We start from the raw sequence: 576,716 nt of genomic DNA, 5'->3' as shown, positions 1-576,716 counted from the left end.
TTTTGGCTATTCGGGAACTCGTGTTTTCATACAGATTTTAGAATTCTTTGTTCTAGTTCTGTGAAAAATGTTATTGGCATTTTGATAAGGTCCCATATGCTTTAAATTTAAGAATTATGCACCTAGATAACTTTGGAGTCAAAGAAGAAAGTGGAAGTCAGAAAACATTTTGACTGATGATGAAAATAATTGAATTGTAATGAAAAAATTATAATTTTTCATTACACATCGTTGTAATTTTCATTACAAATTACACATCAAAACTTGTGAGACGAGCTAAACAATGATATGAGGAAACATTATCTGTGAACACATATTAGAAAAGGACCAAAAATCAAAAGATTAGTAGTTAGTGGGAAAAAAACACACAGAAAGATAATTAACCCCTCCAAAAGTTGGTTCTTAGATAACTCATAAAATTGACACAACTCTGGCAAGAGTAATTATTTTAAAAAAGTAAAGCAGTCAAATAACTAGGGAATAGAAAAGGGAACATCACTAGAGGTCCTGCAAAAATTAGAAAGGTAATAAGAATATTATGAACAACTTTATACTGATAAATTTGAACATGTGTATAAAATGGCAATTTTTCTTAAAGAAATGCATTATGCCAAAACTGCATAAAGAAGAAAAATAAAGCATGAATAATCATAAAATTATTATATTGACTCTGCCATTAATCCTCTATTAATTCCCTACATCTCAATAAAAGTACTTCATGGATGTTAAATCTAATTCAGTTACCCACTGTCTTGTTAGTTCGCAGCTATGTGATTACAACACTGAAAGCTGGGGAGAAAGATTTAAAAGCTATTGATAGTTCCTAATCTTCAGGAGTTCATAATCTAGTCATTGAAACGTTACGAGAGGCATATGGAAGAGTTAAGAGTTAGATAATAACGTTTGGGAGGAGAAAAAGAAAGTGTCTACATAAACGCACAGTGCTTTACCATGGACTGTGTCCTAGACTGTTGACTTCTGTCCCATTCTTCCCCTTAATTATAGTTTCCTTTGGGTTGTTTCTAAATGTGGTCAGTAGAATGGCTTGTTTTCATGGAGGAGAAGACTGTTTAAGAAACAATCTGCTGTGTGAAATATGTGTTCTGGTTAACTTGTGACCAAAGAAACTGAAAGTCTCCAAACCTCCCCAGATGATTTGTACTTGGATAGTGATACTACTGGCTACATGTGTGGGAATTTATTAGTCGATGTATTTATCTCAATGGATTGCCTCATTAAGTTTGCAGATGTTCTGTCAATGAAAGACCTTTTTTTTTTAATTGGACTGTTTTTATTAGAATTTTCCAAGGCACCATCCAGAATAAGAGAGTTAACACATTTCAGCAGAGAACAAAGTAGCATGTATTTAAAACTCATGGGAGGAAAAGCCTTTAACTTGTATTCAGACAGTTATGATTGAACATGTTGGATTTTAGAAAAATAGAGAAAGTATGCAAATTCCAATCTAAAATTCAACACATTACTTTCCACTTAGTCAACATGGGATTTGGTGTGCATCAGCTAATCATGTTGAACTAAATGCACATGTATTCAGAGTTGGCTGCCCCCTCAGGAAAGAATCCAGTCTTCTAATACTGCTACAACTCTTTTAAGAAAAAGAGTTGATGGTGGTTTTCCATCCAGCAAAGTATACTCAAATAATGTGTTTCAAGGGAAAGATAAAACAATTCCAGATCCATCTGAATATAACAAACAGACATCTCTGGTGCTCTGGTGACTTCAGACTATTTCCAATTTTAGTAGACAATATAACTATGCAGGTAAACCTCTGTGAATAAAGTAAGGGCATAAGGGACAGATTTTTAAATCATAAAGAAAATATGTTAGTGCTGTATTTCCACTGTAATTCAAAAGGACAGAAACTAAAAATAAAATTGAAGGCAAAGGAGGATTCACTTTTAATATATAGGATGTTGACCATCTTTCTAGTATATAAACAATGCCTTTAAAGGCTCCACATTTACATTCACGTTACCAGCTTATACTATGTAAGAGAAATCATCCCTTCACAGCAGGTTATACTTTACTGAAGAATGATATTTAGTAGTTTTGAGGGTCAGCGTTTACAATATAAGAACTGAAAGCTTTTGCAAGGTAAATTATTTTCTTGATTCACTTTTCTCTTATTAATAGCAAATACTGTTGTTCCTCTTGAAAACAAATTTGAATTTTTTAAAATATGCTCCATATTTTAGATCTCTAGCACAGTTTTAATCTCCACTTTTGTTAATGAGATTATTGGTAATGTGTTTTCATTCTAATAAATTGGTTGCAGATGCTTAGAGAAGAAAGGACTTCATTAAAATTGCTGCTGTTAATAGCATACCTCCTACCTTTAAGATTAATGAAACAATAGTAAATTCAACCAAAATCTCCTTACTGTTCTATTATTATGAAAATTAAAACTTTATATCTCTTGGACTTTTGTTTAGTTAATAAATAAAGCAATGTTACAGAGCTTCTGAGGGTCATAGTAGCCTAGTGGAGTTACATCAAATACACATTTAATTTATGTCCTGATTTTTAGATTCTAAACTGTCTACAAGATGCAAATGCATAAGAAGGATAGGATAACTGTTTGTCAGGGCCAAAATAGAAATGCCATCTTGGAAAAATAGGAAACAGAAGACCAAATCTCTCTAACTTTTCCAAAAAACAGAGTATATGTGTTTCTGATCAAGTAAGACATATAAAGTCCAACAAAACTTTATTGAACGTATGTGAACTGGGTGTTTTCACACTTAACCTCAATTTTCAGAACAAGAAATTCAATAGCATGCATCAGGGATATAGATTGTTAGTATCAATGGACATTTAGGTTGCTTCCATGTCTTGGCTGTTGTAAACAGTGCTGCAATGAGCATAGGGGTGCATAGATCCTTTCAGGCCATGTCTTTCTCAGGATATATGCCCAGGAGTGGTATTGTAGCATCATATGGTAGCTCTATTTTTAGTTTTTTAAGGAACTTCCATACTGTTCTCCATAGTGGCTGCACCAATTTACATTCCCACCAGCAGTGTAGGAGGGTTCCTTTCTCTCCACTCCATCTCCAGCATTTATTGTTTGTGGATTTTTTGATGATAGCCATTTTGACTGGTGTGAGATGATAGCTTGTAGTTTTGATTTGCATTTCTCTAATAATTAGTGGTATTGAACATCTTTTCATGTGCCTCTTGGCCATCTGTATGTCCTCTTTGGAGAAATGTCTATTTAGGTCTTCTGCCCATTTTTTGATTGGGTTGTTTTGATGATATTAAGCCTCACGAGCTGTTTGTAAATTTTGGAAGCTAATCCATTGTCGGTCACATCATTTGCAAATATTTTCTCCCAGTCTGTGGGTTGTCTTTTCGTTTTGTTTATGGTTTCCTTTGCTCTGCAAAAGCTTTTGAGTTTAATTAGGTCCCATTTGTTTATTTTTGTTTTTATTTCCATTATTCTGGGAGACAGATCGAAAAAGATATTGCTGTGATTTATATCAGAGAGTATTCTGCGTATGTTTTCCTCTAGGAGTTTTATAGTGTCCAGTCTCACATTCAGGTCTTTAATCCATTTTGAGCTTATTTTGTGTATGGTGCTAAAGAATGATCTAATTTCTTTTTTTTTTTTTTTTTTTACATGCAGTTGTCCACTTTTTCTAGGGATTTAATTATTATCTTGAAAGCATAATGATTTCTGTGCCCAATATCTGCTTACGGATTTCCTTTTTGTTCTTTCTTTTTGTCTAGCTCTGTGGTCTCCAGACTTTGGTGGGCCAGAGAATTAAGGTGTATAGTACTGTATTCAAAACTAAACAAAAATACATATAAATGTATTTTCCATAGAAATGTGTTCTTATAAGATACATATTTAAGAGATCTTTCAGCTCAGTGTTCACAGGTTTAAGAAAAAAAGATTCAGTGGTAAAAATCCCATTGACATTCCAAATAATGTATTTTGTTTTTACTAGTTTGGATAATAGATTTATACTTAGCTTTTATTGTCTCGTAAGTATATGCTAAGTTAAAATCAGAACTTTGCAATTTAAAGTTAAAAGTTGCAGCCCTAGGCTACTTTTGAAAGAATTGAACACCAATGATAGTGGTTAGTTTTAATTTACTTAGGAAAGTCAGTGAAAACCAAGAAGCTTCCTACCCATGATATTAATTTTAATTTTAAAATAAATCTTAAGATAATTACTAAAAATAAACCTAAAGATAATTGCCAGTTATTAAATACCAACTACTTTTACATATAACATATCATATAAATAAGGGCCACCCCAAAAGGACCAGAGAGAGGGGGTTTTATAAAGAGGTCTGTAAATGAAATTTGAAAATTCCAAAGAAAATTTCAAAAACAGCTAACAAGACAGATGACCACACAGCTTAATGTTAGGACAATAACATTCCAAAAAGCTGGTGGGCATATAGCAATGCTTAAAACTTCAACATATGAGTCACAGAGTGTATCTCTTAGTTACCAGTACCGATCTTTCTGGACACCAGAGTGATGTTAAAATTGTAAGAAATTATCCCAGTGTATAATAACACTTCTTTTTACATTGAAGTCCACACCAATGGCATGCCTTCTTGTCCAAAGATTAGCTTCCAGTCATAGAAATAATATGAAAAGCAAAGATTAAGCAGGAAATTCCCTGCCTCACTTTTTTTTCCTCAAGTAAGCTGAGTTTAGAGTCTTATTACTCGAAAATGTACTCTGCGGACCAACAGCATCAGCATCACCTGAAAACTTGTTAAAAATGCAGAATCTCAGTCCCTACCCCAAACCTTCTCAGTCAGAATAGGTATTTTAAGAGCTCCCCAAGTGCTTAATATTTGAGAAGATAACCTCTTTGAGGCTCCTCTGAGATAGTTTTATGCCCAGGAACACAGAAGACCCTGCCAGGCCCCATAGTGTCTGCTACATTCCAAGGTTAGGTAGCATGCGAATCCCCACAGTACTCGCTCACAGCCCTGCCCTGAATGGAGCACATCTTGCCTCATGCAAGAGGTCTGTACCTAAGAAGATTAGATCTCCCTCTCTTCAGTCACTGCCAAAGAATAAATACAAAGGAGACCAGAGCTTCATAAATCCCTTCTGCCTTCAGCTGACATTTTTGAACAGGCATTATTCCAACAGGACTTGTTAATAAATTTGGGGATTGAATTGTGGGATTTTTTGCAGCCATTTCTCACAACTGACTATGGCTGTGTCTTTTCAATATAATGTAAAAGATTTAATTTGAAAGTAAAATTTAAGAATGTGAAAATGTTCTGTATTATCCATACATCTACCATAAAACTCTAACTTACATGTATAAATTAGGAACAACTCTTCAAAAGGCCTTCATATCTTTTGGTAGACTCTCCACATTTTATACTGTGCTTTTCCTGTTTATCTCTGGTTATGGTATCTTTCACCCGTGTGATCTTTTCATATTAATAAAGATAGCAAACCAGTTGGCATTGGTATTTGCACAGAATTTATTTTAAAAATCAAGATACAGTGAATCTATTGAGGCAAACAAATCAGTTTCCTGGGCTAAACCTCAAATTGCCTTAACATACAAGCTGTCATTTTTACAAATCCATGAAAAATGAATGAGGAATTTGGCTCTCAAATAATGTGGTTGTGCCATTTAAAGCTCTTTACTTTCTCTTTTTTTGTTTAAAAAAATAATGAAGAAAATATAGTTAAATTACTCATATTCCCACCACCAACTAGTTATTTTCAGTTGGTCCAAAGGCATTTATTGTTTATATTTGCCTTAACAGTCAACCTACCATTTATATTCTGCCTTTTACGTAATATTGTATAAAAACATTTCCCCATGATTCTATGCTGCCTTCATCGCGATCATTTTCAATGACTTGAGTCCATCCTAATGACATATACTCTGTGTACCCATTATTTTATTGTTAGATCTTCCAGCCTCTTGCTGTTGTGCCTAAGACTGCTGTGAAGGCCTTTGAGCATATGGCATGATTCTCTTCTTCAGTCATTTACTCTCTAGGAATATATTCCCAGAAGGAGAATTGCTAGTTAAAGGTTGATAATACTATTAAGTATATTGTATACATTAACTATTTAGGAACTCTGGTTTTTTTCAAGCCAGGGCCAAATTTCCCATTTTTAAACAAATATATGGGACATTTGGATTTCGTTCTTTTCATAAAAGCTGCCAGCTGGGGAAATCATTGGTGGTTAAACATAGAATCCACAGACAGCTTCATAACAATGAACTGGAAACCCTGAATAGGCTCCTGCCTCGATATTTGTACATTAAATACAAGGAAACATAGGCAAGCAAACTGCTCATGACTAGACAGAAATCAATTCAGATAACTGAAGTCTACATAAATGTGCCAAAAAATTCAATTCAAATGTACCCTCCAAAAATGCACAAATGACCAGTCACCAAATATAAGAAAAAATACAAAGAGCTTTTCTGTGTGCCCCATTTGATTATTAAAAAATAATAACCTACAATTTAATCTTTCTTGCAAACTCTGTTTTTCTCTGCCCCAAAGAATCCACCTCCAGTCTAGTAAATGCTAAAAGCATATCATTTAACTGAAATTAGGAACAGACACAGAAGGCCAATTTAAACAAATGTCATAATCAAAAAAAATTTTACCCCACTTACATATATTAGTTAATAGATGTCAGAATGGCCAGCTTGACAGGAAGAGAAGAAGGAACCACTTCAGTGATAGATTTCATGAAATCCCCCCCAATAGTTCCTCTTATATGCAGTCCAAAGGTGTTGCATAAGCCCCTTCCTGGCAAGCAGGGATACATCATCAATTTCTTTGACAGTTTTGAGAGTCTACTATTCAAATTGCTCTTTCACCATTGCAGTCTCCATGGAAGCTTCCAATATGTTAACATAATTCCAGATTCACTATTCTCAGGTGTGCTGGCATCTGAGAGCTCTCTCTGAAGGAGTCTTCTTGAATGGCCAGATCTGTTTTAAAAATTTTAGAGGTGACTCCAACTTTATATTTCTCTTATACACCTACATACCATTATACAGAGTGTCCTTGGCAACTCCTCAAATTTTAAAAGGTTTTTTAAACTCCAAATGACATGATGGATTATAATAATAATGCCAACTAAATATTTATTGAGTGCCGACTCTATGCTAGGTGCTGTTCTAAGCACTTTATATTTATTAACTTATTTAATCCTTGTAACAATCCTAAGAGGAAGGGATTGTATTATTTCTGCTGCTTTACTGAAGGAAAAATTGAAATACAGAAAGATCAAATAACTTGTTCCAAGTAGGAGGAGGCATGGAAATGGTAAGGTCGAGATTCAGATCCAGGCATCTGGCTTGAGTCTAACTGCTTAGCAACTACAGATACTGTCTTACCACTTGATTATTTGAGGGTCTTCTGTGTTGGTCTTAATTTTTTCTTTTTTTTTTTTTTTTTGGTTTCCTCTTGAGAAATCAAGATATTGGTGGATGCATAACCCTACAAACCTCAAGTAATGAATGATTTCTGGTTGTCCTGCCCCTAAAGGGTAGGTCTCATGATCTACCAATCAGATGGAACTGTTTTTGCAAATGGCTAGAAAAATATGTTTTTTTCTTAGACACCTAAAAAAGAGTTTTATTATTAAGATGAAGGAAAATATGTGCATAACTAAAATCATAAGTAAAGTGATCTTGAATTTTCTGCCCAAAATAATAATAGATATTTGCTTTATTTTTTATATTGGAAAATTAAAGCTGAGAGTTCAAGTCACTTTTCCCAAAATTATCTAACTAAAACTGGGAGGTGCTAAAACTCAAAATAAATGACAATTGTAGATAATATGCAGGGAAGGCCACTCAATGATATGTCTGGAACAAGACAGACAAGAACATTCTCAACATCTCTCTTCTAACATGCAATTGCTACTTTGTAGCAGAGACTACTCTCAGCCCACTTTAATCCTCCTGCCTTCTATATGAGAAAAAAAGTAAGACCAGTCATTGAATTTCCCTAGCTTTTTGACAACCTCCAGTTCAAAACTGGACCTCGTGTTTTTAAATCCTCCCTACAACCATGCATTGCATGGCGAAATCCTATAAGAAGCTCTTAAAGACAACCCACGATTCTGGAGTGCATGCCCCCTGGCTGTGGTAAGCAGAATAAATCTAAATCAGACTGCAGTTTTGTTCCTACTACTCTTTGGTTGATGGGCTATAAAAGTTTCTAGATTTTTTTGTCTAGGTGGAAGGTGGTGCTAAAGTACACTGAAGAGCAATATTGGGGAGAAAACTAAAAACTTCACTTTAGATATATTGAGTGCAGGATGCTTTGAAGAAATTCAAACAATCTTAAAGAAGAGCTGGTAAAAGGGTCTGTAGAACAAAGGGAAAGCCTGGATACAAATGTAGAAGTTATCAACATATAGATGGATATTGAAGATAGAGCATGGATGAGATCACTCAGTGCAAAAAGCATAAAGAGAAAAGAATGAAGAAACTAAAATTCCAATATGAAGTTTCTAGAGAGAAGGATGAACAACAAACGTGGCTGAGAAAGCACATCCAGAGATAAAGCAGAAACACCAGGAGCAGATCATCCTGTGAATCAAGGAAAAGGATATTTCAAGGCCTGTGGCGTAACCAATGGTTGAAAGCATTTGAAAGATCCAGTAAGAAGAGAATGGAAAAATTTCTGTTGAAGTCCATCATTGATATTTTTTGTGAGAGATTTTTCAGAATTTTGATGGAAGCAGAAGCCAGAATAAATGGCCGAGGAGTAAGTATGAGGTAAGCTAAGTGAAGAAAGAAAGAAGGGTCTTCCAGGAGAAGGGACAGTGTGATAGTGCTATGAATAGTGGTTCAAAGAATGGGTTCTGGAGAGAGAGTGATAGAGTTCAAATCCCAGTTGTGTCCTTCACTAGCTGTGTGACCTTAGGTTACTTATCTGTGCTTCAGTTTTTCTATCTGTCAACTGGGGGAAAAACAGTAACTGACCATATGAAGTTGTGAGCAGAAAGAGATCAAGTAGTATAGATCCTTGTATACAGTAACATCTCAATAAGAACAAGCAACAATTATTGCAAAAGCATGAGAGGGCGCAACTCCGTTAGGGGCTTGAAAGTTGATTAATATGAATGGTGAGTGTGGAGAAAAGACCAGACAGGTTAACAGGATCCCACGCATGGAAGCCTTGAATGCCATGCCAAAGAGAGATATTTCTTCTTAAGGCATAAAGGTTCATTGAGGGAGTTTAAGAGAGTGATGTGATTATAGTTCTGTTTTAGAAAAATCACTCTGACTATATAGCCTACAAGATGGTTTGGAGTAGAATCAAGCTGAAGGCCGGGACAGCAGTTAGCAGCCCGTTTCAAAAACCTAAATGAAAAGAGATAATGTCTTGATTAAGGCAGAGGAAGTAGTAATGGAAAAGAAAAACTAGTCAAAGAGGTAAAAATTATCATGACTTGGTTACTGATTGTATGTTGTAGGCGAGAGAATGAAGTCTGCGATACTCACCCTTCACCTCCACACAAGTTTTTAACATGGGTGACTAGCTGAGTAGTACAGCCATTTACTGAGAGAGAAAGTCTAATAAGGAACAAAGATCTAAGGGGTTGCTTAGGAATTACAAGGCTCATTGTTCAATTTTGGATATGCCGTGTCTGTGGAATACCCACATGTTGAAGATGTCCAATATGCAACCTAGAACCCACAGGAAAGTTTGAATTCAAGATCTGTTAATGGTTGTTTAAGTCATGAGTGTTCAGGTGGTTACTGAGGAAGAATATCTAGAGAGCAGAGTATTGAAAAAAATGTTATTCAGAGAGTTTATCTAGGAAAATAAGTTGACAACAGACAAATGTTCAGTCTTCTTGAGAATTTGATAGAAGACAAATGATGACAACTGCTATAGCTGGCTAACATCCTCAAATGGCCTTCTTTTACTCAACAGTGGAGAATTAATGATGAGAATAAGAGTGGGGACCAGGGAGAAGGCTAACCCCTCTCTCCTCCACTCAACCTCCCAGCCTGTCCTCATGGTCCATGTGATGTGAGAAAATAAGCATCCTGCACTGGAGAGATTGGTAAGTGGTTCCCTGAGAGTTAGCCAGGATTCAAGGAGGCAGGTGTTTGGTGAATAAAGTGATGGTATAGGGTCGTTGGTTTTCTCTAAAGAAGGATTTCCAGAAGCCCTTGGTGGAAAGGATAGCAGCAATGGGAGGGTGAGTGAGAAGAGGGAAGAGCGCAGTAGGTTAGATGTAAGAGCATGAGTGGGCGAGATGATGCTTTGATGAGTCGTGCACGTGATTTGTCCATTTGGAAAGGATGACGAGGTGAAGGCATGTAGTTCCAAGTTTTTGATAATTAAACAGAGACCAAGAGAGGCTTCTGATGGTCACTTTCTGTCTCTAGGCATAATTACCTCATCCCAGGCAGTAGATACTGGACACTTAGCCCATGTCAAACCCTTTGCCTTACCTTTTTGCCTGGTGAGCTTTGCTCACATTTCACAGCCCACCTTAAATATCACCTTCTTGGGAAAAACCAGGATTCTGGTGGAGTATATAATGGATATTGGAAGGATATTAAGAAATTAGTGGGAAAATGATTACACTAAAATAATATTAACAACAACATTGAGCCTTGAGTTGGGAAGCCTGTGTTCTATTTCTGGCTTTGCCAGCAAGTATGCGACCCTGGGCAAGTAACTTCACCTCTTCAGGTCTCAGTTCCCTTATTTATGTAATGAGAGAGTTTATATAATGAGAATAATGAGAGCCGGTGAGTTCTGCGATATTTTATAAGTAGCCCATGACACCATGGCCATCACCAGGTTGAGGGGCAGAGCGCAGACTGGGTGGTCTGCCCCAGAATACTAGCAGGGCTGGTGGAAACCCCTGCCAATAGATCAGCATCATGGATTGTTCCCAAAAAACTATACCATAAAGCAAGTCCACTAGCAGCCTGGCTTTCCTTGGTGAGCTGCGCTCAACAGCAGAGCCTACTCAGTCTTCAAGGACCCTACATCGGATTTTCTATGGGATCCATTTAGGATATCACAGAATCTGCAAGATCATTCACTTATCAGTTAACTCTTAGGGTGGAGGGAAGAATACAGGAGTGAAGGGGAAGACTTTGCAGAGTGGACTTCAGTACCCTTTGCCAACCTCTTACCTTTCCTACAATGTACCCACATCTCTTCTCCTTCCCTCCCTCCCACAGTCTCATTTAAAGGAATCCCTTCTCCTTTTTCTACGGGGAGTTCTATTATCTGTGCTCATAGGTCCAAACCCACTGCCCTACTACATACAGAACAAGGGCAAATACCTAAAATAATAAAATATATATATGAGAAGGGGAAAAAGGACAACCACCACTAGACTTTGTGTCTTGTATCAACATCAACCCCCCTTCCTTTCCTTTATATTATAAAGTTTGATGTAAAGATCCTGATTAAGGGGAAGCCACAGTTCTGTCTCCAGTTCCTTCCCTCATTCACTGCCAAATCACAGCATCCCAGCAACTGGCATCCATATCACCAGGTCCACAGGATACTTTCTTGACTGGTACTACGGTGTCTGCCATTGTTGAAGAATCTCTTCCATGACCTTTCTTAAGCCTAACTAACCACATTTTTTGTCCTTGCCCATATCTCCTGTCAGAGGGGGTGGATGCAGGCAGCCATGTTGTATACCCAAGACTCTCAGGACCACAGGTGATGGGAGCATGAGTACACACCTGGACAAGGCAACCTAGATCCTTGATGTGACCTGAAGAAGAGTTAGATCTGTCAGATTCTCCCTTTCTCAGGAAAATTTGAAATAGACAACAGTGTGGGGTGGGAGTTGAAAAGTCATGGTGTATGAAGAGATTCTAGGGGCAGTGTTTGACCATGCGAAGCCAAAGTTATGAGGGTCAGAGATTATGAATGAGGTCATTAGAGAGACGAGATAAAACCAATTTTACACAGAGAGAAACAGGCAGGCCATAAGACTAAAGGAGGTGGAGGGAACATCTGACCCCCAAGACTTGCTTCCCAGAAGCCAAAAGAGCCACTGCTCCTAGACTGTTCTCCTTACACTGTGTTCTCTCTCTCTGCCTTCTTTGCAGACTCTTCTCTATTTGTCCTTTAACTATTAGTCATTTCCACTGAAGGCTCTGTCCTTGGGCCTTTTTCAGTCTAACACACTTTCCGTGGGACATGGTCCTGGCTTCCAAAAGCCTATATCTGATGATTCTCAGATCTGAATTTCTAGGCTAGCTTTCTTTCCTGAATCTCTTCTGAGCTCTAGAGACCTGTTTATTCATCTGCCTGATGGGCACTGCTACTAGCAAATCAACATGTCTAAAATTAAACTTCCTGTCAAACCTACTTTTCCTCTAATACTCCTTTTCAGTGAAGGGAACTTTCAGCTGAAAACTAAAATCACCTAGACTTCTCTCTCCTTCAGATCCACTGGAACATTAAGTCATATTCACCCAAGCATCTACATTTCTCCTCAGTGCCTGTCCTCTCCAGTCCCACTGCTGCTGTCTAAGTTCAGAGCTGCATAACTGCCCTTTCGGTTTCCTTGTCATCCGTCTCCTGCCCCTGCTTATAACTCTTCTGTGGTTTTCCCGTTTTCTTAGAGGAAAATCCAGACTCCTCAGCATGGCGTCCAAATCTTCCCTGAGCCTTCCCCTGCCTACTTCATCCACATAATCTTTCTCTGCACTCCCTCTAACCCCAGTTTCAGATGTTCCAGACTTTCTGTGACTCCCCCAGCATCTCAAGTGTTGCCTCCATCTGGACTTTGCTCTCACCGATCCCTCTTCTTTGCGAACATCCCTTTCTCTTCCTGTCAACACTTTCCTGTGTTGTCCTTCAGTATTTATGAGCCTGCCCCCACGTATAAATCACTATGCTTTTATTATGCCCCAATTATACTCTGCACAGATGACTGTGACAGCATGAATATCACTTTATTGCACTTAACTTTAAAATGTTTGTATCCCTCTATTTGACCTAGAAGGGCAGGAAATCTATCATTTTTACGGTTTGTCCTGTGCCTAGCAGTGAAAGCATGCAGTACATGTTGGAGAGGAAAGGAAAGAAATGAATACACTGATCCCCTGGAGGTGGGGGGGCGGGAACTAGCTTATCCTCTGAGAGCAGAGAATAATGCCCAGTACGTGAAGTCTCAAAATGTTATGGTGATAATTTAAAGTGTCCTCCAGAAAGCAAAAACCACTCCTACAGAGGGCAAGAAAGGGCCCTGTCCTCTTTCTCAGGATAACATCGCTTCAGCAACTGGAAGCAGGAACCCCTCAAAGATGGGCAGCCTGTTTCCTATAAGGATAAACAAGCAACATGAAGCAATTTCCTGAACCAAAGAGAAACCCTCAAAAATATAAAGATTTTTCATCAACATCCCTATGTTAATGAGACGTGTGGGTGGAATCTGCTCCATTTAGACCCTGGCAAACAAAGTGAACATAGAGCCCATCACAAAGGAATGGTCCCAGTGCCCCAGCAGACACAGGCAGGAAAGGCTCTATCCCAGCTGCAAACAGTGCTGGAGAGTCAGTTCGTCCCTAATTAGCTGAGCACCCCCTGCTGCTGGCCAGCTTGAGGAAATGCTTGAGGGCTGTGTAAATAGGAATGTCTCTCTGTAATCTCTGTTTAGGATATAATAAATGACTTGTTTAATCCAGGTGGGAGAAGGCCTCCGCCCCTCCAGACTGGGTCCCCTGGGCTGAAGTGCTGAAGGAGAAATTGGGACTGTGAGTCTGTCCCCAGGTGTCCCTCCTGTTTGTACTGTGGTGTCTAAGCACACTGTCAGGTGCCACTCACTAGTCCAGGAGAGAAGGAACTAGCTGAAGCCAAAGAGGCACACTGAGAGAGCTCTTGGAAGGCACAGGAAATGGGGAGGGGCCCTTCCGGAAGGGCGTCAGCCAAGGCTTTTGCACCTGATAGCTTCTGGGGGGAGCCTGAGAAAAAGAACTTTCGCCTGCCAGAATAAAATAGTAAATGCAAGATGAATATTTTCATCAAGAGTGGGAAGCCACTTGATTTCTGCATCGTGAGAGAGATTGCCTTCGTGGACACATCCGGGGGAGTTGGAAGGCAGGCAATGCATATTTCCTCCCTTGGCCATTCCTCTGCCCCAAGGCTCCAGGCAGAAGTAAGTTTCATACTTGCACAGGTTTCCCCTGTGTGAGTCTCTTCCCATTCTGGTTAATGCTTTCTTATTCTCCAGGTTTTCTCATATGTGTGAATTCCTGTGGCAGGCATTGGCTGACATTCCACCCACACTTCCACCACCACCCAAGCGAGGGGTAAGAACATCATCTAGGTCACTTGCCATGTGGTTCATGAGAGCACATGAACAGTACATTGCCAGACCTACTTCCTTATCTTCCTGCAATTTGGGGCTGAAGTGACTCAAAGGCAGGAACCTGAGAAACACCATTGAATCTCCAGATTCTGACATGGAGCCATTGTTCAGTCTCACATGTTTAATTAAGGTTTATTGAACCCTTACTAATGATGTAATATATAATATGTTAAATATCATAATTATATATGGTATAAGATGAAATAACCCAGAGCTGGTAATATTGCAGTGTTCTAAACGGAAGCATAAAAGACACTCTGAATGGACCTCCCAGGCTGCAGGACAGTCTAAGCAGTAGGTCTGTGAAGTGGGAATACAGAGGACAGAGCTAAAGCATTCCTGTGCCAGGGACCCCTTGGGCCCCTTCTCAAGCAGTTTTTTTTTGTTTGTTTGTTTTGTTTTTTTTTTGAAATGGACCAGAGTTATTTGATTAGGTTCTTTGTAAGAAGTTTAGAACACTACTTTGTGAGGATAAATTCCATTGGTAAGAGCAAACACAGAGCGGAGGTAGCCCTGGAGCTGAGGAACAGCTTTGATTCTTCTCAGAATCTGTGAGTCCACAGCTTTCTGATCAACCTTGCGCTGCTCTGTAATTTCGTATTTCTCTCTTTCTGTGTCGAAGATCTCACCTTCCTGGTGCCTGGGCTTACGCAGCTTCTTCTTCTTTAGTAAGCATCAGTGAGATATTCTGGGATTTTCACACCATTGATATCAATTTTGGTGGAGGTGGCAATGACAAATTTCTGGTGTGTTCTACGCAGAGGAACTCGATTGAGGGACAGAGGCCCAGTCACAAGTAGCAAGCCACTGCCCAGCTGCTTCAGGAAGATGACCCTCTTGCCTCTGTGGCACCCAGTGAGGATGGTGAGAATGGTCCCAGGAGTGATGCTGGCGCGCAGTTTTCTCACATGCTTACTGAAGGGCTTTTTGCCATGACTCAACAGCTTTCGAGGCACATCTTCAGTAGGATAATACCTAGGCATTTTGCGAAGTTTAACCACCCGGGTACCACCATTCTTGTCACCACCAACTGGTTTTGTGACAGTAGCAAGAACTTCACCTTCTTTTTCTTTTCAACCTTGGATTTAGCTGCTGAGTATTTCCTCTTGTACAAGCCGGAATACATAGCCGATCGGGAATATCTACCAATTCCTCTGACCAGGACAGGGTTTCGGCTGCAGTGGGGCTTCCCCCTCTTAATCTGCTTCCCCTTTTTAACCTTGCCACCAGCATCAGCCCTCTTGGCTTCAGGTTTTTTCTCCTTAGTATCTGGCTTCTCAGCCTTTTCACCCGCCATCTTGCAAGATAGGAAAAAGCTCAAGCAGTTTTTTTTAACGTATAGTAAGATATACAATTTGACAAAGGAAGCCAATCATATATAGTTAACAACAGAGTTTTAAAAAGTTATAATTTAGTACTGTGTTTATTACTCATTAAATAACAAGATCAAGCAGCGGTACTAAAAACTACTATGATTTTGAAGTAACGATAAATGTGAGCAATATGTGAAGATATCAGCCACAACTGTAATGTGACATGAAAATATCTGCACCTTCTATTGGCAAGCATTTCAGGTACTGCCAGTCCTACTGAGGTTTGTTGTCCACATTTCTAATTGAAGGAAACACTGAATTTCAATCAGAGGTTAATGAAAATAAAGAATTAAGTTTTCTCCAAGATCCAAGATCATGGATACCCTGAATTCTATCTGTGGATCCCCTGGCTTCAGTAAGCCCTCTATCTGTGGAACGCAGGAAAACAGACCACCTAAAATAACAGCTATGAATAGCAATTCTTCCGTATTTGGAGGAATGATATCTTCCCAAATCATTCTCTACCTACAAGCCTCTACCTACACTATATGATAAACAACTATTTCAGGAGTACTTAGGCTTATGAAGGATATCAATATTCCTTTATTTATTTAAAATGTAAAATTTTATAAGGCTTACTATAAAATTATAGTAATCAAGAGTGTGGTATTTGTTTAAAGACAGTTATATAGGTGAATGAAACAAACTAATGAGTCAAGAAATAGGCCCACACATATACAGTCAGTTGATTTTTGACAAAGGTGTCAAAGCTATTCAAGGGGAAAAAATACTCTTTTCGACAAGTGGTGCTAACAAATAATTATCAAAATGAAAAAAGTCTCAAACCTTACCACATATCACATACAAAAGGTTACTTGAAATGGATTTTAGATCTAAATGTAAGAGCAAACTAAAAACATTCTAGAACAGAATATAGGAGAAAATATTTGTGACCTTTGGTTAAGGACAGTTTCCCTAGGAAACAAAAAAACAAAAATTATAAGCGAAAAATTTGACAAATTGGTCCTCATCAAATGTCTGCTCTTGAAAAGACCCGTTAAGAAAATGAAAAGCAGGAAACAGATTGGTCAGAAATATTTGCAAAGCATGTTCCTGATAAAGAGCTTATAGGCAGAGAACATTAATAGTAAAACAAAAACTCAGCAAAAAGAGAGGCAAAAGATTTGCACAAATATTTCACCAAAGAAGATATACAAACAGCAATGAACACATATAAAACTATTCAATGTCATTAATCATCAGGAAAAGATGAATTAAAAGGAGATAGCCACTACACATCCATTAGAATGGCTAAAATCAAAAGCATTGATAATGCTAACTGTTGGAGACAGTGCAGAACAACCTGACCTCTAAAGATTGTTGATGGAGATGCAAATGATACAGTTATTTTGGAGAACAATTTGGCAGATTTTTATAAAGTTAAACATACTTACCATATATGACCCAACGATTCCATAGATGTTTACCTAGGAGAAATGAAAACAGGTCCATACAGCAAATGTTAATTGTTGCTTTACCCATAGTAGCCAAAAGTCCATCAACAGCAGAATAGGTAAGAATATTGTGGTGGGACTTCCCTGTTGGTGCAGGGGTTGGGAGTCCGCCTGCCAATGCAGTGATTGCCACTGGGCTGTGGGTAAAGGGAGGCATTGCCTACAAAGGGGCATAAGGGAACTTTCTGGGGTGATGAAAATGTCCTGTATGTTAATTTGGGTGGTGAACACACAACTTGCATGTGTGTCAAAATTTATTAAACTGCATTTAAAAAGGGTGAATATTATTGCATGTGACTTGTATCTCAGTAAAACCTGACTTTTAAAAAATTCTAAAGTTTTATCAGAGAAATTATAAATGATATTTTATTACTAAAGCTAAATCGTCATGTTAGAGAATTCAAAATCAGGATTTTCCACCCAAAATAAAAGGCATTTGCCCATACTCTAAATACAGAAAGGAACAGATGTATTGGCTCAGTATCTTATTGGGTTTGTATGCTATTTGGAAATTGGATTGTTTTGACAAATTACTTGCTAGCCAGGAAAAGCATTAAGGGATTATTTGTCCACTGTGATTTCAGATTTTTCCCTAATGATAAAATCATTTGAAATAAGAAGGCAGCCAAAGTAGTTTTACTCAGGGAGATGTTATTTCATACATAGACATGTCAGAAACAGCATAAGCAAGAAAAGGAGATTACTCCAATTTTTAATTTTTTTTAACTTCGTGTTATAAATAACAGCAGCAAACAATCTTAATACTAAATAGCACTTAATTCAGATTTCCTTTTAACAGCTTCTCTACTTAAAGACTTTAAATCATTTATTAATGTGGGTGTTGTAAACTTCACATTGCAATTGAATCTTTACTTCTCAATCCACTTTAACACCTACTTTAATGCTAACTATTTGAGGATATCATCAGATTATATCGTTGTTTTTACTTGTTTATGGGCTCTAATACCTTCCTACTGTGCTATAGAATGTTTTGCTTTAATAGAATTCTATGTATTTCAAGAATTTCTTTGCAAATAACTGGTGTGTCCTTCAGTAAAGCAAAGCTTTAAAATCTTCATAAAAGCAATATTCTTCATTTATTTTTTCACAGAACATTAACATTATCTCCATTATCTAAAAGAGTTCTTTTCTCACTCACAGTTCATAGGATGAAGAACCAACACTTATTTTAAATGCGTTTTATGTAACTATCAAATTAAATGAATTAATTTTTACCTTTGTGCCTTTTTAAAGTATTGTCATAACATTGGTTGTTTTAATGAACTGGCAGTAGATAATTTAGTTTGTTTTTACATTCTATTTTTTTTGCCAGAAAGACCAACTAAACTTCTAAATTTGTGCATATTTTTGTTTTTCCATGAATATACTTGGTATCCGAGTAATTGTTTGCTGTGTTTACATGAGATTTATTCTTTTGCAACTCTAGGTCTGCTGCCATCTAACACACTAGCTGCTAGCCACGTGGGATTATTTAAATTAGTTAAAATGAAATGAAATAAAATAAAAAGTTCAGTTCCTCGCTCACACCAGACAGATTTCGTGTGCTTAGCAGCCACACGTGGTCTGTGGCCATCCTGTGGGACGGCACAGACACAGAACACTCCTATCATCACAGCAATTCTATTGAACCGTGCTGGTCTAGATCAGGGTCAGAAAACTTTCTTCTTGGAGGGCTGGGCAGTAAATATTGTAGAGTTTATGGGCCAACAGGAAAAATTGAGGTTACTATTTAGGCACTTATATAACCATTTGAAAAGTAGATCTGTTTAAAAATGGGGGAGAAAAACATTCTTAACTTGTTGGTGGTGAAAAGCAGGCAGCAGGCTGGAGTTGAGCCATAATTTGCCCGCTGCTGGTGCCAGTCATTCAGTCCTTTATTCGTTAAGAACATGTTCTTTGAACAGATCTATGTTTTAAGCACTGGACTAAATATTAAGTATAGCATAGTGAACAAGAAACATAGTCTCAGCTCTCATGGAGGAACAGGAAAGGCACTCTAACAAAAATGGCGCGGTTATTATAATCTAACAAATAATGTGAAGGAGCTAAGCAGGATTTTATGAAAGGCGGTAACAGGGGAACCTAAACTGGTGTAAAAGATTGAATTGATTCTAAAAATTATTTGCAACTAATATTATATTTTTAATGTATAGTAACTAATTAAACTTTCCAGCTGACCCATGTGAAAAGGCACTGTAAAAATTAATAAATCCAGATAGTATTTCTAAGTGGACTGATGTTCAAATATATTACATTCTTACATGCCATCTGTTTTATATATGTGAAATAGTAGTCCATCCAGTGATAGAAATTATATTTGCTAATATTACATTTACTGATGTTTGGTATTTTATTTTCCTCTACTAGCATCTTTTATAAGAATAAAAGTATATAAATTAAATGCTTCCTTGTAACCAGAAAAACTTGCCACAGATTAACTCCCAAGATGGCCCCAATTTTCTATTAATTCTTTATATCAAAATTCAAATTGAGGCCGCTATTAAACCAATGTGATGCACATAAACCTAGGCTACTTTGACAGATATTTTTTAGAGCATATGGCTTCTTTTCATTTATGAGAACTCAGTATACATAATCAGCACAACAAAACAATATAAAAATATACACTATACTGTCTTCCCATGTATTGGCAGTGTTTCTCAAGATTATATTTGATTTCCTGAGGTCTTTATTACGCTTTGCAGTTCTTTTAAATGTAGCCTCTTTCATGGTGGTGTCAAGAACTTGCTGTAAATCTAAATATTTAATCACTGAGCATGTGAGAGAGTTGAGTGAGCAGAAGCCATTCTAAATTGAGCACACACCTTGAATGACAAACAGGCCAAACTGAAATTATTTAGAGATTAACTCATGTGCCATATATCTGCTTTGTTTCAATAAATAAATCCCAAACTGTTAAATACAGCTGATTATAGATCAAAATAAGGATGAAATAAAGGGGATAAAATATTTCCTAAGGTCATGACATAGAGTTTTAATTCTTCAATTTCACTAAAATTAATAGGCCCAGGAACAAATCCTGCTGACTCAGGTTTAAGCTGCTCCTTTATGGCAACAAATGATGTGCAGCAAGAAACTAGAATTTGACGTCCCCTTCGCAGCTTCTTAGAACAATGCACGTTAGAATAATACCAAGAATAGTGGGGTTTAAAAACAAATTTAAAAATTGTGACAGAATCCGTCAAGAAAAGATTCCATGTGTGACTCACTAGCTGCAGCGCTGCTTTTCTCTCACATTTGCACAATTTCAGCACAGAGCCGCTCTGTTATTCTGTAATGCACTTTATGTAAAACTTAAGGATTCTGGCTCCTCAAGGCAAATATTCTTAACTCATCTTTACTGGGAGAGAAAAAAGTCATACATGTTTAACTCAGAGGATTGAAGGCCTAGTACAGTAATCAGGTCTTAATGTCATATTGACATTGGTGTGTTGACACGGAGTCATACTGACAACTGGCATACATTTTCCGTGCGGACCATAGAACTTCTAAGCACCCAATGGTAAATCTGTAGATGAGCTCACCCTGTGCTTCCATCTGAGGTTCCTTCAGTCCCCAGGAAGGAGCATCACTCTGCTTCACTCACACAACACCATCACCACTGAACCCCATGCCCTGCTACTGGTTTCCATTTGCTAGAACCTTGGACATAGAAATTGGTGCTGCTGGATTCATAGGAGATGATGAGGTCTGCTCCTCCCAGCATTTCTGTATAGAATCTGTGTCAGTTGGATCCCTATGTCCTAATCCTGATTCTTGAAACCTTAACCACATCAAAATGTCTTTTGGCACAATCCAGCTTCTCTACTTGCATTTCAGATGTTCCGCTGTTATCATCTGTCTTTGTGACCTTTCATGTTTCCTTTTGATTCCTCTAGTCCCAGAAGAAAACTAAAAGATCGGCTGGGATCTTTTTCCCTCAGTAGAGGCTCTCTGGCTCAGCCAAGATCAATCCTTAGAACTTAAAAAAAAAATGATGGCCGATAACTGCCAGCTTATTTCAGAAAGTGATTTTCTGGAATTTTTGTTTATGCTATTTCCTCACTTTCTGATATCATTAAAAATATGTGCCTTTTTTTGTACTTTATTTGCCCTTTTTTGGTGGTTGCAATAAAAGTGTTGTCTTGCCATGACCCACTACATCCTGCCGCAAAGCAGACCTATTTAAGTTATTTTTAACATATGTCTACTCCACCTCATTAATGCCTCTGTTTTGTACAGCAAAAGGAAAACCTGTGACAATGTAGCCTCTTTGGTGAAGGGATAGAAATGAGTATAAAAGTGTGCTTTATAAAGTCTGGAAAGAAACTATAATCCTTTTCATTCGTATATATTTAAAGATACAACCAAGAGAAATAAAACTGTTTTAAAAAATTAAAAACACACAAAAGAGCCAACATTGAAAGTTGTCCAATTACAACGACCTACCTTTTTTAACACAGGAATTCTTAATGTCTATATAAATATAATTAATATATTGTATTAATGTATATTTTTATTAATAGAATGTTTAGGAACTCACTTCCCACTCTCATTTCTGTCCTTTCACACTTTGAGTAGCAGACTGTCAATTGAGGAAAAGATGAAAGTATGTTCACACATTCCCACCTGTCCCCTGACATACACATACATCGCCCACATGTGCATACACAGATGGCACTAATGGAATGTAAGTTTTATCAGCCTACCCTATTCTGTTGTTTGCTTTAAGAGCACATATCAATACTCTTACCAGTTGTTTTGTGTTCTTTTTTCTCAAATAAGCTTTTTATTTGGGGATAACTTTAGGTTTACAGAAAAGTTGCAAAATTGAATTTCCCATATGCCTCTCACCCAGTTTCCTCTAATGTTAATAGCTTACATTCACACCACGCATTTGTCAAAACTAAGAAATCAACATTTGTACATTAGTATTAACTCCAGACATTATTCAGATTTCAGTAGTTTTCCACTAATGTCTTTTTGTTTCGTGATCTAGTCCAGGATACCACATTGTGTTGTGTTTTGTAATTTGTTTTAATTAATGTTTTGTAGAGTTTCACATTTCTTAATTGTATCCTGTTTGTGCTTCTATATAATCCTTTAGTTTTCATTTGAGAATTGTTTTTGAGTGCCAAAGTGTCATGTTTTTCATACCCCAAACTCCTAGTCAGGCCTCTGAAGACGACTTGTCCTTTATTTATGACACTATATATTAAAGTAACTGAAAATATTCAAAATAATGCTTACTTTGTGCAGAGTCCATGAACTCCAACCAGAACACATAAACGTCAAATTTGAGCAATAAATTCTGATTGATTTTGAAATTCCATTAAGGTACTATTTTTCTGTATAGAATCTCATGGGAAATATTTTAAAATATTGTTTTATAAAAAATTGTTTCCTATGAGACCTGAAAGTTCTTTAGGTAGATTTTTAGTAAAATGTCTGAACAATTTAAATACTACTTCAGATTGTCAGAATGACGAATGTTTTTAAATTATTTTATTACAGTGCTTTATCACTTGAGTTTATAGTACTCCGAACATTATTTTTTTCACTTCAATTGAACAACTGGCATTTTTCTGTTTTGTTCTTTTCCTTGTTGTGTACTCTACTCTGGAGCACTTTCAAATTTCAAAAAAGAGCTTTTATTTGGGGGCCATTAGTGAACGGGCATGAGCCATTATATTCAATGAAATAAGCATTGTGTGATTAAAGATTAACTAAGGGGATGGATCATGGTTCCATTAAAAGCACCAAGATATTCCTGGAAAAGCTATGAAAATATGCTTTTCCATTAAGGAAAGGCACTTATCAATGCTGCCAGTCCCAGTAAAGATTGTCTACTTTAATATAAAGCAGACATTTCTTATAACATGCATGAGGAGGGCATTAGGCTTGATCACAGCATAAGTATCTGCCAGGTAGGACTCGGACTTCTGAAGGTAACTTTGTAGCTCTCATCAACTACAGATGACTGCAACCTCTTGGCACCAGTTCAGAGGGGCAGCCATGCTCTGATTAAAGGTCTGAGCCTACAGCTCCATTTGGAAAGGTTTGGCATTAAGATAGGTTAGCCTAAAGAGAAAACTACTAAAGCATGGGTCCCACACTAGTGACTTGAAATCTTACTTTGGCCCAGACAGTGTGTTTTCTTTGTTTGTTTGTTTTTAATACTTGAAATAATTGCTGTACTCTTAAATGTTGTGAGATCACAATACCAAAATCTGAATGGCCCTCATTTCTACATGTCAGTAAGATGTGACTAGCAGGCCCTTTTTCAGTGGGCACATCCTCTCCTGCCATATATAGTCCCAACACACATAATTGTTTCCTTGCCCTGCAACTACCAGTTACCATCACTCCCTATACAGCAGTTTTCCTTTGATGCAAAGGCTCTGTTTCCACGGTGCTCTTCAAAGTAGGAAAAGGAACTGTTTGAGAAGCCAGTGTTCTTCATTCAGTGATGCTCCCAACTGGCCCTGAGGATATTCGACCTTGTGACCCTGGGTAAAAAGGTGACATCATGTTCACCAGAGGGCAGCATTCCACTACCCTGATTTTCACATGGGAATTGAGATACAAGTCTAACATAGTGATTTTTACCTTTAAGTGATTTTGACCATATCGCTTGCAGTCATGGCTTAGTGGTTTTATGCCCAGACACTGCAGCTAGACTGCCTCGGTTCAAATTCCCACTCTGCTTCTTATAATAACATGTACGTAGGCCAGTTACTTCAACTTTGCATTCCTCAGTTTCCTCAACTATAGAAGGAGGATAAAGCTAGCACCTACATCACAGAGTTGTTGCAGAGATTCCGTGAGTCAGTGTGTGGGAACACTGGAACCAGAGCCCAGTACGTGCAATGTGCCATGGAAAGATTAGCTGGTGCCGTTGTTATTCACTTTCTGATTGTGCTAATGTGTAATTTATTATATGTGGCTCACACTGCCTCCGATTTATGACTCATCCTGGTGTCTGGTCTTCATCCATACTCTGTACCTCCAGGGATCTGCACCAGCTCTGGGGTTTGGTGGAGTACTTGCGTATTGAAAGCGATAAATAAGACAGTGAATACAATACATTTAGAAATGAGAGGGACCTTAGAGATCATCTAGTCCAAGAGTTGGCAGACTTTTTCTGTAGAGGGCCAGACTGTAAATATTTTGACTTTGTGGCCATATGGTTTCTGTGGCAACTATTCAACTCTGCTCTTGTAGCACAAAAGCCGCCATAGATACGGAATGAATGGGTGTGGTTGTGTTCCAGTAACACTTTATTTATGGACAGTGAAATTTGAGTTGCATTTAATTTTCACATATCATGAAATATTTTTCTTCTTTTGATTGATTTTCAACCATTTAAAAAAGAAAAAACGCTTCTTGGCTCACAAGCCATAAAAAACAGGTGGAAGGCCGAATTTGGCTGACCCCTAATCTGCTCCCAAGCTTCCAAACACCAGTGCTTTCACCCAGGAATTCCACCTGGGAAATTTTGGTTGAAATGTGAAGCTACCAGGGCCCCACTCCAAACCCACTAAATAAACATCTCCGGGTGGTAGGCAGTGGAGTCTTTCCTGTGAATATATATGTGATCCCCACCAGTGTGCCTCTAGGAATCATGCTTGAGAAACTGTCTGAGGCCTTCCAATGAGTATGGAGACTTCATAGCCCTCTTCAAAGATCTAAAAATGATTTACAAACATTGACTATAACACTCACCACATTACAAAACTGAATGTGATCTAAATTATTTAAGTGTATTCCTTACATTCTTTTATTTTTTTTTTCAAAGTGCCCCGTTCACAAAGGTTATTATTTCCTTTTATTGTGTTGGAGGGATGTGGTATCATCTTGAAATTACCCTAAAATCACTGTACATTAGAGAAATCTCATCTCATGGTTTTTGTCAACATAAGTACATGGGCATATTTATTGACATCATTTGTGGTGACAGAAAAAAAAATCTGAAAAAAATTTAAATGGTCTAGCGAGTAAAATCTGGTGATGCTTACTTGAAATTTTATGCCACTATGTAGAGAATGTGTTTGAGCTACATGTACTGCCCTGGAGGAGGGACGTTAATCACATACCAAAAAAAAAAAGAATAGCAAGAGAGTAACGTGTACAATATGATCTGATGTTCATTAAAAAAGGAAATACACTGAAGACACTGGTTACCTCAGGCAGATAAGAATAGAGGGGGAGGGGGAGGATGAAGGACAATTTAACTTTTTCTTTAAACATACCTTTATTGTTTGACTTTCTGTAGGAATAATTTTACATAGAAAAATCTTTAAGTGAAAATTGGAAACAAAACCTTGAATAACCTTCATAGCCTATTTGTTTGGGACGGGAATCTATATCCCTGATGAGAAAGAGAAGTCTGCTTCTGAGACTCACCCACTTGGACAAAGTGGAAAATTTTCATTTATAATGTGAATCTGGCTGCAAAATCACACAATTATCATCTTCTTTTCCCAACTGAAGTCAGCGGTTCAGGAGAACCTTTGATGTGGAATTCCGTGCCATAAATCTCATCTAAAGTCAGGTAGAATCCTGACTTTGAACAAATCCCTGCTTTGACTAAACAGGAAAGAGGTAATCCATTCGGCTTTTCTGATCTTTATTTTTAATACTTAGAGTATAATTTTAATAGGCAGTCTGTGGTTTGTTTCATTACAGAAAGTTTCTTGTAAAAGTAATATATGTAAATAATTGCTAATTACATAGCTGCTGTTAGACTTCCACTTTGCCCTGGTATTTTTTTCAGCAACAGATTTCTTAAGAATTGTGGAAAGCACTGTTACCAAATGCTCATCTAAATTATTCCGTCTTATTTGGGCACAACTGTCATTTCCATATAATTATATTTGAACATTAGATAACTGATGCTTTCTGAAGTCAAGAGAGAAAATAGATGAATTTGTTCTAATGAAGGAGTTCCAAATTAAATACACTCAAGTTCAAAGTGAAAATTTCAAGACAAAAAGGGGAACTTCTTTTTCTAATTGCAACATCCATTTGTTCACATGCCGTTTATTGAGTGTTTACTATGTCAAGACCAGTACTAGTGAATTTATATGTGCTCTCACCCACAGGGAGCAGCTTAGTGAAGTTAGGTAACATGCAGTCACACAGTAACAAATGCACAAGCAGAGGTTTAACTCAGGTCTATGTATGTATAGACCTGATATTTAACAAACATCCTTGTAGCACAGTGCTACGCAACTGTTCTAGGTAGCTTATGAATATCAATGCACCAAATTCTCATAATAATTTCAGAGGTAGGGACTTTTGTCCATACCATGTATAGGTGAGTTCACTCACCCAGAGAGAGGTTAAGCGAATGACAGAGCGGCAATTCAAATCCAGCTCAGACTCCAGAGGCCATGCTTTAAACCAACCCCCTAGATGGCCTCTTCTGTCCTAAAGGCTTTGTTGCCCACTGCTCAGGTCTGCTTAGGAAGGCAGACAGACTCACAAGGACAGAAATGGAATGAGTTGAGTGCTGAAGTCAACAGCAGTGGCTATATAGCATTTGGAGCTCTGTCATATTAAGTGACTGAAAATCCAACCCAATGCCTTCAGAAAAAAAGGAGGACAGGGAATTTATTGTGTCATGCTTTGGACTGAATTTTATCCCCTCACATCTCATATGTGGAAGCCCTAACACCCAATGTGACTGTATTTGGAGATAGGGCCTATAAAGAGGTAATTAAGGTTAAATGACATCATAAAGGTAGGGCTATGGTATGATAGGATCAGTGTCCTTAGAAGAAGAAACACCAGAGACCTTTCTCTTTCTCTCCCTCCCTCTTCTCCCGCTTCCCCTCCCCTACTTCTCCTTCTCCTTCTCCTTCTTCTTCTCCTTCTCCTCTTCCTCCTTCTCTCCCTCTCTCTCTCTCTCTCTTTCACACACACACACACACACACACACACACAACAGCACAGAGGCTGCCTGTAAACCAAAAGAAGAGGCCTTCAAATGAAACCAACTCTGCTGGCACCTTAATCTTGGATTTCCCAGCCTCCATAACCATAAGAAATAAATTTCTATTGTTTAAATCACCTATTGTATTGTATTTTGTTATGGCAGCCTGAGCAGACTAAGACACATTATGGCTCTGAAAAGTCCTAGGGCTGATCTAGTTCAGACACAGATGGATTCCGGGACTCAAATACTAATATGACACTTTCGATCTTGCTCTCTCACTCTCTCACCGTTCCTCTGTCCCTTTCGCCCACTCTTGTTCTGCTTTTCTCTGAATTGATTTCATCCTCAGCTCAGCATCCTCTATGTGCCCCACCCCTCAAGCTGACCTAGCAATTCTAGGTCACTGGCTGATCCTCGCGATTCTTGTGCATGAGCCTAATGAAATCCCAGGGGGAAGAATGCGTCTCTTCACCCACAGCTCTAACGAAAGGGTTGCAATCAAGATTTACAGGGCTTGCTTCGGTCAGATACCTATCCCCACAGCAATCACTGTGGATTGGCTAAGCCTGAGTTACATATCTCCCCCCAGTAGCCTGGGGTCAGCCCCTTTTGAACTATTGGCTACGCTTGGAGAAGCGTGACTGCCCACAAGGAAATCAGGATGACTGCACCAAGAAAGAGAAGGGATACCAGGCCAGCAATGGCAGTAAGTCCACCACAGTGTGTGTTATTAAACGTCTACTAGGTCACTAATTCTTAGCAGAGGCTGTGCACTGAAATGACATGGGGTTTGTAAAAACTAGATGCCAGAGGCTTACCCTTAGCTATTCGGATTAGATGCTTTGTTCAGAAGCCTTTTGAGGTTGCAGGGACCAGGGCTCTCGTCTGAGATACTCTTCTTTTTTATTTGGTAACTAAATGCTGAGATTCAGCCTTTTCAGAAACAAGTTATTGGAAACTAATGAGAATGTGATATTGTGGTTAAATATCTATTTGGTCTTTGCCCCTGTTTCTGGCACAGAGCTTCTAAAACTCTTGAATCTCCTAAGTGATAAGAGTAATAAAGGTGTCTTAATATATCTAACAACCCGCTTTCAGCCACACCTGAGTTTATGTCAATAAGGTAACATGTGTAAGCACTTAAGGATGGTGCTGGTTGTCACTGGAATCAACCCAGTGATTAGAGGGTTGGAGATTTCAATCCTTCCCCACCTCCGTGGAGGGGAGAGGGACTGGAGGTTGAATCCATCACCAAAGGTCAATGATGTAATCAATCATGCATATGTAATAAAGCCTTCCGAAAAACCGTAAAGGACAGGATGGCATTTGGAGACCTTCCGGGTTGGTGAACACGGGGAGGTTTGGCGGCAGTGGAGCACTTGGAGGGCGTGGAAGCCTCACACTGTTTTCCCATACCTTGCCCTACACTCTTTCTACCTGGCTGATTCTGAGTTATATCTTTTTATTATAAATCAGTAATCTAATGAGTAAATTATTTTCCTGAGTTCTGTGATATGCTCGTCGGAACCTCCAATCTGTAGCTGGTTGGTCAGAGGCACAGGTAACAACCTGGGCTTGTCACTCACCTCTGATGTGGGAGAAGGGGGTTTTGTGGGACTGAGCCCTTCATCTGTAGGAGCTCATGCTGTTCTCTAGGGAGGGTGAGAATTGAGTTGTACGCCGTGCAGCTGGTGTCGGAGACTTGCTTGTGGGTGATGTGGAAACAGCCCCACCCCCACCCCACCCCCACACACATTGGAACTGGTGACCAGAATTTTGAGAGAGATTCCCAATTCAATCACTTTTTAATGTTTGTGTAAAATACTCCTATTAAAATGCAGCTGTGTACCCAAAATGAGATTCCTTTTCCTAAAAACTATCTAGTAAGGGAAATAAAATTGTCCTTTGAGAAACAAATTATAAAATATACAATCAATGGATTAGAGTGTACATCTGCAAAGCAAACTAAAGGAGCCAGAATGGAACTTAAGTCCAGCAGGACAACAACCATGCAATGCATTCTTATTATTTTGCTTCTGTGACTTATTTATACGCGGTACTGAAGATATTTACTTCTAACAGGAAAAGAACTACAGTGTATTTTTCATCCACATGCAACTTTCTCCCCCAAATATTGATCACTGCAAAATTTGCTCATTTTAAATAGCCATTGATATCATATTTCTTTATTTCTGGGTTTTGTTTTGTTGCCTGTGTGAGAAATAAACATGGGAACAAAATCTAAATGAAACAAAGAGCAGAGTAAGAAAGAAGAGAAGAGAGAATACAGAGTGTGACAAGGAAAAGCCCGTTCTGCTGGATTTCCTAGCTGAAGAAGCAGCCTGGACATTCAAAAATAAAACACGGAGTGCATCTCATTTGGGATAGCAGTTGTGCAGTTCGTGGGAGTGTCCAAAAATGTATGAATATGCGTATTAACAGAGGTGTGAAATTTTACTCTGAAACTGTTGGGGAAAGAAATGGAAATGAGCTTTTAAGTAGCAATAGGAAAAGAGTTGTGATATTCTCTTAGCTGTAAGCAACAGAAAGTAATTTGGGCCTTATATTTAAACAGAAATGGAGTTTCTGTAAATGAATCAAGTTTAGCTCATAGAAGCACAATAATGCCAGATAACCAGGCTTAGAATGTGGGCAGAAACAAGATCAGACCAGAGCCAAAATCATGCTACAAGCCAGTGCGATGAGATCACTACTGCAGCCTTCATGGGAATCTGGACCGTGCAGCTGGCTCGCCCAGCCTTGCACACTGGGTGTCATTGCCACATGCATTCCATGGCCTGTTTTACACACAGTCAGTGTGAACAGTGACTTCACGAACAGCAGCTCCCTCATGTAAAGAAAGTTAATTGTAACCAAATTGTATTTAATATCTTAAAAATGTGCAATTTATCAACATCTAATAAAAATGAAAATGCTTATATTTTAGCACCCAATAATTCCACTGTGGAGTATATGTCCTAGTGAAATGCACTGAGCCTGCACAAGGATCTACACATCCCAGGATGTTTGTTGGAAAATAATAGTCCTCTTCAACTTTTTTTTTAAATCAGTACCTTAAGTGTGGATTAAAAGAATGCTTACAAATGGCCAAAGCTGGGATAGAGAAAAAATAATTTCTAAAAAGTCAGTCTGAATCAGAAGAGAGATTCCAAATATTTGCAGGAGACTGGAAGCCTAGGGTAAAACTGACAAAATGGAGTATAACAAAGGTCCATTTTTTTGCTTCACTTTTTAATAACCAACTGTATGATTACAGAATAAAGAGGATGTGACTTGTGGGGATATATCCTAAGAAAATAACGTGAGAAGTTTGCATTGACTGCAGATTTCTAATATGCACATTATATGGTGGTTAAAGTAGCTCTGCCTTTAGGGTACATCCAACCTCATGTTCAGTTCAGGAGAAGGGAAATTGACAAACTGGGAAAACTGCAGAGAAGGGAGATCAAGATGAGAAGTGTGCTACATTATATAAAAAAGAACTGAAGGAAACAGAAATATTTAGGCTGAAAATAAGGAATAAGGGAAGATGTAATTGTATGCTAATACTATATGGAAGAGATAAAAAAAAACCTTAAAACCACAGAATTTCAGCTAAACAATGATCTGTATTCCTCTAGAGGAGAAAACATAAACTAATGGGTAGAAATTACATGAATGTGGATTTTGTTTTGATATAAGAACAAACTTTCTAGCATCTGTAGGTTTCTAATAGTTTAAGGAGGTAGTGAGCTCCTTACTACTGGAAGTAATGATGGCTCTCTTTTCATTCTGTTGGGTGAGAGATTTTAAATATTTAAACTTTTGTTGTTAATATTCTTTTGCATTCAATTTTTTTTTTTTTTTTTTTTTTTTTGCTTTTCAGATAAAATAGGCTTTCAGAGTAAAGAGAAAAGAATACTAATAGCTTGGTGAACATACTATGTTCAAGATTCTTTATCTAACTGATCTTAATCAGAAACCACTGGATTTAATTACAAAATAACCTGGTTTTGTCAGTCTTTCTCTCTTTTTAGTCCTGCTCAATGGGGCTATTCCTTTCCCTATTTGGATGGCATCTTGGGCCAGCCAGTGACTTTACAAGTTATATTTAGTTAACAGTCCTACATTCATTTCAAGTCACAAGCACAACCTAATTTACAATTTAAAACATCCCTTATTGTGTTATAGTCAAAGTTTAAACTTGACTTAAAGTGAAAACTCTCCTGCCTCCATGTCCCCATTGGTCTGTCTGCATTTGGTTGGCTACTTGCAGCACAAGAATGCTTGTGAAAGGAAGAATAGGGGACAGGAAAAGTTTTCCCCAACAGACACTTTTGCAAGAAGGCTGCCTGTCCTCGTTGGGAGGTTGGGGGGCAGGCGGGGCGGGGTGGGATGCTGATGCTGACAGACTCTCACGGGAACCTTTCCGTCTTTGGTTACTCGCTCCTAGATCCCTACACTGAAGCTCGCCTATCATGGGCTGGGCCCCAGCTTTAACTGAGCCTTTCTATCCTCACCTTAGTCCTTGCCCTGGCCAGGATAGTCAGGTGTGCCTACCATCTCCTTTCCCTGGCGGACAGTGTACTTGAGTGGAATCCCTTTAAAAACAACCGCAGGCTGACATCACAGCCATAGGTTCCACAGCTAGTTGCCAGGATCTGCACACATTTAACTTGCTATAGGGCAGGTGCAGTTACTGCCCAGAGGCAGCTCTCAGCTCTCTTGTCATCAGCTGCTCTCACTTCTGTGGCATGAGGTGGGCCCCAGTCCCTGGGGCCCAGGAACACCTATCATACTCTGAGTGGTTCCCTCTTACAGGTCTGGCTTGAGGATGCTGCACCACCATAACCCTTCCCAACCCAGCATGGGGGGGCCTGAAGGGGTGGGGATGTGAGAATGCAGCTCTCACCTAAGAAAGTCTTCTGACTGATCCTCTCCAAATCCCAGCCCTTTTGTTTTTTTCATATCACTGCTCTGAGTGAAGGACCCAGATAAAGGACTCATAACTTCAATGTACTCGAGTATTTACAATTTTGCATTTTGAAGATTTATTACATCTGGTAGCTACCATATCTTGGTGTCCTGGTCAAATTTTTTCAATTAAACATCCCTACTATACTCATTTATTCCCCTTAACAAACTCATTTGATAAGCCTCAGTATCCACATTTTATGGATAGGAAAAACTGAGGCACCGAGAGATTAAATAATTTGTCCAGACCATGATCATACAGCTTGTAAATTGTAAGCCTGGATACTATAAATCCAGAATCTGTTATCCACATGTGCACCATACTGTGTTGGGTTAGCTGGTTGTGTCATGTAGAAGAATCAACCTACATGTATCATTTTCCTTGTGGGAGCAGGGGGAGGAGGATTGTTGCTGCTGCACAGTTGGAACCAAACATCAATTTCCAATCATCGTATTTCAGTCAATGGCTGCTCAAAAGCTCTCCTTTGAGGACCAATACATCCTGCTGCATGCAGCCAGAGAGCCGCTGCCTGTGTGTGTCATTTGGCCAATTTAGCTGTTGTATTTATATGACAAAGGATCACAATAAACAATTATTGAGCACTTACTAAGTGCACTTACCCGGATTCTTTCATTCTTTCCTCATAACACAAAGGTAGTACATTTCCCACTTTACAGATGAAGAAAGAGAGACCTGAGCAAAAGCTCTGGGGGAAAACACTGAAGACAGAAACCAGCCTTCTTGTTCCTGTTCCCATCTCTCACCAGTGCTCAGAGTTTGCTGGTCCAATTCCACAGCTCCTTAGGGCCATATTTCTCCTCATCTATCAAATGGGAAGAGTAACATCCATCCTGTTTGCTCTGTGGGACCCTTATGGGGTCAAATGAGACAATGAATGGGGAGGAACTTTTAAAACTCACAAAGCATAGTCCACGTTCAGGGAATCATGACTGTGTTATTCCCATCCCATGAAGACAGCTGCTGTAGGTAAAACTGCCATCCATCCTCTGCCAAGTGCCCCGTGACAAGGACCACCGCAGTGTTGTCTGACATGCGTGGCAGAAGAGAGGTTGTGTCCTGAAAATCATTTAAGCAGAAGGAAAGGTAACATAATTAAAACAAAGCAACACCTTCAAAAATAGCGTAGGGCTGAGACAGGGCCAAGCTGAGAAACCTATGGGATATTTGCGTTGCTCTTGAGAACTATTATAAGGCTTGAAAATGAGAGCCAGGTGGAGGAAAAGGGAGTAAGGCCACAGAAGATGAGCGGAGAGAGAAAAGAAACACAAGCTCACAAATTTGGGGAAAGTGAGCATAACAATACAGAAAAGCGTTTTTAAATCCACTCAAAAACTGACCAGAGATTCTAAGATATGACGGGATGTTTGCAAAACACAACAGCTGCTGCATTCCACAGTCTAGCAGGGAAATAATGGAAACTTTCTTTTCTCCTTTCCAACAAGACATAACAAAAGCAGAGCTGAGGTAATTAATGAAAAAAAGATGGCTGTTTGAAACAGTAAAGGCACTGAGCAACAGAATGGAATGGAAATGAGGCCCACATTTAGGGACAATTCATTATTTATCTGCTGTTCTTTTTATGCACACCGCGTTCTGCTAATATTCGTCTCTCCAGGGAGACTACCAGACCAGGTTGGTTAGCGATACAACCATGAGTAGTTAGACGCTATGATGTAAGCAGCGGGTGCATGGAGTTATTCCTTGAATATCAATTAGCAGAGTCCATCCAACTTGAAGACGCTTACAAATGAATACTTCAACTTAATGGATCTGTTTTCAAATTCCCTTTAATGGCCCTTCTGTGACCATAATATCTACTTTTCCAGACATCCTAAGTAGAAACCATTATGGACAATGTATGTAAAATCCCCTAAGGAGAGCATATGGAGGGGTTCTGTGGATTGCCAAATTTAGCAGCTCTGGAGAGAGTGTTTTTGAATTAAACTTGAGTCTATAGGGATTACAGTTCATTTATGACTGGCAAAACATATCTTCCCAATTCTGAAAGATAAATCCCACTGATATACATGTGGATTTCACAAGTGTTTCTCAAAAACCAGAAGGCAAAAAAAAAAAAAAAAAAAATACACAAAACGCAGAAATTCTATGATAGTTTGGAATTATGATAAGTCACATGTTATTTTGGTCATATTCTTTCTGTCAAATAGGGGATTTTGTAAGTGCCGTACGAACTCTGACCTGAGGAAACTTGGTTAGTTTCATGCCTGAGATGTTAGGGTAAAATGACCATTTTGAAAAACTTAAAGGACTGACAAGGCAGTGACTACAGTCTTTGGTGTTTTAAAGATAAGTAAAAAAAACTTCAAAAGTTTGGGGAGGGGATAACCATAATATTGTCAACTTTTTCTTTTGCCAGATAAGATCAGTTTTAATTTTATTTTTACTTATTTTATTCCATTATTATCTTTTTCATAAGAAAAGATAGTTGATAGCACAAACACAAAGTTTAAAGTGCAGTTCTTTAATGTACTTACCTTCGTGAAAAATCATCTTGGTTTATCTTAATGCTCTGATTTCACTGTGGACCAGAGAAAATATTGTGGCAAACCAGAGCTGGTCTGAGGACTCACAGTTGAAAACTGCTAGCCTGATTAACTTCATTAGCATGAGCTAGTTCTCTACCCTAGGCAACCATTAAAATCTAATTCAAAAACTTCCAACATCTAGCAAACTCCTGTAATTTAGAACAAAGTGATTAAATCTCCTAGTGAATGTTTGCATTTATTGGAGAATGGTGTTTTGTTCTGTACCCTTCAGTAAATTTCTTGGAATACAATTTATTTTTTTAATTTCCATTTTCAAGGACCTGATATAGCTGGGATTTTACCCATCTTCGAATAGTTAAAACTATTATCTTACCTTGAAATGCTAGTAAACTTCTAACTTACATGCACAGAATACGTTTAATTCTAACCTTCCTTTTTTCATGCTGAATAAGAAAGCTTTTTTGATATTCTTTTTTACAGGTTAAATCAAACCATGAACTCCAAGAAGCTACTAAGTTTGCTTGTTTTTTGGCATTGTCTTGTGTTTGTGCTGGATGTCTAATATTAAATGGTCCTATAAGTGGAGAATTAAGAAGACTTATTATTCAGAGATTTTTTATATTGCAACATTTCTAAATGGAATTTGGCCTATTATATTAAAGAATAACTTAATTTTATTAATTCTGGTGGTACAGAATTACCCTGTACTTAAATTTTGAAGACCTTGATTTGGGATACTTGAATTCAAGCCCACTGAGTTCTTTGTCCCACCTGTTTGAAAATTAATGTTAGCACCCTGATACTTTTAGGAGAAATAACTGGCTAAATCTTCCCTCTGGCAAGATCCGTGAGCAATCTTCTTGAGTATTAAATTCATAAAGGCCAAGGAAGGAGAGTGTAGTTTTTTCCTCCTTGCCCTGTTACTCTGAAAGCCAATGTATGCTTAAATTTCATCGACGCAAACTAAGCCTAAATCCCAAGCCAGGTAATCCATACACGAAAAATATTTTTTTCCCATGGTAAACTAACCTGAATCCTGGAAAGTAGGACTAGGGAGGGGAAATGCTGAGGAAGAGACTTTCACTTTTTTACTGGTATCAGTTCATGAGTGTTTGGATTTTTTTCAACAAGCTTGTCTCCCTTTTGTAATAAGTAAAACTCTATCAATAATTATTTGTGAAATCTTAAATATATGTTTTAGTTACTCTATAGCAACTATGCGTTTATTCTCAGAAGTAAGTAAAACACACGTGGAAGGTGAGGGTAAAAACCTAACACATTTCTTGAACTCAAGAAATTATTGAATATAGAATTTGAAACTACATTAAAGCCAGCAGAGATGTTGTTTTTCTTAAACATTTAGTTTTCAATTCATGCTAGTAATTTTCCCTAGGCATCACAAAGAGCAGCTGCTGTTTGCTGAAATTGTCAAAGTGACTTTGGCTACATTATCTGAGAACCAGCAGAGGTCGCCACGTACCATGTTCAAGCATTTTAGGGGGAGGAAAAAAACTTCTGAAAGTTTGATTGGTTAGTTAAAAATGCACAAAGGGGTCAGAAGTTTTCAGTATGAAACTTTCCTCTTGGAAGCTTTGCATAATTGAATCAATATTCAAGTCAGGGGGGGAAAAGTGTAAATAAAAAAATGGATACAAGATGTTGGTGTTACAAAACTTCAAAAAAACAGAATTTCTTAGAAATTACATTAAAAATTCTTCTAGTTGACTTAGTTAATATAGATCCTTCTTTATGTCAAAATATTAGGACAAAAACCTCAAAAAGTTATCAAATCCCAACATGGTAAAAGCCATAGTATTTGTAAAATGGCTTTGTGGTCTCTTTCTACCACTGTGTTTGGAACTCTTAAAAATCTCAAATGTTTGTTTTTGACCCAAAATATCCTGTGACTTTCACTCTGTATATTAGATTTTTTTTTTTGTGTGTGGCTGCATTGGGTCTTTGTTGCTGCTTGTGGGCTTTCTCTAGTTGTGACGAGCAGGGGCTACTCTTCATTGCAGTGCATGGGCTTCTCATTGTTGCAGAGCACAGGCTCTAGGCACATGGGCTTCAGTAGTTGCAGCACATGGGCTCAGTAGTAGTGGCTCACGGGCTTAGTTGTTCCTCGGCATATGGGATCTTCCCGGACCAGGGATCAAACCCGTGTCTCCTGCATTGGCAGGCAGATTCTTAACCAATGTGCCACCAGGGAAGTCCCAATTCATTGTTTTTTTTTTTAATTAATGTATTAGTTTTCTCACCTAACAATAAAATGTACCCTGTCATAGAGTTAGTATAACTGGTATCACAGTTTACAAAGAATATTGAAACTTGATATGTGATTACTGCTGATGGGTTTCCCAAAGATAGTTTAAAGTTTATTTTCTTTAAGTCATGATCGATCTGTGAAGAAAAGACATTATAGTTTGGAGGTAGAATGTATAGATATCTTGAAATAATAAAAAATCAGCCCTTGGGTACTCCCTGGCAGTCCAGTTGTTAGGACACGCCGCTTTCACCACCAAGGGCCCCAGTTTGATCCCTGGTCAGAGAACTAAGATCCCACAAGCTGCGCGGCTTGGCAAAAAACAAAGCAAAACAAAAAACAAACAAACAAACAAAAAAACCCAGCCCTTTAGAAGAGAGAATAAGGTTAAGCTTGGTAATTTTAGAATGGACACATGGGTAGATATATAGGCATATGCAACTCAAACTAGGGAAATTTTTCCTATAAATGATTTTCTCACAGAGAAATGATTGCTTCAGAAGTTAGTAAGATTACCATCACTGGAAATATTCAAATGGATTAGATATTCACTTGGTGAGAATGTGTTAGAGATTTCATTTCTTAGGTTTGGATGAGAAGCTGTACTAAAGTTCTAAGGAAGAACAATTTTAAATCTTTTAAATGTTTTTAATTGGTGATAGTGTTATATTAAAATTATGTGATATTAGGATAATGCTAGCTGATATGGCAAATAAGTCTAAAAATGTTAGTGGCTTAACACAACCATCTCCTTCAAACTCATATACTGGTCCAATGCTGTTTGTTGATGGTTGGCAGTTGACTTTCCTCTATATGGACAGTCAGGGACTCAGCTTCTGTCCATCTTGTAGCTCATCATCTCCTTGGGCCTTGAAGTACTTTGCCTCCAGCCAGGAAAAGGGCAAAGAAAGAACAGGGAATGTACACCTACTTCTTAACTATCTTATCTTGAAAATGACACGGTTACTTCTGCTCATGTTCCATTGGTGAGAGTGAGTCATACAATTCCATATAGATTTAGGGAGAAAGGGAAGCAAAAACTTTGATACACGGTTAGCTGTCTTTTCCACCATCCATCCCTTTCACCACTAAACATTTGTGAATACCTTTCTTCTTACACATGAAACAAAATCATTACCCCTTCAATGAAGTCAACTCAGAGTTACATTCAGTAACTTCATCCAACTCAAATTTCAGAAAATTTCAGTGATGTATAATCCTCTCCATCAGGTGTGGACATAATTCTTCACCAGCCAGTGTCTATGTTTGTTTCTTAAAGTAGATTGCATCATTGGCCCAAATCTTGACCGCTCCTTGCATCTGCATCCTTTGCCGTGTAACTTTATAGTGTCCACTCACTGCGAATGAAAGGTTGCACCCACCCTTTGACTCTGAGCTCAGCCACATGACTTGCTTTGACCAGTGGGATGGTAGCAGACAAGTTATAAGCAGAAGCTTGCCCTCTACTACTAACATGAGGATATGCTCAAGGCTAATCTACGCAAGGATGAGAGACGCATGAAGTAGAGCCAGTTGCCCCAGTCAAAGCATCCTACATTAGTTGACAGCTAGCCAAGCTTCAGATATATGAGTGAGCTAAGCTAAGACAGAGCCACCTGGCTAAACCTGAGCTGATCCTAGACACATAAGCAATAAAGGTTTACTGCTGTAGGACACAGGGTTTTGTAATGGTTTATTGTGCAGCCTTATTATGGTAATAGAGAACTGATAACTTTCCCACACTAGACTTTCAGCACTTAGTGAACAGAAGCTTACTTGTATTGTTTTCCTGTTTGTAATGTGGATAATATCTATTACTGTGCTTTTCCATATTGGAATTCAAATTTTTGTTTAGCTCAATTGCATATATCACAAGATTTACGTAGAGAACATGCTTGAAATAATGTCAGATGTAAGCATAAACCACTTTTTATATAGTTCTAGCACTTTCAACTTTTCAAATCACTTTCAGATCTCCTTTCATTTGATTTTCATAGCAACACTGATGTAAAGTAAAACAGATATTAATTCTATATTACTGTCAAATCCCCATGACTGAGTGACTTACTCTAATGACAGCTGGATAAAGACAGAACAAGACCAACCACACTGGACTCCGTATCTCCTGGCTCCTAAAATCTGCTCGCACTCCTGAATAGGCCTCATTAGAGAATTCAGGACACAAATAATTTGTCCATTGCTGTTCTATTATAAACATGGTTGTGACATTCTTACCTCATCAGTGGATATTTTCAAGGGTAAGCTTTCTTCCTTCAGAAATCTCTGATCCCAGCTTATGCCTATTCTCTATAATAGGATGCTAACACCAATATTTTCTACATCATTTAGAGGAGCTGAAGAACTAACTGATCAGTAAATAATAATTGGATGCAAAGAAATTTTGTCCTATAGCAGAGTTTTTCAACTTCAGCATGAACATTGTGGGTTAGACAATTCCTTGTTGGGGGAGGGAGGGTGGCTGCCATGTTCATTGTAGGGTATTTAGCAGAATTCCTGCCCTGTACCTGGTATATGCTGGTAGCATTCCCTAAGTTATGACAATCAAACATGTCTCCAGATATTACCAAATATCCCCCTCCGCATTGAGAAACACAGGTCTACAGATTAAATGCAATCAGGATTTTACAAGTGTCAGATTCCTTGAACATGAGAGCTGGCATCTAAGGGATGAGTTTGTGCAAACTTTCTTTTCAACTACACCCAAGGGTTATTATGCAAGACCACAACCCTGGTTAATGCCATGTCTTTGCACACAATTAAATCATTTCATATACTTTTTAAGGCTTCCCCACTCCTCTGCAAGTGCCTCCTGGAATTTCGAATAGCCCATTCCACTTCTAACTCCTGTTCTGGGTCCAACTAATAATTTATTAGACTTCCTTTGGGTTTCTATAGGAGCTTGATCCTATCCAGATAAGGCCACAGGCATATTCTCAACTGACTTCTCTGCCTCTATAATTCACTCACACATTTGACCATATTTGCTGTTCTTCCCCAGGCCAGACCCAGGTGACAGTCTTTTTTTTTTTTGGCTCCTCTTTTCAATCTTTATTTTTAGGTCCAGCTCTCCAACTGTTCCCAAGATGCTGATTTCTTTGGCTGTCCCTAGATATTATCTTCTTTTTATCCTTTTCCACTTTTAGGCCTTCTTTAAAAACATCCTTTACCACTCCACTAGTCTAGACCCTTGGGTACCAAATGTCTAAAGGCAAGTCCTCCTCCAGCCAAGAGCACCTTTCCAACACAAAATCTGCATGTCTCCTTTTCATTCCCATCACCCTTCCAAATTCCCAATCAGGTATTCATATTTTCACTTTAAAAGACAAATTATCAATTTGTCCTTGGACTTCCCTGTTGTTCTTTCTTTGAAACACCTGTATGTACTATTTCAGCACACTAACATTTTCCCCTCACTCTCCACCTGGAGTAGCCCCTCTTTTCCTCACTGCTTTGGGGCACAGGTGTATTCTGTATCTCATTCCCTTCTTTGAAACATGTAAGGGTGCAAAACAAAATAGCTCTCTATCAAGTGAGGATTAACAAAGTCAGTCCTTTGGGAATTCTGCTCTGTGAAATGGGTGGAAAACAATTATTTGATAAGGGTGCTAAACTGCAATGAAAAGTCCATAATTAAAAAGCTTGCTATCATAGTATTCAAAGAGAAAAAATGTCATCTATCTGTATTCAAGAAATTGACTCCTTTCATTCTAGCTTATCCAGAATATAATCTGGTTTCAAATGATTATGTATCAACAAGTTATAAAAAGTTGTTACACTCCCTCTTGCAAGAGCACCAGAATTACAACCAAATGCTGAACAATCATCGACAGAAAGACACTGGAACTCACCAAAAAAGACACCCCACCTCCAGAAACAAAGGAGAAGCTGCGGTGAGATGGTAGGAGGGACGCAACCGCATTAAAATCAAATCCCATAAATGCTGGGTGGGTGACTCACAAACTGGAGAACAGTTATACTGCAGAAGTCCACCCACTAAAGTGAGGGTTCTTAGCCCCATGTTAGGCTTCCCAACCTGGGAGTCCAGCAACGGGAGGAGGAATCCCCAGAGAATCAGACTTGAAAGTCAGCGGGATTTGATTGCAGGACCTCCACAGGACTGGGGGAAACAGAGACTCCACTCTTGGAGGGCACACAAAAAAGTGTGCTCACCAGGACCCAGGGGAAGGAGCAGTGACCCCATAGGAGACTGAACCAGACCTACCTGCTGGTGTTGGAGCATTGCCTGCAGAGGTGGGGGGCAGCTGTAGCTCACCGAGGAGACGGAGGCACTGGCAGCAGGGTTTCTGGGAAGTGCTTATTGGCATAAACCCTCCCAGGGTCCACCATTAGCCCCACCAAAGAGCCTGTAAGCTCCAGTACTAAGTAGCCTCAGGCCAAACAACCAACAAGGTGTGAACACTGCCCCACCCATTAGCAGACAAGCAGATTAAAGTTTTACTAAGCTCTGCTCACCAAATCAAATTAAAGTTTTACTGAGCTTCACCCACCCAGCCCTACCCACCATCAGTCCCTCCCATCAGGAAACATGCACGAGCCTCCTAGATAGCTTCCTTCACAAGAGGGCAGACAGCAGTATCAGCAGTATTTTGTCTTGTGGAACTGAAAACCACAGCCACAGAAAGATAGAGGAAATGAAAAAGCAGAGGACTTTGTACTAGATGAAGGAGCAGGATAAAACTCCAGAAAAACAACTAAATGAAGAGGAGATAGGCACCCTTACAGAAAAAGAGTTCAGAATAATGATAGTAAAGATGATCCAGGACTTTGAAAAAAGACTGGATGCAAAGATTGAAAAGTTTACCAAAGACCTAGAAGAATTAAAGAACAAACAAACAGAGATATGCAAGACAATAACTGAAATGAAAAATACACTAGAAGGAACCAACAGCAGATTAACTGAGGCAGAAGGACAAATAAGTGACCTGGAAGACAGAATGGTGATAATCACTGATGCAGAAAAGAATAAGGAAAAAAGAATGAAAAGAACTGAAGACAGCCTAAGAGACCTCTGGGACAATGTTAAACGCACCAACATTCGCATTATAGGGGTCCCAGAAGGAGAAGAGAGAGAGAAAGGACCCAAGAAAATATTGGAAGAGATTCTAGTTGAAAACTTCCCTACCGTGGGAAAGGAAATAGCTACCCAAGTGCAGGAAGTGCAGAGAGTCCCAGGCAGGATAAACCCAAGGAGAAACACGCCAAGACATATAGTAGTCAAATTGACAAAAATTAAAGACAGAGAAATGTTATTGAAAGCAACAAGGGAAAAATGACAAATAACATACAAGGGAACTCCTATCAGGTTAACAGCTGATTTCTCAGCAGAAACTCTGCAAGCCAGAAGGGCATGGCATGATATATTTAAAGTGATGAAAGGGAAGAACCTACAACCAAGAATACTCTACCCAGCAAGGATCTCATTCAGATTTGATGGAGAAATCAAAAGCTTTACAGACAAGCAACAGCTAAGAGAATTCAGCACCACCAAACCAGCCCTACAACAAATGCCAAAGGAACTTCTCTAAGCGGGAAACATAAGAGAAGAAAAGGACCTACAGAAACAAAACCAAAACAATTAAGAAAATGGTAATAGGAACATACATATCATTAATTACCTTGAAGGTAAATGGACTAAATTCAACAACCAAAAGACACAGACTGGCAGAATGGATACAAAAACAAGACCCATATATATGCTGTCTCCAAGAGACCGACTTCAGACCTAGGGACACATACAGACTGAAAGTGAGGGGATGGAAAGAGATATTCCATGCAGATGAAAATCAAAAGAAAGCTGGAGTAGCAATAGTCATATCAGATAAAATAAACTTTTAAAAAAAACGTTATAAGAGGCAAGAAAAGACATTACATAAAGATTAAGGGATCCATCCAAGAAGAGGAGATAACACTTATAAATATATATGCCCCCAGTATAGGAGCACCTCAGTACATAAGGCAAATGCTAACAACTATGAAAGAGGAAATGCAAGGCAGAAATAGAGACACAGATGTAGAGAACAAACACATGGACACCAAATGGGGAAAGCAGGGAGATTTGGGAGGGAATGAATTGGGAGATTGGGATACCAAATTGTACACTCTAAATATGTGCTGTTTATTGTCTGTTAACTATATCTCAATAAAAGTTCTAAAAAGAAAAAAAGTTGTTACAATGTGGAATAGAGAAATAGCATCCCAGAGAGCACTCAGGTAAAAGGCAGTTGGAAACTGTAAACTCGTATCACTTCCTTTAGGAGTGGTTATTCATTTTCTTTTAAAATTATCTTGACTTATTTAAGAGAAAGATGAAGGTAGGGAGAGATTTGGGAAAGAAAGAAGCTCAAAAATCTCTGTTGAGGTTTTAGCTGGGGGCAAATAAAAACAGAAAAGATTTATAAGTAAGGATACAATTTGATTCTGCCATAGATACAGGTGCTGAGCAACTTATGCTCCAGAAGGAACCTAAAAAAAGAAGCTGAGTCCAAGATTTATAAAAATAAGGCTGAAGTGTGTGGGTATATGTAGGTCTGAATGTCACATTAGCATGCAATATATATTAATAAGTATCACCTGGAAATTTTGAAGTGTTAATTCTCAGCTCTGATTTCAAGTTATATACTTCATATGGTTTTTTTGATTTTAGGAAAAGTAATTTCCAAGCTTGAGGAGATTCTTTTGGCTTGTTATCTGCATTGAAAAGGGACAGTTTTTGTACTTATCATATAAGCAAATAATTTTTCATAACATTTTTTAAAAACGTACTCACAGCTATACGTTTTTAAGATGCCTACTGATGAGTGTTTTATTTTAAGTAGACATTGTGCCTGAGTCTCGGAGGCCACAAAGTGTGGAGGAAAGTTGATGGCGATCAAGTATATTTAGGCTGTGGTTATGAGTTTGTACACAAAAGTTGCTTTTGTGAAATTCAGCTGTTCTGGTTTGTATTCCTCTTAATGCTTCATGAAAACATGGTGGTCAAATAGTATAATTTAATTCTCATTTTCTATTTGTGAGCATTGGCAAGAGGAAAAAGGAATGAACCAGAGCAGGCCTCTGATTCCTTCCTCTCAGTGGCTGTTAGCAGGAGGCGAGTCAGTTACCCACGGCCACAATGCTGCTGTATAAATAACAAACACAACACTTCAGAGAAACATACAACAGTAAACATTGATTTTTTTCTTATGAGTACAGGGCTTGGCTGGTGTACTGCAGATCTCAGCTGGGCTCAGCCAATCTGAATTGGTCTTGCTTCTGCTTCTGCAGCCAACCGGAAGGACAGCTAGGGGCTGCCTGCTCTAGGATGGCCTCAGCAGGAGCCACTCTGCTCACCTCCAAGGTTTTCTCACTTCCCTTTAGCAGGCTAATGGGACTTGTCCTCACTGGTGGCAGGAATCCAAGAGAGCAAGCAGAAGTGTACAAGGCCCCTTGAGACCTAGGCTCAGAAATGGAATTTCTTGGCTTTTGCCAACATTCTTATGACCAGAGCAAGCCACAAGGCTATAGCCAAGAGCCAAAGCTGGGAGACAGACTCCAGGTCTTCATGGAAGGAATTGGAAAGTTATATCTCCAACAGGATTGGCAGAAAGAGGAGTAGAAATTGAGACATTTTTGCAGTGAATCCCCTACATAGGACAACAATCCTGATAGAAATGGAAACTGGGGAGGAAGGGTTTATCTTAAGGCTATATTTTCTTAGCAAGCACCCTACTTTTTTTTTTTTTTTTAATTAATTTATTTATTGGCTGCGTTGGGTCTTCGTTGCTGTGCACAGGCTTTCTCTAGTTGCAGTGAGTGGGGCCTACTCTTCTTTGTGGTGCACGGGCTTCTCATTGTAGTGGCTCTCTTGTGGCGGAGCACAGGCTCTAGGCACGCAGGCTTCAGTAGTTATGGTGCATGGGCTTAGTTGCTCTGAGGCATGTGGGATCTTCCCGGACCAGAGCTCGAACCCATGTCCCCTGCATTGGCAGGTGGATTCTTAACCACTGCACCACCAGGGAAGCCCCACCCTGCTTTCATGTAGGTTATGTATTTATTAAGGGAGGTGTGATGCTCTCTCCTTTGTGGCACCCTCACTACTGACACTATTTTATATTTTAAAGTACTGTGAAAAAGTTAGACAAACCAGTTCAAGTTTTGGGTATATTTTAGTAATTCAGAACTTCACTTATCTAAGCACATTTCACCACTACCAGTAACCTAATATTGTGAGTCTTTGATTTGTTCTGAATACATGAAAGTTATGGCTTTCTTTTCTTTAAACTTCCCGTGGAGAGTGTGATTAATATCTTTCATACTTATTTGTGTATATGTACTTCCGCTATTACTAATTCCCCTTAGAGTTAAAATCTTTCTTTTTTTTTTTTCTTCCCTTAAGCATACATTCCTCCTCCTGACAATAGCAGCACTTTGATTGTTCTATGGGGAATTACCCTCTTCCTTTTCTTGACGACTACTCATGGCTGTCAAGATACAGGTGTATAACTGAAACTAGACCAGTGGCCCCTCTGCTCAGGGAATTTTAATACTTGGTTCCTTGGCATCTTCTTTAATTCTATGAATTACTTCACAGCTTTCCAAGAAATTTCCTTTGCAAGTTATCCAGAAGTGTATTCTGTTCCTTACAATCAGAAAACACTGAAAAATACATTCCTTAAATTTTACTATGTATGCAGTTTTCCTTACCTGCAAAAATTTACAGTATATTGCTGTCACTCCAGGTTCTTATCTAAGGAGTATAACTTAGGTATTTTTACCTTTAAAAAAAAAAAGAAAAAGGCAGAAAAGTATTGAATATTTGGATGGATGAGCAGCCATGGCAGGTATTGGAATGGGGATCAGGCTGGAACATACAGTGTCTATTTATATTTGTTGACAGTAAAATGAAGCTAGAGATAGTAGAGAGGGTGTGATCTTTGAAACTAGACAAATCAGAGTTCTAATTATAGGTTAGCTACACACTAGATTTCATTCTTAGGTAAGGCAAAACATTTAGTTTCCTAACCATCAAAATGTGACTTATAAGACTATCATAGTAAACCTAATGAGAATTAGAAATAATATATAAAGTGTTTGCCACATTGTAGATGCTCAATACTTTATAAATATTAGTATTAAGCATATACATAGTGAAGAATTTATGCAAAGAGCAGTCCGGCCTTTGTCCTTGCTCCTGTCCTTGCTCCAAACCCATGGAATTTTCCATGTAATAGGAGCATCTTTGTTACTCATGGTGGGTCCCTTAGACCACACCTGATATTTTATGGTAATGAGGTGACTGTATGGGGCCCCTGGATATTTTATGTTAGCAAGATGACTAGAGATGGGAGCTGGGCACACTCAAACACCAACCTTGTGATGAGAGGATTAAGGCTTTGAGCCATGGGTTATCAGCCTGAACTCCGGGGAGTGGAAAGGAATAGACACTGAGTACAACCACATGGGCAGTACTTCAAATCATAGCTAAGTAACAAAGTGTCAGTAAAAACTCTGGAAACTGAGGCTCAGATGAGCTTCCTGGATTGGCAATACTTCATGCACAGATTACCACATCTCAGTGCTGGGAAGGGTAAGCTGTCCCTGAGGACACAGAAGCTTCACATTTGGAGCCCGCCCGGTTGCAGATTCAGCTCTGTGCATCTCTTCTTTTGGCTGGTTTTGCTTTGTATCCTTTGGCTATAATAAAACTATAATCACAGGTATAGCCTTTTCCTGAATTCTGTGTGTCATTCTAGTGAATTATTGAAACTGGTGATGGTTTGGGGAAATCCCCAAACTTGCAGTTGGTGTCAAGTCTTGAATTGACTTGGCAGTTTGGAAGATTGTGTCCTTAACCTTGAGTTTGGCTAATTCTGAATAGCATATTGTATTCAACCAAATAAAATGGATATTACCTCCTGGCAACTGAGAAAGAAAATCTGGTTTTTCTTCTAGGCAGCTGGGAATGGTAATTGGAAATTAACTATTTAAAATATGCAAATACAAGTATTACTCTTGTAATTTAGTGCATGTGTTATATGTTATCATTGTTTTATTTTGGCAAATGTAAAAAAAATTTTTTTAAGCACCTTCGTATGTTCACATGTAATATCCTAAGACCTTATCCTCCTTTCCTTAATGTCTAATATTCTTAAAGCCATTAATTCTACCAAGGGGATTTTCAGAAATATAACTGTTATATTTGGAAAAAAAACATATTTGCTGGTCTTAGGCTGCTGAGCAGAATAGACTCTCTGAAACTTACCTATAAAAATAATGGCCACTGTTGAAGGAGTCCCTGTCATACACCAGACACCATGCTCAGCATTTTGTATGTACATATTCCAATCTTTGTAACCAAGCTAGAAGGTATTTATTATCATTCTCTTTTTTTAAGTTGTTGATTACCCAAGAGAGACCTTTATAAGAACGTGTTGATTAAGCAAAGCTAAGTTTAGTAGACTTACTTCAGCAAAGGAGAATACCACTTTGACATAGTCTTAAAAGAGTAGGGAAGAGTATTTACCAGGGTTTGGAGTCCATGATTAAGCAGTTTAGTGTGGTCTTTTCAGGAAATTGATTGCAATTGGGAAAAGTTGTTTGCATAATAATTCAAAATTAGAGGACACAGCAAGATGAAGATTTTAAAGGATTCTTGATAGTAAAGTTTTCTGATAAGTGAGTTGTTTGCTCAGATGAGAAATCTCTTGTTCTGACAGAAGAACTGTTGGCCATAATGAGCAAACTCTGCCCAGAAAACTAATTTGCAAGAATTTCCTAAAGCAAAAAGTGAAATTATACATTAGTTTACATTCTTATCTTCCTGGACAAGAATTACCTGAAATAAATAGTTATGTCCTGTTGACAGAGTTAGTCTCAATTTTCAAAATGGAGAAAATTCAGTAATTTTCCAAGGACTACACCCAGAACTCAGTAGGTCCAAAGTCTCAGTTTATTCCACAGTGCTAGGCTTTCCCTCCAAATATCTTTATATATCCCTGAAAATCAGACTACACATAACTTTACCACCAAGACTAAGAACTATTAAAAATGATTAAAGAAAACAATTTAGGTGATACAAACAAACTCTGTTTAATACCTCATGAAGTGGACAGTCTCTATTTGGAGAATGGTCAGGCAGGGGAGAAATTAGCAAGCTTTTAAAGAGGAAAGAATAAGGGACAAGGAAAAGAAAAATTAAAAATGAATAAGGAACAAAGAAATAATTAAAAAGCCCAGAGTTGGCTTGGCATTTGAGGACTGGCTTGTTACTGAACCAAAGTTGGGTCGCCTTGCCTGCGCACAGCACAGCCCATCTACTGACACCAGGGTGTGGCGAAGGAAAGTACAGTGTTTATTGCAGGGCACCAAGCAAGGAGAATAGGTAGCTCATGCTCAAAAGACCTGAACTCCCAGATGGCTTTCAGATAAGGGTTTTTAAAAAGTGTTAAGGGAGAAGGTCATAGGATGTATGATCTGCTTGTAGACCTTCTCCTGACTGACGGGTAGTAAGGTAACTGGGTGATGTTTCGGGAATCTCAATCATCAACCTTATGATTCCAACTAGTCTGAGGTCTATGTGCTTGTGGTCGGCATATGATCACCATTCTCCACCAGGAGAGGGGTCTTAGTTTCTGCAGAACAAACTCAAAGATATGCATCAGATTATTTATATTCCTTCAGGAGGAACTAGGAGTCCTGTGACTCTATTCTAATCATTAACTGCCTGAGTCTGCTCTTTGGAACTCAGAGAAGGTCTGGGAGACTGAATCCTTTTTTTCTACAGACAAGAAACAGGGAACACAAAGGGGATTTTGTGCCTGGGAAGATCGCACAGGGTCCTGCTTGGTTTCAGTCCCCCCTTTTCTTTGCTATTCCTCAGTCCTGAGGGGAACAGTGGAGGGACAAAAAAGGGAATAAAGTTTTGAATAGAGAGATTAATCATAAACTCAGAGGGGGAATTCAGTTTTAGAGGGACTTAGTTTCAGGCTGACTGACTATAGTGTGTTTCTGGTCAAGCAGAGCCTTTATAAGAACACAAAAATTCTCCAAATTTTAGTTTGCTGATGTGGTACTCTTGGCAGGACAGCTCCATTTTGGGCCGAGATGGTTACTGCAACAGAACTAAAGTTGCCTATATCAATATGACTTTACCATCATTTTCCAGGAAGATAAGGCTATAAACCGGTAAATTACTTCATTGCTTTGTGGAGGAGGAAAATTAATTTTCCTTATACCCTTCTGAGTACTTGGCCAAGAACCACCCCATAATAAAAGATTAATGGGAAAAAAATAAAATTTTTTAAATTACATATGCACATAGGGGAGTGCCACAAGATATGAGACTCAAAATGCAGCCAGAGGACTGAAGCTTATATGTCATCCTGAGCGAAGGAAAGGGTTAGGGGACTGAGTCTTCAAAGATGAGAAGGCCATTCCTGGAAAGGTGAGAGGAGCAAATACTTGGTAAACAAAGGTTATCCTGCCAAACAGATAAATCTCTCAGGTAAAAAGATTATCTCTGGTAATAGGTCTCTTCCTGGTACAGACCCCTCTTCTAATGTAAATTTTCTTTATAAATGCAGATTTTCCTTACAAAAGGGTAACTTCTACTGTGTTCTAAGAATTTCACCAGTGTCTGCAGTTTCTTAAAAATAATCAGCTCAAAATAATCCTTATGCCAAAGAGGCATATTTGGGGGCGGGGCGGGGGGAGGAGCACAGTCTACATTCTACTACTCTAAAGTTTCCTTCAGGAACTTCAAGAAAATTCATTCAGAGAAAATAAGCTATTCAACCAGTCACCTTCTTAGGACAATAGATTGCTCCTCTGGCAAGATGCTTGCTATTGAAATAATCGTTTATTCATCAAGAATAATTTCAAGATCTCCACCTGTCTGTGACGACCAATCTTAAACTATTTATATCATGAAAATTTCCTAATCCCAAAGAAATCCCTGCTTTGAAAGGCTAGGATTAAATCACAGGAGCCTAGACCTTAAACCCCCATAAATATCTATCTCTGACCTCTTCCTTCAGAGACCCTATTAAGACTGTATCAAGGTGATATTCTCTCTAACACTAGGGACATAATAATATAAGAACAACAGTAGATAATGGCCCAGCTTTGCCTGATCATCAGGTCATTCTGGTGGTTATCTAGGTCTTTTGAGAGTTGGCAGTTGACATCCTTCAGGATCTGACATACTGCCTTATGGGCAGGGGCTGTTTAAAGGAATGGTAAATTATATCAATAAATAGATATACCACTTGACATAGTGCATGATGGGTTGCAAAGCACTTCAACATACATCACTTGATTTAATCATCAAAACAACTACTTGAGGTAGATATTGTTTTTTTTTTTTATGTATATTATTTCACTTACTTTTTTTTTAAGATTATTATTTTTTTTATTATTTTTTGGGGGGGTACACTAGGTTCAATCATCTGTTTTTATACACATATCCCCATATTCCCTCCCTTCCTTGACTCCCCCCGCTCCAGTTCCCCCCTCCCTCCCCACCCCAGTCCTCTAAGGCATCTTCCATCCTCGAGTTGGACTCCTTTGGTTATACAACAACTTCCCACTGACTATTTTACAGTTGGTAGTATATATACGTCTGTGCTACTCTCTCACTTCGTCTCAGTTTCCCCTTCACCCCCCATCCCCTCCCATACCTCGAGTTCTCCAGTCCATTCTCTGTATCTGCATCCTTATTCTTGTCACTGAGTTCATCAGTACCATTTTTAGATTCCGTATATGTGAGTTAGCATACAATATTTGTCCTTCTCTTTCAGACTTACTTCACTCTGTATGACAGATTGTAGTTCTATCCACCTCATTACATATAGCTCCATCTCATCCCTTTTTATAGCTGAGTAATATTCCATTGTATATATATGCCACATCTTCTGTATCCATTCATTTGTTGATGGGCATTTAGGCAGCTTCCCTGTCCTGGCTATTGTAAATAGTGCTGCAATAAACATTATGGTACAAGTTTCTTTTGGGATTATGGTTTTCTTTGGGTATATGCCCAGGAGTGGGATTACTGGATCATATGGTAGTTCTATTTGTAGTTTTTTAAGGAATCTCCAAATTGTTTTCCATAGTGGCTATACCAACTTACATTCCCACCAACAGTGCAGGAGAGTTCCCTTTTCTCTACACCCTCTCCAACATTTGTGGTTTCCAGACTTTGTGATGATGGGCATTCTGATCGGTGTGAGGTAATACCTCATTGTGGCTTTGACTTGCATTTCTCTGATGATGAGTGATGTTGAGCATCTTTTCATGTGTGTGTTGGCCATCTGTATGTCTTCTTTGGAGAAATGTCTATTTAGGTCTTCTGCCCATTTGTGGATTCGGTTATTTGCTTTTTTGGTATGAAGCTGCATGAGCTGCTTGTAAATTTTGGAGGTTAATCCTTTGTCTGTTGTTTCATAGGCAATTATTTTTTCCCATTCTGAGGGTTGCCTTCTTGTCTTGTTTATGGTTTCTTTTGCTGTGCAAAAGCTTTTAAGTTTCATGAGGTCCCATTTGTTTATTCTTGATTTTATTTCCATGATTCTAGGAGGTGGGTCAAAAAAGATCTTGCTTTGATGGATGTCATAGAGTGTTCTGCCTATGTTTTCCTCTAGGAGTTTTATAGTGTCTGGCCTTACATGTAGGTCTTTAATCCATTTGGGGTTTATTTTTGTGTATGGTGTTAGGAAGTGTTCTAATTTCATTCTTTGACATGTTGCTGTCCAATTGTCCCAGCACCACTTATTGAAGAGGCTGTCTTTTTTCCATTGTATACTCGTGCCTCCTTTGTCAAAGATAAGGTGCCCATATGTGTTTGGGCTTACTTCTGAGTTCTCTATTCTATTCCATTGATCTATATTTCTGTTTCTGTGCCAGTACCATACTGTCTTGATCACTATGGCCTTGTAGTAGAGTTTGAAGTCAGGAAGCCTGATTCCACCAACTCCATTTTTCCTCCTCAAGATTGCTTTGGCTATTCAGGGTCTTTTGCGTTTCCATACAAATCGTAAGATTTCTTGTTCTAGTTCTGTGAAAAATGCCATTGGTAATTTGATCGGGATTGCATTGAATCTGTAAATTGCTTTGGGTAGTACAGTCATTTTCACGATGTTGATTCTTCCAATCCAGGAACACGGTATGTCTCTCCATCTGTTTGTGTCGTCTTTGATTTCTTTCATCAATGTCTTAACGTTTTCTGCATACAGATCTTTGCCTCCTTAGGCAGGTTTATTCCTAGGTATTTTATTCTTTTGGTTGCAATGGTGAATGGGAGAGTTTCCTTAATTTCTCTTTCTGCTCTTCCGTTGTTAGTGTATATGAATGCAAGAGATTTCTGTGCATTAATTTTGTATCCTGCTACTTTACTGAACTCATCAATTAGTGCTAGCAGTTTTCTGGTAGAGTCTTTAGGGTTTTCTATATATACTATCATGTCATCTGCAAAGAGTGACAATTTTACTTCTTCTTTTCCAATTTGGATTCCTTTAATTTCTTTTTCTTCTCTGATTGCTGTGGCTAAAACTTCCAAAACTATGTTGAATAATAGTGGTGAGAGTGGACACCCTTGTCTTGTTCCTGTTCTTAGAGGGAATTCTTCCAGTTTTTCCCCATTGAGAACAATGTTGGCTTTTGGTTTTTCATATATGGCTTTTAGTATGTTGAGGTAATTTCCTTCTATGCCCATTTTCTGGAGAGCTTTTATCATAAATGGATGTTGAACTTTGTCAAAAGCTTTTTCTGCATCTATTGAAATGATCATATGGTTTTTTTCCTTCAAGTTGTTGATATGATGTATCACGTTGATTGATTTGCATATATTGAAGAATCCTTGCATCCCAGGGATAAACCCCACTTGATCATGGTGTATGATTTTTTTAATGTGCTGTTGGAGTCTGGTAGCTAGTATTTTGTTGAGGATTTTTGCATCTATATTCATCAGTGATATTGGTCTGTAGTTTTCTTTTTTTGTGACATCTTTGCCTGGTTTTGGTATCAGGGTGATGATAGCCTCGTAGAATGAGTTTGGGAGTGTTCTGCCTTCTGCAATATTTTGGAAGAGTTTGAGAAGGATAGGTGTTAACTCTTCTCGAAATGTTTGATAGAATTCACCCGTGAACCCATCTGGTCCTGGGCTTTTGTGTGTTGGGAGATTTTTAATCACTGCCTCAATTTCCGTACTTGTGATTGGTCTCTTCATGGTTTCTATTTCTTCCTGGTTCAGTCTTGGAAGATTGTATTTTTCTAAGAATGTATCCATTTCTTCCAGGTTATCCAATTGATTGGCATATGGTTGCTTGTAGTAGTCTCTCATGATCTTTTGTATTTCTGAGGTGTCCGTTGTGACTTCTCCTTTTTCATTTCTAATTCTGTTGATTTGCATCTTCTCCCTTTTTTTCTTGATGAGTCTGGCTAATGGTTTATCAATTTTGTTAATCTTCTCAAAGAACCAGCTTTTAGTTTTATTTATTTTTCTTATGGTTTCTTTCCTTTCTTTTTCATTTATTTCTGCTCTGATCTTTACGATTTCTTTCCTTCTGCTCCCTTTGGGGTTTCTTTGTTTTTCTTTCTCTAGTTGTTTTAGGTGTAAGGTTAGGTTGTTTCTTCGATCATTTTCTTGTTTCTTAAGGTAGGACTGTATTGCTATAAACTTCCCTCTTAGAACTGCTTTTGCTGCATCCCATAGGTTTTGGGTTGTTGTGTTTTTGTTGTCGTTTGTTTCTAGATATTTTTTGATTTCCTCTTTGATTTCTTTAGTGATTCCTTGGTTGTTTAAGAGTGAATTGTTTAGCCTCCATGTGTTTGTATTTTTTGCAGTTTTTTTTCCTGTAATTGACATTTAGTCTCATGGCGTTGTGGTCTGAGAAGATGCTTGATATGATTTCAATTTTCTTGAATTTGCTGAGGTTTGATTTGTGACCGAAGATGTGATCTATCCTGGAAAATGTTCCGTGTGCACTTGAGAAGAAAGTGTAGTCTGTCGTTTTTGGATGGAATGTCCTATAAATATCAATGAAGTCGAGATGGTCTAATGTGTCATTTAAAGCTTGTGTGTCTTTATTTATTTTCTGTTTAGATGATCTGTCCATTGATATCAGTGGGGTGTTCAAGTCTCCCACTATTATTGTGTTACTATCGATGTCCCCTTTTATAGCTGTTAGCATTTGCCTTATGTATTGAGGTGCTCCTATATTGGGGGCATAGATATTTACCATTGTGATATGTTCTTCTTAGATGCATCCCTTGATCATCATGTAGTGTCATTCTTTGTCTCTTGTAATAGTCTTTACTTTCAAGTCTAATTTGTCTGATATGAGTATTGCTACTCCAGCTTTCTTTTGACTTCCATTTGCATGGAATATCTTTTTCCATCCCTTCACTTTCAGTCTATATGTATCCCTTGGTCTGAAGTGGGTTTCTTGTAGGCAGCATATAGAAGGGTCTTGTTTTTGTATCCATTCAGCCAGTCTGTGTCTTTTGGTTGGAGCATTTAATCCATTGACATTTAAGGTGATTATTGACATGTGTGTTCCAATGACCATTTTCTGAATTGTTTTGGGTTTGTATTTGTAGGTGTTTTCCTTTTCTTGTGTGTCCTACTTAGAGAAGTTCCTTTAGCACTTGTTGTAAGGCTGGTTTGGTGGTGCTGAATTCTCTTAACTTTTGCTTGTCTGGAAAGCTTTGGATTTCTCCCTCAAATCTGAATGAGATTCTTGCTGGGTAGAGGATTCTTGGCTGTAGGTTTCTCTCTTTCAGGACTTTCAGTATATCCTGCCATTCCCTTCTGGCCTGCAGAGTTTCTGTAGAAAGGTCAGCTGTTATCCTTATGGGTTTTTCCTTATATGTTGTTTGTTGCTTTTCTCTTGCTGCTTTTAATATTTTTTCTTTGTGTTTAATTGTCATTAGTTTGATTAATATGTGTCTTGGTGTTTTTCTCCTTGGGTTTATTCTGTATGGGACTCTCTGTGCTTCTTGGACTTGGTGAATTATTTCCTTTCCCATGTTGGGGAAGTTTTCCACTAGAACCTCTTCAAATATTTTCTCAGACCCTTTCTTGTTTTCTTCTCCTTCTGGGATGCCTATAATTCGAATGTTGGTATGCTTAATGTTATCACTGAGGTCTCTGAGACTGTCTTCTATTCTTTGTATTCTTTTTTCTTTTTCCTTCTCTGTGGCATTTATTTCCCCCATTCTATCTTCCAACTCACTTATTCATTCTTCTGCCTCAGTCATTCTGCTGGTTATAGCATCTAGAGTATTTTTAATTTCAGTTATTTTGTTATCCATTGCTGTTTGTTTTTCTGAGTTCTTATGAACTGTTTCTTGTACTTTCTCTATTTTGTTATCGAGATTTTGTATCATTTTTACTATCATTACTCTGAATTCTTTTTCAGGCATTTTTCCTATTTCCTCCTCATTTATTTGGTCTTGTGGGTTTTTTTCCTGCTCCTTTGCCTGCATGGTGTTTCTTTGTTTCCTCATGGTTGTCCAAACTTTTGGGGTTGCCTGTCCTGGCGATAGAGGTGTTTATAGAAGACTATCCAAGCCTCAGACTAATGTCCAAGTATTGGATTAAATGAATATTCAGTCTAGGAAACACATACATGTATAAGACACACAATTATTGAATCCGTTAGGACATAAGGCTCTAGAAAGACCTGACAGAACCCCAGTGTGCTATCAGATATTCAAAGAGAAACCCAACAGAAATTGACAACTGAAACAGAACAAATCAGAGACAAAAGCAAAAGCAAACAAACAAACAAATAACACCCTACACATACAAACATTAATCCAGGGAGATTTTGTAAGCTAGGATCCAATATAGAAAAGAGCCAGAGTACCACCAGAGAGAATGGAGATTCTCAGAAGGTAATTAGACAACTGTACTAAGAACTAAGATAAAGACAAAAGCCTAATATTAAATACCAAGGCAGTGCATCATCTGGAGAATAGAGCAAGGAGTCTGAGCAGACCGATAGTGTTGCTTATAAGTATGTTAAGATAAAATAAACTGAAAAAGGCTGGAAGAAAGGGGAACAGAAGAGTGTAATGTGGTTGGAAATATGCAAATAAAAAGAAAGGAATAGAAATGTATAAAAGATAGGGATGAAAGGAATGTATGAGAGATATATTGTCCGTACTACCAAAAACTTAGTGGCTATGTCGGGCTCCCCTCAGTCCTTTCTGGTGTCCGAGGCCATCTGCTGGTGTTCAGCTGGTTCTCTGTGGGAATTACTGCGTCCTTCCGTGCATTCCCAATGCATCTGTGGAGAGGGATGCACTCCACGTCTCTCTACTTCGCCGCCATCTTTTCTCTGAGGTAGATATTGTTATTATGCTTCTTTTAATCCTTAACATTCTTTTATAGGTCAATAAACAAAAGCTAAGAGAGAAAGGCCAAATGCTTGGGTAAAGATCAAATAGCAAGTAATCAAGTGGGACTTGATATATAGACGGCATTAGCATAAAATTTTTTTTCAAGTTCTTTGTGTTCAGTGCTCCTATATCATGTAAACTCTCTTTTGTCCCAGTATCCTTGCCCAGTTTTCCACTTCCAGATATCTTCAATGCACTTGTTCAAAATTTCTTCACACTGATCTGCTGTTTCTGCTTCTTTGGCTCCTAATCACCTCTCCTCTAGGGGGCATCCCAAGTAGGTCATGGTGTGACCTCCCATGGTTTGTAGTTAACAAGTTAACAATTTCATTGCCTTTTTGTATTAATGTGGTTTATTTCTCCTAATCAATTTGAGGTTCTTATCTTCTAAAAGGCAGTCTCCCTAACTAAAGGACTGCTATAACTTCCTTGATAAAAGTAAATTCAGGCTTCCCGAGTCTCTCAAATGAAAACAAGCTCTATGTGAACAGGGGTTACTGAGCCATCCACTGACCCTCAGATATAGCTTCCTCTTGAATGTCAAGACGCATCATTGTGCTACTACCTTGATGACCTCAGGGGCTACTGCTTCAGCTTTGTTGGATTTTTCTCAGCCAGAGACACAGGAAATGGTTCTATAGGTTGTCTTCTGAACAAGGGCTCCCAGCAAACTGAGTTAGTATTGGTGGAAATACAGCTCACATTCCCTGGCCAGCCTTGCCTGCCTAGAGGGAGTCCTTTTTCTAACTTGCACAAAGGTAGCATGTAAATTAGTGAGGCTCACCTGGCCGGAAGTATTTGCCTAAGACTTAACTAAATGAAGATACTAGAGAAAGTAACTTGTTACTGAACAATCTAGTGCATACATGTATCTCCAACTTGCATTCTTCTCCTGAAAAATCTTCCTCTTGATCTCTGGGCCAGGATTCCCAACAAAAACCACATGCTCCTAAAACAGAACAGCATTTCAAACCCTTTGGAGTCCTTGGGCAAGGAAAATGGAAATAATAAGGATATATTGTAAAGACTGTGTGAGAAATATGGAGAGAGTTTTTAATACCATGCCTGGCACATGGCAAGTACTCAGTTGATAGCTATTACTATGATTTAGTGGCCTTGAACTTCACTTTTCCTCTTTGTCATGCCCAACTCCATATTCAAACTCATCAGCGAAAGGATTAGACTCTGAACACTAAGCAGAATTTATATGCCTTTAACCTGAATCTTGACCTTGAATCTTAACACAAAGAAATAAACACATCTTTCTTCTAAGAAAATGAAACATGAATAATAGTTATAAAATATTTATAGAATATTTATAAAAGTGCATTTTCACATATAATGTTAGAGTGTATATACTAAAAGTACCTACTAGATACACGTTATTCAAATGCCTGTATCATACTGAAACAAAATTTTAAGTGTGATAGATTTTTATTTTAAAAATAAAAGCTCTTATCTATATAATGCTGCTTTTTATAACTGCCAGTTGTAATCCACCAAGAGTCAGGGTGCCTGGCCATTTACCAGGACAGAATTCAGATTCTGTTAGAAAATATGCCTGTCCACTTTGACTTAGAAAGGGCAGGCAATCCTCCCAGATATGTCACCAGCCTAGGACTGATTTCATTCTCCTGCTTGGAAGGACAGATAGCATCTTGTGATTACATTTACTTGTTAGTGCAGCCTTTTATAAAAAACTGAAGTGTGCCACTGAGTGTCATTTAGACTCAGTCATGCTGGATTGATATAAAGTAGAATGTGTTAGAGATAAGAATGGAGAGATATTTTTAGATCTTTTTAAATTTAAAAAGCTTTACGCTATCATTAGTGCATTCATTAAAGTAGCATTCAATTATGAGATGGGTTTTTATGCATATATAATGTATCAAATTAAGCAGAAGAAAATAACTTTAAGACTTCTTATTTTAACTAGCTTTGCATTTTATAGGTTTTGGAAAAGTAATTCTTAATTTTTCAATTAATCTTTTTATTAAGGACTCCCTGCAGGACTGGCAATTCACTGAATACTTTGAGAAAAACAAATAGAGATTAGTCTAAAATAGGATATCCTGTAGGAGTCATTATTTTCTTATTCTACTTGGTAACAAGCCTGGACCCTCTCTCTTCTTCTTCATCCTACTATCTACCATGCTGTAGATCAGGATACCAAACCCAAAAGCCCAGGGAAACCAGACAGGTAAATAAACAAAGGGACCTGTGTCCAATATCATAGTTGTTACTTAGTTCCAACCGATTGAAACTGAAGGCCAACCCAGTGTTGACAAATCTGTGTATTTATGGAAATTCTTTTCCATTTTTAAATGTTGGCAACTAATATATATAATCTGTAGGTCTGTTCTGTGTGGGCCAGCGAGAAAGTAGCTATGAGCCAGAATCAGGGCATAACCTACAGGTGCAACTCTGACTTAGAGTAAAATGAAATTAGAAGACAGAACTGTTAGAAACATTAAAAGATAACAGGCAGAAAGAAAAAAAGTATCCAGAATTCTTTGGTTACAAATGACATAAAATTCAACAACAATTGGCTTTTTAAAGGGGGACATAATTATTATCTCACCTAAGTGAAAAATCCTGATGTAGGACTGGATTCAGGCAGGGCTGGATCTAGCAATTCAAATGATGTCAGCCTTGTTTCTCTCCAGTTCTTCCCTCATCCTTCCAAGGTGTCTGCTTCATCCTTCAGGGTTTACATGATGACCTCAGTATATTCAGGCTTGTGCATTAGAGTTGAAAAGTAGCTACCGTGTTCCAAACTTCACATCTTCACACTATACCTACTAAGAGATGATAGGTTCTTTAGCTCCTGCAGAAGAAAGAGTAAATCTCTCCTTCCACAAAGGGCAAAGTGTGTCTCTCTTTGTATGGAACTACCTCCAATGAGGTTGTGGGCCCTACTTTGGACCATAATGGCCAGGAGATGGAATCACCATTTAATTTAAGCCACTGAGAGTTTCAGGGGCTTCTTTGGAGCAACCCAACCCAATCATACATAGCTGAGCATAGCAAGGGTAGTTTCACAGTATTTTCTTTAGGGATTACTGCTGTACGGAAAGGGAAATAGACTCAGAGTCACAAACAGTAATTATACACAAGATTAGGGGGAAGCTATTAAAGAAACTGAAAGTAAAATACAAATTAGTAGGAACAAAAGTAAGAAAAGATAGTACCAATAAATGTGAACTATTCAGTGTGAAAGGTTGGGGATCACAGGCAATTGCTGCAGGGAAAAAACATATAAGAACAAAATTCAGAAGCCATAAAGGAGATGCAAAATAAATTTAACTACATAAAACTATGTGTCTACAATAACATAATTTTATTAAAAATAAGGCAAGTAACAAGCTGATAACATATTTGCAACTCATATAACACACAAAGAAATAATATCCTTAATGTTTAACGAATACTTACAAATCAAAAGAAAATATAAACCTAATAGGAAACTGAGTAAAGGAAAAAAATGGCTTAAAATATGAAAAGATGCTTAATTTTAGTTATAATTCAAGAAATGTAAATCAAAAGAAGCAGATGTTATTTCTTATATATTAAATTTGTAAAGATCAAAAAAGTTGGTGTTATACAATGTGGCAAATCAGTGAGGAAACAGACCTTTTCACCCATCCTTGATGGGTGCAATATTTTTAAAGGACAATTACCAGCATTGCTCAAAATTAAATTGTACTACCTTACTGCTATGCAATTTAACTTCAAGGATCATATCTATCAATGCCTTTCAGTCAAGAAGCACCAGGAATGCACATATAGTTGAACTGGTTGGATTTATGATTCATTATAGCAAAATGGAATTCATACCACAGGGAGCCATGAGGTACCTCAGGGAGAGGGTTCATTTCTAACTCCCTATTATGGGATTTCAGCTTTGATTGGATGCTTTAGGGAGAGTCCAAGGAAGTGGGACATTGAATTAGATTGGGTGCTGTCAGAAAGTTGGGACAAGTCTGTGACTATCTCAATTAATCTTATTTAGGGGGAGGGCAGACCAGAATGAGGCTGAAGCTGTAATCAGTAAAGAAACAACATCCAGTCTTATAAAGTGGAAGAGAGGCTGCTTGGTATTTTGTGGTGTTTGTACAATGACTTGTTTTTGTCTGTGACTAGAGAAAATTGTAAAGTGGTCTTATTCAGACTAATTTTATCACGGTTTCAGAATGACCTTGTTTGAGGTTGGTGTTCCGTGAAATTATGTCCAACAGGAGAACAATATGGTCCAGCTACGAGTGTCATGCCAGCTTCAAACAACACAAGCCTATCTGTAAGTGATGTCAGGGCTGCCTTTTTCTTCCTCATATCTTAAAGCTCTTATACAAAGAGCTTTATGTACAAATATGTTCAATATAGCATTGCTTATAGCAAAACATTCTAAATATTTATCAGCAGCAAAAAGGCTAAATCACTGATTATCATAGCTATATAATGGGTCACTATGCGGCTTTGAAAAATGGTGTAAAGATGTGCTGATAGGAAGAATTCTAAAACATTGTTAAGTGATAAAAGTAAAGTATAAAATAACATTTGTTTCCATTTGTGTTGAAGGTCATTGGTGTAGTGTGGTAAATACTGTTTCATCCCCTTCCAGAATAAGAATATATTTCCTGATCCTGTTGTGTTTAGATAGGGCTATTTATTTGTTCCTGTAAATGAGTTATCAATAAGACAAGAGTCACTTCTGAATTGTAACATTTAATTGTTCATCTAAGGTCATCGGTAACTTTCTTCCTTTGTCATGGCTGTTGACAGTGATCCAGATGAAGGTCTGGATCCCAGAATAGGAAAACCATGAAGCAGAGCCTCCAGCTGACCTGCAAAAGAGACACAACATGAGAAAAAAAAAAAAAAAAGCCTTACTGTTTAAGTCACTGAGATTTGGGGATTGTTAGTAACCACAGCATAATCTAGTCTATCCTGGCTAATACAGTGTTAGACCAGAAATGGCGTGCTACAGTGAGAAAGGGGGTGGGATGAATTGGAAGATTGGGATTGATATATATACAGTACATGTGTGAAACAGATAGCTAGTGGGAACGTGCTGTATAGCACAGGGAGGTCAGCTTGGTGCTCTGTGGTGACATAGTTGGGTGGGATGGGGGGCGGGTGTGAGAGGGAGGTCCAAGAAGAAGGGAATATATGTATACATGTATCTGATTCACTTCACTGTACAGCAGAAACTAACACAACATTCTAAAGCAACTATACCCCAATTAAAAAAAAAAAAAGAATAGGTGGTGTTGGGTTAAGGGCTGGGTGATTATCAGTGAGAAAACTTTGATCTGCGGCTGTAGGATGCAGATCCATATTATGCAATAACAAAATACATGGTCAAATTGTCAGCTAAAAAAATTATAAAGCAGTTAATATACCTATTAGAATTAAAGACTTAGGGGAAGAAGTTGAAAGAATGTTAGTAGCAAGTGTTAGTTTCCATTGACTGCATTTGGCAAAGTATTACAAGAAACACACAAGCTCAGAATAGAATTAGCTGTTTCATAAGCAGGAATACAGTTGCCCTTTCCACAGGTGTTTTCGAGACATCTTTTGTTCCAGAAAAGTTCTCTTGATTTGTATTTTTTAATATTTGTTCTCTTCCATTGCTTTAGTTTTTGTCCTCAGGATCCCCTTTTACGTGTGTTTAGTCTTCTTCACTTGTTGTCTATAACTATCACCATCTCTCAAATACTTTTTAACACCTTACTTCTTTTTCATTTTTCACCTTTTACTTTCTATTTCTCAAGTCTTTCGTTGACTCCTTCTTGTCGTTTTCCTGGTTTATTCTTCAATTCTGAAATGACTTTTTCATTTATTAATAATTTTCTACATTTGTGACCTCAAATTTCAAATTTTTCTATTTCTTATTCTATTCTCCAGTTATCTAATTTCTAAAATTTTAGAATTAAGATTTATTTTGTTTCATGGCTATTAACGTTTTCTTAAGTCATTTTATCTCACTTTGAAGAATTTGGTTACAGTTTTCATCTATTTTTGTGTTCAAATTATCCTGGCATGCCTTCAATGTCTGTAAGGATATTATTTTTTTCCTTAATTTCTTTCTTATTATAAAAATTTCTCCTTATAAAAATCGTTTTCTGTTGTGCTTTTCATATGTTATGAATTTTTCTGTATCAAAAAGGGAGGAATCAAGATAGCCTTCCTAGAATCATAGCTCTAGATTTTCTTCTGTAATATTCAAAATGTGTTCGAAAACAAAAGTTGACATTTTCTTGAGATCTGCTAACTTGGTTTCCTTCTCCTTAATATTTTCCTGAACCTTTTAATTTTTTTCCTATTGGAGTTCTACATTCAGTACTTGTACTTGATGCAAGACTGGAAGGGAATTTTAGCTGATTACTCTCAAAGGTTTATAAAGCCCAGATTTCTCCAGCACCATCATGCAAACCATGGTCCCTTAGCTCACACTGTGAATTAAGGTCTTCCAGTCTCCCTCCCAGTTCTAGCTGCTAGTCTTGAATTTTCTTGATGAGTTTACCAGTTAGTATCGGTAATTTGTATACTTTTTAGCTCTGGAGCCATCAGAACTTGTGTCTTTCCTCTGCTTTCTCTCATATCATTGTTGAAACCATGTGATTTTTTTCCTTGCTGGCTGTGGTTGGCCTTCACCTGCCCATATTTGGGGGTTCGTAGTTAACCTAGTGGTAGATGTTGTTCATGTGTTTTAGGTTTTGCTGTTCTGGTCCCTATACCTGTTTATATAAGATCTGGGGAAATTTAAAAATTCTGCCACCATCTTCCCAGAGTCCTCCACCTTGAATGTTTAAACACATACTTTCTTTGGTTTTGTGCTTTTAAATGTTTTTATTCTTTCTTAAATGTATATTTTATCATTTTTATATATATTCATAAATATGCGTATATGTGTATCAGTGCAGTCATGTGACATGTTGAATGGAAAAAATAGTGTAAATTCATGACATGCACTTCAGCTATGTAACTACTGTAAGTGACTCAAATCTCATTTTAATTCTCTAGCATCCATATTTTGATGTCTAATCTATGAATGTGTGTGCACACACACATACACACACACACATACACACACAGTGAGGACTCCTTGAAAAGTAGATGATGCCAAATTTTATGGCAGAAAAAGTATCAGTATGGACCTGGGCTATCTATTTGTTTGTACTAATTTTATAAATAAGCAAACTAACCTCCAAAGGATGTTACTAGACACAAGCATGCTTTAAAAATGTCAGCAGAAGTGCTGAAATAAAGGTAGGCAAATTACAGAGCCCTTACTAGTCAAATTTATACAGTTTGAGCATTAAAATAAGTTTAATGATAAATAATAGGGGGTTAACTAAACAGATTGAATCTAAGAAAGTCTAGAAGTTCCTAATAATACTCAAATAAGAAAAATTTATATAAGATCACCAAAAGGTATTACAATATACAACGAGTGTATCTAATAGAATATGTTCATATTTTATTGATCCAAATATATAAGGAATTGTTAATATACAAAGTATTAACTAAATACATACCTATAAAGTTTAGGTATGTACTTTCTATGATCAAAAGAGTCCATAGGAAAGCCAAGTTATCCCAGCAAATGCAGATTCTGTAGTAAGAAAAGGAAAGCCTGATCAGAACATATAATTAATCAGATTCAAAGGGTGTCCACAGCTAATCAGCTTCACTGGTCACACACAATAATCAAGTAAAAGGAGGGTTCAACAGAGTGTACTAAAATGATAAATTAACCAAATGTACAAAGAGTAAAGCTGACTATGCAGACACAATCCCTCATCTCCTAGGAGCTGACAATTCTTGATGGTCCAACTAATTAAAATAAAATACTAATAAGAAATATATAAGATTTTAATAGTACTGACAAACCACACTAATACATCAACGTGACAGGGCAGTGGATAAGATAAAACTTAGAAGAATTCCTTACCTCTTTGAAAGCTACCAACTCTCAAAAAATTAAAACTTTTAGGGCTTCCTAGGTGGCGCAGTGGTTGAGAATCTGCCTGCCAATGCAGGGGACACGGATTCGATCCCTGCTCCAGGAAGATCCCACATGCCGTGGAGCAGCTAAGCCCGTGCGCCACAACTATTGAGCCTGTGCTTTAGAGCCTGTGAGCCACAACTATTGAGCCCATGTGCTGCAACTATTGAAGCCCGTGCGCCTACAGCCCATGCTCCACAACAAGAGAAGCCATGGCAATGAGGAGCCCGCGCACCACAACGAAAAGTAGCCCCCACTCGCCACAACTAAAGAAAGCCCATGGTGTGCAGCAACAAAGACCCAATGCAGCCAATAAAATAAATAAATAAATAAATAAATAAATAAATTTATAAAAAAAATAAAACTTTTATAAACAAAACCAAAAAATTAAAAGCCTCACAATGCAATGATCAGAAATTTACTAGAAAAAAATCGCTAGAATTTACTACTGATTAGCAGCCCAGAAATCACCTTAGACTGCTCAGCCAATGCTGTGTCTCAACCAAGAATCAAACTTTTCATAACTTGTAACAAAACCTGATTAGGCTGAAATGATACCATTTTCTTAAAGATCTGGTAAGATTATGAAAACCCCATGTGGGGATCTTAATGGAAACCTAGGAAGATAAGACAAAAAATAATAAAAAGAAAGACAAAATAATATATACATATAATATATATAACTTTATTTCTGGTTTTAGAGTACATGTGTTTGTTAATGTTGTAATCATTGTAGTAGTGTGTTGTCCATTTTTAAAGGTATTTAAGACATTCAAAGTAACTTGAAACATAAAGTGTTTGGAAGTGTTTGGTAAAAAATATTTAAAAGTTTAGGGAAATTTGCTAAATTCTTGAACTTTTTAAATTTCTGTAAGTAGTTTTTAGAGGAATTTAAAAACTGATTATTTACTATCATCATAAGATTAATAAATTAGATACTAATAAAGCTAAATATTAGTGTTGCTCTCTCACATAAAGGTCCATTATATAACAAAAACTATTGATAATATTCTGGTCAGGAGAAAGCAGAAATTTAAATGAATGAGCAAGAAAATTTCAAGTAGTTTGAAAAAAGCAAAGTAGAGAGATGCAACAGAGCATTGGAGATGCATTACTCTGGGCTGGGGTCATGGAAGATCTCACTGAAGCTGTGATGTTTGGGGCGAGGCCTAAATGATAAGAAAACACTAGTCCTGTAAAGATCTGGGGGCAGACAGTTCTGGGCAAAAATCATCAAGAACAAATGTCCTAAAGCAAATGTCCTTTGCTATATTCAAGATTTAGAATGAAGGCCAGCGTGGCTGGAAAATAAGTGAGTGTCAGAATGGTAGGAGAAAAGACCAGATCATGTAGAACCTTGTGAGCCACAGTAAGAGGTAAGGATTTTTTTTTCTAAGCTCTTTATTGGCATATAATTGCTTTACACTGTTGTGCCAGTTTCTGCTGTACAACAAAGCGATATCAGCTGTATATATACATATATCCCCTAGCTCCCGAGACTCCTTCCCACCCTCCCTATCCAACCCAAGTCATCACCAATCATTGAGTTGATCTCCCTGTGTTATGCAGCAGCTTCCCACTAGCTAGCTATTTTACAGTTGGTAGTGTATATATGTCAATGCTACTCTCTTACTTCATCCCAGCTTCCCCTTCGCCCCCCCCACCCCGTGTCCTTAACTTTGTTCTCTACATCTGCATCTTTATTCTTGCCCTATCACTGGGCTCATCAGTACCATTTTTTTAGATTCCATGTATATGAGTTAGCATATGGTATTTGTTTTTCTCTTTCTGGCTTACTTTGCTCTGTATGACAGAATCTAGGTCCATTCACCTCATTACAAATAACTCAATTTCATTCCTTTTTATGGCTGAGTAATATTCCATTGTATATATGTGCCACATCTTCTTTATCCATTCATCTGTTGGTGGGCATTTAGGTTGCTTCCATGTCCTGGCTATTGTGAATAGTGCTGCAATGAACATCATGGTACATGTTTCTTTTTAGATTATGATTTTCTCTGGGTATATGCCCAGTAGTGGGATTACTGGGTCATATGGTAGTTCTATTTGTAGTTTTTTTAAGCAGCCTCCAAGCTGTTTTCCATAGTGGCTGTACCAACTTACATTCCCACCAACAGTGCAAGAGGGTTCCCTTTTCTCTGCACCCTCTCCCACACTTATTGTTTTTAGATTTTTTGATGATGGCCATTCTGACTGGTATGAGATGATACCTAATTGTGGCTCTAACATGCATTTCTCTAATGATTACTGATGCTGAGCATCTTTTCATGTGTTTGTTAGCCATCTGCATGTCTTCTTTGGAGAAATGTCTATTTAGGTCTTCCACCCATTTGTGGATTGCGTTATTTGCTTTTTTGATGTTGAGCTGCATGAGCTGCTTGTCTATTTTGGAGATTAATCCATTGTCACTTGCTTCATTGGCAAATACTTTCTCCCATTCTGAGGGTTGTCTTCTTGTCTTGTTTATGGTTTCTTTCACTGTGCAAAAGCTTTTAAATTTCATGAGGTCCCATTTGTTTATTCTTGATTTTATTTCCATGATTCTAGGAGGTGGGTCGAAAAGGATCTTGCTTTGGTTTATGTCGTAGAGTGTTCTGCCTATGTCTTCCTCTAGGAGTTTTATAGTGTCTGGCCTTACATGTAGGTCTTTAATCCATTTGGAGTTTATTTTTGTGTATGGTGTTAGGAAGTGTTCTAATTTCATTCTTTTACATGTAGCTGTCCAATTTTCCCAGCACCACTTATTGAAGAGGCTGTCTTTTTTCCATTGTATACTCGTGCCTCCTTTGTCAAAGATAAGGTGCCCATATGTGCGTGGGTTTATCTCTGGGCTTTCTATTCTGTTCCATTGATCTATATTTCTGTTTCTGTGCCAGTACCATACTGTCTTGATCACTGTAGCCTTGTAGTATAGTTTGAAGTCAGGGAGCCTGTTTCCTCCATCTTCTCAAGATTGCTTTGGCTATTTGGGGTCTGACATAAAGATTTTATCCCCAGCACAGTGAGAAGTCATTGGAGGGTTGGGTACAAGGGAGTCAGGAACCAATTAACTATTCCTATTTGGGGACTAGATTGTTGGGTAGCAAGAGGGGAGGATGGGAGGCCAGTTCTCTCTTTACCTGGATCCTAGTTCAAGTACTCCCTTGTCCCATGAAGCCTTCCCTGCTCACCTGAGTGGAGATAACTTCTCTCTTCTTTACAGTTGGTAACACTGCATCACTACTGTCTTTTGACATTCATTATATTCGGCTTTGTATTTTAGGAAGCTGTTATGTTTCATCTCTCCTTGAAAATCTTAGGATATAAGTTCCTACAAGGTAGTGACTGTACCTTGTGTATCTTTGCATTTGTAACAGAGCTTAACTTGGTGGCTAATACAAAATGAATATTATATGAGGATGAAGAAGTAAAAATTTATTTTGCTTATGGCAATACATAGAATCAATTCAGCTACAGTCTACATAACTATTGAAAGAATTAAAAAATAAATTACTTTTGGTATCCACATTAACAAAGTATGAAGAAGACAGGGAAAAAAGATGTCTCAACTTTTTATTCAGGGCCAATTCAGTGTCTGTTCTGGATAAAACAGAGAAAATAGAACTGGCTTTTTTTTTTTTAATTAATTAATTTATTTGTTGGCTGCATTGGGTCTTCGTTGCTGCACGTGGGCTTTCTCTAGTTTTGGCAAGTGGAGGCATGTGGGATCTCTTTCCGTACCAGGGATTGAACCCATGTCCCCTGCATTGGCAGGTAGATTCTTAACCACTGCACCACCAGGGAAGTCCTGAGAAAATAGAACTGTTTTAAAAACCTAAGTGCTTTTAAAACAAAACTCAAGGGTTTAGTTAATCTGGGCGGGAAAAATAGGGTTGAAAAGCACGATTGTCAGTTTGACTGACAAATTTCCTTTGGGAAAAAATGAAGAAAGAAGCAAATAATTTCTGTATTCTATTGAATATGTTGTTAGTGGAAAAAGAAATTAAGAAAGCACTTCATAGATAGTATTAAAGGGATGGAATATCATACATTGGAAGAGAATGAGCTGTACCAGGGAAGGCCAGGACTAAGGAAAGGTACTGAGGTCAGGACAGAATGGTGAGCGCAGGTCAAAAGGAAGAAGACTTCAAAGATGTGTGACATGAAGGCCACTAACCCATTAACTGTGCTCTGAATAGAAGCAGAGGAAACGCAGCAGGTCTATTAAACCACTAAGGTATAAACTTCTTTACACACCTGGGGAGAACTCCGTGAAGTTGGAAAAGCAGTTTCAGGGGGAAAAAAAAAAGAAAGTTATCATCTAGCCAAGCTTTGTATTTTGTAGATGAGGAAAGTGAATTGTAGAAATATGAAGCAGCACGCTGAGGTCACACAGCTAAGTGACAGAAACACTGGCGTGTGAACCTAGGTTTCCTAATTCCAGCTCTTTGCTCTTGCCAATATACTCTGCAAATTGAGTGGTTACAATCCATTTCCCCTTATTTTTGTCATAGTGCTTTAAATATTTTTGGTGGGAGGTGGGGGATTCTTTCTTGCCATTGTCTGCCATCTTAGGAGACTGTTGGTCAAGTTGTCCCCCAGCTAGGGCGTGAGTATATGACCAAATGCTGACAAATCAGACTCACTCTCTGGGATTCTGAATCCTGAACACACTGATTCTAGGACAGGAAAGGTGATGAAGCGGAATCATCGCAGCAGTGGCAAGCTGACAAGCCTGTCAGTTCAGTTCAGCTACTTGGATCCCTGGGGCCACCACATTTTTGCTCCTAGTGAGCCTGGTTCTTTCACTTTTCCTTCTATTTTTGAATTATCCCGTGTTATTCACATTTATTTTTATTATATATATATATTTTAAAGTTTTTGCTTAGCATAGCAGAGCCTGTTTCTTTTGCTTACAACTCCAAACCTTTAATTACCACTCTGCTTCTAGGAATATAAACATGTCAGGACATGAGATGAGAAATTAAAGAAACAGTGAGAAAGGAAAGGAAACGACCAAACTGAAGTTTACAAATAAGACTGAAAGAGAATTTCAGATTAAGGTGTACATATACCCATTCATGTAGATTTAATACAATTTTACTAAATATCTAATCTGTGTCTGGCAGCGGTGAGATAACAACTTGTGGGCATCCAAATGAATGCAAGAAAAAAGATCCTGCAACACGTGTCAGGCACTCAGTAGGGGAGCTGGACAGCCAGATGCAAAGAAAGTGGGACCCACGAGTAAGGACTAATAGTTTGGGGTAGAGAGCAGTCAGAAGAGGATCTACAAGAGGACTCAGCTACTTGGATCCCCAGAGGCACCTCATTCTTACTCTTGAGGCTGGTTCTTTCACTCTGCTTTTGATTCTGGAAATTCTGAAATTGATTTCTGCATCTGAGTTCATAGGCAGCTGAGTTCATAGGTAGCACTAAACAGAAGGCACAGAGATTCCTTTGCTGTCTTTCTATCTCTTACCTGAGCCTTGAAGCTCTATTAAAATGTCACTGGAAAAAATGGTCCAAGAGATGTGACTAGAATTCTTGCCTGATGTTGCATTTAGTACCCGTGAGCCGGACAGTTAATCTCGCTAGGCCTCAATTTCCTCTCCTATACAATGAAGAAGCAACACCTGCTCCGATTACCTCCTGGGTTGTGAGAAACACATAAGAAAATGGATGCAATAGCTTCGTAAATTGAGAAAAAAGATCAAGGGAAAAATGTGACTTTCCCTTCGGCATCGTTTCCAGCCTTTATTATGAACAACCATTTCTCAGCCATGGCAGAGAGAGAAGCTTTAAAAAAACAGTTAACTAAAGAAAAGGAGATTGAGACTCTGTTGCCAGTTTCAAAGACCAGCCTTCGGGTTTTGTAGCTCCTAGAAATAAGGACAGAACAGAGGTTCTGAGAAGAGTTTTGACAAAAATTGAAGTGCAAGAGAGGTATACCATGACTGGGAAATTGTGAGTATTCATTTAGAAAATACGTGTATTTCCATGAGAAATCATCAGTTTGACATGAGAATATATCTTTTATTTCTGAATCTCGTGCATCTAGCATAGGTTTATCACAAGCAAATATTCACTGAGCAAATGAATGAATGAAAATTACTCTGGCCTTGGCCCAAATGCATATTCTTGCCCCATGTGATGCTCCTGTCTCCTGAAATAGTGACATTAACATGCTGTTCAGAATGGCAAACTAGTTACAAAAGTTTGCCTACTATCCCTCTGGAGTTTTGTAATTTTACCTCACTGAAGTAAAATTATAGAAATACAGAAAAAGAGAACAAGAACGGGAATAAACTCATAGCAGTAAAGGTGAGGGACCTATACTTTATTAGGAAGTTCGCTTCCATGAAACAAGAATCAGGGAAAGAGAGAAGTAAAGTAGGGAAGGAGAGGTGGAAAATTAAAGTGGTACATCTCTGAGCTGGCCAAACATTTTTAACTTAGGCAACTGATTTCTTGGCTTCAGATAGATCTTCAGAATGGCCATGTGAACTACTATGTCCTAGAACAGTTCATAGTCAGGAAAGAAGAGAGAATTATGCTGTTAGCTCCTCGCTGTCTCAGGTCTCCCTATTCAAGTACACTCCACATCACAGCACCTCGAAACTGTGTTACCCACCTCTCTGGGAAGGTTCTGGAACCCTTATAGGTCCAGTAAAGCTAGCTGGTCAGGATCTTCTTGCCAGCACTGCCACTGTGGTTGGACCTCGTTATACTGTAGTTGTAGCAGCAACTGCAGCAAGACCTGGCTCTGTGACTGTGGGAATGGGTGAGCCATTGGTAGGGTTGCTAGGGGCAAGAGGCCAAGTAGATAACTAAGGTGCACAGGGAGAGCAGAGTGGCTGCATGGAGAAGGAATACTTATACAGAGTCTAGTATAACTCCCAAACACCTTTTTTAGGAATTGCTTTAGCCCAGCAAAACAAGGGAATACACGTGAGAGACAGGAAATAGAGAAGCAAAACTGAGGATCAATGAAAGAAAGAATGACAGGTACGGACCAAGGCTGGAGAGCAAACAATGCATATTGGAGCAGATAAATGGAAGTCTTTCTATGAAAGATGTTTGTAAAAAATGGTATGTTTAAGACATGATAAAATCCATTTATTCAAGAAAAAAGAAAGGCAATTAGAAATTCCAGAAAGCAAAACCAAATCAAACAGCAAATTCCAATAATTGATTATAGAGCCAATTATATATTCTAATAACCTTGAAAGTCTAAAGGTGAAAAGTATGTTAGAAGTTAAGCTAAGATAAAGATTTGAAGATGTGAAAGAAGGCTACAGACACTCATTCTCACCTTACAAAGTAGGTATTTGAAATGTTGGTAATCAAAAAAATGTGAGATGAATGAACATCGAGAAGAATTATTTCAAGTGACTTTAAAACATAGTAATTTGACTGTACACTCCTAACAGGATTTAGTCCAAGAACAACAACAAAAAACATCATCAAAAAAAATTGAACAGCACTGTGTAATGATATTTTAAACTACTAACTATATGCTAAAGAATAGAGAAAATAAACAAGCGTGCTAACGTCTTTAGGACCCAAGGTTTGTAAAATAAGAAAGAGAAATACAAAATCAATGAAATTAACTAAAAGCAATATGCTGTTTTTATTGGAATGTCAGCACAGCTTATTTATTTTTATCTTGCTAGAAATAACAACATATAACAGCTTATTTCATACCTTTCAATATTGAAAAGGCCTAGAAACAGTGACAACCTGGTATAAATGAGTAACTCTAGTGCCCACGTACTGGTCTCTAAATATCATTTCTCACTAAAAAGGTAGGGATCCTTTTTAAACTGGTTCCAGGTCTATGACAGGAAATATACAAGATGAACCTGAGATATCTTGTTGAACTAAAAGCAAGGAAAACTATCTGAGACTACAGGAGTTGTCTCCAAAGGTCTCAGGAGCCAACTTGAAGAAGTTCTCACTGGCATAAAATGGAAAATTTAGCATTGAAAAGAGTATTGACCACAGCATAAAACAGATCACATGTAAAAAAACCATAAATTCCTCATGATACTAAAAACAAAAAAGGCAGCCTCATTGGTTTGCTAGAGCACCACCTTATTATTCTGAAAGTTGGTAAATAAAGGAAATAAATCAAGCACTTTTCCTGCCTTTCCTATACAAACTATGTTTCAAGGTAACAAATAGTTAACGTGGAAAAATTCTTTACAGTAGAACAGAAAATTCAGAAGACTTAGGGAAATTAAAAAGGTCAACATTTTATAATCCTTAGTGAAATAAAAGATCTGGTCAAAGATCATCTGTGGCTGCTAAAATCATTAGGTATATGTTGACAGTGAACTTTATGATAGACGGATTAGACTGACATTCCCTGAACCCACTAATTAATCTTCTCATCACTCAAAGAGGAGTAACCAGATCTGACACCTCTTTTCTAATATGACACTGTAGGAAGAACACAGCACCATCCATGAAATATTATTGCAAATAATTTTTTAAGTATGAATTTAATTAAGCCTCTACATCTAACCACCAGTTTTGTAGAAAGCATTTTAAAAACTACATATTAACAACACATGACACACCCAATTCAGCTATTCTACATTTCTGTTTTCTCTTTCATGTGTGGAAAAACTGCTAGTTTGAACTACCATGGAAACTATATAATTATTCTTCTCAAGGATTACAAATATACTGTTCTTGAAGTCCAAAGTGATCTCAAGAAAGGTATCTGACTTTTATTCATTTACTTATTCAACCAAGATTTATTGGCCATCTTCTGTAGGCCCAGTGCTGCACTAAGTGCTATTGATTCAGAAATGCACATTAGAGACCCTGTCCTGGGTTTGCTCACAATTCCCTCAAAATCTAGGACTCTGTTCTTAGAGATAAATTAACTGGGCAGAGATGTTTGGAAGGGAGTAATGGAGAGAGCCCTGACCTAGTTATCTAAATACCATAGTTGGTAAAGTAGATATTAGACAGGACCCAGGGCCTTATTAATGAGAATGTTAAGAGTTTTAATTATGGAAATTAAAATATACACTTTTATATTGCATCATAACATGGCTTATTCTCAATTTGTTCATGGCTTCTTTGAAAGTCAAGTTTATATAGAATTGTTGGAATTAAAAGAAAAATCAAAAAGTCTTTAGCATTTAAATATGCACTGTTTTAAACTGGTTGGCAGGTATTTCACTTACAGATTTTTTGTTTTAAAGAAACTATTGGAGATAAATGGTTTGGGGATGAAAGTTAACCAGAAGAGCAATAAATATTTTGTGTCATTAGTCAAACACCAATTTGTAGGCGAGTCAGCTGATTCTTAAATTTTTAACAAGAAGAATAATCAAATCTCTGGTATTTTATTCTCATATGATAGAATTCAGCAAGGAATTTCCTGTAGTGGTTGCTTTCTTCATATCAAGCAGAGAGATTATCATCAGGTTTGTCATGTAATTGGAATAATATGTCATCTTTGTAGAGGGACTTGAGTTGCATCATTCTGTCCAGTAAGCATTTTTCTATCATCTTGGCTTGGGAGAAAGCTCAGGAGAGTCCCTAGTCCTTGAAATAATTTTGAAAAAGAACCTTTCATATTTTATAGAATACATTTTTCAACAAATTAACTAGAGTTATGAGAGTTTGGAAAAATAAGTCCTCTGAACTTCCTGGGGTTAGTGAGAGTTTAACTTGCTTTCAAAAAGAATCTTTCTGTTTTATTGGCCCTCTATGGGCAGCTTGAAAGACTACTTCTGCACTTAAACTTGTGTCAAAGTCTCACTTTTAGAAGAAGAGACCAATGTAACCATTTGAAACTGGCAAAAAGAACTCTTTAACTTGCATTGAGGACGTGGCAAGAAGCTTGAATGGAGAGAAAACAAAAACAATTAGGACACCAAGAGATGGACTTCCTGGTGATACCCTGAGCAACTGTATGCGAGATTCTTTCAAGGAAAAGCTCTGAACAGAGGATGTGACTCTGGTAATATAGGAAATAATCTTGAGATTATCTCCCAGCATCTCTGTCCTGGGAATTTCTTCTTATCTCAGTTCATCCCCTTGGCACTATCTTTGAGTGCCTTAATTATAAATTGTGAATCTTAAAACTTCTTGGCATCTATGGTTCTTGGTATCTATGTTTCTATATACATAAAAACTCAGAGATAACTGGCCAATAGGGACAAAGGAGGACTACTGAAGCAGAGGCATAAAAGATGAGAGAAAAGACATAGGAAGTAGAGAGAGAGAGAGTCCTGAATATTGGTATGCTGGACAAGGTCCAACAATCAGTTCCCTACTTAAAAAAAAGAAAAGAAAAGAAAAAGGACTAATTGCAGCACTGACCAATTTCTGTGGTATGAATTTTTCTACCACGACTGATTTAAAACTACTACTAATGGGATGTTACCAAATGTGAGTTGGAAAGAGATTCCTAGTAGCACACCATTACATAATATTTCCAACATACAGATACAATAAATCTAAATAATTTCAGGAGCCTATATAACAGTAAAATACCAAATAGATAATATTAAAATCAATAATAGTAAAAAAATTAGGAATTGGTGAGACCTGATTATTTAGTACCTAAATAATGTAATTTACTTAACTGTAAGTTTGTTTAATTTTTGATAATGACTGTGTTTTACAACCAGCTAACAAAACTCCTGAATTTAATAATTGACTCTGGTGAGCTGGTAGGGCTGGTTCTGGTACACCAGTGGTCTTGATAGTATTACCTGCCTGGTTTCAGCTGTCTTGTAAGTCCAGCAAACCCATTTTTGTCCCCTGATTACCTGAGATAGGTCAGTGCCTTTATAATTGGATTTTGGCCATTTATACCACAGGTAGCTGTTTTACTAGAAATTGCATCTCACTGCAATTTTAAAGATAGTAGGAAAAGGAAAATATATAAAATAAGCCTTTAATAGTGCTTCCTTTTTGCCGATGCCTTGTGTAAAATATTGTGGTTAACTTTTTGATATAAATCAACTTCGGTTTCTTTTCCTCATGGTTTCTCATACGGATTCTCCTCCCACCATCCAGGCAGCCACAATAGCTTTGCTTATGAATGCCCTCAGGGCCATCAAGAATATAACTGAGAAGAAGGCATGGCTCATCTTCAAGGTTCAAATTAGGCTTTTTAAAAAGTCCATGGTATAAGCAATAATCTTGAAAGCAAGCCTTTCTCTTATAGAAGCTAAGCTTTTTTGAGTGATAAAATGTTTTGATGCTTTCCAAAGCCTGAGATCCTTGGAGTTCTCAGGGCACAATGTTTATGCAGGAATCAGAGAATGAGCAGGGAATCTATGACAATGTAAAAGCCATTTTCTACCTCAAAGAGATAGGGAAGTTAGGGTAATGGGTAATAAGGGAGAATTACTATGGACATGACTAGACCTTAGCTTGTGGATTCCTGAAGGGTGCTCATGGGTTCCACATTTCTGGAATGGGGGTGGGCGGGTAGCAGCATAATGAAAACAGTGATAGAAACCCAGAATATATTTGAGAGGCTCCCAGAATATAAAAGACTACAGGTTTCTGCAAGTTTCCAACACGGTCCCTGAGCAGTGAAGCTGAATGCCTGAGAAGGTGTGCCAATGCCTGGCTCTAAAGGCAACATCATAGGTTCCCCAAGTCCCAAGGAGAAGAGAGGAAATGTTGAGACCAGTGGATCGGGAGAAGCTAATAGTAGGGGGAAAGGATGCAGGATCAACGTTCAAATTAACCAGAGGCTTTTGCAGCACTGGGGTCTCTGGCAGTGAATGTTACAGAAATGCCCCCAGCAGGAGGCCAGGGAGAACAGAAGATGATGGTTGGATCAGAGGTAGCAACTTGCCAGTACTGACATTACCCCTGGGAACTCACAGTGCTTCTACAGAGTACAGGAGAAAGAGAAAGCAATGAGAAATACAGTCTGAATTGACTGAGTAACCTCGAGGTGACTGTATTTCACAGTGAAAGTGCGGGAGTTCTCCTGAATTGGTTAAATTTTATTATCTACCTTTAGCAGACACAGGCCTTGTGAACAAAGTTACATTGTGTTGTATATAGAGAAACTTTAACAGTTACTTTTTTCACACCTGAGAGTCTTCAAAAATAGTTTTTTATAAGTACTTCCCATTAAAAATTTCTGGTTCAGTTTAGGGTTAGGAATAAGGATCAGAGGATTTGAGGGGTTTTTTTCTTTTCTTTTCTTTTTTTAATGGAAGTATAGTTGATTTACAATGTTGTGTTAGTTTCAGTTGTGTTATGATTCAGTTCTATATTCTTTTTTCAGATTCTTTTCCCTTATAGGTAATTATAAAATAGTGAGTATATTTCCTTGTGCTATATAGTAGGTCCTTGTTGGTTATCTATTTTATATGTAGTAGCATGTATATATAAAGATTTAGAGCCTAAGTATTCCTTGCCCCATTTTCTACCCTGAATTTTACTTAAGGAAAAAAGTGGAGTTCAAGAACAACCAAAGCACACCCTCAGTTTGTCTATGGGATTTACCAGTTACTGCGGGGCTATATTCTACTCATGTAAATTTGTAGGACCCATAAATACTTGTTGGGGCAATAGTTTCCCCATCCAATTTTGATATTTCTATCAACATTTGAAGACTGAAATAAGTCCAAAGTGAAATTTAGGATTTGTCCATTCTAAATATTTTAATCTGAATTCAGGATAAGTGCTGTTTGGTTATACATCAAATATTAGACATGTTTAAGGGAAAGAAATACAGGAAAAAAGAATCACATTTGGAGCTGCAGAAATGCATATTTCTGAAGCTTACTCTCAACTATTCTGATTCAGATTCTGGTCTAGGATGAATCTCAGGGAAGTTCATATCAACAAGCAGCTGTCTCCAGGAGTAATCTTGCAAAGAAAGGAACCAACTGCCAATCTAAGAACAAAAATGGTCTTAGACAGATTTGGGTTAGTTCACAGAATTTAGCAACAAGCTTTGTACATGCAAAGTACAGGCATTAGGAAGCTCAAGTTACCTAAGTAACAGTAATTAGTAAAAGGTTTCTGGAGTTCTTCCCTCCAAAAAGCTGAATTATATTTCTATTCTGTCTCTGCCTCAGTTTTCTGAAGATTCAGACTCCAGAAAGAGATGGGCTAAATTTGAGTCTTTTGTTCTCCACTTGGCTAGAGGAAGCCAAGGTATTTTGACAGGCAGTCCCATCAAAGGGGCAAAAGTAGGACCCCTAAATAAAAGTAGGGGCTATTGCTAGAAGAATGAAGACTTCATGATAGAAAGGCGAAACCATAGCTGTCCATCATAGTATCCAGGTAGCTTAGATGCAGTCGTGAAAATGACATACCTGGAAAGGTTGCCATTGACGATCTAGTGATGACATCTGTAGGTATTGGCTTCCTGGGGCTGCCATAAGAAATCACCACAAACTGGATTGCTTTAAACAATAGAAAGTTACTCTTTCACAGATCAGGAGGCCAGTAGTCTGAAATGAAATGGTAGGCCAGGCCGTAGGGTAGAATCCTTCCTTGCTTCCAGCTTTTAGTGGCTGCAGGCATTCCTTGGCTACAGAACTCCAATCTTCACATGGCCTTCCCCCCTGTGTCTCCGTGCATCTCTCTGTCAATTCTCCCTTTACTTTTTCCTTTGGAGCTACAGAACTATGAGCTATAAATTTTAAACCTAAGTTTGTGGTAATTTGTTATAGCAGCAACAGAAAACAAATATAGCCAATTTCAAGAACATTCTATTAAATCATGGAGCTGAGGTCAGGGTCTCTCAACACTGTTTTGTGGAGTCTCTCTTTAAAGGCAGACTGTGCAATGAGGTCTACCTGCTACAGTAAGGCCAGGCCCTCTCTCCCTTCTCACACTTTGGAACTCTTGCTTCAGTTCCCTCTGACTCTTTCCCACGTTCCCAACCAAAGATGAGTGGATGGTAGCTTATTCTACCCTAAGAAGTCCTGAGATGAACTGCCCAGACCTTGGAGGTGCTAGGCACTGAGACATATCTTCTTGCCCTTTCTGCTTCCTGAAGGCTGGAATGTGCAAAGATGTGAGCACTCTCTTTTTCTACTCAGTTTATGAAACCCTTAAGAAATGAGATGAAGAATTGGCAGAGAAAATAAATATCCCCTTTTTGTTGGGTGTCATATTCAAAATATTTAATAATCTCTATAGTAATATAAATCAAAATATAAATCAGTATTTAAAAAAGAATTCCTTAAATTTTCTAAATACACAATATATTATAAAATGCTAAATAATACCTGTAATAATCACTGATAAAATCTAATAATATCTAAAGTATTTGTTAATTTTTATAAATTATTGATATAATCTTGTTTGACAGAGTTCTAAAGAACTTATCTAAGCCATGACCTTGGAGTTTCATCAACCTTTTTGGCTTCCCAATTAAAGTTACATTCATTAGGTGGCATCTAATTTAATAAGGATTACCCATTAATTTATTTATGGTGCTATTCTCTCAGATTATGCTTTCATTTAAATAATACCAGCTAAACTTTAAAAAAAATTTAGCCTTTTAACTGTAAAAATTTTTAAACAATCTGTATAGTAATATAAATTAACATATAAATCTATTAAGTTAATTCCTTTTGTTATCTAAATTCTGTATGAAATTTTCATATAGTCAATATCTCTATTATTGACTGAGTCACAAAATAATTTATTGAAATACTTATTTAATAGGCTTAATTTCATTGATTTTTTTTTTCCCACTGCAGTGAGCAAAGTTTGCAAAGTCTATTTGGACAATTTTCAGGATTCAATAAATTGGAAGCTTCTTCTTCAGCAATTGCATTTTCATATAATTAATGGACACTCTACTAATTTCAAAACAGCAATTGCATTTTCATATAATTAATGGACACTCTACTAATCTCTACCGAAATGGTATTTTATTCTGCTTTATTTAAAACATGACTTTTTTACATTACTATAATCTCATTTGCTTCACTTTCATATTTTCCTTTAATTTTATATATTCAATCATTTTTATCATTTGTTTATTAACATCAGCATTTGTAACAAAGATATATTCTTTGTTATAATGCTAAAGACTGTACTGAATCTCTGTTAAACTCAGTTGTTGAAGGCAAATTTCTAAAACATTTCATTTTACAAATACTTAAATATCCCATTTAACAATTTCTATTAAATGCATAAATGAGGTTTTTGCAGTCTTGGCACCAAACACTGTCCATTGAAGTAAAAATATTCTTCCAATTTTCATTATTTTACTCCAAGGTCTTATGATATTTGATTCTCTACAAAGTGTGAGTAAATAAAAGTTTATCAAGAAAATATTTAAAGTGATTTACATCATCCAGCGACAACTGAATACAGTGACTGAGACTGTGCTAAATTGAAACATCTGGAATTTTTTCTAAAATTTTGCCTGGAACTCTCAACTTTCTCCCTAGCTTTCCTCTAACATTGTCTGTACAAAATTCAATAAGATTTTTGTGTCATTTGTCTCATCAAAACTGTTTTCCTCAGGTAATAAAATTAGGTTTTTTAGCTCTTGTTCTTCTAGCTTTACAAGATCAACAAAAGTACTAAACTATGTTTTAAATCATAAACTTCAGATTTTCAATAAATTTTTAAAACATTTTATGTGAAACAGTTGAAGCTTCATTAATAATTTAAAATTTTGAAATTCCATTGTCTCAATATGTTTTCTGTGCATATATTGTTAATTTACATACTTACATTATTCACATAAGTATGGATTCAATATAAAGCTCTCCTATTATGAATTTCCTGGGGAAAAATTAAGTTTCAAAGATTAAATCCCACTGAAAGTTATAGTCTAAAGACATAAATTTAGAAATCAAATTGTTTTATCATTGAGGTAAATTTGCAAAGAAAGTATAAAACCGGTAAGTTAAAGTCTAAGGGAATTAAAATTTTAAATCAAATGTACTTGTTCCTATGAATTAAAATTCAAATAAATAAAACCCAGGGCCTCAGAGTCAAAAGGTTAATAGGATACAGAATGTTCTAACAGTTCTAGACCCCCAAAATTTAGAAAATAAGCCAATCCCCAGTCTTGATGCCATCCTGCAAACCCAGGTTTTAGTGTGATCAAAGACCGTCACAGAAACTCAAGCGCTCATGAGGGAAAAAAGGAGAGACAGAGAACCTCTTGTATGTTTCAAGCTCACCGGGTGGGAATCAATCCAAGGTCAGCCACCCAAGGTCTATGCCTAGGGTCCTTAAACTTAGTTGCAAGAAATTTCCCATCTAGAGATTAATTTTGGCAGTATACACCTGGCAGGAAGTTCACCTATGCATAGGATTTTCTCTCTGAGAGAGTGACATTTTTGACATCACTGCCTTTTGCAAGTTTAGAAATTTCTTGTGGTGGTAGCCCCAGTTATCAGGTCTTAAACCGAGGTATCTTTTCTGCAGTTAATACTTAATTTCCACTTGCTCATTGATCCTGGTGTTTCTGGTCCCCCAATGCCAAACTGAATATAATATAAACTGTATCTACCACAAAGACTCTACTATATATCCAGTATTTTCAGTCCTACTACAGAAGCTTTTGACAATGCCTCTTGCTGTGGAATTGCTTAAATTGAAGAAACCTGCCTCCCGGGAAGATTTCTCCTTCATCTCCACGTTTGTTTCAGCAGAAAAGTCATCCTCAGCCTATTCAAATACTGAAGCTTCTCTTGAATCTTTAATATGTACCTTTGGGGTCCAGGGTAGACTAATATCCCTGCTGTGTGCTCCTAAGGCATGGAAATTTCTCACATTTTTAATGTGCTGAACATGCATAGCATGTCTCTTGTTATATCATTTTCTGCCTCAGTCATCTCTCAATTCTTTTCAGAAACTTGAATCTGCTTCTTAAATGGAGCTTTTGCTTCTCTAACCAATATAAAATTAGTACCGTTTACAAAATCTTAAGATCTTCGTTTTTTTCAGTTACTTTGCTTTCTGGACAGACATTTATTTTTCTAACAATTTTTCATAAATTTGGTTCAGTGAGGATCTTTCATAATAAGAAATAGGAAATGAGTGAGCTCTGGTTCTGCCAAAGCAACTATTTTTCAAATAAATCTTGGCCACCTTTACATCTATGAATTGGATATTCTCACCCAGGAGGAATTCTCCCAACAGACCAACATCTGTCCAAAGCCTGACCTTGATCTATTATTCTCTGGCTCGCTTCCCTTGAATAACTTTGTTGCACCTTCTCCTGGAATCTCAATTACATTAATTTCTTAATCAGTTTCCCCCAGGACACAGGCAATAGCTGTTGCTTCCTCACACACAGCAAGAGTTTTATTTCACTTTGATCCTCTGTAATCCTTTGAATATTTTATGATTGTCCTCTGGTCTTCCTTTTGCAGACCAGTCCAATTTATTTTAACCATTTCAAACAGCTGTCACAATCTTTAAGGAGTAATTTCCAGATAACTCTTACTGTAGATGCTAGTTGTGATTTTACAGGGTTTCCTTCTGTACTGTATTTTCCTAGGTTTCTATCCCTTCTGGGGAAGTTTATTCCAGGGAGCTTTGTGAGATCTTGTCTCTCTTTCTTTGCTAGATTCTGTCAGAAGCCAGTACAGTTTTCAGTTAAACAGTAAGTCAAATATGAGCCCCATTTCTAAATCACATTTTCAGAAAGGTTAGAACCAAACATATCTCCTTCGTGCTTTTATCTCTTTTTGTCTTAGCCTTCATGATCTCATTTTTCCATCCGTGTCTCTCTGATCTGCCTCTAAAATTTCAACTTCCTCCTAAAGAAGGAGGAGTTCTCCCTCTAGCTTAATTCTTGGTTCTTATTCTGCTGCTCCTTTTCTGATTATAAGACTGAAAGATGTTTTTCAAACTACTCTGGTTTCTTCCTGATCTCCTGAACAAAACTAATTCCTAGAACCAGAACATTCCAGGCACAAGACTCTTAGTTACTTTAGTCATTTTAGAAACCTGCAACTTAGTATGGATACCAAGTACCCCTCCACATGTGAGTTAACACGTTGTCTCCAAAATCTAAAGGCAAAGTCAGAAAACATGTCTTCAAGTTCAAAGCCAACCTGGTACCACATAATTGAAGAAATATTTAAGGGTCTGTAAGCAAATGGTGTGAAGGCAAAGAGTTAGCACATCAAACTGGGGCAAAAATCAGGTTTTATACATTTGAAGATTTATATAATTTTTGGACCCCCTTTAAAAAAAAAGAAAACAAAATTTTGAATACAAAATTAGATAAGAAAAATACATAGTTATTGAGAATGAAAAAAAAAAACACAACACAGTAAATTATAAACTTTTAAAACAGGACAAATGTCACCAAATCTAGAAAAACAGTATATTTTATTAACTGTTTAAAACATCTTGGTAATAATTTCCTCCTACATTTTAAGTTGCGTGCTTTTTGATCACCACTTCTTACAGTAATACTTGCACAGAATTTTCTGTAGAGTGTATAGAAAGATAATTCAGCCTATACTTAGGTTGATTGAATGGTTTATTACTGATAGGACCCATCAAATATTTGACTTCACACACGTATATTTAGTATTCGTCATACTGCCACAGAGTTGTGGTCTACGAGGAGAAGTTCTGTTATTTTCTACCTGAATGCCATCAATAAAAGAAAAACAATGATTATTAGGTACACTTATGAAATGTGTTTCTGATGTTTGGGAACTTCCATTTTGACCAGAGATTAATGAGAAAGGAATAACTGTACCTAATTTTCCATGTTTATAGGTGGAAGAATAGTTCACATGTTAAGCCTTGTTATTTTCCCTCTGCCCACATGTTGCTGTTCTATCATGATATGAACTTTGGGCCTGCACCTTTGTATATGATTACTCAGTGAGTCAGGACAGTGAGCACTGAGGAACTCCCAGAAGTTATTCCTACGCAGGGATGACAAGCAATAACTTCTTTGAAAGTGACTGTGAACCACATAAATATATCTCACTAAATCCAGTTCCAATGTATCTCCAAATCTATTACCCTAAGCAAGACTCCAAGCAGCCTGCAGCCATTTGTCAAAAGAAGCAGTCTCTAAGCAATTGCAGTCAAAATGTCTTTTTTAAAAAATGCGTCGGGTCTTTGTTGCTATGCACAGGCTTTTTCTAGTTGTGTTGAGAGGGGGCTACTCTTTCTTGTGGTGCACAGTCTGTTCATTGTGGTGACTTCTCTTGTGGAGCACAGGCTCTAAGTGCGCAGGCTTCAGTAGTTGTGGCATGCTGGCTCAGTAGTTGTGGTGCATGAGCTTAGTTGCTCTGAGACATGTGGGATCTTCCCTGACCGGGGATCAAATCTGTGTCCCCTGCATTGGCAGGCAGATTCTCAATCACTGCGCCACCAGGGAAGTCCCAGTGAAAATGTCTTAATTCTCAGATTCCATGAAAACATCATGTGAGCATAGTGGAAGGGTCCCATGCAATGAAGGGACCCTGAAACAAAAAATTAGCTTCAGGATGAATCTGTCCCTCTCCTCTGCAGTTTCCTCCCTGGGTCCTAACGGCAGTTGAAAGCCCAGGAAAATGGCACAGAATCCAGGGCAGCATAGCTTTTCTCCCTACCCAGGGCTGGCACAAATGACTTGAAGCTAAGAAGTTTGCACAATAGAACTCTTGTAACTCACAGAAAACTTAGTTGCTGTTTAAAGCCCTGGCTTAGGCAATTTATCTAATAACGTAAATAGAAGATATTTCTTTGGCCTCAGTTACCTGAAAGTTATTCATCAAAACTCTGTCCAGGCCACACCATCTTAGGGAGATCAGTACCTGCACATTTCAAGGTTAAATCAAAGCAGCCTGGGACTTGAGTGCGCTTTCCTGAGGCTGTTTTGGCTGTTATGCAAACTGCCTTTGCGGGTGGATAAAGCAACCAAGGTTCAGTGACAAGCCAAGGTGGAAGGAAAATCCTCACCCAAATTCTCGTGCTCAGTGTTATCTTGATCCTCAAATTCCACTAAATTCTGTTTCTCAAGCTTCATGGTTATCAGAGATGTTGGGGGGAAGGAAAGGCATAAAGAGGTCTCCACTTTCTAGCTTCTCTTAGCCTAGGTTGCTCCCTGATACAAGAGCCTGACACATAGGTTTGCAGACAGATAGTTCCTTCCTAGGCAGTGACTCTAGAGAATGGAAGTGAAGGATGGAGACTGAGCCCATGACATGAAAGAAAGTCCATACAACAGTGCATTTTTTTTTACTATATGATACCATTTATATGTGGAATCTAAAATAGAATACAAATGACTATATATACAAAACAGAAACAGACTAATCTCAAATTGTTGAATATTTAGGTTGTTTCTAATTTTTCACATTTACGAAAATTCTTGTAGAACAATCTTTGTGCATCCCCCTTAGAATAAAGTCCTAGAGGCAGAATTGTTGAAGAGTGCATGCAGTTTTAAGTTCTTTAATACATACTGCTGTAACAGTGCATTCTTGAGAAGTTCATAACTGGGAGCAAATGGGTCTTGATCTCATTGGGAACTTATGCAGATCCATGTACCTTACACCTTAGAACTGTGCCCTGTAGAGAAGGAAGTGTTTATCCACTGGCTCCTGTTCCCCCATCGGTCAAGGAATGTTCGCTTCCTTGCACATCTGGGTTGTGCATGCATGAGGGCAGGGCCTACGTAATTGCCACGCAAGCTTGAATGCTAGGAAAGTTTTCCTAGGCATCCAAAGCTGTAGAGTTAGAGAAGCCGTGGGGCAGAGAGTGAGAGAGAAGTACCACTGAGATGAACTGTTGTCAGGGCATACTTACACAGAGCTGGTTACTGCAGCGTGGCTGCTATAAAAGGAGGACCAAAAGGATACAAGGCTGACCACAAGATATATCTGACTCACTACTAAAGCTCTGAACCAAAAAGGAGATTAGACAAACTGGCCGATGGGGGAAAATACCACCTTTTTAATATTAAAGGTGATATTGAAAAATATGGCTTAGATGCATGGTGACAATGTACTTCCTTATATTGAACCTCAAACTTCAATACTCGCAGGTGACACCTGGAAACCACTGAACTGGGGCCTGCCCCTACAAAACACAGCATGAAGGAACAGATGAAAGTACATGCTTCCTGCAGGCAGCTGACTCTCAAAAGGAAGAGAAGTAGGAGTTGAGTGAGCTGCGGGGGTAAACTCAGAATTATCCTTTAGAAAGAAAGGAGGAAAATCACAACTATTTCTTGACCTAATAGGCATCAAGAATAATATTGTTTCACAAATTTTCACCTTTAATCCTTACAATAAAATTGTGTATTATCAACTTAATTTTACAAATGGGAAAACTTATACCAGAAGATATTGGAAAAAACTTAGAGATAAAACATTGAACTGAAATTTATATTGTTTGACTCCAAAACCTATATTTCCTAAACTTTATTATATCTTACACAGGAACATTAAACAGTATTAGTTTCCCTATTAAAAAAAATTCCCAAATGGATTCATTATAAAGGAAAGTATCTTCCTTTCTCTCTCTTCAAATTGCAATATCAAATAAGCTTTTAACAAAGCTGGAACTCCCATTGTATGGGGTTGTTTCCATATACAAGAGTCTGGGCTTAACATGCTATGTAATTATTTTCAGGTTCTAAAAATAAAAATCTCATGCCAGTAAAGCACATAGGGGGAAGTTTTCAGTCTTTAGCATGAGCAAAGAGCCTGAACACATAAATGACATCTCCAAAATTCTTAATATTTCCAGACAACCAAAATGCTAGCTTATACAGCTCATTTCTAGCTGTCAAGATTTCACATTGCCATTAACGAGAGGCAATGAATGCAAGATTCTTTTCTGAAAATGCCTTCATGTGGTAAGAATCAGTCAAGAATTTATGTCATAGTACACCCTTGTACTTTTCCCACCATAGGAAGAAAATAAATTGAATTGTAACGGTATCTATAGCTATCTCTAGCTACATTATAAGCTTGTCTGCCCTTCTACAAGAAATTTTCATTTTGTAAGAAGTTTTGCAATTTATTTTACTGAACTGTTTAAGCAAAAATGAGCATATTTGAGCTCTTTATAAAAGCTTAAGCAAATTAATTTTTTTTAAAAGAAGGAAAAAATATTGCTATGAACCTATATTCTCAGAAAGAACCCAAGAAGACAAAATAACACAGCAAAGGCCAAGGAAAACAAAACTAAAAGCCTGGGAAAAAGTTAAAAAAAAAAAAAAGAAAAAAGAAAAAAAAGCCAGGCACAGATCCAAAAGCATGATGGAAAGGCAAATTTATCCCATTGAAAAAATGAGAAAAGCAATAGTTCATCCTCAATCTCCTTTTTCTGACCTGCAGATAAGGTATCACATAAGTATCAAAAAGGCAAACAATAGAAGACAATTCATCCCCCAACTTCCCCTTCCCTTTCAGTCCCTCCCTGACCTCCCTAAGCAGAACTCACACCCCAGCTTCCTCCTGCCCAAGACATACATACCCCCACAATTGCCGAGAACAAGGCCCTGGGCACTCTTACATTTCGTGGTCCCACCCCACGTTATAGCAAATCTTCAAACACTTCCACATGAGGCAAAGTTGACATGATTTAATAATACTTACCTTTTTGGAGCACTTAACTTATTGACAGGCACAATCAGAACACTTTACGCCTGTTCCATTGTCACAACTATTCTATATGTAAGTGTGATGATTACCCATGTTCCACCAGCAAGGAAAAAATGACTGAATAACTTGCCCCAGGTCAAGTAACTAGTAAGTAACAGAACCAGGATTTAAGCCCAGGGCAATATTCTTCAAAACATCATAAACTATCACTGAACTATCGTGACATAATTGTATGTTCTACAGGTGTTTAAATGTTTATGTATTTTATTTTTGCAGTTGTCTTTTGATATTTTGAAGCCAGTGTATTTTTTTCAAGCATCATAATGTTTCACAGTCCCTTTAAAAAAGCATATGGTAAGAAACAAAACAAAACAAAACATATGGTCCCTTTGTTTTGAACTCAGTGACAAGAACAAGGACGCAGATACAGAGAAGGGACTGGAGAACTCGAGGTTTGGGAGGGGGCGGGGGGTGAAGGGGAAGCTGAGATGAAGCGAGAGAGTAGCACAGACATATATATATATATACTACCAACTGTAAAATAGTCAGTGGGAAGTTGTTGTATAACAAAGGGAGTCCAACTCGAGGATGGAAGATGCCTTAGAGGACTGGGGCGGGGAGGGTGGGGGGGACTCCAGGCGGAGGGAGTCAAGGAAGGGAGGGAATACAGGGATATGTGTATAAAAACAGATGATTGAACTTGGTGTACCCCCCAAAAAATAAAAAAATAAAAAAAAAAGAAACAAAACAAAACAAAACATATGGTCCCTTTGTTCTGTTCCTGTAGTGACTATTAAGTAAAACAACACTACTCCCCTTATCACATCGTGTTTTTCTCCCTTACCTGTCTCCCTTTCTAGAATATCAGAAGTTAAATAGCAAAATGTCTTACACAGAGAGGCACTCAGTATATGTTTAACAGTCAAACTGAAGAGTGGCAATAGAAGGGAGAAGAACTTAAAACTGAGTCATTTGCTAAGGACAACTTGCTAAAGATTCACTCAGGGCTGGTATTTGGAGGAGGGAAGTGCACTAGGGAAATGGCCGATTAGCTAATCATGCAGTAATAGGGAAGAGGGGGATATTGCGGCAATGGCTTGGATATCATGCTCTCAAATCAAGCTAATGAATTCAAAAGGAGGTTATATTGAATATTTTCCTAGAGAACTTCAAAAAAGGGGACAGATAATCCCCCAAAAGTTGGCCAACAAGCAGGTAATTATAATTAACATCTCTCAAGTGGTCTTATATCCCTAATATTTTGTTGTCACATGCTTGGAAATTTATATTATTTGTAAAATACCAGTGTTTAACCCCATTATTGTATTATATCAGTTATAAATGTTTCACTGAGCCCAAAAAAAGTTATATATTATTTATAGCAGTTCATTGTCTTTTCATTTATTTGAAACCATATCCTATATCTTTCAAATGCAAAGGATTTTGTTAGAAATAGTTCAGTTATTTTGTTACGGTAACCATAGAGATTCAATAGTTAAAACCATTTAAGTCATACTTATTCAGCTTCAACTATATGCTTATCATTGGCTCAGAATTGGGGAAAGACACCTCCCACTATTTCGATGAATGAAAATATACATGCATACCACTCAGTAAAATAACAGTGTTAAAACATACCATCACTGTTTATATGAATGCTATAGAAACTAAGGATAGTAGAGGAAAGAGTATCAGATTAGTAGGACTGAAATTACTAAGGGTGATCTCCCTGGGCAGAGCAACACCGGAGAGTTTTTAAGCGTGTGAATTTTAAAGCCCAAAAAACCTGGGTTCACATCAATTCCCACCTTCTATTTCCTTTGTAGATTTGGACAAAGTTATTTAATACCTCATGTCTCAATTTCCTCACCCATTACACAGAAATAACAGTCACTGAGTTGTGATAAAGATTCCAATGGGACAATTATTGCAAAGTGCTCGGAATAGGGTTAGGCTCATCCATGGCACTTATTAATGATATTGAGGTAATTAATGATTAATGATGTTGAAGTAGCAGTTGCTGTCATAGTCCCAGTCTTAGCAGTAGTAGTAGTAATAATAGCAGTAGCACTGGTAGTAGCAGGTGCAATAGTAGTAGTAGTAATTGTAGTCATAACAATAATTAGATGAGCTGACTCGTGAGTATCAGCAAAGAGTGGAGGAGAACACTCTAATAGTGGCAACAGGATGGACAGAGATTAGGAAATAATTATGAGTGTTTATTTTTATTTTTAATTTTTATTGAAATGTTGATTTACAATGTTATGTTAGTTTCAGGTGTATAGCAAAGTGATTCAGTTATACATATGTGTGTGTGTGTGTATTCCTTTTTAGATTCTTTTCCATTATAGGTCATTACAAGATATTGAGTACAGTTCCCTGTGCTATAGATATAGCAGGTCCTTGTTGGTTATCTATTTTATATATAGTAGTGTGTATATTTTAATCCCAAACTCCTAATTTACCACCCCTCTTTCCCATTTGGTAACCATAAATTTGTTTATGTCTGGAGTGTTTATTTTTAGATCAGTGAGATTACCTAGTTAAAGTACAAAAAAGATTACAAAGTAATGGGAAATAAAACAATAAGTAAATTACCACTAAATTGCAAATTATTGAGACCAGTAATATTCTTTTGTTTGGAGGTGAGAGTGGGTGGGTAATCACCAAACAATTCCTTGAATAATCTTCAGTTGTCATTGTGGTGCATCTACCTGGTTGAATGGGATGGAGGGTAAGCTATTATCTTGAATGGAAGGAAAAGAATATTTAGTGCAGTTTTGTTCTCTGTCATTTAGTGGTCAAAGGAATAAGAAACAAGCTTGAGTAAATTAGGCTGAGGATGCAGGGACGTTCTCTACCATTTGGAAGCGTGTTGGCAGATGTTTCCTATTATTCATGTGATATCTTCAAATCACTTTTGGATCATAAAGATTCCTAAGGGGGAAAATAATCTGTAAGAAAGCAAGACTTGCAGGGAGCTGGAAGTTTCTAGCCCAGTTAACAAATAACTTTATGCAAAATAACTTTCACACTAACAAGCAGCTTCAAAAGCAGCCAGCAGTGGTTGCCATGCTACCAAAAGTGAGCTCTATGCCTGTCTTCAGTTATTTCTGCTTTGGAGGGTATTTTGTGCCATTTGTGCCTCAAGGAAGAACCAGGCAGTCAAGGCTGGACTGGGCTGTTTGGTTCTCTGGGAAAAGAAGAAAAGCATAGATCACTGCCCAGGGGAACCAGGCTCATTAGGAGACAAAGGTGACAGGTGTTTGCTCTCTGAAAAGACTAGTAGCTATAGAAAAACTCAGCTGTGGTGGATTTCCAGAACATAAAAGCTGTTAGTGGAGGGCAGAAAGAATAGTCTAAGAAGGGAGGGTGCAGATAGTGTGACCTTACATCCTCGTTTGCTTGGGACTAAAGGGTTTCCCAGGATGTCAGACTTTTGATTTTGACACTAGGACAGTCCTGGAATGGTTGGTCACCTAAGTTACAAGCCGAAAACTTATTTTCCGGGCAGGCTAAAGTCTTATTTGATGGACAGCAAAATCATGCTGAACACAAATGCACTAGCAGAACCCAGAGATGATGCATCAACCTAGCCCTTAAACCAAGAGCCATCAATGAGTTAAATCATAAATAGTCCACTCAGTGTCACCAGTTGCTTCCTGCATAGGAATAAGGAGATGTGTAACATTTAAGAAATACAAATATTGATCAGTAATAGTGAATCTGAGATAGTATTCAAGAGCATAATAAATTGTTATTTCTTGATCTTGACAAAATTGTCCTCAATCACAAACTGCCCAGTTAATGATAGTGACTCCGTTTTCCTTTTTTGCTGGGGAGGCTTAACAGCACATTGACTGTGCTCGTGAGACAATATAAGACAGATCTGGCTTCAAATGATGGCTTTATTGCTTTTACACTGTGTGATCCAAGGTACATTTCTTTAGCTCTCTGTGAATTCATTTCCTTTTCTGTAAAATTGTAATACCTACCCCAAAGCATGATTCTAGAAACTGAAATTAAATTAGACCAGTAAATGGGAAATGAATAGTCAACAAATATTAAAGGTTCTCTTGTTTAGTCTGCTTTTCTCTTGGTTCTTCTTTAAGTCAGGTTTCAATCACAGGTAATAGAATCCCTCAACCTACTGTAAACAGAAGGGTGTTTATTTCAGGGAATTGGGTGCTTACAATATCTTTAGCTGGACTGAAGGAACAGACTCCATGTGGAGCACACAGAGGAGATCCCCAGTCTGCAGAACTGTTCTCCTTTTGCTAGAATCAGGAAAGCTACCTTCACATTGGCAGGATGGCTAAAGTAGCACCTTATCTGCTAAACTGGGCAGTTGTCCCTACAGCTATTGGGTCAGAACCAGCCATGCCTGCCATGATCTATGCCTGCAAAATGACTATCTCACAGCCTGATTCTCTTCCCAGAGAATTCAATGCTGACTCACTGTTCAATGAGAACATCTCGTTGGTAAATTGAAGTCACGTGAAGAGTCCTAGCTAGAAGGTTGTCTAAGAAATGTGTTTCTTTATGCTCTTAGGGGTTGGAAATTATTTCAGTTGAGCTCATCCATAGCTTCCACCACTGCCCTTATAAAGTGGTTAGCTTTATGTGTCACCTTGACTAGGCTAAGTGATGCCCGTGTAGCCGGTAAAGCTTTATTTCTGGGTGTATATATGAGTGTGTCTCTGGAAGAGATTAGCACTTGAATTAGTAGACTGAAGTGAAGAAGAGCCTTCCTCACCCGTATACATGGGCATCATTCAGGCTGTGAGGGCCTGAGCAGAACAAAAAGGCAGAGGAAGGGCAAATTTGCTCTTTTTGCCTGAGGTAGGACATCCATCTTCCCCTGCCTTTGGACATTGGTGCTCCTGGTTCTGAAGGCCTTCATACTCAAACAGGGACATACATCACTGGTTTCCCCAGTTCTTAGGCCGTAGGACTTGGACTGAATTACATCACTGATTTTTATGGTTCTTCAGCTTGCAAACGGCAGATTGTAGGACTTTTCAGCCTCCATAGTCACTTGGGCCAATTCCAATAATAAATCTCTTCTTATATCTCTATCTATCTGTCTGTCTGTCTGTCTGTCTATCTATCTACCTACGTACCTACCTACCTGTCTACGTACCTACCTACCTACCTATCTGTCTCCTACTGGTTCTGTTTCTTTGGTGAATCCTAATACAACTTACTTCAGTTTTCCATAGTTAGTGACACAAATGGGCAAAAACCACTTATAACCATGCATTGCAATTTGAGTAGAACCTTTCCTAGATAAAGCAATTCTTGGGTCATTTGGTTTAAATAGGAGAGATTCTCACTCTAAAAACATGCTAAAATAAATTTTTTGCACTGTGCTAGTGTGTGCTCATGTCTTTCTCTGATATGGGTTTACTGACTTCACTGGTGGTCTTTCTCCCTTGGTATTTGGCTAAGATTTGAATATGTCAAATCCAAAGTTAGGATAAGGGTAGAACTCGACAGTCTTCTGGGAACCAATCATATGTTCCCGGTAACCATGGTCTTTGTCAATGATAAACAAGAACTCAGGAAAAGAGAATGTAAAGCATGTCACTGGAAACCATTTTTTTGGCTTTTGTTGACATGAACATCTTGGACACTTTTACTGACTAAAGTGGCCTTATCTACAACATACATTCATGCTCCTCCCCTCAGCAGAAATTATCATCCAGAAGGATTTCAAAATAAAGAGAAATTTATGTTTGAGGGATGTAGCATCAGAACTTTATGGGGTTATTTCTAGAGGCAGTCCTTAGAGACTTGTTGCCAACAGCAGAATCCTCATGCAGAAGTCAGAGAGCTCAACGCTTAGCACTGTTTTTTATCTCTAGATTAGGGGAGTGCGATGTGATGTGAAGAAAGCTTTATGGGGGCAGATCCAAATCTGCAAAGCAGTGGCTGATAATTGGAAAGCAATAAATGTCTTCGGGAGTCCAACCAACAATGACAACATTTCTAATTGAACCATGAGTCTAGAAGGTACTGTTGGTGAGTGTTAGCCATTTTCCTGCCTCCCAGTCTTCATTGTCTTCCTTTCCTTCCAGCATCCTTCTTCATCAGCTTCCTCTTGCTCCAGAAATTTGAATAATCAGGTGCAAAACTATATGGTAGATCAGTGTCTATTTCTTGATAATTATCTGTAGCTGAGTTGAAAGATTCCACATAGTCCAAAGAACTTTGCAACTCCTCAACCAGGTAATTGCTTTGCTAAAGGAGATGTGAAAAATAGAACTGAGAAATTTACTTTCCTTTTGCTGAGTAAACGAAGGTCATCCTGGAGAAATGTGAGAAAGGAAAACAAATATATTTGAGTGACAGTTTCATTCTGAGCAGACGCATACATTTGACATCCTAAATCACAGTTAGATATGACAATGACTAGAATTAATTAAGCATCACCAGTCAAGAAAACAATAGAAACTCAAAAAACATTTTAAGGTTACACATATCTTCCAGTTAATAAACTTCTTTGTAGTGTGTTATCTATTTAAATATATACCTAAGTCTTTTCTCTGAATTCAAAAGAGTCAGCGTTTAGAAATAATGATTCTACAATGCAATGGCTCTTGAGTGCACGTAAATGATGTGTGGTTGCGCCAAAGAACCCTCATACCAGGTGCAAATGACAGACACAATAGGCATGATGACAGAGAGTTTTTGTAAAGAGCAACAGGAGGGTTACTTTATTAAGGGTTTCAGCATCCACAGCTGTTTCCCTTCAGCTGATGTGACTGAGCTACTTTGTTAATAGACCTTATAATACTCTGATTATGTTTCTTTCTCTGCTGTATTTTTGAGTATCAGGTTGATACGGCTCTGAAAAGGGACTTTAAAAGATTCTGATGGAACCTAGAAAGATTTCAGATTCAATGGTGTTTGCTAGGTGCTATGCTTTTCACTGTTGTTTGCTTTAATTTAAATGACTCTGCCCTATGAACATGAAAGTCCTTCAAGTGTTATTTTTTACGGTAGAGTGAATGAAATTTTATTTGAGACCCACAAAGCATAAGCTTCAATTGAATTTGGCAGTGACACAGGTCTTTGTTCAAGGATTTGAGTCAAATCATTTTCATCAGACCGACTGTATTTATGACTGAGATTATTTGACTTTGCACACGTTTCAATATTTGATACCACGCATGCTGACGTGTTCTCTAGGAGGGCTATTGTTAGCCGTAGAAACCTGGGTCAACACTAACAATAGCAGATCTCTCTAGGCATGTGGTTGGGTGTGCTGATTCACCATCTGAGCTGGTAGGGTCTCTTCACATACCTAGGACAGCATTCATGAATTCAAAATGGTACAAAGTGAAGAGTCAACATCAACATTTAAAAGCAGCATTTATCATCAGCCAGTTAACAGAATAAAATGCCTAATATATCAGCATTGACTAAAGCAAATTGCAATATGACTTGTTGGATACTGATGATTCAGTGATATTTTCCCCTGACCTGGGGATGGATTATTTCTTCACTAGTTTTATTAAGGTTAACAAAATAAGGAGGATGCATCCCACTGAGATTAAGGCTTTGTGAAGGTGAGCAAAAAGACACCGGCTTCTGAAATATTGTGAGCATATATATAATTCTTTCCTCAGTACATGTGTTTCAATTAATGAATATACCCCCAAAATATTCTTCTTGAATTAGGATTCAATTCAGTAATCTGATCTTTAACAAAAATTAAAATTTGAACTCAGGAATTCTGAAATATTAAGAAAATATCTGTTCAGTGGTGCACAAGAGATGACTTATGTGTTGAAGATATGTGGGAATATCTATTTTCAATTATGCACTCATATACACACACACACACACACACACACACACACACACACGGTGGGGAGCTAAAGTAGAGAATAATGCTGGAATAATGCTAATCAAAATTAAGTTTAAGTGGTTACTAAGCATCATGTCAAGATACAGTTAATATTTTTAAGGGTTATAAGGAAATTTTGGAATTCAATCTTACTCTAAACTCAAAAGGGGTAACCTCTGATAACAATTTAAGCTTTAAGAAACCATCGGCATGCTATAGACATTTTCTGATACTTACTTTCTTTAGGCTGTCTATAAATTTCTTTGTGACCAGCAAGGTCCAAATCCACAGTAAGATGTTCTACCTGCTTCACAGACTCAATCTTTCAAAAACAAGACTCATTGTCTTCTTCTCTAAAAGCATCCATCCCCTGAGTTCCCTAGCCTGGTAAAAGCTATCTAAGTCAGAAACCTAGACAGTATCACTGATTCCACCGTTAATTTCTCCCCACCTACAATCCACCACCAACTCCTGTCAATTCTAACAGGTATCTTTTCAGTCTACGCACTTCTTTTAATGCCAATGTCTACTCTAGCTCCCCACCGTGTGCCCTTGGCTTAGGGCCACAACCACTTAATAGATCTCCTTGCTCTCAATAATTATTTTATCCCTTTGATTTTCTACACAGTAACCAAAGGGACTTTTATAAAACTCAGCTCTGCCGTGCTTCTGTTTAAATTCCTCACTGGTTTCCCATGTTTCTTAGGATAGGGTCTAAACTCAATATAAAATAAGACATCCAGCACTCCCTGCTACCTTGCCTATAAATATGAATTTTGGCCTCCATATTCTTGTCCATGCAATGACATCTGCACAGAAATAATCTCCTCCCTTAGCATAACTTCCACTAGTCCTTCAGTGGAAGGTGTCAGCTGTATTAATTTTTTCTAGGAATCCATTTGTAACTCTTCCTCCAGCCCCACATCAATTTCATGTGTCCTTCCATTGTGTATCCACAGGGCTCTGTGCTTATTGCTCCCAAGACACTCTGTATAGGAATTACCTGTTTGTCTGTCTTTGTCCATTTGCTATAACCTCTCCAAAGAGAGAAACCTTATCTCCTTCTCTATATAGCTCCAGGGCATAGACATATCTCATATCTTGAACATAATGGGTGCTTAATCAACAACTGTGGAATGAACTAACGGTGTGAAAATTGAGTTGAAAAAATGTGTGGTATCATCTAAATAATCTTTTAAAGCCACTGTAAATACATGACAGAATAGAGTAATATAGATTCTTTGAACAAGGGGCTTAGGAATAAATGGTGACCACCTCTATAGGTTTACATTCTAAAGTGAAACTTGATTGCTAGACATTCCAAAATCTTGTAGTTGATAACAAAGACTTCTATGAAAATGGAGTTAAACATACCTAACCAACAGTTCCATGAAACTTAGAAAGGGTCCAAGAAAAGCAATAAACACATTAATTAGAGCACAATATTATCAGAACCTGAGTTCATGTGTGGGGCTCTGTTACTTACCAGACATGTGATATTTAGTAAATTAGTTAATCTCTTTTTTAACAAGGATGTTGTGGTCCCTACCTCGTTCTAAATTGGGAACTGGTGATATTTATGTCATAGCACTCTACTTTCTACCTTTAGCATCTAGTACATGATAGGTACCCATTAAATCTTTGAAAAATATTGAGGACAAAGCATTGACTTGCACAGAATCCTAAAATTAGTATAAAATGACAAGATAGGGAGGGAATCACTTAATGTCAGATATCCACAGAAAAGTTTCCAAAGTTATGAACACTCTTGCCATGAATGTCAATGAAAATATTTGAAATTCTTATTTTAAAATGTTTTTCATTAATTTTTCAGCAACTTTTTTGATTCAAGAAGTTTGAAAATCATAGGAACTTTCCAATCCATGGACTGCCCTAATAATTCCAGAGTTGAAGGACAAGCATACACCTGAAAAGCTAGCCATAGAATACAGAAACCTTTATAAAAGAAACACTCCTTTCTTAAAATGCATTCATGGAAACACTTTTTGTCCTTCCATTTGGTCCCAGGCACTGCATTGGCATGAAGAACACTAAAGTGAATATTCAACATTCTTGTTTGCAGGAACTACCAGTTATATGGCAGAGATGGGCTGAGAAACACTGCAATCATAGGTTCAGTGATAGAGTTATATACAGATGGAGCTGTGTGGCTGTAGAGAAGTTGGGAAAGACTTCCCTGAGGAAATTTCTCTATAGCGGAGTCCCAGTGTTGTCCAGTGTTGTGGAGGAGCATGAGGGAAAGATATTCTGGGCACAAGGGGAGGTGAAAATAGTGTGGCGTGTGTGTGTTTGTGTACTACAAGCTGTACAATGTTGATGAAGTGGCAGGAGATGACACTGGAGAGAAGACAGGGGCCAAATCCTGGAACCCCTCAAACGTCATGCTGGAAACCTTGGACTTTATCCTGAAGGCAATAGCGAATGGTGACATGTTTTATGCAAAGGAGGGATGCCAATAACATCTGTGCATTTTAGATAGAGCATGTATTATCTAAAGCAAATGTAGAAGAGATTAGAAGCTTCCTGCTCTCTGCTCCAATAGGAATTTATACATAACTCTTATTCACCTTATCAAAATGTTTTGCAAGTCTATTTGCTTGTATTATTTCCCTAGACCAGTGGTTCTCAAACCTGAGTAGAGATCAGAGTCACCTGGAGATGTTGGGAGCCTGATTTTGCATTTCTAATGAGTTCTGGGCTAATATTAATGATTCTTACCTTTGGCCATATAATGAATACCCCAGCTTTAGACTATGATTTTGGCTCACTTATTATTAATCTTTGTTTCCCAAACATCTAGTCCAATGTCTATTATTGAACAGGTCCTCATTAACTATTTTCAACTAAAAGAATGAAGGAATGAAAAAATTCCAAATATAGGGGAAATAGATACATTAAGTAGAATGATTTTGTTCCTCCTTTTCATCAGAAATTACCCTAAATGATAAAGGTGCATATGTTAGTATAAATTGTGGGAGAAAAAAGAAAGAGTGACAATAATAATGGTAAAGATGAGAGCTAAATTAGGAATCTGAAGATTTCCATTTGCTTTCTGGTGTCTACACGACTAGAGTAGCCTTGAGCAAACCATTTTACTTTCCACAGTACTATATCCATGTTTTACTTAGATGATTAAGTGGCCATTAGCAATACTTCATTGAATAGGCCCTTTGAAAAAAAATCTCAGAAAGAATTTATTCATATAAAACCTATTGAATTTAACTTTCATATAATGAATACTACAAATCAAGTAAAAGTTCCAAATGTACTGCAGCAAGCATTCTCTTACATCATGTCCATAAATTCTTTTCTACTTGATAAATTATCTTACAAAGAAACTATATATTCATTGCAGCACTATGCTGTGCTTCATAGGTGAATGCTTCAGTTACAGACTATACTTCACATGGGTGGATTCTGTTTTGATTCAGAGGTTGAAGGACCCACGCTTGGAGTTTCTTTTTCCAGGATGGGTCATGTTTATGTCAAGCAATCTTTACTTTTTCATTTCACACACAGTGACTAAATTTTTGAGATGGCAGGAATGCTTCACTGATGCTATATATAGCTGGATTTTTTTACTTGGTTAAGAATGAAATCTGTGTATCCCATAGTCTATTCCAACTAACTAGAATCAATAAGAAGAGATGCAGTGAGATCTCTCAGTTAAAATATTTTTGACAAAAATTCAAATATCTTATTGGTCATTGGATTGAATTTGCCCACACTAGAGTCCAGAAAATATCACATTTTCCTGAAATGTAATCTGCTTCAGGCTCCACCCACCTAGGTAGTAGAAAGTCCAACTTAGTCTGTTTCCAAAAGGTACTTCCTCTTCTCTTAAAATTATTAAAGAACAGGAGGATTTATAAAATCTAGAAGAAAAGGTAGGACTTTGGGTATTCAGCCCATAATGGTCATCGTTTGAGATTCTTTTCCTATCCACTGAAGAGCAGTTCAGTACCACCTCCTCCTGTAATAGCATCCATCCCTAAGGTGCCAAGATCAACCACTGACCCTGACATCTACAGAGTTGTCAACCTCCCCCAATCTTGTTGTGGTCCTTGCACTTCAGATATTTCCACAATGGAACTGACCTACCATCTCTGCCACATCCTTCAAGTCTCAGGAAATACATTCTACCCTCTAGCCTTATATTCTTCCCTCTTTCCCAACTTGAATCACCAACCTCCATCCCGCCCTCTCTCTGATCACTCCACGTTAATTCTTTGATAGGCCTAACTCTATAACAAAGGCTACCTTGTCACCTAGCTCACAGTTCTCCTTTCTTAAAATATAAAGCTTCAGTCTCAAGACATTCAATTTCTCATCTACAGTGAACCGACTTCAATCTGGATTAGTGCAATGGTCTCCTAATAGCTCTCCTTGCTGCCTCTCCTTTTAATCCACTGCTCCTTTTGTATTTGCTCTAGGTCATCTGGAGACAGAACTGATCATTTTAGCACAGGGGTCAGCAAAATGATGATCAAGTGCACAGGTCAAACCTGGCCTACCTCTTTTTAGCTTTTTGGTTTTTTTGTAAACCATCCTAAGCTAACACTATGTTTACATGGTTCAGTGATTGGAAACACATTTAGTTAAAGAGTAATGTTTTCTGGGATGTAAAAATTATATGGAACTCGAATTGCAGTGTCCATAAATCCAGTCTTCCTGGCACACAGCCAAGTTCATTCACTTGTGTGTTGTCTGCGGCTGCTTCCACATGACACCGGCAGAGGTGAGGAGTAGACACCAGATGGCATGCAAAACCTGATATTATTTACTAACTGGCCTTCTGCACAAAAAGTTAACCAACTCTCGTCTTCGAGCACTGCTTGAAAACCTTCAGTGAACTGCATCACTCAGTAAATAAAATCCAAAGCCATGATCTTCCCCATGAAGTGACCATAAACCTGCTTATTCCTCAGCCCTCCTTCCTCCTTCCATCTGCCTCTCACAATCTCAGCACTCAGTTTTCCAGTCACACAGTCCTTGCCATTCCAAAAGACTACCTTGATTTTTCATTTTAACCCACTGCTGCAACTTTTCCATTTTCCCCCATTTGTCTGGCCTATTTCCATTTATCTTCAAGACTTAGCATAAATACTGTATTTAGTCAAGTTAGAAACTTCCAACTTTCTGATTTTATTCCCCCCACCATAATTCTATTAGATGACTCATATCATTGGAATAAATACAGGTGGCAAACATTTGTTTCATCATCTAAGGTCCATCCCCTCTTCTTGTGACATTAAGATTCTGATTTTGGTTTTTCTTGTCTCTACCTCCTTGCCTCCTATGCAGACTCCATCACCTGGCTTAGCCAATGGGTGCATTCCATCCTCTTAGCCATAGTGACTGCTTCAAAGTACACCCAAGCCAGGCAAATCAGAGCTAGTAAAGTTCAATTCCAAGACTTTTGTTCTCCTATGATGTTATTTGATTTCTGTCAACCTCTCACCTGTAGGGCAAAGTAAAGGCAAAGATAAGCCTGAAATCACCAGGGGTAGTGAAACATCTGGTGTCACTGAGCCCCAGATGAAACCATGCCTGAAACCAGATGGCCCCTTGAACATCTCAATGATCTCAATTAAGATCTCAGTACAATCTCTTTGCTAGACCTAATTTGGGTCAGGTGTTCCATCACTTGCAACCAGAGGAGTCCTAACTAACACACTGTCTGCTTTTCCTCTATTTTCTGTATCCCTGGCACATGCTTCTCTCCTGGCACATAGGATACACTCAATACATTAATTTTACTTTCTTATGTTCCTGACCTGCTTGAAAATGGAAATATCCCGTCCTGAAGTTATGTGCGTGTCCTCACCGCCTTCACTTTACCACTTATTCTACTTCTGTGGTTTTGTCTGGGCTTGGAGAGCTGACCAGCTCTGAAGTGCTCCTTTAGCTTGAACTCGAACTGTGATTAGTTCAACCTTACTGACATAGGCACAGGCTCTAAATGCTTTCTCTTTCAGACATCACTCTTTCATTTCTAGTCTCGATGCTATATTCATATCAAAGCTGTAAGATGCCTAAAGTAAGAACATGGCCTTTAAAGTTAGGCAGTCCTAGGCTGGAATACTAGACTGTTACATAATACTCATGAGACCTTAGATATTTCTGAGTCCTCCTTGTAAAGTGAGGCGAACCGTATCTCTCCTAGGCTGTAACAGTGAAGTGAAGATTGGCACAGGCACAATCACGGGTACATAGCTAGAATTCAATACATAGTTTTATTATTTTAATAAAAGAAACCAAAACCTTGCTTTTTATGTTTTAGAGGCAAAGCTTATGGCATGCTTTTAAATTTTTGTAAAGAACTAGATTTTTTTTTTGCTTTGAAAAGTGGGTGTTTTTAATTATTAAGAATGATTTTGAAAAGGAAAGTCTGAGCCATTTCAGCTTCATTGTATTCACTCTGGGTCATTTTGACATTGACGCTGATTAATATGCTTACGCATGTGAATTAATATTTCAGGCTCTTGTGTGAAGTTGTAGGCTTTCAGAGTCAAAATAAATTTTCAAAAATCTAAGTAATATCATAAATCTAACCCCAAATTATATAGATCTATGCATTGATGCCTTATGAAAGTATCTAGAAAAGTTCATTGTATGATATACTTTTAATCATATGTATTCCTCTCTCTCCTTTCATCTCCTAATTTCTTCTTACTTTCTAAAAAGGACCCGAGGAAGAAGAAAATATTGTCAAATTCTTTAGAAATGTAAAAAATTTCAAGTAGTATTATTTAAACTTAAGTAACTCTCCGTAGGCCAGATTCCAGCAAAAACTGACTCTCAAAAATACTTCCCTGGTAGTAAAGTGACCACTACCACTGATCTGGAGCACCTATCCACTGCTAAATTTGCAGAAGACCAAATCAGCAGCTCCACCCCAAATTTGCCTACCTGCCACCACGGCAGAGACAGAATTGTGGATTTCCTTCTTAACACACACATCCAGCTGGATGTAAATGATTAGCACGTAAATAATTTTAAAGCAAATATATGATTTCCATAGAAATTTTATTTGAGAAGAGACCTCTTAAACATTTGCCTTCCAGGGTAATAAATCTTTGAACTTACCAAGTCTCTTAGCCAGCATGCATTAAAGGCATTTTTGTTTTGTTGTCACATATATTACTCTCACAATGTCTAGGACTGGAAATGAACTATGGATTCCCTCCAAGGATTATAGGGAAGGGGATTGTATGGGGGCATGTACAGGTAACAAGACAAGGAAGTGTTTCAGGTGAGGATGGCAGGGACTGAATAGGGGGCAGGAATACATTGTTTACCAGAAAGGGATATCTACCCTCTTTACAAGGCTTTCTTCTGAACCAGAAACTGGCAAAAAAAGAGAAATAGAAAAAAAGAATATATATAATTTAGGATTTGAGTGATCAATAGTCACCCTCAAATTCAGAAATGCCAAAGCTGTCCAAAGTCAAAGTTAAATAATACGTTCCATGAAAGTAGCTGTGAAGATGATTTAGAAAATTGGGCAAATTATAGAGTTTGTACCCCTCATTTATTCACACTACTATTTGTATTCCATTCCAAGGCCAAATTATATTCCTTCTTACATCAGTTCATTGATGTCTAGACTTTAAAATAAGTGCTGGCTTCAAAGCTCCAAAGTTTAGCTTTTGATTCTCAAAGAGCTAAACTATCACAGACTGCCTTGAGTATCATGCATTCTTAAAATTCTCTCTGATTTGTTTGATTTTCCTTAGCTCTGTGACTGTAAATGAAGTAGATGTGCTGTCTCTTTTGCAGGAGTAACTATAAATGCGATTCTCTTACATTCAATTGCTTTGATCCGTAGAAATTGCATTAAATATGTCCATGTTATAGAGAATTAGTAAAGAATAAAGGATATAGGAAGCTTCAATAGGAAAAACAGATTCAAAGGCTTAGAATATTTCTGGTTCATCTATTTTTACTTTGGATTAGATTATAGAAATAAAATCTAGAATCACACAAATATTAGAATCTAGGTAAAGCTCATGAGATCTGACCTTAAATCCTTTCACCTCTTGCAAAAATAAGCTCAACTTCATAGAAGGTCAGACGGAGCTTGTCAAAAAATCCCTGGGAAGCCAAAGGTGAACTAGCTTTGGGAAAGTAAAGGCTCTTTAAGACCCCACCATGCTTCCCTCAAGGTTTCTTCATGTCATATAAACTTGTTTCTTTCTCCTTCCATGCCCTTTCCCCTACACCCTTTCTTCCAAGCCAGACTTTTGTGCTAGATCGCCAGAGAGGAGGTTTGTGCTAGTGGACAAAAAAGCAAATGTTACTTACAGATAATCTGCTTTCCGGGCTTTAGAAACATATTAGAGGAAGGGAGAAGGGGAGAGTGTATTTTGCATAGAGCGAGGAGGAGGAAGAGAGAAAAGATGGGTAAAAGAGCAAGACACAGAGTGGCAGTGATGCCTGCAGCAAGCAAGGCCTCAGTGGGGGAGGGTTGAGAAGCCGACTTAGAGGAGCTGACCCTCGGGCTCGGGCCACCCAGCATCAGCACCCACCAGCATTGGAGCCACAAAGCTGCCTGCCTGCAAAGGGCCAAGTGTGCCTGGCTAGTGATGTCTAGCTCACTGATGTGTCCTTAGTGCCTAGAACAATGCCTGTCCATTCGTAAGTTCTCAATATTTGTTGAATGAATGAAATCAGTGGAGAACATTATGAACTGAAGCGGACACTTTCATTTCTGAGGCATTATATAAGTTTCTTGAATTTTTGTTGGATTCTGAGGGATAATAACCCCACCCCCATCCCCCAAGAAAAAAAATAGTGACTTATATTGATGTCCTACCATTCTGGCGAGATGAAAATTCAGAGTCAGACTGAATTTGATTTCTTTCACAACTACAGCTTTGGACTGGAATGTGTACCCATACAAAAGTGTATTCATGGTTGTTTCCATGTCCTGGCTGTTGTAAATAGTGCTGCAATGAACATTGGGGTGCATGTGTCTTTTCAAATTATAGTTTTCTCCAGATATATGTCCAGGAGTGGGATTGCAGGATCATATAGTAGCTCTTTTTTTTTTTTAGCTTTTTAAGGAACTACCATCCTGTTGTCCATGATGGCTGCACCAATTTACATTCCCACCAGCAGTGCAGGAGGCTTCCCTTTTCTCCACACTCACTCCAGCATTTATTATTTGTAGACTTTTTGATGATGGTCATTCTGAAGTAGTGCCATTTGCAGCAACAGGGATAGACCTAGAGATTATCATACTAAGTGAAGTAAGCCAGACAGAGAAAGACAAATATCATATGATATCACTTATATATGAAATCTTAAAAAAAAAAAGATAAAATGAACTTATATACAAAACACAAATAGATCCACAGACATAGAAAACAAATTCATGGTTACCAAAGGAGAAAGGGGGGAGGGGATAAGTTAGGAGTTGGGGACTAACATGTACACACTACTACATATAAAATAGATTACCAACAAGCATCTACTGTATAGCACAACTGCACTCAATATTTTGTGATGGCCTATAAGGGAAAAGAATCTGAAAAAAATGTATATATATATATGTAAATAAAATTTTATCACTTTGCTGTACACCTAAAACTAGCACAAGGTTATAAATCAACTACATTTCAATTTAAAAAAAAAGAATCATAAAAAACAAATGTATCCATGGGACACTAAATTCTACCTGGTGTCCAGGAAGGTAATAGAAGCAAGAGCAGGAAGAGTCTTCAGAGCCTCTTGATCGCCCTGGGAGGGCAGCTCCAGAAGTTCCACTTACATGATATTGGGTTGGCCAAAAAGTTCATTCGGGTTTTTCTGTAAGATGTTGTTACAGAAAACATGAATGAACTTTTTGGCCAACCCAATATTTCTGAGTCTTAAGGTTGGCCATCTAGTTAGAGAAAGAGGTGAGATGATTCATGAAGCTGCATTTGCATAGCGTTTCTCACATGATTAAGGAACCATCACTCATGCATATAAAAAACATAGAAAAGGGTTTGTTGGAAACGGGGACGGGAGGCTAAAGTTCTCTCAAGCCACCCTGGGTGCCACCAATGCTTTCTCCTAAGTCATGGAAAGGTGCACACACATCTCAAACACACAATCACGCTTGAACACATACACACACATGCACATACAATGGAGTTTCAACACCTTTATCCTGAATATTTTCATTCTGCTATATTAATAAAACCCTGCTGAACTGAATTAAGATGAAAACAGTATCAATTAGTTTAAGCCTACTTTAAAGATGTTTTCCAGGCCCCAGCCATGGTGGGGTGGAGTTAAAAAGAGTCCCCAAAATATATACAAATGAAATTAAAATAGAGAAAAAAAAAAAGACAAAAAATATATACAAATGACCATTTCTCAAGCATTTGAAATGTTTTGTTCTATTAAATTTGTATTTTAAAACTCTGCCACTTTCAAAATATTTTTATTGATAGGTAACTCAAGTCATCATCTTAATAACCACAAATTCTCCACTTGGAATAAGTAAATCAGTTTCTATTGATTTAATATGTTAAAATTAGTGCCCAGAATAATAAATAAAGGACTGAGAGTCAATGGGTCTTGAGCCAGATATGGTTATCTTCAAATTCTACTATATGTCAAATTTCTCAAATATTTATTGGAAAGCATGCTTCTGAATATTTCATTCATGTTATGAAATCCACACATTAACACACATGGACACTGGTTAATTCAACATCCTCAAAACCCCTGAAAAAAAAATTTGTGTTATGCTCTTAGGTAATCTTTTTTTAAATTATAATTTCCAAATAAAATAGGGTAACACCAGGTAGGGAAAGCAAAGATCACTGTAACACAATCTTATAACTTCTGCTGAACTGTGGCTCTCTCTTCAATTATGTAATAATTATGGGATGACAATTCATTGACATGCAAGTACACAAGCAATAAATAGATAGATGCATTATGTATGCTTGGGTTCAAAGGCTATAGGAAACCCAAGCTAGAATATGAAACTGGTATTTATAAATACCAGTAACAAAAATTCAAAAGGAACAAGCAATGGTATACACTTAAAATATGTAGCCAAATTTAGACATTCTCTATTAAATCATATATATTTTTATACAATGTTTTGTTTTCATAAAAAGAAACCTGGAAACACATAAAAATAGAAAGAAAAAGAAAAGAAGGATGTTTACAGCCTTACCCACCTAAACACATCCAAAGTTAATATTTTGATTAATTTCCTTTGCCTTTATATTGTTTTTAATGCATATTTGTACTCTGTTACATCTTTTTAAATTTTCTATAATATTATAAGCATTTTTCACATTATTTGTGCTTTTCATCACATTTTAATAGTTGAATAATACTCTATTTAGTTGATATATCACAGATTGCACAATTGTTAAGTCTTCAGCACTTCATAAGCCTTACAGAGCTCTTTGTTATATATATGTTTCATGTTAAGATGATATTCTTCCTCGTTCTCTCTCTCTCTTTTTTTTCCCTTTCTTCCTCCCTCTCCCTATCTCATTATTGGAATTAACAACAGAATTTTGTGCTGTTTTTGTTGTCTGCTTTTTGGTTTTCTCACCTGTAAAATGCAGAGGGAATGTTGTGTCCCCTTAGAAGAGAGCTTAACAAACCTCAGCACATAGTAGACATTCACTAAAGATTGTAGGATGAATAACTGAATGAATTCACAATTTATAACAGGAAATTCCTATTAGGTTTTAATTATTTGAATTAGGAGATTAGAGAAGGAAGAGCACATCATATAATTCTCTTATTTCCATCCTGGCTCCATCCCGTCCGTAACTCTGTCGCATGGCTGGTCACCATCCATCTCTACACTCACCTGTTGTACACTCTGTACTACTGCCTTCTTCTATATTCGCTTTAGATATTAGATACATCAAAGAGGACTCCTTTAGAGCAGCATGCAGGTACTCAGAAATGATGAAGTAAAATGAATATTGTCCATTCCCTTCAAAAAGTAGCTGGATCCTGTCTCTTCTCTTTCCTCTGACCTGAAATCTAAATTCCATTACTTTCTCACTGCAGGGAACATGCACAGCTTTCCACTGGTTGTTCTGTGCTCCCCAGACTAAGATATCGAAGGTTCCCCGATCCCGGCTACATTTCTTTCAGCTAAAGACATTAGACAGGTGATTTGGGTTACTATTCTAAGTTCATAACAAATGTTTCATCACAGTTGCAGGTTTCCCTCCTTCTTAGATTGTTAAATTATAGCTAAAAGTCCTCAGCTTCATATTATGAGTCACATTTATCATAATAAGCTCCTGTATGTAAAATATGCCATTATATCTACTATTACTTTATCACTTCTAAGAAGTTCATGTGTAAGAATTTGGACAGTCCTTCAAGATGAATTTCCTTATTAGACTGTGGTTATAAAATGCAATCAATTAGCAGAGGCTGCTGTCATCCAGCCATTAAAATGTGATGCCTGAGGCTTTTCACTTTCCTCATTATTCTCTTTTGATTCCTTTGTAAATACAGTTTGCCATTTGAACTGCTTTGCTAATTACTGGGAACCATGTTCCATTTCTGCAAGCTGGTGAAATATATAGTACTTCACTGAAATGGAAGAAGGGTAAATTTGACTCTTTAGCACCAGGATAAAATTGGCGGCAAAGATGACTTGATGGGCTAGTTGCAGCACAGAGACTCTACAGACTGACAGATTCTATGCCTGTTCCTCCACATAGACCGATACTTCTAAAGCCTCATCAAGGGATCAGCTCTCACAGACACAAAAGACATTTAGGCTCTCTGACACTGGCCCACTGAATCAGAATCTCTCTCATGAGCATGAAGTTTGAAGAATTATTGGTAAAGGATTATAAGCTTACAGGCTCTAAATTGAAAACAGAAAACAAAAAACAAACCCCCCCCCCAAAAAAAAACAAAGCCAAAAATAAAACAAACCAAAAAAACTATGTTAAAGCTCTTTGGTTTTTCTACCCAACTTTCTGATGAAAGATGTTTGAAGATCACAGACTTATTTTTAGACTCAATTTATCATTGACTCATTGATGATTTTACCAACCTAGAAGGCAAGTGATTATGCCATTCAACTGGAATAAATATTAATGGAATTTATGCACAAATGTGCAGGTATTAAAAATATCTTCAAATACCAAAAGAAGGAAAATGCAATATATTTCCTTCTGCTACACATTTTTATGCTATGTGACCTCAGCTGGGATCTCACAGCAGCTCAGAAATACTTGCAGTCATCTGAAGGATTACCTACCACTTCTCCACAGCTGTTTCTGCAGACTGTTCCTCCATCTCTCTGAGCATCTGTTTCTCTCTGCTGTGTGTCTGAGAAAATGGAGGCTCTACCAGACAAGAGCTCCCGACTTCCCTCCTCTCCAACTTCAACACTTCTCTATATCATTGTATTGACTTTGTACCTTGCGTGCATGGAAAAGAAGTACCTTCTTTCTTTCCCAAGATTAATCCTACCAGAATCCTAAAACTTTAAGTCTTTTTGAGATAAAAACATACAGGTTTCAGGAGGAAGAATGATTCCTGCTGCCTATGGGCAGATGGAGGCAAGAGAGAGATGATGGAGAGTATTGTGAATAACTGTGGGGTGAGAGGGTTGAGATGTCAAAGGAGAGCAGCTGGAGGGACAGGTGTGGATGACAGGGTCCTAGAAACCAGGATGAATCACAAGATGGAGTATGCTAGGATGTGAGAGACCAAGAGAGGCACCAAACCTGAAGCCATGGAATGAGAACAGAGGTGCAATAGCTGAATTTATAGCCAAATGGAAAGATATTAAAAATCAAGGGTGGAAATAGATTTAGTCAGAGCAACCACAGATCACACAATGTAAGTGTAAATTGTGCTGAAAGCTATTTTTGTCATTGGTGACCCAGAGGTTTTTTCTCCACCCTTTTAGGTTTTTAGAGTTCCTGTCCTCATGTGGCTGAAGAGTTACTTAGTCCTACAAAATCTTTCTATCTAAACCCTTGACCTCATCCTCTTCTGTCATTCCCAGGATGCTATACCATGTCTGTTTGTGGCTTCTCTTGTTCTGGAGCACGGGCTCTAGGCGCGTGGGCTTCAGTAGTTGCGGCACATGGGCTCAGTAGTTGTGGCTCATGGGCTCTAAAGCGCAGGCTCAATGGTTGTGGCGCACGGGCTTATTTGCTCCGCGGCATGTGGGATCTTCCTGGAGCAGAAATCGAAGCTGTGTCCCCAGCATTGGCAGGTGGATTCTTAACCACTGCGCCACCTAGGAAGTCCTAGTTTTAATTAGGTTTGTTTAACTTGAAATAGAAAGTGATCTGGCTCACCAAAATTAAAATGTGGTATAATCCTAGTAAACAATCATGTGTTTTCAGGAGATGAATAGAGTCTCAGGCTCTCCAGATAATGTTGTGTTGCTATGATTATTCAGGATTATATAATGTTCAACCCTCTGTCTTTCAGCCTGATATCTTTTGGATTCGAAGGTTTCTTCCTTCCTCTGGTTGATATGTAAAATTTCCATATTGTCTATTTTAATGCTGTGCTATTCAGGAGAGACAGCCCCAAACTACATGCTGTTCGATGAATATTTTATTAATACCCAATGTCTCTTTGCGTAATTATTCTTCCTTCATTCTTAGCCCAGTTGTTTTAGGTGGTGCTGACTGCACCCCAAGCTCCAGGTTCATGGGGCACATGACTCAGACCAATCCAATTAGAGATTCCCTGAGACTTTTGCTGAAGAAAGGATTACCCCATCCTCTGATATTGCTAGTTATAAGTATATGTAAATCTAAAGCTGCCAGTGGGTATCTTGGGTGCACTCAGTGCATATGTGAGACTGAGGCCATCCCAGAGAAAAGCAGAAATTAGAGATGGAGAAAAGGGAGTAGTTTAATGTAGACATCTTTGAACTTGGATTTACCAATGCCCAAAGTTATCCTTGCTTAGACCTTCTAGTCACATGAGGGAACAAATTCCCTTTCTTTGCCCTGACCTGGTTTAGGCTGGATTTTTGACACATGGAACCAAAATCTTGACTGACTATACATTGGCATCAAAATGTCCATGCTTATGGGTTAGTGTCAGCTATCACAAGATTCCAAAAACTCATGAGAAGAAGTGAAGCTTCTTAAATCCCATGTCTCAGGATTTGCTGAGAAAATATTAGTGACTTGCTGACTTTTCTGAAGAGACCTTTGGTTGGCACGGTGATGGAAGGATGAAGATACTTAGAGAGGATTCTGAAATATTTTTACATAAAATCTGAGCTGGGGAGGAGGCATCTCTAACGTAGCCCTGGGAGTCCCCTGAACATCATGGCATTGCTAGAACCTCCTGAGATGCAGAAACTACACCAATTTTGGCTTCTCTATGTTGCGCAAGGAACGAAAATGGTCAGCATGATTGTAAAGGGATGACAGACAAATCTGATCTTGCGTCTTTGCTAATACTCAGGGCTGGGTGTCAGGTTTCGGTACCCCCTCAGTCCTCTAGACTGCCACATATATTCTCCAGGGGTTTTCCCTCTGCTTTATAACCCTGGAAAGACATAATGCGTAAGTAATAAGGCTAGGCTTTTAGGTTTTTTCTTTTCCAAGAATTTAAGTATCACGTAAGTAGCTACAGAACTCTTATTGAAAGACCAAAAGATAGATTCATATTTATTCTCAATTTTCTAAAATTTCCAAACAATGATACCTTGAACTAAAGTTGAAATATCATTTGTGAAAATTCTGTCTATTCTGTTTAGATGTTGCTAAATTTCTTAAAGCAAACTTACAGCTCCTCTTTTTCATATAACGTCACTTGTGAGATGGTTTAGTACTTTGGTAATCGCCTATTCAAATGGTAGTTTTTTAAATTAATTTATTTAATTTTTACCTTTTTGGCTGCATTGGGTCTTTTGTTGCTGTGTGCAGGCTTTCTCTAGCTGTGGCGAGCAGGGGCTACTCTTTGTTGCAGTGAGTGGGCTTCTCATTGCAGTGGTTTCTCTTGTTGTGGAGCACTGGCTCTAGTCACGTGGGCTTCAGTAGTTGTGGCATGTGGGCTCTAGAGCACAGGCTCAGTAGTTGTGGTGTTCAGGCTTAGTTGCTCCACAGCACGTGGGATCTTCCCAGACCAGGGATCGAACCCATGTCCCCTGCATCAGGTGGATTCTTTTTTTTAATTAAGTAAGTAAGTAATTAAATTGGCTGCCTTGGGTCTTCATTGCTGCACATGGGCTTTCTCTAGTTGTGGCAAGTGGGAGCTACTTGTGGTGCATGGGCTCCTCATTGTGGTGGCTTCTCTTGTTATAGAGCAGGGGCTCTAGGCGCATGGGCTTTAGTAGTTGCAGCACACGGGCTCAATAGTTGTGGCTCACAGGCTCTGGAGCACAGGCTCAGTAGTTGTGGCACATGGGCTTAGTTGCTCCAAAGGCATGTGGGATCTTCCTGGGGCACGGATCGAACCCATGTCCCCTGCATTGGCAGGCAGATTCTTAACCACTGTGCAACCTAGGAAGTCCTGGCAGGTGGATTCTTAACCATTGTGCCACCAGGAAAGTCCCCAGATGGTAGTTTTTATAATAGAAAACTATCATTATAAACTCTGAAATATCATACACTTGGTGGGAAATTTTTTTAATAAATAAATAAATTAATTAATTAATTTATTTAATTTATTTATTGGCTGCATTGGGTCTTCATTGCTGCACACAGGCTTTCTCTAGTTGCTGCAAGCGGATGCTACTCTTCATTGTAGTGTGCAGGCTCCTCATTGTAGTGGCTTCTCTTGTTGTGGAGCACGGGCCCTAGGCACATGGGCTTCAATAGTTGTGGCGCACGGGCTTAGTTTCTCCGTAGCATGTGGAATCTTCCCAGGGCAGGGCTCGAACCCGTGTTCCCTGCATTGGCAGGTGAATTCTTTACTACTGCACCACCTAGGGAGTCCTTGGTGGGAAATTTTATGGAATTAAGATTTGGAGGTACATTTTCATCATTTACCTTTTTTTTTTTTTTTTGGCTGCATTCTGCGTTGGGTCTTAGTTGGGCATGCAGGATCTTCATTGAGGCATGCGAGATCTTTTGTTGAGACGCGTAGGCTTCTCTCTAGTTGTGGCGTGCAGGTTCCAGAGTGCATGGGCTCTGTTGTTTGCAGCATGCAGCCTCTCTGGTTGAGGCATGCAAGCTCAGTAGTTGGGGCACATGGGCTTAGTTGCCCCGTGGCATGTAGGATCTTAGTTCCCTGGCCAGGGATCAAACCTGCACCCCCTGCATTCGAAGGCAGATTCTATATCTCTGGACCACAAGGGAAGTCTCCCATTTGCCCTTTTTAATGGGGTTTTTAAAACCCACTTTATCTTTTATAAAATAGCAATTATGTTAAGAATTAAGAAATAAGTTCTTGTCCTGGTTCTACTACCAAGTAAACCTGGATGGGAGACTTTACCTCTATGAGCCAGTGTTTTCAGATGTAAAATGCAAGAATTGGGCAAGATGAGCTCAGGTCTTTTCCAACTTTGAATCTATGCTTTTATGTAATATAAGCACTGCTCACAAATAGGAATTAGCAGATGATTAATAAAAAAAATTTTCACATGCCACAGAAACAGAGATTCATTTCTAAAACTACAAGTTATTAAAGCAATTGTTTAATGAGAGGGAAGATGTGAAAGCAAACATAAATGTGCTTTGTTGCATGTTACATAAGCTACTTCTAGGAAATGTTTTAATTCTTGGACTTGATGACAGCACTAGAGGAGCTGGTTCCTTGGCCATGTTTCTGCAAAGAAAGATGGATATAGACTCCTGCTGTGTGCGGCATGGAGATGTTCTGCCTAGACCCCCCCCAAGGAAAGACTCTCTGCCCAGCTGACAGGAAGGAAGTCAGCAGACAGCCTGAGGCTTCTAGCTCCTTCAAGGACAGCCGCAACTGCATGGAGACACCGTGCCTGTCACTGCCTTCTGGGGCCAGAGTGCATTCCCTGACTGGGCTTCCGAGGGCTCAAGGCAGGACCCTCCGCAGCGTTCCCCGCTGGATTGGCCAAGGCTTTTCCTGGGCCTCCATCACAGCTTGCCTTCTCCTTCTGCCCAGCGCTGCTTCCTCCCCTTTCCCTTCATGTGTGCTGATCCCTTAGAAATATGTTGCTCCCAAAATTCCACCTTAGCATCTGCTTCTATGGAACCCAGTTTTGAACACCTGTGATTAATTTAGAAATAATAAATTGATATATTGATCTTTCATTGTCACACACTAGAGATAATGGGATTAATGCCCACTTCAATATTAATAATGGTTGTATCTAGGTAGTGGGATTTTTAGAAACTTTTTTGTCCCTATCCATATTGCTTCAATTTTTCAAAAATGATGAACATGCATAATTTATACCAAAAAATGAATTCATTATAAAACAAGAATAATAGACAAATATAGTGTTGTTAATACAATGGAACATGAGAGGTAAAGGATGAATACATAAAGAGAGAATCAGCAGTAGATTTTAAATCAGAATTACATCATATCTATTTCTGACTATTACTATAACTAAAAACTTTTTTTTTTTTTTGGCCATACCACACGACACGTGGGATCTTAGTTGCCCTACCAGGGACTGAACCCATGCCCCCAGCAGTGGAAGCGTGGATTCTTAACCATGGAACTGCCAGGGAAGTCCCTACAACTAGAAACTTTTTAGGAAGGCTGTAAACTATTCTCAATATTTGTATCTCATGTTAGTTTCCTTATAGAAATTAATACTGAAGGTCTTTGAGAAAATTATATACACTGAAACAATTTACCAAGAGATCAGATTATCATACACAAGGTGTTGCTATGGATTTAAGAATTTTAAAGTCTGACAGAGTACACCTTCTTTCTTCTATTTATAAATGAAATTTTGCCCATGTTTTGACAGGGCTCCTGTCGATAACTAGACGTATTCTACCCAGTGTGCTTGGGCGTGTCTAATATTTTGAACAGGCAGTAATTTTTGAGATTCTGCTTATCTCCATGTATTATGGAAAGAAGTTGAACAGAAATAGCTATAGGGATTATAGAACATAAAAGTCTTCCTCAGGCAAACCTCAGATGTTTAAAGTTTTCATTAGGATCATGTGTTGTAACTGATGGCCAGTTGGTCCTCTTGGCCATGGTTCCTATAACATTCTGGATTTCCAGAATCTTAGCCAATTACTGTAGTCTCGATCTCACCAGGTCCCATTCTCAGCATGACATCCTTCACTGCTAAACCAAATATTCATATCAGATAAAATAGACTTTAAAATAAAAAGTTGCAAGAGACAAGAAAGGACATTACATAAAGATCAAGGGACCCATCCAAGAAGAGGAGATAACAATTATAAATATATGTGTACCCAATGTAGGAGCACCTCAATACATGAGGCAAATGCTAACAACTATGAAAGAGGAAATGCAAGGCAGAAATAGAGACACAGATGCAGAGAACAAACATATGGACACCAAGTGGGGAAAGCAGGGAGGGTTGGGGGAGAATGAATTGGGAGATTGGGATATCAAGTTGTACACTCTAAATATATGCTGTTTATTGTCTGTTAACTGTATCTCAATAAAAGTTCTTTAAAAAAAAAAGAAGTAAAAATATCTCCTCAGCTCTATCCCTAGAGTGTTACTATTTCCTATCTATGGTATCCTCTAATTAATAGCAAAAAACAAAACAAAATAAAACCAAAACTTTGTTTTCCGAGGGCTACAGTGTAGAATTCTGGCAATAGCTTGGTGAGAAACCATCATACAAACTTTTCTTTCTCTCTTTCATCACAGACACAATTACCCATGTAACCTTTCTCTCTGTTCCCAACACCCGCCTCCCAGAATGTCAAGGGCACTCTAAAGATCAAATTCCCTTATGATGAAAACTTCTTATAAAGACACACACACACACACACACTTGTTTGGAATAACATTTGATGAATGGACAGTCCCACTACACAGAATGCAAACTTTCTTCATATTCATTTATATGAGGTTTTCAGCTGTTTGTTAAAAATAGACTAAGTGAGAAACGAAATCTCACTAATTGAAATGGATGTTCTTGGAGCAAGTGTCCAAGCTCAGAAACAATCTTTCCAAAGGCAGGAGTTGTTAATGTCTCACCGTAGCCACATTTACCAGGCTGCAGCATATATGGAACAGCTTCCCATCTTTACAAAATCAGAGTAAAGATGTGCCCAGTGGGGAAGAATAGCAATGGCTCCAAGAAGTGGCATTTCAGAGCTCTAAAGTGTATCTGAGATTTCAAGTAAAAGTCCCTACCTGCAGGTGGATTTCTTCCAAGCACTGCCCTTTGGGCCCTTGCTCTTTCACGAGCCAGGAAAATGACCAACCATCTACAGGGCTTTGTTTTCTGGGTGTGTTGTAAGGCACTGGAATAATGAATAGCAAACTCAGCTGGTGCCAGAGCTCTGTCACACAAACCTGGCATCTGGGAGTCTGGTGTTTTTACTCAGAGCAGCTGTGTAAGTTTGGAAAGACATTCCAGTTTGAAGATCCATTAACCCCTGCTTAGGGCCACACTTTAGTATGAACATTTTTTAAGGGATAAATAAGTGTTGAATCCTGTTGAACCCAAGCCCAGACTGTGCTAAAAAAAGAGTTGCACTAAATAATCTTCATGATCTCACAGACTCATGTGCTTCGAAGCTCATATTTTGAGATGTGTTGGCAGTTATCTCGATAATGTTGTTAGAGTGGTTTGTAATTCTGTGCTTTGTTCTTGTGACATGTTTGGGGGAAGATATTTAAATAATGCCCTTCACTTAGGATGTGCCTGGTCCTTATATGAATGAGGAAATAGTTTTATAGTTCCTGTGAACTATGATACGAAGCCTGTGCCTCTTAAATTCATTCAACAAATATTTGCTGAGCACGTACTATGCCAAGCACATTATTAGGCATCTTGGATTGGGCAGTAAGCAAAACAAAGTCCCTAATTATTCCTATCATTGCACATACACTAGAAGTCTCACTTCTACACTAGTTACAAGTCATGGGTATATGAAAAATAGCCACTGGGACTCCTAAAATATTACTTAAGTCCTTCAATTCTTTGGACCCATTATAAAGAGTAAATTTCTCATCTTTTTTTTTTCACTCTTGAATTTTTGCACCTGTTCCTCCTTACTTCTGGAATCTTGTCATCCCCATCTTTAATTTTCAAGATCTAATCCTCCATCAAAGTCCTATTCAAAACTCCCAGCTCTGTGCCCACCATCCAGATTCCTGAAGGTAAAATGTGTTCTTCTTCCTCTGAGCCCTTAGAGCAACTTGTCTGGACATATTCTAGGCATGTTGTATTTATCATATATAACCTTTCATCCTTCTCTCCTTTCTATCCTCCCAAACATCCAACAAACTCCACATATACATAATCACTGAGACTCAGGTGGGGTAGTCCCATTCTTTTTGGTAGATATATCATAACTTTTACACATCAACATAGATCCTAGACTACCTAATTATTCTACATAATTTTAAATTATGTAGAATATTTTGTGCCATGGTTAGAGCAAGATTTGGGGCCATCTATGTCCTATTCTTTACTATTATCAGTGAGGATGAGTCAGGAAAGCACAGCCCACATCAGATAGCTTGAGAGTGGGTGTTGGAAGAGTTGAAGGTCCGCAGGCGATGGGGAGGCAATCCTGAAAACAGCAGTAGCAAGAAGCCCAGGAAAGGAAGTAGGGTTAACCAAGCCTAAGAGTCAATGTCTCCTCATGAGAACCGGACCTTGACAGAAGCTGTCCAACGGGAGCCCATACCACAGAGGGAGTAGCTGTCTGGTGGGAACTGGAAATATGGAAAAGAGGCAGTGATTGCGAGAGAAGCTACCTGAAGTAGAGAGGAAAGGGAAAAAATACACTGGCTTCTTTGTCCGATACTCCAGTCTCCAGCCAATGCCTCCCATTGGTAGAAAGCAGCCAGAAGCAGTTGGCAAGGGAGCCTGAGAAATAAAGTTGGCAGGGTTCAGTTACCTGCAATACAGAGCAAAACAAAGGAAGGGTGGATAACAGATTTGGAAACAGTCAAATAATTAGCAGAGCCTGCTGAATCAAATATTTGCTGCATATGCTATCTTCAAATGATAGCTAATTGTTTAGTTTGTGAATATTATATCTTCAATTAGAAGCCCAACTTGATTATAAGATCTTTGAACACAGACCACTTTTGAGCTATTTGTGAGCTAGACTAGTCTCAGAAAATCATGCAGTCTAGTGTGGGTTATTTCCACTCTTCCTCCATCTTCTTTTTCAAGGTTTTCTGCAATTTGGTTTGCTCCCTCTTCTAGGTATCCTCTTGTCTTGAGTTACTTGCTATGGTCATACATACAAGTCTCTCTTTGGGCAGATTTGAGTTTTCTTTCTCCTTTCCCTGTCAGATGAGAGCATTTGATAGTCTACTGTGTAGAAAAATATAAATAGCTAAGTGTTGAAGCAAGCCTCCTAGATCGCTCTCAATGATTCTCATCTACTAGAATTCACACTCTTGTGTAGTACCATCTGCTTTGAATCAGAGTTCAAAGTGGATGTGATCGTGTGTCATTTCCAAGGTTAGGTCACAAATGGTATGCAACTTCACCACGGTCTCTTGGAGTTCTTGCTATGTGGATGCCAACTGTCATACTGCCAGGACACCGGAACCCAGTGGCCCATAGGAAGAGGGGCTGAGGCCAACAGTCAGTGCCAAGTTGCCAGCCCTGGAATGAATCACCTTGAGTAAATTTCCCAACCCCAGTCATGCCCTCGGATGACTGAATAAGCTCCAACAGATATCTGATTGCAGCCATGAGAAATCTTAAGTGAGAAGTGCCTGGTTGGGCTGAGCCCTTCCCAAATTCCTAATCCTGAGGTTTTATAAGTATAAGAAAGCTTTGGGATAATTTGTTATGCAGCATTAGATAACTGGTGACTTTTGTTACTATTTTCATCATAGTCCTTCAAGGTTTGTAAAGGTGAAGCCTTAATAATGCTGATATTCCTCCATCTCACAGTACTTTGCAAGTTGCCCACTAAATTTCTTCCAAATAAATTACATTTGTTCTTATATTAAACTTGGGAGTTAGGTGTGGTCATTTTTTAAATTAACGTTGTCTTACATTTGAGGAAAATGATACTCAGAGCTTTAAAACCTCGCCCAAGTTTTCTCAGCTGGTTAGCAGCAGATCCTGAAACCAAACCTGTCTTCCAATCCTTTTGCTGTACATTGCTGGGGATTTTCAGCACTCCAGCAAGGCAAATATGGAGACGTGGGGCTGGGACATTCTGATGATCTTCAAAATTTAGAATGTGTGTACCTGGCTGGTCCACCTCTGCAAGGAAAGAATCAAAAGTGACAATACAATGTGCAGCTGTGGAGCTGATGGCCAGCTAGGCAGGAGTGAGCTCTAGCTGTTACTACACACAACTGCTCTTGTTCATTTCCCTGTCTACTAATACTTTCCAGGCCCCCAAATCTGGGCATCTTGAAAACCTAGTTGCAGCTTTTCTTTTCCAAGGATTTGGTTAAGATTATAGACATATGTGCTTGGAACGTCCAGACTCTGTGTGCGTTACAATGTGTTTCTCATTTGTGATTTTACTGAAGATTTCAAATATCTAGAACAGTCCCATAAGGCTCCAAGACACTTAACACCAAGGCCTGTTTGATAATGAAGACATTCTTTTTGTCTGACAGCCCACAGTAAATGTACACACCAAGATTTTCTGCTGGTTATTCCTTTATTTCATAAATATGAAAATTTGCAAGCCCTGCAATATGTTTACTTTCATGTCCTTTGTCACGTCCCAACCTTAAATAACTAATTTCCTGACTTGTTCCAAGTTGGGCACTTTGTTCAAACGTGGATTTGCCGCTAGCTTGTGAAGTCCAGTGTGGATGACACAATTATACTCTACTGCCTCCTCTCCCAATGTCCTGAAATGCCTTTACTTACAGGGAATCAGATTCAAATAAATATCAAGGGTAGCATTCAAGGGGAAAAAGTCACAAAATGATAGCTTGAAAGAATTTTTTAAAGAGCAAGGCTTGGCTCAACCCCTTTACTTGGGAATGTCAGTCTTACTTCTTTGCCTACAACAGTTATTGACCACCTTGCCTGCATCTTAAAATCACCTGGGAAAGACAGTGCCAATCAGTGATCTGGGTCCTATCTCAAAGCAATTAAATTGATTCAGAATCTTTGGGTTGGAGCTCAGGCATCAGTATTTTTAACCAGTTCTCTGGTTAAAATGGTTAAAAATATACAACCAATTCCAATATACAACCGGGGTAGGGAGCACTAACCCTAAGTATGGTTTGGGGGTTGACTGAAGACAACAGAGCCTTCCCATCCCCCCCCCCAACACACACCAGCTTGCTTTCTGGAGATGATCTACCTCTGGCAGGAAGAGGCACCAGAGTCGGAAATGATCAGGTTGGTCTCCTAGGTATGCTTTATGGTAGGGCCAGCACTGAGCAACATGCCAGAGGTTTATGTTTTCTACCTTGCCCTCACAAAGCTTGATCTTGTTGACCTGAAACAAATAGACTGCCAGATATTTCTCCAGCAAAGATGGGTTTACTCAGGAATAGCAAAGAATTGCAATTTGGGGTCTGCAACTATGGTGAGCCACATGCAAGCCCCCCTGCAACACTACCCCCCCCCACCCCATGCTCAATGGCAAGAAAAGGAGAAAGCTTTTATAAAGGGGAAATGGGAAGGCGATAGCAAACAAAGAGTCTGTGGCTTTTCATTGGCTGAGAAAGAAGAGTCTTTCTTCCTCCTGTTGGGCTCTGCTTTCCTCACAGGGTGTAAGAGCTCCCCCTCTAGTCTCCTGATTGTATGTAATTGAAGTTTCTGTTTATTAATTTTTCACACTCTTAAATTTCAGGACACTGTGCACATTTTACTGTCTCCCTTTGCCTTCATTTCCCCCGAGGCGTGTGGATAAAGTTACTGAGAGGACACGGTATATTTTAGTTAACAGGCTGAGGGCAGTGATGATAATAGCTGTAGCCCATGTTCGTTGTAGCCACATTTTAGAAATAATTGTGTCTAATGCTGCCCATGTTTTAATAATAGGCAGCATATCATTATAAGGGAAGTTCATTGTTGCTCGAAAATGACTCCCATGTGCACGCTCTTGCCCCTACCTCCTTACTTAATCCTGGCAGACACTTACATGACTGTATGGATTACTTGTAGAAACCTACATTCTCATAAAGTTTCCTCTCCTGTGAGAAAGACTTTAGGGACCTTTTCCTAAACATCGCATATGTTATCAGCGGGTTCACAGATAGGTCATCATCCCCTTTGACTTTAAGCTCTAAATGTAGTGATCTGTTTTTCATAACCCTTTGTATTCAAGTGACTATACAGTAATCCGCCCATAATGGATGTTTAACAGGTGCATAAAATAAATGCATGCAAATGTCCTCTGCCTAATTTCCCCTTGTAGATGGGCAGTTTTTCTCTGTTAGAAAAAGGAAAGTCTGGTTATAGAATGGCAAGACTGTGTAACAGATCCTTTCCTGCATTGTGTCGTTTTCCAGAATTTAGGAGAAATGAACAGTATAAATTCTTGAACATGAAAATTATGTAAGCTTCAGCTTCTAAATAAGCCAGAGCATGAGAATGACAGAACCTTAAACGTAGCTGCCTTGGGAGTGCTATATTTAAACAGTGGACAGAGATAGTTAACCTCAGCTTATATGCCAGATTCCTTGGGCTAATTTAATATCTTCTAGTGCCTATACTCATTTTGTTTTCCAACTCATGTACACTGCAGACATATTAAAATTAGAAATCTAAATTGTAAATATGTTTAAATATGTCTGTTTCCTCTAAAAATTTGCTTTAAAATGTTTAACATTCAAATCCATGCACATGTTTTGGAATGTTCAGGATAATAAACAGAGGTGCTAATAGAGATCAGGGGGTGATTTATTATCTTCTTCATACTTTCACTTGAATATATTAAATTGAATGTCTCAGCAAATAATTGTCAATTGCTTTCTTTGCCATGCCCACTGCAATCTTACTCTACCTGTTTAACAAACATAATAGAAAATTGATTTTTCTCTTTTTTATGAAAAAAAGATCAATAAAGATTAAGTATAGGCTAAATAGATTGAATAACGGGATTTGACTCAGAACAAACACTAGCTACGGAGAAAAGGAATGTTATATAGAGAGTTGTATAATTTAATAATGTATCCCCAAATCCCCCCAGAGCAGGGTATTATGATATTATTCTTGCTTAAATTCCCAACTAGAAGAAACAAACAGATGAAAAACAACTATATGGTTATGCATTATGGTTAATGGGTTTTATTTCTGTGTGCCTGTTTATGGAAAGCTCTCTATTTTTCTGATCATAATTCTTTTAAACAAAATTCCTACAGAGAATATATATATCTCTCTGCGTATCAAAAACTGGTAGAAAGAGGGCATGGTTTTAGAACTCTTACGGTTCTAAGAAAAAGCTTTATAATATAATCAATGGCTTTTCTTGTGCCTGGTTAAAAATAACATGCGATAGTTTTTGTTTTAAAGAGATATCACATACACCCCATTTTAAAATTCTGTTTCACCGAGTTACACAAATTTACTGAGCACCGGCGGGACAGGGGTTGGAGGCAATGAAAACTCAAATATGGTCCTTCTTCCCATAAATATATGTTCTATAGAAACAGACAAGAGTAAGTAATCAAATTTGTAAATGAGATAATATCACATGATGGTAGGAGTTATGATAAATAAAAGCATAGTGTGATGGGCAGGAGATACTATTTTAGATGAGGTAGAGAGGAAAGTCCTTTTCAAGACGGAGACATTTGGGCTGAAAGTAGAATGTTGAGAAGGAGCTGGCCAGGCAAAACAACAAAGAAGCTTGCTTTCAAGCAGGGGAACAGCAAGCATAAGGGCCAGCAGAGAGCTGGCAGGTTCACTTCGCAAATCATTGTTTATGATGTCTGTTTGAATTCCATTCCGAATGAAAAGAGAAATGCTGCTGTAATCATCAAAGCACGACTTACCTATGAGGTCAGTCAGTACCTGTCCTGAGAACGGTGATGATTTGCGTTTAATGGGCCACTTTAATTTTCCCTTTAATTCAGCAGACACTTTGCAATTTTGTGTCCACCAAAATCTCCCTGACAAATGTAGCGTACAGATGAGAGGAAGCTTCTGATTTATCATTCAAGTCATTCAGGGCCCAAATCACAATTTTTTTTTTTCTCCCCAATAAAATAATATAACCAATTCACTGCACCGGTTGAGGGCCTTTCAGGACTCGGTCCATTTTACAATAGCCCATTTCAACAAGATTTGGCTGTCCCCCATCTGCAACATGCATTTTGTCAGGAAAAGAGTGCCAATTCCACAACATCGAACAACACAACCGTGACAGTCATGGAAGGGAACCATACCCCAACAACTGCTAATAGGTCCTTTGTGCTGCTGTTAGAATTTTTCTTAAGCAAGATCGCTTTCTAATATTAAAGCCAGAGACCGTATAACTCATTAACAAGAATGAGAGATTCATTTGTTTTTAGTTAAAAATGAGATGAGAATGTGTTTCAAAGGAATGAACGTCTAAAATAAAAGGAGGGAAGTGCAAATAACAGTGGAAACCTATCTTCAGAAATTGTAGGCAGGCTGTCTCAGCAGGAAAAGGGAAAACAAAAGAGAATAAAGCATTAAAAGTTTTAATGCAATTTCTGCTATTGTCAGTAGTTTGTACTCATTCAATGGTATTATGAATGCAGAGAATTAGAGCATATTTTCTCCATCATAGGTGTGTTATGACACATAAATAATGCAAAGTAAAATGTTATTTAGCCAATTCCTAAAACATGGGAGCATCTGCATTTACACCTCAGTAATTCTGAATGCTTCAACGAACGAAAAGTGATTAAGGGATACCTATAAGGACATAGATTTATTATTACACTTTTGAGGGTACATTCTCACTTAATTGCAATGAATAACAAAGTGCTTCCATGCAGAGGATATACAAAGGTCCAAAATTTAGGAGTGTTTGTAATTAAGAGCATCGATTATGTGAAAAGTATCAGAGAGTGTTTATAAAAATTGAATCTTCTGAAATGCCTATATATTTCCTTTATCATCTTAAACAAATTTGGTTTTGCATTTGGATACATGTAGCACCATACAAAAATTAACTCCAGTGACCATTTCTCATAATTTTGAATCTCACCAATGTGAGAATGTCAATCACCACCAATGTATTGAATGGCCATATTTCCAGAACTAAAATTAGGACAAATAAAAGTCATAAGTATTGGAATTTTGAGGACCTTAAAAATAATTTTTAAGAATAGGCCTAGCTATTAATCAAGACTGTTTGTCAACCCAAGGGACACATAATAGACACAAAGCAGTTTGGGGTGCTGACCCTCCAGGCAGTCGAAAATTCGAGTGTAATTTACAGTCAACCCTTTGTATCTGAGCGAGGTTCCTCCGCATCTAAGGATGAAACCAACCGTGAACTGTGTAGCACTGAGGTATTTAATATTGAAAAATATCTACTTATGATGCACCTGCTCAGTTTAAACCCCTTGTTGTTCAAGGGTCAGCTGTATTTTAGTTTTTAGGGCTTTGACCTACACTTTGAAATTTTCAGCCAGCTTGACATACACTTTCATAATTTCATATTTTTCTATACCTTGGTCCCACTCACTAATCTTCACTTTCAACTCCTTCACCTAGTGAATTCCTCCTCATTCTTTAAGTCCTGGCTTAAATAGAAACAAATTATATATGTTAAAATTAGCCCAACTCTACTTCAATAAAAATTTTTTAAAAAGTTAAAACAAATAGATAAAATTAGCTCATGTCTGTTGAACGGCTTCTAAGTGTGAGGGATCAGGCTTAGCACTTTCTAAACATTATCTCACTTACTATTTGCAATAAATGTGTGGTATTTTCCCAGTAAGAAAATTCAATAAATTGTTTAATGCAAGTGCTCTCAAACTATCTGTGGTAAAGAACCGTTTTATTTTTATTTTCAGTCCGTTATTGACCCAAAAGTTTTAAAATATAAAAGTAAATAAAAACATGAAATGGAAAAAAAGCTTTAAAAATACAAACCCCAATTTATTATTATACTAAAGAGACATAAAATTTCTCTATCAATCTGCTCTAAAGTTCTCAGCTTCTACATTCCCATACTTTCTCAACGCTGACTGAGAACACACACTTAGGCCAGATTTGAGGCACAGACATCCGAGCAGCCCAGTCCAGCAACATGTTCTCAAGTAGCAGGTCAAGATTCTCTTGACTCCGAGGATTTGTTCTGAATTCTTCAGCAATAAGACTTCCTTCCACACTTCAGAAATCTGGATGAAACTGCCAATAGGCCCCAGAGAGAAATGCTTTTCTCAGACACCATTTCATACTACGGCTTGCCTCATTTCCTGTCCCCATGCTAACCTTTCCCTATGTGAAGAACAGTGAGAACATTAATTAAGGAATTATTAAGGAAGCCCACCCACAAGGGTGTGGTCCTATGACTCAAAAGAATAAAACAGAGCCCTGTCTTCTAGCCAAGTTATTCAGTCTTAGATAAACCACAAACGAAGCATCAAGTTCTTCTGTCAGAGTGTCCTCTGGAGTGAGCTGTCTGCCCGCTGGTGTTTCCAGCACTCCTTGTGACCTCAGTTACAGATTTCCTGTAAACAGTTGCCTGAAGGAGAACACCCACACCTCTCTAAGACGAAGCAATAATCTCTAGCACTGGGAAGATTTTAAACATGAACATTTCTCCCAGAGACAGCCAAATCCACAGAGACCAGGTACTCAGTTTACATTTCCAAGTAGAACAAATGACTTAGACCTGAAACATCTGCATTCAAGTCATTTCCCTGTCTTCAGGATACTGTGAGGGATCCAGTTTCATACTTTCATCACGAAAAAGCCCATTGTGGTGTGTGGGTTTCCCTCCCCCCACCAAAAACAAATAACTGGGTGATATGCCTCAAAGGTAAATACAAGTGTTCAAAATTTAGGAGACAGAAATGTGTAACATCATTTACTATTTGGTTTTTTTCTAACCTCACTAACAGTTTAAAAAAATCTTAAAGTCCTGTTTCAGCCAGAGTCATTTTAATTCAGAATTTAATACACACAAACTATTAACTTCAGAATCTAATAACTTGCTATAAATATCAATTGCTTCCTTCCCCTAAAACAGCCAAAACCTAAAATAAACACTGGAATGTATTTCTGACACGTTGAAAAGCATACAACTGAATATTATCACAGGAGAAAAGGTAGGTGAACAGATGCACCTAATTGATGTGTCACCTGACCAAACGATTAATCAGGCCCTGAGCACGTGTCCTGATTACTGCACCCACCTGTACAATTCTGTCTCCAGGCACGCAGATCTATACTTCAAATAAAAGACCGGCATAGGACGGCAACCTCCCCAGTCATAACATATTTGTAAACAGCGATGGAAGAAGCAGCTTTATTCTGAGGTCAGCTTCCAAAAGACTTATTCTGACGACAAATGATCATGTTGGTAACATTTAAAAATGAAGTGCCATTTTCACTTATAGAGACCGCCAACATAATTTTAGCATGTTCTAGTATGTTCTTCATTGTTGTGATTTTAATTATGTACATGTTCCACTACCTGAGATGGGGTTCTGGATATGGTACCCCAAAACATGGCACCTTGGCATATCGAAGATTTTAAAATGAAGGAGTTGGAGAAAATAGCAGAAGCAGGAAGGTCAATGTGACCTTCCTCACTACCTCTCCCCTGAAACGGATCATAAAAACCTGAGATGAAAGGTGCTCTTCCTAACCCCGGAGGAAAGGAGCACGCTTATCTCCAAAAACAACAGAACTCTGAGAAGCAACTGAACAAACAGACCCTGCTAAATGTCTCCAGTATTCTAGACTCCTTACACTCTTTAACCTATCATACTCCTCCATGACTGTTGTTGAAGAAAATCAATAAACAATCAATAATAAGATTAGAAACAAGTTTTATTTGAGGCAAACTGAGGACTAGCCCAGAAGCCCACTTCCCAGATTACTCTGAGAAACTGCTCCAGAGAACCAGGGTTTTCAACACAGTTTTATATCTTTTCAGAGCAAAGAACATTAAACAAGTCAGGGTTACATTACTTCGAGGTCAGGAAGGAAGGGAAGGAGGGAGGGAGGGAGGGAAGAAGGAAATGAGGGAGGGAGGGAGGAAGGGTCCAGCATGTACACAGTGAGTCAGTATGGTCTTGACACCTGGGATGGGAGTCTTATCATCACGGGATCACCAGCATGGGTGTCCCAGGAAGAGCAGCATTTAATCTCTATTTTTAATATGGACATTATTTTTGGCCATGTGTCCTTTTCTCTAATAATTAAAGTAGATGTACAGTGTATGTTTGATAGGCCACAAACAGGCTATTTTAGTTAGCATAAAATTCAAGTTAACTCATGTATAAGCCAGATGACTTCCCCATCCTTCAGTATGTGACAATTTCTTTTATCACTGTCCACTCCTCATCAAATCTAGCATAAATGCTCATGCCTATTTCTGTGGGTCTTCATTTCCTATGAAGTCTCCTGTGTCATATAAAACAGATAATTTTTTATGCTTTTCTCCTCTTAATCTGTCTTTGTCAGTTTAATTTCAGACTCAGCCAGAGACCCTAAGAAGGTCAAGGAAATTTTTTTTCCTTCCCTATACCTGATTATGGCCAAGATGTTAGTCTCAACTTTCGCTTTTCCTTTTTTCTCTCCAGGGTACTACCTCATGAGACTTAATAATTCCCTCTATCCATTAGCAAGTCATCTCTCAGTGACCTGGGATGAATTTTCCAAATTTAGGATTATCCATTCATTTCCTTTTTCTCTTCTGCTTCGTGTCCTTTCCCATTCCAGTAATTAATCAATAATTTCAAAGATCGAGTGCAAAATGGGGGGGGAGATGAAGTCAATTCTGCTGCTTACTAGGAATTCTCATAAAGTACAATGGAAACCAATAGCTAAAACGAGATTTTTCTCTGCACCGCCTCCACGTCATTAGTATGAAGAATCAAGAGCTATCTGAACACTGATAAGCGAGCCAGTAACTTAGAATTGTCTTGAGGCAATTTTCAGTTTTCTGATTCCTTGCTTTATAAGTCATTCTCTTCTCTATAGATGTACTTAGTATTTATCTCACATTTACCCCTCTTTCAGGAGAGTAGATATTCATTCCTGTGTAGCAAAGATTTTTAGTATTTCTTGTAAGCTTGTTATCAAGGCCTCAAAAAACTTGAATCTACAATACGTATTGTATTAGTTTGGATTTTTCAGTTGTAAGTAACAAAACAACTTGAGCTAGTTAAGGTGTGAAGTTTGATTTATTGGAAAGATACTGCAGTATCTCCCAAAATGAAAATAACTAAAACAAACAGGATGGTTCCAGAGTCTAAAGGAACTAAAAATGAAGATTCTCCTGTAGCATCTCTCTCTCTCTCTTTTTTTTTTTTTTTTTTTGGTTTTTTTCCTGCATGTTGGCCTTGTTCTTTTAGGCTTTCTCCTTGGAGAAAGGACATGGTTGCAGTGACTTTGGGGTCTCACTCTTAATGTTCCATGATGAGAGAGGAAAGGAAACTTCCCCCATAAGATATATTTAGAAAATCTCGGGAAGGACAACTTTCTGACTCAGGCTGGGTTAGCTTCTCATTCCCAGCCTTGTTACTAATCACATGTTATTGGGGCAGTTTCTTTTTATCCTTATTAGTTGTTTTTTAAAATATTACTTTTTTTTTTTTTTACCACAAAGCACTTTTATGTGTTTTCCTTCCAGTTTTATTGAGATATAATTGACATACAGCACTACATCAGTTTAAAGGGTACAGCATAAGGATTTGACTTACGTACATCATAGAAAAATTACTACAATAAGTTTAGTGAATATTCATCATCTCATATAGATACAGAATAAAAGAAAAAGAAAAAAATCTTTTTCCTTGTGAGGAGAACTCTTAGGCTTGATGCTCTTAACAGCTTTCATATATAGCATCCATATCGCCACCAATGACAAGAAGAGAGTACTGCCCTATGTTTTCTTCTAGAAGTTTTATGGTTTCCGGTCTTATGTTTAAGTCTTTGATCCATTTTGAATTTATTTTTGTGCATGGTGTGAGAGAGTAGTCCAGTTTGATTCTTTTGCATGTAGCTGTCCAGTTTTCCCAACACCATTTATTGAAGAAGCTATCTTTTCCCCACTGTTTATTTTTGACTCCTTTATCATAGATTAATTGCCCATGTAGGTATGGGTTCATTTCTGGTCTCTCTATTCTGTTCCATTGATGTATGTGTCTGCTTTTGTGCCAATACTCTACTGTTTTGATTACTGTAGCTTTGTAGTATAGCATGAAATCAGGGAGCGTGATATCTTCAGGTTTGTTCTTCTTATTTCAAGATTGTTTTGGATATTTGGGGTCTTTTGTATTTGCATACACAGTTTAGAATTATTTGGTCTAGTTCTGTGAAAAATGCCATTGGTATTTTGGTAGGGATTGCATTGAATCTGTAGACTGCCTTGGGAATATGGCCATTTAAACAATATTAATTCTTCCAATCCATGGACATGGTATATATTTCCATCTGTTTGTGTCACCTTCAATTTCTTCCATCAGTGTCTTATAGTTTTCCAAGTACAGTTCCTTTACCTGCTTATTTAGATTTCTTCCTAGGTATTTTATTGTTTTTGATGCAATTATAAATGGGATTGTTTTCTTAATTTCTCTGATATTTCATTGTTAGTGTGTAGAAATACAACATATATCTGTATATTAACTTTATGTTCTGCAAATTTACTGAATTCATTGATGAGCTCTAGTAGTTTTTTGGTGGCATCTTGAGGATTCTATGTGTTATATGATGTCATCTGCAAACAGAGACCATTTTACTTCTTTCTTTCCAGTTTGGATTCCTTTTATTTGTTTTTCTTGTCTGATTGCTGTGGCTAGGACTTCCAACACTATGTTGAATAAAAGTGGTGAGGGTGGGCATCCTTGCCTTGTTCCTGACCTTAGAGGAAATGTTTCCAAATTTTTGCTGAGTATGATGTTAGCAGTGGGCTTGTCATATATGGCCTTCGTAGTACTGAGTTATGTTCCCTCTATACTGACTTTTTTGAGCATTTTTTATCATAAATGAATGTTGAATGTTGTCAGAAGCTTTTTCTGCATCTATTGGGATGATCATATGATTTTCAGTCTTCAGTTTGTTAATATGGTATATTACATTGATTGATTAATGGGTATTAAACCACCCTTGCATCCTGGGGATAAATCCCATGTGATCATGGTATGTGGTCCTGTTAATGTATTGTTGATTTTGGTTTGTTAACATTTTGTTGAGGATTTTTGTATCTATGTTCATCAGTGATATTGACCTGTAATTTTCTTCTTTGTGTGATATCTTTGTCTGGTTTTGTTGTAGGAATGATGTTGGCCTTGTAGAATAAAGTCAAAAGTATTCCTTCTTCTGCAATATTTTGGTATACTTTGAGAAGGATAGGTGTTAACTCTTCCCTAAATGTTTGGTAGAATTTACATGTGAAACCATCTGGCCCTGGGCTTGTGGTTTTTGGGAATTGTTTAATTAATGATTCAATTTTATTACTGGTAATCAGTCTATTCATATGTTCTATTTCTTCCTAGCTTAGTCTTAGGAGATTGTACATTTCTAGGAATTTGCCTATTTTTTTCTAGGTTGTCCATTTTATTGGTGTATAATTGTTCATAGTAATCTCTTATAATCCTTTATATTTCTGTGGTGTCAGTTGTAACTTCTCCTTTTTCATTTCTGATTTATTGATTTGGGCCCTCTCTCTTTTTTTCTTGATGAGTCTGGCTAAGGGTTTATCAATTTTGTTTATCTTTTAAAAGAACCAGCTCCTAGTTTAATTAATCCTTTCTAGTTTTTTTTCCAATCTCTATTTTATTTCTGCTCTGGCATTTAACATTTCTTTCCTTCTACTGAAGTTGGGTTTTGTTTGTTCTTTTTCTAGTTCCTTTAGGTGTATGTTTAGATTGTTTATTTAAGATTTCTCTTATTTCTTGAGGGAGGCTTGGATTGCTATAAACTTCCCTCTTAGAACTGCTTTTGTTGCATCCCATACATTTTGGACTGTGTTTTCATTTTCATTTGTCTCTAGGTATTTTTTGACTTTTTCAGTGATCCATTGGTTGTTTAGTAGCATATTATTTAGCTTCCATGTGTTTGCTTTTTTTTTTTTTTTTGCAGTTTTTTTTCTTGTAGTTGATTTCTAGTGTTATAGCATTGTGGTAGGAAAAGATGCTTGATAGAAATTCAAGTTTTTAAAAATTCCCTGAGACTTGTTATGGATATATATATATATATATATATATCCTTTCTTTTTTTTTGGTCTAATGTCTCATTTAAGTTCAGTGTTTCCTTATTGATTTCCTATCATTCTGCCTGGATGATCAGTCAGTTGATGTAAGTAGGCTGTTAAACTCCCCTACTATTATTGTGTTTTTGCTTTTGATCTCAATTTATCAATTTTATTCCCTTTTCTATCACAACTTAAATAATGACAATTTTAACTGTGGCAATAATTTTGGTAATATTAATATATATATAACTTATTGGAATGCTCATTGTGCACTGAGCTTTATGATAAGAGATATGCATATAACTACTTTTAATCCTCAAAGACTATGAGATGGGCCTTAGAGAGAAACTGGAAAGCAACCAGTTTCCACTGATAATTGATGGTCAAACAATTGCTTTACTACTGAAACCTAAACTAATTATTGTTGAAGTCTTAGGGCTGAACCAATGATCACATGATTTTTTTTTATAGACAGTGCCAGGTTTTTAGCTTTTGTTTCATTATTCATGAGGTAAAGACCTCTGGCTATTCATAAAGTTCAGCTTCTCTCCTTTGTGGACTCACATGCAGCTAGACTACATTTCTAAGTGCTCTTGTTGTAAAGTGTATCTAAGTGATTGAGTTTTAATAGGTGGTAAGGGATATGTGCATCTTGTAGACCCCACCCACAAACCTCCTCCGTGTGCATGCTGCTCTGAGCTCTTTCCTCTTCCACTGGCTCGATGGACACAGTGACAAGGCATAGAGGAGGGTGGACTAGATAAGGACAGAGCCCAGAGGAGAGTTACTCTGGCTATTTGAGCAGCTGCCCTGGAATGTAACATGAGATTTCAAAATCTATTTGGTACTACAGGCTATTCTACCCTAACTAATTGAACACTTTAGAGATTTTACTTTCTATTTTATAATTAATTTTATAAACATATGCAGTTTTTTCTTGTCACTAGCAATACGTAAGTAATAATACATAATTAATTAGTTAAAAGAAAAAGGGTCATGTCTGGCTGACTGATTGATTTAGAGCAGTTGTGCTCCACAAGCAGGGAAAAAAAATCTTTTTAACAGACTTCTCTGTAATTCAGCCAGCTAGGCTTTTAGAGAAATTTTCTGCTCTAGAAATGAAGACATGTCTTTATGAAGCAGCCTATTATTTCATAAGCCTCACTCTTTACCATTAAAATATTTGTTTTGGGGGGGGAGCTCAGTCATATGTTAAGTTTCTTCTCAAGAGCAGTATTATTAGCCCCCATTTCACAAATGAGGACACTGTGTTCATTTTCTGTCTGTGCTGCAAAAAAAAAAAAAAAAATCGCCACACACTTAGTGGCTTAAAACAGCAGAAGTTTATGATTTTACAGTTCTATAGGTCATATGTCTGACTTGGGTTTCTTCGGGCTTTATCAAGGTGTCTACAGGCTGGCCTGCCTTTCTAAGGGCTCCAGGAGAGAACCCATTTCCTTTCCTTTTCCACCTTCTAGAGGCTGCTCACGTTACTTGTCTCATCAACCTCTTCCTCCATTTTTAAAGCCAGTAATAGCAGCTTTGAAGTCCTTCTTACACGGCATCATGCTGACTGCCTTTTCTGCCTTCCCCTTCCACTTTTAAGAAAACTTGCAATTACATTGGGCCCACATTGATAATCCAGGATAATCTCCCCATTTTAAGGTCAACTAATTAGCAAATTTAATTCCATCTGCACACTTAATTTCCCTCTGCCATGTAACCTAACATATTCACAGGTTCCAAGGATTCCGACTTGGACATCTTTGGGGGGCCATTACTCTGCCTACCACAGAAAAGAGGCTTATGAATGCCAAGTTGGCACTACCACTGTTTAGATTCAATCCAGAGCTATATTTGTATCTGTGCTACCTATCCTTTAGCTGTTCATTGCTGAATAAATTCATTCTTCTATCTCTTTTCACTAGGATAAATCTTCTGGTTTTGGTGAAGAATTCTTTGTTTTAAAAAAATTTGAATTTTTATTAAAGTCTTCCTATGTGGCTAACCACCTTTGTGACCCAGATTTGATTAGCACACAGATACTGTCAATCACATTACTCTAGGCTTTCAGAACTTTTGACAACTTATTTATTTACTTAATTTTTTGGCTGTGGGGCAAACAGTATCCTAATTCCCCGACCAGAGATTGAACCCGTGCCCCCTGCAGTGGAAGCCCGCAGCCCTAATCACTGGACTGCCAGGGAATTCCCATAACTTCTGACATTTTAAACACCTCTTTCTTGTAGTAAAATAAAAGTCTCCATTCCTAATGGGGACAGTTTTCCCCCATGACAAAAATAGACAATGTGTGCCTATGTCCACTCCTGGCCCCAGATCCAATCTCTGCTCTTGTTTGCTATGCACTGATGCACAAGAATCTGGCCCCTGTGGACTACAAATCCCAGGCTTGCTTACAAGCCTGGGTTCAATGAATGGGAGATAAGGGTGGAAAGAGAGAGAGCATTGAGTAGTTTCCCTCTGCACCTTCCCTGCTTTAGCACTGTATTGACCTAGGGCTGATTCCACACTCCTCTTCAACCATAGCTTCCACTGGGAGGCCCCTGGTCCATATTTCCTCCTCTTTTCCCTTTGGTACTAAGGGTAGTAAGGGTCTCCAGTTGATGTTGGTTTCTAGAGCATCACCATCCCTTATTTGTTTCATTCATTTGCCCATAGGCACTTCTATAAGTTTTTCAACACATCTCTTCATTTGAAATGAATCCTGTTTTCTGCTGGAACTCTGACACAATATACCCAAGCAAATTTTTTTAAAGGGCATTTTCATCTTTTGTAAATGGTAAAACAAATAGATCTTCTGCTCAATGGAGCTGAAAGTTCTGCTTTGATGATATTTAAAAACAGCCATAAAGAAGGGAAAGGAGGTAGCCTGTAGGGTTCTCTGCACTCTTCCTCTTTATGAGTTTTGGCTCTCACACTCATAGTTTATAGTTTTCTCATAGAGATCAGAACTACATATTTATTCATTATTCAATATTTATTTGGAATAAAACAGTGGTTTTATTACACTTGTGTGGGAAACACACGATGTTGGATCTTATATCTTATAGAGTAGAGGGAGGTGGAGGGAGACAGTCCTCAAATAATGAAACAAATGTAAAATTACAAATAGTCTTACCTGTTTTAAAAGAAAAATAGAAGACACTGTGAGCATGGAAGTAGGGGTGCTACTGACCTTGGACAAGTGCCAGTGGAAGCTTCCTTGTAAAGTGATGAACGTGCCAAGATTTGAAGGAAGGGAGTGGTAACTCAGAGCAGAAGTAGGAAAAGGTAAAGCATGCAGTGTGGTTGTATGAAAGTCTCAAGTACAGCACAAAATGTACAGACACCTTGAGGAGACATAGAACTTAATAGTTTTGAGAAATCCAGAAACCGGTGAAACTGGATTGTAGCGAGCAAGGAGAATGGTAAAAGATCATATGAAGAACAAGCCAGGGGCCACACTGGCCAGGATTTTGTATCCATGGTAAACGTTTTGATCATCACCTCAAGAGCTATTGGAAGCTATTGAATGGTTTTAAACAGATAAGTGACAACAGGATTTATGTTTCTGAATAAGTCTAGCTGCCACAGAAAGAATGGTTTGTAAGAAAGCCAGGGGCATGAAGCTAGCAGGATAGACTATTTCTCATCCAGGAAAGTGATGATGGCAGCCTGAACCAGGATGGAGAGAGTACAGATAGAGAAAGAGGGACAGATTTGAGAGATGTTTAAAACTGGCAGGAATGTGTGAAAAATAGAATATGAGGATAAGGGAGAGGGAGGTGTCCAGATTGGGTCCTCAATTTCCAGATTGTGCAACTGGGTAAGACTTTTAATGAGACAGGAACCACAGGAGGAAGTCCAGGTTTGGAGGGGGGAACAGCATATGTTTCCTTAAGGGTGTGCTCCTTCAATATGACTTTTATTGTGTTATATTTTTTTCTGTGTGGTCTGAATATTTCAAATGAGGCCTACCCTTTTAATACATGTTTAAGTGTACCGTATTGTTAACTATATACACTGTGTTGTGCAGAAAAAGAAAAAAAAATCCTGAAATTCATATGGAACCACAAAAGACTATAAATAGCTAAAGTAATCCTGAGAAAGAAGAACAAAGTTGGGAGTATCAAATCCTGATTTCAAGATATGTTACAAAGCTGCAGACATCAAAAATGTGAGGGTGAGTCAAAAATTATCTGCAATTCCATTCAAAGCTACTGTCTCCCCAGTCACTGCTGTGCATGTGTGAACATGTTACATCAGTTCATTTGTAACTGCGGTGTGAGTAAAAATGGATGCCCCACTTGTGATTTGCACGATAGAAGGGCAGCATGCAGTAACTTGTTTTTTGTGGTCTGAGGGTGTACCTGGTGCCGTTATTTATTGAAGACTTTGTGCCCAGTATGGAGAAAGTGTTTTGTCGCGAAGACGTGTACATGAATGGATATAGAGGTTCAATGAAGGTCGTACAATTGTTAGCCATCAAGAAGGAGCCGGATGCCCGTCCAGTGTACACGTGAAATGATTCTGTCGAAAAGACGAATGACAGTGGATTATGCGGCAAATCATTTGCAAACCAGCCATGGCTCTCCCTATGAAATAATCCACAACAGACTTAGTTTTGGAAGAGTTTGTGCTGAAGCCTAAATTTTGGATTAAACGCAGAGGACTGCTATCCAAGGGCATTTTGATCTTGCATGACAATGCACGTCCGCACACTTCTGCCCACACTGTCAACACTCTGCAAAAACTTCATTTTGACGTGTTAAAGCATCCTCCCTATAGTCCTGATCTTGCTCCATCAGACTTTCACCTGTTTGGTCCTCTGAAAGGAGCCCTATGAGGATGAAGATTCACTTCTGATGACCAAGTGAAGACAGTGGTGCATTCATGGCTTGCAGCTCAACCTAAAACATTTTTTAATGAGGGAATATGAAAGCTTGTTGACAGATGGACAAAGTGTATTGAAAAGCAAGGAGATTATGCTGAAAAATGATGTATTTTTCTGTTTTAAAAGTTAAAGTAAATTCTACAGCCAGAGTGTGGATAATTTTTGACTTACCCTAGTAGCATGGTACTGACAAAAACACATATAACAGGCCCATGGAACAGAATAGAGAGCCCAGAAATAAACCTATGTATATACAGTCAGCTGATCTTCAGCAAGGGAGCCAAGAATACATAATGGGGAAATGGTGTGCAATAGTGCACATTCAACAAATGGTGTTGGGAAAACTGGGTATTCATTTGCAAAAAAAAAGATATGACTTTTAGAATAGACAGCTAAAATAGTTGAATCATAAAGTAGACATGTACAAAGTTTTGCGTCTTTGAAGAGCGATCTAAGCATGAGATATATAGGGATCTTTAGAGAACAGATAGTGGTGGACATTCTGAGTAAGAGGGAGAGAATAGAATGAGAATTGAAGGTGATTTTTAAGTTTAGAGTTTAGCAAAAGTGGATATTGTGTTTAATCCAGGAGGTATTGGATGAAAGATGTCATATGCTTTAGGGAAATTTATTGAAGGTTTTAGGATTCCTTGACTCTGTCTCTCAATCTTTTACCTAAGTTGTAGCTATACTAACTTTCTCTAAAAAGAAAATATTCTACTTTTCTTTTTCTGTTCCTTACCTGGTTGAAAGAAAATCAGTCAAAAAATCTTAATTATTTTCTCACATTCCAAAGAAAATAAGTATTTCAGTTTTCTAGCATTTAATTACTACTTTAATAATAATTCCAAATTTTTATTTTAAAGTTTTTGAATGGAGTTTCCTTCTCGGTGGATCTTAATTTTGAGATGTCGTGGACCTTTGAGAATCTGATGAAATAGTAGACCCTTGTCTCAGAAGAATGTGAATATGCCCACCTTTAAAATTTTGTAATCAAATTCATGAGACTCAGGGATCCCCTGAAGTCCATCATCCAACATAGATTTCCTAGAGATAGAAGATTAAATCCTCCTGCTCTAAGAAACATAGAATGAGTGTTTTGCTCTGTTTTTTGTTTCGTTTTGTTTTGCTCTTTTTGCCTTAATTTTAATGATACAACAGACTGCTTTGATTTTGGATACATCAGGTATTTTTTTAAGGACTTGAATTCCTGATATTTTACATATGTTTTGTTTCAGAATCCGTGGCTTTCAATGATTATATATTTTGGTACTTTTCATGACATTGAGCTTCTCCACAAATTAAAAAAAATGGAAGATCAAAGAAGTTTTGAGGGAGAAAAACAGCACACCTTGATTTCACAGAAACTATCTCTAAAGAATAACTTTCAACCTGATAAGTTTTCCCTTTGGCAACCAAATTATTTGTTCCTTGTGCACAAACATGTTTATTTGATTTTTCCATATTCTTTTTCCCTGGAGGAATACACTGAAACTAAGCCGCACACAAAGTATGAGAAATCTTTTCTAGACCTTTATCTAAAACATTACGGATTGTAAACACAGCAATATAAGACATGCAAAATTAATGTCTCTGCTTTTCCTATAATTTTTTAATAGCAACAATTCTTCCTTCTGACAGTCCCTTACTGAGACTGCAAAGCCACTGGTTTTTATTGTAGTTTTTACTTTTTGGCATCCCATTTTATAGCAATATGTTGAATGTATGTTGGCTCTCTAGCTGCTATGTTACTATAGGTGTAGAAGATTCTTGAAGATATGCATGAAGTCAGAAATGCTTTATTCAGGGCCAGACCTATTCTGGCCACTGATCCCAGGCCCCTGAATAAAGGAGAATTCTATTCCCCTGCCTAACACACAGCAAGCCCTCAAGAAGTAATTGCTGTCACTAACCAAGCCAAGTGTGACTTTGTCATGGTAGGAAGTCTTAACTCAGAATCACAGTGACAGTGCTGCTCTCTCACAGTTGGAAGGGGGGTGGTTCTGAGAAGCATCAGGTTGGTGAGACTGGCATACTTTATTAAAATATTTCCTTAGAGAGACAACCTTGTACTTGAAATGAAAATGAAGACCATAAGATTTCCCAGGCTCAATCTGTGCAAAAGGGAGCGGAGGGGCTTTCAGAGTTGGCAAGCAGAGACCGCGAGAACAGCAATGGAGATAGAAATTCATGGGGGCCAAGGAGAAAGCAGAACAAGCTGAATGTTGTGCTCTTGACCACGTGCAAAGAATGTCCCAAAGTTTAATTTTCCCACCTAAATATGATAACCCAAACAGAAGGACAAGTAGAAGACTGCCAAATCTGTCCATATTTTCAATTTTGCTTAAATATGTGTTTTGGGAATCGTATAAGGGGAGCATAAACAAAGTTTTTCATTTTTTGAAAGCGTTTAGATTCTTCAAGACAAGTGCAACATTAATGCAAATACCTGTGGTAAGAATCAAATATAGATCCAGCAACATTTTTGGGGTTGGTTTTTTTTTTGTGGTTAGCTCTGAGGGCTATGGCAAGGTGGTCCCAAGCATTTGAATACTGGGGAATTTTGAGACCAACACATAGTAGATCCAAGTAGAGTCACTTAAAGCAGTCCATTGCTTCAAGATACATGTGGAAGGCTTCTCTGGTGTCGCAGTGGTGGAGAATTTGCCTGCCAATGCAGGGGACATGGGTTCAAGCCCTGGTCTGGAAAGATTCCACATGCCGTGGAGCAACTAAGCCTGTGCACCACAACTAATGAGCCTATGCTCTAGAGCCTGTGAGCCACAACTGTTGAGCCTATGTGCCGCAGCTACAGAAGCCTGAGTGGCTAAAGCCTGTGCTGTGCAACAAGAGAAGCCAGCTCACTGAGAAGCCTGTGCACTGCAATGAAGAGCAGCCCCCAACCTCTGCAACTATAGAAAGCTGGCGTGCAGCAACGAAGACAACACAGCCGATAAATAAAAAATAATAAATTAAAAAAAAAGAAAAAAAAATCCTTAAAAAAAAAAAGATACATGTTGAGTGGTGGGGAGGAGGGAGAAGAAGATACCTACAGGAAATACTGACTTTTCTTTATTTAAAATATTTTGTTGAGGCTTAAAACAGAAATTTATTTTCTTACCACTCCGAAGGTTACAAGTTCAAACTCAAGGTGTTAGGAGGCTTGGTTCCTTGTGAGGGGCTGAGAGGGAGAATCTTTTCCTCACCTCTCTCTCAGCTTGGGGCGATTGTTGGCAATCCTTGGCATTCCTGCATAATTCCAGTCTCCTTCTGTCATCACTGGCCCTTCCTTCTCCCCACTGCTAACTACTAGTTTGTTCTCTATGTCTGTGAGTCTGCTTCTTTTTTGTTTTATTCACTAGTTTGTTATAGTTTTTAGATTCCACATATAAGTGATATCATACAGTATTTGCCTTTCTCTGTCTTATTTCACTTATCATAATGCCCTCCACATCCATCTGTGTGGCTGTAAATGGCAAATTTTCATTCTTTTTTATGGCTGAATAGTATTCCGTTGTCTATATGTACCACATCTTTATCCATTCGTCCATCGATGGACACTTACGTTGCTTCCATATCTCGACAATTTTAAATAATGCTGCTATGAACATTGGGATACATGTATCTTTTGAAATAGTGTTTCTGTTTTTTTTATTTTTCAGATATATACCCAGGACTGAAATTGCTGGGTCATACGGTAGTTCTATTTTCACTCATCATTTTTTTTATTTACTAATTTGATAAACAGTATTGAATACCTTTTATGGGCAAAACTGTGCAAAGCGTTGGGACACAAAATCATGAGTAAAAACAGACACAATTCTTTCCGTCATGGAGCTTACAGATATAAAATGACAATGGTGACAAATGCTGTGAAGTAGGTAAATGGGGCTAGGAGAGCCGAGACGAGGGCAATTTTTTCAAGTCAGTGAGGCCAGTGTAGCTTTCCTTGAGGATGCTCTATTTGAACCAAGATCCATGAAGAAGGGATGGATGCAAGAGGGTGCCGTGTTGCTGGGGCTTGGGATCTACAGCAAGTACAAGACCCTGAAATACCAGGTGGTTGGAGCTGTGGGGGTGGGGGGCATGTGGAGGAAGATGAAGAAAGGCACTGAGACCAGGCAGAACCTCAAATGTCATTTAGGAGATTTGTGTTGTTTATCCCAATAGCAGTGGGAAATCATTGCTGGAGGGGGCATGGGGTAGTGATAAATGTTTTAAATAAACCATTATAATTATAATATGAAGGATAAATTGGAGAATGAAAGCATGAAGATTAGAGAGGCTATTGTATTTGCCCAGGTGAGAGGTGAGGGTAATTGAAACACAATTTTGTTGATGGTAATAGATTGAAGTGTAGACGTCAGTGAGATTTTTTTAGAAGCTAGAATCAAGAGGACTTAGAAAAGAATAAATTATGAGGTGGTAATGGAGAGAATCTTATCAAGGATGACTCCTGTGATTCTATCTTGTGCAGCTAGATAAAGGCAGTGCCATTCACTGAGACGGAATACAAGAAAAGATGGTTTTGAGGGGGAACTTCATGAGTTGGTTTGCGGGATGTGCTTATTTTGAGGTACCTTGAAAACATTCAAGTGGAAATGTCAAGCAGGCAGTCAGATAGATGGGTTGCAACTTGGAGAAGAGGTTGAGGTCGGGAGATACAAATTTGTGAGTCATCTGCCTCTATTCCGTGATATAAGTTATGTGTGTGGATGATAGCCTGGGGAACAGATACAGAATGAGAAGAGGGCCAAGGAGGAAAGCTGGAGAATGTTCAACATTTATTCCAAACCCCATCCCTGGTTCCTGCCTTCCAAGCAAACCAGATTCAAGGTGAGCTGACTCCAGGGAAAGAAAGCCCTCATCCTGGGGAGATCAAGTGGCCCCGTTCCTGTGGCAGCCCTTCCACAACATAAATTGAAATGTTTTTCCTGCGAATGATATAGATTCTCATGTACAAGGGGAGAATGTGCAGATCATGTGAATGAGACAGTTATATTTTATATTTTAAATGAGTAAATTGGCACTCTGCTGCTATCTCACTTTTGTGCATTTCAGATACGGTGAATGTCATTCTCTCAGAATGCACAGGAGAGAGCCTCAGAGCCTTGGTCACTTTCAGAGGGACACATCCAACCAAATTCTCCCTCCTATAGACCCCACTTTCAGCTTCCATAATAATTATTTTCACATCCCATCTTTTCAATCTCCCTGAAGCCAAAAGCAAGATCCTGCTCTCTAGAGATTCTGGAGAGCCCCAGATCTTGAGGAAGATGGAAATGCTTGGAAGCAAGCATTATATGACGTTCAAGGGAATCAACATGAAGTATGAATTAGTGATTGCCTGGCAGTAAAGACACAGTTTAAGGTAGAGATTCTGAATTTGTAGAAAACCTGGATTGTACTTTTACATGACTTTCTTCCCCAAAACAAAGGAGGCAAGCCTTAATTTCTTATTGTGTTCTCTAGATCTTCTTTCTGAGAGAAAAGCAGTTCATTGTTAAATATTTAACAGGGACTAATGTTTATAGTAGAGAAGTATAATGGGCATATCTATTGTATCTTGGTTTATTCTTTTCTTGTCAAAGGCATTTTGTTTAAAAAAGCTCTTCCCTAATTTTGTTCTTTAGGACATGAATGTGTGTTCACATCTCCATAATTATGTTCACATTTGACATATTTTGCTTTCAGACCTTTTGTTTTGCTGTCATGCAATCAAATTATGTCTTACAAATAAAAGTATAAATAGAAGCAAATGTAGACAAGTTACTTAACCTCTTTGTACCTCAATTTTCTCATCTCAAAGAAGGACAAAAATACCTATAGAATGGGGAAAACAGTTTTCTCCCAATTTTCTCACTCTCCTCACATTTCTGCCTCAAAATAGAAACTTATCCCTCTTAGAGTTATTGGCTTAAAGCTTTCTGCTCTTCCATTCACCTTTCTAATTAGTTTGTCCCCACAGAATAAAAAGCAATCTATATAATTGGTGGAAGGAAGAGCATCTGACATCCATTAATCCATATTGCTATATTGGGCAGAGATAAAGCTTGGTGTGTTAAAGCTTGATGTACACATATGGCCTTTCTCTCTCTGCTCCTCTGTTTTGGTTAGGGTAAGGCTAGCTACAATAACAAACAGACCCCTAATGTGTGTTGTGACTCAATTACAATAAAGGTTTATTTCTCTTTCTATAACAGTCCAAGGCAGGTGTGCCTGGTCGTGGGCGGTAGTGGGGCATGCATTTCCAACACATCGTGATTCAGAGGCTGAGAATCCTTTCATCTGTGGTTCTGCTGTCTCCTAACCTTGTAGTTATCTGCATTCCACTGGAAGAAAGGGAAAGATGGAGAGAAGGGACAAAACCTCTTCTTAGAAGCTTTGGTTTAGAATGGCACACCTCAGAGATTTAGGTAAAAATCCAGTGCTTTCTCAGGTTCTAGGCCTTTTGGCCTCTCTGAGCTTAGTGGGGTTTGAGGCAAGTATTAAATCCCCAGGATGCTCTGGAAGCCCAAGTTCACAAAGTGTGGGTCCAGAGATCTATATCTGGGCTGTTACATGAGGAGGCTTCTTCTGGCTTCGGGGATAAATTCTCCAATCCAACTTCACAACATACTGGTTAAGTGCCCTCTCCTGAAGCCAGAGTTTGGGGGTTCAAATACTGGTCTGTTACTTACTATATGTTCCTGTTTCATTCCTTTGTAATGTCAGTCTCTCTCTCTCAATCTGTCTGTGTGTCTCTCTCTCTGAATTTCCACTTCTGTGAAATGGGGATAAAAATAGAATATACTTCAAAGCATTATTAGGAGATTAGTTTAATTAATCCATATAAATCACTAAGTAAACGCTTAATAGAAATGAACAATTGTTACTACTAGTAAAAAGGTCTTGTTTCTCTCTGACTTCTGTCTATAATTTCTCATTTGGACTGAATGTAAAAGGAATAGAGTCACATCACTGATCATCTAACGCTTACCTTCAAGTATACCTGGCACTGTGCCTGGTACACGCTAGACATGATAAAAATAGAAAATATGACAGATTTTCTGGTTTTATCCTCAACTTGGGGCCTTAATTTTCTGTTTGTGTTTCATTTTGTCTTTAGTCATAACACATACTGTCATTCTACCCTCATTTGTAGCCTATAACTTCCTCTGTCAGAATGCTTAGATTTTTAAATTTGAATTTAATGTGCATAGATTCTTCACAGATGGCCCTTCACTTGGTTTCTGTTTATTTCTTAATTGATGTTCAGCTATGCTTGTAGACTATCTCTTGTATCTTTAATAGCTGAGGATCACTGAACATGGTATTTTTTTCTTTTGCTTTATTGAAGTATAGTTGATTTACAATGTTGTTTTAGTTTCTGGTGTATAGCAAAGTAATTCAGTTATATATATATATAAAATATATATTTATATATATTCTTTTTCATACTCTTTTCCATTATGGTTTATTACAGGATATTGAATGCAGTGCTATACAATAGGACCTTGTTGTCTATCCATTTTATATATAATAGTTTGCATCTGTGAGCATGATTTTTAATGCTCTTCTTACTCTGCTAAGAGTTAACATAATTCTTCCAGGGAAGCCTATTACTTTCTTCTGTGTTAATCCTTCTGATGCTCTGGGCAGAGTTCCTAATCTCCTCCCCACTTAGAATCAGAATCCCATTATTATGTACACAGATTCTCTTTTGCTGATTTCCTGGGAATAGCCTGATCAGCTCATTGGCTAACTAATCACCACCAAACATTGATCACCTTGAATGCGAAACTTGTGGAGCCATAATGTTATAGAATGACCTCAGTGTCTTACATTTGTATAGTGCCTCCAACTTCACAAAGTAGTTTACCACCTATGATCTCATTTAATAACCAAATAAAACTCTGTGAACAAGTACCTCAATTGCTGGATAAGCACACTAGGGATATAGAAGATTAAACAACTTTGTCAAGATCACCCACTTTTGCAGGAGCGTGGGTGTGATGCAGGAGTCCTAGTCTCATATTAGACATTTCTTTCTATTTAAATACACTTTCTTTGAAATTAGTAAACAGACACAATGTCAGATTTCAGCTCTGCTATTTTATTTGTCTTTTCTGCTCTCCAGTTTCTTCAGCCCTCAGATGAGATTAATAATTTTGATCTCTGAAGATTTCCTTGAGGTTAGCCTCTAGCAAGCATTCAATCATTGCATTAAAAGAAAGAAAAATGAAGCAGACAGGTTAAGTCCTCAGAGAGAGAGAGAAAAACATAACGATTATGAGAGATTGTGTTTTGTTCTTTATAATTTTCTATCTCTTCCCTAGATCTAAGAAGTTATCCAGGGCCTTTGAGCTCCCTTGTCTTAAGAGAAGTTTTGGGGGGCTAAAACAAAAGCATCTGAAGACAACTCCCACTTCCTGTCTAAGCTGGTAAATTAAAATATGTTTGCTAAGATTAATGTCTAAAGGGATTAGTGGGGATTCTCAGCCCACTCCCTTGCAGTACCTGAAGGAAGTGACAAAATCTTTAAAAAAGCATTGTGGATTCTGGAAGTTTGAACATTTGGCTCTGAGATTTGGGCACCCATGAGATTTTTAGGCCCCAAGCATGGCAGAAAGACTGCCGACCTTCAAGGGCTCCCATGCGCTTAGGCGATGGGAATTACTTGCAGCAACCATGACGGGTTGAACATGAAGAGTTCCCCTTCCATTCCATTCAAACACGTGAGCCATGAGATTCCTCAGAGAGCCCAGGGAAAGAAAGAAGTTGTCCACCAAATGATTGTGTTTTAATCTCCGAACAACCCAGTGCGGTAGGACTCCAGTTAGGTTTCTTTTTTATTTGAATTAATTAAACAAGGTAATATTCCTTACATACCTTGTTTGGGGAGCTAAGATTCTCATCCACCACAATAGCATTACAGAGAGAGAAGGGCGGGAAAAGAGATTTATGCAAATGCCAAATTTATGCCAAATAGACCATTGGAAGAGGAGCAAAGTCTGCACTGGAGAGAAGGAGAGGATGCCAAAATATACCTGAAGAGCAAGAGGAAGAAGTCATGAATTCCCATTAATCCTTTTAACCCTCCTGAGGGGAGTTACCATAACTTCTGCATAATAGTCACCTATTGGACAATTATTGAGCAAGTGCCTATGTTCTTAGAAGCTTGGCATCCATGGCAAACTACCAGAGGGGCAATGACATCCACCTCATTTTTGCATTCCTTGATAAGAACGATGCTACCTCATATTCATCTTTATACCCCTAGCATCACATGAAGGAATGTACTCAAAACTTCCTCAAGCACATGGTGGTCTGAATTATCTAATGAATTCCACTTTACATAAGAACTTTGGGACATCTACAGATACTTCGTCATACATTAAACAAAGGTCCAAGATTTGTATAGCAGAACTACATGGGCCCAAACTCCCACTATCATTTTATATCTGTGATAATCTGAAGTTGTGTCTTGCTCATTCTAAGTGATCACTGTTTACAAATCCAAACTCAGAGAATACAGATTAACGTTTATTTGCTTTAAAACAGTCAGCAGGACATAGACCACATAATCACTCTCCGTCTGTTTCTTGATGATCACATACAAAATAACAAGCGTCCTCCTTTTGAGCCACAACTCTTTTATGTGCATCTGGTGGTAGAGAAAGGGAATGTGTTGCCCTCTGGTTTATGGTTCCATTTACTAAGTGAAAAAAATAAAAATACAAATACAAATAGGAAGACTGTGTATAAATAACTAACTGTACCACATTTCTCTTCGCTGTTGTTACTCATCGCTTTCTAATAGAGGTAATGATTTAACATATGCTGTTAAGTTGGACTTTCTCATAGAAGCCAAATTTTTTTAGAAAAAAAAAATCAATGCTTAAATTGATACTTGATTTTAAACTGCCTTTTGTGGAGATACATGCAGGGAAAGGGTGCAATAATTCAGTCCAGTGAGCACTTACTATGTAACCACTGGGTGCCAGCACTATTTTGGGAATTTGCCTTTAACCATAATAAAAGAAGAAAATCTGTGGGTTGTTTTTTTTTCTCAATCTACTTGGATATTTGCAGGCTGTTTGAATTTTAAAAAATCTTTATGCTCAATGTAGAGGTGGAGGAAAAGGTCAGACAATATGCATACTTAACTGTGGTCAGAACATGGTTCTTATTTCTTCTCTGTCTGGAAGTGGAAAGATAGACTAATCACCTTATTATTTAAAGAAAAAAAAAGTAAAGATTATTTTGTAATCAAAATACCTATTTGGAAACAAAATTTTGGGTATTCCTAAAGGCAGGAACCATGTATTAAGTGAAACAGCATTACGCTAACAAAAAGTGTTTAATGTACAGCTTTTGTGGTGCTGTTTTTATATACACAACACAACCGACAAAAGCAATCAGTTGATAGTGTAATCACCAAGAGGAGTCAGTCTGACAATTCTGATTAAAATGTCTAGGAAATCTGGAAAGCTCAAAATACGTATAACCAGGATGTCTTTTGAAAATTAATAAACAAGTTGTGGTGGCATGAAGGAATAATTTAAATAAATGGAGAGCAGTTGGGAATACTTCAAAAGAATCGTTTTATATATATTTATTTATTTGGCAAATCTCTAACTTCTGCACTGGCATTGTATAGGAGAATCTCTTTGCTCTGCTGATCACAACCTCTCACACATCAGATGCAATGGCTGTTTTAACTGGCATATCAACACAACCATTCCTGACAGGAAGTGTGTTAGGACAGTGAAAGTAATTGAAGCTGCAGAATTTAGAGAGACAGCATACCACTGACCAGCTGGGAATGTGGCCAGAATATCGCAGGTAACATGTCTCTTTAGAAAAAGGGATATGTCACTGTACAAAGCTACCATCAACCCAGCCTGAGTCCTTCTCTCCCAGGCAGTCCTCTGTCTCTCCTCATAATGTCTTGCCTTGGCTTAGGATTGTTCAAAAGAGCCCTGCACGATCTATGAACACCATCTTCTGAAAATGTGTATTTTGCATACAGACATTTTCATAGTTTGTAAAACCAGATGTGTACAGAATACACAGGGAAAGATAAATAACAGAACAGATAAAATAGTTGGATGATAGGATGCTGAAAGGATTAAATAAAATATTTTTATTTTACAAATTAAAATTTTAAAACAGATCACTTGATAACTGGACGACTTACAACGCTATTTGAGTGATGAGCCTTTATGGAGCAGGTGTTCTGCAAAGGACTGGAGCAGGAAAGGAATGAAGCTGTCTTTCAACATTTTTCCCTCAAGGGAAATCTCACTGCATGAACAGCAGAGGTGGATACCGAGCCAACAGATGACAAGAGGACTTGCTCCATTCTCTGGAAAATGTGATAAGAAACAGATTTCAGCTGTTCCTTGAGTTTTCCCTCTACTGGACCACAAAGCTGCCAAGAAATGAGGATACACAGATTATGACACACACATAACCCCTCCACCTGCATCGCATCCTGACAAGTCACAGCATGTCTTTGATTCTAGTACAGAAGACCTACCCATGAAGCGAAACCATCTCCTGTGAAATGCTGTATTCTGTAGAAGAATCAAGCAAAACAAATGGGTATTTCTGTCACATTCTTTAGAAAGCAGCTCAGAATACCTCTTCACGTTGGTCATCAGAGGTTCACATAAACATTACTCTAGAAAGTAGAATCCCACTTTCACCTCCACCAACAAAAACAGAAAAATAGCAACAACAACCAAAGCTAAGAGAAGTTAGGGGCAAAAGTTTTGTTACTCTATTTTAAGTACATATTGTTTTTCAATTCTTCTGATATAAAATGGAATTTAGGCCTGCCTCTAACATTTGCGGAGCCCAAGGCAAGAGTATAAATGCAGTATAAACACATACCATCTACCTTTTAAATCAAGCAAACAGTTTTTCTATTGTAACAAATATACTTTCATAAAAACAAAATCGAAAAATGTGTGTAAAATTATGTTTTTCCACATGACTGAAATTTGGCAAAATACCAAAGCTGAATGAATTTAATTACTATTGTTCACATTGGGTGTTCGTAGTGGTGTTTTGGTAAGTCATAAAATAAACAATCGTAATATACACATTATTATTTTCTATAAGATTATTTCCTTGTATTCATGGCTCATCCCAGCAAACTCAGCAATGTTTTTGAAATCAAGATTTTTACATAATTTGTTTCCTAATAACAGTAATGATCTAAGGAACTAAATATGCAATTATATTTAAAGTGTACAAAATTTGAATGTATTTTCATCAAAACTATAAATTTGTGTAAAAAAACACAAATTATTTTGTTTTCAAAATAAATGATATTTCTTCTAAAATTACTCATAAGGAAAAATACAAATTATAATTAGTAAATATAAATACTTTAAGTTGAAACAATTTAAATAAATCTCATTAAATAATTTTATACAAATCTATCAGTTTATAACCCCACCATTCAAGGTTCCTATAGTTGTCAGTGTAAAGAATCAGTATGACATTTTATTACTAGATTTCAAATATAAATGTAAAAGAAATGAATTAATATTCCACAACATTCTTTAGCTGCCACGCGCAAGAGTTGAGACTGTCACACTAAATTTATGAGAATGGACAGAATGGCAAATGGAAATATATAAAGAAGCGAGGTGCACTGGGACCTAGTCAACACAGCAAGATTGAAGTTGGTGAAAAAGCTGTTACCGTGAAACAAAAAAATTCCTCCAGCTGTTGGGTGACTTCGTGAGGGGACTCTCTTGTTCAATATACAGAGTCCGAAGATGTTTGATGAACTTGGGCTTGATTCCAGCGGGTATGGCTATCTGAGGAGATTCCGTCTGCCGAGTGGGAATACAGCCAAAGGAGTCCATAGGCATCAGGCTCTACTAGAAGTCGAGAGATGGATGGAACTGTGGTTTCAAATGATATATAGCAGAGCCTCCTTGAGTAGCAGGAGGGTCCAGGTAACAGAGCTCAGCCTCCATGGACAAGCCTGTCAAAGCTAGACAGGATGTCAGGGCTCCAGCCAAGTGGGCTTGGGTACAGGGAAAAGCTCTACATCCAGATGGGTTTTGAAATGATGAGAAAAAACCAAAGCAGATGTCTGGATATATCTATAGATTCAGCCAAAATAACCAGGGTGAGGGGGAAAGCACTGATTCAGTAGGCAAAGAGAAGGGGTGAAATAGGAAGCAAGTGGACCCCAGGTCCCCTCCACTTGTTGATGGTGCAGATGTATTTTCTGTCACGGTGAGAATTGTTTCTGGTTTGGGTTGAGGGTGAATCTGAATGGAAAGGGCATTTGTGATTATCACTGAGTGAACTCAAGAAGACATTGGCTGAATAATTTTAAAGTAGTGCCGTGGCATGGCATGCTTTTCTTTTTTTAAATTTATTTATTTTTGGCTGCGTTGGGTCTTCACTCTTGTGCGCAGGCTTTCCCTAGTTGTGGCGAGTGTGGACTACTCTTTGTTGCGGTGCGCAGGCTTCTCATTTCTGTGGCTTCTCTTGTTGTGGAGCATGAGTTCTAGGTGCATGGACTTCAGTAGTTGTGGCACTCAGGCTCAGTAGTTGTGGTGCACAGGCTTAGTTGCTCCATGGGATGTGGAATCTTCCCGGACCAGGGCTCGAACATGTGTCCTCAGCATTGGCAGGCAGATTCTTAACCACTGAGCAACCAGGGAAGTCCATGGCATACTTTTTTAAAGTGCATATATGGAATTGTTGGGGAAATTATTTATTATGGTTTTAATCTATCGATCCAATACATTGGTGAAGTTTAATTTAACTGTGATGACATTTTGACCTGATATTTATGAGTAAATTTCTTATTAAAATATTATGCAAGTTTTCATTAATTTATTTTAAGTGGAAGTATATTATAAAATCAGTTTTGTAATATTTTTATTATACATCTTAAGACTTGAAACTGTTATTCCCACGAGTCAATTTGGGGCCTCATGAGCCTGCAATTACCTTAACATGGATAGATTTTGTGACAACATTGGATGGCTGAAATCGTATACTGCATTTTAGTATCAAGTATAAACACTTATCTCTATGATGAAACCAAACTGATCCATGCATCAGCTCTGTCCGTGAACATGCAAATTTCTGAACACAAGGTCTTAAAAGAAAAAAAGACAAGGTAAATTCTTTCAAGTCCTGAAAAGCAATTCTAGATTACATCCTACAGATGGCTTTCAATGGTGTCAGTAATACTGATGTTGTATGAGATTTCGAAAAGGGCTTTGGATTTGGAATTTGGATTTCAAGGGACTGGCAAGGAGAGTGGAATATTTGCCTGTTCTTACTGACTATTACATTCCAAAGGCTTTTTTGTTTTTATATGACACGGGAGAAGTGTAATCAAGGAGCCAAGTAGCCACTTAGATTTGGGGGCTCTGCACTCTAATAATAAGTGGCAGTTAGTGAATCATAGGAGGTGGAAACTAGTTTTATTGATTTTTTCCGAAAAAAGTCCTATCTTAAATAATATTTTAGCTCCACTGACTGACCTGAGATAGGAAATGACCTCGCCTAAAAAACCACTTTGGTGGTAGTTTGCTGATATTCAGGCAAATATTTTGATTTTAATGCTAGTTTCATATTATTTCCTGCTAAATGCATTAGAAAAATAGCCAACAAATTAATCTTCCTTTAAATACATGGTCTATTTTGCTGAAATAATTCTGCCAAACTGTGAGCTTATTGAATTATATGTGTTGCTATTACAGAGATATGCTGTGATGTGTCTTTTAAAAATATATTTAGTAGGGTAACTTTAAAAAACATACACAAATGAATACTAATTCTTAATTCCAATAATATCTGACAACTTGAAATGGTATTAAAAGAGGTACTCTGAAAGTATTCATTAATTATCACTTTAAGTTGATTTTCAGCATCTCTTTCTTTTTTCAACTTAATATTCTTTAAGTGTACAGTACACTTAAAGTATATAGTGTTGTTGACTATATGCACACTGTAAGACAGTGGATCATCAGAACATTTTTACCTTGCATAACTGAAATTCTGTACCCGTTGAACAGTAACTCCCCATTGCCCCTTCCTCCCAGCCCCTGGCAACCACTCCCAGCATCACTTTTCATGAATGACCCTTTATTTAATATTATACAGTTCTAGCATTTTCCAAAAGTATCTGTACATATTATTAAGGAATTTTGTTTGTTTGTTTTGAGTCGCTTTTACTGAACAATTGTTTCCAGAACCTTTGAACGCTTTTCAAGGACGGATAGCCAATTTTTACTTCTTATCTGGTGTTTCTGTTATAAAAAATAATTTTAAGAGGTAATTTCAATATGATGAAGAGATAGGACATGTAACTAGTACATCTTTGTGTATGCATTGTATTCTGTAATCTCTGTAACTGGCCTCAAGGTAAAAGGCTAATTTTTCTCTATCTATAAAGGGTTTAAATAGGTACTTCTTGATGTTTATCTGTGCAGAGAGGCATCCCCTTGCTTGGCTCTAAATACTAGATTGAGAAATAAAACTTCCAATAGTGGGAGTAAGTCTGTTCTCTGCCTGAATCTTGGCTTCTTCTTTAAACCTATTTTGGGAATTTCCTGGCGGTCCAGTGGTTAGGACTCGGTGCTTTCTCTATTGTGGCCCTAGATTCAATCCCTGGTCAGGGAACTAAGATCTTGCAAGCTACACGGTGTGGCCAAAAAAAAAAAACCAAACAAATTTTTTTCTTCCAGTTTTTTTTTTTTTTTTTGAGATATAAGTGACATACTGCACTGTATAAGTTTAAGGTGTACAGCATAATGATTTGTCTTACATACATCATGAAATGATCACAAGTTTAGTGAACATCCATCATCTCATATAGATATAAAATTAAAGAAATAGAAGAAAAAATTTCCTTGTGATGAGAACTCTTAGGATTGACTCTCTTAACAACTTTCATATATAATAGCAGTTACCTATATTTGTCACATTGTACGTTACATCCTCAGTACTAAGTTTTCTTATAACTGGACATTTATATCTTTTGACTGCCTTCATCCAATCCTCCCTCCCCAACCATTTGCCTCTGGTAACCACAAATCAGATCCCTTTTTCTATGAGTTGGTTTGTTTTTGAAGCATAATTGATCTACAACACTGTTAGTTCCTGTTATGTAACTTAGTGATTAGATATTTCTATAAAATGATCACCACAATAAGTCTAGTTATCATCTGTCACTATACAAAGATATTATATAGTTATTGACTACATTCCCCACACTGTTCATTTTATACCCATGACTCATTTATTTTGCAACTGGAAGTTTGTACCTCTTAATCTCCCTCACCTATTTTCTCCTCTCCCCAATCCCTTCCCCTCTGGCAACTACCTGTTTGTTCTCTGAATCTCTGACTCTGTTTCTGTATTGTTATGTTTGTTCATTTGTTTTGTTGTTTAGATTCCACATATAAGTGAAATTATATTTTATATATATGAAATTATATATATGTATATCTCACATCTTCTTTATTTATCTGTTGATGAGCACTGAAATTGCTTCTATAGCTTAGCTATTGTAAATAATGATGTAGTGAACAATATAGTGGTACACTTATCTTTTCTAATTAGTGTTTTTGGATAAATACCCAGGAGTGGAATTGTTGGATAGTATGGCAGTTATATTTTCAATTTTTGAAGAATCTCCTTACTCTTATCCATAGTGGCTGTACCAGTTTACATTCCCACCAACAGTGCAGATGGTTCCCTTTTCTCCACATCCTCGCCAACACTTATTATTTGTTGTTTTTTTGATAATGCCTTTTGGACAGGTATGAGGTGATACCTCATTGTGGTTTTGATCTGATAATCATTTCCCTTGATTAGTGATGTTTAGCATCTTCTCGTGTGCTTGTTGGCCATTCATACGTCTTCTTTGGAAAAATGTCTATTCAGATCTTCTGCCCATTTTTAATTGGGTTGTTTGGATTTTTTGATGTTGAGTTGTATGAATTCTTTGTATTTTTTGGATATTTGCCCCTTATTGGATATATCGTTTGCAAGAATGAATCTTAGCTTCTTGGTATTCTCTGAAGGAATTTATTTCCACTAGTATTTCTTTTATATTCCAAATTCTTCATATCCTGCCCAAAATTCAGTAGCTGTCTGGACTTTCATTTTTTGTTTATCCAAAACCTAAACATAGTTGTCTTTGCATGGCTCATGAGTCTATCTCCTTTGATTCCATTATTTCAAAAATTCTCAACAAAGACACTTTGAAGTCCTCCCCAAAGCTGTTCTTCATCTTCTTACTAAGGGCTTAATGAAAGAGAGAATCTGAAAAAGTCACTTCATTCTGAAGATGGTTCTCAATATTGTTAATAAGATAGACATTGTATTTCTTAAATATACATTTAAAATAAAATTTTAAAATAAAATAAAATAAAGGGTTTTGGAGCAAGATAGACATGATATCGAATCCTGAGTTGTCATTTACTCTTTGTGCGATCTAGCACAAGTTATTTGATATCTTTGACCCTCAGTTTTGTCATTTGTGAAAAGCCAATAACAATACCCATCTGGTGAGACAGAGAATTAAGTTACATAGCCTATTTAAAATAGCCGGCATAGCGTCAGTAGATGTAGATGCTCAACAAATATAAACACCTTTTTTTCCCTCTGTCTCTGCATCAGAAACCCAATTTAATTTGGCAGTAGGTAAGAGAGACAGTAAGGGAGACCGGAAGGAGAGATAGGGAAAAACAATGTATTCAAACAAGGTAGAGGCATACATGTGGGCAGCCACAGTGCTTGGCTTCTTGTAGTGTTGTTTGGGCAACGGAATTGGCACCTGTACCTAGAGCCAGGTTAAAAGATGGGGCAGCCAGTCAGTTGCCCAGTGTTCTGACCCATTAGGGATACAAAATCACAACTTAAATAAATTGGAAATATAGTGCATATTTGACTCTTTCATAACTGGCAAGGCAAGCTGTAAAGATGATTGAGCCCTTGAATTGCAACTCAAAAATCTCTTTGGATCAGAATCGGCCTATCTCCACTGGGTATTTTTGCAGCCTGCTTCTGTAAGTAGGGGGCCTGGTGCAATAACCCTGAGATTGAGATCTGTAGTTCCTGTCAGCCGAAAGGGTAAAACTGATTACAGAACATGATATATGCTGTTCGCTGAGAACCAGGGATTTACAACTAAAGTTTAGACACAGGAAGATGTTTCCAAAGATGTTGTCCTGTTCTGAAACCTCACAAAAGTAAAACTGATTATAGAACAGGAACCACAGAGAAAATGGGAAATGTTTTGCTGGCATGAATGCATGAGAGGGGGCAGGGAATTAACTACTAGAAAAAAACCTTGTAACTATATCCATCAAATCATCTATCCCTTGTGAGTGCTGGTGATTAGTGCCATCCAACGACAGTACAGATATGAGTGATAATCCCAGCTAGGTTGAGGTGTTGTATCACTTTCAAAGCATGTAATATTTTTTTTAACTTTGAACATAAAGAAAAATATATGTTGAACAAATATTTTAAGGATATTAGTTAGAAGGAGTGATACCTGCATATCTCAATCATGTGCTGCCCATTTTACTAACTGGTATTGTAGACCATAAATATTCACTCTACTTCTCATACAAAGAAACTCACTCAGGAGACAGATACAATTATATTTACATACCTAAATGCCCACATATACATAATCACATACTTACATATAAGTAGACTTAATAAATAAATCAAGAAGTGGAAGAAAACAAGAGCCAAATTATAAGGGCTTATAATAGCAAAGGGAAGTACAATTAAAAGTGTTGTAATTAAGTAGAGGTAGGGAACAACTTTGAAGAAGAACAGTTGTAAGAATTACACTACCCAATTTCAAGACATAAAGTTTCAGTAATCAAGACCATTCGATATTGGCATAAAAATAGACAGAAGAATCAATGGACAGAATATATGTCCAGAAAAAGTCCTACATATACGTCAGTTAACAAAGGTACAAAGGCAATTCAGTGAGAAAAAACAGACTTTTTAACAAACTGTACTGGAACAATTGGATATCCAAGGACGAAAAAGCAAACAAACAAACCAACTCCAAAACCAAAAAACAAAACAAGAAAAACCCACCACCAACAAACCAACAAACTTTGAGCCATACCTCATTCCATATATAAAAATGAAGTCAAAATGAATCATTGATCTAATTCTAAAACTGCAAACTACAATACTTCTAGAGAAAAACAAGAGAAAATCATTGTGACCTTGAAATAGGCAAACATTTCTTGGATCCAACACCAAAAACAACACCTCAAGAAAAGAAAAAAAAAAAGAAAAGAGAAAAGAAAAAGATAACAACTTAATCAAAATTAAGAATTTTTGCTCTTTGAAAGACATTGTTAAGAGAATAAAAAGACAAGCCACAGGCTGAGAGAAAAATGTTTGCAAGTTACTTAACTTACAAAGGATTTATATTTTAAGTAAAGAACTCTCAAAATCCTATAAGAAGAAAACAATGTAATTGTTTTAATGGGGAAAAAAAAAGGCAGAGAGATTTGAAGCATATAAAAGACCCCAAGCACCATTGCTCTTTTGCAAATGAGGGGGTCTTCCTGAGAAGGAAGGGGACAGCCTCTAAAAGCTAAGAGGCAGGGACTTCCCTGGTGGTCCAGTGGTTAGGAGTCCCTGCTTCCACTGCAGGGGCACGGGTTTGATCCCTGGTCAGGGAACTAAGATTCTACATGCCACGCGGTGAGGCCAAAAAATAAATAAATAAAATAAAAGCTGAGAGGCAAAGGAATGGGGATTTCAGTCCTACAACTGCAAAGAACTGAACTCTGCCAACAACCGAATGAGTTTAGAAGTGGATTCTTCTTCAGAGCCTCCAGCCTAGCTGTTTAAGCTCCTTAATTTCCATCAAATGAGGCATTGAACTGAGAATGCAGTTGAGCCATGATGGACTTCTGACTACAAAACTGAGAGCTGATAAATTTGTGTTGCTCAAGCAGCTAACAACAATGAAGAGGAAGAGGAGGAGGAGACGGAGGAGGGGAGGAAGGGAAGACGGGGAAATGACTTGAACATCCCTATTATCAAAGATGTATGGGTTCAAAATAAGCATATGAAAAGATGCTCAACATCATTGGTATTAGGGAAATGCGAATTCAAACTTTGAGATACTACTACACACATAATTGGATGTCTAAAATTAAAAAGACTGATCCCATCGAGCGTTTGCAAGGATGTGGAATAAATGGAACTCTCATAAGCTGCTCGTGGGAATGTAAAATGATATAACTGTTGCCAAAATAACCTGGCCTCTTTTCACCGATGCTGAATGGAAATACGGAGACAGAGCTCTGGAGGAGTAGAAAGGAAGAGCTTTATTACCTTGCCAGGCAAAGGGGGAACACAGTGGCTAGCGCCTCAAGAACTGTGCTCCCCCTCTCTGGAGAATAGGGAGAGGGCTTATAGTTGGGGCGCGTGGTCAGGGGTAGGCGATAAGGATCAAGGCAGTAATAGTCGCATTCTTCTGATGGGTTGGTGGTGAGCTAATAGGAGTCAGCATCATCAACCTTCAGGTCCGACTGGTCTGGGGTCTACATGCTTGTGGACAACATACCATCTTTAATCGTTAACTTCTCACACCTGGAGGGGGTTTCAACTTGTGCAAAATAGCTCAAAGATGTTGTGTGTATTGTTGCTGGGGAAACAGGACCTTGCCCCAAGGCTGCTCTTGCCTGTTTCACCCTGGTCTTGTGCGTCCCCTCCCTTCATTAATTAACAACTGCTTGAATCTGCCCACTGGAACTCAGGGAAGGTCATGGAGGCTGAATGAAGGCTGTTTTCCCATAATCAAAGAAATAGGGGACACAGAAAGGCTTTGTGCCCAGGAGCCCCACAGGGCCCTGCCTGGTATCAGAACTACCTTGGAAAAAATCTGGCAGTTTCTTAAAATATGAAACACTACCAATCAAATGACTCAGCCATCCTACGCCTAGGTATTTGAGTAGGAGAGAGATATGGGAGTTATGAGAGAAAGATATCTCTTGATATCTTTCAAGAGATATGAAAGCTTGTGTGCAAACAAAGGCTTCTCATAAATGTTCTTTGCAGCTTTGTTTGCAGTAGCCAAAAACTGGAAACAGTTCAAATGTTCATCAACAGATCTATGGATAAACAAATTATGGTATAGCCATACAAATAGAACATTACTCAGAGAACGAGATGAAGAGAAATGAACTATTAATATGCACAAACCATGGAAGAATTTGAAAATAATTACACTTAGTGAAAGAAGGCAACCCTCACCCCTGAAAAAGTACATAGTGTTATTTCCATTTATGTAAAATTCTAGAATATGAAAATCCACCTCTCCTGACAGAAAGCAGATCAGTAGTCCCGTGTCACATGTTTGCAGTATAAATCAGGGGAGACACTTGGCCAAAATTATCAAAGGTAGTGGGTCATAACCTTGCAGCCTAGCACTGGCATGTGATTCACTTCAGGGAGGAGGTGCAGAGGACTGAGAAGCTCCTGATCCAGGTTCCCACTGGTGCTCAGCTTGGAACTGATGAATTCAATGTTGTCATTATTTGTCCATTTCAATCCAAGCACTGACTCTCTGGAACTGACTGCCAAGAAAATAAATATCTTAGCTTCGAATCTACCACTGCAGACAACCTGTTTTCTTATTGGTTTGTATATCTCAGGGCAAAATCTTCACATGTGGGAGGGTGACTTTGTCATTTTGTGCACTGAGATTTAAATCCTTTTGTTAGAGCAAAATATGCAAAAATGAAAGAATAGAATGAGAAGGACAAAAAGAAAGATGAAAGATAATCGGAAAGAAAAATACAGGATAGCTCTATGTAAAGCCATAAATATATCATTCACTTGTAATTATTAAAGTATTACAAATTTTAAGATTTTATTCATTCAAATGGGCAAACTAATTACATCTGTTGTGAAAGTTTTAAATGCATTGATTTTCAGTCATTTGTTATTAGATGAATATGCCAAACTGCAATAGACTTTCTAATCATTTAATAGGAATAAGTGGATTAAATATGCTTTAGGATGCACAAATTTGTAGTGGTGTTTTTAATATAATAATATTAAGCCATTTTTATAAACGCTTTACTTGGTTTTCCAAATTTTAATCTACATTAATACTTTCACTATGTGTTGGAGTTTGAGTTATGCTTATCCCGATTATTTTTCTCATAGATGGTGTGGATTATGTTAGAAAAAAGTCTATGCATGCTTTGAATACATTTATTCTTAAAAATGTATGGTGTGTGTGTATATTTTATGGGGGAGGGTTTCTCTCACAGGTTAGAGTGTAGTCTTTGCGGGTGTCTATCAGATTTGGGGAAAAATCAGGCAAAAGTGGTAGGCAAAGAAAGACTTCCACAGTATTTTAGCCTGAATCTTCTGAGGGACAGAGGAGGAAGAATAAGCATTTAACCAAAGCACCTTTGCTATATAGCCAGGAATTCCCGTTCCTGAAATAGATCCTAATGGGGAGGTAGCCTTTTGAATGGCAGTAGTTAAAGCATAGATTTTGGAGTTACATTCAAAATCAGGTCCATTACTTAGAGGCTGTAAGACTACAGACAATTTATCAACCTCCATTTCCTTATCTGTAAAATATGGTGATAATGGTAGCTATCTGCCAGGGCTATTGAGAGGATTAAATGTGATCACGAACATAGATTTTGCTCTGTAAAATGCCTAATACCTAAAAAGTGTTCAGTAACTGGTAGCTATTTCATAAAAGCAGGTCACACGTGGGTGTGGTGATCAGAGCAAGAGGTTCCGGACTAAAGCTTTGACCACTGGGAGGAGTAGGTAAGTGGCTTTTAAGTGAACTCATTGCCCAATGTAGCAGCCACTAGCCAATGTCACTATTTACATCTACATTAATTAAAATTAACCAGAATTTAAAATTCAATTCCACAGTCACAGTAGCTGTCCTGTACACGCTCAATAGCCACATGGAGCTGGTGGCTACCACACTGGGGAACACAGGTATAAAACCACCTTTGCAGAAAGTTCTACTGGACGATGCTGGCTCTAAAGAGTCCGGGTTGGGCTAAGCATCAAGGCAATATTCATGAATGACTGGTTAATTTACCTAAGGTTCACATCAGAAGTAATCTTCTTTCTACTCTTTGATTTAGCTTTTATTTTATAGAATCTGAGGCTTATCAAAACTCTGTTATCCAAAATTCTGTGCCATCTTCAAGCTGTTAGAATATTTTTGATCACTGTTTATAGCAGTGCATGTGAATGCATTCAGAGAGATTCTGTGAAGGAGGCTGTCCTTGCTTTTCTTGATTGAGTTTTTGAATTCTATCATGAGCCTCAACATCTCTGCAATTACCCATATCTGGTTATTAACATGTTATTTCTACACTCCTCCTCCTCCTCCTCCCCTCCTCCACCCCCACATCCTCTGAACTGGAAGCTGGGAGGCTGGGAGATTCTTAAAGTGATCACTATTTTAGTAGCAGCTGGCTCTTAACAGCCCTGGGTTTGTGACAGAGGCCACAGGATCTCTTTCCATGGTTGCATCGTCCTAATTATATTCCTAATGGATCACAAGTTTGGGGAAAAAGCCACGTTACATTTGTAGCGTCAACAAGGTAGCATTTTAAGGTATGCTGGGAAGCATTGAAAGGTAACGTGTAGCCAATGCATTTACTGTTATTAGTTAACCAAGCAGCCCAGGTGCCTCTTTCAGCTCCCTGACCCACATTTCATCCACTCTCTGCTGTTTTTCTCCTGCAGGGTTATTTCCTGAGTAAAGCCGGGAGCTTATGAGTCCCCCAGCAGAGAGCTCTGTTCTGACCTCCCTAAAGAGGCAGTTTCACCTGCTGGGCTAGCGCTTTTCTGCTTCCTAGTCAATCTGTTAAGATTTTAGCAGGAGATTCTTGGATACCTTTTCACAAAACATATGGGAGATTGTAATTACTTTGGCCTGGGACAATTTTAGAATTGAGAGAGTAAGGAAGAGGTGCAAATCTTCTGTTCATAAATAACCAAATCTGTGGGCACTTTAAAAGGCATTCTTAGGCAGCAGGAGAATTTATGTGCCACATTTCAGCTTTGGCACACTTTCCAAACGAATTGTTCAAAGAGAAGTTATATTAGGACAAATAGAAATGACGACCAAGACCAGATGTGGATTTTTAGTTAATATTTATGCAACACCCAAAGGGAAGATGGTATTGCACAGTAAACTAAAATTGTCTTAGGCAAATAAGGAAATCTTTACCCCAAGGAACTGGCACTGCAAAGGTATGAATTATACAACAAAGGGCTGGGAATGCAGAACAAATGCAGGGTAGGTCAGGGCAACTATAAAAAATAATTCATTGAGGAAGTGGTGAGGTAGCAGATGTGTGGAACCTACTTGGGGGAAATAAGGGCTTAGCACTTTTTTGGCCAGTCTTGTGTCTAAGGTAGAAAACTCAAGGCAGCCAGACTAATTTCCTTCATCTGTGGAGAGCAACGGTAGCTTTAAATAGAATACACACACACACGTATATATATGTACATATATATGTATACATATATATATATAATTTTCAGAACCCAGGCAGCAACCTCACAATGGATAAGTATACCTTAGTAAATTGAAAAGCAATGTCCTCAGGTTTGAAATGATCTCCAAGGAGAGATCTTTACATTTTTAATCTTATTTCATCCCCAAAGTTGTTCAAGGAAGGTCGAAAATGCAGGCGTTGGCTGCTTCTCAGCCCTTGGAGAGCAGTCTGAAAGAGATAAGGCTCAGTGCACTGGAAGAATATTGAGACCCATGTTAGATTATAGTAGGAAAATTTGTTAAAAGCAACTGGATTCTCAAACACAGCTGGATTTTTCAGCCTTCCATTCATCAGGGATGGCAAGACGTGCCACTTTGTGGCATTTCTCACAGTCTCCTGTGCTTCTAATTCAGAGGAGTTAGGGGTGAGGAGAGGAGAAAAGGAGGAGGTGAGGGAGGAAGGTAGAAAATATTTCTTTAAAACTGTTGGAGCCTCGAAAATGGAGACAGCCCTGGAAAATGCTTACAAGCTTTTAGCAGGTTGAACCCAGACCTCTCATATTTACTTTCATGCCTCCCAGTCCTCTTAATTATTGAACAGAGCTGTGTGTGACTTCCCACCACCCCCACTTTCCTGCAGAGTTGATGCATTCTTAAGAAGTTTTAACCTACTTCCTCCCGCCCTCTTTTGTTAATTTTTCACTATCTTTAACATCGACAACAACAGAGTTTACCCTATTCTCTCAGGATGAAAATTTGTGGGGTTTTTGTTGTTGTTGTTTCATAATAGTTTTTTAAAAATATAAATGTATTTATTTATTTATTCATTTATTTATTTACTTGTTTATTTATTGGCTGCCTTGTGTCTTTGTTGCTGCACATGGGCTTTCTCTAGCTGGGGGGACTGGAGGCTACTCTTCATTTCAGTGCACGGGCTCCTCATTGCAGTGTCTTCTCTTGTTGTGGAGCACGGGCTCTAGGCACGTGGGCTTCAGTAGCTGTGGCACACGGGCTCAATAGTTGTGGCTCATGGACTCTAGAGCTCAGGCTCAATAGTTGTGGCACCTGGGCTTAGTTGCTCTGTGGCATATGGGATCTTCCTGGAGCAGAGATGGAACCCGTGTCCCCTGTATTGGCAGGTGGATTCTTAACCACTGCGCCACCAGGGAAGTCCCTGAAATTTGTGTATTTTCAGTTGTTATATAGTTTCTGCTGAGCACATTTACTTGTTTATTTATTGCCAACTTTTTTTTCTTCTACCTGTCCAGATGTTTATAGGTGCTGGGCATTACATGAAAAACAAAATTGATAAGGTCCCTGGCCTCTTGGAGCTGCCATTCTGGTGGTAATTTCAGATACTGATGCGTACTATGAAGAAAATAATGCAGCCTGATGGGATAGAGGTTGCTGGGGGAGAGGCTACTTCCTCAAGTGTGGGCTTCCTAAAGGCTGTGAAGCCTTTCTAGGCGATGACATTTGAACTGAGACTTGAATGCTGAGAAGGAGCTGGAGAAGGTCTGGCTAGAAGGCATTCCATGTGGGAGAAAGAAAAGTGTAAACTCCGGCGGAAAAGGATGTCTGTGTGGCTGGAGCACCAGGAACACAGTGAGACGGGAGGGAGTCACTGGGCCAGATGAGGGGCTTGGCTGACCGTGGTAAGGATTCAAGTTTTATTCTGTGTATAACAGGAAGTCATTGAACATTTGTTTTAGCAGGGGGATCATAGGGTTTCAAAAGAATCCTCTGTCTAATATCTGAAGTTATGACTGGAGAGGGGTGGGAACTACAGGAGCAGAAGTAAGGAGACCACTTAGAAAGCTTCTGCATTAGTCCATGTAGGGAACATGGGTAGCTTGGATTAGGAGTGGAGCAGTATGGATGTGATGGGAGTAGGTTTTGGAGGTAAACATCTAGGTGTTAGTTGACAACCTAAAGGATAAGAGGAAGTTGGAAAGAATAATAATAGTAGTAGTAATAATAAATAACAGCTACCACTTCTATTGCATTTAGGACCCTTCTAGGTGCTTTACGCATGTTAACTACTTTCATCTTCATAATGATAGTACCCATAGATAGGTACTATTATCATCACTGTTTTATAGGTGAGAAAACTGAGGCACAAAGAGGTTAAGTGACTGGCCAAAGGTTACCCAGATGGTAAGCAGCAGACTGGGGACTCAAACCCAGCCATCTGCTTCCAGAGGAGCGTGCCCTTCTGCCAGTGTCCTAGGATCCATTATCAACACGTGAGTGCAGTAGAGGGACACAGAGGACCTTGATGGGCCAATAGATACGATTTTAAATACTTTTTGACAGTGAGTAGAGGTTATGGGGTTAAAAACAATGAAAAGGTAAAAGATCAGCCCCTGCCTTTAAAGATACAATTCCCTCCTATGTGTGTTTACTTATGTTTTTCCCAGGGCCCCAAAAATGGGCCCATCATGCATGGCATAATAGGTGTAATAAATATTCATCATGTCATCTGTGAATACATAATTTCCTTGTGAAATCAGGGAAAGATGGAGCGTCGTTTTGCAGACATCCAAACCACTGTATCTGCTCTTCAGGCCACTGCCAAACAATCCGGGGGGTTCAATTTCTTGCCGCCGTTTTGGAGAACTTGCTGCTTAGGTGCTGCCACTGGAGCTATGGCAGAGGTATTGGGGGGGCGGGGTAAGTCAGCCCTCTACAGGTCTGTTTTGCATTGTGGCTTCCGTGCAGCAGGGGGCGCTGCAGTAGTGTTCATCGTGGTCCAAGGGAGCCACTCTTCCAGCCAGAAAGGGGCCAAGCCGGGAGGAGGTGTGGCAGGCAGCCCACGGTCCGCTTTGGTCTTGCAACTTTAGTACCCAGAGCTCGTTCTGCAGAGACCATTCTTCGACACCATATTTCATCCCGTTGGACGCCTTCCATCCAGTCCTGCATCCGGGCGGAAAGGAAAGGGCCTTAGCTTCCCGCCTGCCGAGGTTTAAGCACAGCGCTGTACTACGTCGTACAGGCAGGCGTCTTCTCTTTGTGTTCTAGGGGTCAGCCTGACAGTTCCCTTGAAACCACGAAAAGCCCCTGCAGCTGCGGGGTGTGCATGTTGTGTGCGCGCTTGTCCTTCTTTCCTCTTTTGCGGTCCTGTCTTTTTAACCTGACTGCGGGAATGTCTCCTTCCCCACACGTCTCTCCACTGACATTCGGGACAATGGTCGGCTCGCAGCTGAAATCTCTGGCTCCTAAGATGCCCTTCAAAGCTCTCCAACGCCCCCCTACCCCCACCCCCATTTCGGCTCACGCACAGTGAGGGTGCGTGACAGGTCTCGTGTGTGTTGGTGGCAATCAGGTCTGAAGCACTCGCCCAACCTGTCCTTCCTCTCCCGGTCCCCAGAAGTGTCTCCAGCGGACCGGACTTACGCCTGGCAGCGCTTGGCACACACTGCGCTGGGATTGAGACCCAGCCGGTGCCAGGCGCCGCCAGGCAGCAGCGGGCCGAGCGACCGCGTCCTGCTCGGTCTCCTTTCTCCTCCAGCTCCCCCGCCCAGGGCGCACTCCACTACCTCCCTGGGCTGTCTTCCAGCCGTCGCCCCTGGGTTCCCGGGGCTTCCCAGAGTGAAGTCGAAGGTGAACGCAACACGGGGAGGGCGGGAGGTAGGGAGGAGGAGCCTCCGGCCCCGGGAGAGGGTGGGAGGAGCCTTCAGCCCGGGGGGTGGGGGTGGGGTGTGGGCGGAACCTTAGGGGCGGATCTGGGTGGAGAAAGGGGCTGGGCGAACCGGGTTGGAGGGCTGGCCACGCAGGCGCGGGGGGCAGCGCCGAGCACCCCACGCGGGAGCTTGTGGAATCTCCAGCCACAGCTTCTCACTTCACTGGAGAAGGGGCTGGGGCCGGGAGGGGAGCTAATAAAGAGTGAATGAGCTGCAGCCGCTGTGGCGGCCGGAGTCTGCCCGAGCGGCACCGAAGCGGGCGCCCGGGAGGCGGCGAGGGGAGGTGGTTCGCCTCGTCCCTCCCACCCTCCCTTCTCTCTCTCTCTCTTCCTCCAGCTGGTCTCAGAGCCCGGCTCGGTCCGGTCCCTCTGCCCCCATCCCGCACTCTTCCACCTCCTCCGAGTCCCACTCCTCACCTAGGGCGCCCCGCACTGCCATGGGTTAGGGTCGGGGCGCGAGCCGCGCGAAGGACCAGCCCTGTGCGTCCGCCGAGGGGCGCGGAGCCCGAACGCCGCTCGCCGCTCGCCGGCGCAGGGCATGGGGAGCGCGGTGTGAGCCCGCACCCGGGGAGGACGCAGGAGCTGCGGAGACGGGCGCGAGGAGGAGGAGGAGGAGAAGGAGCAGAGCGGTAGATTGGAAGGACCCGAGGGAGGAAGGGAGGGTGGGGAAGCGAGGGAAAAGTGAAGCTGGGAGGAGAAAGCGGCGGAAGGTGGGGATTGATGCTTCTGTTTTTTGTTGCCGCTGCTGCCTTTGCGCTGGGAGCCGAGCCGGAGGGAAGGCGGTGGAGAGATGATTGCAGAGTTGGTGAGCAGCGCTCTGGGGCTCGCCTTGTATCTCAACACCCTGAGTGCGGATTTCTGCTACGATGACAGGTAAGGGGGTAAGTGGAAGGGGTGACGGGCTGCTTGGGGACTTCGCGTGAGCTCTGAAGCTTCCCGCTTTAAGGCTCGAAGTGCGTCTCGGAGGGACTAGTCCAGCACCTGAAGGTTTAGGGGACGCGTAAACATCAACGCTGAAAGCAAACACCGGGGACGAGGGCGCACTGGGCGGGCTGAGGGAGTTTGGGTTCCTAGTTTGTAGCAGGTTCCTCTCCCTTGCTTCTAGGCTGTTGGCAGGCGCTTAAGTTTCTTAGCGGAAATCACAGCAATTTGGGAAACTGTTTAATGAACGTATTAAAAAAAATCTTGGGTGTTCCTTGGTGCAACAAAAGCACAGTAAGCGATTTTACGTCTGGACTGGAAGGAAGCTGCTCCCAGCCCCCTAATAGCTCTTCTCTGTAACGTTTCCTTTTATTGATGGGACACTTTTATTTCCCGAGGTTAAAACACACGTTTGACAGTTGCCAAAATAGTGGAGAGATCGCACTGTGTTTCAACTTTCCCTTTTGACGGGTACTTTACTTTGAGCCAGGATAAAGCTGCTCATCTCTCCCGCTCCCCCGCCTCCCTCACCAATCGATGGAGTAGCACTTTATAAAAGCCTGGGCTGTCCTTTCTGTTTGGGAGTTTTACATGAGACGTTAGCGATTCTTTTGTGCTAATTGGGGAAGAAGACGCCCCTAGAGACTGAAGTTGTCTTCTGCATTGGGTTAGTTTGGGTGGCTAATGAGACCTGAACTGTGTTGTCAAAGAAACTGCATCGATTTCTGGGAAATGTCACAACTGTGCTCGTGTCCCTACCTATTTTTTAAACGTTGTTAGTGTTTAGAAACTGATGAAAAGCTCCAATAGCCATTAGGGAAAATTCCAATTTGTGTCTTTCCAGTGACTTAATCTGATTACAATTAAAACAGATGCATAATTAAAATATATTAGGGAGAACAGCACGCCTGGCTAAACTTATTAACCGTCCTGGGGTGTTTCATGCTCCATTGAAATTAAACCATCCAAAAAGTGAGCACAGATTTACTTTGACAGCTTTTCAGCAGCCTCTCTGGGCTGTAGAGAGTGAATGGATCCCCAGGGTCAGGGCGAGGCAGTGAGTGAACTTAAGCAAAGTGGTTGATAGTGAGGGGTGATGAAGGCAGAATCTTCTCCCGGTGGTGATTAGCCATATTCTGTATCCTCTGCTGTACCCACTCTCCGACTAAAAGCATGTTCATGGATGTATGCCTTACGTCAGCGAATCTTGGTTCACACTCACACGTCTGTTATGAAATCCCCTGATAATAGGTGCAAGAACATCCAGCACACCTTTCTTAATGCATTTTATATAGTGTCTATCAGAGACTAGTTGATAGAAAGCCACTGTTAGACATAAACTTTTCCTCAACTTTTCAGCAGTGTACAGGTTTTAGCAATTATGCTGCATGCTCTGAGAAATAAATGGCCTGTGTGTAAGAGTGAGGTGAGCTGCTTCTGATCTTGTGTTACTGGAACAGAATTTCCAGTAACAAAAGTTCCAATTTTGTGTTACTGTGCACCTGCCATTTCTAGAGTATTGGCAGAAAAAGCTTGTTTCCAAAGTTGGGTGACGCTAAAGTGGGCTCAGGGAAGAATCTGGGCAGTCACTGGCACTGTTGGGGATAGTTTGAAGATGAGCATTTAAACCAATAATTAAGAACTTATATAAAAAAATAATTTACTGTAATACTGTAACTGTTGTAGAACACTGTGATAAATCAAGCATTCCCAGTGTGGCTATTCTTTATTGCTGTCCATTTCTTTAAAAAGTATGTCAGAAGAAACTATCTTATAAAGATTAAGGCTGGAACTAAACCACTTTTGCATGTACATTTCTCTTATTGCACAAAATGCTTATTTTGTATTCTTTAATCATCAATCAGAAATGTTAGTGTTGTAACTTGGGCAGAATGGTGTGAGTGTGATGGTAAATTAGTAGTGCTTTGGTAGTTGACAATTGTTTTAAGTTCTTTACCTGCTATAGATTGAATGGAGTGTCAAAAGTCCTGACTTATACCTAGCTGCATAGATAAATTTAATGTGATGATTTGCCCATATCATCTAATTGATAGCATGCCCGATGTGTGATATGTAGACAGTATATACCAATATGATGTTGAAGGCCTGTAAATATAAATTATACTTAGCTACAATTTGAAAAGTGTATTTTACTCTAAATTTCTTAGCAGCAGAACTGCATATGCAGTCACAGGCTCTTGAGAGTATGAAATCTTACAAATATCACGCTTGGTTTTTATGAATCCTAGAAATTATGAAATATGTATTAATAGGGACATGACACTTATTTGGTGTCTGTATAGCATGTTCCGGTGATTCAGTGCCCAGGTTTCTGTCTCACTGCTCTAACTCACTGGTGTGAGAAGGGGGGATAAAAGCTGGGGAGTCAAGTGGAAACTGTAGAATGATGATAATGTGTTTCTTTCCACCATTCCATTTCAGACTACAAAGACTCAAGTGTAAAACTGTGTTTAAACTGCATCTGTTGCTCCTGCTGCCCTCCCTTCCACCCCTCTCTGCTGCCCCAGGAACTTTTATGAAATATGGTTCCACAAGAAGAGGGCAGTGCTGGGAGTGAAAGAGCATGGGAGATGGCTCTTATGTTCCCCTTGCTTGACTAAATCAAGACTCTGCATTTTAGCTGAAGAATCTGGCATTTACTATAGGGGGGCTTTCTGTTGCTTCAGCTTAAACATTATTGCTGTGGTACTTCTCCAAGTTATCATTTCTTTTAAATATAGTGATCAAGTTTACTTTATAAACTATGTATGTAATTACGTCCAGTGTTTGATGTAGCTTGGTTGAGATTAAGTGGTAATCTGAACCCTTTTTTTTAGCAAAATCAATTTCCCTATGGTAAAATTTAATATTTTAAAAGTGTTTCTGTGCTAAACGTAAGAATATGGCTCTGATGTGATGAAACAAACAGTAGAAGGGTAGAATCACCATATCTGATGAAAAAGCATATACAGTTTCAGCTTCTTCCCCTTTCCCCTTGCCTTCAATCTAGTAATGACTGTATTGAATCTTAAATTGTGGTTAGAGTAAAACTGGAATTATAAATATGCAGTCTTTGCCAAATTTTAAGTCATGTTGCATGTGACTTCTTGAAGGACCATCTCATTTTCTGGAGAAATTTGATGTTAGGTCAATGGGAAAAACTTGCTGATCCCAAATTCTCTGCTCTCTTACATATTTGTTGAAGATAACATTGCATCACTTTCCCTTCATCCTCTTTAAAAGTCCTGCTGTGTTTTGCATAAAGATAACACCCAAAGAGGAGTCAGTTTACTTCAAAGCAACAAAAGTAAACTATCACTTGCTGTTTCATAGTGTGATTTCATTTTGCACATATCATCTAATTGACAGCATGTCCTTCATGATAGATAACAAGTAAATAGTGATAATGCAACGAATACATCTTTTTATTCTCATGAGTAAAATAATGCATTAGTTTAAAAACAAAAATGACCATTTGAGTTTTTGAAAGTGGGAAATGGGTTCGTGGCTGCTTTGAAAAATTTTTTCCTTATTGCCCATTCTGCAGTTGTTAAACTCAACCATGATCATTAACATTATCTTTAAGTTTCTCAGTTATTGATGTGCAGTAATTATGTGAAACTTGGAGAAGCATCTCCATAGTTGGAATTTCTACTCTTGAAATCAAACCTACCCCAAACTCTCAGCAGTACATCCCTAGTTTATTCATTTAGGTGTAAATGTAAATCTCAGTTTTATAGAAGCACTCCTTAAAGTTTTTTTCCTTAATGTTATAAAGAGTTTAATTAACAATATTTAAAATGAAGGAATAGAGGATTTAAGGTATATTGACAGTTTTTTTTTTTTTTTTAAACCTTTTGTTTTTTTCCTAAAGATATTCAACTATATTTTCTTCTTGGTCTTTTAATATTATTATCAGTTTGGGTTTTTGACCTGGTATAAGAATCACTTTTGAAATGACTAGTCTCTCTAACGTCTCTCTAGAAAGTTCTCTCTAATAAACCTGCCTTGGGCCAGTCCGGGTTTGTTATCTTAAAAGTGTAGTATGTTCAACCACTGAGGGCATGTCTGGTATTTAGTAACAGCATGTTTAGAAAGAATTACTATAAAATCAAAGTAAATAAGGGAGAAGTTTGCTTTGTATCAAAAATTGTCTCTTCAGGTCTTTATTGGAAGAAGCCAGTGTGTACAAGAGTGTTATTTTACTCTCATTTCCTTCCCAGTTGATAATGTACTAAAAAAAAAAAAAGGCCGGTGGATACAATTCATAGTTTATGAAATATTTTATGTGACAATTTATTTTCTAGCTAAGTTTTGATTGTTTAATCAAATCTACGTGGAAAAGGTTCATTTTGCTGTTGGAACAAGTACATCTCTTAACAGTAAATTAAAATTAAAATCAAGTGAAGCCTGTATGGACTGTTTTGCCCAACCCTTATTGAGCTTGTCACATGGGGTTTATCCTAGCAAATGACCCCTATACAAGCACTGAATGGACATGTACAAGTGCCATAGGGGAAATTGCTTGCCAGCCATCTGTCTCTTAGTTTTTCTCATATAGAATGAATATACTGTACTTGGGGGAGGGACTGTATTATTGCATATTATTGGTTAACCTCGTTTCGTCATGTGCACTTAGTTTTTCAGAGCTAATGTGCCCCTACAGTAACACTGAAATCCCTGCTGCTATAATTCTGAAATAGCTACAACCTTTTGGATTCCAACATGAGTTAAGAGCAGTTTGTCTTCCTAATCTCTTTGTTGCTGTTCAGCACGCTAAAAGCACTTGTTTAAAATGCCCTTGATGGTGCAGCTGTTTATCGTAGGCAAAGGGTATGTTTTCTCTAAAACAGGCATCTTCATAATATTAGGAAAGGACAAAGTTTACCCTTAAGGTGCTCCGATAAATCCGTGTCTGACAAACCTACTTTCTTATAACTTCATTGTTCTCATCCTACATGCATTTAACACAGTAACATGCATCTCTTAAAATTTTTGATTCTGTCTTGGAAGCTAAGTTTTATATGAGCTTTGGGTTCTTCCTTTAATGGCTTCACAAAAGTGACAAGTGTGGCAGCCTTGATGGAAAGGACAAGTGGGTTGCTGAATGTAACGACTTTCCCTCTGTGAATAGCTGTCCTCATTAAGAGCCTAGCTGAAGAAAAGTGGAGAGGCCTATCACCAGTAGCTACATCCTTCTATTTTTCATGGGATGAAAAAGGCATAATATTTTGAATCATTACAGGTGTAATTATGCACAGCGCTAGATGGTTCCTTTGAAGATTTGACTTGTATGTGTTTTTGAGGAATAAAGCACTACATTCATTAATTCACTAATTATGAGCACCACTAGACATGGGTTTCCCATATATATGGTGCATAATACAAACAGCAGGTGTTCCCCCTTGTCAGTAAGCATCCCTACCTGTCTGTCCTTTCCTACCTGTGCTTTACCAGGTACCGTATAGTGTTTGAATCTGGGAGTCTGATGATAGACATAAAAAATGCTGATAGCTTGTCTTTTAGCAGAATCTCACTTGCATTGACTCATGTTTATTTTGATTGATACTCAGATTTTTAAACTTTTATTGGGATTCTGTTGGCTTCTTTCTCAGAGCATCTCTGTTGAGGATCCATGGTTGATGGTTTGAACTGGACTTATTCTTGATCTGGTGCTCATTGGCACTTTATTCATACCTGTGGAAGCTTTAGAATACCTTTTCCAAATGGCTCCTTTCTGATTTCAGGTCAGTTGTTTTTCTTGGAGATCTGCAGTGGCTGAACTCTTTGCGCTAACTAGATTTGCCTTGACTGGTCATAGGGATTGAAGACTTTTGCCTCAGAGGTTATTTTGGTTGTATTTTCTAGGCAGTTAATTCCAACAAGATGCAGCAGTATCAAATTTCTATTGATCTCTTTTCCTCCTCTCTGACAGTTTAGTTTTTCAGTTGCATTTGTCAGTTTGTCTGGTACTCAAGGTTTCTTAGAATAAAAGGTATAGATGCTCATTTCAGTCTTTTAGAAACTTTTGGGGATTACAATTTTGGGTTAAACTGTGACCTTTTTTTCTTTACAGGTAAATTGAGTTAGCCTGTCTATTCAGGAGAAATTTGAAGAAGGTGGGAACACTGAAATGATTTGTTTTCAAGATTCTATGTTAAAAAATTTCAATTGTGTTTTTAAAGTAATTTATTTTATTTAAGGACACTTTATAAGATGCAGTTAATTTGAGTAACTAGAAATGATTGTTTTAAAGATAAGATGGAGAGAAATTTTGACTTGCTCATGTCTAAAAAAATAATTTGGAAAAGAGATTAGTGTTGAAAACTCTAACTCCCCCTTTAGATTCCATTTTATTATGGAAATAAGTGAAATTATATGTACATTTACTTATTTCAAGGCTATACACATGCCACATTGCTTGAGGGCAGTGCTACTGTATCTGCTTTAAAAGTACCTTAGTACACAGCAGAGAAGATGCTATTTGCTTATGATAGTTTGGTGTAAGCTTTTGTTTCTTGATTTCTTTGCTGGGGGGGTTTCATGATATCAGGGTGAGGCAGGGTCTGAAGCGTGGCACAGCATGTAGTTATAGTCAGAGAGATGGACCAAATTACATGATTTGTCAAATGAAACACACATCAGTGGCCTTGGAATAGCAGCTGTGTGGTAGGTGTTGTGGCCAAATAAAATGTGTCTTTCCCTTTGTCTTTGATGAATACCCTTTATTTCTGTGGAATTTATTATAATAAATGTGTGATTATTCTTAAGAAGCAGCAAGTTTAAAAAAAAAACAAGTTCACTGTAGTCTTATGATTATGGTTTAACTAGGAAACAGTGTATAAAGATATTACCATGGGGTAAAGGAATTTACTGACATTTGAAACTGAAAAAGTCACAACTTTTGATAGTGAAAGTACTTTTTTCCTAATTGTCATTCCAAGGATTGTTGATTTCCTTAAGAGTAGAAAAATGTGACTATACTAGCGTAGAAATTCTCACTTGGCATCATTTAGGAGTATTTTGACTTCTGAGGATGTGTTATTTGCTGAAAAGTGGCCACTGGGGCACAATATGGCTCTTGACATTTTGAATGGTGTTAAATGATGGCACCGAAATATTTCAAACAGCCATGTTTCAACATTGTTTAAAAATCCAGTGGGAAGAATGGCAGTCCATAGAACCTTGCATTCTTTGAATTCTTTGGGTATTAATTTTAAATGCAGTTCACAAGTTTGCTTTTTACAAAATAAGTTTTTTTTTTTGTTTTTTGTTTTCTCCTTTAAAGAAAGATGAATAAGGCTAGTGAAATTTTTACAACTGGGTCTTAACGAAATTTTGTGCTCTTTTTTCAATTGCGTATAAGTATTCTATGAAGAGACTGAAAGGATGCAGACCATAGCCTTGTTTTTTGTTTTTGCTTTAATCTATCAGTTGGGTTATATGTCTGTATTCAGGATATTGTTATAAAGCATATTGTTATTGAGCATCTATTATGAATCCAAGATTATAAAACTAGTCTTTGAGAGAGGCAGATAAGTGAAAACACTGTGGGAAAAGTAAACATCTTGTTTTTGTTCATTTCCAGCTTGTTCCATGTCTACTCTGCTTTCTTGTCTGTTTGGGGTATCTCTTGGATTAAAAATGAGAGTCAGTAATCTGACTCCTTACAGTTTCAGTGCATGTCGAAGTGACATTCCTGCAAATTGCGTCCCCCACAGGGGGTGCCTTAGGTGGTGGCTATAGAGATTGCATTCATAGGCTTGACTGCTTTTCGAAGTTTGGAGAGGACACTTGTCATTACAGGGCCATTTGTGAAAAGGGGGTAGGGCTGGCAGCTGTGTTTTTCCCCTAGGGACCATTCTCATTGTTTTATAAACTATCTTCTGTCTACTTCTGCCCTCCTATCTTCAGGTTTTTAAAGGTATTATAATTACTGAGCCTACTGCCCTGAGTTGTAAAAGCTGTCTTAAGGTAAAATACTTGGGTCCAAATATTTTGTCAAGTGTACTTCTTTTAGAATAGGATGTTTCTCTCCTCCTCCACATAATTAACTACAGGACTGCTCTCCCAAAGCAATTGAAAAGAGCTCATTTTGACAAAGCAAGCTTCTAATGACAAATTTTCCAACTACGAATTTGCAGAAGAAAAGTTCTCCGATGATGAAGAAGTTTAATCAGGCAAAAAGACATTTTTATTTGCAGAAATAGGCCCTTTAGAGGGAGGCAATTACTTATAGCCGATGTGAAAAACTGGTATACCTGAATTCATTTGGTAAAACTCATTTAAAGTAGGAAGGTTATTCTTGTTGTTTTATTGAAAGAAAAAAAAATGGTGCTGAGTTGTATCACTGAATTTATATTAAAGAAATAGGTTTTACACTTTAACCCACTCTTACAGGGATATGTACTCACTTAACCAAAGAAAATGAATTTGAGATTCGAACAAAAATCTGTAATGAAGACACTAGTGTCCAGCCTGAAATTACCAACTGTAGTTTGCCACAGATATCTAGTCTTCTATTTAAAATATCCTATTGAAATGACCTCTTTTTGGTTTGCTTCCTCCACCTCTGTATTTTTAAGAGTCTTTGTATTTTTTCTTTTAAAAAACAGTGGTATTTTTTGCTTTTGTTCCGTGTTGAACAGAAAATGAAACTTCACTGTTTTAAAATCTCTTGAATGTCACTAACATAAAGTAGACCATTTCTGTGAGAGAGTATTTAGTAGCTGCTTTTAAATTCAGGCCTGATATGATATTGAGGTTGCCTGTGGCAGGCCAGAGGGCTTTAGACCTGGTCCTCTCTCATAATCACCCACCTCCACGCTTCACCTTCATCTTTTGATATGCATGATTACCTTGTAGAAAATCTTCTAAAATGCAGTTCAAATTCTCAGTTTCTTTGAACCAGATGGATATCTTTGTACCTCGCCTGAAAGGACAGTTTTGAGCTGGGCCTCTTGTTGGATCTCTTTCCATCAATGTACATGTATATATATTTCTAGATCAGTGCTTCCCAAACTTCAGTTTATCTGCACATCACCTGGGCTGGTTAAAATGCAGATTCTGCCTGGAATGGGTCTCAGAGTCTACATTTCCGTCATTCCCAGATGTGATACACGTTGCTGGTTCATGTAGTGTACACGTCAGCTCAGTGAGTTTTACAGGAATTTGGAAAACACTGCCTAAATGCCTGGATTAAAAAAGTTTTAGGATAATCTTTTATATGTCAAAAGCATATAGATTTAGCCATTTTATTTAATCTCTTGTTTGTTTTTATATTTGTTCAGTCATGACAACTTTAAATTGATCTTAAGTATTTAAGATGTTTTGAAAAGGTAGAGAGCCTGCTAAAATCTAGGAGATGATCTCTATTGAAATATCTGTCACCATCTTGTGTTACAGTATCATCTTCTTTGTAACATTACTGTGGAGACAGATGCTGAATTCTGATTTTGACAAATAAACTGATAGGTGATTGCCTTAGGCTTACGACTTGAATAGATACTAATGCCTAAACTGAGTCTGTAGTCAGTGCCTTCATGAGTTTGTACTTTTGTTGAACAATACCTTGTAGGGAAACTTGGCTTACATTGCAGGGTAAAAGGACCAGTTACAGTACATCAGATGTGAATAATCTTTGGTACTCTGGTTCTGCTTAGCAGGGTGTATTGTCACTGGGTACTTGTGGTCTCTCTCTTCAATGAAACCCCTTTTCTCTTGGGAGTATGTTCAGATTCAGAGCAGTTCTGGCAGCCCAGTGATTAGGAAAGATAGATGTCAGATAAGCTGAAGTTTTTCTGCATTGAAGTGTTTGTGTTAATCAGTGCGGTACTGAGAATCTGCAGTAAGTATGCTTAGCACATGTACTGGATGGTGACATCTATTATTTAAACGTGGTGATACATTTTTGTAACTACTTAGAAATTTTTTTTCTTTTAGACCTTTCCAAGCAGCAAAGTGGCAAAAAGTAAAGCAATCACAAGAATTTTGGAATCAAATAAACTAGGGATCTAATCCCAGAACTGTTACTTGCTAACTGTGTAATTTTGATTGTGTTACTAAAACTCTTCTAGCTTCTGTTCCTATTCTATAGAATGGGGATAGTAATACTCTATAGAGTTGTTGGAAGAATTTAGTAAGTTTTATAAAATGCCTGGTAAAGTGGTGTCTAGAATACTTATTAAGTATTTCTCTTGATCAAAAATTATTCATTAACTCTATAGCTGATATTTTAAAATCAGTATATAATAACATCTAAAAATATTGTAGAGAATTTAGGGATTTTTCTTTAAAGCCAATATTCAAAATTTAAACTTATTTCCAATAATATTTAACTTGGTATTTCAGATAGACTTAGTGTCACTGAAAGGGTTCAGTGAACTATATTAAATAATTACTAATTTTAAATTTTAATTTTCATCTTGGGTGATAGGTTTGGAGAAATGATGTTGAAATGTAAACATTATACACACACACACGCATGCGTACACACACACATTTTGCCAATAAAATGCCAAAAAATGTGGTATATATTCGAGTAAATGTATAACAATCACTTTGTTGTACACCTGAAACTAACACAACATTGTAGATCAACTATATTCCAATAAAATTAAAATATTAAAAAAATATTAATTGGACAACCAATTAAAAAAAGTACATATGAAACCCAGAACTCAGATGTTTCCCATCCTGATCACCGCAAGTGACTTTCTTCTTTAGATTAGATGATACTGTGTGTAGGAGTGTGTGCAAAATTATGATTTTTTAGCATTTTATAAGAATTGTTCCACTCTCTGATGTATATCTTAGATTTTTAAGGGAAATCATTGTTTAGGGATATATCTTAATATTAAGATATTTTTGTTGGAAAAAAATGTTACTTAAAATACAGAGTTGTTTTCGGTTATATTGCAAAAGATGATTTAATTGAGAGTTAGCCCAAATCCCAGGCAGACTTTTTTTGGATCTTTTGTTTTACAGTGAGTAAACTGGGTATAAAAGCTCTGTTCTTTGAAGCCTTTTCTGGGAAGCTTTTTACTCTCTCACTAACTTGCTCTCATGAGGACCGACAGCTTGCATTAACTTATCTACAGGTAGTTCTTCAGTTAAGAGTATTGATCTCTTTCTTGATTAAAACAGATCTTCCACATGTTTACTCACCATTTGACACTAACATTTGTGGCTCTCTTACCCTCTCCCGCCTCCCTCCCCCACAAAAATTGAGAAATACTTTCTCCCTCAAAGTACAAGTAAGCTTAGCATGTTGAAGGTTTACTGTATTAATAAACGGGTTCCTCTTTAAAGCCAGGATGTGACTCTCATGATTCTCCAGGGTCCTTCCAGCTTAAAACAGGTCACAATTCTAGGGTTTAGGGTTTGGGCTCCTTTGCCTAAGAAATATATTTGAAATTGGCCATTTGGGGGCAACTGATAATGTTTTCGGTAAAACATTGGGCATTTTGCTGCACATACTGTGGAAAATGAGTCATTGATACCACCAACCGTATCCACCAAAGATGTTTTTACCTCAGCCATAATCACCGTCTTATTTCCTATGTGTTACCTTCTTCTCAGTTGGAATGTTTTACTCTGTTCCTATTGATAACTAAATTCTGACAGCAAGTGGCAAGCTCCTAGAAAGGAGAGCACTTTTGGTTCTTGTTGGATAGCAGCCTAGTTTTCTCTAGTGCACATCTGTTCCTTGGAACATTTTTAGAATATTCAGGTGAAAATTCACCCAGTATTTTAATAAACCAGATTCTGTTACTGATGGGTTAAAAAAAAAATCCATCATACTGTTTTAATTTATTAAAGGGAAACGACAAATGGTTTCTGCACGATGGCTCTCAACTCTCTGGGATTAATTTAAATGAGTACAAGAAACCAGTAATTCAGGACCTCATTAAATATGCCTCAGCAGTTGATTTTTAAGACTAAAGAAAAGACGAACAGCTGGATTTCTCCAGCGTGAGGAGTTGGCTGGGAAGGAGGAGTTATCTGCTATGAAGGAGAAGGTTAAGTTTGACATCCCTATAAATGAACTGTGGTGAAATTGAGAGGAGTTGACTTGAAGAGGATTTTGCCCCTTTCTTGTTTATGATACAGTGCTTTCCTGTTACGGTATAGAGGGGGGATCATTATGGAGAAATTGCGATGACCTTTCTTTGTGGGGGAAGACAGGCACTGCAGTGGCAGGTGGGTCACTTTGATTGGTACCTCTGTGGATTGGAACCAGGGCAGCAAGTGATTGTCAGCTTCTTGAGGTTAAATCAAGACAGGATGTTAGAATGGAAATGCTCTGAATTCAACTGCATTTGTGGAAAGTGGGTCTTTGGTGTTTTAAAAAATTCTGTGATATTTTGATTGCATGCTGAATTTGGGGTGTGTGTTATAAAATAGCAGCTTGTTTGTGTTTTATTAAAAGGCAGTTATCAAAATAAATATCCAGATGTTCATCTTAGTGTACTTAGAATTTGAATTCTGAGAACTTATTATTTTGGGGAGGGGGTTGGGTTTATTTTTCAAACTAAAGCCTAAAGGAATTAGCAAATTTAATGTTAAATTGGACACTTTGTTCATATACTCAAACCTTGTAGATTTATGGTAGACCATAAATGATATTTAGAAGTTAAATTGTTTTCAATACCAAGAATAATCTTAAGTTTAAATTTTCACTTTTATTTCTTTTTGTGTCGTTATTTATCAAAATTGGTTGAAAACGAAGTTCAAAGATTTCCTGTAAAACCTGAGATTTGACAAGAACGTTATTTACTTTAAAAGTTTTCTCTGAACCCAAATAAAAACTTAAATACAAACCAGAACTTAGCCCAAATGTTTTTACTTTGAGCATCACTGGGAATCTATATAAAAATAGAGTAAATGCTTTGCATGCAGCTTACCTACTGCATTTGAAGAAAATCTTTTGTGTATGTCTGCAAGCTATTTGTGTGTTCAGAAAGAGTTTACAGAGTCGACTGAAATTGGTAGAAAGAGGCCAAAGTAACACTGTAGCTATAACTTGATTGAAAACTGGAATGGTATTCTCTGTCATAATCTTGAGTAAATGGAAGCTAATAAGTGATTTCTTTTGTGAAATTGTATCAGTTTTCCTTCACTTAAAGGAGATTATTTGTATTTTAAGGATTTTTTTCCTAAGAAAATCACATCAGTTGCTGCTAACTTCTATCAGCATTGGTTTTAGAAAAAACGAGATGAATGGAAATTAAGAAAGCAACAAAACTGATAAGGAGATAATTTCCTTATACACCTATCAACTAGAAGATTTAAGGATATTTAGTAATAACATTGTTAATTGTTTTGTGTATTCTGGTCACTTACCTCAGAGGCCAGAAACCGCTGTTGTTACTAGAAGTGATGGAAAGAAAGAAAAAGTAAGGGTATGTTTACCATTTAAGTAGCTGATTTGTGCAAATTACAGTATTAAAATATGATAATTCTATTCAAAGTTTGGGAGAAAGATTTGAATGCGGCTTATTTTAAATTCAGGAAATCCACTCAACTAGACATTGGCCTTTGATTTAAAAGTGTTGTCATTCTTCTCTAGAAGTGTGTTATCTCCCAAGAAAGCCTCAGTGTGGGATGCTTTTAGCTTGTGTCATTCCTGTGTTGCTTTAGCAAGCATTTGTAAATGCTTAGCTGTGTCAGGAACCATGTGTAATATGAGGGGCACTGACCCTGAAGAAGATGCGGTCCATAATCTCAAGGATCTTAGAGTCTGGTGGGGAGACCAAGTAAACAGTTTCCCTAACAGGGAGACATGCTTATGGTTGTAAATGGGTACATAAGAGGCACACTTGACCCAGGCTGGGAGGGAGGATGCGGGAGGCATTTGTCAGAATGGATTCCTGAAGAACAAATAAGAAATAGCTTAATAAAGATGAGAGAGGGGGAGGATTATTTGGAGAAAAAATGTGCAGGAAGAGAAAGTCATGGTGTCCAAAGAGCGGGGCATAAAGCTAGAGTAGAGGGTAGGGAGAGGGAGGGAAAAAAGATGAATTGGTAAGGTAGGCGAGAGCTAGATCACTGAGAGTCTGTGTTCCCTGGTAAAAATTGGAGAACTGTCTGAAGTAGGGTGAAATCCAAAGCAGAGAGACAAGAAAGGTGTCCATTATAGGATTATATTGGAGGATTTGTATTCCTGGTGGTGATGAGGTCTAAACTAAGGTAGGAACAGAGGTGAAAAAAATTAGCGTGTATTAGAAAAGAAAAGGTGAAGAAAAGTTGATGTCACTTGGTAACAAGCTGAATGTGGAGGGTTGTAGGACAGGGACTATTCTCAGGTTTCTGTCTTGAGCAAGTGGGTAAAAAAGCAGTAAGGATTTACTGTATAGCACAGGGAACTACATTCAATATCTTACAGTAACCTATAATGGAAAATAATCTGAAATATATATATATATGTATATATATAACTGAATCACTTTGCTGTACACCTGAAATTAACACAATATTATAGATAAAATATACTTCAATTAAGAAAATACATTTACCAAATAATGTGGAAAACACTAACATCTATAAAGAAAAGGAAATTAAATGTAACATTTTCTAGGCATTACCATATTAACATTTTTAGCATCCTACCTGGTGTACAAGGGCCTAATTAGTGATAACAAAAAACAAAACAAAACAAAAACAATGTTAAGTGCTGTTATAGCTCCATTTTACAAATGAAGATGTTAAGAGTCAAAAAATTAGAATAAGTAATTTGTCAAATCACATAGCTGATAGTTTTCAGATATAGGATTCAAATGATTAAACAATAGACATGTCATCTTTTTAGCTACCTGGATGTACAGTCAGAGGACCTTAGTGCAGGCAAACATCAACATAAATGAGGAAAGGGCTCGTGATGAAAATAGGAAGGTGTCCTAGAAGAAGTGACATCAGCAAAAAAATTCACATTAAAGGAGCTCTCAGAGATATTTCATGACATTGAAACTCAAGGATAAAGTGTTGGAAGGTGACTCACACTTAGAAAGGGGTATGACAGTTTTCCAAGGCATAGAAAAGATGCTGGCTCGGTATCATAAGTTCTATGGTACACAGAAGGCAAGCAGAGTTTAAACTACTCTTGATATGATTTTTTTTTTTAACAAAGAAATAAAACACCTTGTCTTACTCAAAAAAAAAAAAAAAAAAGAGGAAGCAAATGTGTATCACTAGATCCATTTTGGGTGAAAGATGGTGAAGGGATGCGCCTACTTTTCTCAGCGAGTAAGAGGAGCAGTGAGATGTCACAGCATGGAGATGCTGTGAGTGCTTTAGAGTTTGGCATGCCTCTGTTGCTTTGAATTGCTGCTAAAACGTTGCCATTGGCCCTTTATTTTTGCTAGCATGTTATTTATTTTGGTAATAAGGTTTTAAGTGCCCAAAGCCCAGTTCAGAAAAGGTAGAATTTTTGCTTGTCTGAACCTAACAACCCTGATGAGGCCATGAAGACTTCATTTCTTTCTCCATCTCTTGGTCTGACCATCTTGGTGGTCTCTCCCCGCCACCTCCATCTCCGGCAACCTAAGATCTCTTCCACAGCTCTCCCAGAAATGCTCCCGGGATAACCTTAGTTATCCTGACTTAGATTACAAGTTCATCCATGAAACGCACCTCTGCTCTGGCATCAGAGTGGAGAGGAAGTAGGTTTGCGTAGCCCATACCATATACAGTATAGGAAAGAGGGTGTCCATTAGAAGGAAGGACAAGCGATTCTAGGAAGGGGGTGGGGGGGAGAGACCACAGATATCCATGGAACTCATATTGTCCGTTAATACCCTTGACCATTTGAGTAGTACTCTTTGGTGCCAGCCCTATTATAAATACAACCTCAGAGGTGTGGCCTTAGTTATGAAGTGGTCACACATATGAGGTAGAACATTCATTCATACAGGGGGACGTGTGTGTATTTTGAACTGTCATCTAAATTCGGAGTAGGCACTACAGCCTGTGGGCCAGTCTACTGTGTAGCCTGTGTTTTAAATAGCCACACCCATTTGTGGACCTGCTGTCTCTGGCTGCTTTCTCTATATTGGTAGAGTTGAATAGTTCCAACAGGGACCCTGGGGCTCGCAAATCCTGAAATGCTTACTGTCTGGCCCTTAGTCGAAGAGTTTTCCACCCCCTGATCTAAATGGAAAAACACTTTTAAAATTCTTCCAGCAATGATCTTACTGGTCCCTGAGAGTGCATTTGGGCTCTCTCAGGGGTTTCCTGACATTTGATGGGAAACACAGGTCTAAGATATACTTTTTTGGGAGTTAAAACTCAAGGTCAGACGTACAGATATAAAATATTACTGATTTCCCTTTTTCTTGGACAACACTACAGTGAGTCCTCACTGGTGACTTTTTGGTAGACCTTGGCAAACCATGGCCTATTTGTCTAGAATAGCAGTCAGTGACTTGGTGGCATGAATGCCACATTTCTGTGATCGTTTATGGGTTCTGTCCTAACTCGTCCCTGGATCCTGAGTGTGTTCGTGAGCAGTGGGTTTTCAGGCAATAGTACGTCTTTGTGAGCCAGAGCCCAAGCCCCTGCCATGCGGCCTGGTGGTCCCGTTGGGCCTGCAGGAAGCGCCTGCTGCTTCCTCATAGTGGCCACCTCAGGGATGCTGCGGGACCTGTTTGTGAACCTGCCCCCCCCCCCCCCCCCAGCCCTAAGCCCCTGTTTCCTAGCAGTTGTTACCCAGCTGTCTGCTGCTTTGTTACGTTGTTTCAGGCTTTACTTCAACCTGCTCTCCAAGTGTTTTGCTTGACCTCCCCCTGGGTCTGGGCCTGGCTTTAGCTCAGCCCTAAGCAGCTGTTTGGTATTCTTCTGGTATCTATTTTCTCCTGGGGTTGGCCCACTGGTCCTGATTTTCTGTGATTGAAGTTTTGACACCTGCGAAGTGACTCTGCGTCACCGCTTGGTTGTTGACAGCTTCGTCTTGGTGCTTTTTTGTTCTCTGGGCTCCCCAGGAGGCACCCTTGATAAAATGTGTTCAGTAATGCACTGGGTTTTTTTTTATTGGCAAGGAAAAAGGCTTTATGTTTCTGCTTTGAACTGAATTGCTGTCTTCCACGCTCTTTTAGAGTCTCTACTTGTCAGCTGGTTGCTGTTTGGACGCGGTTGTCCTCAGGTAGAAAAATTGGTGTCAGGATCAGGATTGCCTACTGTAGGATTGCATCTGATTCTTACGCTTTTCAGGAGTCGTGTTAACTTGAAAGGCTGGAAGTATAAGTTTTACAAAGCAGTCATACCTGGCTTTTCAAAATTTGTACCCCAACAGTTGGTTTGTAGATTTAAAATAATAGATAGATTAATCCTTTCTGAATGGAAAATGCTGCCTTTGGTATTATTTTCAGTAATTATTTTGAAGAATAACTAATTATGTTTGCATGTGAAATGAACTTGGGAGGCATGATAAATAAGTGGAATACTTTTTAGCCAACAGCTACCTGTTCTGCTTAAAAACAACACCAAAAAAACTGTTCATTTGATTTTTCAATAAAGGCCTATTAAAAATTCTTAATTCATAAACTAGGTAGTAAGCAGTTTCTGGGAAAGTAGACTCTTTAGAAAGGTTTTGACCTTGAGCTTGTGAAATCAATTAAAAAAAATTAAGCTAAAAGAGGCACATTAAATCAAACATATATTGTAATGCTTGTTTAAAGAGCATCATAATAGTCTGAGTTTGGGGAAAGTTCAATCCTAATGTTAAGTTTAATGAGTAGATGTGTAATATATATGCATTTATATGCAATTCTCTACTTGCCATAAGTCAAAGAAGAAACAATCAATTTACAAATAACACAGAGGCAGTAAATTTGTTGGCAACAGTTCTAGGCCTGCTGTAATTCTGTAGTTTTCTTCAATGTGCAAGTGGTAAATTGCTGACATTGCTCTGAGCCAAAGGTATGGCGATATGTGAACGTGTCCAAGCAGCACTTACATTATGTAAGGCTTGGAGGTATTTTGATATCAGCGAAATACTTTATGGAAGTAATAGGAAAATGTGTACTGTTGAAACCATATCCATAAATCAGTGTTTTTATTGAAGTTACTCTCCCAACTCACATTTCAAATTTAAGGGTTTGGCTTGATGCTGTGTGATCAGTTGAGAGACAGTTCCCCTCTGGCAGGGGTTCGTGTCTGAATCTGGACATCTTATTGGCTTTGCTGTAATCACATTGATCATTTTGAGCTACGTCAAGGGGAGCATGGCTTCCAACATGGGTGCCCTGTTTTCTCCCACAAAGTTCAAAGTATCTTGCAGTTTCACTTTCAGTTGCTCCTCTTTTGCTCTGACTGTCGTAGCTTGGGTTCTTTTTTCTTTTGCTTGGGTTCTTGCTTTTACGAGGATGCTTCTTCCTTTCCTAGGCAGCCCAGTATTTCCATCACGGGTCATTTCCAGCTCACCTATTGTGTACTTAACTCAAGGTTTGAATGAATCATGATCATTATGAACACGGTATGTGAGTAATGCAAAGAGAAATATTTGGAAGTTGTATATTTTAATTCTCCAGGGGAATAAGAAATTGAGAAGATGGGCTAAATATTTCTTGTTAATAAAGAGAAGAAAAATCAAGTATGATGGGTCATTGCCTAATGGGGGTCCTTGGGTTTATTCTTCCATTTTTAACTTTCTGGCAGTATTGCAATGGGCAAGTCAGTGACTTGCCTGAGCCTGGGTTTGCTCGTCTGTGAAGAGGACAGTAATTCCTGATCTCATAGGGTTGTCATGAGCATGAAATCCACTTCAGCTTCATACACTTTAATTTTCCGTCTAACCCGTCAGGCGCTTTGTTAGTGGAGTGGCATGCAAATGGTGAATCATATGGATTCGTGGAGGAAATGTCAGGTTGTTAGAATGATGGACACTTCACAACCGTGACTGTAGAGTTTTGCGTGGGTCTTCAGTGTGGACAAGGGTAGGTGAAAACCAACAGGCTGCCCAGGATGCTGCTGCTTGGCCTAGCAGAGAGTGGGGGCAGGAGGAGGCAGTGGATTAACAATTGTGGGGTTCAGAGGTGGACTTAGGAGTCTGAAGATGGAATCAAGCATCAGGGACGTGGTGCTCTAGCTCCTAGCTTCGGATCTTCTGTGGCCACGAGTTGTTTTTGAGAAAAAAGTAGGCTCTGATGTTGAGTGGTATGTGGAGAGTGGCATCATACTGGCAGTGATGAATTTTTAGAGAGTGGTATCGCTATATGGAATATAAACAGTATTTTGAAGATTCCATAAAGATATTTAGGCATGAAGTAGATTATTATATCTTTTTAATAATTAAATTATGTGCAAAATATAGTACGCTCTTTACATATTTCATTGCAGTTAATCCTCTTAGTCCAATAAGGCAGTTATTGTGAACGTGGAAACAGGCTCTGTGAGGTTAACTTGCCTGAGGTCATTGGCCATTAAATGATGAATCAGATTTGAAACCACACATGTCTGTCTCTGGAGCGCAGGCTCTTGACCCCCTCTATGAAAGCATCGGAATATATGAGAATTTGGGGGATCTGAAATTGAATCTTGGTTTTTTTCTGTTAACTGTGTTGGATTGCACAATTTACTCAAAGACATACTTACTTTGTGTTACCCCATCCTGTTATTGCAGGGTACAAAGAGATGCATTAGAGTGAATTTTGCTTTCAAAGCAGCTTTTGTTGTGTCATGGATCCCTTTGTCCATCTGGTGAAACCTGTGAACTTCTTCCCGAAAAATTGTATTAATTGTGTAAAACCAAACATATGGAAACCCCCAAATTGAAATATATTTATCGAAATACTAAAACACCAAGTTATTGTGTAGTTAAATACATCCTTCTGTATTGACCTGTTTGAAGAACAAAACCAGGTGGTAGGTCCATTAACTGCCATAATATCAAAGTGGTGATGAGGGTAAATGATTTTTTGAGAAATTTGCAACAACTGTACTGTGATAGAGAAGCATCTGTGATTCCTACTGCTGATGAAATCACTGCCGTGGTTTGCTGCCTTTATTCATAATTAAAGGAAATGCTGTTTCCTTAGATCTAGTGAAAGCTAGGATGTACTTTTTTTTTTCCCATCCAAATTCAAGGACTCCTTACGTTCTCTTTGTGCATGCCAAGATGAGAACCCCTAGTAGGACAGGAAGATGTTTACTAAGGTCCTGTGAAGAAACACTGCAGAAAATAAGGCTCATTAGCAGTCTAGAGGGCTCTAAGATTTCTTGGGCTTTCACCTCTCTAAACTTGGAAGAGTTTGGCTGGAGTCAGTGGCTTGAAGCCTGGGAAGGGACATGGAAATTCATCCTCAGAATGCACCATCGACTTCCATGAAAAGCCCAAAGCTTATAGTTATCCAATACAGGATCATATAGGCTAACAAAATGTTGACATTTTGTTTTGTCTTGGGTTTTGATCAATAGTTATATAAATTCAGGGGTCTTAGCACTGAGTAGCTTATATTGGTCAGAAAATCTGTGTTTTAGCCTTGACCTTTGATTAATAAAGTTGGAAAATACATTGTGAAAAGACAAAGTTAGGCATAAAACCTATTTGAAAGCCAGACCTTGGGTTGAATGCAGGTGGATATACTTAAAGAGGTCTGTGGAAAAAGTACTGGAAACTGCTGATTTGGATAATCTCTAATACCTCTTTTAACTCTGATTCTTTCACCCAGATATCCTTGATATTTATGGCGTATTGCAATAAGTCTAGTTTTCCGTGGATTCTGATGAAAGAACCAAAAAAAAAAAAAAAATGAAAACAGATGGAGAACCTGAAAAGTAACTCTCGGCTGATTGACAGTAAATGTGGAGAATGCTTTAGAAAGGAAATGAAATGTTGTCTCTAGCAGATGGAAGTGTGTAAAATTTCCCTCCACTTTAGAGCTAGAATCACTGTGAGTGGTAGTGTTTCAGAATCAGAAAAAATAGAAAGAAAAATAGCATGGTTATCATCACAGGTGGGAGGGAAAAAAAGGGTTCACATTGTCATTAAAGGTTCATACCCAAAAGAAAAGCCTGCCCTCAGAGATGTGAGTCCTATCACTTCTTCCTCTTTCTCCTCCATCATTCTTTGTCCTCAGGGAGCACAATTTACCTTTATCATCTTCCTCAGGGAGCACACTTTATTGGTTTCCCTTTTTCCTCCTCCCTTCCTGTCCTTTCATATTCTCTCTCTTTCCTTTACACATTTCCTCTCTCTGCTTCTCCTCCCCCGCCCCACCTCCCTCACTCTTCCATACTTTTCCCACTCCCCACCCTTCAGCAAGGTCAAGTGATGCTGAATTTGGCCTCAAGAAGAGCCACTTCATTGAGCTGAAGCACTGTGAGAGCTTCTTTTGAGGATTACCTCATTCAACTCTGGACAGAGAAGATCCCTCCAGATCATGGTTGGTGATTCATGACCAGGAATCTAATAAAGTGCTGCTTGAGCTGAGATTTGGGAAAGGCACATGGCCATCTTGGGGGTGCTGTGAACTGACTAGCTTACCTGAAACCCTAAGACTGGCTTACACACTGAGAAAACTGTGGGTTGTTCAGAACGACCAGTACCAAGGGCATGTTTGGGAGACGGGCCAGGGGTGGAAATATAGAAGTAGGTAGAAATCAGTTTGTGATGGGCCTTGGGTATCGAGCTATGGAGAGAAACTGAAAGCTAGGGGGGCCCTTGAAGGAGAGAGAGTTGATCAGACTTGCATTTTAAGAGAGAATCCTCTGACAGAAGTAGGATGGATTGGAGGAAAACCCCACTGAAGGCAGAGAGGACAGGTAGGAAGCATTTGCACTAAATCAGGAAAAAAAAATTGAGAGCTGTAACTAAAGCTGAGGGAATGAAGAAAAAGAGGCAAATTCAAGTGAGTAAAGAGGACTCTAGAACTTGCTGACTGGATGTGAGAATGGGTAAGAAAGAGTAAAAATTTGTGGAAGTTTCTGATAACTGTCTGGAAACTCAGAGTGTTCTCTGTGTGAAGGGACTTAGGAGGAAACCACTTTTGGAGGGAGAGTTCATTTTTGGACATGTTGAAATTGAGGCTCTGCTGACATACAATTTGTAGTAGAGTTACAAGCAAACCATAATAGGGTATTAACTACTTTACAGTTAGTGTGTTGTGCCTTTGACACGTGCCTGCCAGGAGTCTAAGCACTTTACATAGATTATCTCATTTATTTCTTACAATAGCTCTGTGAGATGTAGGTACGATTATTGTGAGGAAAATGAGGCATAGCAAAGTTAAGTGATTTTACATATTTAGAAAGTGATACAATATTGTATGATTCCATTTATGTGAAATGCCCAGTAAAAGGCAAATGTCTAAAGAAAAGAAAAAGATTAATGGTTTCCTGGGAGTGGGAATGGGATGCATGCAAATAAACATCAGGAATCTTAATAAGGTTGTGAAAATATTCCAAAACTGATTTATCGTGATGGCTGCCCCACTCAGTAAATTTACTAAAAACCATTGAATTGTACACTTGAAATACGTGAATTTTATGATGTAAAGTAAAACTCAATAAAGTTGTGTAAAAACATGTTTGGAGTTGAGATTATAAATATTTTATTTTAGCTGTTGTTTTCACTGGACTGTAATACAAAAGCGCTTTTGGAGGTATTAAGGCATGTCAGAGTGCTTCAGAAACGGCACCCTGAAGATTGTCCTGTACTTTAAGAAAAAAAAAAAAAGGTGTTTTTGTCTTTTTTCTTTTATGCCAGTCTTTCAGCTGTTGCTTGATTATGATCTGTGAGGCATTTTCCTGTTGCCTCTTGTAATTTGCTGTTTCTGGTCTCCTTAGGGATAAGGTGCGAGATGGCTAAGCTGGCTTCTGCCTCTCTCAGATTCTCCTTTACTCACTCCCTTCCTTCTATATTCAGGAATTATGTTAGGGGCTAGGAATTTTTTTTTAAAAAAGAAGATAATTAAAACATTCTCATAACTGTCATTCTAAAATTAAATTTTAAAAATGACTTTTGAGTCTTCCCTCAGAGAGACCAGGAAGAATCTTTGCAGGATTGCTTCTCTGTTTATTGGTTTTGATTTGTTTCTTGGTTCATGGGACTTGAACATAAGCAGGACACAACCTTGTTTAGAAAATTCACATTTTGTAACAATCAATGAAAAGGGTTCCTTGTGACTGTGTTAGTGAAGATACCTCTAGAAGCCAGATAATAAGAACAAAAGCAGTTACTTCTTCCTCTCCTCCTCCCAAATCCTGTCATATTATCATCATTTAGTTTTATTTTTGTCATTATGAAATAGTTAAAATTAAATTATCCAATATTATGTAAAATTGAATACAAGAGGGGTAATAGGTGTTTCGTTTCTTTTGCTTTATTACCTTTGGAAAACTTGGTGTGTAAATCATTTCTTCCTTTTTTTTTTTTTTTTTCCCTGGTAAATCTTTGGCAAATCTGGTATATCTTTGGGCAAAATGTCAACTTTTCATTACATTTTATTACGCAAAATGTAAATTTTGTGTTCTAAGGAACAAGCTTTTACTTCTAACCATCTATTCTTATTTGTGCCATCAGAAAATGGCTAAGTTGCTGGTGGTAGAATTAAAAATGATAATGGTGCTATTATCAGAATTAGTGGATGCTTGCTAAGTGTTAGTGGTACATTCATATTTGGATGCTTTGGAATATTTGGTAAATTGTTTTCTGCCAGTGCCAATTAAAGGTGGGGGCAGACATATGTCAGGTGCCTGGATTTGTCACCAAATCAAGTAGAGTGGTCTTTAAGGCTGTGCACAATAGTATCCAATGTTGCATCATTCATTACGAGGAGGTTGATATGTAAGACCAAGATTTAGTTATTGAAATGCCCATGAGCCTTTTCTGCTTCTCATGTACAAACATTGTTCTTTACACAGTTTGTTGAGAAATAAACGTCACCAATTTAAGGTGGAAGATGAGAAAGTGATTTAGAATGCTGGAGTGTTTGAATCCATGAGGAATTTATCACTTCTACCCTGGTATGCCTGGAAGTTGATGACCTTCAAGCAATTCAGTGATAAAATTCTTCACCGCATTGTGAACCTGTTCCCAAGGCAAATTTATTATCTGGTGATTTTACTTGTAAGAGTATTAGGTGAAGGGTAATTTTTATGTTGTGTACTTTAAGAGACTTATTTTAGGCACCTAAATTGAGCAAATAAAAAACTGGCTCTTTAAAAAATTGGAAACAATTGGAAAATGCAAATCAGGAAATAAACAACACAAAACGCTTTGAAATCTTGCAGGGACCTTTATTAATTATCCAGAGGGCATTCATTCAGTAAATTGATCAGCACTGACAATATATCAGGCATTTCATACATTTTTGAAATTGTAAATTGGCAGCCTAGTTCTTGGTTGTTCTGAATTGTGTTACAAAAAAAAAAAAAAGGAAAAGCAAAGGAAAACAAAACAAAACAAAAAAACAGTAGGTAGCCAACATCTAAAAATTAGGACACTTTACTCCCTGGTTCATATTTACACCTTTCTTAATTTAAAAAGAATTAAAAAGAATTTGACAACCTTGGGCTCATATTCCTGCATGGAACCAATTAGCAGGAGCAAAAGAGTGGCTGCTCCCTCATTACCAGTTTTATAAATGAGACAATTTAAGGAACACTGTTAGGCAGCATCCCCAAGGACACAAAACTGGTTGTTGTGGAGTTAGATTTCAAACTTCATCTAATCCAATTAAAAACCAAAACAGCTCCTCTGCTCTTTCATGTTACAGAGTATTGTGGAGGTTGCAAAGCAAAGCAAGGTAGAAACTAATATTCCCTACATGGCAGCGCTTTAAATCTGTGAAATCTGAGCTTTCCGAGTGTATCCCAACAATAAACCTGTAAATCCAGGTAGGAGTTTTAATCCCCAGGTTTCAGAATGGGAAACTCTGGAGGCTCAGGCATAATTTACTCATGGTCACAAGTCTAAGTGACCATGTTGGATTAGAACCCAGGTCCCCTAGACTCTGGTGCTGGACCTCTTGGACAACCATGAAAGTCAAGAGTTGGCCAACAGTCTGCATATTAAGCTTGAACTCAGAACGTGTAATTCTGAAGTGTAGGATGAGCCATGTGGCAGTGTCCTCTTGTCTTTCAAGAATGATGAAAAATCAACAATTTCATGTGGTTTGCTGAGTGCTTTTAAAGAGATCCACCTATTTACCATGATTTTTGATGTTTTCCTTTATGTTTATAGAGATTTAACTTTCACAGGAAAATGGAAATAGAAAGTTTGGGACAAGTTTATTAAGATCCAGGTAGAAGGTGTGGATCCAAAGAAGCATATAGACCTAGGATTTAGACCTGCAAATACCACATTTGTGCCCCTTCTGGGTTCTGGAGAGTTTATCCTGTTAATTACAAATAGGAAGCAGCACTTTTCTGTTTTAGCATATATATTCAGAATATTGAGTGCTTACTAAATTTGGAGTAAGATGGAGCTTACTACATTTCTGTGGCTTTTTTGATGACTATATTTCAAGTAAGCCTGAGTCATAAGATACATTAACAAGATAAAGACTGAAAATGAATCAACTATTCATTTGAAAAGGTTTAACAACCATCTCTCTATTTTGCAAATAGTAGACTCTCAGAAAATATATTTAAAGAATGAGTGAAAATATTGTGTAATTCAGGCACAGTGACACTGGGTGAATGCTTTTTCCTTCTTTATACCTAAATTACTTATGTAGTAAATTTTCTTTGGGCCTGATAGAGAAAACATGATTCTCTCTCCTGTAATCATGATGTCATAATGTAGGAGAAAGAGCTCAGCTTTGGTGTCAGGTAACCTTGGGTATGTGTCCTGGTGCCACTGGCTTTCTAACTGTGTGACCACAGCAACTTACACTTTCTCTTAGGTTCTCATTTAACTGCATAATGGAAATAACAACATCTGAATGTTAAAGTTTGAGATGAAATGTGTAAGCTTCCCGGCAAATGGTATATGCTAGATAAATGGTAGTTTTATTATTATTTTTGTTGTTTGTTGAAAAGATTTTTATAGTGATATTTTTACAATTAAAGTGATTTGAATTTTGAAGTACAATGATTAGTTTATCTGATCTCTAAAATTGCATACTTTCTGCTCTTGTCTTTTTTTCTTTTTTTGGCAGTAGCTTTATTGAAATATAGTTTGCATATACAATTCACTCATTTAAATTGTACAAGTCAGTGTTTTTTTATTTATATATTTTCAATAAAGATTGTGTGCATTTTAGGTGTATAATATGATGCCTTGATATATATGTACATAGTGAAATGATTACTATAGTCAAGCCCACTAACGTGTCTCCTCACATAGTTACCATTTTGGTGTGTGATGAGTGCACTTAAAATCTACTCTCAGCATTTTTCCAGTGTTCAGTACAGTATCATATCGTCATGCCGGTACATTTGATGTCTACACTTATTTGTCCTAGGTAACTGCAACTTTGTACACTTTGACCAATATCTCCCCATTTTCCCCACTACTACAGCCCCTGCTAACCACCATTCTACTTTCTATTTCTATGGTTTGAGTTTTTTCTTATTTTTAGATTCCACATAAAAGCAAGATCATACAGTATTTGTCTTTCTTTGCCTAGCTTATTTCACTTAGCATAATATTCTCAAGGTCCATCCATGCTATAACAAAAGTCAGAGTTTCCTCCTTTCTCCTGGCTGAATAATATTTCATTTCACATATATGGGTTTTTCTTCATCCATTCACCTGTTGAAGGGGTTTTGGGTTGTTTCCATGTCTTTGCTACTGTGAATAATGCTACAGTGAACATGGGAGTGCAGATATCTCTTTGAGATCCTGATTTCATTTTCCCTGGGTATACACGCAGGAGAGGGTTTTTAATATATTCACAGTGCGGCTGTCACCACAATGACTAGAACATTTTAATCACTTCAAAAAGAAACTCCATATTCTTTAGCTATTGCTCTCTGTGCCCTCATCCACTCTTTCCTAGGCAACCATTAGTCTTTTTTATATAGATTTGCCAGTTCTGCACTAGTCGTATCAATGGAATTATATAACATGTAATCTTTAATGGCTGATTTCTTTCACTTAGCAAAATGTGTAACATGTTGTAGCATACACCAGTACTTTATTCCTTTTTATGGCCAACTAATATTTCATGGTGGATTCCATTGTATGGATACACCAAATTTGTTTAGCCATGCATCAATTGATGGATGTTTGGATTGTTTCCACCTTTTGGTTATCATGAATAGTGCTGCTGTGAAGAGTTCTTTACAAATTTGGGTTTTTTTTTTTAAGATTTATTATATTGTTTATTTATTTATTTTTGGCTGTGTTGCTGCACACGGGCTTTCTCTAGTTGTGGCAAGCAGGGCTACTCTTCATTGCAGTGCGCGGGCTTCTCAGTGTGGTGGCTTCTCTTGTTGTGGAGCACGGGCTCTACGTATGCAGGCTTCAGCAGTTGTGGTGCATGGGCTCAGTAGTTGTGGCTCATGGGCTCTAGAGCGCAGGCTCAGTAATTGTGGCGCATGGGCTTAGTTGCTCCACGGCATGTGGGATTTTCCTGGGCCAGGACTTGAACCTGTGTCCCCTGCCTCTGCAGGCAGATTCTTAATCACTGTGCCACCAGGGGAGTTCCAGTCCTTTACAAGTTTTCGTTTGAATATCTATTTTCAGTTCTTTTGGGTATATTCCTAGGAGTAGAGTTGCTGGTAATGTGATAACTCTATGTTTAACCAGTTGAGGTACTGCCAGAGTATTTTCCTAAGTGGCTGCTCTATTTTATGCGTATGTTCCCACTAGCAGTCTGTGAGTGTTCCGTTTTCTCCACATCCTCATCACAGCTTGTTATTATCTGTCTTTTTCATTCTTGTCATTGTAGTGAGTGTGAAATGGTTATCTTGTTGTGGGTTTGACTTATATTTTCTTGATAAGTAGTGCTGTTGAGCTTCTTTTTATATGTCTCCTTGTCATTTGATTATGACGTGTGAATAGAGCAGAAACCCAGTTTTTGTCTTATTTGTCTTGTCTGACTCCTGATGGCTGAGATAAGGGTTGGAGGGGGAGAAAGATTTATTTGGATCTAGAAAGCTTGGCAAAAGATAATTTAATAAATGTTTCTCACCTCTGCTGTATTTTAACTGTGAGTAGATCAGGAATGGAAAGCAAGAATAGAACTAATTGCTCATCAAGAGAGGAGTTACAAATATGTGGTTCAGATACGCATTTAAATTAGGTTACATTTAATGAGAGGTTTTCTAAATGGAGTTAATTTGAAAGGACACACAAGTCATTGGGTTTAATCTGTGTACCTTCCAGCAAAATAGCTAAAATCCCTCCTCCCCCCTCCAGTTTCTGATAAATAAAAGTTGCTCTTCAGAAGAGCATTTTATGTCCTTGTTTCCCATGCTTTCTGTGAGTGGCAGCTGCTGGGTGGGTTCACCAGTGTATGCCACCCAGTGAGAGAAGAAACTCCCACTCGTTCAGTTTTCATCTGGACCAGGAAGCATGGGCATTTTGACAAAGGAGCAGAGAAAGTTAAAAAAAAAAGAAAGAAGTTCAGCTTGTTTTTGTCCTCATAATACCTTCGATTATGTTTTTTATTTTCTGTTTTTCCTTTTCTGAATTCCACAAATTCTGTTTTGGTACTTTGAGTATTAACATTTAAAGAACCGAGAAATGACTTCTATATTATAATTTCCTGCTGAATAGGAACTATATCTACAATTATCAATGAACCTATTGTCTACACAAGACTCTTTGCATCCAACAGTTGACTATGAGGTAATTTCTAGAAATAGTGATGAGGACAACTGATTGATTTTAGCAAACTCCTTGCAAAACAATGCCAAGTTAATTTTGGTGAGAGAAGACAAAAATAGAGATTAAAATATGCAAGCTATTTAAAAATCTCTGGAAAAGTCAATGCTTTGCTCTGACTAAATTTCTGAGATGTCTGTGATAATATGTGTGACCATTTACGTAGGATGTAATATTTTTGCCAAGTGCTTTCCCATCCACTGTAGTGTTTGACTCCTCATGAGAACTGTGTGGTGTAAATAGGCTAAGCAGTTTTATCCTCACTTTGGATATGAAGAAATTGAGGTCTCAAGATGGTAATGACCTACCCAAATCTGTCTCTGGTTATCCCTAGAGCGAGGATTAGAATCTGGGTCCTCTGACATCATCAGTGCTTTTTCTCACATGTTCTCACAGGTTTGCTGGATTGCTACTGGAAGAAATATAAGGTTTTTCCTTTGTGTATTTTGTAAATTGTTCACCAGCTCTCCCACTCCTGCCATTATAAAGACTTTCCTAATGAATTATGCATCAGCATTTGACTTAAAAAAGAAAAATCAAAGGACTTGGATTTAAGTAGTATTCTCACATGGAAACATACTACTTCTTATATGCTTTTCTTTTCCCTTAAAATTGTTTGTGAAAGAGTGATTTAAATACTAATGTGAAACCTCTTATAATGTTGCCACCTCAAGAAGATGTGATTTACTAAGCTGTGGAATAGAGAGAGTTTCAAGAAAGATTAACTTCAGTGGCATTAAAAAATTCTATTCTACCTTTCGCCCTGATTTCATCAGTTGTCAGTGAAATCCACCCTAAGAAACAAAGCAGATTTTGACAAGCATCCCTTACTTTCTGCCTCTTGTTTTAATCCTTTGAATTTAACATGCTGCATCTAGCTCATCTGTAAGACTGTAGGTTTTTCATGGCAAGTGTTTGTTCATTGCATCTTCATAGTACCTACCACAGAACCTGACACGTAGGCACTCATTAAATACAGGCTGAATGAGTGAATTAGGATTCAGTTGTTCATCATCTGATGTGAAGGAGGAACACAGCCATAGAATTGACGAGAAATTTATAAATATGGTAATTATGACACCTCACGTCTTATAATTTGGTGCAAGAAGGGGTTTGAAGCTGAGAGTAACTGGTACAATGAACCTACTCAGAAGCGGGATCCTGCTTGTGAGGGGAAAGCTTGTGGTGTGGAGGTTTCCTTTTGTTTCAACTTAGGAACTCCCATTACAGTTTTCTGCTCCCCATTAGCTGTGGTTGTGCAAGGCCTTCTGGGAGATGGGATCTAACATGGCCTTTTGTGCATTCCTAAACCGAAGCACAGGCTGGAGTACATTACAAAGCATCCTAGGACTTCTCAGAACACACCTAGCCTGCTCAGTGCACTTAAAGACAGAGTATAGGCTTTTTTGCCAAGTAACCACTTGAGTGCCAGCCTTTGTCACTTACAGCCCAGGATATATCACTTAATTTCTCTGAGGTCTGATTTCCTTATTAGTAAAATGAGGATACAAAGAACTGGATTGTTTTAAGAATCAATTATTCTTATAATATGTTAGAAGAATTAGTGATAATAAAGGTTAATTGCCCTGGGGAAGGAAAATCTTGTCCAGTTTCCTTCTGGTGTAGTTCAACTTTAAACATTGAGATGTGCAAGCTAGACTGGAAATTCGGAAAAAAGCATTTATTAATTTTGGAGTCAAATGAAAGTGCCATGGTGTGTATTAAGGAGCTATCATTTCCTTAATGAGGAATGAAGGGAGATTGGCTATTTAGTCAGAGCCTCTCATCTGTCAGTCTTAAATAAGAGGGACATAAAAATTATGCTACTTGTTAGACTTGAAGGAAATAAAATTGTTGGATGGAGACTTGGAAGGAGATTGATAATCAATTGTCACGCTTATATTCCATCATATATCTTTTAGAGGTAGAACTGGTATGACTTTCTGAGAACATATGGCTATTATTGAGTGACGTTATTGTCTCATATTTTGTTTCTTGTAGATAGCAGTTTCCATTTATACTTCCCTAGGAAAAATATTGAGTGGCTTCATGACCTTTGATAGTATTATGCTTGTGCAGTAGACATCTCTCTGCTCTTGGTATAGAAGAGATGATACACGCAAACCATAGAGTGTCAGGAAACGCAAAGTTAATTATAAGCTAATCGCCTTGAATTTTTGAGAGCTCTTCCTATTAATTATCCAAAATTTCAGAATGTTCTTTTCTAGTGGTAGGAGAGCAGGAAGGGAAATTATAAACTAGATTTAGAGCAAGAGACCTTTTTCTGTTTTAAAAAAAAAAGTTAGTAAAATGTCTTTTTAAAAAAACCATCAGTAGAAAGTATTTTTGGAATTCATCCAGATTTAGAAGTGGAGTTGGGGGAATTATTTTTTCAAAAGATCTTGCTAATCTGTGTATTCAAAGTAAGTTTTCTTTATACGAGTCACTTTTCTAGACTTACTCTTTTATTTTCTGTCAGCTTCCTAATACCTGGAGGTGTTTTCATTAAGTGTGTATTTGTTCTGAATATTAATTTTCTTTTGAACAGGTTGCTTAAGAAAACCAAAGTTATGATTTATGGATTACATTTTTGTGATGAGTAGTTCGCAAGATTTGTCAAGAAAAATAGTTCTGAGTCTCTTTGCCCTTGACTGAAAGTGGTCCCCAATTGTTAATAGTGTGCACAGATTGAGATTAAAGACACAGGGAAAGCCATAAATGACTGTATGTGTGAAGCCCTCCTACCAGATGATGATAATGAGATGTGATTCTCTTTCCTAGTGAAAAAACATTGTTTGAGTTTTTCATATGTGCCAGGTATTGGCTTAGGCACTTTGTGTAGACTTCCTAGTGACCCCGGCGGGAAGGTTCTGTTGTTAACTGTATTTTGTAGATAAGGAAACTGAGGCCCCCAGATGTAATGTAATTTGCCCAAGGTCACATAGCTAGAAAGTTGCAAATGCAGGATTTGGGCTCAAATAGTATACTTTAACCAATTATACCATACCACCTTTGAATTGCTTTGTATCCTTAGGAACGTCCCTTTTCTTGATTGATACACAGTTGAGTGATCTGTTAAATAAGGAAGGTCTGATGTTTTCTTTGTTTCCCCTCTAATTCTGATCTTTTATGTTGGCTTTCTTAAAACAATCAAAAAGAAAGAAAGAAAGAAAGAGAGAGAGAGAGAGAAAGAAAGAAAGACTTGTAACATTTATTTTTACCCAATCATAGTGCTTATTATAAAAAACAAATAAAAAAAAAGAGGAATTAAACTGTACTTCTACCACCTCAAGCCTATCATCATTCTTAACCTTCTGTTATATCTTATTCTACTCCTTTTCCATGTATGTATTGATTTATCTCTTCTACTGAGATTAAACTACTTATTCAGAGCTATTTGCATTCTGTTAGTTGGGCCTTTGAATTTTCCAATTTGATGCTCTTTTATTGGTGTGAATGAATCTTCTCCAGGAATGCCTGTCTCATTCTCAACACAGGGGATACACAACTTAAAAAGAAAAGGAATCTAATTTTAATTCAAGCCTTTACCCAGAAATCTGAGGGCTGGGGGAAAAGATCACTCCATAACACAGCTTCACTTGAAAGCACATCAGTGACAGGACATTCCAACAAGTCAAAAAAAGAAAAGAAAAGGAAAAAGAAAGAGAGAAAGAGAGGGAGGGAGAGAAAAAACAGAGTGGAAGAACAGAATATTAAATTGCCACACAAGTTACAGCCATTGAGCACTTTCATGTTTGTTACTTTGGCATCTCCTTTTAACACTTGAGGTAGAGTTTTGAGAGCCTAATGCAGGAATGAGAAATACCTCACATAGTGGCAGAACCACAGCTAAGGATCTGGTCTTCGTTTTCTTTTGATTCCTGGTGGTACCAGAAAGTCTCCAGCCTTTGGAACACACACATCAGAATAGCTGGAAATACGAGGCCCCTTGTCCCCTCATGGCCCCCAGTATCGCCTACCTAACTGGAGAGCCTGCTTCCGTGCCGGCCCGCTGGTTGTGAGAATTTTGGTAACAGAGATGAAGGTCCTATTCGATTCCATATTTTGTGTACCCCTGGAGCCTGTTAAACAGTAGGAACATTATTACTTAAAACTGGTTTTGAGATTATTTAACTTTCTTAATTTTTACAAGAAGTTTGTTTTTATTGAAGTAATCCTTCTAATTTGAAAAGTCAAAGATACTGTAAGACTTTTAATGAAAACCAGACCCTGCCTCATTCACTCCCCGTCTTAGAGTTGTGTTTCCCCCAAGCAGCTACTTTCATCTCTTTGAGCTTTTCTCCTGGGTTAGAATCTGTGTTGGAAAAATTAGAGGGTTGGCCCCAGGGCCACTTCTCAGTTCTGTGCCCTAGGAAAGAAGTGGTGGTGGGTACCCAGCACACAACTCTGTCCACTTTCAACAGCATTGTTTTAGCAGCAGCAGATTTCGCGTCTCCAGTAAATGCTCTTGCCTATCGCCCTTTTCAACTCATGTCCGCTGCAGAGATGAGCAGTCTTAGCATATTGCTTTGTGTGCTTTTCTGTGTATCACATAAATATTCTTCAGTGGAGCCATTAGTTTAAGAGTGAGCTGGTTAAGTAATCTCAGAATCAGAGACAAGGGGATGAGAGAAATTGAATGGAACCATTCCGAAAAGGAAGCTGTAGCCATACCACAGTGCCCCTTACATTACTGTAGCCACCCTCTCCTCTAGAATTCTAATGGGCACTCTTGCAAAGTGAGATCTGCTTGGAAATAGTGGGATAAAATTTTCTAGGGAGGTTAAAAAATGAAGACGTGTGGTATACAGAAATCTATGTTGCCTTTCCAAGTATATAAGTTGTTCTGATTAATGTGTTTGCACATGGAAAACTATTGCATTCTGAGTAGCTCTGCAGCTATTTCTAGTAGCTTGTGGAGAAGCAGACATCTTCAATAAGGTAATTATTTTAAGTGCATCCGTAGCTATGTAATGTGCACATGTGTTTGTGATTACAGTTGGTGAGTTTAGAATCAAGTGCCAGAGTTATCGTGTTTATATATTCAACAAATGAAAAAAAAACCTATTAAATATTGGCTGCTACCTTTACAAATGTGCATTGTTTCAGAGTATGCAAAGCACAGTACTGGATAGTTGTCACCACTTAAATTTGCTGTGTAATGTGTAGCACAGAAGATTGTGTGGGGCAACCTAACAGGCTTATCGCTGAACTGAGCGAATGTGACTTTGTAGGTTGCCAACGTGGGGCTCCAGAGTGTCTGGCCCTGTGGTGGTAAGACTTGGCATGTAGGAGTTCAGGGTTTTTCCTCATCTTTTAAAGAAAGAAAATTATATGTTAGTGAGTACAGTAATATTTTCAGTAAGGAGAAATAACATGCTGTCAGGATATAATTTGTGAGAAGTATTTAATAGGTCATATACAAATTTTAGAACAGTGGGGATTTGGGGCTAAAAATTTATAGCTGTGTGCTCTTAAAACTGTAGGCATCAGAAGCCTCTGTTTAAATACTTGATATGTGTATTAATTTGTTTACTTATCAATTTGTTGGAAGTTTCAGGCTTGAACTGTAAATAATTGGCTTTATTTTGGGCCAAGTCAAGAAAAAGAACAAATGTGGGATTTAGCGAAAGTAATATCTTAGCTCTACAGTATAGTTATGTGTGTATACTGCAATTAGACTGCTGTGTATTCAGGAACTAGTAAACCAAGTTAAGTGTTTAGCTGGCAAGGTTCTATTTTATGAGGAATGGTGTATGTAATAAATGACTGAGTGGCTCGGCTTTAGTTCTTGGATCATGCTAATATATGCAAAAACAACATAGAGCCAATTCCTGATTAATAGAAAGTTTACCTAATTTGTAAGTCACGGGGGCTTTCTCTTTTTTCTCCCTGTTCGTTGCCTGGCCTCCTTCCCCTCTTATTTTCATGTCAACTAGGAGGTAATGCTTAGAAAAGGTGGGGGTGGGAGAGCCATGGAAATGTATTTGGTAGCTATTGTGACTGGTATTTTTGGAAGCTAAAAATTATTAAAATGTTTTGCGGGTGTTAAATTTTAGGATTCGTTTTTTAATGTATTTGAAAAATTATTCCGCCTTCTTTACCAAAAGCAATTTCAAGTTGACTCTGGCTGTGTAATACTGGTTCTGAAAATTTAAAATTCTCTATCATGCTTTACTATCGATTTTTATCCAAATTTTTGTCAGAGTAAATGTCTCAATGAGGCTTTAAATACATTTTTTCAGGCTACTGTTTTATTGAAGGACAGCCATATAACCTCTTTGCATTTTGATTCTTGTGATCTGAAAGTCTCAGTGAACAACTGAACATGGTAGTTATTCACAGACAGATGAGGACTAATTTTGGTTTCCAGCTTTGTGGAAGCATGGTTTATCTGTATTTTTGTAGGTCACACAATTAAGTAATTTTATAGTTCTAATTCAGAATATTCCAGCACCTACCTAAAACACTGTTAGCTGGAGCTTAGGATATGATAAAACATAGATTCCTCTTGGGTGCCATCCAAAGAAGGTTAATTGCCCTAAGCGGACCTTGTAAGGGAATTTCAGAGCATGGATACTAATGCAGCATCATGATAGTGGGCTGTATTTATATAATTATAGCAATTAAAGGGTTTGACTAATATATTTCAAAAAAATCTTTAAAAATTTTTTGATTTTAATTTTTCTTAGCATCTTTTTGTTGCTTCACAATGCTTTCCACTGAGGAACACTTTCCCTATTCATTATGTATACAGAAATGCAGGTAAGAAAGCAAGGTGAATAGTAGAAATGCAGTTAAGAAAGGGTGAATATTGGAAAATATCATTTATTTTAAGCCTGCTGAATTATAAATAGTGAATTCATTGTTGTAAGGTAAGGGTAGCATATGTGCTTAAGGATACCAAAAATCATCACAGATTTGAATGCTGTTTGAGTTCAATAAACATGTATTGACAGCAATTTCACTCCTGGGTATATATCTGAAAACAAAAATAAAAACAAAACTAATTTGAAAAGATACTTGGACCCTAATGTTCACAGCAGCATTATTTACAATTGCCAAGATGTGGAAGCAACCTGAATGTCTATCAACAGATGGATGGATAAAGAAGATGTGGCATATCTATCTATCTATAGATATATATACAATGGAATATTACTCAGCCATAAAAAAGAATGGAATTTTGCCATTTGCAGCAACATGGGTGGACTTGGAGGGCATTATGCTAAGTGAAGTAAGTCAGGCAGAGAAAGACAAATACTGTATGATCTCACTTATGTGTGGAATGTAAACAACATAACAGGAAAGAATCAGACTCACAGATATAGAGGCAAGCTAGTGGTGACCAGTGGGGAGGGGCAGTATTGGGGTAGGGGAGTGGGACGTACAAATGGTTGAGTGTAAGATAGACGATGAGGATGTATTGTACAACATGGGGATTATAGCCAATACTTTGTAATAACTGTAAATATGGTGTACACCTTTACAAACTATATAAAAACAAATGAGATTACACATTTTGAGTAAAAACACATATTGAGTACCTACTATGTTACCAGGTATCATGATAAGTATTTGGGATTAAAAGATGAATACATACACAGTGTGCCTGCCAGCTCCCTCGTTTGTGTAGAATTTAGGGTTACGGATGGAAGTCAACATTAAGCAGTGATTTGAGTTTTTCTTTGTGTGTCAGGCGGGGGGTTTACCTTTCTAAGAACTGCTTATGGACAGTCTACGTGATTAATTTTACTTATTTTTTTCTTCTTGTAAATGACATGCCTTTGAACATACTTCTCTTAGAAAATAGAAGTTTTTTTTCTTAATTGAAGTGAAATTTAACATACAATATTGTATTAATTTCACATGTACAGCATAGTTATTCAACATTTAAATACATTACAATATGATCGCCACAATAAGTCCAGTAACCATCTGTCCCCATACAAAGTTATTACAATATTATTGACCATATTCCTTATGTTGTATCTTAAATCCCCATGACTTATGTATCTTATAACTGGATGTTTGTACCTCTTAATCCCCTTTACCTATTTTGCCTCCTACACACTCTTCTCCCCTCTGGCAACCACCAGTTTGCTTTCTGTATCTATGAGTCTCTTGTTTTGTCTGTTTGTTTTTTTAGGTTCCACATGTAAGTGAGATTATATTGTATTTGTCTTTCTCTGTCTGACATTTCACTTAGCATAATACCCTCTAAGTCCATCCATGTTGTCAAATATGGCAAGAGTTCATTCTTTTTTATGGCTGAGTAATATTCCAGTGTGTGTGTGTGTGTGTGTGTGTGTGTGTGTGTGTGTGTGTGTATAAAAACATCTTTATTCACTCATCTGTTGATGGACACTTAGGTTGTTTTCATATCTTGGCTATCGGAAATAATGCTGCAGTGAACATAGGGATGCATATATCTTTTTGAATTAGTCTCTTTGTGTTTTTCAGGTGAATACCCAGAAGTGGAATTGCTGGGTCATAAGGTAGTTCTATTTTTGTAGTGGCTGCACCAATTTTCACTCTCATCAACAGTGCACGAGGGGAAGGTGGAAGCAGTTTTGAGGGAAGTTTCTTCAGAGATTATGATTTTGGGTGTCACCCTGGTGGCAGTGATGAAGCTGGAAGGCAGGGCAATTGGAGTGAAGAAAAATAAGGAATGTGGTGACACTGGGCATATTTTGTCTATCTTCTTTGTGGGGGACACAATACAAAAGCCATTCTATATCTAAACTTGTGTAGTTCCTTGTAGATTATAAAATGAAGCCGAGATTATATCCAAGTAAATATCCGAAGTTTGCACAGTTGTGGAACTGGTCTTTGAAATATGTGTTCCTACAATAACATAACAGAATATAGAATGGCAGAGTTAACCCACAAATACTGATTGATGGTCCTTGTTAGACGTAAGTTGCTTCCTTCTCAGCATTACTGTCAGTACCATAAATCTTTATTGAAGAACTAGTGTGTGAATTCATTCATCTCTTCAGCATCAACTGTGTGCCTCTAACATGTCTCATCCTAAGGTGAGTCACACTAGGATGTGTGGGTAAATCCCTAGGCCTTGATAATAAGGAGCTCAGATGAACAGATAATTGCCATGCTTTGTTATGTTATGATGAAGTTATGCAGGGGTTGATATGTAAGTTTTCTGTTGCTGCGTAAACAATTAGTACAAGTCTGAGCAGTCGCAGCTGTGTTCTGTGCGCACAGTCTAACAAGGGTAAAGCACAAGAATCAACTGGATTTTTATCTGGAGGCTCTGGGAAAGATCTGCTTCCAGGCTCATGCAGGTTGTTGACTGAGTCCAGTTTCTTGTGATTGTGGGTCTGAGGTTCCCATTTCCTTGCTGGCTGTCAGCTGGGGGCAATGCTCTTCAAAGCCATCAATGGCGTGTTAAGTCCTTGTGTTTCAGATCTCTCTGACATCCCCTTCTGTCACTGGCCAAAGACGACTCATTGCTTTTGAAGGATGGATTCATGTGATTATATTAGTGCCACCCATATAATCATGGTTTTGCTGTGATCATAGCAATGACACCAGGGGGCGAAGAGCGTGAGGACTATCTTAATATTCTGCCTACCACCTTTGTTACTGGAAACAGAAGAGGAACACCAGAGTCCAATGGGAGAGGTTTAAGAATGAGTGCGTGGGGTTGACAATTGCTGGGCCAGAGGAACATGTACTTGGGATTAAAGTCTAGGTCTCTGCTTATTGGCTTTGTCTTTATTATCCAACCAGTATTTACTGAGGGCCTGTATTAGGAGCAAGTCACTGTCAGAGACTCATTTTCCTCAGTCATAAAGTGGGAAGAGTTATATTTACCCTGAAGGGTTCTTGGGAGAATTAGATGTAATATAAATAAAGTACCTGACAAAGAGGGGTGCTTATCAATGGAGCTATCAAGAGAGTATATTGGAAGGAGTCTTAGATTTTTTGCAGGTGGCGAAGAAATATTGACATAAGTTAATTCACACATTCTGTCCTTCATTCAACAGGTATTTATTGACTCCTAAGCAGCAGGCTGAAACTAGGAGGAAGTGAGGGAGATAACTTGCCTGGAGCACAAAATTTTAGGGGGAAGGGGTAGTACCAAAAAGATAATTATAAGGTAAATTAAATGCTAATCTAATATATAAGAAATCAAATTAATGCCAAATCAAAATAATAAACCAGATATCCAAATAAAGGCAGAATCAGTAACCACTTGTGCTGAGCCGTATTTCAGTCTGAGGCAAAAGGAAATGTCAGTAGTGTAATACTGTTACTGAACCAAACTTAGGTCTGCTCAGCCATGCGCAATAAAGCCAATCTACTGACACCAGGTTGTGGTGAAGGAAAGTGCAGCGTTTATTTGAAGGCGCCAAACAGGGGGTCTGGTCAGCTCATGCTCCAAAGACCTGAACTCCTGATTGTGTTTCAGGGAAGCATTTTGAGAGGCAAGGTGAGGGAGGGGCGTTACAGGATGTGTGATCATCTAGTGCACAATTCTCTGACTGGCTGATGGTCGGGTAACAGGGCGGTGTCACAGGGGTTAACATTTATCAGTTCTTAGGCTCTAGCCAGTCTGTGGGCTCTGTGCTCATGGTCATCATATAGTTAATTTCTTCCATTTTGTAAGGGTTTCAGTATCTGTAAGACAACTCAGGAATACTGTTATCTGTGTACTTCAGGGAGGAATGAAAGATTCTGTGATTGCCGTGCGGCTGATTTACTATTAAATCGTTATCAGTTCTCCTGGCCCAACTGCTACTTTTGTTACTATCTGTTCATATCCTTTCAATCATTAATTCTTGCACCAGGCTTTTGTGACTTAGGGAGGGCCTGGGAGACTACCTTTTCTGCAAACAAGAGACAGGCAGAGGACGTTGGGGGGGGGGGGGGTGCTCTGTCCTGGGAAGGCCCCATAGAGTCCTGCTCAGTTACAATATTGATCCTGTGTTTATTTAAACTTTTTTTCTTTTTGCATTAACTTGATTTTTAAAAATATTGTATTACTTTATCTTGATTACTGAGTTTTAAGTTTTGCCCCTGAAATGAAAGCCTTTCTCACCTCACCCTAGCTCAGGCCCTGCTCACTCAGTGGTACGTCTTTTCTTTTCCATTGATGTACCTTGGAAGTGGGTGATAGAACATAAATGGTGAATGAATGGTACTGAAAATTTAACCAGAGTTAAACTTCACTTTGATTATTATTTTGACTACATTGAAATATTATCTTAGGTTAGCATTCTGTCATTCTTCTCAATAGTTTTCCATTTACTCATTTATGAAAATAATTACCAACAATTGTCAGGGTGATTAACTTATTTTTTGACAAACATGTCCTAGTCATAAAAACAGAATTTCTCTTTGTCTTGGAGTTGCTTTAAACATCTTCCAGTATCAATGAGCTACCATTAGAGTGTTCATATAATAAAAACTCTGTCAGTTCTAACTTTGTTGTTTAATTCCTTTTTGATTTCAGTGGCTTTATAATCATCGTTGTTTTTAGCTATTGCATTCTATTATGCTTGCTTTCCAGTAATGTAAATGGTGAGGGCAACTGCCACATAATATCAGAATACCTTTTTAATTTCAAACCTTTACTCCATTGTGTTTTCCTTCCATAGCCTTGTCTGAACAGGCTAACGTTCTCTATGGTGCGGGCATTATTCCCATGATAGATATTTTCGTCCCTTGATTGCTGTATTATTGCTAGCATTTTAACATTTCTGAGAAGTACAAACCAAGGTTGCCACTTGCTGTTTTAAATGTATTCCAAACAATAGACTTTACCTAAGAATAGACAGTTGGAAAAGGAAAATATTGGTTGCTTTCAGCAAATTCAAGATGAAATGAAGTCTTTAATGAACATTCCAGCTACACAGCTTTTAAGATATAGTAGAGGATTTATTAATCTCCCTTGTACCTTACAGATGAACAAATGCTCTACTTTTATGTGCTAATGTATCCACGATTTGAGACATTCTAAACTTATATGAAATGTAAGCAACTAAAGATTAGTTAGAATTTACTACCATTAAAATAAAATGTCCAAGGGGATGTAATATGGATTGATCCATTTAGAAATTGGGCTGAATGGTTATAAGCTTTGAATGACAAATGCCGCGAGTCTTTTCCCTAAAAAAATTTCGACTGGAGTTGTAAACTTATGGTATTGTTTAATCTCCATCCTTTTGAGAGGCTTAGTTCACACTGATGTAACGATAAAGTTGTGTAACAGTAAACATAACACTAATTTAGTCAAATAATTTGTTGTGTTATGTCCAACTGAATAGTCTAACGTGTTTTTTTTTAAATGTCAGGTCTGAAATGACACTACAGGGAGAGTCACATTAATAATTAAAATTGTTATGTGCAGCTCTGTTTAGAAATGAATTTGAACCTACACGCAAAGCATCCACACTGGGAGACTAGACAGTTCTATTTACTGCTTTAGAGCAACCTCTCTGTGGGAGACTTTTAAAAATAGCCACATGATTAATATATTTATTTAAAATGGCAGGCAGCTCTGCCTAACCCAGGAAGGGAGCAGGAAGTAGATGCCACTATGAGCAACATAATAGGCTCGCCTCTAGGTTTTGTTTATGTACATATTGCAAATAGTTCAGGAAATAAAAATGGATAACTAGTCAGAAGTTAAAGATTAAAAAAACACAGAACTATCCAACTGCAGATTTGATTGTTTGTAAAGAAATCTGAGGTTGATTTAAATCTGTGATGCTCAAGCTTCCTGAGAGTAAGCCATAAGCACCCTTTTGAGCTTTTCTGTATGCATTTTAAAGAAGGAATATATTACTCTAAATACCAGTGCCCAAAGGGAGACAATTCCCTGATGTCCTTCAAAGGATCACATTCAAAAGAAAGCATTTTAGGCAATGATGTGGAATAATAAATATATGTTGGGAGAAGGGAAGAAAGCCCATTGGTGTGGAAAGCAAGCTTTCAATTCTCAGCTTCCCTAATAGTAATTTACGGGAGACGTTGAATTGCTCTGGTATTTTTCTTTTTGCCTCTCTTAGAAATTTCTAATAGTTCCAAGTTAAATAAAATAGTGTAAGTCATTTGATCTAGTATAATTAAGTACTTTTTTCCCTTTTCTATCCATTTGCAAGTTTGCAAAGGACAGATGGAGAAAATGATTGTTCCCTTCAATTAGTATGCCAAGGACAGTGGATAAATGGGAGTGTTTTCTTTACTCATAAAACCACATCTTTTCCAGTGGTGAGTTGTTGGAGTGGATGTCATGGAGGAACTGATTTTTATCCTATGGTTTTAGCTGCTTTATTAGACTTTTTGCCTTTCAGTTAGTTTTATGAGAGTGTTTCTTGTGATTTTGATTAAGAAGAGTAATCTGTTGCCTTTTAAATTTTGTGATCACTTGCTGAATGACAGAGACAAATCAACGGCAGTAAGAATTGTTAATAGTTACTTACTCTTAAATAGATATAAGTGATGGGTTGGCTCTTGTATTCCTTTTAGTTTCATAGTGTTTTTGAAGTTTTAATGCTGTGTGATGAGTTTTATTTAAGGCTTGGGAACATTTTCCTCTGACTCACTTGGAATAAATTGTTGACCTAGTAGGAAAATATAAGCGTTGAATATGTTCTCAGTCATATGGAGTGAGAATTCCAGATCATTTACCACCAAATATTTAAACATTTTGAGGCTATTGTGGCAAAGAAGAACCAACTATTATTGTTAGTTATTTTAATGTCAGTGGTAGCTGTTTTAATCAGTGATGAAAAAATTAGTAAAATGATCCTTAGTAAGTCTTCTCTTTAGTTAATTAAAAATGATACATATAAAGTATTTATTGTTTAATACATGCTTGTTGTGTGAATGACTATGGCAGTGATTGTAACAATTATAGCAGCCAGTGTCTTAAACAGTGTCAGTTATGTGTTGAACATTTGCATAAGACACATCACTGCTCTGTAAGATCGTCCAGCCTCTTTGTGGGTAGATGTGGCCATATGATTTCATTCTGGCCAGTGGGATGTAAGTAGAAGAGATGTGTGTAACTTGATAGATATCATTTCCTTTCCTGGTTCCTGCTGGCTGGAATGTAGATGTGATGGTAGGACCAAGATGGGCCAAAAAGCAGATATTATGTGTTGAATATAGCAGAACAACAAGATAGGATTCTGTACAGGTCCTGAATTATCAGGAACCTGCTGTTTCTAGCACTTGGTTAGGTATTTATGTAGATGGAATGAAATCCCATCTTGTGTGTGTCACAATTATTTTGGAATTTCTATTTATTTTCGCTGGATTTAATCCTGTGTTAAATCTAATGAGAGGAATTTCTTAATCATTGGTGAGGAAGCCACATAGGCTAAGTGAATTGAAATATGGATGAAAGGGCCATCTGTTAGGAATAGCTGGGGTGTAACTAAGGCAAGAGTCCAGGGTTATCTAGCTTTATGTGGATTGGACATTCTAGATAGGAATCCAGGAGGACTGACTGAGAAAAACTTAATAGGAAAACAGGGGTGTACTGAAAAGAGTACTAGAGGTGGCTTTACAAAACGTGTATCATAGAACCAATATTGCTGCTTATACTGTTCATTGAGCCCTAGCTCCTTAAACTATGAAAGTGTGATGGATTGATATAAAGATGGAATGGAGCGTGTGTGGCAAGTTGCTTTGTAAACCATTTCCTGGGTAATTAGTGCATTGAACATGTACAATCCATGAGATGAAATCATAAGGCAAATTTAAATTGTGCTTTCTACTATCTATTTAAAATGTATTCATGGGACTTCACTGGCGGTCTAGTGGTTAAGACTTCACCTTCCAATGCAGGGGGTGCGGGTTTGATCCCTGGTCAGGGAGCTAAGATCCCACATGCCTCACAGCCAAAAAACCAAAACATAAAACAGAAACAATATTGTAACAAATTCAATAAAGACTAAAAATGGCCCACATTCCAAAAAAAATCTTTAAAATGTATTCAGAGGGCAAAGTTTATCCATTGTTATTCATCCAGATTCTAGCAAGTCCTCTGACTTTTCTGGTCTTAGAAAGCCTTATAACCCCTTTAACTTGCAATGATAGTCTCATTTTGGAAATAAATCCTCTGCTTCTGGTGGACTTTGCTATAGAAGGGAATCTGTATTCTGGACGAGGGGGTGTGATGGGCATTCATTCATTGCATCTACTAGTTCTAGGCTGAGAATACAGTAAGTAACAAAACAGGAAGCTCTGCTTCTTGGAGCATACTTCTGTCTTCCTTTCTGTTTCTTCTGTCTTCTGTCAAAGATTCTTCTGAAACACAAGCGTCATGTAAAGTGTCCACGGGAAGGTTCTTTTCTTGTGTGTTGTGGATTCACATTGGCTTTGCATATTTGAGACCTAACAGACACTCAGAGCTGACTCATTTTCTTACTGGTATGTCTCTGAATCCATCAGAGCCTTCCCTGCTGGGATCCGCTGACCACAGCTCCCCTGGAGTGTTTTGTGTTTCCCTCTGGCTGACACTTTCACCTCAACCCTTGTTTTTGATGGTCTGTGTCACAGTCTCTGTGGTGGCCCTACCATGTGGACTTTTTAAAAAAATTAATTAATTAATTTATTAAATTGGTTATCTTGGGTCTTTTTTGCTGTGCGTGGGCTTTTCTTTAGTTGCAATGAGTGGGGGCTACTCTTCGTTGTGGTGCGCAGGCTCCTCATTGCCGTGACTTCTCTTGTTGCGGAGCATGAGCTCTAGGTGTGTGGGCTTCAGTAGTTGCAGAACATGGGTTCAGTAGTTGTGGCTCACAGGCTCTAAAGCGCAGGCTCAATAGTTGTGGCGCACAGGAAGCAAGGAAGGCCAGATCAGTTAGCGAAGTAATAAAAAAGCTCTCATTTTCTCTGCACATCTGGACTGAGATTGAGTCATTTAACCATGCATTGAAATTAAAAAAAAAAAAAAAAAAGAATCAATACTACCCCTAGGCAAGCCCTCTTGAGAGGGAATACAAATAAACAACTTTTGAAAAGTATGTGTAACTGGATATTAAAATAAGTTTTGGTCGAGGACTCAGTTGATAAATATCAGATACGCCAGGAGGTGCAAACTAAAATGCAAATTTCCAAGCAGGCATCACAGAAGTATCTGACTCTTTGCTGAGGTAGCGGGCACAAAAGTATTGGGTAACAGAGAGAAGAAGGGGGAAAGTGCTTCCTCCTTCACCTCAAGAAAGAGGAACGTCAGGGGCACATTCAAAGCTTGTTTTGTTGTCCCAGGGTGGGAAATCACCATTTACTGGTGTCCCTAACCTGAGAAATATCAGGTGGCCTGGGGCAGTATGACAATGCTGTACTTGGGAAGCACCGATGGTTTCCCTTTCCAAGGGAGATCAAAGATGGGCAAGTGTTCCCTGTGGACCAGCAGCAGGTCTGGCAGAAGAAAGAGCCAGATTGGAGCCGTTTTGAATTCTTCTTAAGAAGTCCTATGGTGGGGCTTCCCTGGTGGCTCAGTGGATAGTAGGGAAGGGAACCACTACATCATTAGGTAGAAGAAACTTAGTCCAACCCAATTAAGTCGTATCTTTAGGTAAAATGGGAAACTCTAGGGTTTGCCTTCCCTTCAAGAACTCATGTGGGTATATGGGAGAGAAAGTTGGGTAGAAAGTGAGACATTGGTTAGAGGGTGAGATGGGGTCCTTAGATCTATATGGAGCCCTTGGAATTCTCATCTGTTTCTGTGATCAGGACAAGTGATTGTTAAGATGTAAGTAGTTCTGTCTTTCTATTGAGAGAATCTGGACAAATCCCTTTGTTTGCATCCCAGTACTGTTCTTCCTGTCTACATATATTTCTTAGCATTTGCATTTCCTTTGCTGGGTCACATAAGATTCTGGGTCCACTGTATACCACGTGGAGGTCATCGTGAACCTAGTATGGCCAAAGGGGATTGTCATTCCCCTAGATGTTTTGGGGCTCCCCTTAAAGCACATCCCTTTCCCATTGAGGACAGGACCACTGTACTTGACTTTCATGAACTCTTCTGTGCTGTGCATCCTTATGACCAAAATCCTTTAAGATAGACGCATGTTTTCATTTATTTCCTTCTGGATATTTCCCTTATGTCATGTTGTCTTCTTTTATGTCTTCAGCCTCATGACTAAGCCTAATGACACAAGGCTAAGCCTAAATGAGACAAAGTTGTCTTTCAAAAATGCTGTGAGATCTGTAATATTTACATTACATGCCATCACTATATGGTAGACTGGAACATGAAGCAACTGGATAGTCTAAATGAGAAGAAATGAGTTTAAAAATAGCTGACTTCTAAAGAGGATAACTTTCCACTATATCCTGTACATTATTCATTCCTTAGATGCAGTCTGTTTTTGTTGCCACCCACTTATTATGCATACCTAGACCATGTGACCACCTCACCTCTAGTATTTACCCATTCTAGTGCATTGTGCTTGCTTCATGTGTAGACAGTTACTCTTCTATGACGATTTTGACTGTGTCTATACCTTTGCACCATCTTTATTATAAAATTTGTCTTGCAGCTACAATGGTTGCTGTGTGGCATTTGGCTGGTTAATTCTTTTCTGAGCCTTGGTTTACCCATTGGTGAATAAGGATAATAATATCTGCTTCATGCAAATTATTGTGAGGGTGAATTAAAAGAGTAGATACATAGCCTTTAGCACCATGCCAGGTAAGGACTACCAGGCGCTCAATGAATGGTAGTTTTTGTTATTCCTTTTCTTTGTTTCCCAACATAAGCCTTCCGTTTTAGCCAGAGTAGTAGTGTTCGTCTCTTAAACATCCCGTGTCCCATTTTGACCTTCAGAATTCATTGCAAGTCTTATTTGTTTTACTGGTGCCTTTCTGATAGTTTTATTTCCTGCTAATCTGTCCTCTTAGCTACCTTAACACTATAGAAAACATAACTCTCATAGCACCATAGGACTCCTTAGTCACAATGCATTGTGACTTACGTATTTCAAGTATATATTTTGTGTTTTTTCTCATTGTTTCCCATTATTTTCCTGTTTTCCATTGTTTTCCTTAGCTGTTTCAACTACAGATAGTATGCTCCTGGAAAGAAAAGTTTTGTTGTCTTTTTTCCCTTTTTTGTAACTAAGCAAGCATATAAGTGCTTGGTAACCAATGGTTCCATAATTTTTTTGGAAATTTTGACTTTGACTACTGGTGACCAGCAATAACTATTAAATGACATACGTTAGACTTCCATAACCTTCTTTATGGGATATCTATCAATCTATCAAAAGTAGTTAGTATTTGTGTGTTTGAGAGAAATATTAGCAAATGTTATGACAATCTTCTGAAATGTGAACTTTTAGTACTCTCATCAAAGGGAATAAGAGTCAAGTACCATTTCACTTTGAAATGCCTTTGTTTGCAAATGATAGGAAACCTGTCTCTGGAGACTTTAAACACATAAGGGTTTATTTTTCTCAAATAGCAAGAGGTTTGGAGGCCAGCATCTGGGGCTGCTCCACACCACACATCAGGGCCAGCCTCTCTCCTCCAGCATCCTTGGCATGTTGCCTTGGATCCCCACCACATCACATCCTTCTTGTATGGTGGTTGTTACACTTCTAAGGGTCACACCCATATTCTGGGCAGAGAGAAGTGGAGGGAGCAAAGTGTAGGAAAGGGCACATCTGCCCAATATGTAAAATTTTTAAAAAAGTTTTATAGAGGCGACATAAGCTTTCGTGGAACTTCCATCTGCAAATCTTTACTTACATCTCCGTGCATGGAATCGTGCTGCAGGCTGCCCTTCTCGGGAGAGTGACTGGGATCAGGGGGCTGATGGGGCTAGGGGGAGGCACCAACAGTATCCTACCCACATATTAAGCAACAGCTTAAATAACCATCTTCCCAGCTAAAGCCCCATTTTGAAAGTTCCCTCTACTAGATATCTCTCAGAAAAAATAACTTTTTTGGCTAGTGAAACTACTAATTTAACTTTCTGAAGGGATATTTATAATTTGGGGGGGGCAGATTCTGACGCTCGTTGGCTTTCTTTCTGTTGTCAAAGACTGTCTACAAAAGATATTACAATCTCAGGTTTGGATTGGAGAAATACTCAGAATATAAATCCAGTTTTATTGCTGGAAGGAAAAAAAAAAAACAGAATAAGGCATCAGTGAGCATCTTGAAAGACACAACAGGGATTTATTTTCCCTCCTGCTCATGTGTGTGCCCTTTAATTTTTTCATTCCTCAAGCAGAACTCAGGCAACCCCAAATTAAAGCAGTTCATGCCGTGCCTCACATGCTGATTAAATCTGATCTGGCTGTTCTGGAGATGGACAGATAACACTTGTTGCAGAAAAACCTTTTGTAGAATCTGAAAAGACGACTGTCACAAAGAATGCTCTAACCCCCCTGTGTTACAAGATAAAGTTAGGTCAGCTGAGGTCCTTTGCAGGTAGCAATCCCTTTAATAGTATTTGATTATGTGTTGACTGAACAGAAATAGAGTGTCCTGAGTGAAGTTTCATTATCCATGGGAGCCTGTTGTAAATACCACAGTGTTGTGATGTATGTTTAGCTAATTTCATGTCCTTTTGAAGCTGCTCTTCAATAGCTCGCGATGCTTATTACCAGTAAACATTGTGCATTAGCACACAAGAGCCTAGGGAAAACACCACTTACCCTTTGATAATGGACAAATAGATAATAGCAGAAGATGGGAATTAATTATCTTTATGCAGATATCACATCAGCCTGCAAAAGAACAGGATTATTTATGCTTTGGAAAAAATACCATTTTGTTTTCATGAGGATGCAAAGCAGCCAAATAGCTGCTCACGAATAAATTATTTGAGTTGATATGAATTCCATGGCTTATTCAGAGCGTCTAGGAACATAGTGCATATTTTTTAACCCCCCCCCCCTTTTAAATTTAAGTAATACTGCAAAGCGCTTCAGCCTTTTGAATTAGGAACTGTGGCCGAATGATTTGTTTCTTTTGTCCTGCTCTCTACTCAGGCCGTCTGTTTGCTTGTGGGCGCTATTCAAGGTGCTGATCCTAAATTGTAATACTGCTGGCCCTGGCTGGAGAGGGCATTGCTTGCCTGTCTTAACTGTGCTACTGAAAGCATTATGGAATACGTTTAAGAATTTTTATAGAGAGGTCTTTCTTTTACATTAGAAGTTTATTGTAGTGATGCAAAGAGCTTTTATTATAGAGTTAGAAAAAGGTATAGGACACTAGAGTTTTTGAAATAACCAGGAAGTGTATGTGCATTTTAAAAATTCTGTATCCTCACTTGCTTGATTATTTAGCTTTTGATTTGTATCTGACATTTTCATATTGAAACAACTAATACATCGTCAACATTTTATCTGTCTGTCTAATAAAGTACCTGCTTTGAGGTAGGTACATCACATTTCTGTTTCATCCCGAGTGCCAGGGCTCAATCAGTGGCAGCATTTAGCACCATGTGTGTTTTTGTTTGCTGGGTAATATTTTGTTAAATTGAACAGATATTTATGGGATGCATCATATTTCAGCACTTATGTGTATAATGGAGATATGCAAATGACTGTGGCTTTCAGCTTTGCGAAGGGACACACACACGTACACATGAACACACACACATTGTAGGTGGAATTCTAAAGATGGCCGTCCTAGGTTCTGGGACTTCCCTGGTGGCGCAGTGGTTAAGAATTCACCTGCCAATGCAGGAGACATGGGTTCGACCCCTGGTCCAGGAAGATCCCACATGCTGAGGAGTAAATAAGCCCGTGTGCCGCAACTACTGAGCCTGCACTCTAGAGCCTGTGAGTCACAGCTGCTGAGTCTGAGTGCCACAATTACCGAAGCCCACGCACCTGGAACCTGTGCTCCACAAGAGAAGCCATTGCAATGAGAAGCTGGCACACCACAACCAAGAGTAGCCTGCGCTTGCGGCAACTGGAGAAAGCCTGCGCACAGCAACAAAGACCCAACTTAGCCAATAAAAATAAATTAATTAATAAAATAAACAAATAAATAAAGATGGCCGTCCTAGGTTCCCATCTCCTGGCCATTCAGTAAAACGTGAATCCAGGCACTATTGTGAAAGGATTTTGCAGATGTAATTAAAGTCCCAAATTAGTTGACCTTAAGATATGGAGCCCTTTAAAAGCAGAGCATTTTCTCTGGTGGTGGCAAAGGAGGAAGTCAGAGAGATTCAAAGCCGGAGAGGGACTCTACTCACCTGGCCATTGCTGGTTCGATGGTGGAAGGGCCGTGTGAGAAGAGGTGTGGGTGGTCTCTAGAGGTTGAGAGCAGCTCCCAGTGACAGCCAACAAGGAACTGGTCAGTCTTAAAATAGCCAGGAAACAGAATTTTTCTAACAACCTGAATGAGCACAGAAGTGAATTCTTGTCTAGAACCTCCAGATAAAAGGCCAGCGTAACCTTTGGCTTTGTGTGAGACTAAGCAGAGAACCCAGCTGAGTCATGCAGAACTGCTGACTTACAGAACTGTGAGCTAGGGACTTCCCTGGTGGCTCAGTGGTTAAGAATCCGCCTGCCAATGCAGGGGACATGGACCTGATCTGGAAAGATCCCACAAGGCAAGGAGCAACTAAGCCCGTTCACCACAACCACTGAAGCCTGAGTGCCCTAGAGCACACACCACAACTACTGAGCCCACGTGCCACAACTACTGGGCCCGTGTGCTGCAACTACTGAAGTCTGCGTGCCTAGAGCCCATGCTTCACGACAAGATAAGCCACTGCACTGAGAAGCCCGCACACCGCAATGAAGAGTAGCCCCCACTCTCTGCAACTAGAGAAAGGCCCCGTGCACAGCAATGAAGACCCAGTGCAGCCAAAAGAATGTTTAAAATTAAAAAAAAAAAAAAAAAATTGGCTTCATTGTGAGCCTCTACATTTGTGGTAATTTATGCAACAGTAGAAAACATGCATATGGACAGACAGGGTGAGCCTCTTCTCTGTGCCAGGAGGTGTTAGAGATAACAAGTTAATTTCAATTTTCAGGACAGCAAACAAACAAAGAGTTGGATAACATCATCAGAGCTTTAGATTTACCATCAATGTTCTAATTGTAAACATGAGAAAATAGAAGTCCAGAGAAGTTACGATTTTGTCTAAGGTTTTAGAGCTAGCTAGTGGCAGAGCTGGGACAGGAGCTGGTACCCTGATTCAAGGTTCAGTGTTGTTTCCATTATATCTCACTGTGATGCATAATGAATTCTAGCTTTAAATGGGAACCAAAGTGCAAAGCCAGATAATGGCGATTACTCTATCATATTGCCAAATGTAAGGAAGGAAAGGAATAGGACAAAGAGATAATTTCAGGAGAGCATTTTTATTTTTCCCCTAAAGATTCTAAAGCATGGAATGAAGTATGGTGTGCATTGTTGTGACTTGTTCGTAAGCTCGTGTGAAAACATTGACACATTCAGTGGAGTATTGTTCCCTTCCAAGTTGACCCATGGCTGAGCTCTCCCAATGGTTCTGCTGTTATTTGATGTATTTTTTTTGTTTCAGACACATTTGGCACTTTCTTTTGAGCATCCTCAGTGTGGCAGCTATTTTACCCTTGAGGGTTTATTTGATATTGTTTCCAAATAGCTTTTGGATGGTTCTAAAATGACAAATCAGATTTGGTAATCAGTATGAATAATCTAATAAAAGTCAGTCTGGGTGCTATGTAAGAAAATTGGTCTGGGTAATATAAAAAAGAAAATACTGCTATCATGTATTACGATGGACTCTCCTATTTATTTCTTAAATCTAACTGACCATAGTTTTAAAGAAAGTTTAAAAGTCGTTTGGAACAATGTTCACATGACAGGAGTAAGTACCTGTTGCTTCCGGCGAGTAGTTAAACAGAACATATGTTTTGGAGACAGTAGAATCCTGACTTAACAACTTTCTAGTTGTAGGATCCTGGGAGAGTTAACCTCTGCACACCCTGAGTTTTTAATGTGTAAAATGGAGACGATAGCATTAACTTTATGCCTGGCACATAGGAAATGCTCAAATAAATGAATGAAATGAGCAGATTAAGTAATACTAGTTTTGTAAAGCTCTTACATATAAATCTTGTACGTAGTTTGTGCTAAAGCATAGTTTGTTTTTCAAAATGTTATTTTTAGTGGTAAATTATATGTTCAGGTTTGAGGAAGAAGGGTAGCTTCTTGTTTTAGTTGAACCCAAGAAATGGAATTCCCCATTAAATTCCATTCTTTGCTTATTTTGTACCAAATCTGTGTAGAGCCTCTTTGGTGGCATCCTGGGATGTGTCTGCTTACTATAAGTGGTAGACTGGACTGTTCTCTTTTTTAACCATGTTTTCCCTCTTTTCCAGAGGACCCATGTTACTGTGGAATCGTTCTGGCCTCTCTTGAGTGTGCCAAACTCTTTCTTTCTAAACTGAGCTGTATTTAACATGCTACATTGTGTAAGTTTAAGATATACAGCATACTGCTTTGATGTGTTCATAGTGCAATATGATGGCCATTGTAACATTAGCTAACACCTCCATCACATCACATCACATCACATCACATCACGTCACGTCACATCACGTCACGTCACATCAACACATCACATCACGTCACATCACATCACATCATTATCATTATCATTATCATTTCTTCTAGTGTTGGGAACAGTTAAGATTTGCTACCAAACTCTTTCAACTTGGACTTACTTCCACTTTAGACACAAACATTCATTCATTTGTATAGCAAAAAAAAATGAAATCTTTATGGCCCTCCTCAACTTATGTTCTAGTGAGAGAGAAGGGGAAAAACCATTTTTTCTTATCACAATCTACTGCTCAGCCTTGCTTACCTGAGTCTGAAATGTGGGCACAGCTCCACCTTGTACACATGGTGCTTTTTCTTGTGTAGCTGTAGCTGCAGAATTCCTGACTCTGAGGCCCGGCCTCAGCATGGTGTCTCCATTCCTTTTGGCCAGCTCTGATGCTTGTGTGATGCCACACCATACAGTTATTTGTAGTTTTGTTCTCCTTCCCTTTAGTCGTATTTGGTTCAAGTTATGAAGTTTAATATCATTGAGCTCTAAACGTTAAAACTGTTTTGTAATGCTGACCCAAGCAGGCAGGCTTCTGTTAGGGACCAGCATGCATGATGGAGATGAAGGAATGAGATGGCCCTTGACATCTTTTCCTCATGTTTTTGAGAGGTGACCTGTCAGAGTATGGGGCTCACCATTTCTTAAAGGACTTTAAAGTCCTTCCTGGCAATCATCACATCATTCTCCCAGTGAATAGAGATTACATTAGAAATAATCATGATGTTAATTATTTTATAATTACAGCTGGTATGTATAGAGATTTTTTTAACCTACTAACTGCTTTGTATGAATTAGCTCATTTAATTTTTACACCAATCCCATGAGATAACAATAACTATTTCACCAATCCTGTGACTTTAGAGCCCTCATCTTTTGAATGTATGCTTGTTTCCAACACTGCACAAAGTGCGTTAATCTGTATTATTTTTCTAGTTCCTCACCACAGCCTTCTTAGTTATTATCGCACCAGTGTATAAACTCTATGAGGTCAGTGACTGTTTTCTTCTTCTGGGCTAAATCCTAGGATAGCAGCTATTATAGTGCCTGGTACACTTAGTAAATAGTTATTGAGTGAACATATTTGTAGTTTTGAATGAGGAAACTGTTAAATAACTTGCCTAAGGTCAAGTGGTGAAGCTGGGATTTGCACCCAGGCAAGTATGACTTCAGAGCCTGTGATCTTTACCTATGTGCTATGAGAGTTATTTATTTTTCTTGTTAACAGATTTCTGGGATAATGTTAAATTCTGAGGCACAATGTTACCTAATTTTAGGTTTCTGAAATAAAAAATAGTGAAGTTGTTTTGAAAACTGCAAAAATTTATTTTGAAACAGTTGTTAAGTCATCTCTTAATGGAAAAGCTATCGGCTTGGAAGGGCTAATCTTGAAGAAATCATGAAAAATGTGTGTATTGTTTATTTATGGCAAAATATGAGTGTACAGGAATATATTAATATGTATGTGAATATATATGAATATATCAAGATTCTGACATACTCAATAATGCTTTTAGTCCATTTAAAGAAGGAAAAATTGAAAGTATAGTTTTAGCAGATTTATCAGTGTTTACTACTTCATAAAATATGCATAATTAAAATATGGACTTTTAAAATTTATTGATTTTAGCTCCTACTATTACTAATTCCTAATGCTTTATTTTTTTCCTTTTAGAAAAAAATATCTGGAATTATGAACACTTACATTGTATGGAATGTGAAATATGTTTTTTGATACTTACATATTTAGGGTATTTCCAGACAGATAGTTTTGTGTTAAAGGGGTGAACAGAATTCCAAGATATTTCAAAAAATATTGTGCTAATTTCCACTGCTTCTAGAATACTGTGAACATATAGTTTATTCTAACCAATATCATTGGCTACTGGTTTTCAAAATTATTGCAGTTTTTATAGGAGAAAATGACATGCCACTTTAACTTTGCAATCTGTATTTTTGATGAAGTTAAATATTTTCCCACATGTTGTTAACTAAATACACTTCCCCATAGACTGTCAATTTTTTCATTAATGGGAGTTCCCTATTTTTTTTTTTTTTTTTTTTTTTTAACTCTCCAGTTGGTTACAACAACCTCATGGCTGGGGTTATCCTAAGTTAATAGGTGAGCTATTTATATTTTTTTCAAGCATAAACTAGGGAGCAGCTAGCCATGCGTTTGGTATATATATCTATTTTTTATAAATTTATTTATTGGTTGCATTGAGTCTTCATTGCTGCATGCAGGCTTTTCTCTAGTTATGATGAGCAGGGGCTACTCTTCATTGTGGTACATGGTCTTCTCATTGCGGTAGCTTCTCCTGCAGAGCATGGGCTCTAGGCACGTGGGCTTCAATAGTTGCAGCATAAGGGCTCAGTAGTTGTGGCTCGCGGGCTCTAGAACACAGACTCAGTAGTTGTGGTACACTGGCCTTGTTGCTCTGTGGTATGTGGGATCTTCCCCAGCTAGGGATCGAACTTGTGTCCCCTGCATTGGCAGGTGGATTCTTAACTACTGTACCACCAGGGAAGTCCTCTTTTGGTATATTTTTAATTTAAAGAACTCAAAGACCAACCACTACCCCCAGCAAATTAGTTTTGAATCAGGGATATATATGTCTCCATAACACCATCATATATCTTAGTTGACATGAGTAAACATCTAGTATGTAGAACTTTAAAGAAAATAAGCACTAGAGTAGGGCTTTGCTTTAAATAGGAGCAACGAACTTCATAAATAATAACCTAAGACTTTGTAGGGTAGGTTTAGCAATATATTAAGGTGTATCCCTCTGTCTTCTCTTTATCCCTGCTTGTAGCTGTGCTATGGAGTGGCACAGCTGGCTCTGAAATCTCCCACATCAGGTGCTACTGTCTTGTCATTAGACACCCAGGTGCCAGGCACCTGGATCATTTGTTCCTGCTGTCCTTGAGGGCTGAGATAGGGTTTCTCTCTCCATGTCTTTTCTTCACCTGTTTGAATGAGCGCTATTCTCTTAAGCCAACAAGTCAGGGCCATATACCTGGTTGCCCCCTAGCTTTTCCGTTCCGGTAAAGAAGCATTCGAGCAGTTGCCAGATATACAGTTGGTCCTATAGGCAGCTTATCTTTTCTCCTCATCACTCTTGCCCTCCTGCCCTCAGGAGCCAAGTAACTCCACAGATTAACTGTGTAAAGTTTATTTTTTAAAACAAAATGTACAAGGAGGAAACTACTTACTGCTGCAGTCTTGATATTGTCATGCCAGTTTGCTCACTGAAAACAGAATGGCTTTTTTTTTTATTTTAATGAAGGAAAGAAGGGAATTCTCTGGCAGTCCAGTGGTTAGGGCTCTGTGCTTTCATTTAAAAAAAAAAAAGGAAAGAAGAAGTTTTGTAAAAGCAAGAAGACCAACCAAGTGTAAACATTCTTTAAATGATTTTCTCATTTGTGGCTTTACTGAGTGTAGGGTTGGAGTTTAAAAGCAAATATGATGTTATTATAACAAGTGTTTACGACTAGTTTTATGTATTGGCCACTGTTTTATATATCAAGTGGCTTAGTAGTTTTAACTAGAGGAAACTGACGAGGAAAATAGTTATTCTTTTCTATTTGCTGAATTGACAAGAGTCAGTAAAAAAAGAAAACTTCAAGAGCTCATTTCTTTGAAAGAAGGTTTGAAAACTTTACATATAACTTCTGAAATTTAGGTCTCTCGTGTGAGACAGCCAGAGGCATAAATACATTCTCTGGGAGACCCAATCGATTAATGTGTAAAGCTGTTTAAATTTTCAAAGGTCTTCTAAAATTCATTTCTAGTTTTTGATGCAAAAGTTAATTGATTTCAAATGTCAACCTGTGTCTTGTGTCAGTGAAACTGGTTGACCCTCCTAGGAAAATATAGGTAAAAATAAATTGTACTACATTAATTAGAAAAGCTGGATGGAGTTAGAGCCATCTTTGAGCGGATTCTCTCGGGAGTCTTAGTAGGTCATGTTTTGCCAGGCATCCCAATGCCTGGAATCATCCTGGAATCATATAGTCACATCCATGAAAGGGACAAATGGAGATGTCACCAGAATCAGGAGACTGAGATTTATACCTGGGAGTACACCTGTTTTTCTAAGAGATACCCCTAGGGAATGATATCTGCTCATATTTCTGTTTTTCTGCCTTTTGTTTATCAGAAATAAATTGAGAGAGAATTGAGAAATTAAAGCATTTCTTAGACAATAATAATCAAGAGTAATTGCATTGTTTCAAATGCACTCCTTCCTTAGTGGCTTCTAGAAACAAATATTCTGTTATTGATTTTCTCACCAGTAGTTTAATTTCACTGAGTTCAGAAGACAGTTATAAAACAAAAACAGAAACCCATGGGGTGTTAGGTTTAGCAACTTTGTATTATAAGAAGTGGACGGCCCTTATTTAAACAATAGATAGGCTTTGCTAATTTATTTGTAGAACAGAACTTTGTAAATTAAGTATTTGGATTGTACTTGAGGTACTTTTAAAAAGTACTTCAGCTGAGTCAGTTCATGCAATGCTTGCTGTATCATTTTGGAATGTAAAAAAGCACTCCTGAATTTATGTGGCCTGGAAATTGGGTTTTCTTATATTTGATTTTCTCAAAGTACAGTACAGTTGCACTCATCTCCTTGTGAACAGGAATGTTTGAGGATGGGTTAAATGAGCTACAGAAAGCATCCCAGAAAAAAAAAGTTATGCAAGGCATAATTATTTTCCAAGTACTATCTGTGAGCAGCTTTCACAAATCAAAGCTTGCTTGAAATAGAGATTACAATCAAAGTTCATCGGTATACTATTGTATTTAGAGTGCCTGTCAACATTCTAACTTGCAGTCCGTTGAGGGGAAAATTCTTCAGATTCATCAGCGCTGTAAGCAAATGTAATTTAAATTTTGATTACAGAGGCGGCATTGGACAGGTAGGTTGAGCTGCTCAATACCTGTTTTTCCTTTGTTCTTTTAAGGTATGGAGCAGTGGTTGATTGTGGTGGGTATCTGTTGTTTGTACTTCAGCATCAGCATCAATTTCCCTTTTCTTCTTCTTATAGTATCTGGAATTTCATTTGGGAAACCTCTCCTGTCCTCCCATATTCTGTGTAGTTCAAGAGGAGCTACCTGCACCCCTTCCCTTGCTATAATGGAAAGGGATCCATCTCCTGCCCACAGACTAATTGATAGCTAAGTAACCAATATTGGTCAAGTGAGACTCAATTCTTGGACTTTTTTGTTGGAATTATTGGAAAGGAGACTTTTTTCCCCCTGGAATTTCTTACCATGTGGTAAGCAAGATAGTCTGGTGTTGGTGGAAGCTCCCATCATTCCTGAAGGGAAGGCAGAGCTTGAGCTGGAAATACAGAATCCTGACAGCCCAGTCTGAATATCTTATCAGTTATGTGAGCCAGTGAATTCTTTTTTTTTTTTGTAAACCAGTTTGAGTTGGGTTTCTGTCACTTGTACCTGAAATAGGCCTAACTGATACACTCTTACTAATTTAATGTTGGATCCACCTGCATCCTCATACTAACTTGGTGAATGTACTGTCAACTGAAGAAAAACGCACAACTTAGAAGTTGTAGGTTGTGTTTATTTGGGACCTTACTGAGGACTACAGCCTGGGAGACAGCCTCTCAGGTAGCTCTGAGGAACTGTCTCAAAGAGGTGAGGGAGGAGCCAGGATATACAGGAGTTTTTGCTGAAAAAAAAAAAAAATCCAGAAAACAAAACAACAGCAAGACAGGCAGTTGAACATCAAAAGATTACTGCTAATCACAAAAACAGACATCTCAAGTTAATGATTTCAGTGCTTTTCTATGTATATAAGAGTCTGGGCTCATTGAAATTATTCCTTAGATATGCCTCTTAACTCTTTAGGGCCAGTATCCTGTTTTTCTCCATCCTGAGTTCCCCTCAGGGTGCACCTTTGGGGGTAGTTGCAGTGGCAGGCACAATGAGAGGCAACATTCTTTCTTTACTGAAATGGCCGGTAACATTTTTTGTTCACAGTACCATTGCTTTATTTTTTGGTCAGTAATTTAATTTTTCTAAAAAAATAACAAATGTGTCTTTTTGTTACAATACAAAAAGCAAATAACTGCTAAAGGGAAAATGGCATAACAGAAAAAAAAATCAAAACTCTTACATTCATGCTCATACGTGACATAGGTGGCCTTTGTCTAGTTTGGGAGACGGGGTTTGCAGGTTTTTCTATTCTGCAAAACAAGCTGTGTAAGAATAGAATTACCTATTCTTTGAATGAGTGGTAAAATTATCTCTAAAACTGTCTAGTTATAGCTTTATCATTTCCTTATATTTTGGGGTTTTTTTTTTCTTATTTTTCTAACTTCTTAGGTTGGATTCTTGATATATTTTCTCTATTTAATGATAAAAGCATGTAAGATTATGAAAAAATGGAACAACCCAGCCCCCCATGTCCCTGCCATCTATAATTTATAATTTGAGGGACATGAAACACTTCCAAGGACAGAGAAGTCCTTGATTAACAGAGTAGCCAGGTTATTAGTCTGTGTCAAAAAGTTAAGGGAAAAGCATGCATTTTCTTTATAAAAGAAGAGGTTGGGTGTGCTTGGGAGCAATCATCCTGCCAGTAAAGAAAGCTGCGTAAGGATTTCACCTTACTGATGTGGCTTCGCTGCTTTGGCCGTTACTACTGCTTCCAGATTTGGTCACAACATGGGACAAAGGAATATACAGACCTCCTTCCTGCCTTTGAGTAATTAGCATCAGTGTACTATCCTGAACAGTGATGAGATATAAACAAAGCAAGCAGATAGAGAACCTGGAGAGATTTGGCTTTGGGGAATTATTTAGCAATAATCACCAGCTCTGTTGAATGTGGAGGCATTTGTGGATTTTGACAGCATTTTCCTTTGGCCTAACAGCATTTGCTTTTTCTTGAAGGGAATCAACCACTTAGCAGAAGAGATGGCCCTACTGCTTGTACACACAGATGGGCAACTACCAATCCAAATACCACACTGTTACTGGAGGATTCATGCAAATGGCTCTAAATGAGCCCTTTGCCTCAAGGGCCTTTTCCTTCCTGTGAAGAAAATCTGAATCCTTGTGTTAGCAGTGATAATAAAAATATCCCTATTTTAGAAGATTTATTTTACTTAAAACCTCTTGTGTTTTTCGGTTCAGGTTCTTTTCCTAAAACAAACCCTGATTTCCAGGGATAAAAGGAAAATGTATTACAAACCTTAAATATTCTCAGTTTTGGCCCAGCTTACAGTATATAGACAACCTTAACTTTATATAATATAGGTATGTTCCTGCAAAGTTGAAAATAAGTTGATCCCATTTTCCACATAATTGAAGAGCTTGCAGTTTGAGTAATTTTACTGGGACTCTATTAGGAAGCCAATGAGAGCCTCCTCTAGTGACAGTTGGGACATGCTTAGTGGTATTTGTCTCTGGGTGTCCACTGGGGACTGGTTCTATGACTCCGGTTGCTCAAGTCCCTTATATAAAATGATGTAATATTTGCATATAAGTTACATACGTCTTCCCTTACCTTATATGTTAAATCATCTCTAGATTATTTATAATACCTAATATGATGTAAATGCTACACAGTTGTTGCCATTGTGAGGCAAAATCAAGTTTTGCTTTTTGGAACTTTCTGGATTTTTTTTTTTTATATTTTCAGTCCACCCGTTGGTTGAATCCGCAGATGCAGAACCTGCAGATATGGAAAGCTGATTTTATTCCTCTATTATTTGTTGTGATGTGCTTTGTTCATCTGGTTCCAGGTTGAAATAAACATTGCTTCATTTGTGTAATTGCCTTCTCTGGCAATTTGCTCATGAATACAAATCTCTTTAAAATATTAACATTTGATTAAATGTGTTTGAATGTTTACAGAGTTTTTCATATAAATTGCCTTACCTTCTTTATAGCAAAGTTGAGGGGCCAGTGGTTTATTAATGTTTCCGTCAGTCAGTTCATTGAAGAGTAATTTGAGGCTCTACAGAGGTTAGGAAATGTACTCAATGCTGGGAATCCAACTTGTACAGTACTTATTATCATAGTTCCTGCAGGGAAAGGTTGCTCTCCAAACCAAGAAAATATTTATTAATAATTTGTCAAATGACTCCTTATTCATGGATCCCTCTGCTTAATCCTGCCAGCATCTCTGCTCTTTGGCATCAAGCCCATAAGTCTTTTGCTGTCTTCTGTGAACATCTCAAAATCACGTGCAGATGTAATGCAAAATGTACACAAATTGGACATCTTGCAAAGGATGTGGGATTCCATGAAGTCAGTGGGAAATGGCTCTGAGTTAACACGTAAACCCGTAGATAAATGGGGGTATAACGGAATTGGATCTGGCAGTTATCACTATGGAAAATGACAAGAGAGGCCCTTCAAAATTGTATGGTTGAAATATCAAAGCATTAGTCGAGAGTCTCTAGAAGATCCAAATTCTTGACTATTTTGGCAGAAATAGTGTTTTTTTAAGATTTTACTGTAACATGAAATAAGATGTATAGTGCTGTGGTCACTTAAAAGAATACAAATTTTAATAGGTAAGCAACAAGGATATGCTGTATAGAACAGGGAATTACAGGCATTGTCTCATAATAACCCAGAGTGGAATATAATCTGCAGAAAAACTGAGTCAGTATGCTGTACACCTGAAACTAACACAATACTGTAAACCAACCGTATTTCAATAAAAATACAAATTTTACATGATTTTATACTTACAAAAGAATATAGTAAAATATAAATATTTAATTATTTCACCTAAATCCCATATTTCTGCTTTCACCAAGAAAAAAAAAACACCATCTAGAATTTTGTGTTTATTATTCTGCTGTTTTTTAAAAGTAGTTTTATCATATGTGTATAGTTTTGAGCTTTATAAAAATGATATTGCACTCTGTAAAGCCTTTTGTCATCTGCTTTTTTTTTTTTTTTAAACTGCCAATTAGGGTTTTTTATTGTAAGCAATATAAAACAACTTTGGATAATTTTTTTTAAAGCTTTTTATTGGAATATAATTGCTTTACACTCTTGTACCAGCTTATGAGGTACACCAAAGTGAATCAGCTGTATTTATACACATATCCCCATTTGCCCTCCCTCCCGCGACTCCATCCCACCCTCCCCATCCCAGCCCTCTGAGGCATCACCCATTATCGAGTTGATCTCCTTTTGTTATACAGCAACTTCCCACTAGCTATCTGTTTTACAATTGGTAGTATATATATGTCTATGCTACTCTCTCACTTTGTCCCAGCCTCCCCTTCACCCCCCGCCCCCCCAACCCTGTGTCCTCCAGTCCATTCTCTGCATCTGCATTCTTATTCTTGTCCTGTCACTGGGTTTGTCAGTACCATTATTATTATTATTTTTTTTTAGCTCCTGTATATATGAGTTAGCATACAATATTTGTTTTTCTCTTTCTGCCTTACTTCACTCTGTATGACAAACTCTCGGTCTATCCACCTCATTACATATAGCTCCATTTCATTCCTTTTTATAGCTGAGTAATATTCTATTGTATATATATGCCACATCTTCTTTATCCATTCATTTGCTGATGGGCATTTCAGTTGCTTCCATGTCCTGGCTATTGTAAATAGTGCTGCAATAAACATTATGGTACATGTTTCTTTTTGGATTATGGTTTTCTCTGGGTATATGCCCAGAAGTGGCATTACTGGATCATATGGTAGTTCTATTTTTAGTTTTTCAAGGAATCTCCAAACTGTTTTCCATAGTTGCTGTACCAACTTACATTCCCACCAACAGTGCAGGAGAGTTCCCTTTTCTCCACACCCTCTCCAACATTTATTGTTTCTAGATTTTGTGATGATGGCCATTCTGATTGGTGTGAGGTGATACCCCATTGTGGCTTTGACTTGCCTTTCTCTGGTGATTAGTGATGTTGAGCATCTTTTCATGTGTTTGTTGGCCATCTGTATGTCTTCTTTGGAGAAATGTCTATTTAGGTCTTCTGCCCATTTGTGGATTGGGTTATTTGCTTTTTTGGTATTTAGCTGCATGAGCTGCTTGTATATTTTGGAGGTTAATCCTTGTTCGTTGCTTCATTGGCAAGTATTTTCTCCCATTCCGAGGGTTGTCTTCTTGTCTTGTTTATGGTTTCTTTCACTGTGCAAAAGCTTTTAAGTTTCATGAGGTCCCATTTGTTTATTCTTGATTTTATTTCCATGATTCTAGGAGGTGGGTCAAAGAGGATCTTGCTTTGATGTATGTCATAGAGTGCTCTGTCTGTGTTTTCCTCTAGGAGTTTTATAGTGTCTGGCCTTCCATTTAGGTCTTTAATCCATTTTGAGTTTATTTTTGTGTCTGGTGTTAGGAAGTGTTCTAATTTCATTCTTTTACATGTTGCTGTCCAATGTTCCCAGCACCACTTTTTGAAGAGGTTGTCTTTTTTCCATTGTATATTCGTGCCTCCTTTGTCAAAGATAAGGTGCCCATATGTGTGTGGGTTTACCACTGAGTTCTCTATTCTGTTCCATTGATCTTCCTTTCTCTTTTTGTGCCAGTACTGTACTGTTTTGATCACTGTGGCCTTGTAGTATAGTTTGAAGTCAGGAAGCCTAATTCCACCGTGTCTTTCCTTCTCAAGATTGCTTTGGCTATTCGGCATCTTTTGTGTTTCCATACAAATCGTAAGATTTCTTGCTCTAGTTCTATGAAAACTGCCATTGGTAATTTGATTAGGATTGCCTTGAATCTGTAAATTGCTTTGGGTAGTACAGTCATTTTCACAATGTTGATTCTTCCAATCCAAGAACATGGTATGTCTCTCCATCTGTATCATCTTTGATTTCTTTCATCAGTGTCTTATAGTTTTCTTCATACAGGTCTTTTGCCTCCTTAGGCAGGTTTATTCCTAGGTATTTTATTCTTTTGGTTGCAGTGGTAAATGGGAGAGTTTCCTTAATTTCTCTTTCTGCTTTTTCATTGTTAGTGTATAGGAATGCAGGAGATTTCTGCACATTAATTTTATATCCTGCTACTTTATTAAATTCATTGATTAGTGCTAGCAGTTTCCTGTTAGAGTTTCTAGGGTTTTCTATGTATAATATCACGTCATCTGCAAAGAGTGACAATTTTACTTCTTTTCCAATTTGTATTCCTTTTATTTCATTTTCTTCTCTGATCGCTGTGGCTAAAACTTCCAAAACTATGTTGAATAATAATGGTGAGAGTGGGCACCCTTGTCTTGTTCCTGTCCTTAGAGGGAATGCTTTCAGTTTTTCACCACTTAAAATGATGTTGGCTGTTGGTTTCTCATATATGGCTTTTATTATGTTGAGGTAATTTCCTTCTATGCCCATTTTCTGGAGTGTTTTTATCATAAATGGATGTTGAATTTTGTCAAAAGCTTTTTCTGCATCTATTGAGATGATCGTATGGTTTTTATCCTTCAATTTGTTGATATGATGTATCACATTGATTGATTTGCATATATTGAAGAATCCCTGCATCCCAGGGATAAACCCCACTAGATCATGGTGTATGATGTTTTTAATGTGCTGTTGGAGTCTGTTAGCTAGTATTTTGTTGAGGATTTTTACATCTATATTCATCAGTGATATTGGCCTGTAATGTTCTTTTTTTGTGACATCTTTGCCTGGTTTTGGTATCAGGGTGATGGTAGCCTCGTAGAATGAGTTTGGGAGTGTTCCTCCTTCTGCTGTATTTTGGAAGAGTTTGAGAAGGATAGGTGTTAGCTCTTCTTTAAATGTTTGATAGAATTCACCTGTGAAGCCATCTGGCCCTGGGCTTTTGTTTGTTGGGAGATTTTTAATCACAGTCTCAATTTCCGTACTTGTGATTCGTCTGTCATCTGCTTTTTAAAAACTCAATATAATATTTAAAGAATTCATCCTTGTTGTGATATGTAACTCTCTTCCTGAGTTATACTGCTGTATAATATTCTGCAATATTACCAAGAATTGGTATGGGAATTCTTATATATTACAAGTGTGAGTATAAATTGGTATAAAACTTTGAAAAACAGTTTAGCATTAACTTATCAAGCTATTTATATAGTTTCTTTCCTAGGTATAGATCCTAGATCTAGAATGATAAATTTGAATTATAAATCTTATAAAATTATCCATGACAGTGTTAATAAGTGTTTTAAGTATAGTATAAAACATTAGATATGTGACTTATAGCTAATATTGTTAATGTGAAAATAAAACTGTGGAATAATTATTTTCTATTCAAACACCAATTTAAACTCAAAGCATTTTATGCCTTATAGTAAAAATAGATTTGAAAAATAATAAAAAAAACCCCAGTGAAGATTAAGGTAATTTTGGTTAGTTTAGCATTATTTGATGTAAATATATATCCAGGAGAACTTCCCATCTGTTATATATTTACCATAAACTTGACTTGAGAAATGCAAACCATTATATAAGATGTCACTGTAGGAGCTAGTATAGCCATAGGGGATGAATCCTGGATTGGGTGTCAAGAATTGGAATGTATACAAGTGCTTCATCTCTCAAATCTTTTCTGATTTTAACCTCTTTTTATTAAATAATTAAATTTAATTAATTAATTAATTTTTGACTGTGTTGAGACTCTGTTGCTGTGCATGGGCTTTCTCTAGTGGTGGTGAGTGGGGGCTTCTCATTGTGGTGGCTTCTCTTGTGGAGCACGGGCTCTGGGCACTCAGGCTTCAATACTTGCAGCACGCAGGCTCAGTAGTTGTGACTCTCAGGCTCTAGAGCACAGGTTCAGTGGTTGTGGCACACTGGCTTAGTTGCTCCGCAGCATGTGGGATCTTCCTGGACCAGGGATAGAACCCTTGTCCCCTGCATTGGCAGGTGGGTTCTTAACCACTGCACCACCAGGGAAATCCTGATCTTAACTTCTTAACAGGAGTGTCATCATTGGTAAAACAGGGGTGATGATATCAGACTTGCTTCTGTGGCTGTTTGTCAGTTAAATGAAGTAGAATATGGGAAAATTCCTTTAGTGATAAAGTACTGTCTAAACCACTTACTATTATTGTTACCATTGCTGTTGTATGAAGAACCTTGCGTTAGGAAGCAATTCAGATCATATCTTTTGAACATTTATATCAAGAGAATGTGTCTCAGTGTCCTGGTGTATATAGAAACAGGCTTGTTTAAAGAATGCCTTGAAACCCTACTTAATACCTAATCTTGCTTTTATTTTGTTACATAAAATGAGCAAGAAACTGTCCTAAGAATTTAAAGTATCTTTTTCTCCTTTAAATGGCTTGTTTAAAACTTATCTTAAAAGAGAGATAAAATTCCATTGTAAACTTTGAATACTTCTTTGCTCTTTATGGAAAATAATCCCAAGAATGATACAAAAACACTTTTATGTGATGAGAATACACTGTAATATTGAAGTCTTGATCCTTCATGTCAGTAGCTATCTGATGTGATTAGTATATAAGCACTGGGTTCTACTCAAGTACTGGCAAAATTCCAGTACTTGATTGATATCAACTTTGTTAATAATAATTTAAAAATATTGCTGTGTGAAAAGCTGGAAATATAAAAAGTGTAAAAAATTGACAAATTTTCCAGGCTCTGGTAACAATTAAAAGCTATGCCCTTTTGTAGATGACAACCCCAAAACTAGTTTGTAAACTCTAAATGACTTGTAAATGTCAACTCAAGTTAATGCTTGGGTGAATGAATGCCTGTGGTTTGGAAACCTGGGAGATGGCAGATGAAGTGATTTAGGTAAATGTGAGGGTGTTTAAACCTTTGGTGCTCCTCTAAGCTAAATGCAAACAGTATTATTTTAACAGATTTTAGGGTACCTCACTAATGTAATTTCTAGAGAAGTGTATCTAAAACAGCTAATACTGTAACTGGTGAATGATGATGCCACTGGATTATTTCTCATGTTTTGTCGTTTCCTCCCTCTAATTTCTTCATTATTCAAGTCATTCTATCACTTCTCTCCAACGTCAGATCTCAGAATTAGAAAAACAAATTATTAACCAAGTAAATTTGGGACATAACTAATTTATATGAAAAAAACCCTAGGTTTTCCATTTATTTTAAACTGTGTAGTCATCGTTTTCGAGGCGCTCTCGTTTAGTTGAATCTCTACGCAGATATTGGTAGCATCTTCCTGTCAAGATTTCTGACATCATTTGGCATTATTGTTTCATTTGCAGCCAGTATAAAAAAACACACCAATGCATATTCTCAGATTTTCATTTGATAAGTGTATTTTCTTAGCTTTAGGAGAATGTTAAGCCATCTACTAATATTATTCCTCACTTGCACTGTGACCTGTGTTTCTTTGGAGAGCCTTCAATGGCAAATTGGCAGTTAGAAGCCCAGGATTCACCTATAGAAAGGGACATCTTCGTTTGAGGATAAGTACAGGGAACAGTAAGGAACATGGGTTTTTGTCTCGGGAAGATGAGTTCATGTTTTATCCTTGCCACTTAAGCAGCAGTGTGGTCTTGATCAAGTTTGGTAACTTCCCTGAGTTTCCATTTTCTAATATCTGACAGAAGGGAGTGTATTTTTCACTGTACTAAATGTTAAAGGAGATGCTGATAGAAAGTGCTTACCTGTCTGTCTGGCATGTCATGATGCTCAATAATGGTTCACGAGGCACACACCTGATCAGGTGGGAGAAATTGCAGAGCAGTGAGGGTTGGGACAAGTATGGCAGTTGGCTGAAATGGAGATGGCTCCATAGGGAGAAACATGCAGTCCAAGCTGTGACCACGCCATCCTCAGAGATTCAAGTAAGTATTAGCTTGAATTCCTGTCCCTTTTGCTGAGATCTGGATCTCATTACACATTGTCTCCTGCTCGTGGTGTCTCTTTTCCACCCCCTGGGAGCCTGCTTAGCTGAAGTGTTCTCTTTATTTCCCAGAGCCCTGCTGACGTTAGTGCTGTGGCCTCAGACTTAAATGAAGGTTTGATGTGAGTGAGGGGGTTTACAGTACAACGCAGCAACAACCTCAAATGGACCCTTAGACATTTCAGTGTTTAAAAGCCCCTCAGTGATTACTGCTCTGGGAAATGTTCATTCATTGCTTCTTTTGACTCTCTACTCAGAGACCAGCCATCTACCAGATTGCTGGCCATCTTCTCTCTCCCGGTTACCTCACTCATCCTTATTCTCCCAAATGCTTGTGCAGGGCTACTGCGGAGCTGTTTAAGTGTTTTGTCCCAAGGCATCCTGGTCTGCATCACATACATAACACCAGCCTTACTCCCCAAACACTTAACCTTCTTGAAAGAAATGCTGTGGCCACTTAAACTCTTAATTTCCTTTGATAAGGCTTGAGAAATTGAATTTAGGGGATGAAGAATAACGAGTCAACGAGTCCAGAATTTCTCAACTGGGAGACGAAACGAGTAGTATTGCCTGCCACGCAAATGGATAACTAGTAAAGGAAACCGTGACATGGTAATATAGGGGACAATAATCTGAATATTCAGAAACTCTTTGCCGTATTTGCCATTTTCATCAGGCTAGATTTAGAATATGTAATTATCTTTATAAGAAGTAGGCGGAAAATGCAACTTTGGAACAGCAGATAGCAGCAAAACCTATTTGCTGTTAATTGTGGTTCCTCTAAGGAGGAAATGAAGTGCAGGAACTAAGTCAAAACAATATAACGAGTGATCAGTCACTGGGCAGATGTTTGTTGCTCTTCCCGGCTTAAATAAGGATCATCACAGGACGAGGCACTGAGTCTACACCATCTTTTTTGCTTTGGGGCTTTTTATTTGTTGAAAAACAGGAAGCTGGGAGAGACATAGTAGCTTGGTTGGGATTCTTCCCAGGAACAGGAGTGTGTAGTCACAGATAAGAACACACATTTGTCAGAATGTTCCGGGAAGCCTACAGTGTAAAGTGTGCAGCTCGAAGGCAGAAGGAGGGGGCCGGCAAACATCTGAAGCCTCCTCAGCCCTGTGATGTTGGAAGCTGGTGGAAGGCTGGAGCATTTTCTGAATCAGCACTGAAAGCCCAGACAGAAGAACTTCTAAAAGCAGCAAGAGGCTTTTAACTCTAAAGCTGTCACAGAGTCCTAGGCCAGCAGAGCCTGGGCCAGGACCTGAAGCTCTTGTAGTGTGCCTTACAGTGCTGGTCTGTATCCCAGGGTAACCTCACCCCAAAGGATCCCTGCCTAGTGAGAGCTCAGTGATGCTGAGACCCACTGGGTTCATGAATATTTTACAGTGTTTGCAATTAAAAATCTTGTTTGATAATCTCTTTTTTGAGTACCTTCTTTTACTAAATAGATTCTTTCTTCTTTCTTTCTTGTTTTTTTTTTTTTTTTTTTTTTTGGTCAAATAGCTGTTTGAGCCCCACTGATATGGCCAGGATGAGAAAATAGTGAGTATGGTGACAGGGCACCTGCTTTAGGAAGCTAAATAATCTATCTGGAGGAAGGAGAGAAATTAAGAACACAACATCCTATCTGACACAGACTACATTTTAATACATGTTTATTGAATGAATGATTAAATACCATGATATGGAAAGGTGCTGTGGGTATATGGGTAAAGTGTGGTCTTTCAGTAAAGTGTCTTTGAGTGTTTATGCCTCTTTACTGATGCTTCACTGGGGTTTTGTGAGAGAGCAGAGGTAAATACGTACTTTCACTTTGCTGTCTTAAACAACCTCTGTTAAAGAAATACATACACACACATCTATTTTTTGTACCTTCACATGTTGATGTAAAAACTATGCTAATAATTTTTCTATAACTAAATGAATATTGCACCTGAGACTAAAACCAACAGAAGTACAGGATGGTATATTAATACATTGCTAGAGTCTATATGCGGGTAGTTTTTGTATTTGTTTTCATGCGTGAGATTGGACTGTGGTTTTCTTTTTTTAAGTGATAGTTGTCAGGATAATGCTAGCATCATAAAATCATTTGGGAAGTTTTTTTGTTCTCTGAAACGTTTTATATGACACAAGTATGTGTCCCTTGGGTTTGTATGCATTTATCTAAGTAACCATCTTGGCTTGGTGCTCTTCAGAAAGTATTTCATTGACAACTTTTTACTGCTTTTGTGGCTATTGATCTGTCCGGTTTTATTTTTCTTCTTTAATTGTTCATGTTTTCTTTTTTTTTGTGGAGAGTAATTTATGTCTTTGAATGTTTAAAATTTATTAGGATAAAATGGTGAAAAGTGTTTTCTTATACCTTGAAATATCCTTGTTGCATTTTTGTCTGTGTCCCTTTCTCATTATTGAGTTGTATTATTTTATCTTTAACAGACATGAGCTCTGGGTATAAAACAGTTTCTTGATAGCATTTACTTGTGGATGTACTAATCAGTTCTACAATATTTTTTCTATATTCTAATGAATGAAGGACTTGATTTTTATATCTGTTAGGTTTTTTCTTGTTGTATTTCTGACTTCTATACTTGAATGCTTATTTACCTTTTTCTACTTTAAACTGCTTAGAAATGAAAGCTTTTTGTTATAAATTTGCCTCTCATTACTACTTGGCAACAAAGCATAGGTGTTACTTTCATCATTATTTTTTAATGTTTTCTATTTTTATTATTTAATAAAGTAATAGTTAACTTACAGATTTTTAATTTATGCATCTTAAGGTAATATATAGTTTCAATTCATTGTGATAATGGAAGGACTTCCTTTTTCAAATTTGCTGATTTTTTCTGTTATAATACAGGATTCGTTTTAAAAGTAGTCCATAACAATCAGAGGTGTACCTTTTATACCATATAAAACTTAATATAGGGACTTCCCTGGTGGTGCAGTGGTTAAGAATCTGCCTGCCAATGCGGGGGACACGGGTTCAATCCCTGTTCCAGGCTTAGTTACTCCACCTGCTGTGGAGCAACTAAGCCTGTGCTCCACAACTAGTGAGCCCGCGTGCTGCAAATACTGAAGCCCGCACACCTAGAGCCTGTGCTCTGCAACAAGAGAAGCCACCGCACAGAGAAACCCACACACTGCAATGAAGAGATGCCCTGGCTCAGCACAGCTAGAGGAAGCTATGTGAAATCTCTCTAATTTGTAGATTTTTTCATTTACACTTGAGGGGTGATGCCTACTGCACAGATTTCAATCATGCTCAAGTGTCCTATGTAAACATTCTTGTCAGTCTTTACATTTGTTCAGTAGGATAGATTACATATATGTATGTCTCCCTTCCTCCTCCTCGTCTTCCCCTGTCTGTACATGCACACCCCTATTTGTCTGTGTGTATGTGTGTCTTCATTTGTATTTTATCTTTTTGTTCTAAGAAACTGTCTTTATTTTTAAAAAAATTTTATTTATTTATTTATTTTGGCTGTGTTGGGTCTTTGTTGTTGCATGGGCTTTCTCTAGTTGCAGCAAGCGGGTACTATTCTTTGTTGCGATGCGTGGGTTTCTCATTGCTGTCGTTTCTCTTGTTGTGGAGAATAGGCTCTAGGCCTGCAGGCTTCAGTAGTTGTGCCTCCTGGGCTCTAGAGCACAGACTCAGTAGTTGTGGTGCACGGGCTTAGTTGCTATGAGGCATGTGGGATCTTCCTGGACCAGGGATCGAACCCATGTCCCCTGTATTGGCAGGTGGATTCTTAACCAGTGCGCCACCAGGGAAGTCCCAGAAACTGTCTTTAAATATAGGAGTATGTCACATATAGTGCCTTGACTAAATATTTGTATCTTTTCCTCTCATGTAATTCAGTGCTCTTGATGGATTTTTTTTTTAAGTTATTTGAGAGGAATGCTCATCTTTTTTAGTTTCAATAATATCTTAAGTTTCTAAAGAAGAGGAACGTGTATTTTTCTATTCATTATTAATATAAGAAGAGATACATTGATATCCTCTTTTAAAACTGACAATATTTACTCAAATTTACTTTCTTTTACCACTCTTTTCCCTCTACTTCTTTCTGGCATTTTATTATTTTTATGTTTTCATGTATTTATATATTTTCTTTAAAATTTTTTGTGTCTTTGCATGCTCTTTTATGATAGCATTTACAATAGCTATTTTTCATCTTTTTCTTGGCTCTGTATGTTATGAATACCACCTTTACATACAAATATAAATATGTAAGGGCCTTTGCATATCTACCACTCTCCCCGCCCCACCATCACAAATGAACAATTTGTGCATGTTAATCTTGAGTTGCAATGTTGCTTCCTCGGCTTCTGGGAAAGTTTGAAGCCAGTCTGACTGTAGTTTAAACATTTTTCTGTCTTGGTGCTTTTCGAATTCTTTTTTTAGTCCTTATACCTCAAAGATTAAGTAGGATATAGCTAGACTGGTTAGTTTTCATTACTTTTGCTGGTGTCAGTCATTGCCTTGTCCTGAGTCCTTTAGCTTTGTATCATCCTCTGAAAGTATCTTCCTCCCAAATGTTTGACACTTTCTTCCTTTTCCTTGGTCTGTCCCTTCCAAGGTTATCTATAGGTTGGTTTCTGTTCTTTTTATGCCCTACCCAGCTTTCCCTTCTTCTTCATCTGATTTTTCTTTGTCTTTTCCTTGGGATGGAGGAACTTTGTTTTCTACTGATTGATTCTATTAATTTTGTCCTTTGAGGATTTAAACTCTGGTATTCAATTTTCAGTTTCAGTAAACTACTTCCTAGGGAAACCCAACCACCTTTAAATCCTGCTGCTTTCCCTGCTAGTTCTAGAACTCTCATTCTGGTCTCTCAGGTCTGGTTCATAGAGACCATGTTTTGTCAAGTTGTAGTGAAAATACAAAGGTGAGTTTAAGAATTTGTACCTGAAGTGATTCTGCTTCAGAAATAAGTTTTTCTTTATATTTTATGTTTTAAAGTTACTTTGTATATATATTTTTTCCTGCTACATTGTCTTTGCAAATAGAGAAGTCTATTCAGAACCATAGTTTACCTCGCTGTCCTGCAGGATTTCCACGAGACTCCTTCTCTGAGAACTGTTGCTGGGGAGCGAGGGGATAAAAATCAGCACTAAGGGATGAAGGTTCTAGAAGTTAAAGGAGAAGCAGAGAGGAAAGTGGCGCTTTACATAGTCCAGCAGAGGGATGTTGTGTCTGCTTCTTTCCCTCTGCTGTTTGCTGTGTCTGTAGTGTCAGAATGCGCACTTCGTGTCTGTGTTTGCGCTTTGACCTCAGAGCCAGGTTTGGACCATGGCTGTGTCTAACCCCCTTTCTGGTACTTCAGCTCTGCAGAGAAGGCAAGGCCGTAGGACCCTTGTTTGGCTGAGTGCACAGTGGGCCTCCCAGCACAGCTGCTCCGTGTGATGCTGAACAGCATGTGTCCCATCTCCCAGGGCCTGTCCGCACTTCCAGCTCCTATCCTGAAATTAAGATGCATCAGTAGAATTCTGCAAAACATGCTTTGTGTACTTCCTACAGTACCGGGTGGTTTTCTGGTGGTGTGGCCAGTTTTTTAGGTCTTTAATGTCTTTTTAATTAGGTTCCATATGTGATATATCCAGAAGAAATTCCTCAAAGTTTCTGGCATCTTGATAGGGGTGTTTCCTTAGTTTATAATGTGGTTGCAGGGTTTTCTAAAGTGATATATTTATTGGTCATTATGGTTGAGGTTCTGAGAGCCTAAAGTTTTCTGGTTTTGTCTAGAATCAGAACCAGTTGAGAAAGAGTATGGGAATCAGGTGGGGATCACACTCCGCTCAATTACCGATAAAGGTGTTTGAATGTGGCATAGATTGTGACAATCTGAAGTGCTAATGCTTTTTCCTTAACAAGGCTTCCATACCCAGCCACAAGCAACACGGGCAATCAGAGACCTTTTCTTCCAAGGACAGAATCTGCTTAGCTGCTGGGTGGCCTAGAGAACATACCAAAATATGTAATCTCTGCAGGCAGGTACATCCCAAAGCAGGCCAAGGAGGGACTGACCCACCCGTGCCCAGCTCCATCCACAGTGCACCCATCCATCAAGTCTCTCCATTTGTCTAAGGAGGACCAGTTGAGGGGCCACGAGAGTCTGGCAGTATTGCTCCAATAGCAACACGAGATGCAGATGTTCAGCAGTTAAGAGCAACTACTGAACAATTATGATGATGACCTAGAAGTTATGTGTGTTCAAGCCATCATCTTCCCTAGATGCTTTTGGAACATAAAAGTGAGAAGTAAAAATATTTTTCACGGGCTGAGTTTTGTTTTCTTTAAACACAATCTTTTCAAAATCTGAAGAACCAAAATGCCTAAGTTCTGACTTTTTATATAAAATTATCTATGTTACACAAAGTATAAAATTCTACTACTAGAGTTTAATTTTGTGTGTGGATGCGAATCCCATTAGAATTTAAGTATCCTTGAGTAATTTATTATTATACCCCTAATAAAGTACGTAACTGCAAGTGAGATTGTGACTTTTACTTCAGTTTGCCTGGGAAATAATAAACCTTCCAGTCTGTGAAATTTAGTATCCCATTTAATACATTATGACTGCAGTAAATGCTTAGGCAATTAAATTTCTTAAACATATGCATTTGATGAGTTGATTTGCTTCTAGTAGCTCTTGGCCCATTGTTTATAAGGGTATCTGAAAGATTTAGGGTTTCAGATTGTAAGATACCTATTATGTTTTACTCTATTACAGCACTCAGTTGGAAGAGCTGAGGGCTCTGTTTTGGTTCAGCAAGATTTTTCTGTCTGTCTGAGGATTCAATAACTTTCTTCCAAAGAGTATAGCCTACAGAAGAGGATGTGTTAATCCTCAAAGCAAGGTAAATAAACACAACCACTGACCTTTAGCATAGCTACCCCTGAGCCTTCCCTTGAGATGATTTTTTCATTTGTGTAAGAAAAGCCAAGGGGGAGACTGATTTGCCCTAAACACTTAATCTAAATGAGCCCATTACTCTTTTAATCACTGCTCTGCCCTACTTTAGGTGGAACCTTTATGGTTATCTAAAATTACCTTATTAATTTGTTTTCTTGTTTATTATCTCTCTGCTCTATCAAAACTTAAATAGTCCTGTTCACCAAAGTATTCCTGGCAGGGTGCATAGTAAAGAGTCTGTTGAATGCAAGAAAGTGAATTTGCCTAGAGCTTATTCCTTAGGGCAGAGATCAGAAATCAATGACCTGTAGGATCTTGCTAGAGGACATTTGTTTGATACATTCAGTATCTTTTTGTTGTATTTTGTTTTTTCCCCTTTCATTTCAGTAAGTTAAATATTTATAAATTGAATTTTAAATAAACACTGAGTTTCTGGCTTCCCTTGAAAACTTGAAAGAGCTGGCAAGCCTGGCCTCACATCACCATGTGGCATCACCAGCAGGACTGGGTAATGGCTGTCACACGTTAGACAGAACACCTTTCTTTTTCTTAAACCTGGTTGGCTACTGAAGGCTTAGAAGTTCAGTATCCTTGCTTTCAAACCAGTCCTTAATTTCATTATAAATAAGAACAAATAATGATGTGGCTTAAATGCAATGCATTTGCATTTGACAACAATATGAATTATATTGACATGGCTAAGACAAAGATAAATAATTGAGTAGGACAGAGAGGTTATTCATAAATAACTAATGAACAATGGAAGGTGATAAGCATTGTTTTAGTGGAACTCCATCATACCTACATTTAATTTGCATGAATTAAAATATCTAGAATGCAGAAGAGAGAGGGAGGCTGGAAAGAAAGTAGGTAGTTAAGGAAGAAATGTAGGTAAGCATAAAAAGGGGAGTAGCAATAGATAAGGAAAGAAGAAGAGGTGCTATTGCATGGTTTCCCCTATACTGTGTTCATGTTTGCACCAGAAGACCTGTGATTCTCACTGTTAGTTTTATTCACATTGTGTCTCTCCCTGTGCTGCTGTCAACTGGATATTTAAATATGAATTGTTCTTACATAGTGGCCCTTAAACGTAAATCTGCTACTGGATTTGGTGTTTAACTGAACAATCAGGAATGTGTTTCCAACTTAGGAGAAAACTTGGTTTAGGAATTAGTGGTCTTTTTTATAAGAGATTCTTTTTTATTTTTTTTATTTTTTTTTATTTTTAATTTTTTTTAATTTTTTAAAATTTTTATTTTTTTTTTTATTTTTTGTTTTTTTGGGGGTACACCAGGTTCATATAAGGGATTCTTGAGTCATTTTAATTAAACTAAATTTTTGTCTTATGTGCTCACCTAACCCCATGCAACTTCTTTCTGTATATTTAAATTGCTGTGGCATACCAGAGGAAGGAGGTCTAATTTCTAGGCTGCAGGATCTGGAAATATTTCATAGTGGAGACTGCATTTGAGTAGAGACTTCAAAGATGGTGAAAACGGAGCTCCATCCAGACTTGTGTTTCCAATATGGTAGCCACTGGCCAAATGTGCCAATTAATTCAGGAAGTAAGGAATTCAGTCCTCATTGCACTAGCCACATTTCCAGAGCTCTGTAAACTCTCTTGACTAGTGGCTTATTTAGTGCAGAACATTTCCATTATTGCAGAAAGTTCTACTGATGGTTCTACTGTCTACGATGGTAGACATTGGAAGTAGTTTACATCATGGCAGGAGGTAGAAGATTTTGACTTATGTTAAGGTGAACAGAGAATAGTTAATTTAGAGTATTTCCTGTCCCTACCTGCCCCACCCTCAAACGAATTTAATTCTTTTTCCCCTGTAATTAAAAGCTAAGCCAAATAATGCTAATTCCCCAAGAAATTGTGGAATTTTACAAGTATTGAAGTTCTCTGCTGGGTCCTTGTTTCCATTAATCATCCGTTGAATTATTCAGCTGTTGAAAGTGATGTTGGGCTAGGCGAGGATATCTCTTTCTTAGGTTTAAAAGAAAGAGGCAGGATAATTACCAATTACTTTAGAAAATTGTCCTTATATTTCTTTATTGACATAGGTTTGAAAGAAGGTGTTTTTGTTTTGTTTTGCTTTAAACGCAGTTTGGTATTTTGATGTTGATGTAGTTTATAGTTTTTCTTCATATAATCTATATGCCACATTGTTTTTTGTTTTTTTGATGCAGAAATTGAACCCAAGGAAAATGTTATATGTTGCTTGGCTGTTTCTAAACTTTCTCCCACACTCTTCTCCTCATAGTTATTCCTGCGTTAGTTATATTGATTGTGTCACCAGGGACTACCAGCTTCTATATCTTTTTGGCAGTTTTAGAGTCTTGTTTTAAATTATATACAGTCAAAAGCTTGGCAGTGATTTGTTACTGCTCAACCTAACATTCTTTTGATTGTATTGCAGTTTGTGATAAAATATCTGTTGATTTGTGATAAATAATTAATATTGTTCGGACTGTTGGAGTTTCCTAGGTAATGGTTTATGTGCTGAGGACGAAAGAAAACTTTCCTAGCATGTAATTTATCCACAGCAAAATGAGAAGAGATATTTCTTTAGCCAGGATATTAACACTTGAGCCCTGAATTGGCCCTTGGAGACCTTTTTTTTCTCTTTTTCCATTTTCTTAAAGCAGATGTTACCCTTTCTTTTTCCCAGGCAATTTCAGAGATGAGAATTTTAGGGAAGATGTTTCTGTGTCAGAATGAAGGGTAATCCCTTGTTGTGTTATTAGTACATAAATGTAGTTTTTAAGTGTGAGAATTAGACAATTTTTTAGAATTGGTATTGCCCTGCCAATGGTTAGGAAGAATATTTCTTTCATTCAGGATATCTTTAACTTGTTCCTCTATTATTTTACTTAGAAATGAAGAACAATGAAGAGACATGAAGAGATGAACTAATTTAGTCATCAATTTATAGATTGAAACTGCTATTTAAAAAATAAGCCAAAATAACAGTGACCTCAGGGTAATAGAAGTTTATTTTGCTCTCACATAAAATTCCCATTGAGGGCTGATGGAACTCCTTCAATCCATTCTCAAGATTGGGCTTTTATCTCATTTCTTAGATGGCTGCCTTGTCTTCTGGTACTGAGTCTCCACGCAAGGCAGTACTAGGGAAGAGGAAGTGGGTGGTACCACTTTCCCCCAAAGGGAGGACCTGGAAATTGTCCTTTGTCGATTCTGCTGGGTCCCCTTTGCTAGAATTTGATCACATGGGCACAGCTAGCTACCAGGGAGGCTGAGAAGTAGTCTTTGAATCTTCATGTCCTTGGCCCAAACTGGTTGTTCCATTGTAAAGCAATAAGGGGAAATATATCAGTAACAGCATGGTGCTTCTGCCACAAACCCACTCCTTGATTTCCATTCAATTTCCAAATAAACTATGAATATTGCCATTGGTAAGATTGACCCCAAAATGCCATTAGTAGATAGGATTTTATTTTAGGGTTTATTTTGCTACTAATAAAAATATTAATTTAACCATAAGGGAAAACAGTTAAAGCTGGGCTGACTATTTTTTAGGGCCTGCATCAAATAGGTGGAAACAGGATTCCCATACTCAGCCTTGGGTGGGGAAGTAGGAGAGTAAACCTTGTGAGAGGTGCAAATGAAGGGAAACCTAAAGAGAGAACTTGAGCTCGATGATAGCTGATTTTAGGTCTCGTGAAGTGCATGGAGTTCTAAGTAACTAATAATGATCACTGAACTTTGCAATCTCAAAAAGAAAAATATTTTTACTGGGGAATAAAAATGTTCTGCTTGAGGCCAGCCTTAGTCTCTAGTAGCAGTAAAAGCCTGTGATGTATAATGACGCTCATATTTCTTCCTTTTTCAATAGCACTGTGGTAGGGAATGCAAATGTACCAAGTCGTATCTCGTGGAAGGAGACAAAATTCAGCCCGTTTTGCTTTTATGCTTGATTTGATTTTTCTCTGACACATTTATAATCTTTCAGTTTCTTTAGTCTCCAGTTGAGGGCTTGGCAGATTTTTCTTTGAGAGGATTGTGTTCTTTTCAAGGAAACATAATTTAGGGGAAAACTGGAAATGGGTTGTCTGTATGTGTGTTCATAAAGCCCTGTTTCTGGTTTTACCAAGAAAATCAAGTATGTGTGTGGATAGAGTATCCCACTGAATTGAACCAGCTTTTATTGAGTTTCCAGTAATACACACATAAATATCAATATTAGCTAATGTATGTTAAGAATGTCTTGGCTTATTCATGTTAGCCTTTCCCATAGTGCCTGTTTTATGTTTAGATTTTTGAAAAAAAAAAAAAAAAAAAAAAAAAAAAAGCTAAACATAGCATAGCATGGAGTAAAGAAAGGAATGGGCCAATGCAGGCCTTCCTGATGGTTCCTGGGTGTTATCAGGTGTGGTCCTGACATGAGTCCCCAGGGAGTGCTAGCACTGCGTCCTGTTTCCACTGTGGGTGTGTTCTGGGTTTGAGGTCACCTGCACATTTTATTTTTGTTCATTTCCTGCTGGGGATTTAGTTTGGATACTAATACCTCTGGGACAGAGGTGAGTCATGTAAAATAACCTTTGAAAAGTATACCTGAAACTGTTGTGAAAGTAGGAGCCAGGCAGCAAGCTTTAATCTCATGGTTCCCTCTTCCTGTGTCACACAGCTCTGGGGATGCCATGTTCATAGATTTCAGTGGGAATGGTGACCCTTAGGGATGTGTAGCAGGAAGTCTCCGGTCGCGGCCTTGAAATTGCTGTGTTCATTGTAGTATGTTCTATCTAGAAAGACTTTATCATTTAATGTCTAAGCTAGATTTTGAGAATGAAAGGGGACATAATTAATAACCACAGCAGAACAACAAACACGAAATCAGAGTTTCCTAGAAAACCAGGCACTTATGGCTCTTCTACTTGTAGCAATCAGTATACCACTTGGTTGGTGATTAGAATAGGTTAAATAAGTTTTTCTGTTTGAAATATTTCTGTTGATATAAGAAGGCAGTGAAACAAAGGAATCAAAGTGAAATATACTAAGAATGGTTTCCTCTTTCCATGCTATGTAATTTCTAAAAGAAATCTTTAGAGGGTGCATTTGTTTTGTTGTTGTTGTTGTGGGCCATCTTTACAAAAGATGCAGAATGTTCCACTCTTTTATGTGTTTAAGTCCAAGTTTCTCCAGCTGCTAAACTGTTAAATTTATATTGAATCCTGGTGAGGTTTTCCCAATAAAATGTTCTGGAGACTTTTATTTAAAACGTCTTTCTCAAGTTCTTTCAATCTGATGTTGACTTGCTCACACATTGCCAGTTGCAGACTCATATACTGTCTCATTCCAAATGCTTTCCCTTGGCTCTGCATCTCTTAAGGCACTGGCTCCCCAGCTGAATGTTTCACTCTTGCAGAGTCCTCTCTTCACTGTCTCCAAAATTGTTGATGTTCGTACTATTTTCATTGTTTTTCAATGGAGAAAACTTAGCTATGTTCTCCCTTTCCAGATCCTTTCCATTCTCCAAAGGGTCCCTATATCAGGATCCCTATTGTCTGCTTGCTTTCTCTGTGAGGTAGTACCATCTTGCGAAAGTGAATTGAGAATAAGTTATAGTAATATGCTAGAATCATGTTCCAGATCCATCCTAAAAAAGTTGTATAACCTTGTAACTCAGTTTTACTTTCAGGAAGTTGGGTATAATATAAAATCATTCCTTCATTCAGTTATAAGAATTAAATTTGATAGTATATAGAAATTACTTTATAAATTGTAAAGTAGTATATAAATCTTTATCGTTTTTATTCCCATCCTTGTTTTTTGGTCAGATTTGTTAGTGTCTCCTAATTATTTTATGTACAAGAGTCTTACCACCCTGATGATATTCTCCACAGTTTTAAAAGCAGAGGCGGTATCTTAGGTTTCATTACCTCCCAGGCATGGCTAGAGGGCTATGATGGGCACATTATTGAATACTGAGCATTCTAGGTCTGTCCAAAGTCTTCTTTCTTCTTCAGCTTCACCTTTCTGAAGAAGTTGGAAATAAGGCTTACTAAGTATTAAACTGGAGAGTTCCTTTTATTGTGGTTGTCAGTCAATTAAGAATTCTTGCACAGCCTGACACTTGAGGGCTGAGTAGCTCTCCAGGGAGACGATGTGGCTGAAGACATTCCAGGCAGAGAACGTAACAGGAGCAGGCAAAGAGTCCCAACATTGTGGCAAAGTGGAAAGTGTAAGGAAGCCGGAAATGGTTGCAGTGCTGCATAATGATGGGTGCTGAGGTGGGAAAGGTTGGCAGAAACCAGATGCTGATGGGCTTGTGGTAACCTTGCCGATGGGGAGATGCCGAAGGATTTCATCAGGGGATGTCAAATGTCAAATAGGATCTATTAAATAGGTTATTCTAATGTAATCACTCTTAGAAGATAGCAAATAAGAATATTTCACTTGATAAGCTGTTCAGATGTAACTCACATTTATTATAATTGAGAAACTTAATATTCAGGGCATAGCTGTACATTGTAAAACCTGCCAGGATAAGCTTATGATGACTATCTCTGTTATTTAGAAAGTATATACTAGCAAGTATAGGTTGTACTCTGATCAAGAATAGTGAAGATGTGATAATAAATGGGATCTTCTAGCAATTTCACTTAGCATAGCAATGAAGCAAAATAGCCACATTCTTATGATGTTACATGTCGTAGTTCTAGCTTTAATGGAATCTCATTGATTGTATTTCTCCTCCAGAGTAGGGGTTGTTCCTTCAAAGATGGATGTTTTGTAAGTTCCTTTCTGTACCATTTATTTGTAAATATTTAATTACAGGAAAGATTATTTTGACTAATTATGTGCTCTCTGTCTTTTCTGTTTCCCTCTTAGCACACCCACACCCACTAAGATCATTAACAAATTGAGCAAAGCACAATATAAGCATTTACCGATACCCGCTTTTTATTTTTTACTTATTTATTTATTTTTTTTGAGAGCAATTAAGTAATTTCTCCAGGTCACAGAGATCAGACAGGTTAGTAAGTAGCTAAAAAGGATACAAATCCAAGCCCGTCTGACTTCAGAGAACCAGGCTTTCTATGACACTGAGCTGTTCCTCAGAAGCCAAAGCAGGACCAAGCCTCAGAGAAGGGCCTCAGATTTTTGATGGAAGGATAGTTGTGGGAGAAAAAAGTTACACATCCCTGCCTGAAACTGAAAAATCTCAGAGAAGCAAAAGTGGATAGTATTTTTCTGGGTACAGTCCATACTAGGATAAAATCAGAGCATCAGGGTGAGGAGAGTCTTGTATCTGTGTCCTGCCGATACCCGCTTTTTAAACCTTTAAGTGTTTACTGCGAAACTGCTGCTTACTTGTCTGCCTTGGATAATGTTAGAGTGAAGGAGAACATCTTGCTCATTTTCATTAATCAAATGAGTGTAACTGATCGTTCTAACACCTAAGAAAAATAGTTTTCTCTGGCTCCAAAGAACAATAAAATGACTTTATTTCATTTTTCCCTTTTGTGAGAAACATAGAGTAGATGGCTTTGAGATAAGTTCCGAAAATGTTAGCCTCAGCGCTGTGTTTTGACAGTAATCCCCACCTCTTTTATTGAAAATTCATATAGTGCAGGTACTGTTGAATACCTGCTGTAAATTCTGTGGGTTGCGCTGATACCTTGTGACAGGAATATATAAAAAGCATAAGTAGCATCATATGAGGGAAGTTCGTAAAGTTCATTTGCTCATCCTTTCACAGTCAAATGCAATGACCGAGAAAAATTAGGAAGTGTGCTTTGAAAAAAGTCTCTTAGAAATATAAACGAAAAAAAAAAAATAGTGTCTTCCTCAAGAGAAATTTGAACTAACACTTTTCAGTTTTGTGGTAAGAATGTATTTGTGTTCTCAGCGGTAAATCTTAACGCACGGGACACAAAATGTGCTTACGTATTTGAATAAAAATGTTCTAGTTCATCTTCCTTTTTTATTGTTGATTTTTCAACATATCAGAAGATTTTTTTTTCTTTTAAGTAGACTTAATGGGCTTTCTGGCTGCAAACACTTGTTCTTAAGTTGATGTCTAGCTGGAGGAAAAGTTTCTTAGTAGTGTTATGACTTTCATTTGTTTTTGTTACAAAAACAACTTTCTATTTTAGAAAGTAGGGCTAGAATTGTGAGTGAATAATGAATGTTACATTTTATTTTGAGTTTTCTGAACTTCTCTTTCTTTTTATGTTATCTTGGAAAAATTTTGCCTTTGCAATTATAAATATTTTCTGACCTTAAGTAACTTGATTGCTGATATAAAGTCTGTTCTTATTCAAAGTAGCTAAAATTTTCCCTAAGTTGGCTTTGAACAAAAGTAGGATTAAAAAAAGAAAAAAGACCCAACAAATCAAAACAGGGCAGGGGATTATGGTTGACGATCAGATCAAAGTTAATAGGGTTCCAAATGCTGAAAATCTCTCTCTCAAACTTTTCCAAATCAACTTTCTGTAGTTATCTTGCAGTAATTTGAAGAAGGAAGGGTTTTTATTGCTTGGAGGATGAAAAAGCCAACAGCCCCATAGTACATTTTGAAAAAGGGATTCTTTGTCACTTTTGAATAGAGGATGTGTGTGGAGTTTGTTCTTTATTGTTTTTTTTCGACGGAAAAAAAAATCAACAAGTTGGCAGTTGGTTGTACAGATTTCCTCTTTGTGGTGGAAATACTGGGATGTTGTGGGAGAAAACTGCTGCCCATCTTAACACAGATGCTAATTGTATTCTTTAATTCTTCTTGGTTGCCATTGCGATGTTTTTAGCTGCCTTTTATTTGTTATTTCTCCTGGACAGACGTGATTACTAATTATGTATCATGCTGTACCCAAGAAGTGGGCCATTTGGTTTTCTTTTCTTTTGTGTTTTTTTTTTTTTTTGGAGAGAAAGGGAAAGGCAGATTGGAGGTTTTGGTCCAACTGCTCATCCCCTACATGCCTGGGCTGCTTCCCTAATTTGCATGGGTACCTTGAGCATTGTCCTGTGGGACTGGGGTAGCTTGACCTCTTCTTTAGTTTAGTGACCCTTGTCATCTTGCTGTTCATTCGTGGGGCCTGTTTAATGCTAATTAGTCCTTCAACCAGTTGCTATTTACAACTGTGTGCTTTAGAAAGCAAGGCCCTCTCCAAAGACCACATTGGTGGTCTTAAACTAAACTACTAGGATTGAAGACCCACCCCGGAGAAAAGCCTCTTAACATTTCTATTTATTTCAAAATATGTAACAATCACATCATTAACATAGAGAAACAAACAGTGAAGAACTGAATTTTTGGCCTCAATGCTTCTTAGTGATGGACAGATGCTACTTAGGAAGCTACTTTTAATCCTAATCTTTAACTCTGGGTTCCTAAAAAAAATAGATGATCTCAGCTACCACAGTAACACTGTGGACCATGAACACTGGATAAAGGTATGATAAGAGTGCTGAAAAAGAGAGAGCAGGTTCAATGACCTCAGGTTTAGGAAATATTTACAATATGGTTATCTACTGTTTGATGAAACTGATTGAACAAAAAGAAAAAATTCTGTGGACCTCATGCTTGGTGTGTGTTTTACCTTGGTAAATATAGGCCCCAGAATTTATTACTGGCTTTATTTGAAAGACATTGAATCTGCGTTTCAGCTGACAGTTCTGTGGGTCTTCCTGGTGCTTGGCTAATCAAATGTGTTACCTCTTTGACCAACACTGCCTTCTGCCATTCTCGCCTTATGGATGTGTTAACTGAAGCCAGTGCAAGTCAAAGACCTCTCCCGCCATCACTTTGGGGAGCTGGTTACAAAGCCACATTTTGAAACAGAACCTCTGAGATCAGTGTTTGGCATAGTCACTGAAGCACACTGTTTCTGAACAGAGGACAAGAGGACAATGGAAAGAAATCTGTGTCTTGTGGCCACTGATATTCTTTATCCTTGGCTGACGAAGCACAGTGTAGATGGCTGTTGAAAGGGTTGGGCTTCAAGACTTGTGTGATAGACAGTACCTTTGAGTTAGCTCTGAGTAGCCTCTTTATTCCTACTTTTGATAATGTGACATATTTATTGCAATGAAATTAACAAAAAATATTGAATGTCCTTTTATGTACAAAAAGAGTATGTGGAGTTTAAGGCAGGGGGGATGCTTCCATTTCTTCTTTCACGGGCACAATAAATCTCATGTTGACGGGCTACTTGGCTTGATAAGCTTGTTTGTGCAGTTTCTTTTACAATGAAAATTGATTGGGTACATTTAGAATTTTTGATTAAAAATGATTCAATTAAGGGCAAATGAGATTGGATGCTAAATGGATTTGAATAACCTTCCTGGATTTGGGGAAAACTTAATAGGCACTAAAAAGTAAGTAAGGCAGGTCATGTATTAAATAAAAGTCCTAACTTAGACAATTCATGGCATGAGGAGACAAATCTATTTCCTAGTTGCAGAGCAGGTTTTTGGCTTTTAAGTAATTTTTTGGTAGCTCTTTGTACAAGAAGTTGGATGTGTGAGTGTGTGTGTGTGTGTATATGTGTGTATGTGAGAGAGACACAGAGACAGAGAGAACAGGAGAGAGAGAGAGGGACAGATGGACACTTAAAGATCCTCCCTTGCCTCTTGCCCCTCAGCTTTGTCTCCTTCTCAAATACAAACATGATGCGGGTGGATGGAGACAGACCTTCTTTTTCATTGGCCTTGACCTGACACTAGGATATTTGTAGCCCAGTGGTAGAAGTGTGTCCCATCTGTGGAATTCTGATTTTGCATTTTCTTTAGTAGGTCACTGATTTTTCTCTCTACCTAAATTCACATTCTCCTCAGCTAGGGACTGACATTCATGATTTTTAATCTGGCTGGAAGAATTGTTACGTTGTTGTGAAAATCTAGGGGAGAAAAGCTCACTACCACCTTGTCATTTCAGGAGGAGTATATTTTACTGTTGTTTTTCCAGCACTTGGAGAATCCTCAAGGGGGTGATTTTTGTCCAAGAATACAAAGCTCTGGTAGAGAAGTGGAGAAATAGGCTGGGGAAGAGGACTGAATCAACCTCAGATTGTCCTTCCTAAGTCTTGTTTTTCTCAGCTGTTAAAAACTGGGATTGCACCCCATCTACCTGCTATGTCACAGAGTTGTGAGAAGTTGTAATGAGATAAAGGTTATAACTGTCCTCTGGAAGCTTTAGAATGGGATACACAAGGATGAAGAGAATTCTGGCTACAGCTATTTTTGACATAAATTACCCTCAGCCAACAGGAATATATAGCATAGGCCTGCCTGTATGCTAGTAGTTATTCTTCCCTTGTTTTGACCAATTTGCTCTACCATTCCAAAAATTTTTTGGTACACATGTACACTATAAATATTTGGAAAATACATTTTATACATGTAATATTGTAGTAATGTATCTTGTATATGACAAGCCTACAAAAATGGAGACTAAAATAGAGATACAGATAGACACTTCAGTATATTTCTCCCATATCCCAGATGATTATCTTGTACCAACTTTCCTCCTTGAGAGTTTGAAAACCCCCTTTAAAGACATTGGTTAGGGCATTGTACCTGGGAGAAGATGGGCTGTGTTGTAGGAGGACCTGCATATTTAGAAAGTGGAATGAAGTTGACATGGTATGTTATTGGTAAGTATACCCCCTAGGTGGAGTTGGGTGTTAGGTCTGATGTAATTGCTGTGCTCCTGTGGCTTGATAGAATTCATGTTTCCTCCTGCCCTGTCAGAGATTAATAGAGGGCCACAATTTGATTGTGTGCCTTGGTGTCCTGCTTCTCTTCTAATGGCCTGGCTGAATTGGTGGATGTTGAAAGGAAGCAACACTCTAGCCTTTCTCTCTCTCAGATATCTTAAAGCCACCTCACTTCTTTCTCCCTCCAGCTGTAGACCAAGACTGACTTCCTTTTGGCTTCTATCTGGAAGTTTGAAAGTGGTTAGAAAATGTGGGGTTAGTGTTTTGTTGGGGTGATACCATGCTTCATTTTTTGGTTTTTGGTCTTTAATTTTACCAGCAAATATTCAGCTAGAGTCAACAGCATGTTCATTTCCTTAGTGGAGAGCATCGGCTTTATTGCAGAATTCTGCCCTGGAGCTTTTTGTGTGTCATTGATTTATCGTGTGTGTGTGTGTGTGTGTGTGTGTGTGCGCGCGCACGCGCACTAGTCACATTAGATTTTTCAGAAAATAACCTGGGTTATAATTTTTCAGTCTTCTTTATTTTCCATTTCCATTTGGGAATGATAAGAGTGAACAGTCAAAGACTTACCTGGCACAGAAGGGAAGAAATTTTCCATACCTTATTTGTGGTTTTTGTTTCTCTTAAAGCTATAGCGATGGAGGATTCATCAAGCTACAGGTCAATGAGAAAGGACTCAGTTTTATTTCGCAAGCTCTCCTTAGGGCCTGAAGCTGCTGGGGAATTTCTTGAGCACCAAAACATTAGATGGGCAAGATGTAGAGTACAGACTCCATTTTGCTTTGATTTTTGTCAGAATTAGGAAATACTGTTGGAAAAGGAATTCCCCTGTCCTGTGCGTAGTCCTGAGCCCTCTTCTTCTTTCTCTTGGTATCAGCTATTTTAATTGTTAATCTAAAACAGGGAACTAAAAACAAACAAACAAACAAAAAACAAGAACAAAAACTGAAACGAATAAGAACATGTTCTTCGGCACTGGGCTGTAAGAATTTAATTTTTTCTTTTCTTTGTATCATGTGGATATTAGTTGGTTTACCAAGTCTATGGCAGTAAAGCTCTTTGTTTTCAAACAGGAAAATACATTTTGAAAAAAAAAGACTATTTGGCTGAGAGGTTTTTTTTTAACCCACATGATTGAATTATATGAAGAATATTGTGAATTGGAGACATCTTTCCAATATTTTGAAATGTTACTACTTATGTTTCATTAATCCTTTTATTGAGAAAAGTTATTGAGTTTGTCCTTATCAGTATCACTTCCTACATGATTTGTCCTTTGATGGAATTTTAAAAACTAGTTATTAACTTTGCCAATAAATTGAAAACTGTAGAAAACTTACTGTTTTCTTTTTTTTTTAAAGAACTTTTATTGAGATACAGTTAATAGACAATAAACTGCATATATTTAGAGTGTACAATTTGGTATTTTTTTTTTCTTATCAGAAATGTACTTATGGCAATCCCAGTCTCCCAATTCATTCCCCCCCAAACCTCCCCGCTTTCCCCACTTGGTGTCCAGATGTTTGTTCTCTACATCTGTGTCTCTATTTCTGCCTTACAAACTGGTTGATTTGTACCATTTTTCTATATTCTGCGTATATGTGTTAATATAGGCTCACTTCACTCTGTATGACAGTCTCTAGGTCCATCCATGTCTCTACAAATGTCCCAGTTTCATTCCCTTTTACAGCTGAGTAACATTCCATTGTATATATGTACCACATCTTCTTTATGCATTCATCTGTTGATGGACATTTAGGTTGCTTCCGTGTCTTGGCTGTTGTAAATAGTGCTGCAATGAACATTGGAGTGCATGTGTCTTTTTGAATGATGATGTTCTCTGGGTATATGCCCAGCAGTGGGATTGCTGGGTCGTATGGTAACACTATTTTTAGTTTTGCAAGGAACCTCCATACTGTTCTCCATAGTGGCTGTATCAATTTACATTCCCACCAACAGTGCAAGAGCGTTCCCTTTTCTCTACACCCTCTCCAGCATTCACTGTTTGTAGATTTTCTGATGATGCCGATTCTAACCACTGTGAGGTGATACCTTATTGTCGTTTTGATTTGCATTTCTCTAATAATGAGTGATGTTGAACAGCTTTTCATGTGCCTCTTGGCCATCTGTATGTCTTCTTTGGACAAATGCCTATTTAAGTCTTCTGCCCATTTTTTGATTGGGTTGTTTGTTGTTTTGATATTGAGCTGGATGAACTGTTTATATATTCTGGAGATTAATGCTTTGTCTGTTGATTTGTTTGCAAATATTTTCTCCCATTCTGAGGGTTGTCTTTTCGTCTTGCTTATAGTTTCCTTTGCTGTGCAGAAGCTTTGAAGTTTCATTAGGTCCCACTTATTTCTTTTTGTTTTTATTTCCATTACTCTAGGGGGTGGATCAAAAAAGATCTTGCTGTGATTTATGTCGAAGAGTGTTCTTCCTATGCTTTCCTCTAGGAGTTTTATAGTGTCTGACCTTACATTTAGGTGTTTAATCCACTTTGAGTATGTTTTTGTGTATGGTGTTAGGGAGTGTTCTAATTTCATTCTTTTACATGTAGCTGTCCAGAAAACTTATTATTTTCTTGATGGTTGGAACTGCCATAAGGGACTGTTCCTTTTATCTTCCCCATCCCTCTCACTTTTTTCAAATGGGCAGAGTTGGTTCTCAGATGCAGAATTTAAGTTTTTATAAGAGATATACTTGTAGTTGTTTATAAATATGTATGTATGTATATGTGTGTGTGTATTTTTTATGTGTGTATGCATATTTACATATAACTATGCCTGTCTATTTATTGCTGGACTGCATAGTGTGAGCTGACTTCACAAGATAGGGCAGCAACAGGAGGAATGTTTATTACCATATTTATTCTAATATCCCAAATGCCCTAAAGAAAACTGAAGTGACATTGAAGGAAAAAACAAGTCTCTCACCATCGTATCTGACTTGCAAGCCTAAAGCTTGGTTCTCTTTGTTACTTTAAGATTCTCTAGTCTTCAGGATTCCAGAGACTAGGACTCAGAGCTGACCCATGGCCCTCGGAGGAGTTGGTTCCTGTCAACAGATATTTGTTCTCTCTCTGATAGGTGGAAGACCCTGGGTAGGAATTTATGTCTGTTTCAATTTGAGATTTAAGTAAATACTAAAATTCTGAGAGAAGGCAAGACTGTTTTGTATTGTATCCTCTCTGATTTTTAGATTTCTTTCCAAGTTTTGGTCACTGCAGAGGCAGTCTTTAAGGTATTTCTAAATTTTTTGCCTGTAGGACAATGTAGAAAGTTAAGCTGCCCTGATAACCTGATTGTTTTGCTGATACCTTCTTCTGATTTGCTTGTGTTCTATTTGCTGAGGTTTCCTTTCCACTAAGAATCAATAGATCAAGTTTTTCTATAGGTATCTATCTCTATGTGTGCAGTGTTAGAAAAAAAAAAGACAAATAAACATCTAAACTGCTGCTTTCCTCCTTCACAGGAATTACAGTCTAGTTGAGAAATTATGACATATATACCTGGAAAGGTAATTATCTCCCCCATCCCAATGTTAATTACAGTATAAGGCAATAATGGAAAGATGTCACAAGGTATAGTATATTAGATATTGCCCAATAAATTGTAGTGGCTCTCACAGTTCAGAAGTGGGGATTATTTTGTTTCTTTTATAGCCATCATTTTATTCATGTTGACATTGAGATCAGTGGTACTGAATTAATTTCCTTCAATTTGTACTTTGAGAGTCATTTTCACCAGCTGCTATTTCTGATAGGGAAACTGATTTTGGCTTAATTTTGGGGGGGAGAATAAGCCTCTGTGATTATTTTGAAGTAGCGCCAGTGGTGAGTGTTGAAATGTGGACTTGCTGACTCTCATTTATTGGGGATTCCTTGATTAGAAAATTGCTTGCTACATCCCTTCTTTTTGTCTCCAGCAGTGACTTATTCCATCATCTTTGAATAAGATGTCTCAGGCCCCTTAGAGCTGTTCCTGAGAGATTTTCCTCAGTGTCTGCAAGGACACAACCCCAATCCCAGCTCCAAGGGATCCTGTAGATGTTTTTTCTTTCTAAGAACATTTTTACTCTTCAGTTATGCTGTAGTTGATTTTTGTCTATAGCATTTAAAAATGAATTCCTCTTGCCTACCTGTTTTCTTATTACAGGCTGGAGAAAATGAAAAGTGCTTCTATTTGTTTTATGTCTTTATTGTGCTGTAGAAGCCTATATAGCAATACAGTTTGTGTTTAGCTCTGATGCTGTTTTGTTTGCTCAGTAATCTTCATCAGGCTGTTTCTTTCTAACACATGTTATGTTTTGGTTGGATGGTGGGGTTGTACATTTTAATGATTATACCCAATGAAAACTGGTAAAAATCTTTTTCCTATTTACATTTTCACTATCTACTAGGTGAAGCAGTTTTTATCATTTTCTATATTTCTGTGTTTTTTCCTCCCAGAGTTAATTTTAGATGGTCTGAGTGGGATGGAATGGCTAAGGGATATTATTTATGAAATGTCAATGGACATTTCCACTTTATGTGTAACAGCTTTTTTGCTATTTCTGAATTGGAAAGGAGATACTTTTAAGGAGTTGTTTATAATGATGTTTAGACTTTTACTCTTAAAGAGTTTGAATAATACAGAACCCATCTGTATGTAAATGGATTTATATTTTTCCCTGTAGTGTTAGTATTTGCTAAACCTTCCCAGACTGTTGTTTGATAGATTTGTTTCTTAAACTCTTTATGTTTTATAGTTATCTTTGACCTAATTTATTATATCCTATTGGCACAGGTTTGTGTGTATGTAAATCTCTTAGCTGATTAAAAACAGATATTGAACATTACATGTCCTTAGAGCAACAACAGTGGGCTGAACTTTTCTTTCCTTCCTCCACCATGATAAAGTATGTGTCCTATTTTAAGAGAGTAATGCTTTCCCAAAATGGCATTTTGGTGTGAGATAGGAGTAGCCTTACAGGTGTCCCAATAGTGTTCTAGTGAATTCTATACAAAAATATCTGTCATGGGTTTCCTTAAAAAATAAAAAAAAGTCAGGTCTGCTTCTGTATTTTAAATATGACTTGATAAAAAAGAAACTTCTATTATTATGTTATTATGTAACATTTTAGAAACATGTTTTGGGTAAAGTACTTTTTATTTTGGGAAAGAGTTGGTTATAGCAGTATTATTCAGGGACAGAGGTGACATGACAGGACTTCTTCTGGCCCTTAATATAGATATTTGGAATAAGAAAAATAAGTTCTTTCCCACAAGTTCAATGGAAATATTCAAAATTCTTACATCATTGCAGGTACCTGTAGCTACTAGCCAACTCGAGGTTGGATGGCACATATGTATTGAGGACTCAGTTCTCAGCATTATGTGATTTGTTTTTAACAGCAGCGTTTGGTAGGCTAGGAACTGGGGTGGGGGATTGGCAGTGCTGGGATTGTACACATGTCCCCTCTCCCCTTTGCACTCCTCCCCCACCCCTCCCACCAGTAGTTCCTCTTCTATAGGCTCCTTTGTGTTTTGCATATGTCCTTTTCCCTTTTTACAGTTTGTTCAGTTGCAATCTTCCTAGTATGATGAGGAAAAAACATTACTAGCTTAGTTTGCTTTCCTTTCCCTCACAGCTCTCCCAGAGCCTTTTCATGTTCAAGAACTAATGTCCCCATCTTTACCAGCTGGCACTTCAGTGACTCTGGAAAATGTATGTTATAATTATGTCCTTAACATCTCACACTGCACTCACCCTGAGCACTTAACTGCTCTTGGGCTCTTGGCCTATTCTGTATCTCCTTTTCCTAGAATTCTGAAGTTCTAAACCCCTGCAGTTTTTCCCTCTCTTCACTTTCAGAACCAAGGAGCTCTGAATTGAGTTTTAAAGGAAAGCCTGTTTCCTATTTCTGTCTGTCACCAGATGTTCCTGACTCACTGAGGGATGCTCCTTTCAGGTGATAAAGCATTTCCTTGTGCCAAATGACTTCCTAAAGTCTCTAGATTCATTCCTTTTGTCTTTTTGAAACCAGCCACTGAAATGTGGGATAAACAAAGTTAAACTTTTTTTTTTTTTAATCTTCTGAATGGCAGGTGTAAAAAGTGGGGCTTTGCCAAATGATCAGAAGCATCCAAAACAGTCTGGGGAGGAGAAGAATTGCATCCTGTAGGCTCTAATTATGCGTATGCTGAATTCCAGAAGTTGTTAATAAAGAGGGATGATCCAGTAGGTTTACGTATACTGTTATGGTTAAGAAACATATGAAATAAGAAATAAACACATGTGGACTCTATAAATAATATTACTGTGGTGTATTAATGACACTAGCAACATGAACAATGAGCAGATTCATTAAACAAAGTTTGTCTTTCCATCTAGTATGGACAGTAGTGACTTGAAGTGCAGCGCCATACCTGATTTAAAATTACGCAGAAATATTGACTGAGTCAGGCTCTCTACTGAGATAGGCAAACAACTCTGGTTCTTCATCACCTCTGGAGGAACAGCAGTGATGAAAGAAGCCAGGGGATCTAAAGAAATTTGTGCTGTTAGTACTGTAGAAAGAATTCTGGCTGATGGGCTTTTGATTCATCTTCCCTTCTTTGAGTGTAACCTTGAGTCTTTTGTGAGATCATGGTAGGAATACATAAGAGTTTGTCATAGATTATGCTTTCAGTTTGCTTTCTATGTTGTATTGTATTTGCTTTTCACATTTAACCTGTGTAGTAGGCAAGGAAAGTATTATTAATATTATCCTTTATTTTACATAGGAGGAAACTGCTCAGAAAAATGCGTGAACTACCCAAGGTCATGCAGTCAGGGCCAGAGTCCTGTGCTTTTTGATGCTGAGCCCAGGACCTTGTCACAATTGTGGAGGGATGGGTTGGGCTGGTAGCCGTTGATTTTCCCTCTGGCTGTAGTTTCCTGTCCTTGTTTGAAAGATTCAAGATTTGAAATTTCTCTAACATTAGTAGTTTGTTTTGCTTTGGTTTGGAACTGTCATTTGATAACACTTTTTTTTCGCCTTTCGTGGATTCTCTTCAGAAGAAGGGGATGCTGACTTTGCTGAGGAGAAGTAAATTATTGGGCTAGATTCAATGTGTTTGAAAAAAAATTCCTTCTTTTCCTTCCCTCGCTGCCTTTCTTCCTTCTTTCTTGATAATTTGGAACAGATTTTAATAATTGCTGGGGTGCCATCGTGCTCCTTAACCCATGTTTAGGGGAGCTGGGTAAATGAGCTCATGCATAACACTTGAATGATGTGGGTGCAGGTGGACATCGCCTCTGGTCTTCTGTGTTATAGGACCAGATGGATGTTTCTCTCTGAAGGCACTCTATAAATCCAGTCCAATAAACAAGTCGTGTTGGTTGTGTTTTGCTTCTGCTCTGGGGAGGGAAGCCTACTCAAGAATATATGTTTTATTTTATTTTTTTTTTAATTAATTAATTTTATTTTATTGGCTGTGTTGGGTCTTCGTTGCTGCACACGGGCTTTCTCTAGTTGCAGCGAGTGGGGGCTACTGCTCATTGTGGTGCGCAGGCTTCTCATTGCGGTGGCCTCTCTTGTTGCAGAGCACAGGCTCTAGGTGCGTGGGCTTCAGTAGTTGCAGCACATGGGCTCAATAATTGTGGCTCATGGGCTCTAGAGGGCAGGCTCAATAGTTGTGGCGCCCGGGCTTGGTTGCTCCGCGGCATGTGGGATCTTCCTGGGGCAGGGATTGAACCTGTGTCCCCTGCATTGGCAGGCGGATTCTTACCCACTGCGCCACCTAGGAAGTCCATCTATGTTTTAAACTTGTATAATGCAGTATTATTCTTTCCCGGACTTAGCAACATTCAGTGAAAGAAGCTAACACGTTATTAGATGTTATTGATTAGAAAGCACATTTGGGAGAATACATGTGCCTCTCCTGTAGAGAGAAGCCACAGTCCTAGAAAAGTTATCCTGCGACGGAGTTACTAAATCCTTCCCTCCTGTAGTTTGTATTTATCAGGAAGAAAAGCTTTATATAGCGTTTCTTATGGTAAGGAGCATGGCTTCTGCTTGTGTTAGTAGTGTGTCTGATTCTTATTGCTGAGAGTAGGCACCCATCTTCATTTAACCATTAGCTTTGTAACTTTAGGCTCGAAAACATGTCTCATCTTTGACTATTCTTTCTACATGATTTCCCTTTTAATTAGTCACTTCAATAAAAAGTCTGTTCTCATACTCTGTAATGCCAAGGCTTGAACTTTTTAACCTTCTATGTTGTTAGAATGTTTTATTTCTTACTAATATAACTATAGGTCATGTGTATCCTTACCTTTGAACCCTTTTGCTCTTATCTTAGTACACATTTTCATTGTTTTCTACTTTCGGACATTGTGATAACTTCTTGTCTATTCTCTACCAGTCTTAAATAGAATTTATATGTACGTGAGTGTGTATAAAAGTATAATTAAAAAGAAACAAATCACATAGTTCTCCTGCTTAAAAACCTCTGATAATTCTGTAGACCAGAATTTCTTATACTCATCAAAAAAAAAAAATTATAGTCATCAGGCCAGCGGCATCAATATCCATGGGAACTTGTTGGAAATGTAAATTCAGACCCCACCCTAGACCAAGTGAATCAGAAATCTGTGTCTTAGGAAGCCTTCCCGTGATTCTGATGAGCATACTGTTTAGGAACTACTGCTGTAGGTGATGGGACAGAGTCCATACTCCTTACCGGGCACGTAGGGCCTTTGACAGGCCTAAGCCTCATTGTGCTAGCTGCTGCTCTCAACTTTGTCTTCATCAACCACCTGCCTCAACTGGCATTGCTCTAGACTTTTTGCCATTCTCAGAACATGACATATGCTTCCATGCCCTGTGCTTTGCTAAGCTCTTCTGACTTGATCAAGAGTGTTCCTTCTTACCTCTCTCCCTCCATGCTTGGTGAAGTCCCAGAGATGCAAGGTGCAGTGAAAAGAGTCTGAACAGGCTTGATTGAAAATCTGTCTACTGTCATTGACTAGATGTGTGCCCACTTTTAGCTTGGCTTTTCTTACCTAAAAATAGGGATAATGATACCTTTAGCATCATTGCGAAGCCTGAGTGAGATGTTCTCTATGAAGTACTTACCATATATTCCATCAGAGAGTTCAGTATTATAATTTTTCTTGAAGGGAAATCTACGTAATGGAAAATGAATCATTTAAAAGTGTAGAGTTCAGTGACATTCAGTGCATTCAGAATGTTGAGCAACCATCCCCTCTCTCCAGTTCCAGAACATTTCAACCCCCCAAAGGAGAGCCTGTACCCATGAAGCCTGTACCCATTGGGTTCTTGAGTCACTCTTTCCTCTCCTCAAGGTTACTTTTAACATTTTCTTTTCGTATGATAGATAGATGGGTCAGGAGAGGAATATTATCGTATTCATCTTTGATTTTCTAAAGATACAGAGTACTTGCCATGTTGTATGTATATAATTCATCTTGAAATTATGATAAATTAAAATGTGCTGAGTATCTGAATCAGACCACAAAGCATGCTCTATTTTTGTCAAGTGAAATTAGTGTATGTTGTGCAGTCCTTATAATTCCTTTGTGATTTCTGGAAGCGTGCTGTATGTTTATCTTTCCTTGAGCAGGGCACCTTTTGATTAAATGGATACACACGTACATATATACACACAACCATTTCAGTGTTTAGTTCTGTGATAGCTGTATGGGTTAATGATTCTGAATAGCTTCCACGATGTCCTCACTACTTGTATTTACACAAATCTGACAATCAGTATGTAAAGGATAAAATATTATTTTCCTTCTTTAGGATCCCCTCTCCTTCACCTTCTAGGTCTTGGGTTCTTGAGCTCTCAAAATTGTATTTAATGTTTGTAAAGGACTTTGTATTTTGTGAAGTTCTTTCATGTACATGTCTCACTAATCTTTACCCCAGGATAATGAAGTGATTGACTCAGTGTTTTTTTTTTTTTTTTAAATTAAAACACATCTTCAGTTCTAAATTTAGGCACAGATTTACTTTGAAAATAATGTCTAAGAAGCATTATTTAATTAATGATGATGGAGTTTTCCAATGAAATGATACAAATTCAATTTATCCTTAGTATTTTATATGCAGAGGAACGCGCTTTCATTCTAAATGACTAAATTAGTGTTACTATCTCAAATGACATTTGATTTCCCTTTAAAAGTATTCATTGTAATAAGGAATTAACAGCATGGGGATTTGAATTTTTACACGCCTTCTTCCTGCGCCCATTAGAAATGACTTAGGAGTTAGTAATATGGTGTGGGGGTGGGGATGGGAGGTTTTCAAGTTGGAACACTGGAGCTCATTAGCATCTTTCAAACCCTAATGCTGTTTTGTTTCAGATAGATTTATTACACTGTCTTTCTTCCCAATTCACTGCAGTGTGTGAAGGCTCAATTGGAACAAACAAAAGAGATATATAACCCCTGAGCCAATTAGCATCGCTTACAATGATCTTAATAGGCTTATCTACTGTATATGAGACTTGGGAAAATGACTTAACTTTTATGCTTGCTTGATCTCTAGGGAAGTTTTTCAGCATCAGCTGCTTTGTACCCACAATGTAAATTTCACGTATTTGATTTCCAGCTTTCTGATAGAAAACCTTCTTTACAATTTGATGGCTCCAGAGTGCCATAGTCACTCCCTTGCAGCTATTCACTTATTTGCACAGGGTCTGTTGATGCGTGAGAAGAAGGCACATGTGACCTGGTCCTGGGGCAACTCTCCGCTCTCAGCCGGCGTGTGGGACAGGGCACAGCCCTGCAATTTGTTCAGCTAGTGCCGACTCCTGGAGCGCACGCCTTCTTTCTAACTCCTCCCTTTAGCCTTTGTCCTCCCTCTTTTGACTGCTTGTCATGGAGCTTTGTTTCCCCTTTTGTTCTTGAAAGGTATAAATGATGCACATTTCCCCTCTTCCACTACATCTATCACAAAAAGGGTTTCTGTTGGGGGAAATAAATTGAGGTATATTGTTAGTGACATTTCAGGGAACAGGCCAAGCCCTGCCTTGCTTACCTAGAGAATGTTGATTCCACAGACAAATGGAGGACTGTATCTCCTGTGAATTTAGCTGTTTTGCATTTTAAGTAAAAGCATCTATGGTTTTATTTTGTGTTATGTCAAAAGAGTTACTTGTATTCCTACTTTATATAAAGGATTCTATTGTATGAAGAAGATACTTCGATGACTGTAATATATGATATTCCAATTTGAGAAGGTGAATCTAACCATCTCTTGACAGTGTATTTGTTAAGAGATTAGAGCTGGAAGACAGACTTGCCTTAGTTACTGACTGGTTGACTTCAGGCACACTACTTACCTACTCTAAGTTTTAGTTTCTCCATATACAAAAAAAAAAAAAAAGGAAAAAAAAAGACAGTAATCATGGGATCCTTGTGAATATTCATATAAAGCTACTGGTGACAGTCCCTGCCTTGTAGTAAGCAAGCCAGGAAAGGTAGCAATGATGCTGGTAGAAATCTTTTGGAAAAATAAAGAAAAGGAGCCAGGATCCTAAGACACGTGAGGCAACATGGAATAGTTCATTAGTGAATCTTTTGGAATGGAAGAAGTTGAGAAAATTATATACGGTAAGGCAGCCTATTCATTCCATAAATTCTCTCTACAACTCACCCACATCTTGATATCCTGGTCCCATATTCAGCCTAGTGTTTGTCTCTGCTGGGTCGAGATTGGGTTGCCTTAGCGAATGTTGGTTTATGCAGGTTTATAGTTGGAGAGTGTGATTTAATAATTTCCCCTGCTTTCTCCTCTTATGTTGTAGAGACAGGTTTATGTCAGCGATTTTGGCCTTTCAGAGATAATAAGATGTGCTGGAATACCAGAGTGTTCTGAGCACCAGAACAGTGCCAGCCACACAGAAGACATCGAGTGTGTGTACCTGAGATGAGTATTAGAGGCCTCCTATGAGCTTTTTGAGTTGTTGGATTTTAATAAGATAGAAGGGAAAGGGTGATTAGTTGGAAGGAGAGGGTGTCTGTAGCCAAGGTGACCTGGCCAGATTCTTTGCCAGTATTTCCATGAAAGCATTGAGTTCTACAGAGGGGTAATGCTTACTAAATAGAGCTGGTTACTAAGGTATCTTGAAAGAAGCCTGAGGAATGATTTTATTTGCTATTAAAAAAAAGTTTTATAATAGACTGATACCAGCTGAAGGGACTGGTGGTAAATTGAACTCTTGGCTTCTCGTTTTACTAGTGAAAAAATTTCAGAGAAAACTAGTGGGATTTACTTTAATGCATATAATGACCAATTATTTCTGGCCCTTTACATATATTTTAACTTAACAGCCTCGTTTATCTTTTGATGAAAAATAATTGATAAAATTAACTTCAGCCTCTTCTAGCAATTTAAATAGTTGGTCTAAGAATAATTTTGTTCAGGTGGTTAGTTTAGGGGAAAAAATGTATTCTGCGTAGCACATTTAATAAAGTTGTACCAAGTGACAGATGTGTTAAATTTAATGTGTCTTTCTGAAGTTAGGCATAATTCTATATATCCTAAAAGACAGTATTTTAAGAGGTGGTATTTGTAATCTATGTAACCATTGGAGAATAGACTTTTAAAAAGTAGATGGCAAAACATCAAGATTCTACTGTATAGCATAGGGAACTATATTCAATATCCTGTGATAAATCATAATGGAAAATAATGTAAAAAAGAATGCATACACACACACACACGTATGTGTAACTCAATCACTGTGCTGTACAGCAGAAATTAACACAACATTGTAAATCAATTATACTTCAATTAAAAAAAAAGTAGGTGGCAGAGAATTTTAGAAGAATAGTATACATTTACTTGATAAGGCAAGCTTAATTTTGTGAGGGAAAGGTGGCACATCTATGTATGTTTAATTTTGAGTATACATTACATGCATGGTCTAGCTTTATCTTTCTTTACTAGGACCGTGTTAATGTAGTATACTTGAATAATACAGTGTTATTTGAAAAAGATGGCCATGTTGTGAGTTACAGCCAAGGTGATGGGGCATGCAGGGGTTAACTGAAATCTCACAGTGGTCCAGAGCCATTTTCTGTCCTGGGTAATCAGTGTGGTCTCTTGGTGTATGACGTAGTGGTGTCATGAAGTCCCAGCCTGGGTTTAGGTCTTGTGCTTCTTAGTAGCCTTGTGACCCTGAGGAATATGATTAACCTCTGAGAACCTCAGCGTAGTTATTTGTCAGCTATCCATCGTGGTACCTGGTGTAGAGAAATCACTGGGGAAAAAAAGTTCCCTCTATTTCTCCTGTATTAGTGTATTTGAAAGCGCTTCGCTCAGTATTTAGCATCTAGCCCAACAGATGTAGATATACAGATGTACATTGAATTTATTTAGGTTCTAACCTTTCTCTGTCATCACTGCCCTCCTCTCCCACACACCCTTAATATAGCTAAATTCCTATACTAACCAAGAATATGCATTCCACTAGATTGTCAGAGATTTTGTTACCAGAAATAGAAAAACAGCCATGGAGTCATGGGAGGACTCCTGCCCTGTGGTCCTTTCTTCTGCCCTGTAGTTGGGGTTTCCCTAGCTGACTTCAGGAAGATTCCTGTACCTACTGAGGATGTGGCTACACCTGGGGGTGCCCCACTGTTCAAAACCATGCTAAGCCCAGAAAGGCCACCCAGATCAGTTTTGGCATTTCCTTCAGAGACACTTATCTGAGGTTGTAAGTATCCTCCTTAGCAGCCTCTTTGTCGAAACCTTAGTTGAAACTTCTGCACAAGCCCCTTTCTTTCCAGACCTGTTCTATTAAGCAGAGAGGGCTAAAAATCCAGAGGAAGGTACCTTGGGAGCCTGGGTTGTAAGTGCAGGTTCTGCCACGTGCCAGCTACTGGTCATGACATTGGGCAGGTTGCTCAACTCCTCTAAGCCTAAGTTTCCTCACCTGCAAAATGGAGATATAAAAGTTCCTACTTCACAATTCTCTGAAATTATATTTAAATAATCATCTGGTTAGATATAATCAGATCAAAATAAAAGATATAGTAATAAAAATTATTGTTTAGAATATGTCTATGTAATAAAGGCTACATGTGGGTTTATGCTATACTTTGGATCAACACAGTATCCAAAACAATCATTTTTAGTTGCCTTTCAAACTCAAACTATTTACACTACACTGTTCATGTATTGTTTATTATCTTTCCTGCCTTGTTTTCTGCAATACTGATTGCCATTTTCCATAATATTATAGATGTTCTGCAAGTGATTATGGAGTTTTTATTTATACCATTGGAAAATAATTTGATGAAATATTATTTTCTGTAAAGCCTAGGTGCTACTGTGAGGTTATGTGCTGCTAATTATAATTTAAATAAAAGGGGTGGGGACTGTCTTCTCATTCATTGTTCTGTTCACGAAGGTGATCCTTATACTTCTATAGTACAGTGAATGAGGCAGTCACTCTTCCAGAATGCAGAGAAATAAGCCTCCTTAACCAGATAAGTTAACCTATCCTAACCAACCTCTTTAATAGGTTGAAAAAGTGAATAGGCTAGATGAGTTTTTCGTAGAAATGACCATGTAGTATGCTGATATGTGGTCGTTTTGGAATCACTGTTTTCTTCAAGTGCCGTCATATGTATTGGTTACTGTGTGAGCTAAAAGTCTAGGGAGATCAAAAAAAAGTCATGTCAAAAGCTTATGTGAGAACATACCTCAGTACCTCTGGTTTCCACTTCTGTGAATTGTACAGTAAATACATTTTCTAAGAAATAGTCAACCTTTGGCTTACCTGACAATGGCTTGTTGGCTTGTTCATATATATAGTGTATATTTTTGAAGGGTTTTGTATAGACAGAATCAGGACAATATTAAGTCATTTTAGGCTCAGTGAGAAGATTGGATCATGTAATTTATATAAAAAATGCTGTGATGCTTATAGTTCCTAGGTACTAGGGATGTCTCTAAATTTTTGTTTGCAAAGCAGTTTTTTCAAGAGTAATTCTTAATATAACTGATCTGATTTTTATTATAAAAGATGTAAAGGTTTACTACTTAAAGAAATTCTGACTAATGAACAGCTAGAAGTAAAAAATATATACATTTGAAACAAATCCAAGCGATGATATTTGAAGGCAAAATTTTGTTTTCAAAAGCAGTGATTTCTGGTTGAGGCACTCAGAAAAGCCCACGTTGCATTTGTAACACCAGCAAAAAATATCATTCCTCCCCTATACAGCATAAGATCAGTCCCTTCTGCCAGCCTGTGCATCAGTCTCGCTGATATTCGAGCTTATAAAATATTTCCATGGGAGAATTACTACAGGTAGTTAACTTATCTGTAGTAGCTATCTATAATTTTGAAACTTACCTAGACTTATTACACTCTTGATAACACTGATGAGAAATACACTCAGTGGTGAAAAATGAACTCAGTCCTGCAAACTGGAGAGCAGGTTGGTGCAGAGTGACGATGCAAACCTGCCTTGTTTGGGAATCACTTGGCTCTCCCTTCCCAGCTGCCTATTGCAGGAGAGAGGTTGTGTTCTGCTGTTTCCCAGAGGTGAGAACTGAGCTTAATATACTAAGAGGCATTTGCTAGGGAATACATGCAGAGGTAGAATAGAAATATGGTCTCTTAACATGCTACTGTGGCCACATGTCTTTTAAATTTGTGGAAGAGGTGTTTATTAGTTTCTTAGGGCTGCCGTAACACAGTACCATAAGCTGGGTGATACAGGAAATAGATATTTATTTTCTCCCTATTATGGAGCTAGAAGACTGAAATCAGGGTTGGTTTCTTCTGAGGGCCATGAAGGAAGGATCTATTCCATGCCTCTCCCCTGGCTTCTGGGGATTTGCTAGCAATGTGCGGCATTCCTTGGCTTGTACAAACATCACTCTGATCTCTGTCTTCATCTTCACATGGCATTCTCTGTGTGTGTGTCTGTGTCCAAATTTTCCCTTTGTATAAGAACACCAGTCATATTGGATTAGGACCCACCCTAATGACCTCCTTTAAACTTGGTTACCTCTGTAAAGACCCTGCCTTCAGACTAGGTCACATTCTGAGGCACTAGGGGTTAGAACTCCACCATATTTTTTGTGAGAGAACACGATACAACTCATAACAGGGGTCTTCTTGCTGGTGAGGCCCTCAGAGTTACGTTTTATCACCAAGGAGCCTGATGGTGAAGCTTTAACCAGCACAGGTGCCTGCAGTTAGGCTTGTCTTATTGTCAGGCGTCTCGGGTCAAGTTCTCTGGTCTTTTATGAGACACACATAGGAATAAATAATAAAGTAATAATGGTAAGTAATAAAGTAAATAGATTTAAACAAATTAAAACTAATATAATCCATGTTTGTTGGTATGAAGCAGAGAGGTTAAGAACTTAATGTGGCAACTGCTAGCTGTATGTGACCTCAGGCAAGCTGGTACCCTCTCTAGTGTCAATTCCTTCATCTGTAAACCAGATGTACTAAGAGTATCTTCCTCACCAAGGATTGCTTGTGGATGAAATCAGAGAATACACTTAAACTCTAGGTATAGTGCCCGGCCCGTAGCATGAGTACCCTAAAGGATAGTTAATAAGAAGGCAAACAAAAAGGCCTGCGGCCCCTGAGGATGCTGGCAAGCAGGCATTTCTCAGAATGCGAGGACACACCTGGCTCTTTACCTCGCAGCGCTGCTCACCTGCGTCTGCTACAACTCTGACTCTGCTGTGGCCTCTGTTCTCTTCAGCTGTGTGTGTCTGGGCACTAGATCTCAGCACTTGACACCCGGCTGCACACCAGGCTTCCTTCTTCTCTTTTGAGTTGTGTTCTTTGTTGTGTTTTCAGAGCTTATATTTTTGTCGTTAAAGCAGGTTATTGGAGGAAAAGGGGCAAAAAGTAGAAACATCAGAATTTACTTAAGCCCTTAAAATAATCAATACTCGTTAACACTCCCCCCAAATTTTAGTCGTTTTAATATTCCCACACTTGAGAACTTGGAAATGTATGATTGATTCTCATTGATGAAATAATAAAAATGTCATGCCCCCACTTTTTGCAGGGGTAGGGAGAAAACAGGGTTTGTCCTTGTTGATTTTTGATTGGTAGACTCGAATCCTTTACAAACACATTTTTCCTGTTAGCATTTATTGGGAAATATGGAATGTGTTTGTGTGTGGCTTAGAGCTGTCCCTGTTGGCTGTAGATCATTTTTAAACAACAAAGAGGGGGTTAAATCAGAAACACACGTTGGCATGCTTAGAAGGCATGTGCATGGAAGTGCTAGGTTCCAGGGTATATTTTTGTAAATTTTATTTATTGTTTTATCAACTGTATTTATTTTTAAACCTTTTAAAGGGGAGGCAAGGGTTTTGGCAACTTTCAAAATAATTGACCATCATTTTTAAGAATCTCTGATATGCAAGGCTCTGTGTGCAGGGTGGGGATGAGGACAGCTTCCAGTATAATAGGGACATAAGGCAGTAGGCTGAAGGCAGTTGAAGAGAAGAACTGATTCCCAATTGGGGAATTCAAAGAAACTTTTAAAGTTTTCCTCCTTGAAGGGTGAAACTGCTTTTGACAAAGAAAATAGGATGAAAAGGAGGGAATTCCAAATAAAAGGCATGCCACATACAAACATGAATTGCCTGCTTTGATAAATAAAGTTGAGACATAATGTTGGAAAAGACAATGAGAATGGATTATGGAAGGTTAGAATTGGCAGCTGAGAAGTTTAGACCCTGTGGTAAGGAAATAAGAAGCAACTCCTTTAAGGAGGCTCTGCAGTAGGGCTAGTCTGGCTGTAGGATACTTAGAGAAGATGGTCTGGTGATGGAGAGAGCCTTTAAGGAGCTTCTGTAGTATGCCTGGTTTGTAGCCATGTGGGCCTGAATGTTGTTAATGGAAGCTGGAATGTAGAGGGAATGACAAGAGATGTGAAATGCTGTAAAAGTATTATCAGCAGGACTTGCTGCAGGGTAGAATATGAGAGGGAATCAAAGATGGCCCCTCTTTTGGAGATGTTGAGTTTAAGTGGCATCCAGATGGATACACCTAACAGGACAATTGGAAATATGAAAGGGGCTCTTTTGGTGGAACAAATATTGGAGTCATTCGCATTGACAAGATAAGACAGTTCTGTGGGGTGGTAAATTGAAGCAAACAATATAGTTAAAAGCTTTCCAGTTTAAGGAGGAAGTGAAAACAGAAGAGAAGAGAAAATGAGCTTTTGAGAGTAGAAGGAGGGGTACAGCCTCACAGAATAGCAGAGCAGAGAGTTTTAGAAGGAATACGTAGTCAATCGTGTTAAATGTTTTGGTGAGATTAAGGAGCTTGGTCACTTTTCAGAAAACAGTTGGCTAAGAGGAGGGGGTTCCAAATCAAAGTATATGGAGTTGAGTCTGTAAATGTTAAAAAAGTGAAAACTCTTCATACTGACTTTTTTCCCAAAAATTGTCAGTAATTTCTTTGGTTGTAAAGTCTTGGTATTTTTGTTACTTGGAACCTACATTTCTGAAAGACAAATCTTGAGGTTTATAATGAAAGAATATAATTTCTTTGCCCCTGAGAAATTTATAAAGCAGTGATGGTTAAATTTTGGCTTTAATAACAAAGGGCAGGCTTTGCCTGGGACATAATAGGTGCTTAAGGAAATATTTGTTTAAATTCCTCTTTTGCCCTCCCTTATCCCTTCATTAATATCAAGGGGCTTTTTACAAAGTAAGGGCTCCTTTGATACCTGTTGATCAAATGATATTAATTTAAATTGAAGTCTTAATTCTCAGAAATGAATACTACAATAAGACTTTGTTTTCCAAAAATTTCCTTAAGTGGAACTTGGTTTTCATGAAGAATCCTGCATTTGAAGACACTGAAAGTTGGCATTCTTGAGAACGATAGGCATGTAACAGGTTGACCAGACATATGACTGGACAAGAGACCCACATGTAAACACAGCAGGTGGCCCTTCATATTTGGTTTCTCACTTCTTTGTTTTTTTAAGCTATTGTCTTTCATTGCTGTCATCAGTGATGCTTTATGAAATTAAAACACAGTAACTCATCCACCCTTTATTGAGGGTCTATTTTGTGCTGCTTCTGGGACTATAGAGATGAATGATTTGGTTCCTATCCTTGAGGCACATGCAATCTACTGAGGGAGACAGAGAAGCAGGTACATGAAGATTCAGCCATCCAAGGATATGACCACAGTGCCATGGGGGCAGGGCAGGGGGAGGGGAGAGCCAGGGGAACCGGAAGGAAGTCTTTTATTTTGTGCAGTTGTGTTACATATTGTCAGATAACTTCAACCTGAGTGGTTCCCAAATGATAAAGCATTCAGAGAATTGTCTCTTTTATTATTTCTATCAACAACTTTTTTTTTAAATGAAAGAAGTGACTCAGTTAGTCACACAAGTAACACTTAAAACTTACTTAAGTCAAATAGTTAGGAGTTATGTCTGTGATTTTTCCGTGGCAACTACAGTTAAATTGGTCTTCACCTTGCCCATAAGGGCCAACTCAATATTCAGATGATAGTATTTCGTATTTCTGTTTATTTTATCCTTGGTATTTGGCATTTCTATTTATTTTATTTCCCTGGGAGAGAAGAATAGAGAATGTGGATATATATACATCATTCTTAAATCCATGGATTATGTAAATGCTTTATCTGTTCTTAGAAGATCTACCTGTGACTTTATGACAGCGCAGAACCTCTTTCAGTTCAAATCAGACTCAATACGTAGGACTGATTGAGAGGTTGTTTGAAGCAAATAGGAATGAGAAGGCAGATCTTCAAATTCTGAGTAATTAACAAATAGTCTAAGGATACAGATGTGCTGTATCACTCAACATACAGTTTTTAAATCTATGAAATATCACGTAAGGATGTGATTGTGTTCATTGCTAAATGAATTTTCTCTTTATGGAAGGATTCACCCAGGGTTCCTTTAATTAGGTATTTTACCCAGTACATTTAAGTGTTAGTTTCCAGACCATTAACTCCTTGACAGAAGACTGGAGGGGCAGAGAAGTTGAAACCAGAGTGTTAGAAACAATTCTTTAAACTGTATTGTTCATATAGAGCAAAAAAAAAAAAAAAAAAAAAAAGGATAAGTAGTTCCCTTTGGTTCAGTGTCGATTGATGGGAAAATATCATTTCCTTTTCATATCATGGGTGAGTGCTACCTCTATGAGATAAAGTAGATGTAGTTTAGTTTGTTTCATCTGTGACATATGTACCAAATGTAGATTTAGATGCGCCAGAAGGTGAATCTGTGAGGCGATGCGTATTTCTGTGACTCCGGTAAATAATATTCCATAGATCTGTTCTTGGACCTTAGATAAATAGTATGTGATAGGTCATATACTATGAATGAGGATACATGGAGCAGTACCATATGAGGCAAAATCCACCTTCCGTGGAATAACTAACAAACACAAAATATCCAGACTAATTTATTCTAGGACATCATAAATAGACCAATGACAGAATACTGGCATAAAGGTGTTCGAGCCACCCTAATACATAGATTTAAATTGAGATTTAGGCTAAAAAGGAATTGTCTGAATTTATGTGAATGTATGAGTGAATAAAACTGTTTAAAATATAGGTGGATGGTTAAAAACAGAATTATCCAATTTATATGTGTAGCTATCTGAAATTGAGTGGCCCATTCTTAACTTACAGTGGGCTCTAAGAAATGTCAAGTTTTATTTGATATAGTTTAAGAAGACTTGGATAAATTTTAATTGGAGGTAGAAATTGACATCTCTAGAGTTAGTCTTTAAAAAACAGTTTGTGAAAAAAAACAAACAAACAGGTTGTGGCTTCTTCTCTGGGGATTAAAAAGCAGTAGAAACTATTAATATAAATTGAACTAAAAAAATTGAACTAAAATTTTATTAAAATTCCAGGTATCTCAGAGATGATTAACTAAATTACCTAAAACAACATGAACTTTTTTGAAATGCTTCAGGAAAGAAGTGGATGGTAATATAGTGTACATGTATCCTTTAAAAATTTTTTTCCAGAATTTTTGATATTATGCTTGCTTGAAAAATAGTAGGCAATATAATTTTATTTCTATAAATAGTATAATAAATTAATTACAATAAAATGATTTTTATTTGTACATTGCTTTGTAGTTTTAAAAGCTCTTTTATGTTTTTAATCTTATTTACTCTCTAAAATTCCTAGATAAGGAAGGAATTATTTTTGTTGGTTTGTAGATATGGAAACTGAACTGGAAGATCAAATACAGTAATCATCAAGCTTTATATACTCTCATTCCTTTCTTTGTTCGTTTATTTATTGTGCAGATACTCACTGGTTAACCTCTATGTGCCAGAAGGCCCTCTATAAGTACTGGAGGGAAAGCTTGTAGTACTGAGTCTTTTATCTAGTCCAGTGTTCTTTTCTGCTGCTATTTGTTGCATCTTAAATGCAGATAAAACTTATTATGTAAGTAATCCCTTCTTGTCTATTTTATTCAGATATTATAACAACGTGTTTTACTAAGTAGAGTTTCTAACTAATTTTAATTTGTAATACATATATTTTTTAGTTTTCTGCTAACATTTTTGTGTATAGGTTTTCTATAATCAACTTTTTTTTCAAATGTAAGTTTGTATAAGCCAAAATTTTGTCAATTATGCTATCAAATTACACTTAAGCTTTTATATAATCTCTCTCTCCATTTGGTATTAGTCTCCGCTTTTAAGATTTCTTACTCTCTTTAATCCATTACTCATTGATTTATTTTTAAAGAAAAAAGAAAGATACCTCAATTGATTTTCTACCCTGAATGAGAGAAAATGATTAACTCTGAAATTATTTACTTATAAATCTGCCAGTGTTTAGAAATAGTAAATGAAAGCATCCATGGTGAGAAATAAAGAATATTAACAGCTAGTTACCAGTAATATACAGTGGCATAAGTAATATACGTTGGAAGAAAATTCCAAATCGAGTTCAATAAATTTTTCTTGAATGTCTACTGTGTATCATGCTAGGTACTTTATAAGATAAATACAAAGAAAAAGCCTCAGATCTTTCTTTTAATGTCATTATAACCTAGTTGGGAAGAGATTCATTATATATTATATGGTTAACATTGCAAAGGAGAGTAAAATAAGCACAACAAGCTTTTTGACTGTACAGAAGAAGGAATGCTTCAGTCCTCGTGGTACAGTTTTGGTAGGTGTAAGTAGGAAGTTGCATTGAAACTCATCTTCAAGGAGATTTCTGTAGGGGAAATGACATCTTGAGATGGTGCCACAGAATGTGAAAAAGCACAGAAATAGTATGAAAATACAGGATATAAGTGGAGCTAGAAATAGATTTAAAAATAAGTTTTATTGCTTTTAGACCTCACAAACACTTTTTAAAAAAAATAAATTTATTTATTTATTTATTGGCTGCATTGGGTCTTTGTTGCTGTGCACGGGCTTTCTCTAGTTGTGGCGAGCGGGGGCCACTCTTCGTTGCGATGTGCAGGCTTCTCATTGTGGTGACAAACATTCATTTGCATTTTTTCTTACTTTTTGAACACATGGTCTCTGGTAATAGATTGGGATTGGAGGTAGGAGTGGATTCTGTACATGTAATCAGTCCTTGCCAGTGGCCTGGAGACTACTGGTTTGGGGACTGGAATGTGGGAGTGAGTTGGGGATTCATGTCAGCGGTGAGTAATAGATAAGAAGTAATCCCTTCTTACAAATTTTCTCTGGATTGGTGACTTTGAGAAGAAACATAGGAATCCCATGCCCGGGACGTACAGTATTTTCTTCAGCTATCTTTTGTATTGTATAGAAATGCATGTGGAATGGGTTTGTATAATTTGTATATTATCTAAATTGGGCCAGTCCTTTCCATGTATTTTATCTTAATCTCTTTACATTTTGGAGGAGTTGAAACTCTGAGAATTTATATGCAGAGAGCCTTTTTCTGAAGAAACTTGCAATGCTTTGTGGTGTGTGATGATATTTACTTTTGTATATGAAGAGAAAATGTCACTCATAATCAAAATCTTTACCTGTTTAATAAGACAAAAGTGAAGTATAATCAGTTGTTCTTACACACCACTTTCTTTAAAAAAGTAAAAGGAATGTCTTTTCTCTTTGCTATGGGCAAGGGAAGCTTATGCTGATTATGCTCAAATGTTAGAAGACTTTGATTTTCCTTAAAGTATCGTGGATGAGATTTTTTTTTCTTTAAACCATGGGCTTTTTTTTTTTTTTAATAAATTTATTTATTTTATTGACTGTGTTGGGTCTTTGTTTGCTGTGCGTGGGCTTTCTCCAGTTGCGGTGAGTGGGGGCTACTCTTTGTTGTGGTGCGCAGGCTCCTCATTGCTGTGGCTTCTCTTGTTGTGGAGCACGGGCTCTAGGTGCGTGGGCTTCAGTAGTTGCAGCACTTGAACTCCAGTAGTTACAGCACTTTGGCTCAATATTTGTGGCTCACCGGCTCTAGAGCGCAGGCTCAACAGCTGTGGCTCACGGGCTTAGTTGCTCCGCGGCATGTGGGATCCTCCCGGAGCAGGGATCGAACCCGTGTCCCCTGCATTGGCAGGTGGATTCTTAACCACTGCACCACCTAGGAAGCCCTTGTGGATGAGATTTTAATTTGTCTTTCATGTGAAAGGCAAGGGTACCATGTTTATATGAGTTCCACATTACAGCTGTTTTAGTTTTAAACAACATTAGAAATTAACTATAGTTTACACTAATAACAGAACTATTAGAGAAAAAAATGAAACATTTCATACATAACATATTGATCTCCAAATTGGGTCCATAAAATCTTCTTTAAAGCTTGGGAAATTTTATATTTTCCAACAAGATTTTTATAGAATGGAAATCAAATGTTTTTCATTCACTTTATGCAGGAAATATTTATTAAGCACCTACTGAGTATTTCTAGACTTTATGGTACAGAAAAATCTGCCCTCATGGAAATTATATTCTAATGAATTAATAAGGCTTTGGTCAATTTCTTTTATGTTTATATTTCATAAGAATGATTTTTTTTTTTCCTTTTGGGCTGCACCACATGGTATATAAGATCTTAGTTCCCTGACCAGGGATCAAACCCATGCCCTCTGCAGTGGAAGAATGGAGTCTCAACCTGTGGACCACCAGGGAAGTCCAATATTTCATAAGAATTATATTAATTTGGCTGCTTACTATACATATTTCTTAAGCTAATATTATGTATAAATTATAATCAGTGTTAGAAACAATACAAATAGGAAAAATTGTAAATGGGTACATTACAAGGAATACTCTGGGAAAAATTGTTTAAATTATTATTTTCGAACAAAGGACAGGTCTGAAGTTCCATATATTTGCAAATTACTATTTTTTTTTTCAGTGCAGTACATTTGGTGGCTTTATAAGAAGTTCTGATACTAGATGTTCAAACTCTGCTCAGATGATATTTGCAAACTATTTCAGAAACTCAAAATACAATTTTTTAAATTGCAGTGGTAAGAGCTCATGTTTATCTGAACGAAGGAAACATTTATAACATGATATTAGATCCTTGCTGTAGGAAAATTACTGCATGTGTTTTGTTGAGGTTTATTTGAAGTTTTCTATAGCATGCTCTGCTTCCTAAGCTATTTAAACATCTGAAATTTTAGGAGATTGTTGATGCTTTAATTTTTCTTCCTTAGTGGCAACTACCTGTCACTGAAACATACTAGAAACAAAATCAGTTGTTGTTGTCGCCTTAGACTTGCTGTCATTGGATGTTATTGTAACTGCATCTCTACGTAATAGTGATTGTATGGATTAAAGATAGACTCCATAGGAGGTAAGGAATTACTTTAAAATAATGGCCAAACTGGAAATCTGCGTATATTACAGCTTGTCCATTTAATGGAAAAAGTCAACAGACATAACTAATTTTTTTGAATGGAAGGGGCATTTAAAGTGACATCGAATCGATGTGAAATGTAGATAAAACTAAAATCAAGTGGAGTTTTATTAACTTAATCTATTGGATATTTTCCTGTATCGTGTGGAATAGCTTTGTCAAAGACAGTTAAAGCTTTGGAGGCTGTCTGTATGTGATAAAAGGTTGTCTCTGGGCTCATTGAAATCAGTGAACATATTAGATTATAAATCCTTAACTGGCTTGGTCTGTTTCCCTCCCTCCCTTTTTTTCCTTTCCTTTATTCTTCCTTATTTCTTTTATAAATGTCTTGTAAGCCAGTAGAAAAACATTGAGAATTAGGTGTTTCTTTTATACAAGAAATGTCACTGATTTAGAACATGATTTTTTTTATAATTAAACACTGATTTTAAGAAACAATGAAATTACCTATAGCCTCTATTCCTAGAAAAAGTTTTATTTTTTATTATTAAATTTAACTGGTATATATAATTTGATTGCAATCATATTGTATACCCAATTTTATCATTCTGTGGAAACTCAGATTTTAACAGACATATCAGAACAGTACATTCATTTATTCCCTAGCCTCACTGTAATAATGTTTACTAGTATCTTTTCCTTAAAATGTGTGGAAACTCAACTACATAGTACTTAGGGCAATATAGATAGATAGATAGATAGATAGATAGATAGATAGATAGATAGATAGATAGATAAATAGATAGATATTTTAAAATTTCCTAGCATTTCTGGCAGATGCTTTCTAGTTTCTGCTTGAATGCTTATGTTTATGGAGGACTCACTACCTGGTAATAGTAGGCTGATGTATTCCTGGGCATTTTTAATAGTTGTTCTATTTTTATTGAGTCAGAAGTTTCTTTCCATTACATTTTCCCTTATTAAGCTTTTCCCTGTGAAGCCTCACAGAACTCAGCTATTCCCTTTTACAACTGACAGTCTTTCAAATATTTCAAGGCAATGGTCCTATATGCACTTTAGCTTTTCATTTTAAATTTAAATATTCCATTTCCTTTGTTCAGAAGTTTCTTATTTGGCTTTATTTTAAAATCCTTAACCATTCTGGTCACCTTTCTCTTGACATATTCCATTTAATCAGTACCACATGTAATTAATATGTGGCCCTAGACTGAGCAGTGTACCATGAAACTACTACTTCCCTTGACTGATCGACTATGTTTATGCAGTTTCATAAGCATTTCTGGCAGCCAGTTTACACTACTGGGCTTGGTATATTTTTTTTCTACCAGCCCTACTCTTTTAAGCTGTATTTCCTTCTATTATCTTTTCTATGTGCAGTTGCGTTTTTACCATCATTTTAAGCCTTAGTTTTAAGTCTGCCTTATTGATTTCATATCTATAGATTCATTCATTTATGTATAATTTCAGCAAGTATTTATTGAGCTGCTATGTGCAAGATATTCTAGTAGGTGCTAGAGATCAATGATAATCAAGATGTAGTACCAACTGTATTTCCTCTGGTGTCACATTACATTGATTATATCACCTGAGGGAATGGGGAACGATGCAGATGAGGAGGAGGAGGAGTAGGAGGAGGAGGAGATGGCTGGCAATTATGACTACTTACCAGGTGCTGGTACATTTAGCTCTCACAACAATCCTTAAAATACAGGTACTATTATTATTCCCACTTTACAGTTGAAGAAACTGTGGTTTACAGAGATAAAGTAACTTGTTGATGGTCAGCTAGTGGTTGGCAAAGCTAGCTTTAGAATCTGGATGTTGGCATGCCAAATCCATTGTCTTAACCACTCTTCTATAACTCCTTATTTCTGTCTTAGCAGTTTAAGTAAGGGGAAGATTTTGTTTTTTAATATGAATGACCAAGGCTTCTTTGAGCAAATTAGCTCTTGAGGGAGATATTTCTAGCCTAGGAAATTATCACCAGGTAGAGCTACTAAGGTGGAGAAGTACAAAGCATTAAGGAGGAATCCTATTTATCTAGTTTTGCTATAATGTGACATATACATGTTGAGGAAAATAAGATAGAAAAAAGAGACTAGAGACCAATTGTTGAGGACCCTCATGTCAAACCAAAATAAGTGTTTTGTTGGTAAGTAAAAGGAAATTGTGGATGGTTTTTGTTTTTAATTTATTTATTCATTTATTTATTTTATTGGCTGTGTTGGGTCTTTTTTGCTGTGCACGGGCTTTCTTTTAGTTGTGGTGAGTGGGGTCTACTCTTTGTTGTGGTGCACGGGCTCCTCATTGCCATGGCTTCTCTTGTTGCAGAGCACAGGCTCTAGGCATGTGAGCTTCAGTAGTTGCAGCACATGGGCTCAATAGTTGTGGCTCACGGGCTCTAAAGCACAGGCTCAATAGTTGTGGCGCACGGGGCTTAGTCGCTCTGCGGCATGTGGGATCTTCCTGGAGCAGGGCTGAACCTGTGTCCCCTGTAATGGCAGGCGGTTCTTAACCACTGCACCACCTAGGAAGCCCTTGTGGATGGTTTTTGAACAGGTATGTTCCATAGTCATCTCATGCCTTGACAATATAATCTTGATGCAGTATTTGGGGAGGATTAGAAAGGAAGCATATAGAAAACAATCAGAAGGGAAACAAATTAGGGCTATTTCAGTAATTAAACTAATAGGTAATGAGAGCCAGAATTACCAGTTATTACTGAAAGGAACAGAAAAAGAGATACAGAAGACAGGGCATTGCTTGAATTGTTTGATTTTGAAACCAGATGAATATTGGGGTCAGCAAGAAGTGAAAATGAAGATGCTGCTCACAGAGCTAGTCATATGTGGTTGAGGAATATGAGGAGTAGTTGACCTTTAAAAATGTTGAATTTGAAGTACTGCTTGAAATCCAGATGGAAAGATCTAACAGGCAGTTTGAGAATCAGTGATATGGAAGAAAAGATAAAAGTGGAGATGTTGTTAACAAAAAAATTCAACTGAATAAACTTAATGATCCAGTTGGCTTTATTCAGTGATTCATGCATTGGGCAGCATCCCATTCAGCAAGTAGATGGATGGTCCAAGTAGAAGGATGGTCCTTGGAACTACCAAATGGAAGGCTTTTAGAGACAGAAGACAAAAGGAGGCAGAAAAAGGAAGTTTCTAACAAAAAGTGGATTGTTTCAGACAAGGTCACTTTTCTTTGGGGGAAGGGCTGGGGTCTGTCATGCAGATTATCTCAGTGCTAATCACTTAATTCCAGATTAACTGGTTGAAGGTCACATTTCTTGGATAGGCTGAAAATATAATTAGATTAGATATTGTCTTGGTTTGTTGACCTGGAGTTCAGCGTAAGTGACTCCATTTGGGGCCTGTTATTTGTTTTTTGTTTAAAAAATGTAAACCACTTTTAGATGTAAAGGGGTAGGTATGAAACAATGTATGAGGGCATGAAGGAGGGAGGGGACATGGCAGGTGCTCCTAAACTTGAGGTGACCAGTGGGATTTTCTGAAAGTAGTATGTGACAGATAACAGCATGGCCATTTTCCTAAAGACTTGGTATGTAATTTCAATTTAAGCTGTTCGTTCATGCATTTCCTGATTTTTATGCTTCATTCCATGGTGGGTCAACCTCAAACACTTCATTATGAAGACCAGATGCTAATTCCATTATCTTTGCCAAAGTTTCAGATTTTACTTTACATTTAACAACCAGATCCTTGCCTTATTTTCATTCCCTTCATCACTTGGCTTAAATTTGTCATGATTATTTTTCTGAACTTTTAACTTTTGTAATCTATGAATTCTGTCATCTCTTCTGATTCCATATTCGTAATGTTTCCTTTCCAGTTAGCATCTTGTAGCCCACAATCCTATGTATGCTTCACCATCAGGTAGGCTGCATCTACTGATGTCATTGAGGTTGCTATAAACATAAAGCATTGTAGTTTATCTGTATGGCAAAATGTAGCTTGATTTATATTGTTTGGTAATGATTTCTTTGGGATTTCTTGTGTGGTCTTCAGAGTCTTAGAAACCCATGGCCTAACATGCCTCTGGCAACCAATCAGATTTATACTGATTAGTGGTAAGATTATTGTATTGGAAAATATTTAAAACCATGCTGTTTTAAATACTGTGTTTGGGACTTCGCTCGTAGTCCAGTGGTTAAGAATCCACCTTCCAATGCAGGGAATGCAAGTTTGATCCCTGGTCGGGGAACTAAGATCCCACATGCTGCAGGGCAACTAAGCCTGAGTGGTGTAGCTACTGAGCTCATGCGCCACAATGAGAGAGTCTGTGTGCTGCAACTACAGAGCCCATGCTCTCTGGATCACAGGTGCCATTAAGACCCATTGAAGCCAAAAATAAATAAATAAATATTAAAAAAAAAAAAAAGAAAAAAGAAGAAAGTTTAAAAAAAATGCTGTTTTTACTTTTACAGTTTTTAAAGACACAAGTAAGAATTCCCTCGACACTTGATCTGACCTTACATTTAACATTGGAGGGGAAAATGTAGCTCCTCTGACATTTAGGATCAGGAATTGAATTCTCTGTTATCCTTGCATTTTTTTTTTTTTTTTTTTTTAAAGGGCTTAGGAGAAGTCTTTTTTTTTTTATTTTATTTATTTATTTTTTATTTTGTGTGTGTGTGTGTGTGTGTGGCACACGGGCTTAGCTGCTCCGTGTCATGTGGAATCTTCCCAGGGCAGGGCTCGAACCCATGTCCCCTGCATTGGCAGGCAGATTCTTTACCACTGCGCCACCTAGGAAGTCCTATCCTTGCATTTTGAAGGGATCATAACAGTCAATCCCAATTGTGGGAAATCTCTTTTTCAAGTTGTATTGATGTTGGCAAGTGTTCTGCTGAAGATAAATACATAGTTGCTTATTCTAGCTCAGGAAGAAGCAGAAGTGAAAGTTTGGAAGCTAAAACATTTAATTAATTGCACAGTGAAGGTGTGACCCAGCAAATTTGAAGAGCCCAGGATGCTTCAGAGTGACATGTTGAATCAGTCTGAAGGATAATACTGCCTATTCCCAGAAGAGAATATGGGCTCCATTAACTTCCATTACACAGGATGATCCTTCTCAGGTGCCTGGTTTGAGATTGGACTGGGAATTGTTTAATTTGAGCAAGTCTTTACCTCCCTTTACTTCCTTAAGGATTCTAATAGATGTATGTTAACTTCATCTCTCTCCCCTCTGTAAGCAGATGGTGCTTGTCTTTGCATTTCCATAACTGAGCATAATACTTGATATAGTAGGTATGTATTAAATAATTATATATATGAGTGAACAAATTTTGTCTAAAAGGAAGTTTGTCCCTTTAAAAATTTTTGTGGAGTTGAATGTGCTGGTTATGCTTTCTCTAATTCTTCATTTTAGAAAGAAATGTGGAAATTTTCCATTCTGGTTACTTAAAAACGGATAAACCTTAAGACATTAAAGCCTTAGGACATTAAGAAAACCTAAGTCATTCCAGAATGACCAACAATAGTAGCTCAGATTCTTTTAGTGAAATTAAGCTTTACTCGTGAAGAATTTTTTTTAAATTGAAAGGCATTTATTTGATGCACATATACAATCCACATACTCTATTCCCATCACCCTAGAATCAGGGGCTCCTTTAATAGTCATTAACTCTTTGAGGGCCACAGAGTTTTTAGGAAGTCTCCAAAAAACTCTTGATTAGATGGTGCCCTGGTGATGGTTTTAAAATATTGTAGCCTTGGGACTTCCCTGGTGGTCCAGTGGTTAAGACTTTACCTTCCAATGCATGGGGTGCAGGTTTGACCCCTGATAGGGAAGCTAAGATCACACATGCCTGGCGACCAAAAAACCAAAACATAAAACAGAAGCAATATTGTAGCATTGTAGCAACTTCAATAAAGACTTTACAAATGGTTCACATCAAAAAAAATCTTAAAAAAAAAATGTTGTGGCCTCTGAGACCTAGTATGAATTTGTAATAAGTTAGAATATACATCCAGTATAATAGACTTTTTCCTTCCTGCAAGTGTTTAGAGAGTGGCTCCATTACTTCTGGCCCACCAAGAATCTGCTGTTTTTACTTCAGATAGCATTAGGCTGACATTAAGACATGTTAAAAAAAATAAGACCATTTAGGTGATACAAACTTTATTTAACATTTCATGAAGTGGACAGTCTCCTTTCATAGAACTGCAAAATGGGGCAGAAGGTAGGTAGCTTTTATGGGATAAAGAGAAAAAAACAGGAAAACAGAAAATATCTGATTGGCTGAGGTCCATAATCAGCCTAGTTTAGGGTGAGAAGACCCAGAATTGGCCTGGCATTTGGGGATTGGCTGACTAGATATACCAAATTTCTGGTCAGGTGTAGCATTTACAGGAGCGCGAAAGTTATCTAAGTTTGGGTTTGCTGACGTGGCACCCTGGGCAAGAGTGGCTCCATCTTGGGCCTAGAAATTTATTTCTATAGACAAGAGGACTGTTTTGACCGTTTGCTTGTTTCTAAGAATGGAAAGGGTAGGCTTGCAAGTTAGTAAATTTCCAAGTACTGGAAATATTTAGTAGAGATAGGAAAAATTAGAGAAGATTCTATTTGGAATCTTCTCTTGGAAGAAAGGTTAGGTAAGGTTTATCTAGGAAAATAAAACTTTTCTTTCACTTATTTCAATCCATACTGTAGAAATAGTTTGTTGAATTTTTGAAGTAGACAGAGAACAGTATATGAACATAGGAGCACAAGAATTTTTCTTTCTTATATGAAAGTCAATTTTGTCCATTTTACCTGGTATTGAAGAAGTATTCTCCTCTCCCTAAAACTGTCTTGTGTGTATTTCACTGTTATATAATATTTTTTTGGGAATTGAGTCTGTAGTTCAAAAATTCTGTTTAATACCATTTGGCCTGTGTCATGTAATAACACTCGAATGTGGATCTCTGTACGTGGAATGACAAAAGGCCATTTGTGCTGCTAAAATCTGTTGCCCTTGGCAAAGGAAAGAAGAATCACTGTGTGTGTGTGTGTGTGTGTGTGTGTGTGTGTGTGTGTATTTACTACCAGTGACTTGTTTGAATCAAATTCTTCACCCTTATTCATCAGGTCATTTGTGTCTTTAGTCATTAAACTTTGTCTTATTTCTCAACAAGAGTGCACACAGTGAGGTCATAAAAGAAGAAATTGGCACTTTAGTTACTCCATAGTAAGGAGTCCCTTATTTCCAAATGAACCAAGTTGATTAGATGACCATGATACTGTTAACTTTTTAAACTCCTGATCAGTTAGTTGCCTTTTGCCTTTCTGCAGTAGAAGATAGAAATTAGAGTCTAAAATTTTCCATTATCACAAAGGTCAAGGTACACATCCAAGAACCACTGGTGTGTGCCACCAGGCTTGAGCCTGCCAGTGAGAAAATGCAGAGAGGCAAAAGGAAACTGATTCCGGAATTTGAAAAGGTAACAGTTACCAGGGTCACCTAATCAATTCAGGCTCATTTGGTAGTAGGGGAGTCCATATTATAGAGAACCGAAGTGTCAGTTTCTTCACTGGTAGGTTCAAGCTTGGTGGCACATGACAGCCATTCCTGGGTGTGAAGGTTGACCTTTGTGATAATGGAGAATTTTAGGACTCTCATTTCTATCTTCTCTGTCTATGGTAGCATTTTCTGTATTGTATCAGGCAGCACATTTTACTTACATTTACACTTTAAAGGAAGAAATGAGCTGGAGCGGTGATTTTAAGATGGAAGTAAAATTGCTAATTTTTCCCTTGTGTCTCGTCAATTCAGTACTTGTATCTCATCTTTTCTTCGGAAAATAATTTAGCATTTCTTAGGCATAGAGTCATAACTTTTGGACTTCCCAGACCTAAGTTTTAATTTTTTACTTTATTTTAGTAATTGCCATAGAACTGCTGACTGGTTCTTTTTTATATTTTAAGTTAATCAATGAAGGAAAGTAGAACTCCAAATACTTCCAGATGATGGATATTACAGAAAAGTAATTTCTTTTGTTCTTGTTCATGTTGTGGTCTTTCTTCTCAATATAAGTTTTCCATTGTAAATCTTTGCAAAATTAAAACTGTTTCTTATTTATGGGAGGTCTAAAAAAATGATGGATGGCTTAACTCTAATGCTTCCATTCTTTTCAAACATGTAACAAACATTTTGCCTAACTCTTCCCATGTGCTTGGCCACATGCCGTAGACCATGATCCAATAGAAAGGTTAATTTCAGGGCTCTATAGGTCATTGGTAACAATGAGTATGGATGTAGGTGAAGTATTTCTTGTGTAAGTGAATCGAGAGAAAGGCATCCCCTGGTTTGATTGTCAGCATGGCAGCGCTAGTACTGCTTGATGAATATTCTGTGGTGTTAAATAGTGTCCTAGCATTTTCAACCATCATTTATTTACTCTCTTGTGTTCAGCCTATTAGAATTTTATGATCACAGGGTGTTGTCCTGAAAAAAAGATTTGTTGTGAACCACATGAACTGCAAGCTAATTTAATTTAATTTGAAAATAAAAAGTGGATCATTTGATGGCTAAATGTGCAGCCATAGTCTTCATCTCAAATCTGAAATAGTTATAGCAGATAAGCTTTCTTACCACTATTATGTATTTTTATTATTTTTCATTGTGCTGTATAAAAAAACAGACCAAATTCACAGTAAGCGTAAAGTTAAGATCTAACTTTTTCTAAATAATTCCTAAGAATTAGTCTAGTGGGCATCCTATAGTGTTTGAGTGTTTCACATAGTTTTTAGGATTACTTATATTTCATTCTAAATGTGAGTAAAATACTAGAATTATAGCATCTTCAATATGACTTAGAGAAGGTCACCTAGTCCCTGTTTGAATGCTTTCTTTGAAAGCAAGAAAGGAAAATGGCTACTCTAGGACACATTTTTTCCTATTCTTGAACAACTCTAAATATTAAAAATTTTTATTTCAATTCAAAGTTAATTTTCTTCCTCATTACTTTCAACATTAATTTCTCATATGACATGGTGCTCTTTTATTAGACATCTCTCATTTTATAACCATTTAGATAACATGGTTCCTAGATCCTTTATTCTTCTGTTATTCTTTTAAATAATCTCCAGTTTATCATGGTTCCCTTTTTTTCCCTTGTATTTGTTAAATTAACTGATTAAAAGTGGGTATATGAGAGTATATGTGTGCTTATTTATTTATATTTAAGTTATACTGTTTCTAGGGATATAAAAAACTGGATAACCTCAGTTCTTTTTTCTATTCTTTTTTTTGGGGGGGGGTTACTTTTTTCAGTTTTTTTTTTTTTTTGGTCACTTTAGTAACATTATTGGCTTTTAAGTTACTTTTAGTTTTTTCTTTTTTCTCTTTAGTATTTGAATTTTTCCTTTATAAACATTCTTAAGATGTACTATTCTTAATAATGGCTAAAATTTAACTAGTTTTATTGACTCCTTTGTTTGTAGTTTCCTAATTGAATTTAGCAGAGGCTGTAGAGGATGGAATTTACCCTGATTAGCGCCCTTCAGAAAAGTAGATGTTGCAACCCCCTTTAATAAGTCTTATCTTTGTTTAACAGTTATCTCAGTAAAGTTTTCCTCTTTTTTTTTTCTACCAGTTTTATTGAGATGTAATTGACATACAGCACTGGTTAAGTTTAAGGTGTACAGCATAATGATTTGATTTATATATACCATGAAGTGATTACCACAATAAGTTTGTGAACATCCTTCATCTCATATAGATATAAAATTAAAGAAATAGAAAATTTTTTTTTCCTTGTGATAAGGATTCTTAGGATTTACTTAACAACTTTCATGTATAACAGAGCAGTGTTAATTATATTTATCATGTTGTACATTACATCCCTAGTACTTATTTATCTTACATCTGGAAGTTTGTACCTTTTGACCACCTTCATCTAATTCGCCCACTTCCCCACCACCCCACCCCCTGCCTCTGGTAACTACAAATCTGATCTCTTTTTCTATAAGTTTGCTTTTGGAAAGTATACTTGATCTACAACACTGTGTTAGCTCCTGGTACACAACAAAGTGATTTGATATTTTGATAATCTCCATTTATCATCATTCATTTTGAAATGTAGTATTCAGAGCTAGACATTGCTGATGACCTCATATTACCTACTAAGAAATATTTTTTATATTATATATGTTTTCCTATGTGTATATATTAAGTATATAAATATATTTATTACTATATATCATATATACTATATATTTTTAGTAGTTCACTTTGTATTAATTATTTTTGCAAACAGATTATAATATTAATTCTTAATAACCTTGTGAATAATTAAAACACTCATGTTGTCTGTTATTAAACCAGAGCTCCTTTGTCCTTTACTGGTACAGTTGATTTGTGGATCTGGATTCTAGGTTTTTATATTCAAGGATATTAAATATAATTTTGCTTGTTTTGGTCCTTTTTACTAGTCTGTTGAAAATGTTTTGATTCTTGACACAGTGAACAGGAGAGTGAGTGGAGTACATCCTTAAATTTTATGCCTTAGGTGTCTCACCCTAGTTCTGGCCTCGATTTCCTCTTTCCTTCACCATTTTGTTTTCCTGGAATTAAAAGATTTATGACCCCAAATCGAAAATATTGTTTTAGTTAAGTCAATACTAATAGTTGCTATTGCTAATAATTCTTTTAAAGCTATTCTTCTAGTTCTCATATAGCTTTATGAGAGATGATATTAGCCTCATTTTATAAGAAATGAAAATAAGGCTTAGAAAGAGTAAGTAACTTCATTTGCACATTCATCTAATCAATAATATGTTCATTCAACAAGTCATTTACTGGATACCTGTTATGTGATAGGAATGTGGGAGTTTAAAAAAAAAAGTAAATGTGGACTCTGCCTTGTACCTCCTACAAGGTGCTATAAAATTTTCATCAGAAGTACTCTAATACAATGGACTATTATTCAGTGCTAAAAAGAAATGAGCTATCAGGCCATGAAAAGATATGGAAAAATCTTAAATGCGTAAGTGAAAGAATTTAATCTGAAAAGGCTGTGTGATTCCAAGAATATAACATTCTGGAAATGGCAAAACTATGGAGACCATAAAAAGATCAGTGGTTGCCAGGGGTTAAAGAGGAAGGAGAGATGAATAGACATAGCACAAAGGACTTTTAAGGTAGTGCAACTATTCTATATACTGTAATGGTGGACACATGTCATTTTACATTTGTCAAAACCCATAGAATGTACACCAAGAGTGAACCTTGATGTAAACTGTGGACTTTAGGTGACAGTGATGTGTCAGTGTAGGTTCATTGATTGTAATAAATGTACCACTCTGGTGCAGGATGTTGATGGTGGGGGAGGTTGTGTATGGGGGAGGACAGTAGGTATATGGGAACACTGTACTTTCTGTTCAATTTTGCTGTGAACTTGAAACTGCTCCAAAAAATAGTATATAGCCTATATTTTCCCCTTTTTGGGGGGAGAGTCTACAAAGATCATGAAGGATTTATGAAATACCAAACTAAAACTCAAATGCACCCCTGACAATGTATTGCCTGGATATACAAATTGAGCCTTATCAACCTGTGATAGCAAGTGAAATGTTCGTGGATAATTTTGTGACAAACTTGATTTCCAGTGAACATCTTCTTCAAATTCCCAGTAGCAAATGGAAAATTTGATGGTGTTACTAAAAATAGGTGACTTTTTTTCTGAAATAGTTGTATTAAAATGCTTGTGACTCATCTACTGTGGTGTTGCTGTTTTGTGCTTAGTACAGCAGAGCACATTACAATGTGGGGTGTTTTCATTTTCCATGTGGTGGTCTCACCGTGACCAAACAAATTAGGCTCATAATCCTTATACAGACTAGGAGTGAGCCACAGTCTGGAAGCAGGTGTGGGAGAAAATGCTAGAAAAAGACAAAAAAGGAGGATGGAGGGGACATCCTTAAAGCCTTCTTTGAAATGATGTTAAAAGAACACCTGGAGTATTCTGAGCATTTGTAACTGTTACTTCAGTGTCCTTTTATGGAACTGAAATTAAGAGTTCATCTTCTACCAGGTTGTTGATTTTGGGAAGTGACATGTTCCATAAATTAATTTTCTTATTGTTGTAATATTAGCATTTTTTATTCTGAAACATTAGCAAGTTGGTGGGAAATCCTTATAAAATATATTCCATACTTACCATCATAATTGAAGTATATTGAATTTATTCTTTCACCTGACTCAGTATCATCATTGTGGTCATTGAATATTGTTTTTTGTTGTAATATGTAGACACATTCAGGAGTTCGTTATACGTATAAGAAAACTTTTCACTGCACAAAATGACCCCAGACTGTTAGTTTGATTTCAGTATTTTAGAAAAAATCTTTACTATTTTTTCCTTCATAATTACGCTGCCAGCTGTTACTTCTTGCTCTTCGTATGAGTACTATACCAGCTTTCCACATTTCCTGATTTGTTAAAACCAATTTGCTGTGGAATGAAGAATAAAAGTATTTAGTTAGTATTTTTAAGGGTGAGTGGATAATCAGTAGCATAGATATTTTCCTTGGCTCAAAGAGGGATGGGTAAAAATCTACAATGGGAGAATATGCAACTATTTGAGAATTTGGATCTTTGATAGTTCTATATTGGCTTCCCTTTATTATTTCCACAGAGAAGCCCTGTGTAGCCCTGCTCCTGAGAAGGGGGATGGGTAGCTATTTCTTCTTTTGCTCTTATGTTCTAGTCCTGAGTCTCTTCTTGTGCTGTAGAAGATGGGTAGATATTTCTTATCTTTGTCTGTGTTCCAGTGTTGAGTCTCTTGTAATTCCCTTGTCCCTCTCCTCTGTTTCTCTCTTCCCTGTCCTCCTCCAAAAAAAAAAAGAGTGAGGAAGAGTAATGTGTAAATATTAAGTCCTGGGCTAGGTGCTGGTTTTGTTATTCCATTTCTTAAGTAACAGGTATTCTGTCTGGATCTTATAACTTATATTGCAGAGACTTGACCTTTAAAGAGAGAATACATAATAATTACGCAACAGGCTGAGTACATTAGCAGAGCCCAAGACTTTTTGCTACTGAGAGTTGGTGGCCAGGCTAGGTCAGAGTGTGACCTTGATACACTAAAAATGTACATTATTAACTATAATAATTAGTTGCAAGATTGTTCTATAACTCACCTCTTAAATCAGAGTGTCTAGTGCATAGCAAGCAGTCAGTAAAAATGTGTGAATGAATCGAAGTGAAATACTAGTTGGGTGTTTGGGTGAAAATCAACTTATATCATATCTATCAGTGTCTGCAGAAAAGGAGTACCTCCAGTATTGTATGTAATGAAAAGATATATTGGGTTGGACAAAAAGTTTGTTCAGGTTTTTCTGTAAGATGTTATGGAAAAGCCCAAACAAACGTTTTGGCTAGCCCAATAGGATGGATTACAAAAAAATTCATAGGAATTTCATGCCTGTAAAAATTTAGTAAAATTAAATGGCCTGAGAAATTACTATTCACTAAGATGTTGGAAATGAATGATGTAGATCCTATGATTTGTGATCGTTAAAACTTGTATTTGAATTTTAAGTTTTCTAGTTAAGTGAGAGGGACGCTCATTATTGATTTGATTGTTTTCAGGAAATAATCTATTAAAAATAGGTAATTTAGAAGCCACTGTATCTGTTTCATTATGATTCAGCCCTTCCTTTGACAGAAGAGATAGGAAACTACAAAAACTTTATTTTGTACATTGAGTCAGAGTTGTTTTCTGAAGTAGTTCTATTTGAGAAATTTTTGGATTTATTAATAGCACTGGAAACGGAAGGTATTTATAATGGCACAAAGACAGTTGGAAATGTGAGGTGGGTGGTCCTCCTTATTTTCCGGCGGAACCTGAATGGGGAGGGCAGGCAGGACTCCCAGATTCAGGCAGCCATGGGAGTAGAGACTTGCAGACGGTGTAGATCCAAGACACATGGGGGGATGATGCTGCTGTTTTTAAAGAAATTTCAGTTTCTCAATTCAAATAAGTATTTTCAATGCTTCGCTGTTAGTTTCTCTTGTCACTGGTGCTTCTTTTTCTGCTTTTCGTGCATTTTATACATAATTGCTTCCTTTTTTAACCCTTCTCTTCTGAGAGTCTCTCTCTCCAACCTGGTAGGATGAAAAAACCCTCTTATGTGTATGTATTTTAAAAACAACCACCACCACAACAAAAGAACTCTACCTTATAGGTGTGTATATTTACATGTGCTATGAAAACCTAGTTATCGAAATCACCAGGATACTCTGGGGAAGACTTAACTTTAAGAAATGGAAATTTTCCTATAGTAAGAAATTTTGTTTATTCTGAGGTTTTTTTTTTTTTAACTTTCCTTAATAAATATTCCAGTTTGTTCACTCTGTAATTAAAAAACCAAACCAAACCAAACCGAACCAAAAAAAACCCACCAGGTTGCTGGAGATAACTGAGTTTCTTCAATATTAGTGAGAAAGTACACATAAATAAATAATAACTAGTTGAAAATTTTACCTCAGGTTCAAACAACTTACTTCAGATTGATGGTTGTAGTAAGTTGAGAGGAAGCAGCAGATGATTCTGGTTTGGGGTACATTTGCACATATCAAGTTGAGCTCCAAACTTCATTTAAAAAAAATGTTTAAGCAAATTCATTAATCTACCCTGAAATATAATTTGAATGTCTTTTCATCCTATGAAGGAAGTTGGTAAATGAGTACATGCTTCATTGTGGTTTGAGCTTTGATTATAGTACTGTATATCTTGTACTCATCCTGGTGTAGCCTTCCTTCTTATGAAGATTGTAGATTAAAAGGGTAGTTATAATGGAAGCGGGTACACTGACATGCTTTCTGCTTCCATAGTTAAACACGAGAAGACCATGCTAATGTTGTCCCAGTAATGGCTTTACTAAATATGTAATCTTCTGCTTTTTAACTTTGTGCTACCTTTTTATCTTTGTACTCCACATCTCTAAAGATCTTTCTTGTTCCCTAAGTTTTAGAGCCCAAAGTATAATTTTAATGGTCTGCTTAAAAAAGATATTTTAAATTTTGCGTTCCATTTCAAATCACTTACATAAAAGGACTTGCAGAGATGGAGAGCCTCAATTATGTTCATATGTAATTATGCAGCAACATTTGCTTCAAATCATTGCACGTCTTTGGTGGGAGTAGAAAGTATTTCTTAATTACTGGGTGGACTGATTTTTTTCCTCTGGATGAATATATGTGGCCTTTCTGATGAGCTATTTGAAATTCTCTCTTACATGGTGATATAACATGCAATCTTGTTTACTGGGCATTGGAATACTTTTTTGGTGACCAAACCTGTAAGAAGCTTTAAAGCCTCATGTCTAAAGCCCTGTCTATATTTGTGAAGTATTAGTGCCTGCGATTTGATCTTCTTTTCTCTGAAAATTTGCTTATTAGATCAACATATTTCATCTTAAATCTTAGGTATCATTTTAGAGCTAAAGAAGAGTTTAGGGATTCCCAATTGCCTTGTTTTATTGATGCAAAGATTGGAGTGTAATGATGCTAAATGATTTGCATAAAGTAATTCTTAAACTTGTGGACATTATGACTTGAATCCAACACTCTGTCATTTAATTATGTGGTGAAATTATAGCTAGGTCTGTTAATATAAATAAATGGTCAAAGGGAATATTAGGAGTAAGATGTAAAACATCAAAGTCATTAGAAGTTAGGTAATCATGATATCTTAATTAAGGAAACATATTAAGCTGGTTTGTTTTGTATAGAGTTAAAATCTGTAAAGGTGTAATACCTACTTCTTTTCTCTCTGCTCTAGGGAGCAGGGCAAGAAGACGGTAAGTCATATTAACTAACCACTTACCCTTTGTCAGCAGTTTAGGAAGTGGGTCCTACTGAGTTAAGGAAATGGCCCATGTTCACTCAGTAAGGGACCAAGCTGAGAGACGTCTCATGCTTCCTGGCATTCAAACTTTTATTGTTCCTTGCATCAAATGATACTGCCTTTATTTTTTTAAATTAATTAATTTTTTTGGCTGTGTTGGGTCTTCATTGCTGCATGCAGGCTTTCTGTAGTTGTGGTGAGTGGGGGCTACTCTTTGTTGTAGTGTGTGAGCTTCTCACTGCGGTGGCTTCTCTTGTTGCAGAACACGGGCTCTAGGCGTGTGGGCTTCAGTGGTTGTAGCATGTGGGCTCAGTAGTTGTGGCTCTTGGGCTCTAGAGTCAGTAGTTGTGGCACATGGGCTTAGTGGCTCCGTGGCATGTGAGATCTTCCTGGACCAGGGATTGAACTTGTGTACCCTGCATTGGCAGGCGGATTCTCAACCACTGCGCCACCAAGGAAGTCCTGATACTGCCTTTAAATATAAGAGGGAAATATGTATGCAACTTTTGTGAAGTTTGGAGGTAAGATTTAGCTTGAATAACCCAGATTAAATTTTATCCTATTGTATTATAGGAGAATAGATCAGAGATCTAGAGTTTTATGAGAAGCTGAGGAAGTTTCTTATAGAGGCAGGGTCAGCTAGTATCCATGCCTTTGCTTGATATAGTGCAAGGATGAACATCTTAAATGCTTTCAATTTTGAAGGGCATTGATATACTCTAGGGAGAAATATTCTTTGTAAAATAGGCAAACATTTAAGCATTTACTATGAATGGTGGACTTTACTGGGCTGTTTAGAGAAAAAAAGAACATCATAAAGGTTTTTTTCTGTCCTCAAAATGTTTGCAATTTAATTGGGGTACACTGTTAGTACCCATAAAACCCTTGGATCATGTATGTAGCTCCCAAACAATTGCTAAAGTAGGTAATGCACATCATGATGATAGGTGTTTCAACCTGAAAAAAAATTAGATGTTAAGATAAAACAATCAAGAGGCTGAAATTCAGAAAGTTGCTATTTTCAGTGGCAGTCATTTGGGAAGTTATATACTACTTAATATAGTGATTAAAATACGTGCAGAAGTATTATCATTTATTAAAAAGCAGTAGTGTTCTCGGTAATCTTCAGGAAAACAAAAATGGGAAAAGTAATCAGAACTTGTTATAGAACCAAATTATAGTAATGTGAGTACTTTGATGAATAACGTGTTTAATGTGCAGTCCAAGGGTGTATGTTATTTTGACAATAATATTTTTTAGGTGGTATCAGGATTCTCCAGGTAAGGCAGTACATCTGAAACAATTTCCTGGCTGCGCTATGGTTTCATCAACCTTCTTAGGTTCTGTTCTTTTGTTTACAATTGAGAAACCAGAGACCTGATTCAGATAGCCTTTCAGGATCCTCACATAAATCCACAGTCAGAACCGAACCTACTTCCTAGTATCTGAATTACTTTCGTGGCAGTATTGTAGAAACACAGAATGCTAAAATTTGAAGGAGACTGAAAATCAGTTGTCTTGATCCCTTACTTTTATGAAGGAAAGAAAAGGCCTTTTCCTACACAGCTTGTGAGTAGCAAATCAGGAATTATCTGCTGAAGTTTTATTTATTTGAATTTTGTTTAATGAGCGGCATTTAAAAGAGAATTTACGCCATCCAAGTTTTGGTTTTTGTGAATATTTAAAAAAATATTTTACAAGTGAAGAGATCATTGACTTTAAGAAAAGCGGCATCAAAGCAATCCTAGCTTGGTGATAGAAATTAGTGCTAATAAACATGCCATCAGCTAATTTTGGCAAATATCACCCCTAATTGATCCATATTAGTTTAAAAAAAGTTATACACAGACAACTTGTGCTTGTTATACATAATTACTGTTATTATTTGTTATTCAACCTCTTAAACCTTAAGATTACATGAGTTCTTATTTGAAAAGGTAGAACAGTGCCTGACACATACCAAGGTATATAAAGGCTTTGTTAAATAAATAGTTTTGGATGTTAACTAGACTTATTGTGGTGACCATTTTGTAATATATACAAATATCGAATCATTATGTTGTATACCTGAAACTAATATCATGTTATATGTCAATTATACCTCTAAATAATTAAGTAAACATTAAGTATATAATAGATGGTGATATGTGATCTATGCTTTCTAGTTCTTTAGGGAGAGAAGACAGGAGAAAAAATTTTAAATCCCAGTATTCTGACATTGCCAAATTGAAAAGTGCAATTTAGAAAGAGTAAATGGTTGGTCTTTTATAATGTACATGGTTACCCTTAACCTTTATTCTGCCCTAATTTATTTAAATTCAATTTATGTCATTTGCAAATAGAATAAAATTAAATGTCAGTGGAATAGACTGTACACATATCAGGATAGAATAATTATAGAGCATTCAGGTCTGTGAATGAGAGTATCTGTAAAAGTCATTTTATTTAATGATGATGATTGTCATAATGTTATATTCCTGTTTCTGAGAAAGAAAAACCAGAATGTGTCCTGCAGTATTTGTACTCTATAGAGGTGCCAACCCTGCATTTGATTTTAAAATTGTCTCCTCTTTGGCATTTGGTATTGTTTGAGATTTGTTTATTCAGCCAGCATTTCAGAGTGTCTACTGCGTCAAAACCTATGACAGTTTCCCTTGCAGTATTTTTATTGGTTTTGAGAAGTTATTTGAGCACCAAATATGTTTCAGGTACTCTTCCAGGATCTAGGAATATTTTGGTGGAAAAGCAAAGTGTAATTTCTGCCCTTCCAGCCCTTTTGGTTTAGTGGAGGGAAGAATCATTAAGCAAATAATTATCATTGTGATGGATTTATAAAGGTAAAACAAAGAGACCTCATTTGCTCAGAAATGTTAGGAGGGTTTCCGAAAGCAACTTTGAAACTGAGCTTTGAAGAATGAGAGGGAGTTTGCAAGGTAAAGTGGGTAGGGTTAAGGTGCCAGGAAAAGCTTTAGAGGGTCTTTAGAAAGATAATGAGATCATTAGGAGCTCTGTAAGAGAAATGATAAAAGTCTGATGTGGCTGAATGTTTGATATTAAGGGAGAACTGGCCTCAGACGTAGCCGAAAAGATGAGCAGAGGCCGTGTAATCCTGAACTATGCAGACAGTGTTAAAGGTTTTCTTTTTATCCCAAGAGCAATGGGATGCACTTAAAAATATTTTAAAGCATGGAGTTACAGATGAGGTTTGCAGATCTGCTCCAAAAGCAACCTGACACCTTTTTTTTTTTTTCCTTTAAGGGGAATCTGTTTGGTTTCTAAATGTTGAGTGCAAGATTGGAAGGTTTGAAACAGCATTTTCACAAACTAAACTGTATCGTCTCAAATTGAATTCTCTTGTGTTTTTATAATTGCACCTCTGTGTCTCTGCCTAGCACAGTGGCCTTAAAGTGTTTATGCATCTAGACTTCCCTTAGCCAATATAAATGTCTGCAGTGTAGGTGAACTAGCTGTTTAGGGCCTTATTGATGCACATTATATCTTGTCCTTTAGTGTTGAGAATAGTGTTTTGGTGATACTGACACTAATTTATAAAACAGCTTAGAGATAGTGTTAGTAGAACATCAGATAGCAGTGGTGCTTTCCTAAAGAACAGTATGTCCAGTAGCCTTTTTTCCTTACCATGCCATCTTACCATGCCCTAATAGTCTCCCAGGATATGTACTGTGTGTCTTCAGGTTTATTTTTTCCCTTATTTATTGCATAATTTGAAGGCTAAACAATAGCTTTGAGTTCTATATGTTAAAAAACTATGTCAAGCAAAAAAAATTGGAAACGATCTAAATGTCTACCAGTAGTCCTGGGTTGTAGAATTTTCATTCACTGAAACACTCTATGTAGTTACAATAAAGAAGTTGTATAGGTATGAGTTAAATCTCACACACCTGTTGGTTGAAAATGTAAGTTGCAGAATGAAGCTTAGTTTACAGTATATTTCAGTAACTTTTAAATGTATGCAGAACAATACCATCTATTTTACATGGAAAATATTTAAGTAGTAAAAATATAAAAATACAGGGTGAAGAATCATACCAACTTCAAGATAGTGGTAACTTCTGAAAGGGAAGGTAGGAACAGAATAGGGATAGGTTAAAAAGTAAACCCTAATTATATCTTTTGGTTCTAAAAGAAAAGCCTAATTGAAATAAGTAATATAAAAAATTGAATATTTGTTAGTTCTAGATGCGGAGTGATATATATGAACTATCGAATAGATAAATAAGGCTATAGTCAGTTGCTTTAACTTTGATAACCAATAACAGCTGATTAAAAGTGGCTTAAACTGTAATAAGTTTATTTCTTCTTTATTTATTAAGAAGTCTTGGAGGAAGGTGGTCTCAGGGTTGGTTTGGTGATTTAACCTTGGTATCAAGGATTTGTGGTCTGTCTGTCCTCATTGATCAGCAATTTCTCTCCTGTTTTTAAGGTGGCCGCAGCTCCACACATCACGTTCTTATAAGAAGTCATCAGCCTGGAGGGGGAAGGGATGAGGAATGCTTTTCTCTCTTATCAATGAGAAAATATTTCCTAGGAGAGTTTATTGTGTCTAATTGACCAGAGCCTGGGCTAAATCCTCTCATAGTATAAGGCCTGGTAGATCATAGGTACTGGATAAACATTTGTTGAATGGATCTGTCTTTAGTAAAGGACAATGGGATTGCCACGGTAATTCTGTGAGGTTTGGGTTTGTGTGTGATCTTTATCTTCAGGCCAAAGTGTTTATTGATGATGTCCTTTTTTTCTGAAAGGCTTAGTGTAGAAAGGTTAATAGTTTTTTGTTTGTTGTTGGTTGGTTTAAAGGAGCCAAAAGGGAGCTGAGAGATCATTGGTCTCAGACTTTTGTTTTCCTAGATGAGGGAGTAGTTGTTCAAACAGGTTGTGGTAGTTCTAACGTTGAAACTGCTAGCCTTCGAGTTCTGCTCCAGCGCGTGTGCGTGCGCGCTCTCCCTCTCCCTCTCTCCCCCCACCCCTCCATGTCTCTCTGTCTGTGTCTCTCTGTACACTCAAAGAATGTAATTGGCATTGTGAATCTCCTAAAGGATCGTACTGAGAACTTGTGGTGAGGCAGAAAGATGTAAGAAGAGGTTTGAGACGAATAAAAGTCCTCTTTGCATTCCCTACTATTATTGTGTCATCACTGGGCGAAAATTGGATTCGTAGCTCAGCGTCACCTTTATCATTGATAGGAAATGGATTGTATACAATATTTTATCTGTGAAATACCCAACCACTACCATTTTGAAGTGACCTGAAGATCTGGGTCAGGTTCTCAGGTTGGATGACCAGGTTAATAACCACTTCTTTTCATGGAATCATACATGCGTGGTGTCCTAATTATTTTGTACTGGCCATCTAGCCAAATTCATTTCAAGTGTGATGTTACAAAGAAAAAAATCCTAAAATACAACTTTGCGAGCCGAGTTGTCACATAGCAAAATTTCTTGCCAAACTCGCTTCATCATCCCTTCTTTTTCACCCTGGCCAGACGTGATGTACATTTTATTTGAGATACAGCTGCTGTTTTTAATTATGTGTGCAATTCGTGACAGTTGTACTACACATTTTCAGGCTGAATAAATAATATACTACCGTGGACTGTTTCAACAGTTACTTTTATTGCAAATGTTATCTTTGTAAGTGGCTTAAAGTACCTCTATGTTTTGTCCTGAGTGCTAATTTGTCCTACATTTTTGCCTGGGGTATATCTTCTATAATCCCAACAGTATTCTTTTGCAAAGCAGTGGTGAAGTTTTACTAAACTCTTATTAATTTATAAGGCTTAGCCAAAACACAAAAATCTACTGAAAGGCACAAGTCTTCACTACAAATAAATTGCATGCCAGTGGCAGCTACTAATTCAAAGCAGCTTTTGAATCCTAGCAGAAAGTTTTAAAATTCTCTGAATTATAGCTTTAACTTAATTTGTCATCCAAAGAAATGAAACAACTTCTTTAAAAGGAGGGAAGAGGGACAGAGGACAGAAGGAGATGTAAAAGATCTGTCTTAGGAAGCAGATGTTTTAGTTCCAGATTTGTAGTTCCAGTTCCCTGCTGCTTCCACTCCCAGAGGAAATTAAATGTAAAATTTGGGTCATGGTCAAGGAAGGTACTGTCCAGGAGATTTAATGCCATCCAAGGACTACCCAAGATGGCTTCAGTCTAGCACAGAATTCTGTCTAACTGTAGTTAGATCTGGCTGCTTTCTCTTAGTGGAGGTTTTCCTCTTCCCTTTTTGTCTTCTTTTCCAAAATGTCAATAAACTTTATGGAGTAGAACATAGAATGCTGCCATATTTTCTAAAGTGTTTTTTAATGACAAAATTGTTTATTTTTTAAGGTAGCAAGGTGGAAAATGTTTTGTTTCACCACAGCATATAGGAAAACCAGCTGGACAAACATTTGTCAACTAAAGTAGGTGCTAAAGCTGGGTGAGAATCCCCATTCAAACCTTCATCACGTGTGAAGAGCTTTTTTTCAGTTTATGGCAGATATTTTCAAAATTACTAATGAGGCTATAAAGCAATGTCAACTAAAAGTAAGTCTATTAAAAGTTTTTATGTTTTAAAATGTAAGTAGTTTGGGCTCTGAGAAGTCTCTGCAGTTTGTTGAAAGTCTTTCTCAAGGTAGTTGTGGAAGAAAAGCAGACAGACACATCCTATTTCTTTTTCTCAAAATGCTTCTTTATTCATTGAGTTGTTTCACTCTCACTAAATGTATGGGATATTGCCAAATAAGTGTGTAAGGAAGATGGAAATCCCAAACAAAGATGCCAGATATACAGCTGTTAATCTGTTAGCTAATTGGAATATTGACAAATTCAATAATGTATTCAAGACTTTTGAGCTCAACTTTAAGAAAAGTTAATGGTGACCAGAGCTGTCTTGACACTTAAGGCTGTTGTCCATTATATGAATAATTGGTTTCCAAGACGTGGGGCAAATACAGCCAAGTAAGTAGGAAGTCTGGGAAAAGTTTTTCCACTGTCCACTCTTAAACAAAGCAAACAAACACAGCAACAATACCACAACTGTCCCAAAATATGATAATTACCCACCGGGTCTCTTAAAGATGATTTTCAAGGTTTAGAGATAGGGGGGAAATGTCTAAATAGAAAAATGTATGCACTTTTGTAACCAAGAACTTACAACAGTGTGTCTAAGTGTGGTATGTGTGCTTCTGATTTTAGGAGATGTTTACCTAAACATTTGATTTTAATATTTATTTTAAGGGTTTTTATTAAAAATATGATTAGTGTGTCAGATAGACCACGGGTATTATTGCTAAGAACAATAATATTACTGTTCTAATATTAGCCCTCATCTAATACTATTCTATCATGACCATCTCGCCTCTGTTTTTGGACTTCTATTGACAGAGAACTCACTAACCCTTGGGGTGGCGTGTTCCATCACTAGAGATATCTAACTGTTCAAGTTCTCCCATGTAGCTCAGCATCAAGCTGTTAGTAATTCCATGATCTCTGTCTGTCTTCATGGTAAGTATAGATCAAATCTAAATTCTTCTTTGGTGTGATGATAATTTGAAGAAATTTATTCTCTCTCTTCTAAGTTACTTTTTACTTGGATGAATAAAGCTCTTCAAAAGTTCCCAAAGTAACATGGTTCCAAGATCCACATGTCATTTTGTTTGCTTCTTTGAATGTTTTCTGGTTTTAAACTCTCTTCTCAAATGGTTCCCTGAAGTTAGATAACCTTAGGTAATTGACTTAATCATTCTGAATATGAGGATATTAATTTAAATCTTACAACATCCTGTAAAGTAGATGGTGAATTTTAATTCTTCTGTTATAAAGTCTGTCACAAAAAAATAATTAGTGAATTATCTCTCATCACTCTTAGTTTTTCCCTTTTAAAAAACATTTTATTGAGATATTGTTCACATACCATATGACACCCATTAAAGTACACAATTTCGTGATTTTTAGTTCATCACTCGTATTTTTATTGTTAGTATGTATGATAACAGTCAGCAGTAATAGTGATCACAGCTCACTGTAATGTGTAATAATACTGAGGGTATTTTGAGTTTATTTTATCCTTATTGTAGATACCATGGCTTTTGATTATGTACTGTATTTGTTTTTATTGCAGTCTGAACTTGCATTTGATTTTTTTTCCCTTTGTGGCCATGTCACACTGACTCATTGAGTTTTCCTTTTTTCTAAAATCTCCATGTATTTTTCCATGCATATGCAACTGACTCACGACTTCCCATCCTGTAGATCCTGGCTTTGAGCCCAGTTTTAGGTCTTAGGATCTAATCCGTATCCCTAGTAAACTTCACTTTGTTTACGTCCCTTGGTCATTCCATTCTATCAGGATCTGTTTGGATACTGTACTCTGTTAATCTAATCATTCCCCTGCTTAAAATAGTATCAACACGTTATTATTTTTTTTTATTTTTTATTTTTTTATTTTTTTGGGGGTACACCAGGTTCAATCAACTGTTTTTATACACACATCCCCATATTCCCTCCCTTCCTTGATGCCCCCCCCCTCGAGTCCCCCCCACCCTCCCTGCCCCAGTCCTCCAAGGCATCTTCCATCCTCGAGTTGGACTCCCTTTGTTATACAACAACTTCCCACTGACTATTTTACAGTTGGTAGTATATATATGTTTGTGCTACTCTCTCGCTTCTTCTCAGCTTCCCCTTCACCCTCCGCCCCCTCCCATACCTCGAGTTCTCCAGTCCATTCTCTGTATCTGCGTCCTTGTTCTTGTCACTGAGTTCATCAGTACCATTTTTATATTCCGTATATGTGAGTTAGCATACAATATTTGTCCTTCTCTTTCTGACTTACTTCACTCTGTATGACAGATTGTAGTTCTATCCACCTCATTACATATAGCTCCATCTCATCCCTTTTTATAGCTGAGTAATATTCCATTGTATATATATGCCACATCTTCTGTATCCATTCATTTGTTGATGGGCATTTAGGTTGCTTCCATGTCCTGGCTATTGTAAAGAGTGCTGCAATAAACATTATGGTACAAGTTTCTTTTGGGATTATGGTTTTCTTTGGGTATATGCCCAGGAGTGGGATGACTGGATCATATGGTAGTTCTATTTGTAGTTTTTTAAGGAACCTCCAAATTGTTTTCCATAGTGGCTGTACCAACTTACAGTCCCACCAACAGTGCAGGAGAGTTCCCTTTTCTCCACACCCTCTCCAACATTTGTGGTTTCCAGACTTTGTGATGATGGCCATTCTGATCGGTGTGAGGTGATACCTCATTGTGGCTTTGACTTGCATTTCTCTGATGATGAGTGATGTTGAGCATCTTTTCATGTGTGTGTTGGCCATCTGTATGTCTTCTTTGGAGAAATGTCTATTTAGGTATCAACACGTTATTATTTTTTAAATTAGGCATTATTTTTTTTCTGACTTTATTTCTCTGATTAGGGATGGGATGCACACTCATGGTGGCAATCATTTGCCAACTAAATCAGGTCTGTTGGGACACTAATATTTAGCCAGTTCTCACAGGTTTGACAGTTGCTGTTGATAAATAGCTATTGCTTCCTAACCCCCTGAGGCTTTTATTTTCCTTGATCACCTTGTGCCCTCACCTGAGATCACCTGGACCTCCCCAAGGAACAACTACTTAAAGTTTAATGCTGGACATAGCAGACGCCCTATAAAACCCTGTTCCAGTACTGCCCATTCTCTGGTAATTGTTAATATTTTGAATATCCATCCCTGGGTATAACATATGTGAAATCCAGAGCCAACAACTGACCACCTACCTTAATTACAAGGTGTAGTTCTCCAGATTGTATCTGAGGCCCAGGAAGGATTTTAGAGGGAGTTTTGAGTAATGAAAGCTGTGTGGAGCTTTGCTGTGAAAATTGTTCCTCTCCTTCAAATACAGGAAAAGCTTCAGGACTTTATTCTGCCTATCAACTTATTTTCCACTTTCCTTTGTTTTATCAGAGCGTTGCTCCAGCCTTTTGTGTCATGTTTTCCCTTGGTTAATATAGAAAGTAAGAAATGATGGTGATTTTGTTTGTATGCACATATAGCCTGTTGACTCTTTGCTCCTGTGTGCCTGTGGAGATGGAATACCATGCATATTTTCGTCAGGAAGTGATTTTGATCACCTCGTTAATATGCTGGGTTAAGCCTAGCTAAGTGGGACACTGTGGTAGGCACAATAATGGCTTCCCAAATGTAGCAACGTCCTTATCCTCAGAACCTGTGGATATGCTTTCTTTAAGGATTTTAAAATGGGAGATGATCCTGTGTTATCTGGGTGGGCCTGGGGCAGTCATGAGGGTTCCTGTATTGGAAAGAAGGAGGCAGGAGAGTCAGAGTCAGAGAAGAGAGGATGGAAGCAGAGGTTGTGTGATGGAATTAATTGCTGGCTTTGAAGATGAGAAAGAGCCCGTGAGTCCAGGAATGGCTTCTATCAGCTGGAAAAGGAACTGGATTCTCACCTAGAGCCTCCAGAAGGAGCACAGTCCTGACGCTGATTTCAGTCCAGTGAAACCCCTTTTGGACTTACGGCCTCTGGAACTGGAAGATGATAAATTTGTGATTTTTTGCCTCTAAGTGTATGGTAATAATAGGAAACGAATACAGACACCGATATCACCTTTTTTGCCGATAATTAAGGTTATCCAGCTTCAGTTCTTATACTGTTAAGTACAAGCCAGAGGACAGAAGGAACAAAACCATTTGACCTGCCTCCCTTCCTCCATCATTGTTGAGACGGGAAGGCTTGGGATTTTGCGTGGTTGGTGTTCTCTCTCTCAAATCTACTCAAAATTTTCTTCTACCACTCTGCCATCGTTTTGTTTTGTTTTGTTTTTTGATTACTTAGTTTCTGATTACTTAGTTTCTAATCTGTGCAATATATACATTAGTCAAAAGGGACAAAAATAAGACCCTGTTAGGTTAAAAACAAAAATAGAAGTCTAGTTTTCAGAAGGATCTTTTCGCAAAAACTCTAATACCCTATTCTTGAAGCCCCTCCTTGAGATGTGATTTGGAGATATGCTGTCTCCTTGTCGTAACAGCAGCTTTTATTCTTAATGTGAGTTATACTTAGAAACTGGTTTGCCTCAGGGTAAACCATCTACAGAGGTCTGCTTGATGCAAAATAAGTACTAAGGCTGAAGCTCAGGAAATAGGAGAGATTTAAAAATTAAGTGACTTGATTCAAGAAATGTACAACGGTGACTTCTCAATAGAGTTTAAAAATTCAATTAATTTTCATCAGAGTTGAAATCTGAAAGTGGAAAAACTATAAAAAATAGTTTGGCATGATTCTAATAGTCTGTTTTTGAAGTTGTTATTTAAAGACTGGAAGGCTTTTTGGTCAATAGAAAAGTCAATAAATGCAGAATGCTCCATGGTGAAATCCTTCTGTTCGATAGCTTTCTAGTATGTTACACTAACTCAGCATCAGTTAGACCTTTTGGTCAGTGCTGTGAGTTGCAAAAGAAATGATGTCTGCCAAAGGGAATTGACTAAAACACAGTTGTGTTGCTTTATTGTACATTATTATTCTTCAAGAATAACCCAAGTTTTTTTTTTTTTTTTAATTTTGATTGGGGGTGTGTTTAATTAAATGAAATGGAGGTAAGGGCCTCCTCAGTGCAGAAATTTCATGACTGGAGACATTGGAGTAGCACAAGTAGCACTCGAACACCAGTCCAAAGATCTGATTTTTTTTTTCTCCTAATCTGCTTCTTCCTCACTATGTGACCTTGGACAAGAGTCTTTATTCTCTTCGCTAAAAAAAGATGGGAAAGGCATTTGTGACATCACTAGATGCATATAAAAATACATTGAAAACTAGAAATTTCTATATGTACATTAAGTCATGGTGGTTCTTATATAAACTTCCTCATCATTCTTCTCACCTCTTTTAGCCACTTTGGGGATCCGGAGAGAGTCACAAGCTAAGACAGGCTGGTGTGACCAGTATTGACTTTATTGTGGTGACAGCATGCATGTCACGATGTCCACAGACTTGAGACAACTGTGGCTTTGTTTCTCTGTTATCTCATTACTCTCCTAATATCATTTCCACCCTCAAAACTACTAATGCACCATAATCAGCTTAAAAGCAGTGTTAGTCCCAGAGTAGTTGCATGTGAACATAATGTAGATAATGAAACTCTTGTTTGGTTTGAAAGTTAATTAGGCTTTTGGTGGAGCACACTTCCTACCACGATGATCATTTTCAGCATGTGGAGCCCATTAAGCAGTGTTGGAGCTGGATTCACAGTTTAATGTGCTAACACTGCATCTGTTTCTACCCTGATGATAACACCTGGATCGGTTTAAAACTGATGTAGAAGTTTAAGATGTGGTGTAGTTAATTTCTAAAACAACTGTTGATCTTTATAGGTGTGAACCCCGTGGTCTTTCACATTCCAGACGAATTCACTGCCATTTGAATTGATACCTGTGTGCGCTTTCAGAATGGGAAATAAAAAACACGTGCCTTCCCCTCTAGGAGCTTTATTTGTCACTTAAATCCTGAGAGGTGACAATGATGAGACTATTATTTTTTTGCTTTTTGGGGGGAGGATGGAGAGGAAGATGGCTTTATGTTGTCCTCTTGTAACCTGTATCAAATGTTCATCCAAAATGAATAGCTGATGGATGATTTTCCTTTCTGCTTTGTCAAAACACATGCATACACATAGTTCAAGCCATTAATGATGCCATGAGTAAGTCATTGATTCCTCTTGAGAGCCCTGAAATGGACAGGTTTTAAAAATTAAAGTAAGGTGATTCTGTTACTGCGACTACACACCTTATCTCTGTGGCTGGCTAAAAGCAGAGTGCCAGTTCAATGGAGCTTTGAAAAATGACTTTTCCCAATGACCTACTGCCTTTACAGACAGCAGAGTTTGGAGTTCATTTTTAAAGTGGTAAATGCCCTTGGAGGGTTGTAGTACAATTATATTCCCATTAGAAAGGCTGAACTTCTCTCCAGGATGCCCTCAAAAAAGAAACCATTAGAAGGTGGGACCACTATAGCATTTGGGGATGCCTATTCTCTTATCCTCCCCAAGGCAACTTTTAATGTTAGTTTTTCAATGTGAAAATCCATCTGCTCTGAGTGGAGTGACCATGATAGAGTGTGTGACATTGCCTTTTTTCACAAGGTGATCACATTTCTGATGTTAAACTTTTCTAGATTGTCTTCCAGGGCATCACAAATTATAGCCAAGTTACTGTTCACCTGCCTAGCATTGGCTTATATGAAGAATGTAAAGAGGACTTTTTCAAATGCTGTGTTGACTTTTACTTTTTGTTAGCAAAGATATAAAAGGTTTAATATATATTCTCCTGCTTTTTAGACGTTGCTATCTTTGAAAACATAGTGATGTGTGTGTGTGTGTGTGTGTGTGTGTGTGTGTGTGTGTGAGATTAGAAATGCCTGGTGTAATCCATTTTCTACTTTGTGCAAGGAAAAAATAAGCCTTGAGAAGCTAAAAAAACAAAACAAAACAGTTTGCAGAACACATTATAGTTTTGTTAGAATTGATGACCTTTTTGTCAAAAAGAAATATCCAAGCCTAGCTTCTTTGATGATATACAACTGTTGTCCTTTCAATGAGGCTGCTTCCCAGAATATCCTAATTAGGCTGTGCACTATGACATAAGTCCTGTGACTTTTTTTCCTTTCTGTTACGCTTTTTGGTCCCCTCACTTAACCTTGCCGTCATCCATTCTCCCAGATGAGTTAGACCGCTGTGAACATTGTTCTTGCACCCTTAGCTTGGTTAATGGGCTTAACTTATGATGAATACAGGCACAATTTCAGGTGGGTGTGGTGGGGGAGAGAGGAACAAAAGACCTGAAGAATATGCTAAGAGAAAAGGTAAACAATACCAGGAACCGAATCCTGGATGGAGTGCTGTGTCGTGGAGTGTACTCTATGGGGTCCAGGAAGGCGAGGAAGGTGATTCATTGTGGTAACAGTCATTTGCTAAGCAACTACTATGGTGTCAGGAGTTAACCTCCTTATCTTATTTAATTATTATCTTATTTTTATCTTCACCAGGAATAGCAGTTTATAGATGAGAACACTGAATCATACAGTTAGTATATTCAAGAGGAAGAATTTGAATTGAGATTTGGCTAACTCTACAGTGTGTACGTGTGTGCGTTTTCACTGAACATGGATTTTAGCAGTTGCTTCAAATAAAAGATGTAGATTAATTTTTAAAAACTGGAGTGAACATTAGATCTGTTATGCTTAGATTCCTCTGATTAAATGCTATCTCCCATTCTTACACTTAGGTTCTGCTTGTTCGTTTCATTACTTGTGAATTTATTTAATTAGCATGGATATTTATGTGTTGAAAATTTTTCTTTTATTGGCAACGGACAGGGTGACAGAACCTATGTTTTGTGAAGGCAGTGATGGTCAAGAAGGGCTAAAACTCATATCCAACTCTTGCAAGTTTGAGGATTCGGGTGCCAGCACAAGGGTAAAATATAATACCATGCTTAAGAGTCTTAAAGAGACATGTTGGTATTTCGTGATCTGTCTGTTTATAACACAAGATCTGAGAGAGCTGGTAGTTTTCATTATTCAGCATAAGTATTTTGAATACCTACCATGTGATTTGTTTAAAGGGCCGCAGAGCAAAAAGTGTCTGGGCTTCCTGAAGTTTGATTTATTACTTGATAATTAAAGTTTGGTCAATGAATGACATCTATATTAGAAAGTACTATATTTTGGAATGTCGATAAATGGTGGAGTTAATATCTTTCTCTCCTCCTTCGGGGATGAAATATCTCTTGCTTTCCATGTCAAATTAGAGACTTGCTGGTGGTTTGTGGACCAAATGTTTGGGTACTTTGTGTAGGCTCATCTGTGTTAGTTTTAAATTAGAGTGTTTTCCTCCTTGCCTATCTGTTTTTCATCAGGGCTCATATATTATTGGGTCCAAAAAGACTCTGATTTAGCTGTGAGGCTGATTTTATTGTAGGGATGTCTGTGTATCCTGTCATCACAGGCAACCCTGGTGAAACTTCCCATGTTGTGTGTGTGTGTGTGTTGCTGCAATATGTTTAAAGTCTGATCTTTCTCAGATGTATGTGTGTGTGTATAACTTTTATGGCTGAAAAGGGATGCAGGCAGGAAAATTTCTGCCAGAATATGTTTTCTATTATATTTTGTAATATGAAATTATAGGTTAGTTTTTGGCTTTCATAAAGCTGCCTTTTTCACCCGTCACTGGGAGACAAGTAACACCTTCTTCCTTTGACTCACGTTTTCCAAGACTCCTTAGTGTTAAAAGAAGACTTTCTTTTTGAAATGCAGAAATTAAAAGAATATGGCACAAAAGCATTTTTATAGCTTTATTGAGTCTTGAGGGTAGATATATGGATTCCAGACAAAATGCAATAATAGACTAGGATTTTACTTTCAAATCATCTTATAAACACTTCTCATGGGAGATTTATTGTCCATGTGGAGGAACAGAGCTGCTTTGAAGGTTAAATGGAGTAGTATGGAGAACAGTGTTCAAGGTCTTTCTCTGCCTCTTATTAAGTATGTGCTCTTCTTTAACTCAACCTATCCAGCTTAGTTTTCTATTTTATAGCAGTATAAATGAGATGACGTGTGTATGCTTTGTAGGTTTGTGATCCTAATGTAAATATGAAGTAGCACTTGTGTTTTATTACGTGTGTTTAGTTAGAGTTAATGCCCCATTGGCATGATCAAGATTTTTTTTCCCTCTGGTAAACCATGTAGACAAATCCTGTCAGAACTAAGAATGAGATACCTCTTAAAGTCCTATTTACACTCACAAAGCAGTTCAACCCCTGTCATCAGAAACAGAGCACCAGACATAGTATTGGACAAATGTAGCTTTTGTGTGAAATCTAGTTTCTGTGAAAGGCTGAAGGATAAACAGGAAAGTGTATGTAATTATGTACAACAGTCTCTATGGTATAGTAGGGTGGATTTGTTTGTTAGGACAGCCATAACAAAATACCACAGACGAGGTGGCTTACACAACAGAAATTTATGTTCTTACCGTTCTGGAGGGTGGAAGTCCCAGATCAAGGTTCAGGCAGGTTTGGTTTCCCCTGAGGCCTCTTCTTGGCTTGCAGATGGCTGCCTTCCTGTTGGTCCGCACATGGCTTTTTTTTCTGTGCACATCCACCCCTCGTGTCTCTCTGTGTGCCCAAATTTCCTGTTCTTATGAGGACACCAGTTAGATTGCATTAGGGCCCAGCCTAAAGGCCTCATTTTAACTTCATCACCTCTTTAAAGCCCCGATTTCCAAATACAGTCACATTCTGAGACCCTTAGAGCTTCAACATATGGATTTTCGGGGGACACAATTCAGTCCATAACATAGGGAGGGCAGCAGACGAGGAACTGAAGCTTGGATTCCAGTGTGGGCAGCGCTGATCTTTACTGATGCAATTGTTCAGGCAGAACTCCTAACTTGTCACGTCCACATCTGCTTACTCACAGGGCTCAAGACAGTCGTGAACATGAGCATACTCTGTGAAATGTAAAAGCATGATACAAATGCAAGGTGCTATTGTAACATGAATACCTGTGAGGGATACATTGGCAACATGTAGAGAATTTTAAGTAGAAAAGACAAAGGATCATTGCAAACATTTGGCTAAAGAAGCCTCTTGGCTAGTCTCTTTGGCTGAAGGAGAGGCGTGGATAAAAGAAAGGTGATTTGGTTAAGACTTAATTCAGAGAAGACAGGAGTTAGGCTTACAGATAAGCCAAACATCTGGATGATGTAGTGTGAATATCTTCCCATCTCCCAATGCCTGTTTTCTTAAAGCCTATTATTTTCTTGATTAAAAAAAAAAGTTTCCCCTACCTTCCATGCTCTGGCAGTGAGAGCTGTTAGTAGGTTTCCAAGCAGTATCAGAGCCGGAAGGCACTTTTCCTATTTACCTTAAGTGCATATCCTATGACCTTTCCTCGAGAATGTGATTTGTTTTTAAGGTAATACTGAGTAGTTGGGTAAACTTCCACGTACTTTCAGATATCTGTTCTGAAGTTTGTACAGAGCATTTATATACATAGGCAAGTATTTTAACTGAAAAAGTATATTCTCAGCTTGCCATGCCTACCTATTTAGAATGCATTTGGATTCTTATTTTTTAATTTTTTAAAATTTTTATTTATTTATTGGCTATGTTGGGTCTTGATTGCTGCACAGGCTTTCTCTAGTTGTGGGGAGCGGGGGCTACTCTTTGTTGTGGTGCGCGGGCTTTTTGCAGTGGCTTCTCTTGTGGAGCACGGGCTCTAGGAGTGTGGGCTTCAGTAGTTGCAGCACATGGACTCATTAGTTGTGGCTTGCAGGCTCTAGAGCACAGGCTCAGTAGTTGTGGCACACCGGCTTAGTTGCTCCGCAGCATGTGGGATCTTCCCGGACCACCAGGGCTTGATCCTGTGTCCCCTGCATGGGCAGGTAGATTCTTTTTTTTTTTTTTAAAGGTCTTTATTGGAATATAATTGCTTTACACTGTTGTGCCAAGTTTTGAGGTACACCAAAGTGAATCAGCTGTATTTATACATATATCCCCATATCCCCTCCTTCCCACGACTCCACCCCACCCTCCCTATCCTGGCCCTCTAAGTCATCAGCCATCATCAAGTTTATCTGCCTGTGTTATGCAGGAACTTCCCATGAGCTATCTATTTTACATTTGGTAGTGTATATATGTCAGTGCTACTCTCTCACTTCGTTGCAGCTCCCTGCCGCCACCCGCCCCCCACCTCACCCCGTCCTCAAGCCTGTTCTCTACATCTGCATCTTTATTCTTGGCAGGCGGATTCTTAACCACTGTGCCACCAGGGAAGTGTGCATTTGGATTCTTAAGCGCAAAGCACATCATCCTCTTTTATTCTGTAAAAACACATAGAACAAGACCATGCACAAAAGAGGTGTTTCTGGAATCTCATGATTACACCTGTGTTCTCTTTCTTGGACTCTGGTGTCCGATACAGCCCAGTCATTTTTGAAAGCTTTGAACTGTATAAAAAACTATAATCTCATATTCATTTCTCCTCTTAAAAAGTGAAACATTTGTAATATTTTTAAAATAGAAAAATTATAAGGAACCAGTCATACTTTAAAACATATCACTAGTGGTCAAGACCCCATCTTAAGGGAAACATAGTATGAAATGTAAGAAAACCAAAATTTTTAAATCACCTTTTTATAGAACTACGAATTTATGAAAACCTATGAAACTGACAGAAATTCATAAATTATATAAAGTAGTGTACTGAAGTGGTTCGTAAACTTGAAGTTAACTTTTGGGAGTGAAAAAGCTTCATAGTACTTCTTCTAGTGGTTATTAATTTCAAGTCTGGAAAACTAGGAATAAAGATATTTTCATTAAGCTTTTATGCTGAGACTGATTCAATTTATGGCAGTGTGAAGGAGGTGAACTGTAAGTATAATATTTTATGTTAGGGTGGCATGATATGTATATAGTGAACAAATACTTGTGTGGAAAATATTAATATTGTTTTTCATCATGCACATTGTAAGGCAATGAAAAATATTTCAGGTTGTTAAGAAGCTGATATTAAGGTAGAGGATTATTATAATCAGTGAAATTAAATGCTTGGAGTATGGTTTTTGTGATAATCTCATGCTGTTAGTTTTTGCTTTAACCTTGTGAAATGCTTTCCATATCAATATTTAAAAAACATTTTTAGGTAACAGAAGTTTTAATTTTATAATTTTTAAAAAAATAATTTTATACTTTTATTTTCCTTTCATTTTTTGACTGTGCCATGTGGCATGCAGGATCTTAGTTGCCTGACCAGGTAGACCAGGTTCTGAACCCATGCCCTCTGCAGTGGAAGCGTGGAGTCCTAACCACTGGACCGCCAGGGAATTCCCAGAAGTTTCAATTTTAAATCATCAACTTTCTTTTAAATGGATTATTAATTCATTTTCAGGGTTACTTAAAGTTTTTCTTGACCATTTCCTGTAGAAACTCTGAACATGGCAGCATTGATTTATTTGGGGAACTAAAGACATTTATTTAGCCAAGGTTCATCCTTTTCATTTTCTCCCACTAAGACGAGAGTGTCTGGGCAAACTCTAGACTTGGGAAGCTCTAGGGAGTGAATCTGAATCTCCAGCAGCTCTGGGGCTTAGTTCAGCTGCAGCTGGGGCCACATTTAATCAGAAGCTTATTTTTCTTTGTTTTGGGGGGAGAACTGGAGAGGGTTGCTGTGTCAGATGTAGCTTGTAAAACTCCTTTATTGCTTATAGGAAAAACTCCTACAGGGATGGAAGAGGGGTCCACTAAGAATATCCCTTTAGTTATAAGGCCAGGCATTCTCTGACTTACCTTCTCACCAAGCAAACAGTTATTTGGGGGCCCTGTTCCTTGGATGTCTGACAACAGGCTCTGTTACTCCTGTGACCTCTTTTCATTCAACAACTAGACAGTGACAATTCACATTTTTTAAAAAGTGCCAGTTGCTTAGAAAGTCATCATCTAGGAGATCAAGATGGAAATAAGTAAGTTTAGGAATGTGTTACGTGTGTAATGATAGTTTCATGCCTAAAGCATAGTGCCTTCCATTTCTGCAGGGACCAAGAAAGCTAACACTGAAATTTTCTATCCCTACCTGACGTTCCTCTAGGAATCTGAAATGCATTGCTTCTCCCCAGACTGAGACAGGCTTTAAGATGTTACAGAATATCTCTCATTTCCCTACCCTGATAGTATTTGCATATTAACTGCATCTTTCTAAACATAATGGCTTATCCCTAAAGAGGGACTCTAATGAAGGGATTATAGGTTAAGTGGCAAATATGTGCCCAAGACATTTGGATAAGCCAATTAACCTGATGGTTTTTCTCAGTTAATTATCATTGAGTGAGCAGAGTTTAGTGCCCAGAGTGAGTGAACTACTTTTAGATGAAAGTGATAATTCCCTATATACTTAAAACAATGTAGAATTTTTCTAAAAGGTGAGTGCAGCTTATCAATACCAATCATTTCTAGTTAGAATTCAGTTCATCAAATATATATTGAAATGCCTATTGTGTGCAAAGTTCCAAAAGGTAAATAAGATGCTGTTCTGTTTCTTAGGAGTTAACCGCGTGCATTGTGGAAATAAAGCAAGTTCTAACAAGACAATAGCTGAATCGGACCTGAAGACCATCAGGGAGCTTGCTGTCTAGCCACATTGCTCTCCATCCCATGGAGGACAATAGTACAAGATAGAGTAATGCCAGTGATTCCTGCCACTCCATCCCTCAAACTTCACTCTAGCCAAACCAACCTACTGCATATTTTCAGGTCCCAAGCTCACCACCTTCTCTCCTGCCTTATGGTCCTTAAAAATATTGCCTATCAGTCTGGCAACATCCCAACTCCCTTACTCCTTCGTTTAATTGTTTCCATATATGTAGACATGCTTTCCTCCAGGAAGCTCTTGACCTGCTAAGACTGTCGGGAGTCTGTTCTGTTCTCCCAAGGCAATCAGGGTTTCGTGTTAGAGTGCCATTTATCATACTGCAGTGAAATTGCCTGTACACGTCTTTGCCTCTTTTCCTAGGCTGTTTCTCAAAGTTGGTGCATCTGTTTTGCTCACCATTCTGTCTGCAGTGCCCTTTATAGTGTCTAGCCCATCATGGAATGAATGAATAAATCAGTGAGTGAATAATTTTCTTAAGACAGAATTAATCCATTTCGTTGAACTGTGGTTTTCAATAGCTTAGAGAGGAGGGACTGTTAAAATCACCTGTGCCCTGATTTCAATGCATATGTTTCCTCCTACTCCTTCTGAAATGTCTTCTACATATCACCCCATTTAAGATCCTTGATGATGGTAGTAGGAAGTCCGTGTTGCTAATGGGAATGTGTCAGTGCGCAATGTCGAAATCGAGCAGATTTGCGACAATAACTAGGAGAGACTTTGGAGAGACTGAGGTGTAACAAACAAGCATTGGTGATTGAAGCATATTTGGACATATGTAAACTGGTTGAAGAATAGCAATCCAGGCAGAGGAAGGGAAAACATGATCTGAGCCAAGCCCTAGAAGCTGGGAAGTTCAGTTGACGTTAAGGATGCATATGGAGAGGTAATGGGAGATTGGCCTAGAAGTCATAACAGGGTTGGCTGTGAATGCTGGGCTGGGAAGGGTGTTTATTATCATAAGAAATAGGGCATGATGAGGGAGTCTTGTGAAGCAGAGTGATGGTGTTCAGGTTATAAACTTCAGGAGTTATATTTCAGGAAGTTTCTCTATCCACAGTATGTGTGATAGATCAAAAGGGGAATGAAAGCAGGCAGGGACAACTCTTTAGTTCAGATTTACAAATACTTTGTTATGTGCCTAATATGTATTGGGCATTGGGAGAAAATATATTCTTTCCATGAGGGGATTTAGAGCCTAATGAAGGAAACAGAATAATAAACAGGCACTTTTAATAAGCCTGCTAAGCAGTGGAGGTAGGAAATGATGGAGGCCTGAATGAAGGGAGGAGAGAAGAGAAGTTAGAGGTGAATTTAAGGGAAACTTGTGAGCTGGATTTTTCTCTGAGGTCCTGACCAGCATCAAAATATCTGTAACCAATTGAAAAGTAGATGTAGGAGCAAAGAGAGAAGGAGCCCTCATGCACAACCGTAGTGTCAGTGGTGGAAGAATGATGGTACTTAATAAGGGGCTTGTGTGAAAAGGACGTGGTTTGTGAGGAAAATTATTTGGATTCAGTCTTATTAAGCTTAAGATACTGAAAGGGCAACTAACAATGTTAGTTGATAGTTACACAGTGCTATTTATTTATTGGCTGCGTTGGGTCTTCATTGTTGCGTGTGAGCTTTCTCTAGTTGCGATGAGCAGGGGGCTACTCTTCGTTGTGGTGCTCCGGTTTCTCATTGCAGTGGCTTCTCTTGTGGCTCACAGGCTCTAGAGCACGGGCTTAGTTGCTCCGTGGCATGTGGGATTTTCCTGGAGCAGGGCTCGAACCCATGTCCCCTGCATTGGCAGGCGGATTCATAACCACTGTGCCACCTAGGAAGTCCCCACAGTGCTATTTTTATTTAGTCCTCGTTTGGTGCAGATGTCAGAATAACAGTTTAAACTAGTGTATGAGTAAAAGGCAGTTATTGGTTTATTTAGCAGTGTTAGCTTCAGGCATGACAGGATCCAGCTGCACTAGGAATTGCCTCTTTGTCTCCTTGATCTAGGTTTTTTGTGTTGGCTTCATTCTTAGGCTCTGTCTTTAGGGAATCCTTTTGTAGCCCCTGGATTTCATCTCATTCTTAAAAGAAGATGTCCTTTCCCAGTAGATTGTTGGAACTGTTTTGACTCTGATTGACCTTGCTGGCTGCTAAGTCAGTTCTTGTGGCCAGGAATGAGGATGGGGGGATATAGTACACTAATTGGCCAAATCAAATGATAACCTTTCATCAGGAGGTGAGGACAACAGCTTCACTCTATTCACATGGACTGAGGGTGGATGTGGTCCGTTCTCAGAAGGAAAAACAGGACAGTGTTAACTAGAAGAAAGGGTTTGGAAAAACTAATGCATGACACCAAGCTAAGTAATTTTCAAACATTTTAGTTTGACGTCGCCTCATTGGGTCTTCAGCACAACAGTTTGTGAGAAGTGTTATTATCTACCAACTGTAGGTAAAGAAGCTGCTCTTTAGAGAGGTTAACTGGTCAAAGCTAACACACTTGGTGTTGGTAGAGGAACCAGGAGTTCATCATTCAGGTGTGGCTATCCCCTGGGCCAGTAGACTTGGAGGCTCGTGAGCAATGGCCACGCTGGAGGCGTGGATGGAGCAAGCATCTCTTGAGTTGCAGGTGTTGGAGATGATGACCACACAGGTGGAAAGTGTAGAGAGAGGGAAGGTCAGGGGACAGAACCGGGAGAGAAATATCCACATTTAGGAGAGAGATCTGACGGGGATGCTAGCCAAGGAGAGTTGGAAAGAGAAAGTCAAAAAAGATAGGAGGGGAACCGGAAGAGTAATGTGTTAAAGACAAAGGTAAGACTTCATAAATGTTTGTTATTTTGCGCTCGGTGTCATTAAGCTTGAAGGAATTTTACGTGAAATAGTCATGACCGTGATGCATAGATTTTGAAGGCTGTAAACATGAGGAAAGAGCGTTGTGTTTGCATTGATGGCTGGCACTAGTTGTTTGGGGTTAATGGTGATAATAATACTAATAATGATAGCAGCTAACATGTGTTACATATATTACATTTAACATACTACATATAACAATGTGCTTGTTGCTTACTAACTCATTTACTCCTCAAAATGGTCCTATAGAGCAGGTACAGTTATTATCTTTGTTTTGCAGATGAAAAGACTGAGGTACAGAGAGGTGGAGTAACTCTGGTTCAATTGGTCCAGAATCAGTTTTCTTAACCACTGCATTTTACTGCCCTTCCTGGGCATAGAGAGGTGTGCTTGAGTCGCGCTGAAACAGGGCAGGTTAACAAAGGCCATGCTCTTTCTTCTTTCTCCTGCAGAACAAATTTCCACCCATCACCTAAAAAAAAAATTTTTTTTTTATATGTAGAGTTTGGCCTTTACCTACTTTTTAGTAGAACAATTGAAAGCACTTGGGAAGAGTGTGCCATTTGATATTTGGAGAAGCTAAGCATCATTCCTGCTCTGAAGGACTGATGGCCATCGTTTATGTGGGTGCTTGTGACTGAAAAGGTCAATGGACGGGAAAAATGGCAGTGAGAGAGACACACAAGGACAGTTGGGATGGTGGTGTCACATCATTCATCAGTTTTACAATAGCATTAGCCTTTGTCAGTATTTTTTAAAGGCAAAATCATAAAGCAGCAAAAAACAAAGAGCTACAAATGAACAAAACTGAAAACAGGTTAAGACCTCCTTGAAGACTTGAGAGACTGGATCTTTTTCTTCAAAAGACAGTCTCTCGGTCCTGTGTTCTCTGGGGAATTCTGCCTGTGATTGTTTCTTTTTCACATCTGCTGCTTCAGTGTTCTTCACCTTTCCTGGAGTGGAAAATTTCCCTATTCCTTAGCGTCTTTCTGAATTTTCAATACCCACTCACAGAAGTAACTTCAGAAATTATATCAGCATGAAATTTTGTTTTGAGGTAAGCCTTTTCATTAGCTGAGAAATAGCAGATTTCCCTCTTTCAGTTTTGGACTCGTGTAAGAAAATACAAATAGACGAGAATCTATTATGTCAAGTGTTGAGCAACTACCTTTACTTCTCATTTTGCTGGCAGAGTATTCAGATTCCATTAAATCCCTCTTGGTCCGTATCTTTCTTAATATGATGTGAAGGATGTGTAATGCATCCCTTATCACTGACTTGCATGTGCGACATGACTTATATACTAAAGCCCAGTACCATTTAGTCTCATTTCATGTTCTTTAGCTGTAACATTCATTGAGTAAATAAAAACCTGTCTAATAATATAACGCCCATCAGAGAGTTTTATCAGACCAAAGTCTCCCTTAGTGGAGTATATTTTGAACATGGGTGAGATGTTCCTTTGCTCTTCCATTATTGCTTTATTAATACTGTATGCCCTTTAAATCTTTTTCTACAGTATAAATTTAGGGCTGTACCTCATCAGAGTTTTCTTACAGTGAAATTATGAGGTTTGTCAGGTTTGTTCTTTGTTTTGAAATTCTTGTTTCTTGAGAGTTAGACATAGTATATCTTGTTGGCTGTTGCAGATTACTGGATTTATTGCTATGAATATAAGAAATTCTGGCAGCTTTGAACACATTTTTTAAAAAGTACTTATTTTTTCCTTTCCCTCAAAAAGTCTTTACAGAGCTGGTTATGGAGCTGAACTAATAGCACGTAGAACACCTGGTTTAGGGAACATGCTTCTCCATCCTATGTGGATCTGCCACTGAAAGGGTGAAGTATTGTCCTAAACAAAATGTGCTTTTCAGCTTTCCTCGCGAAGTTAGCCAAGCCTTATCCCACAGTGCTTTGCTGTTGAGCTTTCTGCTGCTCTGACTTTGATAGTATGAGCGTTTCTGCATTGATATTAGAGAAATTCACATCAGTGTGTAGGTTAATGTTTAGTGGAGGCCAGTTGGCTTTTCATTCTCAATGGCTGGAAATCAGCTCTCTCTGACAACACTGTTTGGCAGTTTGGCAGTTTTTCATATTTCTTTAAAATTTTAATTATAACCCATGAAGTCTTAAGCAATTACTTCTGGGGTAGACTCTTGATGGATGTCATAACAGGGTGTTTTAATTTAATGGATCCAGAATAACATCTGTTTCTAATATTTTAAAAGCCAATTTATATGGAAATTCATTTATATACAGTCAATACACGGATCCTTGTAAAAATCAAAATCAAAATTGAAAATCAGACCACTGTGATATAGTAGGTCTTCTGTTAACAAAGGATTTCACTGATGAGTAGATTCAGCTGTGCTAACACCCCAACTATTTCAGCTTAAACAAGGTAGCAATTTATTTCTCATACTCATGTAGTTTGCCCAGGGCTGGTATGGTCTACCGTGACAGCAACTCAGTTTCCTTCAATCTTATTGCTCTGTTGGCATGACTTCTATTCCTGAGGACACCTTATGGGTCACAATGGCTGCTGGAACTCCAGCTATTACGTCTGTGCTCCAGCAGGAAGCAGGTAGGGGTAGAGGAGGGAAGAATACTAAGCTTTTTCCTTTTAAGGATACTTTTTTCTAGAAATAGTACGTAGCACTCTGCTTATGTTCCACTGGCTGAATATTAGTCACTGGCCAAATATTAGTCACATGACCATATTTAGCAAGGGAAGATAGGAAATGATATTTTCTTTCCAGAAGACATGTACCCAGCTAAAAACTAAAGATGTTATGAGGGTGGGAAAAGGGAGGTATAGACATTGGAGAACTGTCTGTCACATTGAGTACTTTTTAAAACATGATCTTAACAGACCCTCTGCCCTTTGTTGAGCATCTGGAGAAGTCAGCTCGTTCTCATAAGTAGATACTATACGTAGAAGGACTAGCATAGTGTTTGGCAGAGTAGATAACTAACTACTATTAATGTATGTTGATGCCTGTTTTAATTCCAACCCCCAGATGCACCTAATTTCAGAGGTTGTGGGTCAAGCTGAATTTAATAAGGGACTTTTTGTAGATTAGAATAGTCTTTGTAGAATAATAATAGCAGCAGCTAACAGGACCAAGATGTTCTCTGCACTAGGTCTTCAGAACACTCAGGTATCTGCAAAGCGGTGTTCTTTGCATTTCTACGTAGAAGATACATGAACAATTACAAGGGTTAGAAATGTGGGATCTCCAGCTTCTCCACCGACCTACTGAATTAGAACCTATACCTGCCTGTTAATAAGATCCCCAGGTGACCTGCATGTATGGGAAGCATTGTTCTGGGCACAGATATTCTATCTAAAATTTATTTCTATTAGGGGGGCTAGTCCTTGCTCCAAGTGTATCCACCTCACCAGTATCAGCTGAGACTTTGCTGCTTAAAAAATGCAGACTCTCAGGCCTCATATCAAACAGGTACCTGAGATCTGGATTTCTACCAACATGCCACAGGAGGGCAGCTGTTTGGCAACTGCTTTTTTAAGCCTTTAACCAGGGATAAAAACTCTGCATTTATTCTTCAAAGGTATTTGCATTCAAATAAGGAAGAAAGCTTTTGAGGGAAAGAAATACAATCCTAATTGCGGGCGCCAGTGAGCATTAAGGGGAGGATCTGAATTCAATCTGTCTTTAAAGCTGGCTCCAAGGCTCATTTGCATTCATCCCGTACACCTGGAATCCCATCATAAAGCCACGTGATGACAAAGCCATGTGATGACGTAGCTTCGAAGGAAGGTGATATTTTAGCAGTATGTTTCAGCAGTGTGGTTTTTTCTTTCTTTCTGTATTTTACGTTTGATTTCTTTTTTGATATTTTGTTTTTCAGCCGTGCTATCAAGACGAATCAGGACCTTCTCCCAGAAACCCCATGGACCCACATTTTCTACAACGATTTTTGGGGGACTCTGCTGACCCACAGTGGGAGCCACAAGTCCTACCGGCCACTCTGCACACTTTCTTTCCGCCTGAATCATGCCATTGGAGGGCTGAATCCCTGGAGCTACCATCTCGTCAATGTGTTACTGCACGCGGCTGTCACTGGTCTCTTTACGAGCTTCTCTAAGATCCTGCTTGGGGACGGATACTGGACCTTCATGGCTGGCTTGATGTTCGCCTCTCACCCCATACACACGGAGGCGGTGGCAGGAATTGTGGGCCGGGCTGATGTGGGGGCCAGTCTCTTCTTCCTTCTCTCCTTGCTGTGCTACATGAAACACTGTTCTACAAGAGGCTCCTCTGCCAGGACCTGGGGCTGGTTCCTGGGGACAGGACTGTGCGCCGGATGCAGCATGTTGTGGAAGGAACAAGGAGTGACAGTCCTGGCGGTTTCAGCCATTTATGACGTCTTTGTCTTTCACAGGCTGAAAATGAAACAGATCTTGCCCACCATTTACAAAGTAAGTGATTGTTGGCACTTGAGCATTGGATTACTCAGTCCTCTCCTTGCTGGGTTCCTTTTACCCATTTAAAAAGCAAATGTGTTCCTGTTCAAAGAGAATTTAAAATAAGTGACTTTTTTGATCTTCTGGAGGTGGAAGTGTCCTCTCTGACCTTTCCCTACTAACCTGGGGGTCAGTCACTGATTATTTTATTTCTCAGGTTTCTTAACTTATGTTCATGATTTCTAAGGGGGTAGAAAGACAATTCTGCCTTGTAAAGAATATGCATCTTTATTATTTATTTATTTTTACTCCTTCATTTCGGCCCAAGTTCCCTGTAATCCAATAAATGGCCTCTAATAGGTGTTTGGAAAAATAACACAGCTGATCATAGAGCTAGATGCTCCACTCTGTAAAGAGGAAATCCTCTGCTATTTGTTAATATTACTTTTCCGGAGCTGACTTTGGAAAACAACTCTCTCTGCAGTGCACTGGAAACTAACATTCTTAAATAATGAGTCATATTCACCTTTCCCTTGTTGTAGTGTATAAGAATAGAAGAGGCAAAACAGAAAGTGGTTATTATAAGTTTTGCCCTTAGGCCAATTAAGACCTTTGCTTCAGGGCTTACTATGTGTTCTTCTGTATTCCCTTAGTGGTTTCAAATGTAATGTTGTTTGAAGGTCACAGAAGCACTTTCGGGTCCCATGTACTTAGAACTGAGCAGTTTTCTGCTGGTGTGTTAAAGGAAGGTAGACCAATGCATCTTAAGAAACTGCCTCCTTCCCATCTCCCCATCCTCCCTCCCTCACAATAAACTCACCCTTACTTTGACTTTAAGTATAAAGACTGAACTTGGCCAGTGTTTGCAGACCGCAGCCATGGTTTAGGCTAGCTCCTCCATCCTTTTGGACATTCTTAAGCAAGGAATTATGATTTAGGATACTGACCCTGAGAAAGCTGTCACGTTTTCTAGTTTTTACCACTTTTTTCGTCTCAGTTCTTAATTTCACTTGAGATTGAAATAACGAACAAAATTGAGGAAAATGGAAACATTTATTTATTTATTTTTTACTTAGAAGGCAAAGTAATTACCGCTGTGCTTCTGCTCTGTGGGGAAGCATAACCTTTCCAGTTAGAATTCAAGTATCAAATGCTTAATGAAGTTCTTTTGCGATTTCGGTTAAATGCCGAAACTTTAAAAGAAAACTCTGGTTAGAGCTTGTTGCTTTGAAAACAACATATGGTTTGAAAGTCAAGCTCTTAATTTCAAATCAGTTTTAATTATTCTCTCAAGGAAACTTAGGGAGATAATCTTTTTCTTTCCTTTTAAAACCACGACATCAACAATAGCAAGTTTTCTTATTTTACTGGAAATACAAATAGAGTAAGTACAAGTCACAATCCTTGTCTCCTGTAGGGTGAGAACTATTTGGGGATGCAGACTGGGTGTTTTAAGACTTTGTGTTGATAGCCTGTGACACACTGTGGTTTCTCCTACAGAATTTTTGTCTTACCATCTCATGAATTAGGAAATTATTTTGATATGTCAATTCAGGACTTGCTTTTAGGACCTTTGAAGTTCTCTTCGGAGAAATTTTCAGTTCTCTAAGCATATTTTCAAGGATTAAGTTGCTGACTGAGCTTCTTTCTGTAAATGTGTCCCATGCAATATTTGGGACATACTTATAACAGAAAATTATTCTTTGTTCATCTGAAATTAAAATATACGGCATCCTGTATTTTATTTGGCAGCCTTACTTATGCAAATACAGCTTAAGAAAATGAGAAGTTGCTGCTAGTGCAGAGGAGGAAAACTTTTGTCTTCTTCCCATCTAAATTCCCTGTCCTAATAAATTGCCATAAGACAGATTAACAGGAGAGAAACAAATTTAGTTTTGTACATACAGGACCCTGACAAAGACAGGAGAAATTCTCCAACAGGCAACTGAGGGTTCAATGCCATCCTGAGCTAAGGAAAAGGGAGAGGGGTCTGGAACTTCAGAGAGGGGAAGATGATTAACAGGAAGATGGGAGGGGCAGATGTGTGGCGAACAAATGTTTGCCATGCCAGACGGAAGAGTCTTCCTTATGTAAAAAAGTTATCTTTGGTCATAGCTCTCTTCCTGGTACAGGCTTCCTATCTAAATTCTTTTAGACACTTAGGAGGGAAGTAAAAACTTCTTAAGTCTGTTGGGCCTTAACTGTCTTCAGCTCTATATAATCCGCATGCCGAAGTGGCACATTCTGGGGCAGCCTGCCCTGAACCCCATCACCATGAAGGAATTCATAAGAGTAGCGTGTGAAGTCCCCCACACTATGGGAGAGGACTTAATGCTTTGAATGTTCAGTGTCTTGAGAAGTTTTCGAGTGGAAACTTGCCCAGACTGTCTGGCAACCACTGCTTTCGGGCAAGGGAAGTAGTCATGGCAGCAAAACCCTTCATCTGATAGTTGCTATCTCAACCTAACTTCTTCTTTCATTCTTAGGGTTTGGGCCAGTGAGCTTAATGAGGACGTAAGGATAACAGATTTTATACCTTTGTAAGGCACCTGGAGACTGTCTATGCCAGTCCTTGTTTTCCAGCTAAGATATAGAGAACCAGAGATGTGAGGGTCACCCCAAAAATGGTGGAATCACTAGAACTAGAAGACATGTTTGTGACTGTCTAGTGATCTTACACTGTGAAGGTGTGAAGATGAGAAAAGAAAGTAGTCAGATGACTCCACAATAGAGAAGAAAATAACAGGTATTGAATCGTAACCTGCACTGGCTGAGGCACCTTGGACTAGTTCAATGACCTGTTTTCTTCACGTAGAAATAGATAATTAATATTCTCTCCTAGAGATGTTGGGACGATTATATGAAACTGTGGGGTGTTTGTTGTGAACTTGCTGCCCAGTATTTGGAAGGCACTTATTGCATATTAGTTGAAGGGAAAGAACAAATATTAATGGAAACTGTAATTCTTTATCTCAAGAATTACAAGTTTACCTAAAAGGTAAACCTCTGCTAGTCTTTAAATGTGCAGTGGTTTGAAAGCATATGAATTGGAAATCAACTAAAGCTGAAGCATGAATATTTAAGCAAAAACTTTCATTTAGAATTTCATGACTATGGGGCTTATAAACATTGGCATGGATTACATATGGAAGTTATAGAAAAATTCCATATTCTGTCTTTAAAATATATAGATTTCTATGCCTGGGGTGAGTTAGAAGAGACTCTGAAGGAAGTGGATTAAAAGACTTTTCAACCTTAAACGAATAATCATCTTAAATATCTTACTAATTAAACTCTGCATCAGAGTTATCATAGTTTGCCAGATGAAATAAACTTCCCTGCCTTATTAAAACATAACTTATATATAAACAGAAAAATTCAGTGCACAAATATTTAATTCTATTATGCAAACTAGAGAACCAGCCAAATACTCAAAAATCTAAAAATGGTGGTCCTTCTCAAGCTGGAAATTATTAAAACCAGAGGGGCAAGGCGCTCCATTTTTATAGTTTTGTCAGTAATGTTTTTCTCCTAGCAGTCACAGCTTCTCTCTTCACATTTCTTCAGAAATGTCAGAGGCCTATCAGATCCAGGCCCCAAAGTCAAATGTGTACCAGGACTAGGCAGAAGGGACTGTGGTGAACTAGAGGTTACACCCTCCTACTCGTACTTCTCTTCATCCCATTATTGCAGTGAGAAAACACAGGTTTCAGTTTGGTAGAGGTATTTTTCTATGACAGACAGACATCTGGATTTTCTATGACATCTCCTGTTATTTAATATTGGTTACTAATTTAAGAACAAATATGCCCTGTTTGGGCCAGACAATATCCTTGGGATGATTGCATTTGGCCAGAATTCTTGGCTTTTGACTTCTAAGATTCACGCAAGTGATGCCCATGTCCATATGATGTATACCTTTTTTGTAGTTCTGCAAAGGAAATGCGAAAGTTTTATTTATTTTTTTGATGAAGTGTTTGAAAAATAGTAAGTCCCCAGAATATTGTAGATATTTTATTTAGTATTTGGTAACCAGGTAAAGTGTTTATATCTGTTCTGAATATGCCAAAAATATTAACACATTTAACTTATTTAGTAAATATTTACCAAGAGAGTAATGTGACTTAGGAAATAATGTGGTTGACTATAACATGAAATAATATAGTTTTCAACAATTAGGTTGATTTGTAAGAAAACACGAAATATAAAATCTTCAGGAACATGTATGAACAAAATTAGAGTTCATAACTATTTTTTTGAAAAATGGTTAAATATTCTAGTTCTTCAGCATCTATTTAAGATGTTTCCTACATTATTATTGGCATCTAGTGCACCATTTGGCACATAGTAGGTACCCAGTAAATTGTTGAATTCACACTTATTTAAGATTGACTTTTGAAAAGTATGTGCTTGCAATGGTAAAGTGAAATCCTATACTCTCCCCTTTCTATAGTGAGGATTCCAGGTTAGTGAGCTCTGGAAGGTGGGACTGGAAGAAAGGCATGTTAGAAAAATGTGGAAAAAAATGAGTTTTCTTGACCTCTCACCAAATGATTATTTTAGCCTTTCTTAGATGATTTTCACTTACTTAGGTTTATGTTGTCAAAAAGTAAGGGGGGGTGGGGAACCCTTGAAACACACTTAAACTAGCCTTGCAAATAAATGCTAGACTTTTATCTGCCCACAAAATATTTTACAAGTCTCCCATGACCCCAGGAGGTACATGGGTAATAAAATCAGTAAAGGCAACATTTTTCTTACTTACCCAGCATCAGTCATTGCTTGCCTAGTGGCCATTTTCTATGCTTATTTAACATCTGTTAACTGTTTTAATGTGGAAACATCTTTTTTTCCGCCTTTACTAGCCTCATAATCACTTATTCAGTTACAGGTGGAAAAAAAAATTTAAAAAGAAAGGAAATCTGAAAACGGGTGTAACAATTCTAATTATAGCCCAAAATAATTTGGAAAAGTGAAGCCCTTTGAGTTTGATCTTTTAAGGCTTTCTCTAAAGCTGATTACATTTATTTTGCTGTAGTTGCTTCCAAGATGTGCATTATCTGGACAGCCTCCATTTCTTCAAATAAAATCTTGCGGCTCTATTTCATGTAAACAAGATAAAGAGACTGTATTATTAGAGAGGGAAATGGGAGGCATCACCATTATCGAAAAACAAGTCATCTCTGTCTAGAAATAACTATTTTAATGCTAAGCAGGATGTGATTGGTGGAGTTTGCCTGTGTTGAGCAAGTTTCCTTTATCTCGGGTATTACATAAGCTGGGCTCTTCAGCGGGATGCAGTGCTCAGACCCACACCAACAAACAGTGCCATATTTCTAAACTGTTTACAAGGTTTATCTTGAGAATAGTTTTGAGGGTCAGGCTTATGTTCTGTTGAAGGTTTTGGGTTTGCCGCTGTTGGAACACTGAAGACATTAAACGTGGTGCGTCTATATATCAGACTATTTTGTGTGACTCCGTATGTACAGAAGAGCCAGCGCATAGCCTGCAGGTATTTGCACATTGAATCCACATGTGCTTTTTTTATTTGATTAGCCACTTGGATGGCATTGGCGGAATCTGTTATCATTTATGGCTCTGTCCCTTTTCTTTCTGGACCAGGTTGTGGTTTCCCTCAAGATGTGATGCTCATGTCCATTGCCTTGAATGAAATATGAGACATTTGCTGTTTCTGATTGTCTTCAATCACCGTCTGTGCCACTCTGCCTCAAGTAGTGTTCCCGCTTTCTGAGGATTGTCTTTCCCCTTGTTTGCCTTACACTTGACTTTGTGAGAATCCAGATATGGCAAGATACTCTGATTCTGATCACAGTATTTCCTCGCATTATCGAAAGTGGAGGGCTGACTGTTTGTCATGCACTTACAAATGAATTTGGATTTCTTCCCAGTAAACTTGCTGTAGCCTTTAATATTCATGACCTGTAGTACTTTAAAACTTTGAACTGCTGCCAAGACTGCTAACCAGATAATACCACAAATAAAGTCGAGGTTCAGAAATATTTTACAATTCAAAAAGTCAAAGATTAATAAGGTATTTTATTCCTGCAGTTTGGCTTCCTTGCTCAGCTGATTTAAGATGATTCTGTATTCTGGTTGCAGTTTAGGTTCAAGTTGAGTCGTTTAAATTTGGGAAGCTGACTACCCTTGCAGGTTTCTGTAATGCTTGCATTAGAGTGTTACTATCTGGGACAGTGATCTATTCACGAATTATGATTATTATTTTTTTAAAGATTCACCTTTGTGTGAGGCACTGTGGTAGGCGATGTGGGGAATCAAAGATGAATCGATGAAATTCTGCCCTTAAGGACATTTGAGAGTGGTAGGAAGTGGAAAATAGTGCGTGTCAGTGTAGAACTGAAATTGCGGCTGGAGAGTGATGAGGGCTGGAAGGGAGTCCTTGGGAGCACTAGGGCAGTTTAGAGGAAGGAGAGGGGACTTTCAGATGAGGGGAATCAGGAGGCACCTTTGGGAGCAGAGGTGTGTGTGAGCAGGGCCCGGAAGGATTCTTTGGATGTAGGCATTTATCACTGGAGAGGTGGGGAAAAGTGGAGGGTGGAGCATGAGCATTGCACGGAGGGAAGCTCAGAGGAAGTAACTGAGGAGCACTGAGCAGGCCCTTTGGAAGATACATAGAGGACATGAACTTGGGAAGATGAATCAGGAAAGGTAGACTGAGACAGCTACTGTGTCTAATGATGTTGGGGGCCTTTGAAGATAGGTTGTGACCCCAACAATGATAGGAGACGATGCATGGTTTTCAGATGTGCTAGCCCTTGGACTGGTCCAGGGGAGAAGCCCAAGAATGTACAGGCCAGCTCTTCTTGCCTCTTGGAGAACTTTCTTTTCTGTTCTTCCCCTAAACCTGAGAGAGGGTCCCTTGGGTGATGAGACTAAGGATCAGACTCAGGAGTAGAAGTTATATCTCTTTCAGTGAGTGTGCCTCCTATCAGTGTTTATCTCATTCTTTAGCATTTAAAAGAAAAGCAGTTATTTTCTGAAGGCTAATATTGTCTTACTTTTTACTCTGTAATATTTGGCATATTATTATACACCCCTGATGAGAAAAACAGGGAGTTCTTAAGGGCTTTCTCCTGTGTCCATTCTTCCAGCATTGCTGAACGGTGTTCAGATAGTACCATGAACGGCTACAAGTACAGAATCCCTCTTTGTTTTTGTACTCTTTCATACAGGAAGACAGAAAAAAATTTTTTAAAGAGTCTTTTTTACAGTATGGGATAAAACACCCTATCAGCGCTGAATTTCAACCAGTTAACCGAGTACACCATCAGTGAAAATGACACGCACATTGGACCTTGTGATGAATAAATAATGAGTCTCATTGAAATCATCTCTGCTGTTCTCATAACACTGTCTGGGATGCATATTCCATCACTCGGCTCAATTTTCCATAACCTGCTGCCTCAGAGGAATCAAGTGGATTGACAGGGATCTCCTGGTTATCCAGCTGGGTTCTGTCAGTTTCACAGAAAATGGTGTGGTTTGCACAAATTTGAAATCCATTGTCATTGCCTAGAAGTCAGATTCCTGTCTTAAATGCCTGGAACAATGGAAATGCTAATTTAGTGTTGACTTCTCAAATGAAATTTAAGCTATAGAAAAAGCTATAGAAAGCCAGATTCCCAAAGTGCTTTAGAGATTCCTTAAAAGCTGTGAGCAGGGTGGGAGGTGGGGTGGAGGAAACTGAATATTAAATCAAATTCATTGATCATTAAAATGTCTATGACATGTGATACAACGGTAAAGATTGCATGGTGTGATAAGTTTTATTTTTTATATCCAGTTTCATAACTACTGATCACAGTATTCCTTTCTTCAAAAAGGAAAACAAAAAATCAAAAGGGAAGAACAGCACTTTCTAATACAAAAGTCTGCTATGATTTGGTGCTAGGAAGGTCGATGTGCCCTTGCTCTCAGGGTTTGTCTTTACCACTCTGCAGCACCCAGATGGCTCCTGTATGCTCTGTTGGTCTGATTACAACTCTTGCATCAAGTGAAATAGCATGAATTCAGAATTTAATACATGTTTCCTCAGTAATTATGGCCTTGATTAGTGAAGTCAGTGTTTCTGTTCCAGAGGACACTTTCTTTCTTTCTCCACATGTTTATTCATTTCATTTCAGGAAATCAAATAAAATGCAAAGATCATAATTCTTCTCTTTGGTATAATAGGGGAATCTGCAGTGTCTGCACGTGGGTGTGTGGTTGTTGTTTTGCTTAAAATTAATGTAAGATTCAAAGAAAACAGCAGTGACAACATGAGAAAAATGAAAGATGTAAAAGCAAATAGATGACTGATAGTTTTTAGTATGTGAAGAAATGGAAAACATATCTAGACTTTCCATTAATGTATTGCTAAAGCTACCTACATACCAGGTACATTTAATAGTCCTTGATTATATGTAACATCAGTTGTGACTGCTTAAAAAAATTAAATTTTATATATTTAAAAACAACAAAAAGAATAAACCTTAATCTTTTAATTTTGTGGATTTTGAGTCATTATACCTGTTAACAGTACCAACCCAGCCTTTTGAGGCCACTGTCTTAGTTTTTAATGGACGTTGCGTCCCCTCCCACTATAAAAGGGGTATGTGTGTATGCTGTGTGTTCTATTAGAATACATGTTTATATAAGGTAGATTATACCAAAGTTCTGCATGAATGATTTGAGTGTATTCCTGTAACTTTTATGAAGTGGAAAGCTCCAAATTCCATAGAATTATTCCTGCTAATTCGAAGATTCAGGCAAAAATTTGCCAGTTTACGTGTTCCATCGAGTGAAGTTTTTCTTAAAATCTCATGGCGTAGTGTGATAAAAAGTTAAATATATCTCATGCTATAAAAACAAGTGATGTTCACTTTGAAGAATGACTTGGTGATTGGCTAATCTTATGTATAGATGCAAGTAAGGCTATTTTGGAAAGGCCGTAGGACTAGAGCGTGCAGATTTAGATTTAAATGATGTGACTTTGGATAAGTTACTAAACGTACTGAACATCAGTTACAGGGTCTGTGAAATAGGAATGTAAGATTTGCCTTGCCAAGTTATTGCTGGGTATGAATATATTCAATGTACACTCTAAAGCCAAGTCTCTTTTCTGTAATAAATGTCATAATTATCAGCGTTTTACTGCATTTCCACAGCATTTCAATAGTAGTGAACTTTTTGTCTGTTTTTTTACAGAGCACTCTATTAGCTCTGGCTTTTCTAATGGGATGCAAGGTGAAATGTCAGTCTGCGTGTTTGCTATCCTCTTCACCGATGCTGACAATTTAAAGAACATTGAGAAAAAGACCTTTTCAAGGATAATTTTTCTGAACAGCATGATTTGATCATTTCTTTTCTTTAATTGAAAATAAGTACACATACTCATTCCTTAAATTTTCTCTGTTGATAATATCTTGCCGTCGTCTCTTTTACAGCCTGATTTTTTTCCCTTCGGGCTCAGGATGGTGCTGTTGCTTATATATCTGAAAATGGAGGGGAGCCAAGCTTTTTCTGGTCTGCTCCCCCTCACCACCCTATTTCCTGTATATTTCCTTTTGGTAAGGTTTATAGTAAGGAAGATTAGTTCAGTAGCTGCAATAGCTTGCAGCATTTAAGTCTCATTCTTTGGAGAAAGAGGAAGCACTGTTATCACCTAAGGGTGAATGTGCCTCTTTCTTCCTCCTGTTCTTCCCCAGCCTGGCAGGCAATATTGTGGCAGCTAATTCCAGAATCTCTTATGACAAACCTTTTCAGGGAAATATTGAGGCTGCGTTTTGTTGTTGTTATTGCTGTTGTTCCACAGTCTAGTTTATTTCCTACCTCCTAGGGAGAGCAGAGACGGCAGAAAGTTTTGTTTTTAAAGCAGTACTATTTTCTGGCTGTCGAAAATTTTATAAAATATTTCAGATGCCTTAATAACATTCAGACCAAATTATTTTTACAGAAACTTAAATCCTGGTACCTAGGGCTTTCTGAGAAAAGTCTATAGGTAAAATTGTTTTTGATTTAGGAAAATCCTATACTGAAAAATCTGCTTTAAGTGACAGGTAATAACAGGGGTGGCTGGGGGACGGTGACTGTTTAAAGATTCGGGTTCATTATGGGTTTCCAAACTGGGATGATGGTCAGCCTCTCATAGGGAAACTTTTAAACCAGAGATGATAGCCCTGAGCTGGAAGCTAGTGAATGAGAATTTCTTGCTCTCATTTTTTGTTTGTTGTTGAGGGGGAGCTGGTGGAGAGGTAGCAGGAAAGAAGCTACTATTTATGTACTTACGGCTACACCTCATGGTTTGAGGCGGATGGCTTGCGGGGCCTTAGTTCCCCAACCAAGGTTTGAACCCAGGCCCATAGCAGTGAAAGTGCCAAGTCCTAACTACTTGACCTCAAGGAAATTCCCAAGAAACTCCTTTGTTATCAAACCCAGGTTTGTTTGCTCCCAACTCATAAACCAGTAATTCAAGAGGCAAGTTTCAGTAGAAAGGAAAGATGCTTTAATCAGAAAAGCTGGCCATCTGGGGAGAAGGTGGACTTGTGTCCAGATACCAGCTCTGAAGATTCTGCTCAGCCATGGTAGTTTTTAGAGGGAAAAAATGGGGCAGGGTCGGAGAGGATCTCAGTGGCTAGTCAAGGCAGGAGGTTGGGTTCTGCATCATTCTTCATTGTGTGCAGACTGGCTGACTCTCTTTTCAGATGTTCCGTTGCCCATATGATCTGCCTGCAGGATTGCTAAGGGGGCTGTTGGGGGTAGAGAGCTAGTCATTTTTTAACAGCTTAATTCTTCATTCTTCTTTTTATCTAGCGAAAGAATCAACAGGTTAGAGAAGGTGTGATATGCATTCAGGAGAGCGTAAGTCAAGGAGTTAGTTTCAATTGCTTAGTGATCTCATTCCTATAATTAGGTTCTTTTAAGGTTGGGAGGGGAACAGAAAGGAGCAAACAGGAAAGGGGCAAAAGAAATGCTTTCACTGTGATTTTGATGAATAGCTGGGTTTGGAACCCACTGATGTACAATTGAGAATGACACCCCATACAGTATTATTAAACATTATAAGATTTTATTAAAACCACAAAATTTTGTGGCAGGAGAGGAATATTAGAAATTATCTATCCATATGCTACCCGATCTCTTTTTGCATAATTTGGGGCTCACAGAAATTAGTCACAGGATTAGCTGAGCTTAGAGTTGACATTGGACCTCCAGGTCCAATGCTTTTACAACTGTGCACATTGTTTCCCTGCCTTTAATTTATAAAAACTTCTTACTATGGAAATACTTTTCTATTTCCCACTTCAGGCTAGAGACTTGTAATGGACCATCATGTACCATCCCTCAAGTGCGTCAGTAATTAAGACTCTGCCCTTCCTATTTCACCCTAGGTTCTTTCTCTTTTGCTATGTTAATAATTCCAGGGCATCTTTTGAAATTGAGTTGGTTTGTATTTTGTTATTGTTTTCCTCCCCCCAGGCCGGTCTTTTTCCTGTCCCTCCCCATCCCCCCCCCCCCACCCGCCCCATGTAGCTTCACTTAAGGGCTCAAGTATTTGCCTGTTGCCATTCTAAGGCTCCAGCTTGATATAAGCTCTCATTCAAAAGGAACATATGCTTTTGTAGTTACCAGAAGCTTAACACAAAGAGACTAAGAGTATTTTTCATCCTAATTTAGTTAATTTCCTTTACTAACAGGATATTATGTTTGGAATAGGTTACCCCTCAATAGAGGGATATTCTCTTTGAGGGTGCTGAGGCTGAGATTTGTCTAGAGGTAGAGAAGTAATAAATACTGGGACACCTCTTCTTTGACACCCTCTTCCAACTCTCCAAGGCACTATGGTGCAAACTTGGAAGAAGAAACATTTTAGGCATTAGCGGTAGACTCATCAGCCTGGTGTATCATCATTCACCCTGGTACTTGCAATTCCAGGAGTGTGGTAGAATACCACTCGTGTCTTAAAGATGCTTAAAGTTTCTTCTGACCATACAATATGACTTTAGTTTCTCACTATTGGGTGACTATTTAAATGAGTGACAACCCTAATGTCAAAAATGAGGATGGTTCCAAAAATAAAGGTAAAATTGCCAGAAAGGAGAAAATGCAGAGGTGCCAATTGAAAAATAGGCAGGCTGAGTGAGAAAAGGGCTGAATTTAAGCTGTCAAAGCAGCAGCCGAAAGTTTCTGATTCTTGGACAGGATAATTTGTAGTCTTTGATTCTTTTGCGTTCTGCAGTATAATCTTCTCCACGGCTGTGCCGACTTCCATATTGTTCAAAGAGGAAGAGAAATACCCTGTTGAATTTATTAGCCTTCATTTGCATATACACAGAGCTGGTGGTAATTATGATAACAACCCCCATTGATTAAGGCTTACTGTGTGTCAGCAAAGTGTCTTCTGTGCATTTCTTTGTTCAATTCTATGAGAGTAGATATTATTAACCTCATTTACAGATAAGGAAACTGAGGTTTATAGCAGTGAAATAACTTGCCCAAGGATTCAGAGACTGCCTAGGGGAGAAGGGGTCTCCTTCCAGAGTTTTGACACCAAAGCTCATAGTCTTTCCATTATACTGTTTTTGTACAAGTTTGGTTAAAATGGAAGATCCAAATAGGATGATGAAAGAATCAACCACTTTCATATTACCTGGTCTTGGGACCAATTCTGTTTACCTACAATAGCTTTAAATACAAATAATTTTCACTTCCACGTGTAATAGCTGACTTTATGGGTGCTAAAAATACAAAGATGGATAATATATTAACCCAGTCCCTAGGAAGTATGAGACGTGTACAAATTATATCTCTCTGCCTTAAGTGCTAATAGAATTTCATATAAAGTGCACGTGTGTCTGACTAATTTAGTCCGGTGAGGGAAGAGTCTTGAGTGACAGAAAAGCAGTGGCATCTAAATAGCTCCACTCATCCAGGATTTTATTTTGTTTTTAACTTTTATTAGAATCATTTCGTGCGGGTGCATTTAATTTGGGTTCAGAGTCAACTTCCATTTTTCTCCCTCAATGCCTGTCATGTGACAAGAAGTTTGCTAGATGCTGTCTCATTTTTTCATTTTTTGAAAAATAAGTAATGAATGTCTTCTAGATGTTGAGGATAAAGTAGTGAAGAAAACAGACAAAACTTCTGCTCTCTTGGAATTTACATTTGTTTTCTAATTTAACTATCACAATAACTCTGTAGGGTCATTATTTGTACCCATTTTACAAGAGATTGAGTGAATTCCCCTGAATCTATTAGCATGAAGTGAAGCTGAATTTCACAGGCAGTGCTAATTCTACATTCACTGATCATTTCCAGTGCAGCTCATTGTCTTTCAGTTGAGTTCCTTCAAGTAAAATGTGGCCTGATTATTTAAGGTATTGGGTTGGCCAAAAAGTTCTTTTGTTTTTTTTCCGTAAGATGGCTCCAGTAGCGCTTAGTTGTCTTTAACTTCATCTGAAACAGTTTTGTTAGATTGTGTTGTGTTGTGACTGCTGTCACATCAACATGCCGTTAAAAAAATTTTTTTTTTAATTGGTGAATTTTTGTGTAGTCATTTTAATATTGAAGATGGGGGAAAATAACATTTTTGGCATATTATGCTTTATTATTTCAAGAAAGGTAAAAACGCAACTGAAACGCAAAAAGAGATTTGTGCTTTGTATGGAGAAGGTGCTGTGACTCAACATGTCAAAAGTGGTGTGCAAAGTTTCATGCTGGAGATTTCTCACTGGGCAATGCTCCACTGTCGGGTACCAGTTGAAGTTGATAGCGATCAAATCAAGACCTTAATTGAGAACAATCAATGTTATACCACGCAGGAGATAGCCGACCTGCTCAAAATATCCAAATCAAGCATTGAAAATCATTTGCGCAAGCTTAGTTATGTTAATAGCTCTGGTGTTTGGGTTCCACATAAGTTAAGCGAAGAAAAACTTCTTGACCATATTTCCACATGTGATTCTCTACTTAAACATAATGAAAATATTCCATTTTTGAAACAAATTATGATGGGTGATGAAAAGTGGATACTGTACAATAAGGTGGAACAGAAGAGATCATGGGGCAGATGAAATGAACCACCACCAAGCACACCAAAGGCTGGTCTTCATCCAAAGAAGGTGTTGTTGTGTATATGGTGGGATTGAAAGGGAGTCCTCTATTATGAGCTTTTTCCAGAAAACCAAACAATTAATTCCAACAAGTACTGCTCCCAGTTAGACTAACTAAAGCAACATTCAACGAAAAGTATCTGAAATTAGTCAACAGAAAAATGCATAATCTTCCATCGGGATAATGCAAGACTGCATGTTTCTTTGATGACCAGGCAAAAACTGTTACAGCTTGGCTGGGAAGTTCTGATTCATCCGCCTTGTTCACCAGACATTGCACCTTCAGATTTCCATTTATTTCGATCTTTACAAAATTCTCTTAATGGAAAAAATTTCAATTCCCTGGAAGACTGTAAAAGGCACCTGGAACAGTTCTTTCCTCAAAAAGATATAACGTTTTGGGAAGATGGAATTATGAAGCTGCCTGGAAAATGGCAGAAAGTAGTAGAACAAAATGGTGAATATGTTGTTCAGTAAAGTTCCTGGTGAAAATGAAAAATGTTTTTCATTTTTGCTTTAAAAATCGAAGGAACCTTTTGGCCAACCCAATATTATGAGTAGTACTGTGTGTGTGTGTGTGTGTGTGTGTGTGTATGTGTGTGTGTGTGTAGTTAGTTTAGAAGCCTCCTTGAGAACAAGGGCTGGATACTGTTCCTTTTGCATCTTCCTGTCCTGGAAGAGAAGCAGGCATTGAGATACTGGTGTTCTGAGCTTGATCATCAACATCGCAGTGGCTTGCAAGGGCATATAGTATGTCCACCATGGCTTTGTCTTACACTGAACAGATTTAAATGAGAGACCTTGTAAGTACCTCCTTTGAGGTTGGCCTGGGTTAGATTTGCTTCTGAAGCTCCTTGCAACTCCTCTACCTCTTTTGAAATGCACAGTGTTTCTCAAAAGCATGAATTAAGTGGAATCAGTTCACATTGAAGCGTTTGGTTTGGCTCCTAATTTCATATTACTGCATCATTGCTAATCAACCTTATTAACTTATTTACATGTATAGGCAATGCATTTCTAATGACTTTATAAAAGAAAGGATGAGTCTGTGCTTCTGAGGTTGCCTTATAATTCAGATTAAAAGCTTTTTCCTATAAATTTCATTAAAAATATAAAACAGTTTAGAATAACTAGCAATGTTGTGATGCCAATAGTGCCTATGTGTCTTAGTGGGTCCTACCCTGCACAGGATGTCAGGTCTTGTTGGATGTGAATTGTAAAGAGTGTTTTTGGAATCTGAGCTTTCCTCTCTTTATATAAGAAAGGACTCTAGGTTTCCGATTCAATACCCATAACCTTTGAGGCCAGATGTAATTTTGTTTTTTAAAAAATTATTCAGAGGTAACAGTGCATAAACTCTGTACTATGTAATACCTCCAACATGGCAGCATTTCAAAGTAAGAAACTGCCAATATTTCTGAAGGGAAATTATGAATATTTACAATAAACGGAATAAAGACTGTAAATAGCTTCATGTCAGTTCAGGGGGCTTTTTTTATATTCTTTTGACAGTTTTATTGAGATATAATTCACATATCAAATCCATCTATTTAAAGTGTATAGTTTATGTTTTGAGTGTGTTCACCAAGTTTTTGCAACTATCACCATAATCTTAATGCTGTATTTTGAAATTAAGAATGAAGGAGTTTGGACCTGTAGTTACTGTTTTTCAAAGGTGTAGAGTTGTTGTCTTCTCTATTTTTTTTCTTTTTACTTTTTTTTTAAAATTTTTCAAGTTTAACAAGATCTGTAGAAAAAAGTTCTGACCTCAGTCCATGTGGTTGGTTAAAGACTTACTGAGACTTGTGCATGTTTTCACTGGTGTCTTTAATATGCTTGCTTGTCTTATTTACTGTTTAACAAATTGGTTATGGAGTTTGGGTAATCAAGGTATCTTTTGGGGGGTTATGTTTGGGTCAGAATGCTTGGATCCTTATTTTGTTTTTTCAAAATTGTGATAAATTGTAGGCCCCTACATAAATGCAATTTTCTGCAGTAAGAATCTGACATCAGTATTTGCTTTCTTGGCTGTGTGTTTGGTATATGCAGCCATTGGTTCTTGAATGAGTAGCAATGGCTTATAGTGTAAATAGGCATCTGGGTACTTCTAAGCCTTTTCCATGTATGTTCCTCTCAGTGTGTATTACATATGTCTTACACATGTAGAAATAATTGTGTTGTATTTAAGTGCATATTATTGACTTGATTTTAGCTGTGACCAGGGGTTTTATCAAAGTATAAAGATGCTTTTAAAATCTAAGATAGACCCAATTTCCATTCCCTTACTTTTTTAAAAAAAGGAAGCATAGTTTTAGACAAACATATTAAAGACAGAACAGAATTTGGAGTTTCTATAACTCTTTAATGAAATGGCCATCCTAAAATATGTCCCAGCTTACTTCCTAGAGGTAGATTTACTTTTGAGCAGCTTTTAAAGAGCAATAACATAAAGTTAATTATGGGAGAACGATTCTATAAAAATTTAATATGCCATTAAGACATTTGCTGATTTACATTAGATTTATATAAAGGTTGTTTGAAGCTACACCTTTGCATCCAGCTGGTGGCCTTTTTCTAGGTTAATTACACACTGGCCTCTGAAAAATGTTAGACATTTGAGAGAAGTTGTGATTTCAGAGATAAAGGGAACATGCTGTGAAAAGTATGGCCACATGGCATAATGACATAAATCCTGCAGTTCTAATCAGGAGGCCTGGGTTCTCACAGTTTCTGCCACTACCTGCTTGTGTAGTTGTGGACAAGTCATTTAGCCTTCCCAGGGGTTATTTTCCTAATATGAGAGTTTCTGGGGATGCTTCAAGAACCAAATTATATCATGCTATTTTTAATTGTAATTTAAAAATTAATTTTATTGCTAACCTTTTCCTTTTTGGTAAAATCATATCTTTCTTTGTCTTTGAAATTATCTAATTGGAAAGATGGAATTATTATGCAGATATCAAGTTCTTCATTCATTCCCACAAGAGAAGATTAGACCCCCAAGTACTTATAATAATATTTTTTGAGGACCGAGTATTTATTGCAAACTGAGGTGGGCTCTGTTTTGTTTCACCTTTCAGAGGAATCTATTTGTATTAAAATATCTTCATATCTGCCTTTTATCATGATAGTTTGAAGTTATCTTTTTCATTATCTTCTAAACTCAAATACAGTTAACACCTGATTTTCTGAAATGGATTCTCCCAGAAGTCCATCATACTTTCTCATTCTTAATTCCCTGTTCTAGTCTACATAATTGTTTCCTTATGTCATTTCACATGAGCAGTGCTGTCATTTTAGCCATGTAATTAGAAGTTGGCTTTGATCCTTTTTTCCATGCAAGAAAAATAGCATGTTTTCTTGAATTACCAAATTGGATTTGCCATTCTCTATAGGGGAATTTAAAAAGAAAAAAAACCCAACACACTAAACTAAAAGAAATGATATTGTCAAGTGTCAAACAGTGATCTGGATTGAGAATTTACCATATTGTATTCTCTGTCTCAAGAGGTCAGCAAATATACAGTATACAGGGCTAAATAGTAAATGTTTTCCATCACATGGACTCCATGGCAACAGTTCAACTCTGCGGGATTACTGCAAACAACTAGATATTCTGTGTTCTAGTAAAACTTTATCTGAAAAACAGATGGGCACTAGATTTGGCCAGTAGGCTCTGGTTTGCTGACTTTATCTAGTACCTTTGCTGATACACACACCCATGTGAGTAAAATCATACAGGCTCTCCAAAGAGACTAAGCTTGTGATATCTTTGTATCGTTCATGCAATTTCCTACGAGTCATGTGCATTTTACAAAGGACTTTCACATTCATTTTTATTTTTATCTGGATCTTTAATACTTCTGTCAAGAGGATATTAATCTTCTTCCTTTACAGTGGAGGAAATCTAGAGCGGTGGAATTTGCCCAAGGTGACCCTGAGAACACAAGATCTTGCCTCTCTTTTCCTGCTCTCTATTTTATCCGAGTAGCAGAGAGCTCACCGAGCAGACATCTCCAATTCCGCTTTGTATTGGTGGGCTCTCCTTTACCCTGTATTTTGAAAGTAAATTTAAGTCCAAATTTAGCACTCTGACTATTCTCTGGATACCAAATTCATTCAGAATAATCACGCAAAGTAAACTTTGGTAACAATTCCCCCCTAAAGGAAGCCCAAGTAAGCAGAAGGTGGTTTCCAAGAATAACCAGCTCTAGAAGTTCATAGCAGCTGTAAAAATATATCTTCAGTAGAAATTTAGTTTGTAATATAAGGATACTCAAATTTTTCTTCATCTTACTTGATTTTTTTTTTTTTTTTTTGCAAATTACTTAGAAAAAGATGTTGAGGATATTTATTTGTTGCTCTCCAAGCACTTTTATCATGAAGGGGAGCTGTCATTGGAAAAAAATTAAGTAAATGCCAGCTTAATAATATTTTTTTTTCTTGGTTGATGGTGTTATTGGTGGCAGTGGAGTGCTGGTGTGTGTCTTACTGTATTTACCTCCTGAGTATATATGAAGTTATTAGTTTGGCAGTGATTTTTTTTTTTTTAATATCATGGTGATCAATGTGTTGGTGGCTGTGACATAGTTCAGTTGGGAGGTAGTGGAAAGTTTGACAGTGTTGTATTTACTGTGTTATAACTCCCTCATCCTGTCTTTTTGAAAATGGGCCATTTCCTTCTGTCTGAATGAGGAGCACTTGGGGCAATCAAACATCATTAGAAGTATTGGTTGAGAATTTTAAAAATCCAAGATAACTAAATCTGTAAGGATCCATGTGGATTTGGCGTCTCTTTTTCTTTCTTTCAAACTCATCAAGCCAAAATCTCTAGTCCTGATGTTCTATAAATACATTCTAATAAGTATTGTTTAAATGTTCTTTTTGAGTGCAACTTTACATTTGGCCCTTTTCAAAATTATTTCAGATTTTTTGGTGATGATTTGTAATATTTTCTTCCCTATCTTAATGAGGCAGCTGGTTGCATGAGGGAGTGAATAAATAAAGCCTGCTGTTTTAATAGTGGCCTGACCTGGAAATTCTGATTCTACCTCTTTCTGTGTCAGTATACTTCAAAGCTAGGGTTTTTTTGATGACTAAATGAGTTAATATGTAGAAATCTCTGAATGCCTAGCACACACTAAGTGCTCCATTAATGTGAGCTGGTTTTATTTTTATCCATTTTAAGACAGTTGCTCTTCTCTGCAAATTGACTAATTTTAAAATATGTGCCATAAAGATCATATGTATGGTTGGTCCTGTTATTTTTTTAGAAGTCAGAGTTCATTAGAGGACTGCAGTAAATGTGAATATTCTGTTACTATTATCTAACATTGCAAAGATATTAGTCCATTTTTATATTTATCATTTGTTAAATTTTGTTATTCTCTATGTATGACACTAAACTAGGAAGTGACTGCATTTTTAACAGGGATGTTTAGAAATGAGATTAAAAATAGCTTCCTCTCTAGGACCATAGTCTCCAGTCACTGGGAGGTATGCAGTTACCTAGAAGTTTCTCACAACCCACAATAGCATCCTTTTGAAGGAACTAATATTGCTGTTTCAGTAACATCCAACCCTCATACCTGTAATGCCTTACATTTGTCCAGTGTTATATATATATTTTTTACAAACCTTCCTAACACCTCAGATCACCTCCTGAAGACCTTGGGAAGGGAAGTGGGTATTTTAAGATTCTTCATTTAGAGCTGATGAAGCCCAGAGGTTTTTTGTAATTTAATTACTGTTGTCTTGTTCAGGTGAGCTTGCAAGTCTAATGATTAAAGTCTTCCTGACTCCATTTCTCCCTGGCTCCTTCTCTGTGTCTCTCCCTCTCCTTTTTTCTTTTCTTTAAGATACTATATTCTTCTCCTATTCTTCACTGATTAAAAAGAGCCCTAAAGATTAGGAACTTGACCTGGCTTCATGTTTCAAGAATATTTAAAAAACATTTGAACTTTTTTCTATGGTTAGGAAGACAGGCCTTATTAGCTACAGGGACCTTTAAATGCTTTATCATTGTTCTAAGTCCTAAGTTAAAATAGTACCTACCAGGAAAAATAAACAATTTGTTAAAGAAGGTGTGGACAGCGATATAAAATATGTAAGTTAAAGCAATGAGGAGCTGTGTTACCACCGAGCCACATAGACTTCAAAAAATCCCAGGGTAAAGAATCCCCTTTCTCTATTGTCCTTTATAGGTATGTATACTAGAGAGATCAGTTTGGACAGTTTGATCCTTGTATTAAGATTCTGGTGCATCTAAAACGGCCTTCCTGTCTGCCCTGCAGCTCCCTTCTAGACTGCTGTCTTGGTTCATTGTTCTTTTGTTCATTCAGTCAATCACTTGCCCAGTCACTCATGTGCCCATTCATTCATCTAGTGCTGAGTGCCTGCCCTGTGCCATGTGCTGGTCCAGTTGCTGTGGGTAGTTTACTTCAGTGAAGAAAACAGACAAAGCCCTGCCCTCTAGGAGCTTGTATTCCTGTGGGAGCAGTGAGACTTATTTCGGAAGAGTGTGGTAAACATTAAGATTATATATGCTTAGTGTCACTTTGGGCCCTAACAACTTCAGACTTGACCTTTACAATATATCTTTCATATATGATACAGTTTTATAAGACTGGAGAACTTTGAGAAGGCAAGGATTAATGTAGCCTGGGGAAGTTGGGACTGTCTTGCGGAAGAACTGGAATTTAAACTGGAGGTGAGGGAGCACATTTAAGATAGTGGCAACATTGGGTAGATGGATGCGCATTTGTCTTTTATATAGAATAATGAGATTAGGGGATGCCTCTGGGGGAATTTTGCAGTTTTGAAGAAACTAAAAAAGTGATCAATATTACGTAGGGAAATTTGAAGTTACATAGTAAAGATGGGCCAAATTTCAGACAGCTTTGAATACTATGCCAAAGACATTGGAGTCTAATTATTCCTGAATTATTGTAGATTCTTGGTGAAGATTAGTGATTAACAATAGAAACAAATGGATCAAGTTCTGTGCCACAAACACAAAGGCAGATGAAATTTCTGATCCTGACCTCGACCAAATAGCTCTGTGTACTTGGGGAACACATTTAAACTCTATGGACATCTGTTTCCTCATTGCAAAAATACACATTTAGGAGATAATCTCCAAAGTTCTGGGATTTTACAAATAGAGATTTCTGATCTCTAGACCTCTTCTAGCATTTGCCCATCTGTAGCTTTACGCACCTCTCCTGTGGAAGTGAATGGTCTTTTATGTCACATATCACCTGGAGAGGTGAGAGCAGGTTAAGGAAGCTGGCTGGTAGAGGACTAGAGATGGCAGTTGCAAAGCGTGGAAACTGTGTGGTTTGGGGGTGGGGTGGGCAGGGTGGTGGGTAGGGCTTAGCACTCTGGGCTTTTAAAGGACATAACTTTGAGTGCTGATTCTCTACCCATTCGCTCTGGGATTCTGCCAACCCATTTCATCTCTCTGAGTTCCACCTACCCTTTTGTAAAATACAAATTCAGAAAGTTTACAAACAAGTTTTCAGAAAGAATTCCTTGAGATAATATATGTAAAAACATTCTGTAAAATGTTTACTAAACCTTCATAATTAGTGTTACTCCTACTAATAAATGATTTCCCCCACATTCCACAGTGAAATATAATGACAAAATAGAATGTTGTTTTCTAGGCACTGCTCTCTTCACTAAATGCCGGGGCCTCATCTGGGAGGGATAAAATGACTTAACAGGTGTTTGAATTCATTAGGCAATTACACACAATTCTCTCTTTCCTCATAATATCTGGTCTCTCATGGAAAAATAGAATGGAGCTTAATTTGTACTCATGTTAGCATATCATTTGGATGACCTGCATTTGTTTAGATTATTGAAGGAACAAGATACGTGGGTTGATTTGAGATATGGTCCAGAATAGGACAGAAATAGATTTATTGAGAAATATGATCCTCACTGTAAAATTTTTGGGGTGTTTAGGAGTTGTTATGGAACCTATTCAAGAATGGAATTTCCTGGTATTCCTTAAAAGGGAATTTTTGAGTCACAGAGGCGAAATAAAGACTCAAGCGCATCCTATAATTTTTATTGTTTTCTGGCTACCAAAGTTTATAGCACAGTGTTACAGTTTTTCATCTTTGGGTTTTATTAATGTTCCACTTGCCCATGGCATGGGTTGCATGAGTTTTGTACAACTCTGAGTGTTGGTAGTTCGTTGCTGTATTGAAGGCGCCTAACAGGTCCCATTAGGAGGCGACAGGGCTAACTGATACGTTTGAACAAGGGCATGTTAAGTGTGGAGCGAGAAGCCAGAGCATCCCAGTCAGATATTTTAACCAATGCCTTCCACTTCCGCTTTGCTTCATCCACACTTACTGAGTGCCAGTCACAAACCTGGAAAAAACTTGCTTGTCTCTTGGGGCCAGGAGCCAATCAAAATGATTGACAGTTTAGTCCGGGAGCATCCACCAAACCACAACTATTAAAGCAAGACAGAATTCCCATAAGACGAATGCTTTTTGGATCTAATCCAATGATAATAATCTATTAAATCAAGTTGTCTAGTCTTATGAGTTAACTTGAAAAGAGAAGTGGATGCAGGGTGAATTGCAAAATGTTTGCACATGTAAGTTCAATTTATTTAATTTTAAATAATTAGGGCATGGCAATGATTAGTGCTAATTGGAGCTGTGTGGGGCTGAAAGAATTATCCAAATATGTTTTGAAGACTCGATTTTTGCAGTAAATCTTACTTAACTTTAGGATTTTTTTAAGTTGATATTGCTAAATATCAAAGGTCTACATCTTCATAAAAAATACCAGATTTTAACCAGATTTGAAATATGTTACTTTAATGATAGCAACAAAGGCTGGACATGCTTAAAAAGGAAGATTAATGGAAAGAGTTTTAATGGCCCTCAAAATATGTATTTAATAAATTCAGAATTCCTTTTTTAAAAACTAATTTGAAGTAAGATCAAACTTTTGGGTTGTATTGAAATCATATTCAAGTGGAAGACAAATACTGCAATAGGTACATGGGTTTCACAGTTTTCAAGTTCCTTTATGTTTCAAAATCTTCTTGTGAAGCTCCTGTGAACTTTCTGAAACACCTCAGTTCATATATATAATTTTTAAAAGTTAGTATATGATTAACATTTAATTTCAAATCTCACATTAAAAGAGGGGAAAAAAGGAAATTAGGTAGATAACATTTACACAAAAATCTCATCTATTTAGATTGGTAGTCACCGCCAATAGGCTCCCCAAATTGCATTTTGCCAAGTTGCTTCTGGCAAGAAGACACACTTGGAGAGGCCATCAGAACAGAACCTGAACTAAAAACTTCCTAGTATTTTCATCTGTTCCCAAACATCTGGCTCATGGCCACTTGGCAGCTATATCAATCATTTCTGTGTCTGCATAACATGAAACATGTAGCTAGTTTATTATTCATAAAGTAAGAATAATTCAAGGGTCACCCTTTTGATGATTAATTTCAGCTAATAAAGGTATGCATTTAAGAATGCTTATTTGATGGTACAAATATTACTTGGTGCCCTTAGAAAAGTTATCCCACTTCTTTATAATAAGTATTGCCATCTAGGTTTACTATTTACTTTCCAGAAGAATTTCACTTTCAGAGTAATAAGATGCATAGACGTGAGAGATGTCTCTTCTTTTCATGAGAATGCAAATTGTATTTTTCGTCTTTTCTCATATCACCCATCCCTAGACTCAAATTTTGTTTTTAAGGTATTTTTGAGGGACTTTCCTGGTGGGGCAATGGTTAAGAATCCACCTGCTAATGCAGGGGATACAGGTTCGATTCCTGGTCCGGGAAGATCCCACATGCCACAGAGCAACTAAGCCTGTGAGCCACAACTACTGAGCCCATGTGCTGCAACTACTGAAGCCTGCATGCCTAGGGCCTGTGCTCCACAACAAGAGAAGCCCCCCCATTCACCACAACTAGAAAGAAAGCCCGTGTGCAGCAACAAAGACCCAACACAGCCAAAGAAGAAGTTTTTTTTAAAAAAAGGGTATTTTCGAATAACTAGTCTTAGGTTACTGCTGACATCACTATTTTGCTACTCCTCACATCTCTTCCTGTATTCAAAGGATCAAACCAAATAGTGCACCCAAAGAAGATTTTAAAGTAGAAGTGTTTTTTGTTTTTGTTTTTTTCCTGTAATAGAGTCTAGTAACCATTCTGATCACTTGAAAATCTGGCGTGGGCATTTCTTTATTCTGTTTTCGTTTAGGCAGGGGTAAAGGGGAGGAGAGGTGATGACCCCTGTTCTCCTTGCTTAGTAAACCCAGAAGGTTCTACTCAGGTGTTCTTATTGAGGATTCCAGTTCTGTTTAATTCTGCTCTGAATGACGAATAATTATAATGCCTAAGTATGTGCCAGAGTGTTGTCTGGGAATTTCTGAATGGTTGTAATTACCAGTTATTGAAAGAAGAATTTTAAAAAGTGATGGATGTTTTCCCAAGTGAAAATTTTCTTTCAGAGACTCTTTATTCTACCTCAGTTTCCCAATCAAAAAAACAAGTGTTATTTTATAAATCAGTAGGCATTTTGAGAATATAGACAAAATCCGCATGAGAATTATATAAAGGGCTACATTTTTAACCTTGAGAAAAGTAAATAATCATTCGTCCATTTTGACATTGAATTTACTCTTCATATTTAGCAGAAGACAAGTGTAATTATAGAATGGGAACACATTTATTTCCAGGTAAAGACAGTAAGTATTAAATTTATGCTTATTAACGAACACCTACCTATAAGGTACAGATGTTGTTTTGTTTATATATATTTATATATATAAAACGTTTTTCTTATTAGTGTCGTTTGTATCTTCCTAGGAAAACTCCCACACTCATTAAATAGCTGTCTGTTCTCTTTGAGAGAAGACGGCTGTCTCTTGGCCTCCCCACTGAGTGAAGTCGCATTATAATTTGTCTCTTTATGTTTCTAAAATGCTGGACTCACATGCTTACCTCATTAATGAGACTGGAACGCATCTCATAATGGCTGGTTTGTGGCACTAAAGCCACACAGAGTTAAAAGAATGTTGCCGTTTAATCCATTGGCGCAGGAAATGCATTTGCAACGCAGTTGCCCACTTGAGGAGAAATCGATAGAAAGAGAGTTCCTTTTCCAAATTCAATTCAATTTGAGCTCTTTTATTTTGATTTCTCCTCCTATTAGGTGTCATCTTAAAGTATAGGGAAAAGAGTTTAATAAGAACCAAAAGTGTTTCGATAGTCAGAGAGGTGTCTTCTTTGGTTTAAAGCATTTTTTGTTTCTTAGGTCACGAAGGCTATTTTCTTCACATATTTTCTTCATAAAGGCTCGATTGTTTCATGGCTAACCTGATTTGACCATAGCGCACTGCCTGGTGGGAAGTGTTAAACCTCTTATTTTAAGCTAAACAAGATTACTCTGAAGGCTGGCATTCAGGGGTTAGCTTTTAGTGTAATGGGTTAGGGGCTGTGGCATACCCCTCGCAGTTTCAGTAATTGAACTCTTTGGGTACTTCAGTTTCTAACAGTTAGCTCTGGAAGCAGCTTGCCGTGGGTACACAAGGAATTGCTAACTGCTTGATTTCCCCATGTTAGCGTAATGAAGAAGAATGGGTCACCATGCCAACCAAAACACCCTAGCAATGGGTTTAGAAGCATCCTTGCCTTGATATTTGCTTCTCATCTGGGGGTTTCTAGTGAACTGCAAAAGCTGTGGAGTGTCCGACAAAACCCAAACAGGATTTGAAATTGGTATCTCATCTCTCCTACAATCCATGTAAGCAACTGTGGTCTTTTAACCTGAATTAAATGGTCATTTACTTCATTCTATTGTTCTATCCTTTTAATTTTCAAGACATGTAAAATGTTAACAGGCACTTATGTTGGTGTTAATTTTCCGTTGTTAATAGTTTTTGGCTTGTAGCTTTCAGGTATGGATCTATCAAAGGCCACCTATTTAATTTTGTTTGATTTCTAGCAGCTTTTATTCTAGTAACAACCGTTCTTTAAAATAGACTTTATTTTTTATTTCTATTTTTTATTTTATTTATTATTTACTTACTTGGCTGAGTTGGGTCTTCGTTGCGGCATGTGGGCTCTTCTTTGCCCGCCGGCATGTGGGATCTTAGTTCCCTGACCAGCGATTGAACCTACATCCCCTGAGTTGGAAGGTGGATTCTTAACCGCTGGACCACCAGGGAAGTCTCTAGACTTCATTTTTTAGAACAGTTGTAGGCTTCCAGAAAAATTGAGTAGAACAGAGTTCCCATAATTTCACATACAGTTTTGCCTGTTAATGACAGCTCACACTACTATAGTATTTATGTTACAATTAATTAACCAGTGTTGATATGTTATTATTAAAGTTCATGGTTTATTCAGATTTCCTTTCTTTTTACCTCATGCCCTTTTTCTCTTCTAGGATGCCATCCAGGATAGCACATTACATTTATTTGTCATGTCTGCTTAGGTTCCTCTTGGTTGTGATGGTTTCTCAAATTTTATTTTTGATAACCTTGACAGTTTTCAGGATTCCTAGTCAGGTATTTTGTAAAATTTTCTCCATTGGAATTGGCTTGATGTTTTCTGCATGATTAGACAGGGTTTATGGGTTTTAAGAGGAAGCACACAGATTGACATTTGCATCACATAATATCAGGGACGAAGAGTACATGCTATCAACATGAGTTATCACTGTTCAGGTTGACCTTAGTCATTTGTCTGAGATAATGTTTTTCAGGTTTCTCTACTGTAAAGTTATTCCCTCCTGCTTCCCCCTTTTTTCATATCATTTTATTATATCATTTATTTATCAGTATGGACTCGTGGATAGTTTATACTTTAGGTTATAACCCAATACTACTTTACTTATTTTACTACTCAAATTGTTCTGGCTTTGGCCAGGGGAGCTCTTTAAGCATGTGCCTTTGGCACTTTGCCATATCCTATGTGTGTGTTTTGAGCACTTTCTGACTTGCTAGCACTACAAGATGCTTCAGGCTCATCTTGTATATCTCTTGCCCCAGTCTTAAAAATCAGTACATTTCTCCAAGGGACCTTGGTTCCTTTTATTGGAAGATGGTATTTGAAATCAAGGTGTGAACACCTTTTAAGGAAGGTGTTCCATAAATCAAGAGGTAACACCTTTTAAGGAAGGTGTTCCATAAATCAAGAGGTAACACCTTTTAAGGAATAAATAAAACAAATTTTTAAGTAAAATTAAGGAGTTTTCAACTATGCTAAAACGAAAGAAGAATAGATGATCGTCTTAGGTTTCTTCTCTCTACATCACATTTAGAAAATATTCTAAATGTCCATTTTTACTAATGTTAGCTAGTATCATATATATGAAGACATGTGAGATTTCAAATAGGCTAATAGTTGTGATTATAATTGAAATAAAAAAAAAATCCTGAATCAATCCAAATATGTTTGATTTTAAACTTTGGATAAATATCATGTGTCATTTATTATATCAGATACATGAAATATGTGTCCACACTCTTTGGATTTTTATATAAGGATACTCTCCCTTGATGAAAGATTATGTTGGGTAAATTATAATCTGGTCTCAAAAACTCTGTGTGTTTTCATCAGTGAATTTCAATCTCTGATTTTATTAAGCTGCTAAATATTTGTCTGGATATATGAAATACTTCCTGATAGATGGCCAAACTTAACAGAAAGTGTTATGGTGTATTATAGAGTCAGCTTGAATAAGTGAAAAAATTCCATATAATCTAAAGTGTTAAATACCTCACTAACGTACTTTTTTAATGTCCTTAGTTTTTAAATTCTTTCCTCACGATGACTGGATATGCCCATCCATTGAACCTCTTTATAGCTTTTGAAATACCAAACATTACAATTCTTTTATCTTGTCTGTTAGTTGGTATGGAAAAAAATTTCTGATGTTGTATAGAGGGTAATTAATAAGGAAACCCATTTTTCCCTTGAAGGGAAACAAAACTGCCCTGACAGCTTGATTATGGCAAAACTTTGATTAATCACATGAATATATTCTAGAAAAAAAATTTCTGATTATACTTTTAGCCATGCTTGTCACATATTCAGAAAAATCTGCTTTTATATTCATGTTTTGGGGTGAGTCTCCAGTGAAAACTATTTCAGAAAGGAGGACAGCAAGGAGAAATCCTCTATTGTTGATATAACGAAAGCTTATGACTTCAGTGATGAATGGTGGATACAAAATAGAGAATGCTCAATTTTTGTTATGTCTGGATAGCCTTTTCTCTCAGTTATTCTTATAACTTTCAGATACTGATTTTTATCTACTTTATTATTACAACTCCACTGTCATTGCCAAGGGTTTAATTTGGAGTTAAATGAGCCTTATGCTTAAGTAATTTATTTTCATTAGTTTGCCAAAAAGTGAATCTCATGATGGTTTTAATACTCTAAGGCAGAGTGTTTACATTTTTCTTCCATTGAGTCTAAAATAACGCTTTTCAGTTTCCTCTATATCTCACAAAATGTGAGAGCAGAAGACGGTATTGAAGTTGCCATCATGAATGGCAGTTTTCCTTGAATAATAGAGAGGGGGGGATGTTGTAGTTGATTTTTGCTTTTCTCTTGTATTATTTCTTTAGTCAAAGACTCCCCATAGAAGAAAATCACTACAGGGCTTCTCTGAAGACATCACCACTAATTAATGTGGCAGGGTCTTCTCATCAGTTTTGCCTTCATATTTCAGGTGATTTGTGGGAAAGACTTTACTGTTGTATGATAAATTTCTCATTATTTGCTTAAGCTGTAGCTACATTCTTTTATTCCATTAGTGTAGCCAAAGACTAGAGATAAAATTGTCAGCCATGAACTTTATATTCTTAGCTGATTCCCATTCTGTGATTTCCTGTGTTTGACAGTTCCAGAAAGTCCCTTTAAAAGTTTGTGATTAGAAATATATAATTTTTAAAAATGAAATGGAGATTAGATCTGATTTCCCTTTTTATGTTACAGAACATTTAAAAAGATGAATGTGTTTGAACTTCTAGAAAAATTAGACTTTCATAAAGCAGACATATCATTTTGTAAGTAAATGGTGAATTAAACCATGAAGGAAACCTGTCCATTCAATAATTAACATAAAATGTGTCTGATAAGAATTTTTTTAGGGATGCAGTCATTTTCCCATTTCTATTCTACTTTTGGAATGAAGTTGTAGTCAGAAAAATGTTCCTCCAGAACCTATGTCATTGCTTTTATGTGTACTTTTCATGAAGAGAGATTGATACAGGCAAAAAATGTTATGATATAAAGGTGACAAGGCCAAGTTTCTGTATATGATGACAACCAAGCTATTTTTAAATAGCCTTGGAGTTGTGCAATATTGTTTAATTTATGAGCCTTCGTAAGGGATTAGGAGTGAGGATTTATCATAACAAGATTCAAAATGTGTGAGATGATAGGTATAAACAGACTTTTGGTTTGAGGGTCAGAGTTAGTTTAAGAATAATTTATTTGAATACCTAAAAATGTCAGCGTGTGTATTAGCTTCTGGGGATTCAAAAGATGTCAGTAATTATACCCCAGATATAAAAGAGTGCTTTGGGTTAATATTATCATAATTTTATATCCCAACTAGGGTGCATTGTGAAATTAAGAGATTTTCTAGCAAAATTAAGGTAAGGATCACAAAATAATTATAGATAGATTGGGGACATGGAAAAGTATTTTTTTAATTAAGAAACTTAATTATAAAATAATAGATACAGTAAATACTAAATACAGAAAATTATAGGAACTAACACATCAGATACTTAAGTGCCTATAACCAGAATTTAGTTTTGTTAACATTATTTGTATATTTGAAAAAAAAAATTTTTTTAAACCCAAGAAATGTAAGTTTAGACATATCAAACTGTTGAACCTTTTCATTTTTTAGAACAAATCTTGGAGGGCTTTAAATAAATAGCAACTACTCAGAAATTTGAAGCCATCCTTGTCTCTTACCCATCAGTCAATCTCATTGCCCTATCCTGTCCCAGAGATTCCATCATCTCATGTTTGGTGTAATTATTTCTAGACTTGGAAAAAACAAAAACCCTTTACGTGCATATGTATGCATTTGTGAAAAATAGATGGTATTTTTTCCTGAATGGCCAATGCGATTTTATAATATACCTGTTTTACACAATGATATTTCACTAGTCATGTTACTATAAAGTGATTTGTTGTCTTAATTGCTGTATAGCATTTTCATGTTGTATATATATGCATATATATAAATGTGTCTCTCGTTATATATATTATATCTATAGTTTATATATATGGTTTTCCTTTTAATTACTTTATAGATTAGATTGTATGGTCATACCATAATTTACTTTCATATTGTTCCATTAAAATTTTTAGCTATTTCCTTATTTTTGCTTTTATAAACAGTGCTGCATTAGATGACATTGTATTTAGATCTAAGAGGTTTTGTTAGAGAGTATGTAACTAAATCCAGATTACCAAGTGATAGGGGATACAAATTAATTTTCCAAACACTTCCAAATTTCCTACCCAAGTTGTACAATTTTTTTTCCCCAATGTGTGATAATTCTCATTTCAACACAATTTCAGGGACTTTAATATCCAATTCTTTTTTTTTTTTCACTTAGGTTCATTTGAAATATATTCTTTTCACTTAAACTTTCATTTTTATTAATGAATTTGAGAGTGTCTTTTCAAATGTTTATTGTTGTCTTTTCTCTGAATTTCCTGTCTGCAGTTTCACATCTGTATTTACTATTGGATTATTGCTTTTGGTGGTTCATACTTAGAAGATTCACTTTTTTTTTTTTTCTGAGAACAAACCCTCTGTCTTCTGTATGTTGCAACTTGAATATTTCAACCCTGAATGCATTCTACTTATTCCAAAGACCTCAATTCCTTTGTAGCCTGACCTTCATTTATTACGCTAAGAATTCAATTTGTCCCAGAGCCTGAAAGAAAGCATTATTTATGTTTCATTATGGTTTGTTCATTTAGAATGAGGAAAATATGCCTTAGACTTTGTGAAATGAAAGCCAGAGTCCAACAGTATTTTTAGTGATAGTAATAAGAATTAGACTTGTGCAAATATATGATGATTCTCAACCTTGCCTATGTTACAATCTCCTATGGAGATTTTAATCAGACTAGGGCATCGGTATGAGCTTTTTTTTAAAAGCTCACAATTGATATTGATGGTCATTTAGGTTTGAAAACTATCATTGAAAACACTATGATTCTTCTCCTTCCAAAGTATTTTTCTAGACAGAGTAGAATATGCAAAGCTCTAAGAGCACATGGGCTCTCATTTCTTCTTAACAGGTGTATGTCCAGCACATAGAAGAGTGTCTGATAAAGCAGCCTTAATGATGTGTTGCATGAACTGATTGTTTTTGCTATTAAATTTCAGTCATTTTCCAGTGCTCCCAATCAAAGGTTATACTTAGATCATGTTGAAATTTCCCAGACTTGGAATCTCATCTATATGTGATTTTTACTAGTTTTGACTTTCAGGTGTATGGTAGAAGCTCATCAGAACTCTCATGCCTTATCTTGGAAATACCTGTGTTGAATCAATTTGATGCAGCAAGCCAAGAACAAAACAATGCAGAAATGCTGTGGCTAATCGTATGATCACTTGATTACTAGTTGTAGCTCAATAAAAATTTGTTAATTTGGTTTAATCCATAAATCAGAGCATAAAGCCTAAATTTAGTAAATAAAACCTTTCCATCCTTTTTTTTTCACCTTAGTTTTTTCACCATCTCCACAGGAATAGTAAATATGAGGTTAGAAGAGAGATTTGGTTTTATCAGAATCCCATTTTTATAGGTGATAATTGTAAACAAAATTCTACAAAAAGGCGTTAAAGACCCTTGGCAGTTGCAGTTTCAAACTTTGGATACCACTATCACAAGGCTTTAGAAACTCTTCTATTTTAAACATTTTAACATCAATTTTCTTTTACCTGTTAGTTCAGTTTTCCTTTAATAGTGTAATTTATTTAGCCCTTGTAGACTTTACCATTGTGGCAGAATGAGTATATGGAGTGTCTCACTTCAGAACCTTTGTGTTTCTTGATCTTAGTTATTATGTCAGTTGTTTAAAACAGAGACTGTGAAAATGTTTTAAAATGTAAAGTTTTTCATAAGTTAATGCTAGCATTTTATTCTTATCTTATTTCATTTTTCTCATTTTCTCAGCACTTAGCCTTATATAATATTTATCATTGACTAGTTTTCATTACGCATGTCTTTATTTTGTAGTTTAGTGTATTTAAATATTCTTCCAGCATAATTAAAATTAGAATCATTTTATCATATCTTAAATATTAAAGTTTTATTTTGATAGTAATTTATTAAAACTTAATATAATGATGCTTTTATTAAAAAATATTGAATAAGGTAGTTTTGCCTTATAACATTTCTATCTTGAGGAATCAGATAGAATTATGTAACTATTAAGGCTAACTTCTGGAGTTTCATGACCAGCAAAGAAACCTGATTAATTTCCCTCCCCATGTTGTTCTCTTATTCCCTTGCTTTTCTTGCTTGATTGTAGCTGTTTTTGTAATGCCTTCTTCCTTTTGCTCAGCCTCTCTGCTTATCCTCACCAGAAGATACTGTAATAGAATGGCCTTAGTTACACTTAGAACACTTGGTTAATACTTACTTACAAAATGGACTTTTGGTACAAATTCAAAGTTGAATTGTTTTCCAAAATCTGTCTTCTTTATGATACTTTGATACCTTACCTCAATTGTCTTTGCCAAATGAAATGTTTCTCTCTTGTGTAATCTAAGAATACTCAATTATATGATTGATCCAACAAGTTATTACAATTCTTAACGTATGGTTTTATGCAGTTTTTTATGTATGGTTTTATGCAGTTTTTTCCCCTAAATTCAAAAAAATTTAGGACTTTTGCTGGGTAGAATTTCAGAAGAGCAAAGGAATAGTTTGCAAAAGTTATTCTTAGATGAAAATGAGTCTTCAAGCATTGCATATTGCTAGGACAGACAGGAAATTGAAAGATTGGTGATGAATGAACATATGACCATTGAAAATTCCATATAGCATTACATGAATTAATTTTGAGCAGAAGTCTGCCACAGATGTTTTTAAAACACTGAGGCAGTTAATTCTGTGAATTTAGTGTTACTGTGATCTGACATTACTGAACAGTTTCTATTGTGGGCACCTTAAGTTTGTGGTACCTAAGGTGTCTATGACTGTGTCCGACAGGCAATTGGATAAATAACTATGGAGATGAAGAAAAGTTAAGGTCACTAGTATATACTAATAATTTTTAAAATCATGATTCTTGATGAGATTAGTAGGCTCAGAGTAGATGGAGCAGATGATCTACGGTGAGTTCCTTGGCTTCCAGCAATTAGAGGTGGGGTGAATGAGAGAGAGTCAGAGGAAGAGAGTCCAGTGACAGTTTAATACAGACACTGTTTTAATAGAACTTGTACATGCTCAGAATATATTGCTTTGTGGACTAAGGTTTTTTCTTTTTTTTGGGGGGTGGGGATAATTGATATTTAACAGTGTTTTAGGTATACTGCATGATAATTTGAGATATGTATAGATTACAGAATTAATACCACAGTAAGTTTAGTTAGCATCCTCGCCACAAACACACAAATTGCTGGTTTTTTCCTCATGATAACAACATTTAAGATCTATTCCATTAACAATGAATATGCAATAAAGTATTGTTAACTATAGTCACCATGCTATACATTACATCCCTAGGACTTATCTTGTAACTGGATAAGTCCTTTTGACCACCTTTACCCCTTCACCCATTTTGCCTATCCCCCCAACCCCTGCCTCTGGCAACCACCAATCTGTTCTTTTTAATCTATGAGTTCAGCTTTTTTTTGTTTGTTTTAGATATCATACCTATAAGTGAGATCATACAGTGTTTGTCCTCTGTCTGACTTATTTCACTTAGCATAATGCCTTCAGGGTCTATCTGTGTTGCAATTGTCAGGGTTTTCTTCTTTATGATTGAATAATATTTCATTGTGCATGTATAGCATTATTTTCTTTATCCATTCATCCATTGATGGACATTTAGATTGTTTTTATGTCCTGGCTGTTGTAAATAATGCTGCAGCGATCAGTGATCATGGGTGTGCAGGTATCTTTTCAAGATAGTGACTTCGTTTTCTTTGGATAAATACCCAGAAGTGGAATTACTGAATCATATGGTAGTTCTATTTTTAATTTTTTGAAGAGCGTCCACACTGTTTTCCGTAGTTGCTGCACCACTTTACATTTCCACCAACAGTGCAAAAATGTTCCTTTTTCTTCACTTCCTTGTCACCACTTGCTATTTCTTGTCTTGTGGATGATAGCCATTCTAACAGGTGTGAAGTGATAGCTCATTGTGGTTTTGATTTGCATTTCCCTGAGGATTAGTGACGTTGAGCACCTTTTCCTATACCTGTTGGTCATCTTTGTATCTTCCCTGAAAAAATGTCTGTTCAGATCCTCAGTCCATTTTTTAAACAGTGTTGTTTTTTTCTATTAAGTTGTGTGAGTTCTTTATATATTTTGTATATTAACCCTATACCAGATACACAACCTGCAAATATTATCTCCCATTCAGTAGGTGGCCTTTTACTTTGTTTGATGGTTTCCTTTGCTGTACAGAAGCTTTTTAGTTTGATGTAGTCCCACTTGTTTATTTTTTTTTGTTGCCTTTTATAGATTGTTTTTTAAACTAAATATCTGGCATATTCTTTGTATGGTTGCAAGCACCTTTCTCAAGTCTTTGAGGAAGGTAGTTTTATATAGTGCCAGAATGTGTGCAGTAAGAGATCACATTAGCAGTAAATCATTAAAGCTGGGATATGGTGACCATCCTTCTCCCTTCCCCACTGCTTCTTCAAGGACTTAAATTGTTTGAGGTCACTAAATTCTTATCCAGGTAGAAAGATTTTGCCAGAAATTTAACAGGCATGCCCTTTGGCCTTCCTCTCACAGTTTTCTGTCTTTCTCTTTAAATGTCAGTCCATTATTAAGCCATTTTATTTTTAAAAAGTTATCATTGACATGAAAATTTTAGGATTCATGAGGAGTCTTTATTAGATGTTTATTGTCACTGATGTCACTGAGAGCACAGGGTAGCAGATGAAAGCCCGGTTTATAAATTCTGCAAGGAGATTCAAGACAATTAAATGGGGACTGGCATAGGCATACCAAGGTTTCCCTTACTATCTGAAAGTAGTTTGTTCCTGTGAAACCTTTTGTAAGCTGAAATGGCGTAAAGCAAATAGGCTATTACCTTAGGACACATCTTGCTAACTAACGGATGTACAAAATATATCAAGATAAAGTGCAGATGCTCACAGAAACAGTTCAAAGCTTTGGCAGCCTGATGCTGAGTGTAGTTCCTGGGGAAGGAGCTTGGTGGTGCCACTCCCACTGTTTGGGGTACGCACTGTCTTTGTAGATGGCTCTGTGCAAAAACAAGCTGAACTTATTTTCACTTTTCACCTTTTTCTGTAAAAGTGAAAATCCTCTTTGCATTGTTGTCGTTGTTGTTAATGAGAACAGGTACTAATTTAGGTCTTTTGTAAAAGCAAGGTGGCATAAAGTGAGCTTTTGAAAAGCAGGGGATACCTGTAGCCGAATGTGATTTCTCCTTTGAGCCACGCAGAGTCTTGTCATACTCCATATTTTTTGGCATGCCTGCTCTTTGTTTTCCCCAGAATCTAAACTATAAAATGAAAGAAGACATTTATTAGATTTCTACTACATCCCTTATACAGTGCTAAGTACTTCTACTTTGTAGTCTCATTTTGACCTGCCAGTTTCGAGAGGGAAATGTATTCAACCCATTTTATAGAGGTCAAGAAATCGAAGCTTTGGTTATTAGTATTTAGAGAGGAACATGAAGAAAAGATACTCATCAAAAGTTATATAGAGTAGAATTCCATGGTCAATTTTTTTAAGCTTACATCAGTAAGCATGTTTAAAGGAGAAGGAAATGAAGTCACATATTTGAAACCTAATGCTCTGTTTTTAGTTGTCCGTTTAAAGTATTTTTCATCTCTAAATGTTGTATTCCTATGCTGTATTGATGATCTTAATTTTTCCCCCTCTCTTTTGGTTTCAGAGGAAGAACTTGTCTCTGTTTCTCAGCATCAGTTTGTTAACTTTCTGGGGAACTTCCCTTTTGGGTGCCCGTTTATACTGGATGGGAAACAAACCACCAAGCTTTTCCAATTCTGACAACCCAGCTGCTGATTCGGATAGTCTCCTGGCTCGCACGCTCACCTTCTTCTACTTGCCAACCAAGAACCTTTGGCTGTTGCTATGCCCAGATACCCTCAGTTTTGATTGGTCAATGGACGCTGTGCCTCTGCTCAAAACAATTTGTGATTGGAGAAACCTACACACTGTGGCCTTCTATACTGGACTCCTCCTCCTTGCCTACTATGGTTTGAAGAGCCCAAGCGTAGAAAGAGAATGCAATGGGAAATTTGTAACAAATGGCAAGCAGAATGCAAATGGACATAGCTGCCATTCAGAGGTGGAGTACCGGAACTCAGAGATTAAGCCCAGCTTTGCATCCAAAGTAGAAAATGGCATTAAAAATAATGCGTCACAGAGAACACAGCTTCCTTCTACGGAGAACATTGTTGTTTTGTCTTTATCTTTGTTAATAATACCCTTTGTTCCTGCCACGAACCTGTTTTTCTATGTTGGCTTTGTAATTGCAGAGCGAGTATTGTATATTCCTAGTATGGGCTTCTGCCTCCTCATTACAGTGGGTGCCAGAGCCCTTTATGTCAAAGTCCAAAAGCGCTTTCTCAAGAGCTTGATTTTTTATGCTACAGCTACGTTAATTGTTTTCTATGGACTCAAGACAGCCATCAGGAACGGAGACTGGCAGAATGAGGAAATGCTGTATAGGTCAGGGATAAAAGTAAACCCAGCTAAAGGTAATATTTTATTTTATACTTTTGCCTGGACGGTTTACTCTTTCTTCCTTTTTATATCTTTGCTTCTTGCCTTAAACACAGTTAAGGAAGAAGAGGTTCTTTTATGCAATGCTTATAATTTTTGTTTTTTTTAGGAGATGGAGCAGTGCAGTTATTTTAGAAACATCCAGCATTCCATATTTGGACTAAGGAAATGTTTTCCTATGTTCCTGACTATACTTTTCCAGAGGAATTAGAACTCCTGTTGTGTAAAAATATTGACTATTGTAAGAATTTAGAAAAATGCTTGGCTTCCACATTTTAAAATACTGATATGGACATCATCTCTTTTCATCATGTAATGAAAGTCAGATTATCCCACATAAGTATAGTTTAGCTCTTCGGTTTTCCAAGCATTGCCTGAGAAAATACCACGAGGCTTACATTGACATCTTTAAAAGATTTAGAGGTAAGGCCGCCTCTGAATCTTGGCGTCATGTCTGTAGGTGTCAGTGCGTGTGCGTGCAACTGTGAGTCACCCTTAGCTTTGCAGAGACTAAATAATCTGAGTGTTGCCAAGCAGTTCGCACATTCTTATTTGAAAGTCCTTAAGTCACTTAAGGAAAGAAACTTTTCACTATACAATGAGAAGATGGAGAATATTTTTCAATATTGCTTTTGATTTAGAAAATTATTTTAGCAAACTTCAGAATCTATCACTATAATAGAAAATAGCCTTTAAAGCATAAATGGTCAAAAGCTGTTAATTCAGTGATTTCTCTGGTTTAGGCAATGAAATGATGAGAGAAGCTAGAGAGCAGTTGGATGAAAATAAGTGTACACTTTAAGTGCAGAAATACATCATAGGAAGTAGTGCCAAAGAGTCTTGTTCTTCATAAGCTATTTTTTAGTGATTTATCCTTTAAATTATGGTTGCTTGCATGGCACTTGAACTGGGCTTTTTCTACTTTTTTGCAACACATTTCTGCACCACTTATTCAAATACTTAATTATGTGAAACTGTTCCTAATGAATGGAATGGCCTGCTGATATGTATCAGGATATATATCCAAAGGTCTAGATGCCCCACAAACAACTCTGGCATCTCTGATTCCCAATTAAGTCAAGAGTTTAGTGAACAACTACTCATTTCTTTCAGCCAAGGGACTAATTGTTGGTACTTATAATGCTTAATAGATTGCAGAGATTTTAATGGGAGTAGAAACATTAAAATTGAACTAACACGCAGCATCGAATTCCTCAGTTCTCATGGAAAAATCTTTACCCATGTGGCTTTTTAGGTAGTGAGTGCTGCACAATTAATTGAATGCCTGAACCCAAATCTTGCTGTAAAAATTGTTGCAGTCAGTTCTCACAGAATGCTTTTCAGCTAGTTTTTCTTCACTGGTACATGTAAATGTATAAAATAAGGCTGTGTTGCCAGTTGGTTTTCCCGCTGTTTGAAAGAGATACACGGTAAGGAATTAGAAGAAAAACCCCAGCATATTAATTTCATCACAGAGTTGTTCTAGGGATTTGTTAAATGTATTGGTTAAGTTTCAGGTTAAGCTACTGTAACAAAGAGCCAAGATAACAGTGGCTTAAGTAAGATAGAAGCTTTATTCTTTCATGTAACAATCTAAGCCTGTGCAGTCCAGCGCTGATAAAACGGCGCCATGGGTTTTCTGGATCCATGCTCCTTTGCTTTTGTTCCCTTGCCATCTCAATAATGTCACCCGTCCAAGTGGTCCAAGATGCCTCAGCATCACATCAGCACTTCAGCTAACAGGAAGAGGGAGAGAAAGGGCAAGTGGTGGGTGTTCCCATTCTCTTTAAGAGCATATCACAGAAATTGCCACACCATGCTTGCTCCCAGACTATTGGCCACACCTAGCTACAAGGAAGGCTGGGAAATGTTATCTTTATTCTGGGAAGCCAAGCACCCAGCCAAACTTTATTTCTCTTGAAGGAAGAAGGGGAGGGCAGATGCTGAGATGCTAGTATAAGTAGCAGGGTAGGTGAAAGCATTTTGTAAGCTCCTAGATATTTTCCAGCATTAGCTACTATACTGCTGATAGCCGTGATTCTGATTTTGCTGAAGTTATTTTGGTGACCTGGTTAAGATGATTGATCATTTCCTCATTCATCCATTCACTCAGTGAAACAATTATTAAACATGTTTTTGGTTTCTGATATATTTCCATGTCTCCTTCCTAGTACTTAAGAAGTGCCATAGTATTTAGGTACTCCAAATTTTATTAGTTAAATGAATACACAGCTGACGGTAGTATGAGTCCTTTGAGACATCAAAAATTGGATTCCTAAATAACCCCCCCCACCCCCAAAATCTGCACCCAAGCCAACTGCTTTACTTACAGCATTTACCATCTCAGTTGATGGCAACTCCATTTTCTTAAAAGCTCTGACCAACACTTAGGAGTCAGCCATACCTCCTTTTCTTTCTTTTGTACCCTACATCCATTTCATCAGCAAATCCTCTCTGCTCTGTCTTCAAAAGTACATCCAGAACTTGACCACATTTTACCACCTCCACTGCTACCATCATGGCCCAAGTCACCATCTTTCATCAGATTATCACTAAAAGCCTCTAACGTAATCTCCCTGCTTCTATTTTTTTGCCTTTTAGCATGCTTTTGGAAAGTCTGACATGATGTATCCGGTAATAGGAACTTAGGTAAATAGGCTTACGGTGAGTTTTAATGTTAAGCTGGCTCTGAGTTGGGTGTGGGTTTAATGTTTGCTGTAGCTGTAGGTGCCAGAGGCACTGGATTTCTCTGGTGTCCTTGTTCTGGTCTCCCCTGTTGTCTTTGGGGTTCCCCACGAACTCAGAGTCTGTATTTTGCATCTCTTTCTGCTGTAAATTCACCATTTTTACACTGGAGCCCTGTAGGTGTGTTGGTTAAAAGTAAGAGAAATGTGCTCTCATTTGGTGCCTAAATCCTCGTGTCTCTGGGCTGTAACCTTTATGAGAGTTTCATAGCTTTCCGTTTCTCTCCTTCTAGTTGGGACAGGAAGGCCATGGGGACAGGAGTGACTGTCCCCCACAGCTCTGGGAAACGGGGCTGTGGAAAGGCCACTCCCCTGGAGAGTAGACCTTTGTTATGGAGGAGGATCAGGGCTTATTTCATAAAATTTATATTTCTCCTCCTCTTGTAAAGCCAGGAAGGCCTGTTTCTTGGCTCTTCAATGTGAGAACCTGGTGGGGTCCCTGGAGGTAAAACTCACAAAAGGGTCGAGGTCACTAAGACGACGGCCTCCAGGAGCGTCTCGCTCTTACTGCAGCTCTTCCACAGCTCAGCTTCCGGCAGCTCCTCCCAAAATTGCCAGTTACTTGCTCCTATCACTTTCTGCTCCAAGTAGTCTCATCTTTGCATGACTGGATTTTCCAGTCTCTCCAGATTTCTGGGTGGGATGGTTTGCCCTGCAACCTCAGTTCACTCATGGTTCCAAGAAAAGCCATTGGTTTTGCAGTTTGTTTAGTATATTCTTGTTGTAAGAATGGGAGTGATGAGTTCCAAGCTTTTTACATGTCTGAGCTGAAGAACTCCTGCTTCCATTTTTCCATCCTTAGCATCTACTTGTCATCACTAGCCCTAATGATTCTTTTGAAACATAAGCCAGAGTACGGTGTTCACTGCTCCCAGTCCTCCACTGGCACCCATTTCTCTCAGAGCACACAATCAGAGACTTGACAGTTTGACAGTGTGCATCTCCCAGGCTTGCCTTCAGTTGCTTCCCTCCAGCCCTACTGGCCCCCTTTGGTGTGCCTGCTCTATGCCAGGTAAGCCCCTGCCTCAGAGCTTTGGCACTTGTCATTGCTTCTTCTTGGAATGTGTTTCCCGGGACAATCTCACCTCTGTCTCCCTCGCTTCCTTTAGGTCTTCGGTCTAGTGTTGCATTATCAGTAACGTGCTTTATGTAAAATTGTCTACCTTTTGAAAAATTGCAACTACCCCTCTACTTCTGCCTTGTCTAGCGTTCCCTATCCTCTTTCCATACATTGTTTTTCCCATAACACTTAGGACCATTTAACATACTGTATTTTCCACGTTTCTGTGTTTATTTTTGAGTGTGTTGTCAGTGTACACTAAAATGCATGACACAAGAAGGCAGAGAGTTTTGCATTTTTTTAATGCTATATATGTAGTGACTAGGACGGTGCCTGGTAGAGAGAAGCCATTCAGTAATGAATATACTGACAAATAAATGTTAGTCATAATCCTTCTCCTTAAAGAGTTTAAAGAACCTGTTTAGAGATAAGATGTTCATGTATTAAAGGAAGTGAGAGTGTAAGATATGTGCTGTTGATATACCAGGTACTGAGGTGTGCTCCATTGGAGGGATAGAACTGGGAGTGGAGTTATAGACTCCATGAGTAGCTTCTGTGACATATGTTTCTATTTTGATACAAGGCAAAACTTTAAAATCCAGGTTTCTGATTTTTCTAGTTATAACATGCTAATAAATATAGTTCTGGCTACAGTGACTTCCTTAGCAATTATAAGACTGGTAGTAATCTTCCTTAAGGTAGATTTTTCTTCGTCTGTGATGTTATTTGAGCCTAGCCAAAGATTAGAAACCCTTTAAAGCCAGTCTTATGTAAGGTTGTCTGAGATAACAGTTATTTCGTTGAGTTAGTTTTTTTTTCTCCTCCTTTGAAAACCTTTGCAAATTTTGGAGTGCTTCAGTCTACCATGTACTTTAACAGAATATGATTTTAAGCCTCATGAAGCATTATACATGAAAGCTGCTGCCTTCAGTAATCGGTCCTGCAGACAGCTGCCAGTCATTAACTGATTGGATGCAAATGATGATGGGTAGAGCCTGTCATAGTGACTGTGCTGCTAATTTGTGGTTTAAATCTGGATAGTGGAGAAATGATAGCTGATTTGGACTGTGTAAACCACAAGTCCTATCTCATTATGTGGTTGATAATGTCAGGAAAATAGTAGACATAGTTGATTACTGTAGTTTGCTGATTTCACAATGACTCTTTGCATTTTTGTGCTTAGGAAGGAGGAAATTTTCTTTGATGACTGCTTTAATGAGCAAGCCACATAATATTTAAAAGGCTTTTTTTTAAGTGTGTGTTTAAAATACCGTATTTTATCAACTATATTGATTAGCATTTGCTTGAAAAAAGCATTTCTTAATTCATTACAAAGTGGTTAAATGTATGGTCACTTTCCTTCTTGGCCTCTGGCCTCATCTAAATCCCCATGTCTTTGGCTCTTACAGAGTTTGGCACCATTGATTTCTGCATTGTGGCTTTCAAGGCACAGTACACAGTTTTGACTATGTTTCTCTCATTTTCCACAGCTGTCTCTTGTATGGCTTTGCCTCCTCCCAAAACTGATTCATTCTGCAAGGTTTTGTCCCAAGACTGCCTTCATTTTCCTTTCCATGTAGAATCTAGACCACTACTGAGGATATAGTATGGGGCCAATAAATGTGTCATTGAATTTCTAAGTTATCTTTCTCATGACTTCATGTCTACGTGGGGCTTTTCTACCTGGGTGATTTGTCCGTAGCTCACACTCATCACCAGTCTTCCCTGAAACTACCTACTTGCTGATTTCCTTATTAATTAAGGTCATAAGCAGAGACTAACAAAGTTATTGTAGATACACAGATCAGTGGGCACATATACATAAAAAAGAATGATAACATATAGGCAGCATATCTGCTGTGCTAAAAGGCATTTACATTTTTTCAAGTTATAGATTAAAAATCAAATCAGCTCTTTAGAATAGTTGGTTTATTAACTATATCAATTTGCTTTAGCATATGACTATGACATTGTAATTGGAAACAATTTCTTTTCTTTCTTTTTTTAAAGAGCCCGTTGGATCTTTTTTTTTAATTAATTAATTTTATTTTTTTATTTATTGGCTGCATTGGGTCTTGCTATGCGCGGGCTTTCTGTAGTTGTGGAGAGTGGGGGCGACTCTCCATTGCAGTGCGTGGGCTTCTCAGTGGTGGCTTCTCTTGTTGTGGAGCACAGGCTCTAGGCACTCAGGCTTTAGTAGTTGCGGTGCGTGGGCTCAGTAGTTGTGGCTCAGGGGCTCTAGTGCACAGGCTCAGTAGTTGTGGCACACAGGCTTAGCTGCTCTGTGGCATGTGGGATCTTCCTGGCCCAGGGATCGAATCCATGTCCTCTGCATTGGCAGGTGGATTCTTAACCACTGTACCATCAGGGAAGCCCCTGGAAACAATTTCTTAAAATAATTAGGAACAAAGCAGGGTTCATCCAAGGAAAATTTAACAAGATAACATTTATTTTGAATATCTTTTTCTAATGTAATTACATGAAAATGATAGATATAAAAGATGTGTATATAATAATGCACGTATTTGAAACTCCAAACATGGTTAGTCATACACCCTATATTCAACCCCTCCTGATGCAAATGACAAATATTGCCCATTTAGATATAGAAAAACAGAAACTAAGTAGTTATTTTAGCCAAGCAACATTTGACAATTTTTCTTTTTTCCTGGACTTCTGTAAAATTGATACTTCTACTTCAGCTTCACATGGTTGCAGATTTCAAGAAACAAGTATGTAGAAGGAATATCATTTTATGTAGGAAACAGTTCATAATTTAAGTGAAATCTAAACCTTTAAGTCATGTGAAACTTGATTAATTCTTTGTGGATTTTATGGTCCGAGTTTTTGATTGCCTCTAATTGACTGTCTTCTTTAACTATGGTAAATTGCAATTAACCAGCTAGCTTTGAGATTGTATAATAAATCTTATTATATTTCTTAGATAATTTGTCATGTTATTTTAAAGTAAGATGAAAAAATTTCAAAAGAGGTACGATTTTTATGAAAAATAACATTTAGCAGTGAAGTCAGGAAGGAAATCCAGTATAATATTTTATCAGACTGGCTGGCCTGAGTTAAAAAGCTGTAAAATACATATTTTCATTTTTAACTTAGGTGGTAGGAGATAGCTAACAAAAAGCCTCCTAAAAGACTGAGAGAGAAACATACAAAGTGGAATCAGGTTTCCATAGGGTAAAGAAATTGTGTGTGTCTTCTCATTTTATCTCTTCTGAGTAGAAAAAAGAAATATGAAATAATGGGACTGACAAGAATAAAATGAAAATGCCTCATTGGCTCAACCAAAGGATTTAAAAAAGTAAATGTGCTAAATTGTTAAGGCCCCTTTTAAATATTTGATTCTTGAGGAAATCAACTATAGTGTTTCTCAGCTGAGATGGAGTAAGTCACAGTATTTCAACAGCATGTGATTTCCTTGCCCCTAAGAATGGAGTAACACATAAATCTTTTCTTTGGTTCCAGCTCTAGTGCCTGCAAGTAGAGTCGTATAGGGAAGAAAACAAAACAAAAAAACAGACCACAACAGACTCAGTGAAAGTGGTCCTAATGGTATATTACTAATGAAGTAAGTGACATACTGCTGTTTCTTTGGGATTATTCATAACAGAAATTTTAGAATCTTTATGGGTTTTTGAAAACCCTCAAATCTAAAATTAGTGTTGCCTTAGATTGAATATATTTACCGGTAGTTATTATTTCAAATGAACTGAAACTCACATATAATTAAAATTACTATAAAGTTACATTATTCTGATTTCTGTGTTAGTTTTTGTATTTGATTCTTAAACTGCCCTAACTTTTCTTTGCTTTTCTTTTCTTAAACATATATGAAATATTTCACTCATTGAGAATATGTACGTACGTCATATTTGAACCACTTAAAGGATACTACTAAAACATGCATTTTGCAGATTAAGAAAAAGCTTTTACCTCAATCATTGATGACCTCCCCCATACCTCTTCTTATTTCACGTTGTTTCTTTCATTTGTGTTCTCTTATTTTATGCTCAAACCCCCATTACAATCTCAAACAAAAGTGATGACAGCAGGACTTTTTTCTCATTCTTGTTTAAGAAAGAATGTTTTAAATATTTCACCATTAATTATGTGTGTATTACAGGTTTTTCGGTAGACAGCTTTTATCAGTTTCCCTCTTGTTTTTAGTCTGATTTCTTGTTATGAATTAATATTGATAATGATAGTGATTTTCTCCACTCTGTGTTAATGATTTATATTAATAGATTTTCTAATGTTGAACCTACTTTGCACTCAATAAGCCCAAGAATTACTTATAACATTTTATCAAATTTATAGTCTTCTAAATTTGTTTTTCATCCATGTTTCTGAGTGAGATTGGCACTTCCCTTCAGGGGGTTTGAGTTTGAGTGCCTTTTCCAATCTGACCTCCCTTTTGAAGCCAGCTAAACCCCAAGCTCTCTTAGTTCACAGATACGTGCAAGGTGAATACCATCTTCAGAACCATTTAACCTGGATTCCTGCTTTCATGCAGTTTCTAGGCTTAGGGATTCCCCTTACTTTCCTAGCAATTAATACATTCATTAACAAATATTTGTATTTTCTATCTAGCATGTTTTCTGTATAAGGAGGCAATCTCTGGGCAAAGAGTTTCTCTATTGGAAAGAGAAACACCTAAGAAATATCCTTAAATCTAGCATCTAATAAGGAATGGGTTAGCTACGTTAGAAGTTATATTTGAGAATAGAGTTGTGTGATTAAGACATAGCTGATATTTTTGGAATTTTAAATTCTCCTTCAACAAAAGAAAACAAAACTACTAAAGTAAGCTAAAAAGTGTATTAGATAGAGCACTGTCTTAGGCAAAATCAAATTACAGGTATTTGACCCTAATGAAACACAGAAAGGTAAAATGTGTTCGTTTTTCTGCTGTAATATAAAGTTGCATATAATGTCACAGATATACCAGATTTTCAAGAAAACACACACGTGTTTTTTAGTTTTCCCTTATTACACATGTACACCTATTACAGGTGATGGTGGAACTAAAGGAAAATTCCAGTTAAGTCTCAAGGGATTATAGAAAAATCTGAGATGTTCCAAGTTGTATAATTATTGAAAAATATTTGGATGTAGAAGACTGTATATATATAACTCTATGGGGGAAACAAAGTGTGAGCTCAATTTTTATGCATATGGGTTTTAAATTAGAAATCTCTCCTCTTTTTAGTTTAGTGTTAAATTTATTTCTAATTTAAAAATAAGAGTATTACCATCCAGGGGGATCTAGTAGAAACATACATATGTGCTTACTAAAAAATAAGGACCAAACGCTAAAAGATTTGATTTAAAAACGATAATATTGTTTTCCAAGTAAGACACCACAATCCACTTGATTAAATAGTAGAGAGAAACAAGCACAACCAACCAACCAACCAACCAACCAAAAATCCCTTCTTGAGGGCAGAACTCTATTAGGGGCTTTGTTGTGTCTTGCATTTAGGAGTCTAAATCCCAATAATGTTAACTGCCACTATGAACATTTATTCAGCCACCTTAAACAGCATAATTCAGTTTCTTCATGTAAAACACCATGGGGTATTACATTAAAAGATCAACGTTAATGTCTTTTGGGGAGTAGTGTAGGAATACATTTTAATTAGGAGAACTTTCCTAGGAATTGTAAGTTTAGAAAGAAGGAACTGGATTAGATATGCAATACAAAAGCTGAGAGTTAAATTTTGACAAGAAGAGATAACTGAGGTGTCAGCGAAGTTTTTTTTCAGTTCTTTCCCTGGATGGCAGAGGAAACTTAGAGTCTTGTAATGTTTGGGGCTCTGCATATTACAACTGGGAGTTTGTATAATAAAGAAATGTGATAATCTTTTTTTGTTCTCTTCCTCTCTTCTCTTTCCTTGGGAAAAGAGAGTAAATTTCTCAAATTATATATCATCAGACTACTGAAAGGACCAGGAGGTCTGAGGTATGTTAAGATAATACCTTGCTTTACTTTATCAGTTGACTTATTCTTTTTGAGTTTTACAAATAAGCTTTGGTGATTTGCAGTACTGGTATAGAATACCTCATTTCTCTACTTAGTCTGTTTTCATCTAATCTGAATATTTCCCAAGGATGGCTTCCAGTCGTGTTCACTCTAGTGGTTAAAATTGAATTCTGCTGTCCATATTCATGTGTGTTGAAAACAATTTTCAAGTAGAGATAAGTTTCTGGGTTTACATAAAGAAAATATGAGCATATTAATTAATGATATTGTACAAATCTGTGTGTTGTGCATTTTTCTATCTCCAATTACTATTTGAAATTGCTTTGCTCTTGCAATTCTATTATTAGGAAGCAGTGGAACAAGATTTAAAAAAATCTCTTTTGCTCTTACAGTTTAGGACGATGATTTTGAGAAAGCTTTTTTGGGTAGGTGATACAGTCACTAAAGTTTTCTTTGTGCCATACCTTTGGGCTCTGTGGTGTGATTCTAGAACCAAGAGGCTTAAGTGGTACTTTGGCCAGAGGCCTGCCTTGCTTTGATTGTGGCTGTTGGTTCTCAGCTCATTTCAAAACTGAGCCTGGAGTAGATATTTACTTTTGACGTTTTTAAGTTAAACGTTTAGACTTAAAGAAGTATATCCTAACCCCAATCCTGATGATTTCATAGGAAAATACAGCTTCTTTATGGGTTTTACTCAACCTAACATGTAAATCCTCTGAATGTCAACATTTAGGACTGATGGATGGAATATATGGGTTTATGCCTCTAAAAACCACATATCTAGTCATAATTTCTAGTTGGTAATATTTATTAAACATTAATATGTATCCAGTAGATGTGTTTGGTGTAAAGGAGCCTTTAATGACCTCTGAAAATTCCCTGTTGGGATCCAATCCAGTTAGATTAGAGCTTCAGGAAAATGGGCCAGCCCTTTTCTTTCTCATAGTGCTCAGCTGATGTGAGAGTGTCATTTTAGTGCAGTCACCCTTCTGGTCCTTCCTATGCTCCTCTGTGTACTAGCTTCCTTTAGCTGTTTGGAAGTAAAACTTTCTGAGTTGTACATTTAAGACGGTTAAGTGAATAACATCATCCTTTGTTTCAATATTGGGTTCTTCAAGCGATACAAAAATGCCTCATACAAGTACTGGCTGTACAGCCTTTGAAGAACCTTTATCTGTTTGTCCTGTAGCAGCAAAAAAGGCAAAGAAAATTAACTTCCATCTTTTTTCCTGATGTTCGTAGTTAGCTGAAAGTGCAGAAGAAAATACATTAAAATAATAGTTGTCCAGGATTTGTGCATATAAAGGTAATTGATATTTTTAGAAATTTATGTACTTAATAGCTAATTTTTCTTATTAACATTCATAAGTAAATATTTTTCTACTCACAAATATTTTGTTCTTGATATTTGTGTTTTTACTGATCATTTTCTACTTTTTAAAATGCCACTTTCTCTAGTATTAACTCTACTTTTTCCAGTGTTCAGCACTAGCTGCTGAGTTAAAAGTGACTGTCAAAAATTAATATATTGAATATACTGAATATATTCATATAATATAGGATATTACATGGTATCCTGATGTACTGTATTTGAGGTATACTGCATTTTTATCTCAGGAACTGATTTTTTTAAAACTTAAATATAATATTTGGTTTTATTTTTCTTATGTTAAAAATTTACTCTCGAAGCCACTTTTAGGAACTGATTTTTTTTTAAATTAAATATTATCTTTGATTTTTATTATTTTTCTTATCTTAAAACCAGCTTTGAGAGGATTTAATATTGCTTTGAGTTTTGTTTTTCTTGGCCTGGATTTGCTTGGCCATGAATTTCTCAATAGCATGACCATACATACTGAATACAGGAGCTAGACGCTTAGAGTATGCTTCTAACTGGTTATGCCTTTTATGGATGGTGATCTTTTAGTGATCTATCATTCCTCTTCCATTGTAATGTACTTGGCAGTTATACATCTATTTTCTTATTTAATTATCTCAGTGATGCTGGAGTCTAACTTGGGCAAGCATTGTTTCACCTGTTTTTCAGATGAGACACTAAGGGAAAGGTTGAATGCTTAGGGAGAAAAGGCATGGTAAGTAGGGCAGACTGCAGTAAAGTAGATAGGGGTCCTAATCCTAACCCAGGCCATGAATAGCTCTTATCGCTGTCTTTATAATTTTATCACAACCTCTTTGAGCCTCTAGTGGCTGATCTGTATAGTGAGTAGAGCAATACCACTGTGTGGGACAGAGTGTGTATAGCACCCCTAGCACAGCGCTTGGCCCGTATTACATGTTTACTTACTACTGCTAATAAGAAATAGGAGAGTCCAGTAATTTCCTTCAGTGTACCCAGATCTAATTAGTAACAGAACTAGAACTAAAAACTTAGGTTTGGGATATTTTGGTTTATGTTTCCACATCAAATTTCCTTTTAGTGACACATAGTAGAAAACTAACTTGGGACCATGAGGTGACAGGAATCCATCCAAATGATGATAGGACTCACTGTGAGATAAAGTAGATTATGAGACTGGATTGTAAAAGAACAAAAGAGAGAATTAAAAAAAAATCAGTTCTCTCTTTTCCCCCCCTGGAGTTGTTTAGAATTCCTGAACTCTTGCCTTTTCTAAAGGTTGTTCATCTTTTAGAGCTGAGCCAGACTCAAATGATACCAAGTATGATGGAGGCAAACTTAGAGATTCTTTGCATGCGTTATATTCCTGATATGAAATCAGAAGCAACTCAGCTACTCTGTAGAATTTACAATCAATCTATGGGTACTGACTGAAGAGCTTCATGGGCTAAGAGATCAGCCAGATGTGAGGAGTTTCTGATGAGTCTACTAAATTGGTGTGTCTTTTATATAAATAGGGTCCCTGCTTGTGGCATGCCAAATATATATTCACCAAGTGTTTTAAATTGACTTCTTTCAACAGTGTAATAAGCCCTCCCCCCCAAAAAGGGTCTGTTGGTAAGATTTGAGGAGAGCCTCAAAGCTCAAGTGCTTCTAAGTTCTTCCTCACTGTCCAGTCATTATATTTGTAAATGCAATTGCATTTACTGTCTTCATATATAATCCTGTGTTAGTTAATCAGAAACTTTGCAGAGAGCACATTGCTATCAGAAAGGGACATAAAGAGATTTTTTGTTTTATCTTGATGGAGAGGCAATGGGAAAAATTCTGAGCACAGATGGGAAATTAAACAGTGAAGGCTTCCACAGGTAAGACCCAGCTTCATGGACCATGCATGGTACTGATAGCAGACGCTGAACTGTGGACCTGGGGGTGGCTCATAATTAAAGTCAGAATACAGTAGAGATTGCAGATGGTAAAATTCTAAGGACTAACCCTAGCTATGTTAAAACCAAAAAACCAGCACTGAATTGTATATGTGGATATTACAATATGCACATAGATATTATAATGACTCAACACTGCTGTCAAGACAATGGTAACATATCATTGGAATACTAAATTTTATCTTTTCATTTTTAATACTTTTTTCCCTTATTAGGAATAAACTTATTTTCAGGTCCATCTGAAGTAACCAAAGAGAGGGAAGCAAGAGAAATAATTGCATATTATAAAATTGCTAGAATTAAAGTTACATAAAAGTATATAGTATATGTATTCTATCATGAGTCATAATCTTTAAATTGTCTACTTTTTCCACTTAACATTTTAACCAATCTTTTTTTACCCACTTAACATTATGTTCATTTCTGTAATAATCCAAGGTATAATTACTTTAGGAAAAATAAATTCTTGTAGGCTTATAAGGGCTCTTATTTCCCTGGAGTCATATGAAGTGACTATCATACAATTAGTACAAAGCCCAGGCTACGAAGATTGATTCCCTTACAATGTTTATTAATGAACAGAGTGAGAAATCATTCTGGTTAACAAGAAAAAAAAAAATTCACATTTACCTTGTTTCATGCAGTTAAGTGGCTCTTTTGCCCCCCTCCTTCGGCTTGCTTTCTTCTTTTTTCCCTTTTCATTGAGATCAGAAATTTTGATGTCATTATCCTTTATATTTTTAAATGGATATTTATTTAACTTATGTCTTTAGTAACACCATTTTTGGGACGCATCTTTAGTCCAGGTATTCCATAGTGATTAAAACAAGGACTTTAGAACCAAGCAGACACAACTTTTAGCTCCATTAGCTTTTTTTTAAAATATTTATTTTGTTTGTTTATTTTTGGCCACGTTGGGTCTTAGTTGTGGCACACAGTATCTTTGTTTGCAGCACGTGGGCTCCTCTCTAGTTGTGGTAAGTGGGCTTCAGAGCACGTGGGCTCTGTAGTTGTGGCGCACAGGCTCAGTAGCTCCACCACATGTGGGATCTTAATTCCCTGACCAGGGATCGAACCCTCATCCCCTGCATTAGAAGGTGGATTCTTAACCATGGGACCACCAGGGAAGTCTCCAGCTCCATTAGCTTTTAAGTGTCACTTTCTCTGAGGCAGTTTCCTCCTCCAGTACTAATTAGATAATGATCTTTGTTATGATGATTAAAAGAGTTAATATACACACAAAATGTAGTCTAAAAATAGACTTATAATCTGAAGAAAAGCACTTCTTATCAGGTACATTAGGCAGTCCTGTATTTATTTTCTTTTGGCAGCTAGTCTGGTTTAGATAACTGGCAAGATTTCAACGTGTAACCTTCTTTTGGGGGTAGCATTCTGATTTCAAACAAGTAACAGAATTGTTGGAAGCAAAATTTAGGATTTATCACATTATTTAAAGCAGTATTAAATGTTTCAATTTTCCAGATCTTTACATTGAACTTGGTTTTAATATAGGGGCTAAGGACATATTTTAAAGTTCTAAGGTAAAAATAAGTTATATCTGAAGCCAGAAGTCATAAATGAGAGTCCTTGCTGATTTTGGTGGCTGTGTTCAGTGTACCAGTGAAATGGAAATACTAGTATGATAACCCTGAGGCCTGAGTGCATGTCTGAATATTAAGTAGCTAAAATTTGAATATTAATATTGAGATTCATTCATCTTATTAGCTAATTTTTCAAAGAGCCATAATCATAAGAAAATCATTTAAACTTTTTATAATCCATGAATATAAATATCTTCAGACTTTTAGTGTAAAGTAAAAATAACCTTGAAAAAATTGTTCAAATCTCCCTGAATTGATTTTGTGAAATATATCAAGAGCTATGAAATTGTGATAGCTACTTTAGAGTAAGTTTGAATTTACTCTTTGAACTAGAACTGCTGTATTTGAATGAGGGCTTTGAAAAAATTTTGGAGGGATTCATTGCTGTAGATCACTTAACATTTCCAGCAGGGGCTCACATTTGATTTTTCTCTTTAGAATTTTGCAAGATGAGAATATTTAATTGTTTTTCTGCCTTTCAAATAACATAAAATAAACTGTGGCAGACTGTGAACTGAGTACAAGATGAACTTTCCTTGTGAATTAAGGTCAAGTTTCTTAGTAAGTGGATACCTTTTAGATTCAGTTAAATACCAGTGTGAAGGGCCCTTGAAATATAAGTTATTGTTTCTTTGCTTCCTGATTTTGTTTAAAAGAAAAATTTTGATTTCTTTTTGAAAATAACTTCACAGATGAGATTTCCTAAAGCTTATCCAGTGATACCTAGAAGCATCTGTTTGCCTTTACTTAATATAATCACCATAGATGCTTAGTCCTAAGAAATGTCATATACTTGTTAAACAATGCTTTTTAAATCTGTCACATGTAAGGCATCTTCAGGGCACTTAGGAGTCCTTGACAAATGTACCTGAATCCCCAGTATCTTTGAGCAACAATCATTTATTTATATAGGTAGACTATGTTCTCTTTCCATTGCATTAACTAGAAAATGTGACACTTAAAATTCCATTGCCAAAGAAATTTAAAACACTTAATATATTGTTTGGCATTAATTTTTCTGTGGTATGGAAAATACATTATGAAATATGGGTACCAGATAGCTTTAGTTTGTTGTTTCTGGAGTATTTTGTCCATAGCAGTTCTGAGAGGATGACTCATTTGGGTAATTTATTTTGGTTCCATATTATACTCTAGTCCCTCAATTAAATATGTGTAAATATTGAGTACTATATTATGTGATTCTGCTTTCTATTCAGACTCAGTATCGAGAGCATGAGATTTTGACTCCTGGAAACAGATCTGGTTCTGTCTTGTCATAAACTTTGCAATTTAAGGAGTTAACTTCAGTTTATACATCAATGAAATGGGTATAGTAATGGACCTCAAAGGTTATTATTATGTTAAATAAATTCTGGACACTGTCAAGCATATAGTAAACTTTAAATAAATGAAAGCACTGTTATTTTTATTATCCCAATATACATGTACTTTTATTCCTTCTCCAGGTCCCCTTTTCCCTTCACCTTTTCCTTCTCTTTTTCTCTACCTAGGCTCGTAGTACTACAAGTTAAGCCCATGCAATGGGACAGCAGTCCCCCAAGAGGAGCAGCTTCTTAGAATATTCATTTTGTTAAACAACAGGAATAAAATGAGTACTCTGAATATTTTGAAAAGGTGTTGGGGAAAACTTTCAAAAATTACAATGAGATTTTAGAATAAACTAATTACATTTTTTGAGACTTCAGATAAGTGCTTTGTTATCTCGTTTTAATGTGTGAATTGGATGCATCTAGGCACACTGTCTTAAAATACAGACTAAAAAACTAGGTACATTTTTTTAGGCTTCATCACAATTTCTTGGAAGAATTTCAGGGATTTTATTCCAATCAAACTACTTTTAAAGATCACTGCAGTGAAATGAACGCATCAATAAAATATACGGGCTTAAAAATGTAAAAAATGTAAATGACATTTAATATTAATGAAAATACAAGAACTTTAAGTTCTGTTGGTCCAAGTATAATTACCAAGTGAAAATTTGAAGATAATCTCAAACATCTGTTTTGAATTGTCTTAGTACAAGAAAAAGTTTAGTGAATATTAAAACCCTTTATTCCTTAAATAGGATATAGAATAACTCCATCTCTATTTTAAAAGAATGTGAGGTGTGACCTTAATTTTCATTTTCTCCTTTCTTTCCTATCCTCCCCTCCCCTCCATTCTCCTTTTCATCCCCTGCTACCCAGCTGCAGAAGTTAATTATATTCCTCAATTTTGGCCAATTTTCAGGATGATTCCTACAAATTTCCTCTCTTTTATTCATGTATTTATTCCCTTTTATCTCTATTCCTAACTTGAATTTCCCTTTGCACCATAGGCAACTGCTCTAATGTACTTGATTTGCCTCCTGAGATTTATAATATACCCTTGTAAAATATGTAGTGTGATATTTGGGTGGGAATGAATTTTTAATATTTTTAACAGAATGCATTAGATATTTTAAATCTTTATAGGCTTTTTAGGGTCCATTCATGTTACAATATTTACATGGAATGTGTTAGTTCTCATTGCTGTATCGTAATCCATGAAGTTTATGTCTCACATGATACTCCCATGATGGACAGGTTGATTACTTCCTACTATCAGCCAACACTAAGAGGCGTGCATTAAACATCTTACATGTTTCTCATCTCTTAGATGAGAATTTCTCTGGGAGTAGGATTGCTGGTCAGGAATTATTCATGACATAGGCAGTGACATTTGATGATTTCACAGAATACTGTCAGATGGCAGAACACAGTGACTTTCCCAGGCTACGTAGCCCCCGGCAATGCACAGGGTCCATTCCCATATCCCCACTAGGACTTGGCCTTATCCAGTGTTCTAATTTTTGCCAATCTCAAATCTCGTTGTTATAATTTGCATTTCTCTGGGTTACTACGAAATTTGAGTATTAGTTAAAATTATTTAATGTGTCCTAGAATTTATTCTAAATACAGTCCCTCATTTTCTTTGATGTTTATAATGTCTCCTCCTCGTGTATTAATGCATGTTTAACTTTGTCCATAGTGTCCTTTAATAAATAGAAGTCCTTCATTTTGAGATACACAAAGTCATCATTTTTTTTACTTTTTGAGTTCTATTTGGAGGTCTTTTTAAGAAGCCACTTTCCCTTCCACAGAGATCATCTATATATTAGTCTGTTAACTTTACTTTTTCACATTTATCTTTTAAAACCATCTGGAGTTTACCTTTGTATATGGTGAATATGTTATAAAGATTCAGTTGCATTTTTCTCTCCTGTTATGGTTATTAGAATTACATTTTTTTGAGTTCATAAATTATGGTAAAATATTGATTGGAATTACATTGGAATTTATAGATTAATTTTGGGAGAATTGACATCTTTATAATGTTAAATTGTCCCATCCGTGAGCCTTGGAATATTTCTCCATATTTTTTGAGTTTCTTTTTCGGATACTTGTAAGTGATCAGACCAGCTAGTTGTAAAAATTGATCTGATATATAACAGTTGACTTGGCTGATATGATCAAATTTGTCAAGTAATAGGAAAAAAAACCCCTAAAGCTACACTGATTAATTCCATAGGTTAATTATATAGACTTGAACATCACATTAGCCCTTTTAAAGGTGCTTTTTATAGTTTATTTTAATGTATTTTCCTGTAAACTATGTCTGTAAAAGCTAGCTTTTTAACTGGTTTATGTGTCAACAATGGTTTTGTGTTTTTTGGTTGTTTTTTTAACTTTTTATCATTGAAACATGATAAATGAACAACTTTTATGGAAAGTTTACTATTTAGTTGACTACTAATAGGATTTTTCTTTTAGGTTATATTCTATAGGATAGCTTTATATTTTTAGAAGTAATCCTTATGTTAGCATTGGGTTCTGGTAGCATTGAAGCAAAAATCAATTATATTTGAATTTAAAAGTATAGAACAGTAACAATAAAAAAAAAAAGTGGGCAAACATTTTAGGGTTAGTTTTGTCAGCTCTTACTTAAAAACCTAAACTCTTTTTTGGTAAACACAGTACTGAAGAGTAGTTATCTAAGGAGGAGGGGATTTTCAAGAAGAACTGTTTTCATATTTGAATGTGACGAAATCCTCTGTTGGTTCCTTTCAGACAGAGACCAGCAGAAAGACACTGGTAGTAAGAAAGTTGGCTTAATTACTCCTTGCACTGAGGGAAAAGTGCACCATGGGGGTCCTGGGGAATCTCAGTATTTGTCCTATCATTGGATTTGGATTTTAGTTGGGTAATTTGGGAGAGGGTCTAAGGAAACAGGGGAGTACTCTAGATCAGATGCTGGGACAGTTCTGTCTATGCCTGGATAAAGAAGTCATTCGTTTAACAAGAGAGAAGGATGTTTGGTATTTTGTAGGTTGTACAGTGGCCTTTTTTGTATGTGTTTAGTAAAATTATGAAGTGATCTTGCTTTGTCTCATTTATCTTGATCTCAAAGTAACCTTGTCTCCAGCTGGTTTTCTGTAAGATGGTATATGTACAACAGGAGAACAAAATGGTCTGGTGGTGGTGAGTGTCAGATGAAGACATCAAAGTCTACCCTTCCTTTCATTTTCCGCTCCCTACCTCCTCTCCTCCCTCTTTCATCTATAAGCAATTAGAATTGTTTAAAAAAACTATGTACTTAAGTTGGGAATTTTCTTCTTTTTGTAGTCACCTAGGGCAATGACTTAATCATAAAAATGTGAGTGATTTCTGTTTGTCCAAAAAACAAGAAACTTAGTAACACACTGTGCCTTTGCCACAGATAACCTTGCTGATAATTTTCAGTTTCTAAGTTGTAGTCTTACTTTGAAATAACCAACTCCTCTGCTGCCTTTCCCTGTAGAAGGCATCTTAGATTCTTTGCTCTTACTTTTCCCCCTACCTGGAATCGCCAGTCTTTGCAAGGCTGCTTCCTTATTCTGTTTTTAGAGATCACACCCATTTCCCTATTTCTAAGATATCCCTGTTTAAATTAGCCTCATTCCCTCCATCTTACTTTGTTTTATATTGTTTGTAGCACTTATCACCTGAAGTTAATTCATTTCTTCTACTATGTGGCCTTCCCATCTCCATTCCACTCCCCACTTCAAACATAAGCTCCGAGTGGGTGAGAACTTGTATGTACGTACAGTTCTAAGTGCCAACCCCCAATAATATTCCTGGCACAAAATAGGTGCTTAACATATATCTGTTTAACAAACAAATACATTTATGAATGAATAAATGAACCACTAACCAAATGAGTAAACGTATATTCTAGACATAATTATTTGTTGACTATTAACAAGAGAAACACTTAATTATTTAATTGGGATATAAGTACTTGAAAAAAATGTCAATCAGTTTCTTTGGAAATATGCCTTAGTACTCAATGTAATTTTCTGTTACAATTTTTTTTCTCCACATCTGTGTTCTAAGACTATGGGTAAGATGGGATAGCATTATAATGATGTTTTCCTGGTGCTTAAATTAATAGTTGGATGCATTTCTCTGGAGTGATTCCAGTGTAAATTATTTTCATTTACTAATGCCACAATCAAAGCAAAACTTTGGGAGAGGTGAGGTGGGTTGAAAAACAGCCTGACTATTAGAAGTTTCCACTGAGCCATACTTTATTAATTTGGTGGTGCGGGGTGGGAGGTTAGATATAAAGTACATATGGTGTTTTGCCTATTGAATTTGAAGATAATTATAATTTACTATATATTTTTCATACCCTATATTTTTTAACTTATCTTTCAATTTTTTCTATGGACTCATAATGCCAAGGCCTAATTCGTAGTATGTGAATGTTGGTTTGCAGTGAAAGATGGAATGTGGTATGAAAATATTTATTGAGTGTTTGCTGCATGGCAGGCACTGTCTTAAATACCCTACATATACAAACTCATTTAACCCTTGTCAACAAACCCAGGAGATATGATTTTCCCCCATATTACAGGTGAGTAAACAAAGGCAAATAGTGTTAAATTACAGGGCACATAAGCAAATTTGAGATTAGAAGAGTCTACACATTTTTATGCATTAAAAATTGATATCTCAAAACCCCTTTCATTTTTCACATACAGCTATTAATTACCCAAATAAATGTTGACACACATAAGCCTTCTCATCCTCATCTATTTGAGAGGGACTCTAATTTCAGAACCCAGCACCCATCTCCTTGTGGGAAAGAATGAAGACAAGAGAAGCATCCAAGTTTGAGGGATAGGTCTGTTTGAGAGCCATGCTGTGTGGACAGCTGTTGGTGGGGTATCTTATAATATTGAGAAATCTTGATTATTTGGAGTGAAAAATAAAGGGTATACAGAAAATATAGATTTTTAAAGTGTGACTATGCGTGAAAACACTGAGTTACTGATTTTCCCATATATGAATTTATTGACAGGAAGGGTATAAAAGAACATTATATCTGAATAAAGCATATATACTTAACTGTTTTAAGAAGCATAGTGTTTTACTGATACATTCTGATAACTATTAAGCTTTGATCTACTTAGTTATCTTCTTTTTTATTCCCACTTCTTCTATGTCATTTATTAGTGTTTTTGTATTTGAATGAAATCTTTGTTCATTTTAAGATGGTTGCTTATAGTTGTGATTTAGTAAGTATACAATAATTTCAGTCCATGAAGACCCCTACTGAAATTTGAAACAACTTCAAGTCCTTGTAGGTGATCTTAAGGTAACATAGTTCTTGACCTTATGATGAACTGTATGTGTATATCAGCTTTGAGACATAAAAAATTTTTTTAGGCTTTCATTGTATTTAATCCCCTAGTTTGGTGAAATGTTGGAGTATAAAGGAAATAAATTTTCTTTCTTAAAAATATTTTGTGAGGGTTTTTTTCTCTCTTTGTGGTACTTCCTGACAGCCTGAATATTATGTCATGTATAATTGGAATGACACTCAGCCTGAATACTTCTTTCTGTTTTTGGCAGCGTGGGGTAACCTTGGAAATGTTCTCAAGAGTCAGAGCAAAATTTCTGAAGCTGAAAGCGCCTATAGAAACGCTTTGTATTACCGAAGCAACATGGCTGACATGCTTTATAACTTGTGAGTATGCGTTGCCTTCTCTAGTTTGGTTCATCTTTGAAATGTGGTGAGAAGGGCTATTGATTTACCTGCTGGAAATGGGGGTGAATGATAGCTGATACTCTGAAATAGTCTTTTCATGAATCATGCCTCTGAGATTGGTAGTTGGATGATGTTTGTGATCTCTTTGTTTTGGGCCACATCATTGATATTCATGTATATTGATATGGCTGAATTTTTTTGAAGTATTATGCCATATAACATAATAATTGGTTTAAATGCTTTCAGTTTTTTTTTTTTTTTTTAAAGTTTGCATCATTAGTTCTTGGTTGGGTTCATAAAATAAGGCTGCTATGTATGATACTCTGTATAATTGCTATCTTGATTTTTAATAATGATAGATTTTACCCTCTGTTAAAGAATTGCTGATGTCAAAGTATATATAGAACATGTACTCAACCTGGGGAGTTCTCAAATAAGATAATGTTTTTCTTTTCTTTTTCCACCCTTTCTTCCAAAGGTAGTGATGATTAGGTTGGGATAATGGGATAATTTAGAATGTCTGTGTATGTTGGGTTAGAAAAATCCCTGGGGAGAAAATCTGTTCTGTTATTTGAATAGAAAGCCCCAGGGGGTGCAGTTAGATGTGAGTGGATAAATGCAAATTAAACTGAAATCCTTTTTCTGTCTCTTGTATTTATGACACTCTTTTGTTTATAAGTAATAGAAGCTTAGTCTAACCTTGCTTAAATGCAAAGGAGAATTTATTAGCCCCCATAATTGAGAATTCCTGGGGTTGACTAGATGAAGGCACAATTAGATCCAGATGCTTTATTATGTTTCAGGTATTTGTCTCCATTTTGTGTTTTTGGTTTCCTCTGGGTTCACTCCATTCTCTGTGTGACTCTTATGTTAATGAGATGACTCCTGCACCTTTATGCATATAGACTATTCTCTGAAGGAATTGTCTTGGTGTCTCTGTTAATCCTGGAAAAAGGTCTCTGACTGATCTTGCTGGGATCATACATCCTTTCTTAAATGAAACTTTGGGCCAGGGGTTCCTAAGAAACCTCCATTGACAGTGCCTCCAGGGTTGGAGTGGAAGGGAGGAGGACTAGTTCCCTGTAGGAAGGGACTAGGCATCATAAGATGTCAACTACTTGTGTTTAATGACTGCTTTGTAATATCAACAGCATGAAACTAATTTGTCAACTTCATTTTTAATATGCATTTGTGTTTCTGGTTACGTCTAATCTTTTGTACTGGCTAAATCTAAAAGCAGAGATGTAAAAAATTTTTTAAAAATCTAGGTTTTTAAGGGAAAGCAGACAACATGAGCTCAATTTAACTTTCTGTTTGTGTATTTACCTTGTCTTTAATCTCCTAGACTCTAACCCTGGGGTCTCAGACTCGTGGCCTGTAATCTAAATTAGGTCAGCATGTGTTTTGTGTTTACCTGCACAGTGTTCAATTTTCTCTTTTTTACCTGGAAGGCCTACAGGTGGAGCACTCCCTCTCCAGTTCCCACAACCCCTGATATTCACTCCCTGTTGTGTTTCATACTTCATCATGTGTATATTACCAGCATTTTCCCTGAAATAATTTGAGATTGCATATTTTTCTTTACTTGCATGGATGTATCTAGATACTCCCACAAAGGCTTTCCCCCCATGTCTTCTTCATCTGAATAATGTGATGTTCCTTATTATTGTTTAGTATTGATTATTGAATAGTATTTTTATTTCATGAAAAAGAACCTTATCAGTTTGATAAATTTACACCTTTTTTTTGGGAGGCCTCCTAAAGGAGTGTTGTCAAGGGATCTCTTGCCTTGCAATATGGGATGCCATTTTGCTTCTGGTGCCCATTCTCCATATGTTGTCAGGGGAGAAAGTAAGCTGCACAACCAGCATCTCTTCTTTGAACTTGTTTTTCCCTCTCTCATCTATAGCCCCTGGTTGAAAAGTTACCTACTTCTGGTGATACTTGTTGGGCAGGGGTTGAAAGAAAAAGGAAATGTGTCTATCCAGGCTTATTCTTTGCTGAGAAGAGAAATGTATTCAATTAGATGAATATACTTTACATGTAATTTAAAAGCTGCATCTTATAACTTACTCTGTGGATGCATATGTGAACTATGAAAGCATATAGATAAACCTACCTAAACCCTAATGAAAAATTCTTGCTGAGGAAGTGGTTATTAACAGGATTTGGTTTCTTACCCTCTATTTGTAGGAAAAGGGATATGGCATAATGCCATTTATAGTTTCAAAATAATTTTACTACGTGGTAGGTTTTTTTAAAGTATACTTAACTGTTAGCTCAAATGGAGACGCTTAAATTCAGATATGTTGGCAGTGATTTTGAAGTATTGGATTATATAACCCATGTGGTGGACAGAATTCTGATAATGTTTCAAAATAGGTGAGTTCTTCGATGATTTTTAATCAAATATTAATAAAACACCAAAATAGATATTTTAAAACCTATAATATCATAGATATGTCTGGTATCATATGTCCCTAGGAGCAATCTTATTTTTTTTTCTGTTTATTTATTTACATAGTTAGGAAAAAAGCCAGGTTTTCTCATGGACAGTTAGAGCCCATTTGACAAAGTAAATTTTTATGAGATATATATATATATGCTATTTTCATCATATAATTTTTTCTGACATACAGAAATTGCTCCTTGTTGTATTTCAGATCTTGAAAGAAAAGGAGTTTGCTTTGCTTAGTTTTACCTGTAAACTTAACCCAATAACATTCCTCTGTGGTAGCAGCAGGTGTTAATCACATTTCATATTATCAGTTATAGTTAAGTCTCTTAAGAATATTTATGACCAAACCCTGAAACTAATGAAGCTATTATATTCGTTAACATAAAATACCCATATTTATTAATAAATTTTAGAAGCTGTTGAAAATCATAAACTCCTGTTAGATCCTCTACTTGACTTTAAATCAGTAATCTAGATTTTTTTGAACACATTCAGTGTTCATAGATCTATGTGCTTTGTAAATTATTGGAAAAAAACTATTGCTAGAAAATTTTGTTAGGAATATAACCTGGAGGTATGCATCATTATGTAACTTCAAAACAGTAATTACTAAAGAGAGGTACACCACCACTGGCCAGACACAGAGTGATTCTAAGGTATACCACCACTGGCCAGAAATAATCTTTAAACTAATGCCTTTAATTTCATCTTTATGTTTATATTTAGAAAGTATAACTAGCACATCTAAATATTATTCTAGGAGAGAATAGAGGAAAAAAAAGGGTGATTTGGAAAAGTATTAAGTAAGCAATAGTACAAATAATATGTGATTATAGCTGGAGTTTAGGAAACATTGAATTAAAAGATTTTAAAACTGAGGACTTTTTTTTTTTTTTTTTGCAGGATTAATACCAAGTTATATCCAAGAGGTGCATATTCTTATTTATAAAATGATGGAACAATTTTAACTTTTTTACTTTGGGAGAAATTACTTGAATTACTTTTGTGTGCCAACCACTCTTCTTAGTTTCTTACATATGGTTTGACAGTTTATCTTATCATGAAGCCTACAAAATGAGGAAAATGCAGAGGTAATTTGTGTAAGATCACACAAACAGTAGAGGAGCCAGTATTTGAACTTAAGATGTTCTGATTCTACAACCCTGCAACAATAATATTTTTGCTCAAGCTGGCAGAAATAAACCAAGGGTGTGGGGAAAAAAATCTCAATATACAGCTTTTAAATTCAGAAAAAAAATTAATTCAAATCACCTTTCATATAGAAATAAAATACTTGGAATTACATCTAACAAAGTATAAGTTAATTTTTTTTTATGATAGTTGCTTAGTTTACTGAACTCATGCTGTAGAATCTTGTTAAGATCATGGGTTTGCACAACTAAGCTTAGAGTTGATTTCAAGAAGAAAGTACTGCAGAAATTGTTTTTAATTTTCTAAATCCATTAATTATCACATTGTTTTGATATCACTTCAATCCATGCTTACAGATTATAGTCATATAATGTGAAATTTAAAACAGTACTTAGTTCTACTCTTTTGGTTTGAGGTATAATTGACATAAGATTTTATTAGTTTCAGGTATATAACATAATGATTCAATATTTGTATATATTGCAAAATGATTACTACAGGAAAACTAGCTAACATCTGTCACCGTACATTGTTATAAATTTTTTTTCTTGTGATGAGAACATTTATTTAGCAACTCTCTCTCTTTGCAACTTTTAAATATGTGATGTGGTGTTATTAACTAGTCACTATGCTATATGTATGTTATATCCCCAGGACTTATTTATTTTATAACTGAAGTTTGTACCTTGTGAGCCCCTTCACCCATTTTGCCTACCTTCTACCAATTCTACTCTTAATAGCAATAGATATAGTTCATTTATTGCATAGCCTTATATTTAGCCTTTTATTCATATTATCAAATTTATTGAAATTCAGTAGTTCCCACAAGTAATTTTAAGACCAGATTTAACAGATCTGCCTTATGATGTTGGTCTCTGTTTTCAAGTATAATACCTTTGCAGGGACAAAGCAGATGGACCATTGCTTAAGATTTACACTGTCAAATCTTGTAAATACACAGTCGACTTTCAGCCTTTTAACTGCACCACTCATTGCCATTTGAAATATAATTGATTCTCGTCTGAAAAATACTCAGTGTTCTTTAACTGTTATAGATTTGTCCCAGTTAGTCTGTTCCAATTGCTACCTAAACAGGGAAATCAGTAGAACATTGAATATTTCATTAGGCATCAGATTTCAGAATGCAGATAATAAATTTAATGTGGTTTAATCAATTCTTGATTATCTTACATAACAGAGGGGATTATTTCTGTGGATAATAGAGATTTTACCACCATTAGTTAGTTGTCATTTTTGTTCCGTAAGCATCTAAGTAATCATCTAATCTGAGAAGCTAGGAAAGGAGCAATACAATAAAGTAATGAATTTTAGGGAAGTAAAAAGAAAATGTTAATGAGGGAGAATATGAAGAAACAGTTGGAAGTAATGAATAAATGTAAGCACTTGTTCTTTAAAAGATGAACAATTTATGGCAAAAGTAATGGACAAAATAGAAAATCTCAAAAATACAATATTGAGAATGAGAAAGGGCCTGTATTCAGATATATGGAAACTTAAAGTAACACAATGTTAGTTATGGACGTGAAAATCTTAGTGATATGAAAACTTTTCTGGAAAAATATAAATGATTAACATTAGCCCAAGAAGATGTAGGCAATCTGAATCAAAAACCTTGGAAAAATTTGAAAACTATATTAAATAACTTTTTCCCCAAGGAACAAAGTTAAGGCATTTCATGAGTAAGTTCTATCAAATCTTTAACCAAATGGTATTTCTTACATTAGTTACACTTCTCACTTATTCTTGTGAAGCTAGATAAAATTGACAGCAAAAGGCCTGATGATATTTAAAACCAAAAAACAATAGAGAAGAAAAACAACAGAACTCAAAAAACAAAATAAAAAGCAAACAAGTGAGAATAAATAACAGAACCACAACAGGCCAATAGACTTATGAATATAAATGTAGATGTATCTTAAAATTAATATAGTGGATGCAGCAGCATATTAAAGATTAAAATACCACTATCAGGTGGAATTTATTCTAAGATTTATAGTGGAGTATTCAATACCATAATGTAATTGCTATGCTCTTTCATTTCAAAAAGTCAAGAGGGACTTCCCTGGTGGCACAGTGGGTAAGAATCTGCCTGCCAATGTAGGGGACATGGGTTCAATCCCTGGGCCGGGAAGATCCCACATGTTGTGGAGCAACTAAGCCCTTGCACCACAACTACTGAGCCTATGTGCCACAACTACTGAAGCCCGTGCACCTAGAGCCCGTGCTCTGCAACAGGAGAAGCCACTGCAATGAGAAGCCCTCACACTGCAACGAAAACCCAGTGCAGCTAAAAATAAAAAATAATTAAAAAATAAATTAAAAAAAAAAATGATCAGAAGAGGAAAAATGTTAATGATCATCTCTACATGTGCCAGGAAGGCTTTTGATCAACATGTGCTTCAGAGAACAAGACAGAAGTAAGCTAGGAATAAATAAATACTTCTGCATCATAAAGATTATCTGTCTAAAGTAATAGAAATACCATATTTAATATTGAAGTACAGTGGTCATTACCATTCATATTCAGCTTCATGAAGTAGTGGCAGTTTCTTAGTGGTTATTATATCTCTCCATATCTGTAGGAGTTCTAACTATATTTGTTGATTTTATAAATGAATTATGAAATTCATATCAGAGCAGAGCAGATTCCATTTGTCACTGGCTGTAAGTGATAAAATTAGCAATGGGTATTAGGCACAGTCTTTGCATTGTGTAAGTGTATGTCCATCACTGTCACTAAACAGTTCTATGTTCTGAGAGCCTCTGGAATTAGGCGTCCAGAGCTGTTATATTGAAGTTTCAGAAGCAAAGACGCTTATGTTAGGGTTGGTTGGTGTATTAGTTTCCACAACAAAGTACTGCAAATTAGGTGGTTTACAATAATAGAAATGTATTGTGGCACAGTTCTGGAAGCTAGCAGTTCAAAATGAAGGTGTCCGCAGGGCATGCTCCTTCTGAAACCTTTAAGGGAATCCTTCCTTGCCTCTTTCCTGTGGTTTGCTGGCATTCTTTGGAGTTCCTTGGCTTGCAGCTGCATAACTCCAGTCTCTGCCTTTGTCATCATCTGACACTCTCCCTGTGATGTTGTCTTTACATCCTCTTATCAGGATACCAGTCATATTTCATTGGGGGGCCCACTCTTGTTATCACATTACATCTGCAGTGACCCTTTTTCAAAATAAGGTCATATTCTAAGGTACTGGCAGTTACAACTTCAACATGTTTTTTGGGGGAGAGACATAATTCAACCAATAATAGCTCCCTATTGGGAGCTTCATTTTAAGAGGCTGAGTGACAGATAGCGGTACCATTCTATCTATCCGTAGTACCAAGCACAATGCCAAGCACATGAGTTTTTAATGGGAGAGAGGTGTCGAGGAAAAGACTCCTTAATGAAGCTAAAAATTTGCATAGAATTTCAACAAGTTTATATATCTCATGATGCTGAGAACTCTGTCTTAGGAGAAAGTAATTTAGGAGGATAGAGCAGTGAGTGAATGTGGGGTGCAGAGTTGTCACCAGAGATCTCGTTCTAATGAGAGATTTATTTGTTCAGGACCAGGTTTGGAGGACCCTTGAGATGTTAGAAGGATCAGAGATTCTGTGGGACTACCTGATAATGGGGCTGAGCCATTCCTTGAATCCTCATTGAAAACAAGGCACGAGAAGCCTATAGAAATGAGGTCTGTAGAAATGAGGGGGAAAGTAAACCTCAGGACAGGGTTTCCTGCCGATTTCCATAGATTTGTGTATGTGTGTGTGTGTAAGGGATGGAGGGAGGTGTTCAAAGGATACCGGGTAAGCAGACTGGTCTCCCAAAATAGAGAATTCAGGAGAGGCTATCAAACAGGAGGGCCAGGAAGTGCTTGCCATGTCTGAGGCCTCTGCACATACTATTTGCTTTGCCTGCAGCATTCTCTACTATTTTCTCCTCTTATGAACTCTTTATACCCTGCTCCCCATACTTTTTGCCTGGCCTGATACTTATACATACCTGTGTACGTCTCTGGGAAGATTTCTTGATACTTTTCATATTACCAGAGCTAGAAGATAAAGATAGTTGGTCCCAAATGTTACCATAGCAACTAATACTTGGCTCTTTTTAGTATGGATCATACATGTGTGATACCATGTTCCCCTTAATTATAGTGTAATCTCTTTAAGGCCAGGGAATGTTTAGGTACCATTCTATCCCTAGTACCAAGCACAGTGCCAAGCACATGAGTTTTAAATTATGTATATGTTGATTAAGAAGGTAATGAACGAGTTAAACTATGGTTATGTTGATTAATAAACTAATGAATGAATTAATAAACTATTATGGGTTAATGAATTCACTAATTAATGAAAATAAATCAACAAAGTTCAAGTTTGCTGGACAATAATCCCATGTCCCGCCCATTATATGTAGCCAGTCCACTTCTTTCCCAGCTCATGTTACTGGCCATATTCACATGTTTGACTCTTCATATTGATTTATTGCACAACTTTTTCCATTATACATATCTATGAAAAAAGTCACTGTCCAAAAAACGTAACAGTAGTAAAATTCCCTCACATTGAACATGGTTATTATATACGTACTGATGTGGGATAAAGATTCTGGAACATATTATCTGGTATCAAGACTTGAGTTCTCTTTTCCTTTCTCCCACAAACCCCAAATATTTTCTTTATTACAAACATATTGAAAACAAACTGTTTTTCAGAATTGATAAGAGAAAATAATGGATACGTTACATAATTGGATAACCAGCCAAGGAATGTTTCAGCACAACAAATTCTGATATTTTCATTTGTTAATAAGAAAAAAATTAAATAGTAAATAATGAAGCATATACTTATAATTTATTAAAACTGTGATGATGTTTCGTGGTTCTTAAAATAGTAATAGTCCCTTTAAAATCCTACTTGAGATGTATAAGTGGTATACAATTGATTTTTTGTTTATGGAAACATTATTTAACTATGTCTTTTAGTAATTTTCAGTTCTAATTTGTAGACTTCCTGTAACATTAACCATGTCTACAGGAAAAGTGGATCAACTAAGGATATAAGTGTAGACTTTATTGAGAATATTTTCAAAAGTAAAAATTAGTGATTATTGGAAACTGGGGCAAATTAACCATGCTTAATGATTTCATCAACCATTTATATGCATTTATGCGTGTAAATTCTTGAGTATATTTTAGCATTAAATTTTCCATTCTTGAGTTTTGGCCATGCTATATACTACATTCAGGAAATTGGCCAAGTCTGTCTTGTCAAGATGCCAGGATAGATTAAGGCAAGAGAATTAATATATGATGACCTGGACGTCTGCAGGATGGTAAAGAGGAAGTCAGAAATAATGTAATGGAGAAGCTAAATTATAATACATCCAGGTCACTTAAAAAAGAAAAAAGGCACAAGTTGGAAGATTTTTTATTGCAGGTTTTATAGTGTAAAGCATCATATGCGATTATGAGTTCAAATTACAAATTGTAGGTAACACAGAGGCTCATTTTACAACATTCAAATATCTAGTGAGTTTTTGCAAGTGGTTTGAGGGAAGAAACAATCAGTTCGGGTGCCTGGGGTGCTTAGTTGTCTGGGGTGATCAGTGCCAGAGAAACCTACTTATATAGTAAAGACACACAGAAGAGTGACAGAGTTCCCCTGTGGTAGTAGTGTTTTCATGGGATTTCCCCCACTGTATTGTCACAGGTACTAGAAGGACTCAGAGTCCAGTCAAATCTACATGAGAAGGAAAGTATAGTTTCTGCCCTCAAATAGCTTTAAGTTTGGATTTAAAAATCTGTTAAGTAATAAAGTAACATCTCTTTTAAGAGAGAGATGCTTGTGTTATGAGAAGGCAGACAGAGACAACTCAGTCTGGAGGAAAAGGAAGAATAATAAAGAGAAAGACAAGAGGGGTCACACAAGAAATATGAATGAACAAGGTTGTTTGGGGGGGAAATTGTACAGTTTTGGGTACTTCAGTTTCAGTTGACTGTTGGGTATCTGCTAGGCAGCTAGAATCTATTTCTATCACTCACAAGAGCATTCTGAGGTAGAAGATGTAGATTTTGGAGTAATTATCTAAATGTGTAAATTGAAACTGACTGTCAATAATGTGTGTGTGTGTCTGTCTGTGTAATATGTGTAAGGATAAAGGAAAGAAAGACCATGGGTGGAATCCTGGAGAATACCAATATTGAGGGAGCTTGGTAGAGAAAGTGGAACCATAAACTGTGTTTAAGGAGAAGGAAAGAAGCCTGGGGTATTTGATGCCATTGAAGCTGATGGATAGGATAGTAAGAAGGGAGAAAATGGCCAATGATCGTGTACTATAGAGAAGTTAAATATTTCTATGAGGTTTTTGTGTCCCTGTGGGAAAAAAAAACAGTGGCATCAATCATGGGTCTAGAAACTTGGAAATATTATTCACTTCTCCTGAATGTAGTAGAGAATAACATTTTGCCATCACAAAGCTACAGGATGTCCTAGAGAATAATTTTATCCTACAGAATGCATGGACATAATCACCAAAGAATTGAAATTCACACCAGGAGCTCCTTAGGTGCTGGGGATGTAATTTATTTATGTCTTTGTTTCTAGCACATAGTGAAGTCCTTGACACCTCCTTGGTACTAACAAGTGCTTTTGGATAGAATTGAATTAAACCACTTATTATTTCACACTCATTTCTTTTATAGTGACGGAAACTACACACTGTGGTATTGGTGCCTAGGATTGCTTGCTGGAACTAGCTGTTAAACTTTGCCCTCCCCACTGCAACCCAAAGTAAAACTGAGGGAAATCAGAATCCTTTTAGAAATTGGAGCCTGGCAAAAGAAACAAGGAGATTAAATCATTCCTATGCTTGTTTGTATTATAGGTTTTCTATTACAAATGTAGTTTTAAAATGGCACTGTGTGGGTCATACTTTTCCATGTAGGAATATTCATTCAAAGTTAACTGTGTAGAGAGAGTTAAACTATTTTCCATGTTGGAAAAACGATGAAAGGCATTTTCTCGAAATCTCACCGAAGTGGCCCTTAATTTTATAGTCATTTTTATCCAGAGCACTGTAGGTAAATTTGAAGACATGTATTAGAAAGCCTATAAAAGAGTTTTATAAAGAAATTCATAATTGCATCCTGCTTTAATGCCTTTTGTTTGGTTTAACTTTAAAACTGATTGAGAGTTGCTCAAATGGCCAGAAGCATTTTTGTTGTTGTTACTAAAATTATGTTCATGTGGAAAGTGCAGGCTGATAGGCAACAGAATTTCAAATAAATTAATTTCAATTTTCTCAGAAGGAGGTTTTGCATTATGGAAAAAAACAAGTGTCTTTTTTCCTCTACTCCTGAAGAAAAATGAACAGATGTAAATTTGTTATTTGTGTAGTTCCAATCAGTCCTCTGCAGATTTCCAATTACTATGACTTAAGAATTATTTTCTAGACACACCAGGAAATACAGTAATGTTGTCTTCCATTTAATTTATTTTTTCTCTTATACAAAACCAAACTGATTTTGCCTGTATGTTCAAGAAGCTGCTTAATATGTTGGAGAAGTTGCTTAAAGTGTAATTGAAGTTTGGGGGAGGCCATTTGGATATTCAGATGATGATTAATTTTAAAAATTAATATCCTGTTATCTGCTGCCTGTTTTTCTCTTATATGTTATTCATATGAATAAAATACTAAATTATTACTGTGGCTAAGTTATATCTCATATCACTCACTTTTTTCAATTCTTTGCTCCGAAGAATTGCATGAGGCCCCCAGCTGCCCTATTTAAACGGCAGCCCCTCCACCACTCTCACACTCCTGTTCTCCTTTACTTAATTCCTTTTTTTACATGATATTTATCACCTTCTAGTGAACTCTGTAATTTTCTATTAGGTGTATATAGCAGTATTAAAATAAAAACAAATGTGTAGTTTATTTTGCGTATTGCTAACATGTAAGCTCCCTGAAGACAGGGTTTTTATAAATATCCTAAGTGCCTAGCATCGTGCTTAGCTCACAGCACAAGCTTGATAATATGTTTTGGATGAATGTTTGTATGTCCTGTCCATGATTTAGGCACATCCATTTTCCTTACACTCTTTGTGTGTGAAGAGTGCCTCATGGATTATTTTAGAGACTTGCCTGCCTGCTATTTCTTTCTTCCTCCATCCCTGATTAGCTCTGTAGAATCAGAGTACCTAAGGATGCCCTTTTTCTTTACTCCTCCATTGCTTTTAATTACAGTGCTCCTGTGTTGACTTTGCCCCAGCCACCCTTGTTGTTGGAATTGACTAGATAGGGGTTGGATGAAAGGCAAGAGGGAGGGAGTGATCCTATCTTGCTGTTCCGATAATAAGAATAGTGTGAGGAAATCCTCGCCGATCAGCTGGAGAAGAACAACCAGATCCAGCCTGCTCAGCGTAACCACATCTTATCATCAGACTCAGAAAATGACAGGCAGTCACTTTCTTAGAGAATAGAAATTTCAGGTTAGGGAATTAATCTGAGCTGTCCTTAAATCTAAAGGTAGTCCAATTTTTAACACCATTTATATTCTATGAATAGCCTCTGGTTTGTTTGTTTTAATGATCGTGTGTGTGTGTGGGGGGGGGGGTGTATCCCCTGTATCTTTGCCTAATTGACGTAAAAATTCTCAGAAAATTTGCTAAATCTTCAAAGACCAGATTTCGGGGTGGGTGCAAACCTGGGATGCAAAATGAGTACTCAGTCTCCCGAAACTTAGGGTTGGAGAAGAGAGTGGAACTGTGATCAAAAGCAGTAGCTGGCATCAAGGAGAGATGAGCAGGCTGGCCAATTTCTAGACTCTGTTCTAAAAAAAGTAATGGAAAAGTACTAGGAAGCATTCAGAGGTGAGACGTTTCTCTGGGCAGGGCCAGTACCTTTATAAAATATGAGGGTGGAGTGAACAGAAAAGATAAGAAAATAAAAAGCAAGTGATGTTGAAGGTATTCACCCATTTTTGTCTTCATTGAGCACTTCAATCCCCAACCTTCCGTCATTCCATTTGAATCTTTTGGTGCCCTGCCAGATCTTTTCCCCTGTCTCTAGCCACTAATTTGCCTCTGGCTCCTGCTGCTGGGACCTATAAATGATGACTCCTGCCATGAATAGATCCTTGCTCTTCTGACTCTTTAGTTGGGTGAAGGGACATCTCTTCTCAGCACCAAAATTAAACCTGCAAAGACAGTTTTAGGAACATTGTTATAAATGGAGTTTTCTTTCAATTCTTCAAGTACTTCAGGATAAGCCCATGAGTGAATTGTTCCTAGGTTGTAAAATCTATTCCAGGCCAAATGAGATAGGCTAAAACTTTCATTTGTGGAACTCCTCTTGCTTGTTCTTAAGTTAGAAACTGCTGGTCTGACCTAACACCTATTCCTGCTGGTCTGTGAGATACATGATACCTTTTCCTCTTTCATAATTTATTGCTTCAACAGCAGACTTTTGTTAGAGCCCTGCTGTTAAGGGACAAAGAAAACACCCACTTTGTTGAACATTTATGTTTAAAGTGAGTACATGGCACTAAATCACTGTGTGCCCATGGGAACCTCTCTAACCCAAATTATAACCATATCTATGATGGAATCAGGCCCTGATTTTTTTTTTTTCTTTTTCGGTAATATTTTTTGCAGTGTGTTGATTCCTGTGGAATTCACAAATGTTCTCTTCCCCCCCCCCCCACCCCCGCCACCCCAGTGCCTGAACAAACTAGTTTTAAGTTAGGTTTCCTTGCTGTGGACTTCAACAGTGCATCAGGCTGTATCATGGCACCCCCTGTGCAACTTTGGTACTGCTTTTTAAATTCTCTCTTTTCTGTCAGTCATTAAAATCTCTATAATGGCACTTTCAGAATAACTTTTGAATGAATGAATGAACAAATCAAGAGTCTAATTACATTGACCTTTACTGAGCAGGTCAGGCTTTGGCCTATGTCTGTTTCCCAGCTTGGGGTTCCTCCACAGTGATTGTACATTGTCCAACTGATAAATGTCTCTCCTTCAAAAAGTGGCATGATAGTTAGTCGTCCATATTGGAGAGCCCCTGTAAATCGCAAAGAATAAAAGCAGGTCTGTATATAGGTTTAAAGTTCCATTATTGGTGGTGTTTTAGTGCTTAAGTTTGCTTGTTTTAAATCACAAAATTCTCTTAGAGGATGGGGAAATATTTGAAAGAGATTTGACTATGATCCTGGAAAATGTATATAGACCTACCTGAATAATATTTGTTTCTGTGGGGAGAAGAGTGGGGAAGAGGGAGATTTTTCATTTTTTAAAAAATTTAACTCTCACCTTTGCAGCATGTAGGCAGCTTTGGGAAATACTGGGTTGGCCAAAAAGGTCATTCTGATTTCTCTGTAACATCTCACGGAAAAACCCGAACGAACTTTTTGGCCAACCCAATGTTAAGGACAAGGGTTTGGCATTAAACAGACGTGTATTCAAATATCCCATTTATTGGTCCTGTGCTTGGTTGTCTTGCTTAATTCTTGTTCTTTATCTGCAAAATTGGGTTCTGAATCACCTGGTGTTGTAACAAGGATTAAATAAAATGCCTGGAAACTTGATGTAATTGTATAATAATAAAAGCTAATGAACTTGTTGCTATTGATTTCGTTCTGTTTCTAACTGCTTATAGTTCTGCTTTCGTGGGGATATTGCTTACACTCACTGGTGAGCATTTCCATTGAGAGAAGTGGGTCCTGAGCACGAGAAGAACTCAAGAAAACTTCTTTGTGAGTTTATTCATCAGAGTCTCCAGAGAAACAGGGCCACAAGTATATGCATATAGTAAAGAGATTTATTATAAGGCCTTGACTCATGCAGTTCTGTAGGTTGAAAAGTCCCATGATCTGCCCTCTGCAAACTGGAGACCTGGAAGGATGGTGGTGTGCTTCAGAGGCCCGAGAGCCTGGTGTAAATTCCAGTCTGAGTCTGTGAGCCTGAGAACCAAGATGTCTGAGGGCAGATCAGTGTCCCAGCTCAGGCAGAGAGAAAGAAATCTTCCCATTCTCTTTTTTGTTCTAGTCAGACCCTCAGCAGATTGGATGATGCCCACCCACAGTGGGAAGGACGATCTGCTTTACTCCCTCTGCTGAGTATGATGCTCATCTTCCTGAAATATACTGACACACTCAAAAATGTTTAACCAGTTTTCTGGGCATCCTACAATCTAGTGAAGTTGACACATAAAATTAACTACCACACCAAGTGTATTGGTTCCACTTGGTGAAGTTGATTTGGCATTGGAGGCTGTAGATTATCTACCTTTGAAGCAAATCCAAGATGTTTATATACTAGGATGGGCACATATAAATACAGAAAGAGAGAAGAGAAATTTGTTGGTACAGAAAATGAAAAAGCACTGGGTATATGAGCAGGAGAGGGAGGGAAATTATGAATGCTTAAACCAAGAACAGATACATATTCCCAATGGACCAATGTGGGGTCATGGGAAGACAATGTGGTTTGAAGTCTGGCAGCTCTGAATTTGAATCTTATCTTGGGACTTTACAGTTGTGTCATCAATGTGCAAATTCTTTCTCTGATGTTTTTATATCTCTGAAGTGAAGAGGGTAATAATATTTCAAATTGCTAATTTTATGTTTGAAAAGAAACAATATGGAAAACTATCATAAAGCCATCTAGTGTTAGTTCTCTTTCTTGCTTCCTAATAAGTACTGTTTTTTTTAACTAGGAAAGTATATTCACACCTATTATTATTGTATGACATGTGGAGGAAAACATAGCTTTAATTATATATTCAGAAGACAGGTACAAAGTGAATTATGCATATATTAATGTACAGTGTAGTCTGTGAATCCCAGATCCAACAGTAATTAGCTATGCGGATTTGAGTAACCATTCTGATTTGGGGGATCTTTATTTGTAAAATAGGGATTATACCTTTATAGGTTTATTGAGAGAATTGTAGAAGATAATAATTGTGAAGCATTTTGTTCAGGACCTGTTAGAGAGTAGAAATGGACTTATATGGGATAAAGGCTTATTTAGATGTCACAGTCCAAGTTCTCACTCAGGAGAAGTATCTTTGTAATGAATGCTCCATTTAACTGAGTTTTCCTCTATTTTTCAGATGTGGTACTATAATGAGAATTTCTCTTTCCTTAGACCCTAAGCAAAAAGTAATTTTAAAATAAAAAAGTTGATAAAAGCTACAACTTGTTCATTTCCCTCCTAATATTAATTGATGAAGTTTTTAGTAATGTGTTGGAAATATAAAAACAGTTTTTTGATTGGATGCCAACTGCCCCGTAGTTGATAGGTTAGAATAAAAAATAATATTTAATAAATAAATAAATAAAATAATCTTTAAAAATAGTCATTATTGTACTTTATTCAGTTGTCAAAGTCTACACAGAATTCAATTTAGAACAAATAAACAGGTCTGTGTCAAAAGAAAGATACCAGAGAGGAGGCTTAACAGTATTTTCTGAAACTGTATTACTTGACAGTTCTGTGACACTTAGAAGTGATACCCAGTGAAACAGGTTTCAACTTCGAGGAGCTATGTGATAGAATCATGTGTGCACATCTGTCTAGTTCATGTCACGTGGTTGTTGTGTTTTTCTCTGTCTCCATTTCCATTCTTCTTCATGCAATAAAAGTACAGCGTGGGGAAACACCTTGCTTATTACCCTGCTCAGTGGAATTTAACCTTTTCAAGAAGTGACATCTTATTTTGCTCAGAGTACATATGGTATATAATAATCATATATAATAACTTATCAGTGGTTGGGAATAAGTATCCAATTAAATTATGCTTTTTGTAGCACACATACTATTATTCTAATAAATTGAAATTGTGTTTTAAGTAAAAGTTCACTATTTATATTCCCTTTCTCAGTACTTTTCTACCTAAAACTATCTTTGTAGAGATGTTATTTTTACCTATTAAATTGAAATAGTTTAATTAAAAGAAAAAGAAAAGGAGAGAAGGAAAGTTGAGTTCATGATTTGAGGGAAAAAAAATATGAGTAGAGAGAATTCTTTTGCTTGGTCCTTAAATACAAAGTCTGTTTTCCTAGGGTGACCTGAAAGCCATAGACGTGCCATGGGAGACCAGAAAATTTATATAACTTTGTCTCTGGAATCTCCCATGGAACTCCAGTTCAGTCACTTATATCTCACTGAATCTTTTTGAGATGAAAATCTCACCTATTTCTACTTCACTTGATAATTCCTGTGAGTTTCCTTCTTTCTAGTTATTTGGGGATTGAGAGGATTAATTAAATGCTTTTATATAAAAAATGCTACTAATATCATTACTCTTTTGGGCAGAGTGATAACTCTGACCACCCTGATGTCTAGGCATTTAATTTAAGAGTTCCAATTTCATGCACCTATTACGCTCTTAAATTATATAAGTTTAATTGAATATTTTAAATGCAAATTTCATTCTTGGTAATTGCCTCTCTGGTTATCACTCAAAACCAGACAGCCCATACTTTGTATTCATTCAAATATAATTAATAGAAGTTTTCCTTAAGATTCTCTATAAGAGCCATACTTGACATTACATATTTTATATATAGTTAAAAAAAAAAAAAAACACTAAACAGTGAGTGTGCTTTTTTTATCAGTAGAGAAAAGATAGTGATAAGAAATCCCAAATAACATTAGCTTAAACTCGTTAAAATTGAATTCACTGTCCAGAGGTGTGCAGTCCCAGGGTTGTAGCAAATTTTTATAAGGGTTCAGTTTCCTGGACTCCTTTCGGTTTGCTCGCTACCATCCCTAGAACAGGGTTTCTCTCTACCATCCCCAGAACAGGGTTTCTCTCTACCATCCCCAGAACAGGATTTCTCTCTACTGTCCTCAGAACAGGGCCTCCCCCTGTAGTCAGCAGGACAGAGGAAGGGTAAGGGAGAATATGCTCTTTCCTCTTTAAGGACTTTTCCTAGAGGTGCTTGGGCCACTGTGCTTTCATTTCATTGGACAGAATGTAGTCACATGACCAAGACTGCTGTACTGATTGATTCTGGTTCTTTGTATGTATTCAGTGGCTTGTGCATATTAGGTACTTAATTTCTAAGCTCTTGTGTCACTCTAAACCTTGGCATTACTGCAGTTGACTCAAGCAGTGGTAACTTACTCATTTTATTTACAGCTTCTGTTTTGAAAAAAACTGAGTTTCATTCCATTTACTGCTGGAATAGTCACTTGAGATTTTTGTCTGATAACTGTTTAATCAAACAAGATTTGGGGGCATTTGTGTGTTATGAGTTTGACATGCTATTATTAATTATCACTTCTGTCTGATAATAGAGATTAATGATTTATTTTTCCAACTATCCTATTATGAACATAGCCTAAAACTAGGCATTAATCTTGGAAAAACAGAAGAAATGCAACTGTAATGCCATTTCATAATTAGATTGTATAAAATCTCATTATTAGAGTCATTAGCTAAATTAGCAAATTCGATTAAGAAATTTGGATTAATGCAAAGTTTGAATATGATGCCAAGCCAATGCTAATTAATTTCAGTTGGAAAATGTCAAAGGCCTGAGTACCTTAGGAAAACATTGAACATCTAAAACATATAGTGTCTTATCTCTGAGGAAAGAAATCTTAGTTTCAGTGTACTTACATGTATTAAAGGATAATGAAACAAAATAAAATTCAGAAAAAAAGTCTCAATTTAAGATGAACATGATGTTTTTGTTAGTAATTGGACCTTAGGGATTATAAATTATTTGGTGAACCATTGCCTATAAACATTAAGCTATCTGATTTATTTTAATGACTAAGAATTTTTGCCCAGGGAATAGCCAAACAACTTATTACTGACATATTCTCAATGATACAATTGTAATTTTAAGCTGTCTTAGCTTTTTAGTTTCTGGAAAGCTTCCTACATAGATTGTCATTTAATTTCCATGAAGCTCATCCTTATTGCTATTCGTAGATTACAATGCTGTCCTCTGCAACTTCGTTTTCATAAGCATGGTGGCTTGATCTGTCTGGAACTCTGTTGCCTGTCTGCTTGCCTTCTCTACAAACTTCATTTAACCTGTCATCATGGAAAGGTATCTCTTTTGTGGGTTCCCAGAACATTTTATGCTTCATTTACACTGTGTTGTGAGTGTTTGCTCATCTGACTTCACCATGAGATAGTTCATTCAAAAAGTACTTATCTGTTGTTTGGTAATCGTATTCTCAATGTTTAATATGTTGTAGGAGTGCCACAAATTATGCTTTAATGAAATTGAGAAAAGAACGCTAATATCCTTTAATATTTCCCTAGTCTTTACGGCTCCTGACTATGTAAACCACATCCTGTTTCACTCATGTTCTGCATAAACGTCTGCTTAGTTTACTGCAATACATATTCTTTTTTTTTTTTTTTAATTTTATTTATTTTTTGGCTGCGTTGGGTCGTCGTCGTTGCGTGCAAGCTTTCTCTAGTTGCGGCGAGCAGGGGCTACTCTTTGTTGCAGTACGTGGGCTTCTCATTGCAGTGGCTTCTCTTGTTGTGGAGCATGGGCTCTAGGGCACGCAGGCTTCAGTAGTTGCAACATGTAGGCTCAGTAGTTGTGGCTTGTGGGCTCTAGAGCACAGGCTCAGTAGTTGTGGCTCACGGGCTTATTTGCTCCGTAGCATGTAGGATCTTCTGGGCCAGGGATTGAACCCGTGTCCCCTGCATTGGCAGGTGGATTCTTAACCACTGCACCACCAGGGAAGTCCTTGCAGTACATATTCTTGAAAAGTATACTTTTCTTCTGCTGATGTGCTTTATTAATACCAAGTTTTGAATGTGTCAGATTTAAACCATTTTAAAGACCTTTGAACCTGAGGCAAATGGCAACTTTACTTGAAGATTTGTATATTTTGACAGTTCTATATTGAGAGCAGCCTTTTACGAAGAGCCACTGACATTTTGTTTGGATGTACTGACAGCGGTGGGGAAGGGCATGCTTTATTTAAAAAAAAATTAAAAATAAATTTTTTTTGCCTTTCTAAATGAAGTCAGTAGAAATGATGATTAGACTTTTATTAAAAAAAAAAAATTTGTTCCCTGTAGTTTGGTTTTTTACATTCTGTATTCTTTGCATAGTTCATGTATGTGATTGGCAAGGACATGAGGACCTTATGTTCTGAAGAAATGTGTTGCAGTTAGTATGTATGAAATGCTAAATGTGGTTTCTTAACCTCAGCACTATTGACATTTGGGGCCAGGTAAGTCTTTGCTTTGTTTTGTGTCTTCTAACATGTTTGCATATTTAATGGCATACCTGGCCTCTACCCACTAGGTGCCAATAGCATCCACCCAGTTGCGACAACCATAAATGTCTCTGAACATTGCCCAGTATCCCCTGGGAGACAGAATCACCCCTGGTTGAGAAACACTGTGCTAAAAAATGTTCCCCTTCTGTCTCTGTCAATATTTGGAATCAGCTAGGGATTTGTATGCCTATTTACACTTAATGTTTGCATTCAACTCTGTCCAATCCGCTGTTACCATGGGTTTGACTGGTTTTCATTTATCAAGTGTATAGAGTATTGTGATTTTTTTTAAAATAGTATTTTAGAGAAAGACAGGGTTGTTAGGGGAGACTGGGGTAAAGATTGGCAAAACTTTCACAAGAAAAAGAAATTCTACACACAATGGTAATTCCCAGAAGATGATCAAAATCAGGTTAAAAAAAAGTTGAAAGGATTTAAGGGAGGGCATTTTGTTGTTTTTTTCTTGAAGTAAAGTGGTCTTCTGGAATTTAAGTGTTAGAGTGAATAGTACTTTGTACATATCCAGATGCATTTTCTTCCTTTGACTATAACAGGTATTTATTCTTTCTGTTTCTCCAATTTGTGTTCTTCACTGGCTGCTTGATTTCAGTGACTGTGGTTCTGAAAGATAAGTCATTGGGGGAGAAATATGGGAAGTAAAATATTTGAATCTATTAAAATACACTCTAAGATATCCACCTACACACAGATACATAAAAGTGACCCCATCATTTATTATTTAGAGATCAATAACGTTTTTCCAATTTCTTCCCCAAAAGACACTTTAAGTTCACATTAGTATATAGCATGGACCAATTCCCTTAATTATACAGCTACTTCACGTAATATGAATAGAACTATTTCTTATTAGATTCTGGCTTGAATGGCGTATTAAAATGTGTTGTTGTTTTTACTATACATAGAAACCAGAAGATTTTATTGACATGATCAGTGTGTGAACAAACTGTGTCATCAATTTTAAACACTTGTGGCAAAGCCTTTGGTATGAATGCTCTATTAAAATACAGATCCTCCTTTATAATCAGACTGCTGGGCTTGAATTGTGGCACACTTCTTGCTAGTTGCATGTCCTTTGGTATGTTGCTGAATTTTTCTTGCCCCAAGTTCATCATCTGTAAAATGGGCTAGTAATAATAACCTCGCTCATAAGATTATTGATAAGTAATAATTAACATATCTAAATGTAAGTGTAAAGTAATATATGTAACATTTTAAGTGCCAAATAAGTTTAGCTATTATTATTACCATAAGTAATATGATGTGAAGGATTTCTATCCCTCTATCCAGTCTTCAGTAAAATAATGCTTTCTATAAATGTGGAAAACAGCAGTAACAGAAGCTTCCTTGTTACAGTGCTAGAACTGACCCAAATTCACCCTGAACTGCCAAAATGGTATTGTGATTCCTTTTCAGAGCATCAATTTCAAGTTCATATTATGTAAAATCTGGAGAATTTTAGAGCAAAAGGAAACATAACCCAGTACCCATGCGTCTAGAATTGAATTATCTTCTCTCTCTTCTTTTTTTCTTTTAGAAACAGCATGGGATTTAGTATCAGAGAAACTGTGTTCCAGTCCAGGCTTTGCCTCTTATTAACCATAAAACCTAGAGTTAGTTGCTAAATTCTCTGTGAATCTCTCTTTCTTCCTGTGTAACATGGGGCTGATAATGACACTTTTTACTGCTACTTACTTTCAAGCCTCTGCCAACGGCACTCAAACTCCGTGAACCTTCCCTTGTTCGTTCCTGAGCTGGAGTAGTGTTGCTCCTCTGTCCTCTATCATAGTAGTTTTCCACACCATTTATTTTATTTGTCTCCCTCAATAGATCGTGCATCCACAGGCGAGTGCATCTGCCTTGTTCACATTTACAGTGTGCATACTAGGGCATAGCTGATGCTCAATTAAATCCTTAGCCATGAGAAATTGGTCACAATAGCCATCTAACTTGGACTCACTCCATTGCTAACTTTATTTAGATGATACAGAGGATGATGCTCTCGAATTCAAAGAGCCACTGTATATATAATCCTGGAGACTTGGCTGCTCCATCACTCTGTGTGACTAGTTTCCTCCAAAGAATGAGGCCGGCTGGACAGGATTGTCTAGGTGTGGTTATCATGCTGTATTTTATGAGTTGGAAAATGACAAGACTGTAATACATCAGTATTGGGGAGCCCATGAGGCTGAATACATCATTTTCAAGGTTTATGGGCTTTAGGTACATTTTCAGAGATATGCGTTCATCTCCTCATGTTCTTTCTGTCTAGCCGAACAGCATATTTGCCCTTTAGAAACGTAATTATGTGCAGACTAATTAGTGGATGACTGCGGTTATTTAGGTGACAGGAAAGATAAAAAGGGTTCTGCCAGATCCATAAAAGTGAACCTTGAGGGGCCAGAGCGAAGAGCCTTAGGAAACAAGAATTGATAGGCTTTGCAGACTTTCTTAAACCTGGGATTGTGAGGGTAAGTGAAAAGTCAAAGAGTGAAAACCAGGTTTCTGATTTTAGCAACTAATATGAATGATGGTGCTGATTGCTGAGGAAAGATTTTTTTCTTCTTTTATCTGTTTTGTTTATCTGTTTCTTTAAATTTTTTATAGTTTTCTAAATCTTATTTTTTTAATTTATTTATTTATTGATTGATTGGCTGCATTGCGTCTTTGTTGCTGCCTGCAGACTTTCTCTAGTTTCGGAGAGTGGGGGCTACTCTTTGTTGTGGTGCTCAGGCTTCTTATTGCGGTGGCTTCTCTTGTTGCAGAGCATGGGCTCTAGGCGCATGGGCTTCAGTATTGTGGCACATGGGCTCAATAGTTGTGGCTCGCAGGATCTAGAGCACAGGCTCAGTGGTTGTGGCACACGGACTTAGTTGCTCCACAGAATGTGGAATCTTACTGGACCAGGACTCCAACCCATGGCCCCTGCATTTGCGGCAGGTGAATTCTTAACCACTGCGCCACCAGGGAAGCCATCTTTCTTTAAGTTTTTTAAAATTAATAATTAATTAATTTATTTATTTATTGGCTGTGTTGGGTCTCCATTGCTGCACACGGGCTTTCTCTAGTTGCGGAGAGCGGGGGCTACTCTTCATTGTGGTGCGCGGGCTCCTCATTGTAGTGGCTTCTCTTGTTGCAGAGCGTGGACTCTAGACACATGGGCTTCAGTAGTTGTGGCACATGGGCTCAATAGTTGTGGCACACAGGCTTTGTTGCTCCATGGCATGTGGTATCTTCCTGGGGCAGGGCTCCAACCCGTGTCCCCTGCATTGGCAGGCGGATTCTTAACCACTGCGCCACCTAGGAAGTCCCTTCTTTCTTTAATTTTGAATGGGAGATACTGCTTTCAATTTTTGAATGTGTTGATTTTGAAATTCCAGCAAAGCACCTAGATTGACGTGGTTGAGTAAGCTGTTGAATTTTCAACAGATGTGGTTTTCAGGAGAGAGATCACTATTTTAGAACTGAGAACAGTCCACATATGAGCTGCGTGTATGCATGTTGTCATGCAGAGACAGTATCAAGAAAAGGAGAAAAAGACAAAGACCTGGGAAATACCAGCTTCTTTTAAAGGAATATATGAATAAAGATACACTTTTCTTCATTCTTGGAAGGATAGTCTCAGGGATAGAGAATAAGGAAGACCGGTTTTCCAGAAGCCGAGGAAACACAATTTCAGGAAGGAAAATGGATTTAATAGTCACAGCTGCTGCAGTTGAGTAGGTGATTCATATAAGCGAACTATTTTGAGAGTTTGATAATTAGTGGAAATTTGATTATGACATTTCAGTGGAATTCTGGAAAAGAGCCTAAACTGGATTTAGGGGTAAATGGGATTTGAGTCATTGGACATGTACACCACAGACCATTCTTAAAGGAAATCTGACTTCAAAGGGAAGAACAACAGTAAGAAGTAAAGAGGTGGATGCAGGAATGATGAAGTGGTAGGGTTTTATCTTCTCCTCTATGCTAAGAAGCGCACAAACATTTCTGTAGTCTTAAGGGAAAGGAAATTGCAATGGGGAAAAAGATTGAAGATATTGGATAAAAAGGGGCTCATGGAAGGACTTTAATTCCTAAGGAAAGTAGAAAGACTTGGGTTAAGATGGATTTCTCCTCTGATGACATTAGCATTGTATCAAAGAAGAAACACCTTTTTATCTGAACCTCAAAGTCAGTTAAGGTTGTAGCTATGATTCTGAAATGCGATAATGTTTATAAGCTTGGTTAACTGGAAAGCATTTTGTCAAAATTATTTTTATAAAGAATACTTTTTGGAAGTATGTGGGTGTTCTTTCTCTTTATCAGTTTTACTTGCTTTTAAAGACAACTGCACATTTTCACAGACTCTTTCACCACAGGAAGCTTTGTTTTCCCTTGTTCCCAGCAACTGAAAATACACTTAACAGCAAAGTATATCAATTTCATTATCAAATTGTTACTCTAAGTTTTTTATAGAAATGTACATTTCTGTCTATACATAACTATTAATATGGTTTGGAACAGTGTCATCTATTCAGATGTCTCTTTTAACAAATAATAGAAATAATGAGGCTAATATGTGCTAATGACACAAGTGAGCAGACTTTAATTTCACAATGGTTTACTTCATTATTTTTCAATCATGCCCATTAAGTAATAAGCTGAGTATTTTAAAATACTCTACAAAATGATAAGCTTTTGTCAGTAGCCTGCTGGTTTTGCAAACCTCCATTTTACCGCCTTTTGAAGGCCGCAGGAGCTGGCAAGTGGAATCTGCAGTGTGAGGTTGATGACAGTGGTCCTCGGGTCCAAGAGAGTGCCAGGTGTCTGTGAGACACTCGCCGATTATAAGAGAAGAGACAGGCCAGAAAGCCCTTCATGAGAGCTTTTAGAACTTAGTCCGGTTCCTTGACACTGTATTTTCACAGACATGATTATGATTGATTCTCCCCTAGGTTGTAAGGGTAAGGGCAGGGCCTGGAAATGCTGGGATAATCCACGTGGCCACTCATTGCTGAGGGCACCTCCTAGGGAGGCCCACAGAGTCTGAGGGTCCATAGACAAAAGCATGTCTCACAACAGTGAACTGAAATTTGCCAAGTGTCCTGAAATTCAAGCTTATTTGACCAAATCCAAACAATAAGGAAATAATGTGAATGGTCCTTGGTCTTTGTTCTTTGATGGAATCTGATTAGATTCTGACTCTATTGACCCAGATTACCCTTTGCCTTTTGGGCAGTCATGGGCCAGTATTTCCCAAACAATAGGGCCAGTGGGAGAGGTAACTCAGGTTTAAATGTTTATATATCAGGGTCTTAGAGAGACAAGTTACCTTTCTGAAGCGATGAAAAACTGTGCGTGCTCCAAGCAGAAATCCAGGTGGTTTGTAATTCTAGTGGGAGAGAAAAGATTGCCGGAAAGGGGAAAGTTCAGTGGGGGGTAAAGGGCTTTTTGGAGATACTTCTTAATACTTTCTAATGCAATGGATACCTCTCCAAGTATTTTCTCTCCTGAGGAATGATTTCCTTCTATTTAGAATTTATTTTTATAGTACTTGGTCATCTTTATGGCCCCGTTAACCATTTTTATTTTTGAAACATAAAATGAAATTTTGTGATCTCATGTATAGTAATACAGTCTTGTCTCCAAATTTCTCTTTTCCTTATGCAGAGGGTTACTTCTACAAGAGAACAGCAGGTTTGCAGAAGCACTACATTATTATAAATTGGCGATTGGGAGCAGACCTACACTGGCTTGTAAGTAATATTCAAGTCCTTTAAAAATATCTTCCTTCCTTCCTTCCTTTCTCCCTCCCTTTCTCCATGAAAATCGTGACTTAAAGCCTCACAGATTAAAAAAAACATGGTCCTTCTGTTTCTGAGTACTTGCCTTCAAATTATGGGCCTTTAACAATTACATCTCTCTCAATTTTAATGTTTTGGTGTCTGTTTATCATTTTAATATATTAAGATAAATATAACTTTCATTCATCTAGATCTTAAGCTTAAAATATTCTGACTCCTTGAAGGCAGAGACTGTTTATTCTATATATTTTTTGTGTGATACCTGTACTTCTTACTACATTGTTGTTCTTTTGTATATTTGTTCCCTGGGTATTTATTTCTTGATTTTCTTTTAAAATCAGAAATAATGAATAGAAATGAAATTGAAGTAAAGATAACTTTATTATTTCCACAGTGACATTATCTTCTCACATTTGTATTTGCCTTTTTCTCCCCTCAGCTGCATATTTAAACACCGGTATTATTCTAATGAACCAAGGAAAGACAGAAGAAGCCCGACGCACATTCCTGAAGTGTTCTGAAATCCCTGACGAAAACCTAAAGGACCCTCATGCCCATAAGAGCTCAGTTACCAGCTGTCTGTACAACCTGGGGAAACTCTATCATGAGCAGGGACACTATGAGGTCAGGCCAAAACCTCTCTGCCATGTTCCTCCCCCTTGTTCTGATCTGGTTCCCATGTTTTCTTCCTATGATCTCAGTGTAGGGACACTGATCATTTAAGAAGCTAACAAATGTTTTTATTAAAAGAGTTTTATGGTGAAATTCTTTTGGGAAAAATCTCTGCTTAAACGAAACTTAACAGATTTCTTCTCTATGAATTTCTCAGAGTAATTATGACTCCTCATGAAAGGGGAATAGCATTCATTGCTGCCCAAGCTTATTTGCTCACCATCTCCTGGATTTTATGATTCAAGACACGTTATTATTGTTATCTGCATCCCTTGTTTGATGTTAAAAAATACATTTCTTGTACTCTGCATATTAAGTGGTTTGATGTAAATCCTACCCATTTCTTTTCATTTTTTAAAAACAGTGATGCAATGGTTTTATTGTTTTTTGAAATGGAGAGAGGGGAAAAGTGATGGAGACAGGATCTTGTGTGGGAAATTGGGAGGTTTGCCCAGTCCTGTGTCCCCTGTCACTCACACGAAGCCTGCCTGCATGGGTTGTTCAGTATGGCTCCTCCCTCTCTCAAACCACACCCCCACATACTCTTACACAATGTATTAAGACTGCAACATGAGGGTAAAGATACAGTTTTAAAAATAATTGCGTTTAATGATCTCAGTAGGTCTCAGTAGCTAGAAGATTAGTTAGCTGATATTTTATTTAGCTCCTGCTTGATTACCTGACTTGAAGTAACTACAGGTGTTAGATGCCTATGGGTGACTTCAAAATATGAATTCTTCTAATTGTTTTTATCACATAATGTATGTGAACTGAAACTTTTTTATTAAAAGGGTATTGGTAATATTTGACTCCTTGTTAAACTAATTTTTATATGATCTTCATTGACTGGGTTGAATGTTTTTATTTATGAAATTGAGGTAATATGATATCAAAGGACAGCTCGATTATTTTCCTCTAATGAACCACTTAGAGCAATGGAAGATTTTAATTTTGGAAGGATGTTATTATTTTGTTTTCAGTGGCTAGCCCTGTACTTTATCTCTTTTTTCTGTTTCTTAAATTAGGATGCCCTTAGTGTGTACAAGGAAGCAATTCAGAAAATGCCAAGGCAGTTTGCCCCACAGAGCTTGTACAACATGATGGGTAAGTAAAATAGTAATATTTTAATTGATATTTCAGGGACCTGTGAAGAAATTAAAACCTGTACTGCCGTTAAATGGAATTCTAATAAATCACATTGTTAATCCTCACTAAAAAAAATCCTATTCACAATTAGGTGTCACATTCAAATTTTCACAAAGCATGCCTATACTAAGAGCAAATAAATGTGTAAACATAGTGATTTTCAACAAGTTGGCTGGATCCCAGAGTTGCTGAAAAGCGGCTTATGAACCCAAGTGGGTATCGAGTATTAGCTGCTCTACACGTAGATTTTAACGAGTTGATCAAATTTGTGGTAATTTTTGATCATGTTATTAATCAGAATATTCTTAAAAGTAAGCATGCTATAACAGTCACGATTTTGATGCTTATAAAAGATAAGGATAACTGAGCCAGCCAGTATGGTTTTCATTGATAAAGGCTTGGCTCTCTAGAGTTTTTTTTTTTTTCCAGAATACTATTTTAGAGTAAAAACAATACTGTGAAGAGTATAAATATTCTATTACAATTATTCCTTTTTCTACATTGAATAATCAGCTTAATTTTCTTATTAGTCAGAAAGTATGCACGCTAGGGTGTAGATTTTTCAAGGTACAAGAGGTCAAGAACTAAAATTACTAATAAAATAATCTGCCTATTACCTGCGATTGATCCGTGACAACCTTGTAGTAAATTGTTACCACAGCCATTTGATAATGGACACACCTGAAAACTGCCTATACAGTAGGGATTTTTGAAAAGAATTCTTGAAAAGCCTCTTCAAAGTTTCAGATGTCATGCCGATTGATTAACTTTGCTATTTTCAGATAAAGGAGAGAAGAAAAAGTGTTGCTTTTGTCCTCAAATCAAATATTTCTTTTTCTCCAAAGCACAAATTGCAAACTCAGATTTTCCTTTTTCATTAAACCTGGTTAAACTTTTTAATATTTCTAGGCATCCCTCATGCATATAAACTAAATGTGACTATGTGATTTCTGGGATTAGTTTGTAATTCTGTATTCTGTGATTTGAGAAGTTTTATAGTAGCTGTATGGCTTTTGAGTACACACAAAAAATCCCAAGCCCTCCCAAACTAGAAAATTTATGCCTGGAAAGGACACTCACTTCTACTTTTTTTTGAAATGACAGAAAATTCAGAAATAGTTTAGAGCTAGAACAAGACATAGGTCAGTAAGTAGGGAAAAAAATGATTTGGAAGAGGTTAATATATTCATTCCCCATCTCTGGGAATCCTGCCCCCAGTTAGCCTGGACAGCAGTGGGGGTGATTTAATGCTCATGTTAAAGAGGACACTGGAGTGTTTTTAGTTGCTGTTTCTTTTTCTCTTTGGTATAGTTACTAAATGGTAAAATCCAGCTTCCTTAAACGAACTTTTGTCCTTACCCCCTTAGGAATTAAAACCGCACCTTTTACTATCTGACATTTTACCATCAATCTATCCACTCAGGTGAAATATACATTCCATAAAATGTGTACCTAGAGTATGTAGATGTATCAGTTGAATTAACTTTTGTGTTAATGCTGGATGGTTATTCATTTCAAAATGAATATTGAAAGAATTGTGTTCTCTAGTTTTGTCTGAGGCACAGGACTTTTAGTTTATAATTTTATTTTTAACGCTAATGCTTGGGAAGGACTTTTCCCCAATTTTCCTCAATTATCAAAGAAGATATCTGTCTTTAAATTAGGAAAGGACTCAGATCCTTGGCAACAGACTGCATAGGGCATCTTTATTATTAATAGGAAGTGTGGTATTCACTATAGTTAATGATTTCAGAAAATTCATTCAATTATTTTATGTAAATACATTCGATTGAAAATTCAGCTGGTACCTTGGGATCTGTGTCTCATATGGTTACACAGATGCTGAGCGCACACAGGCAGCAAAAGATAAGTGTACCCCTGGGGTGATTGCTTAGTCCTTTGTCTTACTTTCCATTATAGAAGGAGGGAGCTGCTTTGCCCAGACTCTGCAAAGCCCTCTAACAGGTTGTGAGGGGAGAATCCCAACATAATTTAAAATTCCAGATTTCTGCCATAATTATAGCGGCTGCCTTCTGCTTAATTTTATGGGAAGGTCTGTCAGCTGACTCGGTTTTGTAGTTTCAGTTGTTCACAAAACTATAATTTTCTCTGAGAGTGAGTTCACCTCCTAATCAAATGGGTGAAATCCTCTGAGTGTTGGTTTTAACTCCTAATACATTTTGATTAGCCTCCATTTGACAAGAAAAAAAATGGCCCAGGAGATAAGCTGCCCTATCAGTTCATCAGTTTCATTAGTCTGTCAGCATGTGCTGATTATCCTATCAAGTTTATCAACAGCCTCGAATGTGTTTTCTAATTCTCACATTTGCATATTATTGGTGCCCTTTAGGGATCAGCGATGGATTATAATGTGTGGCTAGATTTCGCCTGCAAGTATTCATTTTTCTCATGGCTCATTCATTTACCCTTTCAAGACCACTGCGCCCAAGCATTTGCACATATATATGCAAACATTTTTTTTTCTTTTATTTGGAGGTTAGGAGAAATAAAGGAATATGTGTGAAAAAATACAATTATATTTAAGTGTTATTAGCTTAATAATTCAATTCATTGTAGCTGCTTAAAAAACAAACAAAAACAAACAAAAAACAACACTGTAGTCCTTTGCATTTTCCCTTCTCGTGAAAATATAACAAGTTTGATTATTGATTATTACTTGTTTCCCAACTTAAATTTTGCTATATTTTATCATAAGACTGTTCATTTTTACTGTGGAAGTTTATAAGTAAACTTAAAAATCTATTTAAAAATATATTCTCATTATTCTCTTTGATTTCATAGGATCAAGATGATTGAGTAACAATAATTGAGGAGCATCATCCCATCCAAAATTAAGTGAATTTACAAACACGTACAAAGCATATTTTAAAAGACACTATATATCATTTTTATGAACAAAAATTAAACTTTCACCTGGGTGGCCGTTATAATTAGTAAGGTATGAAAGTACATGAAATATTAAGAGGCCAAATCACACAATAACTGTTAAAATTGCTCCTAGCCAGTTGTAGACCTCAGTTTCCTCTTGAGAGAGTAGGTTGGATTCAGTGGAGATTCAGTATAGTGTGAAGTCAGATAACCCAGGTTCAAATTACGGCTCTGACACTTAATAGCTGAGTGACATTGGGCAAATTGTTTAACTGAAGCCTCAGTTTCCCCGCCCATAAGGTACCTGTAATGGCAGTGTCAGTTGGAGGATTGATTTAGATCATGAAGGCAAAGCATATTGGACAAAATGAGCAATCTAGTGTTTCGTAACTTACCTTCCATCATAATCACTATCATTTCTGTGGGCTTTAAACTCCAGAAGTCACTGGTTGTATTCTCTGGCAGTGCTTTTTGTATTTACCAATGTAAATCTGATTTCTCTATAGATATGATCTTGACATAATGATGGCTTTGGAGTCACCAACGGGGATTCTGTTTAGTTCTGTCTTGTCTAGAATTGCTGTATTTTCTCTCAAAGTCCATTTCCCCTTATCACTCAACACTCATAGTCAGCATCCTTCCTTTATCATTAACTACATTAACCAAAAGTGGAACATCATACTTAGTTAATGCCCAATTAATTTAATTCCATTAATAGAGTATTCCCTCTAAATTGAAATTGTCATATTTAGATTAGAGTTTCTCCTCCTTTTTCTGTCAGGACTTATTATTCCCCTAGACCTAGTCAAAATTCTTTATTCTGACATCCACTGTAGGCCTTTACTGAATCTCAGTTTCTCCTCTTCTCAAATTGTAAGTGATTTTTAGAATCATAGAATATTAGAGACGGAAGATTTATATCTTTAGAATCCTCCTAACATATTCTTTTATTTTACAAGCTAGAAATTAACACTCAGAGTTAGGTTGATGTGTTTAGGATTACACAGTTTTTGTTAGAACCAGAAGTATAGCTTCCTGATGTAAATTTAAATGCCTTTTCAATTTAGTCCTTCTGTGTTGCCAAAATTGGCACATTCTTAATTCTGTCAGTATAGCTTATCTTTACCCACTTAAAAACCGGCATATATACCTATATATAGATATATAGATATATGGATATAGATATCATTTCTTGTCCAAATATATATTTAAAACCTTTTCATCTTAAAAGAATGAAACAACTACAAAATCATGGTTTCATCACAGATGCATGAAATATACAGGATATTAAATTTTTTTAATGTAGGATAATTTTTAACCAACCTAATTTTTTCCTCTTCTTTCTCTATAATTGTTTATTTCCCTTATTATGTATACTTAAGCATTGCTTTTGAATAATCCTAAGAGATTATGGGAAACTAAATTAGGCTGTAATTTTCAATTTTATCAGTTTGCGCCCTTCCAATCCCAAAGGTCATTTTAAGCCTATTTATTATTTAAAATAAAATTGCTTGGCTTTCTCAATGCAAAGTGATTGTTGGGTTTAATTATAGAAGCAATTTAGGCCATTTCATCTTGGTAATATATCTAGAGAACAAAAAGGCATGTTGTATTCATGGAGTCTAGAGCTCCTGCCTTGTTGTTGCAGTCTTGCAGTCTGCAATCACTATGTTTAGAATAACCGCTGTGTGCAAAAAGAAAAAAAAATTATGTCACAAGTCCTGAGTTGGGGGGGGTATAGAGGTGGTAGTGGAATGAAACGGAAATAGTCCATATGGTTTCTGCTCTCACAGAACTTTCTAAGTGATTTCACAGTTGGTCTAGAGCTCTTTAGTATCTTTCCTTAGTAAGTAAATGCCTATAAATAAAATGGATAATTGTATTACTCGTCTCGAAAATATTTTGTTTATAATTATATAGCCCTACTATGTTGACTAGACCAAACAAACCAAAACAAACAAAAATCTCAAGCTTTTTTTCCTAATGTGACACTAGTGTCACAATTTGCACATATATTCATGTACTCTTGTTCTTCAAAAAAATGTGTCTCTGTTGGGTAACATGCTTTTATCTTAGGGAGAGATTACATTCTTCCAGGGGACTTGCATGATAATGATCATTGCTATTTATGACCTTATTTGCCTTTATTTTGATCTTACCATTTTGATTCTCTTATTTCTGATAATTCCTAGATCTTTTTTTATACACATCCTTGTTACTTATGAAATCCTAGCTCAGTATTAGAAAATATACTTTCCTCCATCAGCCTGCAGCTAAGTCTTTTACTTGCATACGATAAAAGACAGACTCTTTTGACTTAATTTTTAGTTTTGTGAAAATGGCTTTTTTTTTTTTTTTTTGAGTACTTTTATTGGGATACAGTTAACAGACTATAAACAGCATATATTTAGAGTGTACAATTTGGTATCCCAATCTCCCAATTCATCCCAGCTTTCCCCACTTGGTGTCCATGTGTTTGTTCTCTACATCTGTGTCTCTGTTTCTGCCTTGCATTTCCTCTTTCATAGTTGTTAGCATTTGTCTTATGTATTGAGGTGCTCCTATATTGGGTGCATTTATATTTATAATTGTTATCTCCTCTTCTTGGATGGATCCCTTGATCTTTATGTAATGTCATTTCTTGTTTCTTGTAACAGTTTTTATTTTCAAGTCTATTTTATCTGATATGAGTATCGCTACTCCAGCTTTCTTTTGATTTCCATTTGCATGGAATATCTTTTTCCATCCCCTCACTTTCAGTCTGTATGTGTCCCTAGGTCTGAAGTGGGTCTCTTGTAGACAGCATATATATGGGTCTTGTTTTTGTATCCATTCAGCCAGTCTGTGTCTTTTGGTTGGTGCCTTTAGTCCATTTACATTCAAGGTAATTATCGATATGTATGTTCCTATTATCATTTTCTTAATTGTTTTGTTTTTGTTTTTGTAAGTTCTTTTCTTCTCTTATGTTTCCTGCTTAGAGAAGTTCCTTTGGCATTTGTTGTAGAGCTGGCTTGGTGGTGCTGAATTCTCTTAGCTGTTGCTTGTCTGTAAAGCTTTTGATTTCTCCATTGAATCTGAATGAGATCCTTGCTGGGTAGAGTATTCTTGGTTGTAGGTTCTTCCCTTTCATCACTTGAAATATATCATGCCACTCCCTTCTGGCTTGCAGAGTTTCTGCTGAGAAATCAGCTATTACCCTTGTGGGGGTTCCCTTGTATGTTATTTGTCGTTTTTCCCTTGTTGCTTTTAATAACTTTTCTTTGTCTTTAATTTTTGTCAATTTGACTACTGTATGTCTTGGCGTGTTTCTCCTTGGGTTTATCCTGCCTGGGACTCTCTGCGCTTCCTGCACTTGGGTAGCTATTTCCTTTCCCATGGTAGGGAAGTTTTCAACTAGAATCTCTTCCAATATTTTCTTGGGTCCTTTCTCTCTCTCTTCTCCTTCTGGGACCCCTATAATGCGAATGTTGGTGTGTTTAACATTGTCCCAGAGGTCTCTTAGACTGTCTTCAGTTCTTTTCATTCTTTTTTCCTTATTTTTTCCGCATCAGTGATTATCACCATTCTGTCTTCCAGGTCACTTATTTGCCCTTCTGCCTCCATTAATCTGCTATTGGTTCCTTCTAGTGTATTTTTCATTTCAGTTACTGTGTTGCATATCTCTGTTTGTTTGTTCTTTAATTCTTCTAGGTCTTTGGTAAACTTTTCAATCTTTGCATCCAGTCTTTTTTCAAAGTCCTGGATCATCTTCACCATCATTATTCTGAATTCTTTTTCTGGAAGGGTGCCTATCTCCTCTTCATTTAGTTGTTTTTCTGGGTTTTTATCCTGTCCCTTCATCTGGTTCAAAGTCCTCTGCTTTTTCATTTTCTCTATCTTTCTGTGGCTGTGGTTTTCAGTTCCACAAGACGAAATACTGCTGATACTGCTTGATACTGCCGTCTGCCCTCTTGTGGAGGAAGCTATCTAGGAGGCTCGTGTGGACTTCCTGATGGGAGGGACTGAGGGTGGGTAGGGCTGAGTGGGTGGAGCTCAGTAAGACTTTAATCCGATTTGGTGGGCAGAGCTCAGTAAAACTTTTATCTGCTTGTCTGCTAAGGGGTGTGGCTGTGTTCACACCTTGTTGGTTGTTTGGCCTGAGGCGACCCACCACTGCAACTTACAGGCTCTTTGGTGGGGCTAATGCTGGACTCTGGGAGGGCTCATGCCAATGAGCACTTCTCAGAATCCCTGCTGCCAGTGCCCCATCTCCTCGATGAGCCACAGCTGCCCCCCACCTCTGCAGGCTACCCTCCAACACCAGCAGGCAGGTCTGGTTCAGTCTCCTATGGGGTCACTGCTCCTTCCCCCTGGGTCCTGGTGAGCAGACATTTTTGTGTGCCCTCCAAGAGTGGAGTCTCCATTTCCCCCAGTCCTGTGGAGGTCCTGCAATCAGATCCCGCTGGCTTTCAAAGTCTGATTCTCTGGGGATTCCTCCTCCTGTTGCTGGACTCCCAGGTTGGGAAGCCTAACATGGGGCTCAGAACCCTCACTTTAGTGGGTGGACTTCTATGGTATAACTCTTCTCCAGTTTGTGAGTCACCCACCCAGCATTTATGGGATTTGATTTTAACATGATTGAGCCCCTCGTACTGTCTCATTGTGGCCTCTCCTTTGTCTCCGAATGTGGGGTGTCTTTTTTGGTGAGTTCCAGTGTCTTTCTGTAGATGATTGTTCAGCATTTAGTTGTAATTCCAGTGCTCTTGCAAGAGGGAGTGAGCCGCATGTCCTCCTACTCCGTCATCTTAATCCTATCTCTTGAAAATGGCTTTTTAATTATGAGAGATTTCCCCTATTTCATTGAGGTAGTTAGAGACAGTGGTGAAAGAACCAATAAATAGGAGACACAGTGAATTTATTAGAACAATTTTTGGGGTAAAAACTTGTCCACATTTTAGAATTTGTATTTTTGAGAAAGAAACTTGTGGAATGAAAAAGTTGTGTGATAAATAGCTACCAGGGACCTTTAGATTCCTTACTGTCATTTAGGTAAGAAGAGCTGACAAAGAAGATGTCAAATTCACCTCCCAACAACAAAACACAAAAATTCTCATTTATGAATTTGTCCTAACTCTACTTGAAGGACGTACACTCTATGCTGAGTTCTGTTAGTAGGTTGGCTGTCAAAGAAGTCTGTTTTTCTCTCAGCGTCTGTATGGCTGTTTTTTTAGCTGCATCATTTCTTTTTGTTGGATTATTCTAAGTGTGTGCATTTGTGTGTGTGTGTGTATGTGTATGTGTATTTACCCCACTTTGTTCCAGAACATATTTATAATAGATATATTCAGAGTAAACTTTTGACAGGACGGTTCACATGCTTAATGTTCTTCTGTGACTGGTGGTTCTTAAGTGGATTGCTCAAGGCATTTAGCATGCTGACTGTGAAAGAGATGGTTTTTAACTGTGTGAGATTTGAACTTCACATCTTTCAAGCGTGGAAGCATTAACACTCCAGTAGTGTTAAGCTTTTTATACCACCTGCTTCCCCTATTTTGAGTTCTGGTGATTTTTCCTATGATTGCTTCCATTGACACTCTTGAAAATCTGTGAGTCAGCCCCTTCAAATATTATATGACTATATAACTGGATTAGCCATTGATCTGTATACCTCTACAAGAATATTAGCTTCTAATTTTTAAGATAAATCTTTTCATTGCACTTTGATTTCTCATTCATCAGAAAGGACAAGACCAGGAGAAAGGATAAGACCAATGCCAGGAGAGTTTAGAAATTCACTTTGTAATATATGGAGCCAATAAGATAAGGAAATCATGAGCTTTTGGCTGTGTATCAAAAAGAATAAATATATAAAATGTATGTATACAATTTGTTCCTGAAAGTTCATTTCTCATTATAAAACTGTAATGGTTTATTTATTTTTTTCTTTTTTACCATTCACGCTTGAAATAAATTCTACATTGTGAACTACGGTTACAGACATTAATTTGCTAGACATTAGTCTACACACTACAAAGGCCAGCCTCCAGTTCAGCTGCATTAAATAGGTAATATATTTTGTTTAAAGTTTCAGTTAAACCCAGGACCAGGAGATATACAGTCCCTGTGGGGAGTTTGAACATTTTCATGCCAATACTTGGGTTGCCTAAGGATCATGCTTAGGTCTAGATGTCGCTTGCTTTCCTGGAAATATGATATGGGACAGTTGATTATATTTCACTGCTATTAAAACCACACGAGCCCACCTGTTACATTAATTCATACTTTTGCCAGTTTAGTGGTAAAAAGACTGAAGCTTAAAAACTTTATTTTTAAATAGTTATAAGGAAATGACTATACTCAAATTAATACCTAATTATATCCTTATTCTCTGATTCTCAAATAGTTTCAATATGTTCTGCTTGAAAAATATGCTTTCTGAGACTTCCATAGAAATAAATGAGAAAAAAAAAAGTGTATATTTTACTCTTTTTATTGGATATTCCCCATGGAGTGAATCTTTTACTCACTAGTAAATATTGGGTTGGCTTGTTCTCAGAAAATTAAAGTGATGATATGTTATACTTGGAAAATTAAATTTCAAATTCTGGCATTCTTAAAAGATGCCAATTTTGATGACATTGAGATGAAGTGGACATAATCATGAGGAAGAAGAAAATCTTATATGAAGGATACAATCTTGAAAGTCAGTGTTAGGAAAGTGATAAGTTATTTCACAGGAGAGGCCAGTAATACAAATGAAGTTAAAAATTAAATACGTTACTAATTGTACATACTTTGCTGTCTGTGCATTTATATCTGTTTTTCCTAATAGGTAGGGAAATGATGTTTTCTACATGAAAATCTTATTTAACTCCCCCATGAACTCTTACTTAGTTGTGATTTTATTTACACTGATTGAAGCTATTGTCATATTCAAATTGAATAAAGCGTTAAAATAGAACATGAAAAGTTTTGTTCCAGATTACAAGTCTTTTTTTTGCCAACGTAAATTATGAGCATGTGGTTCTGTGAGCTGTTGTAGAATCTTATTTTTAAGTATTCATTAAAAATAGGATGAATTTTTAAATTCTGATATATCTTAGTAATTAATATTAATATAAAAATTTATGGTATAAAATAAATTATTCATTACATATTATAGAGACGTATTGCTTGATCCAGGAATACATATGAAATGTGTTCCTAAGAAGATGTGTATAAAACTGAAAATGCTTTTATTATTCTCTTCTGATGTTTTTCTACAAATATTTATATCCTATTTCTCTGAATACTATTACTTTCATTAATTCTTTCCAAGCTAGTACAACATTTACTCATTCTTTTTTCTTTTCTCTGGTATAAACTGGGTTTTTCTAAACACGGTTTAGAATTTCCTTGCATATATTTCTAGGATTCCCTAAATATTTCAGTTATATTAAATCATTTTATTTTATTTCATTGTAATTCTCTTGAGGACAGTATTATATTTTTTGGGAGAGGATCATCACCTCCAACATATACAGGGACACACACACACACAGTCTCACTTTCTCTTTTTTGGAAAATTATGAACATTTTTGTGGGATTGTCTCCAACATTTGTTGATTGATTATTTTTAAGTGATTTATTTCCTTGAAAACATACAGGAAATTGATTAGCCTAGAGAACTTCAGAATCCCCAGTTAGGAAAAGAGAAATAGTAACATAAGCTCCTGGCTGTTTTCCAAGTTAAATTTTGATGGCACATCAGATGTTTTGGTATATAACACTAGGTATTAGGAACCTTTTTAACTTTCACTGAAGTTTGACCTCTTTCTTCATGATTCGTGTTTTTACTTAATGAAACACATATTCAGTTTTTTCTCCCCCTGCATTTCCTCTTTTTGCTTTAAAACTGCCCTTTCTCACTTCAAGGGTTTCCCCTTAAGTTTGATGCTCTAAGGACTTGCTAAGGAATTATATATTGAACCGTTTCATAACCCTCAGTTTAAGACTTGGATTATATTTCATTTACTTCCAATCACTCCACCCCAAAGAAAGAAGTTATAATTGTTAAAATCTGTTGTGAGATACTAAGTAGCCTCTCTAATTTCTGTAATCATTTAAATTTTTTTCTTTGTCTTTTCCTGGTCTGTTCATCATGAGCTCTTAAGGATTTCCAATCAGGACTAATGTATCTAAGGTAACTGGACTCTGTCATCTTTAGAAAGATACCATAAGGCTGAAGAAAAGATTAGGCTGGAAATACGAAAGATTCACAAAGCTTGACAGCCAATAGTTATAGCAAGTTTATGACATAAATAAATGAAACCAGACTCCCTAATGTTTCTGTGTTAATACTAACACCATAAAGTAAAAAGTGAGAATTAAAATCACAGCAAGTCAAACTCTTGACAAACTCCTGATGTCATGTGGTTCTGTCAGACTATAGATTCTGGATAAAGAAATTACTTGGAAATTTCTCTTTGGTGATACATGGAGCAAAAATGTAACATCTAAATCCAAGTTGACACATGTGATCAGTTATTTCTCAGATATTTATCAAGACTTTGTGGAGCCAGAGGCTTCTGAACTTAGGTTGGAGGACAGATAAAGAGATGAAGAGTTTGCTGTCTGGCTCTATACATCTCACAGTCTACTTTAGGATCAGGAAGATTGTAATTGATGAGATAGGTCCCATAGGTACATTAAAAAGGTGGGGGACAGATAGGAGTTTGAATAAATGAAGAATTGCATACTAATCTTAAGTAGGAAAAGTCAGTTTTGTAAAAATTCCCTTCTTTAATTGACCCCTGGATTATAATTCAATAGCAATAGACATCTGAAAAATTTATAAAAAATGTGACAACATGATTCAAAAGTTTATCTGGTAGACTTAACAGGAAAATAGAACCAAGATGGTTTAGAGAAGAATAATGGTTGAGGCTTGCTCTACTTGACATTAAAATATTAGTATCAGTAGAAGCTACAGTAATTAGAGTAGTGTTGTCCTGGCATAAAAACAGAAAATCTGACCAGTATTGCAGAATGGAGACCCCAGAAACAGATCAAAGTGTACTAATTTTTTATAGATAATAAATGTGGAATTAAATATGGTTGAGGGAAGGGAGTTTTTATAAAAGCTGATCTGGGTCAATTAATTAAATGTTTGGAAAGAATAAAATTAGATATCTGCCTCACACCATATGACAAAATGTATTTCATATGGATTAAGTAGCTAATTTTAATAATGAAACTATATAAGTAGATGAGAATATATGTCCTTATTTTTTGTGCGTAATAGTGATTAAACTACGAAGGAAAAGTCAACTTGATTTGCATATGTTAAAGTAGTCTGAAACGAAAAGCTATTAACTATCCTTTGCCTATCATAAGAGAAAGATAAATGTCGTAATTAAAAAATGGTTTAAAACCACTAAACAGTGACCCACAATTAAAAAAACTGATGGTTAAAATTTCATAAAAAATTTGTGAAAATATATGCACTTTTGTTAGTTCAGAAATTCATTAGAATATGTATTCCAAGATAATAAGATGCAGATTTTTAAAAAAAGGTAATTACAAAGAAGGATGGTAATTGCTGAAGTAGGTGTAGTATCTGCAAAAAAATTGGGAGAGGAATTTGAATACACAAAACGTTGATCTTGAATGAGAAAATATAATTTGGGGAAATTTATCATATTTTTAATATAGTAAAGTGCTAGAAGGAACCTAAATATTTAAAACTAGCAAAATATTTTACTTAAAATATATTTGATTTTTTTCAGTAAGTAAAATTCTGGAAAAACACCAAAATTTTACCAATCACTATCTTTGAGTGATGGAACTCATTTGATTTAATAAAGTCATCATCTTTCAGACTTTCTACAGAGTAGATATAATGTTTGTAATTAAATATATGAAAAATATAAATATTAAAAAAATTTTTAAAGGAGTAACCAGGACTTGATCTCGTCAATTTTGAGTAGATCACCTAGAAAATCTGTGAATATGACAATTCCTTTTTAAACTAACTAGGTTTATAAAACGACTTGTGTAGATTACTGGACAGTGATGAATCTACAAATGATTTTATAATTTAGGGGATTAAGGAGTTATTTAGTCTTAACCCCTCATTTTGTGGATGATAAAATGAAGGCCCTGTCAAATAACCTATTTGTCTACCACCATAGAAAATTTTAATGGAAAAGTAAGAATTAGAAACCCAGCCATCTATCTACTCTTTCGGTATATAATTCATAATTCTGCGCTGCATCATAATAATAGGTAATGTCAACAGGTAGGTGAGACAAACCAAGTTAATCAGTCAATGAAGTAAAATGTATTTATTTCACTTTAAAATTATGTGGCAAAATTAGTTCTTAAGGAAAGAATTAAAAGTAACATATAAAAAATAAATAATCATAAACTTAAAGATGGATAAAGTGCTCATTAAATGAAAAATGACCAGCACAGAAAAATACCAGCTATAAAAACCACCAAAATAAACCTGATATCTTACATGGAATATAAACATCTCTTAAAAATGGAATGATTACCTTAGTGACCAGCCAAGTCCTTAAATTGTGAAAGTTTAGAAATTAGACAGATTACCATTGAATGCTGACCTTCAGGCAAAGTATACTAAAACACTTGCAGTGTTGACAATCAGATGCTTTCACCTTACCAGCAGCAGGAAGCCTGGAGCTATTTTCTGAATGCTTTATTCTTTACAGGCCAGAAAAAATGCTATAACCGATGTGAGGCCTTTTACAAAGGTAGCATTTCTCCTCAGTGTGCTGGTGTCGCACTATTTTACAGACATTCCTTTGAAACTTTTAGAACTCCTCAACTTACAGCTAGGTACATGCAATTCAGTGTTGTTCACACCTTTTACACTTATGTTTCACTGTTCACAGTGATTTTGCTCATAGCCACTTACCATCTGTTTTGTAATTTACTTGATATTTTTCTTCGTTCTAAAACATATCTACGAAATCACATTTTTAAACATAGATTAGATGGAATTTTTAAGTACTAAATTTTTAAAATTTTTGTGTTGTTTGTTTCATGTGCACCTAAAAATCAAACTTTGGCAAATACTGATATATTTCACAAGATTCTAAGTACCATGAAGGGAGGAGTGAATGATATCTCATTAGCCTTTGTGTTTACCATCATATGCATTATCCATGTTGGCTAACCTAAATTGATATGCAAGGTATGTATTTAAGAAATTTTTTGTTGTTGTTGGAGCTGTGTGACATGCAGAATCTTAGTTCTTTGACCAGGGATCGAGCCTGTGTCCCTTGCTTTGGAAGCGCAGAGTCTTAATCACTGGACTGACAGGGAAGTCCCTATTTAAGAACTTTTAAAAAGAGATATAACAGTTACTGTAAGATTTGAGTAAGGGGTGATTATTTATGGTGCATGCAGTCAAAAAAAAATTTTTAAGTGAGGGGGAGGGATAGATTGGGAGTTTGGGATTGACGTGTACACACTGTTTTATTTAAAATAGATAACCAACAAAGACCTACTGTATAGCACAGGGAACTCTGCTCAATATTCTGTAATAACCTAAATGGGAAAAGAATTTGAAAAAGAATAGATAATGTAAATGTATAACTGAATCAGTTTGCTGTACACCTGAGACTAACACAACACTGTTAATCAACTATACTCCGATATAAAATAAAAATTTTAAAAAATAGGGAATTTGGAGGGTGAAGGAATTGGATAAGGTGGTCAAAAGATACAAACTTCTAGTTATAAGACGTACGAGAGATGTAACGTAAAACATGATCACTGTAGTTTACACTGCTGTATGATGTATTTACTTAGAGAGTAGATCCTCAAAGTTCTCATAACAGGGAAAAGAGCATTATTTTGTATCTATATGAAATGATGGATGTTAACTAACCTTACTGTGGTAATCATTTCACAATACATATGTCAAGTTATAATGCTGTACACCTTCAACTTTTACAGTGCTGTATGCTACTTATATCTAAATAAAGCTGAAAGAAAAAATAGGGAATCTAAACTGAATCTTAACATAGAAATGTATTTTCTTGAGCAAGAGCAGGAGAAACAAAAGGTAACATTAGCAGATGAGGGTAATATGTGCCCCTGCATGCTCTATTCTTTATATGTTAGCTGGAGCTGTCCAGTAACTTGAAACATGAAAACTAGTGCTATCTGGACTCTTACATCATCAATAACTCAGCATTCTTTCCTTTAAGGAGTTAGTCTCTGCCTGGGTTATTTAGATTCAGGGCTTTTTAGGGAGGAAGAGTGACATTATTTGTTCTACATCTGAAACTGGTTTATATCTGCCTGAAGCCAGCCTGGAGACATCCAAATCCCTTTTGTCTGTGAGTGAATCGGAAATAAATCTAGGTGATGAACCCGATCACTACATCATCACACAGCAAATCTTTGAATTCTTATGAAAGTGCCTCCATTATGTCATTTTTTTTTAGTAGGTGGGAAGGAAAAATAGTCATCATTGCTTCTTTCCTCCTGGGTATTATAAACATTTTTTTTCTAGTATTGTAAGTTGAGAAGAACTACAGTACTAGAGAACATGACTTAACCCTCCTCCTCCCTCCACCCCATTCCTGATCAAGTATCTTCATTCCCTTCCTTATCGAATTTACTGAACTTTCTTTTCTTGTGGCCATTTCCTTTATGGAATTTTTATGATTTTAATATTTTAATCAAGCTTGAAGGATTATATATATATACCATTCTCTCCTAATACTAAATCCACAGATGGCACTTTTTGCAGTTATTTTATCCCTTTTCTAATTTTTTTTTAAATAATATTTGGACGGAATGGTGAAGTAGAAAGAGAGAGAATCTAGTCTGAATTCTGAATCTATCATTCGCTTGTTTTTGAACACTGAGCAGGTTGGTTAAGCTCAGTGACCCATAGTCACTTCATTTGTAAAACTGAGAGCAATACTAATTAGAGTGCAGGAATAATGTAGAAGTATAAAGATAATGGGGGTGGGTGGGAGGGAGGGAATGTATGTGTACTTATAGCTGATTCACTTCGTTGTGCAGCAAAAACTAACAAAACATTGCAAAGCAACTATACTCATGTATATACATACACACACATACACACACACATATATATAAAATACTTGAGTAGGTATCCAATAAGTAATAAACTTTGTATGGCAGGTAGCTTGATGCAGTGGCAAAAAGCATGGGCTTTCAAGACGTTCAGACCTTTTAAGACAGGATTATTAACTGTGCAAGTCATTTATTATTCCTGCACCTTCCTCCACATTCATAAAATAAGTGTTCTAACCCTTTGTGGGAATTAGAAATGAGAAATATAAAGCTCCTGCCTTGGCAGTGCCAGGGATATAGCAAGTACTTGGGTTTGTGTTGTTTGTTGCCTGAATCTTCATTGAGTTGCCTTTTAAACACATTTAAATTCATCCATGATCATTTCCTTGCATTTTAGGTTTTGCATCTTGATTTTATTACCACTTTTATAGGCTGTTTTTGTGTTAAAGTTAACCTTAGAACTAAAGCACATCTTCTATGCTACACATTTCCCTCTTAAGAATTGTGTAAAGTATGAGGCGGAAATGTTTTTTAAGGTCAACCATGGATGATTATTGCTCTTCCTTCTTCCTTTAGTTCAATAGATAAGCCCAAGGCAATGAAGTGAGCTTGATGGCCAGTGTATCACAAGCTAGAAAACAATTTTCTGTGAGTGAGACAGAGTATAATTTTCACCTGAGCTGAAGACTTGGAAAGTTTGTGATTGTTCACTACCAACAGGTTAGCCATGCGCGGAGCTCAGGTCGTCCTCGGTTTGAATCACAGCTTTACCACTTTCTACAGTTATGGTTTTGTGTGTTTGATTTAGCCTCGCTGCTTTTCATTTTTCTCATCTGTAAAATCCAGGTAATTAAGGACGTTACTTAATTTAAAAAATGAGGTACATAAGCAACTAATATAGAGACTGAAAATATGTTTCATCTCACAAATGTAATCTGAAAAGTTAGTTGGTACTGGGTGAATGAGGGCGATGTGTTAAGGCCCTTTCCGGGGCTAAGTGAGAAAAAATTCTGTGTGCCCAAAGCTATAGAATGAGAGGAGTGGCTGTATGTAAGTCAGACATTTGCTCCCTGTAGCTTGTTACCCTAATTTGTAATAAACATTCAATGAATGTCTTTGTCATTGTTATTACTGAGATACAGTGAGTGGTTGCTTGAAGTTTTTCTAAGTTGTAATGAATAGTACCTAAGTAAGCTAGTTATTTACACTTTTCATATACTTGCCAAGATGCATTATTACATTATATTTCTTATTTATGGTCCTTTGGTATGTCCCCACGTCACAAGCTTTATAGCTTAATAAATTGCCTATGAGTCCTTACGGAACAAAATGGGTCAATCTAAGTAGTTAGCAAATTAATAATATTTCATATCAAAATCTATCATTATTATGATAGATTTCTGACTTGGAAAAAAAGTAGTGTACTTTCTGAAATGATTTTTTAAAATCAGACACTTAAATATAAAGATTTGAATCTCATAAGCACCATGGGATTGGGGTTCTCCTGCACTCTCTTTCTGAACAGGTAACTTGCCTGTTACTATTCTACAAATTAATTTTTTAATAAATGAAAAGTAGAAGCCATATTAAATGCAATGATTGTAGAACTTCTAAAAAGTGATTTATGAGCACTTGAAGACCCAAAGGTCAATTCCAAACAGAACCCATAATGCAGACCCACCGTTCAGCTCTAACTCTGAAATTAGTATGTGTTTTCTACAGGCTTTAGAATCCCTTTTAGAGATAAATAGTTGGATTTGGTTTATCATTAATTGCTTTAAAATTTTTAATATTCAGGATTGTGCATCTTTTCTGTTGTATAAATCATATCTATCAGTAGTATTGTTTTACTATGAAAAAGTGGTGCACTCTCCCTAAGAAAAATTACTATTTACTTTATTTGGAAATATTTATTAGTTCGACATGGCAAAAAGAAAATTGTACAACAGTGTTTTACTTATTAGGAGATACTATAATTAAAAAAATATAACTATTACAGAAACATGTAAAAAGTTTTTGAAATCCATGCCTAATCTTACCACTCTAACAACTATGAGTATTTTGTATATTTTATTTTAGTTTTTGGTCTTTGCTTCAGTATTTTTTGCATCTCACCCTGAGCATTTGATTATATCTAGCCAAATTCTTCTTAAATGCAAACATGTTTTAAGCTTCAGGAAAAAAATTTTTTTTCGAGCCATCATTTTTATGATAATAATAGTTTAATGGCTTTTCTCAGAACTAGAAACACAAAGATGTGTGTGAGTGGCGCATACATTTTTGCGCATGTTACATATAATTTGTCACCAATATTTTTTACTAACCGGCCAAGCAGAGGGCACTTAAAAGGTCAGGAGACGCAAATCAGTTCAATTCATCAAACATATTTGTATTGACAACGCTGTGCTAATGCAAAGAGAATTTGATTAAAATAAAAGGAAGCTAGCTCTTCCTTTGAAGCAAAGATTTACAACCAGTATGGGTAATACATTTAGGAAAAGCCTCTGATTATTCCTCTAAATGGAAAAAGCCATCATAATTATGATTAGTTAAGCTATAAAAGTCTGCTTGAAAAGTAATGCAGGTCACCAGTCTGTTGCCTGGTCTTAGAAATTGAGCAGCTTCAACATTTGCAGTGTTTCTTAAAACTACAATATTTAACTTAAATACACAAATCATCTTAAAATATGCTTTTACCATCAGGTGAATATTCCATGCTATGAACATAGAAGGGAAAGGGGATGATAATAAGCAGGCGACTGATACACTTTTGGCTTTATTTCGAATGTTTTTCTCTTGCTTGGCTGTTAGTGAAATGCTATTTCATGGGCAGAATTTGTGTAAATTGAAAATAATAGCTGATGGCTGAAAAGCCTTAGACTAGCTTTGCATGTGGTGATGGGCATGCTAAATAATGGCCATATATTCACTGGATTTTCCAAATGAAACTGGTAAATTTTATTTACTTATTAAAATATAAAATGCAAATAATTTCTGAAAAAAACTAAAATCTAGCACCAATGCACAATCTCAGATATTAACTTCTGTTGTCTAGGTCCTGCATAATACTCTCCAATTAGTAATTATTCTATAAATACTTGAGTTTCTAAAGGAATGAATGAATGTGAATAAAAAGGAACAAATGATTATACGTAAGAAAGACCTAACCTTAAAAAAAAAAAAAAAGAAATGGTGACAAAGCACATATTCTTGGGGTTTAGATGTTTCTAAATTTAAAAAGAAAAAAAAAAAGCCTTACCACTTACTAGATTTTTGAGTTTTAGGCATTTCACTTAATTTCTCCAAACATGTCTTCTCATCTGTGAAATAGACATGGTGATGACTTTTGGGGAATCAAATGAAATAATGGATGAGAGTACTTGCCACAGAATCTGAAAATGTATGGAATATAAACGTTGCAAATGTTCTTGGAAAGCTGTATCCTCAGATTGATTTTCATGATTCTCTTGCCAGGTGAAGCGTACATGCGATTAAGCAAGCTCCCTGAAGCAGAGCACTGGTATATGGAATCATTGAGATCCAAGACCGACCACATCCCTGCTCATCTCACCTATGGGAAACTGCTTGCTCTAACAGTGAGTAACTACCTTTCTCACCCTTTAGAAACTGGTTCTGCCTGTGCAGACTGAGATAGATAGGGTTTGAGGTACCGGTTCTTGGCTAGTTAACCCGTACTGTTAGGAATTAATGATGGTAATACTAAGTTAGAACTCTGTACAGAAAATATAGAGTAATGCATTCCTTTGGTTATGGGTTTTGCCATGGATAAAATATGATATGTATCCTTGATGTAACTTAATTGAAATGTATAAATGGAGAATCCCAAATGTGTGATTATTAGTGAACTTGTCAGAATAACAATATTTATATAAAAATTATGTTCTCCATGCCAGTGTTAACCCCAGATTGGCTGTAATGTGGAATTAAGTCAGATTCTTTTCAAAAAGCCAGCATTATATGACATTGCATGTGTGTCCATCACTGTCACCTAGGATTCCTACTAATTGGAAATCATTCTGTAAGAGAAGTGGAGCCATTATTTGGCCATCCACTATGTGACAGGCTCTCTTGGCCACATTTCTATGAAAGTGGTATTAGTTTGAAGCATAAGAAATTGTTGATGTTCTGCCACTGTGGCTTGTAAAAATTGTAATTTTATGTGCTTCAAAGTAATATGAATGTTTTTATTTTATACAATAGGGGATTGTTCAAAATATTTAAGTAACTTTTCACCCAGCTCTTAAATGGTACAACTAGCCTTCAATGCTAATCTGAATCTATTATCTCTGTTATTTTAATTATATCCCTTAATCTGTCTCCAATATTACTAAAAATAAATGAACGCTAGCAAAACATAGAGCAAATGGTTAGGAAAGTGATTCCTAAATGAATTTGTAGAAGGGTATCTTATAATTATTTAAAAATAATAACATTTTTATTTCCCACAGATGATGATAAGCTAAACACTTAAAAGTATTATGTATCCATTCTAAGATACCACTAAAATGTTACTACAGAGGTTATTTAGGCAGACTAAGTAGTTAGAAAACCATCCCACTAAAAAATATCTAGAGATGCTTAATAAAATACAACAGATATGCTCTTAATGCATGGCTGTTCTCAAAGCGTAGAAAGAGAAGTTCCTGGGGATGAAAATGAAGCAATAATTAAACTCCAGAACAGTAAACCGTTGGCTGATCCTGCAGCTGATTTGGGATGGTTTACCACTTGTAACAACCCATGGGAAAGAGCTTATTGTTTGTTTGTTTTCCTTCTTGTTGGTATAAGAGACAAAGCCTTGGACCAACAGAAGGCCAGGAATTAGACACCTAAATAAAGCAGAGAAGTTCATATCCTCTGTGAAAGAATAAATGTAGAAAAAGTTCACATACTGATACAAGAGGGCAGTGTGAAAGTTTGCCTGTGTCAGCATGGAATCTGAAATCTCTGCAGAGGATTTGTCACTATCGTCCTCCCTTTACTGGCTTTCGGTTTTGAATTTCTGTGAATGATCAGGGAATTCCTAGGCCAGGAAATGAAAGTCAGTTCCCTATAAACTCTAGCTGAAGACGTTACTGAAGGTGTCCTTTGAAAGAACACAGTTAAATCTAGAAGGAGTTACTGAGTGGGGTGCAAAAAGAATGGTGAACAAAGAAATGGTGATTATGTGTATCAGATAAACATTTACTGAATAAAAATATTGAGAAGGAATAACCTCACAGGAACAATCAGAATGGGAAGGGAGGTGAAATTTAAGCTGATTTTTGGAAGTCAGAAAGTAGAAAGAGGCATTACGACTGATTCATCAGAACAGAGTAAACCACCATCTTTATAAAGGGGGTTTGGAACTGGTTAACAATGAGAAGAATCTGGAGAGACTCAAGACTTGGCAGCAGCTGGCATAGAAGAGAGTGAGTTAAGGGGTGATAGGATAATCAGTTCTAACTTATGTATGGGAGAGTAACGTCTCTCCCCATGTGCGCAGTGCTAACAACCAGGCACTCACTTCCCAGTCAAGGAAAGGGATGCTCACAGTGGTGGAGCAGTTGGATGAGAGAGCCCCATGACTCAGGAGCCGCTTACCCAGTCAAAGGTGCAATGCAGAGGGGACTGCAAAATGGATTGATTGAACTTTTCCCAGTGGAGTACTCAGATTGTCCCTACCCCTCCCCAACCACATGCAGAACACAAGCTACACGCCCTTCATACCCTCTGCAGCAACACGTGTACACACACCTCACCTCCCAAGAAATGGTTGCATTCTTATCTAGAGAAAGTGAATCACTGTAGGGAAGAGATTTCCACTTACTTACATTTGAAGGTCCCTGAAAATGACTAGCTCCCAAACCAGACAAACCAAAGTGACTCTTTCCAGTCTAGAAAGCACATTTATGCCTAAGGAGTTCATTCAGCTTTTTAGCAACTTTTAAAAAACAATGGGCAACCAAGGATTGTCAGTATTATTAGGAAAGCTTCAAATGTAAAAGATCAGAGCTGAAACAAATGACTAGCAAAAGGAAACTGAGGGAAACAAAAGAAAAAAAATCCTTAGAAATGGTAATATAGCATTTTGTGAAGTGCAGGATGCCATAAAAAATAAATAATGAAAAAACAAGAAAGAGCTTTTAGAAATTAAAAAAAAATGATAGCAAAACAATTTTCATTTGAAGGGTAAGGAAATAAAGGTGAGTAAATGTTTTCATACACAAACAAAAAGATGAAGAAAAAATATGTGAAAGAAGAAATTATGAAATAAATTAACATGAGGGCCCCCAAAAAAGAAGGAATAGAGAAAGGGAAAGAATATTACTTAGAATTGCAGGGTATAAGTTGCCATTTGAACCATCTATGAGATCATAATATGTCTAGTTTAATGAGTTAGAAAAAGATTATTTTACCTTATGAAAACCTGTTCCATTTCCTATTCTGCTAGGATAATTCACACAACTCCATATAAAAATAGAATTCATATATACCTCTGGCCTCAACTACTGTCTTTGAGATGTTCTTATGGAATTCAAATGGAAACATTTTTAATTCAATTGAGAAATGGCCACCTTCAAAGAATATCTATAAAAATTTCAAGTGCCTGATTTACCTCCCCACCAAAAAAAAAAAAATCATTTAGAAAAGAAAAAAATTAAATGCTTAAATGTAGTTAATTCTGAATATACCTGGATTGTGACACTAGTTTATACATAGAAACTATGTGTCCTTTTTTTTTCTTCATCGTTTCAAGCCTGAATATTTTGTTTCCTGTACTAAAAATATGATTTTACAGGTTGCTTTTTTTTCAGAAGGTATTTTTAAAAACAAGATTTAGCAGTTTTAATTTACTGAAACATATGGAAGGAAGGGAAGGAAAGACGTATTACAATCCAAATTTTAATCTCCCCGCATCAACAGAACTTTTATAGTTTCCGACTAGCTGATTAGATGAAATACAAACCCTATTATGGAATGGCTTAAACTCAAAGTGCCAAAAACTCCACAACCATCCTTGACAGTCTCTTTTTGAATTATGAGATTTGGCAAATTTCTGATCCCAGTGGATTGCCTTTGTCTAATTTTGGGTTTCTTGGCCTGGGTAATATGCTATTGACTTAACATGGAATTGGCAAAGTAGAAAATGCCACACATTTTGACTTCTGAATGCTTTAAATATAAAATATTGTAAAATGGAATTGGCTATTACTCTCAAGAGAAGAGGAATAGAAATGGAATTGTTTTTACTGTTCCATCAAAACTGACCCAAGGCAAAATATGTAAAACTGACATGCAACAAAATTAGACTTAGACTGTAGAGTGGGACTTTATATAAAGAATTATATTTTTATGAGACAGATTCAACAAAAAATTGATTATTACAGCTTTTATTATAGCCAGTGAAATGATTCACTTGGAGAATTTTTGTACAAAATTTTCTTTAAGAATTTGTATTATTTATACTATTTATAAAAGTTCAAAAAGACTTAGAATTTCCCAGAATGCTTTGACAAATTCCATAGACCAAATCCTTTTTTATTCCTCTGACAAAAATATCCCTTTCCTCTTTCTGCCTGATCAAATTTTATTTCTTCTGTGAAGTCTTGCCTGAGTCTTTCAAGCAATTATTTTTTTTCCTTTCTCTGTGCTTCCATGGCACTGGTTTCAGTATCTCTATAATAGCACCTTTTTAGATTGAATGGCAGACATAAATCTGTCTTTTGACCCTGGCCACGGGGCAGGGACTAAGTCTTTACTTATCTTTTTGTATCTTCAGTATATGGCATTTCAGTATCTTGATAACATCTCCGTACCCTCTTTTTGCATTTCTCTTGTTAAGTTATATAAGAGCTGGGCATATATCTCCCCCCCCCCCCAGTTTTATTTGGACATAATTGACATATAATACTGTATAAGTTACAGGTGTACAGGGTACCTGACTTTTTAGTATTTTTGTTTCCCTAGACTGATTCTTATGTCCTCATTAGTCCCTTCATTTTGTCAGCACATGTATTGAGATTTATTAATTCATGCTAGGCATCACTCTAATTCCCAATGATATATGTTGAATAAGTGAATGAGAGTGGCATGAATATGGAGTGGATACAATGTAATCTTCCAAGACCCTGAAAGGGGAGATGGGCACAAGAGGGTTATACATCTCTAGAATGCCTGTGATTGACATATGTTATTTCATGAAGCTTTACAATGATTACTGTCCTCTTTTTATAATTGAGGAAACTGAGCTTCTTTTTATAAATGAGGAAACTGAGCTTCAAAGATTTAAGGAATGTCCCCAAGAATAAGTAAGCTACTAAATAGTAGAATTGGATACATCCTCAAGGGTTTCTGAATTAAGCATCATTAATTTTCATTCTATATTAAATAATTTTGTGTGGAGCTCCCCTCCATTATACCTAATTAGAGGTTCCAAAAGTAAGCTAGTGCTCCTGCCTCCCTGTTTTTTATAATTTATTTTTATACATTACCTCTAAATAAACTAGTTTAGTTTAAAATGGGTAAACACATTTTTTATTATTAGGCATTATAAGTCATGAACTTAGGACTTTTTGGCTCTTGGCACTTTTAAGTCCTACGTTACAGCTCAAATACAAATGTTCCAGGGACTAGTTAGTTCCGCTTTAGGGTCACCGGTGGCCTTCATGTTTAAATATAGTTGGGGCTGGGTGACATCTCTTTAGAATATATGGAACTTTCATACCAATGTCATGTCCAATTAAAATACTAAACACAAGCTCTCTTTAAAATTGATTTATTCTTTATTTGAACTTTGTTACTTAGGGCTAATGCCATGAATTTAAAATTGGGCGTGCATTAAGAGAGAAAGGAAGGAATGACATTTCCATTATTATGGTGTTTCAGATGGTTTTATAGTTGTTTCTAAACCCATGTGTGTTCTCTAGTTGTGTATACATCCTTACTTTGATTTTTTTTTTTTGGTTCTCCTTTCCTTTTGTCTTTGTTCAATTTATTTCAGCCAAATATTTTGCTGTTTTTGTGAGCCAGTAAAATTAATATTGACTTAAATTGTAGTAAAAGCAGCTTGGCTGTTAGCTTATTTTCCAGATTTAGGTTAGTAAGAGAGAAGGAAGGATATGGGAGACTCTGACAGTAATTCTTGATACAGCAAACCTTTATTTTGGCTACTGTATGGAAGTACTGAGCCAGATTTCTGTGTCTAGCCAGAGTTAATTGGGCTACATAAAACTCCAGTCGTGAAAGTACTTGAAGTTCCATGGAAAAGTTCCATACCCCAGGCTAAAATGGTGTCAGTGTAGTCTATCTGGAAGTGCAGCACTGTGTGTTTCCTTGGGCCTTTTGTAATAATTACTACTACTTAGAGTTGAGATTATTTTTCCATTTGGTCCTCTTTAAAGCAAAGCTGTTCCCATTTTGCATGTTGACTAACATTTAGATCCCTTTGTTTTATTATAATCACTGCACAGTCATGTTTAGATTGGAGGGAGTAGGGAACAAAAAATTTTCCTGTGACTCTCACTGAATGATTGTTATGGATATATACCACTGAAGTTGCAAATTTATTCTGTGAAAGAGAAGGCATATATCACATATATCATGCTACTGAAATATTGGGTGAAATATAGAAGAAAATTTAATTCAGTACAGTGCTCAGCTCAACATTTAATATGAAATTACCTCATCTAAACTTTATGATTTAGCATTCTGGAAGTTATCATTATATTATTTTTACTCTGAAGCATAACGAATCTGATAATTCTTTTTTATGCATTTTGATATATAGAATCAATCTTTCTTAAAAAATTGAGCTGTCTTTATTGAATCAGGCTTACAATTACCCTATTTGTTGCCACTAAGTGACCTAGGAATCCAGGTATCTCCAGAGTATCCCAGACTTTTATTCTACTTTCATATGTCAGTAACTAAAAGTCATTGTTACAGATATTTTCTTTTGCCAGATATTCTTAGAAATAATAAAATCAAAATACTCAAATTTTCAGGCATTGAAGTTCACGTGAAATAATTCTACTTGCTTTATATCTACATATCATGATGCTATGTTTGAAAAGAAATGTTAGCTTTTTATTTAGGGGTAAATAAGATGCTGCTGCTTTGAAACTAACTTAAATTTTATTGTTATTTTGTTTGGTTTCTGTATTTGGTCTTTAGTTAACATTTAGTGCAATTTAAATAGGCCAGGAGGCTCAGGCCTCAAAATCCCCCAGGACTCTGCTATCCCATGTTATTGGAGGGATGGGGTTGGAGAAGCAATATGCCCCTTAAATATAGCTTGGCTTTCTTGCAGGACTCTAAAAAAGTAATCCTTTATAAAAACTTGTATTTGGCATGCATTTTCTGAACCTGAACTTTGTGTCATGTTCTGTAATAAACAGTGGTGATACAAAGACCAGCAGGGTGTTTCTTTGGTCTCACGAAGGCCTCAGTGCATTCTCTTTAGGAAAAATTATAACAACTATCTCTAGTGGCTTTAGCAGTGGAAGACTTGCTTACGACTTGTGGAAATGGCTTTTGTTTCAGAAAGGACAATTATGTAGGTACCTTAATCTTATTTTCTTTTTAATTTTTATTAGACGCATGGGATTCCACACCACTTCATAGGTATTTTTCTCCCACTTTGTAGTCCTTTAATTTGTTATATAAGTCCATTGATACATGACATGACTTGGCATCATGACTTGGCATCACGACTTTCAGCTTGTGATCCTTTCTGCTACATCATGTTGACTCTTCTGTCATGTAATAAGGTCTGAACACATTTTAATGTGAGTTAAACTGTGTTTGTAATTTATGTTTTATATTTTCCTACTTTGATTGTTTTTTAATAGAAGAAAATTTGAGTATCTTTCCTTATTAAAATGGCATCCTTGTCAAAGCCCATTCTTACTTTTTAAAAAGATGGTACTGACCACATACATTTTCAAAAGCAAGTATCTTTCCTCCCAAGGGGTTGGATCAACACTTCACAAAGAAGATTGCCTATTTTTTTCCTGTAGCATCTGAACATGTGTACATATATTTGTGCACCTACACATACATACACACACACAGAGGTATATATATAAAGGAAGCCACATCTGTTCTAAGATGTGAACGTTTTCATTTTTGCAGCCTCATAGATTCACAGCCAGCCCAGCCATGGACATGTTCACAAACCCGTCACATTTTGGTCATTTCCCCTTATGTTCATCCACATTGCATTGGAGGCCCCATGAGCCTCAACAGCCTGAAGCATGACATCCGCAGATGTGTAGATTTTTATCCTTAGTTTTTTATTAAAATTATACTTCTTCCAAACAGTAGTTAATTCTGAGTTCAACTTTTTTTTCCCCAAGTCCTGAGCTTCTAGGACCATCTGAACTTCTCATTCATTTCCTATCTCCCTTGACATCAATCCTCATCTCTTGCTTTCCTACCTAAAAGGAATTAAATATCACCGATAGGTGGCCGCTTACCCTGCCTCTTCAGTGATCAGGTCAATCCCAGTACTTCCTGTGATTCACTCGTACTCTTTATCATGCAGTGAACTAGGCATCGTTACTATGCTCCTCTAATACTTCTCACATAATCCCGTGATCTAGGTACCTACTCTAGAGATGAGGAAACTGAGGTTCACAGAGGTTCAGACCTGTGTCCAAAGCCTCTTGCCTTATACTTGGTTTTTCTGAAAGCTGTACTATTATTGCTCTCTAACTTTTTTTTATTATGATAAAACATGGATATATGGTTCCTTGTGCACATAAATGCCTAACTTCAAAACACATAAAAATTGATTTTTAAAGAAAATCTTTATTCAGTTTTTAGATTTTCTCATCATGCAGTTCTGAAGTGAGAAGAATATCTGTGTATATCATTAAATGAAAGAAGAATTTTAACATGGTAATTCAAAAAAGGATTTAGGTATCTATATCTGTGAAGTAACAAGGAAATAGTAATAGTGTAGTTAAAAGTTTAATTTTTAACTTAAATATGGTCTACATGGTGTATCTTATATGGTGTATAGTTTCTCTCATATTTTAAGTCTTGAAGGAAACATTCTGATTTTCCAAACTGAGGGGGAGCACAGGGTTGGATGCCTGAGTGACCTCTGACCTTTACTTCATTAACTTTTAACTTGGTAGACAGTGAGTTGGAGCCAGAGCACCTGAGCACATACCTGCCCACCAATTTATTTAATAAATGTATTCATTTCTTCTCACAGTGAAAAACATAATTCTTAGACTTAAAATTTCAGGACTCATTTCTGAGGTGTAATTGAGGCTCTTTGTCAAAAGTGGCAGGATGGGATATGTTCTTGAGCCCAGGCTGTAGTTCAGTGTGCATTGTAATAACAATACTTTAGGTGGAAGATGGTAACATGCAGGAGGATTCACACTTAAAAGGACCCTTTGGTCCATTTGACATCAGCCATATGGCATTGGGTTTAAGATGGGCACTGGCCATTTAATAAAGCCGTGTATTATAGGCCATATAATGGAGAAATAGGTAGTGTAGTTGGTAGATATAATGACCAGTCTGGGAAATTTTTGTCCCTGAGAAATGGAACTCGAAGGTATTATCCACTGTAACGTTTGTTCTGTTTCTCATTTGGGGGGAGGAAACAACACTAGCTAGAAGAAGAACAGAATTTCCATCTGCTTGAAACAGAAATTTACTCACTTTAAGGAGAAAATTACTGACCAGGAGTCTTTTGTTTTAAGGTATATTTGCATATCTCAAAGAGATTACCTCAGTAGAGATGTAGGATCAAGTTGAAATCTATTGCTTTGGCTCAAGGTGGTTTTCCTGAAGGTGTCTGTTTTCCTCTTTTTGACCCAGGGTGCACATTTGCCACAAGTGGTAATTATCTTTCTGCTCTGTTTTCACTTGTGTGGAAGAGGGGTCCTCCACTCTCTCCTCCCTCACCACTTCAACAGTTCTCAACTTATTTATATAAATAACTGCGTATACATGGCACATTAAATTTGATACCTTTTAATTATAACAAAGCTGATTCAAATAGTGTTACATGACAAGGATTGCTTTTTCTTGATTATAGAGGGAATTTCAAATATGGTGACATTTAAGGGTACCAAGAAGATTTTACCACTGCCATTATTGCTTTGATAGTTTCTATTAAAGCAGTATTCCTCAAAGGTACAAAATATATTCCCCAAATGTATTCCACAGACATTAGCATTTCTAGGTGTTCTTTAGAAAAAAGTAAGCAAATAATGTGGGATAAACCTGTAATAATTTTCCTAGCTCTGAAGTCTTCTATGTCTGAAATTAATATTTTAGCTTTCTTTTGATTAGCGTTTGCATGGTTTATCTATATCTGTCCCTTTGCTTTACCTATCAGAGTTTTTATATTTAAAGTGGATTTCTTGTAGACAGCATATAGTTGGGCCTTTTATTATTATCGTTATTCACTCTGACAGTATCTTTTAATTGGTACATTTAGACCATTCATATTTAGAGTGATAATTGATATATTTGAATTAATGTCAACCAGGTTTGTAATTGTTTTTTATTTGTTACCAGAGGCTTCTTCCTTCTTTGGTTTTTTTTTTCCCCCACCTTATTTTTTTTATTGTGGTAAAGAGAAAAAAGATAAAAATTTCCATCATAACACTTTCTATGTATATAATACAGTAGTTTTAACTCTGTGCACACTGTTGTGCAACAGATCTTGCAAAACAGCTTTTCATCTTGTAAAACTTAAACTCGATACCCATTGAACTAGTTTTCAGTTTTTCACTGTTGAATATGATGTTAGCAATGGGTTTTTCACATATGGCCTTTATTATGTTGACATAATTTCCTTCTATTACTAGTTTCTTGAGTGTTTTTTTTTTTTTTTTTTTAATCATGAAAGGGCATTGGATTTTGTCAAATGCTTTTCCTGCATCAGTTGAGATGATCATGTGAATTTCCTCAGTTTTTATTTGTCCAAAAAGTCTTTATTGCTACTTCACTTTCTAAGGATAATTTTGCTGGATATAAAATTCTAGTTTTGTGGTTTCTTTTCTCTCTTAACATTTTCAGTGTTTTACTCTACTCTCTTCTTGACTGATGGTTTCTGATGAGAAGTCCAATGTAATTCTTAACCTTCTTGCTCCATAGGTAAGGTATTTTTTTTTCCCCTCTGACTTTAAGATTTTCTCTTTGTCTTTAGTTTTCTACAGTTTGGACATACTATGCCTAGGCTTATTATTCTTGAAATTGATCTGGATTAGTGTTCTCTGAGTTTTCTGAATCTATGATTTGGTGTCTGTCATTAGTTTTGGAAAGTTCTCTATCATCATTACTTTAAATATGTTTCTACCCTCTTGTCTTTCTTTCCCTTCTGATATTCTAGTTACTCATGTGTTACATGTTTTGAAATTTTCCTATAGGTCTTGGATGTTCTGTAGTTTTCATTCATTTCTCTCATTACATTTCAGTTTGGGAAGTTTTATATTGACCTATCTTCAAATTCATTGATTTTTTTCCTTGGTCATGCTGAGTCTTATGATGATCCCATCAAGTGCATTCTTCGTGTCTGTTATGATTTCCAGCATATCCTTTTAATTATTTCTTAGAATTTCTCTCTGCTTACATTACACATCTGTTCTTGAATGCTGTCTACTTTTTCCATTAGAGTCCTTAACATATTAATCATAGATATTTTAAGTTCCCTTTCTGACAATCCAAACATTTCATATTCCAGCATCTCAGTATGGTTCCGTTGCTAGATTTGTCTTTTCGAACTATGTTTTTCTATCCTTTGGTCATGCCTTGAAATTTTTGTTGAGAGTTGGATATGTTGAATTCCTATTAGGCCTCTAACATGAAGATTTATGTTAATCTGGCTGAGGGTTCAGCATTGTTTAGTGTTTGTTGTAGCTGTTGGTGCTGATGGCTTCAAATTTCTCTAGTGTCCTTGTTTTTAACTTCTATCTTGATGTTAGGCTTTCCTTAATACCCTTTCTCAGAGTGACTGTGTGTCTTGAAGATATTTCAGGTGTACTTCAGTATTATCATACTGGAGTCCTGTTGTGGGGGTGTCAGGTATGGTGGAGGGGGAATTTTCTATAATCATTTAATTAAATCATAATTTTTGATTCAGCCTGTGTCTCTGATGCATGACCTTCCCAAGTTTTTCTGCTTGTAGAGCTACCTTCCCCCCCCCCCGCCCACCACATTAGGTGAGACAAGAAGGCTAGAGGAGGATGAAGTCAGAGACTGCCCTTTTGCCACAGCTATTTAAAAGGCTGTAGTACAGTTTTTTGCCTTAGAGAGTCAAGCCTTTGTTATTGAGAAAGCTCTGGATATATTTCACAAGGATTACTCTTCTACCCCTGCCCTCACCAGGAGGGGATCATTTTTGGGTCTCCACTTTGAGAACCTGGTCAGGTTCTTGGAAATAAAGACCATGAAAGAGTGGGGAACACCCACCCCCTCTCAAGACTAGCCTTCAGGAATTTCTCACTCTCAGGCTTGTCCACAGTCAGCCTCCAGCAAGTCATCAAAAGTACCACTTAAAACGTGCCTACCAGTTCATGGCTCCATTGGTTTCTGCATCCTATAAACACATCTTGACTGTGACTCTATCCTTATTTCTATTTCTGTTTCTTTATCTCAGTCTGTGTCTGAATATATTGGGAATTGCAGGTATTCATGGGATGTGTTACATATTTTTGTTTTCCCATGGCTCAAGGAATAATGTATGTAGTAAATGCTCAGTAGTTATTTTCTTAGTGTTTCAAAAGTAGAGAAACGGCTGTTTAGAAAAATATATTTGATCACATATCTTGCCTTCCTTCTCCATTAGTATTCTATCACCTTACAGGGGATGCAGCTATATAAACAGTGGCTCTAGATTGCCTGGCGTGTTCTAACACTTATTAGCTCAGTGATCTTGGTTATGTTATTTAACTTCTATCTTATTCAACTTGTGTGTATAATGAGGGCAAATGTATTTCCTTCTTGAGAGTGTCTAGGAGGTAAGTGAGTCTAAACATAGTGTAAAACCATTTAGAACACTGCCAGGTACATATGCTGTAAGGACTCAGTAATTGTTAACCATTAGCAGTAAGAACAATATCATGATTCTTATTCAGTAAAATCTTTATGTCTTTGTATGACATGGAACATTGTTTATTATTTGGGCACAGCCTTTCTCGTTAAACCTCATCAGCCAAATTCCCTCACAATATTAAACTTCTGATGGCTCCCTAAGTATGTTAAGAAAAAATCTATTCATTCTTTGTCTTTTCCAAGCATACTGCTTGCTGCTTTGGCCTAGAGTATCTTTTTCCTTTCTCTCCACTTGACGAAGTCCTACCCATCCATCCAGTTTGATTTTAACACTCCAGTCCATAAAACAATGACTGATTCTTCCAGGCAGCCTTCATGCTTCTCTTCCAGGGGTCTTATTGCACAAGAATATCTATGATAGCTGAATACTAATGTATTACTATTGGTTGCTCTTTTTAGGCAGTGAGAGTAGAGACCCTGTCTCTTCATTACTCTTACTAGCTTGGTGCTCGGCACATAGTTATTCAATAAATATTTATTGAATGAATGTACGTGAAATGACTCTGAAGCAGAGATTGGCTCAATTCACATAAAAATTTTCTGTCAGGGCATAGCACTGACACATCACTACCCTTCCCCTCTGACTTGATTTTTCTGTTATCTGTGCTCTCACGGAAGTGGCTCCATCACCTTCTGTTACTGTTATGTCTGTCTTCCCCACTAGACGGAGAGCAGCTCGGTCGTACTCATTTTTTTCAGATGCCAACCGGAGGGTCTTGTACAACAATAACTATTTGTGGAACACATTATTTCAGTGGTGCGTGGTGGAAGGAGAGGGTGAGAGAAAGGAACAATAAAAGGTTTGAGAGAATAAATGGCAAAGGGAGTTATACAAGTAATTAGGAAAGAGAAAAAAATGATGTTTTAAATAGATTCAAGTAAAAAAAAATATGAAAACTTATTTTTTGTTCTATTGGTTAAAAACATCAAAGTCTTCAGCATTGAAAAGGGATTGAAGAGTGAATTTAAAAGGTCAAATAATTGGATAACAACATTTTGAGGAGTGAAATTTCTTTCTTCTTTTTGTCTCAATGAAAATGATATGGTAATATAGGTGAATAAATTAAATGCATTGTGCTGAGTGAAAGAGAAGGTTCAGAAGCTGCATACTGCACAATCCCATTTTTATGGAATTATGAAAAAGGCCAAACTGTAAGGACAGAGAACAAATCAGTAGTTGCCAGGGACTGTGGGTAAGGGAAGGAGGTGGCTACCCAGGGGTACCCAGGAGTTTGGGGGTGATGGAGAAATGTTCCTTCTATACCTCAGTTGTGTTGGTGTTAACATGACCATGTTCCTTCGTCAAAATGAAAACTCTATCCTCCAAAGGGTGAATTTTACTGTATGCAAATCACATTAATAGGCCTGACTTTTAAACAAACAAACAAAAAATGATATGGTAATCCTACAAATATAGAAATCCTGATTACTATTGAAAGACAGAAATAAAAAACACAAAATTGAATATATTTTTTTTCTGTTTGGTGACATAGCAAAGTATGATCTCCTGTCTGTTTTGCTCTGATAGCCTTGGAATGTAATCTCCATGGAGTACATAATGTAAATCGCTTATTTCAGAGGGATTTTGTAGAATTTCATGAACAGTGATAGTGGTGTTTTTTTTTTTTAACTATTGAATATCATATGTTAGAATGCATTAACGCAATCTCACTCAGTTTGAAACAAGTAGTAAAATAGCTACTGTACTAGAAAACATTTAAGAAATTTTTATTTGGAACTATGAGGAATTATTCTTTTCATAAAGACATCACAGATATCCAAATATTTGTGAAATGAATGGATTAGTATTATTCTTGTAAGCCACCCAAATCTGAAACAGTCACTATCCCAGAAAGAATGAATGTTTCCTGCTGTATAAAATCTTTCATAAAGATAATATGATTTATTTTAAGTGACCCTTCTTTAGGCACTTAGCTTAGTCTCCTTATGTTTTTCTAACTTCATTTGATCATTAATCTAGTAAGTTCAGCAACACCAAAAACTATCTTTTCTACTCTGTTTCTTGCTTATCCTTCAGTACAAAAGCTATTTGCTGAAAATAATGTCTTCTCTGGGTGTCTGTACTTTTATTTTCCCTCCAGTGCCTATGCAGTACTTCTTATTTCATTGCTATGTTTTTAAAAACAAAATAAAAATATTAATATAGTAATATTTGGCATTTACTTTGAAAAAGAAGTGTGAAAAAGGACCGATCTGAGTAAAATTATGTTTTGATTAACTCAAGTTTTGCTTCCAGGAAATACCAGGTATCTGAATATTGCAGTAATGAAGAGTCAGCTGTAATTCTTCTACTTTCTTACTATTCTAAGATTGGTAACAGCTTAAGCCATGCTAACTACTTCGACCTGAGCTTTCCAAATCACGTCAGGATTTCAGAGTGAAAATAGACCTTTTGGAAAATACATATTTCTGAATAAGGGGAAATATATTCTTAAACTGTCACCAGTACTTATATGGGTTTTCCAGTTTGATCAGAAGTGGTCAAAAGTACTTTTTACTGTGACTTCGGTTTCGAGCTTTGGTATTCTCCCTATTTTTTCTTCAAATTCTCTGAACTCAGAGGCAAATTTTGCTTATGATATTCTAAGACATTCAAGAACAAGAGATAATTTGGTTGATAGCTAAGTATTTTGGATCACAAAGTTCTTAATGTGGGTGTGTTATAAGAATGCTGCTTAAAATACATGAAAAATAATCATCTACTTCCATGACCTACCTTTGAGTAAATGGATTTAGGTATAAAAGGTCTAGTTAGGAGGAGAACTTTTTCTTTGAGTGCTAACAATGTGTTGCTGTGCTACACTTTTAAAAACATATTTTATTTCATTTCATCCTTTTAAGATATTGCACGGGAGCTACTGCTGTTCCTATTACACAGACATCATGACAGTTAACATTTGTTGAGCACTTGTTGTTTACCATGCACTGTTGTAAAAGCTTGACATGTACTGTCTCAGTTATAAACCTTATCAGGAGGTATTATCTTAACCCTATAAGGTGCTGAATTTCTGGAGACATTAAACAGTTTGCCCAAGTAGCCCAGGTTTTTCAGTGATCATTCTTAAGGAGATGATCATACCTGATTCCCAAGCCCGCAATCTTTCCTCTATGCTGTTGCTTCTCTTTTTATAACATATCTATGCTTATTCAAAAATTAAAACTGCTTTAAATGATTTAGCAATTTAATAGCTTATATTTTCCCACCAAGTCTTCCAAGTGCCATGTTTGTGTTTTTCAGGGCACGGTATTGTATACCCCAATGTGCACATGTATTCCATTTTGGGAAGTTGAATAGGTCAATGTGTTTCTTTCCAAAGGCTGATCTGTATTTATAGCAGTCACACAAGGAGTGTTCCATCACCCTCCTATATGTCTGCGCATGGTTTTAGTAAAAATGCTCTTGTGATTGGGAATGTCAGTTCAGCCCCTTTTGAATCTCGCAGATAAACCTATTGACTCAGATGGCAATTACACGGCAGAATGTGACGAAGACAATTTGGGAGGTTGATGTCTAATGAGTTCTATGTAGCCTTCATGGCATATTTTTCCTACCAAGGTCAAAAGAGCCTGAGATGTTGACAGTGATAATTTAGCCCTGAGCTGAACTATTATTAAATTTTCTATCTAGAGGCAGAGAAGTTCAGACTTTATAGTTTCCATCTCCATGTCACCTCTGTACTTGATTTTTTTCATGTTACTGACTCACATTTTCTTGTGATATTATGCATATTCTCTTAGTGTAAGAAAGAGAGAGAGAGAATCTTATTCTGTAATAATGCCAAAACCCACGTGTGTATGCTTCTACTCTCACACTATTCTGCTAGGACTTGGGAAAGATCCAGTTCGGCGATATGCTTGTCATATGCTTTTATACATACAGACTCATTCTGCTGGTAACATGCCAGCCTCTGACCATTTGCTGTGTGCGTGTGTGTGTGTGTGTGTGTACGTATGTGTGTGTATTTTTCCCATTTTTGCCTAGATTAAAGTTTCCCTGTAATCGTATATGTACTACCTCGTCACTTCACACTCTAAAAATTAAAGTGAATGAGATTGCTTACTAAACAATGCTGTTTTCAATAGATCTTTCTTTCTTTGTAAGTCACAGGTAATTATTATTCACAGAAGGTGGCTCAAGAATCATTAGACTGACAGAAAATAGAAATTTGGTAACTGAAGTTGTAAATAACCTTATTTTCTCAAATAGATGTGTTTTGAGTTGGTATCAAATGAACCTTTGTATTTGGATCTTGTAAAGAGAACTTGTAAGCCACCAGCACTTGGACTGAGCAGGTTGTCTGTTGTCCTGATTTTTGGCCAACTTTTCCTGCATCTATGAGCCAGCTGAAGTATGCCACCTCCTTTCTGAGACCTCCCCGGACTCACTCAGGCACAATAGGTGCCTTGGTCTCCGTTTTCTCCTTATGTACGATGCATATGTCTAATGAGAGCCCTTTTGAGTATGATCTTGCAGTTGGTAAACGCCCCCTTCCAGAGTCACCGTTGAGAATATTCAGTCTATAAGAGCAGGAGTCATCTCATTATCCAGTGCCTGACACAATGCTAGGCATATGGTAGATACCCTCTGAATATGTGATAAAGGATGATGGGCGGGTACGTGAATGTATAGGTGGATCTGTTCCATAAAGCTCATCATTAAATAGCATGATGATTCCTGATAGTAAACTTCTGGACCAAGTCGATAATGTAATACCACAAACTATGAGGCCAGATTGTCTCTGTTTGAACCCCAGCTCTGCTAAATTAAGCTTTCGTACCTTGGACAAGGTACTTAACCCCTCTGTCCCTCAGTTTCTTATTTTGTAAAATGGATAATAATAATATCTCAGGTATAATATGAGAATTTAATGTGACAATACACAGAAAGCGTTTGGAACAGCACCTGGCGCATAGTAAGCTGCTTCTATAACATTTCTGTTCTTATCATACAACCTGTAAAGAGAAAGTAAAATTGTAATGTGCTAGGACAACAGACACCCAGAAAAATCTGTTTTGGGGAAGCAGAGATGAATGGAAATTTAATTACGCTTGACAAAGATCACATGGTCTTGTGCTGTAAAAGGATGTCTTTGTTCATGCCGACTTTGTTAGGAGTGTGGTGGGGATGGAAAGCTGACGTCGCAGTGAGATCTCACTGATGCTGCTAATGGAACCTCCTGATTTCATCTGCTGGGAGATTGCAGTGTCATAAAGCCATTGTTGGACTTGTCTGATTTAGGTGAATACTTGTGAGAGGGAAACAAGAATTAAGGTAATTATAGAATATTTGTTCAAACCAGGAACAAATTATTTTGTTATTTTGTGCTGTTATTTTTACACTGGAGCAGTGAATGTAGACAGAGTAGTTTCAGGCAAACCGGAATTACTTCCAAGAATTACTTACAAAACCAGAAGCACAGTATACACTTTCAATATGCAGGTGGTCTAATTGTTGTAAGAACCTTTCTAGGACATTCTACCTTTGATTGGCATCTTTACCTTGAAAATCCTTCCAGAAGAAGATAAATGGACCGTTCTAACTCCATTTAGTTACATTTGTTAGTACATTAAATTATGGTTGACTTTAGGTCTTGGCTACTATCCGCAATCTCAGTGTCAGCTGGCTGGATCTGGGGGGAAAGGGCCGACTCCTTTTCTCGGTCCTGGATTGGAAGGCAATGGAAGCAAAGGAGTATGAAGTGAATTAAGAGCTTAACTTTTCTTTAATCTGAGTTTTTAGCCAATGATGACTTCCCTGAATTGAATTTCATTTTTTAAACAGAGAATCGTAAGCAGTAGAGTTCAGTTAAGCCAGGTCCTTTGACTGGCAACTGAGTGGTTCACTTGTAGTGATTCACCTTCTTGGTATCAGCACCAGACTAGAACTTAGGTTTCTGTGACTGAATCCAGTGCTTTATTCAGTACCCTGGTTCTATCATCAAAGAATTTTGCAGCTAAATAAATAAAATAACCCTCTATATCCTTTACTGCTGAAGATTTCTACAAAAAAAAAAGTATAAAATTAGGGAATTATTTACATCTGACTTTATCCTCTTGTGAGAGCATTTGGATTTGAGAGCCAGTGGCACCCTGCCAGTGACAAATGGAGGCACAGAGATTGCCTCCCCATCACCCGCTACCTTTTATGGTGTCGAAGGACTGCTTGCTCTCCTTTGTGACCCAGCTGCAAAGCAGCTGTTGCTGGGGCTCCTGCTTTTTCCCTCTCACAACACAGCTTTCCTAACCATCCCCACAGGGTTTAAACATCTGCAGCACGAGCTCAGCTCTGAGCTCTGTGAGCCAAGGCCTGCTCTGTGGGGACCAATCAGCGTAGCCGCTTTCCATGCTGTTGCTAAACAGTTTGGGATGGAGTGATCTAGCAAATTCTCATGACAAACAAGAAGCACCCATTTGCACAAACAGTGCAATCAAATGGTTGGAGTTGTTGCTAATAGCTAAGATCCAGGGGCTTTCCAGTGACACTAATTCTCTAAACGGAGAGCACATGGACCATTTTATCCATCTAAAGTTTCCTATTAGAAACTGTTTTCTATGAACTTGTGGTGCCATCTTATGGACCACAGAAGGCTGATAAAAATTGTGGTTTCTTTTTTTGCCCTTGTATAGTGGAGGTGTTGACAACAGTGACAGGGGTGACATTCTTGGGTATCACTCGGGCCTCACAATGTAATCAGATTTACTCACTGAAACCTACACCCTCTATCATTGAGGCAGCAGGGCTTCCCAATGAGAGCATGCATTTATGAAAGTGTGTTTTGAGTGTTTGCTTTTCCAAGATATTTAACGTTTTCATGCATTTATGACCACCTACTATGCATCTGGTCATTAGCTAAGTGTTGACTAAACAGTTCTCCTAAAGTGGTTTACAATTAGAAGAGATTACAAGCGGTAATTAGAGTACAATATGGTAAGTGTCACAACAAAAGCAAGAATCAATTGCTGTTAGGGCACCCAGGAGCAAAAGACTCAGTTTAAAGAATTCTGGACTGGTGTAAATGTGGCCATGGCCATAATTGACAAGTTAACTAAGAATTCTAGAAATAGAATTTTGAGGTTATTGTCTCTTCTAATTTTCAGTTAAACTAAAGGGGAAAAAAGCCCTATGCATTAATTTTTATGCTCAGTTGTGATTTATGTTTTGATTTTCTGTGTTCTTTTTTCAAAACACTCAATATGTCTCATTCCCTTCTGCTGACATGGTAACTTTCCCTCCCCTTCAGAGCCAGACACATTGACTGAGGGTATCTGTTTCCTCACCCTACACCCCAAATTTCAGCCCCCAACTCCTTCTGGCTTCAAAACCTATTATGCCATAGAAATACACCTTACTGAATTTACCTATGATCTCTGTGTCACTAAATCCACTGGATGTTTTTCAGCTATTGACATAAATGACTACTTCTGTCTTTTTGGAATACTGTTTTGCCTTCCCTTGGGTCTCTCAGCCTGACGAACAAACCACATCTTTGACAGCTCAGATGACTCAAAGGTACCTCAGTCTCTACAATTCTCAAAACTGAGCTCATGATTTTCCTCCCTCACTCTGGTCTTTCTCTATTATTTACCAGCTTTGTCTCAGTTTCAGAATCAGAAACCTAGAGGTCATCTTTGTGACCTCCATCTCACACTCCTTCCCTCTCCTATCCATCATGTAATCCTATCTGTATTACCTAAATAGCCCTCCTGTCAGTCCACTAATCTTCATCTCCATTATCAGCCCCATCACTCTCTTTTAAAAGCCTGGATTAATCTGCCTGCATCCCTTCTGTTCCCATTACAGCCGTTATCCACACACCCCTCAGAGTGATACTGACAAAACAGATAAGGACAAATTTCTTCATGTAACCTATCTGCCAGGCGGGCTCTACTCCTCCGACCTTTCTGCATGACCCACCTCTACTCCTTCCCTCTGTCTCCCTCACCCTGGGCTCATGCAGTGTTTTTGCTACAGAGATTGTACTTTTGTTGTGTCTCTACTTGAGATACTTTTGTCTCCCCTTCAAGTAGTTAATCATACATAGCTCTTAGATTTTTAGAGCAAGCAGCAGTTCCTTTGGAAACCTTTCCCGAATGCTTAAACTAGTTCTAAGTGAAATTCATAGCCCTTATTTGTATTGTATTCATAACAGCTACAGTTTTGGACTCTTCACGAGGGCAAAGGTTGTGTCCTTATTCACCATTTTCGTCCTAGTGCTTTACACAGTTCCCAATAAATACTTGTTGGATTAAGGAAATCAACAAATAAATTTAGTGAATTGCTAAAAATTCATTGTTTTAATTACAAATCGATATTTTTCTGTTTAATTTGTGAGTCATGATAAATTCTGTATATTATTCTGAAGTCTAAAAATAGCTGATTTTGATATTTTAAAATGATTTACATACTTTTAAAGTAAAATTTTAGGATACATTTATCTGCAATTTAATTATACATTTGATTCAAACAAAATTTCTACTTACTTCACTGCAGCTTCCTCAGACATTTTAATAAAATATCTGAATACTTGTCTCATAAATTGATATTATGGATGGAGAAGAGTTATGATAAGTTGCTGGTTTTACCTTGACTTTGAGTTTAGTATAGCAATGCAATGTAACAGCCTAAGCAATTTGCCCAGATGGAGCTTAAGATGTGGTTGTATCCTATCAAATTAATTATCTCCCACTGAAATGTTATTATAGTATGTGTGGATGACCTCTATAAGCTTGAAGGGAAAATATACAAGTGAGCAGATGTAGAAAGGAAGTAAAAACTTGTTGTATAACAGGAAATCTGAATAAGCTAAACACCTTCAGTTATGTATTTTAGAAATTAGCTATTTGTATTTATACCTTAAAATCTAACTTTTAACTCATAATGTCAAAGCTGTATACAAAGCAGCTTGAAATTTAATTTTTTATTAATCAAATATTTTAAATATTTATGAAAAGCAAGCTACTTATGTTGAATAGTAATTTAAAACCTTTTTCTTCTTTTTTATTGAAAATATGGTTGAAATAGAAGAGTTTTTTTGGTTTCGTTTTTGCCTGTTTTTTGCTTTCTTCTTGGCATTCTTACATGTTTTCTTTTACTTTCTTCTCAGGGAAGGTAGCAGATATCTGCTGTTCTTGCCAAGGCTTGGTCTGTGACCTCCCTTCTGGCCAGTCTTCCTAAATTAGTCCTTCATACCCTCCTGCCCTAGCATCTCAATTAAACAGAACTTGATTCCTCTTCTACATGTGTACCTTCCTGCCAACACTTGCTCACATGAAATCTTTCCCATGTGAATCAAGGAAACCTGTATTCACCTAGGTGCCACAAGCCCCAAAGCTGTGGAGTCATCTTTGACTCTTGTTTTTATGTTATACCCATACCCAATCCATCAGTCACCTATCTGCGAGGTATTCCAAATCTAATCACATCTCATTGTTTCCACTGCTTTCATCCTAGTCTTAGCCATGGAGTATTAATATCCTCCTAAGTGGTCTCCCTGTTTTCTGTGCCCCCTATAGTTTTCCAGCCAAGATCTCAAGTGCTTTTGTAAAAATATGTGAGATGATGTTTTACATCTATTTTAAATCCTCCATCATGTTCCTTCCTAGTCAAAAGAAGTTCCAAACTTGCCTCAGAAGCACATACACTAAAATTGAAATGATACAGAGAGGATTAGCATGGCCCCACGCAGGGATGACACACATTAGTGAAGTGTTACATATTTTATGCAGTTCCCAGAAGCTGTTTGATGCTTTGCTGGTTAACACCAAGGAAATGGTATGAGTCAAAGCAACATGTGTAATCCAATATTGAAACTGTGATTTTTTTACCACCAGAAAGAAAAAATTAATTCCAAACTCCTTACAGTGCCCACTTTGCCCTACAGCATCTGGTCGCTCCTATCTCTCACACTCATTTCCTGTGATTCTTTGTGGGATTTACTCCCCTGCCGCTATACTGGCTTTCTTGTTAGTCCCTAACATTCCAGACACGCCAGACCTTTGCATGGTTCACTCACTCACTCCCTTTACTTAGGTCACTTGTCCAGCATCACCAGAGGCCTTTCTTGATCCCTTTGTCAGACATCATCCCACCCCCAATATGTGTTGCTCTCTCCCCTTAGCCTTTGTTAATTTTTTTACCAAACTATTTTAGCGTCACCTGCACGTGTGTGAACTATCATTCCACCACTAGAATGTGAACTGCAGGAGGACAGGAACTTCGTCTTGATTACCAGGATCTGGAATACAGCCTGTTACAGAGCAGGAGCTTAATCCATCTCTATGGAGTGAAACGTCGCATCTCTGAAGCATTCTCTTGCCTTTTTGAGTGGACTAAGTTCTGTATCCTCAGGACACTTAGTTTGACACTAACACAGCACTATTTTTTTAACAGTCTACTCTCGATGTGTATATCTCTCCCCATTAGTCGTGAAATACCGAAGGACCAACCCTCTTATTCACCTTTGAAATCCTGCAGTAAAAGGAGCTAGTGATACAGGTAGTGCTGTCCTCCTCTTTAAAATGTTCTTCCTTTCTCTCTTTTTTTTAGAATGTAATTAGGACATAAACAGCAACTTAAAATCTGCTTATTTCATTTAGCAACAGATCATGAAACTCTTGTGGTTTAAATAATTTCTACAAAATCATTTTAACAGATACATAATATTTCATTGAAATGATATTTGGTTAACCAAGTCTATGCTGGTAGACACTAAATTTGTATAAACAATACTGCAATGAAAATAAACAGCTACCTCCTTGGTATTTACAGATATTTCCTTAGGACAAATGCCTAGAGATAGAATTGTTTAGCCAAAGCGTATCTATGATTTAAAAGCTCTGATTCATATCAAATTGCTCCTAGGAAGACCTTATTATCTTTTACTGTATTTTAGCTGTGTGTTAGCTGAGTGCTGGTTTTTATGAATCCCTGTCTTCTATAATTTTGGGGCAGCTTCACTGATAGGTGAATACTGACATCTCAATATATTAATTTACATTTTAGGTAAATTGAATTTTGAGTAAGTTTAATATGTTTTTACAAGGATATCGACCATTATTTTCTGGTATTTGCCAACTGCTTATTTGTGCCCACTGTTCATGTAACATGTCTGACGTTCGAGCCAGAATCTCAGCTACGTGTGGATGATGCACTTTAAGTTCTTTGAGCGAAATCCAGTCTATCCCAGTCTTTCATCCCACTTGGTCTGCCATTTTATTTAGCCAGTTTTGTGGTCCTCTCCCCTTTAAAAGGTTCACCTAAATCTGGGAAGCTTCATGGTGTCGAAAAAGCTGGGAGGGAGGCTGCCCTGGTCAACTTGGATTGAGCTGACTCCTTCACCTTGAAGTCTGATGGCTCTGCAGTAGAACCTGGGATGGGTTTCAAAGAAGCTTTGCTCAGGTTGGGAGCTGTGGTTCCGGGGTCCAGCCTTGCCCAGTGTACCCCAGAGCCATGCCTCCCTGCCGAGGTCTCGACACCTACTCTGGATGCTGCCCCTGGACACGGTGAGGGCGCTCCCTATCACCACTGGCTGCCCTCAGTGTCATTTGACATACCTTTTCCGTGAGCTTAGGCTTATGACAGTATTCTCCAGGTATCTTTCAGGCAGTTTCTGCTTTGGGACGTTTAAGAAAAGAAACCAGGAAAAGGCCTGACATTTATAGAAAGTACAACTTGAAGGACAATTCAGGGAGGAGGAACACAAACTATTATCAGTAAGCTATTTAGCCACATTCAGTTTTGTGTATGGTAGTCTTATTCTACTATATTTAAAACTTTCCAGAAGAAATACTATTCTGTCCCTAAAGAAATGAATGTCGTGGTCAAATTTTAGGCCACTGATAATTTGATGGGAAGTATTTAGTGGCATGGAGGTAAAATATTTCCTCATGAAAATTACTGTTTGCCTTGTATACCTGCTCAGGTGGGCACCTGTTTCTGAACAGGGGCAGTAGCATCCAGGTTAATTAGAAAACAAAATAAATGTGCTGAAAACTAATCCTATTGTGAAACAGGCTGTCTAAAGTTTACTGAATATTTATATTGCATGTGTATGTTTTATTGCTGCCAATCAGAAGAGGACCTGACCAAGCCTAGTCCCGACTGAGGATTCTTTATTCAATGAGTTTAAATGGTATTAATCTTGAGTCTGTTTTTTTAATACTCAGTGAAATGATGCAAATATTATACGACTTTAAGGATAAGTATATTGATAATCTCAAATCCCTAACCCCTAGTTATTGGTGCAGCCCTTAGCCAGGATTATGTTTCTGCCCTGGTTCCAGTCAGCTCTCCTCTTTTCTCATCTTTGTAGCTCTTCCCCTTCATCCCACAGTCATTTACACTGCTTCGCATCCAACCAGTTAATTCTTCATATCAGCACTAATATACTAACTGCAGAGAATATATAAACTAGAATTGTTTACAGTTCTGATGTTAAAATTTTTAAAGTATTTACCAAGTATTCCTGGGTCTGTTTGACTTTCTAATCATCTGCACTGTCAGTGGCTCTTTGCTTCAGCATACTGGGTTTTTGCTGTTTTAACTGCCTCCTTTGTGAGTACACCAAATTGTTACATGCAAACTGTAAATACTTTCCGAGAATTACAGTTTGCAAATTTGAAATTCTACTTGCCAGCCACCTTAGTTTATAACAAAAGCCCTTGGTCTAATATCTTAGGGTTCAAGTTGTGTAACTCCAATGTGATAGTAATGCCTCTAAAAAAAAATTATAACAGCACAATTCAAAGAAAAGGGAAACTACTGGGAGTTGCAGCCATCACAGAGGGCTTTATAAAAAAGTGGAATTCCAACCAAGACTTGAAGCATAAAACGTCAATGAATGAAAGGAAAAATAAAAAGAATAACAGTACAGATCAGAAGAAATAATTAAGGAAGAATATAGGAGCTACAGTTAAGGTACATAAGGAAATTTGCTTGATAAGGTACAGGAATTTATCCAAGAAGATTTGAGTTAGGTTGTGAAATATTTTGAAAATTAGACTGATTATTAAATAAAATGAGTGGAAACAGGGTATACTATTAAAATATTTTTGAGCAATGGCATAACATAAGAACAGTTCTGTTTAAGGATTATTAATCTGGTAAAATGAAGTTCAGAGAGTCGGGAAATCTGAACTCTATTGTAGCATTCAAGATGGGAGCTGGAAAAGCCTTTTACTTGGGGGAAAAGGATGTGTTGGGAATGAGGGACATTTTATAGGAAAATCGTGAAATTTAGTTTCTACCATGACATAAAATTCTGCAAAGGATTTTTGAGTTTTGGTAATTAGGAACCAGATAGTGGTATTCAAGGTAGAAAGAATAAAAAAAATTTTTTTGAGGAGATAGAAGAAAATCAAAATAAAAAAAAAATCAAAGAATATCAGAGCTGCAGGTCTAAAGCTAGTTATTTCCATTTGACTTATGATTTTAGCAACCCCTCAAAATTGATATTACATGTATTTTTCCAAATGAGGAAAAAGAGGCTCAGAGATGTTACAAAAGATGCTCAGAGTCACACAGCTAAATAGGTAGAGGCAGCAAGATTCAAACACAGGCTAATCTGGCTCTGGGCCGGTTCTCTCAATGAGAATTGGAGAAATTCATTGTTAGCCCTCAGTGCTCTGTGACTGATCCCCTTGCTTATTGGGTTATTTGTTTGCTGTTTGCCTCCTGCAAGTAGCGCTTGCAAGTGGGTGCTCTGTGTTGTTTAGTGATATGGTTATGTCCCCAGTACTTAGAACAGCACCAGGCATTCGATACAAATTTTCTAACCTACAAAAACAAGTGAACACACAAATAAGTCATAGACCCAGCAGTGGAAACCGAGCCTCTCCCCTCACATTTCCCTTATTTGTCACAGCTGACCACAGTCCCTTTTTCTTGGTTTTCTCAAACACCACATGCATCCAAACATCCTAACCAATGTACAAAATGAGTAAGGATGCTTGATGTGAGGAGTTTGTATAACCAGAGGCTACTCCATCATGCTTGCTTGTAGAAAATGCTGACATAATCTAAAAGAGTCCAAGGAAAACCTGCTGAGACATCATTTTTTTCTTCTCCAGTTCCTTAACTGTTACCCCTTTACAACAATAATAGTGAAAAGAGTAAACTTGATTAAACATAGTGTTACCTCCCTACCACCCTTCCTAGGACCCAGTGATGTGTGTGTTTGGTTGGCTTATGCAACTGGTTGAATCTTAATTTTATATATTGTCTTGAGAATTTTATTTTGCTCATAATTTGGCACTTGACTAGATAGTGGTCAAAGTAGAAAGATGAGTCTTTGCATGATGGTTTGATACTTCCCCCAGAAAGAGTGTTCTGGCCTTCGATGTATTTGTTTTGCGTCTAGGAGGTGGTGGGATTCGTCTTTAATAACCTGGTTCATTTGAGTAAGCTGAGGCCACTGGCCTTTGAGTTCTGATTTATTGTTTAAAGCTATATACCATTGCTTGCCAGTGGAGTACACATAAGAATTTTATTACGCTGTTTACTGTGACATTGATAAATGAGCCACTTTCTTCTCTTCTGTCCTTAAAACGTAAGTGGAAGAAAGTTCACAGACCCTTTGATATTTCTGCATATAACATTTGTACAGACTGTTTAGCAGTGATAGTTTTCATTTTGCATCTTTCTTTTCTCATCTTCTGCAAATTCTTTGTACTTTATTTTCCAGTGGTGATTTAAAGGCTGCCCATGTATTTTGAGGCTGTGTATATAACAAAATATATTCTTTGTCATTCAGAACTCTGGCATTCTATTGCATATTATATATGTATATGTACGTATATATCTACATATAAAATAACAGTTAACATTTATTATAGACTCAGAGTATGCCTATATACTGTAATAACTACTTCATGTGTAACCTTTCAGATAAATCAGTAATCTTATGACAGATTTTATTATCCTCTTATTAAAAAATAATAGACTATTTTTAGAGCAGTTTTGGGTTTACAAAAAAAAATGAGCAGAAGGTATGGAATTGGCATATACTCTCCCACCCCCCTACACAGCTTCTCTGGTTATATCAACTTGAGCTCCTGTTGTACATGTTACAATTAATAAGCCAGTACTGATACATTATTGTTAATTAAAGGCCCTAGTTTCATAAGGGTTCACTCTTTGTGTTGTATATTCTATGGGTGTTGGAAAATGTATAATGACATATATCTGCCATTACAGTATTATACAGAATAGTTTCATTGCCCTGAAAATCCTCCGTTCTCCACCTGCCCTCTTTTTTGTCATGGAGAAAATTATAGCTAAAAGATTTGAAATTATTTTCCAAGGGTCACATAGCTACATAAGTGTGAGAGCTGCTCTGCCTCCTGGAATCTGTGCTCTTAACTGATAACTTGACTGCATGATTCATCACAATTTTTTAATCATTTTGGGAATCCTAACATGGTAAGATTCTTGCTAATTCTTACTAACTTCATCAAAGTGTGATATGTGCAGCAAGTGTTTTGTCTGTGCTTTCCTTTGAACTTAAAATGCTGTGAGAAATATCGCAGATTTTTGATTTTTAATTATTGGATATTTGACAAACCTTGTGAATTAAAGAGTGATTGACTAGAGTGGCATTAGTAAAATGAAAGAAGGCAACAGAGTGAATTTTTTAAACAAATGAATAAACAAAAAGAAGTCATAGGGAGAAATGAGTCAAAGTTGCATGAAATGTAGAATATTAGGTTAACCATACACCTCTATCTTTGGAAGAATTATCTCCTTAACAGTGATTTAAAAAATATATGTGAAGGGGGGAAAAAAATCACCTGAAGTTTATGTGGTAGATAGTGTATAAATTAGAAGGAACAAGCAGATAAGATTGTTTCTCTTTACTCTAGACCCACAGCTTCTGGACACCAGCCTGAGCCTTGCTTCCACCCAATTAGTGGACATCTTCATGTTAACCTTCCAGGACAAGACAGAGCTGTTTTAGGAAGGGTCTTCTTTGGGCTGTTCTCCTGCCTTGAGCCACCCCTTTTTCTTATTCTGTAGACAATTTTGGTTCAGAAGCCATAACACAACAAAGAATGTCTACTTTTAGAATCTGCCTGGACTATGATATTGTTTCGTGAAAGATCAGTTTATTGCATATAAGCCTTACCCCTACTTTTTGTTTATTTTCTTCTGAGGATGATGGTAATGTTTACTTAAAATTGTAGCTAGGGAGAATATCTAGCTTTAGATTACAGCCTGATTTAGAAGTATATAGTTCTGAATGACAGCAGCAAGGATAAGAAGTAGTTGCTTGAGAATCAACAGATTATGACAGTTTCTTCCTATACAAAGTGAACATTAAGACAGAATCATCTCAAAAACAAAAATGGTCATCGTTCTTTACAAGGAAGAATGAATGAATGAAGAGGAAACAAATCGAAGGGAGAAAGTAAAATAGAAAATGAAAATATGTTTCCCACCATTCCTGAAAACTCTCTTATCCTTTTGGTTTCCATGAAACCATTTTTTTTCCCTTTTCTCTCTTGCTCTCCGGGTCTCTCCTCTTTGACGTCTTTGATGAACTCAGACTGTCTCTTCTAATCTTGATGTTACCCAGGATTCTGACTTCAGTCTTTTCTCTCCGCATGTTCTCCTTGATCATCCTTGTTTAGATAAAAACAAAACACTGTTTTTTTTATGATGATTACCAAGCAGACATTAGTCTCCTTCATTTGGGCCCAGGAGGTGAAGAATCCCTCGTGATCCACTGCTGAATCATCCGTTTTCTCTGTTTTTCAAGGGTCGTAAGAGTGAGGCTGAAAAGTTCTTCTTGAAGGCCATTGAGCTGGACCCCACCAGAGGAAACTGTTACATGCATTATGGTGAGTGGTTGATAGTTTTGTCCATGTCCCCCACATTTACGATGATGAATGTTGATAGAAGATTTAGGTTGTACTGGCAGAGAACATTTTGAGAGGACATTGACTTTGCTGTTGCAGAAGTAGGCTCCTGCTATTGTCTTGCTTTCTTGTTCAAAGCAGTCATGTTCACAAGGGCTATGCCTTATGTTTTCCTCTAGTACTTTTCACAGGACTTCAGTGGGGAAAGGTATTTTCATGGTTTTTGGTTTTGTTTTGTTTCTTTTCCTTCAAGTTCAGTTTGGAGTTTAAATGAGGTCTCATCAGAAAATCATCTCGCTCCTTGCCTGATACATGGTATATAATTAAAATATTAGCTCTCTTTTCATTCTAAATGATAACATATTGTTCACTGAATGTATCACCTTGAAGTTTTGGAGGCTTATATTTTGGCCTCAAAATCTTGCTTTCTGGAAGATGTGGAGGTACCCCAGCCTCTAAATGCCTGAGATTCGGCTCAAGGATAAAATCTGTAAAGGCTGTAAAAGATGTGTCTCTCACTCGGTTTATCCTGTTTATCTCAGTCAGTCTGGAATGAATTTACATAAAACTCTGTCACACTCCAAGCTCTCATTAGTAGTGAGTCATGTGTTCAGTGAGGTGAAGTATATAGCTCATGTCAGGTAAGAGATGCTGATTTCTACCATATTTGCATTTGAAATGGCTTTCAAAGATAGAAATGCATTTACTTTTGCTGATCCCTTGGAAAATAAAAAATTTTTTGACCACTGTTAGCTTTGATGTGTTAGTTATTATCAAGCAGTAAACTTAAAGATGGATGGAAATGAAAAATACTGAGGAAATAAACCTAATATGCTTAATATTAAAGTCCTTCTTTCATTTTACAACTAGTGAAAATAAATCAGTGACAGGCTATGAGTTTGGAGAATGGAAGTGAAAAAATGGAGGATACACTTAACCACTAGTCTATTTGTTTATTTGTATTGTGTGTATACATTTATAAACCTGGGGTCGTGATACTTCATCTTTCCAGCATAACACAGTGTGTAATTTCATGCAACTTATTGCATCACTACTCCTGATTTTGTTTCACAATGCAGTTTTATTGGCATGTTAAGATAGTAGTCAACTGATTTAAGTTTGCTGCAGAATTTAAATTTACTTTACTTTTTCAGGTTTTCTTATATGAAGTATTTTAAATTAGGATTTTCTCAAGCATACTATTTTGGGTACTGAGCTAAAGTAATTCCCTGATTATTTTCTCTGAGTGCTAAAGGACCTCTTGTCATTTTATGAAATAGGATTTTTTTTTATCCTATCTTGCTTCTTGCATTTTCTGTACCTCAAACTAATTCTACTTACTGCATCTTCTAAGCTTGTTTCCCATAATTTTATTATATGCTTTAGATTTTTCACATTCATTTTGTTTAAACTTCATCACTGCTTCTTTTGAAATGCCATTAAAAATCACTATTAATTTTAAGAGTTAGCTTCCATATTATTCTGACTTGTCTGTCTTAACCACTTCTATTTATTTATTTATTTATTTATTTATTTTTATATTACAATATTCTCCTGAAAAAATATTTTTTCCAGTGGTGGTAACAGGGAATATTACTCCCATGAGATATTTTTGGATTTACTTTTAACAGAAATTAAAAATTCTCTCTCTCTTTTTTTTTTTTTAATTTTATTTATTTATTTATTATTTTTGGGGGGGTACACCAAGTTCAGTCATCTGTTTTTATACACATATCCCCGTATTCCCTCCCTCCCTTGACTCCCCCTCCCACCCTGCCTCGAGTCCCCCCCACCCTCCTCGTCCCAGTCCACAAATTCTTTATTGTGTATGTTATTTGGAAAAAATGATCGATGTTCTATAAATGCCTGTGTGAAACTGATTCTTCATAGTACGCTTGGGTTATTTTAATTTTTTTGGCATATTCCCATGATTAGAAGTACATTTATTTTGTAAGAGAAGAATGACTGCATAATTCAGTATGCTTTTATGAAATAGTTTCAGTATTTCTTCCCTACTCTGAGAAAGGAAATAGGACTCAAGATGAGGCATCAGAAAGGAGCAGTTAAGGCAAAATAATCTGTAGACAGGCAGGAAGCCCATAACTGAGTGCCTCATATTTCTATCTCAGTGTGCTCAGGTTATTTAAAAATGTACATTGTTTAGCTCTTTATTGGAATATAATTGCCTTACACTATTGTGCCAGTTTTTGCTGTACAACAAAGTGAATCAGCTGCTTGCATACATATATCCCCATATCCCCTCCCTCCAGTGACTCCTTCCCACCCTCCCCATCCCAGCCCTCTAAGTCATCACCCGTCATCCAGTTGATCTCCCTGTGTTATGCAGCAGCTTCCCACTAGCTGTCTATTTTACATTTGGCAGTGTATATATGTCAATGCTACTGTCTTAGTTCATCCCAGCTTCCCCTTCGCCCCCCACCCCGTGTCCTCAAGTCCGTTCTCTATATCTGCATCTTTATTCTTGCCCTGTCACTGGGTTCATCAGTAAAAATGTACATTTAAAAGAATATTAAAGATTTTCATTTGGAAAAAGTGTGCTTCATATGACTAAAATTTAGAACTGAAAAGTTCTTTTAAAATTATCAAATGTAAACTTTGCTGTACAAATATGTAGATTGAAACCTAGAGAGATGAAGCTGATTTGCCCAAGTTAGTTGTAAGTAAGTAAATTTTGGGTCGCTTGATAAATATCATTGTTTTTTTCTTCTATAATATATATTCTATTTCTTTTCACAACATTGTAGATAGACAAGTAGTTAGATAGGTGGTTGGGTAGACAGATATTTTTGATTAGTCAGCCCTTCTGTGCAGTTTTAGAATGTCAAATTCATATAAATCACAACTTAGCTTTAAATTCTTAGGGAAGGGTTTTTATTAATTTTAATATGTATAAGATGCAAAGCACTGTTCTGTGTTCAGAATGTGAGTTGTGCTATGTAGGAAATAAATAGGATGATGTCATTTTTAGAAGGTGCTGTGGTGGGAAGTAGGGTACTTCTTAAAACCAGATAATCAGGTAAAGCAGCTTTGAGGTGATATTTGAAATCTAAGCTATGCCAAGTCTTTGAAGAGCCAAATAAGAGCATTTCAGACAAGAGGAACAGAAAGTTCAAAGGTTATAGGCAAGAACAAGCCCGTGTTCACAGCAAAGAAAGAGGCTGATGTGACTGGAGCATATTAAATCTGACAGGAAGGTGGGAGGAGATGATACTGGAGAGGAGGCAGAGCTAGAGCCCAGGGGGCTTTGTGACCAAGCTAAGGAGTTCACATTTTATTTTAAGAGCAATGGAAGGGACCATGTGGCAAGACAGGATTAAAGAAAGGTCAAGTAGAGCACGGGAACTCTATTGCTGTCTCACAGGCAAGGAATGGTCGTGGCTTAGACTGGGGAGTGGTTGTGGGAATGTAAATATTATATTGAAGTTATATACTTACCTTCCTTAGAAAATTCTAAGGTAATCAATAGGAAGGACCTATTTTCCATTTTTGCACCATCGATATCTAGCATATTGCCATATCACAGTAATGTGAGGTAAATGTTGAGCTCAGTTAGATATATTCTTAATTTTAGATTGGATGTAGGTCCCAAAATTGACTGAAAGTTTGTTCTGTCAGAATTTGTATCACTCCCTGTCCAAGAAGATCCACGTCATGATTTTTACATCAGTTCTTCTCCAACTTAATGGTTATGTATATTCTTAGGGTATTTATGCTCATGGATTGAATGAATAATAACACTTCTTCAGCTTAAAAATAAATGTTTAAATGAAATGTTAATGTTAAATGAATGTTTATGTAATGTAAATGAAATGTAAAATCTTGTTTTGAGTCTTTTTTTTTTTTTTTTTAATGCTCTTGCAAATGCCAGTGAAAATGCCAGAGTGAGTGAATTTTGTTCTGTTGGAAATTCACTCTGCTGGGTGATTGTGTGCTTTTGATTTGCTTGTTAATGATATAAGTGACTTGGAATATCCCATCCAGTTGAGACTAGACAGAGGAAATTAAAGGAATTTATACTGGCTGCAATGGCAATTAGAAGGCAGTAGTTAAAAGTATTATTAGTTATTTGTTTTGAATCCACTAGTTTTATGTCTTAGGAGAAGGGATTGCATTTGAAATTGTCTTTTTTTCTTCATGTTGGCTTTTAAGAAAGAAAGCTAGGTAGGTTTATAAAACTGGTTTAATAAGTTGGTTAAATGTAGGCCTCTGTGGTACCTATAGTCTCTGGGATTAAGATTCCTCATCTGTAAAGAGGAATCTTAATTGATGTGGGCTTCCAAAATGTTTTCCAACTCATATTTCATGTTGTTACTAATATATACTTAATTTCTCACTGGTCTTTCATCAAAAATTTTAAGGAATGTATAAAAAGTAGGTTTCAAACTATGCTATCAGTAACAGTATGTTGTATTCATGTTTCATCAAGCTTACAGTGTACTCCCATGTCCATATAAAACAAATCATGTCTAGTCTTTATAGAATTTAATTTATAAATGTCAAAGGTGAGCATTTGGTGCCTTGATGTCTCATGTGGGCCTGTTATTCAAGGGATTCTCCATGAATTTCCTTTTGGCTCTAATAAAAAGCTTCTGCCAAAAGAATGAAAGTCAAGACAAGTCCCTCCTTGTTTCTTTGTCTTCTTTTATTTTTTAAAGAATTACTGGAAAAACCATTTTGTCAGAAAGAATATATCATAAATCTTTTCTTTACATGCACAGTAGTAAATGTGATGTAGACTGAAACAAAATCAATACATAACTGTTATAAGGTACCTACTATGCATAAATCTGGGGCAGATGGAAAGTCATTAAATATTAAGCATTAAAGCAGAAAAAGTTAAAAGGGAGCAGATTGTGACATGCTAATGAGAAGTACTCTTATATGTAGACCTTGGATGGTTCTTCTTTTCCTATCTACCTCTTAACCATATGTTTCTAAGAGCAAAGACTTGAGCATCTTTTTCTTCATTATTGATCCTCTCTCTGGGTGATGTTCATTTCCAAGGATTCAGCTATACAGTGGCAAGTCCTGATCTTCCTCCAGCTCAATATTCATCAAGAACCATACTAGGTGTAGGTGTTACCAAACTCAGGTCCAGCTGCTTACTGCTCAAAAGCCAATACTCAAGAGGCAAGTATTGGTAGAAAGGAGAAGTTGCTTGGCTGGTAATCTGGGGAGAAGGTGGACTCATATCCCAAGACTAACTCCAAAGATTCTGCTCAGTCATGACAGTTTTTAAAGGAAAAGGGGAAAAGAATCTCAGTGAATCATCAAGGCAGGAGGTCAAGCTCTGCATCATTTTCCATTGCATGCACACTGGCTGACTCCTCATGATCTTTCTTCAGGTTTTGTCTTGCCCGTGTGGTCTGCCTGCAGGATTGCTCAGGGGGGTGCTAGGGGTAGAAAGGTAGTCATTCTTTAACTACTTAATTGTTCATTCCTACTTCTTTTAATCTAGGAAAAGAATCAACAGGTTAGGCAAGGTATTGTGTGCATTCGGTAGAGCATAAGTTAGATGTTAGGTTCAATGTTACCTAGTGATGCCATTTCTATAATTAAAGTTTAAGGGGAACAGAAATAGACAAACAGGAAAGGGGCAAAAGAGCTCTTACAAATCCCCACTTGTCAGGCATCATTCCATCTCTGTGGGATTAGGGGTGAAGGTGCGTCTTCTGTAACTTCTTCATGCTGACATAGGGCACTGTATTCTCGGAGTAGAAGATGTGGACATGGCTCTGTAGCATCTCTTTGTTGACGATTTTAGTTGCCTGGTTACATATATGGGCAGAGCATACTACAATTATTTTGATGCCCTTAAAGATATAGATTATTATGAGCAATAGTCTTAATCCCATTCTCTTGAGGGCAGTTCTTGGAATTGTGCTACCCACAGATCCAGTACTGCTCAACATGGAGCAGCTTATGTCATGGTTACGGTCTGGTCATCATGCAGTTAGTTTTTTCCCTTTGGTAGTAGTTATAGTACCTGTAAAACAACTCAGGAATGTGCATCAGACACTGAAAGATTCTGTGATTCTGTTGTCCTTATCATTAACTACTTGAGTCAACTCTTCGGTGACTCAGGGAGGATTGGGAAACTTAAGCTTTTCTACAAACAAGAGTCGGGGACATGGAGGGACCTTTGTACTAGGGTGGGGTTTGGGGGGGGGTATGGTGGGCACAGGATTCTGCTCAGTTTCATAGGGATACCACAGGGAACAAGGCGGGCTCCAGTGTAGACTGCAAACTGAAGAGGGAGGCACAAATTATAAAAATAATGATTTAATTACAATTACAATTAGTTTTTAAAAGGAGACACAGTGTCAACTAGGGGGCCTTGACCTGGGTGGCTGGGGTGCAGGAGAGCTGTGCTTGGTACACGGAACCTTTATGTGAATGATGAGTAGGAGTTCTCCAAACAAAAGTGTAGAACTGAAGGGATGCAATGAAGAACATTACAGCAGACAAAATGCTTGAGGCAGAAGGCACGCATGTGTCTGGGGAATAGTTCAAGGACAGAACTGGGACCACAGTTAGATGCTAAGAGAAGGTATATAGAGTATACATCCAAATTGAGGAAATCCAAATTATGAGACCTGATCATTTTTCATCTTGGGCCCACAGAGAAGTGTGGACTTTTTTAAACTATAATTATTTGTATTATTTTTGGGAGGCATTACTGTCAAAAAGATTAGAATCCTGAAAACGCCTTACTACATTTATCAAACACTTGATGATCTTTTTTGACCCTGATCTTTTTTGGTCATTATCTAACCCTTGCGAGGTGGGAATGGGTCTCAATACATTTAACTAAGATAATAGAAGTTCAGAGTTTTCAAGTGACTCTCCAGATCAGAAATTTTCAGTATGTGTCCATAGTGGGAGAAAAACTTGAAAACCAGCTCTTTCAACTTTGAAGTCCAGAACTTTCTACTGTTAATGTTGTAGTCTGTTTTTCTCCAGGATGGTTTATATATATTAAATTTCATTTTAAAAAGTAGTTACTGGTGGGGCTTCCCTGGTGGCACAGTGGTTAAGAATCCGCCTCCCAATGCACGGGACATGGGTTTGATCCCTGCTCCAGGAATATCCCACATGCCTCAGAGCAACTAAGCCCGTGCACCACAGCTATTGAGCCTGTGCTTTAGAGCCCATGAGCCACAACTGTTGAGCCCATGTGCTGCAAATCCTGAAGCCCACGCACCTAGAGCCCGAGTACCACAACAGGAGAAGCCATGGCAGTGAGGAGCCCGCGCACCGCAGCAAAAGAGTAGCTCTGCTCATTGAAACTAGAGAAAGCCCGCGTGCAGCAACGAAGACTCAACACAGCCAATAAACAAACAAATAAATAAATAAATTTATTTTCTTTTAAAAAAGTAGTTACTGGAGGAAATTGTTTAAATATTGGGTTTGATATTTTATCAGAAGAAGCAGCTTGGAAATTATGTAATGGGTTGAATTGGTGAAAAGCCTGTGGTTATTTTTATTATTTGTAATTAAAATAGAATAGGGCAGTGAACTGAGGTTGATTGTGTTGTAACATTTCATTTTTAATCACTTCAGAAATTGTAACGGTAATTTTAAAAATTAAATAATGAACTAAATAATGATGTTTCCTTGATTAAAAATGAAAAAATACATTTTTGGCCTTTGAAAAAATTACATTGAGATTCCAATTATATTCAGTGCTTAAGACCAAAACATTTTACTAAATTACCAATGCTTTGTGTGCCTTTATTTCTCCAAGGACAGTACAGGCAGTTCACAGGTATGTAATTAGAACTGGATTTTTCTAAATGTTGTTCCAAACTATTTCACTTCTTGCCTAGGATTTTTTATTTTTAGATTCCCTCTTATAACAATGTATTTAGTAATTTAATATAATTTAATTTTCCTACCTGTGTGTATTTTATGTGAAATACTTTCTAGAGACTTTTAGAATTAAAAATTTCCCATAAGTAAAATGGGAAGAAATAGGGAAGGGATTAACTAAGCTTATAAGTCAAAAATGAAGGGAAAATTAAATGATTAATGTATTTCAAAAAAGGAATATAGGTAAAAGACAAAGAGTAACATGATAGGAAATAAGTTCCTTAAAAGATAAAAGATCAGGCTAATTAAGACATGAGAAACTCTATAAAACATGAGGATAATAGAATACAAAGGCCAAGGGATGTGAACAAACAATTCTCAAAAGAAGTAATATAACAGGTTTTAAAAGATAGGTAAACATAGAATTTCATTAGAAATCAAAGAAATTCAAATTCGAGTAATAATGAATTCCTTGCAGCTACTTTAGTGCTTATTCTCAGTAACTCTTCTCTTGGTAATATATCTTAAGAAAATATAATTTTTTTCTGTGTTTAAGGTTATCAACAAAGATAGTAATCAGAGTACTGCATTGCTATTTATTAGAGACAGAAATTTAAAAAGCATCTAAATGCTCAAAAAGGGAAAATAATTAAATTATGGTTATCTCCTTTTGAGGAAATATTCTAAATCCTAGGTTAAATTTATAAAGAATAATAATGACAGAGGCAACTGTCTATGTTATGGTACATGAAGAATGATTAAATTATACATAATAACTATCATTTAAAAAGCAAAGTAAAACAAGCAGTGTTAAGAATGCGTATTTTAGCTTTTTGGACTTTTGCAGTCAGTTTTTTTGGAGGGGTGAACAAGCTTAATGTTTTCTATTTTATGTTTTCTTTAATGAGCTTATTAGTTTGTGAAGGAATAAATACTTTAGCAAAATGTAGAAACAGCAAGCATCTTAATCTATTGCTCAGTCAGTAGAAAAGATAGAAAAATTATTATGGTAACCAAATAATTATCCAAAAATTATTTAACAGAACTCAACATGTAAAATTTAAGACATAAAAATTAAGTGGAAAAAGAATAAAAAGTAGAGCAAGACATCTTGCCCGAATTCTGTATTAAATACTATATTTCCGTGATGAATTCATCGGATATAATAATAGTACAAACATTTACTAAGTGCTTTTGTGTCCTGAGAAATTAACATGTAGTATCTAATTTAATCCCCACAAAAGCCAAGTGGTGAGGTTACCTCTCTCTGTCTTACAATGAGGAAGGTGAGGTAATCAAGCTGTAAGGTAATATCTAAGAATTCAGTGCCACTTAGTATAGAGGCAGCATTTGAACCAGAACGCTCCTGACTGCTATGTTTCACTGTCATCATCTGTATGTCGGTGTAAGAGATGAACACAGATGTTTTACATCCATGGATGCTTTATTGGTAGGTGATACAATATGTATCAAATTCACTGAAAGTTAGGAGTCACTCACCTTTTATTATCATTCGGGGCATTCGAAGATAGAAGACTATTTCTATTTATCTTGTCAAACATGAACAACTCATTTAAGGTTTAAGCTTCAGTGAATGATGAGGCAGTCTTTGTTCATCTGTTATTTTTTTACCTTTTTATTCTAAAGCCATAAAAGACTTGAAAGTTAGAGGGAGAAATCTTTAGGGAATTCATGTGTTTATGATAAACATTACATTCTTGGTTCTATTTGAATTTTCTTTTGAGGAAGGAGAATAAGAATTTTATATACATATACTATTTATTATTTTGAATCGACTACTTACTGGCCTTTTAAATGTCTTTTCCAATTATCTTTTATAGAAAGTAATATAAAAACTACTTAAAACATAAACACTTTATATAAAATTTTAGTTTTCACAGTAAAACTAAAACTCATATACTAAGTACATAATATATCAATCTATAATTCCTATACAGTATATACCTGAGTCTTTTTTAAACATAGATTTGTGAACTTTAATTTTTTTTATAAATCTATTTATTTATTGGCTATGTGGGTCTTTGTTGTTGTGTGTGGGCTGTCTCTAGTTGCAGCAAGTGGGGGTTACTCATCATTGCGGTGCATGGGCTTCTTATTGCAGTGGCTTCTCTTGTGGAACGCGGGCTCTAGGTGTGCAGGCTTCAGTAGTTGTGGCATGCGGGCTCTGTAGTTGTGGCGCACGGGCTTAGTTGCTCTGTGGCATGTGGGATCTTCCCGGACCAGGGATCCAACCCGTGTCCCCTGCATTGGCAAGCGGATTCTTAACCACTGCACCACCAGGGAGGTCCCTGTACTTGCGTCTTACAAGCATTTTTCATAAAACACATTTAAAAACAAACTCATTGTGGTGATAGCCATCAGGTGTCACCCAGCCTGCCATCATTGTCATACAAATGGCCACTTGTTAGTTGTACAACTGTAAGGAAATGTCTTACCCTCTCAGCACTGCCATTTCCCCATATAGAAGATGCTCATGATACCGTGCTTCTGAGATTCCAAAATGACATTAGGTCTGACTCACTGTCTTAGTCCATTCAGGCCACTATAAGAAAATACCACAGACTGGGTGGCTTATAAACTACAGAAATGTATTTCTCACAGTTCCGGAAGCTGGAATTCTGAGATCAGGGTGCCAGCATGGTCCAGTGAGGGCCCACTTCTGAGTTGCAGACTTCCCCTTGTATACGTGCATGGTGGAAGAAACGAGGGAGCTCTCTGGGGTCTCTTTCATGAAGGCACTCATCTCAGAGCCCTCATGACCTGATCACCATCCAAAGGCTCTACCTACTAATACTATCACCTCAGGAGTTAGGGTTTCAACATTCAGACCATAGCATCCATGAGGTTTTATTATATTTCATTATATGTATTAATTTCCAAAAAAAAATGAATACTATTGTTACAAAGTATACAAGGATTATAAGATGGTTCACAGTACTAGAATGATTAAATCAACTTGAGTAATAGTGCATGGCCTGACTCCAGAGTTTTGAGAATTTACATAAAGGAAAGTGCTTGGTGTCATGCCAGGCACATATGTGGCCATTAATGCTAGTGCTCTTATTATTGAAGCTCAGTGTCAAACAGTTACGTTTCTGACCCAGTGCTGGGTGTTTTTATGCATGTTTTGTTACTCCAGTAATCTAACCCTTTTAGATTAAAATAACATTATCCCTGTTTTACAGAAGCAAGATATATGGTATCAAGAGTGTAAGTGACATATCGAAGGCCCTATGCCCAGTAATTTGAACCTTGTCTGATCTCCAGCCCATGATTATGGTTTGCCTGGTGCTTTCAAAGATTCAGTCTTACTAAATATGAGTCTGGTGGGTCCTCAAAGGTGACGCAGACCCAGAATGCTGAGATTTTGGAGGACTGCTGGTGGAGAAATCCACAGAGCTCTCATAGTTGTGTATTTGAAAGCTTCAGGAAGGAAGGGCAGCTTGAGGTCAGCACGGCAGGGAAAGAGCCTGAAAGGGGCAGATGGAGGGAAGGAGCTCATGTGGAGGGCAGTGAAAAGACAGGAGACAAGGCATCAGCCCCCACCCCATGCAGTTTTATTCATGCTGCCTCGTTTATTCCTTCTGATAATATAGTGAGGTTATCCCTGTTTTAAAAGTGAGTAACTTGAGGCTCAAAACCAGAGAATCTCGAAAATAACCAGGTGGCCTTTCTCCAGCACTGAATACAGTATCTCACACAAAGAAGGTGGTCCATCAGTATTTTGTTCAATAAAAGAATGGCTAAAGGAGGATAGACTGGCTTTCAGTTAGTTTTACTCTTTTCTTTTCTCATCTCTGCTTCCATTTTTTACATGGGAATAGAATCTACTTTGTTTTAAATCATTTATGACTAGATCTTGTTTTGCTAAGAAAAAGGTATAGTTAAGTTCTTGTCGTAGTCCACTAGGGCTGCTATAACGTAATACCATAAACTAGGTGGTTTCTGAAAACATAAATTTATTTCTCACAATTCTGGAGGCTGAAAGGCCCAAGATCATGCTGAGGTAGATTCAGTGTCTGGTGAGGTCTGCTTCTTCATTTACAGCCTTCTTCCCTGTGTTCTCCTGTGGTGGATGAGACAGGGGAGCTCTCTGGGGTCTCTTTTATGTGGGCACTAATCCCATTCATGATGGCTCCACCCTCACGACCTAAGCACCTCTCAAAGGCCCCACCACCACATACTATCACTTTGGGGATTAGGATTTCAACATATGGATGGGAGAAAGCCACAGACATTCAGACCATAGCAACAATTTACATATATTCTTTTGAAGATTTTGTATAGGACTCAAAAAGCCATAAAAGCAAGGTGATGAGAACTGATTTAAGTTTTGGATTAGGGCATAGAAAGTGCATTGAATTTTGGATGGTAGATCATGGATTTTGGAATGAGGGACACTAAACCCTACTGCTGATTATCTCCTTGAGCATGTTCTACCTTCCACTAGCCTCTTTGTTCCTCAATTTCTTAATCTGGAGATGATTGCTACTGCCTTAAGTTATGAGGATTCATTTACAATTTCATAAAATAATTAGCATATAATAAATGCTCAGTAAATTGTAATAATGGCCACTTATTCTTTTAAAATTATAGTAGAAACTATACTAATATCCTGGAATGAATGAATTGTATAGAAAATTTTTTGAATAAGGTATATAAATAAGGAACAGAAATTAGGGGAAGAGGAGACAGAATAAAAACTTAGGGATTAAGAAAAAGAAGAAATCCTCACCTGTCCACATGCAAACAGGAGGACCAGAGAGAAAGGGAATAGTTGCTTGTCAGAAGGAGGATTATAAGTAACAGGTAATTGAGAACAGGGAAAGGCGTGGAGAGGAGTGAGAGAGACACAGACAGTGAATGTTTTTCCAGTCTTAGCTATTTTGATTTAGCGACTGAATGCACTTGGGAGATTGTTTGCATTCTGCCTCTGCTTAAAACAGTTGTTCCTAGAGTTAAGTTCGTGTACCCTGCCATTGACTCCCTGCCTCCATGGATGCATGCATCTGTGAGTACCTCCAAAAAGCCCATAGGGGTCGTGTGGGTCACAGTGAGAAGGCTGTGAGCTCTTCTTAGGAAGAGAATGTAAGCTCTTTGACCACCTCTCTCCGTTCTCATTACCGCCCACTGTAACTTAGTCTTAGAGGCATGTTCCTTTCTGTAGTGACTTCAGTATCTGCGTGAGTCCTGCATCTGCCTCCTCTCTTTCCTTACAGCTCCCTTGTCTCAGATTACATAATATCGTAGAACAAAATGAGGCTGCTTACCTCGGTCTTTGATTAGGTTGTACCCCTCCTCTAGATATGTCTTTCTCTTCATCTTTAGCTGATGAAACTCGGATTGTTTCAAGTCTTAGCATGGACATCTTATCCTTGATGAAGCACGCTTCATCCCTGTTGAATCTGTATGTTACTTAAACCTATAATGGGATTGGGTTGCTTCCCCCTCCGTGCCCCTTCCCCTATTCCTCCCCAGTCTCCTCTCTTCTCCTCCTTGCCCCCCTCTAATTCCCACTCCCCATCTGACAGTCTTCATAACTCCATCAGTTTCATAACCCTTCTGGAAAGAGTCAGGGGAGAAATAAATGCAGTAAAGCAATGCTAGCCTTCCTAACCTCCTTTCCAGGTGAGCACAGAGGCCCAGCCTGCTGTTCTTCTAATCTCCTTTGCACTGGACACCTTTCATGCCACCTGTCCAACTCAGGGCAAATTCTTGGCCTCATGTTCACTTAGGAACAGATCCAGGGCTTTCCAGCCTCAAAATGAGCCGTCCAGATTGATCTCCTACACGTCCTTTTTCTTGTCTCCCCGGCCCACCTGTTTTCTTAGCCGGTAACTGCGGCACATTTATCACGCTGACTCTGTCTCAGTAAACCAGAGCTTTTATTAACTCAGGCTGCCAAAGCACAAACACGTAAAGCAACAAAACTAATAGAAGGGAAGGGGAGAGAGACTGGTTTGAAGAGTGAAAGCATACCTCACTCAGACATTCAGCAAGCTTCCCTTCACAGAAGCAAAATAGAAGGTTCTCCTCCATAATTTTATTTCTCCTGGGCATAATGAGCACACATTAATAAGTAGCCTCTCTCCAGCGGAATCTGTTTTCAGCAGCTCATCTCAATCCTGACCATTGGGCTATCACCCACCCTGTCTTACCCAGAATGCATCACTCGCCTCCCCTGATAGAAACAGCCCATGAAGGGCTTACCTCAGCTCACTTTACCCACTCTTCTTGTTATCATTAGATGTCACCAAAACCAGTCAGCCCAAATACTTCCACTGTAGCTTTTTCCTTATTCCGGTCATCTGAATCTTTGGAAAAAGCTCTCAGGTATAGATAATTGCTTCCGGATGCTCGTAATGTTCTCTTTCGTGATCTGGCTTCTGATTATATAACCATAGTCACTTTGTAAAAATTCAGGTGATGCCCTTTATGTGTAGTTAAGTTTGATTATAAGTTGAACAAAACCAAACAATTCACCTCCATCCAGAAACAATGCACTTAGCTTGATACCTTGCACACCTCCCTTTTCAAATTTATATCCATTTTATAGTTAAACTATCTCCATGCTCTCCTCTTCCCTCTGCTAGAGGGGAACTGTTCCAAGGATAAGTGTTGCATTTATCTTCATATCCCCCATATCTTGTTTATACAAGGCACAGTGTACGTGTCTTGGGTTGGATGCTTTAACCTACAGTGTCTTTTTTTTCCCTAACTGTTGAAGTGATTCTATAGTACAATGGAATATAATAAAATTTCGCCACCTTGTATAGTTTGAACTCTTCCGGAATTAAGATATCTTTGAAGGTATAATTGCTGTCTGGATCATTTGTTGTATTCTGAGGGAAATTCAAATCTCTAAAGCCAGGGTCATGGCTACCATGTTGCTCAAGTTCGAGAGACACATTCGTAGAGACATCACTGTGAATGGCACCCTTGAGAACTGTGCAGTGCCCAGCATGTGTGACCAGTCACTGCAGCCCTGCCTAAAATCACTGTGCGGGGAGAGGCAACGAATAGGCAAGTGCCTGGTGACCTGGGCTGGCTAGGTTCCAGCTTCCTCCGGAAGATGAAGCAGTTAGCCACATAGGGATATGATTAGTTAATTCAGTCCTGCCGTTCAATATGTATTTATTAAATCCCCACCATGTGCCAGGAAGTAAGAGAGTGAGTCACTGTGGTATTTGTGAGGAAGAGCATTCCAGGTGGAGAGAATAGCAAAAGGGGTCTTTTACTCCCGTGTGTTAGATGAACAGCAAGAGGCTAGTATAGATTCAGTGACCAAGAGGGAGAGTAGTAGACGACAAAGGAGATGAGGTCAGAGAACTGATGTAGAGGTTGGGGGGAGAACTCCTTGCTGGTCGTATCAGGCAGCGTAGTCCAGTGTAATGACTCACTTTCCCTGAGTCAGCTGTAGAATGACAGGATGTGACAGGATCTCTTTGGCTGCTGTGTTGAGAATGCCCTGTAGAACCAAGGGCAGAAGTGTGGACACCCATTAGGAAGTTATTGCTGTAATAGAGTGGGAGAAGATGGCTGGAGACAGGATGGTATCAGTAGAAGTAAGACAGTTCTGTATACATTTTGATAATCTGATGTCCTCTCTAAGAGGAACTATTTTAACTCAAATGCTATGTTCTAGCTGTTATTTTATAAATAAGGTTTTCATTTGCCTTTGACCAGTTTTTAAAGCTATGTATGAATGATTTTTCCTAAAGAGAACTGGATCAGCATGACACCGGTTACAGGTTGTTTTAGCTCCTTAATGTAGATGCATTGATCATAAGAGTGAATTTTTCATAGTATTTTAGTGGGAAATGACATTCCCAACTAGTCTAGGGAGTTTATATGCAGAACTTTTACAAAGCAGTATTTGAACCTGTAGCTTAAGGCCAGCTTACTGTTTTATGGATTTCTACCTTTCAGACAGCTTTTTAAATCCAGGAATTAATGAAAGATTGATCTTCACAGGCTTGTCATATTAATATGTTGGTAAAAATCTACCAAGTAATTTAAATTGTTCAGTTAGAGAATTGTCCAGAGAAGAAATGGTATACCTCTAATGCTTAAACAGTTGAATTCAAAACTGTCAACTGCTTTTTCCCTTTTGCCATGTTAGCCTTTGAGGAGACTTACACTCTTTGTATCTGGACTTCTAGAAAATGCTTTCTTTTTTTATATCCTCTTCTGTTTTTTTGTATTCCGATGTCTTTTTTTTTTTTTCTTTACAACTTCTCATCTTGTTTTTTTCTCCCTTTGATTGGAGACAATGAAATAAGATCATGATAGTTAACTTGGGTAAGACAAATTACAAACCAAAGAAACAATAATAAAGTGTGGTAGCATACTACACCCCAGAGAACAAAATGTATTTTACTTAAAATTGTGTGGCTTTTTTTAGTTGAAATTCTATTCAGTTATCAAATACAAAGAATGTCTGTCTACTACATGTGAAGGAGAAGTGATTTCTCAGAGATCTAGTCTGCAAATGAGGGATAAAACTCTTAAGTCTTCTTATTTTGAGTTTGAGAGAGTAAACTTGTATGTAATGAGTATATCTTATTAATACACATATGGATTTCTAGCTACACATGTTTGTGTAACTTGGTCATTATGCCTGTAATATGAGGAAAGCATGCCACATGCAGTTGATTTTCCGAAGAGCTCAGCCTAACTGGTAGCTAGTCCCAGACGTAGAGTCCAGAGTATGGTGCAAAACGTTTATTTACTTGTCCCCATAAGATAGCTGGTTCTCAAACTGTGGGCATTGGACTGGCAGCATCAGCTTTAGTTGGAAACTTCTTAAAAATGCAAATCACAGGCTCTGCACCAGACCCACCACATCTGAAGTTCTAGGGACGAGACCTAGCTCTCTGTTTTATCAGGTCCTCCAGGTGATTGAGATGTGCCCTAAAGCTGGAGAACCACTGGGAAAGGCAACTTTTCAGGTCTTACAGAATCCGCCAATGTGGGTGGACTCCCACAAGTGCCTGCTCTCCTCAAGTTTTCTTGCTTTCCTTTTCTAACACCCTTCACTCTCCGCAGTATCCTGGCTCCATCTTGTCTCAAACTGAGGTATCCTCAATCTCAGAGCCACAGTAGCAGCTCCTACCCACAGAACTTCAGGATCTGGCTCAGTCTTGGTGGGCTCAACTATCGACCTTTATATTCTTCGGTGAAGAGCACTTCTGGCTCACTTGCTGGTATTGATCACTTCTCCTGATATTGATCCAGTGCCTTATTGTGTAAAACAGTTCACTTCCCAGTACTGATCAAGACAAGAGGATTGAGATCAACAGCCTGTCACATATGCTGTAAGTGGGGCAGCCATATTGGGACAGTTCTGGTTTATCCCGCCTTGTTCCAGCACAATTAATAATACCAATCCCTTTCACTCTTTTAGGTGCTCTAGTTTAGATGGTAAATTATATTACAGTGAACTTAAATCATAAGCAGTTCTAACGCTATTGGAAAGTGGTCAAAGGATGCAGCAGGAAGGAAATGTTTTAGGGCATAAAAATGAAAGATGTCCCATTACAGTAGGTAAGTAAGACAGGCCTGGAGATTGGTGTTGGACAAGGCAGAGAAACCTCAGAAGCTGAGAATTCAGGACAAATTAGGATGTGAAGCAGCAGGTTACACTCAGGGAAGCAGAATTAGTTCACAGTCTGGAGCCAGGGTCTGGTGGGAGCAATAATAGGAGAAGCTAGTGGAAGAGGAGCGATTAAGGTCATCTTTCAGGAGTAAGAGCAAATTTTGTTTCATATTATTCCCCCAATAATGTATTGATTTAGGCTCTTTGGATAATTATTTAGAAGAAACCTGGTATGTTTTTGTTTCCTTATTTATGTTGATTCTATGTATTTGAAATGCTTATTGCTGTGTTTTCCATCAATTGTGGGCTCTATTTCAAACAAACGATTACTGTATAACATAGCATAATAATAATGTACTTTCAACTGTGGTTCAGATTTTCAAATTCACTTTAAAAAAAGATACCAAATGATTCACGCACCATAATGTTTTATGGCTTTATCATAGCAGAACGCTAACTCTGGACTATTGAGATCTGTGGCCCGTTGAGAACAGAATGGAGGGAATTATGCAGATACCTTACTAATATGTTGTGTTATTGTTTTTCTGAATGTTAACATGATGAGTAAATCCTCCTGTTAGAAAATGATCATATGGGAATTTTTACTGTCACTATTTGCAATACTAGAAAGTATGTGTTTCATATAGTTTTGGCATCTTGGAAGCTGCTACAAAGTCTGTGTTCTGTGGCAACACTTACCTAAACCATAAGGAAGTGTTTTAAAATATTTTAAAAATTGTATATTTGATTTTACACAATTAGTAATATTACTTCTTTTTTTGCTGATGAATGTCAGAGATATGTTCAGCATTAATAGAACGTGGAAGGCTTTGCCCTGGACATTGCATATTAACTGTGCTCTTAGGCCATCGAGTATCACTGTCTTCAGCACACAGAATTCTTGTCACTGTCCCTCTGTTTTTCTGTACGGACAGTATAGGTTTCATTCCCTTCTTTCTTTCTTTTTTAACCAAAGCTAATATAGTTCCTTTTCCCTCTACCATCTGGAGTAATGAATTTTAAGAAAATAACCATTATTCCATTAGTTGTTGCATTTTCCTACTGTTAATACAGAATACATTTCAGAATTAACAGCTATCTAGAAAGGGAAAAGAACAATTAATAAATTCCTACATTTTCCTTCGTTTAAATATCACATAAGTAATTAGTGTATTTATTAATACATTTAGTTAGGTAAATAGACCTTGAAGATAGGTAGCAATTAATATACTTTAATTTTTTTTAATCTGTAATATGTATAACTAATTGAAAAAATGGGTTTAGCCTGGTATCCTGTGCTAAGATATATGTGAGGAGATATTAATTATTCAATGCGCCACAGATTGTCTAATTTTTGTTTTACTTTTTTAAAACCTCATATACTTTAAAGTTCGTATTAACAGGTCTGTAGAGTTAGAGTCTACATGAATTTCATAAGTAATGTGTTTTTCTATTTATCAGCATAACCATTTACAACTCTGTTTTCTTAATAATTTTCTGACCCAACAACTACATTTGTTTTGGGAGACGAGAAAGGCGCCAAGTGATAGGTGACAAAGAAAGTGATGTAAAACTTCTTGTAGAAATAACTGAAGGATCTTCAATTCCTGGCCTGAAAGTAGGATTAAAATCATAGGCCTGTCTTTACTCACCACTCTTTACCAACTGAAGCTTCGAAATTCTTAACTACAAGCAGTGGCCGTGGTTTATTATAAATCCTTCAAACAGAAAATTTCCCCTGTATTTTAAGAACTGGTCCTTTTAGGTCAGAAGACAATTTGTAATATTTATTAGATAAGCAGTAAGCAAGGGACTTACTATTTTTAAAGTTTTTCAGTTTCTGTGTATGCCTTAGGACTTGCAAATCATTTTTGTAACTCCTTTTCATGTTGTTAAAGTATGAACTTTAAGCAAACAGAAATCTCAAAGCAAAAAGAAATAAGTAGAAAACAACTGTATAAGCCTGTCAATTGCATGGGTGGTTTCTGCATATCTCTGTCCTCCCTTGATTTGGTTTTCATTTGATTATCTGTATCAGATAAGGCTTAAATCATTTTTTTTTTTGCTGCTAATAAATCCTTAGCTGTAAAAAAGCAGCCTGTTCTCTCTGTTTGCATATTTACAGCCTTAAAATTGGGCCCAACTTTTATGTTGTTTGCTTTGCCTTTACAGTATGATTCTGGGATAGCATCATGTAACAATTCTCGAGATACAGTTTTGAAGAATTGTGTGGCTCTATCTGCAATAATTCTGACCTTGCAAAGCTGACCTGAAAGTAATCTCAAAAATCTGAGAATACTTGTTAATATTCTTCTGTGTTTATTAGTCAGTCTATAAGTTAATGCTAAGCGATGTTCTTTCTGTGTTCTTTCAATAATTTTAGTGTTACTTAAATATAAGAAATAATATATCATATCTTATATAATATATATCTTATATAAAATATATCTTACTATAGGTAGCCCTGTTTGTGCATGTATATCGGAGACAAAAACTATTTTAAAGCACCAATAATTAAAATCAATTCAAGTTATATTTGTCATATATCTTTTTTTCCTGCAAAGCAGCTCTCATCTTTGAATCTCAGAGGTTTATAGCTAATAATTAAATTTTATACTAGTGATGCAACATAATGATTCTAGTGAGTTATATAGGTGAAACAACTGTTTAAACCAGTTGATGGGTAACTTACTGAAATATATTGCACCCGAGCTATAGATTCAGCAGAACTAATATAATGTCTTAATCCCCAAACACTTTGACCATCAGAAAACTAAAATCTTCTCAGTAGTCTTTTTTATATTGTTTTACTTTTTAAAAATGTGTTTACATATTTGTAATATGTCTTTAAATTGGTTTATTTTATTTCTTGCTTCAATAGTCTATGGAGGATCTTTAAGAAAAAAAAATGTTAATGTACCAGATTAGGTACATTGTGATGTCCCACAATGAAGAGAAAGGTGTATAAAATATGACTTAATTAGCATGTAGATGTACGACACACATAAATCTTAGCTTCATATCACCCTTACCACTGTTCTTATGTTTTTCTCTATAGCAGCTTTAGTTTTTTCACAGGATTATTATTTTCCACGTTTCAGCTCACGTGACTTCATGCTTTGCAGGTCAGTTTCTTCTCGAAGAAGCTCGCCTCATAGAAGCAGCTGAGATGGCAAAAAAAGCAGCTGAACTGGACAGCACGGAGTTTGATGTGGTCTTCAATGCTGCCCACATGCTCAGGTTAGTTTTTGCTACTGTGCCTGAAAAGACCAACACTGTAGCTTTAACCGTATTAAATTAATAAAATATTAAATCAATTATACTAATTCCCGGTATCATATATACCACCTTATTCCACATTCTAAAAGTGAATTATGCTGCTTAACCATGTTAAAATCAGTCAGGACTATTTAATTCATGGTTTATGTGCACAGTGTGTAGGGTATATGAACTTTTAGGACTCTCTGAAAATTATTCAGGCCTCTTTTCTCTTTCTTTCAAAAATTATTGGCCATAAAATACAAAAGGAAAATTGCAAAATTGAAATTAATAACTGTCTAATTAAATGTCTCCAAGACAACATTATGTCAATTTGTCAACTGCATCTCGATATTTGTGTTTTTGTATTAATTATATTGAATGGGTCATGTGGATACATTTTATTATGCTTGGTAGTAGGGAGGATTATTAAATACAAATATACTTAAGGCCTATCAAATTCTCAGAATGGCCCTATAATTAGCACTGTTGCTATGTGTTGAAAAAATATATGTTTATAGACCTTTAGTGCATCTGTTTTCAGAAAGATTATTTTGAAAGCTAATTACAGTAATAGCAAAATAATTAAAAGGCAGATGAACAGTTTTTTGTGTGAATATAAAATGAAAGTCAGTGCATTAAAGGAGGATGTTTTTAAGAAACTCGAATGATTTATATAGTTGTTTAAAAAGCATTATTTGTTCTGTTTGCCATATGTATACCCCTTCTCACATGCTGTTACCCGAATTTCACTCTATTGAATCTCCATCTAAATGCTTCCTTAGGTGACATTCACACTATGGGCTCTGAGCTTGGCTTCTAGGGACAAGTTTCTCATTATGTAGATTACTCTTCCATGGGAAGAAAAATAACAGAGAATTGGTCCACATTTGGATGGTTCTAAAACATGGACTTTTGAGAAAAGTAGAGGAATATTTAAAAAAAATTTTTTCAGATCATTGTAGATTTGCATGCAATTAAGAAATAATACAGAGAGATCTCTGTACCATTTATCCAATTTCCCCAGTGGTGATATCTTATAAAACTACCATACAGTATCCAAACCAGTATTTTGACATTGATGCAATCCACTAGTTTTATTAGGTTTCCCCAGTTATACTTGTACTCCGTGTGTGTCTGTGTGTGCTTAGTTTTGTGCACTTTTATTACATGTATAGGTTTGTGTATCCATCACTCCAGTCAAAATACAGACTATTCCCATCACCACAGGCATCCTTCGTATTGTCCTTTTATAATTGCATACCCTCACCTACCCCTATCCCCTAGAAATCAATATTTAAAGCAATAAATTGAGATTATTGTTGTAACTGTATCTTAGTGGTTTCCTCCTTGGCTTTTAATAGGTTTTAAATAAGAGATTCAAAATCAGTTTGAGAGGAAAGAGTGTACTCTGAGGTTTCAGTTGAATACCCCCCTTCCATGTTAATGCTTAGCGTTCCTAAAGCAGATACCTACAAAGAGAAATCAGGATTCAATAGGCTATTGGTATATTTTCAAAACAAACTGTAGCCAGTTCTCAAGAACCTTCAATGGAAAGATAATTTTTAAAAGACACTTTAATTTGCATGACAAGGTAAGGTGCTGTGATGGGAAGAGGACTTTTCTGCTCTTCATGCATAAAACACTGTGCTTTTAGTCACAATAAACCATTGAGGTGAATGCACAGGTTTCTAGAAGCTTATTCATCCTAATCATAATAGATACTTTTATCAACAAGGCATTTTGCTACATATTAAATCAGTATTTGAAATTCAAGGTCTATCAATGGAAACTGGTTGTAAGAACATATAAACATCCTTGTTAAATATATCGCTTGTAACTTTTCCTTAGTTACCATAGTGTTAGAAACCAGTGGGAAGTTTTTGTTATATATTGGAGACATGGAACTCTTTAGGATTTATTTTTCAGAACCTTCTCTCTAGCTTTCTGCAGTCTGCATTCCTCATTAAGTTGCATTCAGTCAGCGCCTTCCTATCTTGATTGCGAGTATGACCACAGCAGCCTGGCCACATCCTATTCAACTTGGTGGCAGTTCGTATGAATGTTTTCACTTATTTTTTTCAGCTCTGTCAAATTCAACTATTTCTTGAATGCTTACTGTGCAAGCTGAGCACCAGCCTCTTTCCTTATTAATCAGGATCATTTAGGATTTTGTTTGCTGAAAAGAATAAAGCAGTTATTGGTTTTCCCTTGAATGCAACCTTATCAAAATGGTTAGCTGTCAAGATTTTGCTTATTCATTGTTACATCTAACATTTCCCTTGGGGATGTCAAATTGCTATAAGTTGAGTTTGATATTAATTTTTTCCTCAGGAGCTCTGTTCTTTCCTAAGATATTTAGGAGACAAAATTGGCAAGGTTTGGTGAACAACTGGATGGGAGGGAAAGGGCAGATGTATCCCTGGCTGTGTCTTGGGAGCTGGATTATATATTATAGTTATTGTATATATTAGCTGACCTAATATCCAAAGTCAGCAATTTAGGAAATGCTATAGTTCAAGACATGATTTGAAGCACAGTGATTTAACTTCCCTTTCCTTGGCTAATTCTCAACGAATTGACCCAAAGAATCTACTAATAAGGAAAAAACTGTGTATCACAAAAGCCAAATAGAAAAAGGGGGAAGAAAAAAAAGGCATTCCACCAGAAGCGACTAGATTGGAAGAGATTAGATTGTAAGAGCCCATTAAGGGGCAAGTCTTTATCTTGTTAGGACCTTCAAGAAGCTTGAAAATTGAGAAATTTCTAACAGAACCACTGTAATTCTCAATAATGGATAAAGATCTTTTTCTACAGAATTAGAACATTTCCAATTCCTGTTGTCAAGGTGATTCATAAGAACACTATGTGGTGTGGAAGTATTAATGCTGTTCACCAAATATATTTGGCCTTCCAACTTCGAGAAACATAATAGGACTGCACTTTCCTGCCTTCTTCCTAGTTGAAGACCTTCATGGGTCTTACTGGGTCGTTGAATGTGTGTGAATGTGATGTATGTTACTTTCAAGCCAAAATTGTTAAGAGTCAGTGCTTTTCACTTTTTCTGACTTGGAAATTGTGGGCATAGATGCAGAAATAAGCAAAGGGACTCGAACATCTCACCTGCACTGGATAGGTTGAATGAATGCAAAATAAATTTTGTCTGAACTCAGATTTAGAATATGTCTATTATCGCAGTGTAATCTAACCTATCCTAATTGATACAGAATATATCTGTGAAAATAAAATAGGCAGTTGGAAAGAGGAGCCATATAACATCAGAAAAGATTACTAAGGTATTAATAGGATCTCTGAGTTTATAACTACAATGGAGGCAGTGTAAAATTGACAGATTGATAATTTAAGTAGAAATTATAGATATTTTCCCAGAACTTAGTGAAAAATACTAAAGACATGAAAATGACTGAAAGCATAAAAGACTGGCAAATAGATTGAGCATAGTACTAGGGTGCGTGAAAAATTATCCGTACTCTGGTTGTATTAAAAATTCTATAAATTCTACAGCCACAGTGCGGATAAATTTTGACTCACTCTCGTTTTGTGTGTGTGTGTGTGTATGTATACACTAGTAATTATATATACACATATATATGTTTGTATAATTATATGTAGTATACAACTATGTATATATAGTTATATACACATGTATATAGGTAGTGTTTATGTAATATCTGATACTTTTGTCTGCGTATATATAAATATGTTATAATCATATGCCATATGTATGTTTATGTAGTTATATGTGGCATATATACATACATATAATTTTATTTGTTATATAAATGTTAATATAAATAGAAAATTTCTGAAGGAGAACGTAGAGCAGATGAGCAATTATCAACAAACAGAAAAAATTTCCAAGATAGCATGAAGGTCTTTAATCATCATATTTTTTTTTTAATCATCATATTGAAAACAAAATTAATGAAAATAGATCTACTCCTAAAATTGTCATCACGTATGGGTCACTGTTTTTAGTTGCAAGCTAAAGAATCCACTCTTGCCAGTTTAAGCGGAAACAGGATTTATTGTAGCAAACTCTAGCTCACAGACTCTCCCACAGGCTTGAGAACGCTCTACACAGCCCAAAATAATTTCCACTATCTAGCTTTTCTTGGGGTTCAGCAGCTTTTAGAATCCAGAGCTCTGCCACCATCACTCACAGGGAACCAAGAAGGGCACACACCATATTCACGAGAAGATGATTCTTCTGGGTGCAGCTGCCTCCCCATTACTCTTACTTCTGACTTTGATTCTCTTGAGGTTGCATCTGATTGATGGAACCTTAGCTGTGTGCTGATACTTTCGCTGGAAGAAAGTTGGAAGATGAGGGAATTTTTGGCTTAGGCCTTGTTTGTAAAGACAGGATCCACATTGTGGCTAATTACGAAATACATTTCCAGGAAGGGTGATCACAGATGTTGAAGGCCTCACATAATGAACGTTGACTACATGTGTTGACATTTTTAGTACTTCAAATAAAGTGGAAAAAGTACTGGATGTTTCCAGATGAGAGCATTAAAAAAATCAGATTGGTTATCATCAAAGGAAACTATCAAAGGAATTTAAAATACTAAAATTCAATAGAGTTATGTCTATAGAGTTGTGAGAGGAAAGTATTGAATCAATTATTCTGTTAGAAGCATTTTGTATGAACGGATTTATTCAGTGTTCTCTCAGAACTGGAAGCTAGAAAATGCACAAAGATATTTGACACTTGAGAGGAAGTCTTGACGTGCTGAAAACAAATTTAGCTTATTCACAGCATTCATGGGCTGTGGTGGAAAGGTTTTTTTGTTTGTTTTTTTAATCCACTTACAGGGTAATGAAGGAACAAAAGTAGCATTTATCTGAATATCTTCTAGCTACCTAGCACCATATTTTGCATTTTACATGTCACCTTTTTAATTATAATTTCACATATATGAAATAGACACTAATATTCCCATTTTACAGATGACAATGCTGAGGCTCAAAGAGAGTTGGTATTTCCCACATTTGGTAAAGCTAGGATTTAAACTTAGCATATTCTGGCCAAGTCTAACACTGTTTTTACTGCGTCACATTGGCTCCCTTACAGCTTTATAACTGCGCAATTATCTTGAAGCTGTGATTCCTGAATTTATTGATGGAAAACAGATTTAGAGAGTAACAGATTTTCAAATGTGTAAATCCTAAATAGTAAGATACTCCCAGTATTATTAAATTATCCATTTATGGTAAGTTTTAGAAAGCAGATATATAGTCATAGGAGATAGAACTCCAAGTTTGTACTCTCAAAGGAATATTAAGTTTTTAGAGGACACACTGCTCAGATAAGTGTGCAGTTTCCTTTTATCCAGGCCTAAGGGCTCAAGTTGTCACTGCTTCCTAAAGTAGTGTAAGAAAAGCAAAACCGCACTGTACCAGCTGGTTCCCATTGCTTCCCTAATTTCTAGAGAGCAGAGTGAATATATGAGAAAAAAATGCTTTCAGTTTTCATTCTCAAATAATTTCACTGGAAGTGACAACAAATACAAGTTCTTAAGGGATAAAGGAACAAAATCAGATTATTTTCTCAAAGCAGATTGTGAATGTACACACACACGCGTGCACACATAGGTTGGATGTTGGAGATATATATGTGTATCTCCAAGGCCCTGTAGGTCGTATGCTTTCTTCTTTAACACTTCCCAAATTACCAAAGACCACTCAAAAAGTTATTGGATTTTCTACATATAAATTATACTTTACTGCCAACTTTGGTCAAGAGGGGCTTATTTCAACTAGGTTATAATGGGTTGTAAGGTCTTTAAAGCAAAAGAGCATGGCAGATGAAGTTAAAGGTAGGTATCTTTCTGCTCTGTGCCTTTCTGACATTAATATGCATGTGAATCAGCCAGGGATCTTGTTAAACAACGTGTTCTGATTTACTGTGTGTGGGTGGTGCCAGAGGTTTTACCCTTCTAACAGGTCCCAGGTGATGCTTATAATGTTGGTTCTTGGACCACTCCTGCAAGCAAGTTCTAGCTTGCCTTTCTTCTTGTCATCCCTCCCAACCCCTTCTTCCCACCCAAGCATTACACCTTGAACACAAGTAGTAACTTACTATATAGGAATATTATGGTGGACATTACCAACACACATTACCTCCTTTTTAATTTTTCTAGTGCATTTTTTTATGTAATCTTTCCAGATGCAGGCTTAACCTGTCCTTAGCAGCCCTGAAAGATCTGAGGCCATGAACGAATGGGCTCAAACTTTTACGGGACAACAAGAAATTTCTAACTTCAATGAATCATTTTTTAAAACTACACCATCAGCATAGTCTTTTCCTCTGTGATTGCTACATTTCCACTTTGCGTCTCTATCCTTTATGTTTAGTATTGCGACAGATGCCTACAGGTCATGAAGCCATTTTTGATGTCTTGACTGAGAAGTTTTCATTTAAGAAGGCTTGATGATCGTAAACAATTTATTCTAGGAGTTTCATTACAAGGGTTTTTTTTCTGCTCCATTATTTTTACATATACGTGACTCTGGTTTTGCTATTTTAAGATTTTCCATACATTTTTATGTCCTTGTTTATTTTAGTTTTACTTCTATTCCTACTGTACAGTTTATCAAATAGAATTAAAATTTACCTCTGCTTTGAGTAACTTAAAGCTAAGTATAAGTTTAGCAAGCTGGCAAGAACCCATGAAACATCAGCTACTGTTTCAATCTACTTTCATGATACAGGAGCCAACAGCTCTCTAGTTTTAAAAAAAAATGCTCATAAGTTATTCTTGAAAATGATCACCAAGATGTGCTCATTGAAGACAGTGATCTTCATATGCGTCTTTCATAAGAGTCCGACAGTGGTTTTCATCCATATTAAATAATTTTAACTCAAAATTGACAATTGACAACCATTAATAATTGTAGTTAGAGTCTTCTAAATGCTGCTTGAATTTTTGTTTTCTATATTTTCAAGGAAGTAATTTAAAATTTACCAACCTTTAATTTTATAATTCTCATGGAATACATAAAAATGTAGGTGATTGTAAATGATTCTTTTAATCAGATTCTCCTCAGACATCTTGCAGAGTATACTGTTGTTTCATAACATAATTGAGTCTCAAATTCTTTTATATATCTTTTCTTATAAGAATATTGGCCCCTAAACCTATTTTTCAAAAGACACTTTTCTGTCATAAAATAATACAAAAGAGAAGAATTGTCTGTATGAAATATATTTCTATAATTTTTAAGACATAAGTTTCATAGTCTCATGTGCAAAAATGGAATTCAGTAGTAATCAAATGATGACATTTGTTTGTGACTTTTGTTAACTGTTTGTTTTTACTCTGAACCTACCTTTTCACTGATGGCAGAAAAACTGAATCTAAAGAGTTTAAAAATACAATCAGCCCAATCCAGTGATTTCTTCAGAAGTCAAGGTTTACTTCATAGTCTAGTTTACAAATACCACCTGGCTTTTTCTACCTCCTTACCTTTCGTGGCCCTGAGAGGCCACAGATAATATACAGAGAGGGCCTTACATATATGAGAGACAGGAGCTAATAATAAGAAAGGAGCTGGACTTTTCTGGTGGCTCAGTGGTTAAGAATCCACCTACCAATGCGAGGGACACGGGTTTGATCCCTGGTCCGGGAAGATCCCACATGCCGTGGAGCAACTAAGCCCATGCACCACAACTACTGAGCCTGTGCTCTAGAGCCCCTGAGCCACAATTACTGAAGCATGGGCACCCTAGAACCTGCATGCCACAACTACTGAGCCCGTGTACTACAGCTACTGAAGCCTGCGTGCCTAGAGCCCATTCTCTGTAACAAGAGAAGCCACCACACTGAGAAACCTGAGCATCACAATGAAGAGTAGCCCCTGCTCGCCACAGCTAGAGAAAGCCCACGTGCAGCAACGAAGACCCAACACAGCAAAAAAAAAAAAAAAAAAAATAGTAAAAAAAAAAAAGAAAGGAGCCACTGTATCTGTCTTCAGTTGATGTCTGTTGCTGGCATGGTGATTTAATCTTTATTCTCTAGATAAGGGACATAATGTTGACTCACGGTAATATGTTAGATGAGGGTAGTCACCCATCTGGACCTCATGTAGTTTCCTGGTAAGAGTAAGTTTTCTTACTGACCATCTCATTCCTGGCTTTTGTAAAGTGTGTTGTGGCCAGAACACAAGGTTGTCTGCATATGGCCTGGGAGAGCTCTTGTCAGAGCCAAGAGCTTTACTTTCCCCTTTATTCACCTTCTGAGTCTTCTACTTGGACAAGTGGGAAACTTACAGTTCCCTTCTCTAATTGTGACCACCGACCGCCAAAACTAGGAGATTGTGGGAGTAAGAAAGTAAGTATCCCAATGTTGTTCTTGCCTTTTCTCATTCCCTACTTCCTTGCCTTTCCCCTGAGTTCCTCCTCTTCCTCCCCCCCACCCCCTTTTTTGGGAGAAGGTGAGGTATATATGGCAAAATACAATAGTGCATTTCACTGTTCTTAAAATTATCCATTGTTCAGCTAGGTCTGGTGAAGTTCACGTCTATCAATTTTGGAGTTGAAATTGGACAGGAAGTAAAACCTGTCATTGCAAATATTCTCCATATTCTCCCCTTTTCAAATCTCATTGCTTACATTTAAAGCATCGCTTTTAAACAATAATCCACAAGTGATTTTTATGCCTTTCTTAGTGTTTGATGTAGGAATTGTTGTGGTCCTCTGCCACAGAACAGTGTATCACACGTCATTCCAATACATCTGACGTTTAGAAAGATATCAGCATGAACCTGTGGTTCAGATATTTCTTTTTAGAGCCCTTGATTCTGAGCTCAACCACTTACCAGCTCTGTTGTCTTTTGGGACTGTCAACTTCTCTAAGCCTCATTGTAATCCTTTGAAATGTGGTTAATAATAGCAATAATAGAAATTGATTCATGATATTAATGAAACTGGAAAACAGGGTAATCAATTCATGGAATTTTGTAAGTGATACATAGAGAATTTACTGTCTCAGAAAAGAAATAGTGAACAAAGAAAAAAAAATATGGTTATTCAGGAAAAGTATACTTTATCAGTTTCTTTAAACAGTTTGATCCCAATAGTCTTGGGAATCCGAGTCCTGTAATCAGTCTCTAACAATCCAGTGGTTGAGATTCTAGACAATATTTGCTGGAATCCCCTAAGCAATTGGCAGAATACTGCTAATTTCCTCAGTTTTCAAATGTTGACTAATGATTCAATCATTTTTGCATTAAGATTTATTAAGTACTCCCAGGATGCTTTTTGCAGAGCGGGAAGTGTGCAAAACAGCTTACACCATAAAGTAGACATTGGACAGCTCCTCGTGAGTTTTCTCTGTAGAGAGTAAAACAAGGATATACGTGAAGATTCAGTGGGTAGAACTGACATACTCTTTTCCCTACAGTTTTCCGTGCATTGCCATAAATGCCTGCTGACTAGTGTCAGTAAAACCCACTTAATATTAGAAGCAAAGTCCTAGAGTCAAAATTAATTTTCACAGTTATATGACAAATATAATAAATTCTACTATTTGTATTTTTTTTATTTCATTAGAATATCATCAATTCTACTTTTAGCTTAAGAAACTAAGTCTTTTAAACTAGATATTTCCTTTGGGAATTAAAAAGACTGAAGACAGTGAAGGCTTGAAAAACTAATAACCTTTTTAGAAGGAAAAACCTTTTTTCAGTTGCATTGATTATTACTTTAAAGGCATTTTACCTAGTGAATTCTTGAGTTTCTCTTTTGATCCTTATCTACCTCATGAATTTGAATGTCAATAAAGACGAATATTAATGGTCACTATCCTTTCTATGTTAGACATCTATTGGTTGATCGTGCTTCTAAGTAACTTACTTCTTTGTAGTATTAAGTTACTCTAATTTCCTACGTCCATGCCTTTTATTTTCCTCTGGAGAAAACCTTTCCAGGGCATGACCTAATGAATTCTGGTTCAGATTTCCAAATGAATCTGAACCAAAGTGGTTCTATAATTTAGCTGAGGGAAGCTTCATTAAATACCCTAGTGAGAGAATTTTTACTCTTTCATACCAGACTAAAGTACTTTTCTTGACGTACTGAAATTGAACTTCAACATTTATGAGAATATAAATTGCAACAGCACGTTGTAACATGCCGTGCGTCCAGTAGAGTCTTAAGTCAAGGATTTTTACTTTTTCTATAACCCCATTAAAAATAACAGTGTTTCTAATTATTTTTCCTTTAAAAATTAGAAAAATGTGTCCTGCTCTCCAGAGAAATGTTATCTTCACTTATTCCTATAATTTATACGGTTGCATGCTGTATGTCTTTATAGTTTTTATGTGGCTTGCCCAAAGTGCAAATTCAATTTTATAGGTAGGGCTAGATTGCCTTCTCTTTTAAAGAGAGAAGTGGTTTTCTAATCGAGAAAGTTGAATTTTGTTTCTCTTCTTTATTCCTGATCTCTTTGCAATCTTCTTGCTTCAAAAGGTTCTTCACATCACATTTCAAGAGAACACTCCATTTTTACTGCAGGACTGGAAAGCAGTAACTACTATTGTTCACATTGTAGTTGTGCTATACACATCAACTGAAGTTGAATTTGTCCTTTTGCTATAGCATTTCTATTCTACACAAATGTGGTCACCAGACTACAGTGCAACCTGCAAGAACTCCTAGCTTTATTATCTACCATCTTATAAGGTTTTCAGAAAGCAGCATGGCATGATTGTAAAGTCGTGTGTTGATGGCTAATTGGCTGGGTTTCTTTGGGACTCGAGAGATTTGATTTCTTCTGTTAACCAGTTGGCTGAACCAAGGAGTTTGCTGTGAATTGCAAGAATAGACAATGCACAAACTTATCTTTAAAGTTCAGCCCGCATCTTATTTGTATAAGTCAACTGTGCCACTCATAGTATTTGGTAGTAATTAAGAAAAGCTGATTTTAGCTATTTGAAGGCTGTGGAACCTCAGAATTCGCAATAGACTGGAAGACATAGCTTGAGTCGGTAGGAAATAAGGTAGCCCCAGAATCTTCCTTTAAAGAATCAGGACATCCAATAACAGTTCTTTACAGGAAAAGTCCGTCCCTATTGCCTCCACCACTGTCACCACTATGAGTAAATTCTAGCCATCCTCTCATCTTTCTGTCATTCGCTTAGGAATGAAAGTCCTAAGCAAAAACATCCCATTAGTTGAGGCTATATCATGTGCCCACCCTGGTGGCCAGAGAGCAAAGAGAGGGAGAGGCTAGGCTTTTTTCTAGGGGGGTGAGGGGGTGGCGGTGGGTGGGAGTGTAGACCACACACATTGGAAAGTTCCTCTCCTGAACTGGAAAGAAAGTAGCTTTCTAGATAGATTTTTTTTTTAACCTGCAAATGTTTACTATTTTCATAAAGCAAAAGCAACTAAATAGTAATTGATAATTTATTTTTAAAAGTTAAGATTTTTCTGAGGCATCATATTGAAGCAGGAGAATCCCAGCCCTGTAGCATATTATCTACATTAGCTTGGAAATGGAAAATAACATTTATAATTCCTAATGTGTAAATTAAAAACCATACCTACTGAATAGAATTAGATAGAGGTATTATTTACAATGCCTTAAAGAGCGTGACAAGTACATTGTGTGCATTCAATTTTTAATGATCTTTTCCTGCTTAGTCACATTATTTGATTGGCATGATTGTAATTTTTTAAAAGTTAATATCATTTTGCTACATAATGATTCTTTTCACCTATCTGAAATTTTAAAATAAATGATATAGTTTTGTTCTGTTTTGTTTTTTCTTAACAGGCAGGCTAGCCTCAACGAAGCAGCTGAGAAGTATTATGATCTGGCGGCCAGGCTGAGGCCTGATGTAAGTACCTTCCTAATGAGAAGCATTATTCAAAGGGATAGACTCACAGCATGTGAGAGTTTTAGACATAGAAGCTTTGTAATACTGGTATTTTTCTCTCTGATCTCTTATTTTGAGTATACGTTAAATGACAGATTCAACATAAAATCTGCCTTTCTCAAGCTTCTTTCTTTTTCCAGAGGTACAAATTGCTGTTTACTACTCCGTGTGAAGCGCCATACCTTTTTATTATTTGCATACAGGTTTTAGCATTATTAAATATTTTGCATTTGGGTGACTTTTAAAATGAATTCTTTGAACATATTTTTGCTTGTGGTGTTACATACTGCTGGACTTCCTAACAACTCAATGATTCTTACATGTTGTCAAACCTCAAGCTGTGTGCCTCTTCCCTATTCCAGTTCTCATTTCTAGTAACTGTGCTTTTCAACTTTATCAAGTATGTTTTTATTAGAATTTTTCCCTGGGTAGTCACACTTCCATAAAGTAAGATGGATAGAAATTAGATCATTACTGTTGAAATAGAGAAACCATTTATGAGTGAATAAGAACTGGTTTTGTATCGGTCTTCTAAGCACTTTTTTATTCACAGTACGGCACTGAATTCCAGGGCACTGCTTTTATTCTCATCCACACTGCTCTGCATCACTCTCCAGCATGAAAACCTCCGCCCTGCTCTCTAGATCTACACCATCTATTGAGAAATGTAATTTTCAAACAGTAATGAAAGTGCACGTGTGATGTGACTACAAATAATGGGATCAGTCCCATTTCTTTACAATAACTCATCCATTGGACAAATGTCTATAGAGTGCCTCCTTTGTGATAGGATACAGAGATTTCATACCCTAAAAGACCACACAATGTCGCAGAGAAGACTGAACATAATCAAGTAATTGAAATACAGTGTGGAAGAAGAGGAGGATTAATGCTTCCTGAAAGCAACCCACACAGGAAGTAGCTTTTTTTTCAAGAGACTCAACCACATGTAACCTTAGCCCTTGAATCTAAATGTCCCCAGTTTCATTAATTATGAGGTACTTTAAGAATCAGTAACAGAAGAAAATAATTTTATGGTTGTAAGAACTATAAGCACTAAAATTTATGAAACACTTGTTGTGTGTCAAGCATCATGCTAAGTACTTCATGTGAATTCTCTCATTCATTTCTCACAACAACCCACAGATACTTCTGTGATCTTCATTCTGCTGAAGTTCAGAGAAATGAATAACTCACCCGCTATCACAGCTAGTAAGTGGAATCACATTGTAACCCAGGCTGCTGTGTGTATAAGAGAAAGCTTGATGGAAAAAATGTGGTTGTATCTTAGAGAGCCAGGAGTCTATGAAAACAAAATAATAATGGTCCTCTCATTTATTCATTAAATATCTAATGAGCACCTGTTAAGTGCCAGACACTATTCCAGGCACCGGATACACAGCGGTGAACAAAACTGACAAGAGTCTCTGCCCCTTAGGAGCTTATAGTCGAGTGGTGAGGAGACAGAATAGAAGCAGATAAAGTATATAGTATGTCTGATAACAATAAGTGCTTTAGTGAAAAATAGAGCAGGGAAAGGGAATTAGAAGGTGCAGGGAAAGGTATACAGGAGGCACAGCTTTGTAAATGCTTGAGTTGGGCATCTTTGTGTAGCGTTTCTAAGAAAAGGGTTGGACTTGAGACCTTAAACTTACTAATTTAAGTTCACTGAAGACAAGAATCAGGATTTTTTGTCTTCCTTCCTTCCTCCCTCCCTCCCTCCCTCCCTCCTTTCTTTGATTAGTAGAATTGATTGAATCAATAATAGAATGATTAATATAATGATATAATACTCTTTATATATATACTAAATGATGATAAATTCAACCTTTATTCATCAAGTAGCAGTCCCTTGAGTGTCACTTTTATTTTTGTTAAGTGGTTGATCAGATGGCTGTCTTCAGCACATTGTAATGGATTAGTGAGAAAAGGGCTATCTGAACTCTTTGACCTGACCTCAAAAATGAAAAAGACAGTGAGGCACCACAAGATTTAAACCTGACTTATGAGATTATTTATTTTAAAGACTGGCCAAATCATAAAATCAATATTTAATCTTCAACTCAAAGCCACTTTTTCTGAAACCCGAAAAGTTTCTTCATAAACATGCTGCAGATTGCTTTAGAAAAATGGATTTATTCAAATGATATTTCTCTTATCTGGTAACTATAAGTTAAGTATTTTACAGACTTGGACAGGATATGAAGTTTATATTTAACAATAATATGATCTTTCCCTAACCTGTTTTACGAATTGTGTTTGATTTTTTGTACATAATCTCGGTAGGTAAGATACCACCGAGACAAGACTGGTAAAATACAAACCTTGACAATAATACAGGATTCTATTCTGAAAGGAAGAGACCTATTTAAACAAAAGCCCCACATCATGAATTATTAGCAGTGTGTGATCTAAATTAAAACATCCATCTGACATTTTTCTTGCTCATAACTGTTTATTCCCTTTGTCATAAAAACATTCTTTGTTATTTCTGTACTTAATAAATTTCAGTTACCTGTTTATGTGAGAACATGGTAAACAGAACTCAACTTTTATTCCCTATTTAAGTAGTTTCACTATCTTTTCTATTTTTCTTATCTTCGTGGTAATCTAATCTTACTCTTATTTTTCATAAAGCATTTTCTTCTATTGTTTAGTTTAAACTACAATGGTCTGTAGCTGTATGTGGGGGGACTCTGGATTTTTCAGCAGTGCTCATGTCAGGTCCTGGCTATGCAAAGTAAAATTTTTTATTGCAAGCCTTGTGTACTGCCCGCTTATTATATTAAGGAGATCGCTGCTTATCTGGGATGGATTTCTCTCTTAGTAAAATATCTATTCCATTTCTTCAGTATGTCCCATGATGAATTGCTTTCTGTTTGTTCTTCTACAAAAGTCTTCTTTGTTCATACAACTTACTTTAAAATTATTAACTGACTTTCAGGGTTATTCACATTCAAAGAATTCCAGTGACCAAATGCTAAAATAATGAAAGAAATCTACATTAGCAGGCACATATAATTTTAAATGTTAGACTATGATATTTTATCTTCATTGGGAATATTTGATACATTGTCATTTACAGAAGTGCACATTTAGAGAAATATATTTATTACAAAAATGATACCATTAAAATTTTATTTGTTGGGGGTGTGTACTCTAAAATTAAACCTCATATTATATTAGAGCATATTTTTAGTGGGAAAACTCTTTACCAAAATTGTCATTTTAAGTTTTTCCACTTTCAGTTTTCCATTTTTATAAATAAAATTGATCCTTCTGTGAAGGTTATTGTAAAAAGACAACTTTTCTGTGTCTTCTCTCCCATTTACGCACATCAAAAACTGCTGACTCTTGAGAACTAGAGGGAACATTAAAATGAAACTACTTTGTTCCTCCTGTGGGAAGTGAGCCAAATTCTGCATTAATTTATTTCCTTAAAATGTGAAGAATGAGGAATTTGCATAATACAAAGTCACCCAGTTCTACTTGGCTTTTAGTAAATTCCAGAGTCAGAAGAGGGTAATTCCTAACAATGAGGAATTATATTTCTATGCATTTTGTATTTTCCTGCATGGAATTGTTTTTGGTCTGAATTCATTCAACTTTTTTTTTTATTAAGTTCCAACATTGTGTAAAACTCTATGCCAAGCGCAGTAGAATTTCCAAGTTGTGAAAAATTAACCCTGACCTTGAGAAATGTATTATCTAATGTGGGGGGGGGAGAGTGAGGGAGAGAACCCACGGATCCAAATCCTCACACTTCAAGGCAGTAAATGATGCTGTATAATCAGTGCTCTGTGAGTAATAGAAGCTAGGTGCTGCGCAACTGACCAGGAGAAAAAAATTACTTTCAGCTGGACTGATCCTAGAAGACACTGAGTCACAGTCAGCAAACTTAAGAGAATATTGAAATCATTGTATGTTTATACGTGAAGTTTTCAACAGGAAGAGGAGAAAAGAGAGAATTCTGGCAGGTAGAGGCATACGCATGAACAAGGACATGGCCTCAGAAAGCATGAAATATGCCCAAGGAACCGTAAGCAGATATGGTTAATATTGCCTGTGGTGGGGGGCAGAAGGAAGAGTGGGGGAAGATAGAACTGGAAAATAATGTAAAATCAGGTGAAAGGCATTGAATACCATACTGAGAATGAGAAGTTTGTATTCCAGGATTGTGCTAAGCAGATGACATAATGAAAGTGGTAATTTAGGATGGCCGTTTATATGATGTGATGAAGATTGTGTGTTGCATTTGGGGAAGCAGAGATGAGACATGCTGCTTTGGGGAAATCAAATAAAAGGTCATTGAAATAGTACAGGCACAAGGCATGATAAATCCTAAAGTACAGAAACACAGTTGAATGGAAAAGAATATGCAGGGGAAGCAAGCATATTATTTGATAGGATATGAGTGGGAAAATCAGTGGGCCCAATGAGTGTTCAAAATTTTTGAATTTAGGTAACTTGGAAACAAAGAAATCCCTTAAACAGAAATAAGACAGAAGAGTGTGTTTATTTCAAGAAGAAAGTGTTAAGGTTGGACAGAGCAGATTCTAAGTGAGAGGTAGGATATTCTAATTTTCTATGGGACATTCCTATCAGGTGGGCAGTTGGGGGAAAGGCCACCCTTAGACATAAAGATGCGGAAGTCATTTGCAGAAACGGGATGGTACCAAAGGAGAGGATAAGATCACATAGGGAGAGAATGTACAAAAGGAGAGGAGAGAGCCCATTTCACAGCCCTGAGCATCCCTGCATTGGGAATATAGGGTAAGGAAGACATCAGGCTACAACAGGGCGTTGAAATCAACATCGATGAGCAATTTCCACTGCTGCTAAACAGTAAAGAAAAACAAGGACTGAGAAAGTCCTTTGACTTCAGAGAGTAAGTTGACTGGCTACCTTCACGAGCTTAGTTTCATGCATGTGATATGGGCAGAAGTTTTTAAGATGTTAAGGAAATGAAGAATTGGGAGCAGAGCATGTAAATTGAGTCTGTAAATAAGTGTGGTAGTAAATGAAAGCGGGCAATACCAAAGAAATATTAAGTATGTGTTCATTAAATATTAAAAATAGGCGTTAAATGGTATGTGTATGTGTGTATGTTTAAATGTGATATTTAAAATGTGTCCAAGTAGGGGGAGAGCAAAGGAAATATTGAAGATCTTAAAGGATTATTTTCTCCCCAGGGACTGAAGAAGAAAAAGTAGACTATGAAGATATAAGGGGAAAGAAATATTAGAAATAGAGAGAGCTTAGGTAGTAACTTACTTCTATCATCTTTAGTTGGTTATCTGCTGGTCCTGTGGCAAAAGGGGCAGAATTCGAAATCAGAGGCCTGTGGATGGCTGGATATGCTAGGTCACGCAGTAGATAATACTTGATATAGGTCTGTAGTATGTAGATATGAGAAATAAGTGCTAGTAGAAATACTGGCATTAAGCCCTTTGTCATTTTGTGATAGTCCTAAATGAAGTTCTGAAATCACTGGTAGATTACTTCTAGTTTTCATTCAGTTCTCTGACTTTTACACTAATTGTATTTATCCTTTGTATTTCTAATATGTATAATATTTTATAAATGTTTTCCAATGTACATTCATTATATATGCGTTAAAGGGGAATGCGTTCCAAGGATTGGAGTGTCCAATAGAAAATTACATATATGCATTGTACCTTTCCTGGTCACTTAGAACATAAATTATTTCAGAGTGTTATAAAATCAAAGCTGATGTTATCCATTTGGTCTCTTTAGCAATGATTATATGTCAAAAGATCAAATGAGAAATATGAGATTCAGAGAAATGAGCTTACTGTAAGAGAGTGCAGCTGTATTATGAGCTAGTACATAGATTCTACAATATATTACTTTCAATTTGGACCACTGTTTTATGGCCAGTATGGTAGTGGGATGGGGTGGGGAGAGATGGGTATGCAGTAGAAATCATCACTAAGTCTAGAATCTGGGGGGGGAGTTAGAATTAACTTCTGATGGAAGAATTACCTTCTGACAGAAGAGAGAGAAAATATTCTGAGTTATTTTCTGATGGGAAGGATATTCCTCAACCCTAATTAGAACAAGAGACTGTGAAATTTAAGTTAAACAGGTCAGATTCAGATTTGACCATATAGGGGATTTTGGTGGGGAAAATTACTGAGATTGCCATCGCACTGGAAAAAAAAAAATGGCAGGGTAAATAATAATTTGTCTGGGAAGCAGTTAAACCACATTCTGCTTGTATATGGAGGAAAAACCATGTGGCCTTTTCCAAAACTTTCCACAAGCTTCTGTGATGTGGGAAAATTACATACCATGTGTCTCTTGACTTTCAAGCATTAATAATATATGGATCCCAGAATCACCAGATTGACTTTATGAGTAAAATGTGTTTTAATATTGCAAATGTATTTCCCACTCTCACTAGTCATTTCAGTTTCAAATACCTCTATATGTTTTACAGCCAAAAATGGAGTAAGTTGACAAACCCAGAATAGGTTTCCATCAAGAGAGAAATAGCCGTTAGTTTCCTCCTACATTTTATCTGGTTTTATTAAAAGGGCCCAGAGACATCACTGAAACAAAAAATGTTGGTTATTCACACATACCCAATTAAGTCAGCAGACCCTAATTCTACTTCAGTTCATAAATAGGCGTAATCCTTTTAATGTTATGTACATGTATGCACACAGCTGTAGAAATCACATATCTAATTCTTCATGTCTGATTTCAGCACGATAGATGCTCACTTCCCTGAGAGCTTCAGTTATGTCAGGATCAGTTTTAGTCCGATCTGTCTTCAAACTCCTTTCTGCTGTAGATCTTCTTTCCAAATTATTTAGATGTTGCTTTTTTCCTAACAAGTTACAAAGTCAAGTTTTTGACGCATTCATTTCTCTCTGCTTACATTGTCGTTGCTTTGTGTTATACTTCTATTTCAAAAATGTTAGATAAACCAGAAAAAATGTATTTCTGAAGTGGTTACTGTTTTTGTTTATCATCTGGTATAATTCTTCATGCTTAGACGACAAAGATGGTTAGTATAATCCACTTGTTTACTAGCTGTTGGTATGGGCTAGTTGTCGCCTAGACTGGGATCAGATATTTGGGCTGAACTAACTTGAATTTACAGTTTTTCAACCCTTGAGGTATTGTTATTCATCACAATCCACATACAATCATTTTTGAGCACTATTTTTTGAAAATGTGTGTATGTGTTTTGTGTGCATGTTTTAGAGTCACAACCAGAAAAGGATGAGGGGTGACAGACGTGGGCAGGAACGTACATGGCTCTTGGCTATAAAGAAAATCAGCTTGAGTACTTTGGGGTTGAGGAACATCAAAACCTTTGGGAAATTCCACTTAATTATGTTCTCTGATTCCAAGCTTGTTTATTTTTACTCACATTTCTTTGTGGGGGTATCCTTTGCATGGATTTATAGCTAGGATTGTTTGAATTGTGGGACCACACACTAAAGTTAGATTTAGTCCCTTTTCCTCCAGAGAAACTAGATTCCTGTTTTGTGTTGTTTTTACCTCAGCTCATCTAACCACACTGACCCATGTTCCTACCTGAGAATATCAGCTAGATTGGACCAGTAGCTGCCACTGCCAGAAGGATGTGATCTTCCCCCACCCGCAGTCACCACATTCTTCATAATCCCCTTTGGTTATTTCCATAGCTGACCTCTCCCATTTTCTTTCCTTTTTTGTTTTTTAATTTTTTTTATATTGAAGTATAGTTGATTTACAGTGTGTTAATTTCTGCTGCACAGCAAAGTGATTCAGTTATGTATATATTTACATATACACCTTCCTTTTTATATTCTTTTTCATTTTGGCTTATCGCAGGATATTGAGTATAGTTCCCTATGCTATACAATAGAACCTTGCTGTTTATCCATTCTATATGTAATAGTTTGCATCTGCTAACCCCAACCTCCCAGTTCATCCCTCTCCCACCCCTTCTCCCCTTTGGCAACCACAAATCTGTTCTCTATGAATGTGAGTCTATTTCTGTTTTGTAGATAAGTTCATTTGTGTCATATTTTAGATTCCACATGTGAGTAATATCATATGATATTTGTCTTTCTCTTTCTGACTTACTTGACTTAGGATAATCTCTAAGTCCATCCATGTTACTGCAAATGGCATTATTTCATTATTTTTTTATGCCTGAGTAGTATTTCATTGTATATAAAATTTCTCCCCCATTTCTGTTAACCTTTCAGACATTTATATTTCTGATCCTTAATTGGTCTTATGGTGCTATGTTTTTTCTAAATATACAGTGAAACATTGACAAAAAAAGTCGTGTTTGTGTATGATTCTTTATCCCATTCCTTTTTTTTTCTATTTTCTTACCTTTCTTCTACTCCTAACTCCCTGTTATCTATCTGAACTGTCATTTACATCTACAGATAAGATTATATTATCCTTTACCCTAAAGACAAGTAAAAGTTGGCTGATCCTAAAAAATTAATAGATTGATAGATTAATTTCTTCTTGAAAGTCCTGTGTCTTTGTTAAAGAAACAAAAAATTATTCCAGTGCTTTTAAAAAATTATTTATTTATTTTTTTGGCTGCACCACGTGGCGTGTGGAAACTTACCTGACCAGGGATTGCGCCCGCGCCCACTGTGGTGAAAGTGTGGAGTCTTAACCACTGGACCACCAGGGAAGTCCCCAATGCCCTTAAAAATAGTAAGGATGACTTTATTCAGGACTATTGTGATAAGTGTCATGACTATGGAAATAGGCGAGAAAGATCAAGTTCACCCTGAAATACAGCAGAGATAGCAGGGGGTGGTCAGTGGATGGAAAATTACTAACAAGAGACCTCAAGGGTTGGAGGCTTCCTGGTAAACTTGCTTACAGAAATCTTGCTGAAGACAAGCTAGTGTGATCAGATAGCAAGGGTTGGGGGGATCCTCTCTAAATTAGCAGAATTCTTGTTACAGCTGGGCTAGCCAGGCCTAAGAAAAGACCCAAGGATGAGATCTAGTCAAAAAGAGGACTCAGAAGAATGTCTTCTTTGGTCAAGGAAAGTCTGTGTCATCCTGGATGACATTGTTTTCCCAGACTGAGTTGTTATAACATTAAACTTCTTGTCACTAGATATTGTCATTATCAGGAGTTTCCTTTCTCAATGTGAGAAGAATTTGCTTAAATATATTGCTGTAACATCCTTGCTAACAAATCCTAGAAGAGAGCTGAAAAGAATATCTTTAAGAAAGGGAAACAAATGTGTATGCTATAAAATTTCTCAGTCTTTGTCTTATAATCAACTTTACTTCCTTAAATACCAAGTGCCAACAAATGGCCACTGTGGTGTGGTATTCAGAGTTTTATCAGTTATCTGGAACCTGCGTTGTGATTACAGTAAAAATTAAAACTAAAGAGAACTTAATTTCTTAAGAACAGGGCCTTTATATCTGACTTACTCTCGTTATTCGTATGTGGTTTTCATCTCCGTTTTGTTATTATGTCACTTTCTTAAATGAGATCTCTCAAAAGTAACTCTCAGAAATGCAGCTTTATGACATATTGCTACATATTATGACATATTATGAGACATTGCCCTTTTGAAGAGTAAATAACAACTTAAAGAGGGCAAATGTGGTGCCATCAAAGATCTTGTGACAAGAGTTTGAAATGGTCAATTCACCAAATGTTTCATTTTGAAAGTAACTTCTTCAGCTTAGAAATGCTGAATTTTAAAGAGAAAAGCAATTTTGAAAAGATTTGTTAGAATGATTTCCCAAACAATTTATATATTTGTATATTTACATATATGTATATATGCATATATGGTACTTCCGACAGTTTATAACTAAAGAAAATGATTGCTTAAATTACATGTAGAAATAATCACCTGTGTTTTTCATAGTGCGATATGATAGGTCTCAACAAGCTCAAGAATGGATAGATGTAGAACATTTACTGCTACTGCTTTCAAACACTTTTTTTCCTTATTCTCCCATCTAAGTTACTCTATCCTTATCTATTTAAATGTTTAATCATAAAAGATAGCTGGATCTTCCCCATGGAATCTATATTTGTACTACAGTTTATTTCTTGATTCCACTTGTAATTGTCACCAGTTGTTCATATACAAATCCTAATAAAAGCTACTAAAACAAATAAAAATCCTCAATATGTATTAATTTAGTTTTCCTGAAAGACAAATTATTTTTCTTAAATATATAGTGCATTTTCCACTATCATTACAGAAGCCAACGGTAGTTATCCATTTTTCTTAACAAGGTTCAACCATCTTTTCCCAAAGAGTCATACTATTTGTTAAATGTTTATAATCATAGCTTTCATCTGTTTCAACTAGCTGAGCTTTTATTTGTAACCACAAGTATGCTATTATACATATCTATCAGCAAATCAAAGCTACTCTAATAAATAAATCCTTACTATGCATTGATACTTTTCTTCATCCGTGATGTAGATGCATTATTAAAATGATACCGGAAATTGTGAAAAACTATATTTGAAAAAGTGTCAATATGAAAATATTGAAATAGCGAAATAGTTTAAAATGCATTTCTGTAGGTCATTCTACTTAAACAACAAACCCCAAATATGTGAGTATCTGTGCTTACTTATGAATTTTCTTATGGAGAAATTCCTATGTAGAATTTATAAATTCTCACTTATATTTAGTTACTTTTCTCCACTTTAATATCTTCCTTTTGATATAGTTTTCTTAGGCTAGCATTGAGAGCGATAGATTCCATAAGTCTTGAAGATGGCATTATTTTGCTGCCTAGGAAAGATTATATACTTTGATTGGTCTTGGAAATCTTTACTGGATACATACACTTATGCCTATTTTTCCTTTCATTGAGTAGTATAACATTATCATTTTATTTTCTAGTATGCTGATTGACACAGTAACTCCTAAACATTTCCTACTTATAGGAAACTTTTATGGGGAACAGATGATGGATTATACCATAAGCACTATAGTACCATATGATTGCTTTCAATCCACTATTTACATTTGAATTTGTATAAACTGTGTCTCCATGTTTGGAAATTAGAAACCTTTTTTACACACGCTTACACTTAATGATGTAAAAAAGAGAATATTCACCTAAATGGAAATGATAATGTTGAGTGGGTTAAAAGTTGATAAACAACTATTATAGGTCCATATTTCTGCTTGTCTCTATTATGAATTATTACCAAAAAAAATTTGTCTCTATAACTTGTAGAAGAATAAAGATGATAATGTTGAGACCAGAAAAGCATCTTTTTTAAAAATTAGGAAATGTCAGCCTAACAACATCTACACTAGTTAAACATTAAAAGTTAAATTCTACCCCATTTTTACAGATGGAGAAACGGAGACAGGGTAGTTTGTCCAGGATCTCACAGCTAGTGGTAGAGTCAGAATACAAATCCAGGCAAGCAGAGTGCCTATTATATGTCAGCTTCTGAAATAAGTACCAGGGAGATGAGGAGAAACAAGGATTGTTGTGATTCCTGCCCTCTCAGTGATGTAGCTGATGCCGGCTTAGCGTTTGTTTCATTTTTTTCATGAGTAGTTTATATAGTTTGTGAGTCTTGAAAGTTTGCATCTTCCACACCTTATACAACAGTGCTAAAAATGCATGTACTCACTGTGTTATCTTCAAAGAATATTTAGGGACTTCAAGAAACATAGAAAACAAATGACTGTTTTTGTATTGCTTGAAATGTATTGATTACTTTGTCTTGGACTGGCTCATACAACCACAGTAAATCTGCTACTCGTTTTCTCATAAAGGTAATTTATTTCCTTTTCTTTAATAAGCTGAAGCAAGCAAAATGATTTAGTGAAATGTTGCTTTAGGATTTGGAAGGCCAGATACTTTGGACAGTAAACTCTTACTGACCTGGCAGTTTCTTTGTGAAGTTTTGCTGTTACTGAATTTGTGTTCTTTAATTGAGAGTTATGGTAGAATGACGTGCAGGTATCATATCAGATTTTATTTTATCCCCACTATTGTTTATTATGGTCCAGAGATGTATTTGAGAAAAAGTTCATATGTTAAGGTTATTGTGGTTTCCAGTACAATAATGTTTACACAGGAATCTAAAATTCCCCCACATATGAATAAAGTATAGTTAACATTCTCCTTTAAAAAAATTCCTAGAAAAGAAAAAAAACTACTTAGAAATATGCTATATTGATTTTAGGTTTTTAAGCTGTTCAATGACATGTTATGAATAGAGTACTACAGCAAAAAGCTTTTATTAAAAAATTTGGAATTGGTCTTTTAGTCCTTAATTTGTCCAATCCTAGTACTTCTGTGTCTAAACTGAAGTTGCTGGATATGGCGAAAATGTTTATGTAAAAGGAACTATGGCATGAAGATATTATATGACTCAATTCTTTTTAAAACTTGGTTTGAATTTTTAACTCTGCTTTAATGGAAATTTATTACCTCCTCAAATATGTGCATGCTATAGCACTTAAAGTGTGCTAGAACATGCTAGGCTCTGGGAATAACCAAAGTTCTGCCAGATGGGTGTTGGCAATAGCCTCAGAACAAGTCAGGATCCCTAGTGAAGGCAGGAATGGTGACAAAACATGATACACACCATCAATAAAGTTTTACAGTCAAAGGGCAATTCGTTACTGCCAGTTTTGAACGCCTATTTTGAACTAAATGTTTTCATAAAATTACAGTGTATAATGCTAAATGATCCTTGATATGGTGTAGATTTTATATAGTGTAGCGCCTTCAAATATATGACAAGTTTTTATTTTAACATGTTTTCCGGAACCTATGTCTATTCCCACCCCACCTGGTCTAGCTTATATGTGCTGTATCTTAAAAAGTGTAGCACTTAATTGTGAATACCTTAATGGCATCAAAACATTTTTAATGTTTAGGGATAAACTGGATTCCACTCATGGCAACAGTGAAAAAAAGATGCCTACTTCCAGCATGATATTTCACAAAGAAACTTTGGGTTTTGCTTTCCTGAATGTATAGAGACACATATAGTATATAGGATTTGTCTGTTTACTAGGTGCTGCTATAAATAGCATTCTTCAGTGACTTCACGGGTTTGGGAAGAGCAGTCTCTGCAGTGAACTCCCCGTGGAATGATGCCGTTTTCACAAGCCCCTGTAGGCATCCCAGCTTAGCAGTGTAGCCTCTGGAATTAAATGGCTTGTGTATACTAAACCGGGCTTCCCCTACCTCTGGCTCTGAGATCTTGGATAGGTTGCTTACATCCCTAAGCTTCATTTGCTCACTCTATAAATGGAGGTACTAATAACTACCTCGGAGGGTTTGTTATGGGAATTAAACAGTACATACAGAGCACTTAGAATAGTGCTTGGTCCAGAGCCAGTGCTAAATTATTTACATTGCAGGAATTTGTCTATATATTCTTTACACAGAGAGAATAATTTTTAAATAAAGAAGTCAATTCCACTTGCCAGGTTACATAAACAATGAATGAATTGGTGTTGCCCATCTCAGACTCAAGCTTGTTCCTTCCTTGGGGCATTTATAATCAGACTCTTTGCTCCAGCTGCCATGCTTTTTCCTCCACATAGCAGCATGGCTAGCTCTAGTACTTTATTAAATATCTGCTCAAATAGCAACTTGTATCAGTAAGATTTCCCATCCTGCTCCATAGGAAACACCCCTTACCAGTAATATACCCTACCTCTTTTATCCTGTCCTGCTGTACTTTTCCTTCTTGGTTGCCGAGACCAGCTCGGCGACTCGAGGTGAGTGACGGGTGCCGCAAGCTTGAAGAACACACAGACACAGACTGAAGAGAAAAGTGGGACGGGGGGCTCGGATCAAGAGCCCTGCTGACTCATCCCACGTTGCTTTTATTGAGTTCTTCCGCTAACATTCTCAGGTGACTTCCATAAACAATCAAAGGCCTCACATGACTGAGGCAATTATCTTTGTTTGCTTCCTGGGTCCCAGTTGAGCAGGTATGGATTTGAGCTGGGCGTGGAGAGCAAAACAGCCCTGGGGGCAGGAGACCTCTCTCAGATATTAGGGGTCTGTGCCCCACCCCTGTTGGCCTCTCTGCGACTGTGCCTGTCTTAGGTTGTTCCTCCCTTGAGGAATCTTACCCGTCTCTGGCTAACCAGTCATCCTCCAGAGCCAAACAGGGTGATATAAGGAAGGCTCTATGCACCACCCCTGTTGGCCCCTCTGCAGCTGTGCCTGTCTTAGGTTGTTCCTCCTCTGAGGAATCTTACCCGTCTTTGGCTAACCAGCCATCCTTCAGGGCCAAACAGGGTGATATTAGTCTCCACGCCCCGCACCCTCAGCTCCTCCACTGCTCAAGCAGGACATTCTGAATCCCATTGCTCGGCCCACATACTTTAACATTTTCAAGGTTTCAGAAAGGCTCCTGAATGTCTTCCCACACTTGGTTTTTATCACCATCTACAGCCTATGTATTTTCTTACATATTTGCATTATCTGTGTCTGCTCTCCAGAGCATGAGCTCTGTGATGGCAAGGACTTTATTTTCTGTACTTTGCTTTCCCCAGCATATACAGTGGTGCCTGGAAGACAGTAGGTGCTCGGTCAATATTGTGAAGGGATTCACAGGAAACTTCTGTCCTCTCAGTCTGTGTTGGCTTCCTATCCTTTCCTAGTGTGGACATCTTGCAGCACTGAGTATGGTTCTTGTGTTTGAAACATGTTGTGTTAAACATGTCCCCTGCCCCAATAAAACTCAGCCTCTAAAATGCAAGCCAACCACAACATGGGCCGCTCAGCACAAAACACGATGATCTTTTACAATGCTGGAAATAAAACCAAAAGCAACGAGACTGGCTGCCAAGAACACATGGAGAGGCTGTACTGTAGTTTACTTCAAGAGCCATCTGAGTGATTTTTTAAAAGAGATGTTCAAGAGTAATGTTGATTTTTTTAACTCACTGAATGGAGAACCTTGAAATCTTCTCTCTTTACCCCTGAATTGCACCCACCCTGAGTCTTTTGGTTCTCTCTACCTGAGTCTCAGGAGACAGTGATCACAGTGAACTGGAATCGCTCAGATAATTGGGTCTCTTGATGAGTGTTCATACATTCTGATTCTGAAACTCAGCCCGTGGTAGAAGTGAAACAGATCTAATAGACTGACCAGCTGCTATAGAGCTGTATAATCCAGATGTAGCATATTTATTATTACCTAGAAAAGTAGTATTAACCCTTAAACTTCTTTGCTTGACCTAACAGTATGCCTGCCTCCTTTACAGGCCTCATTTTCCTCTGCAAAACACAAACTAGATAGTAAGGTAGAATCCATTCAGACCTAATTGAAAACTGGCCAGTGATTTTCCAAAAGTTAGCCCCTTAAAGGGCATATGCCCCTCTCTGCAGGTAATTTACCTTATATAAGAGTTCCTTTTTAAAAAACAATGATAAATATTTCAGTGCTAAAAATAAGAAGGATATGTGAAAAAAACTTAGAATAGTAAACCAAAAAGTTTTCCTCCCCATTAGTCAATTTTATGAAGGGGAAAAAAAAAAAAAAAAAAAAAAAAAAGACTAGATTTTGTGGTTTATTTCCCGGTGCTGTTGTCTTTGGATGACCTATTTTGATATTTGGGGCCACAAGAGGAGGAAAATACCAGTGAAGAGGGAAATGACAGACAAACAAAAAAATGGTGAGGCACCTACCTATACAGAGAGGACAACTGTGCCAAAGACATAATACGACAGCCACAGCCCTGGGAATCAGTGGTTTTTGTGTCAACCATAAGAATGAGCGACAGGACAGTTTTTCTCCAAAAGAAAAATTGTCTTCATTTTAGAAACCTGACTGAAGTTAAGAAATAATTTTCGGGACAAAAATAACAAATTGTCTAAACTAGTATGTGTGCTTTCTAGGGAGAGTATTTTTTCTTCCCCAGACTCTTCCTGCCATCACTGTGTCTAGCCTGGTAGTGAGTCTCTTGGGTCAGGAAGCAAGGGCCAGAGTGTTGACTGCACCTCTTATGTTGGGGTTTAGTGGTGATATTCTGTTTTTAATGGGGTTGTTGAGTCAACACACATCATTGGAAAAGAGCACTCCATTTGAGCCCCCTCCACAGTTTACATTTGCTGTTAGTTCTTCTGTGAGTTCCATCAGTTGAGGAAAAGTAAAATGAGGGTGGAAAACCAAGGAATACACTTACATTTTTTTTTAAACTATGCCTTTGAGAAAAGGTCTTGGTGGAGTCAGTATTTGTCCTCACTTCCCTCAACAGGTAAGATTTACCAAGCATTATCCTTTTTCTCATAGGCTTTTTGTTTGCCCCAGAGAGAGGGCATAGTTTGTTTTATTTATTTTTTTAACGGCTGTCCATAGACAATTTCCATCATGCTAGAAACAATTTTGCATCTCAGACTTCTCTTTGGAACTTCATTTATTGTTTGAAATTCTATTCATAAAACAGTAGTAAGACAGTGGTGTGTATTCAGTTGGATTGAGAGCAGTATTTCTTATACCTTGAAAATATTGCCCTCTGTGTCTATCAGAAATAAGTGCCATGAAAAATAGAACCCACAGAATGAAATTAACACTTTAGAAATTAACCATCTATTTGAGCCCAATTGAAAAAAGATCCTGCAAGGCCTCTCCTAACATGGTATTCCTGGACTGTTTCTGGAAGCAATAGGGTGAAATTTACTATCCAATTAAAACTGATAAGACTATCAGCTGTGACATCCATTAAATAAACCCAAGATTCTGTATTCACTCTGGGACTCTGTTTTAAGTTATCTATATTGTTTTTGTTTACAATCAATATTAATAAATTTTCTAACACAGCAAAGGCGATAGTTCTATTATTGACTACTTAGCTTTTAACCTACCTCCTGCCATTGACCTTGAGCCCAAATGTTACTTTCTGAGAGTAGAAATAGTAGTCTTCACTTTATGTTGTACAGTGGTTCTCAGCCCTGGCTGCATTAGAATCACCTGGGGAGCTTTTGCAACATCCTGAGCCCTGGGTCTCACCAGACACTCTGATTTTAGTTGGTCAAAGACAGAAGCCATCATCCTAGTTTTTGAATCTCCCCAGTTGATTCTACTGTGCGGTGAGATTGTGGACCCCTAGCATTCTTTCCTTTATTGGCTTTACTTCCATAGGCCAGTTCCAGCTAAACCGTTTACTTTGTGGCATGGACTATGTCACGTAATCTGTCTTTCAATTTTCTCTTCTGTCAAATGGGGTATTAGTAGTACTTAAATCATAAAATCCTCTTGAGAATCCAAGGAGTTAATAGATTTTAAGCATTTAAAACAGTGCCTGAAACATAATAAGTGTACCACAAAGGTTAGCTATTATCAGTAGCATCATCTGTTTTTCAAATCAAAGTGATAATAATGAGCCTTTGGATGGCTTCCTTCTGTACACTTCCTACCCTGGGCTCTTCTGGAACATCTGCTCATTTGTGCTTTCCCTATATTATAACACTGAGTGAAACCTTTGTTTTTATTCTGGTTCAGCCACTTACATGTTGCATTGCCTTGTACAAATTAACTCGAATTCCTCATTTTATTTTTTGCATCAAGTTGGTATGAGAGATAATTAAAAAAAAATTGAAGGGCACATCATAAGCATTCATTGAATGTCACTATTATTGTGTTGATTAACTTTATGGAACTGTTGCTATTATTAGCTGTGATGTTTCAGAAGATAACTAATTCACAATACAGCAGACATGTTTTGTATTTTTTATGAGCTTTTAGCCAAACTAAGTAATCACTTGGGCCCAATAAGCACTCTGAAACTAAATCAAACAGATAACTATAGCCTGCTCTCTAGCCAGCATGATGCCTGTGTCAGAAGTATAAGAACAAAAACGTAAGCCATAAAATCCTTAAATTTTAAATTCTTAAAATCTTTATAGGCTCACCATGAGAATCTCAGTTTGAAGTATGGCATGGTAGTGAGCAAAAGAAGCTCCTTTCAACTCCAAATGCTGACCTCTCCTAAGTCATGACCTTTCTATAGGCAGACTCTGGGGGTTTTCAGTGATGCATCTTGACTTGATAAAGGCAGGAGAGGGGTTGGCTTGATAGTTTAAAAACAAAAAGGCAGATTTTAATATTTTTTGTGCTTCTGTGCATGTGCTTTCTGCTTTCTATATTTTGCAGAATCCAATGCATATACCCTAGGATTACAGTCAACATGGGCTCAAATTTGAGTTGTGATAGAGGACGTGGAGAGAAAAAAGCATTTTCCTGTCCCCATATTTAGCATTTTTTTATGCCTTCCTTTTCACATCAAATTCTTAATAAGTTGGTTGGAAAGACTAGGCACAATCATAATATATTGTAAGATTGTTACCATGATTTAGATGTTTTAAGTGTGGCATTAAATTATCTAATTTTCAGAAGCATTAGAAGGGAAAGGTTAGATGTAGATATATTTTACTAGATTTAGTTGGTGTCTTGAAAAAACTTAAATCCATGTGCTGAGTGAAGGAGAAAGGAAAGAAACCAATTACAGTTGCAGAAATCAAATGAAATATAATCGCTAAAGTACTTTATTCTAACATCATATCCTGCTGTGGGTGTCACATCCATGCCCTTTAGAGAGAAAATTCATTTGCTGTAATTTAATATTGAAGGCTTATTTCCATTGTTATGCATTAAGAGTCATGCATCTGACGTATCACAAGTGTCTGCAGAAAGTTAATCTCTTTGGATAAGATAGTTTTCTGAGATCAGCTTTTATCACTGAATTCCCAGAGTTTATGAACGAACGGTGCCATCATCTGCCCCAGCAGTGAGCAAGACACATAGATGGCAGCATCAAGTCTGCCTTTTTGCTAGGCATTCCATCTCTCGTTTCTCAAATCTGTCTTCCCCCCTTTCACTCTCCTCCCACATTGCCCTTGTACAGGCCCTCAGGATGATCCTGCTGTTACATGAGTTGTCTGCTTCCTGCTTTGATCCATTTCCTGGATTGCTGCCGAGTGATATTTCTAAAATGTAAATCTGTTCATATTACTCTCCTGAATGAAGTTCACACCTTGGTTCCTCTCACATCCAGCACTCGACGAGTTCTCCCGCAACTCCAAGAGTTCCTCTTGTGCTCTACTCCATTGAAACATTAGATCAACAAATACATTCAGTCATATCACGTATAACCCAGATACCCCCAAACCTCAACATAATGTGACTGCCAAATAGAGTCACCTTTCCTTTAATATACAGATTTCAATGCTGAACTTAACCATTCATATAATTTCGGGTTTTCCCCGAAGAATGGCTACGTGTTCTACAGAAGTGTCTGGGTGGTTTCCGAGTCACCACAGTAAGGCTTTCTCTGTCCAAACCCGCTTTGTTCTAAAGCTCAGCACGTTATCTTTGCCCTCCCTTCACTGTTCTTCTCCAAGCATGCTTAGCCCCAGATTCCCTTGTTAAACTACCCTTTGCACATGTGACACTAGTATGTGGCTTTAAACATTTTAAGATGCTAGAGTATAACTGAAGGTCATTTTAAAGAAGAGTAAAACTTCACTAAGGTACTACCATCATTTTGTCACAATTTACCCTACTGATGAATGTTTCATTTGCTTTTTTCTCCCTTTCTCTAAATGCTGTTATAAGCAGTGCTGCAGTGCTCCTTTTACATGTCCTTAAACATTTTTTTTTTACTTTTCTAAGATAAATTCCTAAAAGTATGATTGCTGAGTCAAAGAAAATGAACATTTTAAATGTTAATACTTGCTAAAACTGCCAGATTATTTTCCAAAAAAGTTACAGCAATTCACATTCCTACCAGCACAATGGCCAGATTGGCGTAACATCCATCTTTTACAATTATTAACCACCTGAAGACTAAAAATTGCTATCTTGTTTTTTCAAGTTGCATCTTTCTGATTACTCCTGTGGTAACAGCTTTTCATATGTTTTATATATTAATCATTTGTTAAGCATTTTTTGTGAGACTTACCTGTGATATATCTTTTGCCCATTTTTCTGCTAGGTTTTCTTCTTACCAAGATGTTTATCTTTTCCACTATGGCATGTGAGTTTACACATACACAGAGGAAGGGGGGTGAAAGAATACGTGTGAGAGAGTAAATACCAACATGGGTATGTTGGTTTGGATGGAAAAGGAAGAAATGGAAATTATAACTTCCTTTGGAAACGTACATTCATGTCCCTTTGAGAGCCATGCTTCTGCTCATGGGGGATCCCTAACTGGCCTGCTGCCTTCATGGCTGCCACTATGCTTTAGAGATGATCTTGCTTTCTTCCAAAAGGTATACTTTTGCAGTATTCTCGCCTAGACAGAAGCCAAGCCCAACTCCTCCCAGCCTCCAAGAGAGTCTAAGGGACTCCTCCTTCTATTCTGTTGTTCTGCCATCCCAGAGGGCATTAGCCTCTTCTGCATGGGCACCACTGATTATAGGCGTGGCTCTGTCCTAATGTGTTGGAGAACAAAAGAAAGGAAGTTCAGGGTAGGGATTTCCTTTTATGCAAGTTACACACATCCATCCTGCTCACATTTCATTGGTGAGAATTTAATTACATGACCAAGCCTGGCCACAAGACAAAATGGAGAATATTGTATCTAGCGGGTAGCCCTGTACCCAGGAAGAAGAGAAAACTAGATTGTACTGGGGGAGCAATCGGCAGTCTTCACTGTATTATTTATATTGTTTTCATCGTTTACTCTTACCTTTCTAAATACACGTCTATTTATAATAGGTTGTTTTGCATAGTTCAGTTAAATAAAAATAGCATCAGTGTTCTTGCTAGCCCCATGATTAAAAACAACCTTTTATCATAGATTCCCTATCAGGCATCCCTCTACCAAATATAGTTTACTACTATAGTTTACTACAACTATAAAGAGACAAGCAAAGCTTGGAAATCCCTTGTCTTGAGAAATAGACAAATGGCGAAGTTAAATAAAAGCATAACGTGCTCTCCCCCCCATGGTTATGCAAACAGCTATTTGTACACGGGTTTGAAACTTAATGGTGGGAATGTGGAACATTTTTAAGATATGATGTGTTCAGTATTGAAGTATTGTTATGCTTCAGAGTTCCGCATACTGTCTCTTGGGAGGCATGAAAGGAACTCTCTTGCTTATTCAGGATGTTACTGTGTGTGTGTGTGTGTGTGTGTGTGTGCGCGCGCGCGCGCACACACATGTTCCTCTATCAGAGTCTATACCTTAGCATGTGGAATAGCTCAAGATAATGAGTAACGGGACATCAGAGAAGAAAACCCTTGCAAACGTAAGATGCACAGCTAAATTTCTTGTGATCAAGTCTGTAAGTGATATTTTACACATTTTTATATATTCTACCCTGGATGAACTTCACCAAAAAAAGAAGGAAAGACAAGGAAAAAGTAAAACACAACCCTCCAGACATCTCCAGATTTTTCCTTTCTCTTTGTTTGTGTCTGCGAGTTGCAACTGCCAAGTTTCGTGAATGAGACGGGACCTGCAATGAATTCCCAAAGGTATCATATAAAACAGAGAAGAAAAGGCACCAAAATATTTTTTATAACTCTTGCTTCAGACTTTCTTCTGTGTATTAAATAGCATGTCAGCTTGTTATTGGGTTCGTTTTTGTGAGACTCTAGAAGGTAGAAGGGATTGCAGTAGATGAGTTTATACTAAGCTTGTACCGGCTACATCTCAACAGAGGAATCTCCTCTCCTGCCCTTCTTGCCTGAACAAAACAGGAGATAAATTGAGGTCTAGGAAATGAAGAGAACACTAATAAGCCCCCTTAGACTAGGGCAGTGGTAAGTAGGAGAGGAAGAAGAGGCATATTTAAGAAATATTTAGGCAATCAAATGGGCAGCATTTGATGATTCCTTAACAGGGGCAAGGAAGTAAGGAAGAGGGAGGAGTCTGTAGCTTGGGTGGTCAAGTGGATTCTGCTGTTTGTTATTTAAATAGGGAATCTTGAAGGACTAGCATTCTGATAGGCAAGTCAATGCATTGACATTGACCGCTAGATGTCCTTGATGCCTATCAGGCAACTGAATATGAGCACGAAAATTAGGGGGGAGATCAGGGCTAGAGATACAGGTTTTGAAGTTATTTTAAAAATCCAGAGAGAACAGGCCGAATAAATGTTTTAAACCTAGAGTCCATGGAAAGATATCAGGAGGTTTTGTGATTCCCAAACTTGACAAATTAGTGCCAATTAAAAGTGAAGTTTACAAAGGTGACGAAGAAAAAATTCTGGAAGAGGTGGGATGATCGTGAGTGTGTGTATGTGAGTGCCTGTGTCTGTGTGTGCATATGTTTAAGCAGAGCCTACAGTTTTGGCTGATGGATTTGATGTACGGTGTGAGAGAGAAAAGTCAAGAAGATTCCATGGTTTTTGGCTTCAGCAACTTTCATAACTCCAGTTGCCTTATCCTGAGATGGAGAAGACTCCCCAGGGAGCAGGTTGAGTGAGTGAGTGAATGAATGGGTGAAAGAAATAGAGAATGAACTAATTTTAATAGAGAATGAAGCTTTGTAACTTTATCACAACGTCTAAGCCTTACTAGACCATTGTAATGAGCAAACGAATTTACATTCAGTAGCTTCTCATTTGCATGTAAGCCATGTATTATGAAGTAGTTGGCCTTGCAAGTAGGTTAAATATGCCTCTAGGAAACCCTCTCCACAATATTAATTTGTTTAACAAGCTGTTTCTTCTTAAATATTAGAAATGGAAATTTACACTCAGATGAGGAAGACTGCTCTAGATCTGAAGTCACACCTGTTGATTTCTTACTATTATAAAAATTTGGCATCATGAGCATGCATGTGATTGAGAGAGAAATCTTGCAAATATTACAGATATATCCCTTTCAACCAACACAAACCAAGTTACTTTTATTCAATTCACTTTACAGGTACTTTACAGATTATTCAAATATGCCTTCTGTATCTCTAGAAGAGTTTATGGTTTTTAGGCACCATTTGGAATAGTAAGTTTTCTGCCACATTCTGGAGGTTTGCCATACCTACACCATAGTATGCATGGTGTTATCAGTGGGAGAAGCTACCAGGGAAATATAGCATGTAAGGGCCCTTCATTCATTAAGCCCTTAAGATGGCCTTCAGCCCTTCATGGTATGGTCTACTATCTTTGTAGTCACACCTCACATTTCTCTCTCCTTTGCTCTCTGAGCACTCATCAGCCTGGTTTTCTGTCAAGTTCTTACACATGCTGTGCTTCATCCCAACTCAGGAATTTGAATTTCTACCTGTACCTCCCTCATCTGTGAATTTCTACTTATTCATCTAGTCTCAATTTGACAATCATCTTTTAGGGAAAACTCCTCTGAACTGCATTTGCTCCCTACAAATTGCTTCACATTTATAGTTTGTATTGTAGTTGATCTTCATTTAGTTGTGTGATGATTTGCTTGTTCGCTCCCCTCACAAGAGTATCGGCTCCATGAGGGCAGAGTCTCACAGTGTCTTTCCACGGTGAACGCTTAGTAAATAGCTACCGAATAAATAGATGAAGATGGGTGGTCTGCCTGAAGTCACACACCTGACTAGTGGCGGAGCCAAGGTTCCCATTCAGGCTACTAGTCATCTAAAGAGGAATCAGGGAGAGATGGATGAGTTTTAGTTTGTGTCTGTGTCCTAGAAAGGATATAATGAAGTTACTTTGAAGTAATTAGTATGGGGAGATTGTTCTTTTCAATCTCTCTCTCTCTTTCTCTCTCTCTCTGTCTCTCTCTTTCATACATGCAAACACAAGTAGTAGCTGAGCCTACAAAATATAAATCAGTCACTGTACAACTGTACCTAATCCTTCTCTTTCTCCAGGCTTTCTCTTTCCTCTGGGTTCAAAACTGCTTTCTAGCTATTTGCACATAGCTGTGCCACAGGGCACTTCAAGCGTACCATTTAGTCTTTCGTTTACCAAGTATTTATTAATATCTATTCATAGTTAGCACTGCTCTAGGCCTTAGGAACGAACAGTAAACAAGGTAAATACAATCCCTTTTATTTACAAAAAAGATTTTTATTCTGCTCATGGAAAGGACATAAAAACATGAAATATTATTGAATGATGCATGTTATGAAAAAAATAAAGCATAAGCTTTAATTAAAAAAAATAAGACGTAATTGGCAGAGCACATACTGTAGTTTGGATAATCACTGTTTAGCATCTCTAAAAAGTGAGATACAGTCTGGGACTGAAATACCAAGGAGCTAGTCATGCAGAAAAGTGGAGAGGAACAGCTGTGTAAAGGCCTAAAGACAAGTTAGGAAGAAGCTTGGAGCAGAAGGAAAGCCCATGTGGGCAGGGAGCATGTGAGAGAGAGAGAGAGGGAGGGGCAGGAGCCCAGGTTGGAGACAGAAGTAGGGGTAGGCAGGAATGACTTTGCTTTTAAGCACAGAAGAAGATCTCTTGGGTAATTTAAGCATGAGGAAAATAATTTTTTTTTTAATGTTACGAAGATGTCTGGGGTTACTATATGGAGAATGAATTATAGAGACCAGCTGGAAGCAGAGAGGCAGTTAATCAGCCATTGCAGGAGTCTACGCTGTAGACAGTGATGGTTTGGCCCTAGGTAGCCATGGGAAAAATGGACATATTGAGAACTGAGTCCCAGCACTTCTCTTCCTCATGGATTCTTTACTTTGGTTATTACATTTGCCCTCACTCAAGTGGCCAAGCTAATAATTTCCAAGTAGCCTTCACCTGTCTTTCCTTTTTCCCCCTGGCACCTTCCTGCAAGAGATCACCAAATCCTATCAGATAACAACCAGAATGGCTTGCTGTAATCTCTCTTCTTCATCTCTCTATTCACTGCCTTAGCTTAGGGTTCCACAATCTCTGGCGTGACATTTTCAGAAGGTCTCTAACTGCTCTCTCTGCCTCAAATCTCAGGACCCTCAAATAGATCCTCTAATTTAGCCACGAGAACTGCATCTCTCTAAAACACATTTCTTTCAAATTACAAATATGAATACTTTTCAACTTCTCATAGCTGATAATAATCTTCTCCCACACTTTTGGGGCAGAAACAGAATCATTTTTCTAACAAACGTTTTATCAGAAACCAAAGATATAAAAGATGAGCTCACCTTAGCAAGGGTGCCCCCACCCAGTACAGGCAACTGTAGTGCTACAGGGCACTTCCTTTACTACCTCCCAGGCTCCCTGCATCACCGCCATCCACAAACTCAACATGCTGTGAAATTTCATGCACTCTACCCTTTTATTCCCCTGAAATTCTTCTCCTGCGCATATGTTCTGTCCTGTCCTCCCTGGCCCCATGAATTCATCTTTGAAAATCTGTGTCAAATACCATCTCTGTGTATTGCAATACTGTTTCTAACAGTAAAGAAAGTAGAAACAACCTAAATACCCATGAAGAAGACTTGCTAGGTAGATTAGGGTACGTTGTACCTTTTTAAGGAATTTAGAAGGGTATGTCATATCTTTTTAATGAATTCTTTTAATGACCATGCTATACTGAGAGAGAAATCCATTTCTATTCCTGAAAGAGAGTGATTTTTCTCCATAATCATCAGATTCTCTTAATGCCAATATCCTCCTATAAAGGTCCAATATTTTTTTCAGGCTTTCCTACTTTGCAAAAGAATGAAATACGATGCATCCTCCTTCCCCAGCTGTTTCCCAGGGAGCTCCTAATTTCTTGATTCAAAGCTTAATTTCGTTCTTTTTTCTTACACTGTAGGTGTTATTCTTTAGCATTTATGGTAAAGATTTATAACAGTAATGAAATTTCCAAACTAAATAGAAACAACCCCATAGGCAACCGGATGAGTTCAATTTAATTTTTTTTCTCTAATAAAATTCTTACTGTGTACAACATCTACAGTCTTCTCACATTGGATTTCAAATGTACACTTGTGATTCAGAGCCGAAGTTTAACCATATGCTGTTTTGAATTTCCTTGTGCTACTATTAATATATTGTACTTTTTCCCAGAGTCCAAATTCCTCCAGCATTAGGAAGGAGGGAAAAATATATCTGTATGTATGCTCTATGCACAGATATTTATGTCTCCTCAGATGCCTCTTGAGAATAAACCAGATTAAGAGATTCTCCAAGGCTTATTATTGTTCTTCTTCAACTGAAGAATTTACAGAACAGAATTTTTCCCCACATATCAACAGAAGAAAAATGTTGATTTTCTTTCAGTTTTGACTTGGTTACATTACCCTTATATACATTAGTTATAATACCTTAGAGTTTTGTTTTTTCTTTAAGAACTTTTATTGAGATATAGTTGGCATACAATAAATGCATATATTTAAAGTATACAATTTGATTTTTTTTTCTCATTAGTAATGTATATACGTATTTGTAAAAACTTGATATCATTTTTTTTCTACAAAGGCAGTATCATCTGGACATTTGCACATTACCACTGAAATATTACAGCTTTTCTTTTGGTAACATGTTATAAAATAATATGTGACATTTCAGTAGGGTTTTTTAAATTTGCAAATTGTATATCTACTTTATGATTCTTCACAATATCTAATGAGGAAAACAACAGCTGTTTTTTCAGCGGGTTTTTTTTTTTTTTTTTTTTTTAGGAAACTGACTTGGCAATGTTGGGTAATTTTTCCCAAGTCATATGGGTAGGAAGTGCTAAAGTAAAAATTAAAATTTGGATTTTCCTGCTGTTAATCCAGAACTGTTCCCACTTGCCATGTTGGAGCTATATATACACATATATTGCTTTGGTATATTTGTCTTAAAACATTTCCTCCTCATTGTGGAATACATTTATCAACACCTTTATAATCTGAGGTCTTTTTTGTCTTTTTGTTATATTCAGCAAGAATGATCTGTCTGAACAAAATATAATTATGTAGGTAAGAAGGCTTGGGGAAAACCCCCATTGTAATGCTTCTTAACCTAGATAATATATGTGGTGCTAGTTCTATATTTTACCTATCTGGAACACTATTTTTTTCCCCACTAACAAATACTAGCATGAATAGCTGCAATTTTGATGATTTTTCTACTTCTAATACCTAATAATCACTGAAGTATCACGAAATCTCTGGAACCTTCTTCCGGAAAGTTAAGTGTGGCACTACCAGCACATCCTAGATGCTTCTAATTGGTTAACAATTATTTTATTATTGAATTGCTTTGCAATTCATGTCTTATAATCTTAGTTCTCCTTGTACTTTGGTTGTTAGCTAAAAACAATATTGATCATATTTTTAATCAGTCTTCAGTCAATAGAACTTGATAAATGAAAAGTAAATTTATAAATCAAGTAAATTAAAATAGGCATTTAGCATGATTGCTTGGGACATGATTTTGCATTCAAAGATAAAACTTCAATAGAATATTTGATGTGATTAAATAGTCTTGGACAGCAGTTTTTTGTTTTTAAATATCTAAGAATTATAATTTTAATCCTACCATTTGTGAGCCATGGGCCGATTATAAAGATATACATTTTGTCTTTCTCCAAGTAGATATTGATTTATTTTCATTCTTAGAGTACATGAAGCAAGAAGTAAAGGCTAAATTAAGAAGAATTTCATTGACCCCAAATACTTTTTAGTGTGTTTCAGAAGAATCATAGAAAATTCATGTTGGTGCACATAGATTCTCTGTATCTGTCAATACCTCTGTCTCTCATTTTCTCTATGTACCAGTTAGCCTTATGCCCTTAAATCATAGTTACAGGATATTGTCAATACAGTTTATCCAAATGTTTGTGACAGACATTGTGAATCACTGCCAGTATTTACCAAAGTGAAAGCAATCATCATATCACCATCATAAGTTGGAACAGTGGAGTGGAAAGAGAAGTGGACATAGTGTGGAAAGAATTGGATTTTGGACCCAGCAGTACTTGTCACTGGCTGTATTACTTTGAACAACTGAATCCTTCAAGATCTAGATCTCTTTGGTCAATTGCAAGGAATGAATGAGACCATGTAAGTATATGTGCTTTGAAAGCTTTAAAAATAGCAAAAAAAATTAAAAAGTAAAGTTCATGTAGTGTAAATAATGGAAGACAGACTTTCAGACCCATTAAGACACTAAGACTAAAAAAGATCTGGGAGCTGTGTATACAGTGCCTATTGAACAAAAAATTGCATTGAAAATGAAAGTGATTTGTCATGCTTAAGGTGGACAGCAGACTAATGCTCTTTTCACTAGGGAAATTGTAGGAGAAAGCAGGTAACAAATTCATATTATAAAGATAATTCAAAAAATTGCAGTTGACAGCAATGCATATGTGACTAGCTTATGTATTGACATTAACTCCTTGCAACTGGGTAGACCTTTGCGACTTTCAAGCCATTAGGGTGCAGATATTCCTGTAAGTGAGTTTGTACCCACATGAGAAAAAGCTTGATTTTGGGTAGACAGCAAGAAAGGTAGATACATGAGTCCTTCATCCCTCCTGTGAACATCAATCCTAGCAGCATGGAAAGTATGCCACATTTTCCTCTTCCTATAAGTGAACAAAGGAATGAGATGTATTTGGTCACTTGTCTGATTTGCTACTTCATGATGAAAGGAGGGAATAGATAACGGAAAGCAAATTTCTGCTCATTTTGTGGGGATGAAATTCGACTTTATTTTAGCAGGAAGTAGAGTTGCTCTGCTGACAACATGATATCAAACTGAATTAGAAGCAAAGGGTTGTGTCAAAATGCAAATTAGTCAGTGTTCTTTATAGGAAAAGCACCTCATACTTCTGATTAATAAACTGGGGGTCGTGTAGTGGTTCTCAGTAGTTAAGCTAGACAAAGTGGAGTGCTGCCAGAAGTGGATAACATTCCAGGAGGATGTCAGAGTGTTTCATTAGCTGTCTGTATGCTTTTATTTGTTTATGTGGCTTATCTGTTATCTGTATTTGCCACTTCTTCCCTTCCCTTGAGTTGAAAACATTTTGAGAGCAAGATCCACTTTCCTTTGTACTCCCCGTGTTACTTTGAATTGTCTCCTACACAAGATGCAGGCTCCATAATTGTTATTAACTACCTGTCCATTAATATGCCACCTTCAAATTTTGAAGCTAACTCTTAAACTTAAAATTTCAATGACTTTTATAATCACAAAGACTTTTATTTCAGTCAGTACAGTGGAGCACAGAGATTCTCTCTTCTGGTAAAGAATAGAATAATGTTCTCCTGAAATGCTGTTGAGCTTTTAAGAGGGAGATGAGAACCACTCTTCTGAAGTGGGGAGGGGTAAAAGAAAATAACTGCAAACTGGAGTTGGAGATTGTAAGTGGCAAGCAGGGTTCTCCTCAGCATAGAGTCCAGGAGCAGCCCTGCCTTCCCATTAATGAGCCTTGTGCCATTCACCAATATGGCAAAGCAGAGCCTGTAATGGGGTCAAGACCCTCAAGGAGAAATATCGTTTGAGATTGGTTGCATTCTCTGGCTGTTTGCAGCAACAGACACAAATCCTCCCTAGAGAATATTATTTTTAGCTAGCTACTGAAGTACGTGGAACATTAAGATTAAGAACATGGGACTTCCTAGGTGGCGCAGTGATTAAGAATCTGCCTGCCAATGCAGGGGACACGGGTTTGATCCCTGCCTCAGGAAGATGCCACATTCCACAGGGCAACTAAGCCCATGCACTACAACTATTGAGCCTGTGCTCTAGACCCTGTGAGCCACAACTATTGAACCCATGTGCCACAACTACTGAAGCCCACGCACCTAGATCCCATGCTCTGCAGCAAGAGAGACCACCACAATGAAGAGCCTGTGCACCACAACAAAGAGTAGCCCCCACTCACCGCAACTAGAAAAAGCCCCTGTGCAGCAACAGAAACCCAACACAGCCAATAAATAAATAAATAAATAAATAAATAAATAAATAAATAAATAAAGTTATGACGATTAAGAACATGAACTACAAGGCCACTAGAGTAATCTGATAATAAAATCAGGAAATGTGTTCATCAAACGGCAAAAAAAAAAAAACCCAAAAAGGCAAAAAAAGGAAAAAAAAAAAAAAAGAAATGTGTTTATCAATTATTAGAAACATCTTAGGACATGGTTTTGGTGCCATGCTTATATACTTTTTGGTAAAAGTTCTAGAGGCTCAAGTAACAGCTACTTTAGTACTTAAAGTTAGGTGTTAGCAAGTAGAGATTATCTTGAACAAATTAACTTTGCTAACAAAGTTATCCTAACACCCCTCCTTGCTAGTATTTGTTAATAAAATTGTTGTGTCATTTTTTTCCTTGCTAGCATCAGGACTAATCTCAGTCATGTGTTGTACCCCTGTTCACAAAAGTCACCCCCAAAGGCCCAATTCTCACAAGTCATCCCTCTTCCCCGGAATCTAATCCCTGTAAGACTCTGTATTTCCCTCCTTTGCCTGCATCATCTCTCACTTCCCAACTCTTGAAATATTTTATTAACTTTGCTCTGTTAAGAGAGCTTAACTCATTGCTCTTTTCTCTACCTCCGTGATCTCACTTCAGACGTCCTACCTGCCTACCATCTCTAGCTCTGGCATCCACTTCCCAAATGCTTCAGCCCCACCCAGGACCTACAGTCCATGGAAATTACGAGTGTTTCAATGTTTTTGACCATTATACCTCACATTCCTCTTTATTGAGATTACGTTTCAAGGTCAATCATTATCACTGCCTTGCATGCAACCTCAGCTCCTTTGCTTCTTTTTGCTCCATCATGCTTCTTAGGCCCAATCAACACCTGGTTAAATCCATCTCTGCCTGTTCCAGACCTGCATCTTGAAGCTAAACATAGCTTGAGAAGAAAACACACTTTAAGTTCAATCTCACTACTTCAAGTGAGAGCACAGGGCTGGGTGGCAAACCTGCTATAATTTTCTAGTCTATTATGTCTCACATTTTTCTAGATGACTGTTCACACTGTCTCATCTAAAATTTCCAACAGCTCTTCCTCCAGTCATCATGCTCAACTGATGGCCTTGCTTCCTTTTTCCCTGAGAATATAGAAGTAATCAGAGAGAACTTACACAGGATTCTATCACCAAATCTAACCATCTATTTGCATCTGTGCCTTTAAATGCTACCTTTCCTCCCATTATTATGGATAAACTATCCATACTTCTAGCTCAAACCAACCTCTGCATTTCTTCACTGAATGCCTCTATTCTTGACTGAAGGATGTCAACCCTTGCTCTTCCTTTGTCTCTTCTCCCATTTTTCTGTTTCTGTATCTCTGACTCTCTTTAATATTAAGTTTTTTTTCTCTCTACCAGATTTTCCCCATCAGCATTAAAATTGAAAAACAAAAAGCCTCTCAAGCCCATATCTGCCTCTAGCTACCACTCCATTTCCCTCCTTCCCTTTATAGCAAAACTCCATTTTCATTTGGACCTGCCTCAAACAGGCTTTTACCCAATGATGTCACCAAAACTGCGCCTGTCAAAGCTACTAGAACCACACGTAACATCATGAAATCCATTTGTTCTCAGTTCTGATTTTACTTGCGTGTTAGTTACGTTGGGCACAGATAATTACCCGTTCCTCCTGGAAACACTTTCTTCACTTGGTTACCAGCACACCCTCCCTCTGCTACCTCCTAAATCTGGTCCCTCTTATCTCTCATTCCTTGGCTGATTCCTTCCCAACCATCCAGTCTCTGAACCTTGAAGTTCTTCTCTCTTCTTGAACACCTTCTCTTTTCTCTCTACACTCACTGTGTCAGAGATCCCAACCTCTCTCATGGCTTTAAATACAGACGATTCCCAAATTTATATCTCAGGCTGAGATCTGTTCTTTGGACTCCAGACTAGTCTACTCAATGTCTACTTAGTTTCTCCACTTACAGGGAACCCCTCAAGCAGCTAGTCCAAAACTGAGCTCTTGATCTTATTCCCACACCTTCTTCTCACATGGTCTTTCCCACTGTGGTAAATCACTTCATTCTTCTAGTTGATTAAGCCAACTTCCACTGCAACTATCCTTGTCAAAGACATCAACATCACTGCTGACCTATGATACTAAACTTGACTCCTTCTTTAGTAGAAGTATTGTCTGCTTTCAGTACAAGTCAGATCATTTCAATCCTTGAGAAGTTTACTCCTTCACCTCCTTCAGTTCTTCACTCAAATGCTATCGTCTCTTAAGACCTTTCCTGATCTATTTAATATTGACAGACTTTTGATTGTAGCAGACCAGACGGTAAATATTTTAGGCTTTGTAGTTATAATGTCTCTGTTGCAACTGCTCAGCTTTTTGCATACCGTTGTAGCATGCAAGCAGCCATAGACAATACATACATGATTGAATGTGGCTACGTTCCAAAAACATTTTATTTATGGGCATTGAAATTTGAATTGTATGTAATTTTCATGTATTGTGATTTATTATTCTTCCTTTTGAGTGTTTTCAGCCATTTTAAAATGTAGGTTTTTAAATGGACCAACAGTAGGCCAGAGATGACTGTGGTTTGTTGACTTCTCTCCCTACATACATTCCCTAAACCCTTTCTTTACTGTATTTTTTACTGTATCATATGTCACAATATAATATGCTTCTTTTTTGTATATGTCTTTCAAATAGAATTTAAGCTCCATGAGACCTGGGATTTTGAACTGTTCTGTGTACTGCTGAATCCCCAATCTAGGTGCTCAATAATTAGATGAACGAGTAAGTGAATGAACAAATTTCATTAAAAAGAAAGTTAAAAAAAAAAGTAAAGAAATTTGGCTGTAATGGATGAGATCACTGAAGAATTCAAATATATTTTAGAAATTATAATCATAGAACTACAAGAAAGAGATTTTAACCCTATGCAGCCTGCATAAGGCTCCTTCAGTGACTTGCTTCTTGAAATTTTAATTATTTCATCGTTATAGATTTTTTTTCCATCCTCCCTAAACCCCATTTATTTAGTAAGGGGTACGTAATGTATTGATCTACCTGTTCTTGAGATGGCCATGCTTCCTGTCTTCCTATGGTTTGTCCACGGAAAAAAATTGCACAACCTGAAAGTTGAGAGTTATGTTTTATTTGGCAGACACTCTAAGGACTTCAAGCTCCGGACACAGCATCTCAGATAACGCTGAGAAACTGTTTCCAAAGAGGCAAGGGGGGAGTCAGGATATACGGAGTTTTTGCAACAAAAGACCAGATAGTCTGCAACTCAGAACATTACTGTTAATAAAAGAAAACCAGATATCTCAATTTAAGGCATTTAGGTGCTTTTCTATGTATAGGAAGATGCAAGAGTCAGGGCTGGCTGAAATCATTTTGATATGCACTTCAGCTGTCTGGGGCCAGTATCCTGTTTCCTCATCCTGAATTGCCTCAGGGTGCATCGTCAGAGGAGGCTGCAGCAGCTGACTTCTAGATGGACTTGGCAGTGGGCAGCTCTTTTGTCTCCATCCTGAGTTCCCTCTGGGCAGTGTAATGTGATGGCTTGATGGCTGCAATGTCATTTATTTACCGATGTGGCAGGCAATATTTTAGTTCACAGGTTCTCCAAGTTCTGGAGTTAAATAGACCTATAGATTTGCCACACACCCTCCTGCTTCTCTGCTGGAGGCTGCCCTTGCACATGGCCACTATAAGTGGTCATGTTCACTTAGCATCCAGGATTTAATTTTATAAGAATACTGCCTTTATAATTACTGCTTCATTTCTTCTTTTCTTGGATGAACCAAAGAAGTTCACAAAGTTCTTAAACTTCTGTCTTTGATTGAAGTAAATAAAAGTGTTAAATTACAGGCATTAGAGCATAGCTTAATTTCTATGAGCCATTTCAAGATACTGAAATTGGATTTAGTTATTATATATAATGGACATTAAGCATTTATGACAAATGGCCTCTAATTTAATTAGATACTTAGTGAAGTATTCATAAGATACTTTGTTTTAAGAATAGCTAATATATAATAGCAGATAAGGACCTTGCCTCCAATTTCTTACAGGAAAGAAGAGAAGATGTGCCTCTCTTGTACCTCTAGAGAATTTCTTTTTGTTTTGCTTGTTCAGATACAAATATAGGTAGAGGTGAAATGTAGCCAAGTTTTTTTTTGTAGTCATATACCAAATCACTATTCAAGGTTGTTGCATTGTCAATACAAAGCTATGTTTCTTGAGTAGGTGAAAATGTATTATGTTGTGATTTTGTAAATGTATTTGACATGTATCACATAATCACTGTGGTTCCGTAACTCAGTATTGAAGATGAGTCTAAAAGAAATCAAAGTTGGCATATGAGAATTAATCATTGGAATAAGTTATTTTGTTCTACCTTCCTTTTCAGATCTTAATTTGGTTGTTATTTGTGAGTATGGGTGAATATTCAATAAATATCATTGAGATTCTCAGTTGCTTGGACTCTTGGTCTGTGCAGTTGCTTCATTGATTGTTTATTATTTGCTTGCTTGTTTTATATTAATACGGTAGACCAGGGAAGGGGAGTAAGAAAGTAAGTGTGTAGCATTTTCAAAAGTAGAGTTACTCAGAGAAGAGATAAGAGTAGGTCAAGGCAATACAAAATCTGTTTTATTTACAATTTTGGAAGCTATTATGCAGAAACACGTCATCAAGCCAGTCTTTAATGCCTTCCTATAATGTGCTGACTGTACAGGCTCTAAGTTAGGAGGTGCAGTCTGAATGTGGCAATTTCAGATGTGAACGTTTCAGAAATAAAGGCCAAGTGAGCGATTCAATGTAGGGGGAAACCTGAACTTAGACTATGTGAGTGGCAGAAGTTCTGCCATTCAACCTCCCTCGATTTGCCACAAGGGTAGATACGCACAAGCCATGTTTATTTTTACATTTTCAGCAGGTGTGACACTTTGACAAGTGTAATGGCTTGGAGTACAGCATGGCTTCACCTTGATTGGTGTGTCCTGGTGGAGTATTTTCTGAAATGATGTGTGAAGACCTTGCATCACTGTTTTTCTAAGCATGTATCAACAGAGTCTTGGCCCTAGGAAAGTGCAAATAGAATGCCATGCAGCAGACAGTGTATTTACATTTTATTTTTCATCCCTTGAAAGATTTATAGTTTCTGGAAGAATTGCTTTGCTCCTGCTTGTTATGTTTGATCTGGTCATCCTAACTCAGAGCATTTGCAAAACTTTCCACTTGCTGTGTGTCTGAAGCTTTTGTTGAATTCTCCCAGGAAAATGTGTTTCTTCCTATTCATTCTGCGGGTGGACAGTTGCTGCCTTCTAATATCCTGTTGAAAAGTGATTGCTCTGAATGACACTGTCACCCTTGCATTAATCCTGCTTGTTCACACCAGGATCCCCATCTGCTTTGTGAGTGGAAAAAAAGAAATGTGGTATCCATTTTTAGAGAGTGTATGCCTAACCTAAATTTCATCTTAATCCGCAGTTTTAAGGTCTCTGACATGTCGTTTCCATAATAAAAAATAAATAAATATTTTCAATTAGTGCCATTCAGGACAAATCTGTAATTTCCACAACATGCAAACTTAGTGTCTCTCAGTTGACCTCCAACAGATCAAAGCTATTTACTGGCAATTAGAAGTCAGAGAAGTGATGTACATAGGTTAAAAATAATCTGCTGAATCTGATTGTCGTGGCATCTGTCAAGTCTTTATTCCAGTATAACTTTGATTCTGTCAATGCGATATGTCCATACCTCTTGCTGTATTGTATTTTTTTGATCACATCAATTTACACAGCAAAAAAAAGAAAGGCCTCCTCCCCTCCCCCCCCGAAAAAAAAAAGAATTAGGTCTCTGCTTCCATCTTCCGTGGCAGTTGAGTTCTTAAATATTATAAGTCTAAATCTCAACTTACAACATATCTCTGAGAATACATTTTAATAACAATATGATTATTCCAGTGACATGTTTCAACTCCTTGGAATGAGCAGTCATTGTATTAGATATATTCAAACTCACGCTTCACACATACACATTTGGATGGCCTGTACAGCTGGAAATCCTTCTGTGGAATATGACTATGATTGAGAAAGCATGCACGTGTTCCTCCCTCCCCTTCATGCTAAAAAGAAATGAATAAAGTGTAGAGTGAATTATGTTGCTTAAATCATATTTGGACTAGAAACAGGCAAGGAATTTGGTTCAAAGAAAAGGAGAAGATGATGCTGTGGGCTTTTGTAGCAGCTCTCTAGATTAGTAAGACAAGACAGCTCTTGGTGTTTGAGAGATATAATGTTTGCCTAGTGTGCAGATATCTTCCTAAACTTCTTTCCTTTGATATTTTTAACCTTCAATAAATTCACCTTATTTTCGTTTTTCTAATCTGCATGCACTTTGTCATCATATATTTTCTCACATAGGTAGAACTTTCAGTTAGTAGTTTTCCTTCAAATGATGAACTACGTGCTTGTTGCAAATCAAGATAAACAGTGTGCTGATTGCATTTTATAAAATCTGTGAGTGAGTGATAGGAGAAAAGGGTGATTATGGGACTATATGAAATCATATGTGTGAAACTTTTGAAAACTGCAAAGCACTATAGAATTTAAAGAAACTTTCATTCAATTAAAAAAGGTAAAAAAAAAAAAGATTTAAAAATTAAAAAGAAAAAAAAAAAGCTGTGAGTGAAATTTAGGTGGCCTGGGATCAAGGTTTTCCATTTGGATCATGTGAGAGACTTCCTGCGAAATTAAGGGCATCAGGAAAATCTATCTTTGAAATAGGGCCATCCTCAGTGAAGGTTAATTTCTGAGGTCATATCCTTAATTTAGTAGATGCACTTTAAAATCTGTTAGAAATCGCCACCACCTTCGAAATGACTCTGTTACAGTCACTGTTTGCTACCCCGCAAACCACAGCTGTTGGCATTTTGATTGCCATAGAAATGAATAGCACTCCACATTGTGGCAATCACACCCATCATAAAAGTTAAATGAACATTCTTGTAACACCCGCTGGGATGGGACAGATGTAGGAGAGAAGGATTGAGCACGCAGGATAAAATATGTCACTGACAAATTGAAACTACTCCCTTAATACAGCGTGTCTAGCTTGTCACCTATATCTGTTTTGTTTTATTCAAAGCTATTTCAAAAACACAAATACTGTGTTGAAACTGAGAATCAGAATGAATCATTTCTGTTATCTGTCAGAATTTGCCTTGCCATCGCTAGACTTCCTGTGTTGTTTTCCCTTGCTGGATGTACTGTTTGGTAAATCTTTTTGCAGAAATGCTTTATTCAAAAGACGACTGTAGTCAAAACATGACTGCAAAGAACTATCATTTCTGAATTGGGAGCATTGCATTGCTTGTGGGGCTTTTTTTGGTCATAAAATTTTGTGAACGATCTTTTAGTTTGTTGTATTAATATTTGATTTTTTAAATTTATTTGTTTATTTTTGGCTGTGTGGGGTCTTTATTGCCGTGCAAGGACTTTTCCTAGTTGCAGCGAGGTGGGGGGGCTACTCTTTCATGGCGGTGCGCAGGCAACTCATTGTGGTGGCTTCTCTTGTTGCGGAGTATGGGCTCTAGGCACACAGGCTTCAGTAGTTGCAGCACGCAGTCTCAGCACTCAGTCTCGTGGGCTCTGGAGTGCAGGCTTGGTAGCTGTGGCACATGGGCTTAGTTGCTCCGCGGCATGTGGAATCTTCCTGGACCAGAGCGCAAACCCATGTCCCCTGCATTGGTAGGTGGATTCTTAACCGCTGTGCCACCAGGGACGTCCCCCTGTAGTCCTTAAAATGGTTCATGGATATCAGTTTTGCCTACCTCATAAATTTCAGGAACAGAAATGATATTTAATAGAATATACACCTCCTGATTATTTGAGATAAATGCCAAGTGTACAATTAAAGTTAGCTCAAGCCACATATATAAAAAAAAGTTATTTTTTTATCATTTATATAGAGTATATGGCAGCAACCTTGACATATAGTAAGTGTTTAATAAATGTTTGTTAAATTACATTGAGATTGGACTAGAATTTACCTCTCCTGGGTCACCTCTTTTTGCTAAACCATACAAATTTTTCTTCTTTCAGAAAGCATTCACTAAGAGTGTTTTTCATATGCCAGAGCCTGGCACTAGCACTATAAAAACAAAGTAAATTCACTATCTTACCCTCCAGCGTAGAAGACAGACACAGCAAGTAGATATAATTCATTGTGGTAAGTGTTGCAATTAATATATGTAGACAGTACTATGGCAACAGAGAGAAGTAAGCTATGAATAGGAGATTGTTCAGTTCATTTTTGAAATGAGCAGAAGTTTGTCGGAAAGAGCGTGGAAGAAGAGCTTTGTCAGAAGAGTAGTTTGATAAGAAATGGATGCTCCAAAGAGCACGTGGCAGAAAGAGAAGCTTCATGTGGCTCAGGCACAATGTATATGAAGGGCTTAGGGGTACATGTTGTAAAGGGTTTCTTAGTACTGGGATGAAGAGTGGATTCTTTTCTGTTGGCACAGGTTGACCCTCTAAAACCCCATTGTGTTTAAGAAAGACAAATGGTCAGGTGGAAGGTATTTGAGTAAGGAGGAAACTGAAGGTGGGGACAGTAGGGGACTGATAGCATTTAGGAATGGGATGAGATGCTAACCCAAGCAGTGATAGAGGATGGTAAAGAGAGGAAGTTATGAAACATATTGTTCATTTTAAATTTGCTTGTTGCCCATGAGGAAAGGAGCTAAGAAGAAGCCAGAAAGCAAGGAATCTGAATAGAGACAGAGAAATAGGCCATAAAGAAAAGTCTGTTCTGTGCTCTGGGAGCACCAGCTAGAAGCCATCCTTCTCCCACATACAGTGGTCCAGGCTCCCGACAATTGCTGGGACACATTTTGGTGGCTCCTGCTGCTCCTATTGCTGCCCAGATTTCTGTCATCCTCCTCCCACTGCATTGAAAGCACACCTATATCAAGGATTTTCCATTTTGTGAATAACAAATTTTTCACCTTAGAAACGGTGGTTATCTGGTTGTCAGTCTTGAGAAAGTGATCTGACCAGGAAAACACCAGGCCAGTCTTATTTACCAGCTGTTTTCAGTAACTACCTTTCAAATATCACCATGTAGTTGACAACTCTTACAGAACTTATTCTATCCAAATGTTAAAGAACAGGTGGATCACTGAAGAGGACATGTAAAAAGCTAATAAACTTCTGGAAACATTATTAACCTCTCTAGTAATCAGGGGAAAAATTTTCTATTTTGTAGGTAGTTTCATTTGTGTTGTATTTTAGATTCCACATGTATTCCACAAGTGATATCCTATGGTATTTGTCTTTCTCTTTCTGGCTTACTTCCCTTAGTATAATAATCTCTAGCAGCATCCATGTTGCTGCAAATGGCATTACTTCATTCTTTTTTATCACTGAGGAGTATTCCATTGTATACATATACCACATCTTTTTTATACACTCATCTGTTGATGGATGTTTAGGTTGCTTCCATGTCTTGACTATTGTGAATAGTGCTGCCATGAACATACGGGTGCATGTAGCTTTTTGAATTATAGCGGCAGCCTCTTTTAAAGGGTCTACCTGCCCATTAGGCAGAAAATGGGTAGTCATTCAGTGGAATTTATTTGAAGGAACTAAACCTTACATATATCAACAAGGGTAAATCTGAAAAACAAAATGACGAGCAGAAATTTCAAGCTCCAAGTGAGTGCTTATCAGGATGGCATCCCGTGATGGATGATGACAAACGTATAAAATTAAAACTTCGGAATGTATAAGATCATACATTTGCTATAGGTACACAGAAAATACAAGTGTGAAACATACATTGGAACGCTAAATACCAACTTCAGGATAGTGGTTTTCTGGGAAGGAAGCGGGGGAGGTGATTTCACTGAAAGATATTTCGGGGCTTCAGTTGTCTTTATAAGGCTTTATTTGTTAGGCAGGTACACGATTTTTGTTGTATTCTCTGAAATTTTTGTACGCCTAAAATATTTATAATAAAGAAAAAACCCTGCATATGTCTTTACTTGTGTGTTCATTCATTTAATCTGTCACCCATCAGTCTTTTCAGCTGCCCATTCATTTATTTTTTCCTGTCAAAATAATTTTATTTAAACAATCTAAAAAATTGATCATGGCTTAAACCAAGTTTAAAGAACATAGTATAATTAAAAGACAGATTTAAGGGAGATTTGAGGGTGAAGTTGCCAAGACTAAACAATTGGATGAATGTGTATGTAAGCATGTGGAGGGAGGCAAGGAATCAAGGGTAATGTATTTAGGTTTCTAGGCTGGCATTGGCCCATTATGCATGCTGATGGGACCAAGGAGAAGGAGTGATATTGGAACCAAGGGGAATAAAGTATCTAATTTTGTCTCAGTCCATGTTACACTTTTTTTCCATAAACCTGATAGTTAATCTTAAAAACTTTCATTCTGTAATTATTTATTAAGTATTTGCCATGTACAAGGCCCAATAAATGTAAAGAGATCCCTTAAATGCATACTCTTTTTCATGAAGATGTTTCTTAAAAGTTTATACCATTAATTTTCAAGCATCATGATACAGTTACTGCTCCTGTAAATTAAACTGGGTAAGCAATTTCAGCTGAATCCAATTGAATGGTAGTAGGCAGCCTTCATTAAGTTATTGGGTAACTACTTGAGAAAGAGTGAGAATCCATTAAAATCTTCAGACTGTGCAAACTTATTTGTTTGCCAATCCAGAAGGGAAGTTAAAGGTATTTATCTTGAAAACACCCCCCAAATGTGTGTTGTATTAACTGAGTAATAGCTGGGTAAGGCTAACTTTAGACACTCTTTCTTAAAAGTTATTTAGCTCTTACAACAGTAAATATACAACTATATGGGTAATTTCAGCAACACCTTGACTGAAAATTGATATATTTATAAAACTAGAACTATTGGTCTGTTATCTCTGTCTTCATCTTTTTCATAGCTTCTCTTGCTTTATTTTCAGAAAAGTGAAGTGGTCTCTTGGAAGGAAGGAGGGGAGGTGATTTCACTGAAAGATATTTTGGGGCTTCAATTGTCTTTATAAGGCAGTTGAATCAGAGAGACCAGTTACTGTTCTAGCAAGTCCTTCTTTTCCTTTTTCTAAGCCTCACCCATGTCCTCTGTTCAAAGTTTTATATTTTAGTCCTGTTCCCAGTAGAAACATGGATTCCCAATCCTAAATCTCCTTATGGTCTCACTATTCCTTCTCCATAGGTATCTTTAATGGGCAAAGGCTAGGAAGATGACTTTGTCTTCCAATCCTGTGTGATCTGGATACCCTGTGAGTTCAGCTGTGTTCCTTGGGAGCCTCAAGGGCATTAGATTAGAATCAGACCTTCATAATCCTGTCTTTGCTCTACCCAACCCCAATATACATCTATTATTTTAATTTTGCTGAGAGAAGCCAAAGACCACAGTAAAGTAACAATAAAGGCATAATTCCCTAGAGACTTGGAAAAGACGTCATTCGTTGCTTCACTATAGCTACTAGTCAGCCCCTTTGATGTAAAGCATCTGTCTTCTTCAAGGAAACGAGAAAGGTCTGGTTCTCTTTTCTAGTCTGTGAAGTGGGAGATGGTGTCATTTGCTGTGAGGAGCCACAAGCCCCATGTCACTGGGTTGCAAGCTGCTTGACTGCCTTTGTTAACATGCTGAAAATTTCATCGGCTGTCTTCAATAAAAGAGGATGTATGTGAGGGAAGACATCAGCAGTTGTGGTTGGGATCCTGTTCCCCAGTCCATGAGTCACAGCTGGCAGAGAGTAATGATACCACTATGTAATCAGCCAGCCAGTCACCTGGACTTCTGGCGTTTCAGTTACATAGTGAGGTAGTCTTTAAATCTGTGTAGAAACCTTTACATGCTCTTCTTTGGTTATGAAAAGGCTTTTCATTCCCTCTCCTTCTGTCTAACAATATTTAGTCATTTATGGCTTCTGTTAATAAAGTTTCATTTGAACATTTACTACCTTAAATAATTACATGGCCAAGAGAAGAATGCTACTTTATGGAAGGATAGACATGTGACCTGATATACGGAACTTCATTCTCTTGTAGGAAACTTCATCTCAAAAACCCTAAAAGGACATAATCTAGAATCTGGAAATGACCTCTAGAACCATGCTTCTCCAATTTTAATAAGCATAGAAAGCATCGGGGGATCTTGTTGAAATTCAAATGCTGATTCTGTGGGTGGCAACTGAAATTCTGCATTTCTGTCAAGCTCCCAGGTGATGCCAGTGCTACTCCTTGCAATTTTTTTAGCAAGGCTAGAAGTCCTGAAGGCATTCAGCCAGTGGGCATCCACTAAGCTACCCTAGTCAATGCTGTGGAGGGGAGACATGACAGGAGTAAAAGATAAAGCCCTTGTCTTTGAAGAGAGAAAACAACCATATAAGAAGAAAGTTGTCTATATCTAGTTTTATTCATAAAATTTTTTAAATTAATTTTTATTTACTTATTTATTTATTGGCTGTGTTGGGTCTTTGTTGCTGCACATGGGCTTTCTCTTGTTGCGAGCAGGGGCTACTCTTCATTATGTGCTCAGGCTCCTCACTGTAGTCGCTTCTCTTGTGGAGCATGGGCCCTAGGGGCGTGGGCTTCAATAGTTGCAGCACATGGGCTCAGTAGTTGTGGCTCACGGGCTCTGGAGCACAGGCTCAATAGTTGTGGTGCACGGGCTTAGGTGCTCCGTGGCATGTGGAATCTTCCCAGGGCAGGGCTCGAACCCATGTCCCCTGCATTGGCAGGCGGATTCTTTACCACTGCGCCACCTAGGAAGTCCAAGTTTTATTCATAAATTTTTAACAAACACATGAAATTGTTTATCAGAATAATGGTTGATACTGTCAAAGCAGTTACCTAAGGCTTTGATAGTATCAATGTGTAAGTGATAGTCATACATTTGAGCACACCAGTATGTAAATTTCATCAGTTTCTATTCAAATAAGAAGCTATAGTGATGTTTTAAGCATTACATAATGTATGTCTATGGGCTTTTAAAATTTAAAAAAAACACTTTTTTTACTTTATTAAAATAGACATATTTAAACCAAAATGTTTCGTCTGAACATAGAAATCTTTAGCTGCTTAAAATTACTGAATGATATTCTTAAATATGCACATTTTTAGTTTACTTGGGTTGTTACTTTTTAGGGAACACAATTAATGAGTATATGTGAGCTTTCAAGAGATCGGTTATCTCACATTAACTTCATAATGTCAATTTTTGATTATTTTTGTTTAATGAGTAACGGTAGCGTGGATAATGCAAAATTAGAATTATTCCAAAACACCATTATAATTAGCATTCCAAACTCATTTTTGTAACAGATTTAACTTCCTAATTGTGTTTTCTTAGAATAATATTAACTTTTTTTTCATCACTTGGTAGCAGAAAGGTGACTTCGAAGAAGTCTAAGGAGAGATGGACCCCAGGCTGCAATTTAGTAACAGTAGTAAAGCCTATTTATGTAGCTTGGTATGTACTGCAGCACCTGTTTTCACAGCTGTCTTTTCCAGGTTTAACATAAGAAAGGCTACAGACCTAGTGTAGTCAGAGCCAGTTCACAGATCCTCAGTGTTTGGACTCAGTGGCCATTCAGGCACACTAACAAGAAGATTCTGATTTGTGTGTTTGAGATGATGAGGAGACAAAACCAGAGGGAGAAGACTAACTTTGTATCCTCATATAATCTCATCAACGACCCTGTGAAGCAAGTACTGTTATCATCCCGTTCGCAGAAGAAACTGCGGTCTGAGTGCTTCCTCAGCTTCTCTAAATGCACTTACCACTGGAGCAGAGCTGGCTTTGGAACCCAGGCAGTGCGACTCTGTAACCTCTGAGTGTTTTTAATAATCCCCTTGAGTTGCAATTATAGTTAGGTACAGACTCTGATAATAAAGTGGTTCAAGAAATAACCACTACCGCACAGAACCATCTGGTTTCTCTCAGCCCCATCACTGGGCCTCTTCTATTTCTGGTTAGTAAGGAACGGTCTCCAACTGTGGTTCTCTCTCCCCATTTCCTCTCTTCCCACTCAGGATAGCAGGAAGCCTGAACATTTTATCTACTTAGCATCTCCAGTAAGTCAGGCTGTGAACACACTTCACCATCAATTTAAGCAGCTGTTTATTGACAGTCCTGCTAAGCTCTGGGAGTGGACATAATTCAGAAATGTGTCCCGGCATCAAGAAACTCAGTATAATAAGGGGTGGTATGATAGCAAAGTTCTCTTAGGAAGACAGGGTAGGTGGTGATATTTTAAGTTTCCAATGTGGAGCTATTCACTGTCCATATAATTTAGAGCTATGTTTATTTGGATTGGTGTTTAAAATTAGAAATTGACCATCTGTATTTTTCTTGATAAGTATGGAGTCATCCTGACCAAAAGGTTTTTGAAGGTCAGGAATAGCTCAGATTTGCAACATTATTTTTGGAAAAGAAAAAAAGGACATAGAAAAGTCTGAAAATAATACCCAGCAGTTGAGGACTTAGGAGAACTTTGGTATACATCCAGAGACATGTTATGCAGCCACTGAAATAAAAATTATAAGGTATGTATAACAACATGAGAATGATAAACATGGACGTGCTAAACCTCAAGCAAAATGAGACAAGAAAAAGTGAACTTGACATTTGTAGAGTGTTTATTATGTGCATGTACTATGCTACATTTATCTTCTCATTTTATCTTTCTAGCAATACGCAAAAAAGTTGATGTTATTTCAGTATTTCATAAATGAAAGAATTGGGGCACAAATATGTTAGGGGACCTTACCAAGGTCACAGCTGGTGGTTGAGCCAGCACTCAGATCCAGATCTCTTCAAATCCAAATCTGATCATCTTTTCCCAGTTGATTTACTCTGAGCTATTCAGCCCTCCCCCCACCAGCATTGTTTTTGATTCAGAAATGATTGTATTTACAGTAAAAAGTGGAGGCATATGAATTCAGCTGAAAAAAATGCTTGCATTGTGAAAACACTAAATCATAAAAATAATTGTGAATTATTTTTAGGCTGTGTGATAGAGTTGCCAAGACAATTAATAGTTGACACCATCTGTAAAATGAAAATAAAATCTTAATATAAACAATATTAGTTTTATCTGATGTTTGAAATATGCATTTATGTAACTGCCAAGATATTAGCTGCCCTTTGTTAGCCAAAAAGTTCCAGGGACAAGACAAGAACAGAACAGCCCTTATTCATAGATAACAAGCAGTGTTCTTCCCTTTGGGAAGGCCTTGTTGTTAGCTAATGTTTGAGAATGTGGGGATGGAAATCCTTGTATTAAACTAGTGCTACGTACTATATTGCTATATTTATTGTAAACACTATTAGAAGTTTAAAAGCTGTTTGACTTAAAAATTAGAGCTTTATCTTGTTAAACTACTTGAGTTAAATTTGGAAAGGGATTTTAGTGGTTGCATTTGAATTTTTTTTCAAGGTTTTCACCCTGAAAACATCAGTACAATTTTACCATATAATTTGCTTATTTATATATGTTTGCAGAAATGGCCTAGAATATTGCTAAGGAGAGAAAACAAAGCATGGGTAGACATAGATTTGTCAACTTTTCCCACTTAATTTTTTATTTCTTGGCATTGAATTGAAAAAAAGTTGGTTTCCATCTGAAATTGTATCCCTTTAAACTTTTTTCTCAAGAAAGTACAGTCTGACTGGGTTACTAGGTCTTCATAGGTAACCTATACTTTCTCATTCAAGAAAAAACTAGCTCCCTAACTACCTGCCCTCTTTGAAGCACAAAGGACACAGCAGCTGTGTGAAAACTTTTTTTCCTTTCCTGGTTATCTTTATCTGTTCGTATAAATTGCTAAATTGCTTCCATGAAATGCCTCCAGACGTAAGGGAATCATTTGCATAAGTGGATGAAGATTTTTGTCTTCCGTGAAGGAAAGCTTGCCATGGCGTCTTAATCGTTTTCCTTCCTCTCTCTGGTTCCAGTATCCGGCTGCTCTGATGAACTTGGGAGCCATCCTGCACCTCAATGGTCGACTCCAGAAGGCGGAGGCCAACTACCTGCGGGCCCTGCAGCTCAAGCCGGATGACGTCATCACGCAGTCCAATCTCCGCAAACTCTGGAACATCATGGAAAAGCAAGGCTTAAAGACTTCCAGGACCTGACACAGGAGGGCCGTACCTCATCCTCCTCCATATTTGAAAGCAGGCTTCATTAACAAACAGAACTTCCCAGCAGTGCCATGACAAGAGCTAGTTTGGACTTCAAGACCGGGGACAGAGGTCACTGAGGTCACCACCACTTCTGGGAGTATCCACTTTGCTGTGGGCACAGCCCTTAACACCAAAAAAGGGGGAACATTGGAAACCTCCTGCAGGATGTAATTGTTACCCATAGAACTGTAAACCAGAGCACTTAAAACAGAATCTTTCGGCATTCTTAAAGGGGGGGAGGGGGTGTAACTTTCAAAGTTTGTTCAATTTTTGAAAACTAATTTAGAGATTATACTGTTCCTTAAACACTGTGAGAGGAAGTCAGAGTGTCTGTTCAGCCACGGTAAACTGTTAAGGTCAAGTGTTCACGGTGTCGTGGGGATCCTGGGGAGCTGGTGGTTGTCTTGACCCTGCTGTCTTCCCTCTCTGGGACACCTGCTTATCAATGTCTAAAACTAAGAAAACTTTCTTTTTTTTTTCCAATACTGTGTCAGGATCTGTCAGAGTCTACATTTGTTTCCCCGACTAGCGCACATAACGTTTTAGGACGTTAGCTGTCACCGTCATTTGGGCATCCTTTGCTTTTCATGTTCTCAAAAGGGTATACAGAAGAGAGCAAACCATGTTTCTCACTGGTGTGGTAGGAGGGGCTGGGGAGGCTTTATACGTTCCAGGCAGGCATTTTTTTTTTTTTTTTTAACTCTTTATTGGAATATAATTGCTTTACACTCTTGTACCAGCTTTTGAGGTACACCAAAGTGAGTCAGCTGTATTTATACATATATCCCCATATCCCCTCCCTCCCGGGACTCCCTCCTGCTCTCCCTGTCCTGGCCCTCTAAGGCATCACCCCTCATCAGGTTGATCTCCCTTTGTTATACAGCAACTTCCCACTAGCTATCTGTTTTACAGTTGGTAGTGTATCTATGTCTATGCTACTCTCTCACTTTGTCCCAGCTTGCCCTTCGCCTCCCGCGCCCCCCACCAACCCCGTGTCCTCCAGTCCGTTCTCCAAGCAGGCATTTCTTCCTGACGTCACCAACGTTTTCCCCACACTGCCTACAATTCATTGTATTAATTCTTAGGCTTTTGAAATTGCCTTTTAAAATGGCTACTCCTGGTTAATGCTCATGCTTATATAAGGGAGTAAATCAAAGGAAGCCTAAGAAATGTTCTAGTTCCAATAACTAACCCGCAGCTATTTGACAAAAGGGAAGATGCTTTGTGCCTTCCAGATGTTGCTGGGTTAAAAAATAAATTCTGCGCGAGGGTGTATGATGATGGTTGCTGACGATTTTACATTTTGGAAAGAGTTGGTATGAGATGCTAATCACTTTCTAATAAGTACCTAAACAGCAGTGCTGATAAGTTTTTGAGGAATTATTTTTAATCATACTTTGTTCTTCCCAAAAGACATAAAAAATGACTTATTTTAAGCTCCACTAGACTATAGCATTAGCCCACGTGTTTCTAGGTCTCCTGCCAAGTGCTTTTCATAGTTGAAAACTATTTTTCACTAGCAAATTTGGCATTTTATTTCATTACCTATTAGTAACCACTTCAGTGATCATTTCACAAGTAAAAGACTCTAAATGAAGTAGAGAGCAACATTTATTGCATATTTTTTGACTTGCAGTCAAACTTTGCTACTAAAAATTAACTTTGTAAAAAAAACAATCCACTCTCAACTTCTTCCTAGAAAAAGTAGCTATACGATACCCTATATATTTATTTATTTATTATTCTACCATAGCAAAATAACAAAACTTGATTCATTGAACCAGTTCTTTGCAACATAAAATTAGCTTTTTCCCTGTCCTTTCACACTCTGTGTATATATGGTCAGCATCCCCAGTTAAGGGAAGCTGGACATGCAAATAGATCATATTATGTTTTCTTCATATTTTATATGTTTTGCTGCATATCTGGATACGATGGGATGAATAATTTAAAGTAGTGTTCCTATGGCATTAGTGTTTTGATAAGAAGGGCAATGTAGTGAGAGAGATTTGTTGATGGTGTTAAAAGAAGGCCCTCCTAATGTGTATATCATTTGGTAAACTTTTCATTGAAGGGCCAAAAGTTAAATTATAATTAAGTCACTGTGTTTTCAGAATATTTAACGTTTAACAACAACAAACCCGTGGTCAAACCAAAAGCGTGGGTTCGAGTATATTTTTCATCTTCTAGTGCATTGGCAATTGCAAAAAAACAAAAAAAAGGAAGAAAGAAAAAGAAAGGAAAAAAAAGAATTTAATATAAAGATATAGAGGTGAATTCAGTGTCTAACATTTTTATTTATTTAAATAGTTATTGACTATGATGACTTCCTAGTCTTAACGTTTTGTGTCTTTTTATTGTTATTGTTCTTCCTTTCACACACTTGGTTCTTGATAGGTTTGCTGATTGCACAGTAGAGGCACTTCATGTTGACCCAGTTCCCAAGTAGCATTAATAATTGGGCCTGTGTCATAAAATGCATGGATCATTAATAACTAAATGTCCCTGACACCTTTCACTACAGGGCTGGGTTTAGTAACTGACCAACCTGGGGGGAGGGTTGAGGGGGTCTATAGAACATGGTCAAAAAATGTCTCCGCTCAGGGATTTATGGTGGATTATTGCAGACAGTGCTAAAAATGTAGAGCACAAGTTTACTAAATTAAAATTTTATTTTTTGAGAAACTGTTATTTGTATAAATTATCAAGATTTGTAGGCTTTCCTTTTGTAGAAATAATTGTTTTATGTGCCAGAGAATTTCAATTTTGTTTTCAACAATAAAGCATTGATAACAAAGATGCTTATAAGCCTTTTTTAAATCTTCAGCAACAACACTTAGACGCTCTTGGATTTTAACAGACTTACGAGAAAGCTGGAAACCTCCAGAAATTTTCCCAAACACCATGTTAGATATTAACTTCATAGATTCCTTTAGGTTTTTTTTTTGAATGACCTCATCAAGTTGTCTCACATGTTGGAACTTTCTCATTTGATCCACAGTTCACTTGCTAAACAGAAACTCCTCTCTCCATTCTTTGGAAGTAGACAGTGAACTAACACAATAACATCAGAGAGTTGTAAGAAGTTGGGGGAATTTTTTGGAAAACTTAGGAGAAAAACTTCACAGACATTGCAAGTGAACAAGAAACTTCAAATTTCAGCAGTACTCCACGGGGCAGAATACATCTCAAATCTCTATGGAATAACAACAACAAGAGGTCAGTATGTGGTGAAGTGGCAGAAGGAATGAAAGCCAATTCAAAGTCCTTTCTGATTGCATCCTGCAGGAAGACCACCCAAAATCACACAGCAAGAAGGTTAAAGTTCTGGTACGCGTAACACCTTTCTCTACTGCAAAACTAAATATAACAGAATTAGCCTGATTGCTTTGTCTTTTCAGTTTCTTCTCCACTTACAGCCTATGGCAGTTCCAATGCTTAAGCCAAGTTTTCTAGTAACACCCCTTCATTAAGCTGAGTTGAGTTTTAAATAGTAGGAAGTAAATTCTATAGTATTGAAAATAATATTTAAATTAAGTGAAAAATCATATTCCAAAGATACATAAAAATGAACTGGAATGATTACAATTCTCCTTTTTCTCAAAATAACCTTTATTTAAAATTTTTTTGAATTTTTATTTTTAGCTGCATTGGATCTTCGGTGCTGTGCATGGGCTTTCTCTAGTTGTGGTAAGCGGGGGCTACTCTTCATTGCAGTGCTCAGGCTTCCCTGTTGCAGAGCACAGGTTGTAGGCATGCAGGCTTCAGTAGTTGTGGCACATAGGCCCTAAAGCACATGGGCTTCAGTGGTTGCAGCGCATGGGCTCAGTAGTTGTGGCACACAGATTTTAGGGTACATGGGCTTCAGTAGTTGTGATGCATGGGCTCAGTAGTTGTGGCACACAGGCTTAGTGGCTCTGCAGCATGTGGGATCTTCCTGGAGCAGGGATCGAACCAGTGTCCCCTGCATTGGCAGGCAGATTCTTAACCATTGTACTACCAGGGAAGTCCTACAATTCTTAAATTATCCACAGAAACCCAGTTTTTCCCTTGTAAGAGAATAACCAAGGCTTAGATGCATTTCCTTTCTTTATACTGGCAATGTATATACTATGTGAAAACTGTCATCACTGAGGTGACAACATCAAATGAAAAGTCATTGGGGGAAAAAAAAGAAAGAAAAGTCATGGGATCCCCAAATCTCAACTTTTTAGAAAGTGATTTTCAAAAATATCAAGTTAATCATGAGCAAATAGTAGATATAATTTTCATTTATGGTCTATTTTATGTTCTTCTGCTTAACAACAATGTGCCAAGCTAGAAAAACAATGTCAGAAAAGAAAGACATGGCCCCTGCCTTCACTGGTTTCAGAGTGTAGTGCCTCAATCCAAGTTAAAACTGTACCTTGATTTTAAAATAGAATCAATTATGCAATTATTTCATATCCTAAGACCTCTTAATATCTGACATGTCTATAGCCTGTTGTATAACTGCCACTAACTAGTTTTGAGAACCTGGTTAAATCACTTAGGGGCCTTATGCTCCTCAGGTGGAAAGTAAATGGGTTTAGTTACATGTTCACTGAAGTCTTGTTTGGCTCTCACAGTCTAAATTGTTCAGATGTTTTTCATGTATTACCTGTCTTAGTCTGTTTGGGCAGCTGTAACAAAACACCACACACTGGGTAGTTTATGAACAACAGAAATGTGTTTCTTACAATTTTGGAGGCTGGAAGTCGAAGATCAGGGTGCCAGCATGGTTGGGTGAGGGCCCTCTTCTGGGTAGCAGACTTCTTGTGCCCCTCACATGATGGAAGGGCTGAGAGAATTCTCTGGAGCCTCTTTTATAAGGGCATTAGCTCCATTCATGAAGGATCTGCCCTCGTGACCGAATCACCTCCCATTACCATCACCTATGGGCATTGGGTATGCCACGTATGAATTTTGGTGGGATGTAAACATGCAGACCCTAGCAACCTCCTTTCATCTTATGATCATTTGTAGTAAGAGAGGTAGAGAATGTGATTTGCGGAAGATGGAATAGCTAGAGAAATATCAAAGGGGCTGGAGAAACCACCTGTGGACTCAGGTTCACTGCCTGAGTTCTCTCATGACACAGGACGTGTGAGCATTCGGCAGCATGGGGACAGGCTTGCTGCCTCCTAGCTTTGGGACCTGGACAGGTTATTTCATACCTCCGAGCCCAGGTTCCCTTAACTGTAAAGTGGGAACATAGCCTCACACATCCACAGGGTGTGTGTTTGTCATAAATAAAATCCTTATAGCTAAATTTTATCCTATGATCAAGGAATTAGGCAATATATAATCATGTTATTGTATAAAAATTTTAACAAGAAAATTGAATTATCTGTCAAGTTTTCACCTTGTCTACTGTGTTTTATGTTCTGTTCAACAACAACACAAGGTTTCCTTATAACTGACTCCTGAATGTGCTGTACCAGTCTCTCAGCAGAATAGGGTTGTGCTCTGCTCCAGGATCAGGGCTAAAGAACCAGGGTCTTCTAAATATGGCCATTTTTATCAGAACAGTGTATGAAGTAGGGAATTTGGCCCTGCTTGGGATAGTAACACTTTTCTATAGTTCACCAGTAAAACAAAACCAAACTATGTCATCTTTTCTGAACACAGTAAATCTGATATCAGCAACCCTTATTATAACTACCACAAATTAATGATTATTATTGATTACACATTAGCCACAATGTGTCTCTATTTGACCTTCATTCTCTACCTTTTTGAGAAAGCCAAGGTGGAGAGAAAAAGGATGGGCACATTGGGGAATGGACAGTTAATTGCCGTTAGTAATAATTAAGTTTTTGTTGTAGAAGAGGAGAATTTGATTGGAGCAGTTTGAGACTGTATCCTTTTTGGCTGCTTAATAACCTGCCAAGATTGAGCTGCTGTATTGTAGGAGGAAAAAGGTTTAAGAAGAGACTGGGTAGTACCACCATAGGAGAGATTGGAAAAATATTCAACCAATTTGAAGTTTAGGCTAGAACTGACCATCTATTCTGATTTGAAATGTATTTAATTTCTCTCCTACCTCCTTTGGATTTGGCAGGAATATCCCTCATTGAAGACAAAGCTATCAGCCATTCTCCAGTCAAATGGAGAGAATAGAGTTCTATATTTCAGTAATAGCTCCTAGAAACACTTTTTCTAATAATTTTCTATCATGTATCTTTTTTTTTCCATCCCAGAAGATTCAAATTGAAGTAACTCCTCTGAAAACTTTCTCTTGGCAACATCGTTGCCCAGCTAGGGACTATAGTGAAAGTTTAAAAAACGTATTGAGAGAGAAGTTAAGCAATGTAATTTCTTTCCAAAAATACTAAAAATGTCATAAAAGAATTAAAATGCCTTTTTTTTCCGTTGGACACTCCTCTAGTATTCTGTAAGAGATCACTTGTAACCAGAGAATGAGAATTGGTGAGGGAGGAGAGGGATGAGTGTGTGTGTGTGAGGAGTAGAAACAAGTGATTACCTTTGATTTCACTGTAGGCCCTTTTCTAATTTCACTTAGCAAGTAATGGCCATATTGACTCTAATAATAATTAGCATCTTAATTCTGCAGACATCAATTTGTTAAATTGCATAAAGCCAATTAATAATCTCAGTAGGTTTTCATTTTTAATTGTTTTTGTGTTATTTTAAATATGTCACTATGCTTAATGTCTGGATGTTTTGTTTCCTTTGCAATAGACCATTATTCTGTAAATGTGCCTTTGCCTGAACTTTCTGATGATGACTGTTTGGGAAATTTCACTGGAATTATGATGTTTTAAAGTATCTTTTTATGAATCTGTCCTATACCACCAAATATTTAGCTGTGACAGTATTATTCTATTAAACTTCAACCGAATAAGTTTGCATTAAATGATATAGAAGAGTATTATATCCCATCAGGTCTATTCTCCCAGGTACCCTGTTGATGACATTTGTAAACTGCGACTATACCAGCAAAGCGTCGCTTTTTCCGTAAAGTGGGTCAAGGAACTTGATCGGTTTTTGTCACTTCTGTTTGTGGAACTAAGTTTTGTTTGGACCTATATTCATTCCAAATTTTGCTCTGTGACTGATGCTGACGATAAGTTAGTCTGCTGCTGTTTCTCAAGCGGCCACAAAGTGATATTCATGGAAATCATTACAGCAACGTGAACGAGCAAGAGAGAATATTAGGTTTGACCTCTGCACTTGGAAATGAAGGAGCTGTGGTTTAGAGCAGTCAAATGACATAGCTTAGCTTAACGCACTGACAGGGATCAAACGTAGCAGGTAAAATGTCGAGTCCTAGCTGCAGGTTGCATCCTACATGGCCCAATGCCAATCATCTAGAGTTTGTGAAACATCTCTTCTTTGGAGGAGAGGGTAGACACAAAGTTCACCAGCAAAAGTTTGCTCATGGATTCTTTATGGATTGCATGTGTGGAAGATATTACTACCTGAAACCCCTGAATTCAGTGTGGGTCCCTGATTTAAGACATGAACTCTTCACTTTAGGATAAAGTTATGAACCATGCCTAACTAAACACAGCTGTTCTAAGAAAAGTGGTACAGGGAAGCATCAGGGTTGATGAAACTGTTTCCAAAGATCCACTCCTGTCATCTGATGACCCTGCTTGGTTATTTCTTCAGACCTGGCCATGATGGATCAGTGATCCAAAGTTCATTAGTGATGTCAACAGGCACAATGTGCCAGATTTCAGTAGACGTGACCAAATTGGATGTTATCCTTCATGATGAAATTGGCTAGCTTTTTATCCTTTATTTTACCTGAGACTCTTCTATGTATATTTTTTGGAGCATGCTAGCTAGATGAAAGCTTTTTATAGGCCAGAGAATAATTGTAAAATACGAATAACATGCCGTTTTCCTATTGCAGTGTAACGACAGTAAATACATTTGCTACAAGTCTTTACGATCACTGGCTAATCTGTGTGATTCCCTTTCACCAACCTTGTCCACCTTCTCTCTGTTATACGCACACACATGCTTGCACACACGTCCATGCATGTGTGTGCACGCGCGTGCACACACACACGCTCACTCTAACTCACTATGTGGCTAGGAAGTCTACAGCTAAACATGAGTTCAAACATAAGTGTCTGTTCATTTGATCCTCCAGGAGAGGAAGCCATTATGAGGACTGATACATACTTTGAAATGTTTTGATTAGCAGAGGAAATAAAGTGAGATCAAAGCTTTTGTTCGTAGATGAGTGATTTAAATCCAGACAAGTGAGAGTCAAAAGGAGATGAGGGCGAGCATTTCTTAAGCTACTGTTGCAAACACCAGAGCACATCTCTTCATACTCTCCTCTGTGCCTGTCAACAACCAAGCTGAATTACTCCTTTATCTAGGGCACCTTCCTGTCCTCATTCTGGAAAAGAAATACCACTCAGATAATAAGACAGAAAAATGTAGATTTGTAGCTCTCTATTTTCAGGATAAGAGAAATTGCCAAATTGACCTTTAAATATCTTAGGTTTAAAGGTATTTCATCTTGGAGACATTAACCAAATGATGAAGCAATATGAATTCTCTAATATAGGAAGCAACACACTCAGTAATTCTGAGCACTGCTGAAAATGATGTGACCACTGGAGCACCCTAATTGTATCATCTTTCTCCATTGGCTTTAGCTCCCCAGGTGACATTATATCCCATACATGGCATTCAACTTGCTCCTTGGAATTGCAGGGCAGTGAGGTCCTTCGCATATATATAAATCTGAATGAAGAGAGTTAGTTATTTCATTCTTTCACTCTCAAGATTGTGTTTCTGTTGTAATTATCTTTTTGTGTGCAGAGTGTTTTGCGGTTTTCCAAAGGCTTCATGTTATTTTTATACTTTGCTCTTAAAAACAATTTGGCAAAGTAGACAAGAGAATCATAATTATCCTCAAATCCAAACTCCAGGTGAGGATTCAGAAGCTTAGAATGGCCATACGACTCGTTCAAGATCACATTCAGTACAGAAGCAGGTCTTTCTCTCTCCTAATCTTATGACTTTAGTCTAAATCCCGGGCAGGCATTGACGAGTATGGATGCAATCAATACACCAGGGGAGCCCTGCTTCCCTTTCTTATTCCCTTAGTCTCTGAGGATCACATATGATTGAGGAGTGTTTCTGTCTGAAGGACTTTCACTCAAAGCTAGAGATTGAGTCCAACTACATCCCTACATGGTGAGAGGGTAGAAGAAGGAGGAGAGGATCACTCAATTGTAAGAATATATGGTTCACAAAAATGATTTAGCTTTTGTCCAATCACTTTGTTATCTTTCTTTGCTTGTCAGTAGTGGGGAGTTGGCAAGAATTGTTTCTAATTAAAACATACCGATTGAAGCTTTCTCCTGCAATTCAGGTGTCAGCTGAGCTCAGCCTGACGTTTGGCCTCCCCCTCTTCTGTGGGAGGTTTGGCGCCGTTCCCTCGTTCTTGTGAATACCTGCCTCTCACATCCCGAGACTCTGAGCCTCGGCTTCTGCTCTTCTCTCTTGGCTTTTTCTTCTTGCTGCTCGGCCATTCAGGACAGACTCCTTTCTGATTTGCCTTTGTGTATGTGGCAGAATGGTTTTGATCAAATTACTTAAAATTGGATATTGAACATGCTTGTTTTCTGTATTTCTCTAGCCGCCCCTGGCAAGTGGAATTTCTCACTGGTTACCCTTCTCCACGGGTTTCAGCCCCCTTTTATGTTGTCCTCTCTCCTGTACTCATCGTAATCTCAAAACTCCCGTTACCTCCTTATGTAAAGGCCTCCAGACTTGCCCTCCTATAAGGAAAGCTCATTATCCAGGTGTTTTTCCTAAAACGAGTTAGAAAACTGAAAGCCTACAGGCTGAACTTAGCCTCCACACATGGTTTTTAACATGTGAACAAATATTTAGGAATTTAGAGTTAAAAACAAAAAAGAAAAAAGAAAAAAACTTTGAGTTTCTGGTTTTCCTTGAAACATAAAATATCTGGCAACTGGGCCCATATCTCTGCAGGCAGCTGCTGTTCCATTCAGATAGGACTTTACTCCCGTGTGTCACAGTCCCCACCACCGCTGCTTCTGCTCAGCCTCTGGAGGCATTTGAGTTCAAGTCTCCTGCTGTAATCAGTCGGTTCTTCCCTTATGAGGTGACTCTGACATCTGTTGTTAATATTTTTTTTCTCCACTACAAGATCTTATAAAAGTGTACCCAAAATATTCAAAGATGATGATTTACCTAGAATTTTTTAGATATTTGAAAATTTCTTTAGGACTCAATTCTATCACACCATTTTTTAAAACTTGAGTTTTTTCCACTTTTTGGATTTTATGATTAGTGCTGCTACAAACATTTATGTACAAGCTTTTATGTGAACACATGTTTTCAATTCTTTTGGCTAGATATATAGGAGTAGAATTGTGGGGTCATAGGATCGTCTACATTTAGCTTTTTGAGCAGCTGCCAAACTGTCTTCCACAGTGGCTGCCCCATTTTATATTCCTATCAGCAATATATGAGAGTTCTAATGTCTCCACATCCTCACCAACACTTGATATTTTCTTTTCTTTCTTTTTCTTTTCTTTTTTTTTATTGTAACAATCCTAGTGGGTGGGAAGTGATATCTCATTGTGGTATTTATTTGCATTTCCCTGATGGCTAACATCATACCATTTAAAAAAAAATTTTAATTTAGTAACAATGAAGTTTGCCAACAAATTGGGGGACTAATGGATAATATTACGGAAACTTTTTCTGTTTTCTCTCAATTTGCTTTAATGTTATTAACTAATTCTGATAGTGCCTGGCTTATAAAACTTAACCCTTTGTTGGCATTTGACTAATGGAATTTTGCAATTCACTGTGCCAGGAAAAAAGGCCTCCTAATGTACCTAGAGTTATTTTTCATATCCCTTATCTTGCAACCTTATCCATTCAGCTACATTTACACAAATAGTTTTAAATGCCTCCTACTGCAGAATTTAATTTTGATGGATGGAGAGCCAGTCTCAAACCTACAAAGAGTGTGCTGCTGAGGGAACCAAAAAAATAAGACAGATGTTTAAGAACAGGCATATTCTGTTTCACCTTTTAACTTTAACGGGAGATAATAAATGAACACCAACAAAATAGTCCACATGCAAGAATTTTGCTCTTGAATTTGGTATATTCATTGGGATATTTTTTCAATTAATAACGAATGGTAACTTTTGAATCTGTAAATACCTGATATATTGAATTTGTAAGGTGATTAAAGTTAGTTTACGTCATCATTTTCTGTGCAGAAGTCTATGCCAAACCCTATTAAAAGTTTCATCAGTTTAGGAATTTCTTATCTGAAGGGTCTGTTTGCCCTCTCTCTCTCGCCATAATTGTCTTCAACAGAGTGAACTTGATTAATGGGCTGTTTCATTTTTCAGGATAAAGCTAACATTTTCCTTTTCCCAGCAATGCTAGCAAATTACTTGATTAATATCAAAAAGCTCTCATTCACACATAACCTTTGAATAAACAAGTTGTGATACTGTTGGCAACATGTGAAGAGGTATTCCTGTAAGTAGGCTATAAAGGAAATTGCCTTTGTAATTAAATATATAAAGAGGGAGCCTATTTTTTTCCTTGCTACAGATCTTTTTTCTCTCTCTCTCTTGTAAGTGGAGAATGTATAATGTGTATAATGAGATTGGGCCAAAGCAGAATGCAGGATATCTTTTTTTTTTTTTTCAGGATATCTTTTTTATGCTGGGTTTCCATTTGTATTTCCCTCACCACTGGAAGCCAGGAAGAAAACTGTGAAACATTTATGAAACTTAAATAGAGTTTCTAATTCATGATTTTTAGGGCTCTTTAGCTTTCCGTTAAAGTGTGGCAACAGGAAGTAATCAATCCCGTGTTGATTGAAAGACAGATTCCCCCTCAAAAGAAAACGTTTCCTAATATTAATTATTTAAAAATCAGAGTCTGGATAACAGCTGTTTTCATGGAGCAAAGAAAAGGCTTTATGAATAGGAAAGAATTTTAAGTGAAAATGGAGGCAAGTGAAAGGAATTAAAATATGTCCTCAACATACAGTAAATACTTTATATACATCCCATTTCATATAGAAAATTAAAGCTACCCTTTATTGCCGCATTGTTAGTTCCCTATCCAGTAGTCATTTCTCTAATAGTTAAACTATTAGAACACCAACTTTGTCATAGATTTTTGCACAGATCCAACGGATGGGTTGTCATTGGTCCAAGCCAGAGGTCAGCAGGCCATGGTCTCCTGGGCCAGATCAGGCCTGCCATCTGTTTTCATACAGCCTGTGAGCTCAGATTGTTTTGTACATTTTTGAATGGTTGAAAACAATCAAAAAGAGTAATATTTCATAATATGTGAAAGTTATGTCAAATTTTCGTGTCCATAAATAAAGTGCTATTGGAATACAGCAGCACTCGGTCATTCATAGACTGTCTGTGGTGGCTAGAATGGATTGAGTGATTACAGCAGGGACTGTATGGGCGACCAAGCCTAAAATATTTACTATCTGGCCTGTTACAGAAAAAGTTTACCAACCCCTCGTCTAAGCGAATCGTGATAGTCCTGTCTCTGGCTTTTCCAGGCTCCAGTCCAGCTGGCAGTGCCCATGTGACAATGAAATGCAAGCAGAGGTCTGCTAGGGGGGATTCTGGAAAGGCTTTGCTTTCTTCATAAAAGGCTGGCATCTTAACTCCCCCTTCAGGTCCTGAATAGGAAAGTGAAATCTGGAGGTGAGAGCAGCCGTCTTGCAACTATGGGGTGATGAACATAAAAGCCAAAACTAGCACCTTAGAAGAAAAGGCAAGACCTGAGTTCCTGATAGAATTGTTAAGCAGCTGAACCAGGGCCAATACCTGCTTATTGCCAGACTTCCTGTTACGTGAGAAAAATCACCCCCGTCTATAAGGCAGTCTTCGTTGGGCATTTAGTCGCTGGCAGGCAAATGCCTTCCTTACTGACATGCCCTCTTTCTTTCCTTTAGGCTTAGAACCTATTTGGTTTCAGCTGTATAAGAAGAGTTGTGGGGGCCAGGAGACCCTTCCTGGCATCCATTCGATATGCAGGGAGTAGGTAGCCATCTAACCTTTCCCCAGGTAAGGTCCCACCGGAGTTTGTTCATCCTAACAAACCAGTGTCCTCAGCGGCATTATCTTGACATCTGGGGAAATGGTTATGAGAACAGTCTATTTCCCTTTGTTATTACAAAGAGCTCACAGCAGAAGGTCGTCTACATTGCTGGCGATGGTGGCCCTCCTCCCCTCAGTTAGATGCTCTACCCTCTCTCTGTCCTCCCTTAATGTTCAGGTTAGAATATTATTCCACTCATGACACGGTATTCTGTGTATTACATCAGTTTACGTACTCAGCTCCAAGTACCTCAAGGACATCGTGTCTTACTCAGCTCTGTCAGCCTAGCCCCCAGCACAGTGCCTCATGCATTATAGGTGATGAAGGTGTGAATGGAAGGAAAGTGGGCGGCACAGTTGTCAGACAAAACAATGCAGTGCGGAATACAACGAATGTCTTTAACTGATCAGCTATTTATTGAGTCTCTATTATATGCCTTTCTCTGGTGATAGGGATAAATTGATGAATAAAACCAGCAACATTAGAAAAGCTAGCATTTATTGAGTACTTACTAAATGCCAGATACTGTTCTAAGTACTTTGCAAGTATTGATTTATTTAATCATAACGAAAATCCTGGTGAAAAACTTGAGGCACAAAAAGGTTAAGTAACTCGCCTCCAATCACACAGTTAAAAGTGATTGGCTGCAGCATGTATTTGAGTATATTAATTAATCGCTCTATGCCTCAGTTTCCTTATTTGTAAATTCAAATGATAATAATATCTAACTCCCAGGTTTGCTGTAGGGATTTTATGAATTAATACATATAAAGTACTAGAAGCAATGCCTGGCATCCTTTAGGTGTGAAACAAGGGTTGGATGTCATTATTGTTGCTATAGTGGATAGTTTTGTAATTACTACGTTGTAATAATAATAGCAATAGCTATTGCCATTGTAATACACTCAGGGGACATATAGTCAGACTATAAATGATCTCACAAATAATTGTATCTTGACAAGTAATGATTAAGTGTTGAACAGGTATATTAAGAGTTCTCCCGAGAAACAGAACTAGAATGAATAGGATATATTAGTTCATGAGGAGAACTGGTTCACAGGATTGTGGAAGCTGAGAAGTCCCAAGAGCTTCTGGAGACCCAGGGGAGCTGATGATATTGTTCCCAAACAAGTCGAAGTTCAAGTCCAAGAACCAGGAGTGTGAAAGGTATAAGTTCCAGTCTGAGTCTGAGTCCAAAGGCAGAAGAGTTCTTTCCCAGCTTGAAGACAGTCAGGCAGAGAAAGCAAATTCTCCCTTAGCCTTTTGTTCTATCCAGACACTCAGTGGATTGGATGAGGTTCACCCCATGGGAGGGCACTCTGTTTTACTCAGGCTACAATTCAAACGTTAATCTCATGCAGAAACCCCCTGACAGACACATCCAGAATAATGTTTGTCCAAATGTCTGAACACCCCATAGTCCAGTCAAGCTGACGTGTAAAATTAACCATCACACATTCACCCCTTGTCAGCTTGGCACCCATTCACATCTCCTTAACTGTACTTAATCTCCAAATAAAGACAGTAACAAGATCATAATTTGGCCGAACATGATACAATTATCCTGCGAAGAACTGAAAACACACTAACCCCTCTTCCCTAGAAGAGAAGGAAAGTCCTTGAGTGAATATCCTGAAACTTAAGTACTATTATGTAAATGAACAATTCTCAAATACTATGCCATAAAGTCAATACATCTTAGCTTACATGATAAGGGAATTAGGGAGAAAAAAATGAGGTTTGCCTAGTACACACACACACACACACACACAAATATCCATAACAAATAAGGAGCAAATATACATGACAATACAGTCTGTGTTTCTGTAACTGGTCACATGGTTGTAGCTGGTATTTATACCTATCTTCTTCTACTACCCATTCTGTATTTTCTTTGGCTTCAGCAGGTACCTCAGCTGGTTGTGATTCTTTACCTGATGGAGTAACCCAAACCTTCATTCCTAAAGCTTGTGAGCCATTAGTAGTGCTGCCTGAATTGGGTTGTTGAAGTTTTCCATTGATCTTAATCACAGAGCCTGGTATTAGTAAGTGATACCCTACAGGGTCTCCTGTATTCCAGACATACTCTTGCTTACCTCCATTATGGAATAACAGTCCAATTTCCCTTGATAGTCAGGGTCAATCACCCCAGCCAACACCGCAATTCCCTTCTTTGCCTGTTGATTCAGAGGCATGAGGAGTATAAAGTGGCCAGGTGGCAGTCTTAACTTCCAGTTCAATAGAATCATTGTTGTGTCTCTTGGTAAAAAGCATTCTTCTCTCTGGATAAGACCTCTAGGCCAGTAGGGCATAAGGTCAGGAGAACAGGAACCAAAAATGTTGCCAGTGGGTCACTAAGGGTAATGAGGAGTAGTGAAGTTCCCATTTTTACCCTTTGATTCCTGGACTCATGAATCCTGGCTATTGGAGAGACAGCACCATATATTAGATGTGGATTCTGAGCATATACAGCCTTCTGGAGAACCTAGCCCCAGTGCTGCAAGGTATTGCCATCTAGCTGTCACTGTAACTCAGTCTTCAAAAGGCCATTCCATCATCTATCAAACCAGCTGTTTCAGGATGACCAGTGAATTCCATGAGCATGGGCCCATTGCCAAACTTCACTTGCTGTGAATTGGCTTCCTTGATAAGAAGCAATGCAAAGCATGACCGTAGATGAGGCATTCTATATGTTCACCGATGGTGGTTTTGTAGAAGCATTGCAGGGAAGGCAAATCCATATCCAAAGTAACTGTATATTCCAATAAGTAAAAAATGCTGCCCCTGTCATGATGCAAGCCATCCAGTATAGTCAACCTGCTACAGGTAGCTAGCTGGCTGCTCACTCTGAGGAATGGTGCCATATGGGGCACTCCGTGTTGGTCTTTTGCAGCTGACAGATTGGGCGTTCAGCAGAGCCATAGCCAGGCTGGCTTTGGTGAGTGAAGTCCGTGTTGCTGACCCCATGCATGACCTTTATCCTTGCCACCGTGACCACTTTGTTCATGAGCCACCATGGCCACATTGTTCATTAGGTGCTGACGGGGGTGGCTGGCTGAAGAAGGTAACTGGTACCCACAGAATAGGTCATTTTTTTCCACTTAATTATCGAAATGCTCCTTTGCTGAGTCATCCTTTGGTGAGCATTCACGTGGGACACAAATATCTTCACACTTTTGCTCACTCAGAGAGGTCTATCCAAATATCCTTGTCATCAATGTTCCCCAGATTTCCTTGTCATCAGTTTTCCAATCATATTCCTTTCTGACCATCCAGCCAAACCATTGGCCATCGTCCATGAATTGGTATATAACTGCACTGGCTAATTATCTTTCCACGCCAAGTGAACATCCGGTACACTGCCTGACGTCCTGCCTTCTGGGAGGATTTCCCTTCACCGCTGTCCTTCAGGGATGTCCTAGGGCGGGGCTGAGGTCCTGCGTGTCCACTTCGGGAGGTGCCTGCATATTTTGCAGAACCCTCTGTAAACCAGGCTTCTCTTCCTCTGTCGACTGATTATAGGGAACTCCCCATGATGCCATAGATGCAGGCTGGGAGAGAGAAGGTGGTGTAGCAGGAGCAGGCACCATGAGCATCTGGGAGGTAAGGTAAGTGACACAGTATCCTTCTACTTCTTATTTATTTATTTATTTTTAAAGATTTATTTTATTATTTATTTGTGGCTGCATTGGGTCTTTGGTGCTGTGCACGGGCTTTCTCTAGTTGCGGCGAGTGAGGGCTACTCTGTTGCAGTGCACGGGCTTCTCATTGTGGTGACTTCTCTTGTTGCGGAGCTTGGGCTCTAGGCTCGCAGGCTTCAGTAGTTGCAGCACCTGGGCTCAGTAGTTGTGGCTTGTGGGCTCTAGAGCACAGGCTCAGTAGTTGTGGCTTGTGGGCTCTAGAGCACAGTATCAGTAGTTGTGGTGCACGGGCTTAGTGGCTCTGCGGCATGTGGGATCTTCCTGGCCCAGGGCTCAAACCCATGTCCCCTGCATTGGTAGGCAGATTCTTAACCACTACGCCACCAGGGAAGCCTCTCCTTCTACTTCTTTTCTGCATAAATTCACGATGATCCCTGGTGCTGTGTAATCAAACTATGTCTGTTATGTCTGTTACACCCACGTCAAAGTTACTGCTCATATAAAGACTTTCATTTCACTTTATGGCCACATTCTTTACCAACCTCCTGGATTTTTAAAAACTGTGTTTTTTTTGCATTGTGTTAATGTTTACTGTGCTTAGGAGACCATATAGTGTTTTTCTTTAATTTATTTTTGGCTGCATTGGGTCTTTGTTGTTGCCCATGAGCTTTCTCTAGCTGCAAAGAATGGGGGCTACTCTTCCTTGTGGTGTGCGGGCTTCTCATTGTGGTGGCTTCTCTTGTTGCAGAGCATGGGCCCTAGGCGCACAGGCTTCAGTAGTTGTGGCTCGCCGGCTCTAGAGTGCAGGCTCAGTAGTTGTGGCATGTGGGCTAAGTTACCCTCCATGGCATGTGGACTCTTCTCAGACCAGGGATAAAACCTGTGTCCCCTGCATTGGCAGGTGGATTCTTAACCACCGCACCGCCAGGGAAGTCCTGAGACCATATAATGTTGGAGAGACATGGATAAATTCATCATTGCCTTGGGGAAATGCATCTGATGAACAGGGAAGAGCAGTCTTGGCTTGAACACATTTCCATCAAACAGAGAGCAGGATTTTGAGACCTGGGGGCTAGGCCAGGAGAGGAATGGATCCTGAAGGAGAAAGGTGAAGAAGGCTCTAGTAGCATGCTTCAGCCAAGGCCTGGGAAAGTTGGGAAGACACAAGCCCAGAGAATCAGTCTCAGCCATCAAGTCCAAGCATAGGAGGTAGAATCAAAAGCCAGAGTAAAGAGCCCTAAGTCAGAACGTGTATCCAACCAAGCGGTGGGTGAAAAGTCCTGAGCAAATCAAGGTGGTTCATGTAATTACTGTAAAAATTCCTGGAGTGTTCCTGGTTACCTCTTATGAGCCTCAGCCTGGCTGTACATCTCCGGGACATGCGGTGGACTGTGATGCTTTAAGATATAGAGTAGAGTGAAATATAGGGCAGAGAGGATAAGAAGCATCGTTTGTATTCAAAACAACACATTCTTTATAGCGCTAAGATATTTCATTTACTCATGCATTTTTCATTTCTCTAGAGGGCTATGTGTACTCATTCATTCATCCCTTATCTATCCCTTAAGGAACAGAGAAGATTTAAAAAGGCCCTATGTAGTGAAAAGAAATAATACACTGGAATTAGAAGTGGAGAATTATGAAAAGAAAACATGAATGCAAATGGAAAACTGAGACAAAGTAAAAAGACAGGGAACCCATGTTTGTGTTTAAAGCCCTCAGTGTTAAATGAAAACCCTCAAGAAAAATATGATGGAAGCCCATCTCATAATATCTTCATGGGTGATAAGGTCAAAATGAAGACTAAATTGGGTTCGGAGCTGAGATATCTCACTCCAGCTCTGTCCCCCCCTTCCAATCAGTGAAGAGCCCTTGGTTTCCATTTCCTCTCATGGAAAACAATAATCATTGCTTAGTGAAAAGAGCCAAGGTTAAGAATCAGCAGTGTCTTGATCTGTCTCTGCCACTTGACCTCAGAAAATTTATTAAACCTTTCAGATCCTCAATTCTGTCATCTGTTAAATGGAGATCATGTGGAATTTAGACAATATATGTGATTGAACACACCATGACATTTGAAAACGTTCTATCATGGTAGCTGCTTAAAAATGTTATCAATGCAAGTGATCTTGAAGGTCTCATGTAGTTCAAAATTCAGATTCTTTGAATTGACTTTTTATCATATGAAATTTTAATAACTACTACTCTTTTGTCAGCGTTTGCTAGAAGAATTTATCTTTGAATCACACAACTGATTGTATTCTTGGCAAAACCACTAGGGAACTCAAGTAAAATAAATGCAAACTGACAGCAAAACTGACTATAAAATTTTGTAAGTCCTTATAATATAATGGGCTGCAGATGAAAATCTTTCCCTGTTTCAAATGAAACTAAGTTTGAGACAAAAATTTATAAATCAAAATACTGAGGTGTAAAGGAAAAGCCCGCAAGAGCTCTTTAGCACTTTCTCCCATTGTCTATTTTGCAAAATACAATAATAATACTAGTAAAGAATTAATTGGAAAGCTACTTTGGATCACAAGAAATTATGACAAAAGGATTACTTTTCCAGTGAATGTCGCTGAAGTTTAAAGAAAGAAAAACAGAACACTTTTTCTAGGGGAGATGCTGGTTTGGGGGGAGGAGGGGATGAACTGAGGAGTACTGATTCAGAGAGAAGGAGTCTACAGTGAATGGTCCTGATAGCTTCTTGGATGCCTTCGGAAGAATAGAAAAAGAATTGAGGGTGGAATAAAGACAGGATACACCATGTTAAAGACCTACTAAGTGAAGCTTTACTTTGATTTCTCACTTAAGCCTTACAGTATCCTATAAGGCTAGTTCAGTTCTTTTTAATCTAGTAGGAGGGAACCAAGATTACAAGAGTTACAAGGATTGAGTAACTGCCCAGGATTCAACTGCTGGTAGATAAGTAATAAACCATGATTAGAAAATGAGCTTGTCTGACTATAAAACTTATGCCGTTTCCCTTCTGGCAGGCTGAGAGAAGGTTTCTCTTGGGAACCAGCTGCGAACCTATTTCAGCTGGGCTGGACTGCTATTTATCACCACCACAGTAGCTGCCATCCTCATGATTGGGATACAAAGCATGTAGCTGACCAAGCACAGGGAAGAGTGTACATCTGTTCCTTTATGTGCTTTGGGGGGTGCCGACGAGGGAAGCAGCAGTAGTGAAAAAGTCTGAGGCAGGGCACAAGGATGCTGGTGGATGGCATCTCACCACTCCTTTCTCTCGACTTCTCTGCAGAGATGGGAGACGTTACTGACAACAATGTTTAAAATATCTTTACACAAACAGTATTTTATCATTCATAGAAGAGAACTTCTGTATGTATATGTTATATATACACATTATTTTTTATATATATGTTACTTATGTACATTTTATATATAATATACCTTATTTTACACGTGAATATATATAACATATATGTATTTATATATAAAATAATATGTACATATTATTCACACATATTATTATATACAAACATTATTCTGTTCCTCTTCATGGCCATAATTTGTGGTTATGAAGAGGATATAAAAACAGAGAGATCTGAAATCTAAAGTGCTAGCAAGTAACAGACACAAACACAAACCCAGGTCTCCTAACTACCTTCTGTTACAATCCCAACACTTAGTACAAATGTCTGTCTGTTTTAATATAATTTGCCATTTTCACAGGGAAATTGCAAAGCTGACTTCCTATTTGAAACTAAGATCCTTTACTTCCTCAGAAGAAAGTTTCTATATACAAAACACAATGGCATAGTATTGTGTCAACCATCTATGCCCACCCTTAAATATTAACCCCCTTTTGCTTCCTGTGGCGTCCAAAGTAAAACTCAACAGGAACAGTAGGCAGCTGGGAGAGCACAGAAATTGGAAGTTCAAAACAGTTGAATAACATATAAGAATAAGTCTTTATGAATGGTGAAATCTTGGTTTAGAAATACTTCTTTTTTGGAAGAGACGCTAGGGTGGGGGAAAAGACCCTATTATTTAGAGACAGATCGGGGACTGTGAACACTCTCTGCTTTTCAGTTTCTTGTCTTTGAAAAGGTGTGATCCTGCTAAATAATTCTCAGCCAATTGAATATCCATTGAACAAAAAACATAGATGACATTTTTTTAGATGAAGCCTCTGTTTCGTGCTGATTACATTTGATCACTGATATCTTGAGAGCAGGGCAAGGTATTCATGGGAGGCGGAATTAACATGCATCAGAAGTTTGGTGTAAGAAATAATTTCTATCCACCTTGTGTTTGCTGACAATAGATGAGAACCAGTGCTGTGCAAATACAACAGGAAAATTCCTTTGGGGACTCCTGATCAATCACGTAGTAAAATATGGGATTTGGGTACAATGATTTATTCATCTTTATTTCTTTATTGAAGAACATTAAACCTAAAAAATTGGAACACTAATGCAGTTCATCTTAGATATTCAAAATTATAGGTGTGGAGAAAAGAAAACATCTATGGCAATGATTCTGAACTAGTACTGAAACTGAAACATTGCTTGATCTCAAATTACTTCTTTTAAATCAACTTGGGAAATGACATAACCATATTTAACTCCTCTGAGAAGAATTGTTCAGTTCCAACCATCTGCTAAATTAAGCAGCAGTGATTATAATGAACATTTACAACAGACCTGATACAAAAGGGGATAATAACTTTATGCATAAGACAAAGTCCTGGAAGGCTGCTGCAGTCTCAAAGATGAAGGTTGAAATTAGGAGAGCAGAGTTTTTAGTGTACTGGAACTCAAGGGGTGGTGAAAGTCAAAGCGCGACATCACATTTCCTTAAATTCTTTATTTCACTTTAGGAAAAATGGTCACCAAATTCTATCAAACTGCCAGTTTTCCAGATTTTTCTTTTCCCATGTCTCATCAGATCACTAGCTTTTCTTTTCTCTGATGGTAGCAGAGATCTTGTTTCTTATTTGTTTATTGTCCCTTTCTCTGTGCAGGTGCAAAAATCTTCAACATAACTTCTAACCAATGTAAGAAGACCAAAAAGTTAAAAGAGCTTGTTTCCTAAGTACCAGTAACCCTGAAAGATGTGTCATTAATGAGTCTAGCAGTTTTCTTCTTTTGTCCTTGAATGTTCAATGTTTCTGCAATTTTCTGGCAGTGTTTACATACGTATGCAAGTCCAAACACATTTTCCAAGAAACTATTGCCTCAGACTAGTATTACAGAGGTGAAATAGTAATAATAATAATAATGTTTTTTTGCCTTGCCTGCCCTGGAATGTTGCCTATGTTTATTCTTCAACCAGAGAACCTATTTTCATAGTACAGGATCACATTATTAAATATTAGCAGGGATTCCTCATCAAAAAGGAAAAAAATAATTGTATTTACATGTGGCTCCAAGTTCACAGAAAATAAAATGCCTTAGAAGTTCTTTTCCCTCCAAATGCCAACAAAGCTAATATGGTAGGGGCCCTAAGGCATCTGGGAGAGAATTAATTGATGTTTTAGATTTGCAAAGACATAGTTCTAATTGTGGTGCTGCCCCCTGACAGCACATGAAAGCCTGAGAACAGGGGAACCTCCCTCTCCTTTCTCAGGCGCACGCCCACTACCATGGAAGGTATTGCTTATGAGTCTTCACAACAGTCTCACTCATGAAGTGCCTTCACAGCACTTTACAGTCTATGGAACAAAGAGGTCTGGGAATTGATTACAAGCACTAATTATTGTAGTTGTATTTAGAGGTGTGATTGACAGGGCATATCCCAGGGAAAACATAAATAGTTTCTCCTACTCTAGCAACATGCTCGTGTATTAATTTACTAGACTTAAATATGTTAAGATTACATAATGCAAATAATATTCGGTTTAGGAATACTAGTGAGGTTAATAAACACAGAGGTCCTAAAGGGCCTTTCTTCTTTTATATCACTAATTGTACCTAGTGAAGTCTTTAACAAGGCTTTCTTCCTCTTTTTTAATGCCATTTTGTAGGGATATTGGGGTGATTCATTTCAAATAATATTGAACTCTGAAACCCAAAGGCCTATGAGAAAATGTTTGCCCATCATCCATCCATCTATCCATCCATCCATCCATCCCTCGCTCCCTTCCCTAAACATTTATTCACTCACCATATATTTCTTCAGTCACTGCCATGTTCCAGGCACATAGTGAGCAAGAAAGATACAGTTTCTGCCCTCATGTGGCTTATATTCAAAATAGAAAAGACAGAATATTGAAGAGAATGATTGATCAGGTATTTTTGACAGACACCGTGTTAGGTTCAGCAAAGAGGCAAAGATTTTCCTCGGGTGTCACTCCCAGGGATGTAATATCCCAGGCATGTGGCCTCCTACCCTTTCTAAAGTTTCCCATGTTCCAGTAGTAACTCTAAGGCAGAAGTCTCCAGACCCGAGAGACCACATGGGCTGGTCCACCTTATGTCTCTGCGGTGACCAGGGAGGACACATGCCAGAGCTTAGATGATGGGTGGGAGTGGCAAGAAGAGGGAAGTACCCGGTGAAAATACTGGCAGTATGCCAAAGCCACAGAGGGTCATTGTTTTTGCAGAAAGATACAGTATGCCTCACGTGACAAATGTTAAGCTGAATACAATTCCACTTGTTTTAATGGCAGGTGACAAGGATTGTTAGCTTCTCTTTCAGTGAGGCTGACTAGAGAAACAGTGAATGTGCATCAGCTGGAGCGGAGGAAATAGGTGACGTACTGATTCTGGATTGCCCTCACCTCCAGAGGCCTGAGCTATCTGGGGTTTTTGCTTCTTCCCTGCGGCATTGCCAGGAACTGCTTGTAGGACCCCCAAACTTCTATTTCTTCTCCAGTCTGCGGGTTCTCTCCCTGCCTCTCCTACCCTGTGGTTGCAAATGCCGCGCTGGAAGACAGCAATACGTTTGCAAGTTAACAGGCATTTACAATCTACTTCAGTGTTTGTAGACTAAAATTTGTCTTTCTATCTCTGCTTTCCCAATAGTTGGTCCATGCTGAACTAGCTCTTCAATTTTGAGGCAATATTTGCACTGTCTTGAAGAAGAACCAGGTTCACAGCCGAGTGGATCTTCTGGAAATGAATGCATTCAATGAATTATTTATCGAGACTCTTGGGAATATAACCGCTGCCTTGACAATAGCTTTCGCTTTTGAGTGAATTATGGGGTCCCGGGTACTGGCCCCAAAGAATGTCTTAGGAGGTCAGGAAAGTAATATGTTTTATAATAGCACTAGGGTAACAGCAAGAGCTGGGAGTGAGCTGGTGGATTGAAAGAGTTGCTTCTTCAGACAGCTTATATTTTCATTTTCTATGCCAGGTTTACGTTCAAAAATGATATTTTGGCAGTGAGATAATTAACAGAATAATTAAAGCAACTAGCTAAAATATGGGAATTCAGTCAATTTAGTGATTTAGTATCAGGTAGACAAAATAACTCATTTTTTAAAAATAATTTTTGAAGGGAAAGATATTTCTGGATGTTTTATTCAACTCTGCATGCATATAACAAATATTTTCTTAGGATGTAGATAACTTGCAGCAACTGATCGGGTACAGAGTTAGAAACAGATGTTTTTACTGAAAGCCATAGATTATTTGCAAACTTGAACCCTCTTTGCCTTAGATCTGTCCTTACTTAAAGAGCTAACACACTTTGTATTTCTGTATTTTAGATAAAACTAATAGCACAGACCTATGATTTCCACCTCTACCACGTCACATAGAATTATGAAAAGATTTCACTTATCTAGTCTTCATTTTGTGAGCACACACAAAATACTCAAGTGTTTGCGTGATAGAGCAGCGATAATAATAACAGTTCTTTATTTCCATGGTTCTACCCCTACTCATTCTGTGATAAATTGTTACCTTCCCACAAGGGCTTGTAAATGTAGAGCTTCTGACTAAGACATGACATTCTGCCTTTCTGGTCACTCCTCTGATCATCCCAGTGATGTCCCCTGTCCCTCAAAATTCTAGTGTTTGATTCCACATCTGGCCGGCTGGTCATGCTGTGGCTCAGACCATTGTGTGTCCCATTCTTGTTGGTCCATCCTGCACCAACTATCACACCAGATGTGGAAAGTTGACTTAACATCAACCTGAACCACATGTACTTATATGGGCCCCAAGGTCTTGCTGCTTTATGCTCTCAGTATCTCAGAGATCTGTGGCAATGTGATTCTCATTTTATTATTATTTTTTAAAATGTCATGCCTCTTGCCCTAGATCTCCACAGTTCTATTAGGGATTGGGAGCTAATCTAGAGGATCCAGCCTACCCTGCCCAGCACTGTTTCTCTGGCACTTTTCATTCTCCAGTCACTATGGATTGAACATGGATGTGCTAGACATTGTGCTGGGTGCTGGAAACAGAGTTTTGAACAAGACAGACAGTTTCTGTCCTAAGGGGGCTTAGAGTCTAATGGGGGTGATAGATGCAAATAAGTAAATCAATCAATAAATTATTGTTTAAAGAGATATTGAAGAAATACTTACAAATGTAAGGGATGTTGCAAAATGGGAAGTAAAGAATGCTATATTGAGGGAAAATTAAACAATCTCAGAGGGTCAGGGAAGGATTCCTGAGGAAGTAACATTTAGGCTGAGATCTGAGAGCTGAGGAGGAATTAAATAAGTAAGTGACTGTGTGAAAAATTGGAGGAAAAGCTGTGGTACCTCAAGCTGTGTTCAAAAATGATATTCTGGCTGCGAAATAATTAACGAAACAACTAAAACAACTAGCTAAAATGTGGGAATTCAGTCAATTCAGTGATTTAGGATCAGGAAAGTGTGTGAAGACCCTGCATTCCCAGAGATCAAACCCCATTTGAAGACATCAGATGAGAGCATTGTGTTTTCTTTAATGAGGCTGGAAAGATCAATGAAAACCAGATCAAGAGGGGCCTTGTAAGTCATAGTAAAAGGCTTGACTTTTATTCTAAGATAATGAGAAACACTGAAAGCTTGATTAAAAATATTTTAAATTATTAAATATTCTAAAAGTACAAAATAATGTAAAAATATAATGCATTAGATACCTCTACAGTCATCATTGAGCCTAGTATTTTGCATTTGCTTCACAGGTTTTGGAGAAATAAAATGTTTCACTTCAACTAAAATCCCAAACGCATGTTCCTTCTTCCTCCCTTTCTTTCCAGATAACCGCTATCCTGAAATGGGAGTATATCAGTCTTATGCAATGATGTAGTATCTAGTGAAGCTCAAAAAGTGCAATCCCCATGACCTTGCAATTTGTCCTCTAGGTATCTGTTTTAAGGAGACCTCACATATATGCACAAGAGACATTTTCAAGAAACTTAATTGCAGCATTGTTCATTGCAATGTGAAAGTGGGACTAACGTAACAGTCCTCAGTAGACAGGAATAAAGAAACCCTGGTTTAGTCATACAATGGAACCCTGTTCATCAGTTGAAAAAAATACCTTGGAGCTTATGAATTGTTAAGGATAACATTAAAAAAATAAGATGTTTAGTTAAGAAGGCATGCTCTAAAGGAATATCTAGTATATAGTTCATGAATAAAAAATTTAAATACATAAGTAAAATGGTATCTATTATTTATGGATGCAAATATATGTAGTGAAAATGTAAAAAACATTGAAGCTTCAAAGTGGGGAGATGTGCAGTAGAAATTTTATAAGCTCAGTCTGGCTACAGTTTTAAGAATTCAATCACAAGGGTATACCAGTAGAGTATATTGCAACATATTACTCTATTGTAGTAGAGTAGTTGAACAATAATTGGAACTTTGATCAGGGAGAAAAGTAGACAGATTCTAGAGCTGTTAGAAGGTAGAATTTTTAGGATAAGTGTTTGGCTATGAGGGTGTGAAGGGTAGAAAGGAGTCAAGTGACTTTCAAGTTTCTGGCTTGAGTAACTTGGTCACTTGTGCTTCTCTTCACTGATGTGGGGAACAAGGGTTGCGTTGACAGCTCTGGGAATGAGTGGAGGTAATAAACCCAGTGTTTGAAAAATGAATTTGGGCTGCTTTCTTCAAATAAAGAAGTCAGGGATGGATGGGAAATGGGCCTGATGGTCAATAGAGAATTCCAAAATGGAGATAAAAGTTTGAGTACCATCAGCATAAACTATGGGAGGTCATTCAGTTTGGAAGAGTAGGTAGAATTGATTAGATATACAGGATGAGAAGAAAAGATGGCCTAGAACTGAGCCTTGAGGAACATTAAAATGTAGTGCTGTCAATGGAGGCTGAGAGGAAGAGGCCACAGAAATATAGGGAAAAAAGAGATGGGAGGGAATATGGAATCAGAGAAGCCAAGGAAGCAAATTATTTCCAGAAAAAGGGAGGCGCTAACAATTTTGAATGCTGATGATACTTCAAGCAAGAGAAGGGATGAAAAGTATCTGTTGGATTTCACTGTATAAAAGTCATCAGTAATATAAAGGTGAGCATCTTCAGATGAATAGTTGGGCTGAAAGCCATTTGGGGTGGGTTGAGAAGCAAATGCAGGAGTAGAAATGGAAATAAGCAAGAGGAAGCAACATCTTGTATGAGTAGTTTGGGAAGGAAAGGACAACCGAGGGTAAGAACTGGGGGAGAGGAAGCTAGGGTGAAAGGAATAATTGTTTTGTTTTTGTACATTTGTTTCTTTAAGATGAGGCAAATTTGAATGTGTTTAAATGCTGCTGGGAAGGATTCAGTAAAGAGGAAGAGACTAAAGATATAGAAAAAAGAGAAGATAACCAATGGTGAGTTTCCCCAAAGAAGGTGAAATTCAAAGCATTCTACAATGATTTATTGTTGAATTAATTGATAAATGAATAGGAAGAAGGATGTCATTTCTCCTGAAACGGCAGTAAAGCATAAAGAAATGGCTGTGGTCATTAATAGGTTTACTGATTTGGGTAGTAGTGAGCTGTGGGTTTTCATACCCGATCACTTCTAATACCTCTCTGAGGTGGGAAGTGAAACCATCTGTGGAGAGAAAGGAGAGGGGTAGGACTTAGAGGTTTTAGGAGAGCAGAGTTTGCGATAGTTGTGGAGTGTTGGAATGAATTCTGGATCAGGAAACAACATAGGATTTCTGTCACATTTTAGTTCCAAGTTGAGGTTGGAAATTGTGAATTCATGGTCGTGCTAATGTCCTTGGACCACGCTTGTGTGTATCTATGCTCTATTCCCTTTGGATTAATTCTTTCACGAGAGTCTCCTCATTTCTTCCTACAGACAGACTCCCCTTCCAGATGTGCCACACATGTCTGAATTTGCCGTCAATATAAGGCATAGGTCGGTTTCAAGGAGCCAGTGCTGTTTTCTTAAACTATGTCCAGCATATTTGAAAGAACCTTATACAACGGCAATATTCTAGGCTTAGCTATCCCTCACTGTGTCAGAAGCATTCATGGACTCCCAAATTTGTTGGATTTTTAAGCCCTGAAGGGAGAATTGGGTATTTTGATGCTCTCTCTAAATGACAATGTGAGAATACGGAGTTCCATTTTCCCTGAACAATTTGTATAGTCTGTGACACAGCTTTCATCAACCCTGGGCTGGATATACAGCATCTGTGGTGTGCCTCTTAAGTGTGGCAATGTTTATGTTGTACAAATGTGTATTGTTATTGTCATTTGGCCATAGTCTTAATATGGAAAAATAGCATAAGTATTCAGAAGTCTGGGAACACTGCAGAATATTCTCACATGGTTGCTGTGGTCTGATTGAGTCAGCAGCATATTGACACACATTTGCTTTTCCATAGATTCAAAAGAACCGATGTTTTCTTTTCAAAAGTGACTTCATCTTCCATCGTAAATGTCTCTACTCTAAGACCTGGTGAGAGAATTCCTTGGAAACCAAAGAACATTTAGTCATTTAATGTGTATGTGGGTGTTTTTCTCTTTAATTTATGAAGTCCTTTGAGTGAGTAAATTAAAAAGGGGTGTGTTAGTATTCCACATTTTGTTATTTTTGAGGCGAATTTGTTTCATGAGCAAGTCTATAATTTAAAGTGTCTGTGATCTTCTATGAAACATTTAGTTATATCTATGCCATGAAAACTGGTTGAACCATTTTTACATGATTTTGATCAGAAGGGTATAGAGAGTAGAATGATCACTAGTTGTGGAAGAAGAACTCTTGGGTTCCTCTTCTAACTCTGCTACTAACGAATATAATCCTGACTAACTCTCTGTCTGAGCTCCAGTTTCTTGACCTGTGAAAAGAGGAGTTTTATTAGGTGATTCTTAAAATATTTTCCAGATCTTAATCTCAATTTTAGGAGTTGACACAGCTGTTTGGCACTATGAAAAAGAAAAAAAAAAGGCTAAACATTGTTAATGTTATTAATTCTTATGTGGTACAGGTAAAAGTGTGCATGTTCAAGCCTGGGATATAAGTTCATAGTAGTCATTCATTCGTGCGTACTTCTGTTCGATAATAAGCATCAGAAATTTGGGGGACAACAGTGAATCAGAAGCGTACCCAGGCCTCAGGTGGTTCACTCTGATGCCTGGTAGGCAGATATGGCAGCAGGTTATTGGAACAAATATGATACGTGATCCTGCTCTAATGTCTACATGTAAACCTTCTCCTCTTAGTATATCTAACCTCCCATACAATATATTCACTTGCCTGTCTTACAGTGCTTCAGACTTCACACATCTCAGGTTGAACAACTGACCCCACTCTCTGCTCTCAAAACCTACCCCTCCTAATTTTTGCAATGACACCACCATTCACCTGCTTGCTTAGGAAGAAATCTGGTAGTCTTGCCTATCCTTCATTATCTCTGCATCTAATCCATCAGCAACCTGTGATCAGATTATGTTCAGAACTTTCAATTCCCATGGATAACACTCTAGTCCAAGCTACCATTATATCAGTACCTCGTCTGGACTGTTGTAAGAACCTCCTTATTGCTCTCCTTGCTTCCATTCCTGTCCCATTCCCACTTATTCCTAAAAAGTGGCCAAAAGCAACATAGTAAAAATATAAATTTAGTCATGGCACCTCCATTCTTGGATGCTCCACTGACTTCCTGTTGTATCTCAAATGAAATCCAAGAATTGGCATGATCTGCCGCTCTCTACATCTCCAGTCTCATCATGGTTCTTTACCTCTTGGTCCTAAAGCTCAGCCACACTGGGTCAACTTCTCGTTCTTCGGGTTTCAATTCAGAGATCTTCATCTCAGAATGATTTCTCTTACCATCTAAACAGATTGTACATCCTCATTTCTTTTTCGGTTTCACTACCACTTGCTCTTATTTTTCACAACACTTACAGCAACACTTAATTCGATTACATTTTAGTCCCTTGTTTATTGTTTAACTCACCCAGTAGAATGACACCTCCATTCGAGCAAGAAATTTGTCAGTTTTATTCACTTAGCATCTAGCATAGTCCTTATTGTATAGCGCATTAAATATTACTTGGAAAAAAACAGTCCAATTATTATGACTTTTTCTGTTCTGCATCCTGAAAATATCAAGGAAATGGAAACAAAAGGCATTTCTTGACATTTCTTATCAATGATGTGTCTAACAGTTACCAATTATGCAAAGATTGGCATGATTCAATAATAATTTGCAATTTGTAGTATTATCACATTCTTTGTTTTTTTCACGATGCATCTATGAAGAACCATAAAAAAGAGAAATTCTTAATTGAACTAAGTCGAGTTCAATTTAAGTACTTATTCATACAGCAAGTTGTGGAAGAGTTTTAATTAGTAATGTGCTTAATGACTCTCTAACAATTTTTCACACTATTCAACTTTTACTCTTGTACTCCTAACAGAATAAACAATAATTTTATTCCTTCTGATTAATCTTTTACTCATAAAAGCCTAAGTACTAATGTGCTGGTAAATTGTCACCAATTTTTGTGTGAAATAATTTACTTACTTTTTGGTCTTTCCTATTACATTGTGATCTTATTTATTTTTACATAAGATTGAATATCACATCATGATGATAAATCTTATGTTTATAAATAATTGATAAAGAGAGAGGAGATATAAAAATAATAAAGTAATTTTTCACCTCTATAGCCATTTGAAATTAATAAAAACATGAGAGTGATACAAATGAAATTACTTAAGAAATATGGCTATAAATAGTTCAAATTTTATAAAAAAGTGTTTATTTTCTATAGTAGATAATACAGTAGGTTACTTAGACCGTTAATACAGAGCTGTCTCTCTTTTTGTATTATTTTTACTTCCTGGAATACCCGTAGTTCTCCTTTGAAGACCTACTACATGTCTAGAATTCTTAGTGTATAAGAATCTATTACATAACAGGAACCTAATAAAATTTAGTTGACCTGAAGTGAGATATTTCTCCAAATCATTGTTAAGTCCTACAGTGCTTACACTCTATGCCATATGAATTATCAAAACAGATCTGAATTCTAGTTTGTATTTTAAAAATAGGATAATCACTAACATTTTGTTATTTACAGTTAAATTTTATTTAGTTTTTGGATAGGTTATGCTTTGCACACACACAAGTTAGTGAAATGGAACCACTATTAATAATTTTAATATATGCTCTTTCTTTTTAGTCTTTTTTCTAGGTGTATTTAGTTTGTTAATGTCATACCATAATATAAGGTTTTGTTGTTTGTACTTAATGTGTCATAAATATTATCACAGTACTTTTTAATCACTACAAAATAGTCTGTTATAGCTTAACTTACTGTTATGCTATTTTTTTGTTTGTTGTTTTTTGTTTTAATTAATTAATTAATTGACTGCGTTGGGTTTTTGTTGCTGCACGTGGGCTTTCTCTAGTTGCAGTGAGCAGTGGCCACTCTTTGTTGCAGTGTGCAGGCTTCTCATTGCAGTGGCTTCTCTTGTTGCAGAGCATGGGCTCTAGGCGCACGGGCTTCAGTATTTGCAGCACGTGAACTCAGTGGTGGGGCTCATGGGCTCTAGAGTGCAGACGCAGTAGTTGTGGTGCACTGGCTTGGTTGCTCCTTGGCATGTGGGATCTTCCCAGACCAGGGTTCAAACCCATGTCCCCTGCATTGGCAGGCAGATTCTTAACCACTGTGTCACCAGGGAAGTCCCTGTTATGCTATTTTTAATTACCTGGATTATTTCCATTCTATGTTAATATAAACCATGCTGTGACTAATATCTTGTGGTTTATATCTTTGTCTGCATTTTTTCCCCATTGGGTAAAATGACTGGACCTCATGTTAGGGATATTTTTATGCACTTTGAGACATGTTGAAATAGCATTTTAAAAAATTTGACAACTTTTAATAATACCTAAATTTACTATGAATACTTCAGGCATATTTTCTCATAACTCCTTTTTGGTAGGTATTATTATTATTCATCCCTTAAAACCATCCGAGAGCTCAAGAAATGCAGCCGAGGCTACATCGCTAGTTTGTGCTGGAACCAGGTTTTAAGAATAGTTTTTTTCTGACTATAAGGATGTACAGTCTGAATTGGTTTGCTTGGCTTCCATAACAAAATACTGTACACTAGGTGACTTGAACAACAGAAATTTATCTTCTCACAGTTCTGGATGCTGGAGGCTTAAGTTCAAGGTTTAGTGCCTTCTAGGGTCTCTTTCCTTGGCTTGCAGGTGGCTGCCTTCTCACTGTGTCCTCGTGATCTTTCCTCTGTGCATACATGTCTGTATTCTACTCTCTTTTTCTTTTAAGGACACCAGTTGTATTGGATTAGGGCCCACCCAATAAGACCTCATTTTACCTTAGTTACCTCTTTAAAGGCCCTATTTTCAAACACAGTCATGTTTTGAAGTGCTTGGGATTAGAATTTCAACATACAGGTTTTGGAGGGACACACTTCAGCTCATAGCATCATCCTTTATAATACATATCATTTTCCTAAAGCAACAATCTACCTTACACTCAATTGTGAAATGTCATTTCTCTTACAGTGTGGAATAAAAGAAAATATTTTTTTTTTTAATTAAAAACTGTTTTTTGGTTTTAATTTTTCTGGAACTTCTAGACAAAACAATTTGACATAAAACAACAGCAAAAAGAAGTATAGCAAACAGGAGGAAACAAAATTATTATTAAATGTAAATGTAGATGTATTATATGTAGATGACTATACAACTAGAACTACATCCAACCCAAAATTAACAAAAAGGCTCTTCAAATTTTGAGGTATTCTTGACAGTCTTAGATCCAAAAACAAACACCACTTCAGCTTAAATGGAAAAAGCACACTTCCCTAAATGTCTGTCTGTCCTTTTGAGCTCCAAGATGTAATCACAATTCTAATGCATTTATCACTCCTTTCCTTTTTTAAAAAAAGTCTCCTCATATCTGTGTGTATCACGAAACCATATATTTTCTATTTTGATTATTTTAGCACTTTATGTAAGTAAAGTCTGTGTATGCTCTATGAGCAGTTTTTTTCATTTGACATGTTTTTGAGATTTATCTGTGCTGTTTTGTAAAGCTGTAGTGTAATCATTTTTATTGCAGTCTAGTATTCCATGATATAAAAATACCACAGTTTATTTATCCATTTTCCTGTCTAAGGATGTTCAGAGTTGCCACTTTTTAAAGTTATAAATAATGCTGCTATCAGGGTTTGTGTTTCTTAGGATACAGGTTCAAGAATATTCTAGGGCAGTGGCTTTTAAACCGCATTGACTCCAACTCTGAGTAAAGAATTCATTTTACATTGTAGTGTAGTACATGTACAAACACACACGTGTGTGTGCACCTATACCTAAAACAATATTTTTACAAAATAATATTACATGCAATGCTCACTGATACTTTCTTTTCTATTTTTTAAAATGCTGGTGGTGGACCAAAAAACTGATTTTATGGTGGCAAGATATCTCTTTTAAAAGCAGTAAAGAATAATATGGAATTTTACTCCACATTAATAATATGGACTGCTTCATATTATCCTCCAGAAGGAGGATGGTTTTAAAGGTCTAGTATGGTGAGTCCATATTTCTTTAAGTCCATTGTAATTATTTCTGCTGTCTTCCTCAGAGTGCCTCTTATTCTGGTAGATATCACATCATTCCCACCGCCCACCCCCCGCCCCGATCACTTTTTCCTGCCTCTTTCTATTTCTAGAGTTGATCCACCAGTCTCCTTGCCCTTTCAAAATCTTTCTCTTTTACTATGTCTCTAATCTTTTATTATGTAGAAAAATTTAGCCTTAGGATCAATTCACCTTGAAACAGGAGGTTTTCTATAACACAGTTTCCAAAATGTAGGTAGCTATCCATTAATGAATCCTGAAATCAAGGTCGTGGGTAAGACCAGTTTTTTTTTTTTTTCATTGAAATACAGTAGATCAGAAGATACGAAGGTTTTTTTGGCAAGGCTTTTGCTACAGTTGTGTGTGTGTGTGGGTGTGTGTGTACTTGGTTGCAATAATATGTATTTCTTATTTTAGATATGCAACCAAATATTTTTTCCATCATATTCTCCTTAGTAAACAAAACAAAGCAAAACAATAACAAACTAAAACAACTTCTTAACCTTCTTTACACTGAGTTGCACTCTTTGCTCTGACCACCTTCCCCCCTTTATCATTGAAACCTCCAGGGATGTTATTATATGGCACAGACTGACCCTGGGACTCAGGCAAATCCATTGGTGTTAGAATTTCAGTGGGTCTGAATTTAATAATTGCCCACTTTAGCTCTTAGCTCTACCTATGTCTTCAATAGGGATCAGATATATTTTTCAGAGTTACTTTCTGACAATGAAATCTGGGAGGATTTCATCTCCCAAGAGTTGCGCAATATTGGGTTACTTCTGAAAATTTTCCCGTCCGCCTTGTGGTCTAGTTCTAAGTGATCAGTGCCTGAGAGATCAGATGATCTTGCTTGCATCATACGTCATCACGTTTAATGCAGATTCCAGGGCCCAGCCTGGCTTTGAGGAGCCTTTGGACTGGGGTTGAAAATTGACCCTCCTGCCTGGGGGCCTCAGTGGTCAAGAAGCCCACCTCAGGTCTCCAAGGCAGGCCTACGTCAGCTTGCTGCACTGGTGGTTCACATGATTTTCTTATTCTTTCAGAGTAAACACCTTCTGTGTTTCTCCCTCTTCTGTCTGATTTGGTTTCCCTCATCTGTAAGAGCTGTACAGGCTCTGGGGAATCCTAAGCTTTTTCAATTCCTTGTGCCAATGTGCGGATACATTGTTGATTCTGTCTTGTTCCAGTCATTTCCAGTTCTTTAAACTACACTGCACATAACCTTCAAATCTTGCTACCAGAATCTTTTGATTCTGTATAAACGTTCACAGCAAATCTCTCTCGAATGTTTACATATGCTTATAAATATACGAATCCACACATCTCTCCATATTTTTGTAAGCTCTTTTGCATGAAGTGCAATGTTCTTCTATAGACCTAGAGCTTTGAGGCATTGAGTTCTCATATAATTCTCGTACAGTACTGGAATCCTCTAAACTCCTAGGTTATCTCTGTTACTTGTCTACCTGTGAGGCTTGATATATAATATAGGACTCAGAGGCATGTTCTAATCCTGACTTGGAAGGCCACATCCCATGTATGTGTGTATTTTCAGGTTTTAGTGTTTTAGGTGTGTAACATATTAACAATAAATATGTCACATACCTAAAACAAAATTTTGCCCGAGCCCCAGTGTCTCTAGTTAGTCAGTGCCAGATAATAACATCCCCAGCAATTTCAGTGATAAAGGTGGCTAAATTATTCCACAAAATGAAAGATAGGAGACACCAAAGGGGAAGATTTTGAAATGGCAAAGAGGCTAGTGGATCAGTGTTTTTAAAACTTGCTTCATAACATATCCCACAGCCTCCAAAGATTTCTCTTTCCAAGGGATCCCTTTTGAGCAGGTGTAGCAAAGCAAAGCTCTGAACCAGCTCAAACATACGTGCCTCAGACCTCCTAGTGCGTTAGTGCCTGCACCTACTGACACAAGAGAGCTAATTGGTGTGCAATTATTTCTAGCCCTGCCTTCAGTGACATCAGGTTAGTGACAATATCAACGTTGAAATTGGCCGTGGTGGGAGTATCTGCACCACAGAAATTGGCAAATGTATGTTACAAGTGAGTGCTTTTTTTTTTTTTTTAAATATACTTTGTTAACACATTTGCTGGCACACATCTGCTTATACCTGATCTTTCTTTGATTTTATTTTCCAGGGAATAATATAATTTATTAAGACATATCATTTATGGAAATGTTGGGTTAAACTGCAATTTTCCATGTAGACTTTCACATGGATTCCCTTGGATTATTTTATTAGAGTAAGGCTTTATAGCATTGTGTCCATTTGCCTTTTCAATGGAAACAACCAGTCTTGAATACGTGCTTAACTCTCTAACTTGTGAAAAACTGAAAGCGTGATTGAGGGGGGTTTTCCACACTGTTATTCTGCATTTGATGTGGTCTAACATCACACCTCTTGTCAGTTCAATATCCACTGACTTGCCCTTCACAGTCATTACAGGGATGCAGTGTTGCCTCAATTCTAAGTTGATAATTCAAACTGACTTGTGGCTGTACTTGCATTTTAGGGTAAATACTCTAGACAGAAACTCTCAGGGGGTAATCTGAATGTAATTGGACTAACATGAAAACTTCTGCTCTTGCCCTGGGCAGCACTGAGACCAATTTACACATCCAAGGAAACAAACAAAGGAGAATATTAACATAAATTAAAACATTATACATGTATACCTACTAAACTCTGAAAGCACAGATAACCAGTGTAGACCTTTATCAAAAGGTTTGAGATTAGATCAGTTGTTCTCAAAGCAGGGTGATTTTGCCCCCAAGAGACATTTAGCAGTGCCTAGAGACATTTTTGGTTGTCACAATTAGGGGAAGAGTGCTACCCTCTCTAGGGACAAGTACCTGCTGCTCATCTTAGTTGAATGCATAGGACTGTCCCCACAAGGAGGAGCTTTCTGGTCCCAAATGTCAATATGCTCAGGCCAAGAAACCCTATATTGGAGGGATATGGGCCTTATAAAATCTATCACTTTATAAAACTTCCTTAAAAAATCCATTTTGGGAATTCCCTTGTGGTGCAGTGGTTAGGACTCAGTGCTTCTACTGCTGAGAGCGTGGGTTCGATCCCTAGCTGGGAACTAAGATCTTGAAAGCCACTTGTGCAGTCAAAAAAAAAAAAATTTTTTTTTTTAATTACTTCTGCTGTCTGTCTTTGGCAGCTGTTTCATCTATTTCCACAACTCCAATCTTCAGGCTTCCCCACCCTTCCTCTCATAAAATTCACACTTCCTTTGCTTTGGAACAATTTAGCAATGGTTTATTTCTCTCTCTGCCTTCTGTCTCCCCTTCATTTTCCAAAATTATCTTTCCTTGTCACTCTACCCAGGAGGGCAGATGAGTTTCCCTAAGATCTATTTTCCTTAGAGAGAGTTAAGGAAAAGAATTAGGAAGAGTTGTAAATAATAAACGTGGTTTTCTTCTTGTGCATGGGACAGTTAAATTAACCTTAGAAAACATGAGTAATATCACTCTTTACTTTAAATTCACTTTTTCTATTTAAGTTTGTCATGCTTTCTACTTTGTTCTTTATATTTGGATAATTAAAAGGTAGTAACTCAGCAGGTGGATTTTTCCCAGCTATCAGAATTCCTTCTAAAATATGGTTTAGAACACCTTGAATCAAAAGCGACCTGACAATTAAAGTGGTTTTTTAAAGAATTGCACAATGAATGTGCTTCTTTGGAAAGTTTATTTTCCATCCATCTCTATACTTTGAAGCAGAATTACTAATTGTTATTCAACTATATTTCATTACAGTTAATTGGCTTCCAACATTTGAAAATGATTTACTCCCACTATTTCAGAAGCTACTAATAGTAGCCCCTAAATCACAGTCTTGACAGGAGAGCTTCATGTTCTTTCCTGATTACATTGTTTTTGCAATTTCAAATTTAACAAAGTGATTGTATCCTTGAATTTTTGTACTTTGTGAATTTTTTAGGAGGAGTGATATGGTGATGCTAAAAGAATCCTATTTTTTAATTGGAATCGTAAATCTTCCTCCCTTCTAAATGATATTCCCAAATTTTACCATTCAAAGAGAAACAGGCCCAAATGGTCTCTGGGAAAATCCATGTAGAGTTTTACGAGGGATTTTATGCATGACCACATGAGTGGATATAGAAGCACTTCAAAGATAAATTTGCTTCCTCTTGGACAACTTCATCTGCAACTCATGGAAATCACATGCAGAGTTACCAAAATCACTGGAAACCTCTGGCATCTTCTAAGGAAAAATAAGTGAGCCAGCACTGGAAAATGGAGCAGTTATTATCCTTTGTTAATAGAACTAGACAATCAGATTAAGTTATGGTCCTGCTACTGTGTAGTCTACAGACAAATCACTTTACTTTTTGGAACTTCTGTAAAGTGGGAACATAGTGGCTGCCATGACTCTCTCACAGTGCTGATGATTTGGGGAGCTTATTATCCTCTTAATAAATATTTACTTAACACCAAGCATATAATAGACACTACAATAGATAAAACGGATGTGGTAATGAGCAAGGATGTCAAGGTCTTTTCTCTTTTGTAGCTTTTACTATCTAGCACTGTGCCATTGAAAGAGCAGTGCCTTTTGTAGCATTGGCATCCCCCAGAAGCTTGTTAAAAATCTAGAATCTTGGGCCCTCCTCAAGCCTGCTGAATCAGAATCTGTATTTCAGCAAGATCCCTAGGTGATTCATATATATGCTAAAGTTTAATAAACATTGGTCTAGCAGATATTACAAAAACTGATTCTAAAGTTAGGAAAGTGCTATGCAAATATTTTTAAAAGGCCAGTTCCTCATAAAACTAAGCAAAGGAAGATACACAGTATATTTAAAATTTCAAAGAAATATATGCACATGTGCTTACTTGTCAGATACTTTCTGTTAAAATTGTAGATAAAAGATAAATTGTAATTATTATTTATATTATTATTAGACATCTTCATTTTAGCACCAAAGGATTTCAAGAAAAATGTCAGGAAAATAAATGAGATTTCCAGAGGAAACTATCCCTTGAAGTTCACATATAAGAAAACAAGAAGGATGGAACTCCTGGTTCAAATCATTTGAGCCCTGGAATCACCCTTAGGTTATTCTTGGAAAACAGTATCTCATAGTACTTGCTCTTTGTGCAATCATAGCAAACAACATAAAAGAAAAACTGTCTTTTCTTTTGGGAAAGAAAATACAGTTAAGGCAGAAAATAAGAAACAGAGAGATGAGTAAGGAAATAACAGAGATGACTTGTGACAAGAAATGAGTCTGAAAGGGAAAGAATAAGTTAGAAAGTATATAGTGTGTCTCCAGACATCAAAAAGAGGAGTATAATATACTTCAGAGCTTGATATTCCTGAACAGTCAGAACAGCCACAAACTGCTGTCAGTAATTTAGCAGAGACATTATGTCAAGGACAAAATCCACACCCACAACCTCATGCTCAACCAAACTGCATGCAATTGCTTATGACAAATCCTTGCTGGAATCCTCTTATCATGGCAAACATCCTCAGTGTTCTAAACAGCTTCATGAAAGAAGGAAAAAGAAAAAAGTCCTGAGCCTGGGACATAGATTTTCTGTGGAAACAAGCAAGAAGAAAATTGAATGGCTCTATAAGAAACTGTTGTCCATGTGCAAAGATGGATGTAAATTTTAGAGACACTATGCATACAAAATACACACTCTCAAGCATTGTTTCCTAAAGGTAAGTAAGTAGACAAAGGTGACTTTTCTTACTATAGAGCAGTCAGTTTCAATTTAAGGATTGAGAAGATTCCAGAACTAACCCTCTTATTATTGATTTTAAGCTTGCTAGAACACAGTACTGGAACACAGCCAAAGTGTTGTGCCAACAGTGTAGGATTAAACACTTGCCAAATTCTGCTACTCAGGCAGTACACTATTCATTGATGGAATGCCTAATAACAGAAGAGAATTGAATCCAGTTCACCTGTCTTTGGGAGGTATTTACAGTGTGATGCCAAAAGAGCTTCAGTCCATTTATTCACCAAATATTAATTAGGCCACTAATACATACCAGTCATAGTGATTTGAGCAAGTTTATAATCAAATTGCAGATATGAAAATGATAGTAGCAACTGAATGAATGTGAATCTTCCAGGTAGAAACCAAGCCCAGACTTATCTTAGTTCCTATAACTGGCTTCTGTAATATCCCTATCAGTAATGTTACTGCCTAGATGTCACCAATGGAGAGACCCGTTAATTATAAGTCTATTGCGTAGCTGGAGTGTGGACTGACATGGAGCGTGGGGGTGAGAGCAATCTCAAATAGGAAAGGCAACAAGTGATTTATTAATATTGACCTTCAAACATTTGGGGGTCAACTGTAACAATAGTCATTACAGTTAATTCATGATGCAAACTGCAAACTCTCTGGCCGCAGAAAAAGTGACAACATAAAAAACAAACAAACAAAACATTTCACACTATATTCCCTTTATCATATAGCTTGCCACATTTATTATAAGGTAACTTCCTGTTTTATTTTTCATCTTCTCAATTGTAAGCTCCCTGAAAGTAGGGATTATACTGGTCACCATTCTATTTGTAGCAAGTAGCATAATGCTTGACATGCATTCATTCTAAAACTTTATTGAGCATGTTATATGACATCATTGTCCTAGCTATTACCTGAAAGCTGGGCTCACTTCTTGGTGGGTATCGAATCTATAGATACAACCAAGCCAAAGATCAGGAGAAGGAAGGATTTATTATTACTTGCAGCAAGTTAGAGAACACTTCCCAAAGCGGCGTCTCCCCAAACAGCAAAATTTGGGAAATTTTAAGCTAAGGGTACATGCATATTCAGGAAGGGGCTTGAGTAGAGGAGACCTCAGCATAGAATTGAGGCAAAGTTCAACAGAGTCCAAGCTTTAGTTGACTGAAGTAGGACGGTCAAAAAATAGACTTTATTTTTTAGAGCAGTTCTAAGTTCACAGAAAAATTGAGTGGAGAGTACCAAGTTCCCCTGTCCCCACATATGCACAGCATCCCACACAATCAACATCTTGAACCAGAGTGGTACATTTATTACAATCTATGAACAATCAGTATTGTTCACACTCACCTAAAGTTCATAGTTTACATTAGGGTTTACTCTTGGTGTTGTTCATTCTGTGTGTTTTGGCAAATATATAATGACATGTATCCATCCTAATATCATGCATAAAAAAGTAGTCTCACTGCCTTAAAAATCTTCTGTACTCTGACTATTCATATCCTTCCCTCTCCCACAACCCCTAGAACCACTCTTTTTTTTTTTTTTTATGTATCCATAGTTTTGCCTTTTCCAGATGTCATGTAGTTGAAATAATACAGCATGTAACCTTTTCATATTGGCTTCTTTCACTTTGTAATTTGCATGTAAAGTTTCTCCATGTCTTTTCATGGTTCGATAACTCATTTCTTTTTAGTGCTGAATAATATTCCATTGTCCAGATGTACTGGGGTCTTTTTATCCATTCACCCACTGAAGGACATCTTGGTTGCTTCCAAGTTTTGGCAGTTATGAGTAAAGTTGCTATAAATATCAGTGACCAGTTTTTTGTGTGGACATAGTTTTCAACTCATTTGGCTAAATACCAAAGAGCCTTATTGCTGGACTGTATGGTGAGATGTTTAGCTTTTGTAAGAAAGTGCCAAATCCTCTTCTAAAGGGGCTGTATCATTTTACATTCCAGTTCCTATTGCTCCACATCCTCATCAGTTGTTAGTGTTGTCAGTGTTTTGGATTTTGGCTATTCTAATATGTGTATAATGGTATCTAATTGCTTTAGTTTTAATTTCCTTGGTGATGTATGATTTGGAGCATTTTTTCAAATGCTTATTTGCTTCTATATATCTTCTTTGGAGTTGTCTGCTAGTCTTTGGCCCATTTTTAGACAGGATTTGTTTTCTTATTCTTGGGTTTAGAGATCCTTTATATATTTTGCATAATAGTTCTTTAGGAGCTATATCTTTTGCAAGCATTTTTTTCCAGTCTATGGCTTATCTACTCATTATATTGACAGTGTCTTTTGGAGAGAAGAAGTTTTTAATTGTGATGGAGTCCAGCTTATCAATTATTTCTTCCACTGATCATACCTTTGGTGTTGTATCTAAAAGTCATTGTCATACTCAAGGTCATCTAGATTTTCTCCTACATTATCTTCTAGGGGGTCTTATAGTTTTGTGTTTTACATTAGATCAGTGACCCATTTTCAGTTAATTTTTGAGAAGGGTATAAGGTCTGTGTCTGAATTCACTTTTTTGCATATGGATGTCCAGTTGTTCTACCACCATTTGTTGAAGATATGATCTTTGCTCTATTGTATTGCCTTTGCTCCTTTGTCAGAGATCAGTTGACTATATGTGGATCTGTTTCTGAGATTTCTATTCTGTTCCATTGATGTATTTTTCTGTTCTTTCACCAATACCACACTGTCTTGGTTACTGTAGATTTACTGTAAGTCTTGAAGTCAGGTAGTGTCAGTACTTGAGATGATTATTCTCCTTTCATATTGTGTTGGCTACTTGGTCTTTGACCTCTCCATATAAACTTTAAAATCAGTTTGTCAATATCCACAGAATAATGTACTGAGATTTTGATTGGGGTTGCATTGAATATATAAATAGAGTTGGGAAGATCTGACGTATTAACAATATTGAGTTTCCTGTACATGGAATATCTCTCCATTTATTTAATTCTTTGAGTTTTTTTTCTTTCTTCTTTTCTTTACCAGAGTTTGATTGTTTTTCACATATAGATCGTATCCATATTTTGTTAGATCCAATAGTATTTTTAAATATTTGGTCATTCAATTATTTCCAAAATTTTGAGAACTACCTACCCTTCCAGCTAGACTGTTAGCTGCATGAGATCAAAACCAATGACTACATTATATTATTACTACTATATCTCTAGTGACACATAATAGACACCGAAGATAAGAAGTATTTACTAAATAAATGAAATAATAAATGCCATATATGCTGAAATATATTATATAGTGAATACTAGAGTTTTCTCCCCAGCATCCCTGCCCCAAATGAATAGTCTAGCCACATGGTATTAAATTACCCCTTGCCAGTGACTTATTCCAAAAAAAATATGGCCATTCCGTCCCATGAAATGTTAGAAGTGCTGGAGGATTCTAGGGGAAGTGATTCTTACTCTTTTTTTTTTTTTTTTTTTTTTGATTCTTACTCTTAAAAGAGCCTTCTTTGTAGGCATGTTGCTGGATATGGATCCAGCACCTAGAAATTATGCAACCTCCGCACAAAGACAACCTGAAGAATGGAAGTACAGAAAGGTTGAGAAAAAAATAAATCCCAAACTGAGCCTTGAAAAACATGCTTTTGAGTCACCCAGTTGGGACTCTGCTTTTCCTCTAGATGCCATGTCATATGAGATAGTTAATATCCTAGTTGTTTAAGCTAATTTTTAGTCTCTGGATTATCAGAAAACTTTGGCCATTTAAAAATTGTTTTAGTTAGAAATGTCCATGTTTGAGGTCTTAAGCTAAAAGCAAATAGCCTTAATCAGATAGAAGCATAAAGATCCTGACACTTCCTTGTTGACACTATTTGATATATTCACCTCCTCATATCCATTTCCAAGAGTACACTATGTGCTTTAGTTCTGCGCTAGGTCATCTTTGTATGTATCTTACTGGATTCTACTAGGTAATTAAGTAGATATTTGTGTTTATCCAAGTATAATGTTTATATTTTTAAAATTCAGAATATAATACTCATCACCACCTTAAATTAAATTATTGGGGTATACAAATAATGATCTCAAATTCAACCTTCATAAAAAACATATCCTTATAAAGTAAACATCTCCTCACATAGCCTCATCTTTTTTATTTTTAATTATCAAATTCCTCTACACACACACAAACACACACACACACCACCATAATCTCTTTCTTTCATAAACACTCTTTTAAACTCCAACGGTTATCATCGTGCTGCCTGTATAACTTTGAAATGAAGGGAATTTGAACTGTTAAGTAGATTAAAAGGTTAATTGCCTAATCTTAGCTTCTTTCCTGAAAAGACTATTTTGACCTATACAAGTTTCCTGTCTGGAAGCTAGGGATCTTGTGAAATATACTTAAATGAATCAGTCTTATCTCAAAGGTTAACTACTTTTACGTAATTACTCTAATTTCTTGGCAACTTGGCAATTTTTCTTTTTATGCTATTATTTTGGAAAACTATGGTCTCTAAGCTTTGTTTCTATTAAATATTTTGAAAAGATATTTTGGAAAATGTCATAAACATTTAAATAAACTTAGTATATTTCCTTCTTTTCAAGATGCTTGCTGTCTGAAAATAAATTATCTGAAAAATTAGAGCTATTTCAGAAATTATTCCATTTTCTATTTTTATTAAATATTTAGGATGACGAAGTGGCCCTTCAAAGGTGTTAGAAAAATATTTCATTTGCAATAACTTGCATAACAAAAACCTTTGAAGTGTCTCAGTGTAGTTCTCAAAACTGCTGGTGAAAAATTGCAGTTATTCTCAGCATACCATTAACATTTAAGCATCTCACATTCAGTAATGGGAATTTGAAATATTTTGTGTCTTAAATTTCCCCAATGTGTTATTAGCTTGAATGTTCACATTTTGCTTACATGATAAAAATAAAGCTAGTATTGATTTTATTGGGCTCAATTCCTTGAGTTTCATCCTAAATGATCATACTTTCATTTTTACATATTTGATATCTTTGATCTGGATTCAGGGTTATTTAAAATATACTGTTTCTTAGTGTTATTAAAGTACT

The 576,716-nt window shown here is 37.3% G+C and overlaps 1 protein-coding gene and 2 pseudogenes across 2 annotated transcripts; 2 read left to right on the top strand and 1 right to left on the bottom strand.

Annotated features, from left to right (window-relative positions):
- Positions 1 to 14,778: 14,778 nt before the first annotated feature.
- Positions 14,779 to 15,669, bottom strand: LOC130857128 (60S ribosomal protein L6-like; annotated as a pseudogene).
- Positions 15,670 to 163,997: 148,328 nt separating this feature from the next.
- Positions 163,998 to 534,892, top strand: TMTC2 (transmembrane O-mannosyltransferase targeting cadherins 2). 2 transcript variants are annotated; one of them, XM_057742666.1, is made up of 12 exons: positions 163,998 to 164,128; positions 317,570 to 318,140; positions 354,411 to 355,239; positions 376,912 to 377,026; positions 402,615 to 402,700; positions 403,188 to 403,372; positions 404,446 to 404,524; positions 423,971 to 424,092; positions 453,358 to 453,439; positions 474,035 to 474,149; positions 485,972 to 486,035; positions 531,887 to 534,892. In XM_057742666.1, exons 1-12 carry the CDS (start codon positions 164,046 to 164,048, stop codon positions 532,064 to 532,066), a joined length of 2,511 nt encoding a protein of 836 aa, XP_057598649.1. In that variant the 5' UTR covers positions 163,998 to 164,045; the 3' UTR covers positions 532,067 to 534,892. The 2 variants fall into 2 exon arrangements, with proteins under 2 accessions (XP_057598649.1, XP_057598650.1); XM_057742667.1 differs by lacking the exons at positions 423,971 to 424,092; positions 453,358 to 453,439; positions 474,035 to 474,149; positions 485,972 to 486,035; positions 531,887 to 534,892 and adding an exon at positions 407,369 to 407,505.
- LOC130857891 (U6 spliceosomal RNA) lies at positions 446,225 to 446,324 on the top strand (annotated as a pseudogene).
- Positions 534,893 to 576,716: the final 41,824 nt, after the last annotated feature.

The sequence above is a fragment of the Hippopotamus amphibius genome, chromosome 7 (genome assembly GCF_030028045.1).
Source record: "Hippopotamus amphibius kiboko isolate mHipAmp2 chromosome 7, mHipAmp2.hap2, whole genome shotgun sequence".
NCBI classification, from domain to species: Eukaryota; Metazoa; Chordata; class Mammalia; order Artiodactyla; family Hippopotamidae; genus Hippopotamus; species Hippopotamus amphibius.
The sequence above is the reverse complement of the archived record's forward strand: the minus strand, read 5'-3'. Positions and strand labels throughout refer to the sequence as shown.

Coding starts and splice junctions, on each gene's coding strand:
- TMTC2 (XM_057742666.1), top strand. CDS start 164,046: ATGATTGCAGAGTTGGTGAGCAGCGCTCTGGGGCTCGCCTTGTATCTC. Junction 474,150..485,971: donor AATGCTGCCCACATGCTCAG/GTTAGTTTTTGC, acceptor TTTTCTTAACAG/GCAGGCTAGCCTCAACGAAG. Junction 486,036..531,886: donor CGGCCAGGCTGAGGCCTGAT/GTAAGTACCTTC, acceptor CTCTGGTTCCAG/TATCCGGCTGCTCTGATGAA.